Here is a 576,716-nt window from a genome sequence, read left to right as displayed (position 1 = left end):
AATCACTTTATTACTATAAACATAGGAACCAGACCAACTTCTCTTAAACTATGGAGACATGGATGAATGACCATCACACACTCCTTCAACTCCTCATACTTGCCTTAGGCCTGCTTCACAAGGCTTCCTTGTTCTATTAAAAAATTGTTTTAACTCATCATGTGCTGATTACTCATGATGTACATGGGTTTTAAACCCACATTCTCACACAAGACTCCTTCACTATGGTCAAAGCAGCAAAAATTTATTTCAGGACACTGATGGTGTGATCTATAATGTGTCCACATTCTCCACTCTGGTCTTAGATTCTTGACTAACAAGTGAGTTAAAAGTTATCGGGGGTAGGTGGAATGTGGCGTTGAGGCCACAGTCAGATCAGCCATGATATTATGGAATGGTGGAGCAAGCTCAATGGGCTGAATTACCTACTCCTGCTCCTAATTCATATGTTCGTATGTTCCTTGTGGCAGCTTGACTCTCGCTGTAGGCTGCCATGCACATGTGCATTGTTTCCAACTGAATTCATGAGCCATGTCATGAGTGGATAGCTCTTGTAGCCAGTAGCCAGTCTTTTACTTGGTCAAGTACAGGTGGCACAGGGGAATGCTGCAGAATGAAGGTACTGTGACTTTTGCCAGGATAATGGGCATTTACCTCTGTGTTCAGACACAAGATGCATGTTGAGGGAGTGGAATCCATTTAGGTCCAAGAAAATGGTTAAGTTCACATGAGGCTCATAGAAGGCACACACAAATACAAGAATATGAGAGATAGGAGCAGGAGTAGACCATATGGCTCATCAAACCAGCTCCACCATTCAATAAGATCATGAATAATCTGCTGCTTCAAATCTATTTTCCCACCCGTTCCCCATATCCCTTTGTTTCCTGAGAGGCCAAAGATCTGTCTATCCCAGCTTTCAACATAGTCAACGATGGAGTATCCACAACCTTCTGTGGAGAGAATTCCAAAGATTCAGAACCCTTTGAGTTAAGAAATTTTTCCTCATGTCGGCCCTAAATGATTGACCTCTTATCTTGAGGCTGTGCCCCCGTGATCTAGATTCCCCAGCCAGTGGAAACCATCTCTCAGTGTCTACCCTGTCAAACCCCTTCAAAATCTTGTATGTTTCAATACGATCACCTTTTATTCTTCTAAACCGCAGAGACTATAGGCCCAATTTACTTAGCCTCTCATCATAGGACAACTCTCTCTTCCCAGGGATCAACCTAGTGAACCATTGCTGTACGGTCTCTAATGCAAGTATATCCTTCCTTAAGTATGGAGACCAAAACTGCAGACAGTACTCCAGGTGTGGTCTCACCAAAGCCCTATACAAATGTAGCAAGACTTATTTATTCTTGTACTCCAATCCCCTTGCAATAAAGGCCAACATGCCACCTGCTTTCCTAATTGCTTGCTGTACCTGCATACTAACTTTCTGAGTTCCTTGTACGAGCACGCCCAAGTCTCTCTGAACATCAACATTTACAAGTTACATGCCTTTTAAAAAATATTCTGCTTTTCTATTCTTACGACATAAGTGAATAACCTCATGTTTCCCCACATTATTCTCCTGCCATCTTGTTACCCACTCACTTGACCACTCTATTTCTCTTTGCAGCCTCTCTGTATTCGTCACAACTTAACTTTCCGCTCAGCTTTGTATTGTTGGCAGAATTAGATACATTACCCTCTGTGTCTTTGTCTAAGTCATTAATACAGATTGTAAATAGCTGAGGCCCCAGCACTGATACTTGCGGCACACAACTAGTCACGGGCTGCCAACTTGGAAATGCCTCATTTGCTCTTTACTCCCTGCTCACTAATCAATCCCGTATGCATGCTAATATATTACTGCCAACTCGTTATTTTGCATATTAACCTTTTGTGTGGCACCTTATCGAAAGCCATTTGGAAATCCTAGTATACTACAGCTATCGGTTCCCCTTTATCCACCCTACCAGTTACACCCTCAAAAAACTCTAATAAATTTGTCAAACATGATTTCTCGTAAAACCATGTTGACTTTCTGATCACACAATGCTTTTTAAGTGCATTGTTAAGACTTCCTTAATAATAGATTCCTGCACTTTCCTGATGACTGATGTCAGGTGAACTGACCTGTTTTCTCTCTCCCTCCTTTCTTCAATAGCTATGGTCCAGTTGCTAACTTCCAATCTACTAGGACTGTTCTAGAATTTGGGGCAGGATTTTCCATTCATCGGGCAGGCTTGGTGGGTGGGCCCCGATTAATGGCCAACCAGTGTGAAAGGCACGCTGAAATGCTCAGTGCTGCCAGTTTGGGGGCGGGAGGAGGGCGAGCGCAGAAGTCTGCGCATGCACGGGGGAGCATGCGCTGAAACCTCCCTGAGGGCACAAGCTGCCTCAGGGAGCTGAAGAATTTGAGAAATGAAAATTAAGATTTTAAAGATGATATAAACATGTCCCCACATGTGACTCAGTCACATGAAGAGGGACATGTTTAAAATGATAGTGAAAAATGTTTAGTGGATTTTTATTTACCATTGGAAATCTCATCCCGCCCATGGTTGAGGTTTTGTTAAAAATGCAAAGGCCGCCTGGCCTATTTGCCTGCCCGCCAACCGTAAGGTTGGATGGGCATCAAAAAATACAAATTAATTAATTGCTTAGGGGCCTTAATAGGTTTCTTAATTGTTGGCGGGTGCCTGCCGACTGAAAGATCGCGAATGTGCACAATGACATCGGGACGCTCGCCAAATCAGGTTGGGCACGCGCCCGCCTGACAAACGTAAAATCCTGCCCTAGCGAATTTTGGAAAATCATAGCCAGCTCATCAGCTAACTCTGCAGCTATCTCGTTTAGAACTGTATGGTTTGTAAGCCATCAAGTCCTGGCCCAGGAGGAAAAAACAGTTTGGACCAGCATTCTTATTTCCCAGTTTTTATTGTTTTTTCATTCTGGAGAGGGGGATTTGTTGGATTTCAGGCCCTTAAGTTTCTCTAGTGCTTTTTCTCTGCTAATATTAATTACCTTAATTTCCTCACCTTTTGTGGCCTTAGGTTACCCTGTATTAATGGTTTGTAACTTGAGTCTTCTACTGTGAACTGACACAAAATATTTGTTCAATGTCTCTGTCTTATTTCCCAAGATAATTTCTCCTGTCTCTGATTCTAAGGGATCAACATTTACTTTAGTTACTCTCTTTTTTATATACTTGGAAAAGTTCTGACAACCTGTTTTTATATTCGTGGCTAGTTTATTCTCACATTCCACTTTTTTCCTTTTTATCATTTTTTTTGGCCCTTTGCTGGTTTCTAAAACACCCCCAAACCTCAAACTTACTACAATTCTTTGCAATGTTATAAACCTCTTTTGCCTCTGTTGATATGGCTGGTCCAGAACAGCTTCCAATCAATGGTATCCAGAAGATGTTGATAGTGGGGCATTCAGGTACTTTTTAAAAATCCGTTTATGGGATGCGGGCATCACTGGCTAGACCAGTATTTATTGTCTATCCCTAACTGCCCTTGAGAAGGTGGTGGTGAGCTGTCTTCTTAAACCGCTGCAGTCCATGTGTTGTAGGAACACTCAGTGCTGTTAGGAAGGGAATTCCAGGATTTTGACCCAGCGACAATGAAGGATTGGTGATATAGTTCAAGATGGTGTGTGATTTGGAGGGGAAATTGAAGGTGGTCATGTTCCCATGCATCTGCAGCCCTTGTCCTTCTCGGTAATAGTGGCTATGAGTTTGGAAGGTGCTGTCTAAGAAGCCTCGGTGAGTTGCTGCAGTGCATCTCGTAGTTGGCACACACTGCTGCCAAAGTGCACTGGTGATGGAGGGAGTGAATTTTGAAGGTGCTGACTGGGATGCCAATCAAGTGAGCTGCTTTGTCCTGGATAGTGTCGAGCTTCTTGAATGTTGTTGAAGTTGCACCCATCCAGGCAAGTGGAAAGTATTCCATCACACTCCTGAATTGTGCCTTGTACATGGTGGATAGGCTTTGGGGAGTCAGGAGGTGAGTTATTTGCCACTGACCAGCTTTTGTAGCCACAGTATATATATATATATGCCTAATCAAGTTCAGCTTCTGATCAATGGTAACCCCCAGGATGTTGATAGTGGGGGATTCAGCGATGGTAATGTCATTGAATGTCAAAGGCAATGGTTAGATTCTCTCTTTTTGGAAATGGTCATTGCCTGCCATTTATGTGACGTGAACATTACTTGTGATATATCAGCCCAAGCTTGAATGTTGTCCAGGTCTTGCTGCATATGGAGACAGACTGCTTCATTTTCTGAGGAGTCGCAAATGATGCTGAACATTATGCAATCATCAGTGAACATCCCCACTTCTCACCTTATGATGGCGGGAAACTCATTGATGAAGAAGCTGAAGATGGTTGGGCCTAGGACACTCCCCTGAGGAACTCCTGCAGTAATGTCCCAGGGCTGAGATGATTGACCTCCAACAACCACAATCATCTTCCTTTGTGCTGAGTATTACTGCAACCAGTGGAGAGTTTTTCCCCTGATTCCCATTGACTTCAGTTTTTCTGGGGCTCCTTGATGCCACACTCGGTCAAATGCGGCCTTGATGTCAAGGGCACTCACCCTGATCTCACCCCCTTGAGTTCAGCTCTTCTGTCTGTTTGGACCAAGGCTGTAATGAGTTCAGGAGCTGAGAGGCCTTGGCGGAACCCAAACTCAGTGTTAGTTACTGTTGAAGGTTAGTGGGAGATGGCTACGTTTCATTTTGTTCAAATGGTCAATATCTGTCACATATCCGGCCTGAATGTTACGTAAGATTACATTGAATTGACAGCACATGAATAGGCCATTCGGCCCAACTGGTTTAAGCTACTGTTTATCTTCCACATGAGCCTTCTCTCAGCCTGTCACCTTATCAACATATGTTTCCATTCCTTTCTCACTCAATCACTTACCTAAATTCATAAACCTTAAATTAATCTGTGCTATTTACCTTATCCACTCTACGTTATAATGAGTTCCATATTCTCACCAGTCTCTAAGTAAAGAAGTTTCTCTTGAATTTCCTGTTGGATTTAATAGAGACTAACGTATATTTATGGCTCCTCATTCTGCACTCCCCACAAGTGGAAACAGCTTCTCTATGTCTACCCTGTTGAAGTCCTGAATAATTTTAAACTCTATAAAGTCACCTCCCAATCTCCCCTTTTCTAGAAAAAGACCATCAGCCTGTTCAATCCTTCCTGATAGTTATAACCTCTCAGTTCTTGTATCATCGGTGTAAATCTTGTTTTACCCCTTCTGCAGTGCCTCAATATGCTTTATGTAATGTGGAAACCAAGAATGTACATAGTACTCCAAGTGTAATCCAACCAAGGTAATATATAGGTTTACCAAAACTTCTCTACTTTTCAGTTCTGTTCCTCTAGAAATGAGCTCAAAGGCTTCATTTGCATTTGTTTGGCCTTGTTAACAACCTGCATTGCTGCTTTTAGCAATTTGTGAAACTGTACTCTGAGAAACCTTTGCACTTCTACCTCCCTTAGACCCCAGGGCAGAATTTTCCCAGCCCCATGATGGACGGCTGGGAGGCAGGTGTGGCTGGGAAATTGTGTAGTCACCTGCCGCCAGGGGACTTCCCTGGAGGCACCCTGGTAGGCGGATCGGCTGCCTGCTACACACCACTAACCACCCTACTAAGGAAGACTGTGATAAAATTCAACAAAATATTAATGAACTTACAGAATGAGCAAATTACTTTCAATATAGATAAGTGTGAGGTGGTGCATTTTGATAGAAGGAATAAGGAGGCTACCTACACCTTGGAAAGAAAGAGCTGGATTTTTGCCGCAGGCTTCAGGACTCTGACGTCAGGACCAAGTGGAGGTCCCGTACTCGCACTTGCCTGCAGCGAGACTGGCGGAGCAATCTTTCTGGGGACAGTCTCTTAACTGGCCTCTTCCAAGGTTGCCATCCTATTAAGGATGGTGGGTGGGGTGCCAATGCTGCCGGCCCAATCAGAGGGCCACCAGCTCTAGCGTCTTGGCAGCCCCACTCGAAGAGGTAGGCGCTGCTGAGGCAGGTGGATGACCCTAAGGGCGTTTCAACAAGAAGGTGCTCTCAGTGGCCTGTGTATCAATCAACAAATAGCTGGCATCTTAACAGGTGAATCGTCTGGAGGCGGAACTCCTCCACTGGCTCAGTGTCTCAGCCCACTCCTTGGAGCATGGAGCCTCTGGCTCTGATGGCGGTCAGCCTGCACTAGGGAGACTGCCTGCATTGAGTTGATGGTCTCTGTATGTAGTGGGGTGATTGCACCGCCACTGGCAAAATACTGGCGAGACCACAAAATTACCCCTTATTGAGGCCTTAGTTATGTTAAGACCTGCTCTGCTGAATCTTAATAAGCAGGTTTGTGGCGATTAGGTGTTTCTGGTAAATGTTAGCATCCTATTTTGACAAAGGGAGCAGCTAACTCTGGTCCACAGGCCTTTAACACTATAACCATGAAGTTGTTAGGATCCAAAGCCTTTGCTGCATCCAGTGCACTCAGCTGTTTCCTAATGTCAGAATGAACCAAATTGGCTGGACAGTAACATTGATGAGGGTGGGGACCTTGGTAGGAGGCCCAGTAAGATTATCTATTTGTTATTTTTTCTTGAAGATGCTTGCAAAAGATCTCTTCCATTCATATGCTGGGCACCACTAAGATTTAACATGATGTTCATTAAGCCTCCTCTTGCTCCTCCTGTTAGGTGGTCCATTATCATTCTCACATGAATGTGGTAGGACAATAGATTGTTTAGCACAGCCTATACTCTGCTCCTTTAGATGTGTGGCATGCCATTATCTCTGTATTGTAGCTTCACTAGGTAGAGATCTCTTTCTGTTTCAGGAAGAATAGAAAAGTTGTATACTACTTAAATGGAGAGAGATCGCAAAACTCAATGGTACAGAGGGATCTGGGTGTCCTGGTACATGAACCTCAAAAGTTAGTATGCAGGTACAGCAGATGATTAGAAAGGCAAATGGAATGTTGGCGTTTATTGCAAGGGGAATCAAGTATAAAAGTAGGTAAATGTTGCTACAGCTGTACAGGGCCTTAATGAGACCACATCTGGAATACTGTGTACAGCTTTGGTCTCCTAATCAGAAAAAAGATATAATCATATTAGAATCAGTTTAGATAAGGTACACTTGACTCATTCCTGGGATGAGGGGCTTATCTTATGAAGAAAGATTGAACAGTTTGGGCCTATACACATTGGAGTTTGGATCTTATTGAAATATATAAGATCCTGAGGGGAATTGATACCAGAGTAGATACCAAGAGGATGTTTCCATTTGTGGGGGAGACTAGAACCAGGGGACACAGTTTAAGAATAAGAGGTCTCCTTTCTAATATTGAGATGAGGAGATTTTTTTTTCTCTCAGAGGGTCATTAGTATGTTGAATTCTCTTCCCCAGAAAGCAGTGGAGGCTGGGTCATTAAATTTATTCAACGCAGGGTTAGACAGATTTTTGATAGACAAGGGAGTCAGCAGTTATTGGGGGCAGACAGGAAAATGGAATTGAGATCACAACCAGATCAGCCATGATCTTATTGAATGGTGGAACAGGCTCGAAGGGCTGAATGACCTACTCACGCTCCTAAGTCCTATGTTCTTATGTAAATATATGTCTATCGCTGTCCCTGACATATCCTTCCATAACTGCCCCTTGAACCTGATAGTCTTCCCACTTTATGGTGTTTAAGTGGTGAGGGATTTGCCAAGTCATGAGATTAATGATGGTGCGATTACACAGTTCTCTTGTTGATTGCCCATAGGGCCTTTCGAATGCCCAGTTTGGGCTGTTACATCCATCTCCAGTCTATTCCACTTAGTGTGACAATAATGCCAACAATGTGAGATGTCTTCAATATTGAGATGAGACTTTGACTTCGCAAGGACTCTGTGATGGTCACTCCTACCATTGCTATCATGGACAGAAAGGTCAGAGAGGTAGGTGAGTCCAAGACCAAATAGTTTACTCCCTCATTTTAGATCCCAGATCATCTGATGCAACTCCAGTCTCGTAACTATGTCCTTCAGGACTTGACCAGTTCGATCAGTGTTGATACTGATAAGCCACTTATCATATTGATTTGTCAATTGAGGGAGCGTGGTAGACAGTGATCAGCAGAAGATTTCCTTGACAATATTTGACCTGAAGGCTTGTGAATGATCATGACATACATGACAAAGCTATCACATTCACGGGACAACAACTCACACTGGGAACATGGATGACAGATGTTCTAGAAAGGATTAATGAATAGAGAATTGCAACGATTGTGGGGCATGCAGAAAAAAGCCACTGGTAAGTTTAAATTCTGGTTGAATGTTCTGGTTGATGGCCAAGAAGTGAGGTTCATAGAATGGCAGAATGGAGTGAAAGTAAGAAAGCGCAGCATAAGGAGTGATAGCAAATCCGGAAGTGATGCTTGTGGCAGAAAATGATCACAAACTAGAGAAAGAGCGTCTGATTGTGGAAGAGGGAGCTGTCGTGTTAGTAATCCCGACAGATATAAAAGTATAAGTGGAGATGTGGCTTGAAGACCAGACAATGAAATAAAGGCCACAGGGCAGTTCGCAGAACTAGAAATAGAAGTCCTCATGATTGTGAAGTTTTGGTGGCTGCCAATAAACTTCAGGACAAACAGGTAAGAGGCAGAACAAAGGGAGTCAGATAGTGAGTGAGAATTAGGAGTTTATTTTGAGATACTTGATAAGGTTAAAACAACTTTGTTGCATAGTGGATTTGTGCTGAAAATGTCCTTACAGATGGGGCTTATAATGCTAAAGCAAGTTTAGTAGCTTGGGGCTTTGAAGAGCTACTTGGTGTTACAGATGTTAGAGTGAACTCCCCCACTGCAGGAAACATTTTTAGCTCTTTTGCCCACATATTCATGGAAGTGTAGATCAATTGACATAAAAACCACATTTCTGTAGGACAATACTTTTCAGAGAGAAGTGTTTGTCAAACTCCCTAAAGAGGCAGCAGATGGAGAAAGAAAATACAGTAACTAAACAAATACACCTATGAGCTGAATGACATTTCCAGGGTGTGGTATTTTTTGGGTAGGACTGTTTTGCTGAAGATAGGTCATGTTCAACTGAAAGCAGATTCCATAAAGTTTTAATGGTATCAAAAAGGAAAACCTTCATCATCTTTATGGTACATGTTGATGATTTCTCATGGGATAGTATAGCGGCATTTGAGAAAAGTGTTATTAATAAGATTAGAATAGAATTTGAAATTGGAAGTCAGGCTTGTGAGGCTTTTAAATATATTGGCTAATTATTAAACAAAATCTGTCTAGTATAACTTTCAACATCAATCCTACTTAGTGAGTGTTGCACCCATCCTGATTAATCGTACTAGGTCATCATAGAAATGTAATCTTATATCTAAAGAAGAGACTGAGCATTTGTGAAGTTTGATTGATCAATTGAACTGTTTGTGCACTTGGACTAGGCCAGATGCTAGTTTTGATGTGTTGGAATGAATACTTTGATGAAACACCCAAAAGCAGCGAATGTTTTAAGAACAATTAAAACATTACGTACGTGAAATCTGGATAAAAGCATAATTAAGTTCCCATTCCAAGATGACCCAAAGAACATGAAGCTAATTACCTATAGTGATGGCTTCACATGCTAATCTTTTTGATAGGTATTCTAGTGCAGCTGGTTTCATGGTAATTCTTTTGGGTGAGAATGGGGAATGCTTGTAAAGCCATCTAAAAGGGCTCTTAAAAGCACTTTGGCTTCTGAAACACTGGCTCTTTTGGAGGCATTGGATATGGGATTCCACTTGGCAAACATTTTAAGTGATATTCAGTACAATGGGGACACAAGGTAGTATACCCATTGAAAGTGGAATAATGAACACTCTACGAAAGTATGAGAGTGAAAGATTATGGATTGACATTGATAGAAATGCTGGAGATAAAGGAAATCTCTAAAATTAAATGGGCAGATTCAAAACATCAACTGTTGGGTTGTTTCACTAAATGAAGCACACGTACAAAGACATTTTTAGGGGGCCTGTAGGAGGGCCACCTCAAAGTGGATTGGTTTGTACAGAGTATGGAAGCTTTGAATTATTTTTTAAAATTTGGTTGTACATAAAAAGTCTAATTTTAAAAATGGTATTTAAGCTTTTAACTGTATATCACTTGGACGTAATTTATATTCAGGTGGTGGGCATTAATTGGGGACTTTGTATATCATAATAGGCTGAAAGAGAGATTTTGCTGGGGCATGCAATGTGTGTCTCTGCAAATAAAAGCTTGTAAGTGAATAAAGACTAGGCTCCAGTATTTTATCCTTCACCACATAGCTATGAGTTTTCACAAAATGGACAACTCCAACCCTTCTTTCTGATCACACATTTGCAATGTGTGAGATACCTATCCACAGATATGGACCTTTTCAGTCAAAGTATACAACATCTTGATCCTTTAGTAAACAATCAATTCAACGGGCTTCAACCATGAGCACCATTAGGGTATTTTGTGTGCTAGCATTAGAACAGGAAACACATTGGTACTTAGAATGCCAGCAATAACACGATGAATGTTTGCATTGTTGCTTTGCACAGAAGTCACTTATACAGCATGGTACTCTTGAAATTGTTGCCCTGTTACCCTCGATATATGGAACATTTGTAGTGCCTGGGGCCAGCATGTGTGCGGGAAGTGTCTCCAGCTGCAGCTCCTGGAATCCCGGGTTTCTGAGCAGGAGTGGTGGCTGGGGACACTGTGGAGCATCCGCAAGGCGGAGAGTATCGTGGATAGCACGTATAGAGAGGTGGTCACACCGCAGGCTAAGAGTCCACAGGCAGGAAGGGAATCGGTGACCACCAGGCAGAGCAAGAGGACTAGGCAGGCAGTGCAGGAATCTCCTATGGCTATTCCCCTGCATAACAGATATACCGCTTTGGATACTGTTGAGGGGAATGGCCTCTCAGGGGAAAGCAGCAACAGCCAAATTCTTTGCACGGTTGGCTCTGCTGCACAGGGGAGGAGTAAAAAGGTGTGGGAATGCAATAGTTATAGCAGATTCAATTGTAAGGGGAGTGGATAGGCGTTTCTGTGGCCGCAAACGAGACCCCAGGATGGTATGTTGCCTCCCTGGTGCTAGGGTCAATGATGTCTCAGAGCGGCTGCAGGACATTGTGAAGGAAGAGGGTGAACAGCCAGTGGTCATGGTACACATTGGTACAAACAACATAGGTTAAAAAAAAAGGGTTGAGGTCCTAAAAGCAGAATATAGGGAGTTAGGAAGTAAGTTGAAAAGTAGGACCTCAAAGGTACTGATCTCAGGATTACCACCAGTGCCACGTGCTAGTCAGAGGAGAAATAGGACATATCGGATGAATACATGGCTGAAGAGATGGTGTGATGGGGAAGGTTTCAGATTATTGGGACCGGTTCTGGGGGAGGTGGGACCAGTACAAGCTGGACGGGTTACACCTGGGGGAATGTCCTAGGGGGAATATTTGCCAGAGTGGTTGGGGAGGGTTTAAACTAAAGTGGCAGAGGGATGGGAACCTATGCAAGGAGTCAGAGGAAGGGGAATCAAGGACAAGAACAAAAGACAGAAAGGGCAATAAGAAAAGTGACAGGCAGAGAAATCAAGGACAAGAATCAAACAGGGCCTCAGTGAAAAATAGTGGGAAAGGGACAAGTAATGTTAAAAAGACAAGCCTTAAGACTTTGTGCCTTAACGTGAGGAACATTCGCAATAAAATGGATGAATTAACCACACAAACAGATGTAAACAGGTATGATATTGTGGGGATTACGGAGACATGGCTGCAGAGTGACCAGGGATGGTAACTGAACATCCAGGGGTATTCAGTATTTAGGAAGGACAGACAAAAAGGAAAAGGCAGTGAAGTTGCATTGCTGGTTAAAGAGGAAATTAACACAATAGTGAGGAAAGATATTAGCTCCAATGATGTGGAGTCTGTATGGGTAGAGCTGAGAAACACTAAGGGGCAAAAAACGTTAGTGGGGGTTGTATATAGACCCCCAAACTGTAGTGGTGATGTTGGCAATGGCATTAGAAAGGAAATTAGAGATGCAAGCAATAAAGGAACATCTGTAATTATGGGTGACTTTAATCTGCATATAGATTGGGCAAATCAAATTAGTAACAATACCAAAGAGGAGGAATTCCTGGAGTGTATACGGGATGGTTTTCTGGACCAATACGTTGAGGAACCAACTGGAGAACAGGCCATCCCGGGCTGGGTATTGTGTAATGAGAAAGGAATAATTGGCAATCTAGTTGTGCGAGGCCCCTTGGGGATGAGCGACCATAATATGATGGAATTCTTCATCAAGATGGAGAGTGACATTGTTGATTCTGAGACTAGGGTCCTGAATCTTAATAAAGGAAAATACAATGGTATGAGGTGCGAGTTGGCAATGATGGATTGGGAAACGTTACTTAAAGGGATGACGGTGGATAGGCAATGGCAAACATTCAAAGAGCGCATGGGTGAACTGCAACAATTGTTTATTCCTGTCTGGCGCAAAAGTAAAACAGGAAAGGTGGCCAAACCATGGCTTACAAGGGAAATTAGAGATAGTATTAGATCCAAGGAAGAGGTATAGAAATTGGCCAGAAAAAACAACAGACCTGAGGATTGGGAGCAGTTTAGAATTCAGCAAAGGAGGACCAAGGAAATGATTAAGCAGGGGAAAATAGAGTACGAGAGTAAGCTTGCGGGGAACATAAAAACTGACTGTAAAAGTTTCTATAGGTATGTGAAGAGAAAAAGATTGGTGAAGACAAATGTAGGTCCCTTACAGTCAGAAACAAGGGAATTTATAATGGGGAACAAAGAAATGGCTGACCAACTAAATACATACTTTGGTTCTGTCTTCACAAAGGAGGACACAAATAACATACCAGAAATGTTGGGGAACACAGGGTTTGGTGAGAGGAACTGAAAGAAATCAGTATTAGTAGGGAAATGGTGTTGGGGACATTGATGGGATTGAAGGCCGATAAATCCCCAGGGCCTGATAATCTACATCCCAGAGTACTTAAGGAAGCGGCCCTAGAAATAGTGGATGCATTGGTGGTCATCTTCCCGAGATTCTATAGACTCTGGAACAGTTCTTACAGATTGGAAGGTAGCTAAAAACCCCACTATTTAAAAAGGGAGGGAGAGAACACAGGGAATTATAGACTAGTCAGCCTGACGTCGGTAGTGGGGAAAATTCTAGAGTCCATCATAAAAGATTTAATAGCTGAGCAGTTAGAAAACAGTGGCAGAATCGGACAAAGTCAGCATGGATTTACAAAAGGGAAATCATGCTTGACAAATCTACTGGAATTTTTCGAGGATGTAACTAATAGAGTTGATGAGGGGGAGCCAGTGGATGTGGTTTATTTGGATTTTCAGAAGGCTTTTGACAAAGTTCCACATAAGAGATTAGTGTGTAAAATTAAAGCACATGGGTTTGGGGGTAGTGTATTGAGATGGATAGAAAACTGGTTGGCATACAGTAGGAATAAATGGGTCTTTTTCCGAATGGCAGGCAGTGACTAGTGGGGTACCGCAGGGATCGGTGCTGGGACCCCAGCTATTAACAATATATATTAATGATTTAAATGAGGGAACTAAATGTAATATCTCCAAATTTGCAGATGACACAAAGCTGGGTGGGAGGGTGAGCTGTGAGGAGGATGCAGAGATGCTTCAGTGTGATTTGGACAAGCTGAGTGAGTGGGCAAATGCAAGGCAGATGCAGTATAATGTGGATAAATGTGAGGTTATCCACTTTGGTAGCAAAAACAAGAGGCAGATTATTATCTGAATGGCTATAAATTGAGAGAGGGGAATGTGCAACGAGACCTGGGTGTCCTCGTACATCAGTCGCTGAAGGTAAGCATGCAAGTGCAGCAGGCGGTAAAGAAGGCAAATGGTATGTTGGCCTTCATAGCCAGAGGATTCGAATACAGGAGCAGGGATGTCTTGCTGCAATTATACAGGGCCTTGGTAAGACCACACCTAAAATATAATGTGCAGTTTTGGTCTCCTTATCTGAGGAAGGATGTTCTTGCTACAGAGGGAGTGCAGCGAAGATTTACCAGACTGATCCCTGGGATGGTGGGACTGACATATGAGGAGAGATTGAGTCGGTTAGGATTATATTCATTAGAGTTAAGAAGAATGAGGGGGGATCTCATAGAAACCTATAAAATTCTAACAGGACTAGACAGGGTAGATGCAGGAAGGATGTTCCCGAGGGTGGGGGAGTCCAGAACCAGGGGTCACAGTCTGAGGATACGGGGTAGACCATTTAGGACTGCAATGAGGAGAAATTTCTTCACCCAGAGAGTGGTGAGCCTGTGGAATTCACTACCACAGAAAGTAGTTGAAGCCAAAACATTGTATGTTTTCAAGAAGGAGTTAGATGTAGCTCTTGGGGGGGAAAGGGATCAAAAGGTATGGGGAGAAAGCGGGAGCAGGCTATTGAGCTGAGTGATCAGCTATGATCATAATGAATGGCGGAGCAGGCTCGAAGGGCCGAATGGCTTGCTCCTATTTTCTATGTATATTTCTATGTATGAATTCTCAAGAACCAGAGGAAATGTCACCATTATTTCCAAGGTTCTAGACTTGGGCCTAATAAAGTGGAAACCTCCACATTTAAAACAAAATCCAATTTTCTGCTTCCCTTTATTGAAGTGGGGTGGGGAGTAGAATTCCACTGCAACTTAAACAGCACTGTGCTCGAATGGATTAGGCTATTATGTCCTTAGCAAGCATTAGTCCATTGAGCCACTGATAGAGCCAGAAACCTTCTCTTCTTTGTGGTAGAAACCTTTCCCATGAAGGTTGTGTGGTTACTTTCACCAGTCCTGCAATCCTCTGAGAACTCTGTGTTCCTCCAATTCTGACCTTTTGTGCATCCCCAACTTCCTTTATCCTACCAGTGGCAGCCATGCTTTCAACCAACTAAGCCTGGAATTCCCTCCCTAAACCTTTACATCTGTCTGACTCTCTCTCCTCATTGATATTGCTCCTTAAAATTCTCCCTGTTTGACCATGCTTTTGGTCACCTGTCCTAAAATCTTTTTTGGCTCCATGTCAATTTAAGTCTTTTGACGCTCTTGTGAAGCGCCTTGGGAAGTTAAAGGAACTATATAAATGCAAGTTATTGCTGTTATTGGTTGTGGATAAGCCACTTACACAGGCTTTCCTGCGGTAATTTTTGTTTAATTATATCTGTCTCTTTCTCCTCTCTCTGTTCTCATGCTCCCAATCACGTAATGGAGAAGGTGGTCCACAACAGGTGGGAGAGGCAAGTGAAGGGCAATGACCACCAAGTATCCATCTGCTCAGCAGTCTTGAACAGATGATCATGGGTACCACTGCAAAGGAGCCAGTGGCACCCAGTGCTCCAAGGTCATCCTGAATGGTGATAAGTCATTGCCTTATGCACCTCCTTCACTAACTCATCAACTTCCTCATGAAAGATGGAAAATGCCCATGGAGTGAAAGCTTCTGCTTTCTTCCCCACTTGCCCTTCAACCATCCCTACCTTCCTAATACTTTTGCACTTTTTGATAGTCAAGAGATGCTGGCTGCTTAGGTCTGACAGCCTCACATGGAAGAGCTAAAGAGCTCTGAGAATGAAGCACCATCACTTTATCTAACACTCACTGCTACCAGCTTAGATACTGTCACTGAGCAAATATGAGAAGCTCTTTTAGAGTAGGATCGGTATGAGATGAGTCACCGGGCATGAGCAGGCTGCATCCAGGACAGCAGGATAGATCAGTTCATGTGCAAACTACCTAGAGGCAAGGTCGCACATCAGTTCTCCTGCAGGGGACTCAGATGAGACCTTCATTGGAGTTGACTGCAGGAAAACGCTGAGGAACATGCATATTGAGAAGTTTGGTGCCAGATAATCTCCATTCACTGACTAGGAACATGAAGGAAGCTGATTCCACCATGGCAAAGAGTGTCGTGCAGAACTTGGAGGCCATCCTTTACACAATGCAAGTAGTGGGCATATTTGTGGCAGCACAGCCAGACTGATGCATGCTGCAGTGTCTGCTTATCAGTGTTTCAACTTCCAATGCAGCATTGGTGGAGGCCTACTGATATCTCATTGTTGCAGTGGAAGCTCAGGTGGAGGTCATGAAATGCCTGGCAGCTGTCACCCAGTCTCAGGCTACTACCAATCAGACAGAGACTGCTGACATCAGAGGGCCTTCACTGTGAGCCCTGGAGCCACACGCAGCACTGTGGAACAAACCAAGAGGATCCTAAGGATCTCTCAGGGGTGGACCTCCACTCAAGAAGGTGTCCATGTTTCTGATGGTGGGTTGCATCCTCCATACCCTCACAATAATGAGAGCCCAACAAATATCTCCTGGGATCTGGAGCCTGAGGCATACAGACAGAAACTTAGGAATATAAGGAAACAGCCTGGTCATAAATATTGAGTTTGAGAGAGTAAAACAAAGTAATTTTGAGTGGTAGATAGGGGCATTAAAGGTAGAGACAACATATGCAGCTCTTAGAGAAGTGATTCTTTTGGAAGACTATAAAAATTCAATTCCTTCAGTAGTGAGAACTCATGTGGAGGAACTGAGGGTTAAAACGGTAAGACTAGCAGCAGAGATAGCTGATGATTATGAGTTAGTTCATAGATCTAAACCTTTTTCTTGCCATGCTTTTAAATCAGAGTAGGATCGAAAGTGGGAATGTGAAAGAAGGTAGGTAGTCATGGAAGAGAAGGAGTAGTTGGAAATTCCCAGGAAGTTTTTTCTTAGACGAAAAAGGAAGGTGCTGAGGGTAGAAGTGACACTTGAAAATTGAGGTGTTTCCATTGTAATAAGGTTGATCATGCAAATCAATGCGTTGGAAGTTACAGGAAAAATCTGTTGCAACAATTGGAATGCAGAAAAGTTCTGGAAGTAAAAGTACTGTGTGTTCTGAGGTCCAAGCACAGGAAAAACCAGTGGTTTGTGTACAGGTAAAGCAGGAAGAATCAGTGATAGGTAAAGAAGTAGGAATGTGTTCACAATTTACCCAAGGGAATTCTGAAGAGCAGGTTGCAGAAATGTTTAAAGATTTTGTATGTGGCGGGGAAGTCTTTCCATGTGTACAGGATAGAGCAGGTAAAGATATTAAAATATTAAGAGACACAGGGGCTAGTCAATCCTTAATGTTATGGGATAGTGATATTTGTGTAGAGGGAGCATTGCAGGAACAGGTCATAATAAGTGGAGATGCTAAACCTTTTCCATTGTGGAAGGTAAATTTAAAGTGGAAAACAGGTGAGGTGATTGTTGGCGCCATGGAAAAATTGCCCATTGTAGGGGTTAAATTTATTTTAGGTAATTATATAGCTGGGTCACAGATGTGGGTGATGACTATGGTAGTTGAGCAGCCTGTAGAGGTGCATTCAACAGAAGTGTTGCAGAAAGAGCATCTTGGATTGTTTCCAGATTGTGTAGTAACGAGATCACAAGCTGACAGATTGAAACAGGAAGAAGAGGAAGTTAAATGGCAGGGAAAAGGTGTTGAAGTTCAATTAGCTGATACTATCTTTGATAAGATTGATCAGGAAGGGAGAATGGAAGAGAATGAAGCTGAAGTGTTTAGCTCAAGGCAGTTGGTAGAGCTACGACAAAAGGATCCACAAACAAAGCAGTTATATCAGACAGCTTATTCAGAAACAGAAGCCGAATGTATTCCAGAATGTTATTACCTTAAGGATAATGTGCTAATGGGGAAGTGGTAACTGTATTAAGTTTCAGGGGATGAAAAATGGATCGAAGTGCATCAGATTGTTGTACCATCTGGATATAAAAATGAGATATTGAGAATAGCTCATGAAATTTCAATAGGGGGACATTTAGGAATTAGAAAGACATGGGCAAAATTACAAAAACGTTTTTATTGGCCTGGATTGCATAGCGATGTAGTTAAATTCTGCAGAACATGTCACACATGTCAGGTGATAGGGAAACCACAAGCAGTGATTAAGCTTTACTTTTAATTGCAATTCAAACATTTGAGGAACCTTTTACTAGGGTCATGATTGATTGTGTAGGACCCCTACCTAAAACTAAAAGTGGAAATCAGTACTTGCTGACAATAATGGATGTGTCTACAAGGTTTCTGGAAGTGTTACCTTTGTGAAATATTGCAGCAAAATGTATTGTGGAAGAGTTGACTAATTTTTTTACAAGATACAAGAAATGCAATCAGATCAGAGTTCAAATTTCATGTCACAGCTGTGTAAGGTGTAATGAACAGCTTGGGGATAAAAGAGTTTAAGTCAACAGCTTACCATCCTGAATCACAAGGGGTTTTGGAAAGATGGCATCAAACTTTAAAAACCATGATGAGGGCTTATAGTCAAGACTATCCACAGGATTGGGATAGGGGTATTCCATTCTTGCTATTTGCTATTAGGGATGCTCCTATTGCATTGACTGGATTTAGTCCTTCTGAATTAGTCTATGGTCATGAAGTAAGGGGACTACTTAAGTTAATTCATGAGAAATTGGTGGGTCAAAATTCGGAAACTACTCACCTGGATTATGTATCAAACTTCAGAGAAAGATTGAACAGAGCATATGAGTTAGCTAGGGAACATTTAAAGATATCACAGCAGGTGATGAAAGTGAAGGCAAATAGGAGAACCACAACTAGTAGTTTTATTGCTCGGGAAAAAGTGTTAGTTTTGTTACCAGTACTGGGTGAATCATTAAAGGCAAGGTTCAGTGGGCCTAACAGGATTGAAAAGAAACTAAATAAAGTGAATTATTTAATAAATGCTCCAGATAGAAGAAAGAAACAGAGGTTGTGTCATGTAAATATACTTAAAAATATCTTGACAGGGAAGAGGACCAAAAGAAGGTATTAGCGGTGGTAGATAAGGAAAAAGATGTAGAAATGAAGGATTATGAAATGGATTTTCCTCTAATCAAATTGGATAATGCGGGGGTACTTAAAAATTTAAATGTGATATTGAGTTATCTTCCAGACAAGTGTCAAAGTGATTTGGAGAAGCTAATGCAGTCACATAGCTATTTGTGGAAATAAGCTGGGGAGGGCAAATTTAACTACACATGATGTAAGTGCAGGGCATTCATTTTCAGTAAGGAAACATCCTTATAGATTAAGTCCAGCAAAATTATCACAAGTACAGAAAGATATTGAATTCATGCTTCAAAATGACATAATTGAGTCTAGTTGCAGAAACTGGAGTTCGCGTATTGTGATGGTACCAAAACCGGATGGAACACAAAGACTGTGTGTGGATTATCAAAAGGTGAATGCAGTGACAAAAGCAGATTCATATCATATACCACGGTTGGAAGATTGCATTGAGAAAGTGGGACAATCAAAGTTTATCACATAGATTGACTTGGTGAGAGGATATTGGCAAGTACCATTTGGTATGAAAAATGCACCAACAACATTTCAAACAAACAAAGTAATTGCAGGACTGAGCAATTGTGCTGTTTATATTGACGACTTGATGGTTTTCAGTCAAACATGGACGGAGCATTTACAACATCTAGAAGAATTATTTAATCTACTGCAAGAAACTAATTTGTTGATGAACTTGGCTAAAAGTGAATTTTCAAAAGCGCAAGTTACATATCTAAGCCATACCATTGGACATGGTAAAGTGACTCCAAGATGTGAAAGTCAAAGCCCGTTTTCCCCGTGCCTACTACAAAATGAAAAGTTTTGAGATTTCTGTGCATGAATGGGTTTTACTGGAAATTTGTACCAAATTTTAGCAGTGTGGTTGCTCCATTAACTGAACTATTAAAAAAGAACAATAAGTTTCCATGGACACAGGAGTGATAATTTAAAAACTATTGACTGCAACACCAGTTTTGGCAGTACCTAATTATGCCAAGCAATTTAAGTTGGCCATTGATGCAAGTGATGTAGGCATTGGAGCTGTAACTGTTGCAAGAAGATGAAACTGGAATTGAAAAACAGATAGGGTATTTTTCATGAAAGCTGAATGTACAACTGAGAAAATATTCAACAATCGAAAAGGAGACTTTGGGTCTGGTGTTAGCATTGCAGCATTTCAAGGTTTATGTTGCAAACAATTCATCAGAAACAATTGTTTGTACAGACCACAATCCTTTAAAATTTCTGGACAGATTTCGAGACCGAAGTGCAAGGCTGTTCAGATGGAGTTTATTACTACAACCATTTAATTTACAGATTATATATGTGGCTTGACAGGAAAATCTAATTGCAGATGCATTGTCGAGAGTTTGAAACTTAAAGGGGAAATTGGACATTTAGAACCTGGACACTGGACTGAAATGACATCTGTTGATGCAATGGATTTGTATATATATTATGTTAATACATGCATCTGATAATGAAATAGTTTGGATATATAGATTATTATAGTGGGTAGTGTAAAATGGGTTAAGAAAATCAAGCCACCTTTTAAAATTATGATGATTCATTTTCTCATAAGGATGGAGGTGTGATGAAAGTATAATAATTTTCATAATATTTTTCTAGTTTATTGTGAAGTAGATTTATGGGGGTAAGTATAGTTGGGTCTGTGTGTGATGCAATTACATTTGGAGTCAAGTGGACTGCAAGTTCAAAATCATCACAGGAAGCTAGGTGCTTTACATGCTAATGATGGATGCTGGCTTACCATGTAAGGTGGGAAGGGAATTTGCATTTTTAGATAAATGAAGAGATTTGGATTTCAAAGGGACCTTAGTCTGTTTACAACTATCCAGATAAGTAAGGCTAAGGAATGTTTATTTTCCCCAAAGGTTACTGACAATATATATCGGCAACATGAAAGTTTTTATATTATGTGGAAGATACAGTTTCAAAGACATATGGAACAATAGAGTTTACATATTGAAGGAGAGAAACATACAAAAAGGAGAACAAAAGGCTATATGGCAGAAGGCCATGTAAGATCTAACAGGAGTGTGCGAAATAGCCTTAATGAAGCCTCCAGCATTTGTGCATTAGTCTGCTATATAATGAAACTGAAGTTGAGGAAAAGCCATTTGGAATTCCACTGTCAAGTGGGTATTGTGTTAATTTGCTGGTTCTGTTTTAAACTTAAATCTATTTTGGAACGTTGCCTTAAAGGGGGTATACCCGGGAGTCAGGTTAATTAGGAATTTTAGGAGTTTTTATAGTAGTAAGTAATTGTAGTCTTATGTATGAGCTTGAAATCTTTTATATTTTGTTAATAAATATTTTAATTTATGTTTTTAAAATCTCTAAAGGTCTTGGTGGACTTATTATTTCTGAATTCAGTGCACAAGTCTCATAATAAATACAAATTGCAAAACCGTTGTGATAGCGTGACCAAGTTTCCCTGTGGATTTGGTTCGATTGGAATATCATCTGCCACATCATAACACTCTCCATGACAAAACCCCCTTGGCCCAGATTTGTCAATAAAGTACAACAGCAAAACGTTCACACTTTATTCAGCAATACATCAAAAATACAAAAAAACAATCACCCTTGCGCATCTCCTTAGAACCTGTATTGCAAGTGCCCTTGCCTGGTCTAATGTTCCTACACAGTGCTACCCTAGTAGCTGCAGCAGGGCTGGTGGAAGGCAGCTGACAGTCACTAGTGGATACTGCAGATGGTCTTTCTGGTGGCCTCAAACAGCTCTGGACCTTGAGGGCCTAGCTTCAGACTACCACTTTGGCATGAGCAACAACAATCTGGTTTCACTCACTGAGAGGCAACAGGAAGGGCACTGGCAGAGTGGCAATGGTGGGAAGATAAATGCTGTCATCCTGAGAGAGGGCAGCAGGTTTGTGCTCCACAGTCCCACTGCCACTCCCATTGAGTGGTGCTTCAGCAATCCTCGTAATCTGATGGAGATGAGTCATATGGACTGTCAGGAAGATATAATGTTATTGGAATTTATTGTGAAATAGTGGTATATGTGTTTCTACGTCCAGAATCTTCAGTTCGGCGTGCGAGGGCGGGCCCCGCACGCCGACACGTTAAATGATGTGCGGTGACATCAGGCATGTGTCCTGACATCATTGCACGTCGTTTAGATTGTCAGTTCGGCGGGCGTGCAGCGGACTCGGCTGCGCGCCCACCGAACTGTCAAAGGCCTATTAAGGTCATTAAGAAAGTAATTAAAGTTGTTGAGAATGCTGCCTGTCCAACCTTAAGGTTGGTGGGCAGGCGAAGACCCCAGGCGGCCTTCACACTTTTCATAAAACCTCATCCATGGGCAGGATGAGATTTCATGAAGGGTTAATTAATTAAATGAAAGTTATTGAAAAAATTAATGGACATGTGCCAGCTCATGTGACAGTTTCACATGCGGGGTGATGTCCTTAATTTTTTTTTTCCTTTATTAAATTTTTCTGAACTTAAACTAATCTCCCTGAGGCACTTCCGTGCCTTAGGGAGATTTTTGCGCTCTTTCTCATTTTTAATCAACTTTTCATTCTAGCTCCCCCATCCACCCCCCACCCAACACTGTCAACCTGTCAACACCCCAGTGCTGCTCATCACCTGGCATCCCTGGTCCTCTTTCCTGCATCCCTGATACCACTAAACCCCCTTCACCCTACACACCACTGGTGCTGTTCACCCCCACCTTGCATCCGACTTAATCCCCCACTCACACCCCCGGCTCACTCTCTCCTCCCTGACACCATGGCTCCTTAGTCGAAGTCGTGCCAGAGCTGGTGGTGCCGTTTGGGGTTGAACAATGACGGGGGATGGAGGGAGAGGGTGTGAGCATCAGCAGAGGTGCAAGGATTGGGGATCGTGAACGGCACCAGCGATACTGGTGAGGTTGGCGAGGGTGCAAGTATGATGAGCCAGGGCTATGATTGGAGGGATGAGTCAGGGGTGTGCTGAAGTGTCAAGATACTTATTCTAATTTAAAGGCTCTATGCCTGTTCAGAACAGTACTAAATATATCAGGGTAAGTCCCAGGCAACAGCCCAAGTTTACATGCTGACTGGTCCTCATTGGACCATCAGTGGTCTCCCATGGAACCATTCCTGGTGAACCAGAAGCTCCAAATCCCAGCGTAAGTCAGCTCCCCTGCTCCAATTCCATGGCAGCCCTCAGTGGCAGCGAATGTCTCAGCATTTGCTGCTGTTGGGACTGTAAGATCTGGGCAAATGTTATCCTAACAGCACCATCAACATACACAGTTCCATTAGAAAGCTGCATCTGCTCAGCATTTTAAATATATAACAGATGTAGATAGATATTTGTGATTATCTAGTGTGTGTAATCAAGGATTCTAGTACTAAGGGAATAGATTTTCCGTAATTGGGTAAAGAAAAAGTGATAGGAAGGAGCTGGATTACTTTTGGTCTGCAGTAAGTTGAAAGGAGATAGGAAAAGGATAAAAGGAGGCTAAAACCGAAGAACAGTAACAACTAGGGTGTGATTCCATGAGTTATTAAACAGTGGGGCAGCTTTGTTTAGACTAATAGGAAACCAATAAGAGAAAAATGCTAACCAGTGTTTTTGCACATTAATCTGCAATGAACTTGTGAAAGAAAATGAGTTTTTAAAGTAAACCAGCAGGCAAAGCAATACAATATCATAGAGGCACTAGGTCCACAGCACCAGAGCAGGCCTGACTCAAGTATTATTCACTAAATTGTATTGTTTACATTTCATATTATAAGTAAGCAAATATCAACCGTGAGGCTGTCCTGGTTTGACCAAGAATCAATTGGATGCAAAAACTCACGTTTGATCAATGTGATTGTGCTAAAGGAGGAATGTGCTGCTGAACTAAGTTATAAGTGGCCTGTGAGGCACTGACATCAAGCAAACAGTCAACAGTTCTGAGAAATCTGTATCAAGGATTAAAGAAAGCGAAGGTGATAGTGACAAGTCAAATTTAATTAACCAGCCAATTGATTCAACTTGCAGGTAGATTGCTTATGTAATATGTAACAAGTTAATTAGTTGTTGTTATGTGAGCAGATTTGGTACATGATTGAAAAGGTATGAGGAGAGCATTGAATTTTGATTGGGATATGAACTTTTGAAAAGATTAGAGAACATTCAAAAGCAGCAGAACCCAATTTGATGAATCCTGAACAAGTTAAAGAGTTAAGTGATGAAGGTTTACTCGGCAAGGTGATGTTTGTTGGGTGTTCAATTTATTACGGATGTGGGTTCCATAGGGGTCCAATACTGAGGATTAAGTCACTTCTGGCCAGATCAGCGAGTAATGTTTTACTTGGCTCTTGCCGGAGTACTGCAAACCACAACCAAGTAAACAGGTAACAAAGAATGTGTCAGCACAGAAAGAAATAAATAAGGAAAGAATCTACATTTATCTAGTCAAATAGTAAAACACTGCAGATCCTAGAAATCTGAAATAAAAAGAGAAAATGCTGGAAAAACTCAGCAGGTCTGGCAGCATCTGTGGAGAGAGAAACAGAGTTAACGTTTCAAGTCCTGTTATGGCACAGCCAATGGTAAATGCTGAGTTGCTCAAATCCCAGAGGGAAACTTGAGACAACTGCCACAACTATTTTTGCAATTTGTATGTTTTGAGATGCAGGCTTTGAATTCAGTAGTAATAAGACCACTGAGCCTTATAGGTTTTTATAAAACTAGATTAAACATTTAAGAACATAGAACATAAGAACTAGGAGCAGGAGTAGGAAATTCAGCCCCTCGAGCATGCCCCGCCATTCAATACAATCATGGCTGATTTCATTTCAGCCTCAACTCTAATTTCCCGCCCTCTCCCCATAACCTTTCAACCTGTTACTAATTAAAAATCTGTCTATCTCTTCCTTAACTTAATTCAGCGTCCCGGAATTCACTGCACTCTGAGGTAGTGAATTCCATAGATTCATGACCCCTTGAGAAAAGTAATTTATTAATAAGAGGAATGATCTTAAACACATATATATGCCTACAAATTGCTACTACAATAACTTCTAAATCCCCTAATTAATCTGACTCCCAGTTACACCTCCGTTAAGGCAATGGTAAGACACATAGACCAGAATATAACGCTCACTGGGCGGGCGCGTGCCTGACCCGACTGAGCGTAAAATAACGCACGATGACCTTGGGCAAGAGTCCTGACATTATTTAGGTTGGTGGGCGCGCACGGGAGTCAGCAGCATGCCCACCGACAATTAAGAGGCCATTTAAAAGGTAACTGAATGAAATTTTTCGCTGCCTGTCCAACCTTGTGGTTGGCGGGCAAGCTGAAAGGCCAAGTGGCCTTTGCACTTTTTAGGAAACATGTGGTCTCACCAAGGCCCTGTACAGCTGCTGTAAAACATCCTTGCTTCTGTACTCAAGTCCTCTCGCAATGAAAGCCTCTGAACTGCTTGCTGCACCTGCTTGCTTGCTTTTAGTGATTGGTGTACAAGGACACCCAGATCCCTTTGTACATCAACATTTCCTAATCTATCATCATTTAAATAATACTCTGTCATTCTGTTTTTCCTACCAAAGTAGATAACTTCACATTTATCCACGTTATAGTGCATCTGCCATGTATTTTCCCACTCACTCAACCTGTCTAAATCACCTTGAAGCCTGTTAACACCCTCCTCATTGCTCACATTCCCCCCCAAGTTTTGTGTCATCAGCAAACTTGGAAATATTACATTTGTTTCCCTCATCCAAATCATTGGTATATATTGTGAATAGCTGGGGCCAAAGCACTGATCCCTGTGGTACCCCACTAGTCACCACCTGCCACTCCAAAAAAGACCCATTTATTCCTACTCTCTGTTTCCTGTCTGCTAATCAATTCTCAATCCATGCCAATATATTACCCCCAGTCCCAAGTGCTTTAATTTTACACACTAACCTCTTATGTAGGACTTTATCAAAAGCTTTCTGAAAATCCAAATTCACCACATCCAATGGTTCTCCCTTATCCTGCTAGTTACATCCTCAAAGAACTCCAGTAGGTTTGTCAAACATAATTTCCCTTTCATAGATCCACGTTGACTTTGTCTAATCCCGTTGGTACTTTCTAAATGTCCTGTTATCACATCCTTTGTAATAGACTCTAGCATTTTTCCTACTACTGAGGTTAGCCTAACTGGTCTGTAATTCACTGTTTTCTCCCTCCCTACTTTCTTAAGTAGTGAAATTACATTTGCCACCCTCCAATCTACCAGGACTGTTCCAGAATCTACAGAATTTTGGAAAATGACACATCCATGACCACCTCCTTTAATACCTTGGAATGTGGATTATCAGGACCTGAGGATTTATTGGCTTTCAGTTCCATTAATTTCTCCAGCACTATTGTTTTAGTAATACTAACTTACTTCAATTCTTCCTTCTCACTAGACCCTTGGCTCCCTAATATTTCTGTGAAGTTATTTGTGTCTTCCTCCATGAAGACAGAACTAAAGTAGTTGTTTAATTGCTCTGCCATTTCCTTGTTTTCTATTATAAATTCTCCCATTTCAGACTGTAAGGGACTTACATTTGTCTTCATTAATCTTTTTCTTTTTATATACTTAAAGAGCTTTTACAGTCTGCTTTTATGTTCCTTGCAAGTTTACTCCCATACTCCATTTTCCTCCTCTTAATCAATCTCTTGGTCCTCCTTTGCTGAATTCTAAACTGCTCCCAAGCCTAAGGCTTGCTACTTTTCCTAGCAACTTTATATGACTCCTCTTTGGATCTAATACTATTCTTAATTTATTTTGTTAGCCATGGTTGGGCCACTTTTCCTGTTGTGTTTTTGTGCCAGAAAGGAATGTATAACTGTTGCAATGCATTCATTCATTTCTTAAATATTAGCCATTGCCTATCTGCCTTTTAATGAAGTTCCCCGATCTATCTTAGCCAACTCATGCCTCATACCTTCGTAGTTTCCTTTGTTAAGATTTAGGACCCTAGTTTCAGATTGGACTACTTCACTTTCCATCCTAATGAAGAATTCCATCATGTTATGGTCACTGGTCTCTAAAGGACTCCGCACAACAAGATTATTAATTAAGCCCTTTTCATTGCACAATACCAAATCCTGTTCCCTTGTTGGTTCCTTGACATGCTGGTCTAAAAAAAAACATCTTTTACACACTCCAGGAATTCACTTGCCACAATATTATTGCTAATTTGGTTTGCCCAGTCTATATGTAGATTAAAAGCCACGGCTTCACCACTGACAGGAAGACCCGGGTCATTATGTTACAATTACACTAAGCTAACTCCACTGTAGGTGTCCCTTCATCACGTGGACTACAGCAGTGTCATGAAGGTATAATAATTTTCATAATATTTTTCTGGTTTATTGTAAAGTAGATTTATGGGAGTAAGTATAGTTAGGTCTGTCTGTGTGTGATTTAATTATATTTGGAGTCAAGTAGACTACATGCTTTGACTCATCAAAAGAAGCTAAGTGCTTGATATACTAACTAGTAGACATGGATGTTAGCATAGCGTATAAGGTATGAAGGGAATTTGCATTTTTAGATAGATGAAGGGAGATTTAGATTTCAAAGGGTTCTCAGTCAGTTTACAAATAGCCAGATAACCAAGACTAAGGAATGTGTTTATTTTTCCCAGGTGTTACTGACAATACATAGTGACAACATGAAAGTTTTTATGTTATGAGGGAGATACAGTTTCAAAGACTTATGAAACAATAGAATTTACATATTAAGAGAGAAACATATATAAAGGGAATGAGGCTATATGTCAGGAGAAGGCATTGTGAGATCTAACAGAAGTGTTTCAAGTAGCCTTAATTAAGTCTTCAGTATTTGTGCATAAGTCTGCTGTCTACTGAAACTGAAGCTGGAGAAAGCCATTTAGAATTCCACTGTCCAGGGTATTGTTTGAATTTGCTGGATCTGTTTAAAATCTAAAATCTATTTGCGGACCATTGCCTTAAAGAGGGTGTAACTGGGAGTCAGGTTAATTAAGAATTTTGGGAGTTACCATAGTGGTAATTTGTAGTCCTATGTATGTGCTTGAAATCTTTTCTTTTGCTAATAAATATCTTTTTAGTTTTTTTTTAAATCTCTAAAACTCTTGGCGGACTTATTATTTCTGAATTCAGTGCACACATCTCAAAATAAATGTAAATTACAAAACCATTGTGATAGTGTGATGAAGCTTCCCTTGTGGATTTGGTCCAACAGGCACACATCATCTGCTGCATCATAACAAGCAGTATAAGAAGGTCCACCACTGTCTTCTCAAGGGCCACAAGGTGAAGGACAGTAAATCCTGGCTCTGCCAGCAATACCCACATTCCTAATGAAAAAAGTAATAAAAACATTGAAATGGCACAATAACATTGGCTGGGATTTTCCGTGCCCTCCGGTGTCGAGTGTGTTCGGTGGCATGAGGGGACAATATGGTGCGATTGGTTTCACGATGGCATGAAACCAGTTTGTGATCGTCCACTCAGCCTGGCAATAGTGAGCCACGTTCTCCACCATCGGACGTTAGGAACCTCATTGTAATACATCAGCATATTATTATTAGGCCTGCCCACAGAAATCATTTCCCCACCCCCCACCGCTGGCTCGACCACCCATATCGGCAGCGTGCCGACGTGTTTCACAACAGCACATAAGTGATGTGCAACTGGCAGGCTGTACTTTGCTCAGGACTTCAAGGTTTGTTTGCCTACCTTGCTTCTGTCAGCTCTCACAGTCATCACCGCCAGGCTTCACAGGCAGTACCACATCACTTTTAGGGAGACTCACACAGGTCTCTACCTACCAGACCAGCCATATGTGGATAGCTTTTCAATGGCTGCAGGGCTAGGGCTTGCTTGGCGAAGAGGGAGAAGTGGCCTCAGGCAAGGGAAGAGGCTGCAGGATGACAGCTGTACTGGGGAAGGAGGGTGACCCGAGGTGTGTGTGTGGGGGAGGGGGGGTGCCATGTTGATCTGTGCAAGTGGCCTCAAGATGGAGAGGGCTGTGGAGGCAGTCTCCAGAGGAGATGAGGCTAGATGGAATTGTGAGGGTATATGTGTGAGAATGGGTGGTGATGTCCCTTGAGCTGGCAGTGAGTGAGATGCCAGTGAATGTGTGATGGATTTGAGTGTGTGAGTTTAGAGTGATGAGATGGTTGCCATGCCCTGGCTGCACGGATGAGATAATTCATCCTCTATCTGCATTGGATGGCGAACCCCTTCTGTGCAGTATTGGCACTGATCATCACCGCTTCCCAAGCCCGGTTGGTCATGCCGCTGTCCATCCTGTGGCCAGGCCATGGTAGAGGACATTGTGGCAGGCCTCCACGGCATCCAAAAGGCGTTCCAGTGATGCGTCACTAAACCTGGGGGCTGTAGTCTTTTTGCCTTTCATGGACATCTTCCCTGCAGTAGTTACGGGCTGGAAGCACTGAGATGCGTGCGCGTGGCTAGACTTTAAATATGGCGCCTGGCTTGATGAAGCGGCAAGATGATGGTGTGGCAGGCGAATGAGAGCCCTCCCACCATGGAAATGGCATATTTCCCAGGAATGCATAAGTAATGCAATGGGTTTGAGATAATATGGCGTAAAAACCCGCCATCACGGCTGGTGGGTAAAACGTCATTTTACCCACCCGCTACCTCACTTAGTGCAAACCTGGGATAATTCTGCCCATTGTCTCTAGCATCAAGTAATGTTTCTTTCTCATCTGCTTCAACATCTCTGGAAAGCCTATGATATGACTTGATGTGTACTGGCTCTGACATGAGTAAGTTTGATGGATCAAATAGTCTTTTCTCATCCAAGTTTCCTTATGGATCTTTTTACCACTCTGAGATAACCATCCAGTAATTTTATTTTGTACCTCTGACATATTTATTTGAATTATTGAGTCATTATGAACACTCAGAAATGACTGACTCAGAACATTGATGCTTTTGTTTTCAAAATTTCTTCCACTACTGTGAATAACAAATAATAACAGTGAATAGCAGTGCCCCGGGACACTAGCCGATGATCCAATTCCCACCAAGGTGCTAGCATCTGCGCTGGTGCCTGCCTGGCAGAGATGATGTGGCGCTGGTGAGTCTAATTGTTCAGGGCCCTCAGGTGTCAGAGATGGCCCCTCTGCCTCCTCCTCCCGGCCCTGCTCCGGTGGTGCTGAAAGGAAGAACAAGGACATTTGATTAGTTAAAGTGGAGATAATGTCAATGTGCACGCCTGTCCCCCAAATCAGTATGTGCTCATCCTTCCATAATCATTGGTAAACCCATGTTGCAAGCTTCAGTCACTGAACATTCAGCAGTGCCATGACTGCTGGGACACACATGGTGACTTCAGTGCTCGGCAATCTTACCTCCCCATGACACCCCAGTCTCACCGCCACCGGTGGACCTGGGTGCATGGCGCCTCTCCAGAACCATCGCCTCCTGCTCGTATCTGGTGATGATGGCCAACTGGGCCTGGCCTCTGCCAGTCCGCATCCGCTCGGCAGCATTGTATGCAGTCTTCTCCTGAAAAGGAGAGAGGAGCATTGATTAGTCCACCCTGTACCTGGATTCCCATCGCATCCCTGCCACCCCAACCAGAGTGGGACATTGCAGGGCTCCAGTGATTCATCACCCCACAGTTGCCGCACATTCACACCAAGAAGCCCAGGCTGATCCCCACCTTGCCCACATGCTGCCTCCATCACATTTGGTACCACGCAGTCTAACCTTGCAAAGCAAGGAGGCACAAGCATGCGGAACGCCAAGGGCAGCAGATGTATTGGTGCCCCGCCACTTGGAAGCTCTCATCCCAGCATGTCAGCAGCCTGACTTTGACATGTTTCGCAGTTCCAGCACTGCGTCTAAGTGCAGATCCTTGAGGTTGCCCCCAAACAGTACTCTGGGTGTCAGTCTAACACATGCTGTTGGTGCAGAACCCATCTCAGCACTACCCTCTCAGGGTGAACAAGGCATGGGCAATATCTGCTGGCCCACCCAGCGAGGGAAACATGCCATGAAGGATTCAATGCTGTAACTGCACTCAGAGTGGGGGAAGGGGGGGTTGGTGGGGGGGCTGGGGGGGAAAACCTACTTGCTATATTAAGTGACCTCTGCCAACATGGTACTCACCCTTCATGAGCGCAAGAGGTCGTTGAATTGCTTGCGGCGGTGGACCCACATGCGTCGCACCATGTCATGGGAGCTGACTATGTCTGCCACTTCCTCTCAGGCACATTTGGTCAGGTGGGAGGGCCTCCTCCTCCTGTCCCTTGGAAAGAGGACCTCCCGCCGTGCTGTCACCTCCTCCAGGAGGGCAGCTAGGCACTCATCAGAAAACCGAGGGGCACACTGCCCCGCTGCCCTACCCTCCTGCCTGGCCTGCTCTCCAGCAGCGTTCTGGGGAGCCCTTCTGTTGGCCATGATGAACAGCCTTTGCAAGGCTACCAGCGGTCTACTTGAACAGGCCACTGGGTTGCCATTGAACCTGGCGGTCATTGCACTCCTGCCACCGCCCACCCACTCCCATTGTCCTCGGGAGCCGCTCTTCACGCTAGGTGGACCTTAATTGGCCCGCCCACATAAAATGGCAGTGCTAGGGAATTTTGGAAAACCACAACCAGCACATCCACTGTCTCTGTACTATCTCGTTTAGGACCCTGAGATGTGGGCCACCCGGCCCTGAGGATTTGTCAGATTTTAGTCCCTTAAGTTTCTCCAATACTTTTCTTTTAATATTAATTAACTTAAGCTGCTCACCCTTATTGCCCCCTTGGTTAGCCTCTATTTCCAGTATGAAATTTGTGCCTTCTACTGTGAAGACAGACATAAAATATTTGTTGAATATCTCAGCCATCTCCTCATTCTCAATGATAATTTCTCCTGTTTCTGCCTCTAAGGACCAAAGTTTAATTTGGCTACTCTCCTTTTTGTATACATGTGAAAGCTCTGGCAATGTGCTTATATTGTTATGGACAAGAGAGAGATAGGCAAACTGCACTGATTTCTTCTGACCACCTGTCCATACGCAGAAGGTGTTTTGAATTACTTTTAAAGTATGCGGTGGCATGGTTTCACAATCCTTCAGTTTGTGTGACCCAATTTACAAATAATCCACAGAAAACTTGTGTGCTTACAACTTGAAATTCTGTCTTTAATCTTATGAATTACTCATAAGGTTAGTTTATTTCGCATTCAGGCTAGGAGTGCTCGCAAATTCCCACTCCACTACTTAGATAGACACATACACGTGCACACACGAACCCCCCTCCCCCACAAAGAGACGGGATAGAAAATGGAGTTTTACAGTATAAGAACCACAGAAATTAATATTAGTCCATGAGATTTTCAGTGTCCAAAGTCAGAGTCCAAGCAGGAATTCTTTCACATAGGATTTTGAGGTTAGCTGGCTGAAGACAGGAGTTCACTTCACAGTTGGTGTGGATATTGCAAATGAAGAAGGTGCACAGAGACTGGGGGGGGTTCTGCAGGCGATGGTGGGAAATTGTTGGATCCAGTGCTAAAGAATCTGGATTGCATGCTTGTTTTGGGGTGACTGAGATGGTACCAAGACAGAGAAGATCAGTAGACCATTCTTAGAAGAAACACATTCTGTTTACTTACTAAAGGAATTTAGCAGCTACACTTGTGTGCTTACAACTCAAAACTCTGTCTTTACTCTTCAGACTCTAACTCAAGACTGACTACAGAGGTAGCCCGCGCTACTCTGCTATTGGGTACCAAGATCATGTGACATACATTACAACATTTCTCTTAAAGGTATATTACACATCAGATTACTACATCCCTCCCCCTTTACTCAGAAATTGATTCAGTCACAAATACTGGTGGAATCATTTATGGGTATTTTGTTTCTCCTCTTCTTATATGATCCACATCTCTCCGTCTGACTCGATCTTCCACTTTCACATGGTAGGAAAGAGGTCCTGTTACTGCACTTATTTCAGCAAACAACCATGTTGGTCCTTCTCTAAAATTCTTCACAAATACTTTCCTACGTTAAACGTCCTGTTATGACTGTTGATAGTCATGTCCAATTTTCTGACTTCCCTGACTCCTTTCCCCCTTCCCCCCATCCCAGATTTGGCATAATTAGGCTCAATCTCGATCTATATATGGAAAATAAAATGTGCTAATTTAGTTGCTATAGAATCTCCACACAATTTCTTCATACCAGATTTGAACATCTGAACTGCTCTCTCGGCCAGTCCATTTGAAGAAGGGTGGTATGGTGAAGTTTTCACATGAACAATACCATTGAGGCTGATAAATGGTTGAAATTCAGCACTCATAAATACTGTTCCATTGCCTGATATGACCACTTCAGGTAGTCCATTGATTGTGAAACTCTGCCATAGCTTCTCTATTGTAGCAGAAGATGTCAGCGACCTTACTTCATATGTGTCCATCCATTTTGAATATGCACCGACGATAAGTAGAAACACTTCCTACAATAGGTCCCACATAGTCGATGTGTACTTGCACCCATGGTCTTCCTGGCTACTCCCAGGGGTGTAACGGAGCCGTTGAAGGTAATTTCTGTACTTGCTGACACTGCATACAACTTCTCACTAAGTTTTCTATTTCTCCATCCATTCCAGGCCACCATAAGTAGCTGCGTGCTATTGCCTACATTCAGGAAATTCCGGGATGTGCACTGTGAAGTTCAAATAACAATGGCTTTCGTCCTTTTGGAGGAACAATCATTAATGCCCCCCACAATAAGATACCTTCCTGGCTGGTTATTTCGTATCTACTCTGGAAATATTGTTTCTTTTCATCAGATCCTTGTTCTTGTGACCAAACATGAGGAACTTGATCTCACACTTTGATAAGACTGGGTCTCGATTTGTCTGATCTGTAATCTGTCTAGCACATATCGATGACGAGTCCAGGAAGTTCAATAATAAAATTAATTCTTGAGGAATTGGAACATGCTCATCTTTTACTTGCATGGGCAAACAACTGAGTGCGACTGTATTTGCAATTTGACTTCCGAATCTATGAATGAAAGTATACTCATACGCTGCCAAGATCAAGGCCTAACTTTGCACTCTTGCTGAGGCTAGAGGGGATATAGCCTTGTCTTTGCTGAACAATCCCAATAATGGCTTGTGCTCCGATATGATAGTAAAATGACAACCGTGTTGGTGACATATTGGTGAAACTTCTTAACACCAAAAATGATTGGCAGGCCTTCTTTTTCTATTTGAGAGTACTCTTTTTCTGCTGTATTGAGTGTTCTCAATACATATCCTATTGGTTGTTCTGATCCATCATCCATTCAATGGGAAAGCACTGCTCTCACTCCATAGGGAGATGCGTCACACATTAATACCAACTCTTTTTGGTTCAAAATGTGCTAGAAGTGTAGATGATTGTAACAACTGTTTCACTTTTGTGAAAGCTTCTTCCTGTGGTGTTTGCCAAGACCATTGCTGGTTTTTCTTGAGCAAGTAATACAGTGGTGCCTGTTCTATTAACAAATTAGGTAAGAAGTGTCAATATTAATTGATCATCCCCAAGAATGATTTCAGTTCGGATGTATTCTTTGGTGCTGGCGCTTCTCTAATGGCTTTCACTTTTTCTTCAACTGGATGTACGCCTTGTGAATCTACCTCGTGACCTATGTAAGTTACCTCTTTTGCTTGTAATGTGCACTTTTTTTTTCAACCGCACTCCAACCTGCGAAAAACATTTCAAAACTTCTTCCAAGTTCATCAGAAGTTCCTTTTCAGTGAGTCCAGTCATGAAAACGTCATCCAAATAAACTACAATGTGGGGCAGTGCCTGTAGTAAACCTTCCATGGTTCTTTGGAATATGGCGCAAGCTGAAGATATGCCAAAAGGTAAATGGGTGTATTGGTCCAACCCTTTGTGTCTATTAATGGTGACAAACTTCCGGGAGGCCTCCTCTAATTCCAATTGTTGATAGGCCTGAATCGTATCAAGCTTCGTGTAGGCAGTTTCACCTGCCAGCTTGGCGTGCAAGTCTTCAATTTTTGGTATGGGTTGTCTGTTCAATTTAGCCACTTTGTTGACTGTTAATTTGTAGTCCCCACAAATTCGAATGCTTTGGTCTTCAGGTTTGAGAACAGGTACAATTGGTGCTGCCCACTCTGAAAACTGCATTGGTTGTATCACTCCCAGTTTTTCTAATCTGTCTAGTTCGGCATCTACCTTTTCTCGTATTGCATAAGGTACTGGTCTTGCTTTCATGAATCTTGGTGTTGCCTCTGGATCTACATGAATTTTTGCTAGTAGCCGTTCAATCTTTCCAAGTTCATCCTTGAAAACTGAGGCATATTTTTATAGTAGCTCTGATAGCCCATTAATTCTCAGTTGGAAGATTTCAGTCCATTCCACTTTAATCTCTTTCAGCCAGTTTTGTCCAAGGAGACTAGGTCCCTCACCTGCTACCACCATTAAGGGTAATTTCGCTGTTTGACCTCCATAGTGTACCGTGACTTTACATATGCCCTTGACTTATATGTCGTCTCCCAGGTAAATTTTCAATTTGACTTCAGTTTCTTCCAAATTTAATTTACGTTCCCCATGATTCAGGTAATTAAAAGTATGCTCACCTGTCACCATAGTGGCTGCTCCAGCATCCACCTCCATTCTAATGGGCCTCTCATTCACTTTTATGGTTACATAGATAGGTTCTGTTCTTCTTACCTTTAAATTATACTATGAATAAATATCTGAATCTATTACTTCAGGCTTTTCAACGCTGTTAATCTCATTGAGTTTTTGCTTTTGGCTGAAAGTTTGCCTGATTCTATCTTTACAATGTCTCATGAGGTGTCCATTTTGATGACAGAAAAAACATTTGATCTTTTTAAACTGTGATCAGGATTTTTCAGTCAGTGTGTGGGGAGGGCCCAACACACTGACACGTAAAATGACGTGCATCCCGACGTCATCGCGCAGTCCCGCGACATTTCGTTCAGCGGGCACCTGCCAGAGTCGGCTGCACGCCCGCCGAAATGTAAAAGGCCTATTAAGTCCATTAACAAAGTAATTGATGTAATTGTTAACACTCCCTGTCCAACCTTAAAGATGGCAGGCAGGTGAAAAGGCCAAGCGGCTTTCGCGTTTTTTAGGAAATCTCATCCACGTGCAGGATGAGGTTTCCTAAAGCTTTAATAAATAAATAAATAAAAATTCTTAAATATAAAAACATGTCCCATCTCATGTGACACCGTCACATGAGGGGACATGTTTAACGATATTTTTAATACTTTATTTTAATTATTTCAATGTCAATTCAATCTCCCTGAGGCAGCTTCGTGCCTCAGGGAGATTGAAGCGCTCTTTTGTGCGCGTGCGCAAAAGAGCGCTGGCCCTGACTCTCTCTCTTCCCACTGCTGCACAGCTATTGCTGAGCGCTACAGCTCGCGTATTATGCTGGGTGGACCTTAATTGGCCCACCCGTGTAAAATGGCGGTGCGGAGCCGGTGGTGATTGGCTCCGCTACCACCCCCACCCGTTCCTGCCGAGCCCATCTGCGGCCTGAAAAATTCTGGCCTGTGATTCATTACAAGGCAGTCTACTTCCACCTCTGTATGCCATGATTTGCTGCCAGGTTATCTCTTTTAATTTGTCTACTAGCAGTGGCTGCTTCCCACTTCTGAGTAAAGCTTTGCACTTTCGCACTCTTTTTGGCTGAGGCTCCCCACTGAATGTGGAGGATGGCGCCATTTTGTGCTCCCTGTAAGGCTTTCTAGTCTTGCACTGCACCTTCCAGTGCCAGAGTGATTTCCAATGTCTTCATAAAATCTAAATTTATTTCAGACAGTAATCTCTTCTGAATTGCATCTTCATTTATACCGCACACCAAACGATGTCTAAGCATATCATGGATTGATGTACCAAACTCACAACATTCAGTTAATTGTTTCAGACTTGCCACATAACAAGCAACTATCTCCCCTGCGGCTCTATTCCTTGAGTTAAATTTGAACCGTTGCATCATCACCGACGGCTTGGGCTGATAATGATTTTTTACGAGGTTCACTAAGTCATCAAAACTTTTCCAATCTGGGGCACTGGGTGCCAACAACTTTGAATTAATCCATATGTCTTACTCCCACATGTGGATAAGAGGATCGCGCACCTCTTCTCCTCCCCCACAATGTTGTTCGCCTGGAAGAAGAACGTGAGGCAGTCTTCCAAGGTTGGATCGAAAGGCTCATCTCTACCAAATTGAGACATGCTCTGAGGGGACTGCTTTGACATCAGGAAATTTTTCTTTACTTACAACTGCCGTGCAAGGTTCTTCTGATTTCCTTCATTCTTTCTTGCTTTTTACCTCATTCTTTCATGTCTTTTCTTGCTTTTTATTCTCATTGCCCGTTTATTGGATCCAGTAAGATAAAAGCAAAAAACTGCGGATGCTGGAAATCCAAAACAAAAACAAAAATACCTGGAAAAACTCAGCAGGTCTGACAGCATCTGTGTCATACAGACTCGAAACGTTAACTCTATTCCTCTCTGCAGATGCTGTCAGACCTGCTGAGTTTTTCCAGGTATCTTTGTTTTTGTATTGGATCCAGTGTCCTGGTTTGTTGGGGCTAACGGATCCGGGTTGCATGCTTGTTTTGGGGTGACCGAGTTGGTACCAAGACAGAGAAGATCAGTAGACCATTCTTAGAAGAAGCACATTCTGTTTATTTGCAAAAAGAACTTAGCAGCTACATTTGTGTGCTTACAACTCAAATCTCTTGTCTTTACTCTTCAGAGTCTAACTCAAGACGATTGACTTCAGAGGTAGCCTGTGCTATTCTGCTATTGGGTATCATGATCATGTGATCTTACATTACAACATTTGTCTTAAAGGTATATTACACATCAGATTACCACAGAAATCTTCCAGTAGACAGGCTTGGAGGAGCTGAGGGATGGTAACCGACTTCTTGCTCAGCTGGGCGGCTGGAGCCCTTTCCAGTTGACAGCAGGCTGAGGATTTCTCAGTTCTCAAAGGCAAAAAGAGATTTCAAAATGGTTACTCGAGTCATATTGCGTCTTTCTCCACAATTACTTCAAAGGGATGTTTATCCAGTGTCTGGAACTGGCTTTGATTTCAGGACTGTCATTAGCTGTTGCAAGAGTTACCCCCCATATTGAGGGTCTGGTGTCGCAAAACCATTGCCTAGGCAGATCCTCTGACTCTACTGGAAGGGTAAGCTTATCAGATGCAAATAACGGCCCTTGGTCCCCTTTTGAAATGGGTTTGGACAGCCCCAGGTATGATATGAGTCTGTTAGCAACTCTGCAAGCATAAGGAATTTCGATGTGTGAATCTCCTGGTTTCATGATTACAAGGGGTCTAAACAATGAGATGTGAGATTCCACCGAATGAGAAAAGAATTTTTTGTTTTTGTACGTCCTGGTGGTAGCTCACAGAACAAAGGGCCAACCCTGTGGTCATGTGACTTATAATAACCATGGGCAACATTTTCCCCCGTCAGGAGGGGAAGTGTGGGAGCGGGCGCGGGCACGGGCAGGCGGGCTTCTGATCGGTGCCCCCGGTTGGGGGTGCTGCCAATTTACATGGGCGGGCCAATTAAGACCCACCCAGCGTGATGTCCACCAGGAAAAGCTATGCACTCCCTGTGTGGATGGGGGGATTCCCTTAGCCGGGAGTGCGGTCTTTCATGCGAAAGAGCGCACACATCTCCCTGAGGCAAAGTGCTGCTTCAGGGAGATCGGCTCCAATTTAAAACTTTCAATAAAGGTGATTAAAAAATTTCCCTGCCATGTCCCCACATGTGACACTGTCACATGAATTGGGACATGTCCATAACTTTTATTTAAATATTTAATAAAAAATTTAAATACCCTCATGAAACCTCATTCTGCCCGTGGATGAGGTTTCATGTTTTTTCCGACGCCTGTCTAGGCTCCCGGCACGCCCGCCAACCTTAAGGTTGGACGGGCAGGTCCATCACTCATGTTAATTAGTTTTTTAATGGCCTTAATAGGCCATTGACAGTTCAGCAGGTGCACAGCCAATGCGGCTGCGTGCCCGCCGAACTGAAAATCTAAATGACGTGGGGTGACGTCGGGACGCATGCCCGACGTATCCCTGCGTCATTTTACACGCTGGCGAGCGGGCGCTGACCAGAAAAATCTGCCCCATCTTTTTTGGTTCAGCAGAAAGTCAATTTTTTTTAAATGGCAAAAGAATAAAGTTCTGGATTCCTTTTCATGTCCCAGGGATCCAATAATATATTCCTGACCCGTTTGATCTTATTTTTATATTTTTTCCCCTTTTTATCAGGTTTTTGGTTGCCCCTTGCTGATTTCTAAAACCCTCCCAACCACAGGATTACTGCTATTCTTTGCCACATTTTAAATCTCCTTTTTTAATCCAATATTGTCCTTAACTTCCTTAGTAAGCCAGGGATGGATCTTTCTTGCTGAGCGTCTTTTTGAATAGAATGTATTTTTGTTGTACATTTTAAATTGTCTCTTTAAATGTTTCCCACTCTTTATTTACCGCCATACTTTTTAGCCTATTTACCTGATAAACCTTAGCCAGTGCTCCTCTTGTACCGACATAATTGGCTTTGTTGAGTTTAAGATTCTTGTTTGGGTTTGGAGTATGTCACTTTCAAACTTAATATGGAATTCAATTGCATTATGATCACTTCTGTCCAGCATATGTTTTACTATGAGATTACTAATTAACCCTGCCTCATTGCACAATGCTAGATCAAAAGTAGCTTTATCCCTACCATATTACCTGTCAACTAAGCACGCTACAAACTTATCTTCCAGACCGCCTTTGTCAATTTGATTGGTCCAGTCTATATGAAGATTAAAGTCCACCAAGATTATTACATTGGTTTTATTATAAGCTCCAATTACTTCATGATTAATGCTCTGTTCAATGGTATAACCACTGTTAGAGGGCCTACTCTACTTCTACCAGCATTCTCTGACCCTCGTTATTCCTAATCTCCGCCCATAATAATTCTACTTGGTGATCTTCTGAACCAAGATCCTTTCTCAGTACTGCCTTTATGTCGTCCTTTTTTATCAGGCTACTTCTCTTCCTTTTCTATTCTGTCTGTCTTTTCAAAATTTTGTGTACCCCAGAATATTTATTTCCAACCTTCGTCACTTAGTGACCATGTCTCTGTAAAGGTGATTCGAAGTAAACCATTTATCGATATTTCTGCCACTTGTTCATCTGTCTTATTGCGAATGCTTTAAGCAGATAAAGAGCCTTTAGTTTTATTTTCTTACTACTATTATTTGCATGGGCTTTATTTGCTGATGCAATATTGCAAAGATGCTGTTCATTCAGAGATATATTGGCGTAAAAACAGGTTGGAGTCTAAATGGTGAGTGGATATGATCCTTAAAATGTTGAGGATAAATCTGGATAATGCAGATGGAAGCAGGTCATTTAACTCAGAGTATAAATAGACCCGCTCAATACAAAAAATTATAACATTCGAACTAGAATGGTAACTAGTAGAATTTTCTTCCCCACAGAGCAATGAGTATATGGAATGGACTTTATTTCAAAGCTATTGTTGCTATCACAATCAACTTTTTTCACAATTAAAAGTTGGATAAATATTCAATTTATACCATCATCATCACTTTCTCCTTAAAAAGCCTCCCTAACTCCATGTACCCTCCCAAATCCATCCCCATCGTTAAGTCTCTTTCTCTCCAAGATCCTTGAGCATGTTGTTGCCTGCTGACATGTCTCATCTCTCCCTGCAAAAGTTCCTCCAGTTTGCCCTGGAAGAACTGTCTTTATTCATTTAGAAAGCTTGAGGGTGAAATTTTCCTGTTGGCATCAGCACAAAATAATCAAAAACAAATCAGCAGCTGGTTTCATACCCTGCCCCATTTTCTTTCTCATTGGATTTAACTTGGTTTCAATTTCTACCTGCCTTATTTCCAAAAGTAAGGTGCTTAGTTTCTAACATAGGAAGCTCACAAAGGATTGCCCAAGGTTTATTACCCTTTTCATGCCTTTTCTCAATTGGATAATCTAGAATTTGCAATGGTCTTATTCTGACATAGGAACAACAGTAGGTCATTCAGCCTCTCGTGCCTGCTCTACCATTCAATTGGATCACGGCTGGTCTGCATCTTAACTCCTTCTATCTACCTTGATTCCATATTCCTCAGTATCCTTGCTTAATAAAAGTCTGCCAATCACAGTTTTGAAGTTTTCAACAGATAACCAACTCTTTGGGTGGCTGAGTTCCATATTTCCACAACCCTTTGTGTGAAGAAGAGTTTCCTGACATCATCCCTGAATGGCCTAGATTTAACTTTAAGGTAGTGCTCCTTGTTTTGGACAGGTGTGTGCATTTCAGCACCACTGGAGCAGCTGCCCTGCGATAGGATCCTCTCTGCAATTGTTTGTTACTAACATCTGATACTTCACTCCAGGCCCACAGACAGACAGTACTCCAAATGTACCAGGATGGCTTTTGTCCTTTCCCCTCTCAGTGGTGACAGTAATGAACTAGGCGTTCCTTTTGTTGTTTGGAGTCAACAGATGTCAAGCAGATAAAGCGCCTTTGAAGCTTAGCTCTGTGTTTTTACAAGCATTTTAATCTGTGACTATTTCACTGTGCATCAGGCTAGATGATCCTATATCTCAGGAATGAGTGATTGCGGTTTATGGGTTTGGGAGTTAATTGCTTCTTGAGAGAATGATGAACAATTTCTGGGGGTTTGGTAGAATTTGCCATTACAACATCTATTCCACCAGATCATCAAGCAATCTCTCGATCTTTTTCTGATCCTATTTAAAACTAACAGAGGATACCCAAACAACAATGGCATCAGCAAACCATGATGGTGATTGATTGCTGCCATCTTGACACCAACTGAACACTTTGCTGAAAATTTAATATTCGCTGAATTATGATGAGCTGGAAGAAAGCGCACCACAGATCATTGCAGCAGACCTTGTCAAAGCCTTTTCCATATCTAGGAACACTGCCAATGTTTAGAATTGTTTTAAGTGGCTGTCTTTGAAATTCTATTCTAATTGCTACATGTTGATTGGGATGTACCACACCTCTTTAAGCATGAATTATTGCTTTTTTATGAATGTAAAAGTTGAAACAATTAAATTCCGTAAATTTATGTGTGAGTGCACTGTCTTCAAAGTAAGCTGCCTAAGGTTTTGTTAACACAACATGTACTTGACACATTGATTTACCACATTTTTGCTTATGGACAAAATGGGTAGATTTCTAATCAAAGATCTTGTTGTAAGTTAATAAATTGAAACAAAAGCGTTACTACTTATGTTAGCTAGAGATAAGTATAATAAATAAGGTTAACAACGCCAATTTTTAAGTGTAATGGAAACTGTTACAAGAAAATAAGTGTGACACATGCTGGAAATATGTGCTATGGATGAGATTTTAATATGATGGATACACAAGTTAGGGATTTAGCGTAAATAGAGAAGGGCAATAAATTCTAGCAAGACTCACATCCCATGAGTCAATTAAAAAATAATGACAAATTTAATACAATTGCTCCTTGTCACACAGGCTTGGTTTGCATCTGTTTTATTTTGCCACCCTTGATAATGTTGTTTTCATTGATTATACATAAACTTACAACCCAGGAACAGGTTGTTTGGTCCACCATGCTCATGTCATTGTTTATGCTCTCACACAAGTAATAGTCTTTGATCCCTTCATCCCTCTCTCGTTCCATTACCCACCTAAGTTATTCTTGGATATTGATTTGAGCTCTGCTTCAATAACTAACACTAGCAATGCATTCTGCAGTATCACAAACCTTTTGTAATAAAACTATCTCTTGCCCTCTGTCCTAAGAATCTTATATTTAATTTTTCTTTTATGATGCTGGCTTCTAGAAAGTGAGTCTGACATCCAGATCATTGAGGTGCACATTGTGTGTGCAACAGGTTGTTGTGATGTGTTTAGCGTGTGGGTGAAGAGAGTTAGCATGTTTTCTGCTTTTGTATGCTAGTTTGCTTTTCTTTTTCAGTCTACACTGCTGGCTAGCAGCAATGTGAAAAAGAAAGCCAAATGTGTAACTCCCTTCTTGACAGTATACAGCCTCTCCATTAGCAAGTTCTCAGCTGTGCCTTCTCACAGCAACACATGGAAACTGGGTATCTTGCTAAAGCTTCAGAGGAACTTAGAGGAGGTTTGACCCTGAGACATGCAGTACACAAGCCCACCAGCATGTGGACAAGCCCTGGCACTTATAAATCAAACTCCCAGCTTTAGGTGAATAGCCCCACTGCCTTTGGATACCTTGGGAGGGTTGAAGACTAAAGGGGTAAAACTCTGACAAAAAATCTGAAATGGAGCCTAAAGGCGGACTGACGTGTAAATGTGTCATCTTCCTGGCAACTCCTGCAACCAATCAGGCACTGGATTTAGTGCCTTGCATTCTTTTCAACTCAACTGGGAAGGTCAAGAGGGGAACTTTGATGTTTGGGCAGCCAGGGTCTCCACAAATTTTGCCCAGACTTGTGTCTCTTTGTAGAGACATGACACAGGGGACTGCAGTTATGAGTGATAGGTCCAACTCGATTGGCGCAGTGAGTGGGTGCTACAGGCTGTCTCCGATGGTGGAAGGGACCATTAGGTTCTACTGGTCAGCCACTGACCACCTCAGGTTGGGCAGCTCCTGACTAGTAAGGTGCTAACCTACCATGAACCATCTGTTTCAATGGGTACTTGGAACTTAAGAGTCTCTACTCAACAAGTGAACCAAATCCATTGCACTAGGCAAACAAACAAAACAAATGAAAAGGATGTAGATGCAACTGTTCAACTGACAATCTGGAATATCAGAACCACTTGCACGGGATTGACAGACAACTTGCAGCTGGTCAGTAAGGCACATAATACAGCTGGGATCAACTTGGAACTTAATAAGCAGAACATTGACATAGCTTCCCTACAAGAGACCAGGCTTGCCGAGAGTGGATCACCAACAAATACACATTACATGTTTATCTGGCAGGGGAAGAGTTTGCAGGAAACACGTGAGCGGGTCTAGGTTTCGCTGTAAGGAACTTGCTACTCTTGATGTTAGAACCTGCCATACATGATTCAGAATGTGTTCTCTCCATCCGCCTCTCAACTCAAACAGGACCCGTTAACCTCATGAGTATCTAAGTTTCAATGCTGTACTCCACTTCAGAGGTGAAAGACCTGATTTATGAGGGGCTTGACGCTGCTATCAGCAGAATCCCTAAGTCAGAAAATATCTTTACCAACTAGGAGATTTCAATGCAAGAGTGGACGCGGACCATAGGCATGGCCCTACTGCCATAGACATCATAGCCTGCAAAAAATAAATGAGAAAGGACAAAAACTACTTGAACTTTGACCTTTGTGTAAATAACACCCTCTTTCAGAACATGCCATGTCACAAGGCGTCCTCCAGATATCCAAGATCAGGGCATTGGCATCAATTGGATTTGATCATTACTAGACGTGACTTTCTGAACAACGTTCTCATCAAGCAGCTACCACAGCGCAGACTGTGATACAGGTCATTCCCTGGTGTGCATCAGGGTTAGGATGCTACCACTGAAGCTTTTTCATTCAATGCGGAAATGCCATCCTCCTACCAATGTCAGCCACACTGCTTACCCAGGTAAAAAGCAACGGTTCCTCAACTTGATTAAATAGGCACTCTCTGGCATTCCCACACAGAGTGCAGAAGCAAAATGGAACAGATCTTGAGACACGATCTACAATATTGCAGTCTCAAGATATAGGAAGCAAGAGCAGAAAAATGCTGACCGGTTTGAGGCTAACACTGCTTGAATTCAATGAAAGGTTCCATCACAGCGATCTGCTCCAATTAGAAGCAAGAAGACTCTGATTGCACTAAGAGCTGCTTAAGTAAAGTCCAATAAACTGTGAGGTAATCTGCCAAAATATCCAGATGTTCTTCAACACAGGGAATGTGAGGGGCATGTATGAAGGGAAATGCAACAGGTCCATCAGCAAAGAGCAGCTCCATTGAAAACCAAAGCAGGGGAGGTCATCACTGACTGCAATAAACAGTTAGAGAGATGGGTGAACACTACTTTGAATTGTACTCTGGAGAGAACATTGTCACTGAGTAGCTTCATTTATATCATAAAAACTTTGCCTGCTATGGCAGAGCTGGATATCAAACCCACAGCAAAGCTAGTTACTCACTGATCATAAGCAAAGCTCCAGGTGCTGATGCTATACCACCTGAACTCATCCAGTACAGGAAACCGGCGCTCCTGCAGCATTTGCACAAACTTCTCTGTCTCTGCTAGAGGGAGGGGGCAGGGCCCCAGGATATTTATGATGCAAGGATTGTGACCCAGTACAAGAACAAGGGTGACTGCAATGATTGAAGAAACTATCGAATCATGTCCCTGCTGAGCATTGTGAAAAAAGTATTTGCCTATGTTGCCCTTGTCAGAATGCAGATCCTGGCTGAGTGCATCCACCCCAAATCCAAGTGTTGTCCCAGAACTGGAAGATCTACAATTGATATGATCTCAGTCCATCAGCTGTAAGGGAAATGTCATGAACAATGGAGGCCACTATATATGGCCTTCATCGATCCTACAAAGACATTCAACCATGGGAGCACAGGCTGTCCATTTAAGCTGCTAGAGAAAGTCTGCCGAAGCTGCTGAATGACAACACGATGGGTAAGGTCAGCCATGGGGGCAACATCAGAAACCTCAATTTGTGATCTGCAGTGGGGTCAAAACAGGGTTGTGTTCTCACACCATCACTTTTTGGTATATTCTTCTCTGTGCTGCTGTCATGTGTCTTCAGGTCATCAACAAAGGGTGTCTACTTACATATCAGGACTGATGGAAAGCTGTATAATCTTGCTCGCCTGAGATGCAAGATAAAGGTGTGCCAAGTCCTCATCAGAGAGTTGCTCTACACTGACGATGCCACACTAGCATTCCATACCGAGGAACACCTTCAGTGGCAAATGGGCAGACTCTCTTAAGCCTATGAAGAGTTTTGTTTGACCATCAACATTGGAAGACAAATGTCATGGTCCAGGATGTTGCCATACTGCCATCTATCAGAATTGACATTGTGACCCTGGATGTTGTTGAAGGCTTCACATATCTAGGCTCCATAATCACCAGCAATCTGTCACTTGAAGCTGAAATCAACACACACATCTCAAAAATTGCAACTGTTAGGTCCAAGCTGAGTAAGAGAGTATGGAATAACAGCAACCTGACTGAGAACACCAAAATGCGAGTCTACCAAACCTGCGTCCATGGCACACTCCTCTACAGTGGTGAGACCTAGGCAATATATGCTAAGCAGGAGAAAAGGCTGAACAGTTTCCACCTTCACTGTCTCAGATGTATCGGCATTTCTTGACAGGACAGGGTCACTAACTCAGAATTCCTGGAGCGTGCTATTATCATTAGCATACACTCATTGCTAAGCCAACAACATGTGTTGGCTCGGCCATGTTCATCAGATGGATTACGTATACTCAAAGGCCTTCTGTATCGTGAACTAGCCACTGGGTCACAAACCCTTGGGCATCTATTCCTCTGCTAAAAGAATACCTGCAAGTGAGATATGAAGATGGCGGACATTGACACTGACAACTGAGAGATAGTTGCTGACGGCTGTGACCCCTGGAGGCTGACTGTTTGTAAGGGAATTGGAAACAAAAAGCTCAGTTGCTGGAGAAGAGGGTCTAGAGAAAATAGAGGCCAGCAAATCGTGCACTTTCTCAGCCCACTGTCCTCCTCTGCAGCAAATGCGGCAGAGACTGCCATGCCAGAGTAGGGCTCCTGAGCCACACCAGGCAATGCTCAACACAGAGTTGAACACCATAGCGCAAACCATCACAGGATGGAAGCCTGCCATTGTTGACGTGCAAAGTGGTTGGTTTAGATCTTAATCTTCAGTGCAGTGTTTATTGAACAAAGAAGCTAAAATTCCTTTTTGTGACTGCAGTGTATGACCTTCTGGAGTTTGTACCATTATTTAGGAACAGCTTTTCGACTTTGAAGGTGCAAAATTCAGAATCTTAGCATCACTGGTGTGCGTGGCACTTCCAGCCACATCCAGTATAGCCTGAGTGCACCCAATGTTGAGAAGGTCACTCAGATAGGATGAGGGTGTGCTGAGTGTTGAGAATGGGCATAAGCCAGAAACATACCATCACCCTCAATGTTCTCAGTGATGCCTGATGCCATTAGCTCTGTCACAATCATTTTGAGGCTGTGGAGAGCCATTTCCACTGAAGAGTTCATATGCAACCATGTGGCGGGGATCGCTCTCAGCAGCCAGCCTCCTCATCAACTGCTGCAGGGTTGCAACAAAACATGGTGGTCATAAAAGAAAAATTAAGCAGTATTGAGGGCACAATGACGGCAAGGGTGCATTTGTATAAATATCACTATATATTTTGTTTACTAGACTATTGTGTGCATTATCTGCATTTGTTTGGATGTCCTCCTTCAGAGGGCATATTGTCCTGTCATGCTTCATGTTTGGCTGTCATTGTGGAATGAAGGGAACTGAAGGACATCTCACCTGTGTAGGCGACAATATGGCAGCGTATTAGAGGTCAGTCTTTATTGAATGGTAATGTGTGGTGTGATTTGTATTCTCAAGGCAATGTGACATGGCTGAACATGCAGCATCTGCTGGCCTCCCCATAAATGAAGTTCCAAGGAGATTGGCCGAAGTCACTGATGAGCACAAGATGTAATGTGCTGCTTGTGAAATCATGGCCTTGACAACATGGGCAAGGAGCAGAGAGATGGCTCGTGACAGCTTCATTGACCTGAGTGTCAGTGCAAAGCCTGTAGAGTATCCTCTGGGCGGTGGAGGTGGGGAGCCATCTGTTTGAGAATGGTTCGTTCCTTTGGTCTCTAAGAAGTAGAGGATGTGTGCGGTAAGACAACTCTGGATGGACGCTGACAGAGGTGGGCATACACTCAAAGCAGGCAAAGGTTTACAGGTGAGGAAATGATGGTGAGGTAGGTGCATCACTCATGGTCAAAACGATTGAAGAGGAGTTTGTCCCTGACAATCCTGGTATGTCTCTCCATAGCCTTGGCATCTGGGTGAACTGCCAGGAGATCTCTGCTCTCCTCCCCATATTCCTCCTCAACATCTTCACCTGAGAAGGTTAGCAGCTCCTCCATGTCCTAGATTGCTAATTCTTCACCTCTTTGCAATGCAACATTGTTTGCTATGCCTTGCACAATAACAATCCAGGACAAAAGCAAAATACTGCAAATGCTGGAAATCTGAAACAAAAACAAAAATTTCTGGAAAAACTCAGCAGGTCTGACAGCATCTGTAGAGAGAAAGATAGAGTTAACGTTTCGAGGCCTTATGACTCTTCTTCAGAACTTCAGAACAATCCAGGACAACCTCTGTGGTGCGTATTGTAAAGCTCTGGTGGACTGTTCAAGGCAAGGGAAGTGCATTTTGAGCAATCCTATGGTCTGTTCTATGGTTGCCCTTGTTGAGCAGCGTGACACTCTTCCTAGGGCTTTTAGGATGATGCACTGGTGTCATGAACCATGTTCTGAGGGGATAGCCCTTGTCACCCAGGATCCAACCCAAAAAGAGAACTGCCAGGACTGACAATATTACTAGAGAAGAACCCAACTGGATAAAAAATTGACCTAAAACAACTTGAACTGTTTTTTTTTTTGTTGATTGCCTAATCCCAGTGCAACTAAGATTTTTTAATCCTCAGCATAATCATTACATATAAATACATAATTCCCAGGCATATCGTCACCTCATCAGTAATTCAATTGATCGGAGATGCCAATATGCCTGCCAATTACATATTGGCAGGCCATCATTCGGCACCAGCTGAGGGGGAGGGAGGTCAAAAGGAACTCAACCAGGGCCACCATCATTGCAGGGTCCGCAAATACCTGTGGCAGTTGGGAGATTCTTAAGATATATGTATCATGAGAGCTCCCTGGCAAATGAGCACACACATTCTTTTCTGGAGGTCACAGACAACTTAAATGTTACAGAGGTGAAACCTCTGCCAATTTACAAACGTAGCTGGCTGTTTCCTGGTAGCCCAAATGGCCACGTATGTACAGTGGATTAGATCCTCTACCTGTGGGAGCCATGTGATGGCCCTGATGCCAACTGCTCTGGCTATCAGCATCTATTGAGAACCTGATGAATGCCCCCGGACAGGGCATTTGTCACCTGCTGCAAGTACCTATGTGTTGCAGCCTGGGAAATGCCACAAATGTCCTCTGTGGAGCCCTGAAATAAGATGCTGATGTAGAAATTTAGGGTCACAGTTACCTTGAGGGCAACTGGCATGGGGTTCCCTCCAAAGCCACAGAGCTGCAGGTCTTGTTGTAGGAGCGCGCACAAGTCAGTAATCGGCTCTTGCAAAAGCCTTACCCATCTCTGACATAGCTTCTCAGCACCTGGAGGTAGAGGGTGTGCGTTCTGAACACGCAATCACGTGCCAATGCTCTTTGGCAATGATGGTGGCCCTGGTTGAGTTCCTCTTGACCTCCCTCCCCCTCAGCTGGTGCTGGCTGATGGCCTGCCAATATGCAATTGGCAGGCAAATTGGAGTCTCTGATGAATTGAGTTACTGATGAAGATTGAGGTAATTGTATGCCTGGAAGTTATGCATTTATATGTAATGATTATGCTGAGGATTAAAAAATCCTAGTTGCACTGGGATTAGGCAACCAACAAAAAAAAAACGTTCAAATTGTTTAAGGTCAATTTTTATCCAGTTGGGTTCTTCTCTAATAATATTGCCAGTCCTGACAGTTCTCTTCTTTCTATTCCTTCATGGGATGTGGGTGTCACTGGCTAGGCCAGCATTTATTGCCCATTGCCAATTGCCCTTGAGGAGGTGGTGTTGTGCTGTTTCTTGAACTGCTACAGTCCATGTGTTGTAGGAACACAAACATTGCTGTTTAGGAAGGAAGTTCCAGGATTTTGACCCAGCGACAGTGAAGGAACGGTGATATACTTCCAAGTCCATACGATGTGTGACTTGGAGGGAACTTGCAGGTGTTAATGTTCTCATGCATCTGCTGCCTATGTCCTTCTAGGTGGTAGAGGTCATGGGTTTGGAAGGTGCTGTCCAAGGAGCCTTGGCGAGTTGCTGCAGTCCATCCTGTAGATGTGATACACTGCTGTCACCGTGCGTCGGTGGTGGAGGGAGTGAATGCTTAAGGTGGTGGATGGGTACAAATCAAGCAGGCTGCTTTTTCCTGGATGGTGTCAAGCTTCTTGAGTGTTGTTGAAGCCACACTCATCCAAGCAAGTGGACAGTTTTCCATTACATTCCTGACTTGAGCCTTGTAGATGGTGGACAGGCTTTGGGAAGTCAGGAGGTGAGTTATTCGCCAAGAATTTCCAGCCTCTGACCTGCTCTAGTAGCCACAGTATTTATATGGCTAGTCCCGCTCAGTTTCTGGTCAATTGTAATTCCCAGGATGTTGATAGTGGGGGATTCAGTAATGGTAATTTTTAAAAAATTCATTCATAGGAAATGGGCTTCGCTTGCTGGGTCAGCATTTATTGCCCATCCCCAATTGCCCTCAAGAAGATGGTGGTGAGCTACCTTCTAAAACCACTGCAGTCCATGTGTGTAGGTACACCCACAGTGCTGTTAGGAAGGGAGTTCCAGGATTTTGGCCCAGCGACAGTGAAGGTGAAGGGACAATGGTTGGATTCTCTTTTGTTGGAGATGGTCATTGCATGACACTTGTGCGGCGTGAATATTGCTTGCCACTTGTCAGCCCAAGTTTGGATATTGTCAAGGTCTTGCTGCATTTGGACATGGACTGCTTCAGTATCTGAGGAGTCACGAATGGTACTGAACATTGTGCAATCATCAGCGAACATCCCCAATTCTGACCTTACGCTGGAAGGAAGGTTATTGATGAAGCAGCTGAAGATGGTTGGGCCGAGGACACGACCCTGAGGAACTCCTGCGGTGATGTCCTGGAGCTGAGATGACTGACCTCCAACAACCACAACCATCTTCCTTTGTGCTAGATCTGACTCCAACCAGTGGAGAGTGTTCCCCCGATTCCCATAGGCTCCAATTTTGCTAGGGCTCCTTGATGCCACACCCTGTCAAATATGGCCTTGATGTCAAGGGCAGTCACTCTCACCTCACCTCGGGAGCTCAGCTCTTTTATCCATGTTTGAACCAAGGCTGTAATGAGGTCAGGAGCTGAGTGGCCCAGGCAGAAACCAAACTGGCCATCAGTGAGCAGGTTATTGCTAAGCAAGTGCCGCTTGATAGCACTATTGATGACCAATTCCATTACTTTACTGATGATGGAGAGTAGACAGATGGGGTGGTAATTGGCCGGGTTGGATTTGTCCTACTTTTTGTATACAGGACATACCTGGGCAATTTTCCACATAGCCGGGTAGATGTCGGTGTTGTAGCTGTACTGGAACAGTTTGGCTAGGGACACAGCAAGTTCTGGAGCACAAGTCTTCAGTACTATTGCCAGAATATTGTCAGGGCTCATAGCCTTTGGACTATCCAGTGCTTTCAGCCATTCCTTGATGTCTTGGGGAGTGAATCGAATTGGCTGAAGATTGACATCTGTGATGCTGGGGTCCTCTGGAGGAGACCAAGATGGATCATGCACTCGGCACTTCTGACTGAAGATTGTAGCAAATGCTTTAGCCTTATCTTTTGCACTGATGTGCTGGGCTCCTCCAACATTGAGGATGGAAATATTTGTGGAGCCTCCTGCTCCAGTGAGTTAATTGTCCACCACCATTCACGACTGGATGTGGCAGGACTGCAGAGCTTATATCTGATCTATTGGTTGCGGGATCACTTAGCCCTGTCTATCACTTGCTGCTTATGCTGTTTGGCACGCAAGTGGTCCTGTGTTATAGCTTCACCAGGTTGACACCTCATTTTTAGGTATGCCTGGTGCTGCTCCTGGCATGCCCTCCTGCACTCTTCATTGAACCGGGATTGATCCCCTGGCTTGATGGTAATGCTAGAGTGGGGGATATGCCGGGACATGAGGTTACAGATTGTGTTTGAGTATAATCCTGCTGCTACTGATGGCCCACATCATGGATACCATGTCTCGAGTTGCTAGATCTGTTCGAAATTTATCCCATTTAGCATGGTGGTAGTGCTACATAAAACGATGGAGGATATCCTCAATGTGAAGGTGGGACTTCATCTCCACAATGTGCAGTAGTCACTCCTGCCAATACTGTCATGGACAGATGCATCTGCAGCCTCAGGTTGGTGAGGATGAGGTATGTTTTTCCCTCTTGTTGGTTCCCTCACCACTACCGTAGACCCAGTCTAGCAGCTAGGTCATTTAGGACTCGACCAGTAGTGGTGCTACTGAGCCACTCTTGGTGATGGACATTGAAGTCTCCCACCCAGAGTACATTCCGAGCCCTTGCCATCCTCAGTGCTTCCTCCAAGTGGTGTTCAATATGGAGGAGCACCGATTCATCAGCTGAGGGAGGGGATCAGTAGGAGTTTTCCTTGCCCATGTTTGACCTGATGCCGTGAGACTTCATGTCCCGAAGTATACCACTGTGCCGCCACTTCTGCTGGGCATGTCCTGCCGATATAATTCTGTGAGGATGGCTATGTGAGACAGCCCCCAGATGTTAGTAAGAAGGACTTTGACGTAATTTCCGGTGCCTAGGTTGATGCCAGGTTGTCTGTCAGTTTCATTCCTCTTTTGTGACTTGTAGCAGTTTGTTACAACTGAGTGGCTTGCTAGACCATTTCAGAGGGCACTTAAGGGCAACTACATTGATTGTAGGCCAGACTAGGTTTCCTAAAGGACATTAGTGAACCAGATGGGTTTTTACAACAACCGACAATGGTTATCATCAGACTTTGAATTCCAGATTTTTATTGAATTCAAATTCCACCATCTGCCGTGGCGGGATTCAAACCTGGGTCTCTGGATTACCAGTCCAGCAACAATAACACTACACCATCACCTCCCCCATTGAATGTCATGGGGAAATAGTTAAATACTTGCTACTTATCAATCCAAGCCTCAATATTGTCCAGGTATTTCTGCATGTGGACACTGATTGTTTCAGTATCTGATGAGTCACAAATGGCGCTGAACATTATGCAACCATCAGCGAACATCCCCACTTCTGACCTTATGATGGAGGAAAGGTCATTGATGAAGCAGCTGAAGATTGTTGGGCCTTGGGCACTGAGGGACTGCAGCGATGAACAGGGACTGAGATGATAGACAGCCAACAACCACAACCATCTTCCTTTGTGCTAGGTACAACTTCAACCAAAGAGGAGCTTTCCCCCGATTCCCATTGACTTCAGTTTTGTTAGCGCGCCTTGATCCCACACTCAGTCAAATGTTGCCTTGATGTCAAGGGCAGTCACTCTCACCTCACCTCTGGATTTCAGCTCTTTTGTCCATGTTTGAACCAAGGCTGTAATGAGGCCAGGAGCTGAGTGGCCATGGCGGAACCCAAACTGAGCAACTGTGAGCAAGTTATTGCTGAGTAAGTGCCATTTGATAGCACTGTTGGCGACACTTTCCACCACTTTACCGATGATCGAGAGTAGACTGATGAGGCAGTAATTGGCTGGGTTGGATTTGTCCTGCTTTTTCTTAGTCAGTTCCTTTCGTCAAAAGAGTAAGTGAGTAGAATATTAAGTGGCCCACTCCCAGGCCTCCAACCAACACTGTTCTACAGCCCTCTAACCCTCCAAAAACTCTGCGTTCCTCTAAATCTGGCCTCTTTTGCATTCGTGTCCTCCTCCACACCCCTCCTTCCTTGATCTCACCGTGGGCAACTGTGATTCAGCCATTTAAGCCCTAAGCTCTATTCCCTCTACAAACCTCTTTGTCTCTCACCCTCTTTAAGGCACTGCTTAAAGCCAACCTCCTTAATCAAGTATTTGGTCACTTGTCCTAATGTCTCTGAGTCGACTTTTTTTCTGATTACACTCATGTGACGTTTCTTGGGTCATTTTAAATGTTAAAGACCATATAAAACTGCAAACTGTTCTTTTACACTAGGCAATTTGGAACATGACAACAGATTGTCAACAACAGCTCTTACCTTTCCTTGTGTCCTTAATTGAGTGCCTTTCCCCATGAAGCTTGGTTAAAATTAAAAAAAAAAGCAGAGGTGCATTTCTTCCGTTCATGCTTCTGATTCTGCAGTATGCTATATCCCTATGTTGGGCATTATAACTGGGCAAAATGACAAACAGCAAATTGGCACCAAAAATTATAGAGATGGCTGGTAAGGTGCAGCATGAAAATGACTCCTGTTAAATATCCTACAAATAAATAAAGGAAGTTAATAAATTCTTCATTAATGAAATGAATGAATGAATGAAAGTTGCCGTAATCCCAGGGGACCATAGGCTGCTCTCTCATTAGAGAAAGATGACTGGTAGTGAGTTTAACCTGAGGGTCACCACACCTCAGGTGGGGTGCAAGATTGAGAAGGCCTTATGGAAGGCCCCTCATGGAAAGGGCCTTATTAAAGGCCTAAAATGGCACCCTAATCCCCAAATAATCCCATGTTTATCGATCACTTGTATTTTATGCATTTCAATTATCGCTGATTGTTGTTAATAATAATCTATATTTTCTTTCACCAAAATGTATTAGATCTAAGAGATGATTTTTTGTATCTCCCAAGATGCACATTACACAATCATTTGAATTTCCAATTCTTCACTATGGAATTCTTTAAATTGAAGTTAATGTGACCTTCAATGAATGATTTTAGAGAATATTATTGAAAACATTTACATTAATTTAACTTATTATATGTAACTTCCACCAGCCCTACAACCTTCATGGAGCTCAGTTTTCCTCCAACTGTGACCTGTTGTGCACCCTCCACTCCCCTTGTTTCACCTTTCAGCCCTGTAGGTCCTAAACTTTGGTATCCTCTCTACAAATCTCTTCATTTCTTCATCTCTCTTTAATCCTTCATGATAGTCCTTAATACCTGCCACTTTGACTAAGCATTTATCAGCTATCCTAGTACATCCTCCTTTGGCCTGGTGTCAAATTTTGTCTGATAACACTGCTGTGAAACACCTTGGCATGTTTTACTATGTTAAGGGCACTATATAAATGCAAATTGTTACAAATTGATTTCATTCTCAAATACTGAACTTATATTTGCTTAAGAGTGGGAAATGTAAAGCATGAGTGAATCATATATTCTACTGAAGTTGTTTATAAATCCGACACGTTATTCATGCTAAGATTAGATGGCAATGTCAATATGAACCACTGTAAACATAAGCTTGACATTCTTAGCTGGACTCTTTAATTATAGTTTAAAATCTCTCCAGACCCCTCACTCTCTCTCGCTCACCGCATCCCTCTCCTGACCCACTGATTCTCTCCCATTCTCTCTCCGTTGTCCTCTCCTGAGCCCCTCACTCCCTCCCACTAGCTGCTTCTCTCTCCCGACCCCCCTTGCTCCCTCCCGCTCCTTGCTGCTTTTCTCTCTGTCTCGTTTGCTATTTCCTGACCCCCTTACTCTCTCCTACTGGCTGCCCTTTGCGCCATTTCTCTCTCCCAGTCTCCTCATTCCCTCCTGCTTGCCACATCCCTCTCCAGACGCCCTCACTCCCTTCCACTTGTTTCATCCCTCTCCCAAACCCTTAACTCCCTCCCTCTTGCCACTTCCCTCACCCAACACCCATGCTCCCTCCCAGTTGCCGGTCCTCTCCCAACCCCCACCAGTTCGATACTTCCCTCTCCCTCCTGCTCGCCCCTTTCTGACCCCCTCAGTCCCTCCTACTCGCTGCTTCCCACTTCTGCATCACTCACTGCTTCCCGCTTCCAACCCCTCTCCCATGGGCTCTGGAAAGGGGTGACAATAGTGAATGTGAGGGGGTGGGGAGAGGAGAGTGGGAGAGAAAGGAAAGCAGGAATTAGAGGGAAGTGGTGAGCCAAAAAGGGAAGTGACGAGTGGGAGGGAATGCATTGTTCAGGAGCGAGAAACAGTGAGCAGGAGGGAAGGAGGGCTTGGGAGAGGGAAGCAGTGAGCAGGAGAGAGGGAGGAGGTTGGGAGAGGGAAGCCATAGGTGGGAGAGAGTGAGAGGGTCATGAGAGGGAAGCAGTGAGTGGGAGACATTGAATGTGTCGGGAGAGGGAAGTGACAAGTGGGAGCGAGTGTGGTGGTTGGGAGAAGGGAGTGGTGAGAAGGAGAGAATCAGGGGGTCGGGAGAGGGAACTGTAAGTGGAAGAGTATGAAGAAGGCCAGGAGAGGAAAATGGCAAAGGGGGCAGTAAGCAGGTGTTAGGAAGTGGCAAGCAGGAAGTAAGTTATGTTAGTAAGAGTGGTAAGTTGAAAGAGGATTTTGGGCCAGTTAGGTTCAAGGCAGCCAAAGGGTTTTTAATGTAAAAATTACAAGTCAGGAACGTAACTCACCCCTATAACACGGTTTCTTAAGGGAGAGTGATTTTCGTTTAGCACATTTTCAATTAGCACAGTGCATTTTTAGAACACATTAGGAGTACTAAACAAGGGATAGCTGTACTTGTTTGGATGACAATTGAGTCAGAAATATCCTGTTTCACAACTGTATCTGAAGTCCTGATCACATCAAACAAAAACACAGTAAGGAATATAAAAATTATCACAGCCTGCTAATGTGTTTCTCATCCATTCTAATTTTGCTCTTCCTCTCCTAACTCGTGCTGTAGTACTGATTCATAAACTCTATATTCTCACTCAAGCTGTGTATACATCTGGGCAGCAGGCGATGGCAGGCCATTCAACTTTGGAATCCATCACGAGTGAGTTCAACCAGTTACCTACCTCACCTCCACACATACATTCTCAGTAGGGATTGTTGAACAGTAATCTCAGTCCTGGCCAATTTTTTTCTCCCTTCCTGACTGCCCCCCCTCAAACCTCCCCACCCACATACTCCCACTATTTATCCATCCTCAGGTGCACTGCTTTCCCATCCTAATCGGAAAGCGACCACCCTCTGTTACCAATTGTATGATTCTTGGCTGTTAGTGAAAAGATCTTTTGTCCTCAGCTCCAATATTTTTATAACTAATAGTGTTCAAAGAAGATGAAACAAAAAACGTTATTCTGTTAAATGCCCCAAGATTTTTCTCCTGTGTTGCTTGTAGAGAGTTGATAGGTTTTTGGATGCTAAGAGAATTAAGGGTTTTGAGAATAATGTGGGAAGGTGGAGTTGAGATAGAAGGTCAGCCATGATCTTACTGAAAGGCAGAACAAGTTCAAAGGGCCAAATGGTCTACTCCTGGTCCTATTTCTAATGTTCTCATGTTATGTTCACTCAACCATGAACATCAAGGCTGATTGTAGCGCCCCATTGTTCTGAGTAGATCTCAATTGCCATAACATACTAAGGATGGGACCTAGCATAATAAAAACTTGTGTGAATCAGTACCATGCTTGATTTAAAAAAAAATTCATTCATGGGATGCGCGCTTCGCTGGCTCGGCCAGGATTTTATTGCCCATCACTAATTGCCCTTGAGAAGGTGGTGGTGTGCTGCCTTTTTGAACCGCTGCAGTCCACATGGTGCAGGTACACCCACAGTGCTGTTAGGGACAGAGTTCCAGGATTTTGATCCAGCGACGGTGAAGGAACAGCGATATATTTCCAAGTCAGGATAGAACGTGGCTTGGAGAGGAACTCCCAGGTGGTGGTGTCCCCATGCATCTGCTGCCCTTGCCCTTCTAGAAGGCAGTGGTTGTGGGTTTGGAAGGTGCTATCTAAGGAGCTTTGATGAGTTCCTGTAGTGCCACTATGTGTTGGTGGTGGAGTGAATGAATGTTTGTGGATTGGTGCCAATCAAGCAGGCTGCTTTGTCCTGGATGGTGTCCAGCTTCTTGAGTGTTGTTGAAGTTGCACTTATCCAGACAAGTGGAGAGTGTTCCATCACACTCCTGACTTGTGACTTGTAGATGGTGGACAGGCTTTGGGGAGTCAGGAGGTGAGTGACTCGCCACAGGATTCCTAGACTCTGACCTGCTCTTGTAGCTACAGCATTTATAAGGCTAGTCCAGGTCAGTTTCTGGTCAATGGTAACCCTCAGGATGTTGATAGTGGGGGATTCAGTGATGGTAAAGCCATTGAATGTCAAGGGCAATGGTTAGATTCTCTCTTGTTGGAGGTAGTCATTGCCTGTCACTTGTGTGGTGCGAATGCTGCTTGCCACTTGGCAGCCCAAGCCTGGATACTGTCCAGGTCTTGTTGCATTTTGTAACAATTGCTGCAAATTCACAATGCAACCTGTCAGACTGTTACTCAGCATGCAAATCCTTCCATTTTTTCACACTAATCTCCATGGGATGAGCGTGAATGGCAACATGACAAATAAATGATTGAATCATAGAACGGTTAAGCACAGAAGGAGGCCATTTGGTCTGTCATGTCTGTGCTGGTTCTCTGCAAGAGCAATTCACCTAGTGCCATTCATCCGCCTTCTCAAGGGCAACTAGGAATGAAGAATAAATGTCAGCCATGCTAACAATGCCTACAAACTGAGAATGAACATTAAGAATAATTGCTTTGACTGCTCGTCATAGTGAGCATAATGACAAGGATCTACTTACTATATTGTGTTGGAAAAAAATCTAACAGATGAATAATTCTAATCTTTTAAATGATCACAAATTTGACTGCAAAGTGATCTGGGTTTTCTTCAGATCGTGAAAAGCACAGTCTAGTTCCAGGACTCGAGCACAAAAATCAAGCATGACACCCCAGTATAGTGCTGATGGAGTGCTGCACTGTCGGAGGTGCAGTATTTTGGAAGAGATGTTAAACAACTGCTTCCCAAACATTTTCCTGGAGTGGCCTCATTTTAATGCCTCAGACTTTGTGTGACCCCAGAGAGAAAATTTGGGGGTAGGAGAGCTGTTGAGTGGGGTGGGCATAGGGGAAGCTTCAGTTGCTTGTTGGAGTTATGGTGGAGAAGGGGGTACCTTCAGTTGGCGGGATCAGTAATAGGAGAATAACCCAGATGAATCTGTGGCTGGAGAGATGGTGTAGGAGGGAGGAATTTAGATTCCTGAGGCATTGGGACTAATCCTGGGGAAGATGGGACCTGTATAAGCTGGATGGGTTGCACCCCAGCAGGACCGGGACCAAAATTCTCGTAGGGGTATTCACTAATACTGTGGGGGAGGGTTTAAACTAGATTGGCAGGGAGAAGGGAACCTGACCAGGGAGACACAAGAGATGGAAACTAAGGTAGAAATGAAAGACAGAAAAATAGAAAGCAAAACTGGAAGGCAGAGGAAACAAGAGCTAGCGGCAAATAGGGCCATAGTACAATCAGCCATGATCATATTGAATGGAGGAGCAGGCTCGAAGGGCCAGATAATCTACTTGTGATGCTTGTGTTTAATGTTTATGCTTTTTTGTAAAAGGACATTTTAGTTAAAAATAAGCGTTATATAAAAAACCTGACAGTAGGGTATGCTAAGTCCTTGATGTATTGCCCTCTGGTATAGAATAAAGAATAAAGGAACCTTCTGTTTTTTACACAGGTAACTGGTTTTCAGAAGCAAATAGCTGTCTGTGTGCGTATTCTTAACTATTAAGAAGTGACAAAACACTTCAAATGGCGACGAGAGTGGGATCATCATTATTAGGGGCTTTACAGGCTTTTCATCCAACTACTATGGACAGTTTATGTCGAGCAAATGGAACAGTTTTTCATTGCAAATGAGATTGAAGAGGAAAAGCAGGCCTCAGTTTCTTATAATCAACGGAATGAAAAATTTCACTTTACTGAGAAATCTCATTGCTCCTGACAAGCCAGTAGATAAAAGCTTTAAAGAGCTTATGGACATTTGGAAAAAGCATTTCGGATCCCAGACCAGCAATTATTGCTGAGATTTTCAAGTTTCACCGAAGAGAACAGCATGAGAGTAAGTCAGTTTCCCAGTTCCTGGCTGAGTTGAGAAAATTAGCAGAACATTGTGACTTTAAAGGTTACCTGGAAGAAGCATTGCATGATCGCTTGGTTGATGGACTAAGAAATGAAAGAATCAGTGTAGATTGGTAGCAGAGCAAGAGTTGACACTGAAGAAAGCGTTCAAGATTACGCAAAGCAAAGAAATGGAAGAGAAACAGGCTGGAGATTTGAAAGCGCATTCCAACAATGCCAAAGTTAAAATAGTAAAGTCAGAGTATACTCACTTTCAAACGTGTTACCGTTGTAATGGATCGGGCATAATGCAGAAGCCTGCAAGTGGAAAACCGCTGATTGTTACTACAGTGGAAAAAAAGGACACATACAGCATGCATGTAGATCAACGGCTGATCACAGTAAAGCAGTACGCCAAGAAAAGGAATCATGAGGAGTACACAGACAAGTCGCGCTTGAAAATAAACAGGCAGTTTAAAAAGACGAAACAAAAACAGAATTACCTGGAAAAACTCAGCAAGTCTGGCAGCATCGGCGGAGAAGAAATCAGTCAACGTGAAGGCTCGAAACGTTGACTGATTTCTTCTCCGCCGATGCTGCCAGACTTGCTGAGTTTTTCCAGGTAATTCTGTTTTTGTTTTGTTTTGGATTTCCAGCATCCGCAGTAGCTTTTAGCTTTTTGTTTTTAAGTTTAAAAAGACGCATTACTTGGAAACAAAATACAAAAGCAAGGCGAGCCCAGTCGAGACAGAAAGTGAAACTAACAGCGACAATGCAGAAGAGCAATTGTATTGCTTTCAGTCTGATCTGAAACTAGATTAAGGACTAAAAGCTGACATTGCCTTAAAATGGTTGTTGACACTAGAGCATCTGTTTCTATTGCTTCAGAGAAGACATGGGGGAAAATTTGCAAGAAATGCCCATTAGAGAAAACCCTCCTCCAGCTTAACAACTACACTGGTGAGCCTGTGAATATACTTGGAAAAATGTTTGCTCAAGCTAAATATGGAGATCAAATAGCAAGGTTGCCACTTATCATTGTGAAAGGGGATCGTCCATCGCTTATGGGCAGAAACTGGCTAAAAGAAATTCGGCTGGACTGAAATAAAATAAATAGAGTGCACTGCAACCCTATGTTGCAGTCCTTGTTATACAAGCATACTGATGTCTTCAAAGAAGGTTGGAATCCATTATTTAGGAAGTAGTAATGGGGCATTTGGAAAGTCAAAATGCAATCCATCAGAGTCAGCATGGTTTTATGAAGAGTAAATCGTGTTTGACTAATTTGCTAGAGCTCTTTGAAGATGTGACAAGCAAAGTGGATAATGGGGATCCTGTAGATGTAGTGTATCTGGACTTCCAGAAGGCCTTTGATAAGGTGCTGCACAAAAGATTAATACACAAGATAAGATCACATGGAGTTAGGGGTAATATATTAGCTTGCATAGAGGATTGGCTAACCAACAGAAAGCAGAGAGTCGGGATAAATGGGTCTTTTTCTGGAATGCAAGCTGTAACTAGTGGGGTGCCACAGGGTTCGGTCCTTGGGCCCCAACTATTTACAATCTATATTAATGACTTGGATTCAGGGATAGAAGGTACAATAGCTAAATTTGCAGATGACACCAAAATAGGTAGGAAAGTAAGTTGCAAGGAAGAAATAAGAAATTTACAAATGGATATGGACAGGTTAGGTGAATGGGCCAAAAGTTGGCAGATGGAGTTTAACGTGGATAAGTGTGAAGTTATCCATTTTGGTCGGAAGAATAAAAAGGCGACTTATTATTTAATTGGAGAGAAACTTCAGAATGCTTCAATGCAGAGGGATCTGGGTGTCCTCGTGCATGAATTGCTGAAAGCTAGTATGCAGGTACAGCAAGTAATAAGGAAGGCAAATGGAATTTTGGCATTAATTGCTAAAGGAGTAGAGTATAAAAATAGGGAAGTGTTGTTGCAATTTACTATGTACAGTTTTGGTCCCCTTACGTGAGGAAGGATGTAGTTGCACTGGAGGCGGTTCAGAGGAGGTTCACTAGATTGATTCCAGAGATGCGGGGCTTGTCTTATGAGGAGAGATTGAGCAGTTTCGGCCTATACTCGCTAGGGTTTAAAAGGATGAGAGGAGATCTAATTGAGATATATAAGATGCTAAAGGGGATAGACAAAGTAGACGTGGAGTGGATGTTTCCCCTTGTGGGGCATTCTAGAACAAGAGGCCATAGTTTTAGGCTAAGGGGTGGTAGATTTAAACCAGAGATAAAGAGGAATGACTTTTCTCAAAGGGTCGTGAATCTGTGGAATTCACTACAGAGTGCAGTGGATGCCAGAATGCTGAATAAATTTAGGGAGGAGATAGACAGATTTTTAATTAGGAAATGGTTTGAAAGGTTATAGGGAGAGGGCGGGAAATTGGAGTTGAGGCCTAAATGAGATCAGCCATGATTGTAATGAATGGCAGGGCAGGCTCGAGCGGCTGAATTGCTTACTCCTAGTCGAAGCCAAACTTGCTGTGAAGGCTGAAGCTTCTCCAAGGTTCTTCAAACCATGTTCAGTTCCCTGCTCAATGCAACTGAAAATCAAGCAGGAACAAGAATGACTTGAAAACTTTCAGATAATTGAGAAAGTTAATTATGCAGAGTGGGCAGCTCCAATAGTCCCAGTAGTGAAGGATGACAGGTCTATCAGGATAATTAGTGCCTGTAAAATCATCATTAATCCTTTCCTGGATGTGTATCAGTACCTGCTACTGAAAATTGAGGACCTGTTCGTTAGTCTGAATGGAGGTGAATTATTCACAAAACTTGTCCTATCAAAGGCATTTTTGCAAATGCAGCTGAGTGAAGATTCCGGGAAGTATACAACCATTAGCACACAGAGGTCTATATCAATACAAATGACTAGCATTTGGAATTGCGTCATCACCAGCCTTATTCCAGCAGGCCATGGGCAAAATACTTTGTTGTTACCTGCTTCCAAGACGACATGCTCATCACCTGGAAAAACCTCCCAACTCACTTAGATAACCTATGCAGCGTCCTGCGTAGACTGGAAAAATATGGCATCCACTGTAAGAAATCCAAATGCTCGTTCCTGAAGCCCTCAGTGGAATACCTGGAACATGTGATCGATGAAACTGGCCTCTCAACCTCACCCAGAAAGGTGGAGGCAGTGGTGAATGCACTACAACCCAAAAATGTTAAGGAGCTTTGTTCATTTTTGGGGCTTATGAATTACTACGGCAAGTTCATTTCCAGTTTGGCTACCATGGCAGCACCACCGAATATTCTGCTGAAGAAGAATTCAAAATGGGATTGGTCACAAGCCTGTCAGGAAAGTTTCAATTAACTCAAGCAACAGCTCACTTCTGCTAAAGTCCTGGCACATTTCAATGAAAAGTTATCAACCTGGCTTGTGATGAATCTGGATATGGTGTTGGAGCTGTCATCTCCCACACATTTCCTGATGGCAGTGAAAGGCCTATTGCATACGCCTCATGCACATTGTCCAAGGCAGAACAAAATTAAGCCCAAATTGAGAAGGAAGCTCTTGGACTAATCTATGGAGTCAAGAAGTTCCACCAATATTTGTATGGGAGTAAATTCACGCTAATTACAGACCACAAGCCTTTGAACTGGTTGCTTAGCGCAAAGTCACAAGCCCCAACACTTACCGCTGCATGCCTACAAAGGTGGGCATTGATCTTATCTGCTTACCAGTATGAAATTACATTTCACTCAACTGAGAATCATGGAAGTGCGGACGCACTTTCCTGACTTCTGTTACACCACAGCTCCACAACCCAAAGTGATGTCACTGCTTTCAATGTGAACCAGATAGACATGTTACCTGTTAAAGCGGATCAAATTCGACTTGAAATACAGAGGGATGCTGTGCTCTCCAAAGTTTACCTGTACACACAGGATTGGTGTGTACCTCAAGAAGTAACTATTGACCTTAAACCTTACCACATGCGTAGATTTGAGCTGACTCTGCAAGACAGTTGTTTATTATGGAGAATCAGAATTGTTATTCCTTCAAAATTCCAAACGCAAATGTTAGAAGAACTTCACCTCAGTCACATGGGACTCGTCAAAATGAAAGCATTGTCTCGTCTACATGTATGGTGGCCACACCTGGATAAAGACATTGAAGGCATGGTCAGGTGATTGCCTTCCATGCCAAGAAATGAAATCTTCTCCTGCACCTGCCCCCACTACATCGGTGGGCTTGGCCTGACCACCATTGGCAGAGATGTCATGTGGACTTTGCCGGACCACTTCCCGGATACACGTTCCTGATTGAGGTGGATGCCCGCACAAAGTGGCCTCATGTTATTCCCATGAAGTCAACTACTTGAGCAAAGACCATTGATGCTCTCCGAAATTTGTTCACCACTTTTGGATTGCCAGAGTAGATTATGTCTGACACTGGCACACAGTTCACATCATGTGAATTTCAAACATTCCTGATAAACAATGGGATCAAGCAGATTCTCATTTAGCCTTAACACCCATTCTCAAATGGTGAAGTGAAGCGCTTTGTCCAGACATTCAAAATGGCAATATTGAAGGGGAGAACGCAAACAGATTGGAAGTTGAAGCTAAAGAACTTTTTGATGATGTACACTACACATTCAACAACAGGCATACGTCCTGCTGAGCTGATGTTTGGAAGACGACCACGTACCAGAATGGATTTGCTGTCCAGATCTGAAAGGAAAGATTGGTTCAAGGCAACTTGATCAGAAAAGGTCACATAACACAAGTAAAGCAGCTTGTAAGTTTAATCTGGATCAATCTGTTTGGGTCCAAAATTACTGTGGAACACCAAAGTGGCTCCTGGGAAGAATTATCAAGCATCAAGGACCACTGATCTATGCTGTTGAACCTTCCTGTGGAATCTGGAAGAGACACACTGACCAGATTAGAGATGCCAAATCCAAGAAACCAAATTTCCAGAGATCTCCAGTCACAGTGGAAGATTTCTGGGAAAAATCTGCTCCAGTTGGTGGAACCCAACTTGATTCAACTGACAAACCTGTAGCTCTAACCGTTGAACCTGAACAGAAATAAGTGGAACAGCAGAACCTTCCATTTCTAAGCAACAAACTGAGAAACCTAAGCCAACATTCCTCTTTAAATCAAAGGGAATCTGCAAACTACCTGACCGATCTGTTCCTGGCTAAAGGCGGAGGAGATGTGATGTTTGTGTTTAACATTTATACTTTTTTGTAAAAGGGCATTTTAGTTAAAAAGAATTGTCATATAAAAAATGTGACAGTAGGGTGTGCTAAGTCCCAGGTGTATTGCCCTCTGGTGTAGAATGAGGAATAAAGGAACCTCCTGTTTTTTCACACAGGAAGCTGGGGTTCAATAACAGATATAAAAACAAAAAACTACTGCGGATGCTGGAAATCCAAAACAAAAACAGAATTACCTGGAAAAACTCAGCAGGTCTGGCAGCATCGGCGGAGAAGAAAAGAGTTGACGTTTCGAGTCCTCATGATCCTTCAACAGAACTGAGTAATATTAGGAGAGGGGTGAAATATAAGCTGGTTTAAGGTGGTGGTGGGGGGGGGGGGGGGGTGTTGTAGGGACAAGCTACAAGCAAGCAGTGATAGGAGCAGATAATCAAAAGATGTCACAGACAAAGGAACAAAGAGGTGTTGAAGGTGGTGATATTATCTAAAGGAATGTGCTAATTAAGAAAGGATGGCAGGACACTCAAGGTACAGCTCTAGTGGGGGTGGGGTGGAAAGACTGACAGGGCATTAAAGGTATAGATTTAAAAATAATGGAAATAGGTGGGAAAAGAAAAATCTATATAAATTATTGGAAAAAACAAAAGGGAGGGGGATGAAACGGAAAGGGCGTGGGGATGGAGGAGGGAGTTCAAGATCTAAAGTTGTTGAATTCAATATTCAGTCCGGAAGGCTGTAAAGTGCCTAGTCGGAAGATGAGGTGCTGTTCCTCCAGTTTGCTGAGTCGGGGGCGGGGGGTGACACGGAAGCTTCAGTTGCTAATGGGGGGGAGGAGAAGTTTCAGTTGCCAAGGAGGGAGAAGCTTTAGTTGTTGGGTGGGGCGATGGGAGCTTCAGTCGCTGAGGGGGAAAGCTTCAGTTACTGAGATGGAGGGGAGAAGCTTCAGTTGCTGAGGGGGAGGGGGAGAAGCTTCAGCTGTTGTCGGGGGAACAGGAGAACCTTCACTCTTTCAGGGGAAGGGTGAGGATTCAGTTGCTGGGGGGTAAAAAGCTTCAGTTGCTGAGGGGAGGTGGGGCAGCTTCAGCTTTGTGGGGGGGGGAACTTCAGCTTCTGGGGGAGGTGGTGAGGGCAGCATTAATTGAGGTGAATGGGGGAACAGGGGGTTGAGCACTGGTGCAGCTGATGCAAAGGCAGACTTTCTCCAAAAAAAACCAAACACCCTTTTCACAGGCTTTTTTGTAGCAACAATTGGGTCTTAGATAGCAATCGATTAGGCTACACCCACTAATAAGGGTAAAAATAAACACAAAGGGCAGAATTGTCCCAGATTTGCACTAAGTGCAGCAATGGGCGTGAAAAATAAGTAATTTTACCCATTGGCCGAAATGGCGGGTTCTTGCACCGTATCGTCCCATTCCTGTCACGTCCCACCTCATTAATAGTGCATTCACAGGCAACATGCCGGATAGCTGGCAGGGCAGCCTCTTATTCACCTGCCCCGCTGTCACCTCAGGCCTTCAATAAGCCGGGCAATATATATAAAGGGCGCCCCTGCACGGAGCTAGAATTCTCTAAGGGATCGAAAGCTGCTGTAAAGTCATGGTTGCCAAAGGGAGGAAACATACTGCCCCCAAATTTAGCAACACCTCCCTCAGGCGCCTATGGGATGCAGTGGAGGCCTGCCATGCAGTCCTCTACCCTGGCTCTGGGCGAAGACCAGCAAGCAAGGTCACCAATCCAGCATGGGAGACAGTGGCAGCAGTGGTTACCACTAATGCTCTGCAAAAGAGGACAGCTATCTAGTGCTAAAAGAGGATAAATGATCTCCTCCGTTCCGCCAGGTTAAGTCACTCTTCTCATCACTCTCAACTCACTTACTCACAAGCCCATCACACATCCACAGGGATCTCACTCAATGCCAATTCAAGTAACATTACCATTCACACTCACACACATCTTCATCTGCCCTGTGAATGGTGTCCTCATCCCGTCGATGGCACCACTCACCACCCACACATGCCAGGCTGCCTTCTCATCTGGCTTGGCAAGCATCTTGTTTACACTCTCTACATCTGTATTCATGCAGGACAAGCTGGCACACAACAAAAAGGAGGTTGCACACTGGTGGAGGAAGCCTGACATCAAGGTCCTCACAGATTTTGAAATTAGAGTCATCCAGTTGGCCGGTGATGGTCTGGATTGTTCCTATGCTGATGGCGAGGTTGACAGTGCTCAACCAAGTGAGGATCCAGTAGCACAACATCCATCATGTGTGTCTCTGCATTCACCCACACCCTCCACGTGCACAGAGAGACACACCTCAGTGGGACCTAGTTCTGGAATAGTCTCGGGATCACAATCTGGTGAGCACTTCACACTGTCTGATCCACAGCATGGGGAGGGATGGACTTCCCAGGTTTCCAGCACTCAAAGGACTGCTGGAGATCAGAAGTCCACTGAGTCAGAGTCAAATGAAGAAGCTCTGGACTTGTTCATACCTCAGTTGCTGAAGCTGCAAAGGCAAGCTCGGGAACATCAGGAAGGGATGTCCGTTGCACTCCTCAGATCGCAAGGCACAATCGAGGAGTCCATCCGCCTTCAGTCTGAGATGATAGCGCCAGCATGCCAACACACCTCATATCCATTATCATTATATCATGCAACTAACAACATGTTAGAAGACCATGACTTTCCAGCTTTCAATCCCTTAGAGAATTCTAACTCCGTGCAGGGGCACCCTTTAAATATGGTGTTCGAGGCAGATAACAAACTACCCAAGGAATTCCTCCCTTTATGCCCTTAAAAGGCCTCAAACAAACTCATGCTAGCTCAGACATGTCATGAATCTCTTTTGAGTCATTCTGAAAGCCCCAAGCCTTCACTGCGAGGTATTATAGTCCTAGGACAAGGGATTGATTAGCTTTTCTATTGCTGAGTGGCTCCAGTAGAAAAATAATTGGCCCATATGGGCCTCAGGTGGTGTGAAAAAGCACTGTTCCATTTCAGAATAGCAGATTGGGTCATGGATGGACAGGCACCACTGATGCACCCTCGCAGGTGCTGTAAGCATGGCCCAGATATAGAAATATAGACTCAAGAGCCTGAATGGCTTACTCCTATGTTTCAAAATGTTCAAAAATGACATGACTTCTTCAGTTAGATCATGATTGATTTGCATCTTAACTCCATTTACTATTCAGCTATAATTCGATATTTTAAAAATAAATTGGTTGTGAGCCAATGCCAGTGAGTTAAAATAGTGAGGCCATTCACTTTGTGCCCAGTTTTCCTGTGCTTGTATTCAGCATACAAATGGGAGCAAGACAGGTAAGAATGGTACAAAAATAAAGTGCTGCAGAAGCTGGAAATCTGAAATAAAAGCAGAAAATGTCTGGCAGTACCTCCAGAGAGGGAAACGGAGTCAACGTTTTGTGATCTTTCATCAGCACTAGAACAAGTTTTGAGATGCAACAGGTTTTAAGCAAGTACAAAGGTTGGGTAAGTGGGGAGGAGGGAGGAACAAAAGGTAAGGTCCGTGATTGGGTTTATAGCAGGTGGGATTAAATGACAAAATGGATAATGGTGCAAGACAAAACAGGATATGATAATAGGACAAGTGAAGTAACAAAAGATGGGAAGTGGAGGTGCAAATGTAAAAAGCAGAAACATCACCAATAGCTGCCATCCAAAAACACAGAGAAAAAATAGGCACAGAGATTATGATCTGAAATGTTAAACTCAATGTTACTCTGGAACAATGTTCTCTCTAAGCTCCCCAAAGTCCCCATGCAGACTGTGCAGAAGTCAGCCCCTTAAGGTATCACAAGTACGTGGCTGCACAAAATAATTTAAAGAGGCCAGACACTTAACCAAATTTCCTGCCCACTCCAAAACAAAATAAAGGCTACATTGATCCAGAAGGCTGCAAAGTACCTAATTGAAAGGTGAGGTACTGTTCCTTGAGGTTACACTGAGCTTCATTGGAACAATGTAAGAGGTAAAGACAGAAAAGGTCAGTGTGGGAGTGGTGCATAGAATTAAAATGACAGGGTACTAGAAGCTTGGGGTCAGATTGGTAGACTGAACAGCAAAATGTTAACTCAATCTGCATTTGGTCTCCCCTATGTACAGGAGACTTCATTGTGTGCAGCAAGTACAGTGTACAAAATTGAAAGAAGTATATGTAAATCAGTCTATCACCTGGAAGAGGTTTGGTCTTGGATACTGAGAAAGGGAGGTAAAAAGGAAGTTACTGCATCTTCTGTATTTGTATTATAAGATACCATGGAAAGAGGGACAATGTTGGGATGATTGAGCATTGGATCAGGGTGTCATGCGGAAACAATCCCTTTGGAATGCTGAAAGGGAGAGGAGAGGAAGATGTGTTTGGCGGTGACGTCATGCTGGAAGTGCTGGAATTGGTGGAGGATAATCCATAGAAATGGGAGATTGGTTGGATGGAAAGTGAGGACAAGGGAAATTTTATTATGGTTCTGGGAGGGGTGGGGGAAGGGGTGAAAGCAGAAGTGTGGGATATGAAATAGATATGGTTCACTATCAACCATAGTGAAGAAGAAACCCTCAGTTCAGGAAAAGGGAAGGTGTAATATAAGGGTCTGGCACATATAGGGTTAACGTGGGTCTGAGTGCAGACCGACATAGTGATGTAACAGAACATAAACAAAAATACCTGGAAAAACTCAGCAGGTCTGACAGCATCTGCGGAGAGGAATACAGTTGACGTTTTGAGTCTGTATGACCCTTCATCAGATACTGTCAGACCTGCTGAGTTTTTCCAGGTATTTTTGTTTTTGTTCTAGATTTCCAGCATCCGCAGTATTTTGCTTTTACCCACAACTAGGGGTCAGTCTAGTGTTGCACAGAATCAGAGTGCAGAAGAGGCCCTTCGGCCCATCGAGTCTGCACCGACACGTGAGAAACACCTGACCTACCTACCTAATCCCATTTACCAGCACTTGGCCCATAGCCTTGAATGTTATGAGTGCCAAGTGCTCATCCAGGTACTTTTTAAAGGATGTGAGACAACTCGCCTCCACCACCCTCCCAGGCAGTGCATTCCAGACCGTCACCACCCTCTGGGTAAAAAAGTTTTTCCTCACATCCCCCCTAAACCTCCTGCCCCTTATCTTGAACTTATGCCCCCTTGTGACTGACCCTTCAACTAAGGAGAACAGCTGCTCCCTATCCACCCTGTCCATGCCCTTCATAATCTTGTACACCTTGATCAGGTCGCCCCTCAGTCTTGTCTGCTCCAACGAAAACAACCCAAGTCTATCCAACCTGTCTTCATAACTTAAATGTTTCATCCCAGGCAACATCCTGGTGAATCTCCTTTGCACCCCCTCCAGTGCAATCACATCCTTCCTATAATGTGGCGACCAGAACTGCGCACAGTACTCCAGCTGTAGCCTCACCAAGGTTCTATACAACTCCAACATGACCTCCCTACTTTTGTAATCTATGCCTCGATTGTTAAAGGCAAGTGTCCCATATGCCTTTTTCACCACCCCACTAACGTGCCCCTCCACCTTCAGAGATCTATGGACACACATGCCAAGGTCCATTTGTTCCTCAGAACTTCCTAGTGTCATGCCGTTTATTGAATACTTCCTTGTCAAATTACTCCTTCCAAAGTGTATTACCTCACACTTTTCAGGGTTAAATTCCATCTGCCACTTATCTGCCCATTTGACCATCCCGTCTATATCTTCCTGTAGCCCAAGACACTCAACCAGAGCCATGTGGACATGCAAGCATGGTGACAGCTCCTAGCTTGAACCTGTTATTGCATATATGTACATAGTTCTTGTAGTTAATAAATACATGCAGTTAAGTAGACTACGAGAACTTCATTAAGACCTACCGAACGGTATCCAACACCCTACAACATGGTGGCAGCGAATGGAACAACTCAAAACTTCACAGAGACTGCAGCAGAAAATTAAAATCCTGGAAAACTGAAGGAAAAATCAAAGAAGTATTCTGACCTGAAGTAAAGCTCAAGAAGCAAAGGCACAGAAGTAAATTGCCAGAGAAAAGATCCAAAGAAAGGCTTAGAACTGAAGGCAGAAATTAAATTCCTCACTGCAGCAGGAGACTCCATTGAATTCCGTGGAAGACCCAGAGTGTGCAGAGTCAGCAGACCTAGCAGGCGTGAGCTAAAACTTTTAAATTCCAGGATACAGGAAGTCCTGAGAAACTTTTAAATAGTTCAGCAGTCAGAAATTGCCATTTAAAAACTCAGTTGGAAAAACCGGATTCATGAATCAGTGCCTGAACTTGTGGTGTCTGAGCTTGTTCTGAAAAGGGAAGGAAAATTAATTCATTCATTTGGAAGAATTGCGGCTGAAGAATCAGTTTTAAAAACCAGCAAAGGTCAGGATTCAATGCTTTCACGACCCTAAAGCAATGCTGAGAAAGAGAAGTCTGCAGCTATTCGATCCAAGCAGCCATTGTTTAAAATTTTTCAAGGCTGAGTGATAGCACCATTGCAGGGGGAGCCTGCCAAAAGGAAACCCTTTGTCTTCAAATGAGTGGCAGTCTCATCTTGAATTTCAGCATTACATACAGTTAACTGACTTAAGACGACAGGGACTTTGTTAAGACCTATTGAATGGTATTCAACATCCTACGACAAAAGGCATTTTCGAAGTACTGTTATGGAAGGTGGCATCATCAGAGCAGATACGATGGGGGACAGAGAAACTTGTGGGAGAATGGAATAGATGCCTTACAGGAAGCCGGATGAAGGGTATGAGGAAGTGTAATTGAGGTAACCGTGGGAGTCATTGGGCTTATAGCGAATATTGATTGATAGCCTATCCCCTGAAATGGAGATAGAGAAGTCAAGGAAGGGAAGGGAAGGGAAGAGACAGAGATGGACCATGTGGAAACAAGGGAAGGGTGGAAATTTGAAGTAGTTGTTGACGTTTTCCAGTTCAGGACAAGAGCAGGAAACGGCACCATTACAGTCGTCAATGTTCTGGAAAAAGAGGTGAGGGAGAAGGCCCGAGCAGAACTGGAACAAAGATGTCCCATATATCTCATATCCCACAAAAAGGCAGGCACAGATAAGACCCATATATCTGATCCCATAGCAACATCTTTTATTTTGAGGAAGTGAGTGGAGTTGAAGGAGAAGTTGTTCAATGTAAGAACATGTTCAGCCAGGTGTAGAAGGGTGGGCTGGGCTTGGTTCAAGGAAGAAATAGAGAGACCTCAGATCTTCCTGGTGGAGTACGGTGAAGTAGAGAGATTGAATGTCCATGTGTAGACAGAAAAGATAGGGCCAGGAAACTGGAGATTATTAAAGTGGCAGAGAGTGTTGAAAAGGTAGATGGGAAGAGACTGGACAAAAATAGTTTAGATAAACAGAAATCAGTTAAGTGGGACAAGAACAGGCTGAAACAATGAGTCTACCATAGTAGACCTGTTTGTTTTTTTAATTCATTCATGGGATGTGGGCGTCACTAGCTAGGCTAACATTTATTGCCCATCCCTAATTGCCCATGAGAAGTTGGTGGTGAGCTGCCTTCTTGAACGCTGCAGTCCATGTGGTGTAGGTACACCCACAGTGTGTTAGGAAGGGAGTTCCAGGATTTTGACCCAGTGATAGTGACGGAAAGGTGATATATTTCCAAGCCAGGATGGTGTGTTACTTGAAGGGGAACTTCTAGGTGGTGGTGTACCCATATGTCTGCTGCCCCTGTCCTTCTAGGAGGTAGCAGTCATGAGTTTGGAAGGTGCTTTCTAAGGAGGCTTAGTGAGTCCTACAGTGCATCTTGTAGATGGTACACACTGCTGCCACCCTGCATCGGTGGTGGAGGGAGTGAATGTTTGTGGATGGGGTGCCAATCAAGTGGACTGCTTTGCCCTAGATGGTGTCAAGATTCTTGAGTGTTGTTGGCGCTGCACTCATCCAGGTAAGTGGAGAGTATTCCATTACATTCTTGGCTTGTGCCTTGTAGATGGTGGGCACACTTTGGGGAGTCAGTAGGTGAGTTACTCAGCACAGGATTCCTAGCCTCTGACCTGTTCTTGTAGCCACAGTATTTACGTGGCTAGTCCAGTTCAGTTTTTGGTCAATAGTAACCCCCACGATGTTGATAGTAGGGGATTCAGTGATGGTAATGCCATAGAATGTCAAGGGACAATGGTTAGATTCTCTCCTGTTGGAGATGGTCATTGCCAGGCACTTGTGTGGTGCAAATGTTACTTGCCATTTGTCAGCCCAAGCCTGGATTATTTGCGGATCTTGGGAAGGAGGTAGAAGTGCAGGCTTGAAGGACTGAGGTTGGAGATCAAGAAGAGAAGACCTCCAAAGAAGATGAGGTCAATGACAGTCTTGACGTTCGGTGGTGGAGTCATGATTCATGGGGATGTAGGAGGAGGTGTAATAGAATTGATTAGGTACAGGTCAATTTGCCTTCTATGGTGCTTCAGGTATTGTTAAGATTACAAATTTGATATCACTTGATTGAATGTAAAAATTTGACCCAATTTTATACCAGCATGTTTTGCAAGGCTAAGAGAGACTTTGCAAAAGAAAACAAAACCTACTAAAAGCTGCAGGCTGCTTCTCCACAGATAAACAAAAGCCACTGGTCTGTGAAGAAGCCATGGAATGTTTAGCCAGAAGCACAGGGATGTAAAATTAGGGCTAAATACCACCAGCAACCATGCATCAAAGCTTTGTTAACATAGCTCAAATGTTACGGTTCAATACATATGATAACAAAAAGCACAATTGGACTGGTTCACCATTATGACATAAATCAATGATAATTGATAAATTTGAACAAGGAAGCCTTGAATGCTGGTTTACAAATCAGAGACGGATCTCTCCAACCACCGGGAAAAGAACGTCAATTCAGCTAACTGAAGTGGAAATGCTCTGAACAAAGTCCTCATTTCAATGTCCCCTTTCTCCATCTCTCCTCTCATGGCCTATTCGCACTTCCCTACTAGCCACGAGCTGGAGAGAGAGCACTTGCTGCACTTCAGTGAGGTGCTGAACAGTCGAGGAAAGGTTCACCTCGCTCTTCAATAAAGGAGGTTTCTGAGAGCACAGCTAATTGGTCAGGGCCAGTATGCACTCAGTTTCCTGCTGTGTCTGATGCTCTATGCAGGTGTGAGACACTCATTCTAAGGACATAGTCCTCCAATTTCTCTCCAATAGAGCACAGTGTCTCCAGAACTGCTGACAGAACCTCATGCATTTTCTGCTGCTGCTCCAGAATAGTCCTCCTCATTGATGGCTCTAGTCTCAACATCTATGTCCAGCTGAGCAGAGCTTGGAGCTCTCCGACAGGGACTACCCACTGTTGTACCAATCTCCACCACCTGTTCCCGGTCACCTAAGGTGTGTGATTCATCCGGTGATAACCCAATTGCCTCTCTTGGCGACTGCACCAAGGTGTGTGTACCTGCACTGATGGAATGTGCATGAGTCGAATGAGACCTTCCCTCCACAGCCTCCAGTCTCACAGTCCTCCATTCCGCCTGTCCTGTTTCTACCTCCTTCCCAAGATCCACAAGAAGGACTGCCCTGGTAGACATTGCTCTTTCCCACAGAACTAATTTCTCCCTACCAAAGCTACTTTTTCTCCCTTTGCCAAGTTTCTTCCCACTCCCACTACTCCTCTTCCCACAACCTCTGTCATTTTAACAGTTCCTAGTTTACTGGCCTTAACTGTCTCCTTTCCACCATGGACATCCAACCTCTCTAAGCCTCCAAACCCAGCAGGGTGGTTTGAAGGCTTTAAGTTTCTTCTTTGAACAGAGGCCTATCCAGTCCCCATCCTCCAATACCCTCCTCTATCTGATAGAACTTATTCTCACATTGAACAACTTCTCCTTTAACTCCACTCACATCTTCCAAATTATACATAGTGCCAATGGGAACCTTCATGGGTCCTCGCTATCCCTACCTTTTCATGAGATATGTGGAACATTTATTGTTCCAGTCCTACTCTGGTCTCTTCTCTCAACTTTTTCCGGTAAATTGATGATTATATCATGCTATTTCCTTCTCTCGCCCTGAACTGGAAAACGTCATGAACTTTTCATTCAATTTCCACCCCTCCCTTGCTTTCATATGATCCATCTCCAACTCTTCCCTTCTTCAACTTCTCTGCCTCCATTTCTGGGCATAGGCTGTTGACCAATATCCACAATAAGTCCACGTTCTCTCACCCTACTTCTTGTACGGACCAATGTCCTCTGCATATATTTTTTGTTGTGTGCGGTCTATTTACTTAAGTATGTGGCACCTTTAAATAGATTTGCGTGGCTGTAATGCATAGTAACTTAAAGGGGCTGACTTGTGCTTGGCCTCTGCTGGAACTTCTGGATTGCTACACTGTTGCATGGCCAATTAGCTTAGAGGGAATGTTAGTAAGGACCCTATTCCATTCTTCCAGTTTTTCTGACTAAGTTGCATCTATTCTGACAATGCCACCTTCCAAACCAGTGCTTCCGATATGCATTCTTTTTTCTTCAACTGTAGACTCCAACCTCTGTGCCTGCCGCCCCCTCACGGCGGACTGTGGTTGACACGACTCTTGATCATGCTGGTCCCATTTCCCGTACTTCTGCTCCCACCCCTTGTGACACACTGGTCCACTCCATGGTCATTCCTAGTATCCCCTTTCCTTCCTATGCAAGCACAGGAGATGCAACACCTGCCCTTTTACTTCCCCACTTTTCACTACCCAAAGTCCCAAACAGTCCTTTCAGGTGAAAAAGCAATTTACTTGTGCTTCGTGCTGTTCATAACATGATCTACTCTACACAGAGGAGACTAAACTGGTGACTACTTTGTGGAACACCTCTGTTCAGTCCTCAAGCATGACCTCAAGCTTCCGGTCACCTGCCATTTTAATTCTCTACTCCAATCTGACCTCTCTGTCTATGACTCCTTGACTGTTCCAGTGAAGCACAACATAAGCTCAAGGAAAAGCATCACTTATGATTAGGAACTTTACAGCCTTCTGGACACAATATTGAATTCAACAATTTCAGATGTAAGCTCTGCTGCCTTTGTGATTTTGAAGGCAACTGTTGGTGATGTTTCCAATTACTACTCATCCGGACCCAAGTTTTGTTAATTTATTTGCCTCATTACATCTCTTTTTGCCTTTCTGTCATCAGCTCTTATGTCATATAGGCCGGGATTTTCTGCTCTCGCCTGCAACGGGCATCATGACGGGTGGGAGTGGGAAATATTGTGAAAATAAAAAAAAAATTGGTTTTAAATCGGTGGGAAACAGGTTGTGATTGTTTGCACCTGACTTCAATGGCGGCGTGCGTTTCCTGCCACGCCACGTTGGGAACCTAATACATTTGAATGTCATGTATACTCATTATAATGGCTGCTCACCAGAATCACCCCCCCACCAACACTGGATCTATAGGGCACAACGGCATCTAATTAGACCAACATGTTTCACAACCAGATATAAGCGACATGCACCTGGTGGCCAGCACTTCACTCGCGACTTCAGGGTTTAAGCGCTCGGGGCAACTCGGGCTCCACGCCACGCTTCGTGGGCAGCTTCCAGGGGCTTTCAAAGGCAAGGCCCTACCCATCAGGCCTGCAGTAAGGCAGGGTGTTGTGAAGGGGCCACAGAGAAAGACCTCTACTGGGGGAGGGGTGAAAGTGGCCAGAGGCAAGGGAAGGGGCTGCTGGGTAAGGCCTCCATGAGGGGAGTGGGGGGGTGGGGGCATGTGAAAGTGGCAAAGGATGCACTCTGACACATGACTAGTGGGTGCAGGTTGGGAGCATCCTCTGGGCCAGAATGGGGAAGAGTGTCTTACAGAGGGACATAAGAGAGTTGGAGCCAGAATGGGAAGATGTCAGATTGAAGAGGCATTTCAGTTTACATTCCTGACCTTGCAAAGACTGTCCTTGTCCCAGATTAGAGAGGGAAAGCGCATGTCAGTCAAGTGTCAGTTGTGCCCAGCATGTTTTGTGCAGGGCATGGTTGTTATAACAGGCGCCTCGGTCTGGGAGGGTTTATGGCTCAATACTGGGCCTAAGATGGCATACTCACAGTCAGGGTAGGCTGTAGATGGATAGAAGGTAGTGTAGGGCCATTTGAAGGGTTCATGCGGGGTTCGGGGGGGGCGGGGGGTTCGTGGTGGGCTCAATAGCTCACTTTGCAATAGGCCTCAAGAAGGGGAGGGCTAATCTGCAAATGGGGCATAGATACATCTGCCTCAGAACATTCAGGGGGTTACACAGGGATATCCTCCACAATCAAAATGGCATAAAGCTTTGGAGGGGAAGGCTTGAGAATTATTGGAGGGAAGGAAACCTGAACATTTTACTCCTCCAGGACGATGGCAGGGATTACCACAGTCACACAAGGGAGGGTCCAAGCTGGTCTGGTGGTGAACCCTTAGTACCACTATCTTGCAACCTGAAGCGATGGCACAACACAAAATTAAACTAAGCTAGTCACGGTTCAGATGGCCATTTGGAGCAGTGATGCACTGCACTGGGAGGGTTGATTAAAGGGCACCATACTGAACTGTGTGGTGCCAAATGAGGAGATATGCACACCTGAGACATGTTAGGAGTCTTTTAATGATAACGCCAGGAATCAGGGCAGTGAAGCAATGAAGCGCATTCATGCAAGATTAATGATGAGTCATGGCACTTATAGAACGACTTGCTTTATCCCCTTGCTCCAAGCATACCAATTGTCCACAGCAATAATGAAGTCTAGTGCATTTTGGCAACTGGACATGCTGCAGATACATCTTTAAAGCAGGAGTTCACAGTCTTGGCGCTGGCAGGCTCAGAAATGGGAAGTCTCAGACCTCCCCTCAAATAATCACAGTTCCTCAATAAACATTAGGCCTCATGAGTATCACAAAGTGTAGTATAACAGTGCAGTGTTTGAGGATCCCAGCACCTGGCCAAAGCAATCTCATCGCAATCGGTCATGTAAGGGCTGGTGGGGAGAGGTGGGAGGGGGGTGGGGTAGCACCTTGAAATGTTCCTTGCACTCGCCAGGATTTATGGTGAATAGGTGCCGTCGCTTGATCTAAGCCTTTGAACCCACAGTCACACATCAGTAATGTACAGAATTTGGAGCTTTGGAGGCTCATGCTGACTCATTTTGTTGAGAACTTTAGGAAGATGGTGGTTGGATTTCTTGCTGCCTGCATTATCGCATACAGGCAGGAGAGAAGGTGGAGAAGATTGTGGTTGCAGTGCCAAGCTCACCAAAGGGAAGAGCTAAGCCCTCAAGAGCAAGGGGCAGCAGGACTCCCTCCAGACACAGAGGATGAGGCTAACAGAAACATTGTGCATAGGCGGCTCTCAAGACCGAGGGTGTACAGAACACAAATGTCTTAACAGCAAATGAGTGAGAGACAGTTTTGCTGATACCTTTGCACATCCAGGGATCTGGTGACTCTCATTTTCCACATTCTCCAGAAATTGGCACTATAGGGACTAGGAGGGCATCCATTGCCAGTGGCTCTGAAAGTCACCGCTGCTCTGAACTTCTATGCAAGTGGCTCTTGCCAGGGCTCCACTGGGGACCTGTGCAGGATCTCTCAAGCTTCAACACACAAATGCATACATGAGGTCTCAGATGCCCATTTTGCCAAGGCCCACAATTACGTCAACTTCGTCAAGAGATCAAGAGAGCCAGGAGGCCAGAGTGCTGGGCTTTACCAAGATTTACAGATTCCCTCAGGTGCAGGTGCTATTAACTGCACTCATGTGGCTATCAAAGCTCCCTGGCAACAGGCACTCCAATACATAAACAGGAACGGCTTCGACTTGCTCAATGTTCAGTTGGTCTGTGACCGCAATAAATAAATCATGCAGGTTTGTGCAAGATATCCAGGAAGCTGCCACGACTCATATATCTTGAGTAGATCGCAGATCCCTGACATCTTCAAGGGACCACATAGAATCCAGGGTTGGCTCCTTCATGACAAAGGGTACCCCCAAAGGACCTAGCTGATGACACCTGTGCGGCGGCCACAAAATCCTACAGAGAGAAGCTATAACGATGCTCATATTGTTACCCGAACACTGGTAAAGCAGAGCACCGGCATATTGAAGATGTGATTGCGATACCTCGACAGAGCACTCCAGTGCACTTCCCAGATGGTCTCATAGACCTTCATGATCTGCTGTCCGCTGCACAACCTAGTGCTGCAAAAGGGGGGAGGAGTTGCCAGATGCTGACATGGAGGAGCTGCACGTCTTCTCCGATGAGGAGGATTGAAAGCGATGAGGGTGATGAGTTCATGGATGCCAAGGCTGCAGGGGAAAAGGCCAAAACACGGGGCAGATGAGGCAGGCATGCACATGAGGCCCTTATAGTCCGCATCTTCTTGGACAAGTGTCCTCTCTCATGGGCCCACATGAACACCAGCATTGCTATTCCTCTCCTTGCAACCATGCATTTCAATCTGAGAGTTAGTACTGACCCATTTTACAAACCGTTGTCCTGTTCCTTTGAAGAATGATGAAGTATCGGGAACATGTATCCTTGTTGAGATGAAGTCCAACCTCGGGGACGACGTTCTGGCATCACACATCAGAAGACCCTGCCTCTTCTAGTGTCTCTGCAGCATCCCAGTTGCCATGGCAACCTGGTAGAGGCAGCGGCTGCTCTACAATCCTCAATGCACTCATAGCTGTATGCCTTCAGTCTGACAAAGCTTCTTAAGGAGATCCATCTGCAAAAACAGGACAACGCATTCTGTGTCACCTTGAGGGTGAAACTGAAAGGTCACACTTGGGTCAAGGCAGCTGAGGACTTAATACAGGTGTACCTCCATTTTGACATCACCGAGTCCTCTGTGCTACCTTCTCCTCTGTGCTACCTTCTCCTCCATCACATCGACATCTTTCACTCTCAGTTAGGGATACGGGCGTGCATTCATCCTGACCATTCCATGGATTCAGACCACCTGAGGATCACAAAGTTCAAACAGTTAGTCTGCCCTCATGGCCAGCCCTGGCCCTTGCCAGCTGCAAAATGCAAAGACACCATGAAGCATTCAAAGTAACGCTTTGTTGATAAGAGAACTCAGATTCATTAAATCCTGGGTTGCATCCCATTGCTACTCTCCAAATTGTCAAAAGCTACCATATGCGCTTTCAGAGCATGCTGCAAAGCTCCATTGACCGCAACACATCACCATTTGTATTTATCATCAATGACCTCAGCGAGGGTATAGGTGAGGGGACACTACTCAGAAGATATGGCTCAGCTCTGCATCCCTACATTGTGACAAGAGATTTGCGGCCACAATGCAGACAACTACAAGGTGAGAAAGGCTAAAGGCTGTAGGGTTGAGCACCTGCAAAATGAAGTGTCTTATCAAGAGTCAGAGCTCTGGCACTTTAAAGGTGGGAAGGTGCTCCCACTTCTCTATGAGCTTAGCTGATTTGCACTTGGAGAGTCGGCAGCATACAAAGTGGACAGGATTGCACACAAGCTCCGAGTATGGGCTCATAAATTGGAAATCCTGCCAGATGACAGTGAGTAAATGGAGTGTCAGGATACATGGCCCTTCTCCATGCGTTTACACATCTCTCCATGGACATGAGACCTTCACCTTACAATAATGCAGGTGAAACAGGTGAACATCTCAGCCTCAATCTTAAGCAGCCAAGAATGAATGACATGAACCAGCACATCATGTGGACAAGGTTCCTTTAACAAACAGACTTAACATTAAGGATGAGGCATTAATGATGTTCAAAATGATACGAGAGTGCACAAACACTGTGGGGATATGGAAGCTGACAACGTCTACCAGAGATGCATGGTTTCAACATCTGCAATAAGTGGGGATAGGGATCATAGGGTCACACCTGATGCACAACAACACAGCTCATCAAGGGGAGGCATACACAAAAGAAGTGAAATGGATGGGGTTCTACTTATATTGGTGAAAAGTGTATAACACGCGGTTAACACCTGTGCTATCGTTGTTCTCCTAATATTTCTTAATATTCCTAACACTACCTTGGTCCCCAACACACACAGCAGAGGTTGAGAAAAGTTATTGCTCATGGAATAAAAGGGACAGTTGCAACATAAATACAAAATTGGCTGAAAAATAGGAAGCAGAGTGTAATGGTCAATGGATATTTTTCGGGCTGGAAGAAGGTTTGTAGTGGCATTCCCATGGGGTCGGTACTGGGACCCTTGCTTTCCCTGATATATATTAATGATCTAGATCTTGGTTTGCAGGGGACAATTTCAAAATTTGCGGATGATACAAAGCTTGGGAGTGTTGTAAACTGCGAGGAGGTCACTGTAGAAATTCAAAAGGACATAGACAAGTTGGTGGAGTGGGCAGATATGTGGCAGATGAAGTTCAATCCGGAGAGGTGTGAGGTGGTGCATTTGGTAGGAAGAACGTGGACAGGCAATATAAAATAAGGGATGAAATTTTGCAGGGGGTGCAGGAGCAGAAAGACCTGGGTGTATATGTGCATAGATCATTGAAGGTGGCAGGACAGGTGGAGAGAGCAGTTAATAAAGCATACAGTACCCTGGGCTTTATTGATAGGGGCATAGAGTACAAGAGCAAGGAGGTTATGCTGAATTTATATCAGACAATCATTAGATCTCAGCTGGAATATTGTGTAGAGTTCTGGGCACCACATTATAGGAAGGACAGGAACACATTGGCGAGAGTGCAGATGAGGTTTACAAGGATGGTTCCAGGGATGAGAAACTTCAGTTACGAAGACGGATTAGGGGTTGGAACTGTTCTCCTCTGAGAGAAGGCTGCTAAGAGGAGATTTGATAGAGGTGTTCAAAATCATTGAGGGGGCTGGAGAGAGTAGATAGGGAGAAGCAGTTCACGCTTGTAAAAGGATCAAGAACGAGAGGGCACGGAATTAAAGTGATTTGCAAAAGAAGCAAACGTAAGGTGAAAAAATACTTTTTCACACGTGTGGTTTGAGTCTGGAATGCACTGCCTGGAAGTGTGGTGGAAGCAGGTTCAATCGAGGCATTCAAGAGGGCATTAGATGATTATTTGAATAGAAACAATGTGCAGGGGTACGGGGAAAAGGCAGGACAATGGCACTAGGGCATAATGCTCATTTGGAGAGCTGGTGCAGACATGATGGGCTGAATGGCCTCCCTCTGTGCCGTTAAAATTCTGTGAATCTGTTAAATTATCTATCCAATGCTGCAATTTTTGATCCCATACATCTTCCTTGACCTCAAACCAAGGGTCGATCCTAGCTCCAAGATATTTTTCAAAATCCCCTGGTGTAATCAACTTTATGTCTTTACCGTTTAATTTCTAGGGTTTTTCATTATTATAGTAAAATGTTTTCGTTTTGGAAATCACATAAAAACTGTCGGTTTTCTTGATGTTAATTTCAACGCCAGTCTTCCTACAAAAGTTTTCCATGATCAACAGATTCTTTGCTGTACCCAAGTATGAATCGCTTATTAAAACGATATCAATTGCAAATGCAAGTGAGATTAACTGTAGAGGTCTCAAATTATTGTCAAGCCTCACACCCACCCTTCTTTCTTCCAGACTACTCAGAAAAGTATCCATAATGATGTTAGAAAGGGGAGACAATGGATCCCTCTGTTTAACTTTTTCTGAATCAAAACGGGGTTGGCTTTACCCTTATCAGCCTCAATCACGATGGAAGCATCAGTATACAAATTTTCAATTAAATTAATAAATTTATTGCATAAATCGAAATGTTGCAAGCTTTTAAGAATTAATTTGTGGCCTACCAAATCAAAAGCTTTTGCAAAATCGATAAAAACAACCGCCAAATTCTTCATATTTCTTTTGGCGCCAATTAAACAATTCTGTAATATTGTAATATCCTTGTTGCACCCTGGCGTTCCGGCGACAAAACCTTTTTGTCCAGGCTTAAGATAAATCGCATCCACTAATCTTCTTGCTATTACTTTCGTAAACAGCCGATATACTATTGAGCCGATTGTTATTGGCCTCCAATTATCAATGTTTTCAAGCACTTTTGGATCTTCTTATTTAGGAATTAGAACGGTTGTGCAATTTTTTATGGGGTCAGGTATCGTTCCAGCCCTCAACTATAACGTAAACATTTTAGATAATAAAAGCAGGATTCTTCATATTCAAATCTTTCAATTCCCTCAACGTCAATTTATCTGGACCTGGTGCTCTATCTTTTTTAAATTCATCATTAATACTCTTAATTTGATCTTCACCAATTGGTTTTAATAAACCAATATTCCGCCTTTTTTATACACTGAGTGAATTTACCTATATCTGATTTCTTATTTGCCATTGATAAATTCTGCACAGAATTGTCTTCCAGTTCATCAAATTTCAAAGGGCATTTAATTTCATCTGGACTGCCCATTATTCTTCTAACAACACGCCTTCTATTTGTTTTAAAAAGCCTCATTATATGACTGTTTCTTTCTAGCATACCTTCTTCTAGTCCCTGTATTCTTAAAAGAGGGTTTCCTATTAATATAGTCTTCTTTACCTAATTGTTTATTAGTTATTTTCACTTTTTGTAACCCAGAAGAAATCATTTTATCAAAAATTTGTTCTATCAATATTTTAATTTGTCTTTTACCCTCATCATTTTTAACTTGATCAATCAATTTATCATTAGAATTAATCAATGTAGCGATGTCCACTTTATCCTTATTTACAATCTCAATTTGTAACATTAGGTGTTATTAAGTTGCCTACATCATGATCAGGCTCTCCCTCCATTATTCCTACAGAGCGTTTTTCAATTTCATCCTCAGATGACGTTGAAATAACCTAATTTGATATTACATTAGATGAGGGAGTAATTTTTGTCCTAAGTTTCATCATTTCGGCAAATCTCCACTTGTCGGAGATCTGTTTATTAGTTTTTGATACTAATATTTTAGCAATAATAACACTAATATTCCTACACCCACTATATTGTTGCTCAGGTTGAAGACGTAACATTACTTCTTCTTTAGTCCATGTTGATTTTTTACTAGTGGTGTCCCCAGGGTTGACCTAGGGCAGCTATTCTTTTAGTATTTCTAATATCAGCGTGTCTATGTACTTCATGCTGACTAAGATCTCAACTCGATTTAAAACTTTTATTACAAATTGGACAAACAATATCCATATTGCCATAATCACCAGTAACACCATTCGCTTATAATGACAGGCAATAGAATGGTATTCACCATCCTTGTCACATTTACTATATTACATTAGGATTCTAGTAATTTTATGTATATTTTTAAGGTGTTTCCTAAAATTTGTGATTGAATTTAAAACTTCATTATAGACTAAGCAGATAACGAATCCTGATACCATCTTTAAAATTTGAATAGGTGCCAATTCAGGAGGAATCACAGTACCCTGATTATAACTTATCTTTGCGTTATCATTTAAGGAGACAGAGTTAGTCGGGTTAATTTTACTTATAGAATCGCTGGTTGAAATTATAAATTAGAAAAATTAACATTATTAACATCATTATTATGATGACTCGATTCCAAATAAAGAGTTCTATAACTCAAATTATAGAATGTCAAATTAAAATTATCCGAACATGGTCTTAATAAATTCCCGATTGATGGAGAATTCTTCCAAAATCTATCACTATCTTGAACGTTATTGTCACCTTCGCGAGATATCAATTGGATCTTGTCTTCATTTGAAGAAGCCCCATCAATAATCCTTGCGGAATAAGTAAGGGGTCTTTTAAAGTCATCCTCATTGGTCTGTGTATGTGGTGAGGTACAGAGAGACGTGGTAGCGTTGGCAGTTGCAACTTTTACTGCTTCCCGACATGAGCAATGAGAACACTTTCTGTTATTGGTTCCTGGAGAAATATTTACCAAAATGGGGATTTTTTATGACCAGTTTTCATCCCATCTGGAGAAGATCAGATCTACTGGACCATCCATTTTCAATCTATTTTATAATCAACCTAGAATCCTCCACCTGCAAGGAAAATGGTTTTTGCAAACCAGCCCAACTGACTGACTTTACTTGTACCAATCGTTTCACTGTCACGTTGGAATTCACCTTGGCCGAAGCAGAGTTGGAGAACCGAGGAAAACAATCCTCAATAAACCAAACCCCACAAGACCGCATTCAGAATCTGGCGTGACGTTCCTGGAGGCACAAACGAGGAGGTACGACCCATTAGAAATAAGAAATCATAACATTCATGACTTTTCCTGCCCACCAGGGATCTGTGGACATTCTTTTTTCATTCTTTCACGGGATGTGGGCATTGCTGGCTAGGCCAGCATTCATTGCCCCTTCCTAATTGCCCTTCCGGTGGTGGTGGTGTGCTGCCTTCTTGAACCACAGCAGTCCAGGTGGTGTAGGTACACCCACAGTGCTGTTAAGGAAAGAGTTTCAGGGTTTTGACCCAGTGACAGTGAAGGAACAGCGATATATTTCCAAGTCAGGATGGTGTGTGGAGGGGAACTTGCAGTTATTGGTGTTCCCATGCATCTGCTGCCCTTGTCCTTCTAGATCAGGGGCGGGGAACCCTTTTCTTATCATGGGCCATTCACACATAGACAAAATCAGTCACGGGCCACACACACAAGAATTAACTTAATTTAGTTTTTTTAAAGAGAATACTGAAATGTTCAACTTACCCGTTGTTTTAATGCAATGGCTGCAATTGAATATTATATTGTTAAATATTATTACAGTAATTTAGCTGACGCGTTTATCCAGGATTGGACATCCATGGTGAAGAGGGGGCGGTTGGGGCCAGGGAACTGGAAATTGTTGATATGATGTAGGGTGTTAGAGGAATCACGAATGTAGGTGGGAAGGGACTGGACAAGGGGAGAGAGAATGGAGTCAAGATAGCAAGAAATGAGTTCCGTGGGGCAGGAACAGGCTGACACGATTGGTCTGCCGGGACAGTCCTGTTTGTGGGTTTTGGGTAGGAGGTAGAAGCAGGCCACCCGAGGTGGGGAGACTATGAGGTTGGAAGCTGTGGAAGGAAGATCTCCAGAGGGGATGAGGTCAGTAACAGTCCTGGAAACAAAGGCTTGATGTTCAGTGGTGGGGTCATGGTGCAGGGGGAGGTAGGCGGAAGTGTTTGCTAGTTGACGCTCAGCCTCTGCGAGGTAGAGGTCAGTGCGTCAGACAACAACAGCACCACCCTTGTCGCAGGTTTGATGACAATGTCAGGGTTGGACCTGAGAGAACGGAGTGCAGCAAGTTCAGAGAGAGACAGGTTAGAGTGGGTGAGAGGAGCAGAGAAATTGAGACGACTAATGTCACACCGACAATTTTCAATGAAAAGATCAAGAGAAGGTAAGAATCTAGAGGGACGGGTCCAGGTGGAGGGAGAATATTCCCCATCCACCACTACTCTCCTCCGTCTGGCTGAACTTGTTCTCTCACAGAACAATTTCTCCTTAAACTCCTTTCACTAACAATTTCTCCTTAAACTCCTCTCACTTCCTCCAAATAAAAGGTGTGGCTATGGGTACCCGCATGGGCCCCAGTTATGCCTGTCTCTTTATGGGGTATGTGGAACATTCCTTGGTTCCAGTCCTATTCCGGCCCTCTCCCACAACTCTTTCTCCGGTACATCGATGATTGCTTCGGTGCTGCTTCATGCTTTCGTCTGGTTCTGGAAAAATTTATTAATTTTGCTTCCAATTTCCACCCCTCCATCATTTTTACATGGTCCATCTCTGACACTTCCCTTCCCTTCCTTGACCTCTCTGTCTCAATTTCTGGTGATGTCCACCAATATTCATTACAAGCCTACCGACTCCCACAGCTACCTCGACTACAGCTCCTCACACCCCACTTCCTGTAAGGACTCCATCCCATTCTCTCAGTTCCTTCACCTCCGTCGCATCTGTTCTGATGATGCCACTTTCAAAAACAGTTCCTCTGACATGTCTTCCTTCTTCCTTAACTGAGGTTTTCCACCCAGCTTGGTTGACAGGGCCCTCAACCGTGTCCGGCCCATCTCCCGTGCATCCGCCCTCACGCCTTCCTCTCCCTCCCAGAACCATGATAGGGTCCCCCTTGTCCTCACTTATCACCCCACCAGCCTCCGTGTTCAAAGGATCATCCTCCGCCATTTCCGCCAACACCAGCATGATGCCACCACCAAACACATCTTCCCTTCACTCCCCCGGCGGCATTCCGCAGGGATCGTTCCCTCCGGGACACCCTGGTCCACTCCTCCATCACCGTCTACACCTCAACCCCCTCCCACGGCACCTTCCCATGCAACCACAGAAGGTGCAACACCTGCCCCTTTACTTCCCCTCTCCTCACCGTCCAAGGGCCCAAACACTCCTTTCAAGTGAAGCAGCATTTCACTTGTACTTCCCTCAATTTAGTCTACTGCATTCGCTGCTCCCAATGCGGTTTCCTCTACATTGGAGAGACCAAACGCAGACTGGGTGACCGCTTTGCGGAACACCTTCGGTCTGTCCGCAAGCATGACCCAGACCTCCCTGTCGCTTGCCATTTTAACACTCCACCTGCTCTCATGCCCACATGTCCGTCCTTGGCCTGCTGCAATGTTCCAGTGAAGCTCAACGCAAACTGGAGGAACAGCACCTCATCTTCCGACTAGGCACTTTACAGCCTTCTGGACTGAATATTGAGTTCAACAATTTTAGATCATGAACTCTCTCCTCCATCCCCACCCCCTTTCCGATCCCCCTTTTTTCCAATAATTTATGTAGATTTTTCTTTTCCCACCTATTTACATTATTTTTAAATGTATTTCCATCCATTGTTTTATCTCTACCTTTTAGCCTATTTCAATCCCTTTCCCCCACCCCCACCCCCACTAGGGCTACCTATACCTTGCTCGTCCTGCTTTCTACCCTTAATGTCACCAATTAGCACATTCCTTAGATAATATCACCACCGTCAACACCTCTTTGTCCTTTTGTCTATGACATCTTTTGGCTATCTCCACCTATCACTGGCCCTCTATCCAGCTCTACTTGTCCCACCCCCCCTTAAACCAGCTTATATTTCACCTCTCTTCTATTTTTCCTTAGTTCTGTTGAAGAGTCATACGGACTCGAAACGTTAATTGTGTTCCTCCCCGCAGATGCTGTCAGACCTGCTGAGTTTTTCCAGGTATTTTTATTTTTGTTTTTATCTTAGTACATTTCATCCAGCTTCGGTGATTTATCTACTTTCAAGGATGAATACTTCCTCTCTCCTTATGTTTATCACATCCAACAATTCACAATCCTCCTTCTTAACTACAATATCTGCATTGTCCCCCTCTTTTGTGAAGACAGATGCAATGTCTTCATTACGAACCATACAACATCTTCTGCCTCTAAACATAGGTTATCTTTTCAGTCTTTTATGGACCTTACTCTTTTCTTAGTTATCTTCTTACTCAATGTATTGATTAAACATCTTTGGGTTCACCTTGATTTTGCTTGCCAATATCCTTTCATGCCCGCTCTTTGCTTTTATAATTTCCTTTTGGATTTTAGCCCCCCCCCACTTTAGATACTCCTCTTGGCTTTTTGTAGTATTGAGTTTACACTGTCGGACATAAGCTTTCCTCTTCTGCCTCATCTTTCCCTGTAAACTCCTTGACATCCAGGGGTTTTAGGTTTGCCAATTCAACCTTATTTCTTTGTGTGAGCGTCTTTACTCTGAACTCCTTGAATCTCCCTTTTGCATGCCTCCCACCACTCTAACACTGATTTACCTTCAAGTAGCTGTTTCCAGTCCACTCCTTAGCTTAGTAAGATTAGCCTTGCCCCAATTTAGAACTCAAACTCCTGTTCTATCTTTGTCCTTTTCCATAATTATATTAAAACTAACTGAATTATGATAACGAATGTGAAAATGCTATCTCACTACCAATCCTTCCACCGGTCCAGCTTCATTACCTAAAACTAAGTCCAAAACATCTTGATGGACTTACTACAAACTACATCCCTAAATGCACCTCAAGAATTCTGCTCCCTCCATTTCTTTCACACTAAAATCTGTCTCAGATAATACTGGGGTAGTTAAAATCCCCTAGCCTTACTGCCCTATTATTTTTGCACTTCTCAAAGATTTGCCTACATATTTACTGTTCTATTTCCCTCTGACTGTTTGGGGGTCTATAGTACACTCCCAGCAGTGTGACTGCCCCTTTTTTGTTCCTTAGCTCAATCCATATTTCCTCAATTGATGATCCTTCTAATAAATAAAGGGTGAACAGCCAGCAACCGTGGTCCACATCGGTACCAATGATACAGGTAGAAAGAGGGATGTGGTCCTGCAGTCAGAATTGAGAGAGCTAGGTAGAAAAATAGCAAGCAGGACATTTTATGATCCTTCTAGCTTATCATCCCTCCTCACAGCTGTAATTGTTTCTTCAAAACTGCCAGCCCTCCCTCCTTTTTGATCCCCCTATCTCGTCTGAAAACCCTGTAACTAGAGACGTTGAGCTGCCATTTCTGTCCCTCCTTAAGTCATGTTTCTGTAATAGCTATGATATCATACTGCCATGTTTCTATCTGTGCCCTCAGCTCATCTGCTTTATTTTCTATACTCCTTGCATTGACATAGATACCCTTGAGCATTGCCAAACTCTTTTTTTATTATTATTTAACCTTTGCTTCCTCTGCCTTCCAGACTCATCAACTCATTTTCTGCCTTCCATTTTCATTTCTGATTTTGTCTCAACTGAATCTACCCTCAGGTCTCCATTCCCCTGCCAGACTAATTTAAATCTCTCCTAACAGCATGAGCAAAATCTCCCACAAGGAACCCTGTCCTGGCTCCGAGAAGGTGCAACCCATCGGGTCTGTACAAGTTCCATTTCCCCCAGAGCCGGTCCCTATGTCTCAAGAATCTAAAACCCTCTAAGCACCAACTTTCCAGCCGCACGTTCATTTATCTTATCCTCCAATTCCTGTACTCATTTGCTCGTGGCATTGGAAGTAATCTGGAGATTACTACTTTTGAGATCCTCTTGCTAATTTTCTACCTCGCTTCCTAAATTCTGATTGCAGGATTACATCCCTCTTTCTACTTATGTCTTTGGTTCTGATGTGGACCATGACTTCTGACTGTTCACCCTTCATTAGATAACCTTGCTACTGCTAAAACACCTTACCAATGCTAATACACCTTCCCAACACCACTAAACCTCACTAGGACTAATAAATCCTAATACTTCACACACATTAGTAGATGCAATAAAACTTACTTTAAAATTAAAAGGATTGATAATATGCAACAGTTACTCATTTTTTCCTCATTATTACTTGATATTTTTATCATTTTTAATCTGCCAGTTGTTGAGACTCAGTCCCTAAATAGCAATACTCACCAACCAATCAACTTATGAGTTTCCTGTGATGTCACAGGAAGACCTTGTGATTTCAGTTTGAAGGAGAGAAGACAGGGTCCAAGACTACTATTTTAAACTTAAATAAGGGCAATTATGAGGACACGAAAGCACAGCTAACTAAAGTGAACTGGCAAATTAGGTTAAGGAATAAGTCAATAGAGATGCAGTGGCTGACATTTATAGGGATATTTCAGAATACACAGAATAAATACATTCCAACGAGAAAGAAAAATTCTAACGGGAGGACCCACCATTCGTGGTTAACTAAAAAAGTTAAAGATAGTATCAAACTTAAAGAAAAAGCATACAACTGTGCAAAGATTGGTGGCAGGTCAGAATCACAGAATCACACAGTGCAGAAGAGGCCCTTCGGCCCATTGAGTCTGCACCGATACGTGAGAAACACCTGACCTACCTACCTAATCCCATTTACCAGCACTTGGCCCATAGCCTTGAATGTTATGACGTGCCAAGTGCTCATCCAGGTACTTTTTAAAGGATGTGAGGCAATCCGCCTCCACCACTCTCCTAGGCAGTGCATTCCAGACTGTCACCACACTCTGGGTAAAAAAGTTTTTCCTCACATCCCCCCTAAACCTCCTGCCCCTCACCTTGAACTTATGCCCCCTTGTGACTGACCCTTCAACTATCCGCCCTGTCCATGCCCCTCATAATCTTGTACACCTCAATCAGATCACCCCTCAGTCTTCTCTGCTCCAACGAAAACAACCCAAGTCTATCCAACGTCTCTTCATAACTTAAATGTTTCATCCCAGGCAATATCCTGGTGAGTCTCCTCTGCACCCCCTCCCAGTGCAATCACATCCTTCCTATAATGTGGCAACCAGAACTGCACACAGTACTCCAGCTGTGGCCTCACCAAGGTTCTATACAAATCCAACATGATCTCCCTACTTTTGTAATCTATGCCTCGATTGTTAAAGGCAAGTGTCCCATATACCTTTTTCACCACTAACATGCCCCTCCGCCTTCAGAGATCCATGGACACACATGCCAAGGTCCCTTTGTTCCTCAGAACTTCCTAGTGTCATGCCGTTCATTGAATACTTCCTTGTCAAATTACTCCTTCCAAAGTGTATCACCTCACACTTTCCAGGGTTAAATTCCATCTGCCACTTATCTGCCCATTTGACCATCCCGTCTATATCTTCCTGTAGCCCAAGACACTCAACCTCACTGTTAACCACCTGGCCAATCTTCTCCAATAGTTTCCCTACCACTGACGTGAGACTCACTGGCTTGTAGTTCCCTGGCTTATCTCTACAATCCTTCTTAAATAACGGAACCACATTAGCTGTTCTCCAGTGCTCTGGCACCTCCCCCGTAGCCAGAGGGGAATTAAAAATTTGGGTCAGAGTCCCTGCGATCTCCTCCCTTGCCTCCCTCAGCAGTCTGGGACACAAATCATCCAGACCTGGAGATCTGTCCACTTTTAAGCCTGCCAACACCTCCAATACCTTGTCACTCCCTATATCGATTTGCTCAAGAACATTGCAGTCTCTCTCCCCGAGTTCGATACCTTCATCCTCATTCTCTTGGGTGAAGATGGATGTGAAGTATTCGTTCAACACTCTACCGATGTCCTCTGACTCCACCCATAGGTTGCCCCCTTGGTCCCTAATGGGCCCTACTCTTTCCCTGGTTCTCCTCTTCCCATTGATATACTTATAGAATATCTTGGGATTTTCCCTACTTTTACCAGCCAGAGCTTTCTCATATCCCCTCTTTGTTCTCCTAATTGCTTTCTTAAGCTCCACCCTGCACTTTCTGTACTCCACTAATGCCTCCGCTGATTTGCTTCCCTTGTACCTGCTAAAAGCCTCTCTTTTCCTTCTCATCGTTGAATATCTCACAAAAACATAAGAACTAGGAGCAGGAGTAGGCAATTCAGGCCCTCGAGCCTGCCCCGCCATTCATTACGATCATGGCTGATCTCATCTCGGCCTCAACTCCAATTTCCTGCCCTCTCCCTATAACCTTTCAACCCATTACTAATTAAAAATCTGTGTATCTCCTCCTTAAATTTATTCACCGTCTTGGCATCCACTGCACTCTGAGGTAGTGAATTCCACAGATTCACGACCCTTTGAGAAAAGTAATTCCTCCTCATCTCTGATTTAAATCTACCACACCTTAGCCTAAAACTATGGCCTCTCATTCCAGAATGCCCCACAAGGGAAAACATCCACTCCACGTCTACTTTGTCTATCCCCATTAGCATCTTATATACCTCAATTAGATCTCCTCTCATCCTTCTAAACTCTAGCGAGTATAGGCCTAAACTGCTCAATCTCTCCTCATAAGGCAAGCCCCACATCTCTGGAATCAATCTAGTGAACCTCCTCTGAACCGCCTCCAGTGCAACTACATCCTTCCTCAAGTGAGGGGACCAATACTGTGCACAGTACTCCAGGTGCAGTCTCACCAATGCCTTGTACAGTTGCAACAACACTTCCCTATTTTTATACTCTATCCCTTTAGCAATAAATGCCAAAATTCTATTTGCCTTCCTTATTACCTGCTGTACCTGCATACTAGCTTTCAGCGATTCATGCAGGACACCCAGATTCCTCTGCACTGAAGCATTCTGAAGTTTCTCTCCATTTAAATAATAAGTCGCCTTTTTATTCTTCCGACCAAAATGGATAACCTCACACTTATCCACATTAAACTCCATCTGCCACATTTTGGCCCATTCACCTAACCTGTCCATATCCATTTGTAAGTTTCTTATTGCTTCATTGCAACTTATTTTCCCACCTATTTTGGTGTCATCTGCAAATTTAGCTATAGTACCTTCTACCCCTGAATCCAAGTCATTAATATGCACGGTCATCCATGGTTCTCTGGGCTTGTTACTCCTTCCTATCACCCTAGAGGGAACATGTTGAGCCTGTACCCTCCCCATTTCCATTTTGAACGCCCCCCACTGCTCCTCTGTAGATTTCCCCAAAAGTAGCTGTTCCCAGTCTACCTTGGCCAGATCCTGCCTTATTTTACTAAAATCCGCTCGCCCCCCAATCCAAAACATTTTTTTGCAACTTGTCTATTTCTTTGTCCATAACAAGCTTAAATTGTACCACGTTGTGGTTGCTATCACTAAAATGCTCCCCCACCACCACCTCAGCCACCTGTCTGGCTTCATTCCCCAGAATTAGGTCCAGCACTGCGCCGTCCCTTGTTGGACCCTCTACGTATTGACCTATAAAGTTCTCCTGTACACATTTCAAGAAATCCCTCCATCCAAGCCCATAACACTATGTCTATCCCAATTAATGTTGGGAAAGTTGAAATCACCAAATATAATTACCCTATTGTTATTGTTTTTACACACCTCTGCAAATTGTGCACATATTTGCTCCTCAATTTCCCGCTGACTATCTGGGGGTCCATAATAAACACCTAACAATGTGGCTGCCCCTTTTTTATTCCTTAACTCTACCCACAAAGCTTCATTCAATGCCCCCTACAAGATATCATCACTCCTTACTGCAGTAACTGACTCCTTAACTAATAATGCAATGCTTCCTCCTCTTTTACCCCTCCCCTGTCTCGCCTGAAGATTCTATATCCCAGAATGTTGAGCTGCCAATCCTGCCCCTCCCTCAACCATGTCTCAGTGATGGCTACTGTATTACAATTCCACGTGTGAACCCTCACCCTTAACTCATCCGTTTTACCTGTAATACTCCTGGCATTAAAGTAGAGGCCATCCAGCCTTGCCTTACTCCCTTGAAACTTAATGCAGCTATACTCCCTCTGACTTGATTGTTTTACTGTATTATGAGGTGTCCCTATTCTGCTAACATTCTGTGTCCCCTCCCCCTGCCGAATTAGTTTAAACTCCTCCCAACCGCACTAGCAAACCCGCCCGCAAGGATGTTAGTCCCGCTCTGGTTCAGATGTAGACCGTCCCACTTGTACAGGTCCTATCTTCCCCAGAAACAGTCCCAGTGATCCAGGAACCTAAAACCCTCCCTCCTGCACCAACTCTTAAGCCACGTATTCATCTGTGCTATTCTCCTATTTCTGAGCTCGCTAGCATGTGGCACTGGGAGTAATCCAGAGATTACAACCCGAGAGGTATTGCTTTTTAGTCTACTGCCTAACTCCCTGAATTCTTGATGCAAGACCTCATCCCTCTTTCTACCTATGTCATTGGTACCAACATATACCATGACCTCTGGCTTATCACCCTCCCCCTTCAGGGTGCCCTGCATCCATTCAGTGACATCCTGGACCCTGGCACCAGGGAGGCAACACACCATCCTGGAGTCACATTGATGGCCACAGTAGCGCCTATCTGTTCCCCTGACTATAGAATCCCCTATTACTATTGTTCTTCCTCTCTTCCTCCCCTCCTGTACAGACAGGCTGCTTGTGGTGCCAGAAGCTTGGCTCTGTCTGCACTCCCTGGATGAACCAGCGCCTTCATCAGCCTCCAAAATGGAATACCGATTTGCGAGCGGGACCCCAGGGGAGTCCTGAACTACCTGCCTGTTTCTGTTGGACTGCCTGGTGGTCACCCATTCCCTTCCTTCCTCAAGTCCCTTCAGCTGTGGTGTGACCACCTCTCTAAACGTGCTATCCACGATGCTCTGAGGCTCACGGATGCTCCAGTGTCCCCAGCCGCCATTCCAGCTCTGAAACCTGAGCTTCCAGGAGCTGCAGCTGGACACACGTCCTGCACACATGCTGGTCCCGGGCACTGGAAATGTTCCCGGCTTCCCACATGGAGCACACCACGGCTTTGAGCTCTCCTGCCATGACTTATCCCTTTAAATTAAGCCTTTTAAATCAATTACTCTAGGGCCCTTCTTTCCTGATCCTCATTACTACAGGATATACAAACTATAAACCACAAAAAGATCTTAAACTATAAGCGATAAAAGTAGTAAATACTTACCCAACCTTACCCACTACTTGCCAGTCATTCCTTTCCCTGGTAGCCTCTACTGCTGCAGCAGGGCAAGACCACTCTTTGAAGATTTAAGAAGTCGGATAGCAAAGAAAAAATGCAAAGAGCACCTCTTCCCACTGTGCACCAAATTGCCAATACCCACACTCACTCCGGCTGTGTCTCACTCAGGATGAGGTCTCTCCCCTGTTCGTGTGCAAGCACACTGTAGTGGACAGAATATAAAAAATAGCAAAGAATGACTAAAAGATTGATAAGGAGGAAAAAATTAGAGTATGAGAGAAAGGTAGCTAGAAATATAAAGACAAATAGTAAGAGTTCCTATAAGTATTTAAAAAAGAAGTTAACAAAGTGAGCACTGGTCCTATAGAAAGTGAGTCTGGGCGATTATTTACGGAAAATAAGGAGATGGCAGATGAATTTTACAGGTATTTTGCATTGGTCTTAACTATAGAGCACTTAAGTAACATCCCAGAAATAGCTGTAAATCAGGAAATAGAAGGAAGGGATGAACTCAAGAAAATTACAACCACCAGGGAAGTGGTACTGAGCAAAATTGTTGGAGCTGTGGGCTGACAAGTCCCCAGGTCCTGATGAACTTCATACTTGAGCCTTAAAAGAAGTGGCTAGTGAGATAGTTGATGTGTTGGTTTTAATTTTCCAAAAGATTTGGGGAAGGTCCCACTCATTTGGAAAATAGTGAATGTAATTCCTTTATTCAAAAAGGAAAGGAGTAAGAAAGCAGAAAATTGCAGGCCAGTTAGCTTAACAGCTGTCATAGGCAAAATGTTAGAAGCTATTATTAAATGCATTATAGCAAGGCATTCAGATAAATTCAAGATAATCAGGCAGTCAATGTGGTTTTGTGAGTGCAAAATCATGTTTAACCAATTTATTGGAGTTCTCTGAAGAAGTAATGTGCAGTGGAAAAAGGGCAACCGGTGTATAAACTATAGATTTCCAGAAGGCATTTGATAAAGGTGGCACATGAAAGGTTATTGCAGAAAGTAAAAGCTCATGGTGTAGAGGGCAACATATTGGCATGGATAAAAGATTGGCTAGGTAACAGGAAACAGATAGCAGCCATAAATGCATCTTTTTCTGCTGGCAGGATGTGACAAGTGGTGTGCCACAGGGATCAGTGCTGCGGCCTCAACTTTTTCCAATTTATATAAATGACTTGATGAAGGGACCGAAAATATGGTTACTAATTTGCTGATGACACAAAGATAGGTAGGAAAGTAAGTTGTGAAGAAGCAATAAGGAGGCTACGAAGGGATTTAGATAGGTTAAGCGAATGAGCAAAAATCTGGCAAATGAAGCGTAATGTGGGCGAATGTGAAATTGCCTATTTTGGCAGGAAGAACAAAAAAGGAGCTTATTATCTAAATGGTGAGAGATTACAGGGCTCTGAGATGCAGACTGTTCTGGGTGTCCTAGTGCCTGCATCGTAAAAGGTTAGTAGGCAGGTATAGCTAGTAATTAGGAAAGCTAATAGAATGTTATTGTTTATTGTGAAGGGAATTAAGTATAAAAGTAAGGAGGTTATGCTTTAGTTACACGTGGCATTGTTGAACCCACATCTGAAGTACTGTGTACAGTTTGGTCTCCTTATTTAAGGAAGGATGTAAATGCGTTGGAAGCAGTTCAGAGAAGGTTTACTAGACTAATACCTGGAATGTGAGGGGTGTCTTAGGAGAAAAGATTGGACAAAGTAGGCTTGTATCCGCTAGATTTTAAAAGCGTAAGCGGTGACTTGTTTGAAACTTATGAGATTTGCAGGCCCCTCTGCTCCCAGGATCCACTCCGTAGGATCCTCTCCTCCCCCAACTCTCTCCGTTGGCCCCTCTGCTCCCCAAACTCTTGCTGCTTCTCTTGCGAGTTTTTAGCCCCTCTGTCCTTCTCGCCCTGTTGTTCTCCTTAGAGGAGAGAAGGTTGAGAGAAGATTGGATAAAGGTGTTTAAAATCATGAGTAGTCTAGACAGAGTGGAAGGGTCAAGAACCAAAGAGCATGGATTTAAAATGATTGGCAAAGAACCAATGTCAACATGAGGAAAACCTTTTGCGGAGTGAGTGATTAAGATCTGGAATGTACTATCCGAGAGCATGGTGGAAGGACAATCTGGGCTCTCAAAAGAAATTTCGATAGGCATCTGAAGAGAAAAAAATTGCAGGGCAATAGAAGGGGTGGGGGGAAGTCAAACCAGCTGATTTGCTCTTGCAGAGAGATGCTATGGACAATATAGGCCAAATGGCCTCATTCTGTGTCATGATCATTGTATGATTGTATAGTCATATATCACTTAACTCTCCTTGCAACAAGCCTAGTCTCCCTCATTTCCATCACCCTAAAAAAGATGTGCAATTTCTCCACTGTATAGCAAAATAGAAAGATCTATTTCACTCACATTTAACAAGGAAGCACTGCATGTGCCACAAAATCCCACTGCTTGTTCTCCTGCACATGCTGGTATCTGAATGACCTTACACGATGGCACCAAAATGGCAACTCTGCTGCCATAACTACAAGGATCTTCCACCCCGCCATACAAATCATATTACAAATTACAATCATTAATCTGGAATCTACATGACGTTAATTAGAGTGATTTATGACCCTGCAAATCTTCCCTGGAGGTCTGATTTTCTTGGTACAACTGTTGGAAAACTGGGTAGCTTGTTGTACAAGTCTTTCCTTTTTTAAATGTAGATGGAAAATTGTTTTTTTGGTTAGTACGTTTCTCTCCTCTCAAATAATCCCCCTGAATTAAAGTTATTGTGCAATAGGTCAATTATACAATTAAGAATGAACTAATACAAAATAAAAGTGTGCACACCTGAGCTTTCAATATGATGGTAGTGTTTTCAGACATGTTGCTGTCCTGCTGCCCTCTGCCGGCCGCGGTCTCCCTCTGGCCGCAGCGGGTTGCCGTAGTTACCACATACCGGTCGCAAGATGGCCGCCCCGGCAGCAGAGAGGCGCTCGAGCGCTGGCTGAGGGCTCCGTCTCTGCAGCTCGCAGGCACCGGGCGGACTCAAGTATTTATTTCTTTTTAAACCTCCAGCTCCTTCCTTTCGACGACAACCAGCTATGCGGTGCACTTTGCACCAGTAGAAACCCGACATGGAGCCGTCCGAGCTGCAGCCGCCTCAAATGCGAAGGTAAAAGTGGGCGACGAGGAGGGAGGAGGGGAATATATTATCATTAAGCGAGGGACTTGCACCGCAGAAGAGGTTTCGAGAGGAAAGGGGTGTGTGGAGGGCTGCAGATTGGGCCGCAGGCACCTTCTGCCAAATAGTGACCTCCCGCCGGCTAACATTGGGGTTGCAGCCGCCTCGCATGCGCACAGCGGCCCCCTCCGCTTCCTGCCACATAGTGCACAGAGGGAAGAAATGACTGCAGCTTTTAATTTGCCCCGTGAAAGAGAGAAGGGGAAAGAAAGCCGGTGCAACATATTTTAACTTTTGCATTGTGTAGAAAAGTAAACGAGGTCACATATGCATACACGTATTTCGGCGTAAGTTGCCGTTTACAGCAGGAAATCGCCGCGTTTGTTGCGAACGAGCAACTTTCATTTGCGAAAATACACTAACCAAGAAGGTCAGGTTCTGCAGCAAAAAAAAAATGCATAAAAGATACTCTGACCATGCTGCAGATGCAATAAATCCCTCTCCGGAGGTATTGAGCTGGGTGGTACTGGGGGTGCTACTTTGAGAACCTATCTCGACCCATTTGATACAAAGAAGTTTGGCGAAAGGTGCGTCAGGTCACGCACAATGTGCCCAAAACTGCACGAATGCAATTTCTTTTAAAACAGGAGAAGTGTTTGGGGCACATCAACATTCGAGTGTAAACGTTTGAAGAATTGCAATGAGCCCTGTTTGCAGAGTGAAGTTGAGATTGATTTTGCAGTTTTTTAACTCGCTCTTAACTGGAGACAGTCTAACAGCCTGCCCCTCTCCTCTCTCGGATCACCGTCCTTCCAAATGCGAAGCCATGCTAAATCCAAAGAGCTTTCTGAACCAGCACTCTCGTCCTTCCCTAATTCTGTCTGACTCACACAAGACCAGGTGCGTGTAAAACATTTCTATATTGTCACCTTGTGTTAAAAGCCTAAACACCAGTAACCTTGCAACATGCAACATTTTTCTTCCACCCAAAAGCTTATTGTGCAGCGTCCTCCAAATCCCGTCGGGCTCTTTTGTTTACCAGAATCGTTCTGTGCGGTGGACATCTAAATAATTTTCCCTGGGGAACGCCTTCCATGCGAGTGTCGCGCTTACAAATCCTTTCATGTTGGGTCTATTGCTTCTTTATCAAATAAAACTTCAGTGGCGAGCTGTACGAAAATGGCCAAGCCTCAGGGCATTTATTTACATCTACAGCCCGTCGTTTTGTACAGGGAACTGGAGTGGCTGTTTACTGGAGGCGATCGATTTGAAAATATGCGGGTCGGGTATCTTGCAGACGTAGTGTGGGGTTTGTCCATTTATCGAGAAATCAACTAGTTGCGAAGTAAGTTCTGGGAAGAAAGTTTTTAAGGTTAGTGTTTTGCGTGGGAGTTTACGACAATCTGGCATTGATGCAGACTGAACAGAACCTGGGAATTGTTTTAATGGAATATGTTAATGCTTTAAAAAAATAACTTCTCGCTGTATGATTAGCTCATGTTGCCTCACCCCTTGTTTATCTGCAAACCTGTACTACAGGCGTTTTGAGGAGAGAAGTTAGTTTGACCGGACGGTGGAGTTTTTTATTTCGAGCTGTGGTGTTTTAATGCATTTTCAAGGCGCCCGCAGCATTTTCCGGAATATTTTGTTTTTCCAGGGTGCGGCCGTGTCGTTTGCCTTTTAGTGCGTCTAAGTAATGTTGCTACATGTTTATTGAAGATGACAGAAAGAAGTTTGCGGTGTAGTGAGGCTTGCGATTAGTATGATGCTTTTAAAGATGTTGGCGCTAATGCTTTACGGTTATTCATTTGGCATTTCTAAAAGATCCGCTTTCAGATGTTGGCACGCAAATGCCAAATCTTTTCTAATCGATGAGTTCTCCTAACAAAGTGCGGTGACTTAGGGATAATAAATCTTCTGAGGAATTGTAATCGCCCCCCCCCCCCCCCCAGCAAACTAATTTCTGTTTTGGGAGAGTGAGATGGGTGTAGTTTGCTATATGTAGCATGGGTGCTATAATCCATCTTGAACGGTATTTTTTTTGGCAATCCAAAACTTGATGTGTCGGGGTTGAAATCAGATCGGCCGTGATCCTATTGAATGGTGGAGTAGGCTCGAAGGGCCGAGTGGCCTACTCCTAATTCGTATGTTTGCCCAAATCCAGGTCTGGTTGAGCAGAAATTTCTTCAAGTATTTGGAAGACAAAAGTGATCCTCTTCAGCCCCCCACCACAAACTTCGTTTCCTAGCTCCTGAGTCCATCCCTCTCCCTGGCATCTGTCAGACTGAAGCAGACCATTCGCAAACTTGGTGTCTCACCTCACCCTGAGATGAGCTCCTGAACCACACTCGTGCTCCCATCACCAAAGAACGTTTATGTCCATCTCCCTAACGTCGCCTGACTCTTTCCTGGCTCAACTGAAATCCTCATCCACACCTTTGTTACCATGAGACGTGGATATTAAAATGCTTTCCTTGGTGGCCTCCCATTTTCTATCCTCTTTAAACAAGATCACCCAAAACGCTACCTGCATCCTAACTCGCACCAAGCCTTTTTCACCCATCATCCTTATACTCACTGACCTAAATTGGCTTCCAGTCCAGCAAGGACTCAATCTAAAACTTTCTTCAGACCCCCACCATGGCTCAGGCCCTAAGCTCCTCCAACCCTACAACCTTTGTGATCTCTGTGTTCCTCCGATTTTTGGCTGCCTGCTCATCCCTGGTTTCAGTTGCTCCATCATTGGGTGTGCCTTCAGTTGCCTAGGCCCTAAGTTCTGGAATTCTTTCCCTGAACCTCTCCATGACTCTCCTTTAAGATGCCCACTAAAACCTACCACTTTGGCAAAGCTTTGTCTCATATTTGTCCTAATATCTGTCACATTTTGTTTGATAAGGCCCCCATGAAATGCCTTGGAACATTATCTTTGTGAACGTTGCTATATTAATACAAATAGTTCTGAGACTGGTACCAGGGAAATGTGATTTGAAGCAGGTGGACTTGCTGCAAGTCTGTCCAGGTTACAGTAAGGCCAGCCTCAAAGGATCACTGCTATGCTCCTTGAGCCACTTGTTTTTAATATTGGAAAGTAGATAAGGGTGTCTATTCTCTTGAAACATCATTAAAAAAAGTCCATATAGAATTTTAAAAGATTCCAGACTGATAGATGAATCACCTGGGCACTTTTTAAATGAAGTATTGCACTGACTTAGAATTATAATACAATTGTGAACTCTAAATATGGGGATATTGATTCATTTAGTGCTTATTAGTATGGTTGCCCATCTGGGCCACACCACCTGAAACCACTTTCTGTCATTGTGAAAGTAACAGAGCTTGTGTTTTACTCTTGTTTCTTTGCTTTGGGTTATTTAGCAGTTAGAAAATTTTCCTCCCCTCTAGACTCCTTTCTTCCAACAATACAGCAAAATAATTTACCATGATACAGTTGCCATGTGAATCCTTCACTCCACTATTCTGCTCCTAACAAGTAAATTATCAGGTAAGTAGGATGAAAAGATCACAAATTTGAAAGCAAGGGCATGCATTTCAAGGGTGCCCTTCAAAACCTCAAGATGCCCCAAAACTAATGAAGTACTTTTGAAGGTTAGTCGCCACAGGGAGTGTAATGGTAGAAACACAGCAGCTGATTTCGACACAGGAAGATCCCTCAAGAAGTGAGATAAGGGACCAGATAATCTGTGACATTAGGATAACTATTGGCCAGGACACTGGGAAGAACTCCCCTGCTCTTTGAAATAGCCCTATATGATATTTTACATCTCTTGTGATGGCAAATGGACCCTTGGTTTAATACCTCTGACACTTGGACAATATAGCACCCCCTCAGTACTGCACTGAAGTCTTGCCCTAGATTATATATTTGACTTTCTGAAAAGGACTGAGTCTGCCATCTCGGAGACCATCTACCTGTGAAACAAAATAACACTCCAATGCAGTTTGTGGCAGGAACTGAGGCAATTGCTTCAGCCTTCCTAATATTGGATGCAGTTTCTGTGTCAGACGAGCAATGTGACAAATCGGAGACCGTAGAGGGGTTGAGAGAGATGGTGGTGAGGTAGGGCTGGGTGCCTTCAGCCGATGTTGTCCAAGGGCAACATGGAAAAATAACAGTTGAGAAATGCAGAAACCAAAAGTAACAGGGACAAATAACAGTTTGGTGGAAATGTTAAGGTAATGTTGCTGGGCTAGTAATCCAGAGGCCTGGGGTAATGCTGCAGAGACATTAGTTCAAAACACAATATGGCAGCTAGTGAAGTGTAAGTTCAATTAAGTATATAACTCTAAAATTAAAAACCAGCCTCAATAATCATGACTGTGAAATTATTGCAATTAAAATTCATTTGGTTCACAAGTAACCTTTTGGGAAGGAAATCTGCTGTTCTTGCCCTGTCTGACCTACATGTGAGTCCAGAACCACAGCAATTTGATTGACCCTTAACAGCTCTCTGAAATGGTCTAGCAAGCCACTTAGTTGTATCAAAACCACTACACAAAAATCAAGTAAGAATTAACAGGATGGGCCAACCGACATCAACCTAGGATCGTATATGACAAAGGCATGCCCAGCCCAGTGGACCCTGCAAAGTCTTCACTAACATCTGGGGACTTATGCCAAAATTGAGTGAGCTATCCCTCACACAAGTCAAGCAGTAGCCTGACATCGTCATACTTACAGAATCATACTTTACCGTCAATGCCCCAAACTCCTCCATCACAGACCCTGAGCTCCCACCTATCCTTGATCTATTTTATTCCACCCCCTCTTGAACTGTATAAAATCCATCACATTTCTACCTCTCTTCAGCTCTGAAGAAGAGTCATACAGATTCAGAACCTTAACCCCTCTCTCTCTCTCGCGCTCTCTCTCGCGCTCTCTCTCGCTCTCTCTCTCTCTCTCGCTCTCGCTCTCGCTCTCGCTCTCGCTCTCGCTCTCGCTCTCGCTCTCGCTCTCGCTCTCGCTCTCGCTCTCGCTTTCGCTCTCTCTCTTCCCCCCCCCCACAGATGCCAGACCTGCTGAGTTTTTCCAGCATTTTCTGTTTTTATTTCAGGTCTCCAGCATCTGCAGTATGTTGCTTTTATTAGTACCTGAGCTTCAGCTAATTTGGTTCGCTCCATGTGATATGAAGAAACCGCTGAGAACACTGCATACAACAAAGGATTTTGGCCCTGACAACATCTGGCTGTAGTGTTAAATAAAGATTTGTGCTCTACAACTACCCATGCCCCTAGCCAAGCTGTTCCAGTACAGCTATGAAATTGGCATCTACCTGACCATGTAGTAAACTGCCCATATAAGTGCCTGTTCACAAAGAATGGAACAAATCCAATCCTACCAATTATCGCCCCATCAGTCTACACTTGATCATCAGCAAAGTGACGTCGTCCACATTGCTACCAAGCTGCACTTACTCAATGATAATCTGGTCACCCTGCTCACTTTGGGTTCTGCCAGGGCCACTACAACTCCTGACCTCATTACAGCCTTGGCCCAAACAAGGTCAAATGAGCAGAATTCAAAAGTTGAGGTGAGAGAGACTGTCTATGACATCAAGGCAGCATTTGACCAAGAGTGGCATCTGGTAAAATTGACTTCAGTTTTACTAAGGGGAAAAACTCTCAACTGGTTGGAGTCATACCTAGCATAAAGGAAAATGTTTGTGGTTTTTGGAGGCCAATCATCTCAGTCCCAGGGCATCACTCCAGGGGTTCCTCAGGGTAGTGTCCTAGGCCAACCATCTTCAGATGCTTCATCAAGGCCTTTCCACCATCATGAGGTCCGAAGTGGGGATGTTCACTGCACAGTATTCAGTACCGTTCATAGCTCCTCAGATAATGAAGCAGTCCATGCCCACATGCAGCAAGACCTGGACAAAATTCAAGCTTGGGCTGATAAATAGTGAGTAACATTGGTACCACACAAGTGCCAGGTAATGACCATTTCCAACAAGAGAGAATCAAACTACCTCCCTTTGACTTTTTTTTATTCATTCATGGGAAGCGGGCATTGCTGGCTAGGCCAGCATTCATTGCCCATCCCTAATTGCACTTGAGAAGGTGGTGGTGAGCTACCGCCTTGACGTGCTGCAGTCCATGTGATGTAGTTACACCCACAGTGCTGTTAGGGATGGCGTTCCAGTATTTTAACCTAGATAAAGGGAGCGTTGTTGGAGCTGCACTCATCCAGGCAAGTGGAGAGTATTCCATCACTCTTGACTTGTGCCTTGTAGATGGTGGACAGGCTTTGGGGAGTCAGGAGGTGAATTACTCGTCGCACAATTCCTAACTTCTGACCTGCTCTTGTAGCCACAGTATTTATATGGCTAGTCCAGTTCAGTTTCTGGTCATTGCTAAGCCTGAGGATGTTGATAGTGGGGGATTCAATGATGGTAATGCCATTGAACATCAAGGGGTGATCGTTAGATTCTCTCTTGTTGGAGCTGGTCATTGCCCGGCACATGTGTGCCACGAATGTCACTTGCCTGTTATCACCCCAAGCCTGGATGTTGTCCTTGTCTTGCTGCATTTGGACATGAACTGCTTTTGTATCTGAGGAGTCACGAATGGTGCTGAACATGGTGCAATCACCAGTGAACGTCCCCACTTCTGACTTTATAATGGAAGAAAAGTCATTGATGAAGCAGCTGAAGATGGTTGGGCCTAGGACACTACCCTGACGAAGTCTTACAGTGATGTCCTGAAAATGAGATGAGTGGCCCCCAATAGCCACATTCACCTTTCTTTGTGCTAGGCATTGGGCCAACCAGCGGAAAGTTTCCCCCGATTCCCGTTGGCTCCGGTTTTGCGAGGGCTCATTGATGCCACACTTGGTCAAATGCTGCCTTGATGTTAAGGGCAGTCACTCTCATCTCCCCTCTGGAGTTCAGCTCTTTTGTCCATGTTTGAACCAAGCCATCAGTGACATCACTAAAGCTGAGTCCTCCACCATCAACATAATGAGGGTTACTATTGCAAGAAACTGAACTCGGCCAGCCATATGAACACTCTGGCTTCAAGAATAGGTCAGAGGCAGGGAGTTCTGCAGTGAGCAACTCACCTAACACCATTGTGTGTCCACCATCTACAAGGCACAAGCCAGGAATATGAATGAATACTCTCCACTTGCCTGGATGAGTGCAACTCCCAACACTCAAGAAGTTCAAGACAAAGCAGTTACTTCAATTGACATCCAATGTACCACTTAAAACATTCATTCTCTACTTCACGGGTGTACCTTGGCAGCAGTGTGTACCATCTACAAGATGCACTTAAAGCAACTCAGCAAGACTCCTTTAACAGCACCTAACAAACTCTCAACCTCTGCCACATGAAAGAACAAAGTCAGTAGGCGCATGGGACAGCCACCTACTTGTAAATTTCCCTCCAATTCACACACCGTGCCGCTGTATCACCATTTCTTCGGTGTCACTCGGTCAAAATCCTGGAACTCTCTCCCTGACAGCGCTGTAGCTGTACCTACACCACAATGACTGCAGTAGTTTCAAGGAGACAGCTCACCACTGCCTTAAGGGCAATTAGGGATGGATAATAAATGCTGCCTTTGCCAGCTATGCCCACATCACATGAACGAATTAAAAATTAACAGGTAGTAGTGAGCCATGTTAGGATCCTTGTGCAACCATTCAGTATGAACTCTGCACATCCACATGTGGATGCCTACTAGCCATTTTCCAGTTGTCATCGTCCATGTAGATACCAATGACATAGGTAGAACTAGGAAAGAGGTTCTGCTTAGAGAGTATGAGGAGCTAAGTACGAAATAAGTTTCAGCAATGGTAAAGTCTCACCTCATTGTAATGCTCACTATTCAGAAATCATTGCACAAAAACATGTGGAACCAGTCCATCAGACAGTAGTCCCAAAGTCCACTTCCTGTGCCTCACTTCTGCCTTCGATATACACAAAAACTGTTGAAAGACAAGATCTTGATGATAAATGGACAGTGCAGCAGGAATATCTATGGAGCATCTTGCATCATACCCTGAGAAACCCATGGAAGATCTAGTGTATGAATAATGATTGTTATTTATTATAAATAAGTAAAAGCCTCAATTGCTTTTAGGAATGAATAGGCATATTATCTAGTTTGAGCCATAACATCTATCTGTGATACATTTGTGAATCTTTCCTAGTGTTGCTCATGGTGATTGGCCTAAGTACCATTACAGTCTGTTTCTATCGCTAGTTTAAAGAAGGTTTTCGTTTATTTTTAATGTTTTTCAAGAGACAAAAATTAGTTGGGGAAATGTTGGATCAATTTGGTGAAAATGTGTTTTTTAAACTTTTTTTAATTTGGAACATTCGTGAAATTCAAAACAACAAAGGGGCTCTTATATAAAAAAAAAATACATCCCTGCCAAATTACAGCCTGCAATTAATGATGCATTTCACAGATCCTGCTGGAAGGAGCTCACCATAAGACTCAGTGATCCCTTAAGGTAATGTTTAGGATGGGGCCAGTGGTCAGGGACAGGAGGGTGTGACTGCGAGTGAGGAAGTAAGGGGACCCAGAGGGCAGGAGTGTGAGCCTCTGCAATTGTCCAATAGGTTTGAAGTTCTCTCAGCTTGCTTGGATGAGAATGGGTCTGCAGGGTGGATGAGGAAACTGACCATGGCACCATGGTACAGGAAGCCATTCAAATAGGGGGAGCAAAAAGGAATGTAGTGGTAGTAGGGGACAGTATAGTGAGGGAGTTTGACACTAATCTCTCTAGCAAAGAGCAAGAGTCCAGACGACTTTGTTGCCTGCCCAGTATCAGGGTTCGGGATGTCTGCTCAGGGCTGGAGAGGAAGTTGCAGTGGGTGGGGGAGGATCCAGTTGTCATGGTCGATGTAGATACCAATGACATAGGTAGAACTAGGAAAGAGGCTCTGTGTCGAAAGTCTGGGGAGCTAGGTACTAAATTGAAAAGCAGAGGTTATAATCTCTATATTACCTGAATCGTGTGCAAATTGGCATAGGGCAATTAAGATTAGAGAGATGGATATGTGGCTCAAAGACTCGTGTGGGAGAAGTGGGTTCTGGTTTGCGGGTCACTGGCACCAGTACTGGGGAAAGTGGGGGATATACTGTTGGGATGGTCTACACCTGAATCAGGTTGGGGCCAGTGTTCTTGCCAACCACATAACTAGGGAAGTAGAGAGGGTTTTAAACTAAATAATGGGGGCAAGGGATTAAATGTGGAATGATGTGGTATATCAAAGAGTAGAGACAAGGTAAGACAGGAAAATAGCAATATGGGAAATGGTTGGAGAATGGCAGGAAGGGACAGAAATAAAACCTAGGAATGCACAAAGAATCAAGACTAGTTGTCACAAAGATAGCAAAAAGACAAAGCTAAAGGCTCTGTGTTTGAATGCATGTAGCATGTAACAAAGTAAACAAATTGATAGCACACATTGAAGTAAATGAATATGATCTGAGCCATTACAGAAACCTGGCTACAAGATGACAAGGATTGGGTCCTGAATATTGGAAGATAAATGACCTTCAAGAAGAATGCGAAGCTAGGTAAAGGTGGAGGGGCAGCGCTGTTAATTAAGGATGGCATTTGTGCAATAGTTAGAGATGTTCTTGGTTCAGGGGATCAGAATGTAGAATAGGTTTGGGTGGAGATGAATAGTAGGGGACGGAAGTCACTAGTAAGAATGGTCTACGGGTCCCCTAACTAACTACAATGTTAAGGCAAAGTATACAAGAAGAAATATTGGGTGCTTGTGATAAAGGGACAGCAATAATCATGGGTGATTTTATTTACATATAAAACTAGAAAAATCAGATTGGCAGTTGTAGTTTGTTCATAGAATGCTTTCAGAATAGTTTTAGAGCAGCACGCTCTGGAACCAATCAGTGAGCAGGTTATATTAGACTTGGTATTGTGTAATGTGACAGGATTAATTAATGACCTCGGAATAAAGACACTCCTAGGTAGCAGCGACTACAATATGATTGAAGTGTACATCCAGTTTAAAAGGCAGAAGAGTAGGTCTAAGACTAGCTTTTTAAACTTAAATAAGGGCAACTATGTGGGCATGAAAGCTCAGCCAGCTGAAGTGAACTGGGACACTTGCCTAGAGGATAGATCAATAGAGAAGCAATGGCAGACATTTAAGGAGACATTTCAGAATACTCAATAAGTATATTCCTACTATGAAGAAAAATTCCAAACGGAGGACCTGCCATCCATGGTTTTCTACAGGTATTTAAACAGGAAAAGATTAGGTAAAGTGAGTGTTGGTCCTCTAGAGAATGAGAATGGGAAGTTAATAGATAATAAGGAAATGGCAGATGAAATGAACAAATATTTTGCTTGTGTTCACTATAGAGGATACAAAAAACATTCCAGTAATAGCTGTAAATCGGGAGGTGGAGGAGAGAGAGGAACTTGCAGAAATTACAAGTGTTAGGGAAACAAACAGTACTGAGCAAACTGATGGAGCTGCGGTCTGACAAGTCTCTGGGTCCAGATGGACTTCATCCTAGGGTCTAAAGAAGTGGCTAATGAAGTAGTAGATGCGTTGGTTTAATTTTCTAAAATTCCTTAGATTCTGGAAAGGTTCCATCAGACTGAAAAGTAGCAAATATAACCCCTCTATTCAAGGAGGGGGGCAGAAAACAGGAAACTGTAGGCCAGTTAGCTTCACATCTGTCGTGGGGAAGATGTTAGAGTCGATCATTAAAGAGGTTATAGCTGGGCACTTGGAAAAGTTCACGGTAATCAGGAAGAGTCAGCATGGTTTTATGAAAGGGAAATCATGTTTAACCAATTTATTAGAGTTCTTTGAAGGAGTACCATGTGCGATGGATAGAGGAGAGCCTGTGCACGTACTGTACTTGGATTTCCAGAAAGCATTTGATAATGCGCCATGTGGCAGGTTATTGTGGAAAATAAAATCTCATGGTATGGTGGGTAATATATTAGCCTGGATAGAAGATTGTTTTCTGCCAGCTAGCCAGAGCACGTATAAATGGGTCTTCTTCTGATTGGCAGGATGTGGCCAGTGGCGTCCTGCAGGAGTCTGTGCTGGGGCCTCAACTCTTGACAATTTACATCAATGACTTGGTGAGGGGAGTGAAGGCATGGTAGCTAAATTTGCAGACAACACAAAGATAGGTAGGAAAACATGTTGTGAAGAGGACATAAGGGGGTTGATAGCAGATATAGGTAAGTTGATTGGGCAAAAATCTGGCAGATGGAGTATAATGTAGGAAAATGTGAAATCCACTTTGACAGGAAGTATAAAAAAGCAGAGTATTACTTAAATGGAAAACAACTGCAGAATTCTGAGGTGCAGAGGGATCTAGGTGTTCTGCATAAGTCACAAAATGTTAGTATGCAGGTACAACATGTAATCAAGAAGACTAATGGAATGCTATCTTTCATTAGAGAAATTGAACATAAAAGTAAGGAGGTTATGCTTCGGTTATACAGGGCATTGGTGAGACCGCATCTCGAATACTATGTGCAATTTTGGTCTCCTTATTTAAGGAAGGATGTAAATGCATTGGAGGCAGTTCAGAGGAGGTTTACTAGATTGATACCTGGAATGAGTGGCTTGCCTTATGAGGGTAGGTTGGACAGGCTGGACTTTTTTCTACTAGAGTTTAGAAGAGGTGAGGGGTGTCTTCATTGAAGTATATAAGATCCTGAATGGTCTTGACAAAGTGGGCGTGAAAAGGATGTTTCCTCTTGTGGATGAATTAGGGTTCACCCTTATAGGACAGAGATGAGAAATTTTGAAGGTTGTGCAACTTTGGAACCCCCTTCCTCAGAAGGCAGTGGAGGCGGGGGTAATTGAATATTTGTAAGGCAGAGGTAGGTAGATTCTTGTTAGGCAAGGGAATCAAAGGTTATTGGGGGTAGATGGGAATGTGGAACTCCAAACACAAACCGATCAGCCATGATCTTACGAATGGCGGAGAAGGCTCAAGGGGCCAAATGACCTCCTTCAGCTTCTATTTTGTATGTTAGTAAGAGTAATATTTGGAAATATTTTTGTGGCACCAGCCAATTTCTTGCCACTAATAAAGATTCGAGATCATGTGCATGGACACAGTTGTGGCCTAATTTTTAGCGAACGATTCTTTGATGTGTGTCTTGAGTCAACCTTTGATGACCTCAATCATCAAAGGGGCTATCAGTGTGTTAACATCCTCTGATGTCCTTGCTCCATACCTAACTGGCAAACAAAGTACAGATATTTGCTGCAGCATAAAGAATGTAGTCTTTAGAAATACCTGAAGAAAATCTAGATCGCTACGAGGAAATGAAAATTTCACAGCCTTTGTTTCCTTTCTGAAAATTAGATTCAGCGAAGCACACATTTTGACTCAGATCTTCCGGTCTTAATAGTGATGACCGCTGAGGCTGCAACAGAATCAGAGTCTCCAGGAGCCAACTTGTACTGGAAACCTGAACTTTGCCAGAAATATCTCCATAGGAATTCCTGCTGATGGGCCCACCAAGCCCTGTCAGCGTATAAGGTTGGGCTGCTTGCCCAGGTCTTGTCTAGTTTTTTTTAACCCCAGTTTATTAGAGCTGCTCCTAGCAAATGTAAATGTTGTTCATTTCCCCCCCCCCCGCCAAGCTCAAAACACACCTCGGCGCTAGGGCTCACATTTCTCCCTGACAATCGATCTACACTGCAGCCAACAAAAAAGGTGGTAATGCAATTGATAATGCAGTCAGCGGTGCCGCTGACTGGAAGATCCGGCCCATTGCACACGCTGTACAATTACAGGTGCATTGTGTGTGCATCTTGCAGCGATTGACCCTAGTTTACATTAATTCCTTATTTTTGACTAACATTCTCTTCATCTCCAAACCTTTTATCACCACAATAATAGATTTTTAAAATTGTACCTTGTAATACTCTTGTTAGATGTATCGAACAAAGACTTGCATTTGCATAGTGCCTTTAACATAGTAAAACATCCCAAGTGCTTTACAAGTACATAATGAGACAAAATTTGACGCACGTTTTGAAAAGAAAAGGATGTATTAGGACAGGTGACCAAAATAGGTTTTAAGGAGCTTCTTAATGTAGAATTGGGGAATTCTACAGCTGAAGGCTTAGCCACTATTAGAGGGGTAATGGAAATTGGGGATGCAGAAGAGGCCAGAATTGGAGGATGGCAGTGTCCTAAAAGGGATGTAAGGATGAAATAAGTTCTGGAAAATGGGAGGGGGCAAGCCCTCGGAGGGATTTGAGCACGAAGGTGAAAATGTTCGATAAGAGTCAATGCTGGATTGGGAATCAAGGGAGGTCAGCAAGTACAAAAGTGGTGGGTGAAGGGAACTTGGCCTGAGTCAAATTATCAGCAGCTTTGACTGAGCTGAAGTTAATGGAGCATGTGAGGTGGGAGACTGGCCAGGAGAGCATTGTAATAATATTTCATAACTTACCATTAGCAATGCCATGAATATAAATGTATGTATTCCACATCAGTTTAGTATATTAAAATTTTGATTATACTCATCAAATATAAAATTTTTATTTCACACTTTTTAAAATAATTTCCACTGTACAGAGAGAATTCACAAGCAACAGAAAAATAACTTCTGAATTGGCCTCCGAATTCAACATGATTAGTTTCTAATTACTTAGCTGTTTAGAACTTGTGGCTTTAAAGGGAGTGTCATATACAAAAAGACCCCCCCCCCCCCTCCGCCCCAACCCATGCACAATTCTGGTAATCAACACGTGCCCATAACATTACCTTTGTGTTGTGTGTGTGTTTTACATAGAACACCCACTCCCTGACTAACTGCAAAGTGGCAGGGTATAATTAGTGTGACTATAATATATTTGCACACGCGCACACATATATATTGATTGGCAATAACCATGTTTTATCTTAATGTGATGACAGTAAGCCCAAGGGCGTTGAACAAAAGATGTTCAAATAACGAGATTCAAATCGATGAAATAAAATTTGTTACAATACGAAGTACAGTGTCAAAAAATGAATGATCACAATAGAAAAACACATCAAAAGATATGCAAATGACATGCATTAAAATCAGTGACAGTATTGAAAGGTTACCAATCACTGTTACGGTGTAGATAACCAGGGAGTACTGAACTAACAAAACACAAGGAACCAGCAGATTAACAAATGCAGTAATGAAATATGGGCACTAGAAATGAATCAGCCAATGAAGCAGCAGACTTAGCAGTAAGAAATAAAAGAATAAGGAGCAGTGGGCAGCAGTGAAAATAATGAATTAACGAAGCTAAGGGTGGTGGTGCAAAACAAAGCATATGAAAGTCAAAGGAGCATAATTCAAAATGCTAAGGCACAACAGGAGAAAGCAAGTGCCGTCATGCCTTGGATTGGAGAGCTTGTAAAAAAAACTTTAAAAATATGTGGGGCTGGGAGAAAAATGCAAAATCTGGCACTTGTGAAAACCAAAGAGCATAATAAAACAGATGAACATTATTCAAAAACAAAAGTCACTCGAGGGGGAAGATGAGCAGGAAATTCATTGCAAGTGAAACACTGCAACAACAAAAAACAGGATCAGAAAGGGTAAAAGCAAACAAGGCAACAATTAAAGATGGCATTAGTAGCAAGTTAAAAAAGGAAAGTTTTAATAATTAGCAGGGCCAATGGTAGGAAGGACAACAGGTTGATACTTGAGCACATCAGGAATAATATAGGCATGTGGCTGGATTAACATAATGTGGTAGCAGGAAGCTGAATTGGGAGTAATTTGAAAAACTGAGGTGAAACATGGAGTAATACATTGGAATTTAGCGGGGTGGTTAGGAGTGTTAGGTGAACAGGCAAGCAGAAGAAAGCACAGCCAGTCCTTTAAGCAGCAATTTATTTTTTGTGTTTTTTTTCTGTATATAAAAAAAGGGCTAAGAAACACAGCTCATTAAATAGGTGATCAAGGTGGCAAACTCTCTGATTTGCTGGGACAGCAGGTGTGGAGAGGTTGCAGTTGAAGGCAAGGGTTTGGAGTGTGAGGTGGGGCTGATTGAATGCTTTATCAAGCTTGCTGCATCCATTTCCACCCCTTGCAGCCCAACCACCACCAGAGGCTGTGTAGTAACTACCTACGCCATATGGACTGCAGCAGTTCAAGAACACAGCTTATCACCTTCTCGAGGGCAATTCGAGATGGGCAATAAATACTGTCTTAGCCAGCAACGCCCACATCCTGTGAGTGAACAAAAAAGCCTTCGGAGACAGAGGATATGATCATGGGAGAGTGACAATCAGCTATTGGTTTGAGAAGTGGAGGCAAAGGATATAAGCAATTAAAGATGCTAACAAAACACTGGGACTTATTTATAGGGGGGTTGATTTCAAAAATAGAGGTTGCATAAAACTGGTGTAGGACCTAGTCACTCCACGCTTGGGAGTATGATGTACAGCTCTATTCTCTAATACTGTTTAAAAAAAAATAGAAACACTGAAGAAAGTGTAAAAAAAATTCAGAGATGGTATCAGAATGGAGAAATTACATCTATCCAGAAAGATTAAACGGGTTGAGGCTTTTTTCTTTAGAAAAGTGAAGACTTTGAGGACATCTGAAGAAAGTTGGGCTGGACAGGGTAGTTGTGGAGAGAAGGTTTCCATTTGTGTGAGAATTCCAAAACTAGGGGCCATCAAGGCAAGATAGTTACCAATAAATCCAATAGGAAATTAGGAGAAATTTATTTTCTCAGAGTGGTTAGAATTTGGAACCATAGTAAGTGGTTGAGGCAAATAGCTTAGATGCTTTCAAAAGTAAACTAGCTGAGTACATGAAAGAAAAGGGAATAGAAATGTGTGCTGAAAGGTTGAGATAAGGTAGGTGGGATGCACGGGCTAATTTGGCTAAAAGACCTATTTCTTTGTAACATGGGAGAATGACAGCAAAGGATATGAATGTGAGAGAGTGACATGGTGATTTTGAAGATTGGAAGTAAAGGATGTGAATATGACAGTGACAGTGATTAATTTGGCTTTGCTCTGCCAAAACTGGATTTAAGCAAAAGCATTTAATGCTAACATCTGAAATTCTCCTCAATTCAAGTTTTTCTTTTTTTGTTACTTTTGTAAGTATAAATGGAAGAATATGGCATGGATGAAGTACAATTCCTGAAGGTACGGAATATGATCAAGTGAAAACACAAAATTAGCCAACACCAGTTCTTTGGTGTGATTATTTTGTATGTTACCTTCACACAGGTTTCTGCAGGAATGCAACAAGTTGGATTGCAACTCTGTTCTTGTATATTCATCATTTCAAATGATACCACTATAAAGCATGCAGACTAACTTGTCAGTGCTGGATAAGTGTGAGCTCTATTGCCAGTTCACTTTGGAAATTTGGCTTATTTAACACAATTGATCCCATAATGTGCTTTGAGAAATGGAGAGAGCTCCATGCTTTTAAGAGACTTTTGTTTATATCAAAGTTAGTATATTTGACTGTTGCGTTTCAGTTGGAACAACAAAAATTGTTTCCTCTTTCTGAGGGCAAGTTGGTAGCAATCACTTCAGTATTTCCAAGGCTGGAAACAGTTGAAGTCTGCATAAGAAACTCCTCGTATGTGTGGGCAGAATAACATAATCTCATCAGCCCAGGTTCTGTGGTGAATGGTTTGTGGCTGTTTGCCATGTTGAACTAGATGCATTGGAAATATGACTGGATTTGAATATGAAATGTAAATTGTTGACCACCTTGTGTGCTAGATACAAATACTAATAGGGTGTTGTGATTTTTTTTTCTCTAAATGGTATAATTTTCATAAAGCTTTTGCGTATTGGGCAAAGACAGTTGGAGCTCTATAATGGCTGCACAGAAGAATGTTCTTGACAACTCTATATGCATTTATATATGTCTATTATATTACAATTTCTATTTGTTATGCCACACTGGTGTCAGATTTCAGCAGAGTTTTCATTCTGTTCACACTACTCATGTCACTCTTTTTGACTTGCACACTTGGGTGCTAAGTTTTGATTTGCTCAAATTTCATATTCAAACAATAGCTAAGAAATTCCACCTAAACATACAGTATATGACAGCAGAATATGATCATCTTAAGTGGCTCTGTTTGCCAAAAGGACTGAAAAATATTTAATCAGAACTCACGAACTGCTTGTTTCAGTAAAATTACCAAATTGCAAAATTATGGCTTACAATTTTTAGTTTCATAAATAAGACAGACTGGGGAAAGGAGAAGAAACTGGGGTCGTGGAAGAGAGAAAAGATTTGCCAAGAGCTTATGGTATTAGTTAGGAGAGATGTTACCTATTGCTTTACATAGGGCAGCAGTTTGGATCGGCCGGGGTGGGGAGGGGGAATGCAATCTCACAGAAAACTGATCTGTTCCCAGTAATTGTCCAAGCTAGTGCAGAGGGTGTTTGGAAATTATGGAACTAATTCACTGTTTCATTCACTGATGGCGTAGTTTGGGTTGCATGAGACAATTCAGCTCCAGACCTCATTATAACCTTAGCTCTTTTGCCCATGTTTAGACTGAATTCCAGAGGTGAGGTAAGAGTTACTGTTCTTTAAATCAAGGCAGCTTTTGACTGGGTGTAGCATTAAGGAGCCCTAGGAAAATTGAAGCCAATGGAAATGGGGAGAAAATTCTCTGCTGTTTGGAGTCATATGTAGCACAAAAATATTTGATTGTTGGAGGTCAGTCATCTCGGCACCAGCAAATCACTGCATCAGTTACTCAGGAGTAATGACCTGTGCCTAACCATACCCAGCTGCTTCATCAGTGACCTCCCTTCCATCATAAGGTCAGTAGTGGAGATATTTGCTGATTGCACAGTGTCCAGTTCCATTTGTACTTTTTCAGATACTGTATGCAAGTAGGATGCTTCATTAAGATCTGGACAATGTTCAGACTTGGTTGATAAGTGGCAAGTAACATTTGTGCCACAAATACCAGACAATGGTGATCTCCAACAAGAGTGTGTGCACCTACCTCCCTTGACATTCAGTGGCAATATCATCGAATTCCCTCATGGTGGGGGGTTGCCACCATTGACTGGAAACTTAACTGAACCAGCCACACACACTGTGGTTACAAGAGCAGGTCAGAAGCTGAATCACCTCCTTACTCCCCAAACCCTTTGAACTATCTAAAAGGCACAAGTTAAGAGTGTGATGGAATACTCCCCACTTCCCTGGATGCATGCAGCTCAACAATACTGAAGAAGCTCTGTGGCACCTTGGGCAAAGCATCCTGCTTGACTGGCACCCCATTCACCACCTTAAATTATCACTCCAACACTGATGCACTGTTGCTGCAGTGTGTGCCATCTGAAAATTGCACTGTATCAACTTGCCAAGACCTCTTTGATAGCACCTTCCAAAAGTACAGCTTCTACTACCTAGAAGGGCAAGACCAGCAGTAACATAAGATTTACACCGTCTGCATGCTCTTCTCATGCCACCCTGTATCACTCCATCGTCATATCACTGTTTCCCCCATTGTTGCTGAGTCAATTCTAGAACTCCATACATAACAGCACCTTCTTGAGGGCAATAAATGTTGGCCTTGCCAATGACACCTACATCGTTTTTTTAAAAAAAAAACTACAGTAGAAGTAAGCTAACAAAGAAAGCTAGCTCAGTTTACTGAAACCTTTCTGGGATTAGTAAACAGAAGCGACATTTCAGTCCTTTAGGAATTGCATGTCTATCTGCTTTTTACGAATTCAATACAGATGCCCAGTTTGAAATTTTTATTTGTCTTGATTTTTTTTTCACTCAGGTGGGTTGTTGCCAGAGTCAGTAAATGTAAATTAATCTGTTGTAGAGTAACACCCTGTGTTTGTTCTTGGGTTAAAATGGAGCCAGTGCAAAAAATGCTGCTTGTCAGTGCATTTAGTAGTATTATAAAACTCTAAAATTTAATTGTTATGCTATATATTAATGAATGTTGAATCCTGCCACTGTGACAGAATACTATAATGTGGCTGCAGCAAAGCTGACTGTTAATGTAATTTCAAAACTCTAGCATTGGTGGGTACTAAACATTTGCGTTTTATAAAGTAAATTTTCAGCATTGTTTTATCAAAGTTTCAGACAGACTCTACACCAAAACCAAGTCAAGAGGGATGCTTTTTCAGAGAGGCTAAGGTGATGAAAGTGGTGTGGTAAGGAGCTAATAATAGGGCAGACAGGGAAACAAAGAAAGGTAGGTAACCCATTTAGAAGCTTTTCAATTGAGAGCAAGTGCCATTTTGGGAGTTTAAAGCCTCAACTTTCGAACCGCCAATGTAGTGTCACATTCTTTGCTTTGCATTGGGCTGTAACTGACAAATAGAACCATCAAACTAGATGAACCAAATATTTTAGCAATAGCTCACTAACCTATAGTAATCTTAAGTGGTTTGAGAGGTGAATAGGGTGCAGGGAAGTCTTCAAAAGTATGGGGTATAAAAATAATGTATTCATCATGAATCCAATAAGCAATTTGGGATAGACTTCTTTGCAAGACAGTTGTTGGTTGAATGTGGACTTGTTTCACCCACTCCATGTCGTAGCAAATGGCATAGTTACATTTTAGGGGAAACTACATAAATCCATGAAGAAGAAAGGAATGGAAGGATACACTGTTGGCCATAAATGAAGTAGGATATGAGGAAGTTTGTGTGGAGCATAAACATTGGCATAGACTAGTTAGGCCTAATAACCTGTTTCTGTACTGTAAATTCTATATTTTAAAAAAGTATTCATTCTTTCAAAATTGCAGACTAATCCAATGGGAGCTGGTTTTTCTTAGTTTCTGCTTTGTGGCTTGTTGAGTGTACAATGGTAGAAATATAGAAAATCTACTTGGTTTGCAGTCCTCCCCTGAACAGTTTGTGCCCAATTAAGACAGCAGGGAGTGACTATCACCTTCCTGTAGTATTTCCCCATGACTGTACTTCAGCACAAACATTCACTCTCTTCACCACCGACGCACAGTAGCAGCAGTGTATACCATCTATAAGACGCACTGCAGGGATTCACCAAAGCTTCCGAGACAGCACCTTCCAAACCCATGACCACTCCATCCAGAATGACGAGGGCAGCAGATAGATGGAAACACCACCACCTGGAAGTTCCCCTCCAAGTAACTCACCATCCTGACTTGAAAATATATTGCCGTTTCTTCACTGTTGCTGGGTTAAAAATCCTTGAATTCCCTTCCTAACAGCACTGTGGATGTACCTACACCTCATGGACTGCAGCGATTCAAGAAGGCAGCTCACCACCACCTTCTCAAAGGCAACTAGGGATGGGCAATAAAATGCTGGCCCAGCCAGTGAAGCCCACATCCCATGAATGAATAAAAAAAAAAGGATTTTATTAAAGAAAGGTAAAATACATTGCAAAAGGGGATAACCACTGCAACCTAAAACACAAACCCGCATGCTGGGCTCGAAACTTCAACTCTGTTTCTCTCTGCAGATGCTGCCAGACCTACTGATTATTTCCTCTCTGTTTTTATTTCAGATCCTTGGCATCTGCAGTATTTTGCTTTTTATTACAATGTGTGCGGACTTGCACAAAAAAGTCAGTTTAAATTAATAGGTTTTGCTTACTAGTAGACAAGGAGTTTTATAGTATTGTGCTTGCAGCAAACCTAGTAAACAAATTTAATTTGTACAGGTCTGCATAGCTGGAATTTGAGGGGCCTAAGCGTTAATTACTCTCGTCTTCTAGACGCCTTCAGAGAGCTATGTTGTATTTAGCTTCCATTTAAGTTCAACTTGAGGTTTGGGGTCATATTTACGCCTGGCTGACATTTTTAATGATATATTAGTCAGAGATTGTTTAAAACTCTCAGCTAATCTGGCGTGGGCGTGAAGTTTGTTTCATTTGACTTTTATAAATGTTGAATTGCGCTTTCTAGTGATCTGTAAACATTCTATTTTAGATGGACAAAGAATAACTAACTTATTTAGTGACTGCTTTCTGAAGGTTATAGTAAAATGCCATACACTTAAATGATTAGCCAAGATTGTGCTGGCTTTGGCGCAGTGATACCGTTTTTGCCCAAGTCCAAAGGTCTAGGGCTTGAGCACGTAATCCAGGTGGATACTTCAGTACGGTCATGAAGAAATACTACATTATTAGAGGTGTCCAATCTTGGAAAAGATTTTAAAACAAGGCCACATCTGCCCTTTCTGGTGGATATAAAAGATGTCATGGCACTATTCAAAGAATAGGAAGAAATTGTGGATGCTGTTTATCCCTCAAGTAACACCGTCTCTGCGAAACACTTCTGGACATTCAGAATTTCTTAGTTGTTATAAATCAGTGGCCCTCATGTTATGCTCTGTGGTACTAATGCTTATACATATCCAGTGCCAGAGGAGGATGACCAGTGATGGGTAGAGAACTGATATCTCTATTTGCTTGCTTTCTACAATATAATGCTTCCTGTTGCACTTCTGTCAGCTATTTTCATTAAAATGACAATGGCTGCATTTTAAATGGAACTTTGTTTTTTTTCTCCACAAATTGCTCAAAATGCACTTTTGTTTAGCCATTTTATTTCAGTAACTACATCTCAATGTCCAAAATAAAGGTTTTAATCTCAAAAAAATACAAATTACATGATAATGATTATAAATACCTCAATTAAATGGCCTTTTGTCTTTTATTGCATTCTTCAAGTTTTTGCTTTGCAGATTCAGCCTTTCCAAAAAGCCTTGAGCTTAGTCTTGATATTTTTGCCCAAAGATGTGACACTACTAGCTGAAGAGAAGTCCCAAATTTTAACCTTGTGCTTTGTGTGGAATTTCCCAGCATGCATCAGCGGCATTAAGCTAGTCAAATTAAGAAAAGCTTCCATTGTCATCTCTAACAATATCTATTTGATTTTTGAAATCTATTTGAAGAAGCACTGGGAAATAAATATGGAAAGCTTTATTTGAATAAAACTTATATTTTACAACCAATTGTGTTTGTGTGTGTGTGTGCTTGAGAGAGAAATGATTGCATTGACTGCCTACTTGTTATAGTTTGTGTTCTGAGACCATCTTTCCTAATTCAAATTTCACTTCAAAATTCAACTTTGGCTTTGAAGCATAAAGCAAATAGGAAACTTCTAATTATTTCACCTGCCTTTTGCTGGCAAAGAATATAAGCATTCCACTTGACACATGAAAGGAGGGCAGAGAGAACTGTTGATTCCAATTTGATATTTAGAGAAAAAATGTATTTGCATTTTGAAAGTAAACAAACCTTTGAGGGAAATGGGTAAGGAGGGAGAATAAGAGGGAAGAATGAGAACTGTTTGAGGGTGAGAGGTTCTTTGCCTCTTTCAGGGTCTTTTGGAGGAGGGTGGGTAGGAATGAGGTTGTGAACGATGAGTTATGATTGTGGTGAGTATTTTGATGCAGTGGGGCAAAAGTGGCATAGATGAGTTCATAGAATGTTTTTCAGGGTTTTAGAACAGCATGTTCTGGAGCCGATCAGAGAGCAGGCTATTCTAGACCTGGTATTGCACAGCGAAATGGGGTTAATTGATAACCTCATAGTGAAGGCACCCCTAGGTAGCAGCGATCATAATATGATTGAATTTTATATTAATTTTGAAGGAGAGATGTGTGTGTCCAAGACTAGTATTTTAAACTTAAAGGCAATTATGAGGGCATGAAAGTGGAGCTAGCTAAAGTAAACTATCAAATGAGGTTAAGGGATAGGTCAACAGAGGTTCAGTGGCAGACATTTAAAGGGATATTTCAGAATACCAATGAGAGAAAAATTCCAAGGGGAGGGCCCACCATCCTTTGTTAACTAAAAAGTATTTTTTAGTATTAAACTTAAAGAAAAAGCATATAATTGCGCAAAGATAAGTGGCAGGTCAGCATTACAGAATTTTAACAGCACAGAAGGAGCGAATTTGGCTCACCACTTCTGTACCAGCTCTCCAAATGAGCATTATGACCTAATGTCATTGCCCTGCCTTTTCGCCATACCCCTGTACATTGTTTCTATTCAAATAATTGTCTAATGCCCTCTTGAATGCCTCGATTGGACCTGCCTCCACCACACTTCCAGGCAGTGTTTTCCAGACCCAAACTACTCGTGTGAAAAAGTTTCTCCCGTCACATTTGCTTCTTTAGCAAATTTAAATCTGTGCCCTCTCGTTCTTGATCCTATCGCAAGTGGGAATAGTTCCCTATCTTCTCTGTCCAGCCGTCTCATGACTTTGAACATCTCGATCAAATCTCCTAGGTGCCTTCTCTCCAAGTCCCAACCTCTCCAATCTATCCTCATAGCTGAAGTTTCTCATCCCTGGAACCATCCTTGTAAACCTCTTCTGCGCACTCTCCAATATTTCACATCCTTCCTATAATGTGGCACCCAGAACTGTACACAATATTCCAGCAGAGGTCTAACAAGTGTCTCATATGAATTCAGCATGACCTTGCTTTTGTACTCTATGCCCCTATTAATAAAACCCAGGATCCTATATGCTTTATTAACTGCTCTCTCCACCTGTCCTGCCACCTTCAATAATCTATGCACATATACATCCAGGTCTTTCTGCTCCTGCACTCCTTTCAGAATTTCACCCCTTATTTTATATTGACTGTTCATGTTCTTCCTACCAAAATGCATCACCTCACACTTTTCCGCATTGAACTTAATGCCACCTATCTGCCCACTCCTCCAACTTGTCTATGCCCTTTTGAAGTTCTACTGCCCTCGCAGATTACAACACTCCCGAGCTTCGTATCATCCGCAAACTTTGAAATTGTCCCCATGCACACAAAGATCTAGATCATTAATATATATCAGGAAAAGCAAGTAAACAATACTGACCCAGGGGAACTCCACTACAAACCTTCCTCCAGCCTGAAAAATATCCATTGACCATTACTCTCTGCTTCCTATTTTTCAGCCAATTTTGTATCCACATTCTGCTGTCCCTTATATTCTATGAGCAATAACTTTTCTCAAGTCTGTTGTGTGGCACTGTATCAAATGCCTTTTGAAAGTCCATATACACCACATCACATCAACAGCATTACCCTCATCGACCTTTTCTGTTACCTCTTCAAAAAAAGCTCCAAGTTAGTTAAACACTATTTTCCCTTTCCCAGAAGATTGGAAAGAATATAAAGAACAGCAAAGAATGACAAAAAGACTAATAAGGAGGGAAAAATTAGAGCCCGAGAGAAAGCTAGCTATTAATATAAAGACAGATAGTAAGAGTTTACATGGATATTTAAATAATAAAAGAGTTAACAAAATGAGCAATGGTCTTATAGAAAGCGCATTTGGGGAATTAATAATGGAAAGTAGGGAGATGGCAGATGAATTAAATGGGTATTTTGCATTGGTCTTCACTATAGAGGATGTATGTAACATCCCAGAAATAGCTGTAAATCAGGAAATGGAAAGGAGGGAGGAACTTGGGAAAATTATAACCACCAGGGGAGTGGTATTGAACAAACTGTTGGGGATGTGGACTGACCAACCCCTGGGTCTGGATGGACTTCACCCTAAGGTCTTGAAAGAAATGTCTAGTGAGATAGTTGATGCATTGGTTTAAATTTTCCAAAATTTCCTAGATTCGGGAAACATTCCATTAAATTGGAAAATAGCAAATGTAACTCCTTTCTTCAGAAAGGGAGGAAGACAGAAAGCAGGAAACTACAGGCCAGTTAGCTTAACATCTGTCATAATGAAAATGTTAGAAACTATTATTAAAGATGTCATAGGGCACTTAGAATAGTGCAGGGCAATCGGGCAGAGTCAACATGGTTTTATGAAGGGGAAATCATGTTTAATTATTGGAGTTTTTTGAAGGAGCCACATATGCTGTGGATAACGGGGAACCAGTGGATGTACTGTACTTAGATTTCCAGACAGCATTAGATAAGGTGCCACATCAAAGTTATTGCGAAAAATAAAAGCTCATGCTATAGGGGGTAACATATTGGCATAGGTAGAAGATTGACTAGCTAACAGGAAGCAGAGAGTTGGCATAAATGGGCGTTTTTCTGGTTGGCAGGATGTGACAAGTGGTGTGCCACAGAGTTCAGTGCTGGGGCCTCAACTTTTTACAGTCTTTTTAAATGACTTGAATGAAGGGACTGAAGGTATGGTTGCTAAAATTGCTGACGGCACAAAGCTAGGTAGGAAGGTAAGTTGTGAGGAGGACATAAGGAAGCTACAAAAGGACATAGGTTAAGTGGGTGGGCAAAGGCCTGACAAATGGAGTATAATGTGGGCAAACGTGAAATTGTTCATTTTATCAGGAAGAATAAAAAGCTTGTTATCTAAATGATGAGAGATTGCAAAACTCAGATTCAGAGGGACCTGGGTGTCCTAGTGCATGAATTGCAAAATGCTAGTATACAGGTACAGTGAGTAATTAGGTAAGCTAATAGAATGTTATTGTAAGGGGAATTGTACAAAAGTAGGGAAGTTTATATTTCAATTGTATATGGCACTGGTGAGACCACATCTTGAGCATTGTGTACAGTACTGGTCTCCATATTTAAGGAAAGATGTAAATGTGTTAGAAGCAGTTCAGAGAAGGCTTACTAGAACAATACCAGGAATGGGTGGGTTGTCTTATGAGCAAAGGTTGGACAGATTAGGCTTGTATCTACAGGAATTTAGAAGAATAAGAGGCAACTTGATCAAAACCTTTAAGACCCGGGGGCGGGGGGGGCTTGAAAAGATGGATATGGAGAGGATGTTTCCTCTTGTGGGAGAATCTAGAACTAGGAGTCACTGTTTAAAAATTAGGATTTGCTCATTTAAGACAGAGATGCAAATTTTTTTCTGAGCGGTCGTGAGCCTTTGGAACTCTATTCCTCAAAAGGCGGTGGAAACAGAGTCTTTGAATATTTCTAAGGTAGAACTGGTAGATTCTTGTTTAACGAAGGGGTGAAAGGGTATTTGGGCAGGAATGTGGAGTTTGTATGTGATATTGAAGCACTGAGAGATCGCAGATCTTCAATGTTGAAGTGAGGAGAAGGGTGTATCACTGGGGCAGGGGTTTAATTCCAGAGGTAATAGGGGTGAAAGAGAAGTTTTGCTCAAATGATTAGATAAGTTATAGTGGAACCAAGCCAGGGCAATGTTGTTGAGTTGGGCAATGGAGGAATTGGAGGAGAATGGTATGGACAACTGTCAAAAGCTGTAGAGAGGTTGAGAAGAATAAAGAGGGGAAATAGAGCAGTAACAGGATGTAATTTGTAATTTCGCAGACCGTTCCAGTGCTGTGGATATCTGATTGGAGTTATTGAAAGTGGGTGTGGATTTGGGAGGCAGCACCATGTTCAGTGGCTTTGGACAGGAAAAGGAGATTGGAGGTGGACCATTAATTTGAAAGGATAGAAAGGTTATGTATAAACTTTTTGAAGAGCGGTTCTTGATGGTGGTTTTGAAGGACAGGGGAGTAATATCTAAAGGAAGTAAACCAAATGCAATTTCAGCTAACCTGCAGGCTGGGAATGGACTTTGGGATTCGACAGTCTATTGGGAGCAGGAGGTGAATCTCATTGATAAGATCGGCTCCAAGTGAGCAAGAGGGAACTTGGAGAAATAATGAAAGACATAGATTCAGAGATTGGTGCAGGGGTGACCTTGAAGGAGATTTGGCATGATGGATAAGAGGAAGGGGGGAATGCACTGGCACTAAACTTATGAAGTATGATTGTAGCTTTGTGCAATGTTTTTCATGTGTGTTCGCTTATCAAGGCATTTCGCCTATCTACCTCAACTTTGGTCCTGACTGGATTTTCTATTCTCTTTGGAAGTAAAACTGGGCTGCTGCAATCTGCTCCTTTGCAAACATTTATTACAAATCCTTGTCAGACATTATTGCCATTCATTTTTTAGTATTCATTTATGGGATGTGGCCGTCGCTGGCTAGGCCAGCACTTATTGCGCATCCCTAATTGCCTTTGAGGTGATGGTGAGCTGCCTCTATAGACTCTAGAAGTGTGTCTCTCTGAACATAAGAGATAGGAGCAGGAGTAGACTACGTGGTCCATCGAGCCTGCTCCATCATTCAGCAGGCTTGAAGCTTATCTTAGACTTCAACTTCATTTCCCTGTCTGCTTCCCATATCCCTTAATTCCCAGAGGCACCAAAAATCATGTCTATCCCAGCCTTAAATGTATTCAACGATGGAGAATCTACAACCCTCTGTGGTACAGAATTCTGATGAATTCTGTACCAGTTCTGTTGAAGGGTCATTCGGACTCGAAACATTAACTGTGCTCCTCTCCGCAGATGCTGCCAGACCTGCTGAGTTTTTCCAGGTATTTTTGTTTTTGTTTTGCTATCTGTGTATACTGGCTCTTTATCTTTTATATAATGCAAAGCTTTAATTTTACTATGACTACAATATGTCCATGGGGAAACAAGCATGTATTTTGGGAATCTGATCAGTGGTGTACAATTTGGAATCTAAATCTTTCCAGTGTTGAATATCTGGAAGCTGCTACTTTAATTTTATTATAATCATGTTCCCAGTTAAGGCCCTGCATCACCCATTAACTATTGATAGGAAAGTGCTTAGTAACAGTGTTGGCGATTGCTCTTACTACATTATGGTAGAACTTGTATTTTTCCAGTAGCTTAAATTGAAATGAAGATGATCACATTAAGTACATTGGGAAACAAGTTTCCAAATTTGAATGCTATCTTATCCCCAGTAAGTATGATAAAATCATAGTTTTGATATGTAAACAAAAGGACCGCTAATTGTTCCATGTTTGTTGTTTTGTGATCAATTTCCTCAGCCCCTCTGTAGGTTACATTGAAATGTTTGATTTATTAGTCTGGTATTGTTGTCCTCCCTTTCGTACCCAGAATAAACAGCAACCAACAAAGTAATGGCAGTTTCACAAAGCAATTATTCAACTTGGACTGTTTTGCATGGAACTATTTATTTAAGTCTGCTTTTTAGGCTTAAACCACATTCTTGTAAGTTTTTGTGCTATGGGCATGTATATAATTGGTATTTTGAATCCTATGTAAGGGAGGCACTGACCTATTCACATTGCCACCTCATTTCCAAACAAATCCTGAAAATCTCTTTAGCCCTCAATTAAAGGTGAAAGAGATGTAGCACTAAGTGGTGTTCGGATAGATTTTTCCTAAAATTTGGAGTCAGGTGGACAATTTTATAGCATCATTTGCCTCAGCAGAAGCCCCTGGTTGGCTGATTATGTAAATTCACTGCCTGATTTATGCCTTCACTTTCTAGACCAGGAAATTTCTGGATTGCCCTTGGAGATGTAAGCCACAGATGTAGGACAGCTTCCATGTGTATTGCTGATAATACCTAGCTTTATCTCAATCCCTCTGGGCTGTCAGACATCCAATCTTGGATGAGCCACCATTTCCTTCAGTTCATCATTGGGAAAGCAGAATCCCTTGTCTTTTATCCTTATCACAAACTCTGTACCGTTGCTGTAGGTTCCATTTTTCCCTGGTCACTGTCTCGGCTTGAACCAGTGCTTTAGTTACCTTGATGTCCCACTCAAACCCAAGCTTGGCTTCTGGACTTTTATTGTCTTCATTAGAGAGACCACCTACTTACCTCCATAACATTGCCTGCTTCTGTTCTTGCGTCATTTGACTTGCTGAAGAATCTCTCTTTTTCCTTTGTCACTTCCAGACTCAACTGTTTCAATAAGATAATAAAATACTGTGGATGCTGGAAATCTGAAACAAAAACAAAAATTGCTGGAAAAACTCAGCAAGTCTGACAGCATTTGTGGAGAGGAAGACAGAGTTAACGTTTAATAAAAGGTGTGGCCATGGGTACCCGCATGGGCCCCAGTTAAGCCTGTCTCTTTATGGGGTATGTGGAACATTCCTTGTTCCAGTCCTACTCAGGCCCCCTCCCACAACTCTTTCTCTGGTACACCGATGACTGCTTCGGTGCCGCTTCATGCTCTCATCTGGACCTGGAAAATTTTTTATTAATTTTGCTTCCAATTTCCACCCCTCCATCACTTTCACGTGGTCTATCACTGACACTTCTCTTCCCTTCCTTGACCTCCCTGTCTCTATTTCTGGTGATAGACGATCCACCAATATTTATTACAAGCCCGCCGACTCCCGCATCTACCTTGACTACAGCTCCTCACACCCTGCTTTCTGTAAGGACTCCATCCCATTCTCTCAGTTCCTTGGCCTCCATCGCATCTGTTCTGATGATGCCACTTTCCAAAACAGTTCTTCTGACATGTCTCCCTTCTTCCTTAACCGAGGTTTTCCACCCACGGTTGTCGACAGGGCCCTCAACTGTGTCCGGCCCATCTTCCACACACCCGCCCTTACACCTTCCTCCCCTCCCAGAACCATGATAGGATCCCCCTTGTCCTCACTTATCACCCCACTGGCCTCCGCATTCAAAGGATCATCCTCAGCCATTTCTACTAACTCCAACCTGATGCCACCACCAAACACATCTTCCCTTCACACACACACACCTCCCCCCCCCCCCCCAAGTTGGCATTCCGTAGGGACCGTACCCTCCGGGACACCCTGGTCCATTCCTCCATTGCCCCCTACACCTCAACCCCCCCCATGGCACCTTCCCATGCAACTGCAGAAGGTGCAACACCTGCCCCTTTACTTCCCCTCTCCTCACCGCCCAAGGGCCCAAACACTCCTTTCAAGTGCGGCAGCATTTCACTTGCACTTCCCTCAATTTAGTCTACTGCATTCACTGATCCCAATGCGGCCTCCTCTACATTGGAGAGACCAAACGCAGACTGGGTGACCGCTTTGCAGAACACCTTCGGCCTGTCCACAAGCATGACCCAGACCTCCCTGTCGCTTGCCATTTCAACACTCCACCCTGCTCTCATGCCCACATGTCCATCCTTGGCCTGCTGCAATGTTCCCGTGAAGCTCAACGCAAACTGGAGGAACAGCACCTCATCTTCCGACTAGGCACTTTACAGCCTTCCGGACTTAATATTGAGTTCAGCAACTTCAGATAATGAACTCTCTCCTCCATCCTCACCCCCTTTTTGATCCCCGTTTTTCTAATAATTATTATATATTTTTTCATATATGTGTTCTTTTCCCACCTATTTCTATTATTATTTTAAAATTTTATTTCCATTCATTGTTTTATCTCCACCTTTTAGCCTACTTCGATCCCTTCCCCCCCACCCCACCTCCACTAAGGCCACCTGTCACTTGCTCACCCTGCTTTCTACCCATAATGTCACCATTAGCCCATCCTTTAGCTAATATCACTACCGTCAACACCCCTTTGACCTTATGTTTATGACATCTTTGGCAATCTCTCCTTTGCCTCCACCTATCCCTGGCCCTCTATCCAGCTCCACCTGTCCCATCCCCCTTAAACAAATTATATTTCACCACATTTCTATTTCCCTTTGGTTCTGATGAAGAGTTATACGGACTTGAAACGTTAACTCTGTCTTCCTCTCCACAGATGCTGTCAGACCTGCTGAGTTTTTCCAGCAATTTTTGTTTTTGTTTCAGCTGTTTCAATGTTCATTTGACTTGTATCCCACCCAGCACCAAGTCATGCTCACCAATCACTTCTGCCCCTGCTTACCTAGATTGGCTTCTAATCACCCAATGCCTCAAATTTAAAATTCTCAGCCTTATGCTTCCATCTCTCAATGGCCTTTCCCCACCTTGTACATCCATAGAATTGCATAGAATATACAGCACAGAAACAGGCCACTCAGCCTAACCAGTTCATCTCTGCGATTTATGAACCTCTGGAGCCTCCTCTTGTTCTGTCTCATCTAAATTGTTATCGGCATAATCTTTTATTCTCATGCATTTAAGGGGAATCTAGATGTTATTTATACTTGTAAAAAATCAAATTTTTTAGACCAAAATTCATGGGGTCGACTTTTACATGGGTAATGTTCTTGAGGGGTTGGCATGCGTGCTTGATTTGGGGCTAAGTGAAATCCAAAAAGAGCTGTAGCGATGGAATAAAGTAAAAACCAACAACACTAACAAACTCTTATTAACATTTATTTCATAATATTATAAATTATATACACTTCATCCAATGCAATATAAGTATATAATGAATTAGCTGCAATACTTCAAGTTGAAATCCTTTGAAATCACTGAATGCCATCTGAATCACCACAAATTCATCCCGATTGTCTGATAGTACAACATCATCTTAAGGATCTTCCTCATCATATTCATCATTATCAGTAGTAACTTGAGCATCATCGCTCCACAAGTAATCGTCCTTGTTACCGTCAAGCATATCGATATTCCACATTTTAGAAATAATTTTTTGACAATGGGATCAAGTTTATTTCATGTGTCTCCAATCTATTGACACACTGTTTCTAGCGAGGGTGCTTGTATATTTATGCCTTTAGTGAATGTTTTTTTTTCTCCTTCCAGCATCCAAATTGTTCCAAATTTTTTGGATACAGTCTTTGAAAGGTTTATTTAGACACAGCCAAGAACTGAACAACACTCGTAAGTTCTGCTGAGAATAACTGCAACGCTGGTGTTAGTTGATTTCTAATCACCAGTTGAGCTGCATTGTCAACAAGGTGGGATTTGAGCATGTCCCGGATAAGAGAACTTTTCTGTCATAGTTCTTCTAGTCTCAAGTTTCACACTTATTTGAGCCATTCCTTGCAACCACCTTCATCCATCTAGACTTTCTCATGAGCATGGATGACAACACCTTTGTGAAATTTCTCTTAAGAGCGAGTTTTTCGCTTGAAAAATCACTTGTCGGCTATAATTTTATGCCATACGCTGATCTGTCTTCTCATGGTTAGTGATCTTTCAAGAACTTTTTTTTCAGCAATCGTGGTAATGCTCTTGTTTGCTGGCATGTGGAAGTTCAATTCATATTTCAATTGCAGGCCAATGGGTAAGCATTCTTCTCTCAACGTCAAATGATAAACTGGAATTTTATCATTGACTTCAGGTGGCAGATGCTGTGAATTTTTTTTTCTGATGGAGTACTAAATTGTACCTTTTCGTGAATCTTGTACACTGCCCAGTACTGGCCTTGAATTCTGAAATACCATATTTCTTCTTTGCGCTGAGGGTGTAGAGTCAAAAGGCTCTGCAGATGTTAATATGACTTTGTTGATTCTCGTTAACCCATTCAGCCACTTTTTTTGTTCCAGTTTAAATTGAGCTGTGTACTTGTTCTTTCTTGGAGGTATCATGATAGATCATGTTATACATATTTGTTTTGTCGAACGGTTGGGAGATTGCTGCCAGAGGGAAAAGGTTCCCGTGCATGCCTTTAAATGAATGAACCATGGTCATTGCCAATCTCTGGAAAAACTAGGGTCGCCTTTTACATGAGAGATATAGAAAATTGTGTTTCGTTTAGGCCAAAAGCTAAGGGGTTGGCTTTTATACATCAACTTTATGCAAGCATGCACAATAAGCACCAATACTATTCACCTCAACTCCTTGTGGTGGTGAGCTCCACGTACTCGTCACTCTGTAAAGAGGTTTCATCTGAATTCCCTATTTGATTTTCTTGGTGACTATCTTTTATATTGATGCACTCTAGCTTTGCTGTTCCCCACAAATGGAAACACTGAAATGATGAATGGTTTTGATGCAATGACCCCTATTAGGGTCACCCCTTAGCCTTCTCTCTTCAAAAGAAAAGAGACCCACTCTGTTCACCCTTCCCTGATAGGCAGGACCTTGCAGCCTTGTCATCATCCATGTAAATCTTTTTTGCATTCTCTGCAGTGCATCTATCTGTTTCATAATATGGCATCCAACCCTGCAGGGCGCCAGAACTCTTCATTCCCCTCTGCTCGGTTGTGCAGTTCTCTCCCGTTGACCCCATGCACTGACCTGCCCATGCCTTCGGCTGCCTAATTCCCACGCTCTGCAATTGCCTGAGCCCATCTGCATTTGCACCTCCTCCTCCTCTCTCCTCCTCTCTCTCTCTCTCTTCTCTCCCCCCCCCCCCCCCCCCCCTCAGATCCTTCCTTAAAACCCATCTTTTTAGACTAGGTTTTTGCTCACTTCTTTGCCCCTTTGGCTGGTGTCCATTTTTGTCTGATTAGATGTCTGTGAAGCCTCAATGTTTTTCTATGTTAAAAACATTGTATAAATGCAAGCCATTTTTCTCTCTGAAAATAGCTTGATTGGCTGCTCAGTGCATTGGGCCCATTTGTGTTATATCTACAATGAATTGATTGCCACTTCTTTGAACAACCTTCAGGGGAACTAATGAGACAGATGTACATGGTATCTGTCTGGTGCCCATATGTGCCCCAGTCCTAATGTCAGTTTGAGTTCCCCTAAGATTAAATGTTTTATGCTCATTATATTTAGTTTTTGTATAAATTTGTCTAGCATTTGTCAAGCCACTGCCTTCCCAGCAGCATTATACTGATCTTGTAGGGTGGCCTGAATTATATTGTAGGCTAGGAATGTATGATGGTCAACTCTGTATAGTCCATTAGTAAAATTGTAATTTGTTAGTCTGGAAGTGCACTACATACCATTCACTATACATAAGTTTTATTTTGGTTTCATAGTCTGGGAAGTCGGAGTATGCCTATGGAAATGTGCCTTTTGTAACAAACATAAATAAAGCATTGAGAGAACCTGAATCATGACCACTTCATTCTTTTTCTTTTGAACATTTATTTAGCTCACTTTTTCTGATAGTGTTTGATATATTCAATTTTTTTATCTGAAAAGAGATTATCTGGCACTGTTTCACTATTCTTTTAAAGTGTAGTTTTTTACTTTGGTGATTTTCCTAGTGAATTTAAACATCCAGTGGTCACTTTGCCAGCACGAGTAGCTTTATTATAGGACTTGATCAGTATATTTGCAAATTTATCCTCCAGTGAAGGTCCATAACACACTGATTCATAAAGCAATCCTGCACCATGTTCATTTGTGACTCCCCATCATACACTGGTGATTTCACTTCCACAAAAGAGAGTGATATGGTATGATCTGTAGTAATTTTAGCAATAACTTAGTTTGTGCCTCACTGCACAGTGTTCGCTACCAGCAGGGGAGTTGATTGGGTCCTACGAGCTAAATTGTCAAAGTACTCAAAGACATGCAAATGATACCTGGGAGAGCATGAATGTCATCTCCTTTCTACTGCTCTTATTTGTTCCTGCAGAACACACATTTACTTAATATCTGTAAGCGTTCCAATGCAAACTTATCTGGGCATTTTTAACAAGCTGGTGCACAAAAGGGTTTTTGCAACGGGGGGGGCCTCCGATAGCTTGTGCTCACTCTGTGTGACAAGTAACCACTATAACTGCTTAGATACATTTTGTGTGTGTGTATTGAAAGAATTTTGCCCTGTGGCTTTTTGAAAGTGATTTTTCAATCCCTAAGCAGATTCTTTATCCTATCTCTGCTTAATTTGAGCTCAGTGCCTTTTGCCCTGTTTCAGCAAGACAAATTTATGGCACACCTTTTTAAAGGTCATCAAATCCAGGGGTCAGGTTTGGGTTTCCAGTGTGGTGTATCTCAATTACCAGATGGGGATGTTTGCTTTGTATAACTCTTAGAGATTGTTGCTTGATGTTGCAATAAATTTAATGCACCTGACTTAGCTAAGTTACCATGTGCATGAATATCCTTGTTTGCATGTCCCCTTTGATATGTGGGAGAGTTGTGTTTTTTGTTGAATTTGAAAATTTTGTATTTTATTTGATCATTGTATTACTATATTATTGCGGTATATTTTTCCTTTCTACTAAGTAAATATGCATTAGTCCAATTTAGAAGAACAACATTTAATATCTATAATCATACTCCTGATTGTCGCAATTAAAATTTTACAATTCTGTTTATTGCAATCCCAAGACGAGAAAATGTTTACAATCGAGGCATTATACTAAAATCCTTATGATATCATAGCCTAATCTAACACACACTTTTTCAGAGTAACTAAACTTTTGTGTTCATAAAATACTAAAGACTAACATTAACCGGTTTTACCATTCAGTCATGGGGACAGATTAAACGGTTCTGCTTTTATGGAGATGTAAGGCTGGATTATGAATGTGAGCAGACCTTTATATTAGGCTACAGGTATAGGTTTACTAATTGTTTTTAACATTATCAATGTTTCAGTGTAGACTTTCATGAGATCGGAACGCTTTGTTTAATTATTTTCAATGATAGGTAACTGGAAATGAAAACTGGTTAGTATTTCCTATGTTCAATGTGCTCTGGGAAGTTGCAATGATCTCTGCTTCTAATTTGGTGTCTCAGATTTCAAGATCCTGGTATGAACGAACTCTCTTCCTTATCCATGTGTAATATTTCACTTCATAGAATCATGGAATGTTACAGCATATAAAAAAGCCATTCGGCTCATCATACCTGTGCTGGCTCTTTGAAAGAGCTTTCCAATTACCCCTATGCCTCAACTTTTTTCCTCATAGCCTAGTAAATTTTTATTTTATCCAATTTCCTTTTGAAAGTTTTTATTGATCCTGCTTCCACTACCATTTCAGGCTGTGTATTCCAGACCATAATTGTGCTTTTTTAAAAAAAAATTCAAATCACTTTTGATTTATTTGCCAATTAACTTAAAACAACAACTGCTTGTATTTACATAGCATGTTTAACATATAAACCATCACAAGGTGCTTTGTAGCAGCATTATCAAACAAAATAGACACAGACAAAAGGAGATATTGACATAAAGCTTTGGGCTTTAAGGTACATGCTGAAGGAGGAAAGAGATGTAGAGAGATTGAGGGACAGAACTCCAGTTCTTAGGGTCTTAGCAGCTGAAGGCAATGGTGGAGTGCTTAAGAGGTCAACATTGCAAGAGTGTAAATATCTCATGAGGGTAGTGGCGTTGGAGATTATAGAGATTGGAAGATGTAACACGTGGAGGGATTTGAAAACAAAGGTGAGAATCTATGCCCTTTGTTTTACAATCCTTCTGCTACTGGAATGGGTTTCTCCTTATTTATTATCAAAATCCTTCATGATTTTGAACATCTCTATCAGATATCCCTTGACCTCCTCTGCCCCTGAAGGTAACAGCCCTGGTTTCCCTACTCTAGTGATGTAACTGAAGTCTTTTATCCCTGGTGCCATTCTAGTAAATAATCTCTGCACCCTTTCTGAGGCCTTAACATCCTTCTAAGTGTGGTGCCCATAATTACCCCGCAACTCCAGCTGCAGGCTAACCAGTGTTTAGCATAACTTGCTTGCTTTTGTACTCCATGCCTCTATTTATAAAACCTATTTGACTTTTTAACAGCCATCTCATCTGTCCTGCCGCCAAGACTTGTCACACCCATGTCTCTTTTCCAGCATCACTTTAAAATGATACCATTTTGTTCATATTGTCTGTCTTCCTACTAAAATTAATCACTTCACCCTTGTCTACATTAAGTTTTCATTTGCCATCAACGTACCCTTTGCTTTTATTTTTGCTTTTACCCTTTAATTTTGTTTTGTAGTCTGTGGTTGATGGCGTTTAAATGCGTGGGCCTTTTAAATACTTTTGTGTGACTGCACATGTGGTAACTTGGAGAGGGGGCCAACTTTTGTATGGCCTGCTCATTAATTGTGTAGCTTAGCGGGAACATTATCTGCCCATTTTATCAGCCTGTGCCCTGATATCTGCTGTTATCCCTTGCGCTGTTTGCTACTATTTTGAATTTTGTTCTATCTGCAAACTTTTGCCCTGTATACCCAAGTCCAGGTCACTAATATATATCAAAAAGAGCAGTGGCTCTGACATGGCACGACTGTATGCTCCCCAGTTTGGAAAAGCAATCATGTACCTCTACTCACTGCTTTTATTCTCAGCTAATTTCATAACCACGCAGCCACTGACCCTTTGATCTCATGGACTTCAACTTTGCGAACAAGTAATTTATAAAATGTATTTTTGAAAGTCCACGTAATCAACATCAACAGCTCTACGCTTATTCAGCCTCTTTGTAACTTCATCAAAAAACTTTATTAAAGAACAAAGAATTTATTTTAAAATTAGATCCCAGTTCACAACTATGGAATGTTTTTACATTTCTCTTTCCCTTCACCCCTCCTTAAGGACTTAATTATGGTTCATCTTTGGCGAGCCGAAGGGCTCACTCTTCACTTGTAAAGTCTGGACCTTGATTTTTAGCAGGCTATATAGTCATTTAGGGCATCACAGTTAAGTCCAGTTTAGGAATTCCCCTAGTGTTTACGTTTGCATGCTGTTGAGCCATCACTGGATGGTAATGTGAAATGGAATTTTAACTGCAGTTCCCCCCCACCGCAGTTAGACAGAGGCCAGCAGGGGTGCTAGAAAGATAATGCCCTTTAAATATGGCGATGTTTTCAAAATAGCCTTTAGTAGGAATGCAAAGATCTGTGAGCTATCTTTTGCTCAAAATAATGGAGGGTTGACTTTTTTATTCCTTCATGGAATGTGGGCATCGCTGGCTAAGCCAGTATTTATTGCCCATCCCCTAATTGCCCTTGAGAAGATGGTGGTGAGCTGCTTTCTTGAACCGCTGCAGTCCATGTGATGTAGGTACACCCACAGTGCTGTTAGGGAGGGAGCTCCAGGATTTTGACGCAGTGACAGTGAAGGAATGATGATATATTTCGAAGTCAAGATGGTGAGTGGCTTGGAGGGGAACTTCCAGGTGATGGTGTTCCCATGTGTTTGCTGCCCATGCCCTGCTAGATGGTAGCGGTCATGAGTTTGGAAGATGCTGTCTAAGGATCCTTGATGAGTTCCTGCAGCACATCTTGTAGCTGGTACACACTGCTGTCATTGTGTGGTCCGTAGACAATGAATGTTTGTGGATGGGTGCCAATCAAGTGGGCTGCTTTGCCCTGGAAGGTGTCGAGCTTCTTGTGTTGTTGGAGCTGCACTTATTCAGGCTAGTGGAGAGCATTCCATCACACTCCTGACTTGTGCTTTGTAGGTGGTGGACAGACTTTGGGGAGTCAGGAGGTCAGTTACTCACTGCAGGGCTTCTCGCCCCTGACCTCTTGTAGCCACAGCATTTATATGGCTAGTCCAGTTCAGTTTCTGGTCAATGGTAACCCTCAGGATGTTGATAGTGGGGGAATTCAGTGATGGTAATGCCATTGAATGTCAAGGGGCGATGGTTAGATTCTCTCTTGTTGGAGATGGCCATTGCCTGGCACTTGTGTGGTGTGAATGTTACTTGCCACTTCTCAGCCCAAGCCTGGATATTGTCCTTGTCTTGCTGCATTTGGAATGGACTGCTTCAGTAACTGAGTGGTGGTAAACGGTGCTGAACATTCTGCAATCATCAGTGAGCACCCCCACTTCTGATCTTATAATGGAAGGAAGGTCATTGATGAAGCAGCTGAAGATGGTTGGGCCTAGGACACTACCCTGAGGAACTCCTGCAGTGATGTCCTGGAACCGATATGACTGACCTCCAAACAACCATCTTCCTTTGTGATACATGTGACTCCAACCAGTGGACAGTTTTCCCCTGATTCCCATTGGCCCCAGTTATGCCTGGTATGGAATAAGTTGGGCTCAGGTATGTAAAATCATGTCACATGTTAGTGCTATAAAAATTATTTCCAAATGATTTAAAAAAATTATACTTTTTAAGAGTTAAAAATATTCAGGAAAGCTATTTGCAAAACATAATTATTAAATGTAATGCACATTTCTGAAGAGACTGGTATCTGTGTCATGAAGAAATCCATTGAGAATAACTATCTGGGTCCAGAACCCAGTTTAAAGTTTCCCATGCCCCGTTGGCTTTGACCCTTTGAATAAACAATATCCAAGAGACATACAAGTAAGATTGTATTTCCAGTAATTAGGCTTACTGGTATTTGAGAAGTTTATTTAGTACCATTAGTGTAGCTTCTGGAATAATAATTTTCACTACAATTTCAAATAAATATTCCAATGAACCAGGTTTGCATTTTTTTGGCTGACATATTTAATGTACTGTGTGTTTAGTCTGATCATATGTTTTAACTTTGATTTACTATTTTTGATAGTTTCCTGATTTTTTTTAAAAGAAAGTTATGTTGGGAGCTTAGAGCTATCAACTAAATTACTGTAAAGTTTCTGGCTGTGGAGCTTGTGTAAATTGGGTCAGCATTAAGAAATGGTTATTCTGGGGTATGCCTCCCATACATTCTTACAAGAAAATAAAAGGAATCATAACGTATCCATTACTGTTGTTTTTTAAAAATGCCAGCTAACATTGAATCATAATTATTGTTTCGTGATTTAATTTATGTTGTACAGATTAGATAAACGTAGATTTGCAAATGTGTACTTATAAATATGTAAAATTAGATAATTATACCAAATTATGTCTGCTTGCTCTTTTGTGTATGCTCTCTCTCACATAAGCACATCAGACAGATTTGATTATTTAGAGCTGCTTTTATTGAGCAGTAGAGATGGCTTCATTGAGGTCAGCCATGATAATCAAATCCAAAAAAATGCAAAGTCTGCATTTTTCTTCTCCATACTACACAAGTTGAAGTACTGAGCAGAGTTTTGGCCTTTTGCAAAGGATGATACCTGAACTGAGAACTTATAACCACTGAACTACGGAATGACTGAACAGGCTGAAACACTCTTATTTGGAAAAGAGAAGACCAAATGGTGATTCTCTGGGAACTAGGTACTGTAGAGTAATGGTTATGTTATTGGACTAGTAACAGAGACCTGGCCTAATGATCTGGAGTCTTGAGTTCAAACCCTATCACAGCAGCTAAGTAATTTTAATTAAAATAAACCTGGGATTGAAACTGATATCCATAAGGGTGACCTTGAAAATTGCCAGATTTTTGTAAAAACCCATCTGGTTCACTAGTGTCCTTCTGGGAAGGAAAGCTGGCCTCTCTGTGACTCCTGACCCACAGCAATATGACGGGCATTTAACTGCCCACAGAAATGGTTCTGCAAGCCACTCAGTTATATCAATCTGTTACATATAAGTATCATTAGAATAAAACTGGACAGACCACCTGACATCGACCTAGGCAATGGGTGCCATGAAGGGACACTCAGCTCAGTTGACTCTGCAAAGTCCTCCTCACTAAAGTCTGGGGCCTTGTGCCATAATTGGGATATGGTCCAAAGCTGAGTATTGTACTGAATGAATGCAGCTCTAACAACATACAAGAAGCTCAGTGCCATTCACAAAAAAGCAGTCCACCTGTTTGGTATCTAATCCACCGCCTTAAAAACGCTTCTTCCACCACTGATGCACTATGGCTGCAGAATGTATCATTTGCAAGATGCGCTATGGCAATTCGCCAAGGCTTCTTTGACAACACCTTTCAAACCTGTGACCTCTACTGCCTAGAAGCACAAGGGCACTAGGTGAATGGTAAAGATTCCCCTTCACATCATACACTGTCCTGACTTGGAAATGCATTGTCATTCCTTAATTGTTGCTGAGTCAAAACTCCTGGAACTCTCTACCCATCAGTACTGTGAGCACACCTACATCAGATAGACTGCAGCAGTTCCAGAAGGTGGCTCGCTACCTGCTTGTTGAGTGGAAATTAGGAGTGGGAAATAAATGCTGGCCTTGCCAATGATGTTCACGTTGCAGAAACGAAAAAAAAATTTCCAAGAGGCTTTTAAAATTGTGTAGGTGTTTGTTAGGGTAAACGAAGATAAGATATTTCCAGTTGTTGGGGAGTCCAAAACAACGACATAAATGGAAGAATCACTAATATTCGGGAAAAATGTCTATACTCAGAGTGCTTAGAATGTGGAACTTACTACCATGTAGAATGGTCGAGGTGAGTAGTATAGAGTTGCATTTAAGGGAAAGTTAGGTTAGTACATGAAGAAGAATAGAAGGATATAGTATCAAGGTTAGCTGTAGTAGGGATGTGAGGAAACCTGTGTCGAGCATAAATACCACCACAGACCACTTTTGGCAATAGCTTGTTTCTGTGCTATAAATTGTGTAGCTGTTCACAAGCTGATAAAATTAATTTCCTTTGGTTAATATGGGGTTACCTTTTTAAAATTAAACAACTTTTTAATTTGCTTTTTAAAAAAAGTTGGCATTCTTGTATTGCAAGCTGAATCTATATTTTTTTAAAAAAATGTTTTTTTGGCGATTTGATAGGTGACCATTTTAACAAAGTGCATATTTTGATGGTCACCATGTGAGAGTTTTACAATGGGTGCAGCAACTTTTTGAAGCTTGAAAAATTGGCACAAAAAATGTGATTTTATTTTGCTTTTGCTCCTCCTACATTACGATGGGAGAAACATCAAGCGAGATTACATTGTTAATGGTTCTTGCCCCCCTCCGCGCCCCCCCCGACCCCATCCACTCCTGGGAAATGTATGCTGCTGAATGTGTGAGGGACAGGGCTGGGTACTGCATGACACACTCCATGGTTAAGTAATCTGCTAACGTTCATTCTTTCAGCTTACATATGAAGTCTGGTGAATAAGGAAGATCTACCGAAGACTGCCAGCACCTCGTTAGAAGTCAGTATAGAATGAGCGGAATGAACAGGGCAATCAGCAACTTCAAATGCAGTTTTTACCTGCACAGTGCATGAGTAAAATTTTTCAATGGCATAATATGGAAAAATATAGTATTCAAATTCAAAAGAAACTTTATATATAGAGTATTTTAATCTGGTACGATTGGGTTTTTTGTTGCATGGTGTGCAAGTAGCACACTAGTCTTTCATTTGAAGTGAAGTGTGTGTCTGCTGGTTATTGTATTTACTGGAAAGATATGATTGCCCTTCTTTGCTGTGTTGTGGGTTGTTTGAGCGTTTTTAAATAGCCACTAATTCAATGCTTGGAGTAGTCATTGAGGGAGTTGTCACAAAATCACCAGATAATTTAGATCGTTTGTCACATCTTGGCGCGTGTGTGTAGGATAATAAATTGAGAGAGATCAATCCTAATGTCCCTATTGCATCCAGTTCTTTTCTAAATGACTTTTAAATAAAAGGTTTTTAGCCTCGAGGTTTTTAGTCTATCTGGAAGTCTGTTCCACATGTTCATCTCAATGTGTGAAGAAGAATTTTCTGATATCAGTCCCAAATGGTAATTTGACCCTGGAAACCCTAGTTTTGCTCCCAAAGTTAAATTAGAAATGTTCTGGTTTTTCTCTAAATCCTTAATTTGTATATATCTAAAACCTTCATTTGAACGCCTTCTTTCTAGGTTGAAAAACCCAAGATACTCAAGATTATTATTGAGACTTCTTAGTTGGATAGAGCATAGTGCAAGAAATAATTGGAGCTTGTAACAAAGGCAATGTGATAATCACGGCGCCTTTAATCTTTTATGACTGGACAAATCAAATTGGCAAAAGTAGTCTGGCAGATGAGTTTGTTAAATAGCTTTGTGGCAGCAATTTTGCAGCAGCTTTCTGAATAATATGTTGTGGAATCAATTGGGGAGAAACCAATTTTATATCTAGTATTGTGTAATGAGGCAAGGTTAATTAGTAATATCATAGTAAATATACTCTTGGAAAGAGAGATCATAATACAATTGAATTCCATATTAAGTTTTAGAGAGACTTATTTGAGTCCAAAACAAGAATCTTAAACTTAAACAAAGCCAATTACATAAGCTTGAGGGGACAGTTAACGAAATTTGACTGGGCAAATAGAAGGAAAGATATGGCAGTAAACGGTAGGAAATATTTAAAGAAATGATACAGATTTTTAAACAAAAATATTTTAAAACAGAAACTCAACGAGAAAGATCCATCTGTAGCTTACTAGGCCTATAAGAGGCTTATAATATTGCGAAGAATAGTAGTAAGCCTGAGGATTGGGAGAGTTTTAAAAACTAGTGAAGGGTGACAAAAAGTAGAATGAGAGTAAACTAGCCAGAAGTATAAGGAAAGGTTGTAAGAACTTCTACAGGTACATTAACGTTGCTCCCTTAGTGCCAGAGACGGGAGAAATTATTATGGGAATGAGGAAATGACAGAAACTTTGAACACACATTTCGTGCCCATCTTCACAGGAGACACAAATTACATACCAGAAATAGTGGGTAACCAAGGGGCTAATAAGAGTGAGGAACTTAAGGTAATTAATATTAGTAGAGAAAAAGTATTGGAGAAACTCAAGGGACTAGAAACCAACAAATCCCCAGGACCTTATGGCCTACATCCAAGGGTTCTAAAAGAGATAATGGTATGATTTTCCAAAATTTCCTGGATTCTATAAGGTCCCAGTAAATTGGAAGTTTGCAAATATAACACATTTATTCAAAAAATTAAGGGAGAGGGAAAACAGGGAGTGACAGACTAGTTGGCCTGACATCAGTCTTTAGGAAAATGCTGGAATCTATTGTTATTTTTTAGAGTATCTTCAAGGGTGAGGCAGATTTTTGACCTTGCAGAGAAATAAGTGACATGGGAAGCAGGTGGGAGAGTGGAGAAAAAGATCAACCATGGTTGTATTGAATGGTGAAGAAGTCCCAAGACTCTATGGTCTACCTCCATTTCTTGTGTTCTTACACTATATGGAGCAGCCTCATGGTTGCCCTCTACGTTTCTTCAGGACCTGAATATGTTTCATTCTTGATCAGTGCTGATCATATTCATTTGTGTGCTCTGCCTGAAGGCAGGTCCTCTGCTCATTGTTTGCTGACGCTTCATCTTGAACTGCATTCTTGGTAGTTTTTGTCAGTGATGGTTTGCCATTGTCTTTCACCCTCGGGGGCAGGACAAGGAGGCAGGTCCCAAATGTACCTCAGTAGGACTGGGAAACAAACCCATGCTGTTGGCATTATCCTGAACCACGCGCTAGTCATCTAGCCAACTGAGCTAACCGGCATCCTTTGATCATATCTTCCAAGGTGTAACCTAATGAGCACTACATTTGATCACTATACTTCTGACTTACATAGGTAAAATTGTTGAATATATGCCAATACCCAAGGGATTTACTTGTTGCTCTGTGTTGCCTGGGCGTGTTTAGTAGTGTCAAGTCTAGTAAGACTCCTGGATTTCTTAACATGACTTTGTTATTGCAACACCTTTCAGAAAGGCCACATGTTGTCTTCAATGTGTGTCAATTTACCCTTGTCTGCATTAAATTTCACCTGTCATTTTGTCCATTTAAATGACAGGGAGAGGTGATAGCGTGGAGGCAATATCACTGGGCGAACAATCCAGAGGCTCTAGGGCACGAGTTCAAATTCAGTTATTAAATTTGGAATTTAAAAAAAAAAGCTAGCCTCTGTCATGACAAAACCATTGAAACCTATCTGCTGTCCTTACTTGATCTGGCCTACATGTGACTCCAGACTCTCCATTTGCCTGGATGAGTGCAAGTCTAACAAGGCTCAAGAAACTCAGTACCATCTGGGACAAAACAGCCTGCTTGATTGGCAACCCATCCACTGCCTTCAACATTCACTCCCCCCCCCACCCTGACGCACGGTGGCAGCAATGTGTACCATCTACAAGATGAACTGCAGCAACTCACCGAGGCTTCTTCAATAGCACCTTCCAAATTTGCGACCTCTACCACCTAGAAGGGCAAGGGCAGAAGTTCTCCTCCAAGCCTCACGACGTCCTGACTTGGAATTATATTGTCATTCCTTCACAGTCGCTGAGTCAAAATCCTGGAACTCCCTCCGTAACAGCACTCTGGGTTGCAGTGGTTCAAAAAGGCTGTTCGCCACCACCTTTTTGAGCGCAGTTGTGATATGCGATAAATGCTGGCCTCATCAGCGATGCCCATATCCTGCAAAAGAATTTTTAAAAGTTTTGTCTAACTCATTCTGTAATCTCAAAGCTGTTTATTTTGATTACACTGCTCATCGTTGAATGGTATGGTTTGCAAAATTGACTATTTTGCCTTGCATTTCTGAGCCCACATAAATTTTGTAGCTAAGGAAAACCGCAGTAGCCCCAGCACTGAGCCATGAGTTATGTCACTAAGTACATCCTTCTCCCTACCCACTCAACTACTTTAATGATTACTTCTTGTTCCTGCCCTCCAGCCAGTTTCTTAACTATTCCCGGTGTTAAATCTTCCCCAGGGCTTCGAAATTCGCAGTCATTATTGTGAAATTTTGTAAAATGTTTTCTGGCTGCCGATGTGCATCACATCATAAATTTTTCTGCAGGCCACTTAGATTGTAACTTCTGAAGGGGTTGAACAGGTTGGTCAAGCAGGGTGTTCTACTTCTGAATCTATTCTGACTACTAACTGAGTTATTGCGTAGATTTTTTTTGAAAAATATACTTTATTCATAAAATATCTGAAAGAACATTACAAAACATTTCTAAATCGCCATCACAAAAAGTGCAATCAGATTCAACTTTTACACATAGATCACAAGGTGTTTCAGTACAATCAATGAATATTACAATCATTTCAATACGGTCATTACAGACAGCCGGACAGTGCAATGGTATTGGAGTTATCAACATACATCATGTTGCACTCTTGAGATGCTTCAGTACAATTATAATACAATTAGTATTCAATGCATACATTTATTGTGAGCCGTACAGCCTCAGAGATCAATACCTTTCCCAGCCCCTCGGTGCACTATGGCAGAAAGGCCTTAGACAGCGACCTTTCCCCATTGGGCCTTTGCAGTGGCTGCCCCAAGCTTTAGTGCGTCCCTCAGCACGTAGCCCCTGGACCTTGGAATGTGCCAATCTGCAACACTTGTTCGGGGACAACTCTTTGCACTGGAAAACCAACAAGTTTCGGGCAGACCAAAGAGTCTCTTTCACCGAGTTGATGATCCTCCAGCTACAGTTGATGTTTGTCTCGGTGTGCGTCCCTGGGAACAGCTCATAGAGCACAGAGTCCTGTGTCACAGATCTGCTCGGGATGAACTTCGACAAAAACCACTGCATCTATCTCCAGACCTTCTTTGCAAAGACACATTCCACAAGGTGGTGAACAACAGTCTCTTCCCCACCACAACCACCTTGAGGGCAACGTGCAGAGTGGGTGAGACTCCTGGTGGTGTTGGAAGGATCTGACGGGGAGGGCCTTTCTCACCACCAGCCAAGCTACATCTCGGTGCTTGTTGGAAAGTTCTGGGGATGAGGCATTCTGTCAAATGACTTTGACAGTCTGCTCGGGGAACCATCCGACAGGATCCACCCTCCCCTTTACTCGCAGGGCCTCTAAGACGTTACGTGCCGTCCACTGCCTGATGGACTTGTGGTCAAAGGTGTTTCTCTGCATAAATTTTTCCACAAGGGACAGGTGGTACGGCACGGTCCAAATACTTGGAGCGTTCCACGACAGCGTGGCCAGACCCATCCTTCGCAACACCGGGGACAGGTAGAACCTCAGCACGTAGTGACACTTGGTGTTTGTGTACCGATGGTTTACGCACAGCTTGATGCAGCTGCACACAAAGGTGGCCATCAGGTTGAGGGTGATGTTGGGTATGTTTTTCCCCCCCTTATCTAGAGGCTTGTACATTGCGACCCTGCGGACACGATCCATTTTCGACCTCCAGATAAAGCGAAAGATGGTTCGGGTGACCGCAGGAGTGAGGAATGGGCCAGACCTGTGCCACGTACAGCAACATCGAGAGTGCCTCACACCTGATTACCAGGTTCTTACCCACGATGGAGAGGGAGCGTTGTTCCCACATGCCCAGTTTTCTTTTCACCATAGCCACTCGCTCCTTCCTGTTTCTAACGCGTGCCCTGATCCCTCCGAACCATATCCCCAACACCTTCAGGCTGCCTGACCAGCCCAGTTCCCAAAGAACATGGCCTTGCTCTTGCCACAATTTACCTTGGCTCCTGAGGCCAGTTCGAACTGGTCGCAGATGTTGATCAGCTTGCACACTGACAGCAGATCTGAGCAGAAGACGGAGACATCGTCCATGTACAGGGAGGCTTTGACCTGAGTGCCTCCACTGCCTGGGATCGTCACTCCTCTTCCTGGTATGCCCTCCCCAGAACTAGTCCAAGTAAAATCAATGACTTTGTTGCAGGATGCAAATTCCAGACAGGTTAAGTGAGCTGAGAGCAAGTAAATCCTTGGATTCTTCCTGATGGACCCAGCAAAGGGTTCAATGCAACACACAAAACGGCACAGAGGAGAGAGGGCAGCCCTGCCTGACTCCAGATTTAATTGGAAAGCTTTCTGATTCTCACCCATTGACTGAGACTGTGCTACTGATGTTAGTGTAGAGCAGTTGGATCCAGTTGCGGATTCCCTCCCCAAACCCCATTTTGGAGAGCACATCCACTATGTAGGTGTGCGATATTCTGTCAAAGGCCTTCTCCTGATCCAGGCTGATGAGGCAGGTGTCCACACCCCTGTCCTACACATAGGCAATCGTATCCCTAAGTAGCGCAAGGCTGTCAGAGATCTTCCTGCCCGACACAGTGCAAGTCTGGTCGGGGTGGATCACCGACTCCAGAGCAGACTTGACCCGATTGGCGATGACTTTGGATAGAATCTTATAGTCCATATTTAACAGTGAAATGGGTTGCCAATTTCTAATTTCCTCCCTTTCCCCCTTGTGCTTGTAGATGAGGGTGATAATGCCTTTCCTCGTGGATTCTGACATGCTGCTGGCCAGGAGCATACTCTTGTACACTTCTAGCAGGCTTGGGCCGATCCTCAAATTGCCTAATCAATTACATTATCTTGTGTGGAATGACAGTAAAATTACTCGGGATTTGTATTTGCTTGTCACTGTCTTTGAATATGGGCAGCTCATTAAGCCATTTTGAAATAATGGTGTTTCATCAGTGCCTACTGACTTAGCCATTTCTTTTCGGGGTAGTCTTCTCCCTGGCCTTGTCATTTTGGGAGAAATACCATCTACACCCGGGGACTTACTTGCTCTCAGCTCACTTAATCTGTTTGGAATTTGCATCCTGCAACAAAGTCATTGATATTACTTGGACTAGTTCTTGGGAGGGCATATTTCAGATTCTATGGAATGATACAGCACAGGAGGTGGCCCATCAGCCCAGTATGCCTATGTCAACTCTTTCAATAAGAGCTATCCAAATGGTCCCACTTGCATGTTCATTCTCAATAACCCTGTAAATTTTTACCCTTCAAGTATTTATCCAATTACCCTTTGAATGTTACTGTTGAATCTGCTTCCATCATACTTGTAGGCAGTACATTCCGAATCATAGCACCTTGCTGTGAAAATTTTTTTTATTGACCAGACCGGCTTTTGCCAATTGCCTTAAACCTGTGTCCTCTGGTTACTGACCCATCTGTCACTAGAAAGAGTTTCTTCTTTACTCTAAAATTCTTTTCAATTTTGCGCACCTATCAGATCTCCCTGTAACCTGCTCTGCTTTTAAGGCCTCCCTAGTCTCGCCACAAAACCGAAGTCCTGCATCCCCAATGTACCATTCTAATAAATCTTCTCTTTACTTTCTGCAAGGCCTTGACATCCTTCCTGAAGTGTGATTCCCAGAATTGGCTACACCATTTCAGCTGGAGCCTAACCAATGCTGTAGGTTTAGCGTAACAAAGATGCAGTATCCATTTTTAACAGCCATTTCAGACGCCTTCTGCAAGGGTTCACCTCCAGGGTTTCGAACTCTCCTTCCGATGTTCCCCTCCCCGGGTCACCACATGCATTCAAGCTTTCTTCCATGCGCACTCTCTCACTGACTTAGCTGTCAACAAAATACCACTGCTTCACATGCCCATACCAAAGAGTTACAGGCCGTCAGCTGTCTCTTTGGACCTTCTTGCCTCTCACTTTAATTCTGCTTCCTTTTAAGCTTGAAGCTAGGAGTTTTCCTTTTTGCTCCTTACTTTCACTTCCACCTAACAGGACCTTTTCCTGGTTCCTGTCCTTTCTTTGACCAGAAGGCCTGCTTGGGACTTTTTCCTGTTCCACGTCCCTAGATTCTGGGACTTTTCCTTTTGCTTGGGACTTGCTATCTGTCCCCTTGTAGCCTGCTTCTGCCTGGCAGCTGTCTTCAAAGCAAACTGAACTCAAACAGCTTCCAAATCAAACTGCTGTTTCTAATTTCTTGTGTCTGTGAGAGGGACCTGCCTCTCTGGACCCCTGTTGCTAGGCAACAGCCCAGTTCTGTCTACATTTGTTTGTTTAACTTAGCTCCAACAGTTGTAAAACTCTTATTAGAAACGCAAGCACCTTTTAAAGTGAAACTAAAACTCAGTTTGACCTTTTGTTAACACACAGGCACACAAATACAAATCAAACTTAAACATTAAAGCTAAAACTCATTTATAATGCCCACAAATACAAATATAACTTAAAACTATTTCCTAACATCACACTTGATCCATGTCTTTTTTCCATAACTATTCTAAAGCTAACATTGTGATTCCTGTTACCCAAATGCTCCCCCACTGAAATATGCTCCACTTTCCCACTTCATTCCCCAGAACTAGATCCAGCAATATTTCCTCCTTTGTTGACTTGGAAACACATTGATCAACAAAGGACATATTTCAGGAATTCCTCCTCGTGCCTTGTTATCACTATGATTAGTTTCTTGAATCTTTCTGCAAGTTGCCTGCAAATTTAATCTGCCTATGTACTTTCCACTATTTGGTAGCCTAAAGTGTACATGCAGCAGAGTAATAACTCCTCTAATGTTGCTTAATTCTAATCAAATAGGTTGTCTTGAAACCCTTAAGTATATCACCCTTTTCCAGTGCTGTAACTGCATCATTGATCAATATTACCACCCTCCTTTCTTTCTCTATATTTCCTGAATAACTCTATAGCCAGGAACATTAAGTTCCCAGTCCTCTCCTTTGAGGCAGGTCTCTGTTATTACCACAGTATCATCCTATGTGACATGCTGTACCTGCAACTTACCAACCTTCTATACCGCACTCATGCACATGCGTTCCAAATCCATTCAAGTCTACCTCTCATTTTGACCCGTGCCTGATCCCTCTTATTTTTGAATTGCACATGCTTTATTCTAGCGCCGTTTGTCTCTCTTTCCCCTGGGTACCTTGTTTCTCCTTTCTGATGCGTCGTATTGATGCCCCTCCCCTCAGCTTCAACTAGCTTAAACTTTAACCCTCCACCACATCATTAGTTAATGTCTCTATTCGGACATTGCTCCCAGCCCTGTTGATGTACAACCAGCCCCTTAAGAGCAATGCATGCTACACTTCACTGTGCCCCTGTGCAGTAATTTATCCCATGGTGTCATGGATGTGCATCAGACTGCACTCCCCCCGAAGTGATGTCGTCCTCATTCAGCACTAAAAACTGCTTTGAAAGTACTACATTTTTGGAGGAATCCTGCACTGCTTGCCTCTCCTTGCCATGCCAGATTGCTACCCACTGACATTGATTTACCAGTGAGAAGAGTGAATAGGGATTTTTAGACTGCTTATGGCTTGCTGCAGGTTTTTTGAAAACATGTTTTTGTTGAATATACTATATCACTTATAGTGGACATGAAATGTTTTATTTAGCTTAATGCAATATTTCAAGTACCAAATGAGATTTCTCATCACTTGGAGACTTTTTTCTTTTCTCCCACACCCCTCCCCCCAATGTTTTCTTGTCATTTATAAAACACATAATCTGTAATTCTGCATGCAGATTCATACTTCACTTGAGCCTGAGGAAATGTTGATATAGTGAAATCAATTTTTAAAGGTATCCTCCATCCAAGCACGTATTGTGGTTGCCTTATATTTTTTATATATTGTTTGTAGAACAACTGGGGTAATTTATTTTTCCTTTCTCAGGGAAGACAAAAGATCAGGGGATGTAGCTTCTGAAGATATTGAATCAGATGACTATTCTGATGAATCTAGCATTGAAAGTTTTTATGGAACTTCACCACCTAATACCCAGCGGCAGATGAAACGCATGTCAACTAAACACAGGAATAACGTTGGGAAAGCAGTCAGTCGCCCTGGTAATAAAGGTTAGTATGACGCAGAAGTTTGCTTTGCTTTCCATTATGGAAGAATGTGCTACAGTTGAATAATCTCAGTTTCAAAGTTACTGACAGTATGGTATTTTATAGCAGTGGATGCTGTCTGGGATGAGCTGGGCACAATGTGCTTGGTATCTAGGATGTTCCAATTTGCTTTTCAAGCTAGTATCGGACAAGTTGAACTATTTTCCATTTTACACCAACTTTATATAGCACACTTAACAATACTCAGTGCCTCGGGGTGTTTTATGAAACAAACTATGCAATGGAGCCCTATAAACGACCAATAGCTTAGTCAGAGAGGTAGGTTTTAAGGATTGCCTTCCAGAAGGAAAGAGATAGAGCGGCCGAGAGTTGTAAGGAGGGTATTCCAGAATTTGGAGCCTAGGCAACTGAAGCCTTGGCCACCAGTGGTGGAGTGATTAAAATTGGGATGCACAAGAGGCTGGAGTTAAGGGAGTGCAGATGTCGGGTTGGAGGAGATTGGAGATAGGGGGAGGCAAAGCCACGGAGAGATTTGAAAACAAGGATGAGAATTTTAAAGTCAAGACTTAGCTTGACCGGGAGTCAATGTAGGTCAGCAAGCACGGGAGTGTTAAGGGAATGAGATGTGCTGTGAATTAAGACTTGGGAAGCAGAATTTTGGATAACATCGAGTTTAGGAGTGTAGGATGTCGAGAACAACCAGGAGTTTATTGGAATAGTCAAACCCACATATAACGAAGGCATGGTTGAGGGCTTCAGCAGCAGATAAGCTGAGATGAATGAAGTTGGATGATGCAACAGAGGTGGAAATGGACGATCTTAGTGAAGGCATGCATATGAGGTCGGAAGCTCGTTTCAGGTTGCAATGTGACGCTAAGGTTGTGAACAGACTAGCCTAATCTGAGTTAGAGCTGGATCGCGTCAGTGTACGTATGAAAACTAATGCTGTGCTTTGGTTGGTGTCACCAGGGAGCACAAATAGATGAGAAGTAGGAAGGGGCCAAGGATAGATTCTTGGGGGAGAAATCCGAGGTAATGATGTGGGAGTGGGAAGTGAAACCATTGGAAGTGGCTTTCTGTAACAATTAGGTAAGAATGGATCGAGGTGAGAACTGTTGTACCCAGCTGGATGACCGTGGGGCAACATGGAGGAAGTTGGTGTGGTGAACTATTTCAAAGACTGCAGACAGATCAAAAAAGAAAAGGAGGGAAAGTTTACCTTTGTCACAATCACGTAAGATGTCATTTGTGACTTTAAGAACTGCTTTGGTCCTGCAACGGGTGGAAAACTTATTGGAGAGTTCCAGGAAAGATGGGAACCATTTTGGAGGGGTCAACAACACATTTGAGGACTTGCAAGAGGAAAGGGAGTTTGGAAATGGGAGTTTTCAAGCACAGTGGGGTCAGGATTTTTTTGAGGGCAGGGTTGATGATAGCAGATTTCAAGGAAAAAGGAACAACACTTGAAGCGAGAGAATCAATGTCAACCAACATTGTTGATCAGGAAGAGAAGTTGGACGATCGGTTTAGTGGGAATAGGGTCAAGGGAATATGAGGTGAGACGAACATGGACAGGATGGCATGACTCAGGCCATGGGAGGAGAATAGGAAGCTAGAGAAAGATATGAGTTCGGGACTACGGCAGCAGGGCAGCATTATAGGAAGCTTGGTTAGGTGGGTTTGTGGAAGGGAGGCACACATCAGAGGCAGCTGATCACATGGTCTCGATGACAAAGAAGTCCCTGGGCTCCTCACACTTATTGTTGGAGGTGAGGTTGTTGGGGTCAGGGGAGAGTGTTTTACGAAGATGATATGCAGGAGAGTAAGAAATGAGGAGTTATCTTTGCATACCAGAATGATCCTAGAATAGTGAGCAGTTTTAGCAAGTGAGAACAGGACCTGATAGTGTTTTAATTGGTCTAGCCAGATCTAGTGTTGGATGGTTAAACCATTTGTCTTGTCTTTCAAGCCTGTATCCATTGGAGCTAAGGGAGTGGAGATGGGAGCCATATCAGGGGAAAGGCCAGGGTGAGGATTGTATTGGGGACTAGGGTATTAAATGTAGAGATGAGGATGTGGTTGACCAAGTCAGTATCTGCAGAAAGGTGATGAATAGAGAGTCAAAGGCTAGATAGTTGGGATTTTGAAGAGTTGCTCAATGCAGAGGCTGAAGAAGGAAAGCAGAAAAGATATCTTCGTGATCGTTTTTTTTAATTGTACTTAGAACAATGATTTTGAAAGAGAGGTGAGTGATGGAACAAGGTGAGATGTTCAAAGGAGGACAAAGTGTCAGAGGAGTAGGGGATCAGGCCAAGGTGATCTGGTGATGAGCAAAGCAACGCACCGTGATGGTGGAGGAACAAATGGTGGAAGATGTAGCCAAGAGGGAAGGCTTCGTTAAGAGGAAAGTTGCCATCACCCCCTCAGCCAGGTTTCCATTAAGACCATGATGTTGATGCAATAATCTGCAATATAATTTAACCTGTGGTATCTCTAGTAACATAGCAATGATTTGGAGAAGAGAAGTTTGATCCAACCTGCCAATTTGAACTATTCATTAGATTTCTTATTGTGATTTTAGAACTAATAGTTGTGTAATTAATGCAGTTCTGTCACCCTGTAATTAAACAAAAACTGAAGTCAATTATTTTCCGTTGACACCCTTAAAAGCTAGCTTAAAAGACTTTTCCCAGCCTTTCTAGCCCCCCAGTGTCAACTTCAGAAGTATTTCATTACCTGTAAAGTGTTTTGGGACATCCTGATGTTGTGAAAGGCAATATATAAATCAAAAACAGAAAATGCTGAAAAAACTCAGCAGGTCTGACAGCATCAGTGGAGAGAAAAAAACAAAGTTAACGTTTCGAGTCCATATGACCCTTTAGATCTCTGAAGAAGGGTCATACGGACTCGAAACGTTAACTTTTGTTTTTCTCTCTCCACTGATGCTGTCAGACCTGCTGAGTTTTTCCATCATTTCCTGTTTTTGTTTCAGATTTCCAGCATCCACAGTATTTTGCTTTTATCTTAATATCCAAATCAAGTCACCTTTCTGCTCTTCACCTGCATGTTGTCTTTGTTCACTTCCTCCTCCCCCTCCTGCCTGCCCTTTCCTTCCCCATCCTGGCTAACATTTTCTCAGTTGTTACTTTTGGAAGGAAAAATTAAAGTTAATTTGTTTTGGTGGAGCATCTCATAGTTGCCCTGTTGGTTAGAATCCATGTTCCAGTCAGCTCAAAAACATTTTGCCCACAAGCTGCTGGAAGTGTGAGCTGATGGTGCAATGAGGACAATCAGGACTTTGGTGAGCAATGGGAAAAGTATACCTCTTTAACAAATGTCATTTAAAGATTGAGAAATAAAAAGAAGGAAGATTGAGGAGGAGGGTGAGTTCAATGTCGAATCAGGTACCAAAAGTAAAATAAAGGGAAGGGAAGAAATATTGAATTGCAAGAGAGAAAAAAAAAGGCAAAGGAAAGTAAGAACTTTTTTAAAAACAATTCGCTAAATGTAGGCATCCACACTTTTGACTGTTCACTTTCTGGGCCACAGGTTTAATTAACAGTCACCAAATCATTGCTGGACTTAACTTACTGAACTATATTTAATAGGCAATTAATGAACAAAAGCAGAAACTTAATGAAAATCACAGATGTACTCTCCTTGAAGCTAACAGTAGAGCTGTGCAAATTGGCCAGCAACTCCATGGTTATTTGCAATTAACGGGTGTCTCATCCTCCTGAGTTGCTGGTTAATTTTCAAGATGGCGTGCGTCAGCTTTATTAATTCACCTTTACATCTCTAGCTATTGACATGCCAGATAACACACTGTCTACCAGCTTTACTCTTGTCCCCAGTAGAACTATTACTCTTTCCTAACCAAGTCATTCCCCTCTTTTACATTCTGTCTGTCAGCAACATCATCCAAAACCATGCCATCAGAATCTATGTGCACACCAACGATAATTAGTTTTACCGTAACTCCATCTCTCTTGAACCTTCCTCTGTCTCTAACTTGGCTGATTGTTTTCTGACATCCATTTTGGATGTATTGGATGAGCAGTAACTTCCTACAGTTAAGTATTTGGAAGATAAAAACTATTGTCTTTGGTAACTACCTCAACTCTTTTTTTTCCCTTGCCACTGACTGCATCTTTTTTCTGGCAACTGTTTCATTGCTGAACCAGACTGCTTGCAACCTTGGTGTTATTTTGGCTCCAAGATGAGCTCCCTACCACACATCACCTCAGACTGCCTCATCCGCCGATGTAATGTGACTCTATCCTTGCCTCAGTTTATCTGCTACTGAAATTTTCATTCATGCCTTAACGTGAGACTTTATTATTCCCAAGCACTGTTGATCAGCCTCCCATGTTCTACCTCTGCAAACTTGAAGTCATTCAAAACGTTGCTCTCCCTGTCCTAATTCGCACCAAATCCTGCTCACGTGTCTACCCTGTGTCCTTTGATCTGCATTGGCTTCTGGTCAAATAGCACCTTCACTATGTCTTGCTAGTATTTCTATAATTCCTTTCAGCCCTAATATTCCCCATAGATCTCTGTGCTCTGCCAATTCTGGCCTCTTGAGCATTGTAATTTTATTCGGCCCATCATTGGCAGCTGTATCTTTTACTGTTTAGGCCTTAAGCCCTTGAATTCCATACCTCTACATCTCTGAGTCTCTCCCTCTCTTTCCTCCTTTTAAGATGCTCCTTAAAACCTACCTCTTTGACCAAGCTTTTGTTTATTTGATTCAGTGTCAGATTTTGGTCCATAATGTTCCAGTGAAGGGCCTGGAATATTTTATTACATTAAAGGCTGTATATAAATGCAGGCTTTTAAGCTAATTTGTGGCCAATACACTTCCTAGTCACACCAGGCACCACTATATCCAGTTCTATTTTTCTTGCATAATAGCTGTTCCATTGTAACAATTAAATTGATCTCCCATTAAGTCAATTCAGACAAGGGTAATGGAAATGTATATATTTTAATGATGTGAGGTCTTGCCGTGTGTGATGAGTCATTGTCACTTATTCTGTCGTCTTCGTCTTGTCTTGCAGTATACTGATATTTAACTTTGAAGGTTTATCATCCTGCAGGCAAGATCAACAAAAAATTGATTTTGAAAGCAAAGAATTTTTGTAACAAGATACTACACTGTATGTCCAGCTTCTTTAAGAAGGTGCCTAAGTCTATGTGCATATGCAAGACAGTATTGGTACTGAAATACAATCACAAAGCACTGCTTGAACATTTTACAAATGATGATAATGCCACACCCAGTCAAAGGCATGTCACATTCATAACTTTAAACTGGATTCTGCTCATATGGAAGCTTTAGGACCTGCCTTTATTTATTTTAAAATGGGGATGAACTGTTAAGGTAGCTGCCAAGGAAACTGAAACCCTCTAACAGAAATTGGGTGCTGCATCCAGGATTTGAACTAATTGGATTCAAACTAGGACAAGTCTAACATTAAGAGAATAAATTGGAAGCCAAAAGAGAAAGGATCAATAGCCGAAATTGTTTCTTTAGAACAAACTACAGCAGGAGGTTTCATGTATTAACACTAGAAAGTAGCATGGCTAGTTTTGATGCAAAAATATTCGTAGAACAGGAGGACTTAACATAGAACGGCTAAAGGCCACAGCTAAGCAGGTAGAACTTGATTTTTTTTATTCATTCACAGGATGTGGGCTTCGCTGGCTGGGCCAGCATTTATTGTCCACCCCTGGTTGCCCTTGAGAAGGTGGTGGTGAGTTGCCTTCTTGAACCGCTGCAGTTCATGTGGTATTGGTACACCCACAGTGCTGTTAAGAAGGGAGTTCTAGGATTTTGACCCGGCGACAGTGAAGGAAAGGCGAAACATTTCCAAGTCAGGATGATGAGTGCCTTGGAGGGGATCTTCCAGGTGACGGTGTTCCCATGTACCTGCTGCCCTTCTCCCTCTAGATGGTAGTGGTTGTGGGTTTGGAAGGCGCTGTCTAAGGAGCCTTGGTGAATTCCTGCAGTGCATCTTGTAGATGGTATACACTGCTGCCATAGTGCGTCGGTGGTGGAGGGAGTGAATGTTTGTTAATCAAGCGGGCTGCTTTGCCCTGGATGGTGTCAAGCTTCTCGAGTGGTGTGGGAGCTGCACTCATCCAGGCAAGTGGGGAGTATTCCATCATACTCCTGACTTGTGCCTTGTAGATGGTGGGTAGGTGAGTTACTTGTTGCAGGATTCTTCGCCTTTGACCTGCTCTTGTAGCCACAGTATTTGTATGGCTAGTCCAGTTCAGTTTCTGGTCAGTGGTAACCCCCAGGATGGTGATGGAGGATTCAGTGATGGTAATGCCATTGAACGTCAAGGGCGATGGTTAGATTCTCTTGTTGGAGATGGTCATTGCCTGGCACTGGGACCCAAAGCATTAAAGATGGTGGCCAAACAGGTAGAAGGAACTGAAACAAACTTGGTTACCCTAGCCAAAATTTGCCTGGACAAGTGGAAGCTAGAGCTAGAGTTTCAAGAAAAAGAGAAAGAAAGGGGGGAGAGAGAGAGAATGTGCTATCCGGCTCAAAAGCTTGACAGAGTTGTAGGCACAGAAAGATGGAGAATTGAGACAGATTGCAGCAGCAAGGGCAAATATAACTCTACCTAGTGGCAATTTAAATACCTTTAGCCCAGAGACATCTTTGGATTTCCTGAAGTATTCCAGCTTTGTCCCAAGTTTGAAGAGGTGGCTGTGGAAACTCCCTTTACAGCCTTCGAAACACTGGCAGCTCAATTACAGTGGCCACCAGCGTTTTGGACCCTCACGATACAAGATCAGCTGGTCAGAAAAGCTTGTGAAATTTATTCCATGCTGCCTGCTGATGGTCAGTTATGATCAGGCAAAAGCTGCTATTCTCAGTGCCTATGAACTTGTGCCAGAGGCAGACAACCAGCAATTCTGGAATTCCCGTTTTAAAAAAAATAAACCCACACATACCTTCCTAGAGTTCGAGAGCATTCAACAGCTAGCTTTTGATTGATGGATCTGAGCCTAAAATAGACTGAACCTACGACGGATTAAGGGAAGTAATTTGGTCAGAAGAGTTTCAAGTAACTGCCTCCCACTGAGCCTCAAAGGTCATGTGAAGGAACAGAGGGTTTTAACAGCCTGGAATGCTGCCACCTTGCTGACTATGACCTCACCCACAGACCTGGGAACTCAGGCAGACCCTTCCCAAATCACCCCAGAAATTTGGGAAAAAGAAGGAAGAGTACAATATAAGATGGGGTTGCTACGAAAAGGAAAGTTAAAATGAGGGTGCATGAAGTCCTCCCCAAGTCCGAAAGGAAGGCACAGGAGCCAAAATGACACACCGAGGCCCATGTGTTCCAATTGCAATAAAATAGGACACTCCAAACCTGAATGCTGGAAGCACAAGGGGAAGCCTATGGTTCTTACAGGATTCCACAAGGTTAGTCCCAGTGAGGATGTGGCGCTGCAGAACTTAGTACTAATTAGAGGGACTATGTGTGGTAGAACTTGACACAATTCCCAAGAGCTACAGGAGTTTTGCCCTTCAAAACATAGTATCCCCATATGCCTCCCAGGAAACGAGCAAATCCATTGTACTGCCCAGGATTACAGGGGCCACTCGATCCCTGATGCTCTGGAAAGAACTGACCTTTCCCCCAGAATCCTCCATGAAAGCCCAGAGAGCATGTTTGTTCCTTTCCATCGGGTCACCTAGAGAATGACCTCGCCTCGGGTCCAGCCACTGTAGGAATTGGCCCTGAGCTGCCAGTGGCAGGGATAGATTTCCAACTTGGGAATGATTTGGCTGGCAGTAAGGTGGTAGTGCCCCTATGGTCCTAGACCAGCCAAGCATGAAAAGAGAAACAGAGCAGCTACAGGAGTAAATTCCAGGATTTTCCCTAATGACTTGTGACTGGATCACCATGTAAGATAGATAAGTTTAACGAGAAAGAGCTAGCATCCCAGCTGGATGAACCAGAGGCCTGACCAGCTGAGACCTTCTTTAAAAGCTTGTCTGAAGGGAAGGAGGCTCTCAGCTGAGCCTCCTTAATTAAAGCACCGCAGCAGATCCTGAATTAAAGTGCCAAACACAGACAGCCTGCTCTGAATTGGAAGCTGCTCAGGTCCCTGAGTGCTAATATCTACGAGTTGGGGCCATAATGCGGAAGTGGAGACCCCCTGGAGGCCTGCATATGAGGAGTGGAAGGAAATCTTATGAATTATCCATGCTTTCTGGTGGCAGGACATGTGGATACCCACAAAACATCAGCCTGTATAAGCAAGCACTTTACTGGCCTCGCCTCTGGTCTGATGTAGCCACATACTGCAAAACCTGCCATTTGTTAGCTTGCAGGAAAACCCCAAGCCACAAGTAAACTGTCCCTCTCAAACCCATACCGGCATTTGGTGAACTGTTTGACCGAATCTTGATGGATTGTGTAGGGCCGCTACCCAAAACCAAGACAGACTAATCAGTATCTCTTTACCATAATGGGCCTGGCCACCGATTTCCCTGAGACCATTTCCGTCCCCTCAAAGATCACAGCCAAAGCCGTGATCAAGGGACTAGCCCAGTACTTTACCCAGTACGGCCTCCAGAAGAGTTCCAGTCAGATTAGGGGCCCAACTTCATGTCCCTTGTGTTTCAGTAGGTTTTCCACAGTCTGGGAATAATCCAGCTAAAGTCCTCGGGCCTACCACCCTCAAACCAAAGATGCATTAGAATGGTATCACCAGACCCTAAAAACTGATTCTGACCTATTGCTGTTCGCCACCAGAAACTACCCTAACGAGTCCATAGGCTTCAGCCTGTTTGAGTCAATTTACAGATATGAGGTGCAAGGCCCCCTGAAGCTATTAAAAGTTTCTGGAGCTCAATGAGGACGCTTTGATGCCGGAGTACATCTCCACATTTGAGAGGAATGACTCTTTAATGTCTGTGAAGTGGCCAAGGAACATTTAAAAGCCTCCCAGCAAATCATGAAAAAGCAGACAGACACACTAAGACTGAACTCTCCAACTAGGATTCCAGGTCCTAGTGCAGCTGCCACTGCCAAATGATCTTTCCAGGGCCAAATTCAGTGGCTCATATCGGGTGGCCATAAGCGTCAGTGAGGTAAACCATTTGACCCATATCCTTGACAGGAGAAAGAAGCACTGTTTATGCAACTTTAACATGCAACTTCCAAAATATTACAGCTGAGAGCCTCGTCAGCCAGTAAGTGTCTGTCAGAGGATGGAAATAACTGAGGGTGGCTGGGGGAGTCAGACAAGGAGGAGGGAACTGGAGGATTCCCAGGTCGAACCTTTGACTGTTGGGCTGGCAAACACAGACATTCTGGTAAATTTAAATACTCTATTGACTCATCTGACAGAAGAGCAGTGGGAGGATGTAGCCACCCTGCTCAGGGAATTTAAAGAAATCTGTAGGGACCGGCTGGGGCGTATCTCATTAACGGACTATGAGTTGGACAAAGGGGATACCCCACCGATTAAATCAAAATCGATACCAGCTGAGCCCCGACAAGCTCAGGTCAGACAATAAATCAATACATGTTAGACAATGATAAATTTGAGTCCAGCCAAAACACCTGGAACTCTTCCATTGTACTAGTCCTGAAACTGGATGGATCAAAAAGGCTCTGCATTGACTATTGGAAAATAAATGCAGTGACCAGGATCAAGTCCTATCCAATCCCTCACATTGAGGATTGTATAGATAAGGTGGGTGACTGCCTACCTCAGTAAAATCAACTTTTTAAAAGGGTACTGGTTTTTGTCACCCCAGATGGCCTATCCCAGTGTAAAGTAACCCTTTGGCCTTAAAAATGCCCTAGCAATCTTTCAGAGGTTGACAAACCAGGTGGTGGCTGGATTAAGCAACTGTGAAGTATACCTGGATGACCTGTTAATTTACAGTGAGACATGGAAGGACCACATAGACCATCTGGAGGCAGTGTTCTAGATTCTATGGAGGGCTAACCTTGTGGTGAACTTGGCTAAAAGTGAGTTCAATAAGGCAAAGGTGACTTACCTGGACATGTGGCGGGACATGGTCGAGTGCTGCCCGGGAAGTGAATATACGCACCTAATCGATTTTCCTATACACAAAACAAAGAGGAATCCTGCATTTTCTAGGAATGTGCGGTTTTTACTGCAAGTTTGTCCCAAACCTTAGCACCCTAGCTGCCCCACTAACAGATTTACGAAAGAAAACTGCCATGGTAGTGTGGACAGAGGCATGCCAAAAGGCATTTGGGAAATTAAAAGCCATCCTGACCCACAAACCTGTACTAGTTGCCCTAAGCTTGAGTAAATTTTTTTTTATAGTAGCTATCAATGAGTTTGAGGTAGGAGCTGTTCTACTCTCTGAAGATGATTCAGGAATTGAACACCTAATTGGCTATTTTTTCAAAAAGCTGAACATCAGCAAAGATACTCCACAGTTAAGAAGGAAACCTTGGGTCTCTTGCAAGCTTTTCAGCATTCTCCAGCAATGAACACCGATAGACCCTAATATGCACGGACCCTTTAAAGTTTCTGGAAAGTTTCAGAGACCAATGCCAGATTGTTGTGTTGGAGCTTGCTCCTACAGAATTTTAATCTAAAGATTACCCACATTGTGGGAAAGAATAATGTAATCACTGATGAGCAACCGGAGTTCAAGCCCACAAGGGGAATGCACCTCAACAATACTGAATTAACATACGTGTGTGTGTAATTTTTTTTGCAGGAAAAACCATGTAAAATAAAAAAAGTCATAGAATTCCTTGTTTTGCTTCATTGGGAAGGAAGTGTGCCATGCTCAGTAAAAGGCAAAAGCAAAATACTGCAGATGCTGGAAATCTGAAACAAAAATAGAAAATGCTGGAAAAGCTCAACAGGTCTAGCAGCATCTGTGGAGAGAAAAACAGTTGATGTTTCAAGTTCTCAGAGCTCTGTTTCAGTAAAAAGCATGTTTCAGTAAAAGGCATGTCACATTCATAACCTTAAACATGGACTGTGCTCGTATGGAAGCTTCTGGAACTGCCTTTTTGTTTAAAAATGGTCGCTGATGAACTGTTAAAATGGCTGCCCAGGGTGTCAGATGAAACTTCAACCCAAACTATCAAACTTTTGAAAAGCTCCGAATTGAATCATACTGTGTGGGGGTTCCCCACCCTTGAAAGGACACGCCTAGACAGCACTCATTTGTGGAATTCACACCTGCCATTGTTCGATGCTTACTTCAAAACAGAGTCAGTGGTTTCTTAGACTCTTATGTCTCCAGGTTTGCAATGCAACAAAGGAAAGCTGAGACCAATTATCTACAAGTTAAATGTGAAAGACCACCATCTACCTTCTATTATGTCAATGGGCATTGACCATGTGACTGAAATTAGTTCCCTCAGATTGAAATCATTTTATCCCAAAACTCAGAAGAGAGCTGGGGGCAGTCTGCAGAATAACACTGACAAGAGAACAGCTGCAGAGAAAGAACAAAAACAAAAATACCTGGAAAAACTCAGCAGGTCTGATAACATCTGCGGAGAGGGATACAGTTGACGTTTTGAGTCCGTATGACCATCAGAACCAAGACATATAGAAATGTGATGAAATATAAGCTGGTAGAAGGGGGTGGGACAGGAGAGCTTGATAGGGGGCCAATGATAGGTGGAGGCCAAGAAGAACAGGGCAAAAGAGATAGGTGGAAATCCTGTTGGAGAGAAGAGCGATACTTCTTCAAGGTAGACATTCCTTGAAGAGAGGTGGCAGTCAAATTAAACGCTAAGATAAAAGTAAAATACTGTCTACCTTGAAGTATTGCTCTTCCCTCCGACAGGATTTCCACCTATCTCTTTTGTCCTGTTCTTCTTGGCCTCCACCTATCACTGGCCCCCTATCGAGCTCTCCTGTCCCACCCCCTTCTACCAGCTTATATTTCATCTCATTTCTATATGTCTTAGTTCTGAAGAAGGATCATATGGACTCGAAACGTCAACTGTATCCCTCTCCACAGATGCTGTCAAACCTGCTGAGTTTTTCAAGGTATTTTTGTTTTTGTTCTGGATTTCCAGCATCTGCAGTATTTTGCTTTTATTTTAGCTGCAGAGAAAGGCTGTGTCCTTTTTTGCCTTTTAAGAACCAAGATGCTTAAAAGTCTTTTCAAAAAAAGCCTCTCAGCCTGATTCCGAAGCTCGAAGTTCACCTGTAAGGAAATTGGACCTTTTGACACAGCCACAAGTGCCTGACTTCATGACCTGTTGAACATTCTTTTTAAAATATTCGTGATATCCAACCCTCACCTCCAGCCATCTGAATTTACCTGAACTACAATTCAAGAGTAGGAAAACCTTCCTTCATTGGGCTAGCAAAGACAAATGAACTGTGAACTATTCTCTTAGCATCCTTCTACAAGTATTAAACCATAATCTTAATCTTCCTGGACTGTGTGGTGTGTGAGTGACAAAGTGTTGCGATCTTTTAAACCCATGAAAGTCTGCTGCTGGCACTTTAAATTGACCACACTCTAAGGGGAGTTGAGCAACACACATCTACCTTTTCAAAACTAAACCACGCCGATTACAGATAGAAGGTAAGGGAATTGGGGGTTTCAGTTTCTCTTCTCTGTCCATAACAATAAAAATTGTTATATTAGCAACATTTCATTCAAAATTATGAAGGATTTTGATAGAGTAAATGGGGGAAAACTTCCCATTGGTAGGAGGAATGGTAACAAAAGAATACTGATTTAAGTAACAAAAGAAGCATGGGATGGGGTTATAGGGGGGGTGGAGGTGAGAATTTTTCTAGGCAGCAAGGTATGATCTGGAATGCACTACTTAGAGGTGATAGAAGCAGATTCAGTAGTACATTTCAAAAGGATATTTGCTTTAAGTACTTCAAGGTGGAAATTGCAGGGCAGTTGTGAAAAGGCAGTGGAGTGGGATAGCTCTTTCAAAGAGAAGGTATAATTGGGCAAAGTATCACTTTTATATTTTGACTTATTACACATATCCAGCGAAACTAAATCGTTGCCAGAATGCTAAATGTGCATCGGCTTATTCTGTAAGAGAAAAACAAAAGATAATTAATTTTTATTGTCAGAAGCTCTATGACACATGGCTGTTTTGCAATGCATGAGCATTAGAAGAGTGTTCAGACAAGTTGCAGCAGTAAAGCAATGAGGTGTACACTGTGGTCAGTCCTGTACTCTTGTCATCAGACTGTCAATGACACTGTGTAAAGAAGCCTATGATTGGTGGACCGCCAAACATTTGAGTAGAATGGTCCTGTGGTCTCTGAGATGGTCCCATTGACGCATGCAATCTTTAGAAGGTTTGATTGACAGGATTGATGCTGAGTGGCTGTTTCCCCTGCACGGGTAGAACATGCTCGTTGGCCTTTAGGCCTACTCCAGTTCCTGTTTCTTTTTTATGTAAAGTAAACAGTGCGTGGCTTGTGTTTCAAAAGAAAATGAAAAAATAGAAGGAATAGTTCTGATCAGTCAGGCCTATGCCCCTCCAGAGAGATGAGCCTTATAATTTGCAAACCCCTAAGATGGATAAATTTAAGGATTTTGGTCACCTAAATATCTTTTTAAAACTAGTGAGTTTTAATAACCTCATTGGAGCATTTGGAGGAGTTGCTGAATACAAAGGAATGGAAAGTTGGTATGTGAGTATATATGAAGGTGTCTATTAACCTGAGTAGCTTTTACTGATAGGATTTAAACTATTTTACAATCCTGTCATGATGTTAGGCTTAGTTAATCCAAGTTGCTTCACTTTGGCCTTACTTTTTAAATGTGCAAAAAGATGTTAAATCATTTAATATTTAAAACTTATATTTCAAATAGTAATGTTCTTATTTTAAGTCCCTGTACTGCAATTTTAAGGAATTCAAAGATTTTGTGGTGAGGGTGTTGGAACATGTGGCTGTTGCAGTGTGATCCGTGAATTGGTAGGCACTGATTATTGTTCAACACAATGAGCAGCGAATCCGGATGTCTTCCAGTGAAGCCCAACGCAAACTGGAGGAACAGCACCTCATCTTCCGACTAGGCACTTTACAGCCTTCCGGGCTGAATATTGAATTCAACAACTTTTAGATCTTAAACTCCCCCTCCCCCCATCCCCACCCCATTTCTCCCCCCCTTTTTTTTTCAATAATTTATATAGATTCTTCTTTCCCCACCTATTTCCATTATTTTTAAATCTAAAACTAAAACCTTGTTAGTCTTTCCACCCCACCCCCACTAGAGCTGTACTTTGAGTGTCCTGTCTTCCATTCTTAATTAGCACTTTTCTTAGACAAATATCACCACCTTCAACACCTCTTTGATCCTTTTGTCTGTGACATCTTTTGATTATCTGCTCCTATCACTGCTTGCTTATCTCCACAATCACCACACCCTCAACTTCTCTCTTCCCCCCCCCCGCCCCCCCCCCACCTTAAACCAGCTTATATTTCACCCCTCTCCTAATTATGCTTCAGTTCTGCCGAAGGGCCGTGAAGGCTTGAAACGTTGACTGATTTCTTCTCCACCGATGCTGCCAGACCTGCTGAGTTTTTCCAGGTAATTCTGTTTTTGTTTTGTCTTGTGTTACTGTTTTACAGAAGCGTTAACAGGGCATAGATATCGAGGTATGACCCAAGAGATTTTGAATTGTAAAGCAAAGGATCACTGCAGGGGCCTGGGAGATTAATTTTGTATTGACTGAAGTGAGTTGTTTCTTTTGTTCATGCAGTACAGGACGCATGCGAAAGATCAAAAGCCATTTTCAATTGAATAGTTACCTACAAAAATCTTTAAATTGCCCTTTCTTCCCCCGCATCCCCAAACCAAAGAAAAGGCACATGCTTTTTCTCCAACTTCTAACCATTGAAATTGATCACTATTAAACAAAATAGCATTTAGTTGTGATTTTTAAAAAATTATTCTGTCACGGGATGTGAGCATGTAGGGCATCACTGGCTAGGCCAATGTTTATTGCCATTTCTAATGGCCCTTGAGGTATTGGTGAATTGCCTTCTTGAACTGCTGCAGTCCATCTGGTGTACGTATACCCACGGTGCTGTTAGGGAGTTCCAGGATTTTAACCCAGCAATACTGAAGGAACGGTGATGTAGTCAGGATGATGTGTGGTTTGGAGGGGAACTTACAGGTGGTGGTGTTCCTGTGCATCTGCTGCTCTCGTCCTTCGAGGCAGTAGAGCTCACAGCTTTGCAAGGTGCTGTTGAAGGAGCCTTGGTGAGTTGCTACAGTGCACCTTGTAGATGGTGTACACTGCTGCCACTGTGTGTCAGTGGTAGAGGGAGTGAATGATGAAGGTGGTGGATGGGGTGCCAGTCGAGCTTTGTCCTGGGTGGTGTCAAGCTTGTAGACTGTTGTTGGAGCTGCATTCATCCAGGCAAGTGGAGAGTATTCCACTACACTCCTGACATGCCTTGTAGATGGTGGGGACAGGCCTTGGCAGAAACAGGAGATGAGCTAATCGCTGCAGAATTCCCAGCCTGTGACCTGTTCTGGTAACCACATGATTTATACGGCTGATCCAGTTCATTTTCTGGTCAATGGTAACCCCCAGGATGTTGATAGTGAGGGATTCAGCAATGGTGATGCCATTGAATGTCAAGGGGAGATGGCTAGATTCTCTCTTGTTGGAGAAGTGCTTGTGGTGTGAATGCTACTTGCCACTTAACAGTCCAAGCCTGAGTGTTGTTGCATTTGGACATGGACTGCTTCAGTAACTGAGGAGTCGAGAATAGTGCTGAACCTTGTGCCATCATCTGTAAACATCACCACTTCTGACCTTCATGATGGAAGGAAGGTCATTGAAGCAACTGATGATGGTAGACACTACCCTGAGTAACTCCTGTAGTGGTGTCCTGGAACTGAGATGACTGACCTCCAGCAAACGTAACCATCTTGCTTTGTGCTAGGTATGATTCAACCAGCAGAGAATTCCCCCCCCCCCCCTGATTCCCATTGACTCCAGTTTTGCTAGGGCTCCTTGATGCCACTTTCGGTCAAATGCTGCCTTGATGTTAAGGGCAGTCGCTCTCAACTCACCTCTGGAGCTCAGCTCTTTTGTCCATTTTTGGACTAAGGCTGTACTGAGTTCAGGAGCCAACTGGCCCTGGGGAACCCAAACAGAACTTCAGTGAGCAGGTTATTGTCGAATTAGTGCCACTTGAATGCACTGTCGATCCGTTCCATCACTTTGCTGATGATCAAGAGTAGACTGATGGGGTGGGGTAATTGGCCAGGTTGGATTTGACCTGTTTTTTGTGGCAGGACATACCTGGGCAATTTTCCACATAGCTGGGTAGATGCCAGTGTTGTAACTGTACTGGAACAGCTTGACAAGGGGCACGGCTTGTTCTGGAGCACAGGTTTTCAGTACTATTGCTGGAATGTTGTCAGGGCCCGCAGCCTTTGCAGTATCCAGTGCCTTCAGCCATTTCTTGATATCACGTGATGGTGAAACAGTTTGGCTGGTATCTATGATGCTGGGGAGCTCAGGAGGAGGCAAGGATCGATCATCCACTCGGCACTTCTGGCAAGATGTTGCAAATGCTTCAGACTTGTCTTTTGCACTGAAGTGCTGGGCCCCCGCATCATTAAGGATGGGGGTATCTATGGAGCCGCCGCCGCCTCCTGTTATGACTGAATATGACAGGATTGCACATCTGATCTGTTGCTTGTGGAACCGTTTAGCTCTGTCTGTCATGTTTGTATGAACAAATTGTTGATGATTTCAATGTAAATCTTATGATCTTGAGCTTTGTTTCCTGTCAGAAGTATAAGATTAAACTTTCACCAAGTATCATATTTCAAACTTGGTCTCTTTGATACTATTTATAATTCGAGATATAATGCTGCTTCTCAGTGAGGGTGAAAGCTCACAATTATGATCTACCTCAATGTTGCAGGTTTAATTGGATCATCAGCAAGAAGCTGTTGAAGGTAGGCAAAGCATTTCCCCATAGGAGAATGAAATCTGGTTGCTGTTGTCCATCTCTTAGTACAGAATTACTAAACTCTTAATTGGGTTGTTGCAGTAGGTAGGCTGGGATGTTAGAGGTAAATGATGGTGAGAATATGGGGTCAGAGCCAAGTTTGTGGTTGAATAGGGAATTGAGATAATGAATAGCCTGGTTCAGTTTGAGACGGTGGCTCATGAAGGATGGAATCAGTGGCAAGAGGTACAAAGTGTGGCAGGGACTAAGACGATAGGTTTTGGTCTTCCAGTATTTAACTGAATAAAAGCTGTCTCTTGTAAGTGGATATCTGGTAAGCAGCCTGAAAATACACTGACAGTGGAGGGATTGAGAGGGGTGGTGGGGAGATGTAAATCTGAATGTTGCCTGTGTACATGTGGAATCTGACCCATATCTACTTGTGATGTGGCGCCATTCACTGAGCCATAGAACCTTGGAGCCTTGTGAGGTAATGTTATAGAGCTGGGAAGGTGAGCCATTGCTGTGGATAATCTGCATATGATATAATGGGCAATGGTGGAGCCAACCACACTTCATATGGCGAGGTACCTTTGTGTCCTACTGTCTTGTGTCTCTGTATACTGAATTAAGAGTTGCTGCTTCTGTTCTACCAATGGTATATACACTATCAGTCGTCTACAGGAATTGTCTATTCCACTGTCAAAAACCTCTTCAAACCCTTCCTTTTTGAGCTTGCCTTCAATTTTCCCAATCCAGGCTCTCCATTACTCTCCCTTTTCCCCATGCTTGGTTTTCCTATTGCTCCCGTGCATTGCAAAGTACTTTGAGATGTCTTCCACATTTTAGCTGAGATATTTAAATACAAGTTGAACTGCAACAACTATGGCAAAAATTGTCTTGATGAAGCCACTGACCATTTTAACCTGTGGTTGACTGGTATTTCTATTAATCCTATGCTGCAGAGAAGCTCCATTAACTCAATCTCACTCTCTTCTATTATGTACCTGGTAAACCCCACAACTGTACAAGTTGTGAACCTGATGCGGCAGTGAAAGCCTCTGTACATCCAGACTTGTTGTGTAACCGATGCAGTGGTGGGTTGCTGGACCTGTGCTTGAGATCTATAATGAGAAACCACAAGATGCTCCAACACATTGCAATTCTGTAAAATTTAATAAGTGCATTGTGTGCTATAGGTCAATATTTTCTCATTATAACCTACAAAGCCCAGCAATTTTTTATTACACAAAATGTGTTTGTGGCTCTTTTTGCAGTTTTCAAAGATCAGTGTAAATGATAATGGGGGAATATTTTGCATCAAATGGGTCTTGCCATGGTCTAAAAATCTAATACAAGACATTGAGTTGTTTTAGATTGTAATTTCACATTAAGAGGAGTTACAAGTATATAATTAGGACAAAAAGGATGTGGTTAAACCCTGTGGCTTTTTGCATAGTGCTGTGAACGACTTCAAACATTAATATTATGAAAGCTTCATTTTCTCTTTGCATTCTGAATAAATTAGTTATTAAAATTTTTGCTCTGTTTGTCCACTAAGATAACCTCAGATAATGTGTGAATAATCCAAGCTGCAGCTGCCATCACACTGGGTAGGCTCACACGTGGACTTTAATGACATTGAAGCTCATGTGGGAGGCTGTCCTCCTTTGGGGAAGGGTCTTAAGTTCATTTCCTAATCAGGGAGAAACTAAGGTATATTTAGATGATATTTACGTTGCTTAATGACACGAAGTTCATTGCAAGTATCAGTCTAATGAAAATGGTGGCTGCTGATTTACAGAATCTTTGAATCATTGAGCATATACCTGTGTACCTGTGAAATAAACAGAAAAAACTTAACTCTTAGGATTGATAGGTACTCAGTTAAGGCTACTCCAGCATGATCTACCAGAATCCACTCTCGGTTACATCTAAGAGTCAACTTTTCCCTATGGTTTTACATGTAGCTTGTATCTCTAGATACTAGAAATTGATCTGATTTGTCAATTTTTTTTCATTCATATGTCTGGGGATGCAGTTATAGTTTGACGTTGAGGATAACAATCCATTCACGCCTTAGCTGATGTGGTGTGAATGGTTGTGGTGCCACCAGGAATGGAGATCTCGGGGCAGGGGTGCAACGTGTGGGCGATGGTTTGACTTAGATGGCCATAGTCATAATTTGAGCTGTTCCTCATGTTCCATTTGTGGAGCAAGTGGCCACATCTTCCCTGGCCTAACCTCAAGCAGTTGAGGGTTGTCCAGATTTTCTGTAGAAGGTTGAAGCCTGGGTCTTCACAACTCTGGTCACTTACCAGGTTGCGGTTGATGATGTTTGTGGTCAGCCTGGAGGTGTGCCATTGAGAGTTGGGGCTCTAGTCAGTTTCTAGCGTGTGGAATGTGTTCCAGTAGGGACTGTGCCATTTCAATGAGTGCGGTTTTTTTTTTAGGTCCTGTGGGAGTGTTTCATTAGCTTTCGGCCGGTGGTGTTCTTTGAGGAGAGTGTTTTCCCTGTAGATATCAGGAGGTTCAATATGTGCTAGCATAGGAAGTCACTTGAGTTTTGTTATTCATCATGGTCTTGAGTTGGCTGTTGGCTGGAATCCTCAGTAGCACCACTTAAAAACAATTTTGTCATTAGCGTATAGAAGAGCTTTGCTGAATGCTGTTTGTTGTACACCAAACAGAGTAAACTATTGTTAATTAACAAAATCGCATTATTGCATTCAGCCGTGGACTTTTGCCCATGAATTTGCCATTATGACAGAGTCCAGGTCATTATAATGTAAATTCTGCAAGTGTCATTGCGGAAATCATTGGACCCATTTCATGTGATGTTATGGAAAAACCAACTGACGTTTTTTCTTCCGTTTTCCCCCCCCAACCCACCTCGCCTCAGCTCCCTCTTTTGTAATAAAGAGAATCAAACTTAAGACCACAAAAATCAATTTCTCGAAGGATAACATTTGATGAGTTTCTGCAGACCAGTGTCCTTTGAAAAGTGTAATTTCAATGCTCGCCAGACTATTTTCACTGGTTAGGACGTGATCAAGCTGGATTTAGTAAACAGCATTCACTTTCTGTAAAGTCGGTTAAAGCATTAAAGCTGTACAAATTCCATAAAGAAAATTGGTACTAATATAATTTAATGGAAAAAAGTCTGCATCTTCCTTTTGAGGAAGTGAATGGTGCTTTTTATTTTAAAAAGATGTGGTGTTGGGAGGATGGGGACATTAAGGATAATGTGAATGACACCAAAACCAAAGGGAGGGGAGGGTGAAGGGATTGAAGGTAGTGATAAGAGTGAAGGTTCTGTAGACAGAGGAATTGTCAGTGAGAAGGTAAAGGGATAAGGGACATGGTGCAAGGGGTAGGCAAAAAAAATGAATAGCTTAAGGCAGGCTTGTCCAACTGGCAGCCCACAGGCCAATTGTTGCCCCCCTGCAAGACATTCTATGTTGGCCCCAGCCAGTTTTCAAAATGCCAGTCAGACAGGTAAGTAGTGGAAGATTCTGCGAGGAACTGCTCCTCCAATCACAGGCCTCTCCCGCATAAGCCTATCAGCAGCAAATGTGGGAGAGAAACAGTCTGATTGGAGGAACAGTGAACACGAGTGGTAGTGAATTTGCTGGGGAGAAAGAGGTTTTCTTTTGGGAGGTGGGCGCGAGTGTCATGTTGGGGCGGGTGGGGTGGGGAAACTAGAGTGCTGGGGCCAGTAGGAGGGGAGCCAGAGTGCCGGGGCCCTGGGGAGGAGAGACTGAGATGTTGACTATGAGCTCTGGGAGTGTAATGCTGCGGAGCCTGGGGTCAGAGGTGGGGGAGAGGCTGGCTGGCATGTGAGAGAAATTGAGGGTGTATGTGTCCCTTACTCCCAGTCTCAGGTTTCTCATCCACTCACTTTCACCACCACGCACCAACACATACAGACTCCCACTCAGTGGGTGAAGGTGAGTGAGTGAGCACTCTGAGCCTGGCACACACAACCTGACCCTCGCTCTGGTCATTTTTATTAATTACTCATTTCCTAACAATTTATTGCTATCACACTATTTTTGCTCAGCAATTGTTTCTTTCCTTAATATCTCAACTTATTTTTTGCAATGCTATTTGATATTGTGCCAAACCTCATCTTTCTGAAATTTGCTCATCGAATGAGGGGAAAAATAGAAATGTGCCCCACCCAACCCACTCCCGGCAAACAGGTTGGACAAACCTGGCTTAAGGAAAGGGATGGAAAAGCACCTGCGCCCCACCCTATGTGGAGCTTGCAGCTTTTATTGGCTTCTGTCGCACTATTCCATACTTTCAACTATCTCACAACTAAAACTAAAGAAGAAAAGTACAGGCAGCGCAGCCAAATGATTAGCTAAGGGGAAAGAAGGGCGAGAGAAGGGGGCTGGAGAAAGAGAAATGAAGGAAAACAGAACTGACTGCAGAGACAGGTTAGAGACTATATTCTTAAACTTTCCACGTGGAATACCTTGGAAGACCGACTTGTTAAATCTTCAAATCTTGTATCTCTATTCTTTTTCCTTTATAATTTCCTTTAATCTCCCTGATAATGGAAACTTTCTATGGAGTATAGGAACTGGAGTAGGCCATTCAGCCCCTTCAAGCCTGTTCTGCCATGGTTGATCTGTACCTCAGCTCTCTTTAACTTTCACTTTATATCCTTTTATACCCATACCTTACAAAAGTCTATCAATCAGTCCTAAAGATAATTTGCAAGTTCTGTTGACTCAGCATCCATAGTCTTTTGGGGGAATTGCAGATTTGAGCTGCTATTTAGGGATAGCTGGTGCAATTAACCCCCTCCTGCTAATCCCACTTCATGGAAGACAGCACCATCTTGACATTTGTGAAATGCCATGGGAGCTCAACTAGTATTTTTATTGTTGACTGTACTATTGAGGTAATTATGTTCTTATTGTACTACAGATTGATTATCCTTTATCTGAAACCTTTGGGGCCAATTGTGCTTCGGTATTCAGATATTTTCAGTTTTCGGGCGTGATATAGCCACTGTATATATGGTAGGCCTACTTATATTACAATAGCCTAAGCTTAGGCTAGCTATAGTCTACAAATACCAGGTTGTTTCTCCATTTGCCAACACACTCACACCCTAGTTCTTGCATGTTAACACCAATAACACCTGTAATATAATGCATTGCTTTATCAACATGCAATGTTAAAGTTTTCGATTTTTGGATGTGTTCAGTTTTCAGATGTATGGATGAAGGATATTTGACTGTATTATATTCCATTGCTCCTGAATTTTGGGAGTACTGACCAAAGGACACAATTAAAAAGATTTTCTTCAGAAGAAAGAGAAAGCTTCAGACTCTATTGCTTGAAGTTTTTAGATCCAGCATCAGATATAAAATTGTCATGACAGACTCAGATAAATTAATACAGATCTCACACTGAGCAGAGCTGCAGCGTTGTATCCTACATCAAGCTTCTATTTCATCGGACACCAAGAAACAAGGCAATTTTGATAGATCTGTTAGGAACTTGAGATAGTTTAAGTAAGTTATATTTGTATTTGTGGGTGTTAGGAGTGAGTTTGGCTTCAAATTTAAGTTTATATATTTGTATTTCTTGTGTGTTAAGGTGGGGGGGGGAAGCTTGAGTTTTAGTTTCACTTTAAAAGATGGCTGCATTTTAGTAAGGTTTTACGACTCTTGAAGGGAAGTTAAAATACACAAGGTAGAAAAACTGGGCTGTTGCCTAACAGCAGGAGGCCCATTCAGAGAGTCGGTGAGAAACAGAACAGTTTTTTTTAGTTCAGTGGAAGCCAGAACCGGAGGAGCTGAACACAGGAGAGGGGACTGCAGAAAGAGATTTCCCATAAGAGCAGGAGAAGGTCCTAGAAACCAGGGAGTGGGAAAATAAAAGAAAGTTCCAAGAAGACCTTCTAGTCAGAGAAAGAACAGGAGTCTGGAAAAAGCCCTGTTTAGTGAAAGTAAGGAGCTGAGAGGAAGGCTGTAAGCTTAAAGGAATAAAGCTGCTGGAAGCAGACTTAAAGCAAAATAGGCTTGTGAGAAGCCAGAAGATCCAAGGAGTCAATTGAAGGCCTGTAACTCTTTTCTGTGGGCATGTGAAGCGGTGGTGCCCTGTTGGCACAGCTGAGTATCTGAGAGAGAGTGCATGGAAGGCAATGTGGTGATCCAGGGGAGAGGAACATTGGGAGGAGAAATCAAAACGCTGGAGGTGGACCTTTGTGGAAGGCATACGAGAGAAGCATTGGTTGGGAGAAGATTCCAAAGCGGTTTCTTCAGCAATGGAGATTGGAAACCCTCACGTGAATGACTGAGTTCAGTGAGACCAGTTGACTCATGGTGTGACAAGCGTCTGGGGGGAATTGATGAGGGATCCATGGCATCTGTTTGGGGTGGCATCTGTCACTTGGTTTCAGAGGGTGGTGTGCCTGACCACAGGTCCCCTATTGATTTTCATGGACTGTACTTACTGTAAACAAGAAAATAAGATAGCATTTGTTACTTGTGTTACCCTTACAAATATGTACATATCTTTAAAAGTATAGTTGTGGGCGAAGGAGTATTGTAATATTGTTCATCTTATTTAATAAATGTTTTATGCTTTTGTTAAAAGTTCATCAGATGACCCCTGTAACCCTGTTCAGTAGTCACTCTCCATATTTCTAAAGAAAAAATAAAAATGAGTGTCTATCAAGCTCTGGGACCTGACTTGTCCAGTAGTAATATCAGCTGGGATCATTACAGATCGTAATGGCAGAAAAACAAGTGGAGAAACAAAACTGGCCTAAATAAGGGGAGAGAAATCGGACAGAAAAGTGGAATAGTAGAGCAGGGTATAGGCTGCAAAACAGAATGGTAGTTTAGTGCTTTTTATGATGTGCTTGTTGGGTGTGTATGCTTATAGGTAGTAGGAGGGTCATACTTGAATTTAGAATTTAAAATTTGAGAAGGAAAAAAGTAGCAAGATGACTTGCAAATTTGTTCTGTTGCATTTTATTCAAGACGGTGCTTTCCAGTGGGTTATCATGCTGCCAGTTCATTTCTGGCACCTTTTAAATCTTAACACAAGACTGGTGGTAAAGATTACCTGTCCTCCTTCCAACTAGAAGGAACTGCATGACATTTTGTCCAGCTATCTCTGAGGTAGAAATCAGGGACTCGTTTAAAGAACAAAGCTTGTGTGCCACCATGCATGTAGATGTGCCAGCATGCTCTGCTTCTAAGATTTTTACTTTAATTGTAAGTGATGCAGTTTTCAATAATTGATTCTGTCTCTAACTATCTGTCCAATTTCGTGCAGTAATTGTTTCCGTCATGGAAATGTTTCTGTTTGCTTCCTTTGGTATATTTGTGAAGATCTTTTGATTACTAATTTTTTTCCAAATGTACCAGATTTCTGTTTTGTCGTACAGCTATGATAATCTTCAGGATATAAAATTCATGCTTCTCAGCTTTATCACAGCTTTGCTGCGGTCACCTGAAGGTGGTGACTTGGCTCCTGACAGAAAATGAGAGTTGAACAGCCTTCAGGTGTAATTATGTCATCCTCCAGATTAGCTGCAATAGCAATGAGATGGTAATCCATCATGTCACACGTTGTTATGCTTGACATTTTTCCAACATAGTTCTTTCTTTGTACAAGACACAAATGAAGTCTGGAATTGAATGAAACCTTGGGACTTTTGCTCTCTGTGGTTCACAGTTAAGAGTTGGGCAGTGTAACATTTAACTCTTGACCATGGTAAAGTGCTTAGCAGAGAACAACAATGATGCTCACTTTTTCTCCTGTCATCCAGGAAGGTGAGAAATATTTGCAATTACTTCATACAGGCTAGGATCCTGACCAGATGGTCTGAATGGTTCTCACAAGATGTAACAGAGGCAAATTGGAAAATTTTCAATATGCAACTGAGATACCTTTGTTTTTCACAATCTATTGTCTTCCCCAAAATAAAAAATGTCAGCAGCAGGAGTGGAGTGAGAAGATCGGCTGACATTTTCAGCAGCACCCACCAGAACTCGCGAAGAGACTCTCTGCCCAGTGCCATGATCTCTCTCCTCTCCACACTTGCTGGCTGACCTATATATTTTGAGTATCTGTGACCTTTACCACCTAGAAGGATAAGGGCAGTATATGCGTAGGAACACCTTAACTTGCTAGATTCTTTCCAAGGCGCACACCACATTGACTTGGAACTATAGGTACTGTGAGTCAAAACTGGCAAACTCAGGACCAAGTCAATGCCAGATTTCTGACCTTGTCGGTTTTCGGTTCGGGCTGGATTAGGTTGGGTCGGGCATGTAAAGTGTTGAGGGTATGTCTTTCAAGTAAGGATTGCAAAGGGCAGTTTTGAAAGAAATTGAGACGATGCTGCAAGATGAGCCAAGAAATTCTTTGGAGCTGCTTCAGGTCTGTCAGTGTTGCGTTGTCGGAACTGTGGCAGAAGCTCTGGTAATGCATGTAAATGTGGTCCTCACTGCACTGAGGAATTTTGCAGCCATACTGTTATACGAAAGATGTCAGAGAGGAGGGTATGTCAGGTGATGTCAGCTTAAAAAAAAAGTTCAGTTTTCGGACATTGCCGGTTTTCGGATAGCTGAATTTGAATTTTTGGTGGGTGGGAGGAAAGAAGAAAATATAATGACCAGCTGGGCCTGAACGCAGCACTTTTTTCTTTGCCCTTTAACTTCAACCATGAAAATGTCAGTTCTTGCTTATACTACCTGTATATCACTGTCACTGGGCCAAAATCCTGGAACTCCCTCCTTAATAGCACTGAGTGTACCCATGCCACATGGACTGCAGCTCACTACCACCTTCTCAAGGGCAGTAAACGCTGGCCTTGCCAGTGACATTCGCATCCCATGGGCAAATTTTGAAAAAAAATCTTGTAATTTTTTTCAGGCTTTTGACATTTAGTTTTTTGCTTTTTATTTGCTAGAACCAGAGGAGATTTGAGGGATGATGCTTTTTAATGCAGTGTTGCTGTGTTCAGGAATGCATTGCCTGAAAGGGTGGTGCAAATTCAGTGGTAACTTTTAAAAGGGATTATATACATATTTATATACATATATTATATACACTTAAAATTTTAAAAAGAGAGGGCTATGGGAAAGGAGCATGGATAACATTTTCAAAGAGCCAGCAAAGGTGCCCTCCTGTGCAGCATGATTCTGTGATGCCCTTTACAACTTCATCTGGCAAACTCTTGAATGCGCAGCCTTTGGTGGCAATAAGTAAATGATATGTATGGCTCCACCTTGTTAAGATAAACAGAACAAACATAACAAGCAGGCCCGACATTTTTACATTGTATTCCTTTGTCTTGATCCTCTTTGGGCAACAATTTCATTTGAAACTACAAAAAAGTGTTAGCCAGGTACTTGGTTAACGTTTTTTTCTAAGAAATTCAAATAGGCTTGTTTTTGGGCAACTAATGCCAAAGGATGCACCAGTTTGTCTGGAATTAATGGTTACTGAATTTGTATTTTAAGTACCCTGCCCCCTCCATTGAAGATAACCTTTAACTTAACTAATTCATAAACAAATTAATCATACCTATCCCTGTAGCTTGGTTAGGCGTTTTTAACTTCTGTAGGAACATTCTCTGTTTTTAGCTTGGGTTTCATGTTATTTAAAACTATATGCAAGCAAAGGCCAAATAACAAAACAGTCCAATCTTTGTCACCATAATTTGTTGTCTGGGAAACTTGTGCTGGCTTTAGATGGATGAAAACTCAGCTGCAAATTTCTTGGCCCTTTCTACATTTAAAATATACTGTGATGAATAGCAGGAATTGTACTCCACTTGTCCAAAAGGCTCTTTGTAACAGTTTCAGTTGACTTGTTGGTTACAGCATTAAAGTAACTCTGCTCTCACCAGTGCAATTAAGACACGGCATTTATTCAAGTTCATACCACAGGCCAGTCAGCAAGTATTTTCCACTGCTGGTTTTAGAATGAAGTAGCATGCCATAGAAGCATTTATATTAACATCTCTGAGGTGCAACTTTATACAAGGTGGGCTGAGTGCAAATTTCTGTTTTGTCGCACTAATCCGCTATGCGTTCCATAGACACTCGATCTCTTGCTCTGGTAGCTTAAAAAAATATATTTATTAAAGAGCTTTATTAATAAAGAAATACATTTTATTCCTTACTTGATTACTGTTCATTTTATTGCTTAGTGTATCATAGCATGGCTATTTATGGATCAAGCATTAAACAAATTGTAAAAGTTGAACATTTTAAACTGATATCTACTGGTGTTATTACTACCAATGTAGAATGCGTCATGCTACATATTTGACTGTTACCAATTTTGGGCCTGATTAGGTATTTCTCTACTTCAGTATTTTGAGATTGTGGCTATAAATGGACCCCCATCTCTCTTTTCCCCGCCCCCCCCCACTTTCCTTTTCACAATTTGGAGTTTTCTTTTCACTATCCAACATCTCGCCATTCAATATTGTGTTCATGAGGGTGGTGAGGTTGTAATGATGAAACATCTTGTTACATGAATTGGATGTTATAAACACCACACATTTACTTCTCCAGTCTCCTGAAAGGCAGTATGATGAGCACATTGGTGGGGAAGGCTAATTATAAATCAAACAGGCTGATCTACTTTGCAGCCAACAAGAAAGCAAGCTGAGTAGCACTTGTAAGTCCACCCATTATTTTAACTTATTTTTTGGTTACGATGAGGCTTATGGAAATAAGTAGGCCACGATCTCTTCTAACAAGACTGTCCAAAACTGGTTTGGCCTCAGAACGCAACTTCATTCTGTAGCTCCAGCTTCCCCACCAGCTCAAAATTAAGATTATTCACTCCTATATTACGCTGCTATATTTTTATATGGACAGAAAGCCAAGAGTCTCAACCTCTGAAGCTCTCCCGGCTCTGTCAAGGGATTGTCCACCAGTCAAACCAGATACAACCTTCTAGCTAAGCTAGACAGCTATGTTCTCTTAGCCTCAACTGAATACAAGCACAATAGGAATGAACAATTACTGGAATGTTCTTAACAATACTCCATTATCTTGAGCAGTTTGGGTAAATGAAATATCTCAATTTTGATCTGCATTCCAAGTACAGAGCTACTTTGTGAACCGAATTTAACGTCATATTGCTTTAATATAAATCGCACCAAAACCACCTGTGATAAATTAGCAGAAGTTTCAAAATATGGCTAGCACTAATGTAATAATGCCTATAACAAGAATTTGAGTCTGATTCTTTCATGGAGCGATTCTGTTATAAAGAAGGCCATCTTTGTCATTCAGATCTCTGTATGTAAATGGGAGCATTTCAGATCAAAATGTACTTTGGAAGTTAATGGATCGCATTTCGGAGAAGATTACGGCGTTTGATTTCTTAGAAAATGTAGAAGCTTTAAAATGCTTGAAATCAAATGAGGTCATAAATTCCTTTTAGGTGAACCAGGATGTAGGGAAAGAATCGTATGTATAGGAACAGGAGTAAGCCATTTAACTTCTTGAGCATGTTTTGCCATACAGTGAGATCATGCGACCTAACTCCATATACTTTTCCCCTGTATCCCTTGGTACCCTTGGCTAACAAAAATCTATCAATCTTAGACTTAAAATTAATGACTCATCTCTCATTAATTGCCATTTGCAGAAGAATTTAAAAATTCTGCCATGCTTGTGTGTACAGGTGTTTCTTGATTTTCACTCCTGGAAGGTTTGGCTCTAGTTTTTAGATCACGCCTCCAATCCTAGACTTCTGTATTAACAGATATAGTTTCTGTCAACAACAACTTGTTTATATAGTGTCTTTAACGTAATAAATAACAGGAGCATTATAAAATAAATTGACACCGAGCCACAAAAGAAGAGATTAGATTGAACAACTAAAAGCTTGGTCACAGAGGTAGGTTTTAAGTGTATCTCAAAGGAACGAAGAAAGGTGGCAAGGTAGAGAATTGTAGGGAGAGAATTCCACAGCTTAGGATCTAGGCAACTGAAAGCACAACCACCAATGGTGGAGCGATCTCGGGTAACTCCCAGGAAGTGGGAAGGCAAAGTGACCGGGAACAAACCTGGTTTGGCCCACAGTAGTTTTGTAGAGCCAGGAGAAACACTTTTAAAATGTTTTCTTGAGCACCCTCCAGCGATCCCTTTAAGAACTGCTGGTTTATTTGCTCAAGGTCTGGTACAGCTGAGTGGAGCTTACACAACGCAGGCTGCACTCATTCATACCCAGATTTTGTATGTGAGTACTAAAGCCAGTGGAAGGACACTGATTTTGTTTGAATGCAAACCATTTTAGGCGGCCATCCTGTACACCTCATAGGCATCCGCTTCCAACGTGGTTTCTTGCACAGCAGATCAGTCGCTGGTAGATCGTTCTATTGCCCGTCCCCTTATTGTCCGTGTTACACCCAAATAATGGCAGAATCAGATATTTTCACTTGTAGGGGAGACCAAAAGTAAGGGCCATTATTATAAATGCCCCTCTAATAATTGGAGAATTCAGGAGAAATTCTTTATCCAGAATCTAGAAAATTTGGACAGGTGCATTTAAGGGGTATTAGATAGCGAATGAGGGATAAAGAAGTGGTAGATTATGCTGATAAGATTGGTTAAGGAAGGTTGTGTGAAGCAAAAAAAAACATTGACCGGTAAGGCTGAATGCCCTGTTTCTGTGTTGTACGTTTTGTGTAATTCTATATAAATGGCTCATCAGAGTTGTATTTTAGTAAGCTGAAATTGAAGACAGGTTAAACTGATGTAAGCTTGTTCAAGTATCCTTGGCATCTCCCGAAACTAAGCTTTGAGACAAAATAATATTCTGTCTCTCAACTGACTGAAACTGTCCAGTCTGTGAATCTTTGCTAAAACTCTTGCCAGCTAAGTATATCATGACTTTTCAAATTTAGATTTTTTTTTAAATGGTGTCCTTCAGGACCAATTCATTTCAAAGTAGACATGTTGGTTGGGAATGTTGCCGAATAGAAAGGTTCACCATGCCGCTAAGTGACTTCGCTTTCTGTTTTGCACAAAACGTTTAACTGACCAGACCAGTATTTGTAACTGAAGTAAATATGAATCTCTCCCTACAAAAAACACTTCCAAGTTATCTTTATACAAAATGCAGCATTCGCAAGCATATTTTTAGTATCATAGCTTCTAGCTTAACTATGTGATACTTCTGTAATATTCTGAACAAATATAATAGAAGCACCATAAGCCTACTAAATTCAGAAATATCTAGTTAGCCACACTGAACCCATAGCAATACCAATCAATGCCAAGGAAACACCAGTGGTGCTGAAGTCTCTACTTCAGCTGACACAAAAGAATTCTAGCATATCCCTCAAACATAGAGTTGAATGATACCAAGATTTGTTGGAACCAACTGAAGCTGAATTTTGTGCAAATCAAAAACGTGTCAAACCTGATTCCTTAGGCACTAACTATGCGCTTTGTAACTTGGGACTCCTATCACCTGACAAGTCCCTACAAAATCCAGAATACTACATCTGAAGTAAACCCAGTACCAGTCTGAAATGGGTACCTTTTGAACTCTGAAGAAGAACCACACGGATTTGAAACGTTAACTCTATTTCTATCTCCATAGATGCTGCCAGGCCTACTGAGTTTTTCCAGTACTTGTTTTTATTGTGTTCAACATCAGTTTTATCTGGCTCATGTTGCACCTGTTTCAGTTCTTTTGCTCTAGGCCAGTTGCTAATTAAAATTGAGACTCCTTAGTAATGATTATTTTTCATTCTGGGAGGACTGCACTTAAAACTGACAGAGAGATTTTAAACCTAAGGTTGTTTCCCCACTTTACTTGAACTGGGAAATTGTGCCATTTTAATTTCCTGCTGCTCAAATCAGAATTGGAATATAATCTGCACTGTAGAAATGGGATGCAGAGCCCTGAGCAATTTAGGGAGTCCTGACAGTTATTGATTTGCAATCTTTATAAAACTACCCCTAACAGTTGATAGCGAAATGAATTGAAAAAAATCCAGGAATAAGGTTATGTGTCATTGCATCTCTTGTATTTCTCAATCGGGTTCCAATTTATGGTGAATGCAAGACTGTTAAATGGAGCAATTTTCACACTTTCTAAACACTATTGTCTAGATTTAACTCCACATATCATTATTTTGGACAATGAATGTTGATGTTATACTCGTACAGAGGCCAGCCCACTTTGTGATTCCTATTAGTTTGTTCTATTCCTATATGTGGAGGATATCGAATGAAGAAAACTAGGTTGAACGGTGTACATCCTCCACACACCATAATCCCACCCAACCATATCCTAAAGGTAAAACAAAAACAAAAATACCTGTTTTGTTTTTGTTTTTGATTTCCAGCATCTGCAGTTTTTTGCTTTTAGCTTCATATCCTAAAGGTTATGGTTTTGGGAAATTTGTGTTTCAACCTCAAGCCAAAGCTATATGTGACAGTGGTGAAGGTTCTGGGCGTCATACAAGTAGGAATAGGAGATCATGTGAAGGACCACTGATCTACAATGCATTGACAACATTCTGTGTGCTTAGCTACATGGTTTTCTTAGAACCATTCAAAATAAACTGTACCTCTAATAGTATTTGAAGAATAATATAAATTTAACAATGGTGGTAGGTAATCCATCTTCTCAGAAGTTTATAGTGTTTGAAGTATAGTTTCCACTGAGAACTAATTGCTTTTTGGATTCTGTTTTGAGAAAATGACTTTGCCCTTTGCAATGTATGGACCTTTTTATTGGACTGTTATAGATGAGCAGTTTTAAAAAAAAACTACATTTATTTTAACATGTCAGTGGGGCTACTGCATGAAGGTTCTGATGACTGAAAAAGAAAATAAGAATGGGATCAAAAAATGTCTTTTGAAAGAATGAAATAGAAAATTTTGGATGCAAAGTGCCATCAGTAATCAGGAATGTTAAAGATTACAAAAGCTATGGTTATCAGACAATGATGGCATGTAATCAAGGACACAAGTAGAAGAGCGATGAGCTACAGCATTCAAGAGAAAGCATCAGAAGGGAGGGAAAGGCATTCCTATAATATTTTGGAGTTAAAGTTAGGCAAAATGGAGGAGAGGACGTTTTCCATTTTAGAATCTTCCACAGAGGATAGAAGTTCTGCATTCTGGTCAATGATGGCCCTTCGTCAGACTGTTCATTCTATTTCTTTCCACAGATGCTGTCTCCCAGCGTTTTCTGTTTTTATTTCAGATTTTCAGCATGTGTAATATTTTGCTTTTGTAGAAGTTCTCTCAGTTCATCTGTTCTATGCTTGGATTTAACAAACCAAGTGCTGCAAGGTCTCTGGACACAGAACATCACAAAAGATGCTTAACTGGTGCAACGTCAGATTCTTGCATCAGAGTGCACAAGTAGGTTGATGAAACTAACTCTAGTAGGTTGGCTCTAACCTTAAATATCCAGGTCAAGGATATTGGAATCGTGGCTAGCTTGATCAGGAAATTCATGTGGTACTGTAACTGATGGGCCATTTAGTTGAAGGTTGATCTGGGAAGTGAACTGGAATCAAAAATGTGCATCGTTAAATATAAATTAACTATGTAAAATGTGGCAAACTTCTTTAATTTAAATACATTTAATAAAGAATATTGGCTTTTTAAAGTCCATTTTTGTTGTGTGAAGGCATTGATGCTGGGATATAGTTTTCCATACAGCCATTGATTTTTTTTGTGCCTCAGGTTTGTTAGGCAACATAGTTACATGAGTATAACAAACCAGTCCAAATCTGTCCTTGGCTGATGTCCAGAGTTCCAACAGGAAACCTAGATGATCTTAATCTTCTCTAATCAGGGTTGCTGAAATTAATTGTAATTCCCCTACTGCATCCACTTGAGTTTGCCAGACTGTAATGTAGCTTTATTTACAGAAATGTCAGATTTCTAGAATATTCTTAAAGGAATTGCTTAATATCAAAAAGGAAAGAATTGCATTTATTTAAAAGCTCTTCATAGCCACCTGATGTCTCAAAGTGCTTTACAGCCAATTAATTTTTTTTGGTGTAATCAGCTGTTGTAATGTAGGACATATGGAAGCCAGTATGCTGCTTTTATTCTTTCTTGGCATGTGAGCATCACAGGAAAGGTCAGCATTTATTACTCAATGATAATTGCCCTTGCGACGGTGGTGGTGAGCTGCTGAAGTCCATCTGGTGTAGATACCCCTACAGTGCTGTTAGGAGGGGAGTTACAGGATTGTGACCCAGTGACAGTGAAGGAAAAGCAATATAGTTCCATGTCAGGATGGTGTGTGGTTTGGAGGCGAACTTGCAGTTGGTGGTGTTTCCATGCATCTGCTGCCGTTGTCCTTCTGGTTGGAAAAGGTCACAAGTTTGTAAGGTGCTGTCGAAGTTGTCATGATGAGTTGCTGCAGTGCGTCTTGTATATGTACACGTTGCTTCCAGTGGTGGAGGGAATGAATGTTTAACGTGGTGGATGGGGTGCTGCCGATCAAGTGGGCTGATTTGAGCTGGATGGTGTTGAGCTTCTCGAGTGTTGTTGGAGCTGCACTCATCCAGGAAAGTGGACAGTATTCCATTACACTCCTGGCTTTCGCCTTGTAGATGGGGAGTCTGGAGGTCAGTGACTCGCCGCAGAATTCCCAGCATCTGAGCAGCTATAGTCGCTGCAGCATTTTCTGGCTAGCCCAGTTACCATTCTGGTAAATGGTACACCCCCCGCCCCCCGCCCAACCCCCCCAAGCCAAAGGATGGTGATGTTGGAGATTCATTGATGGTGATGCTGTTGAATGTCGAGGGGAAATGGTTAGATTCTCTCTTGTTGGAGATGATCATTGGCTGGCGCTTGTGTGGCCAAATGTTATTTGCCACTTATCAGCCCATGCACACATCAAACTTCCACAAACAGCAATGTGATAATGACTGGATAACCTGTTTTTGTGATGTTGATTGAGGGATTGTTATGACGTGGCAGACGTTATGTGCCAGGCGGACAAAATCCATAAGGGAAATTTGGGTGTGCTATCACAGCGTTTTGCAATTTGTATTTATTACAAGAAGATGTGTGCACTGAATTCAGAAGTATTGAGTCCACCAAGACCTATAGAGATTTAAAAAATTATAATAAAATACTTATTAACAAAATAAAAGATTTCAAGCACATACCCAAGACTACAATTACTACTATAATAACCCCTAAAATTCCTAATTAAATTGACCCCCAGCTACCCCCCCTTTAAGGCAACAGTCCAAAATAGATTTTAGACTCAAAACAGAACCAGCAAGTTAACACAATACCCACTTGACAGTGGAATTCCAAGTGGCTTTTCCCCAACTTCATGTTCGTCATATAGCAGACTTATGCACAAATGGCTGGAGGCTTCATTAAGGCCATTTCATACACTCCTATTTGATCTTACATGGCTTTCTTCCACATAGCCTTTCATTCTTCTTTATATATGTTTCTCTCTCAATATGTAAATTCTATTGTTCCATATGTCTTTGAAACTGTGCCTTCCTCATAATATAAAAACTGTCATGTTGCTAATATTGTCAGTAACCTTTGGGAAAAATAAACACACTCTTTAGCCTTGTTTATCTGGCTAGTTGTAAACAGACTAAGATCCCTTTGCAATCTAAATCCTTCAATTTATTTAAAATGCAAATCCCCTTCACACCTTGCGTACTAAACCAGCATCCATGTTTACTCATTAGCATGTCAAGCACATAGCTTCCTTTGATTTTAACCTTGCGGCCTACTTGACTCCAAATGTAATTAAATCTCTCAGACTCAACTATACTTATCCCCATAAACCTACTTCACAATAAACCAGAAAAATATCATCATTATTATACTTTCATCACATGGATAAGTATTGGCTTGGACGCTGTAGATAATTTCCCTACTCTTCTTCAAAATAGTGCGAGATCGTTTACATCCAGCCAAGCTTGCTTTCATGTCTCATCGAAAGACAGCACTCCCTCAGTACTCCACTGGATTTTGTGCTCAAGCCCTTGAGTGTGACTTGAACCCAGAACCTTGTGACTTCGAGTTAACAACTGAGTTACAGCTGACACAATTGACTTGCTTTAAACTAAGTTATTTTGTGTTTTTGGAAAAATACTGTGCATAATTTTTACTTGTCATTTTCCCACCTCTGCTTTTGTAACAAGTATTTAAAATAATGTAATGTTTAAACCAGCTAAAAAAAAATACCTTTATTACAGCATAGTTTTAGACTCTCATCAAACTTATATATCCATAAACAGAAGCATATAAAATTTAAAGTAAAAAAAGCATTAGTTTAATGGAGCAAGTGATGCTCAATATGACAAACATGTTGATTGCTTCTTGAAATGCTTGTAATAGCTTGCTGGCATATTACAACTAGATCCAATTCCAAATAATTGACCTAAATAATTTTGTAGCTGAATCAATAATTTGTGGAAATTAGTAGGCATTTACCCAACAGTGTGGGAAGTTAATCTGTTATCCACAAGAAGCATGACAAATCAAGTTCAAACAATTATCAGCATCATCCCGATCATTGGTGAAGTAATGGAGGAATCATCAAAAGTGCCTTCAAATCCCATGTACTTTTAAATAACCTCCTCAGTGATGCTTGATTTGAGTTTCACCAGAACCTCCAGACCTTGTCCCAGACTTGGTTCAGGTCTGGACTAGAGAACGGAAAGCTACAATAAGAAATAAGGGTTGCTGCCCTTGACATCAAGACAGCATTCAGCTAAGTGTGGTATCAAGAAGCCCAGCAGAATTGAGGTCAACGAGGATTAGAGGGAAAACCCTCCTGTGCTTAGAATTATACTTGACACAGGGAAAGATGACTATGGTGTAATCTTTCAACAATGTAACTGACCAGTGTCAATAAAACTGATGTACTATGCAGAAGCACCAAGTCTTGTGTGGGATCACTGTTGAAGAAAATAATTCTATCCACAGAAAATCCACAACTGAAATGCATATCTCCATAATACCAGAATTTGTATGTTTCAACATGCTATTCATATGCAGTGTACTGTACTAATTGATTTGCCAAGGACAGTGCCATAATTTTAGGACGTGAAAATAAACTCTTATTCAACAAGGCAACAAACCTTGGATAATAATTCAAGAATAAGTGTTGCGTCACAAAGGACCTCACTGAAATGCAAGGAAGCTACAATCCCAAGGGAGAAACAGAAAATAAAATAAGCCTTTATGCGTTTAAACAAAAATAATTCTTGCTGAGATTTTCTGTGCCCCAATTTTAAAGAAAATACTGGCACATCTTGCGTAAAGTAAGTAGTACAGTGGTTAATGATTCTTGACTGACAACTAGCAGTTGAGAACTCAGATTTCACCATGGCAAATTTGGTAGAAGCTTAGTAACTTGTGGGATAGCACTAAACAAAACAAAATTGTTTTAAAAAGCATTTAACTACTTTGACTCCTAATGCACTCCCCTTTGGCCAAGCTGATCTCAGTTGTACAAACAATTGCTTTTCTGGGCAATATGTGCATTCCTGCCAGTAACGCCCATACCCTGAGAACAGATAAGAAAATGAGCATATAAAATACTGTATATTTTGCGAGCATGGGTCATATGATGAGCTCCCACTGCTGCAGACATGTCAGTGAAGTATTGAAGTTAGCTGCAACTTTATATTTAGGCATGAGTGACCTCGATCTCCACAGATCAGAATTGTGAGGTATAATACTGGATATATGTAATTTGTAAACGGTGCACATGTACAGTATAGATATGTCCCAGGAAATTATGAAATATTAACTTTCAATACTTAAACCCATGCCATAATTTCCTGGAATTTTTGACCTTCAACTATGATTTTTGATAAAATATATGGATGAAACATAAATGTCCAGAGCTGACTTCCAAAACAACAGCAAGATTAATGCACATGTTAGTTGCCCAGCAACTTGCGACAGAGCTATCCAATGAGCTCCCTCTCTGGTGGGCTCAGTATACTTAATATAATCACAGGCAAAGAAAAAGTTACGACCTCTTTAGTTTTGAAATAGAGTATTGATGTGAATAAACCTATATTTGAACTAACTGGGTTAAATAATGAACCAATAATTGTGATACGTTGGATTGTAGTTTATTGCCCAGAATGGCAAGCCTGACAGAAAAATATGGCCCAGTGCTGTTGCTGTTTGCAGTATGTGATGGCTCATGCCTAAAGCAGCTTATTTGGGATTTCTACTTTTATCATCAATCACAGGCAGGGTTATCACTGCCTTTAGATTTGATGGGATTTAGAGAAGTCCAGTAAAAATGCCCAGTGCCTTCTCTTTAAATTTATAGCCATTTCATTAGGTTGCATTTTACTTACATCACTTGCTCTCAATTGTATACGTAACATCAGCCATGACAATGAATTCCACTTTTAAAATCTGTCCACGGCATTAAGGAAGTGGCTTATTGGGTGAATCTGATTTAACCCAACAGCCAAGAACATGGAGTCAGTTTGTCATTGTGCAACTACAGCTCAGCTCTGTTCAGTTTCTCTGCTAATGAATACATTACATGGCCCAGATCAATTTTAAGCCAATGCAGCACTGTAATGGACAAAATATTTAATTGAGGCTCCCATTGGAACATTGCCAGAGACCCAGATTTTAATTGGCCAATTTGGTCATTCATGTGCAGGCAGATGCATCCATTCTCCAAGGGAAGCTTGCTGTTATTATCAAGTTATTTACTTTGTACTTTCTTACCTTTTTTCTTGACTTAATTGCATTGATTTGCTTTGCTACATTTCACTTGTTTGCAGAGAAACAACAGAGACCTGTGCTTACTGAGAAACATTCTAAACAATACAAGATTAATTTGCAGTGATCTCCAGTCTGTTCAATTGAGATGGTAAATTTAGAATATAGTTAATAAAATGTTAGTGTTTCCTTTTACCTCTGTACTTTTTGAGATGAACTGTTTCAGAAAAGAATATTTGATACTCTTCCTGTTGCTGCAGAGATGTCCATTGGCTGCATTGCTGCTGAGTCACTATTGTGCTAGGTTTCTTGTGACATCCTCTAATAAGCCCTATGATTTTTTTTTTGCAAATTAATCACCAAAGCATCATAGAGAGCTCAGTGGTCTAACTTGTGGTGATTGTTGCCAATAGTGTTGTTGTAGGAAATGTCAGTAGTGGCAACTTCTACCAGACAAGGATGGTCATTTAAGTAGTACCTGTATCTGTAATGCTTGAATAGCTGAAGAAAGGCTTTTCTTTGTTCTGGTTGCATATTATAAAAAGGATATAGAGTCACTGGAGAGGGTGCAGAGAAGATTTACAAGGATGATGCTAGAAATGAATGGCTATATATATCTGGAAAGGCTGAGCCTCTTTTCAGAGGTCTTAAAAATTATGAACGGTTTTGATAAAGTGAACAAAGAGAATGTTTCCACTTGTGGGAAGAGCACAGCTAAACCCATCAATGTAAGGTAGTCAGCAAGAAATCTAATAAAGAATTCAGATTAAACTTCTTTACCCAAAGTGTGGTCAGAATGTCGCACTGGCTACCACCGGAAGTTGAAGCGAATAGTATGGATGCATTTAAAAGAAAGCTTGATGAGGGAGAAGGGAATAGAGGGTTACAATAGTAGATTTAGATGAAAAATGGGAGAAGACTTGAGTGGAGCAATAATGAAGCATGGACTAGTTGGACCAAATGGCCCATTTCTTTGGCGTATATCTTATGTAATATAACAACTTCCATAACTTCAGAGAACCCCAAAACACTTCAGTCAGTGAAGTACTTTTCAAGTGCAGTCACCGTTGTAATGTTTATAAATGTGGCAGCCAGTTTTCACACAGCAAAGTCCCACAACCAGCATTGTTAAAGTGACCAGGTAATTTGTTAACCACATTGCAAGCAGAGTACTCTTAAGGGAAAAAGAAGTACATTGAATTATGCATGAATTTAACAAACTTGTGTTTGTGAATAAGCTTCTTTGTTTTATGTTCTTTGTTTCTGAGGATTATTGTGAAAACTACTTTTCTTTGTCTAATCTTGGCCTCCTGCACCCTCTGCCATTGATTTTGTTTTCGTTGCAGCAGCAAATGGTGCTGGACACTGAGGCTCAATGAAGAAGTATCTGGTTTGCATCCCCCAGCTTTGGAAAATGAAGTGTCTGATATAAGTGCAAACTCTTTACATCGAATTTACAGCATAGAAACAGGCCATTTTGCCCAATAGGTCTCTGCCAGTGTTTATACTCTACAAGCACCACCTCCACCAGAACTTCATCTAACTCTATTGACATAGCCTTCTATTTGTTTCTCCTTCGTGTACTTATCCAGCTCCGCCTTAAGTGAGCAAGTATTTTGAATTTGTCTTCACAGTAAAAGATTAAAAAAAAATTCCCAGAATAATGGAAAAGTAGGGGGCGAAAGAGAGAGAGGAACTTAAAATAACCATGATCACTAGAGAGCAAGTACTAGGAAGGGGGTGGAAATTTATAGGGGTTTGGTGGGAATGTGGAGCTGCGGTTACAATCAGATCAGCCATGATCTTATTAAATGGCAGAGCAGACTCAAGGGACCGAGTGGCCTACTTCAGCTCCTAATCCATATGTTATCATGTGACTTTCACTAAAGGCTAACAAGTCCCCTAGACCTGGTCTGCATCCTAGAGTCTTAAAAAAAGTGGCTGCAGAGATAGTGGACACATTAGTTGTAATCTTCCAATATTCCCTAGATTCGGGAAAGATCCCAGTGGATTGGAAAGCTGCAAATATAACCATTATTCAAGAAAGGAGAAAGTCAGAAAGCAGGAAACTATTAAACCAATAGTCTGTCATTGGGAAAATGCTAGAATCCATTATTAAGAAGGTAGTGGCAGGACATTTAGACTCTACCCGATTGTACCATTATTTTCTGTGTAGTTTTCTGAAAGGGAAATAGTGTTTGACAAATTAGAGTTTTTTGAGGATGTAACAAGCGGAGTGAATAAAGGGGAACCAGTGAATTTAGTGTATCTGAACTTCAAAAGACATTTGATAAGATGTTACATAAAATGTTACTGCAGAAGATAGGAGCTTGGTGTTAGCCGTTATATAATAGTATAAATAGGGCTTGGCTAACTAACAAGAAACAGTTGGGATAAATTTTCATGTTGGCAAACTGTTACTAATAGACTGCCAAAGGGATCAGTGCTGGGAGCTCAAACTATTTACAATCTCTATTAATGACTTGGATGAAGGAACTGACTATATTGTAACCAGGTTTACTGATCATATAAAGATAGGTAAGAAAGCAAGTTGTGAGGAGGATACAGAGTCTGCAAAAGGATATAGATGGGTTAAGCAAGTGAGCAAAAATTTGACATGAAATATAGTGTCAGAAAATGTGAGGTTGTCCACTTTGGCAGGAAGACCAGAAAAACAGAATATTGTTTACATGGAGAGAGACTGCAGAGTGCTTCAGTACAGAGGGATCTTGGTATCCTTAGACATGAATCTCAAAAGTTAGCATTCAGGTACAGCAAGTAATTAGGAAGGCAAATGGATTGTTGGCCTTTATTACAAGGGGGACGGTGTATAAAAGTTGGAAAGTCTTGTTAGAGCTGTAGGGGGCATTTGGTGTGACCACATCTAGAACACTGTATACAGTTTTGGATTCCTTATTTAAAGGAGGATATATATGCATTGGAAGGATTTCAGAAAAGATTTGCTAGGCTGATCCTGGGATGAAGGGCTTATCTTATGAGGCTTATGAGGAAAGGTTGAGCAGGTTGGGCTTATATTCATTGAAGTTTAGAAAAATGAGAAGTGATCTTATTGAAAACATACATAATTCTGAGGGGGCTGACAACATAGATGCTGAGAGGATGTTGACTCTCCTGGGGGGAAATCTAGGATTGGGGGTCACAGCTTTAAAAATAACGGATTTTCCATCTAAGACAGAGGTGAGGAGAAATTTATTTTGAGTCTTTAGAATTCTCTTCCACGGAGCACTGGAGGCTGGGTCTTTATATATTCAAGGCTGAGTTGGACAGATTTTTGATTGACAGGGGTTATTGGGGGGGGGGCGGCAAGCATGAAAGTGGAGTTAAGGCCACAATCAGATCAGCCATAATCTTATTGAAAGGCAGAGCAACCTCGATGGGCATTTATGATCCCTAGTTTCCTCCATAAGTGGCAACATCTAAGTTAGTTTGAGGAGTTTTTATTCTGTATGCATTTTTTTAAAAAAAAAATCCCTATTTTATCTTAGAACATGGTGAAAAAGGAGGAAATTCAGACACTAGCAGGGTTTTAAAATTGATAAGGAGGTGGTATTGGATAGGCTGTCTGTACTTAAAGTTGACAAGTCACCAGGATCGGGTAAGATGCATCCAAGGATACTGAGGGAAGTGACAGTGGAAATTGCAGAGGCACTGGCCACAATTTTTCAGTCGTCTTAGACTCTGGGTGATGCCAGAGGACTGGAGAATTGCAAACATTACACTCTTGTTCAAAAAGGCCCAGCAACTACAGGCCAGTCAATTTAACCTTAATGGTGGGGAAACTTCTAGAAACAATAATTTGGGGCAAAATTAGTGATCATGTGGACAAATGCAGGTTAATAAAGGAAAGCCAGCATGGATTTCTTAAGGGAAAATCGTGTTTCACTAACTTGCAGGAGTTTTTTTGAAGAGGCAACCAAGAGGATTGATGAGGGTGATGCTGTTGATGTGGTGTACATGGACTTCCAAAAGGCATTTGATATAGTGCCATACAACAGACTTGTGAACAGTTTTGGAGCTCAGTGTTTTTCAGGTTGCAAGAAGGTTTGGAGTAGAGTTCCCCAGGGGTTACTGGGGACCTTTACTTTTTCTGATGTATATTAATTAGCTAGATGATCTCGACCTTTTGTGTACAGGGCACAGTTTCAAAATTTGTGCATGATATGAAACTTGGAAGCATTGTAACCTGTGAGAAGGAGAGTGTAGACCTTCAAAATGACTTGGACAAGTTGGTGGAATGGGTGGATATGTGGCAGATGAAGTTCAATGCAGAGAAATGTGAAGTGATTCATTTTGGTAGGAAGAACATGGAGAGACAATATAAAATAAAGGGTACCACTCTAAGGGGTGCAGGCGGACATAGGTGTATACGTGCATAAGTCATTGAAGGTGGCAGGATAGGTTGAGAGAACACAGTTAATAAAGCATGCAGTATCCTAGATTGTATTAGTAGGGGTATAGTGTACAAGAGCTAGAGGTCATGTTAAACTTGTATAAGTTGCTGGTTCAGCCTCAGCTGGGGTATTGCGTCCAGTTCCTGGCGTCACACTTTGTGACGGCATTGCAGAAAATGCAGAAGAGATTTATAAGAATGGTTCCAAGGATGAGGAACTTCAGTTATGAAGATAGATTGGAGAAACTGGGACAAAAACAGAAAATGTTGGAAAAACTCAGCAGGTTTGACAGCATCTGTGGAGAGAGAAAATCAAAGTTAACGTTTCGAGTCCGTATGACCCTTCTTCAGAGCTCTGAAGAAGGGTCATTCGGACTCGAAACATTAACTTTTTTTTTTCTCACTCCACAAATGCTGTCAGACCTGCTGAGTTTTTCCAGCATTTTCTGTTTTTGCTTCAGATTTCCAGCATCCGCAGTATTTTTCTTTTATCTTGGAGAAGTTGGGACTGCTTTCCTTGGCGAAGAGGAGAAGGATGAGAGGAGATCTGATAGAAATATTCAAAATCATGAGAGGTTTGGACAGAGTAAATAGGGAGAAACTGTTCCCACTCATGGAAAGATTGAGAACCAGAGGGCACAGATTTAAAATAAGTGGCAAAAGAAGCAAAAGCGACATGGAAAACCTTTTCACACAGTAAGTAGTTGTGGTCTGGAATGCAGTGCCTGAGAGCGTGGTGGAGGCTGGTTCAATCGAGGCATTGAAAAAGAATAGGACGGTTATTTTAAAAGGAACATTGTGCAGGGTTACGGCAAGAAGGCAGGAGAATGGCACTAAGTGAAATGCTCATTCGGAGACCCGGTGCAGACATGATGGGCTGAATGGCCTCCTCCTGCATTTTAACAATTGTATGATTATATTTGTGTCTCAAGATGACTGCATTCAAGGCATTTCACATTCAATCTGAGTTGCAGGGAATCAACAAACCAGTGCTGGTAGCTGATCTTGGCTGGGAAATGCAGGCACTCCATTTAGTCTGTATCTCAGATTTAGGTAAAAGAAAGAAACAGCTTGGACATATACAGCGTTCTTCACAACTCCAGGGTGTACCAATCTGCTCCACAGCCAACAAAGGACTTCTGATCACTGCTGCAATGCAAGAGACATTGGTAACCAACCTGCACACAGCAAGATCCCAGAAACAGCAACGCAACAATAAATAGACGACCTGTTTCATGTTGCTGGTCAATGAATTTATAGTGTGATAATCCCCTGCCAATGAATTCTGCTTTCAGCTCCTGCCATGAAATATTGGAACAAGTCTGCTGCCTAAAGAGCATCCAAGGAATCATGCAAGGCAATCATTCTTAATGCCAAATATTCCTTGTGTTGCTTCAAAACCTAAATCACACCATCTGTTTGATCGCTGGTAGCAGGAAAAAATAATAGCTGTGTTGCATTTACACACAATTTTTCATGAGCCTTACAATCCAAGTGTCTTTTCCAAGTAATGGAGCAACTCCTGAAAAGCAACCCCACTAACCCAATGCTTGTCATTCCTGTTTGGTGCAAGTAATGGCCCATGGAAATATCATCCAGGAGGTGATTTGAAGTTCCAATCACCTGTTGTTCTTTTTCATTACTCCAGTGCTGTACTGAAGGGTGTTGCATTGTTAGAGGTGTCATCCATTGGATGAGATGTCAGACAGAGGCTCCTCTTGCCTTCCTTTCCAGACACAAAAGACCTGATGGCTTTATCCCACATAGAGCAGGGAAGCCTTCCTCGTGCCCTGGCCAAAATCCATCCCTCAGCCAACTCTTAAGAGTTTGACTACTTAATCTCCACAGCCTTTTTTACGTTTGCAACATTTCCTTTAATATTTTTTGTAGTTTACACTTAGTTTTTGACTTTTGCATAATCTCTTGTGGCTTTCAGTATAGGCCTTATTGTTTTCATGTTTCTCAGTTGATGCCTGTTTGAACTGATATTATTGTCCCAAAGTAAAATCATCCCTGGCTGTTGTTTCTGTCTCACTTATTGCCAAGACACTAGCAAAGCTTCAATGGAATCCTGGGTTTCCCCCTGCTGAATGCATTGTTAAATGCCCATGCTCAGACCTGGGAGGAGGGTCCTAGAGAAAATGTTAGCATATTCAATTGCACATTTCTATGCTATAGTAGAAATGCCTCTTCTGATATCAGCATAATTCCCAGTGGGACACTGCACCTGAAATTAATGCATTTAAAGCCAATTCACAAAATATCCTTCAATAATTGTCTGTGCCCTCGAGGACAAACGGGCAATCTGAGCAGGTCACTACCCAAAATCTTGCTGCCTTTCTGTTGTGACCCTATAGTTTTCCAAAAATATGCCTAACACCTTCAATGAAGAACTATAAGGAGTCATTCCTCACTCCCACTTTAGGAATGCTGTTCCAAAGGTTGATCATCCTTGAAGAACATATCCAACCTAATTTTTTGCCTTCCCAATTGAAATGATTATACACTAGTTCTAGTCAACCAGAGCACCTCAAACAATCTTATCTACATGTATGCTATTGATACCTTTTAATAATTTCATTGACCTGAATCAGATCTCGTATGCCTATGTATGTCTCTCCAACTAATCCAACCCTAAATGAACAAAAACGCCCTAGTGCATTTAGGCCCTGGATTATTCTCCATTCTTTTCTGTGTCTTCTCTTGAGCCAATAGATTTTGAGATAAATGGTTCTCCAGATGGCATCTTACCAAAACTTTTCATAAACCTATGCTTATGGACATACTTTTATACTAAGCAGTCCATGCAATGGAGCTCAGGGCCTTGTTTGTCTTGGCCACAGCACCTAAACCTTTAAGGAGCAATCAGTGACCATTTCTGAGCACTTCCTTTCCTGTCACTTTTAATCTACACCCACACATGTCACAGACATGTTGATCTGCACATCAGTTTAGCTTGAAGAACATGTGCCTGTTTTACATCCATTTCTTTCTGCCTTCTAAGATCCTGACTTTTTGCACATTTTTTTTGCTCCGTGTGAATTTAATAGTCGTACTCTGTTCCTTATTCTAGTTCATTAATAGTAGGGCCCAACACCGACCCTGGATACTCCACTAGTGAGTTACATTTTCAGAATAGGCACTGTGTTCCTGCCAAGAAACGTCTTTTGAGGTAGATTAATTTTTTGGAAGAGAAACTTCCACTGCTTTGTCTCCTGATTGATTGGAAGGCTTTGACTTCTATTGGCCAATAATGGTGTTTAATTTCTAAGTCCTAAAGGAAAAGTTATAGGTGATGATGCTAGTGCCTCTAATTCAGTCAGTATGTTTTAAAAATTGGCTCATAACTGTGGTCTTCAAGGACCTGTACTTTCACAGTAAGATAAAATAACCCATTGGAAGTAATGTAGATTGAATAAATTAGCAGTAGAAGTTCTGTTACTAAGCCTGACAATAGGACCTAGAGTTCTTGGAGTGCTTGTTGGTCATAAAATTTCTTCACTGTGTACATAAATGTATTTATAACACAAAGACAGCAGCCCAGCTTGCCTGCAACCATGTGTCTGTTGTCACTTACTACTTTTTTGATTACTACTTTCTTCTCTGCTGCTCTTTCAACTTTGGTGGAGTTTTCACAAAAAGTCCTCAGTTTTTGAACTGGGTTTTTCAAAGGAGAGAAAAGAAAAGCAAAAGCCTTAAATAGTGAGAAGTATTTTTTGGATTGGTGTGGTTTGTTTTTCTGTGCTGATGGTAGATCAATTTAATTGCACGTCTGCAGGGTGAGTATAGTAGCTCAAAATATATTCCAATATCAGGAAGGATTTGAGATGATGGCTGTGGCAGCAATTACCAAGAACACCTTCAGTGTCAGAGAGGAGCATTTAAATAGGTTAAAAATGTTATGGCCACGATAGATTCAAGTTTGGTTTCTTTTTTTTAGCTTTTTTGCTTACAGTACATTTGTGTTAATCATGCTACTCTGTACTACTGCTTGAATTAAGCCTGTCTGGGGAATTGAACTATACAGGATATATTTTCATTACACACTTCCAATTTTCTAGTGGAAATTGAATTGGAGCAGCTATCTTGCTCAGTTTTTTTAAAAAAAAAGGAATTTTTACTTTTTATGTTGGAATATATTTCTGCCTTTCATATATGATGCACTGTCTTCTCAGTAACCTTTCTTTGTTTACATTTCAGAAAAGGTCACCGTGCCAAAGCAGCTCACACCTAAAGATAAGACCATTGAAAATGTGACTGTATTCAGTGATAAGCAAGGAAAGAAGCTACGCTCCAATATGCGAACAACAGAAAGAGATCGTAAGAAAACAGTGCAATGTGCATTTATGTTGGACCCTATCACTGGGTCTTCTGCAAAGAATTCAATTCCTAACAAGCCTTACCTCTGCCTTAGCTGTAGTAACCCTAGCCCTCCAGTCTCAGTGCCAGTGAGCAGACCCACACGGCAGACTTCCAGAACAGATTGTCCAGCTGACCGCTTGAAATTCTTTGAAACTTTGCGATTGCTTCTCAAGCTTACCTCAGTTTCTAAACGAAAGGAGAAGGAACAGAGAGGACAGGAAAATACCTCGTATGAATTGAATAGATCAAATGAACTTATCTGGCTAGAGCTGCAGGCCTGGCATGCAAGTCGTAGCATAAGTGACCAAGATGTTTACCTATATACTGCGCGCCAAGCTGTCCCTGATATTATTAATGATATTTTGAACTTCAAGGTAAATTATGGAAATCTTTGTGCTTGCAAAGGAGATGGCCATGTTGATGCTGCTGGAGAGGATGAGATTTTTGAACAGAAGACCGAATGTGTTAGGACTTCAGAAACGCATGTCTTTGGTCATAACGATTATCAGGAACACCTCCATTGTCAGAGAGTAGCATTTGAACAGGTTAAAAGTATTATGGAGCTGCTAGAGTCTGTGGAAGCACTTTACCCATCATTGCAGGCCCTCCAGAAGGACTATGAGAGGTATGCTGCAAAGGACTTTCAAAGCAGGGTGCAGGCACTCTGCTTATGGCTAAATATAACTAAAGACCTGAACCAGAAATTGAATTTGATGAGAACGGTCTTGGGTATCGAGAAATTGCCAAACATTGGCTGGCCGGTGTTTGAAATCCCATCTCCTCGTCCTTCTGGAGCGAGTGAGCCAAATGAGGAAGAGGACAATAGTGAGAACTACTCACAGACTTGCCCGTTGGAAAATGAAGAGGAGCAGTGTCATGAAGATGAAGTCACTGGGTTAGAAAACAACAGAGAACACAGTGCATGTAGGCGCAAAGAAGAAGTACATGTTCACTTTCAGCCTTTGGATGTTTTCCCAAAGAAGTTTGAAAGATCTGTATCTGAAGATGAGGCATCCTTTATGGGAAATCAGTCTGCTGATTGCCTACCTGACACTAGTTTCAACAGAAATTGTCAAACATCTATTTATAGGCCTTTTGTTGATAAAGCTCTGAAACAAATGGGACTACGGAAACTCATAATGAGACTTCACAAGTTAATGGATGGGTCCCTACAAAGGACACGTATAGCACTGGAGAAAGATGTTAGTACACTGGAGGTAAGAGCTCTTGATCTACTGTGGTAACAGTGCTGCAACTCTAAAGGTTTTCAAAACTTTGTTTCAAGACATTGGTCGTTTCTTTTATTTGTTTTTGCCTTTCGTGTTAACCTGTCCATAAAGTACCTTTTAACTGATATTGAATGTAATAAGGTTACAACCTATCTGTGGATGCAGGACATTTAGATGATAGCTGGTATTAAAGTAAAAACAGAAAATGTTGAAAATATTAGCACATCAGGCAGCATCTGCAGAGAGCGAAGAGAGTTAACATTTTAGGTTCGTGACATTTCAACAGAACTGGAAGAAGTTAGAGATTTAACAGGCTTTGAGCAAGTGCAGAGCCAGGGAGAGTAGTGGGAAGGGTGAGGAAAGGAGAAAGGGAAGGTCTGTGATAGGGTAGGAATGATTAAATGAGCATCTTTAATGTAGCAAAACATCCTAAGGCATTTCGCAGGAGTGTTACCAAACAGAATTTGATGCTGAGCCACATGAGTTTACCAGGACAGATGCAGAGTTAGATTTTAAGGAGTCTGTTAGAGGAGAAGAGCAAGGTGAAGAGCTTTGGTGTCAGAATTCCAGGCAGCTGAAGGAATGGCTGCCAATGATGGAGCAGTGAAAATTAGGGATGTACAAGAAGCCAGAATTGGAAGAGCATAGAGATCTTGGAGGAATTTAGGGCTAGAGGAGGTTAGAGATGGGAAAGAGCGAAGCTTTGGAGGAATTTGATCATGAGGATAATTTCAAAATTGAAGCTTTGGACCGGGAGCCACTGTAGGTCAGCGAACAAGGGTAATTACTGGGACTTAACTGTGAGTTAGGATATGGGCAGCAGAGATTTGGGTGAGCTCGGTTTAAGAAGGGTGTGAAGTGGGATGCCAGCTAGACGGAAGAAAATAATATGGTGAAATAGTAATGGTAGAAGGGTCAAGCAGAAATCCTGACAGAGAGAGGAGCAGAAATTGTTAAAGGTGGGAGAATTGCTAGGGAATTATATGCCAAAACAAAAGCAAAGTATTGTGGATGCTGGAAAGCTGGTGTTGTATTAAATTAAATATATTAATAATTGTTCTTGGAGCAGACAGGGTTTTGATAGAGCAGATAATGTGAAACTCTCTTGTTAAGGGGGTTGATAACCAGAACACACACGTTTGAAATAATTGGCAGAAGAATTGGATGGGAATTGGGGTGGGTCGGGGAGGGGGGGGGTGCGGTGCAATAAGAATGAATTTTATGCAGTGTTTTGAGATCTTGAATACACTATCTAAAACATAAGAACATAAATGGCAGTAGGAGTAGGCTAAACAGCTCCTTGGGCCTGCTCTGCCATTCTGTAAGATCATGGCTGGTCTTCAACCTCAACTCCATTTTCCTGCAGGATCCCTTGGTTCCCCAAGTTCAAAAATCTGTCTCAAACTTGAATGCACTCAATGGCTGAGCATCTACAATCCTCTGGGTAGAGAATTCCAAAGGTTCACATCTATCTGACTGAAGAAATTTCTCCTTGCCTAAGTCTAAAGCCTTATGTTGAGACTATGCAGCCTAGTTCTAGCTAGTTCTCTAGTTTCCCCTAATTCTCTAGCTAAGCAGAGCAACCTCTCAGCAAAAACTCCATCAGGCTCTCTTGGAATTTTATATTTCAGTGAAATCACTTCTCATTTTTCTGAACTACAGAAGAGTATAGGCCTATTCTACTTGATCTCTCCTCATCGCATAACTCATCCCAGGAACCAACCCAGTGAGCCTTCGTTACGCTCCAGCAAAGGCAAGTATATCCCTCCTTGGGTGCGAAGACCAAAACTGTATGCGGTACTCCAAGGTGAACTTAAAAGCCCTATACAATTGCAACAAGACTTCCTTACCCTAGTACTTCAATTCCCTTATGATAAAGGCCAACACACCATTTTCCTTATTGCTTGCTGTACCTGTATGCTAACTTCCTCTGTTTCATGTGTAAGGTCATCCAAATCCCCCTGAACACCTACATTCAATATTTTCTTGCCATTTAAAAAAAAATGTTCAAATTTTCCTATTCTTCCAAAGTGTTTAATCTTACCTTTCTCCATATTGCACTCCATCTGTCACTTTCTTGCCCGTTTGCTCAGCCTGTCTCTATCCATGTGCAGACTCTTTGGGTTGAGTTTTAGTCTCAAAAAAAAAAAGGACGTGTTGGGGGTGAATGTCTCAAATCTCTTTCTCAATCCAAACCCGCCTCCGGCCCATCTATTTGTGGCATAACTGAGACAGGAAGTTAGGTGTGCGACTAACCCGATCCAAGGAGGTGGGTTGCAATTTTAAGCATGACAAGGCTCCAAGCTTCATTGTCATGTAAGCTTTAACTTTAACTGTTGTCAGCCAGGTTTCCTGAGTGTCAAGAAAACCAGCAGCTTCATCAAGGCAAGAACTTGTGAATTCAGGACATGTGTGCCTTCTCACCTGCCTGCTGGATCCAGGTGCTTGCCTGAAAAGCATCCATGACTGGACAATCTCCCCACCCCCAACAAAGAACAACGAAAAGTACAGCACAGGAACAGGCCCTTCAGCCCTCCAAGCCTGCGCCAATCATATTGCCTGTCATACTAAAACATTTTGCACTTCCGGGGTCCGTATCCCTCTATTCCCATCCTATTCATGCATTTGTCAAGCTGCCTCTTTAACACCACTATCGTACCTGCTTCCACCACCTCCTCTGGCAGCAAATTCCAGACACTCACTACCCTCTGCGTAAAAAACTTGCCCCGCACATTTCCTCTAAAGTTTTCTCCTCTCACCTTAAATCTGTGTCCCCTAGTAATTGACTCTGCCACCCTGGGAAAAAGCTTCTGACTGTCTACTTTGTCCATGCCACTCATAATTTTGTAAACTTCTATCAAGTCGCCCCTCAATCTCCGTTGCTCTAATGAGAATAATCTGAGTTTCTCCAACCTCTCCTCATAGCTAATAACCTCCAGACCAGGCAGCATCCTGGTAAACCTCCTCTGCACCCTCTCCAACGCCTCCATATCCTTCTGATAATGTGGCGACCAGAATTGCACGCAATATTCCAAGTGTGGCCTAACCAAGGTTCTATACAGCTGTAGCATGACTTCCCAGCTTTTATACTCGATACCCCTGCTGATGAAGGCAAGCATGCCATATGCCTTCCTGACTACCTTATCCACCTGCGTTGCCACTTTCAGTGATCTGTGGACCTGTACACCCAGATCCCTCTGCCCGTCGATGCACTTAAGGGTTCTGCCATTTACTGTATAATTCCTACCTGTATTTGACCTTCCAAAATGCATTACCTCGCATTTGTTCGGATTAAACTCCATCTGCCATTTCTCCGCCCAAGTCTCCAACTGATCTATATCCCGTTGTATCCTTTGACAATCCTCTTCACTATCTGTAACCACTTGGGTCCTAAGTCCAGATCGGTTAACCACCACCCCCCACTTTCTCCTACGCTTCCCTTCCCTGGGCTTGAGTACAGACTTGCATGATGCTGCAGTCGTCACAGGCTGGCTCTCCACCCAACTGGAGGCCCAGCAAGGAAACTGATCGGTGATATTCCGTGAAGTTGAAGTTCCACAGCTCCCTTTGGGTCAGATCAGCAAAAAAATTGCCCTTGTGTTCTCACAGCTTACTTTCCCACCCAATTTTGTATCATAAGCAAATTTGAGATGCACTTGGTCTCTTCATCTAAGTCGCTAATATAGTTTGTAAACAGCTGAGGCCCCGGCACTGATTCTTGTGGCACCCCATTAGTAGCAGCCAACCAGCCTGAAAATTGCTTCCTTACCCCCCACTCTACTTGTTAGAAGTAGATTTGGTAGTAACTTTCAAAGAAAATCAGATCTCTACTTGAAAAGGAAAACTTTTCATTGGCATGGATAAAGGATTGTTAGCTAACAGGAAGCAGAGAGCAGGGATAAATGGGTCTTTTTTGGTTGGTAGGCTGCGACAAATGGAGTGTTACAGGGATCAGTGCTGGGGCTTCAACTATTTACAACCTGCATCAATGATTTGGATGAAGGGGTCGAATGTATGGTAGCTAAATTTTGCCAATGACACCAAAGATAGGTCGGAAAGTAAGTTGTCAGGCGAGGTAGAGAGTCTGCAAAGGGATATAAATGGATTAAGTGAATGGGCAAAAATCTGGCAGATGGAGTATAATGTGGGAAAATGTAAATTTGTCCACTTTGGCAGGAAGTATAGGCAGTATACTATTTAAATGAAGAAAGATTGCAGAACTGTGAGGTGCAGTGGGATCTGGGTATCCTGGCACATGAATCTCAAAAAGTTAGTATGCAGATACAGCAAGTGATTAAGAAGGCAAATGGAATGTTGGTGTTTATTGCAAGGGGAATAGAAAATAAAAGTAGGAAGGTTTTACTGCAGCTATACAGAGCCTTGGTAAGATCCCATCTGGAATACCATGTACAATTTTGTTCTCTTTATTTGAAAAAAGATATAATTGTGTTAGAAGCACTACTGAGAAGGTTCACTTGACTCATTCCTGAGATGAGGGGCATATCTTATGAAGAAAGGTTAGGCCTATGCCCACTGGAGTTTGGAAGAATGAGAGGTGATTGTATTGAAACAACTGAGCCGGTTAGCTCAGTTGGTTGGATGGCCAATGTGGATCAGATGGTGCCAACAGCACGGAGTTTGATCCCCTGTTTCGGTTGGGTTGGATTTGGGGCCTGCTTCCTTGCCCCACCCTTGGTGGAGGTCATGGCGCTGTGATCAGCCTTTGGGTAGAGAACTCAAGAAGCTGAAAGTTTTGTTTGGGTATAGATTTGTGTATTTCCAGTAGCTATTTATCAGCAAATTCTCTACAAAATTAAATGATAGTGTGTTGGAGAGGAACAAGTATATTTCTATTCTGGAGGGTGGGCTCTTGATAATTCAGGTCATTCCTGGCCACTTGTGATCTGTAATAGGATATGCTTGATTGACTATCTGCTGTCTCACTAAAATGATGCAAGAAAATCTCAATGCAAGTTGGTGTTTTTACAATAATATGTTTTGTTGGGTTTCAACTTGCGAATCAAGAAAATCCTAAGGAAAAACGATTTCAATGAAATCTAATATAAGTTATAATAAATACATTAATAAGACAAAATTGAAATCTATTTAATGTCTATTTAATCTGCAAATGGTTCAATAATGTGGTTCACGATAGAGTAGTACAAATTGGAATAAACTCTAAACTAGATTTCTAAGAGGAACATTTTACTATCTCGTCATTGAGGACAACAGTAGCTGCAAATGAAACGTTGCAATAACATTGACATATCTATATAATGCCTTTAATATAATCAAATGTTTGAAGGCACTTCACAGGAGCATTATAAAGTGAAGTACAACAGCAAGCTACGTAAGGAGATATTAGACCATATGACCAAAAGCTTGGTCAAAGAGGTAGCTGTAAGAAGTATCTTGAAGGAGGAAAGCAAGGTATAGGAGGGGAGATGAAGGGAGTGTATTCTAGAGCTTGGGGCTTGGGCAACTGAAAGCATGCCCAGCAGTGGTAGTATAATTAACATTGGGGATGCACAAGAGGCCAGAATTAGTGGAACGCAGATATCTCTTGAGGGTTGTGGGCTAGAGGAGATGGGGAAAGCTGAGGACATGGAACAATTTGAAAACAAGGATGAAAATTTTAAAGTCAAGATGTTGCTTGACTGGGAACCAGTGTAGGTCAGCTCAGCACAGGGAAGATGGAGGAAATGGATTTGCTGTGAATTTATACACAGGCAGCAGAGTTTTGGATGACCTGAAGTTTATGGAGGATAGAATGTGGGAAACTAGCCAGGAGCGTATTGGAAGAGTCGAGTCTAAAAGTAACAAATGGATAAATAAGGGTTTCAGCAGCAGTGATTCTACGAGTAGTCTTAGTGATGGCACGAATATGAGGTTGGCTAAGGAGATTGGGTACTTTCATTAAAAGGCATGACAGTGGATAGGTAATGGCTAATATTTAAGGAATGAATGTATGCATTGCAACAGTTATCCATTCCTTTCTGGCACTAAAACACAACAGGAAAAGCGACCCAAGCATGGCTAGTGAAAGAAATTAAGGCTAGTATTAGATCCAAAGAGGAGTCATATAAAGTTGCTAGAAAAGGTAGCAAACCTGAGGATTGGGAGCAGTTTAGAATCCAGCAAAGGAAGACCAAGAGATTAATTAAGAGGGGAAAAATAGAGTAAAAGAGTAAACATGGAAGGAACATAAAAGCAGACTGTAAAAGCTTCTATAAGTATGTAAAAAAAAAAGATTAGTGAAGACAAATATAAGTTCCTTACAGTCCGAAACGGTTGAATTTATAATAGAGAACAAGGAAATGGCAGAGCAACTAAACAACTACTTTAGGCCTGCCTTCACTGAGGAAGACACAGATAACTTCCCAGAAAGGCTAGGGAATCAAGGGTCTAGAGAGAGGGAGGAATTGAAGGAAATTAGTATTACTAAAAACAATAGTGCTGGAGAAATTAATGGGACTGAAAGCTGATAAATCCTCAAGGCCTGATGATCTACATTGCAGGGTGCTAAAGGTGGCAGCCATGGAAATAGTGGATGCGTTGGTCATGGGGTATGTGGAGAGAGAAGGAGTATGGCATTGAAATAGAGGATCAGCCCCGAATGACCCACTCCTCCTATTTTCTGTTTCTGTTTAATAAAAAGTGCTTCATATAATTGGTCAATTTTCACTGCCCCAACAGACATCTGACAATACTTCCAAGTAGACTATTAAACATAAGCTTATGGGTAACTCTCAGCCACTCCTGTCTCGTCCCAATTTTTGATTTTTATTCTTTCCTGTAGGTTGCTAATTGTAATTTAATATCTGGTCAACTTTGAGCAACACTGTTTTTCAGAATTATTCCTGCTGGATGCCTACAACCTATATAGTGAATAAAGTTTGAACAAGTTTGATTTTTACAAAGGATAAAAAAAAATCCCATTTCTTGCACTGATTTAATCGAGGAGGTTGTTCAGAATTTTGCATACAAATATCAATGCATGCTTAACATCTACGCCTCTGATTTCATGCTTTAGGAATTTAATCCTTAAGTTTGTCCATTGAACTATCATGAGTTAATTTAATTTTGGTTTAGTCATACTGACAGCAAACATTCTTTGTTGCCCAACTAATTAGAGCAATTCTATGGAATTATGAGTGATGTTAGCATATATGTGCACTGGAACTATAAAAGCAATCAATATTAGCTAATTAGAAGGTGCTAATTCTCAACAGTCTTTTATTGAAAGTACAGTAGCATTGAGCAAATTCTTTGTCTGATTCAAACCTGTATACTTGGGAGTGTGAATCGAATTGCCTTCTTTATCTTCTAAATACATTGGGTCTTTTTTGACACTAGGGAGCTACAGACTGACAGCAGCAAACAGTTATTGCCTTGTGCTTCGGCCCACACCCTTGTCCCCTTATTCTAGCATCAGGCTTGTTGCCTTGTGGTGTTGCAGCCATCATGCATTGTGATTTGAAGGAATATTCCAGCAATGCAGTTTGGAATATAAGCATCAAACACAATAGTGAGAAGCTTGTTGCATGATAAATTTTAATGGCTGTAATATTTTAAAAACAGAATTTATTTGGGAACTTGCCATATCTGGATAATTCATCTGTTTTGGGGAGCACATTTTAGACTGACACTTTTGATCACCTGCCACAACTCTCCTTTTCCCACACACTCAGCTTTCTGTATATCACCGTAGCTTAGACTGTACAAATGTGGATTTTAATAGACTCCCAAACAAACTTTAAAAGGTGGCTTCATACAATGTATTTGTTTTATTGAGTTGGTGGGTATGTTTGACCTCTTCACGATGACTTGAAGACATCCCTAAAGCTGCCCTCCTGGGCATCTCCTGCCACGACCAAGTTCCAAGTAGAGAAGTTGCTTTGGGAGTCTGGCGTCAGGCATACAAACTACATGTCCCACCCAACAGAGCTTGTTTTGAATGATTAGCACCTTGATGCTGGGCAAGTTGGCTTGGGAGAGGACGCTGCTGTTGGGACCGCCTTTGGAAGGATCTTGCAAAGGCACTGCTGGTGGTAATTCTCCAGTAACTTGAGGTGCTTCTGTAGGTCGTCCAAGCCTCCGAAGCAGGATATAGGAGTTTGGACGCCTACCCAGTGACTCGTGGGAGATCCTGGCTTGTGAATGATCAAAATGGAGAATGCTTATTCGGGAAGACACCGAATACACCAAGAGACTTTGGGAACATGCAGAAATGAAGTTGAGGCATCTGAAGGAGTGGATGAACCTCCAAACAACCCATCTACCCAACCCCTCAAGCACCACCTGCCCTGCATGTGGCAAAGTCTGCAGATCGTGCATTAGACTTGCCAGCTATTTTAGAATCCTTTGAATCGGAGCGGAAGCAAGTCATCCTCGATCCTGAGGGACTGCCTAAGATTTAGGTTTTTTTTAAATTCAGCGATTGCCCTAAATTACCAATGTACATTGTTGCAAAAGGTTTAAATAGCTAACCTTAAAGGTGATATAGAAAAGCAAAGTTTTTTTTTGATAAGTATTGTTGACATTAAGAAAAATTTGCTATTTGTATACCGGAACAATATCTTGGATTGTGTATTTTAAACATTGAAATATAATCATGGTCCATTTTGAAACTCTTCCTGTGTTGGACTTGGATATTATAATAGTGATGACTACCTCATTTAATAGTCAGCCTTACCATTTTACTAATTTTACAAATATGGCATGCAATTTGATTATTCCAATATATCTGCAAGGGTTTCTTGGTGTAAAATTCATATAGTGCTTTGTTTAATCTTGCAGGAAGAAAATGTGCATAGACCAAAAATACAATCATAAATATTAATTTGCTGTGTGAAAGTATATAAGCATTGGTTAGTTCTATTCCCTCAAAAGTGTTTAAACATTGTTTTCTGTTGTCAATAAGTACCCCCACACACAATTTAATGGCACTTCTAGTTTTAAAATGATAGATTTAGGAATTGCAGAGCACATCAGTAATTTGAATTCTAATTTAAAATATCGATCACTGTTTTATTTGGTTTTAAAAGTTCTAATTTATTTTATGCTCTTTGCTTGAGAAATAAGGAGCATATTCTTATGATAAGTGTGATTATGAATATGAAGATAACTATAAATGCTCTTGAAATATTAAAGAGGAGCAGGTAGAATCTAGATATATTACTGCTCTATAGCCACAAAGAATACAGTAGCATTCCTTGGCCTGTTTGCCTTGCATTCCGGGTTGTATTGTATGCTTAGATAAAACCTTGGGATTTCAAAATAAGATAGCTCAAAATGACTACAGTAACACTTTTTTAAAGCCAGGAATGTTTGGCATGTTTATTGGGGTATATCATGCTATAATATATTTACATAATTACAAAGGCCATTTGGCTTAAAAAGGCCATTTGGTTCTACAGGTCCATGTTCGTGTTTATGCTACATGCAAGCCTCTTCATCTAACCCGTCAACATACCCATCTATTCTTTCCTCCCTTTTGTTTTTATCAACCTTTGAATGCATCTTATGCTATTTGCCTCAACAACAACTTGTGGTAGTGAGTTCCACATTCTAATCACTCTCTGGGTAAAAGAAATTACTGCTGAATTCCCTATTAGATTTATTAGTACCAAGCTTATGTTAATAGCACCTAGCCCTGACGCCCCCAACAATTGTAAACATCATCTCTGTCTGTGCTCTTGAAACATTTCGTAATCTTGAAGATCTCGACTAAGCCACCCCTCTGCTCTTTTTTCTAAAGGATAGAGTCCCAATTTATTCAATTTTTCCTGATGGGTATAACATCTCAGTTTTGATATCATTCTAGTAAATCTTTTTGCACCTGCCCTAGTGCCTTTTATGATATGGAGAGCAGAACTATTCATAATCATCCTAGTGTGGTCTAACCAATGTTCTTCATAAGTTTAATATAACCTCTCTGCTTGTCAATTCTATCTCTTTAGAACTGGACTCCAGTGCATTGTTTGTTTTTTTAATAGCCTTATCAACCAGCATTGCTACTTTTATTGATCAATGTATCTGTCTCCCCAGATCCCTCTACCCCATTTAGACAATTATTTTCCAATAAATATGTGCCTGACTTATTTGTTCTGCCAGTGTGTTACCTCACTCCTATATATTGATGTCTGGAGTAGAGTCCCGTTCGAAGGTTGGTGTTTTCCTCAAGTTTTAGCACCTACCGGGAACTCCTGCAACTGACCAGGTGCCAGATGTATTTCCTGTCACCTTTCCTTTCGATACCAGTCTGAGGTCGAGAGGCGGGTACAAATGCTAAGCAAGTCTGCACCTCCTAAAACAACACCTAGGCTAGATAGCAAACAAAAATAGTACCCTTTCAGCTTGGAAGCTAGAATGTGAGGACTATGTACCTTGTGCATATCAAGGTACAATGACCCACATTCTACAGCAAGTGCACGCAAGATGGACCTGATTGACGATGAGCTACAAAAAGTTTGGCGTTGACATTGCAGCTCTAGACGAAGCCAGATTAGCCAAAACAGGCTCTGCTGATGAGGCTTGGAAAGGGCGCTGAAGACCACTGTGAACACGGTATAAGGTTTTCACTGAGTAACCGGCTGACAGTCAATTGTAACAACCAATAACGACCTCCTGAACACCACTTCTCCCTGTATCTGTCATCTGATGGCGCAGTCAACATCATATGTACCTTAGTACCAAATCTTGTATGCCAGCATCTCTGACAAAGAGCATCTCTATGATTCCCGAGGCGAGGTTTTGAGGTACATTCCAAACTTCAAGAGATATTCATCCTGGGTGATTTCAATCTGTGTGTTGGGGCAGACAGTGATCCATGGCCAACGTGCCTCGGTTGTCATAGGCTGGGCAAAATCAACAATGACAAACAACGCCTTCTTGAGCTTTGTGCCCTGAATGTGTCACAAATACCTTTCAGAGCAGATGTCGCCACAAGCTGTCATGGTGTTCCCCAATGTCTGGGCATTGGCACCAACTAGGTCATCACAAGAAGGTGTGATCTGCCCAGTGTTCTCCACACCCACACCTACCACACTGCAGATTGCAACAGCAACCATCTCTTGTCATATGCAGAGTGAAAGTGCACTCACAAAAGTTACACAGTTCCAAATAAGCTGGTGTGCCATGCATCAACATCCCTTGCATAAGTAATAATGCCAAATACCAGTACTTTACACTGCTGTAAGAACGATTGCTACCCACCAAAAGTTTATCAGGAAGTGCCGGATGCAGGTATTGATGAAGCTTGGAAGTAACTGAGCTCAATCATCAGCAGCAGAAGCATCATTTGGTAAATGCGGAACCCTCAACAAGGACTGGTTTGAGATCTACCCTGCTGAGATGACATCTGTCATTGATGCAAAAAACAAAGCTTACGTAATGCACATCATAAACCCAACACCTAAAACACTGCACAACCTGAAAGTAGCCAAATCAGCTGTCCAAAAGATAGGGAGATGCTGCACAAATAAACACTGGATCAAAGAACTATGTATGAAAGGGTCAAAAGGGTGCTTGGTCCTACCATCTCTAAGGTTGCCCTGCTGGAGTCAGCAGATGGTGAAGTACTCACTGACAAAAATAAACAGATTCCCCGCTGGGCTGAACACTACTGTAAGCTGTACTCCTGTGAGGCAGACATCTCCCAGTCCGCGCTTGACCCTCCTGCAGCTTCCCGTCATGGATGAATTCGATGAAGAACCCGCATCACTTCTCATCACTTTACCTCAAAGGCCATACACTGCTTAGCAAACAAAGACATCCAGCAAGGATGGAATCCCAGCGAAAGTGCTCAAGCACAGAAAGTTCCATCTATTGCAACACCTTTATGACCAGCTTCCCTGCTGGATGGTAGGCTCCGTTCACAGGATATGCGTGATGCAAAAACAAAGGCATCAACTACAGGGGAATCTCACTTCTTAACGACCTTAGCGTAACGGGGAAGGGCTTTACTAGGGTCATATTTTAAAAAAGGAACTCCCATCTATTTGCAGACTGAGTGCACCTGGAAGTACAGTGCTATTTACGTGCTGGTAGGCTGTGGACATGATCTTCTTCATACTCCAGCTACAAGAGAAGTGTCATACATACATACGAATGTATGAATTAGGAGCAGAAGTAGGCCAGTTGGTCCCTACTCCACCATCCAATAAGATGATGGCTGATCTGATTGTAACCTCAGCCCCTCATTCCTGCCACCCCCGATAACCTTTCAACCCCTTGTTAATCAAGAATCTATTTAGCTCTGCCTTAAAAATATTCAGACTCTGCTTCCACTGTCTTTTGAGGAAGAGAGTTCCAAAGGCTCCCGACCCTCAGAAAAAAATTCTCCTCATTTCTGTTTTAACTGAGTGACCCCTTATTTTTAAACAGTGCACCCTAGTTCTAGATTCTCCCACAAGAGGAAACATTCACCCCACATCCACTCTGTCAAGACTCCTCAGGATCTTAAAGGTTTCAATCAACTCACCCCTTACTCTTCTAAACTCCAGTGGATACAAGCCTAACCTGTCCAACCTTTCCTCATAAGACAACCCACCCATTCCTGGTATTAGTCTAGTTAATCTTCTCTGCACTGCTAATGCAGTTACATCTTTCCTTAAATAAGACGACCAGTACTGTACACAGTACTCCGGATGTGGCCTCACCAGTGCCCTGTACAGCTGAAGCATAACCTCCCTACTTTTTAATCAATTTCCCTTGCAATAAACAATAACATCCTATTAGCTTTGCTAATTGCTTCCTGTACCTGTATACTTGCCTTTTGTGATTCATGCACTAGGACACCCAGATCCCTCTGAATCTCAGATCTGCAATCTCTCACCATGTAGATAATCTTTTTTATTCTTCCTGCCAAAATGAATGATTTCACATTTGCCCACATTATACTCCTTTTGCCAGATCTTTGCCCACTCACTTAACCTATCTATGTCCCTTTGTAGCCTCCTTATGCCCTCTTCCCATTTTGCTTTCCTACTTATCTTTGCCTTGTCAGTAAATTTAGCAACCGTTCCTTCTGTCCCTTCATCCAAGTCGTTTATATAAATTGTAAAAATTTGGGGCTCCAGCTCTGATTCATGTGGCACACCACTCGTCACATCCTGCCAACCAGAAAAAGACCCATTTATACCAACTCTCTGCTTCCTGTTAGCTAACCAATCTTCTATCCATGCCAATGTGTTAGCCCCTACACCATGAGCCTTAGTTCTGCAATAACCTTTGGATGTGGCACCTTAACAATTGCCTTCTGAAAATCTAAATACAGTACATGCACAGTTCCCCTTTATCCACAGCACATGTGACTCCTTAAAGAGCTCCAATAAATTGGTTAAACATGATTTACCTTTCACAAATCCATGTTAACTCTGTCTGATGGCCTTGAATTTTTCTAAGTGCCCTGCTATAATATCCTTAATAAGAGCTTTTAACAATTTCTCTATGACAGCTGTTAAGCTAACTGGCCTCTAGTTTCTTGCTTTCTGTCTCCCTTCCTTTTTGAATAAGGGAGTTACATTTGCTATTTTCCAATCTAGTGGAACCTTCCCTAAATCTAGGGAATTTCAGAAAATTAAAACCAATGAATCAACTATCCCACTAGCCACTTCTTTCAAGACCTTAGGGCGAAGTCTATCAGGACCCAGGGATTTGTCAGCCTGCAACCCCAACAATTTACTCAATACCACTTCCCTGGTGATTGTAATTGCCCCAAGCTCTTCCCTCGCTTCCATTTCTTGATTTACAGTTATTTCCGGGATGTTACTTGTGTCCTCCATAGTGAAGACTGATGCAAAATACCTGTTTAATTCTTCCGCCATCTCCCTATTTTCCATTATCAGTTCCTCAGGCGCACACTCTATAGGGCCAACGCTCACTTCTTTAACTCTTATTTAAAGATCTATAGAAACTCTTACTTTCTCTCTTTCAATTACTAGCTAGCTTTCTCTCGTACTCTAATTTTTCTCTCATTAATCTTCTTGTCATCCTTTGCTGTCCTTTATATTCTTTCCAATCTTCTGACCTGCCACCTGGCCTTGCGTATTTATATGCTTTTTCTTTAAGCCTGATACTGTCTTTAACTTTTTTAGTTAACCACAGATAGTGGACCCTCCCTTTGGAATTTTTCTTTCTCATTGGAATGTATCTATTCTGTGTATTCTGAAATATCGCTTTAAATGTCTTCCACTGAACCTTGGACGCACTCACCTCTCCCTCAAAATGAATGTAAAATTCAATCATATAATGATCACTGCTACCTAGAGGTGCCTTCACTAGGAGGTTATTAATTAATCCTATTTGTTTGCACAATACCAGGTCTAGTATAGCCTGCTCTCTGGTTGGCTCCAGAATGTGCTGTTCTGAGCAACTATCCTGAAAATGTTTTATGAGTTCCTCATCTATGCTACCTTTGCCCATCTAATTTTTCCACTTTATATGTAGATTAAAATCCCCCATGATTATCTCCAAACCTTTCTGACAAGCTCCCATTGACTCCTCTTTCTTCTCTGTCCTACTGTGTCATTACAATTAGGGGGCCTGAACACCCATAAGTCACTTTTTGCCTTTATCATTTCTCATCTCAACCCAAACTGCATCTACATTCTGGTTTCTTGAACTTAGGTCATCCCTCTCTAATGAGCTAATACAATCTTTAATTAACAGAACCAACCCTCCACCTTTTCTAACTTTCTGTCCTTTTTAAATGTCACGTACCCTTCAATATTCAGATCCCAATCTGTCATCTTGCAGCCACGCCGCCGCAATGGCTATCAGATCATATTTATTTATTTCTATTTGTGCTATCAGTTCATCTGTTTTGTATCAAATGCTACTTGCATTTAGATACCGAGTCTTTAACTTTGTCCTTTTACTATTTTTGTAGCGTCTAGCCTTATCTGCTCATTTACTCTTTACTCTCTATCCTTTCCTCTCAGTCTGTTTATCATTTCCCATATTAATACCATTCTCTCTTGCCTTGTCTCTACTCTTTAGTTTACCACATCTTCCAAAATTTGATCCCATACCCCCACTATTCAGTTTAAAACCGACTCTACTTCCCTAGTTATGTGGCTCGAGAGGACACCAGATCCAGCACGGTTCAGGTGTAGACTGTCCCAACGGTACAGACCCTACTTTCCCCAGTACTGATGCCAGTGCCTCATGAACCGGAACCCACTTCTCCCACACCAGTCTTTGGCCCATGCATTTATTTTTCTAATCTTATTTGTCGTATGCCAATTTGCACATGGCTCAGGTAATAATCCAGAAATTATTACCTTTGAGCTTCTGCTTCTTAATTTGGTGCTGAGCTCCTTATACTGACTATGCAGAACTTCCCTTCCTTGTCCTGTCTGTGTCACTAGTACCTACATGGACCATGACCACGGGATCCTCCCCCACCCACTAAGTTCCTCCCCAGCCCTGAGCAAATGTCGCAAATCCTGGCACCGGCCAGGCAACATAGCAGTCTGGATTCTCGGTCCTCTCTACAGAGAACAGTGTCAATCCCCCTTACTATACTGTCCTCCACTACAACGACAATCGTTTGTGCTCCCCCCACTTGAATGGCTTCCTGTACCACAGTGCTATGGTCAGTCAGGTCATCTGCCCTGCAGCCCCACCCTCATCCAAACAAGCTGAAAGAACCCCAAACCCGTTGGGCAGTTGCAGAGGCTGACACTCCTGCATTCTTGCCCTCTGGGTCCCCTTACCTGCCTCAGCTGCAGTCACATCCCCCTGTCCCTGACTACCTTCCAAATCAGAAGATCCTGTCCTAAGTCGTGTGACCACCTGGTAGAAAGTACCCAGGTAATGCTCTACCTCCCTGATGTGTCGCAGCTCAGCCACCAGCCCAATGACTTTGAGCCAAAGCTCCTCAAGCTGCAGACGTGCTTGCCCTGGATAACACTGGCGTCCAGGAGGCCCACATGCTGCAGCCATGACACACAATCTGTCCTGCCATTCTTATGAGCTTTAATTAATTGCCTAATTACTTTATTCAATTGTTTATCGTTATATAGTTATTAATCTTATCACAAATTCCTGTACTATTTTAAACCTTAGGAATAGAATAGAATAGACCTTGACCGCTTACCAGATACTCACCAAACAGTTAGCTTCTTCCCCTGTGGTAGAGCAAGGATGAAAAAGTTAGAAAAAGCAAAGGAGTACCTCCTTCCCCTCGTGACTGAACTCCCTCAGCTTACCAAACTCACTCTCTTTTGAGGTCGCAAGCTTAGTGTTTGTCGCACTGAGTGTCCCTGAATTTATATGTGCTAAACAAAGGGTCTAGCTGAGCCCAGGTACAAGATCAGTTCAAGCTAGTTGCCTTAATTAACTATTTCAGCTGTTTCCAGTGGATAGCTTCTATCTCCCTGCTTAGGCCCCTGGATGAGACTTAGAATTTAAACAGCACTTGCAGTTAAATGTTAAATACAAACAATATTAGATCTTTCAAAAGATATTTAAATCTCCCTCAGCTCACTAAACCCTCTCACTCTTGAGGTGGCACTCTAGTCTGTCGGAAACAGGGTATACCTCTTCTTGACCTTACTTCATAACACTAAGGCATTCAACATCGTCAGCAGTGCAGGACTCTGCAAGATTTTAGGAAAAAGTGGCTGTCCACCAAAGCTCCTTGGCCTCATCCATTCCTCCCATGGCATCACGTACTGCACTGTATAGTTTGATGGCTCCACTTCCAGCATTTCAGATTGAAGAATGGAGTGAAACAGGGCTGTGCCCTAGACCCTACCCTGTTTGGCATCACCTCCATGCTCCTGACTTTGCCTTTCCAGCAGATATGGAAGGAGCCTACTTCCGTACTAGATCAGACAGCAAGCTCTACAATCTTAGCAAGACTGAAAGCAAAGACAAAACACATTGTGCCCTGATCAGAGAACATCTCTACACTGATGAAGCTGTGCTAGTGCAAGATGGAGTCTCTTGTTGGATACGTTCATTGCCTGGTACTTGTATGGCACGAATGTTACTTGCCACTTATCAGCCCACGCCTGAATATTGTCCAGGTCTTGCTGTGTTTCAGTATCTGAGGAGTCGTGAATGGTTCTGAGCATTGCGCAATTATCGGTGAGCATTCCCAATTCTGACCTTATCAGTCATTGATGAAGCAGCTGATGAAAGTTGGGTCTAGGATACTACCCTGAGGAACTCCTGCAGTGATGTCCTGTAACTGAGATGAATGACCTCCAACAATGACCATCATCTCCCTTTGCCCTAGGTATGATTTCCACCAGTGGAGAGTTTTTAGCTTTGCTAGGGCTCCTTGATGCCACACTTGGTCAAATGCTGCCTTGATGCTGAGCGCAGTCATTCTCACCTCTGGAGTTCAGCTCTTTTATCCATGTTTGGGCCAAGGCAGTAATAAGGTCAGGAGCTGAGTGACCCTGGGGGAACCTAAACTGAGCATCAGTGAGGAGATTGTTGCTATGTAAGTGCCGCCTGATAGCACTGTTGACGACACCTCCCATCACTTTACTGATGATTCAGATTAGACTGATGGGGTGGTAATTGACTAGATTGGGTTTGTCCTTTTTTGTGGACAGTGATTACCTGGGCAATTTTCCACATTGCCAGGTAGATGCCAGTGTTGGAACAGCTTGGTTAGGGGCACGAGTAGTTCTGGAGCACAAGTTTTCAGTACTAATGCTGGAAAGTTGCCAGGGCCCATAGCCTCTGCAGTACCCAGTGCTTTCAGCCATTTCTTGATATCACGTGGAGTGAATCAAATCGGCTGAAGACTGGTGTCTTTGATGCTGTGGATCTCAGAAGGTGGCAGAGATGGATCACCACTTTGTACTTCTGGCTGAAGATGCTTGCAAATGTTTTGGCTACATCTTTAGCACTGATGTGTTGGACTCCCCCGTCATTGAAGATGGGGACATTAGCAGAGCCTCTCCTCCAGTTGATAGTTTAGTTGTCCACCATCATTCACGACTGGACGTGGCAGGACTGCAGAGTTTAGATTTGATCCATTGGTTGTGGTATCGCTTAGCTGTACGTGTCAGGTGCTACTTCTGCTTTTTGACATGCCTGTAGTCAATTGAGGCATTCAAGAGGGAATTGTATTATTATCTGAAAAGGAAGAATGTGCAGTACATCCGGGAGAAAGCAAGAGAGTAGCACTAGGTGAATTGCTCCTTCAGAGAGGCAGCACAAACACAAAGGGCCGAACGGCCGCCTCCTGTCTGTGATTCCCTTGAAGTGCATGTTAAATAAGCCGAGGAATGATAGCCCAATTAGCTTGTCAGTAGTGGGAAGCATAATAGAATCCTTTCTCAAGGATGTGATAGAAAAACATCCAGAAACTGGGTTGGCACCTCATTTTTGGTATCTTGTTGCTGCCCCAGCATGCTCTCCTGCACTCTTCATTGAATCAGGGTTGTTACCCCAGCTTGATGGCATTGGTAGAGTGGTACAGCTGGGCCATGAGATTACAGACTGTGGTTGAATGCAATACCACTGCTGCTGATGGCCCACAGCATCTTCTGGATACAGCCTTGAGTTGCTAGATCTGTTCGAAATCTATCCATTTAGCATGGTGGTAGTGCCACACAACACAATGGAGGATATCCTTAATGTGAAGACAGGGCTTCACCTCTACAAGAACTGTGGGACAGGACATACCCAGGAATGGTGATGGTGTTCGGGATATTGTACGGTATGATTCAGTGTGTGTGACTGTCAAACCATTGTTCGACTAGTCTATGGGACAGCTCTCCCAGTTTGGCACAAGCCCTTGGATGTTAGTAAGGAGGTCTTTGCAAGATTAACAGGGCTGGGTGTGCCATTGTCGTTTCCGGTGCCTAGGTTGTACCAGTTTCATTCCTTTTAGAGTTTGTAGTGGTTTGATACAACTGAGTGGCTTGCTGCTATTTCAGAGAGCATTTAAGAGTCAGCCACATAACTAAGAGTCTGGAGTTACATGTAGGCCAGACCAGATAAGGATGGCAAACTTCCTTCCCTAAAGGACATTAGTGAACCAGATGGGTTTCTACAAAAATCGACAATAGTTTCATGGTCACCATTACTCAGACTAGTTTTTAATTCCAGATTTATTCACTGAATTTAAATTCCACTAGCTGTTGTGGTGGGATTTGAACCCATGTCCCCAGAGCATTAGCCTGGACCTCTAGATTACGAGTGCAGTAATTAGTATTAGTCTAGAACTTGGCACCTTATTAAAGGGAAAATCCAGGTATATTTTGTAAAAACAGAAAATACTGGAAAAACTCAGCAGGTCTGACAGCATCTGTGGAGATAGAAACAGAGTTTTTACGTTTTGAGTCCGAATGACTCTTCAGAGCTTCAGATCAGCTTCTGCTCTGAAGAAGAGTAATACAGACTCAAAATGTTAACTCTGTTTCTCTCTCCACAGATGCTGTCAGAGTTTTTCTAGCATTTTCTGGTTTTATTTTGTATTTCCAGCATCCGCAGTATTTTGCTTTTATCGAGGTATATTATGTCTACTTCATTACTCTTATTTATCCTTTCTGTAACATCAAAGAATTCAATAAGGTTGGACCAACATGACCTTCTGTTTTGGAATCTATGCTGACTTCTCTTTGATATTATTTCAGTTTCTGGATGTTTTTCTATCACATCCTTGAGAAAGGATTCTATTATGCTTCCCACTACTGACAAGCGAATTGGGCTATCATTCCTTGGCTTATTTAACATGCACTTCAAGGGAATCTCAGACAGGAGGAGGCCGTTCGGCCCTTTGTGTTTGTGCTGCCTCTCTGAAGGAGCAATTCATCTAGTGCTACTCTCTTGCCTTCTCCCGGATGCACTGCACATTCTTCCTTTTCAGATAATAATACAATTCCCTCTTGAATGCCTCAATTGAACTTGGCTCCACTAAACTCTCAGGCAGTGCATTCCAGATCCTAACCACTTGCTGTTTGATAATGTGTTTCCTCCTGTTGCCATTGCTACTTTTGCCAATTACATTTAAATCTATGCTCTCTGGGCCTCGATTCTTCCACAATGGGAACAGTTTCTCCCTATCTACTCTGTCCAGCCCCTCATGATTTTTAATACCTGTATCAAATCTCCTCTCAACCTTCCCTTCTCAAAGGAAAACAATCCAATTTCTCCAATCTATCTATCTACTGAAGTTCCTCATCCTTGGAACCATTCTAGTGAATCTTCTGCACTCTTTTTAATGCCTTCACATCCTTCCTAAAGTGTGGCACCCAGATGTGGATGCAGTAATCCAGTTGAGGTTGAACCAGTGCACAAGTTCAACATTGCAACAAGTGCCCAAGCCTGGATATTGTCCAGGTCTTGCTGCATTTGGACGTGGACTGCTTCAGTATCTGAGGAGTAGCAAGTGGTGCTGAACATTATGCAGTCATTGGCGAACATGTTCAATTCTGACATTATGATGGAAGGAAGGTCATTGATGAAGCAGCTGAAGATGGTTGGGCCTTGGTCGCTACCCTGAGGAACTCCTGCAGTGATGTCCTGGAACTGAGATGATTGACCTCCAACAACCACAACCACCTACCTTTTGTGCTTGGCATGACTCCAATCAGTGGAGAGTTTTCCCCCTGATACCCATTGACTCCAGTTTTGCTAGGGTTCTTTGATGCCACATTTGGTCAAATGCTGCCTTGATATCAAAATGATTCAGTTCACGTTATTCTGCATTAAATTTCATCTGCCATTTGCCTGCGCATGCCACCTACCTATGTCCTTTTTGAAGTTCTATACTACTATCCTCGCAGTTCAAGATACTTTCAAGTTTTGTATCATCAGCAAATTTTGAAATTGTGCCCTGTACACCAAGTTCTAGGTCTTTAATATATATCAGGAAGTGCAGGGGTCCTAACACCAACTCCTAGGGAACCCCACTCCAAACCTTCCTGCAGCCCAAAAAAACAACCATTCACCTCTGCTCTCTGTTTCCTATCATTCAACCAATTTCGTATTGGTGAGACCACACCTGGAATACAGTGTACAGTATTGGCCTCCTTATTTAAGGCACGATGTAATTGCGTTGGAAGCAGTTCAGGGAAGGTTTACTAAACTAATACCTGGATTGGGCGAGTTGCCTTATGATGAAAGGCTGGACAGGCTAGACTTGTATCTGTTAGAGTTTGGAAGAGTAAGAGGTGACTTGATCAAAACACAAAATCCTGAGTGGTCTTGAGAGGTTCGATGTGGAGAGGATGTTTCCTCTTGTGGGGGAATCTACTACTAACTAGGGGTCACTGTTTAAAAATAGGGGTCACCCATTTAGGACAGGGATGAGGAGAAATTTTTTCTACCAGCGGGTTGAATGTCTTTAGAACTCGTCCTCAAAAGGCGGTGGAAGCAATGTCTTTGAATATTTTTAAGGCAGAGCGCAATTCTGGATAAGCAAGGAGATGAAAGGTTATCCGGGAGTAGACGGGAATGTGGATTTGAGGTTACAATCAGATCAGCCATGATCTAATGGAATGGTGAGCAGGCTTGAAGGGTCAAGTGGCCTACTCCTACTCCTGCCAATTCTATGTTCGTATGTTGCTGCTGTGCCTTTTATTCCATGAGCTTTAACTTTGCTCACAAGTTTGGAAGTCCATGCATACCACATCAAGAGCATTACCCCCATCAAGCATCTCTTCTCATCAAAAAACGCCAAGTTAGTTAAACATGATTTGCCCTTAACAAATCCTTAATTAACCTGCATTTGCCCAAGTGACTATTAATTTTGTCTTGAATTATCGTTTCTAGAAACTTCCTCACCACCGAGGTTAAACTGATTGGCCTGTAGTTTCTGGGCTTATCTTTACACCCTTCTTTTGAATGAGTACGCAACATTTGCAATCTCCCATCCTCTAGCACATCTTAGGCAATCTGGAAAATTCCCACTCTCACTTCCCTCAGTCTCCTTGGATCTCTTGCTTCTGAAATAAAATTGCGTGGTTGCAAGCAACCTCAGTAATAATGTGGCTATAAATGTTGCCACAGTACTGTTTTCTATCAAAATATAAACAGAAACCTCACAACAACTGTCCTTCTGCACACCATGATGTTACCCAACTGAAACACTTGCTACTCAGGCCTACTGTTGTTGGCTCTCTGTATTAGAATAGAACGTTTAGCCAGTGACTGTAAGACTTGAACAGTTCACACACCTACATATTCAACACACCTGGATATTAAAGCAAAAGAAGTCAGTTTGAAATTTGTGTTTTTACTCTGATTTAATCAGCTTTATTTCTTGGTATTTACAAGACAGCTTAATACATTTCCAGAAAGGTAGTCATTGTTGGCCATGTTCTTTACTAATTGGTGTTCCAAAGAAACCTGTTGTGCCCTTCCTCTTTTCTTGGTCCTTCCACTTTAGATTCCTGCAACTGTCAATTCCTCCCACATGGTGCCATATGTAATGAAGGGATGTTGAAGTTAATGTCTTTGTATTGTTATCAGTGTTGCTGCAAAATATGCCACATGAGGATTAATTAAGCAGAGACTGATTTTCCACTTCTTTGCAATCAGATGAAGTGCACCATCTGCTGGCTGGGCATTTGCCACTGTTACTTCAGTTGAATAATTTGTAACTGAATTTTAGACACTCTTCTGCTGACCACCTACTTAGATTTTTTTCATTTTGAGAATAATGCAAAAACCAGCATTGTTTCTCTTGATCCCAAAATAGCCTAAAATGAAAACTGATGCAAATTTAAAGATTGGTACAACTGCACCTTGCAATTATATACTGCCTTCTACGTAGTAAAATGTCCCAAGGCTCTTCACAGGAGTGTTATCAAGCAGAATTTGAGAATGTGCCAAGTGGGACAGATGACCAAAAGAGAGACATTTTCAGGAGTATCTTAACAGAGGAGGGATTGTTTAGGGAGGAAATTAGAGTTTAGAACAGCTGAAGGCAAGAACATTATCCGCGGTGCACTGAAAATCAGGGATGCACAAGAGGCTAGAATCTGAGGAGTACAGAGCTCTCGCTGGGGTGTAGGGCTGAAGGAAGTTACTGAGATAGGGAAGGAATTTGAAAAGAAAGATGAGAGTTTTAAAATTGAGGCTTTTTCTGTTCCAGAACCAGTGTAAGTCAGTAAGCTCAGTAGTGATGGGCAAACTGGGCTTGGTGTGAGGTAGAATACAGATGGCAGAGTTTTGGATGAGCTTAAGTTTATGTTGGATAGAAGATAGGCCAGGCAGGAGAACATTGGAAAGTCTAGTCTAAAGATAACAAGGGCATGAAGGTTTTAGCAGCAAATAAGATGAGGCAGGGCCATCAGTAGCAGATTTATGTACCACCACAATCTTTAATCTAATGGCCTGGCATATCCCTCACTTTAGCATTACTATCAAGCCAGGGACCCACCCTGGTTCAATGAGGAGTGTAGACAAGCATGCCAAGGGTGGCCCAAAACAAAAACAGAATTACCTGGAAAAACTCAGCAGGTCTGGCAGCATCGGCGGAGAAGAAAAGAGTTGACGTTTTGAGTCCTCATGACCCTTCAGCAGAACTGAGTGTGGCACCTGGCATACTTAAAAACAAGGTGCCAGCCTGGTGAACCCACAACACAGAACTTCTATGCATGCTAAACTTCGGAAACAGCTATAGACTAAGCTAAGCAGTCCCACAGCCAATGGATGCAATTAAAGCTCTGTAGTCCTGTTGACAACAATCAGCTTTGTCCCAGTCAATCAGCTTTGCCCCAGTCATGTACCATATGTTCACTAATGCCAACTGACATTGGGCTAATATTGGTGTCTGCTTCATTATTTGCAGCATTTGGTAATGCCTTTTTGTTCCATTGTATTGTTTGGCTCCAGAACTGATGAAAGATCATCAATTGAAATGTTAACTCTGTCTTTCTCTCAGCAGATGCTGGCTGACTTGATGAGTATTTCCAGCATTTTCTATCCTCACTTGGGAAACCACTTAACTAGTTATCTTGTCCTCACTTGAGTCCACTAGCTTCTGGTTTGATATTAGGATGTTAGTGGAGATTCCTTAATCACTTTTTTTGGAAGATCATACATAAGTAGGGAGGTTATGCTTCAGTTATTCAAGGCATTGGTGAGACCACATCTGTAGTACTGCGTACAGTTTTGGTCTCCTTATTTAAGGAAGGATGTAAATGTATTGGAAGCAGTTCAAATAAGGTTTGCTAGACTAATACCTGGAACAGGTGAGTTGTCTTATGAGGATATGTTGGCAAGCTAGGCTTGTATCTGCTGGGGTTTAGAAGAGTAAGGGGCGACTTGATTGAAACATATAAGAATCTGAGGGATCTTGAGAGGGCGGATGTGGAGAGGATGTTTCCTCTTGTGGGTGAACCTAGAACTAGGAGTCACTGTTTAAAAATAAAGGGTCACCCATTTAAGACAGAGATGAGGAGAAATTTTTTCTGAGGGTTTAGAGCCTCGTCTTGAAAAGGTGGCGGAAGCAGAGTCTTTGAATATTTTTTAGGCAGAGCTAGATTCTTGATGAGCAAAGGGGGTGAAAGGTTATTGGGGGTAGGTGAGAATGTCATGTTGAGGTTACAGTTGGATCAGCCATGATCTTATTGAATGGTGGAGCAGACTCGAGGGGCCATGTGGCCTAATCCTCCTAGTTCATTTGTATCATCTCTGAATTCTATTTTATTTTGTGCTTGAGGAGGCAAAACTGAACCAAACAAGTAGTTTTGTGCCCTCCATGCCATCCAGTTTAACTGCAGTGTCACTCACCAAAAATGCATGATACGTTGCTGCTCTCTGCAGCAGAGATGTAGCCATGAACAGTTTTTTTTAAAAGATCGCCGAATGCATTTGATAATTTGGACCAACTTAACTTCAAAAGGCTAATTTGCAGGACACCTATAAAGTGCCATTTGGATCGACTATTGAACTTTTTATGGCGATAATGATTTTTTAAAAATAGTTTTGCTTTGGCCAGGAGTCTTATGTGTCATAGGGAAAATATGCTGTCAGTAAATCCTTATTGTTTTGTGAATTGCCAGAACTTGAGTCTTTAATTAGCTAGAACATTTTGTAACTGAATGAATTAGGCGGTTTTACAAAAATAGCTATAATGTTAACTGCAAGTGGTTATAAACGGCCCATAAAAGTCAGCTTCTTGAAGGCAGAGGATCTGGTCTATTAGCAGCAGCAACCCAGCAAGAATGAGTCTGAGAAAAGGAAGACAGTGATGCATGGGAGAGGGAAAGGGAGAAATGAGTGACCATGAAGTTGAGCAGGGAGGGGGCAGAATATAGGAGTGTGGCTTTGTAGGGGGGAGGAGCAACGAGAGAAGCTGAAGTGGGCATGGAAGGAGTGTTCTAGCATGAGGTGGGTTAGATGCAGAGGCGAATGTTTAGCTAAATGGGAGTAGCAGGAGTGGTAGAAAAGTATGAAGTGGAGGGTTGGAAGAAGATTGGGTTTTTAATGGAAACGATGTAATGTGAACTGATTCCAGAGTAGTGTACCTCCTGGGTTGGGATGGAGAATGAGGTGGGAGAGTGATGGCCTGGTTTGTCTACTCTAGATTTTTTGATCTAAAAATATATCAATTATGAAGTGAAAGATAACGTAAAATTCAGTATATAATTTTCAGTGTGAAGATTCTAATTTTGTTGAGGGAACACGCACCCAGACTCTTCAAGTACACCATCAATTTTAGCCCTTGAGTGTTTTACTATATTTGTCTCTCCAATACAAGTGAGGCATTTGGGTAATTCCTACAGCTGAAGTTACAATATCCATATAATGACTTTATTAGCCTTTCACATAAAAATTAATCAGGGCTGTTCTTGACTTGGCAACTGTGCTCGTTTTTATTTGAAGCAGTTGGTCAACTTATTGCTAATCTTTTGTTAGCATAAATCTACTCACTGCTTCTTCATAGAGAAGGAAGTGACATTACATCTGGAATAGTAGTTAAATATATACTTTGGTATACCGTGATAAAAGCCATTTTGTAACTAGTCAAATACTGTCCACTGGTTTGCCGTGTTTGATTTGGGTTAATGTACGCTGAAGGTTTGATCAGCTACATTCTATAACTAGCATGCAATTATGAATTTACAGTCTCTTTTGTCTGTATTCCAGTTCTCTGCTGTTCCGGAACCTTTGAGCTGCCATGACTACCTGCCTGAATTGTCTCACATGTCTTCCTGCACAGAGCAGAAAGGCAGCACTGTGTCTTGGGAACAGCTGGAGGCCATGGAACTCCCATCTTTCCAGCCTGCCTACTTGGTCTTATGCCGAGTTCTCCTCAACGTTATTCATGAGTGCTTGAAACTAAGGTTGGAGCAGAGACCTGCAGGAGAGCCATCATTGCTCAGCATTAAACAGGTAACCTGCCAAAATTATCGCATTCATAGGGCAGAAGTTAAAATTTGAGCCTGCTTTCATCTTTCTCTTGGAGCAGTGATGTTGGTGTAATTTCACATGCATTTTCTTTATGTAGTATTGATGTGTAGAAAGCTCGCTCTCTCTGATAGAGTACTTTGTAACTGTATCAGCAAATTTATCTGCTGGCATGGATTATCCCTTTTAAATTGAACAATTTCCGATTTTTTTATACCTGTTTGTGCTTCTCAAGTTTTCATTAAAAAAACTTTTATTGTTTTGAATGTCAATGGTTAAGACTTTTTGTGCCATAACAGTACATTTAAGAGATTAGTTCAAATTAATTACAAAAAAATGAACTATTATACTTAAGCTACATTGCAAATGTTCTGGATTAATGGTCTATTTTTTAATACTAGTTTTGTCATAAAATGTGCACTTTTTAAAGTTTATTGCAGTACCTGAGTTTTCAGATGACCAATAAAACAAATATGCTGGGCCAAATCTTGCTGGAGTGGGGCATCTCATGGTTTACTTGATTAGACTTCTACACCCTTCAGTTTGAATTTATTTTTTCACTGTGAAATACTGGAAGTACAAGCTTATAATGGTGCAGAGAGGGGAACAGGGCGTTAGGGACCTTGATGAATGATGGGACTAATAATATAACTTATTAGTGAAGTTTAAAGATTGTGAAAGAAATGGGGATGGTGGATATTAGAGTAAGTGAATTAAGAATCAAATCAGCAAAAAGAGAAATGGAGAGAAGGGAAGGAAGATCAAATTAAGAGTAGAGAGAAATGGGAAAGGAAAATTAAGAAAAAAAGTTAATTTATGTTTTTTAAATCTTTTAAGAACAGTTTAAATTGTTTCCTTTCTTGACCAGAGAGATTGATTGGTATTGTAGTGATTATGTCATTAAAAGGATACTTAAGTTGTTGAGTTCCAGCCCTAAATTTCTGCAGTGAGCTTGATGGGCAATTAATAGCCAGTTCTTAAGATTAACAGGGAGGCTTAAAGGCACAATGCTGTTTGCTTTGCACAGTGTAGTGAAAATCTCCACAATTTACAACTTTTGGCATATCTCTTCTTCTCAAGAACTTTTTGGCCGATTTGCGCATTAATAACTTTGTGTCATTAAAGCATCAGTTTTCCAGCAAGATTTGGCTCATGTTTTTTCCAAATACTGTTTTGTTTTGAAAACAATTCAGTTATAGTTGAGAAATTAGATACTTTAAACAACAAGCACTCTGAGGTTACATCAGAACCCAGTAGTTTTGGAAATGAAGTCTGTTTTGTCAGGCAAGAATATATTTTTTCGAACTTGTGGTCATTTCTCAGATGGCAATCACAGGCTTCCTATGCACAATGAACAATCTAGAATACAATGTAGTTTTAATATTGACTTCCCAAAACCCACATTATTGGCCCTTGTAGTGCACACCAATTTTATTTTTTCCTATCCTCTTCCCCTCTTGTAGGTGCAGACTTTTTGTTAGCCATGGATGCCATTTGCCCTGTGGTTCCTTAAATGTTCGTACCCTGCGTGTAAATGTCATCAAGATATTCAGTCATGGGGGAGATTTAATGCCAAGCCTGACCCTGACGCCACTTGACATTCACACAGCTAACAGAAATCTCTTTTTAGTGATCCGGAATAGATACGCTGATTAGTATTTCACCTTGCTTATGCATAGGAATTGAAACCAATTCTGGTGCCCTACCATCAACCTGCCTGAAATCAGTTAATTCAGAGCTACAGAGTTTAAATCATTTTTATGTAATGTCAAAAGTTCATTGGTATATTTACACTAATTTTATTGCCACAGCTGGAAATTGTAAACCAATAATTACCTATCTCATACCAATCTTGCCAAAAAAGTCTTCAATATTTGGCATCATTTATAAATGTTTCCAAATACTGCATATAACGGTTATTTGTATTACAGTTGGTTCGAGAGTGCAAGGAAGTGCTGAAGGGTGGCCTACTTATGAAGCAGTATTATCAATTCATGCTGCATGGGATCGTGGATGAATTCCAGAGACGGCAAAAGGTTAACAATAATATTGATGAATTTGAGGAAGATCTACATAAAATGTTAATTGTGAGTATATTAATGAGTGGCGCTTTCTATAAATCACATGAGTTGAAGCCTGGGTTATCATGATTTTTCTTTTGCATTTGCAATTGACATGTTTTACCATATTGGACAAAAACATTCAGAACTGCATTGCATTACTGTTCTGTCTAAAAATGAATTATTTCGCAGCAGCACGGAAACCAGCTGATTCAATTTAACTTAACTCTTATGCATTTTGTGCTGGTAGTGCTGGAAATACATGTTCTGTAAATTGTAATCTTATTTATAAAATGAGTACGACTGTCAAACTGCTGCTTCCCATCAAGTTTTTTTTTTAAATCGGAGTCACGTCTTTCTAAATATTTTTTAATTTTATAGTTCATTTTAAGATATGCACTTGCAAAGTTAATGTAGTTAGCTGTCTAACTTATGACCAAATAGAATGAATCTTGCACTGGTGATTTATGTAAACTCTGTTGCACAGTTTTTTGTCATATGCATTTTAAATCCTAAGTTGTTAAAAAAGGCATAATTCTTGTGCCTTATCATTGTGACCTTTGTGTGCTTGTAGAATACGTGTTCTGTGGCATAAAATCTAAAACAGTGAAATACCATTGCTTGAATGTGATATATTAGCTGCATAGAATGGAGCACAACCACATTTAAAAGGAAGGGCATTTGCAATTTATCTGTGAGCAACATTGTTTGCCAAATGTCCTGAACTATCAGGTCTTATGTTGAGAACTCCAGTCTATAACATTGTAGTTGGAGAACACCATTGTTTTCCCTTTTTTGAAATGTATTCTGAATAATTCATTTCTGTTGTGATGTCCATTTGGTACCTAATCTGTAATCTTATTAAATGCTTCGCATAAAATTTGATTCTGTGAAGTCTGCATGGGAATTATTTCCCCCAACCCCACACACACACACACACCCCCCGCCCTCCACCAATTTTCTCCTATTCATTCAGTCTCCTGTGGCGAAGGCAGTGGCTGGAGTTAGGCGACTGTCCCCTGAAATGGCCGCCTTTGTGTGTGAATCCAGTGAGAGTGAAACTGTGTGCAGTTTTGTTTAAACTGATATCTACATGCAGGCTTTTCAGCAAGGGTCATTAGCGATGAGCAGATTCTATTCATCGCACCAGTCCCCCCTTCCTTCGGTTTTGAAATCAAGGGCTCAAAACAGTGGAAACCCTAGAGTATGGAATGTGTAGAGGGGAACTTAAAAAGGAAATTAGGAAAGCAAAAAGGGAGCATGAAAAAACGCTTAGAGGTAAAATAAAGGAAAATGCGAAGTTATTTTACAAGTATATGAAGAGTCAGAGGATATCTAGGGAAAGAGTAGGGCCCATTAAGGACCATAGTGGTAATTTGTGTATGGAGCCGGAAAACATAGGTAGGGTTCTAAATGAATACTTTGTATCGGTGTTCACAAGTGAGAGAGATGACGTGGGTATGGAAATCAGGCAGAAGGACTGTGATATAATTAAAGAAATTAGCATAGAAAGGGAAGAGGTTCTAAGTGGTCCGGCAGTCTTAAAAGTAGATAAATCTCCAGGCCTGGTTGAAATGTATTCCAGGGTGTTGAGTGAAGCAAGGGAGGAGATAGCAGGGGCGCTGGCAATAATTTTCAATACCTCTCTGGCCACAGGAGAGGTGCCAGAGGTCTGGAGGACAGCCAATGTGGTACAGTTATTCAAGAAGGGAGGAAGGGATAAACCAGGGAACTATGGGCCAGTCAGTCTAACCTCAGTGGTGGGGAAACTATTGGAAGCAATTCTGAGGGACAGAATTAATCTACACTTGGGGAGGCAGGGATTAATCAAGGACAGTCAGCATGGTTTTGTTAAGGGGTCATGTCTGACCAATTTGATTGAATTTTTCGAAGAGGTGACCAGGTGTGTAGATGAGGGCAATGCATTTGACATAGTCTACTTGGACTTCAGCAAGGGTTTTGATAAGGTCCCACATGGGAGACTGATAACGAAGGTAAGAGCCCATGGGATCCAAGGCAATTTGGCAAATTGGATCCAGAATTGGCTGAGTGGCAGGAAGCAGAGGGTGATGGTCGAGGGGTGTCTTTGTGACTGGATGCCTGTGTCCTGTGGGGTTCCACAGGGATCGGTCTTGGGTCCCTTGCTGTTTGTGGTATATATAAACGATTTAGACTTGAATATAGGAGGGTTGATCAGTAAGTTCGTGGATGACACGAAAATTGGTGGGGTAAATAGTGAGGAGGATAGCCTTAGATTACAGGAGGATATAGAAAGGGTGGTCAGATGGGCTGATCAATGGTAAATGGAATTTAATCCGGATAAGTGTGAGGTGATGCACTGGGGCAGGACAAACAAGGCACGGGAATACGCGATGAATGGTAAGACCCTGGGAAGTACCGAGAATCAGAGGGACCTTGGTGTGCATGTCCACCGGTCCCTTAAGGTAGCGGGACAGGTAGATAAGGTGGTTAAGAAGGCATATGGGATGCTTGCCTTTATTAGCCAAGGCATAGAATATAAGAGCAGGGAGGTTATGCTGGAACTGTATAAAACGCTGGTTAGGCCACAGCTAGAGTATTGTGTACAGTTCTTGAATCCGCATTATAGGAAGGATGTGATTGCACTAGAGAGAGTGCAGAGGAGATTTACTAGGATATTGCCTGGGCTGGAGAGTTTTAGTTAGGAGGAGAGATTGGATAGACTAGGGTTATTTTCCCTGGAGCAGAGGAGATTGAGTGGGGGGACATGATTGAGATGTATAAAATTCTGAGGGGCATAGATAGGGTAGACAGGAAGGAGCATTTCCCCTTGGTGGAGGGATCAATAACCAGGGGCATAGATTTAAGGTAAGGGGCAAGAAGTTTACAGGGGATGCGAGGAGAATTTTTTCACCCAGAGGCTGGCGGGAATCTGGAACTCACTGCCTGAAAGGATGGCAGAGGCAGATACCCTCATAACATTTAAGAAGCATTTGGATATGCACTTGTGATGCCATGGCACACAGGGCTATGGGCCTAGTGCTGGAAAATGGGATTAGAATAGTTAGGTACTTGTTTGACCGGTGCAGACTCAATGGGCCGAAGGGCCTTTTTCTGTTCTGTAGATCTCTATGACACATTCCTGTGAATGATTAGATAGTTTATTGCACCTCCATACCTATCCTGTCTGAGATCAAGAAATGGAGCATAGGTCACAAATTCATGGTCTCTATAAATTGAGGATGACATTATGCTCCCTGGAGCCACCTGGGAGCTCTCCTGGGTTTTAAAAACAGTTGTTTTTTTTTTTGACCTCATGGACCATAACATGTCAGAGCTGTTCTGTTCCATTAGTGTAAACTTGGCGTACTTCTTGACCTAAGTTAAGCTCAGACCCCAACTGCGTTCTATTACCTACTGCCACTAATTTAGTATTGACCATCTGTTGCCAAAACCCTCATCCATGCTTTTATTACCTCTAAGCTTGATTATTAAAATTCTTTCATGGCCAGCTTCCCATCTTCCACCCTACATTGACTTCTCTAATTGCAGCAGGTGCTTTTAACCCATCACTATTCAATGACCTACATATTCTCCTTGTCTGGCAATAGCTCTTTTTTTGTTTCAAATCCCTCCATTACCTCCTCCCTCTTTGTAATATCCTATAGCCTTCCGAGACCTCTGTGCACTCCTCTGGCCTCTTGCACTTTAATCACTCCACAATTGGCAACCACACCTGCAGCTGTTTGGACCCTGGAAAGCACTAGTCTTCCCCCTCTCTATCTCTCTCCTTTATACCTCCCACTTTATTCAAGTTTACAAATGGTCGCTTGGTAGCACAGAACTTGAGCATTGCTGAGAAAAGACATTTTGTCGAAGCTTTTTGCCTTGCCCTCATCAGGACAATCACAAGAATACCAATGTCAGGGGAAGCAACAACTTTATACTGTAAGAGAAAAGAGTGCTGATTGGTGGCAAGGGGACCCTGATTGGTAGAAGCGTTGTCATGGAGAATGCACTGGTTAATAGTAACTAACAGTTAACTGCTGAGCATTGTTTGAAATTTAAACCAGGCAGCTTGACTCTGGTCAAGGCACTGCCCTGAGGATTGATCCAGCAAAAGGCTATCACTTATTTTGTTTAGCTGAAACAGGTGCAATGTGTGTACATGTTCAGTCTGTCTGCAAAGATCAGGGCCCAGTGTACTAATATACATAACTTCCAGTACATGCAAATGTGCCACACTGTGAGCCTGACTGACCATCTTAAATTGGTTGTCAGTGCAATGCTATAAATTAGCAGGGCAATGCCTCGACCAATCAGAGCCAAGCTGCCTGGTTTAACTGTCAGTTACTATTAACTGGTGCATTCTCCATGGTAACACCTCTACTAATCAGAGTCCACTTACCAACCAATCAGCACTGTCTTCTCATACAGTATAAAGTTGCTGCTTCCCCTGATATTGATATCATTGCAATTGTCCTGATAAGGGCAAGATGAAAAGCTTCGACAAAATGTCTTTTCTCAGCAATTATTCAAGTTTTTGGTTGCATGCCCTAACATCTCTTTGTGGCTGTGTTGTTAAAGGTTATTAAAAGGTTCTTGTATGCGATGACATGACTCACCTTTAACCACCACTCCCACACCCCCATTCTCGATAACATGGATTATTGTGGGAATTGTGTGTTTGAACAAAAGCTCCATGGCACACCAATCTGCCTCCAAGATTTGTGTGGGGTGGTGTTCATTTTTGGCTTCTATCTTCTTTGATTTTGGTATTTTTGCAATTATCACATGGGCCCTTTAGCTGTTTTATTCCTGGTGTTGTCTCCATTGGCTTTGTATACATAAAATGGCATGGAGCTAGTAGCTATTTTGCTGCATAATTTTATTGCAGCAAAGATATTACCACATGCAGTACTGGGAAAAGCAGGCTGGAAGATGAGTGCCACTGGTATAAAGTGTTAAAATACGCATTGGAAAGTTTGCACAATACAGCTTTTTTTCAGAATCTTTTGTGTTGTGTACATGTTTCCTTTGGCATTATAGGTTTATTTTGATTACATGCGGAGCTGGATTCAGATGCTACAGCATTTACCTCAAGCCTCCCACAGTCTGAAGAACCTTCTAGAAGTAGAATGGAATTTTACCAAAGAAATAACCCCTTGCATACGAGGAGGAGAGGCCCAAGCAGGAAAGCTCTTCTGGTAGGATCTGTGTTGTTATGATCCCTGTGGAGACTGATAACTTTAAAACAAAAGAAATTCGAACTTCCAGTTGACAGCTGAAAGGATGACACAAGATTTCAAATTTTAAAATTTTGATGTTAACAAACCAATTAAAAGCACTATTGACTAAACACTAGTGGATAGCTTACATGTTGAACTACAGAACAGAACTTTCCCCTTTTACTTTTAACACAACTGAGAAACCTGCATCACAGGTATACTGTACGCCATCCTTTAAGTAGTCATTTGATTTTTCCTGGACTCAGTCCAAAATGATTCTTAGCTCCTGAGGGTTTACTTCCGTTCTTTTCCTTTCCCAGCCTGGTAACTTTTAACCCCAGAACTGTCTTTCACATGAGGGTTTTTACTGAAAATTTTCCCCTGAACACAAGCTAGGCAAATCTTCCAGCCTCGTTTCAAATCCTCTCAAATTTGCACCTTTCAACCCAAGCTCCCACCTACATTCCTGTGTGGTAAACCATAGAGATTTCCAGCCTTCAGTTGCTCCCGAAACCTGACAGATTGAGTCTGAATTTCTTAGAAATATCTTGAGGATATCTTAGAAACCCTTCCCCTCTCGAAGCCCATCTCAATGGGCTTTGTATTCAGGTAGAAATGCTGATTAGCTATACTTGAGATCCCAACTCTCTTATTTTGAATGTAAATGGACAGTTTAAAATGTAACTGTTTACAAGCTGACATTTTCAACATATTCCTGGGAGAATATTCCTTTTGGAGAAGAGCAGTCTAATCACTATAAATACAGATGCTGCAGCCATCGCCTTCAAGTGTGAAGATCTTGCACCTTCTTTCAGCAAAACAGCCCGGGCGCCCCTTTAATATTTAACAGCCAAGTCACCCAGACCTGATGTTAGGTTGACTTCACATGACCCTCTTCATTTTACCCTAAACTGAAGACACAGTCACAAAACATAACAATCTTATAAACCTCATAATTATACCAATGGCCAGAATTTTCGGCTCGGCAAGCGGGGCAGGGCTCGTTCGCCGAGGCGTAAAATGATGCGGGGTGACGTCGGGCGTGCATCCAGACGTCGCTGCACGTCATTTAGTTTTTCAGTTTGGCGGGCACACAGTCGACTCGGCTGCGCGCCCGTCAAACTGTCAAAGGCCTATTAAGGCCATTTAAAAAGTAATTAAACTAATGAACTGAGCTGCCTAAGGTTGGCGGGCAGGCGAAGAGCCCAGGTGGCCTTCGCATTTTCATGGAACTTCATCCACGGGTGGGATGAGGTTTCATGATGTGCTTATAAATTGAATAAAAATTTTTATAAAACTACATTGACATGTCCCAGCTTATGTGACACTGTCACATGAGGGGCCATGTCTTAAAATTTTTTCTTTATTTAAATTTTTAAAGCTTAAACTAATCTCCCTGAGGCACAGAAGTGCCTCAGGGAGATTTCTGCGCTCTTTCGTGCACATGCGTGAAAGAGCGCAGGCCCCAACTCGGGGAACCTCCCCCCTGCCCTCACAGGGAGCGTTCAGCGCTTCTGGGCGCACGTCACGCTGGGTGGGCCTTAATTGGCCCACCAACGTAAAATGGTGGCGCCGATCGGTCCACGCCTGCCCTTGCACAACTCCCTTGAAGGGGGGAAAAATCTCTCTAATTCATACATAAATGATTGAAGTTAACCATAGAATGTAATTTTCTAATTTAGGTGATCAAATCCTATATCAGTAATCTTGCTGATCATTTGCCAAGCTCCATAGACAAAGTTTTATTCATTTTGTGCAATTTTTTTTTATCAGACTGAGCAATCTTATTAGTTCCTATTTTCTGAGTACGTGCAGAATTCATGAAACTTAGTTATACAGGGCCAGATTTTTTGTGGAGGAGGCAGGAAGTTGAGTCGGGAAACTTCCCAACCCATCACACTCGACTCCTTTAAAAGAGCCCCAGCCTGCTATATTTTCATCCCAGGGAGGTGGGGCAAAATGGAGTCGAGCCCAGGGAGACCTGAGGTGTCAGTGGAGGTAGGCAGATGGGACATTACAGCTGCAATGATGAATGTCAGGCCCTAAAATCCTTACCCGCCACCCCACATGCCCCCTCATATCTTCCATGCTCACTCATACCTCCTCATATCCCCAAGCCCCCTCCATAGCTACTCACCCAATATCCGCTGTGGGTAGAGCTCACAATGCCTTTAAAATGGACATTAAAAAATGAACTTCTAAAAACTTAATCTCATTCAAACACGATATGAAAAAAAAAACTCTTCCAAAAAAAAAAGCCGTTCCAAAAAAATTAAATCCCTCGAATCTGTTGTAAAAACAAACATCTATTTTCACTAGCCACATCAAAGACAGCTAATCCTTTAAGAACCCCTTAAAACTATCAATCAAAATGCCTGTGTCCCTTGCTGAGATAAGTAGTTCTGACTTAAACTCATCCACAATAAGCTGAACTGCCATGAGAAACCATCCCAGCTCTCAGACAATAGAGCCTATTGAAATTGCAAAAATAGATGGCTAAGTTTAGAAAACTAAGCTACGCCAGATGGCCTGTCAATCAATGCTCTCCAACAACAGAGGTCTTTTTTTTCCCTCTAACTGACAGCCAATGAGTTTTTTTTTCCTAATTTTAAATGGCTCTGGGCCTTTAAATCACTTCAAATCATTATACTAGAATTCACAAGCAATGTTTTCTTCAGTTTTGAATGCATAAGAACTCTAATGCATCTCAACAGTTACACGTTGCTGATCAATGTAACGGTCAACTTATCTTTGCAGGACAAAGCCCTATAATCAACCATGCAGTGAAAATTATGTACCTTACAGTACAGCATCTAACAATTGAAACTTGAGAGAACATTTTTATTGTACTTCAAAACCTGTGAATGAAGGAATCTAGGAGCAGGTGACTTTAATTTTGTTTGCCACTTGGGACTGGGGCTCCCCATAGTTCATGCCTCTGAGAGGCCTTTAAACCAAGTATATTTACCGAAGGGATGCGGCTCCAAAAAAAAATGGTGCAGATGTTGGACAAGCCCACCCCCACAATGGAGCAAGCAAGGGTGGGAGTACTGTGTGCAGGTTCGCTATCCACATCCTTATCCCTCACTGACAAAAATTGCTGGAAACTAGAATGGAGTTGGGAATCCCGGAATCGGGTCCCGTCTACCTTTTTTTAAAAGGCTTCCGAATCAGCCTGACTCAGCGAAAATCCAGGCTTTGGTCTCTACACAATGGCGTTGCCTTCACGTTGTATGTAAATCTCAAGAAAACAAGCAAGCTGCTGTGAGATGAAGCATTTTGACTCTCCTTTACCCTCCCTTTACCCCTATGCTTTCAACCCAAGGGCATTGACCCCAAATATGCCACTACCAGAGCCTAAAAGAGCAGAAATAAATCCACACCGCTCTGATCAAGTATCTTTCTCATCTCTGCAGTTCAGTAGTACTACATTCTTTGACGGTAAAATTGGGATTCATTGCAATATTGAAGATGGTACAAGTATCTCAGTGGTGAAGTGCCTTTATTAGTGTGTCACAGTATACAAACAAGCCATTTCATCTGTCAGTTTTCTCCACGTGGGACACTCCCTTGATCACTTCCAGTGTGTAGTTTATTCCTTATCCTTGAGCAGCTATGTAATTCATTTTATAAGAATTCATGGGCTTTTTGTCAGTAACAGTTTATCGAAAATGCCATATTCTAAACACTGTACCTAGAGCAGTGCTTTCCAAAGTATTTTTCAATGTGACCCCATTTTAACACTTGAAAATAAATGTGACCCCAGACCCCCAACAGAAACAAAACAGCAAATAAAGCAGCATTTTAACATTCTTATTAAAATTTGTTATAGATCAACATATAATACATCATATAAATATGGAAACCTGTGAATTTAAAGCACTTTGGAAAAATATATAATTTATTGTGCGGGGAATTTAATACAGAAGTAGGGAGGTTATGCTTCAGTTATACAGGGCACTAGTGAGACCACATCTGGAGTACTGTGTATAGTACTGGTCACCTTATTTAAGGAAGGATGTAAATCCATTGGAAGCAGTTCAGAGAAGGTTTACCAGACGAATACCTGGAATGGATGGGTTGTCGTATGAGGAAAGGTTGGACAGACTAGGAGTTCAGAAGAGTAAGAGGCGACTTGATTGAAACATAAGATCCTGAGGGGTCTTGACAGGGTGGATGTGGAGACGATGTTTTCTCTTGTGGGAGAATCTATAACTAGGGGTCACTGTTTAAAAATAAGGGATCGCTCATTTAAAACAGAGATGAGATGAAATTTTTTCACTGAGGGTCATGAGTCTTTGGAACTCTCTTCCTGAAAAGGCGATGGAAGTAGAGTCCTTGAATATTTTGAAGGCAGAGGTGGATAGATTCTTGGTAAGCAAGGGGGTGATAGGTTATTGATATAGGTGGGATGCAGATTTCAAGTCACTATCAGGTCAGCCATGATCTTATTAAAGGGTGGAGCAGGCTCGAGGGGCTGAATGGCCTACTCCTGCTCCTTGTTCGTATGTATCTTCGCATGTTCACCAGTCCATTACTTTATCTGAGCTGCTCCAGCTCATGGATCTTGGCCTGGACTCAGCAAATACAATTGATGTTCATGTTTGCAGTATTACTCAGCCATAACAACATCAACCGAGGTTTCCTAAAGGCGATCTTGACATCATTGAGTTTAATGTGAGACGGGATCAAATAAACTTTTAATTTTCTACTAAGGATTTCAGTCCCTCTCCATTGCCCCGCACATAATGTAATCATTCCCCTTCCCCCACACAGTCTGTAATCAGCCCCTCTTCTTTCTGTCCTCATCCCCTCCGCACACACATACATACTGTTGTTATCCCGTCTTTCAAAGAGAGAAACCAACAGATGAGCAGGGCAAGGGCAGAGTTGGACGCCAGCTGGGCGTCACAGTGGTGCGGGATGCAGCCTTGGAGTGGCGGGGAGCTTGAGGCTCCATTTGTTATTTTTGTGACCCCAATTCGGTCGCCATCTACAGTGTGGGAACCACTGACCCAGAATGTAACTGCATGACATTAATATTTTCCTTACTGTCCTATCCTTGCTTTTTGAGCAATATGAAGAGTGGAATTGCTCTTACTGCAGTTGTGTGTGTCTCTCCCACCTGTTGGCTGATGCCTTTGTTACATTACAGTACACTTCTACTTGAATAATTTCTTCAATGTGTTAAGGGTACCGCTATTCTTATAATTTGTACTGTTTATTATTGGGGGAAGTCGAGGCTTCACAGCAGTGGTAGCGGTACTTAATTTTAAATCCGCAGTACAACAGCAATTTGCATTTTTACATCCCAAAGGCTCTTTAGAAGCATAGTTAGACAAAATCTGACTACAGGTGACGTAAGATATTAGGAAAAGTGACCATAAGCATGGTTGCATAGGTCACTTTTAAGGAGCATCTTAAAGGAGGAGAAGACTGCAGAGAGTTTTAGGGAGAGTAGTTCAAAGCTTAGGTCTTGACTGGTCAGCAGCAATGGTGGGGCGATAGAAATCAGGGATGCACAAGAGCCCAGATTTGGAGGAACTGAGGGTTGTTGGGCTGGAAGAGATTGTAGAGGTAGGGAGGTGCAAGGCCGTGGAGGGATTTGAACTGTGATTTTTGACTTTAATTTGGAAACATTGTTTAACCTGCACACGTTTTTAACTATGCAGAAGTTTTTTTGCTAGCCTGCATGAGTGACTGCAATTTGGTATTGATGTGAAGGGTAAAATATAATTTCGATGGTAAACTGCTTGTAATGGTACAAGCACTACTGCATTTATGTTGTGCTGCTGCCATAGTTCTGGCTACCTTTGGCAGTATTGCTGCAACATAAGTATAATGTAACAAAAGATTATTTGTTTCTGGCAGGTGACACACAGCATGGGGGAAACCTGCAAGGGAGTGTATATCCTCTTTGGAAAGCAACATAACATTTTTTTAAAAATAAAGTAACTGGGAGGGAGAAGAGAAATTTTCCCCTGGTTAACCTGGCCAGTGCCTCACCTCTGGTGGGAGGTGGGTGAAGTGGCCCAGCATGAGGCTGTCTCCAATATCTTCAGAACTATTTCTCTGTCTACTGTCATAAGGCATGTGATCAACCTTCACTGCCCACCTCACCCATTCACCAGTCCAAAATAGCCTTGCTTATCGGGAAGCTTCCAATTCAGGCGGATTACAAATCTTGTCATGGGATGAGGTGTTCTAGAATTGTATTTCCCATGTTGCTGTTATAAGTATGGTTGCAGATGTACTTTACATGCATCGTTTTAACTGTTGATCCATTTTTCTCGAGCTAATTAATCGTTTTTGAAAATGTTACATTCTGCAATATCGGTCCAGATTTATGTTCAGTGTTTAAAAAATTAAACTGTTTTTGATTTTTGCCCATCTGATAAATCTCTAGGTCTCTTACTTTATGGCTGTAAAGAAGCCTTGTATGTCTTTCATTAAGTAATTGTTTCCCTTCATCAAAGTATATTTTACAAATGATTATTTAATATTTTATGTATACTTCAGATGCTAGCTGTGGAATAGGTGCAATCGACTCTGTTCAGGAATGATCTTGTGCATTATGTTCTAATTAGCAGTTTAGATGTGTTATATAGTTTAGACTTGTAATTTTGCATTGTCCCAATTAGTGATATAGCTGGAATGCTGCTAAAGTCCACTGGAGAGTTCTTAGATTCTGGACTTCAGGAAAGTTGTGACGAATTCTGGGCAAGCGCTGATGATAGTACTGCATCAGATGAAATCAGGTACTGTAAACATGGTTGTAATCCTTTAACAATTGGTACACAAATGTGTTCAGTGTTCTGTTTTTTAAAATCAAAGTATTCGAGGATAAAGCAAAATACTGCAGATCCTGGAATTCTGGAATAAAACAAAAAATGCTGCAAAAACTCAGGTCTGGCAGCATCTGTGGAGAGAAAAACAGAGAGTTAATGTTTCGAGTCGGCATGATTCTTCTTCAGCTCTGAAGAAGAGTCATACGGACTCGAAACATTAACTCTGATTCTCTCTCCGCAGATGCTGCCAGACCTGCTGAGTTTCCCCAGCACTTTTTGTTTTCTTTAAGTATTTGAGAGGAGTTAAATTGAATTAGAACATGGCTTGCTGCACTGTAATGATATTGCAAGTGACTGGAATTTACTTCGTGTTTGTTCCTATGGCCATTTTCAACTGAAGATAGATGAGGCACCAATGATAGATTATTCTGTTTAAAGTAAATTGACCCCAAGTTACAGTGGAGAAGAGAGGGTAGAGAGAAACAGAAAAGGGTTGTTTTAACTGGAGGTACTGTGTCTAACTTGAGTCTAAGCAGTTCATTTTGGCTGGTTTCTCTGTTTCATTTAGGATGCTGGTGAACTATTGCACTGTGTTAGTGACGGTATGTAGATTCACTACACGGTTTTACAGATCCAGAGCTTCCATTTCATGCTGGGATTTCTGCAGGGCCAGAAAATGATCCCTTTATGCTTGGAACACTTATTCCCAAAACAGTGGTTTTTCTGTTTTCTTCTTCTTTCAAGGCTACCATTATAAACGAGAAAATAGTTTAATAATCCTGCATGATTACACCAGGTAAAGAAATGTCTTAAAATAATTGCATTTGATTTGGGGTGGGGGGAAGTTGGATTGAGCCCTGTCAGAATCATTTGGACGGATTCATTGACTCTCCTAGTTGCTAAGGTGTCGGCTGAGACTCACTTGCACTACTCTCACCTCTCATTCAGAAACTTGACGTTGTCTTTGGATGAAACAATAAACACAAGAAATAAATACCAGTTGTTGAGATACTAAAATCGAGGCCCCAGCTACCACCTCAGGTGGACACAAAAGATCCCATGGCACTCTCCGAGAAAAGGCGTGGGAGTTTTCCCCCACTGTCCTGGCTAATATGAAAACCTCAGTTAGAATTAATGAAACAGATCATTACCAGTTGTTGTTTGTGGGAGCTTGCAGAGTACAGTTTTCTTAGATTGCAACAACAATACACTTCCAAAGTACTTCATTGGCCGTAAAATGCTTTGGAACATTTTGAGGTCATTAAAGGCAGTAAATGCACATGTTTCTTGAAAATGTTCATCTTTGCTAAAGAGAGCTAATGGCAGATTGCTCTGCATTAGTATCATCATTTATTGATGCAAGAGTAAAATGGGTAAAATATATTTCATTGGTAACTGATGATTTAAATTAAAATCTTGTAGTAAATTAAGAAATGGTCTTTTCTTCCTAAGCAAGACTCATTTGGTTGTTAGAGTTACTGAGAACTCCAAAAAAATAAAAGATGAGGAAAAAACTGCCAGCCATAATTTTATATACACTAAGGTCTAAAAAACAGATTATAAAAAGATTAGGCTTCTTTGTGCTGTCATTAGACCTCACTAATCACAGTGCTATATTGTTGTTTTATTTATTTTGTTTTGTGTGTCTCCTTTGTGTTTGGAATTTTCCATGTGAAGTTTTTATTTCTTTGAATAGCCTAATCTGATAGATTTTCATGGCATCTATAATGCAATAATCTTGGGGATGTGAATTTCTTGATCATTGTTTGGCAAATGTGCCCATTGTTTGCATAGAATAAAGCTGTGCATTCCCATTTCAGAGTTTGTCAGTCCATACTAGATGACTCTGAAAAGATTCTCATCTCATCTGTCTAATGGCAACAGCTAGAGAGAACTCCTTCTTGCTAGGATTGGGGTCAGGAAGTGCTGGGGGTAGGGGGAGGTAAAGTACATCACATTTTGTAAAGTGAATTATTAAATTAGTCTGTATAAATGGTTTTTGTGCATAAAAAATACATTTTGGAGAATGTAAAGCAGTTATTCTACAGTGACTGCACTTCAAAAATATATGTAAAGTGCTTTGGGACATTCTGATGTCACAATATAATTTTTTTCATTTAAGCAGTGAAACTTAAGGGAATGAGAGTGGAGATTGATATTATTTTCCCCTCCCTTTCCTTACTAACTTTGTGTGTGTGTCTGTTTCCAAAAAGGTGAATTTGTAATGTAACATTGTCTTTACAGGAGGTCCATTATAGAGACCAGTCGCGCATTAAAAGAGCTCTTTCATGAAGCTCGGGAGAGAGCATCCAAGGCTCTGGGGTTTGCTAAAATGCTAAGAAAGGTAATATATATATACACGCCACTTGTGTAAATATAGTGTGGTGCAATGTTACATTACTTTCTCAACAAAAAAGAATTAGAGTTTATGCCAAAAATAAAACTCTTTCTTCTGATTTAGGACCTAGAAATAGCAGCTGAATTTACTTTGTCAGCTCCTGTTCCAGATGTTTTGGAAGCTCTTAAAACAAAAAAACATGTCAAGGTAATGTTTTTGTTTTGAATGTTGTCAATCAGTTTCCATATTGAAACCATGACATGCATTTATAGTCCTGGAGTGTTCAATAAAGCTTATATTTTTGTGATAAAACTAGACAGGGTTTTCAAGTTCCCTGCATTTAGCTGAGGTACTAATACTTCAATCCAGTTGTCAATCCAATGATATAGTTGATTATCTAGCATTTGTTTACATTAAGTTGTCGACGAAGCCCAGGCTGTTTTGTTATAATTTCAAGATACTACATTCACATACGTTTGATTATCTAATTCTTTAATGCAATTTCCAGTTATTTATTGAACACTCTCTTAATAATTTCAACACTTGGATGCTGCAATTTAATCTTCACATTGGTGATATGAAATATTTTGCATTAATAACTCTAAACTTAACAACTTTGAGTGTGTGATGGTTTACTTTGACTACTATCTGTATAATCTTTGTAGTTAAAGCATGTTATCTGTAGCATCTATCTGATTATAAGTCATCTTGAACATGTACATCACACTCTCTTACAATCATGTGTGCGAAACATTTTTCTTTTAGCCCGAGTATTACTGTCTATATAGTTGTATTTTTATATACATATACGTTTATGTATTGTTATTGTATAGTTGATCACAATGATGTGTTCCAGTATCCAGTTGCAGCTCGGCAGAATCAATCAAATTGTTAAATAAAACTTTGCAGCTACTTTTTGTAGCCATGCACCTCTGTCCCACTCATTCTATATAAAGCTGAAAATATTTTAGAACAGAGGAGATAAGAATGCCATCAAAAAGATGAAAGGTATATATTTACAGAATGAAATGCAAATCTGTGATGGTTTTCTTCCTTTGGGCCTACCTTCTGTCAGGGACCTGAGTGCAATGTCCAGGTCCTGGAGTTGGTTGCTTTAACTGGTCAATCAAGTCCAAATACTTTTTTGGAACTCTGCACACGTGTGGCTTCTCCCAGCCAATCTGCACCTGCAACTTGGAGTGACCAACTCTCAGTGCCAACTTTCTACTTGCTTTCCTTTTTGGAGTGTCAGTACAACATCCATTGTTCAATTTGCACAACTTCATTCTTGCCACAGTCCTGGGACCATCTGTGCTGGTAGTGACTAATAGAATATTGACAGACCACCATCTCATCCAACCCTGTGCCATACTGCCCTAGAACCAATCTCCAAACTCCAGTGGGTGCTCCCATGTCCACTGCCTCCCATGTGCCAGTCCCAAGTTTTCTCACCTTCCTGTTTCCTCTGCAATTTTCCCTGCCTCAGTTCTCTTCCCTTGTGAGTTGGCTGAGCCTATTTTATATCGTTCATTTGTGTTCCAACATCACCTGCACAACCTGACCTAGTACCCAACTCTAACTCATTACATGCTACCTACCTTACCTAAGGAAGGACATACTTGCCCTAGAGGGAGAACGATGAAAATTTATTAGACTGGTCCATGGAATGAGATTAGAAGAATGAGAGGTGATCTAATTGAAACAAATGATTCTTAAGGGCTAGACATTTGGGATCTTTTTTTCCCCCTGGCTGGGGAATTTAGAACACAACCTCAGAGCAAAGGTTGGCCATTTAGGACTGAATTGAGAAATTAATCTCATTCAGAGCTTTGGAATTCTCCAGCTCGGAGAGCTGCGAATGCTCAGTCATTGAGCATATTCAAGTTAGAGACCAATAGATTTTTGGTACTAAAAGAATTAAGGGCTATGGGGATAGTGCAGGAAGATGGAGTTGTGGTAGAAGATCTACCATGACCTTGTTGAATGACAGAGGGGGCTAAATGACCTACTCCTCATTTCTTATGCTCTTATGAACTATCTTGCTGCAAACAGATAGTTTAAAAAAACAACAAATGAGATTAAATTTATGTACTGTGATACAAGAAATTATATATCAGCCAGAGAGAGAGAGAGTTTGTATTTATATGGGGTGATGCAGAAGAGTGGGTGTGTGAAGTGTGTCAGATAGATTCCCTTCTGCAGGAGTCAGTTGCATCCTACTTCATAGCTGAATGGATAACTGCACCAGGTCCTCAGCACACACCCAGCTCTCACCTGTGGCTCTTTGTAGCTGCTTGTGCACAGCAGCAGCCACACACTGGCAGCTGTGTTGGTTTTCAGGCCAAACTGGGTGAGGTTAGCAGGTGTCCATAGAGAGAATGCCTACCTCCAATCAGCCTTCCTCAAGTGCACAAAAAAAGCTACCTTGACGGGTGTAGTCGAGCCCATGGTATTCCCTTATTGGCACTGAAAGCATCGCAGCACAACTGTAAAATTCATTTGCGTGGGCAGAGGTACTGCAGAACATCCGTTGCAGATGACCACATCTCCATTTGTTATGACTTGTCAAGCCATTAGGAACAGATGTGCAAGATTGAGAAAATGATGCTGGCCGAGCACAATCCTATCTCTCACTCAGGTGTTACTTATGTACACAGCACGCAAGAAATGGCCACCTTCAATAACGAAGCGAAATCAACAATGACAGAGGGGACAAGACATAGTGAAAGCTAGAGACAGCGAATGATGAGAGAAAATGAGGAAAAAATAATCAGAAATAAGCACCAAAATTAAATAAGAGCCTGACAGCAAAACAGAGAGAAATTATGTGCAGTAAACCACAGAAAATAACACCCACAGAAAATAACACCGAGTTAGAAAAGAACAAGAGTTGTAAATGCAAGTTTTTTTAATAAGCTATATAGTATCTAAATATTCTGTTGCATTAAAAGACGCTTAATTTGCTTATATAATTAATGTGACTGGAGGTAACCTTTTGGGAATTATGCAAACTCATGCTTTACGGAGGGAAAGTCTTGTAATTCCAGTCTGAAATCTCTTTCCAATGGGTTAGACAGTTCACTCGTGGTGTATGCCTTGGGTAAAAGAATGGTAATTACCATACATAAAGGTCTTTTGATTAACAAATTATGGTTAAGTGACCCAGTGGTGATAATTTTACTTCGTATGTGAAATATTTAATGCTGGGCCCTGGAAAAAATGCAAGTGTTGTATAGAAAATATTTTTGAACCATATATTTTTATTTTAATAAATAGGTGCTGAAAAGAGTATAACTGCATTGCCATACCTTCCCTTTTCAGGTTCAAATCCCTGGACTGGAGGACCTGCATATTTTTGTTGCATTTGACCTTGCAAAGCGAAAATCTCAGATACTCCAGCTGCTTAGTGCAACAGCTGGAAAGGACTGCTCAAAGGAATCTGATGAATCAGTTGATGAAGCTTACTTACTTCTCATCAAAGACGACCCTAAGGATAAAGATCAGGAAGATAACTGGAAATTATGGGGAGGCCAGTCTATCAAAGTACTGCCCCAGGTAGAAACTATGGATACACTGAGAAGCATGCAGGTATGTGACTTAATGATTAAACATGCATCATTAGTTTGGAAGCTCTTTAAAATGAATTACAGACCATCACATGTACAATGTGCAACACTATTTATTCCATAACTAGAATATATGAAATGGATCTAAGTAACAGCCTACAATTAGTTAAAACAGTATCAACTTGTATTGTGCCTTTAACGTAATATAGAGTTCAAAGATGCTTTATAGGAGCATTAACCAGCCAGAAAAAGAATAAGGAAGACAAGGTAGAGAATGGTGAGAGCAGAATTCAAGTTTCTGAAATTTACTTAGAATTTATTTAGTTTATAATGCAGTGATGGTGATTATCCTCTAACCTGGATTGCATTTTTAAATCTTATGCTCTTCATAGGCCAATATAGTTAAATGTAGCGACTTAGAAATTGCTGAAGCAGATTAGAGAACATTGGACTGTGGAAGCAGTAAGGGTGGGGGATGTATGGGCTTAGTTATGGAAGTATGAAGGTGGCTGTACTGTAGTGAACTATACTATGAAGAGTACTGTGGGAGGAAGCAGGGAGTTCTGAGGCAAATTTAGAGATTGGAAGGACTGATGAGGGTTTAGGTACCATAAGGGGGGAAGCTAGGTTTTGGCTCGCTGGAAGGCGGAGAGAGGAAGATGGAGGAAATTATTGCATAGTTAGAAAGAGTTAGATGTGAAACTGTCATGTCCCTCCTAATGCTTCCTGCCAATAACTACTTGGCCTTGTGGCTGAAGTTGCAGTAGAGTGGCGGTGGTGGGGATGAGGATGAAATGACATTGTGTTTAATTGCTGTTCAGGATTAAAAGAAAGACTTGCATTCATATAACACCTTTGCACAACCACCAGACATCTCAAAGTGCTTTGCAGCCAATTAAGCTTTTTTTGAAGTGTAGTAACTATTGCAATATAGGTAGCATGGCAGCCAACTTGTACACAGCAAGCTCCCACAAACAGCATTGTTGTAGTAAGCAGATGATTTTTTTTTGTGATGTTCATTGAGGGGCCAGGATACTGGGGATAACTCCACTGCTTTTCATTAAAATAATGTCAATGGGATCTTTTTACATCCATCCCCACCCTCACTCCATTTAATATCTCATCCGAAAGGCATCAGTGGAGTTGTTAGCCTTGATTCTTGTGCTCAATTCCTGGAGTGGGGCTTGATCCCACAACCTCCTGACTTAGTTCTACCAACTGAACCATGGTCGACACCTGTTTAGTAAGATTGGAGGGGGACAAAACATGCCAGACACCTATATTCAGGTCTATACCTCTTGAGTAAAAATCAGGCCTGACTAGTATTGCTTAAGAGTGTGTAAAGGGGTGTTAGAAGGCCCTCTGTGCTAAATTGTTTAAACTACTCCTCATTCTTCATAAGTTACCTGGACAATAAAAAAAAATCATAATTCTGCTTTGTTTACAAAAAAAATGTGACTTCACAAGCTTCTAGACTTTTGTGTCAACAGATGGGACTTACAAAGAACAAGTCCTGATCTACTGTATGAATGGCTAGTCTTGCTGGAAGACATAAGAAACCCCCTGGTATGTGGAATCTCTGATTTGTGGTTGGAGAACTGGCATGGTGTTGGTGGGTGCAGTAATATTAGGGAATGGAGCTTAATTGGGTTGTGTTTGTAGGGTGCAGTAATAGGGATCAGGGCTTTGGAAGATGGCATTGATTCGGTGCAGTAATGTTGGGGACTAGAACTTAGAGGGATGTTTTTGGTAGGGTGCAGTAATATTAGGGAATGGGGATTTGAGGGATGGTTTTGGTAGAACGCACTGATATTGGGGAGTGAGGGATGAGAGTGGTATTACTGGCTGAGCAGTACCACAGGAGATCAACTTCCCATTACAATAGCTGGAAAAGCTAGTCTTTTAAATATTGGTACTGTTTTACAATTTGAGCATGAGGGGCCAAGGTTTTAAAATCCTGCTAAACTATATTAAATCCCAAGAAGATATCATATCATATAATCTAGTTTAACCTTTACAATATAAGGAATAAGGGAATATTATAGTAATTGTTAAAAAAATTCAATAAATAACATTCCAACATTCACTTTAACAAGTTAATGTTTTTTAAAATAAAACCAATAAATGGTCCCAATAATTTGATTATATTGTTTAATCATGCTGGAATAATTTTATCAGATATATTAAATTACATATTACATTTGTATCCTGAACTTGAGTGAATTGGCACTGCTTAATCTACAAATTTAATTTTTTTATATTACTTCACTTCCCTCAGATTACTAATTTATTGTTGGTCGTCATGCAGTCTTCCCATCTTGTGAGTCAACGTAAAACATTTCAACAATCCATAGAAAGTCTAATCTCTCTGCACCGGGAGCAGACATCCAGCCAGCCCGTTATAGCCAAAGCTTTGGAGCAGCTGAAGGTATTTTCTGTCTTGTTCACATTTATTTATATTTATAATTTGTAATTAAGAATAGAAAACCCCATGTTACAAATTCAATACTGTAGACAATTCAAAGCTGCTCAGTGGAACATGGCTTTTAATGCTATTCTTAAAAGCCTTTATTGTCAACTGTATTGAAAGGAAGAAGTGTTTGTGGCTATCATCTGACTGTTACTTATTTAAGCTTATTATCTGTATATCATATCCCCATCATTTTGTATTTTATCCTCAATCTTTGTTCAATTGTATTAGGTCAGAACAGAGAATTTCTACACTTAGGCATACTGTTTTGTTACCTTTGGAACTAAGATTATAAGAAATCTGTTTTGGGGCTTTGAATGCAAAAGGAGGCAGCAACAGTGAGAAGAATATTGAGCATGGTCAAGACCAAGGAAACCTGAATTAGGGCCAGAAGTAAGACATTGAATCACTTAAGCAAAGCCTAGTTGTAACCCATTCTTTATGGCCCTGCAACTTAAACATTCAGAACATTCAAGCACTCACATGATCAAAATGTTATGATTATCCTTAAGAATATTGTGACAAAGTTATAGTTCGATATTTTGAAAGTAATTTAATGTTTGATGAAGCTCCACCTGTTTAAAGCAATAATTCATAGGCCCTCTCTGTAGGTAATTGACACTTTTGGATAGCCAGCTGGTCTGGTGATAGAATACCTGTGTCGCACATTGGTAGGCTGCAGTTGGAAGACAATGTGAATCTGACAAACCAATATGGTTGCAATGTAATTCTTTTATTGTCCATATCTAGACGCATGTAATGCCATTAAGCAGTAGAGATGCAGAGAAACAAACGCAATTGTTCTGTTTTTCTCTGGGCAGAAACATAGCATAAATGATCATTTTGACCCTGACACACTATAAATTATTAAGGAAAGCACAAGATTTCAATCGGTTCCTTTTCACCCAGAGTGTCCTTGCTGATTAATTACGGTATGACACTTCTTATTATGAATAAGTCCCTCAGAAATTGAGAGTAGTGATAAAATACCAGATGCCGACTTGTTTACCATTCTGCCCTGTTATCCCACTTCCTATCTCGAGACTGCTTTGGCTATCTTCTTTCATAGCAGGGCTATAAGAGTAAAAAGTCGGCACAAATCTCACATCCTGTAACCCACATCCTGCACCTCCGCAGAAGCAAAACTGTACAGTCAACTAAATTGTACCATGCAACATTAAATCCTGAAGCATTATGGGAATGGACGACACAACAATTTCATTATTTCAAACTATAGTACAAATCCGCAAGCCATTTATAAATAAAAAGAAAGCAAAATCTTTTGTTTTTCAATCGTAAGCCTATGTATATATGTATACTCGACTAGAGTACCTTACATGGGGCAGAATTTTCCCCCCATCAGGGGGAAATTCAGGAGCGGGCGCATGGAGGCGTGCCTCCTATCGGCACCCCTGATCGGCGGCGCACTGCTATTTTACGTGGGTGGGCCAATTAAGGCCCGCCCAGTGTGACGTCCGCCAGGAAGCATAATGTGCTCCCTGTGCGGGGGAGGCGGTGGAGGGAATTCCCTGAGTGGAGAGTGCATTCTTTCGCGCATGCGCGCATAAGAGTGCACTCATCTCCCTGAGGCTAAGCACTGCCTCAGGGAGACTGGCACCACATTAAAAAAATGTTAAAAATAGAAAAAGAAATTCCCTGACGTCCCCTCATGTGACATGTCCATCACTTTTAGTTACACTTTTATTAAATTTTTAAAAACCTACATGAAACCTCATCCCGCTTGTGGATGAGGTTTCATGCTTTCTCTGAAGCCCGCCAGGGCTCCCAGCCTGCCCGCCAACCTTAAGGTTGGATGGGCAGGTCCATTAATTAGGCTAAGTACTTTGTCAATGGCCTCAATAGGCCATTGACAGGTTGGCGGGCGCACAGCTGATCGGCTGAGCCCCTGCCGACCTGAAAATTGAAATGAGGCAGGGTGACATCAGGAGTTCCGCCCTGTCATCCCGTGTCATTTTACACGTCGGCAAGTGGGCCCTGCCCCCCGTTCGCTGACTGGGAAATCCTGGCCATGGTTTATTTCCTCCCCCGAAGGTGATGATCAATCTTGAGTGACCTGAATGAGCAAATATGGAGTGTTCTACATTCATGAATATACACTGCCTTGCAGTAACCGTAGTGAGCAAGAATTGGAGGGTGTCTGTGCACCGATATATTGGGTGAAACTTTAAACTTCAGTGGGACCACAAAATGGGCTCAATTAGGCGCCATATCTAATTTTTATTTAGTGGAAAATTGAGTGGGATGTATAAACAAACAAGCGATCAGCTGCTGCCTGTTTTAAACCTAGCTGATGTTGAAAGTTTTGCCCACTTTGTCTTGCAGTCGTATTTGAAGAGTTGCTCTTCTGTCCACAAAGTGGATTTCTCAACTTTGAGTGGTCGTAGCGAGAAAGTAGCAGAGAACAAGTCACTTAAGACATGCAGATTGCTACATGGTGGTATTCAGGCATGTCAGCTCTTCACCAACTTGGCTAAAAAATAGTGCTGAGTACAAAATAAAATACTGTGAATGCTAGAAATCTGAAATAAGAACAAAAGATGCTGGAAATACTCAGCAGGCCTGGCAGCATCTATGGAGAGAGAAACAGAGTTGATGTTTCAGATCATCAACTTGCTGAATAATTCCAGAATTTTCTGTTTTTATATATTAGATAATATTGGTGGTGTTTTTAGGAATGTGCGAAGGATTAGAAATGCGATAACTGGGGGAAAAAAGTCATGAGAAAAGGATAGCAAACAGAATAAAGATTGGGAAAGTAGCCTTAGGGCTGGTAACTTGGGCACCAAAGCATGACGGTTTTCACAGCTAAGAGGTTGCTGGAATGATGGCAGTTTCTACCGCTGTGCTTAAAAATAACTACATTTGTTTCTTTGAGCTTGTCATAATTTTGACTTTCACTTCTAATGTTTTGCTGTTGTTCAAATGGCTTTGTATTGTGAGCCTTGAAGATACAGTGGAAAATACTTCCAAGCATTCAAGAATAACTGTCTTCCTGTAAATCAATTATTTAAAGGCAGTTTTTCCTGATTTTAAGTAAGTGTATCCAATGCATAATTTTGAACATGTCTATAAATGGATCAGGTGCTTCAATTTTGTTACGTGTCCGTTCATTGGAAGTTGTTCTTAAACACTCATTGCAAGAAAATACTGTTAAAAGTTTTTGCAATACTGGCACCAATGCTCCATTTTAATTTATTCTTTCATGAGATGTGAACATCCCATTTGTTGCCCATCCCTAAATGCCCTTGAACTGACTGGCTTGCGAGACCATTTCAGGGGGCAGTTAAGAGTCAACCACTTTGCTGCCTGTTTGGAGTCACATGTAGGCAGAATTTCTTCCATCAAGGACATTAGTGAACCAGATGGATTTTTATCATAATTGATAGTTTAATGGAATCATTACTGATACTAGCTTTCAATTCCAGATTTATTGATTGAATTCAAATTCCACCAGCTACTGTGGTTGGATTTGAACAGAGGCCCTCAAATCATTAGCCTGGACCTCAGGATTACTGCTCTGAAGAAGAGTCATACAGACTTGAAACATTAAGTGGGATTTTCCGGCCCCGCCTGCCACCGGAATTGTCCAGTCCCACCGAAAGTTGATGGACATTTGGCTGGGCTGCCGAATCTCCCGCGGCAGGTCCTGCCACAATGGGGCTGGAAAATCCTGGCATTTAACTCTGTTCCTCCTCTTACAGATGCTGCCAGACGTGCTGAGCTTTTCCTACATTTTCTATTTTTATTTACTCTGGATTACTAGTTCAGTGACATTATCACTACACCACTGTCTCCCCCCTCCCCCAATTTTGATGAAATTATATTTGTTAGTTTTATAAAGAGCGCAACTCTAAAACCTGGCTCTTTGTTTTGGGGATCTTGGACAAATTGAGGGTGAAGAAAAATTTAGATCTGGGAAAAATTAAATTTCAACTGCTGTTGGTTTGAAAAAGTTCATAGATTATTGGTCTCGAACAATTCAAGAGTATTCATTTCTATGTATTTGCCAGCTCAACTTGTAGAGAGAAGTAATAAACATTAGTAATCCAATACATATGTTACATAATCCATTACTCTCTAGCACACAGCAGCATCAATAGATTAGAACTGCAGGGTATTTGCTATGACTGTTGTAATGCGAGACTGTTCCTTCTTTCAAGTTAACACTTCTGTCCAAACCTCAAGGATATTCAAACAAAATACAGAAGTCTTAAACCTAATGCATGATAATTGGGTTGTTTCCCTAATGATTTCCAATTTAAATTTCAGCAAGAAGCATTATTGCTGTGCAATAAGATTAGTAATGCGATTGATAGGATTGACAAGATGTTTAATTCGGAGTTCGAAGCTGAAATGGATGAATCTGAATGTGCAACTTTGCAGCAGTACTACAGGGAAACCATGATTCAAAGCTATAACTTTGGTTTTGAGGTAATGCTCCTGATGCACTTCATTTTGTTTTTAATTTAAAAAAAAGTCAAGCCTATTCTATCAAGGTCCCTTTAAAATTAACTAATTGGGTTTTAAGCTAATATTTAAAATCACTTGCAGCTATTCTGTAGAATGATCGGTAATTTTATATATGAAATCTGACCTAAACTGATGGTTTTTAGAAATGTTTTTGTCATTAATTTTTTAAAATATGCAACTTATTGATTTTTACAATTTAATCAACACTGCCTCCGCTGGGATTGCAGTACCCACTCCCCGTGCCCCCAACTATTGCCATCAATATTACTTTATGATTACTCGTTGTGGCTTAATTTAGTCAAGAAGTGATAATTGATATTATTTTGGAATACAGCATCTTTGTTTGAAGTTTCACATAGCAACTTCATTGAGTTAGGCAGATTTGAGTTGCAGGCAACTTTGGACTTGAACCTGCAAGCTGCTCACCACAAAGTAAGTGGTATGTAGCATGGACTCTTGAGGTTGTTTTCAAAACTATTTTTTTTTGTAAGTTGCTGTTCACGTTACTGAAAATGCCCTGTTATTTTTGGTGCTGCTTTTCTTGTCATTATTAAAGGTTCAATTTAAAACAAGAGTGAGATTAGTGAGCATGTAATGCATATAATTTTTTTTGGCTGTCTATTCTGCAGACTGGAACAATTTTTTTTCAATTTAAGCACTCCCTGTAAAGGTAGAGCACAGGCACCATCTCTCGTGTATCCCCTACCACACCACAATATGAGAATTTACTATCAGTTTTTGCCTGAGTTGTGCCACATAAATAACCACTAAAACCTCAGACTCATTTCATGGGGAATCATTGTGACCATCAAAGACAAGTGGCCTATAGGAATGGGCGCAGGTTTATTCAACTACTTGAGTCTGTTCTGTCATTCAGTTAAGAACCGTACCTCATTATTGATTGGTACCTTTAACAAAAATCTATCAATCTCAGCCTTAAAAATTGCAATTAATCACATTTGTAGCTTTTTGGGGAGCAAGTTTCAGAATTCCATTACCCTTTGTATGAAAAAGTGCTTCCTGATTTCACTTCAGAATAGCCTAGTTGTAATTTTAAGATAATGCCCTCTTGTTCTGATTCCCTCTAGTTTCATTGCATCTATCCTGTTAAATTCCTTTATAATTTTAACTTACCATGATTGGATTGCCCATCAATCTCCTAAACTCTTGAGAATATAAGCCATGCTTATGCAACCTGTCCGTTAAAACATAGTATCTTTTGGAGTGAATATGCTGCACGTCTCTCCCAAAGCCAGTATATGCTTCCTGAGATGTGGTGCCCGATACTAAACGTAGCAGCCAAGGTGAGGTCTGACCAAGGCTCTGTAGAACTGAAGCCTCACTCCCCTTTGTAAACCAGCCCCCTTGAAATAAAGGCCAACATTGCATTGGCCTTTTTGAATAACTTTTGTACCTGTGTAGTAGCTTTTAGTAGTATAAGAACAGACAAATCTCTTTGCTCCTTCCACAGCTCCTAGTCTCACCATTAAGAAAGTATTCCAATTCGTTTCCTTAGATCATAAGAAATAGGAGCAAGAGTAGGCCATTCAACCCCTTGAGCCTGCTCCGCCATTTAATTATATCGTGACTGATCTAATTGCAGCCCCAACTCAATTTCCTGCTGCCACATCCCCCTGCACCCCAAAGCCTGTGACTCCCTTGTAGATGAAAAATCTGTCAAACTCAGGCTTGAATGTGTTCAATGACCCAGTTTCCACTTACCTCTGTGGGGAAGAAAATTCTAAAGATTAACAACCCTCAGAGAAGAAATTCTCCTTGTCACCATTTTAAATGGGAAACCCCCTTATTTTGAAACTGTCCTTTAGTTCCCCACAAGGGGAAACATCCTCCCAGCATCTACCCTGTCAAGCCCCCTCAGAATCATGTAGGTTTCAATAATGTCACCTCTCATTCTTCTAAACGCTGATAAGTATAGGCCCAACCTGCTCAGCCTTTCCTCATAAGGCAACCCCTTCATCCCAGGAATCAGTCTAGTGAACCTTCTCTGAAATGCTTCCAATGTAAGTAGATCCCTCAAGTAAGGAGACCAAAACTGTACACACTACTCTAGATGTGATCTCACCAATGATCTGTACAGTTGTAGCAAGACTTCCCTACTTTTATACTCCATCCCTCCTGCAATGAAGGCCAGCATCCCATTTGCCTTTCAGTTATTTGACGTACCTGCTTGCTAACTTCTTGAGTCATGTACAAGGACACTCAGATCCTTCTGTACCACGACATTCTGTAGTCTCTGTCCATTTAAATAATATTCTACTTTTCTATTCTTTGTGCCAAAATGGACAACTTCACATTTTCCTAATTAATACCTGCATCTGCCAAATTTTTGCCCAATCACTTGAAGTCTGTAAAAGTATACAGATAGGTTATGTCAACCTCACAACTTGTTTTCTTACCTATCTTTGTATCATCAGCAAAGTTGGTTATATTACACTTTGGTACCTTCATCTAAATCGCTAATATAGATAGTAAATAGCCAAGGCCCCAGCATAGATCCCTGTGGCACTCCACAAGTTACAGTTTGCCAACCTGAAAATGAGCCATTTATCCCGATTCTGTTTCCTGTTAGTTAGCCAATACTCTGTCCATGCTGTTCCCCAACGCTATGAGCTCTTGTGCAGTAACCTTTTATGTGGCACCTTATTGAATGCCCTTTGGAAATCTAAATATACAACACCTACTGACTCCCCTTTATCCACCTTGTTGCATCCTCAAAGTACTCAAATTTGTCAAACACAATTTCCCTTTCATAAAACCATGTTGACATTGCTTGATTGGATTATGATTTCCTAAATGTCCAGCTACTACTTTCTTAACAATGGATTCTATCATTTTCCCCGTGACAGATGTTAAACTAACTGGCTTATAATTTCCTACTTTGTCTCCCTCTTCTTGAATAGAGGTGTTACATTTGTGGTTTTCCAAACCACTAGGATCTTTCCAGAATCTGGGGAATTTTGGAAGATTACAATCCGTGCATATACTATCTCTGCAGCCACTTCTTTTAAGACCCTAGATGCAGGTCATCGGGTCTAGGGGATTTGTCAGCCTTCAATCCCATTTGGTTTCCCCTGTACTTTTTCTCTAGTGATACATTGTTTTAAGTTCCTCTCTCCCTTTTGCCTCTTGATTATCTAATATTCTTGGTTTGTTTTTTCTATCTTCACAGTAGAAGACAGTTATAAAATACTTGTTCAAAGCCTCTGCTATTTCCTTGTTTCCCATTTATTAACTCTCCAGTATCATCCTCTAAGGGACCAATGCTTACTTTATTTACTCTTTTCCTTTTTATGTACTTGTAGAAGCTTACTGCCTGTTTTTATATTTCTTGCTAGCTTACCCTTGTACTCTAATTTCTCCATGTCATCCTTTGCCGGTTTCTAAAACTTTCCTTAATCTTCTGGCCTACCACTAATCTTCACAGCATTATAGTCCTTTTCTTTCAATTTGACACCACCCTTAACTTCCTTAGTTAATCGCAGATGGTTCAATCTTCTTGTAGAGTCTTTCTTTCTCAATGGAATATAGCTTTGTTGAGAGTTATGAAATATGTCCCTAAATGTCTGCCACTCCTCTACCATGTTACCTCTTAACCTGTTTTCGCAGTCTGCTTTAGCCAATTCTGTCTTCATACCCTTGTAATTGCCTTTATTTACATTTAAGACATAGTTTGCCTTGTCCTTTTTCTTTAACTTTCCAAAATCTCGCTTCATGTGAATCCTATTGCACCCCCCCCCCCCCCCCCCCACATTATTTAAGTTAAAGCCGTCTCTACAACCCTAGTTGTATGATTCACCAGGACATTGGTCCCACTGCGGTTCAGGTGAAGGCCATCCCAATAGTACTGCTCCCTCTTTCCCCAGTGTACTGGTGCTAGTGTCCCATAAATCGAAACCCATTTCTCCCACCTGTTTTTGTCACTCCCTACTTGAACTTCATCTTCCTTAGTTTTGCCCTTTCCCATCAACTGAGTTTGAATCCTAGCCCTAGAAAGGGCAGCCAGTTTCCATAAAAATCCCTTTGTCACTGTAACTCTTAGATCTGCCTTTATTTATTGAAAAGCTGTGTTTTTTGATTGTTTTATACTTCAGCTTCCATTGTTGCTAAACAAATATGATTTTGTTAGAAGCTGGAGTAAAAAAACTCAACCACCTTGTGACACAGCAAGTGGTATTTGCCAGGCTGACCAAATCCACAAGGGAAACTTGGCCATGCTGTCACAATGGTTTTGGATTATGTATTTATTACGAGAATGTTTGTACACTGAATTCAGAAATAATGAATAAACTAACACCTATAGAGATTTTACAAGTTAAATTAAAACATTTATTAACAAAAGAAAAGAAGAAAACACATACGCAGTATTACAATTACATGGTTACTTAATATTATAACAATTCCCAAAATTCCTAATTAACCAGATTGCCATCTGCAGACCCCCTTTAAGGCAACAGTCCCAAAATAGATGTTAAATTTATAGAGATAATCCAACAAGGTTACCACAAGCACCCACTCGACAGTGGAATTCCAAAGGCTTTTAACACAGCTTTGGTTACTGGAACAGTAGCCTTCTACAAAGTGGCTAGAGGCTTTTCCCCAAGTCTGTTTCACACGGTGTACCTTTCAGATCTCACACAGCCATACCCTACACAGCCTTCCATCCTTCTTTAAATATATTTCCCCTCCTTTGATTTGTAAATCCCATTGTTCCCCTATGTCTTTGGAATTTACTTTTCCCATATAAAAATCTTTTATGTTATGATTATGGTCAATGCTTTTGGGGAAAAATCAACATAATAACCTGTCTTATTTATCTTGTTAGTTGTAAACATCCTACCATCCCTTTGAAAACCAAGCACCTCCACCTATCTTAAAATGCAAATTTCATTCGCACCCTATCTGCTGACTTTAACCTCTCACTCATTAGCAGTTTAAATGCATTTTTACACCTAACACTTTTGAATTTCAAGCTTGCGTCTACCCGTCTCTAATTTAATTAAATCAGCTGCACACAGAACCCCATAAACACAAGCCTACTTTACAATATCCCACAATAATATTATGAAAAATATGGTAACTTTGTGACACCTCCACCCTTAAGGAAAAATCAACCGTCATAATTTTAAAATATGGTGTCACGACACACTGGGAATAGTGTGCTGTAATATCAAGCCCCACTGTTCTCCAAGCCATGACAAATGTGAAAAGTTTGATCAAACCACCAGATTGCCCCAATTCTACCTAACTGTTTAATTTAGGTTAACAGAATACGAGCACCAGGTTTGTAAACTTAATAATTAAATAACTGTTTATTGAGCAAATTGCCTTTAACTAGTGGCAAAAGAAAGAAATATGAACTTTTAACTCTACAACAAACCCTACCCCTTCTTAAACCCCTATACGCACACAAACAAGACACACTAAACATGGATTTTAAGGGTGAGATAAAACAGTTCAATAGCACCAATTCCAGAGTACAGGATTCGATGGGTTGATTTTGATCAATGTCTTCCAAATTCCTTTCAGTTCTTGTTGACGACATGAGGTGGTCTTCCAACACTTTCGGTATTTAGTTCACTGGTTGAGCACTTGCCTTTCAATGTCTCCAACAGTGATTTTCCCCTTAACCCCTGTCAAAAGGTATTCAGAGAGAGCAAGTTATAGAGATATGAGAAGAAAAGCCAGCTAGCTATTATTGTGAATTACTGGAATCTTCCACACACAGGAGAAAGAGGCTTTGGGTCTTGTTCCTTTCAGGCTAGGAGCTATTCAGCTGCATTGCTCGTCACACAAACCCTGGTCACCTGGTCTAGAGCCAATTAAAATTCTGTTGTCAGGCAGCTCCCTTGGTCCAGGACTCCTTTCCGACATCATCCTGTCTTTCGTGACACACTCTGTTCCAGGACTGCAACATTGTGTATATCTCTCATTCTGTCCCAGTCGACATGTCTTGAAACCTGCAGCCATTGTAATTCTAATCCACAGTCCAACAGAAAATAAAAAGATATGTTCCTTACAACAGTTCCTTACTGTTCCTTACAACGGCTTCATTTTGTCAACCCACCTTGCATTACTTACTATACTTAACTATAAACACAAAATTATTACACTACTAGGTACATGCATTAACATGACTATATATATATATATATATATATATATATATATATATATATATATACACAAATCCTTTGTATCAACAGAGGTCATTTCAGTCCAGTGTCCACATTTTAAATGTCCAATTTCCTTTGAACTTTTAAACTCTTGACAACGCATCTGCAATTAGATTTTCTTGTCCAGCCATAATCTGTAAATTAAACGGTTGCAGTAATAAACTATTACCTGAGCAACCTTGCACTTGGGTCTCAATTTGTCCAGAAATTTTAAAGGATTGTGGCCTGTATAAACAATTATTTCTGATGAATTGCTTGCAACATAAGCCACCAGTCCCAGAGCCTCTTTTACGATGGTTGAGTATTTTCCCTGATATACATTCAGCTTCTGTGAAAAATATCCTACCGGCTTCTCAATGCCAGTTTCTTCATCTTACAACACAGCACCAATACCCAAACCACTTGCATCCACCACCAGCTTAAACTGCTTGGCATAATTAGATGCTGCCAAAACTGGTGTATTAGTCAATACAGTTTTTAAACTGTCAGATGCATTCTGACACTCCCATGTCCATTGAGACTACTTGAACTTTTTTCAGTAGTTCAGTGGAACATAAATGGAGCAACCACACTGCTAAAGTTTGGTACAAACTTCCAGTAAAATCCACTCATGCCCAGAAATTTCAAAACTTCCCGTTCTGTTGTAGGTACTGGGAAATTCACGATGGCTTTTACTTCCACATCTCTTGGAGTCATTTGCAAATTTGCAAATTCACTCACCACCAAATTAGCTTCTTGTAGTCGATCAGACAGTTCTTTCAGATGTTGTAAATGCTCCTCCTACGTTTGACTGAAACCTGCCAAGTCGTCACTATAAACAGCACAATTGCTCAGTCCTGCAATTACTTTGTTTGTCTATCTTTGAAATGTTACTGGAACAGCAGCCTCGTGCAAAGTGGCTAGAGGCTTTTCCCCAAGCCTGCTTCACACTGTGTATCTTTCAGATCTCTCACAGCCATACCCACAGAGTCTACCACCCTTCATTAAGTATATTTCTCCTCCTTTGATTTGTAAATCCCATTGTTGCCCCATGACTTTTGAATTTAAGCTTCCCATAATATAAAAACCCTTAATGTTATCATTATGGTCAGCACTTTTGGGGAAAAATCAACGTAATAACCTGCCTCATTTATCTTGTTAGTTGTAAACATCCTTCCAGTCCTTTGAAAACCAAACACTTCTTCACCAATCTCAAAATGCAAATTTCATTCACACCTTATTGACTGACTTTACCCTAGCTCACTTATTAGCAGTCCAAATGCCTTTTTACATCTAACTCATTTGATAATTTCTACCTTGCAGTCTACCTGTCTCTAATTTAATCAGCCATGCACACAACCCCACACGCTCACACAGAAGCCTACTTTACAATATCCCACAATAATATTACGAACAATGTGATAGTTTTGTGACAACCTGCATCTATAAAGGTTTTTAAATTACTTTTGTCTTTTCAGTATCACAAGGAAGTTGTGCGTCTGATGTCTGGAGAATTCAGGCAGAAGATGGGGGACAAATTTATAAGCTTTGCTAGAAAATGGATGACCTACGTGCTTACAAAATGTGAAAGCGGCAGGGGAACAAGACCCAGGTTAAATATATTCTAATAAAAATAAATGTTTTTCAATTGTCTTCCTCCAGATCAGTAATATCCTTCTAATGTTATGGTCTATTTACAGGTGGGCAACCCAAGGCTTTGATTTTCTTCAGGCAATCGAACCGGGATTTATTTCAGCTCTTCCTGAAGATGACTTTGTGGTAAATTGCCTTTACTTTTTAAAAATAATACGAACAAGGAGCAGGAGTAGGCCATTCGACCCCTTGAGCCTGCTCCACAATTTAATAAGATCATGGCTGATCTGATAGTAACCTCAAATCTGCATCCCACCTACCCAAATAACCCTTGCTTTCAAAGAATCAATGCATCTCTGCCTTAAAAATATTCAAAGACTCTGCTTCCACCACCTTTTCAGGAAGAGTGTTCCAAAGACTCATCTCCACTTTAAATGGACGACCCCTTATTTTTAAACGGTGACCCCTAGTTCTAGATTCTCCCAGAAGAGGAAACATCTTCTCTACTACCACCCTGTTAAGACCCCTCAGGCTCTTATATGTTTCAATCAAGTCACCTCTTACTCTTCTAAACTCCAGCAGATACAAGCCTAGCCTGCCCAAACTTTCCTCATAAGACAACCTACCCGTTCCAGGTACTAGTCTGGCAAACCTTCTCTGAACTGCTTCCAAAGCATTTACATCCTACCTTAAATAAGGTAACCAGCACTGTACACAGTTCTTCAGATGCGGCCTCCATAAGACATAGGAGCAGAAATTAGGCCATTCGGCCCATCGAGTCTGCTCCGCCATTCAATCATGGCTGATAAGTTTCTCAACCCCATTCTCCCGCCTTCTCCCCGTAACCTTTGATCCCCATACCAATCAAGAACCTATCTATCTCGGTCTTAAATACACTCAATGACCTGGCCTCCACAGCCTTCTGTGGCAATGAATTCCACAGATTCACCACTCTCTGGCTAAAGAAGTTTCTCTTCATCTCTGTTCTAAAAGGTCTTCCCTTTACTCTGAGGCTGTGCCCTCGGGTCCTAGTCTCTCCTACTAATGGAAACACCTTCCCCACGTCCACTCTATCCAGGCCTTTCAGTATTCTGTAAGTTTCAATCAGATCCCCCCTCATCCTTCTAAACTCCATCGAGTGTAGACCCAGAGTCCTCAAGCGTTCCTCATATGTTAAGCCTTTCATTCCTGGGATCATTCTCGTGAACCTCCTCTGGACCCTGTCCAGGACTAGCACATCCTTCCTGAGATACGGGGCCCAAAATTGCTCACAATATTCTAAATGTGGTCTGGCCAGAGTCTTATAAAGTCTCAGCAGCACGTCCCTGCTTTTATATTCTAGTCCTCTCGAAATAAATGCCAACATTGCATTTGCCTTCCTAACTACCGACTCAACCTGCAAGTTAACCTTAAGAGAATCCTGGACTAGGACTCCCAAGTCCCTTTGCATTCCAAATTTCTGAATTCTCTCCCCATTTAGAAAATAGTCTATACCTCTATTCTTTCTACCAAAGTGCATGACCTCACACTTCCCCACGTTGTATTCCATCTGCCACTTCTTTGCCCATTCTCCTAACCTGTCCAAATCCTTCTGCAGCCTCCCCGCCTCCTCAATACTACCTGTCCCTCCACCTATCTTTGTATCATCTGCAAACTTAGCCAGAATGCCTTCAGTTCCTTCATCTAGATCATTAATGTATAAAGTGAAAAGTTGTGGTCCCAACACTGACCCTTGCGGAACTCCACTAGTCACCGGCCGCCATCCTGAGAAGGACCCCCTTATCCTACTCTCTGCCTCCTGCCAGACGGCCAACCTTCTATCCATGCTAGTACCTTGCCTCTAACACCATGGGCTCTTATCTTACTGAGCAGCCTCCAGTGTGGCACCTTGTCAAAGGCCTCACTAGTGTTCTGTATAATTGAAGCATAACATTCTATTAGCTTTCCTAATTACTTGTTGTTCCTGACTAGCCATTTGCGATTCATGCACTAAATGCCCAGATTCTTCTGCATCTCGGAGCTCTGCAATCTCGCACCATTTAGATAATGTGCCTCTCTTTTATTCTTCCTGCCAAAAGGGACCATTTCACATTTCTCCATATCATACCCCATTTGCCAGATCTTTGCTCACTCACTTAACCTATCTATATCCTTTTGTAGCCTCCTTATGTCCTCTCCACAAATTACTTTCCTACCTATCTTTGTGTAGTCAGCAGATTTGGCAACCATCTCATCAAGTCTTTTATATAAATTGTAAACAGGTCTCAGCATGATCGCTGTGATACATCATTCATTACCTCTTTCCAACCTGCAGAAGACCCATTTTTGCCTACTCTCTGCTTTCTGTTAGCCAGCCAATCTTCTATCCAAGCCAACATGTTACCCTCTATATTATGAGCTTTTATTTTCCACAACAACCTTTGGTGTGGCACTTTATCAAATGCCTTCTGGAAATCTAAGTACAGTACATCCACCGGTTCCCCTTGATCCACAGCATATGTTACTTCCTCAAAGAACTCCAACAAGTTGGTTTAGCATGATTTCCCTTTCACAAAACCATGTTGACCCTGCCTGATTACCTTGAACTTATCCAGGTGCCCTGCTATAGCTTCTTTAATAAAAGCTTCTAACATTTACCTTATGATAGATGTTAAGCTAACTGGCCTGTAGTTTCCTGCTTTCCTTGTCCCTCCCTTTTTGAATAATGGAGTTACATTTGCTACCTTCCAGTCTAATGGGACCTTCCCTGAATCTAGGGAATTTTGGAAAACTAAAACCAATGCATCAACTATCTCACAAGCCACTTCTTTTAAGACCCTAGGATAAAGTCTATCAGGACCCGTGCACTTGTTAGCCTGCAGCTCCAACAATTTACTCAGTGCCACTTCTCTTCTAGCCACATCCACCTTTTGTGGCCTATACTGTGTGTCACCTGGTGATCATGTTTGGATGTCTTGTCAGTAAATCAGGTCGGAATGCTTCAGCAAATTGCTACAGAGTTTGTAATTGAGCCATGCTGTAGTCTCTGCTGGCTTCTAAGCTGAACGTTAACTAGATTTTTTGTTCACGTGCTGTTGTCTTAACTATGCAGATCATTTTAGACCACCACTGTCTTTGACCATGATGCAGATACTGTGAGAAAGAGACACATATGCTGTTGTCCCAGCTAATGATTCTTCTCTGCTTTTAATCTCATACAAGCCGTCAAAGAAGTGTCTGCTATTCGTGCTAAAGTCGTATGGTGCTGCATTCCAAATGTTTCAAAATGCTTTATACCCTGTGAATTACATTTGAAGTCTGATTACTGTTGTGATGTAGGAAACATGACAGTCAGTTGATGCAGAGCAAGGTCCCACAAACAGCAATAAGTTAAATAACCAGAATTTTTTTTCCGGTGATGTTGATTATATATTGGCTTGGGCACTGTGGATAACTCCTTAGCCGTTCTTAAAATAGTGCTATGGTATCTTTTATGATGCCTGAAGGGGCTGAGAGGGTCTCATCTGAAAGATGGATGATGTACTGCTTCTCTTGAATTAAAATATAAACCATACAACTATGTTTCACATTTATCTTTTATTTTCAAATTGTGAAAGTAGAGAAAATATTTCTGATATCCTTTCCTTCAATATGTATTGCTTTAAACAATTTAATAGATTGAACTGAACTTTATTAGCTTGGACAGTTCACATGCACCAGTAAAATCTCTGTCTGGTGTGATTTCTGTGGTGTACAGTCTGATTTTTACAGAATGTTCATTGGGTTGTAATAGTACTTTTCTATTAATTAGGTGAGTGAGCAGACAGAATTCTCAACTATTGTTCAAACTCTAGTGTTGAAGTGTACCCTTTATTATGTTTTGCAGAGTTTGCAGTCTCTAATAAATGAGTGCATCAGTCATGTGATAGGAAAGCCTCATAGCCCTGTGACAGGTTTGTGTTCAGAGTATTGTATAATTAAAACAGCTGATAACAATTATGTTCTGTGTGCTTTCAGACTGGCATTTTTAGTTCAAAGCAAAATACTGTGGATGCTAGAAATCTGGAATATAAACTGTAAATGCTGAAAATACTCAGCAGATCATGCAGCATCTGTGGAGAGAGAAACAAAGTTTCAGATCGATGGCTTGTCATCAAAACATCTGTTAACTTTATTTTTCTCTCCACAGATGCTACCTTGACTGCTGAGTATTTCCAACATTTTCTAATTTTATTAGCATTTTTCGTAAATATTATTGAATATTGTCATCCTATGCCAACAATGCCCATTTCCAACTCTCCACTCCAAGTCTTCCTTTAAACAATTGTTGATATGTTGGCAAACTGTCTGGCACATTTGTAGTTTGGGTTAGAATATATTGCAAACCCAGAACCGTCCTGCCAGAGGTCTCATGACATTGCTCCTGATCCCACCCCCTCCTTAGCTGGGTAACTGCACAAACTCAACTGAACTGTATGCAAGCCCAATGTATTGCTTGTTGTTGTGTTGCAATAATGGGTGTTGGCAGTAAGATGGTGCTGATAATATAACTTGCCATTTTTCCTCCTCCTTGTGTGTCAGTAAAGTTACTTTTTGTTTAAATATACCACTACTGTTTGGAATTGGCAGTTCCGGTAGTCTATCTGAAAAGATGCCAAGCCATTCAGAGCCTTTTTTTAAAAAAAAATTATCCCAAAGAATTTCTGTATCTGTGATATTGGTTAATTATTTTTATTAATTGTGCTGGAAAACTTTACCATGCTTATTTATATTAAAAATTATAAAATAACATTTGAAAAGTAATATTGAAACAATCCAGTTGATGGTTTTAAACACCATGTGTTTGTTTTTTTTGTGATAATCATTAAATAAGCTAGTACAAAACAGTTTGAAGTGGGACATATGTTGTAACTAGGTTAAATTTAGAAAAAATTGTAAAGATTATAGAATCATGTAATCGTGCAAGTATTCGTCAAATTCCATTTTGAAAGTTACTAATGAATTTGTTTTTGCCACCCTTTTAGGCAGTGCACTCCAGAACATTGCTTGCTGCTTAATTTATAGGCTATTAATTTACATTCGTTTTGTATTTTTGTACTGTCTATAGTATGCAACATTTGAAAGAACTCACTCCATTTGTTGCCATGGTGCTTGGTACTCAAGCTTGTCGCATTAATGCTTTTAGAATAAATACTGTTGTGAATTTGTTTTGAAGCTTTTTCATGTTTCCTGAACATTGTCATTAATGATATCACAAATGTAACTCCAATAAACATGTGACCTTGCATTAATTTCAATATGTACCTTCCAGGAGTTAATCGAAATAGCCCTCGCCCTATCAAAGTACCTCGATGCCATAGTGACCCACCAAATCCACATCTCATCATTCCTACATCTGAGGGATTCAGGTATAGTACTCCGTTTGGTTCTCTCCACTTTGGCACAACTTGAAAACAGGGCTGGAAATTTTATTGAGTTAATGTTTCTTATTTACTGTTAAGCCATTCTTTGAATACAATGGCAGAACAAAAAAAATGTATTTCTTCTTACGAAAATCTATTTGCCAGTTCAAGTTAATAAAGTTTCGAAGAGTTCTTAAGTAAATTCTGATTCCAGTGTTCTTGGTTGTATTGGCCTATGGGGAGTGGACTCCTACCGGAGATTCTGAAAATGCCTGTAGACTGTATTTGGATATTGTCTAAACTCAAAATAAACCAAATAAAATTATCATAGCAGTTTCCTCTACTCTGTGACCAATCTTCATCCCCTTGCAGTCTCCCTAATAAGTCGCCACCTTCCTGCAGTCTACTTGACCAATAGTCATCGTCCTGCAGTGCCTCTGACCAGTAACTACTATCTTGAAGATTCTCTGACCAAAAACCATTCTTCTGCAGTCTTTCTGACCAATCATTACTTGCTTGCATGCTCTGTGATGAATAGACATCCTGTTGCTTTCTCTCTGACCAATAGTTATTTTCTGTGACTCCAGTAGTCATACTCTTACAATCTCTGTGACCAGTAGTTATGCTGTTTAGTAAGCAGTAATTTAATTTATTTCATGAAGCTTTTGATTTTTTCCATTAACGGGAAGTGGGCTTCGCTAGCAAGGCCAGCATATGTAGCCCATTCCTAATTGCCCTTGAGAAGGTGATGGTGAGTCACCTTGATCTACTGCAGTCCATGCAGTAAAGTTACCCCCATGGTGCCTTTAGATATTGTTCCAGGATATTGACCCAGCAGTGATGAAGGAACAGCGATCTATTTCCAAATCAGTATGTTATGTGACTTGGAGGGGAAATTGGAGGTGCTCCTGCTACCCTTGTCCTCTTGTTCTTCTAGGTGGTAGAAGTCATGGTTTTAGACAGTCTTGTCAAAGAAGCTTTGGCAAATTTCTACAGTGCATTTTGTAGATGATACCCACTTGCATACATGCTGCGCTGGTGGTGGAAGGAGTGAACGTTTGAGGTGGTAATTTGGGTGCCAATTAAATAGTTGCTTTGTCTTAGATGTTGTTGCAGTTCCTAAATGTTATTGGAGCTGTACTTGTCCAGGCAAATGGGGAGCATTCCATCACATTCCTGACTTGTGCTATCTAACTGCTGACCTCTTGTAGTCACCATGTTGATGTGGCTGGTCCAATTAAGTTTCTGGTCAATAATGACTCCAGGATATTTATGGTGGGGTTTTGACGATGGTGATGCCAATTAATGTCAAGAGGGTGGTGTTTTCTCTTGTTGGTGATGGTCATTATCTGGCACTGATTATCAGCCCAAGCCTGAATGCTGTCCAGGTCTTGCTGCCTGTGCTGAATATTTCATTACCTGAGAAGTTACGAACGGAGGTGAACACTGCAATCATCAGTGAGCAGTTCTCACTTCTGACCTTGTGGAGGAAAGGTCAATGATGAAGGGACTGAAGATGGTTGGACCTAGGACACAGCCCTGAGAAACCCCTGCATGAATGTCCTGGGCCTGGGATGATTGGTCTCCAACAAGCACAATCACCATTTGTAGTTCTCGGCATAACCCTGGCCAGTGGAGAATTTTCCCTAATGTCCATTGGCTTCGGTTTTACTGGGACTCCTTGATGCAGCACTTGATCAAATGCTGACTTGATGTCAAGGGTGGCCACTCTAACCTCAGCTTTGGAATTCGACTCTTTTGTCCATGTTTGAATTAAGGCTATAATGAGATCTGGGGTCAAGTGATCTTGGAGGAATCCAAATTAAGCATCAATGAGCAGATAATTGGTTTATAAGTACTAATCAGTAGCACTGTCAGCAACCCTCTTGGCTGATTGAGAATAAACTGATGGGGTGGTAATTGACCAGAACAGATTGGATTTGTGGTTTTTGTGGGCAGGACTTAAATGGGCAATTTCCAACTTTGTCAGGTACATGCCAGTGTTGTAGCTGTACTGGAATAGCTTGACGGGAAGCATGGCTCGTTCTGGACACGTCTTCAGAACCACATCCAGGATGTTGTCTGTATTCAATGTACTCTGCTCTTTCTTGATATCAAGTAAAGTAAATTGAATTGACTGAAGACTAGCTTCTGTGATGCTGGGGATCTCAGGAGGATGCCAAGATGGATCATCCACTCAACACTCCTGGCTGAAGATGGTTGCAAACGTTTCAGCTTTAACTTTTGCGCTCATGTGCTCAGCTTCAACATGATAAAGGATGGGGATTTTCTTGGAGCTGCCACCTCCTGTTAGTTGGCGCACTGATCTCTACCTTGCGGAGGCTGAGCGTCAACTCGCAGACACTTCCTCCTACCTCTCCCTGGACCATGACCCCACCACTGAACATCAAGCCATTGTTTCCAGGACTGTCACTGACCTCATCTCCTCTGGAGATCTTCCTCCCACAGCTTCCAACCTGATAGTCACCCAACCTCGGACAGCCCGCTTCTACCTCCTACCCAAAATCCACAAACAGAACTGTCCCGGCAGACCGATCGTGTCAGCCTGTTCCTGCCCCACGGAACTCATTTCTCGTTATCTTGACTCCCTTCTCTCTCCCCTTGTCCAGTCCCTTCCCACCTACATCCGTGATTCCTCTGACACCTTACATCAACAATTTCTAGTTCCCTGGCCCCAATCGCTTCCTCTTCACCATGGACGTCCAATCCCTCTACACCTCCATCCCCCACCAGGATGGTCTGAGGGCTCTTTGCTTCTTCCTTGAACAGAGGCCCGAACAATCCCCATCCACCACTACTCTCCTCCGTCTGGCTGAACTTGTTCTCACACTGAACAATTTCTCCTTTAACTCCTCTCGCTTCCTCCAAATAAAAAGTGTGGCTATGGGCACCTGCATGGGCCCCAGCTACGCCTGTCTCTTTATGGGGTATGTGGAACATTCCTTGTTCCAGTCCTACCCCGGCCCCCTCCCACAACTCTTTCTCCGGTACATCAATGATTACTTCAGTGCGGCTTCATGCTCTCCTTGGGACCTGGAAAAATTTATTAATTTTGCTTCCAATCTCCACCCCTCCATCATTTTCACATGGTCCACCTCTGACACTTCCCTTCCCTTCCTTGACCTCTCTGTCTCAATTTCTGATGATAGACTGTCCACCAATATCCATTACAAGCCTACCGACTCCCACAGCTACCTCGACTACAGCTCCTCACACCCCGCTTCCTGTAAGGACTCCATCCCATTCTCTCAGTTCCTTCGCCTCTGTCGCATCTGTTCTGATGATTCTACCTTCAAAAACAGTTCTTCTGACATGTCCTCCTCCTTCCTTAACCGAGGTTTTCCACCCAGCTTGGTTGACAGGGCCCTCAACCGTGTCCGGCCCATCTCCCGCGCATCCGCCCTCACGCCTTCTCCTCCCTCCCAGAAACATGACAGGGTCCCCCTTGTCCTCACTTATCACCCCACCAGCCTCCGCATTCAAAGGATCATCCTCCGCCATTTCCGCCAACTCCAGCATGATGCCACCACCAAACACATCTTCTCTTCACCCCCCCCTTGGCGGCATTCCGTAGGGATTGTTCCCTCCGGGACACCCTGGTCCACTCCTCCATCACCCCCTACTCCTCAACCCCCACCTATGGCACCTCTCCATGCCCACGCAAAAGATGCAACACCTGCCCCTTTACTTCCTCTCTCCTCACCGTCCAAGGGCCCAAACACTCCTTTCAAGTGAAGCAGCATTTCACTTGCATTTCCCCTAACTTAGTCTACTGCATTCGTTGCTCCCAATGCAGTCTCCTCTACATTGAAGAGACCAAACGTAAACTGTGCGACCGCTTTGCAGAATACCTGCGGTCTGTCCGCAAGAAAGACCCAAACCTCCCTGTCGCTTGCCATTTTAACACTCCACCCTGCTCTCTTGCCCACATGTCTGTCCTTGGCTTGCTGCATTGTTCCAGTGAAGCCCAGCGCAAACTGGAGGAACAGCACCTCATCTTCCGATTAGGCACTTTACAGCCTTCCGGACTGAATATTGAATTCAACAACTTTAGACCTTGAACTCCCTCCTCCATCCCCACCCCCCTTTCCGTTTCTTCCCCTTCCCTTTTGTTTTTTCCAATAATTTATATATATTTTTCTTTTCCCACCTATTTCCATTATTTTTAAATCTATACCTTTAATGCCCTGTTAGTCTTTCCACCCCACCCCCACTAGAGCTGTACCTTGAATGTCCTGCCATCCATTCTTAATTAGTACATTCGTTTAGATAATATCACCACCTTCAACACCTCTTTGTTCCTTTGTCTGTGACATCTTTTGACTATCTGCTCCTATCACCGCTTGCTTGTCCCTACAACCACTGCCCCCCCAACTTCTCTCTCCCCCCACCCCCCCCCACCTTAAACCAGCTTATATTTCACCCCTCTCCCAATATTACTCAGTCCTGTTGAAGGGCCATGAGGACTCGAAACGTCAACTCTTTTCTTCTCCGCCGATGCTGCCAGACCTGCTGAGTTTTTCCAGGTAATTCTGTTTTTGTTTTGGATTTCCAGCATCTGCAGTTTTTTGTTTTTACCTCCTGTTAGTTGTTTAATTGTCCACCACCATTCATGACTGGATGTGGCAGGACTGCGGAGCTTTGATCTGATTCATTGGTTGGGTATTGCTTAACTCTATCTCTAGCATGTTGTTTCCATTGTTTAGCATGCATGTAATACTGACTTGTCACCTCATCAGGTTGGCTCGTCATTTGGGCAAATTTGCTGATTTCAATGATTCAAAATTTTCAACAAAGATACATTCCTTTAAAAAAACAAAAACTCAGCAAGAAAGATCCATCCCTAGCTTAAAAAGGAAGTTATGGATAATAAATTAAAAGAAGATTATTTCGTGACAAAGAATAGTAGCAAGCCTGAAGATTGGGAGTGTTTTAGAAACCAGCAAAGTGGATAAAAGAGAAAAAATAGAATACGAGAGTAAATTAGCCAGGAATATAAAAACAAATCGTAAGAGCTTTTACAAGTATATAAAAAAAAGAGGCAAGTAGCTACAGGAAACATTGGTTCCTCAGAAGGAATTACAATGGGGGATGAAGAAATGGCAGATGCTGAACAAATATTTGATGTCTGTTTTCACAGTAGAAGACACAAATTCATACCAGATATAACGGGTAACCAAGGGGCTAGTAACAGTGAGGAACCCAAGTTAACTAATATCAGCAGAGAAATAGTATTAGAGAAAAGCAGACAAATGCCCAGGACCTGAGGCCTACATCCTAGGGTTCTGAACCAGGTAGCTGCGAAGATAGTGGATGCGCTATCTATGATTTTCCAAAATTCCCTAGATTCTAGAACCATCCAGCAGATTGGAAGTTAGCAAATATAACACAGCTAATTATGAAAGTAGAGAGAGAGATAAAGGGAACTACAGGTCAGTTAGCCTGACATCAGTCATAGGGAAAATGCTGGAACCTATTTATTAAGGATGTCTTAACAATGCACTTAGAAAATCATAATGTGCTCAGACAGAGTCAACATGGTTTTAGGAAAGGAAAATCATATTTAACTAATGTATTAGAGTTTTTGAGGATGTAACTAGTCTGGTAGATGAAGGGGAACCAGTAGATGTAGTATACTTGGATTTCCGAAAGGCATTCACAAAGATAACACACAAAAGGTTAATACGCAAGATAATAGCTCATGGAGTTGAGCACAGTATGTTAGCTTTGATAGAGGACTGGGTAACAGACAGGAAGCAGAAAGTAAGAATAAACAGGGCATTTCAAGTTGGCGATCTGTAACTAGTGGAGTGTCACAATGACCAGCGCTGAGACCAAGAGTAATGTATGCAAGTTTGCTAATGATACAAAGCTAGGTGAGAATGTAACCTATGGCACCCTTTCATCTCATAAGACAATGGTTTGTGCTGTGATGGTCAGCTCTGTGTTAAACATCGCCTAGTGTGGCACTGGAACCCCCACCTGGCATGGCAGTGTCTGCTACATTTTCCTGCAGCGGAAGACTGAGAAGGTGCAATGTTTGCTGGCCTCTGTCTTCTCTGGGCCCTCTCTACCAGCTGAGCATTTTGTTACTACTTGACAATTCCAATATCCTTCCAAGCAATCAGCCTCCAAAGGTCATGGCCATCAGTGACTGTCTCCCAGTTGTCAGTATCGGTATCCACCATCATCATATCTCATTTGCCGGTGTCCTTGTAGCAGAATTATGGGCACCCAGGAGATCGTGACCCAGAGAAGGTGAAAACTGTTCGGTCTTTACCCCTGCTGAGCGTGTGTTGTCTAGGTATCACTACAGTAGAGGAGTGCACTGAGAACGCAGACTTGATAGCCTTGCAGTTTGGTGTTCTCAGTCAGGCTGCTGTTGTTCCACACACTCTTGCTCAGTTTGGACATAACAGCTGCAGCTTTTCTGATGCGTGTGTTGATTTCAGCATCCAAGTGTCAAATTGCTGATGATTGTTGAGCCTAGAGATGCGAAGCAATCAGCAACCTCCAGCATCACATGTCAATGCTGATAGATGGCAATGAGGCAACATCCTGGGCCATGACATTGTCTTCCTGATGTTAATGGTCAAACCAAACTCTTCATAGGCATAAGAGAATCTGTCCATAGCTGCTGAAACTGTTCCTTGGTATGGAATGCTAGTGTGACATCGGCAATGTGTAGCAACTCTCTAAGGCGCAACTTAGTTTTGGATCTCAGGCAAACAAGACAGAAGAGCTTTCTGTCAGTTCTGGTATGTAGGTAGACAACCTCTGTAGATGATCTGAAGACATAAGACAACAATAAAGAGAAGAATATGCCAAAGGTTGTCAATGCTAGAACACAATCCTGTTTGACTCCACTGTGGATCGCAAAGGGTTCCAATGTTGCCCTGTCATAGCTGACCTTACCCATCATGATGTCATGCAAAGAGGAGATCACATTGAGCAACTTCAGTGGCAGCCAATTTTCTCCAGTTTAAATAGACCGCCTCTGCTCACGTGGTCAGACGCCTTAGTGAGATCGATGAAAGCGGTATATAGTGATCTCTTCAGCTCCTGGATTGAGAAGATCATGTCAATTGTAGATCTTCCAGTTCTGAAACCACCTTGGGATTTAGGGTGGATGTGTTCAGCCAGGATCTGCAGTCTGGCAAGGGCAACCCGGGCAAATATGTTACCCACAATGCGCAGCAGGGACGTGCCGTGATGGTTGTTGCAATCACTGTGGTCTCCCTTGTTTTTGTACAAGGCCACAGTCTTTGCATCATGCATATCCTGGGACGCTGCCCCCTTCCTCCAGCAGAGACAGAGAGTGTGCAGAGCTACAGGAGTGTCAGCTTCCGGTCCTTGATGAATTCAGGCAGTATAGCATCAGCAACTAGAGTATTGCTCATGGCAAGCGAGTCAAAAGCTTTGCTAAGCTCTTCTACTGTGGGTTTGATATCCAGCTCTGCCATGACAAGCTGGCTGACTATGGTGTCTAGAGTTTCCTTGGTGACAGTGCTCTCCCTAGGGTATAACTCAAGGTAGTGTCCCATCCATCTCTCTAACTGTTTATTGCAGTCACTGACCTCCCCTGCTTTGCTTTCAGTGAGCCGCTTTCTTTGCTTGTTGCCTTTGTGATCGCATCATACATGCCCCTGGCATTCCCTGTGTCGAAGGATATCTGGGTACTCTGACAAAGTTGTAACCATTAATCATTGGTGCACCACCTAGCAATCCATTGGACTTCGAGTACCTCTCAGGGCATTTAGCGCCTTCTCGCTCAGATCTGCCTTGTAATTAATGATAGTGGATTGCTTAAGTTCAAAGACTGGTTGCATTACCGTGATGTTGTCCTCAGACCAGTCAGCATTTTTCCCCTCTCATTTCCCATAAGTTGAGGCTGCCGTATGATAGATGGTGTCTCGAAGTATGTTTTGTTTCACCTCTGCACCCTGTTGGAATGCTGGAGGGCGCCTGCTGGAGAGTGCCTGTTCAGTTGAATCAAGGAACTGGTAGTTTTTATCTGGGTAGGCACTATGCCTGACATTGATGTAAGGGCAACATTTCTGCTTTGAATGAAAAAACTTCAAGGATTGCATCCTAACCCTGGTGCACATCAAGAAGTGACCTATATCACAGTCAGAACTATGGTAGCTGCATGTGTTGAGAGTACTGTTCAGAGAGGCATGTCTGGTGATGATCTAATCCAGCTGGTGCCAATGCCCTGATCTTAGATGTCATCAGGACACCTTGTGGCATAGTTTGTTCTATGTTAGTTACACAAAGCTCATGGTCGCACTAAAGTTCAAATAGTCTCTGTCTGTTCTCATTTGCCATATTCCGAGACAGCAGGGTCATGGTCCTTCCTATTTATCTCAACTAGGGAATTTCAATGGGTATAAGTAGAGCATTTATTGAAATAATAAGAACATTAACACAAGGAGGACTAGAGATCTTAATTAAAATTTAATCAGTAAAATAATTAAACACTATGAAGTTGGCAGGGCAGGTGATGTCTGTCTGCAGAATGTGGAGGTTTGTGGATGCCTGTATGATCCAATGCAGTAACGTTTGCTGCAAGTCTCTGCAGTTGCAGGAACTTTGACTCAGAGTCATTGAGCTGGAGGCTGAGCTGCAGACACTGCAACACATCAGGGAGGGAGAAAGTTACCTGCACACTTTGTTCCAGGAGGCGGTCACACTTCTTAGGGTAGGGTCATCTGATTTGGTCCATGGTCAGGAACAGGAAAGTGTGATAGTGAGTGAGGCAGGTAACGGGATTGAGATGGTAGAAGTTGAGAAGCCCCAGGTTTTGCAATTGTCCAACAGGTCTGAGGTTCTTGCAGCTTGTATGGATGAAAGTGGGGGCTACAGGGTGGATGAGCAAACTGACCATGGCACTGTGGTGCAGGAAGCTATTCAAGCAGGGGCAGTCAACAGGAATGCAGTGGTAGTAGGGGGACAATATATTGGGGGGGGATGCACACAGTTCTCTGCAGCCGAGAAGGAGAGTCCAGAACGCTGTGTTGCCTGCCCGTTGCCAAGGTTTGGGGCATCTGCTCTGGGATGGAGAGGAACTTGCAGTGGGAGAGTGAGGATCCAGTTGTCGTGGTCCACAAGTTACCAACGACATAGGTAAGACTAGGAAGGAGGTTCTGCTGAGGGAGTATGAGCAGCTAGGGGCTAAATTAAAAAGCAGAACCTTAAATGTAATAATCCCTGGATTATTACCTGAGCCATGAGAAGACTGGAGTAAAGTGACTTAAATACATGGCTCACAGATTGGTGTGGGAGAAATGGCTTTTGATTCATGGAGTACTAGCACCAATACTAGGGGAAGTGGGAGCTGTACCTTTGGGATGGTCTTTGCCTGAACCATGCTGGGGCCAGTGTTCTGGCAAGTCATATAACTAGGGCGGTAGAGAGGGCTTTAAACTAAATAATGGGGGGAGGGGGTGGGGGGGGTGAGGGATCAGGCGAGAGAAGATGTGATAAATTATAGAGAGGACAAAAGGCAAGAGAGCAAGGTAGCAATAAGGGAATTGATAATCTGAGTGTGGCAGGAAGGGACAGAACATACAAACTTGAGTGCACCAGCAGATGAGACTTGAGGTTGCAAAAATGATTTTAAGAAACAGAACTAAAGGTACTCTATCTGAATGCACACAGCATTCGCAACAAAATAGATGAATCAATAGCACAAATGGAAGCAAATGGGTATGATCTAATTGCCATTACGTAGATATGGCTGCAGGGTGACCAAGGCTAGGAACTGAATGTTTAAGGGTATTCGATATTTAGGAAGGATAGGCAGAAAGGAAAAGGAGGTGGGGTAGCACTATTAATAAAGGATGAGACCAGTACATTAGTGAGAGAGGATCTTTGATCAGAGGATCAAAATGTCAAATCAGTTTATGTGAAGCTAAGAAACAGCAAGGTGGCAGCGAACATTGGTAGGAGTTACTTATAGGCTAACAGCAGTGGTGGTAATGTACGGCACGGTATAAATCAGGAAATTAGAGGTGCATGTAACAAGGGTGATACAGTAATCATGGGGCACCTCATTCTACTTATAGACTGGGTAAACCTAACTAACACTAATGCTGTGGAGACAAATTCCTGGAAAGTATACGAGATGGTTTTTGAGAACAATGAGTTGAGGAACCAATTAGAGAACAGGCTACTTAATATCTAGTACTTTGCAATGAGAAAGGTATAATTCGTAATCTTGTTGTAAAGGAACCTCCAGGAAAGAGTGACCATAATTTACTTTCAAACTTAATATAAAGTGCTATTAATGCGTTGCAATCTGAAACCAGGATCTGAAATCTAAACAGAGGAAACTATGAGGGGCAAATTGGCTGTGGTACATTGGGAAACTACATTAAAAGGTATGATGGTAAACAGGTAATGGCTGACATTTAAAGAATTAATACGTGATTTACAACAAATAAACATCCCTTTGAGACACAAAAACCCAGTAGGAAAGGTGATCCAACCATGGCTAACAGGGAAGTTGAAGATTGTATTAGATCAAAGGAAGGGGCTTATAAAGTTGCCAAAAAAAATAGTAAGCCTTAGGATTGGGAGCATTTCAGAATTCAGCAAAGGAGCACCAAGAAGCTGATAAAGAGAAAATAGAATACCGTAAACTAGCAAGAAAAATAATAACGGACTGTAAAAGCTTCAATAAGTATGTAAAAAGGAAAAGATAATGTAGCTAGTGAGAATGAGGAACTGAAAGAAATTAGTGTTAGTAAAAAAAAAAGTTCTGGAGGAATTAATCCCTACTGAAAGTTGGTCAATCCCCTGAGCCTGATGATTCTCTTCCCAGAGTGTTGAAAGAGGTGGCTGCAGAGATAATGGATGTGTTGGTGGGCATCTTCCAAAACTCGATAGATTCTGGAACGGTTCCTGCAGATTAGAAGGTATCAAATGTAACACCACTATTGAAGAAAGGAGGGAGCGAGAAAACAGGGAGCTACAGATCTGTTAGCCTGACATCAGTAGTGGAGAAGATGCTAGAATCTATTATAAAGGATGTGATAACTAGGCAGATTCAACATGGATTATGAAAGGGAACTCAAGTTTGACAAACCTGTTAGGGTTTTTTGAGGATGTAACTAGCAGAATAGATAAAGGGGAACCAACGGATGTAGTGTATTTCAGATGGCTTTAAATAAGGCCTCACACAGGAAGTTTGTAAGCAAAATTAGAGCACATAGGATTGAGGATTAGTTAATGGACAGAAAACAGAGTAGGAGTAAATGGGTCATTCTCAGGTTGGCAGGCTGTAACCAGTGAGGCACTGCATGGATCACTGCTTGAATTCACAATTTACATCATTGATTTGGATGTGGGGACCAAATGTAATACTTTCAAGTTTGCTGATGGTACAAAACTACATGGGAATGAGAGTTATGAGGAGGTTGCAAAGAGGCTTCAAGGGGATTTAGACAGGCCAGGTGAGTGGGGAACATAGCAAGTGGAATATAATGTGGAAAAATGTGAAATTATCCACTGTGGTAGGAAAAACAGAAATGCAAAGTATTTCTTAAATGGTGAAAGATTGGGAAGTGTTGGTGTTCAAAGGGATCTTGGTGTTCTTGTTCATCAGTCACTGAAAGTTAACATGCAGGTGCAGCAAGCAATTAGGAAGGCAAATTGTATATTGGCCTTTATTGCAGGTGGATTTGAGTACAGGAGTAAGGAAATCTTGCTGCAATTGTATAGAGCTTTGGTGAGACTGCACCTGGAGTATTGTGTACAGTTTGGTCTGCTTTACTGAGGCAGGATATGCTTGACGTAGAGGGAGTGCAACAAAGGTTCACCAGACTTATCCCTGGGATGGCAGGATTGTCCTATAAGGAGAGATAACAAAATATAAACTCAGTCTCTTCAGAGTTTAGAAGAATGAGAGGTGATCTTATTGAAGCATACAAAATTCTTACAGGGCTCAACAGGATAGATACAGGAAGGATGTTTCCCCTGGCTGGGGGGGTGTCTCGAACCAGGGGACACAGCCTTGGAATAAGTGACAACCTGTAGCACATGTTCTCTATGCCAGTCAAGTCAGGCTTATCACTTGTAACTGCTATCTCCCATGTTGGGTTAATGCTCTGCAGCGAAAGTATAGCCTCGTCTACAGGGCACAACCCTGGGCAAAATTTATGGAAACCCTGAGCTGCCCAAACACCAGGGTCTTCTCTCAACCTCCCAGTCGAGTCCAAGAGAATGCAAAGCACTAGCTTTGGTTGGTTGGCACTAGCCTGGTTACAGGGGTTGCCTGAAAGATGACATATTTTGGTATCAGCCCGCCTTTGGGCTCCACTGTAGATTTTTTTGCTCCCTTAGCCTTCAACACTCCCGAGGTATCCACCAGGCAGTGGAGTTGTTCACTCGTAGCTGGGAGTTTGGTTCGAGTGCCAGGGCATGCATGCCCACATGCCAGTTGGCCTGCACACTGCAAGTCTGGGGACCAAACCTTCTCCGACTTCCTCTGAAGCTTTAGCCTGGGGTCGTGAGAAACCCAGTTGCCTTGAGGTGGCATAGCTGAGGACCTGCCAATGAAGAGGCTGTATACTGACAGGAAGAAACTTACACATTTGGCTCTCTTCACATTGCTGCCAACCAGTGGTGTAGGCTGAAAATGAGAAGCATTTTAGTACACAAAAGTGGAAAGCATGCTAACTCACTTTACCCACACACTAGCCACATCACATCAACATTTGAAGAGGACACAGAGAAGGTACGAAGAGATATAGGCAGGTTAAAGTGATTTGGGCAACAAGGTGGCAGATAAGTTATAATGTGAGTATGAGGCTATTCGCTTTGGTAGTAGAAGTAGAAAAGCAGGATGTTTTTTAAAACATGAAACTTTTAAATGTTGCTCAGAGATGGGATTATTCACAAAGAAACCCAAAGTTAGCATGCAGATACAGCAAGCCATTAGGAAGGCAAATACCATGTCGGCCTTTCATGTAAGAGGATTGGCATACAAGGATAAGGAAGTCTTCCTACAATTGTATAGGGCTTTGGTGCATAGTTTTAGTCTCCATATCTAAGGAAGGTTATATTCGCCTTGGAAGCGGTACAGAAAAGATTGATTGGATTGGTTCGTAGTATGAGAGGGTTGACCAGTGATGAGAGGCTGAGTAAATTGGGCCTATACACTCTGGAGTTTGGAAGAATGAAAACTGATTTCATTGAAACATATAAAATTCTGAAGGGGCTCCACAGAATAGACATTGAGAGGTTGTTTCAGAAAGCGATTAAGGCGGCAAATGATGTGTTGGCCTATATTACAAGAGGATTTGAGTATAGGAATAAAGATGTCTTAGTGCAATTGTATAGAGCTTTGGTGAGACTGCACCTGGAGTGTTGTGTGCAGTTTTGATGATCTTACCAAAGGAAAGATATACTTGCCATAGAGGGAGTGCAACAAAGGTTCACCAAACTAATTCCTGGGATGGAGGAATTGTCCTATGAGGAACGATTAAATAGACTGGTCTTTGTTCTCTGGAGTTTAGAAGAATGAGAAGTGATCTCATTCAAACATACAAAATTCTTACACGGCTCGACAGGGTAGATGCAGGAAGGATGTATCCACTGGATGCAATATCTAGAACCAGGGGACACAGTCTCAGAATAAGGGGCAGGCCATTTAGAACTGAGATGAGGAGGAATTTCTTCACTTAGAGCATGCTCTGCCATAAAGGACTGTAGAGGCTCAGACAAGACAGCATGGTCAAGACAGAGGTCAGTAGATTTCTACATCTTAAAAACATCAAGGGATACGGGGACCTTGCAGCAAAATGGTGTTGAAGTAGAAGATCAGCCATGAACTCATTGAATGGCAGAGTGGCAGAGCAGCCTTGAAGGGCTAAACGACCTACTCCTGTTCCTATTTCTTATGTTCTTATGGCTTCCTTGGCTCGGGAATCTAGAACATGAGGACAGTCTCAGAATAAGGGCTTGATCGTTTAGGACTAGTATGAATAGAAAATTTCTTCACTTAGAGGATTGTGAACCTTTGGAGTTATCTATCCCAGTAGCTTGTGAATGCTACATCATTGAATATATTCAAGGCTGAGATCAATAGGTTTTTGGACTCTCAGGGAATCAAGGGACCTGGCACGCGGCATGGAAATAGAGTTGAGCCAGAAGATTGGCCATGTTCATATTAAATGGTAGAGCAGGCCTAATGGGCCATGTGGTCTACACCTCCTACTTATGTTTTTAGATTTTTATGAACGAGGGCTGGTTGCCTGGCTTGGTAGTAATGGTAGAGTGAGGAATACATTAGGCCATGAGATTACAGATTGAAATAGAATAGAATCCTGCTGCTGTTGACCCATAGTGGCCACTTCCTTCCCACTGTATACCATTGTGCTGCCATCTCGAACAGGTCTGCCCTGCTAGTGGAACAGAACATACCCAGGCCTGGTGATGGTGTAGTCTGTGATGTTGGCTGAAAGGTGCGATTTTTTGAGTATGACTATCAGACTGTTGCTTGACTAGTTTATGGGATAACCCTCCCAATTTTGGCACAAGTCCTCAGATGTTGATGAGAAGGATTTTGCAGCGCTGGTTTCATTCTTAGTACTGTTTTTTAAAGCAGATTTGATAAACTTAGTAGCTTGGTATGCTATTTCAGGCAGCAGTCAAAAGTCAATCACGCTGCATTGGGTCTAGAGTCATATGCCAACCAAGACAAGTAAGGAGGACCAATTTCCTTCCGTAAAGCAATTAATGAACCAAATGGGTTTTTATGACAATTGGGTAGTCATTACCGATACTAGCTTTTTAAGTTGCAGCTTTATTTAATTAATTAATTGAATTAAAATTCCCCAGCTGCCGTGGTGGGATTTGAACTCATGTCTCCGGATTTTAGTCCAGACCCCTGGATTACTAGTCCAGTAACATAACCACTATGCTACCGTACCCTTTTTGTCTGTGATTCTTTGGCTTTGCTATCTGCTCTCAGCACTTATAATGGTAAGTGTCACTTGTACTGCATGTTGTTAGTATGTGCATGAGATCATTGTTACATGACTCTGTAGAATAGAAACCAAATTCTAAACTTTATTCTAAATCACGAACTAACCAGTTCATTTTGCTGCATTTGATAACCAACTGGTAGATGTTTGTTGCCAATAGTATATTAACTTCTGGTTTCTAATGGTGGTCTGTAATGATGGTCAGAATGTTACCGTAAAAGTTCCACCTTACCCAAGTTAAGGATATTTCCGCTTTGTTCACCAGTTAATATTTCTGTGTAACTTAGTTACTTTTCAGTTCCTGACGAAACCAGTTGATAACTTGGGGAAAAAGAAACACTTAATCCTTAGCCCCCTCTGTAGGATTATAGCATTCTTCAACTACACTTTATTAGAATCTTTTCCTGTTTGCTCTGCAAAAACCTAGCAACCTGTAGCAGAACTGAGAAATAAAAACATACTTTACACTAGCTAAAAGCATTATTTGACATTAGCAATAGTGGTGAAACTCTATTTGTAATGTTGCAGAACAACTTTAAGGCAATTATAGTTATTTTTATGATTGTGGTATGTTCAGTGCACAAATTAGAACACATGGTCAGTTTGCCAATCTTTGTTCAATTAATTCTGAGCTTTCTTTTAGCATCAAACCACAAATGTGAACTCTGTAGAAATAAAACTACATGCAATCAGCTTTTATTTTTCTTTGTATGAATTGTCAGCTATATTTGTATGTTCTTGAATTGTTTTCTACTCTGTTTATCACAGCCCAAGGAGTCTTGGCTCTGAAGTACGGAATCAATGCGTCGCTGCTATTCGCTCAGCCCCTATAGTTGGTGGTGACCTCAATCACACCAAGCCTGCAGGCACTGCTAATGAACTAAGGTAGTTTCATTGACAGCATGAATAGATGCCGTTTGTGGTACTATATATCCTCCTTTTTCATATATCAGTTGAAAGAAATGTTTAATCCTAATGTTCCTGCGATTAAAGGGGCATTTGGAGTAAAATATAGTTGAATCAATTAAGTTGCTTAATTCAAATTTTCTGATACCTCAATTTCCTATTAGCACTAGAATCCCATGTTGCAGATAAAGCAGCCTCATGCTAATTGTTAATTACATTGCTTAACTCAAATTATTAAATAGTTCCATTTTCTTTCAGCCGAGTGATTGGATTTTGAGTAAGCATGAGTAAGCATAACATAAGAATTACTATTTCTTAATATTAGAAGTAGGCTATTCGGTCCTTTAAACCTCATAACTGATTTTCTATCTCAAATCCGCCTTCTTACACTATCCTCATAATCCTTGGTTACCTCAATGTCACAATATATCACTCTCTGTCTTGAGTAGGCGATGCCCTTTTATATCACCTTGTGTCAGATGCTTGAAAGCATAGGATTAAGGAGGAAATATACTGGGAGAACCTATTATTTTAAACAGGAAGAAACTAATAGTGTTTGTTTTTTTTTATTCTTTAATGGGATGTGAGCATTGCTAGCAAGGTCAGCGTTTGTTGTCCCTAATTGCCCTTGAGAATGTGGTGGTGAGCTGCCTTCATGAACAGCTACAGTCCAGTGCTGTTAGGAAGGGAGTTCCAGGATGCTGACCCAGCAGCAGTGAAGGAATGGCAATATAGTTCCAAGTCAGGATAGTGAGTGTCTACTCACTAGGAAGGGAACTTTCAGGTGGTGGTGTTACTGTCTGCTGCCATTGTCCTTCCATGTGGTAGAGGTTACGGGTTTGGAAGGTGCTGTCGAAGGTGCCTTGATGAGTTGCTGCATTGCATTTTGTATATAGTACACACTGCTGCCACTGTGTACCAGCACTGCAGTAGGCACAGAGTGTTTTTGCATTTAAACAGCAGTGAATTTCCCAATACACATGGAGGAAATGCATAATAGATAGTAAATGGAAACACAACTAAACACGGTTTCCCATATTGAAATTTTTTATGTTGGTCTTTGTTTTAATTGTGTTGTTAAGAGTACAGATCACTGGGTGACCCTTCATAAAAATGGAAAGTTGTTACACTCAATGTAACTGTATTGAAACAAGAATACTGCATTGATGAGCCAGATTTTCACCAGAAGCTGTATTGGTCAGTTATTCAGAATAATTTGTGTCGCAAACTGAGTCCTTGTAAGCCCCTTTCAGTCACTTATCAATAACACCTGAAAGTGTGGCTGTCTTTGGGTTGTTTGCTATCAATGGTTGAGCAACTGGAAGTTCACTTCATGGGCCTGCTATCTTGGATTAGCATGCCTGCAGAGGCTGATAATGTACCCCATCTTGCTGTAACATTGCAGCAGGCAGCAGAGACCCCTTTACCTGCCATTTGGTGTCCCATTTGATTAAAGGAGTAGAATTACTATGGTTAGTGACAAGAAATCTGAAATGATTCTCTCCTGCTGTGCTCCTTGAAGTGCACAGGAAAGTGGTTTGTTTATATTTTAAAGGTATTCATATTATTCAGTGCCAAGTGCATTACCAGTAAATGTTTGAACTGTGTTGAAGTGCAGAAACTACTGTAATCTTGTTTCTTTCGAAATAGGGGTTCGAGCGTCCCTGAAAATGACCGCTTAGCATCCATAGCAGCTGAGCTACAGTTCAAGTCACTGAGCCGACACTCTAGTCCCACTGAAGATCGCGAGGGTAAGGAAGTGACTATTGAATATAGTGCAGTTAAGGTGTGGTGTTTTATAACACAGCCATTCTGAACCCTGCCCTAGCCCTGATCCATGAGATCCACCACCTCCTCTTGCCAACCTATTCACACCAAACTGCTGACCACCCAACTTCCATTCCTGGCCCCCATGAGAGCAGATATTGTTGACAGTTTCCTCTCCAAACATATTATCCCTCTCTCCTTCAAATCTGATGCCATCAGCTCCTCTAATAAACAAGCCTGGACCCTGTCCACCTCCCTGCAACTCCCCCCCCCCCCCCCCCCCCCCACAAAACCTCCCGCCCCCACCTCCCGCCTTGCAAATTACCACCTCCATTTCCAGTCTCCCATTCATTTCCTTGAAATGTACTGTCACCTCCCAAATCACATTCATCTTTTCCTGCAGCCTCCATGTTTGAACCCCTCCAGCCAAGTCTCTGCCCCACTACACACTACAGCACTGCAACAGATCTTAAAATGACATCCTACGTGACTGTGCCCGAAATCACAGCATCAGATTCCACATGTCGCCAGACGACAGCCATTTCTCCCTCCCCACTAACTCTCTCAATCCCTTTATTGTCTCTGAATTACAATGTTAACAGTGCTGTAAAATGTAAGTTATTAATATTCCTCTCCATTTCTTGGTGCCACATGTTAGTAATGTAATGTTAGAAGCTGAACCATCTAACTGTCCTATAACTGAACAGATTTTAGAAGTTTGGCTGAAACCACTACGATCTGTGCTATTTTTGTGCTTTGTCTTCACAGTAAAATAAACAAATTCATACCAGAAGTAGCAGATAAACAAGAGGCTAATAAGAATGAGGAACTTAATTAACATCAGCAGAAGAAAACATATTGGAGAAATTTAGGGAACAAAAAGCCAACAAGTCTCCAGCACCTGATGACCTAGACCCACGGTTCTAAAAGCAATTCAGAGATAGTGGGTGTAATGGTTATGATTTTCCAAAATTCCCCAGATTCTAGAATGATCCCAATGGATTGGTTAGCAAATGTAACACTGCTATTCAAGAAAGGAGGGAGAGAGAAAACCGGGAACTGCCCTGACATCAGTCACTGGGAAAAGGCTGAAATCTGTTATTAAGGAAGTCTTAGATAGCATAGCACGATCAGACAAAATCAACATGGTTTTAAAAAAGGAAGACTGTATTTGACAAATTAAGAAGACGTAACTAGTGGGCAGGTAATGGGGAGCCAGTACATGTAGTTTTCTTGGCTTTCCAAAAGGCATTTGATAAGGTGCCATGCAAAAGGTTAATATGCAAGATAAGGGCTCATGGGTTTGGTAGTAATATATGCGATTGGATAGAAGATTGGTTTAAGGACAAGAAGCAGAAAGTAGAGATACACAGGGCATTTTCAAGTTTGCAGGCTGTAACTAGTGGAATGCCGCAAGGTTCAATATTGGGGCATGAGCTATTTGCAAACTATATTAATAATTTAGACAAAGAAACTGAGAGCATTATTTCTAAATTTGCTGACAATACAAAGTTATGTGACAATATAAGCTGTGAGGAGGACCCAAAAAGACTGCAAAGAGGTAAGGACAGATTAAGTGAGCAGGCGGCAAGGTGGCAGATGGAGTACAATGTGGAGAAGTGTGTAGTTAATTCACTTTGATAGTACAGATATAAAAACAGAATATTTTTTAAAAGGTGTGAAACTTTTAAATGTTGAAGCTCTGAGAGACTTGGGTGCACACATACAAGGAGCACAAGGTTAGCATTCAGATACAAGCCATTAGGAAGGCAAAGACATGTTGGCCTTCATTGCAAGGGGATTGAAGTATAATAATAGGAAAGCCTTACTACAGTTATATAGGTCTGTGGTGAGACTGCACCTGGAGGAATGTGCACTGTTTTGGCCTTCATATTTGAAGAATAATAAACTTGCATTGGAGGCAGTACAGTGAAGGTTCACTCAATTGTTCCCTGGGATAGAGGAATATCCTATGATGAGAAGCCGAGTAAATTGAACCTATACTCTCCAGAAAAATGAGGTGAGCTCATTGAAACGTACAAGATTCTGAAGGAGCTTAACAGGGTAGACACTGAAAGGTTGTTTCCCCTGGCTGGAAAATCTAGAACACTGGAGCACAGTCTCAGGACAAGGGTTTGATCATTTAGGACTGAGATGAGAAGTTTCTTCATTCAGAGGATTGCTAATTTTGGAATTGTCTAACCCAGGGGATTATGGATGCTCCATTGTTGGGTATATTCAAGACTGAAATCAATAGATTTTTGATTGTTTCAGGAAATCAGTAGACATGGACAGGAAAGTGGAGTCGAGATAGAAGATCAGCCATGATTGTATTGAATGGCGGACCAGGCTCAAGGGGCAGTATGGTCTACTCCTGCTCCTATTTGTTATGTTCTTATGCTTGGTATATTCCCAACATTAATCACTTTGTAATTGTAGAATTCAATGACTGTTTTAATTCCTTCTCTTCCCCAGAACCTATATATCCTAAGGGAGATCCAAGTCTTAGTGCAAGAAGAAGCTGGGAGCTGCGATCTCTGTTGAGTCAGTCAAAAGGTAACAGCATCATTCTAAGAATATGCACTTGATGACATTTGATGGCTGTTCTGTAAAATAAGAGAGTTTTGACATTCTAATCTCTTGTAGTTTTACTTGCTGCCTTGGTTTCATTAAAAGAGCATGCCTTGAGTTTTTTAAGAGTGAAATACATGGTTATATCACATCTACTCATTTTCCTAAGATAACTAATTTGAAGTAACTTGTTAAAAAACATTATACAGAGCTCTGCTCATTCATATTTAATAATTTATATTTTGATGATCCAGGCATCCATAGAATACATAAAATTAATTCTGTGAAGCGTTATAATGGGAGAGGTGGTATGAGATGTTTTGATGCACAACTTTTTTCTGGCAGTCTTATTAATTTCAATCAGGTCTTTGAAGTTAATTTTGATAGGGGAGCAATGGTTTGTATATTGTGCATCTGTGGTGAGAGATTGGGAGTATTAATCACTCAGATCAAAGTACAGGTTAGATCTGTGCTACACTCCTTTACCCTGCACCAAAAAGTACTGTGAACACCTAATGATGAAATTGAACGATCACTGGTCTACTACCTTGTTTACTGAAATGTAGTTGCGGCTTCCATGACCCAGCCTGCAGTTCCAAGTTCCACATGCTTTATTCAGTATCTGTAGCCTTGGATTATTTACTGGTTTAAAGAGGTGTACGCATTCATGTCCTTAAGCAAGAGATATGAACCTCTGCTTGTAAGTGTGTCCTCAGGAGCCAACAGTCTACATTTAACACTGTCTGCATTAAATCATTTCTGTATTCCAGCTTTAAAATCTTCATGGAGCCTTGGCCTAACTGATTAACATGCACAAATCTCCAAGGCAAAATGGCCTTGCACATCAGCACAAAATTGTAGACCTACTGGTGTGAGAAATGAGGGGTGTGGGAGTAAAGCTCACACTGATGAGATGAGGGCAGGGTGTTTACTTAAAGTTGACCATAAGACACGTTTATTAGGATCGGGCAGAGGGAGCTTTAATTAACACCTGGCTCGCACCCTTCCTGACCTGAGACTGCTTTAATTCTCTATGTTCTTTACTCCGATATCTCACCTTGAATGTAAAATAATTACAAGAACTTGGGAACAGGAAAAAAGATGAAGGAAAGGAGAGAATGTACTATTGGCCCTGCTGTAGCTGGGCTATTCTGCATATCAGTAATAATGTTGTACTAGCCAAATATTTGAGATATGTAATGTAGTTTATATTTTTTTAAAATCTGTTCCCAGTTTTAGAAAAATATCCACCCGACTTTAAGGCCATTATTTCATGTAATTTTTTTCCATTTATGAATGAAGGAATCAGAAGTGCCTTCTCCAAATTTGCAGGTTAACTACTAGTAACACAATGCTTGATGTAGGCTCGAAGCAATGTACAAGAGATTACACTTAAGCTTTTTGAAGGAACAGTTACCACATGTAGAATGAGTTTGCATTTGCTACAGATTTGTTGTAATAGTAAATGTACTGTTCTTAATGTTATGAAGCTTTTTTGGCCATTTGTTCCCCACCCCTTGCCAAGCAGTCAACTGGGTGACCCTGCAACCCCGAGTGAAGTAGGCTCTCAACTGTAGAGAACATTGTAGCCAAGCCCTATCCTGCTGTAACCCAATGTTTGTGCTTTCCAGGAATCAGTCTGTAATAACGAGTGGAACATTCCAAGCTTTTCCTTCTCTCTTCTCTTTCCAAGACCCTAACTTCCTCAGGAGTGCTGAGACCAATTGTATCTGGCTTGTTGCAGTGACTGAAATCAGCTGATTTGGTGTAGACTCTGTCCTCGGAACTGCAAGAAAAGTCTTGCATCATTAGTTCATTTATTGACTGACTATAAAAAAAAACCTGCATCAGTAAATAGGAACTGTTGATTACTCTAATATTAATTGCATTTAGTATTCTATGGCATAGATAGGTTAATGCGTAACAAGTGTGTAAAGAATTTAAACTGAAGTTAACTTATTTCTTTAAATGTTGCATTATGATACTAACCATGATAAATAGTAATTTTTTTTGTTCAGAGATAAAACGCAATAACATAAGTCTCCTGATGCATTGCTATAGAAGCTCCACACACAGTATCAACTCGTCATTTTCTTAGTAAAAATATTGTCTTGTGAAGCAAAAGTTTCGAGGATTTTTTATATATGAAGCTTTCACTCGCCTGGAGTTTAGGTTTTTATTTTTCCCAGTGACTGTTTCTTGTAACCCAACTGATCTCACATGCCATTGTCTTGATGTTAAGTAAGCACTGGTGCTTAATGATACACAATTGCACTACAGCTTGATTCTGCACTTTGTACAAGATGATGCCACTTTCAAAAACAGTTTCTCTGACATGTCTTCCTCTTCCTTAACCGAGGGTTTCCACCCACGGTGGTTGACAGGGCCCTCAACCGTGTCCGGCACATCTCCCACACATCCGCCCTCACACCTTCCTCTCCCTCCCAGAACCATGATAGGGTCCCCCTTGTCCTCACTTATCACCCCACCAGCCTCCGCATTCAAAGGATCATCCTCCGCCAACTCCAGCATGATGCCACCACCAAACACATCTTCCCTTCACCCACCCCGGTGGCATTCCGCAGGGATCGTTCCCTCCGGGACACCCTGGTCCACTCCTCCATCACCCCTACACCTCAACCCCCTCCCACGGCACCTTCCCATGAACCACAGAAGGTGTAACACCTGCCCCTTTACTTCCCCCCTCCTCACAGTCCAAGGGCCTAAACACTCCTTTCAAGTGAAGAAGCATTTCACTTGCACTTCCCTCAATTTAGCCTACTGCATTCGCTGCTCCCAATGCGGTTTCCTCTATATTGGAGAGACCAAACGCAGACTGGGTGACCGCTTTGCGGAACACCTTCAGTCTGTCCGCATGCAAGACCCAGACTTCTCTGTCACTTGCCATTTCAACACATTACCCTGCTCTCATGCCCACATGTCCGTCCTTGGCCTGCTGCAATGTTCCAGTGAAGCTCAACGCAAACTGGAGGAACAGCACCTCATCTTCCGACTAGGCACTTTACTGCCTTCCGGACTGAACATTGAGTTCAACAACTTTAGATCATGAACTCTCTCCCCCATCCCTACCCCCTTTCCAATCCCCCTTTTTCCAATAATTTATATATATTTTTCTTTTCCCACCTATTTCCATTATTTTTAAATGTATTTCCATCCATTGTTTTATCTCAACATTTTAGCCTATTTCGATCCCTTCCACCCACCCCACCTCCACTAGGGCTATCTGTACCTTGCTCGTCCTGCTTTCTACCCTTAATGTCACCATTAGCACATATCTTAGCTAATATCACCACTGTCAACACCTCTTTGTCCTTTTGTCTATGACATCTTTTGGCAATCTCCACCTACCCTGGCCCTCTATCCAGCTCTACCTGTCCCACCCCCCCTCAAGCCAGCTTATATTTCACCTCTTTTCTATTTTTCCTTAGTTTTGATGAAGAGTCATTCGGACTCGAAACGTTAACTGTATTCCTCTCCGCAGATGCTGTCAGACCTGCTGAGTTTTTCCAGGTATTTTTGGTTTTGTTTTGGATTTCCAGCATCCGCAGTTCTTTGCTTTTATTATAGCGGTAATTTGCTTGTCTTTTTCTCTTCGTTAAACTAGGACTGTAAGCTAGTTGTACTTCTCTAGCTGAGTTCAACTAGGCATTGAATGTAGGAATGTTTTGATCCACTAGATATTGAACGTAGGAATGTTTTTATCCTTAGTGAGTCAGGTATATACTGGATAAATTTGCTGTACCATCTGGGAAGGCTAATTTTTACCTTTGTATTGAAACTTATAGCGAGCTCAGATATGTTCTTGAGTTTTTCCTGACAAGTGCACTTATACTTGGGTTAGTAGTACAAAATTTATCACGTTCCTAGCAGATTTTATTTCTATTTCTTAATTTTCTCCTCTGCTCCCTTCCTCTCATCTGGATGGTGACTAGTCAAGCAGAAGTCCGCAAGGTTTAGGGCCCTCTATTAGGTTGCCTAAGGGCTTGATCTATTGCAGATTGTTTGACTACGTGGTCACCTGTATTTGATACCAGCACAAGTTGCTGATTAGGGATCAGGAGTAGCATCTTTGACCGGTTTCCCTTCTGAAGCCAATGCAGAAAGGTCATTGGTCCCTAGCTGAGATTGATTTAACTTGGCACACACTGAAGATTAAAACAAGAACATTCCTGTTCTGGCCGGCTCATTACCAAATTATGTAGTGAATTTCTCCACTCAGCTTTTGGGAACCCCTTTGTCCAATTTCCATTCTTCAGTGATGGAGTATTCTCTTTCAGCCTTGATACCTCTATCTCCGATTTGCGTCCATCTCTGTTTTATCTTTGCTCCTTCCTTTCATAAAGCAGATAATGACAATTAGTCTGAATGAACAGCTGACGTACATCAGAGAAAGCACAATTTCTATAAAATAAATTTGAACCTGTGAAACACAGCAGCAAATTGCAAAATAATTGAATCATTCTATTTATAGAATGTCATCTAATCCACAGATACCTAATGCAGGCACTTTGTGCTGTGGGGGAAGGAGAACCAGGAAATCTCTCTAATTACTGTAGGTCGTCATTTGTTTGATATATGTTACAAATTGAACATGTGTGTTTAATTTCCTAGATATAGCTGCCAAGCAGAGTCGAATTGATGCTGTCCGAAAGTCAATTAAATCCTTTGAGGAGCAACAGAATCGGCAGATGAAGCAAAAGAATATCATTGGCCAAGTCTGTGATATTCCTAAATCTTATGATAATGTCATGCAAGTTGGATTAAGAAAAGTGACATTTAAATGGCAGAGGGGAAATAAAATAGGTAATTTCTGAATTTTGGATGTAAAAATGAGCATTCAGTTTACGCAGCTGTCGTGCAGAAGTTTGAAAATGTTCATTTAAAAATGAATCGGTATGCTCCTCATTTCTGCTAGGACCCAGACTCGCAGCAGGATAGTTCTCCGTGGAGGCTATTGCAGCTGAGCCTGATAAAGAAAGACTTGTATTAATATAGTGTTTTTCACAACCACCAGCTGTCCCAAAGCACTTTACAGTCAACAAAGCACTTTGAGTGTGCTCTCTGTTGTAATGTAGGAAATGCGGCAATCAATTTGCACACAGCAAGCTCCCACAAAAAGCAATGTTCTAATGGCCAGATAACCTGTTTCAGTGACGTTGCTTAATGGATAAATATTGGCCAGAACACGAGGGATAATAACTCTGCTCTTTTTCCAAATAGTGGCATTGCATCTTTAACATCCAGCTGAAAGGACAGATTAGACCTTGGTTTAACTCTTCATCCGATAGACAGCACTTCCAACAGTGCAAAACTCCCTCAGCACTGCTCTGGAGTATCAGCCTTGTATTTTTTTTGTGCTCAAGTCCTAGAGTGGGGAATTGAACCCACAACCTTCTGACCCTGAGGGGAGGGTGATGCCAATTAAGCCTGACACATGACACAAGATTCTTGGCCTGGCCTCATCATGAGGTCCACACATGCACTCCCATTTTAAGCAAGGGGCATGGGGTGTTGAACAGTGATCAGCAGTGCAAACCCAGCCCACCAATTGCTACAATCTTACAGTTGTCTCAGCTTTGATCAGCTAACTTCACACATGTTTCATGGCTCAATCAAAGAGCGTTCTGGGTCAGCATAACCGCAACAATTTAAAAAGTGCTTTATTTTTTGTAACCAATCACTTGGTGCATGACAAAAGATTTCCACTCAAAAGCTGCTGGGGTGCATTTTAGGAAAGTGAATGAACTTAATATCTTGACTTTGTATAGAAGAATAGGGATCAATAGTGGAGAAAGACAAACTGTAGAATTAATGAAAATCTGTGAATGGCAGAAATCTGAAGTGGCGATAGAAATGCTCAAAGTGCCAAGTTTGCTGATCAGCATCTGAAAGAGAAATGTTTTGGCTGGGATCCTCCATCACAATTTGCCAGATTGTTGACTAGTATTTACTCTTTTCACACACTGTGCACTTCCACCCTACTCTGTTTCTATTTACGAAAGATAACTGGTTGGTTCTCGTTTTTGCCTACTAAATTACTCACGGTAAAATGGCCCCTTCACCAGTAAGTTCAAGCACTCAAAGCAAAAGTTTAAATTCAACCTGTTGTATAACCATCTAATCTGTGGTTGTCCATTATTCAGTTTTGTGCCAGCATTTTAATAAAGGTAGTCAAAATTACCAGTTGATGCCTGATGTATCATGAACTTGGACAAAAAATAACACTGTCCATTGTTTACCTAAAGTGGTCAACGTGCAAGTACTGGTGCGATAGTGATTTACAAAATGTAAAACGAATGCCCACTAAACCTGTTACACTTGATGTGCATCAAACTGCTAGATTTTAAAAGTGCTGTTACTTTTCAAGAAATACACAAGCCCCATTTGTACTTGGCAATAGAATCTGAACTAAAAATGCAACTTGCAACTTGTTGGCTTGACTGTCATTATAACCCCAGTATATCTATCTTAAATACTGAATAAAGAGAGCAACTTTTTACTTGTGGCTTGAAAGGACAAAGCATTTGATGAGCAAAGAATTAGACTAGCATAAATTTCATAACTTAGATTAGGTGTTCTTTGTAAGTATTTTCTGATAGTGCATTGCTTCAGCCAGTAGTTGGTCACATCTATTTAAATAAGCTTTTCACTTTAGCATATTGTACTGAGTTGGCACAAAATTCTTTTGTGTAATGTAGATGATTAGAATAAGCATGATGATCTTGTAAATCAGATGTTGCATTATTTGATTTTATAGATTTTGATTCGTGTAAAATGGCGATTTAATTTAAGACAATTTGAGATAAATGGTTTAAGCATGATATTCCGCTGCTCTGGTGGAGTCTGCATCTGTTTTATATAATAAACCAAGCTATTTGTAACAAAGTTGGGCCATCTCTCTCACTTAGTGCTACATAAAACTGCTGGAATTGATATAACAACAATATTCCTTGTCTCTCCAGGTGAAGGACAGTATGGAAAAGTGTACACATGTATAAATGTTGACACTGGAGAGCTAATGGCAATGAAGGAAGTAAGTATTTTTTGTTTTTAGGAAAGTTGTTTTCTATGTGCTAACAGTTTTCTGTAGCACTGTATGCTGAATTTGGTGATTTTCTGTCTAATAACACCTGGAACTGGATGCCATCATTGGGTACTGGAAGGGGGAGGGAATACCTTTAACAGGCACTGGGATATATTTTGCAGAAAACTGTTTAGAAATCAAAGTAACTAAACTCAAAAATCATAATATCTCTGGCATTTATTCACTTTCAGCCTTAATAGAAACAGAACTTTTATTTGTTCCTTCTCTGTAAACTTTGCTCTAACTGCATTAAAATGAGTCCTTTCCAAAATTAACGATTTTTTTGCTTTAAAAAATTCAGAAGCATTATAGGAAAATCCATTTCTGGCTGGAAAATAAAAGTGACTTTTCTGTGACTTCACCTGTATTTTTTCGAATTCCTGCAGCAAGTCTTTGTCTTTTTGTTCCATCCTTTGTTCTGTCATATTACCCAGTCCTTACCCAATATTGAAGAGCAGAGGTGTTCTACCCAGTGCCCTGACCAATATTTATCTACAACCAACACCTTAAAAAGCACACTTGATCTGATTGCTGTTTGGTAAATCTTACACACATTGGCTGCTGGGTTTCCATGACAGCAGTGACTGTGCTTCAAAAACAAAGTCTGTAAAGGACTTGGGGCATCCTGAGGTTTAAATGCTATATAAATGCAACTCTCTCTTTAATAACTTCACATTTTGTCCTCCTTGATATCTATAGATCAGATTCCAGCCAAATGATCATAAAACAATCAAGGAGACAGCAGATGAATTGAAAATTTTTGAAGGTATCAAACACCCAAACCTGGTTAGGTATTTTGGTGTAGAATTGCACAGGGTAAGTAATTTGAATACTCTCCAATCACAATGATTCAAATCACCTTTTCACTATCTATTGCAGTGAAAAGCTAATTGCTTTGACTTCTATATTTCCAAGTACCAAGGCAGCGTTTTAAGATATGAAAAGCACAGGGGCAGAGAGCTTCTATAATTCAGGAGAAGGGAATCTGAGAGGAGGAATAAAAGTTCTGATTGAATACTATACTTTCAGACTCAGTTGAGAACATCCTGATCTTGCTATGATGAGTTCTAAGATGACCGATAAGTCCAGTGCTTGATTTTCAGACTCTGTCGCATGTGGGACCGGTGGTGCTTGAAGGATTGGCTGGATGGGGTTGTTTAGGGAATTGTGCGCTCCCTTAGATATCTCGACTTAGATTCTGCAAATTCCCGACCAAGTCTATGTTCAGGACCTTCCCAAATGAGCCTTCTCCATTTTGGTCAGTTACAAGCCAGGGTCTCCCATGAGTTGGAGGGTGTGTTTGACCTCTTCAGGGATGCTTGCCGGACAACCCCAAAGCTTTTCCACTGTTCCTGGGAGCGTCCTGCCACGACTGAGTTCCGAGTAGAGCAGTTGCTTCAGGAGTCTGGTGTCAGGCATACGAACAATATGTCCCACCCAGCAGAGCTGGTTTGGAGTGACTAGCACCTTGATACTGGACAAGTTGGCTTGGGAGAGGACCCTGCTGTTGGACCACCTTTCTTGCCACAGGATTGGGTGGATCTTGCAAAGGCACTGCTGGTGGTACTTCTCCAGTGATTTGAGGTACCTGCTGTAGGTTGTCCAAGTTTCCAAAGCATAAAGGAGCTTGCGGATCACTACTACTCAGTAAACCATGACCTTAGTTTTGGGTTTGCGTTCCTGGTTCTCAAATACTCTTTTCCTCAATTCACCGAAGGCTGAGCTGGCACATTGAAGGCAATGATAAATTTTATCATCTGTATGCCTTTGTCGAGAGGAGGCTCCCAAGATATGGCAAAGGGTCCACATTTTCCAAGATCTCACCATTGATCTTAATGCATGAGGGTTGTGAGGGAGGTGTTTTGCTGTGAGCACTAGTTGGAAGATGACCTTAGTTTTCCGAATGTTTAGGGAAAGGCCCATTTTCCCATATGCTTTGACAAAGGAGTCGACAGTGATCTAGAGCTCTAGTTTCTGAGTCAGCGCATACACAAGCGTCATCTGCATACTGTAGCTGTATTACTGAGGTTGGAGTGGTTTTGATTTTGGATTGAAGGCCCCATAGGTTGAACAGTTTCCTGTCTGTTTTGTAGATTATCTCCACACCTGTGGCTAATTTGCTGGAGGTGAGGTGCTGTTTTACAGCGAGGAAAATAGAGAAGAGAGTTCTTCTTTCACCCTGCGTTTCACTGAGTTGGGATCTGTGGTGGTTCCGTTGGTGAGGATCACCCCTTGCATGTCATTGTGGAGTAGGTGGAGAATGGTGACAAATTTGAGGGCAGCCAAATTTGAGGAGGATACTCCATGAGCCTTTGCAGTTGACAGAGTCAAAATCTTTCATGAGGTCAAAAAAGGCCATGTGCAGCGTTTGGTCCTGTTCTTGTACTTGAATTAGCCATGCAGTGATGCCTCTCAATGGGTGAAAATCGCACTGTGACTCTGGAAGGAGCTCCTTGGCCATTGAGAGGAGACAGTTGAGGAGGATCCTTGCAATGATCTTCCCCGCGGCAGACAGCACAGAGACTCCTGTGTAGTTACCACAATCAAACCTGTCTCCCTTCTTGAATTTAGTCACAATTACAGCATCCCTGAGATCCCGCAGCATGTGCTTTTCTTCCCAGGTGAGGGATATAAGGATGTGCAGCCATACCAGGAGTGTATCTCTGCTGTGTTTCAGAATTTAGCAGGGATTCCATCTGCTCCAGGAAATTTGTTGTTTTTCAGCTGTCAAAAGACATTTTCAACTTTACCTCAGACCTGAGGTAGCACCAAGACCAGCTGGATGGGGTATTGAGGATGGAGTTGGGGAAGTTTGAGTCGAAGACAGGGTATCAGTTAAGGAGTGCTTCAAAATGTGTTCTCCAGCGAGTACTGATTGCCTCCTGTCCCTGATGAGCTCTCCATGCTTGGCTCTCAGCAGGGGTGGGTCTTTGAGTGCTTGGGCTGTGAATTGTCTTGATAGCGCTGAAGAAACTGCTCATGTCATTGGTGTCTGCGAGTTGTCGGATCTCTGTGTTCTTTCTGCCCACCATTTGTTTTTGATGTCATATGTTTTATGCTGTACTACTGCTTCCAGCCATTAAAGCTTTGTTCGTATAACTTGATTAGGTCCTGTATCTCTTGTCATTTTTGTCAAACCAGTCACGATGTTTCCTGATAGAGAGACCAAGGACCTCTTTGCAGGTGCTTGTTATGCTGACTTCAGGGTTAACCAGGCACTATGGGCACACTGTGGCTCCTGGTAGCTGGAGATTGAGGATAGCAGTGAGGTACTGACTGAGAAGGGCCACTTTGGTGTGATCTTCGAGGCCTTGGATGTTAACTTTCTTGCAGCATTGTTTCTATTGCCTCTGGTTGAGGATCCTCATGACATGACCAACCAATGTCCCCGCTAGAGTTTTGACTAAGGGGTGATCTTTGAAAATGCCAAAAAAAGAAAGCTCAATGAAGACAGAGAATGAACAGTAATTAGCTGCTGAATTTTCATTTAAGACAGTTCTTATATTTTCACAGTTATAAATCTGTCATTCTTAGGCAACAACCAGTCAAAGGCTGAAGGTCTTTCTACTGTGACTGTTGACTACCAGCAGTGCTTCATGTACTGTTTTCTATAAACTATCTTGAAACAACTCCTTAATTCTGGTGAAAGATTATCAGCCTGAAACGTTAACCCTATGACCTTTTTATGGATATTTCCTGACCTAAGTGTTTCCAGCATTTTCTGCTTATTATGGTTGGTCAGTGCTAGACAAGATAATTCCAGTTTAAAGGAACACTGCTTTCATAAGTTACGTAGTGTTTAGCAAAGTACAATTGCAGTCAACTTGTGTATAATGACAGCTTCTTTGTATGTATGTTTCTTGGCTTGCTGCTTGTGCAAAGATTGAGAACTAAGTCAAATTATGCAAATGTTACGTACTTTCCTTTCATTCCTGGCTCATTGATTTGGAACAAAATGCTCTGAGATGAAATTAATGCTTGCTTCTCTATTCTATAATTTAATAACTATTAACAAATTAAGCGTGCATCCATTCCTCTCCTGGATTGCAAATTACACTTTAGCACAACTGCGAAAGTTCAGTAGAGGCAAAAACTAGTCCTGAGTCAGGTCCCTTGCTATTTGCACTGTCAGTGGCTGGAATTTCCCTTTCATAGACAGAAAAGGACCAATCTTGCACTGCCAGACTGGAGTTGTGTTCGCATGAAACCTGTGGGTCTCTTCCTATTAAAAATAATGGGTGAAAATTATACCTTTGAGCCTGTGATAACTTTCCTGTGAGTGTTACTCCCAGCTGTGTTGCAAAATCACCATCAGAAATATCTGTTCGTTCACTTGACTTTCTGAATCTGTACTTTAGATTAAAAAGAAGTTCCTCACCCAAAACATAGTTGCCTTTTAAGTTTGTATGCATGTGTTTCTTGGATTAAATATAATGCTTACCATGTGTCTCAATATTTGGACACCATGCAGCCACCATACATGTTAACTGTAGTGTTTATCTTTTGGATCAGGAAGAAATGTACATCTTTATGGAGTATTGTGATGAAGGCACACTGGAAGAGGTGGCTAGACTGGGTCTCCAGGAACACGTAATACGATTGTATACAAAGCAGATCACCACAGCTATCAATGTGTTACATGAGCATGGAATTGTACACCGAGATATCAAGGGTAATGCATTTACACACAAGCACATATAATTGAAATTGTAGAGCAAGCTAATTTGAGTAATTGTATGTTATACTTAATTATATTCTAAACACGCTTCCATAGATTGTGACATTGTATGTATAAAACAGAGGACAGTTATTTATAATTAATGTAAGTACCGATCATTATCTCCCACAACAATGTGCAATTGTTTGATAATGTGGAAAAATTTGTATTTGTTTTCCCACAAATTACAAAGGACACTTGTTTAGATTTACAATAAATTAATGACTACATAAGCCAGTTTCTGCTGGAGATGATTAAAGACCAATGCGTCGTCATGTAAAGTATGGATTTGGATTAGTCTCAAATTATGGCCTGAATCTTCCAAGCAGCAGCAATGTTTCACATGTTGATTCTCCCAGCTGGATGGTGCTGCGCATTTCTCCCAGGATCTCCTGATTCCGGCTGTCACAGAAATGTGCAGGACGGCAGCCCTCGGGTAACTCCATTGAATCGAGCAGAGTGGAGTCAGGGCAAGACAGGACATGCTCGCTTTTTACGCCACTAGCTGCTGTTTTCTAGTATTTAAAGTTCTAGGTTTAATCAGTGTTGGCGCATGGGGTGGGGTGGTGTGGTGGTCAAGTTGAGGAAGGGGGAGCGTGGTCAGATCTGATAGGTGGTCGGTGGGGATGGTTGGGGGAAGTCGTGTGGTTGGTTGATGGTTGGTGGGGTGGGTGGTGCAATGTGCAGAAGGTCAAGTGCTTGGCTGATGGTGGGGGAAGATCGGGGGTGAGGGGAGGCTGTGTGGTCAGCCAGTGGTTGGGGGAAAGTTCTGTGGTTGGTAGGGTGATTGGGTGTCAGTAGTGGAGTTACCCGGGTCTTCAACCAGGTTTTAATCGTAGAGTCATAGAGGTCAACAGCACAGATAAAGGCCCTTCGAGTCTGTGCCGGTCAACAAGTACCTAACTATTTTAATCCCATTTTCCAGCACTAGGCCCATAGCATTGTATGCTATGGCATCGCAAGTGCACATCCAAATACTTCTTAAATGTTATGAGGGTTTCTGCCTCTACCGTCCTTTCAGGCAGTGACTTCCAGATTCCCACCGCCCTTGGTGAAAAAATTCTTCCTCACATCCCCTCTAAACCTCCTGCCCCTTACCTTAAATCTATGCCCCCTGGTTATTGATCCCTCCACCAAGGGGAAAAGTTTCTTCCTGTCTACCCTATCTATGCCCTTCATAATTTTATACACCTCAATCATGTCCCCCCCTCAATCTCCTCTGCTCCTGGGAAAATAACCCCAGTCTATCCAATCTCTCCTCATAACTAAAACTCTCCAGCCCTGGCAAATCTCCTCTGCACTCTCTCTAGTACAATCACATCCTTCCTATAATGCAGATTCCAGAACTGCACGCAATACTCTAGCTGTGGCTTAACCAGCGTTTTATACAGTTCCAGCATAACCTCCCTGCTCTTTTTTTCTAGGCCTCGGCTAATGAAGGCAAGTATCCCATATGCCTTCTTAACCACCTTATCTACCTGTCCCGCTACCTTAAGGGACCGGTGGACATGCACACCAAGGTCCCTCTGATCCTCGGTACTTCCCAGGATCCTACCATTCATTGTGTTTTCCCGTGCTTTGTTTGTCCTGCCCAAGTGCATCACCTCACACTTATCCGGATTAAATTCCATTTGCCACTGATCAGCCCATCTGACCAGCCTGCCTATATCCTCCTGTAATCTAAGGCTATCCTCCTCACTATTTACCATCCCACCAATTTTCGTGTCATCTGCGAACTTACTGATCAGCCCTCCTACATTCAAGTCTAAATCATTTATACCACAAACAGCAAGGGACCCAAGACCGATCCCTGTGGAACCCCACTGGACACAGGCATCCAGTCACAAAAACACCCCTCGACCATCACCCTCTGCTTCCTGCCAATTCTGGATCCAATTTGCCAAATTGCCTTGGATCCCATGGGTTCTTACCTTCGTTATCAGCCTCCCATGCGGAACCTTATCAAAACCCTTGCTGAAGTCCAAGCAGACTACGTCAAATGCATTGCCCTCATCTACACACCTGGTCACCTCTTCGAAAAATTCAATCAAATTGGTCAGACATGGCCTCCCCTTAACAAAACCATGCTGACTGTCCTTGATTAATCCCTGCCTCCCCAAGTGTAGATTAATTCTGTCCCTCAGAATTGCTTCCAATAGTTTCCCCACCACTGAGGTTAGACTGACTGGCCTGTAGTTCCCTGGTTTATCCCTTCCTGCATTCTTGAATAACGGTACCACATTGGCTGTCTTCTGGCACCTCTCCTGTGGCCAGAGAGGTATTGAAAATTATTGCCAGCGGCCCTGCTATCTCCTCCCTTGCCTCACTCAACAGCCTCGGATACATTTCATCCAGGCCTGGAGTTTTATCTACTTTTAAGACTGCCAGACCACTTAGAACCCCCTCCTTTTCTATGCTAATTCCTTTAATTATATCACAGTCCTTCTGTCTGAATATCATACCCACATCGTCCCTCTCACTTGTGAACACCGATGCAAAGTATTCATTTAGAACCCTACCTACGTCTTCTGGTTCCATACTCAAATTACCACTATGGTCCTTAATGGGCCCTACTCTTTCCCTAGTTATCCTCTTGCTCTTAATGTACTTGTAAAATAACTTTGGATTTTCCTTTATTTTACCTGCCAATGTATTTTCATGCTCCTTTTTTGCTCTCCTAATTTCCTTTTTAAGTTTCCCCCCTCCACATTCTATACTCCTCCAGGGCTTCCGCTGTTTTGAGCCCTTGGTATCGGCTATAAGCCCCCTCCATTTTTCTCTTTATCCAATCCTCTATATCCCTTGACATCCACGGTTCCCTGGATTTGTTGGTCCCACCCTTTGTCTTTACTGATAACGAATAACTTATTCGTAAGTTATATGATGGCCCTGTACTCTCCTTATTTCCTTCTTGAATGAGTCCTACTGCTCTGATGCAGATTTACCTAAAAGTAGTTACTCCCAGTCCACTCTGGCCAAGTCATATCTGACCTTATTAAAATCAGCCTTCCCTCAATTTAGAACTCTGATTTCTGGCCCATCCTTGTCCTTTTCCATAACAACCTTGAATCTAACGGAATAAAAACAGAATTACCTGGAAAAACTCAGCAAGTCTGGCAGCATCGGCGGAGAAGAAATCAGTCAACGTTTCGAGCCCTCATGGCCCTTCGGCAGAACTGCAGCCATGAGGGCTCGAAACGTTGACTGATTTCTTCTCCGCCGATGCTGCCAGACTTGCTGAGTTTTTCCAGGTAATTCTGTTTTTATTTTGTTTTGGATTTCCAGCATCCGCAGTAGCTTTTAGCTTTTTGTTTTTATCTTTGAATCTAACGGAGTTATGATCACTATCTGCAAAATGCTCCCCCACTGATACCTCTACCACTTGTCTGGCTTCATTCCCTAAAATTAAGTCCAGCACCGCCCCCTCTCTTGTGGCACCTTCTACATACTGGCTTAAAAAGCTCTCCTGGATGCATTTTAAGAATTCTGCTCCCTCTAAACCTATCACACTATGACTAACCCAGTTAATGTTGGAGAAGTTGAAATCCCCCACTATTACTACCATATTGTTTTTACACTTCCCTGAAATTTGCCTACATATCTGCTCTTCTATTTCTCTCTGACTGTTTGTTTGGGGGCCTATAGTACACTCCCAGTAATGTGATTGTTCCTTTTTTGTTTTTCAGTTCTACCCATATGGCTTCATTTGAGGAGCCTTCTAAGATGTCATCCTTCCTTACTGCTGTAATTAATTCCTTGATCAATATTGAGATAGCCCCTCCTCTTTTACCTCCCTCCCTGTCTCGCCTGAAGACCCTATATCCTAAAATATTGAGCTGCCAATCCTGCCCTTCTCTCTGTGACAGCAATGACATCATACTTCCATGTGTTAATTTGTGCCCTCAAATCATCTGCCTTATTCGTCAGACTCCTTGCATTAAAATAAATACCATCCAACCTTGCCAAACTCCCTTGTACCTTAACTGGCCTATAATTTCTATGCCTTCCAGACTCACTTGCTCTCTCTTCTAATTTTGGCTGTGCATCTCCCCCTGCTGAACCTCCTCACGGGATCCCATCCCCCTGTCAAGTTAGTTTAAACCCTCCCCAACAGCACTAGCAAGCCTCCCTGCAAGGATGTTGGCCCCGTTGCGGTTCAGGTGCAACCAGTCCGCCTTGTACAGGTCCCACCGCTCTTCCCAGGTTGCTTCACTGGGATGCTGACTGCAGGACACTTCCCAGATGGCTTCACTGCGATGCTGACTGCAGGACGCTCTTCCCAGACCGCTTCACTGCGGTGCTGACTGCAGGACGCTCTTCCCAGACTCTGTATAACATTGTCTAACTCTGTCTAACCTTAATCTGTCTAACATTTGCTGCGTAGCTATCCAGGTAGATCTGCGGATTTCTCCCAAGGCTCAGACTTTAGATCAGAGACATTCACAGAGAGTCTGGGGCAGCAAGGAATTGCCCATCGGAAACCCAAACTTCCCGGACAATTTCTACATAGGTCTGCAGGTCAGGACTTGCCGCAAGGTCCTGACGAGCATCTTCAATCAAATGTCCAGTCTCCAGCAATCCAGAGACTGGAGGATTTTGTCCATTGTTGTAAACTTCAAATGTGTGTTTCAATAAGGGGTTTGGATACTGGATTTTTTTTAAATTAAAGAATAAATCACTACTAATCCATCCACAGATCAATTATAACTGCTTTATGCCTTTTTAAACTAACTAGGAGTTGGGTTTAAAAAACGCTAACACTTTTTCGAGCTAATATTGTGAGCTAAAAATCCCTAAGTAGCCAAAGCAGACTAACTAATTCTGACGAGATCACTCCACTTGTCTGTAGGAAAGTGGATACAGTGGATGTCTAAACTATGGAGGGTGCCCTTTAGTATCGAGGGTGAAGCTTATTTAAACATTTAAAGAAGCAGTAGCCACTTGCTTTAATAGATGCTCAAAGGTACTTCGTGTAAAAAAAGACTAAATGTGTTTAGGTGCTGTTATAGCTTAATGCGTTTGCACAAAGGAAACTGGAATTGTACTTCAAATATTCTATTTAATGGGATACTTAATGTGTGTTTCATTGTGTGTGGCATTATTACAAACATCTTGTGAGAATGAATGGCAGTTACGTTCTTCACATACTATACATTTCCCCCCCTGTGGTGGAGATAATAGTTATTTATGTATTTATTTAGCATGTGCACAGTCACAGAGCCAAGCAATAGCCTGTTCAGTGGCTAGATGGAGTACTTTAAGCCCGCCTTCAAGTTTAGCCAGTGGACACTCCTCAACAATGTGAGTCATTGTTTGGACTGCACTATAGCTACAGCCTGGATGGTCTTGGTGATCCCACTGATGTTGGGTGGCAGCAAAGAGACCTTGGCCAGTCCCAAAATGGTTTAAAAGGGCTCACTGTCACTGTGGAAGATCAAAGCTGGGTGGACGAGCAGTGGGTCTACGAAGAAAGTATGGTTTCTGGTGGATGTTTTCTCTTGCCTTAATCATATGGGGTGGCTTGAGAGAAAATGTGCTGCTGGTGGGTTGAGGAAGTCCTTGAATAAGGGCAGACTTGGCTTGAAGTAAATCTTCTCCAGTTCCTTGCTTGTTGCAGTTACCCTCCTGATGTTGGGGGCAGCTGAAGGGGGTGCAATATTGCGAAGGTCTGGGAGCCAGGGGAGGTGAGTTGGTTGAAGAGTACTTGTGATGATGCGCATTATTGAGTTGAGTTGCACATTGATATGGGTATAAGCAGATTGGTGCCACACTGGTGTGCAGTATTCTGCAGTTGAATATATGATGGCAAGAGCAGAGGTCCTTAGTGTTTCGTCCTGTGATCCCTGTGAAATACCAGCCAGTTTACTGAGGAAGTTGTTGCGGGTTCAGTTTTCCCTACAGTTGTGAAGAGGTGCCGTATGTATGTGAGGATTCTGTCAAGGGTGACACCGAGATAAACAGGATGGGAATCGTGCCTCAGCCTCTGGCCATCCAGGATAATGTTCAGTTCGCTCTTGGCACTGGCATTGTGAAGGTGGAATAAAACTTCTGGGACCAGGTTGGGAGTAGATTGTTGGTAGGGGTTGGGCCTAAGACAGACCGTTGGGGTATCCCATTCATCTGCTTCCTCCAGGTGCTAGTCTCGTCACCCTTATGCACCCTGAACTGTCTGTCCTGGAGTAGCAGTTCAATGGTATCAGTAACCCAGGGAGGGAGAATTCTTGATATTTTGACAAATAGGCCAATGTGCCACACTGTATCATATGCTGCAGTGAGGTCAAAGAAAATTGCCCCTGGTTTAAGATTCATCGTTCTCATCGTGCCACCCATCAGTACCCAGCCTACACTGGGGAAGCTAATGGTCCTCTTAGGAAACCAAATTCAACAAGCCTGCACTTAAAGAATCCCAGCATCACTAAATTAAAAACCCCCCAGCAATATGACAATACAGTGCCCCATATTCATGAAATGGGAATCAGCTACATAAGTTCATGACACCATTTTGGCAGCAACATTAGCTGCTGTCTAGGGAGGTTGAGAACATTTACCATCAACCCTTTAAAACCAGCTAAATCACCCTCTGGAGCCTCATTGTTATGCAGTGGGAATCTGTTTGCCTCGGGAGAAGGAGCAATTTAAAGACTGGTGATGGGGCTACATTTATTCATTTAGTGTAATTATAAACTTGAGAATTCAGTCAGCAAAGATTACAGAGGCACTAGGGGATAGGATTAATTTCTTGCTCTATTTTGCCAAAACTAATTCAGCAAATAAAATATTCAGTGCAGCTATGTTGTAACAGACTGTATTGCAATAAGTGTGGAGACTGATTTATTAACATAATTTAATACAATCTTAAGTGACTGCTGCCCTGAATCTTTTGTGATGCGACACTGTTGACCAAGTAATTCTAACTAATGCAATTAGAGTACAAGCCTTGAATCTCTTCAGGGAATGTTGTTCTTAAATACTTTGATAACAGGGCTTGAACATTTTTGGCATAAGTTCATTATTTTCCTCACTGACCGACCTGATTTATTTTTTGCCTTTCTTTCATCCATAATACCTCCCAAAGTATCGTTTTTCACAGCCCTGCACCCTCACCACCACCCCCACTCACCCCTCCAAAAACATTCTCAGATATAAGCTCCTAATAGTAACTTGCAGCTTATAATGCTGGGCGAACCTGTGGTCTGCCATTCTTTCACTACATCATGCTCTCTCTACCCAATACTGTGGCACTGCTAGATTGTATGCAGTGGGATGGTTTCATCTGAAGGTGACCATTTCTTAAAGACTGCTGCAATTTGTTATGTTGATGCCAGTTTACGACAACCATTCCAATACCACCCAGAAAGACCTGTTAGTTCCTGTGCGACTTTGTCCATCAATTTATGCCTCCCCCCAACCCCGTGACTATTTGCTATGGGGGCATTGTGTGGGAACCCTGGGTGATTATTATTTTTCTCTTTTTCTCCCCTAACCCTAGCTAAGGCCAACGATAATCCACCCTTCCACTGAGTTAGGTTAACTCAGCAAAGACCAGGCATCAAAATCACAGATGAACATGATTCTACCCTCAATTGACATTCATGTTCCTAACCTTCACATACCATCACTAGCCCACAGGCACTGAGGCCAGTTGTAGCACCTGTACCACCCTGGATGAGATATCTGCCTTAGCAGAACCCTACTGTCAAAGCTAGGACTTGTGATCCAGCAAAATTCACTGTGATTGAGCTGGCATTTGAACACTGAGGGTACACTGTTATCAGATACAGTATATATCTAGCAAAGTACACACAAATTCTGCAAGAGTTTAAAACAAGAGGGTTACGGTGAAGAAAAATGTATTTGCTGCCTTTAAGCATTGTTTATGTTTTGGGGCCATTTGCTGCATATCCTTCTGTAAGATGAGCTGATTTCCTTGTTTTCAAGTTTCCAATTTTCTACTGCAGGGCAAATTCTCTGTTGCAATGCATAATAGATCAAAAACTTTCCCATTCTGGCAATGAACCTGTCCCAATGTCAGTGAAAGTGCACATTGGCTATGATGTTGAAAGGACACTATGGCCTGTACAGCAAGCTGAAGATTTTAGTGCCTCTGGTGGCACTGCTGCCATGTGATACTAAAAATTTCTGTAAGGTCTTTAGAGATTACCAGATGAGGTGGGGTGTTTCTTTCCACTATTTCAACTGCAATCTTGCACTGATTTTGCTTTATGCCACTGGCTGCTACAACTCTGAATCAATAGAATGTCTTCCAGGGAGTTATGAAATTATATTTATTTGGCAGTAATGTCCTTTCTACTTTATGAAATGCTAAAATTGAAGCTTTCTTCATATTTTAGGTGCCAATATCTTCCTCACCTCATCAGGTCTAATTAAATTGGGGGACTTCGGTTGTTCAGTAAAACTGAAGAATATTGCACAGACCATGCCTGGTGAAGTGAACAGTACCCTTGGAACAGCTGGTAAGAGATTTCTTTGGGGAGTTTGCTTTTCACCTATAGTCATCCAGTTAAACCAGTGTATATATTATTAATTTGATGCAAATGGTTTCAACTTCACTTGATTCAGACAGTAAAATGTAATTGAGGTCAGAGGTTGCTTTTCAAACTTCATTTTATGTTTTCGGTATCATTACCCTAAGGTCTGGTTGGTTCTCTACTAACATTAAGTTTTGACCAACATTGGGATGGTAGGAGAGTAGAGTTCTCTTTCTATATATAGGCATTCATGTAGATAGATAAACTCATTAACAATATGCTCCACAAAGGACAAGGACACCCTAAGAATGGGGTGCAGAGTGGGATCTGGGTTAGACTGTAAGTCTCCATGCTCAGCTGTATAACTGGTTTGGTGGTTTTGACCTTACACAGCAACTGACGACATTTACTCTGACCTCATCATTCTCATCCTACCTTGGTGAAACTATGTCATGGCTCCTATCTTTGAACTATTGACATTTCATTGCACAATATGGATGAGAATCTAGTCAATGCTTGAAGTGTAGACGACAGAGCATATTTTGTATACAAAATAAAGCTTACTACACCAGGGATAGGGCACTCAGTATAATAATCCTTATTGCATAGTTTGAAAAGCCTTGTTTGAATTTTTCAGAGATGTAGATAGTTGATTTACTGTTCCCTATGCTCAGCTCCAGAATGATTCAATACTGAGTGTTGCAGTGTCGAGCCTCTCAGGTGTGAAGTGTTGTTGGGACCTTTCCTGGAGAGCCTGCTGTGGGGCTGACATTTTCCTGTTGCCTTGATTTCACGATTTATATTTGTTTTAATTGATCGTAATCAGTGTCAATTTAGAATAATTTAAACTTCTAAAATTTCAGCCTACTCAAGTTTAATTAAGAACATGAAACATGGAAATTGTAATCGTGCAAAATATCCTTAAATTCCTATTTTAATGCCAGCATAAACCTATTTATTTTCAGTGGGTTAAAGCAAGACAGATGCATGGCATATGTATGTTAATCAGCTGGTAACGTAGCCAATGGTAATTTCTAGGTGCCTTTGGATTTAATGCGATGAATAAATCAACATCCTAATGCTCGTTCGTAAATAAACAGCTCCTTATTTTCCATTTAATGTTAGTTTTACACATCAATTTCAAACTGAACTACAGTGGAAGAACTTTTGGGGAGACTGGATTGGAGATTGGCCTTTGGGATGTTTGCTGTGTGTATAGAATGTGCAAACTTGCTGGCTTAATTTTTTTCTAAAGGATTCTTCCCAATCTTTCCCTTCTAGAGGGCACTGATTCATGGTAGGGTAGGGGTTTTTTGTGCTTTTGGCTCTGTGTAGTCTAACCCACGGGGGGCCAGCTCTTGTATGAAGTTAAATACTAAGCATCAATGGACTGCATAAATGTTTGAAGGCAACTCATCTGCAATCCCTCTCTCTCTCAATTTCTAACAGGAGTCAGTATCTAGTGATTTGGAACAGGACCCCTGACTGGTTTCCCCCTCTCTAGTCCAGGTGCATTAGAGGCAATTGTAGCAACTCCAACATTGCTCCATGTGAGGTCAGCTAAAAGCGGGCGTCAAGCCAGTGACTTCCTAGCCTGTTTGACTCTTCCACGTAGGCATTACACTTAGCCACTGAGCTGTCATAGGAGCTGGTACCTTTTTTCATTGTTTAATTGGCAAAAGTGAAAAGGAGTCTTGAATGAGTATTTGATTGGTCAATCAATATATGGTAGGTTTTTATTCTTTCATTGGATGTGAGCATTGTTGGCTAGGCCAGCATTTGTTATCCATCCCTATTTTCCCTTGAGAAATGGTGGTGAGCCACCTTATTGAATCGCTGCTGCAATCCACGTGGTGTAGGTACATCCACAGTGCTGTTAGGAAGGAAGTTCCAGAATTTTGACCCAGCGACGAGGAGTGGCAATATAGTTCCAAGTGAGGATGATATGTGGCTTAGAGGGGAACTTGCAGTAACAATCTTTCCATGTGTCTGCTGCCATTGTCCTTCTAGGTGGTAGAGGTCGCAAGTTTCCAAGGTGCTGTTGGAGGATGCTTGATGAGTTGTATGTGGTGTGTCTTGTAAATGTACACACTGCTGCCAGTGTTCTTCAGCAGCAGAGGGGAGTATATGTTTAAGATGTTGGATGAGGTCCCATTCAAGCAGGCTGCTTCGTCCTGGATGGTGTCACTGAGTGTTGTTGGAGCAGCACACATCCAGGCAAATGCAGAGTAGTACATCACACTCCTGACTTGTGCCTTGTAGATGGTGGACAGGCTTTGGGGAGTCAATAGGTGAATTACTCTCCACAGAATTCCCAGCCTCTGACCTCTTGTAGCCACAGTATTTAGATGCTGGCCCAATTCAGTTTCTAGTAAATGGTAATCCCCGTATGTTGATAGTGGGGGATTCAGTGATGGTAATGCCAATGAATGTCATGGGGAGATGGTTAGATTCTCTCTTCTTGGAGATGATAATTGCCCAGCACTTGTGTGGCATAAATGTTACTTGCCACTTATCAGCCCAAGCCTGAATGTTGTTCAGATCTTGCTGTATGCAGAGTCGTGAATGGTACTGAACACTGCAATCGCCAGCAAACATCCCCACTTCTGACCTTATGATGGAGGGAAGGTCATTGATGAAGCAGCTGAAGATGACTCTGATGAATTCCTGCAGCAACTGGCCTCCAACAACCAGAACCATCTTCCTTTTGTGCTAGGTATGACTCTTAACCAATGGAGAGTTTCCCCTAGATTCCCATTAACTTCAAATTAGCTAGAGCTCCTTGATGTCACACTCTGCCTTAATGTCAAGGGCAGTCTCTTACACCTCATCTCTGGAGTTCAGCTCTTTTGTCTGTTTAGACCAGACTGTAATGCGGTTCAGAAGCAAAGTGGCACTGATGAAACACAAACTGAGCATCTGTCAAATACCCCTTCCATTACTTTGATGATTGAGAATATACTGATGGGGTGTCACTTGGCCACATTGGATCTGTCCTGATTTTTATGGACAGGGTACACCTGGACAATATTCCACATTATTGGGTAGATGCCAGTGTTGTAGCTGTACTGGAACAGTTTGGCTAGGGGCGTGGCTAGTTTTGGAACACAGGTCTTTAGTACTATTGCCAGGATGTTGTGAGGACCCCTAAACTTTGCTGTGTCCAGTGTCTTCAGCCATTTCTTGATATCACATGGAGTGGATCAAATTGGTTGAAGACTGACATCTGAGGAGGCCGAGATCGATCGTCTGCTCAGCACTTGGTTGCAGATGCTTCAGCTTTTTCTTTTGCGCTGACCTCCTGGGCTCCCTCATCATTGAGAAGGGGAATAATTGTAGAGCATCCTCTTCCAGTTAGTTTAATTGTCCACCATCATTCCCAATTGGATGTGGCAGAGCTGCATAATTTTGATCTGATCTGTTGGTTGTGCGATCATTTAGCTCTGTCTGCCAAATGCTGTTTCCACTGTTTGGCGTGCATGTAGTCCTGTGTTGTAGCATCACCAGATTGGCACCTGATTTTTAGGTATGCTTGGTGCTGCCCCTGGCATGCCTTCATGCACTCTTCATTCAAGCAGGGTTGTTCACTGGCTTGATGGGAATGGTAGATTGGGGGATATGCTGGACCATGAGTTTACAGATTATAGTTTTATACAAATTTGCTGATGGCCCACATCATCTCATGGATGCCCACTTCTGAGCTACTACATCTGTTCTGAATCTATCCCACTTAGTACAGTGGTAGTGCCACACAATACAATGGATGTTATCCTCAGTGTGAAGGTGGGGCTTTGTCTCCACAGGGTGGTCGCTGCTACCAATGCTGTCATGGACAGATGCATCTGCAACAGGTACATTGGTGAGAGAGGTCAACTAGATTTTTCCCTATTTTTTTTTCTTCACCGCCACCTCCCACAGGCCCAGTCTGGCAGATATGTCCTTCAGGACTTGGCCACCTCAGTCAGTAGTGGTGCTACGAGCCACTCTTGGTGATGGACATTGAAGTCCTTACCTAGAATACATCCTGTGCTCCTACTTTCTTCAGTGCATCTTCCAAGTGGTATTCAACATGGAGGAGTACTGATTCTTCAGCTGAGGGAGGGTGGCATGTGGTAATCCACGGCAGGTTTCCTTGTCCATATTTCATCTAATGACATGAGAGCATGGGGTCCGGAGTCTATGTTGAGGACTCCCAGGGCAACTCCCTCCTGAGTGAATGCCACTGTGCTGCTACCTCACGGATGGTGATGGAGCTGTCTAGGGCATTGGATCTAAGGTGAGCATTACTATGTTAGGCTGTTGCTTGACTAGTCTGTGGGACAACTATCCAAATGCACAAGTCCCAGATGTTAGCAAGAGGACTTTGCAGGGTCGACTGGGCTGGGTTTGCCATTGTCGTTGCCAGTGTCTAGGCCTATGTCGGATGGTCTCTCCTGTCTTATTCCTTTTGACTTTTCTGTAACAATTTGGTACAACTGAGTGGCTTGCTAGGACATTTTTTAAAGGCATTTAAGGATCAACCACAATTTTGTGGGTCTGATGTCTCATATAGGCCAGGCCAGGTAAGGATGGCAGATTTCCTTCCCTAAAGCACCTTAGTAAACCAGTTGGGTTTTTTATGACAATCCGATAATTTCATCATTATCATTAATGAGACTAGTTTTTAATTCTAGATTCATTAATTGAACTTAAATTCCACCAGCTACCCCAATGGGATTTGAGCCTGTATCCATGCATTTGCCTGGACCTCTGAATTACTGGTCCAGTAGCTTAACTGCAACGCAACTGTTGCCCCCAAATCCAAATAAACGGGCACTGTTTTTCTTTAAAGAAATGGTGGTTCCAAGAGTGCAAAACTTCCATAAAGTACATACCAGGGCAAGGAAAAACTTGCCTTTATATTGCATCTTATAAGCATCTTAATATGCTTCATGTTGAATGAGTTATTTTGAAGTGCAGCAATTACTTCTTTTCTCAGACAAAACACCTCTTTGACCCTTTTGTCTGTGACATCTTTTGATTATCTGCTCATCTCCACAATCACCACACCCTCAATGTGTCTCTCTCCCCCCGTCAACCCCCCCCCCACCAACCTTAAACCAATTTATATTTCTCCCTTCTTCTAACTATGCTTCAGTTCTGCCGAAGGACCATGAAGGCTCGAAACGTTAACAGACCCAAACCTCCCTGTCGCTTGCCATTTTAACACTCCACCCTGTTCTCTTGCCCACATGTCTGTCCTTGGCTTGCTGCATTGTTCCAGTGAAGCCCAACGCAAACTGGAGGAACAGCACCTCATCTTCCGACTAGGCACTTTACAGCCTTCCGGGCTGAATATTGAATTCAACAACTTTAGATCTTAAACTCCCCCTCCCCCCATCCCCACCCCCTTTCTTCCCCCCCCCACCCCCCGCTTTATTTTTTTTTTTCAATAATTTATATAGATTCTTCTTTACCACCTATTTCCATTATTTTTAAATCTAAAACTAAAACCTTGTTAGCCTTTCCACCCCACCCCTACTAGAGCTGTACTTTGAATATCCTGTCCTCCATTCTTAATTAGCACTTTTCTCAGACAAAACACCTCTTTGACCCTTTTGTCTGTGACATCTTTTGATTATCTGCTCATCTCCACAATCACCACACCCTCAATGTGTCTCTCTCCCCCCACCAACCACCCCCCCCAACCTTAAACCAATTTATATTTCTCCCTTCTCCTAACTATGCTTCAGTTCTGCTGAAGGGCCATGAAGACTCGAAACGTTAACTGATTTCTTCTCCGCCGATGCTGCCAGACCTGCTGAGTTTTTCCAGGTAATTCTGTTTTTGTGCAGCAATTACTGTTGTGTTAGCCACACAGCAGCCATTTGTAAACAGCAAGATCCCCAGAAGATTAATGAGGGGAGTGTAAAGTGAAGGATTTTTAATTAACTTGATTTGTCTCACTTTTGTTTTTTTAAAGCTTATATGGCTCCTGAAGTTATCACTAGAGCAAAAGGTGAAGGACATGGACGTGCTGCAGATGTTTGGAGCTTGGGGTGTGTCCTTGTGGAAATGGTCACAGGCAAGGTGAGATAAGTTAAATGTTAGAAGGTATGTAGCTCAATATTGAGAATATATTTTAGTGTATGCAGCACTATATCATAGCTATGGCAGGACACGTATGCTGTGTGCAAAACTGCACTGGATACATGAGTATGTATCAGACCTATGCATTTGTTTATAGATCTAGCAGCCCCCAATCCCCAAACACGATTAATGAAATGAGGTTGAGCAGTTCCTGCTTAATACTTAGTGGACATTCATTCAGTCCCTGACTGCCTCAGTTGATGACCTGTTTGCTTGGTGCAATAGACCCTGAAGTGGTGATTGTGCATGTGACAGGAAACACCACCCCCCCCCCACATTGTGCCTGACTGGGAGTTCTTGAAGCCTTTGCTGGATTTGAAGTAGATGTCATCTTCAGTTCCATTATCCCTCAATTTTTCAAGACACAAATAAACAAGTTTAAAATTGTGTAGTATATGCTGTGTAGAATTCAAACTCTTGTTATGCATTTCAAGCTGTTTTGTTTCTGGGTGTAAACTTCAATGACTCATTTAAGTACCCAGAGCTTTACTCAAATGCCTTAGAATATGAATCATTAAAGGTTGTGGTCTCTGAAATGTAACAATGTTTTGAGTGGCTCCTTCAGCCTGCACATTCAGAAAGAAAATGTTTGCTCCAGAGTTGAATCAGACCACACCCTATCGAGTGCAAGAGATGAATCAGCCTGTTGAAACTCATCACTTACTGTTGTCTTAATTTTAATGAACAGTTGACGGTGGTTCACAGTCTTGAGAAAGTTCTTTGACTGTAGGACAAAAGAAATAGATGTGTACAGGGAACTCACCTCCTGATTCCATAATGTAGTACCTATCTGTGTATTTTAAGACAATGATATGAGATGAGTATAAACCAGCTGTTGCTTTCTTTGATTGAATTGAAAATTATAAATGTGCCCCTCAAGGTGCATTGAAGTAACGCTTCATATTCACTATATGTTTTACAATGACTTTACCTTTCTGATGGCTAGCTAGGTGTAGTTAGGAATAAGTAGATGCTGCATTTAGGCGATTGCATTAAAGTCTAGCCTCTCAGAGGACTGTACATGGTTGTGGTCACTTGAATATTGCAATACCACTTTCTCCACAGAATTACTTTTGATGTGAATTAAGCTACTTAAGCATATCTTTAAAATAAAGAAAAACAAAATACTACAGATGCTGGAAATCTGAAATAAAAGCAAAAATTGCTGGAGAAACTCAGCCAGTCTGGCAGAATCTATGGAGAGAGAAACAGAGTGTAAATATTTTGAGTCCAAAATTACTCCTCTTCAAAACTCGCTGATGCTACCAGACCTGCTGAGTTTTTCCAGCACTTTTTGTTTTTATTTAAACTAAAGAACTTACATTTCTGGAACCTCAGGACATCCCAAAAGTCTTTTCAGCCAGCAGGGTAATTTTGAAATGTTTTATATTGTATTACACACTCGTGCTGTGGAGACCAAAGTGACATTTCATGAAAGGAAATAAATCCTGTTAAAGAAAGAAATATGAAAGACTTGCATTTATATAGTGCCTTTCATGACCACCAGATGTCTAAAAGCCAATGAAGTACTATTTGAGTGTAGTCAGTATCGTATGGTAGGAAACATAGCAGCCAGTTTGCACATAGCAAGCTCCCACAAACAATATGATAATGACCAGATATTTTCTTCTTTGTAATGCTGAGGGATAAATGTTAACCAGGACACTGCGGAGAACTCTCCTCTTCTTCTTTGAAGTAGTGCCACGGGATCTTTTACATCCATCCAGCAGATGGGGCCTTGGTTTAACATCTCACTCAAAGGACACTCAGTACTGCACTGAAGTGTCAGCATAGATTTTTTTGTTCTCAAGCCCTGGAGTGTGACTTGAACTTGGAACCTTGTAACTCAGGCGATGGTTTGAACCACTGAGCCAAGGTTAACACTTTAAAGGTAGTTTTACTATACAGGGTATTGAAGAGTGTTGATAAGTCCTTTTGGAGAAGCAGTTCTGAATGCTCAAAGGCTTGTGTGGTCAGACATATGCTGTCTGTTTCTGTGAGAGCTACAGGATTGTATTCTTTCTTTGCAGAGCCATCTTTGTTTCTGTTTATCTATTTAGAAGTTATTTTAGAAAGATATTCATCAGCCATGAAGGAGCTTCTGCAAGGTTGCTGTTGCAAGATGACTTGTACCTGGCAATGAGGGGCTAAGAACATTGCCCTGTGTAGCCAGGAGATTGCTGGCTGGTGAGGTGGCAATGCTGCCCTATAGACTAATCCAGGAGATTATTGCTGAGCAGATTAGAGCACTGCCCTGTGCACAGATCCACTAGATTGCTGTGGGAGTTGAGAACCAGCACGTATACAAAATTGGAGGTAAATGGCTGAATGATTTGACAGCAAGAGAATCTTTGCTCTCGAAACAAATGCATTACATCACACTTCTCTGACTGAACTCCATTTGCCACTGTTCCACCCACCTGCCTAGTCTATTGATATCTTCCTGTGGTCTACAATTTTCTTCTTCATTATCAACCACATGGCCATTATTTGCAAACTCCTCAATCACACCCCCTACATCCAAGACCAATCATTGATATATACCACAAAAGCAAGGGAACTAGTACTGAGTCCTACTGAACCTCACTGAGAATAGTCTTCAAACATTCGTCGATTATTACCCTTTGCATTCTGTCTCTGAGCCAATTTTGAATCTAACTTGTCACTTTGCCTCTGATTCCATGGACTTTTACTTTTGGTGTTTGAGAGGGATGGAGACGGAGGGGAAGAAGGGAGAGAAAAACTGATAAAGGAAAGGGGGAAATGGGGGATAGAGACGGGTTGTCAGGGCACAAGAGACAGAGGGTGAACTGAATACTGGGGGATCCTATTCTCTCTGCCCGCACATTTTTAAATGTGGGACAACTCTTCTGTAATGTACAATCCATGAAGCGCTCAGCCTCGCAGATACCCCATAGTGACTCCAGCCACTGCTATTGCTGGCGACAATTCTTGTATATGAGGTTGTCTAGGCTTTCCCATGTGGCATAGGATGTACATTGTCTTTTGAAGGAGCTATTAAGTTACCTTGTACAGTTTGTCAAGATTTCATGACATTATTCTCGGCAGAGCAGGGGGACTTCAGTGGTGTCCTTGCCAGCATTCTTCCTTGAACTAATGCCGTCAAAAAAAACTTTCTGGTCATTCACTTCATTGCTGTTTGTGGGAGTGTGTGTGTATTTGGCTGCCTTTGCCTACGTAACAGTGACTGCAATTCTAATGTTATTTTTGGCTATTCTGAGAATAAATGCAAGTTCATCCTTTCCAAAGGGAACTACTTAAAGAATGCCTAATCCACATTTCATGAGTTCTGTAAACATCTGCATACTAGGATCCAGTAGAATGTGGCATTGTGGTATCTCTCTGTGACTGTACGTCAATACCTACAAACCTTTGCATAATTTTTCAATAAATCAGTTGTTTTGTTCAGCTTAGCCATTCTATTAAGTACTTGTGGCTGTCATCATGACATCTCTTTTGATCTTTTGGCGCATTAATTTGAATATCTTTTTGGTACACTTTTCACTTTTACTTGTGAAATACCAGACGAGGTTAGAATTTGCAATTGCTTCTCTGGCAACCTCTTCAATTACTTGAATGTTTGAAATATCACTTAAACATCTGCTTGCCACCTTGTTGACGCTGGATTCCTCTTTATAATGGGTGGAATTTTATGGCCCCTCCCACCAGCTGGATTTTCCAGTCCCGCCAAAGTCTTTGGACTTTTGAACGACTCGATGCATATTCTGGTCCCGCCCTTGCCACGACAGGGCCATAAAATTGCACCCAATTTCTTCATGTTCCATTGACGCATCTTGGGAATTACATAAGTATAAAACTAACTGACTGACAGGAAAAGGCCATCTAGTCCATCAAGGCTGTCCCAGACCGTAAAGCAACATGAGCATCCACCCCCCCACCGACCAAATACATCCCACCCACTCAAAGTCATGTATTCTCCTGGGAGAGATAAAAGAAACATTTTTTAAAAGAAGATTTTGGCCAATTCAAAGTGGGGGGAAATAAAATCTTCAAAATTTCTCTCTGCCCTGAAAGAGATCAAAACAAGCTCTAGGGACAACCACCGTCCCCCCTGGCGAAACACTGAACTGGCACTTAACCTCCTTAACTGTAACCTAATTTTGTACATAAGTAACTTATTCGCACATGCCTTGATTCTTCTTGACCTGTCTAATTCAAATAATTACCCATAGAGACAGTCTGGTCTAGTCCCTTCATTGTTTTAAATACCTCAATCAAATTCCCTCAAAGCCTGTTTTCCAAAGTAAATAGATCCAGCTATCTAAACTTATTGTGGTAGTAGCTGAGGGCATTTAAATTACAATCAGCCTATTGACACTTCTCTCTCAATTTTCTGGGACATTTATATAGCCATTATATCTAGGGACAAAAACTGGCATGGTACTCTAGATGAGGCCTAACTAAGGTCTTGTAAGCGGACATTGTAATGCTTTTCCTTTTATATTGGATTATCCTAACAATACATCTCTGTACTCGTTAGCCTTTACTGTAATCCTATAGCGCTGATTGTGAGTACAATACACTGGTTCATCAAATTTTTTTAAAACATTTTATCGAAAGAAAAGACTTTTACCAGAAGGAAAATGCATTATCCTACAAGAAGACTATGACTTCAAGACACAATTGATCCGTTCATATATTGGCATGCACTCTGCAAAGTGCACATCAAAACTGGAGATTTCAGATTAACACAATGTTGTGTGATTTCAGTCTTGATCTTAGTTTATTTTAAAGAGTGAAACAGTGCAAATCATATTAATAAAGCTTTGTTTTTCCAATTTTAGAGGCCCTGGCATGAGTATGAGCATAACTTCCAAATAATGTACAAGGTAGGAATGGGTCACAAACCTCCCATCCCAGAGAGATTAAGCCCAGAAGGCAAAGATTTCCTCTCTCATTGCCTGGAAAGTGATCCGAAATGCCGCTGGACATCTAGTCAACTCCTAGATCATCCGTTTGTTAAGGTGACTTATTCGAATATAACACATAGCAAAAGCTTATTTTTCCAAACTTGGGACTTTTCAGTCAAGTTGGAAATTTAGTGGACTCTAAACATAAATGCAAGTTATTGTATCATCTGTTTGGTAGCATGGTCTACTGAGCAATGTGCATACAGTCCTCCTCTTTAGAGTTCACTGAACATCTCAGGCTGTGTTTGGCAAATTTTTGGAATATGCTGGTGCCACTTTTTAATACTCAGAACCTGTTGGTTGGACTTTGACTGCCTTATTATAAATGATGGCTATTCTCATTGGACTAAGTCTAAAGGTGATGTGACCAAGACCTTGTTTAGAGTAACAAGTGGATGCCAGACCCATCTTGAAAACTGGCACATTTTACCAGTACAGATATCTTGGGATTGACCTCCAGGTCACATCTGTGTGTTACAACAAACACCCAATCCTTGATTATGTGCTACTTTTTTGGACTAAGTTGCTATCACTCGAACTCTAGCCTGAAATGCATGTGTTTTTTCCAGGTTTGCTGTGACGAAGAATGAAGCTGCCTGAGCGAGGGATCTAGTGATCTCACAGACACATGAGAAGCAATCACTACTGCAAGTGCCAAGAACACTGTACAACTGAGAACCGCACTGACAGCTGACAGGGGTCACTGTACCACTGCTTCTGTGAAGCTGATAGGCTGAGACTGCACATGTTGGACAAATTGGTTGTCTAGCAATTTAAAATAAGCTGCATGCTCAATTGGAAGTGCCATTACTACTGTACAGACTGGTGTGGTTTCTGTCCCTATTGCTGCCTGCCCCCCCCCCCCCCCCCCCCCCACACACACACACCACCCCACCCCCCCCGGTCACATCTGGGACCTGTACTACCGATCCATAGTATCTCAGTTTTCTATAGGTTCCTTACCGTTTTGTGTTGTCAAATATTCTGATTTGTAAAATGTTTTTATCTCTTGTTGTGCTACACACCCCTATTATACTGTGGAATAAGAATGCACTGACTCACGTGAACGTTAAGCATATTCAAGTTTGTTCTGGAAGGACTGTAGACTGATTCATGAAATACAATTGTTTTCCAATAAATTCTTTATTTTAGGAAAGCTGTGTTGTTGATGTGAGAATGGTCTACTGTGGAGTCTCCTAAAACTGAAGGATACTGATTAAAAAGCATGAGCGCAGCCCTTAATGGTGACATTTTGTTGGTTCATCTTGTGTGGTAGGAAGATCCCACTTTTACAGTGAATTGTGTACTTTGAAGGTATACAAACTGAGGCATACGGATTTAAAGTTGAACAAATTGCATATGTAAACTGGCACCAGCTCGCAGTATTTATTTACATTCATTTAGCATGGATGGTGCATCTTATTGAAAAAATGCCAGTAAACCCTTGCAAAAACATCCCATTTTAATTTAGGCTATTTGAACACTTGAGCTAATGTAACTGGAAGATCTTCCCTGAGCAGATGCAAAAAGATTACAGTAAATTAATATGAAGCTGTAATTAAAGTATGTACAGTACAACACAGCACACTGCTGCTTGTTTCCCTTTTTCTGTTTTTATTGGTTTGTTTTGTGATAAAATGTAAGTTTCAACTACACAAGTACCAGAATACTTTTTAAAGCAGGTTTTGTCACCAAATGAATATTCTGCAGTCCTGCAGAGTTATTGAGACTTATTTCAGCGCACTAGGGAAGGGGAAAACTTGCATTGTTATTTTAAGGAATTTTGGAATTCTATTACAGTATATTCAAACCCCAAGTCATTATGAGAAGTAACTTCAGGTGTTTGGCAAGATGGAGGTGAGAGATAAAAGCAATGCAGCAACATTCCTTCCTTTTTTTAATTTGTTCATGGGATGTGGGTGTTGCTGGCTAGGCCAGCATTTATTGCCCATTCCTAATTGCACTTGAGAAGATGGTGGTGTGCTGCTGCCTTGAACTGCTGTAGTCCATGTGTTTTAGGAACACCCACTCTGCTGTTAGGGAGATCTGGGATTTTGACCCAGTGACAGAGTGGTGATAATGTGTGACTTGGATCTGCTGCCCTCGTCCTCCTTGGTGTTAGGAGGTAATGGGTTTGGAAGGTGCTGTTGAAGGAGCCTTGGCAAGTGGGGGGAGGCAGTGGTGTAGTGGTAATGTCACTAGACTGTCCTCTCTATCACTACTCCAATTAATGATCTGGGGACACAGTTTCAAATCCCACCACAGCAGTTAAATTCAATTAATAAATCTGGAATTAAAAGCTAGTCTAATGATTGCCACAAAACCATTGTCGTTAAAAACCCTTCTGGTTCACTAATGTCCTGTAGGGAAGGAAATCTGCCCTCCTTGCCCGCTCTGGCCTACATGTTGACTCCAGGCCCACAGCAATATGGTTGACTCTTAACTGTCCTCTGAAATGCAAGCCACTCAGTTATATCAAACTGCTACTTATTGAGAGTACTGATCCTTTCATGCATGGTGCAGTTGGGTTGTTAGCTTGCTTGATGTAATCCTCAAAGTTTATTAATTTAAAAACATGGAGGCTGCCAGGAGCATACTAAACAGGGAGGGTGGTGGGAAAAGCAGCCATGGACTGGAATGGATAAACCAGCTCTTCAAATTATTAGAGCTATCTCTGAAGCACTTTGGGACATGCTGCCATCCTGAAAGGCATTATTCAAGAAGGGATATGGGATAGCAAATATGTGCTGGGATGGACCATAATTAAAACAACCTACTCTTTAAGTTACCAATTGTAATTCTGTATTCCTTGAGATTGAAGCAACACACAGCTGAGAATACCAAATACTTAGCTGCTGCCAGCTCCTCAAGCTCATTCTGCTGTTCAAGTCAGATCATGACTGATCTACACTTAACTGCATTTATTTTGCTCCATAGCCCTTGCAAGTATATCCACTATTGAAGGGTAGAAAATAGTTGTTAGTGGAAGCAGGTTGTACAATTTTTTGATTGTTTACTTTTAAAACATTAGCCTCACTCATGGTTAAGACAGCCGATACAAGTGTTTAACAAAAAAGTTCATAAGAACACAATGTACATTACTTTGAAAAGAGGTATTTAGGTTAGTGCATTGGGCATATAACTGGCGTATGCAGAATCTTTAAAAATGATCAATTACAGTGCAACTGATTTAATTACTTTAGCCTCTTGCTGCATGATATAATAGATTTAAATGATTTAAGTTAATTGTTACACTGCATTGTGAGACCCTGCATTGGAAAATTTACAAGTCTTTCTGTGCAAAGGAAAGTGGGTAGTTGAAAACTCAATAAATTGCATTCCATAAATCATGTAGGACAGAACCTCCAAACTACAGTTCTTTATTTCAATACATCACCTTTAAAATTCATGTGCAAAACCAGAGCTGAAGAACCAGATACTATTTCTTCACCTTTTGGTTGTAGAATGTGCCAGTTAATTGAAAAAGCCAGAACAAAAAATCTGTTAAGTAGACTAATTGTTGCCAAAAATGTAGTTTGAGGCCTGAGGCTTCAAGTTTTAAAATTTCAATCTATTGTATTTGAATAGGCCTCCTCCAACTATTTTTGCCAACTCCTGGAGCAGGACTGAACTGAATAATTCTTAGGGGTGAGGGGGACAGTTGATTTGGGGTGGGGAGGTGGTACAAGAATTGGATGACGAAGAGTGGAGGTTAGTAGCTAGGACATGCAGCTTTCCAAGAATGGATAGATCGAATTGAAATAAGGTTAACCAAGCTGCAAATGTCCATACTCCACCCCATCACAGAAATGAACCTGAGGGGGAGTATGTATGAATTTATAGCATGTTTGTCACAAGGGTCTCGTGTGCAAGAGGGAGTTAAATGACTCAACATCCCTGGAACAAAACACCCAGTTGCAAACCCTTATACCAGGTAATTCCTCAGGACTTCTGCTCCACCACTGTTTAAAACGTCATTTGGTCCATTTAACTTTGTCTGAATTCAGGGTGGCAGAACAGGAAATGACCTGAGAAACACCAAATACTACAACACCCCATTGAAGCCAAATTCTGTTTTGTAGAAATGTTACGATCTAAACTTCAGCTGGTTACTTAAAGCCAGTTTTCTCCCCTCACCCCAGCGTTGACAGTTGCTGGAGTGTGATTCCATGAAATCCAACAGTCTCATACTTCACCAGTTAACCATTGTATAGATCAGTAAGGGTCAACAACTGTGGAAAATATCAAAAACAATCTCCAGTGTTGCAATCACTAGACAGTGATTAGCAGTCCTGATTTTTCTTAAGTAAATAATATTGAAGTTGCTGAGAATCAAAATGTTGGAAATACTCAACAGGTTAGATCAGATTTATTGGGAAACAAGTTAACATTTCATCATTTATCATTACTGGAAAGATTTAGAAGTGTTTAGACAAGTACAGAGGCAAGGAAAGGGAGGAGAGGGTAAAATGATAAAAGTCTATGATACTATGAAAGGCAGGGGAAACTAAATGACAAAAGGGATAATGGTAATTGGACATGTAAAGAAACCAAAGATGGGTCTAGAGGAGATGTACATGGTTATAGCAGTCAACAGTTGCCATTTAAGAAAAAAATGGGGGCACGTTAGTATCAGGGTCTGGCACATAAGGGTTAACATGAGACTGAGTACAGTACCACACACTGATGTAAGAGAACACGTAAGATGGGCATGGTAGTTTATGGCTTTGAAAAGAATAACATGCCTGGAAAAACTGCTTAAAAGTTGGTTTTGGTTGGGCTTGGAGAAGAGAAAGGACCAACTGCTTGTGAAAGGAAGACAACAGCCTTTTTTACAGTCCAGAGCCTAGGGGTTCAGTTTGATGTTTGCCACAGCCGTGTGCACAAACAAGCATAGAGTCAGCTGCAAGCTTGAACACTTTACTGCAACTAGGTACATAGTTCTTGTAGTTAATACACACAAGCTAAACTACTTAAGACTACAAAGTCTTCATTTAGACCTATCGAACAGTATCCAACACCCTACAACATGGTGGCAGTGAATGGAAAAAACAAAACCTCAAAAAAAAATGCAGAAAAAAACTAAAACCTTGCTAGACTAAAGAGAAATTCAAAAAAACATTCTGACCTGAAGAAAAGCTCAAGCTGATATGCAGAGAAAAATCACCAGGAAAAAGCTCCAAAGAAAGATTTGGAAGCGGAAGGCAGAAATTTAAAATTCCTTACTGCAGCAGTGGGCTCCATAGGATCTCTTGGTTCAATTCTGTCATGAACGCTGTAATCACAGAAAATGGCTCATGTTCAAGGGCTAAGAACATTCTGGAAGAGTGTGTTTTTTAAAAGACGCTGTCCCTTAAAGAGTTAATGCCAGGCTCTCATTGTTATTTCTGTAAAAACATCCTTTTACAAGAAAAAATAATTAAGCAGCTTTAAAGAAGCTGGAAACCTCCTGACTCTGGTCAGCATGGTAGTTTATGGTTCTGAAAAGAACATGCCTGGAAAAACTGCTTAAAAGTTGGTTTTGGTTGGGCTTGGAGAAGAGAAAGGACCAACTGCTTGTGAAATGAAGACAGTAGCCTTTTTTTGCAGTCCAGAGCCAGTCCACAGGTGGCAGTGAATATAAGCTGCTCCTAAGTTGCTACACGCTGGAAGAGTACCTGCAAGTCTTCTTGGAGTCTGCCTGAAAAGCAGTGCAAGAGTCATCAGTTTCGCATATCAGCACAAAGACCAACTATATAACCCGGACGCCATTTCAAGGACTCAACCATCTTTCCTTTTCCCTTGAACCATTGACTTATAACCTTTGGCAGAGTTCCTCTATTTTTATTTTATGATATTTTTTGGTGTGTGTGTGTAAGACTTAGAGTATCTCAAAAGAATAATTAGTATACTTTCACATTCCATACAGAATGTTGTAAAGGAAATATAATTTTAAAATATTTTGTATGTGAAAGGAAAGTATTTCCATGTGTACAGGGTGGAGCGGGCAAAGATGCTAAAGTTTTAAGGGACACAGGGGCTAGTTATGGGATAGTGCTATTTATTGTGCAGAGAGGTATTGCAGGAAAGAGTGGTAATAAGTGGAATTCATGGAGATGCTAAACCTTTTCAATTTTGGAAGGTAAATTTAAAAAGTTGAAGACAGGAGAGGTGATTGTTGGGGTACTGGAAAAGTTGCCCATTGCAGGAGTTCAACTTATCCTAGGTAATTTTATAGCTGGGTCACAGATGGTGGTGATGCCTACTGTAGTCAAGCAGCCTGTGGCAATGCATTCAACAGAGATGTTGCAGAAAGAGCATCTTGGATTGTTTCCAGATTATGTGGTGATCACAAACTCGGGTTGAAAGAGGAAGAGGAGGAATCTAAAAGACAGGGGAAGGATGCTGACATCCAATTAGCTGGATCTGTCTTTGAAAAGATTGTTCAGGAAGAGAAGGTTGAAGAGAGTGAAGCTGAAATGTTTAGCTCAGTGAAATTGGTAGAGTTACAGCAGAAAGATCCACGAATAAAGCAGTTATATCAGACAGCTTATTTGGAAACAGAATGTATTCCAGACTGTTATTATCTTAAAAGATAATGTGTTAATGAGGAAATGGAGACCTGTCTCAAATTCCAGCAGATGAGAAACAGGTGGTAGTGCATCAAATAATAGTACCGCCTGGATAAAGAAATGAAATATTGGTAGTGGCTCATGAAATTCCAATAGCTGGACATTCAGGAATTAGGAAAACTCAGGTGAAAATACATAAACATTTTTATTGGCCTGGACTGCATAAAGATGTAGTCAAATTCTGTAGAACATGTCATTCAGGTGACCAGAAAACCTCAAGCAGTGATTAAACCTGCACCTTTAATTCCAATGAGCATTTAAAGAACCTTTTACTAGGTTGATTGTGTACATCCTCTCCCCAAGACCAAAAATGGAAATCAGTACTTGCTGACGGGACTGGGATCGAGGGATTCCATTCCTGTTATTTGCAATTAGGGATGCCCTGACGAATCAACCGGGCTTAGTCCTTTTGAATTAGTCTATGGTCATGAAGTAAGGGGACCACTTAATTTGATTCAGGAGAAACTAGCGGGTCAAAGTTCAGAAACTACTCTCAGATTATGTGACAAAATTCAGAGAAAGATTGAACAGAGCATGTGAACATTTGAAAATATCACAGCAGGTGATAAAGACATTTGCAGATATGAGGACAAAAACTCAGTTTTGTTGCTGGAGAGAAGGTGTTAGTATTGTTGCCAGTGTCAGGCAAACCATCAAAGGCAAGGTTTAGTGGGCCTTCCAGGATTGAAAAGAGACTGAGTGAAGTAAATTATTTAATAAATACTCCAGATAGAAGAAAGAAGCAGAGGGTGTGTCATGTAAATATGCTTAAACAGTACTTTGACAGGGAAAATAACCAGAAGGAGGTATTAATGGTGGTAGATTCGGAAAAGGAGGTAGATATGAAGGATTCTGAAATTGACTTTCCTCTAATTAAATTGGTCAAAGAGGGGGTACTTAAAAATTTAAATGTAATACTGAGTTACCTTCCAGACAAGTGCCAAAGTGATTTGGAAAGGCTGTTGCAGTCACACAAAGCTACTTGTGGGAATAAACTGGGGAAAACAAATTTAGCTATGCATTATGTAGATGTGGGAGATTTAGTTTCAATAAGGTAATATCCTTATAGATTAAATCCATTAAAATTAGCTCAAATGCAAAAAGAAATTCAATTCAAGCTTCAGAATGACATCATTGAGTCTAGTTGCAGTTATGGGTTCAATTATTGTGATGGTGCCAAATCCAGATGGAACACAAAGACTGTGTGGATTAGTGAAAAGTAAACACAGTGACAAAAACAGATTCACATATTCCAAGGTTGGAAGGTTGTATTGAGAAAGTGGGACAATCAGAATTTATCACAAAGATTGACTTGCTGCAAGGATATTGGCAATTACCGTTATCAGAAACAGCAAAAGAGATATCAGCTTTTGTAACGCCAGATGGACTATATCAGTTTAAAGTTATACCATTTGGTATGAAGAATGCACCAGCAACATTTCAAAGACTGACAAAGTAATTGCAGGACTGAACAATTGTGCTGTTTCTATTGACAACTTGGCACTTTTCAGTTAAACGTGGAAGGACCATTTACAACATCTGAAAGGGCTGTTTGAGCGACTGCAAGAAGCTAATTTGGTAATGAATTTGGCTAAGAGTGAATTTGCAAAAGCGCAAATTACATATCTAGGCCATACCATTGGACATGGTCAGGTGGTCCCACGAGATGTGAAAATAAAAGCAATCACAAATTTCCCAATGCCTACAACAAAACAGGAAGTTTTGAGATTTCTGGGAATGAGTGGATTTTATCGGAAGTTTGTACCAAATTTTAGTAGTGTGTTTGCTCCATTGACTGAGCTACTAAAAAAAACATGAAATTTCAATGGACATTGAGTGCTACCTAAATCCATGCTCGGCTTTCACTATTCATTCACTGCTGGAGATCAACCATGTTTGAAGTGTACTTTTGAGATACACAAGGAGACTTTCAAGATCACTTTAATAAAAGCAAAATACTGCAGATGATGGAGGTCTGAAATAAAAACAAAGTGCTGGAAAAAGTCAGCAGGTCTAGCAGCATCTGTGGAAAGAGGAATGGGGTTAACACATTAAGTCCAATATGGCTTCTTCAAAACAGTTCTGAACCCCCTTATTGAAGATCTTGTAGGAGTGACGAGTGCATCTTGCTAAGGTTTTCAATTGGTCTGGAGGAGGACAAGGCCAGGTCGAGAGAGGAATAGAATAGTAAGGTGGACGCCTTCCTCCCTTGTGGGTACAGTATATCCCTCCTTCTATGGACCTCCTCTAATACCATGTCCTAGATGCTCTCCCTTGGTCCTTGAGCCATCCTGAACTGTTCCATTGTAGGCCAGTCAATGCACTCCACACTGTCAGCAGGAGGTGAGTGAGTGGAGGTGTACTCAGCCACAAAAACTGCATCTGAACAAATGTCTGTTTTCACGTCTCGTCATGTTTAAATCATGGAATTCATCAATTAGCCAAATCTGCATGCTAAAACTAGACTTTCAAACAAGTATCTTAGCACAGCACTCGGTGTCTTTTTTTTCCCACATTTCACCAAAACAACCCCATTTTTCACGAGAAACTATTTTGAGATGATTAAACAAATTCAAATTGGAGAATATTCACATTCTCATCCTTCCTGAGGCCTAATTCACAATTATTAAACTAACTGAACTGAACTTCACATCTAACTTCCCCATTCAAAATTGAAACACACAGCATGATTAACCAAATACAAGCAGTTTTCACCTTAGGAGGAAAGTTTGCCACAAATTTTTTGTTGCCATATTTTGATACCACTAGATGGCACCATTGCACCTTGCACATTAATTTCTGATGGCAGAACCTATAGTAAACCTTGTAACTTAATGCAATGGCAAAAGAACAAACTACTTAATGCTCACATTTGTTTGAAATTTGGGGCACAACTTGTTTGTGACTGGGTTTCCTTTTGTAGGTTCATTTGGCCAAGTACAGTGTACACAGCATAAAAAATCAGCACTAGCTTTTCCACGGTCCTCCTGGGAGTCTCCTGCACAACAGTTCCAAGAACAATTGCTTCAGGAGTCTGGTGTCAACGTTCCACCCGGTGGAGCTGGTTTTGAGCAATTAGCGCCTTGATGCCAGACATGTTGGCTTAGGAGAGCACACTACTGTTGAACCACCTTTCTTGCCATCAGATTTGGACAATCTTGCGAAGTCACTGCTGGTGGTTTTTGTGCAGTGCTTTGAGGTATCTGCTGCAGCTTATTCCAAGTCTCCAAAGCACATAAGAACGCGGGAATCACTGCTGCCAGTAAACTATGACCTTAGTTGTGGGTTTGAGAAAAAAAGTGTCCTCAAATACTCTTTTCCTCAATCGGCCAAAGGCTGAGCTGGCACATTAGAGGCGATGATGAACTGTCGTCATGAGGAGACTCCCCAGATATGGAAAGTGGTCCACATTTTCCAGGATCTCACTGTTGATCTTAATCAACCAGGGCAGGTGTGCTGTAGGAACTGGTTGGAAGGGGACCTTAGCTTTGCAGGTGTTTAACTGAAAGCCCCATTTTCTCATATGTTTCAGAGGAGTTGACAATGACCTGGAGCTCCGTTTCTGAGTAAGCACCATCTGCATACTGAAGCTCAACGAATGAAGTTGGGGTGATTTTGTTTTTGGATTGAAGGTTGCACAGGTTGAACGGTTTTCGCATCCATTCCGTAAATTATCTCCACACCTGTGGACATGCTGGAGGTGAAGTGCTGTATTGCAGCAAGCAAAATGGAGGGTTGGTGCAATTACACAACCTCGTTTGACCCAGTTTTTATTGTGGCAGTTCTGTTGGTGAAGATCACAGCATGAATGTAATTGTGGAGTAGGTGGAGGATGATGTCTGATTGCAGCCAAATTTGAGGAGGTTACTCCATAAGCCTTCACGATTAACAGAGTCAAAAAAGGGTGTGTACAGTGATTGGTGCAGTTTGTTACATTTCTCTTGAATTTGCCGAGCAGTGAAGATCATGTCTGTGGTGCCTCTCAAACAGACAAAAACCACGCTGCGACTCTGGAAGGAGCTCTTCAGCCACTGGGAGGCAGCAATTGAGGAGAATCCTCGCAATGATCTTCCATGTGGAAGACAGCAGGGCAGAAATATGCAAACACCCTCACTAGCAACAGGAAATTACTGATATTCTCTGCAATTAGCAAGGTTGCAAACTAATGCTATTAAATGACATTTGGCACAAATTACATGCTCTTTTTAAAGCAAAACACTTAGAGAAATCTTCTAATGGCTTTTCATGGTTATAGTTCTCAGGTTATTTATGATGACAGGTTTTCAAAGGCCAAGTGTGCACTTGTCACAACTAGAGTCATTTTAAAATTCAGGCTCAGTCGTAATTCCAAATGCCACCTTATTCGCTCACATTTTACGTGGTTTAATTTCAAAAACTACAATTGTAAAGAAAAGTAAACCCCTGATGAATGTTAACTAATGCCATCCAAGCTGCACACTAGCCCCTCATTATGGAATGTCTTTTGCAGCTATCAGAATATTTCCAAAGTGATATGAAAATGTCTGATGACCTGAAGATGTACACAAAATTAGAATATTCAAACTGCACTTCTCTAACTTTGTTCTGAAGGGTACAAAATATTACAGAAATGCTGTGAGAAGGATAATGTTTACAAAATATTTGTCAGATAAAACTAATTTTACACATTGATTAATGTGACTACTTACAAGATTATATCACAGTTTGGGCAACATAATACTCACTTTCCTGAGTTATTGGCTCATTTGGTCAAAGGCTAACCTGTCCTTTCCAGTGAAGAAAAAGGTACACTTATACTACAGTGCTTTGAGAAGCTAATGGGTGACAAATTTACAATATACCAAACATACACATGTAGAAGTCAATCTTGGCCATAACTTTTGGCTTAAACGTTTGCAATTTTTAAAAATATACGCCTCATGTAAAAGTTGACCCTAATTCCTCAGAGATGATAGCCTGAAAATTTCAGAACCAGAACATAACCAGGGGATCTTTAGGAGGCTAAAAACATTCATTAATGGGCAAAATATGAGAGCATCCTCATTAGCAACATTGTATCAATGAGTCATAGGCTTGTGGAATGAACTTGGTCCCAATATTGTCAAAAACTCATTTCTAAACTGTGGAATATCGAATGTGCTCATCAGAACCAAGGATGATTACTTGTGGGCTGATGCCGAAGTTACTACTGATGATGATATCGCTTGTTAATTTTATGATTTTTACATGCTTTCTTCATTTCTACTAGAATTTGTTGAATCGTACTTTATTCCATTGATTATTTAAAAGATGAAAGCTGATAGTAGAATTTCTTATCATACAACAAGGAAAATAATAACTGCCAACATATGAAAGTAAGCCTATGACTTCGCATTTTTTAGTTGAGTGATGGTCTTTTTTGGATTTCACTCCAGATTTTGTTTGTCTTTGTTTCATGTCACGTAGGGTCAAATCTAACACGCCTGTTAAGCCCTCAAAAATATTATCAGTGTTAAAGTTGACTCTTAAATTTTTGCCTAAAAATTTGGTCTCAAAATTTAACTTTTACATGGGTACAATGCCATATTTAATATTAAACTTGCCCGCTGGTTCTGGTGCAATACACTCTACACTGCCTGGTTTAATGAGACACAAAGGCTTTGTAAGAGAAGCTGGTAGCGCTTGCTTCCTGTCAATACAGTTTAAAATTGTTCAGCATTGGGACAACTTTGTGCGCATGCAAATTACAGTGCCTCAAATTACTACCGTGAAATGTTATACTGTCACCACTACAAACTGATTATCTGATCAGTGATTCAAAAGTTACCCACTGGTTGCAAGATGTTTTGGGATCTGATAAGGTACAACTCTTTTTCCTTTACTCCTGCAAGTAGTATGTGACTTGCTCAGTATATGATATTCACAATAAATTCACCAGCAGTGTAACCATTTAATGACAATTTTCATTGAAGGGTTTGAAGCACCCAATTACAGTGGGACTCTGGAGACTCTACCAGTTTCACTGCTGCAGTGAACAACATCCAATTGTGACACTCATTGTTTTAACAGACTAATGTCTACACAGCAGTTCCTTTCAATCTGTTTCCCAGCAGGCAAAAAGTATTGTGTGTAATAATATACACACTGGATAAAGACAGAAAATAAAGGCAAAAATCATGCTAGCAAGGGGACAATTTAGCATCTTATATTGTACATGTTGCATTATATTATTGCAATCATCAAATCTTAAAAGTTGTGCTTACATCAGCAGAGGTTTATTCTCATCAGTTTGACTGACACAGTAGATGCATCCATTGAAAAAAGAACAGAAAGATACCCCACAAGGAAGTCTAACAGACCTATCTATAGCTGTCTAGGAGGGAGACAGAATAAGAAGTGGATTTCAAATCCACAGAGGATTATTTTTACACACACAGTTTAGCTAACGGCAGTATTTCTGGACTGGAGTTGGAATGCTCGATTCTCAGTTCATCTCCAGTTTCATACACCCACATGACAGGGATAAATGAATCACTGGTATAAGGGATGCATTCCCATTCACAGTTGGTGACAGTTCCACCCTGATCTGCTGCCAGCCAATCTCTGAAAATCTCAAAAGTTAGTGGAAACATCTGAAGCTATAATATTTCCAAGGCAATGGAAGCACAGGCGGCCAACTAGGCCACAAGAGGTGCAGGTCTAGAGAAAAATAAGGAAATTAAGTTTCTTTTTCACCAAAGGAATAGCAAAGAATTAGCTAATGCCGTCAATATTGTTCAATTGATGTGGATATTGTTCTGTTCAACACCTCAGAAATGAGGTCTCATAGAACTCACCAAAGATTATATTATTTTGCAATAACATTTCCAAGGAATCGCAGTAATTTCATTCAGTTTTTCCAATCCATTCTATGTTACTTTTCAGTACATTCTCAGTATGGTATTCCAGAGCCTAGCAATCTGTTAGGCACTATGACAATATCTCTGTTAAGTTGACAGAAGTCCTGTGAGATGAGTTATTGTACTGGTCACGTGAACCTTTTTAAACTGTTTAAATGATAGGGAATCACTAGAACAGATTAGTGGAATCTTTAGGAGCTATCCACAGATTCTTTCACAGAAATTTACTTTGCACCATGTAAGGAGACCAAAAGCACTGAGAAATGAAAATGTCACTTTCTTCCCTTCCAATACTTAATTCATTATGCTCTTTTTTTCTCCCCAAATTCATATATTAAACAATTAATCTACGAAAAATTATCTGCAAGTTGCATACTCTGGGTAAATAAGGTCCTTTAGAATGGATTAATAACTTAGTTTACAGTTCTTCATGTCCATATGTAATTTCTCTTTCCTCGAGTCACACCATTCTCTTGCTAAGATGGCCGGCAAGTAACCCACTCCCTTTCCAATGGCACCAAAAACTACACAACTGGGAGATGCAGCAGAGCAGCTCGAGGTGGAAAGCCCATGGAGAAGTGCCTCACCTCCATTCATTTCTCAGGGCAGATTACATTACAACCCCTGACAGACTTGGAGAACTCGGATATGAATCTGTTAACTTTGACCCTGTGATACAGCATCAATCTGCAGCACCAGGTCTACCTACTTTGCAGATCAGTCAAAGCATCGCCCTCTATCGGGGATGGGGCCACATGCCAAATGCTGTAGCACTTAAGTGATGAAAGACACAATCTTGATTCATGTAACTCTTAAGAATGACTCAGATTCAGTAAAATACAAATGCATTTGAATAAGTTAGAAGCACAATTTAATGTTATTAGAAAAAGAAGGCTGAATTCTTCAGTTACACCAGGTTTTCTTTTAAAAAAGTAATTTCCATTTAGATTGAAATGTCATATAATATTGAAAGCCTCAATATGTCAGATCTGTAAGTGACACTATTGGTGTGGCATTCTCTGACAATATCCAATTTCACCATTTCTTATTACTGTGTGAATAGCTTCACACACCACATATATCACAAAAGGATACCAATTCATTTTATCCTTTTGTGCAGATTAAGATGCCACTCTACACAGTGATCTGTACACTAAAGAAACAGCAATTTAGATTCTTCTTCCCCTTGACCCCAGAATCTGCCACAACTCCTCTTCAAGAACACATAGTTGCTCCTTTTAAGGTATTAGCAGTCTCCATGGAAATTAATTTTTTCGGTTCATGCCATTGTTGCCATAACTGGAGCCTTTTTCTATTTCTGTCATTCCGATCATCCATCGCATACCAACGGAGGCTGGAAAACAAACAGAAGATTTTCAATACATTATAGATACATCAATTCAGTGTACTAACTGTAAGAATACAGATTAATTACACTTTTTTGCTTGCAAATTTACAAGTCCTTTAAAGGCAACCTGTCTAGGTTAGAGTTTAAATTAGATTTGGTATGTCTTTGGTCAACAGTTCACAGAATTGTTACAGTGCAGGAGGCCATTCTGCCCACCATGCCTGCACTGGCTCTCTGCATGAGCAATTCATAGGGCCTGAATTTTTCAGGCAGTGGGCAGGCTCAGCAGGAACAGGTGGAGGCAGTCGCGGAGCCGATTGCCACCCGTGATCGGCTCCGTGCTGCCATTTTATGCGGGCGGCCAATTAAGGCCTGCCTAGCTTAAGACGCGAGCGGTAGTGCTCAGCGCTACCTGTGCAGGCGGAGAGAGGAGGGAGAGGAGGGGCCATGCGCGTGAAAGAGCGCTTCAATCTCCCTGAGGCATGAAGCTGCCTCAGGGAGATTGAAGGGCTTTTGAAATTATTAAAGGTTTAAAAATTTATTTAAACATGTCCCCTCTTCACATGAGATGGGACATGTTTTTATATTTATGAAATTTAAAAAATTTATTTATTAAAAACTTTAGGAAACCTCATCCCGCTTGTGGATGAAATTTCCTAAAAAATGTGAAGGCCGCTTGGCTTTATTGCCTCCCGCCAACCTTAAGGTTGGACGGGCAGCGTTTATAATGACCTTAATTAGTTCCTTAATGGCCTTAATAGGCCATTTACATATCAGCAGGTGCTCAGCCGAATCCAGTGCACGCCCGCCGAATGAAAAATCGCAACTCAGCCCAATGACATCGGGATGCACGCCTGACGTCATCGCGTGTCGGCGTGTTGGGCCCGCCCTCGCACGCCAACTGAAAAATCCTGCCCCTAGCGCCATTCCCCCACCTTCTCCCCCAAGCCCTACACATTCTTCTTTTTCAGGTAGCAATCCAATGTTGAATGCTCAATTGAACCTACTTCAACTACACTCTTGGACATTGTATTCCAGAGCTTAGCCACTCGCTGCATGCAAAATCTTTTCTTTACATCACCTCTGCTTCTTTTGTCAATTACTTTAAATCTGTGCCTCTTGTTCTTGATCCTTTCACAAGTGGGAACAGTTTCTCCCTATCTACTCTGTCCAGGCCCCTCATGGTTTTCACATTAAATATCAAATGGCAGTGAGTGCACAAAGAGGCAAGGGAAAAGAAGCAGAATGGATAGCCAGATGGCTGCAAGACAGAAAGCAGGGAGTAGGGATAAACAGCAACTATTCAAAGTGGAAAGCACAAGGTTCAGTGCTGGGACCACAGTAGTTCACAATTTATATTAACAATTAAAATTTGGAATCAAAAATACAATTTCTAAATTTACAGATGACACCAAATTGGGAGGAGGGGGATAGTCAATATGGAGGACCACAACAAACTTCAGGATGACAGTCATAACCTTTGATTGGCATATAATGGGCAAAATGAATTCCAACATTAAGTGTGAGCTATTAAAATTTGGTTAAGAAAAATAAGGAGGTTGCATATTGCTTGGAAAATAAGAATCTAGATTGGGTAGAGGAGCAAAGGAAACTGGGAGTACAAATACACAAATCACTGAAGTAGCAATGCAGCTTACTAAAGCAAACCAAAGCACTAGGGTTTATTTCTAAAGGGATATAATTGAGAGAGGTTATGTTTAACCTGTATCAAACCTTGGTTAGTACTTGGATACTGTGCACAGTTCTATGATTCTTGACCAGACCCCCAAGTTTTGGGTACGATCCTGTTTGGGACCAATAATGTTTTGTTTAAAGTAGACAAAGCTTGAGATCCAAGACACTTGTTAAGAGAATAAAGCCACAAGATTCCATGGGTTTTGAACAAACAAAAGTAAACTTTACTACACAAGGTTAGAATGTTAAGACAATTTACAATATCTACCTTATACTCTAACATTCAGGGTTAATATGAGGTACATGTGAATTAACAGGCAAACTGTGGTTGAACACAGCACAATAAAAGATAGACGCGACTAAGACAGATTCCACAGATTTCTCCAACAACCCACCCAAATGTCAGAAAACCAATTTTGTTGAAACACTCTTTTACAAGGGTTTCCCGCCTTCACTTTCTAAGATCTCGCCTCGGAATTCTCTCCAAAAGTTGCTCCAACTTGGACAGCGTCAATGACAGTCCATCTTGCAGGGTTTCAATCTAGTCTCCTGAGACTCCATTCCCCTGCATGTACTCAGGCACCAACTCTCAAGCACAATTTCAGTTCTTCGGCCATGCCAAGCAGAACACGACAGCTCTAAAGGTTTACTTTCACCCCAAAGGCCTGCAGCACAGTCACCAAAATTCTGCTGCCTTCTTCAATCACCACGGCTTCTCCTGAGCACTCTTCACTTAAGGTCTGCCTACCGCACCCCGCTTTCTTCTTGGAGCCGCTTCCTCTGCTCTTCTATCTTCTTAGCTTAACTGGGGCTTCTCCCTGTTCCCAGCCCAGGACTTTTGTCCAACATGGTGCACCACTTCTAGGTCACACGACCCAGTTTTCTCACATTGTTTTCTTTTTGCACAGGCCTGTCCTCAGCCCGAAGAACTTAAAAGTGCTGAATTGCACTTGCGCAGCCTGTTCTCGGACAATGCATGTGTGTAAACTCCCAAGGACTGGTTGGAACTTGGAACCCCCGGACCCCTGCTCTCCAATGAGGTAAGTTTGGGTTTCATAACGCCTCATGCCTTGGAAGAAAGCAAGCTTCACCAAAGTGAAGGTTTGTTTACAATGGCTTTACAATTTATTTTATAAGAAGTACTTAACATCATAAACTTCTAACAAATAGATTACATACTGTACAGTCTTGACCAGCTTGTATTGCTATTTTGTATCATGGGTTTTCAACTTTTGTGATGCAACTGCAAACCAATATTCTGGAGGTCTTTCCCTCTTCACATATGATGTATATTAGTCAAGCTATGTATACAAGTAATTGTCACATAGGTTTCTCAACTTTAATACAGATCAGCATGGGGTTTTTCTTACTCTTCTCCTCCTTTAATGGAAACATACCTTCAATGAGTTCTTTAAGTTTGCTACTGAAACAAGTGCATGTTTGATTGACAACCAGCTTCAAAAATGATCTTTTCCACTCACTTCCCTCAGAGCATATTTTGTCGTTTCATTGTTTTGATCATGACCAGATGAATAAACCTGCACTGAGGGAGCTTTTCTCTCTTTACTCTCGTCATTTTCTAGCTTATCCAAGAGATGTGTCACAGCATTCTGCACACGTTCATATTCTTCTCATTGACGTTTCAAAAAAAAAGGAACCTTCATTTTCACTTCTTACAATTTCACCCAAATATTTGTTTACTCTTATTTTCCAATTCTTTTCCAAGCTTATTAATCTTCTCATTCATTTCAGCAACTCTGGCAAGTTCAGTTGTCTTTGGTATCAGAGTCATCTGCAGAACTCTTATACAAGCTTAACAACTTCATATGGGCATTCAGTTCATTCCGGAATCTTTCTTCTGTGGTTACTGACTGCTCCCTGAACTTTTTCAATTCGCTCATTAGGTCCTCAATCTGTGTTTCTTAATTTTTTCCTTATCTGCTTTTAAAGTCTGGATCTGGTCTTCCATACCACACATCTCATCCTTCTTGTTCTCCAGATTGCATCTGAATTCAAGAATTTCATTGCTCTTTTCATGACAAAATTCCAATAGTTCATACTTGGTTCTTAATTCTGTATTCAACACCCTGTACTGATTCTTCAACAATCCCTTTCCCCATTCAAGGCATTTTTCATGATAGTTAGAGACTTCTGCTCCTTGAAGTTTCATCAAGTTTTAATTGAAGATCTTTGTTGAATTTGCTCCTACAAGTTTATCATTTAGACTTTTCAAGTCTTCATTCAAGTGTTAGTCACAGGAAATAGAACACAAGTGTTCTCACCAGTTCTCCTTTTTTCATTAATAACTCATCTTTTGTGTGAAAGTTGGTTCTCTACACTGGTCCACCTTTCCTTCAATTGCTCGTTATCAGCACAGCAATTTTGAGGAGTTTGCCAAAATCTTCCTTCATCAAAACATCTGGAACACAAATTGCATCATCAGTCACTATCAATGACTGATCTGCCCCAGTATCTTTCTACAATTTATATAAATGGCTTGGATGACGGGACATGAGGAATGGTGGCTAAATTTGCTGATGACACAAAGACAAGTAGGAAAGTCAATTATGAAGAGGACGTAAGGAGGATACAAAGTGACATAGATAGGTTAAATGAGTGGGTAAAGATCTGGCAAATGGAGTATAATGTGGGCAAATGTGAAATCGTTCATTATAGCAGGAAGAATAAGAAAGAAATCTGTTATCTAAATGGTGAGAGATTGGAGGAGCTCAGATTTAGAGGGCTCTGGATGTCCTAGTACATGTTAGTATGCAGGTACAGCAGGTAATTAGGAAAGCTAACAGAATGTTATCATTTATTGTGAGGGGAATTGATTAAAAAAAAGTAGGGAGGTTATGCTTCAGTTGTACGGGGCATTGGTGAGACCACATCTGGAGTATTGTGTACAATACTGGTCTCCTTATTTAAGGAAAGATGTAAAAACGTTGGAAACAGTTCAGAGAAGGTTTACTAGACTAATACCAGGAAGCAGGTTGTCTTATGAGGAAAGGCCAGACAGGTTAGGCTTGTAGCCACTGGAATTTAGAAGAGTAAGAGGCAACTTAATTGAAACCTTTAAAAGTCCTGAGGGGTCTTGACAGGGTGGATGTGGAGAGGATGTTTCTCCTTGTGGGAGAATCTATAACTAGGAGTTACTGTTTAAAAATAAGGGGTTGCTCATTTAAGACAGATGAGAATTTTTTTTCTCTTAGAAGGTTGAGTGTCTTTGGAATTCTTCCTCAAAGGTGATGGAAGCAGAGTCTTTGAATATTTTTAAGGCAGAGCAAGATAGATTCTTGATTAACAAGGGGGTGAAAGGTTATCAGGAGTAGGCAGGAATGTGGGGTTGAAGTTACATTCAGATCAGCCTTGATCTTATTGAATGGCAGAGCAGGCTTGAGGGGCCGAGTGGCCTACTCCTGCTCCTAATTCGTACGTTCGTATGCTCTCAAAATATTAATATGTTTACTGTTTTGATGGAAGAGTAAGGGAACACTTTTCTGTCAAACAAAACCTCTAAAACCTCCACTAACCTGACTCATTTTATCAATGTTCAAGGAAGAACCCCTCGGCTATTTAGAGCCACATTCTCCATTCTAGTAGGCTCTGAGGTCACATGTTTCAGTTGTACCATTGCTGCCACTGTTAAACACCCATTTACTTTACTGGTACAGCCTTCTCTGAAGGCTCCTTAAGTGTTCCTATTACTCCTACCAGTTTACTGTTCAACTTCCAACAACTGGCTTTGAGATGCCCTGTCTAATGGCAATAAAAGCATACTGGTTTCTTATCAATTTTATCCCCTACACTGCTATTTCTGTTGGCTGGAACAGCTTCTGCCTTCAACCTAAAGCTAGACTCCTTTCTATTCCTCCAACTTCCCTGTGGGTTTACAAATGAAGATCTACTGCTCCTAGTTTATGTTATATTTCACACCGATCTGCTAAAACCGATGCGTGCCATACTTCAGAAACCCTACGATTATTCAAGTGTAACCTAATCGCTATTGAGATGTTATTTTAAAATTCTTCCAGTATCATTAGTTCCCTCACATTAACATCCTCAAAATTTTGTTCTAACTTCAGTGATCGAAACCACTGGTCCCACAACATTTTTCTTCCTAGCAAACTCTACAAAGGTTTCATTCTCTTTAAAGTCCAAAATTTTAACTGATATGCTTCAGGGAAAAGCTCCTAAGCATTAAGCACCAGTTTTAACTACCTCATAATCTGAGGATTGTCCTTCCGAAAGGCCAGAATACACATCCAAAGCCTTCACGATCAAAACACTTTGCAAAATGAGAGTCCATTTGTCCTTTGGTGACTTTAGCTTTGTAAGCATCTTTTCAAATGAGATAAAATATCTCTCAGCTCCATCGTCAGTGAATTTAGGCACTATGCTTAGACTCTTAGTTAAATCAAACTTCCGAATGGGTCTTCCCTCCTCATCCGAACTACTAGACGCTTTCACCCCATAAACCTAAGAATTTCTTTCACCAGTTCACACATTGCGTTATTTCCCTCTTTGAAACTCTTTCCCTTTCTTCATTTCTATCCTCCCTTGCTAACCTCTTTCTGGAGTTCAAGTTCAAACATTTGCATTTCTCTTTATTTTTCCTCTTTTTCTCTTTCTATCTCAAGCTGCTTCATCTTCAACTGAATTCTAGCTAATTCAACTGAATTACCATCTGGATTAACTTTTCCTTCTTCCAATTCCAAATGCTGTGCTATTACCTAATTATGTCAGCTTTCTCAGCCCCTACATTTAATTCTAATCTTAAATCTTCTGCTAGTGCAATTAGCCAAGCCTTGGTTAATTTTTGCAAATCACTCAGGCATAAATCTTCCCTCTGCAGAAAAGTCATATCAATTCACAAAGCCGTTCTAGCTTTTCAATCAGTATAGTAAAATTCACCGTGGAAATCTTATCAACATTAACCTCAGCAATTACCAGCACTTGTATCTATCTGTGGATTTGAAATCCTGCAAGAACCCCTAATTTATGTTATGATCCTTGACCAGGTCCCAAGTTTTTGGTATTATCCGGCTAGGCGGATAATACAAAATAACGTTTTGTTTAAAGTAGACAGTTTGAGATCCAAGTCACTTGCTAAGAGAATAAAGTCACAATATTCCATGGGTTTTGAACAAATAAAATGATAAAATAATTTACAATATCTTTCTTATGCTCTAACATTCAGGGTTAATATGAGGTCCATGTGAATTAACAGGCAAACTGTGGTCGAACACACCACACTGCACAATAAATGACAGATGTGACCAAAACAAATTTAATGGATTTCTCAACAACCCACCCAGATGTCAGTAACACCGAGTCAACTAATCTCACTGAAATTCTGTCTCTCTCACAAGGGATTTCAGTCTCCACCTTCGAAAATCTTACCTTGGAATTCTCTCAAAAAGTCATTCCAACTCGACGGCGTCAATGATGGCCCACCTCAATGGGCTTCAATCTCATTTCCTGAGACTCCATTCCCGAGTATGCACTTAAGCACCAACTTTAGCTCTTCAGCCACGCCGAGCAGAACACTACTGCTCCAAAAGGTTACCTTCACCCCAACAGCATACAGCACAGAACACCAATCTTCTTCTGCCTTCTTGGATCTTCAGGGCTTCTCCCATGCCCTCTGCTCCAAGGTTTCTCCTGAGCCCTCTCCACTCAAGGCCTGCCAACCGCAGCCTTTTTTCTGCTAGGAGCCTCTTTCCCTGCTCCATTTTTTTCTCTACTTAACTGGGACCTCTCCCTGTACCCTGCCTGGGACTCTTCCCCAATATGGTGCCCAGCTTCTGGGTCACATGACCCAGTTTTCTCAGTGTTTTCTTTTTGCAAAGGCTCGTTGGGCCCATCCTCGGCCCAAAGAACTTAAAATACTGAATTGCGCATGCGCAGACTGCTCCCGATTCACACATGCATGGAAACTCCTAGGGACCGTCAGGACTTGGATTTCCTGGTTCCCTGCTCTCCAATGAGGTAAGTCTGACTTTCATAACGGTCGCCATATTATGAAGGATATAGAGGCACTGAATCGGGTGAAAAAAGATTTACAACGATGATGGAAAGACCTTACAGAACTCAGTGGTACAGAGGGATCTGGATGTCCTGGTACATGAATCAAAGTTAACATGCAGGTACAGAAATTGATTAGGAAGGTAAATGGAATGTTGGCATTTATTGCAAGGGGAGTGGAATAGAAAAGTACAGAAGTTTTACTGCAGCTGTACAGGGCCTTGGTGAGACCACATCTGAAATACTGTGTACAGTTTTTGTCTCCTTACTTAAAAAAAAAAGATATAATTGCGTTAGCAGCAGCTTAGAAAAGGTTCACTCAACTCATTCTTGGGATGAGGAGCTAATCTTATGAAGAAAGGTTGGACAGGTTGGGCCTATGCCCACTGGAGTTTGGAAGATACTGAGGAGATTTGATAGGGTAGATACTGGAAGGATGTCTCCACTTGTGGGAGTGACTAGAATCAGGCAGAGATTAAGAGTGAGGTCTACCAGTTAAGACAGAGATGACAAGAAATTTTTCTCTCAAATGGTCATTGGTATGTGGAATTCTCTTCCCCTGAAAGCAGTGGAGGTTGGGTCATTGAATTTATTCAAGGCTGAGTTAGACAGATTTTTGATAGATAAAGGTCTTGAGGGTTATGGGGTTCAACGGCAAAGTGGAGTTAAGACACAACTGAATCAGCCATGATCTTATTGAATGGCAGAGCAGGCTCAAAGGGCTGAATGCACCACTCCTGCTTTGAAGTCCTACATTCCTATAATATACCAACAAGCAAGATTATAGCTATCAGAAAAGGACTTAAAGACTGGGTTTTTCTTCTCTTGAACAGAGAAGACTGAATCTAATTGAGATCTTAGATACAGAAGAGTGTTTCTATTTGTTGGGAACATCAAAACTAGAGGACATCAACACAAGATAGTCACTAAGAAATCAGTTAGGGAATTCACAGGAAAACCCTTTAACCCAGAATGTGATGAATTACCAAAGGGAGGAGTTAAGGAGAGTTGTATAGACATATTTAAAGGAGGCTAGATAAGTATGAGGGAGAAAGGAAGAGAGGGTTACGCAGTTAGAAAGGGAAGGATTGAGAAGAGAATAAATATCAGCATGGACTAGTTGCGCCCTATGACCTGCTTCTGTAGATGACCTGTGCTTTACATCTTATGCAAATCTAAATATGCCAAAACGTCGCCTAAAAAATCCGAGCACTAATCTAAACCTATTTTAATATAACTTCTATATCATAATTGTCAAGTTTCTCAATCTTCCTGATTGGGGAAATGTCTGATTATTTTCCACTAATGACATGCACCAAATTACAAAAACATTTCTTCTTAACCACATTCTACCCAACATGTATAGGGGAAATAATGTCACCGCACATCCCAATCAATCTCAGAGAAGCAAAAATCTTTTCATAAATAATTGTAGCCTAGTATCAAGTAAAGGTGAGATTAATGGAATTTACATACACTTCTAGAGTGATTACCTAAACAAATTTAGCTCCACATTTAGAGCACACAGATGTCGAGATGGTACCCACAAGCCTCAAGAAGGTCACAACCTGCTTCTTGGCTGTGCTTCATGTCTAGTCTTGCTTACGCTCTGTTCCAAAACTTAAGCCCAAGAACTGGTCCCAGCAGGCATGTAGTCAAACTCCTTTTTAAGCCATGGGCTATAGCATCAGAAATCCTTCATTTTGAAATATTTCTTTTTGCTTTTTCTCTTCTATTACCTCTACCAAAAAGAGTTCCTTGTCATAACATAGCCTTCAGATTGTAGATGATACCAGAAAATTGCTGCAAATGGTGGTTGCTGCGCTCTCAGCAAAAAACAATATACTAACAGTAGGGTGAGGTAACTCTCTCTTATTTACCTCCTCCTGTAATCCAGAGATCAACTGGAGAGTCCTGCCTACTGACAGAACTGGCAATTGCATCAAAGCCATTGCTTGGTGGCTCAAATCATAAACATTTTAGGGATTAGGGAGAGCTAACAACAGCTGTAATGGCCTAAATTGCCACTATACATTTATTCAAGGCTGGGTTTGTACAAGCAAAAAAATTCAAATGATCCAAGTTCCTTCAAAATATGAATGTACAAAAACATTAGGGAAACCGCAGGTCCATGTTTGAAAAGCAAACATTGCAGTGAATATGTCATTGGTATAGGCAACGTGAATGCAGAATGAATAATCAAGTATTTACTCAAGCTCAATAATTTATTTCCATCCAATTTAGAACTGAATAATAAAACTTACCCTAAGGAATTAATGAAAGCATATCTAAAATATATATTTGATGCAATGCTTTAACTCTTGTGCAAAATGAGTTAGATGCAAATTTGATAAGACCTGGAAATGAGTGCAGGGTTGTTCTAGAAGTGCATAGCATATAAAACAAAATCTGAACAGTTCCTCCTGGTCACACTATCAACTTATATTTACACTGCACCATCTTTCAATCACAATTTGTCAGCAGATCACCTCTGTCCTTGCAAACTGCCACTCCCACTCCAACCTCCCTTTCCAAAGTCTTTGAACATGCTGCTGCCTTCCAAATCCATACATATCTTTCCTGCAACTCCATCCCTCCAATCAGGTTTCCACCACTGCCACCATATTGAAATGGGTCTTATCAAGCTCACAAACAACATCTGATGCATCTGTGACAAAGGTAAACCATCCCTCTTCATCCTTCTCAAGCTGCCTGTAGCTTTTGACAGGATTGACCACAACATGCTCTTCCACGCCTCTCCTCAATCGTCAGCTGTGTGGGATTGTATCTCTCCAGTAGTAATCAGAGAATCACCTGCAATGACTTCTCTTCCCACTTTTACACAGTTACCTCTAGTGTCCCCTAAAGGATCTCACCTTGGTCCCCTCTTATTCTCATCTACATGCTGCCTGCCCCCCCAGGGACATCATTCAAAAACACATCAGGTTCCACACGTGCACTGACAACATGCAGCTCTATCTCATCACCATCTCTCTCTGAATTGTCAGACTGCTTGCCCGATTGTTCAGTACCGGATGAGCAAAAATTTCCTCCAACTTAATATTTGGAAGACCAAAGCCACTGACTTCAGCCCCATCAAACTCTGTTCTCTTGCCACTCACTCTATCCCTCTTCCTGACAATGGTCTGAGGTCGAACCAGACTCTTTGCAACCTTGGTTTTAGTATCTGACCACAAATCCACACCATCAACCAGACCGCCTATTTCCACCTCCATAAAATTGCCAGACGACCCTACTTCTGCTTTTCTGCTGCCAAAACCCTCATCCATGTCTTTTTTACCTCTAAGTTGACGAACCAAAACTCTGCTGCCTGTATTGCACCAAGTTTTGTTTACCTATTATTCCTGTGCTCGCTAACTCTCAGTTAAGCAAGGTCTCGATTTTAAAATTCTGATCTGTGTTTTCAAATCCTTCCATGAGCTCCCCCTCTCCTAAGTATAACCTCCTCCAGCCCTACAACACTCATATCTGCACTCCTCCAATTCTGGCCTCTTGATCACCCAGATTTTAATTGCTCTACCACTGGTAGCCGTGCCTTCAGCTGCCAAAGCCCCAAGCTCTGGAATTCCCTCCCTAAATAGCCCCACCTTTTCTTCCTCTGTTAAGAATCTCTTTAAAACTTAACTCTTTGACCAAACTTTTGTTCAGCTGCCCTAACACACTCTTATGTGACTCAGTGTCAAATTTTGCCTGGTAATGCTCCTGTGAAACATGTTACCATGTTTAAAGTGCCATATAAACGGAAGTTGCTGTTGGGCAGCCCTCCTGAGCCCACCTAGAAAGAGGAAGACAGTAGACGCACGGAAACACCACCACCTTCAAGTCACACATCATACGGACTTGGAAATATAATCTCTGCATCATCATCATCCTTGGGCCAAAATCCTGGAACTCCCTACCCAACAGCACTGTGGAAGTACCTAAACCACACTGACTGCAGTGATTCAAGGCAGCGGCTCACCACTAGCTTCTCAAGGGCAATTAGGGATAGACAATAAGTGCTGGCCTTTCAAGTGGCACCCACATCCATTGAATGGATTTTTAAAAAGGCATGAGCAAAATAGAGGCCTTGAAAAAAAAAACAATCTTGAAGATATAATAGGTGGAAGGAGAGCAGAAAAAGAATAAATTCTGGAGGTGATCACAAAATATTTACAGAGCAAGTCCTTTTGGGGTAGATTTCAGCCTGCCATCTGGGCATAAAAATAATTGACTATCTACCCTTTTTGTCTGTCCCTTTATATCCAGTCACAAAACACAATGGGCAGAATTTTGCCTTTGGTTGGCGGGCGGGCCCCACCGGCGGGCAGGCAGCTGAACTCCGCCGCCGAAACGAGGCCCGCCGCCATTTTGAGTGGGTGGGCCAATTAAGGCCCGCCCAGCGGCCTGCCTGACAGGAAGCGCTATGCGCTTCCTGTGCAGGGGGTGGAGGGATTCCCCATCTGTCAAAGTGCGCTCTTTCGTGCATGTGCACGAAAGAGCGCACTGCTCCCTGAGACTAAGTGCTGTCTCAGGAAGATTAGTGGCGACTTAAAAATCATGAAAAATAGAAAAATAAAAAAATTAACATGTCCCCCTCATGTGACAATGTCACACGAGATGGGACATGCTAATAAATCTCACATAAACTTTATTAAAGTTTTTAAAAACGAACATGAAACCTCATCCCGCCAGTGGATTAGGTTTCATGTATTATCAGGAGCATGCTGGGGCTCCTGGCCTGCCCGCCAGCCTTAAGGTTGGACAGGCAGGGTCTTTAGTTATCTTAATGACTCTGTCAAAGGCCTCAATTGGCCATTGACAGGTCGGCGGGCAGACAGCTGATTTCGCTGTCCGCCCGCCTTCCTAAAAATTTAAAAAGGGACCGGGATGACGTCGAGGGTTCCTCCTGACATCATCCCGTGTCATTTTCCCGTCGGCAAGCGGGCCCCGCCCCCAAATCACCGATGGCAAAAGTCTGGCCAATGAGTTTAATACTTAACTACCACCAAGTTTAACTCTATACAAATGCTGGCCGTCTAAAAACTTGAGGGAAATACTGACTTCGATTTATCCAGTTACATGCATCACAGCTAGTTGTTGTTGAATCTGCTTAATATTTATATAAAATCCAGCAAGCCCCAAAGACTCCTTTCACGAATATTCAATGAACTGCAGCTCAAATAGACAGTGGAAACGTGGGATAACGTAGGCATGGCAGAGATAACAAGATTGGCTGTAATACAGAGGACCTTCCCACTCATTCCAGGTGTTTTGTATCAGATAATCCTTCCATCATAAGGTCAGAAGTGGGCTGTTCACTGATGATTGCACAATGTTCAGCACCATTCACGACTCCTCAGATACTGAAGCAGTTCATGTCCAAATGCAGCAAGACCTGGACAATATCCAGGCTTGGGCTGATAAGTGGCAAGTAACATTCGTGCCATACAAGTGTCAGGCAATGACCATCTCCAACAAGAGATAATCCAACCATTGCCCTTTGATGTTCTATGGCATTACCATCACTGAACACCCCACTATCAACACCCTGGGGGTTACCATTGACCAGAAAATGAACTGGACTAGCCACATAAATACTGTGGCTACAAGAGCAGGTCAGAAGTTAGGAATTGCACGATGAGTAACTCACCTCCTGACTCCCCAAAGCCTGTCCACCATCTACAAGGCACAAGCCAGGAGTGTGTCCACTTGCCTGGGTGAGTGCAGCTCCCACAACACTGAAGAAGCTGGACACCAGGACAAAGCAGTCCACTTGATTGGCACCACATCCACAAACATTCACTCCCTCCACCACCAACACACAATAGCAGCAGTGTGTACCATCTACAAGATGCACTGCAGGAATTCACCAAGGCTTCATAGACAGCACCTTCTAAACCCACGACCACTACCACCTAGAAGGACAAGGGCAGCAGACGGATGGGAACACCGCCACCTGGAGGTTCCCCTCCAAGTCACTGACTTGGAAATATATCGCCGTTCCTTCACTGTCGCTGGGTCAAAATCCTGGAACTTCCTTCCTAAAAGCACAGTGGGTGTACCTACACCACATGGACTGCAGTGGTTCAAGGCTGCAGCTTACCACCACCTTCTCAAGGGCAACTAGGGATGGGCAATAAATGGTGGCCCAGCCAGCGAAGCCCACATCCCATGAATGAATAATAAAAATAATCAAAAAGTGTTACACTTGGTACATCAGTGTTTCAGTAATTAATATCAGTCTGTGCATACGATATTTTACTGGACCAATATCCTTAACCAATGTGAAACACTCCACAAACCAAAGCTCTCAAACTCAATAGAAGTTGTCCTTATTTTAAGGTGAGTCGCCCTTTGTAGGTTCATTGGACAAGGACACCTAAACACCAGCTGAGGTGCCAATTTGTAATGTCACACAAACACGAGGACAACTTTCACGCATAATGTCACCAAAGGGCGACATGTAGATGAGAAATAAGAGAGGATCAAGGACGGAACTCTGCAGCTGATTGCAGAGGACCATGCAGTCTTAAAGGAGAGATAACATACTGGTACCAGGAGAGAAAAATGGATCGTGGGAGAATTGAATAGTTAACAGTGCCAAAGATGGTGCAGAGGTTAAGGAGGAACAAAGGTTATATTATATTGTAACTTGCACAAACGAAGTAAATACCACCCGAATGAACAACTCAATCTGCAGCCAGGCAAATGGCATGTAGGGTCATCAATAAATCTAAGGGTGTCCGTGCTCCAGGGTTATAACTGGGCACTAGTGAAGAGCCAAGTCACTGGTTTGATTCTTCTTTAAATCATTTTTATTTTTAAAAGGCAACTATTGGCAAATAATGTGAAAGACTGCAGTAGAAGCTTTAAATCAATAAGAGAAATTCATTTTGGTTTAAGTATGTGACCCACTTTGAGGAATGCATCACTCTGAATAAAGAACCCATCTTACTTTGAGGTCATAAACCTTGCTTTTAGCATTTACCAGATGACCACCATTAAAAGAGAAGATTTTACAGTACAAGAGACAGTCAATTAGTTGAGGAGCACTTTGGCCTTCCTGTAGCATGGTGCCCTTATAATGAAATATACTCTTAAATGCTGCTGCGTTTCCAGGGTTAGAACAACATACATCCAGTAGAGTGAGAAAAATGACAAATATGGAAATAGATGTTCCATCACATTCAGCTCATTTAAAAGAGAAATTAGAAAGAGAAATCAAGCATCAATTTTCCTTTTCTTATATACAGGATATCATTAAAACAGAATCATAGCGAGCAAAAAACATCCTGAAACATTCATTGAGTGTATCTAAATTGAATTCTTACAATCTCAAGATTATATAAAACTGTAACAGCACAGGCTTAACAATGTAGTTTAACAATAGTAAGAAAAATTACTGGTCAAACAGGAAATTGGAAACCATCACTACTTTGGAAAGACACTAGACCACAGCAATAGCTTGTGTGTTATCAAAAGGGAACTAGTAAAGCACATGAGTGAAAAGGGAATAGAAGGATATGCTTAAAGGCTGAGAGATAGTTGGAATTATAAACAGCACAGACTAGTTGGGCAGAATGTCTGTTTTTGTACAATATTGTAATACATTATATTTAAAACACACAAACAGTGCATTTGACCTTATAGGTCTATGTCGGTGTATCTGCTCCACACAAGGCTTCTGCTAACCTACTTCAGTTAATCTCATCAACAGATCCTCTGTTCCTTTCTCTCTCTTGTTTATCCAGCTTCCCCTGAAACACATTTGGGTTTGTTGCCTCAACTACTCCTTGTGGTAACACAATCCATATTGCAGTCACTTGCTGGAATTCCCCGAGTTCCTTACTGGATTTATTAGCAACTATTTTATATTTATGACACCTCAACTCTGGTCTCTCCTGCTAGCAGAATCATCTCTACATTTATCCTATCAAACCCTTTCGTAATCTTAAAGGCCTCTATCTGGTGACTGTTCTATATTCTTTTCCCCAGAGTATGAGCGTCAGCCTGTTCAATCTTCCCTGATAGGTAATAAATAACCTCTCAGTTTTGATATCATTCTAAAATCCTTTTCCATCTTCTCCAGTGCCTCTATATACTTGTTATAATATGGTTATGGTTCACAGTACTACAAATGAAGTCTAACTAAGGTTCCATACAAGTTGAATATAACTTCTCTACTTTTCAGTTCTATTTCTCTCGGAATGAACCTGTATTTTGTTTGATATTTTTATGGCCTTGCTACCAGCATTGCTACTTTTAGGTGACATTTGAATCTTGCCCCCAGATCCCTTTGTTCCTGTATCCCATTCCAAACACTTACTTTCCAAGCCTCCTCATTCTTCCTGCCAATGTGTATTGCTTTACTCTTATCTATACTGAAGTTCATTTGTCAATTAAACACCCATTCTGAAAGTTTGAGCAATTACTTTTAGCCCCAACTCTGATTCCTGTTTTGTAGCCAGCTTGCTATCTATTCGACTACTTGTCCCCAACTCCACATTTTCCAACTTAAGTCATGAGTCTACTTGCGTACCTTATTCAAAATGTTTTTTGGAAACCCAAAGATATTACGTCTACTGCATTTTCTTTTACTACACATTTTGTTACTTCAAAGAATTGAGCAAGATTCATCAAGCATGATCTTCTGGTTTGAAACATGCATCAGTTGCTCTTCATTATATTTTAAGTTTCTAAGTGTTTTTCTGTCACATTTTTGAATGAGGATTTCATTAACTTTCCTACCGCTGACATTAAGCTAATTCGTCTATAGTTTCCCAGATGTGTTCTATTTCCCGTTTTAAATTCAGGAATCACGTTAGTTTTTGTACGTATTATATGCCATTCTTTTGTTCATCAAATTATGATGTGATGCCCACAATAGAAAAAGGTACAATACTAACTTACTAACAGCAACCATATTATTACATGCATGCTTAAATTTAATCACACGTTACATTTTGATCAGATTCACCCAATCTCCATTCCGTTCAACATCCAAAAGATTCAACATGAATAATACTTTCAACATAAACACTTCTTGCATCAATTACAGCAGCTTTTTTTTATTTTAGAAAGGCTAATATCAAGAGGTTGCCAGTCAGGTGCATTTCGAGGTGGCTGGCGGAACGAAAAGTAAAAGGAATACTGTCTTGATATTTCCTTCCCATTTTCACACTCACCTTCTCCTTGGCAGGTCTCTAAATTTCATATTTGTTTCTATTAACAGACATACAATGTTAGCAAACATATAAGAACTTATCAATTCGGATTTATTGTGGCAGAATGGCCAGCCTTCAAAGCTAACATTTAGTAGGCCCATCTACATTTGTGAACAATAAAAGTTGCAGTCTGGAATTCAGTTGTTTACAACATGCTTAGAGGGTAACAAAGCAACTGCTTTTAACTAGGCAGAATATGAATGGGCTGTGACTTCCAGAATATTATAAAAGCTTGATCCCAAATAATAGTCACTAGGTTGGTGCAACTATTTTTCAGAGCATATATTAATCCATGTTTAAAAGTAGATAGGAGGATCTGATCAACTCTGCAATGGAAATCTGTACTCCCATCCGAAGCAGAATGCATTTAGGCAGGCTTACTCTGCATTACTTTCTTTGTAAAGGGGAGATGAAGGATTAGTGGTAATGTCAATGGGTGAGCAATCCAGGGGCCCAGACTAATGTTTTGGGGGCATGGGTTCAAATCCCACTGTGCTGGTGGAATTTGAATTCAGTTAATAAATCTGTAATATAAAGCTAGTCTCACTAATGGTTACCACAGCTTTTTTTTTATTCGTTCATGGGATGTGGGTATCGCTGACTAGGCCAGCATTTATTGCTCATTCCTAACAAGGGCAATTAAGAGTCAACAACATTGCTGTGGTTCTGGAGTCACTTGTGGGCCAGACCTAAGGACAGTAGATTTCCTTCCCTAAAGGACATTAGTGAACTGGATGGATTTTCTTTTTTTTTTACGACAATCGAGGTGACTCCAGACCCACAGCAATGTGGTTGGTTTTAACTGTCCTCTCCAATGACCCAGCAAGTTACTCAGTTCAAAGGCAATTAGGGATGGGCAACAAATGCTGGCCTTGCCAGTCACGCCCACATCCCATGAAAGAATAAAGAAAAAGGTCAGCACAAAAAAAAACCACTAACCAAATGATGTCTGCATTACTTAAAATGATTTGATGCGTATCACAAGCGATTTTAAGTAGGCAAAGTAGGCGATTTTAAGTAGGCAAAGTAGGCTATTCAAAGTCTTCAGCAAGTGTCGAATTCTCATGGCCTCTTGAGCATCATGAGATAACAACATGGAATAGTGAGGCAGAATCCCCACATAGCCAATATCCTGAATACAAACAACATTGTACAAAATATGGGGAAGCATTTATCTGACAGTAGGCGCCTCCAGGAAAGGAGGTTGGAAGGGAGGGAGGTTTGAGAGAAAAAAAAAACAACTTTCATCTCAGTATTCTTCCACATATACATATTACACCCCATCTTGGTTTGAGTGGCATGGGCAGAGGTCTATCAGCAATTTGTACCCTCACCAATAAGTAATCATAGTCATTTTAGTTAGTTTTCTAGGGTGGATAGCAAGATTAAATTAAGCTTTTGACATGGTGGTCACACAAGACAGACAACACAGGAATTTAATCTTTATATTGTATATATAGAATTTGCATTGTGTTATTTCACATCTGTTACAGATGGTCTCAACTTTCGTATCAAAATTGATTCCACCAATTCATATATACAAATATACATACAGCAGGTGCTGCAACTCTGCTGCAGAATTTTATGTGTAAGCCTTTCTAGATGCTCAGACTACCAGAAAGATCCACTATAAGCCTCCTTTAAATTCCAAACTTGAGAGAAAATATAGCTCAATATTGCATGTAGTACATTCCCCAAATGTAGGCTTAATCTTCCTTTTCCCAACCCTGGTGCATATTTCTGCATGCATACAGACTTATCTCGGCCATTCACTGAAATTAAATTTTGAGGTTGAGGTAAAGTAATGAAGTGTGGATGGGGTGTTTGGGGATTTGCACATGAGTAATAATAGAGCAAAATGGCACCAACAAGATATATTAGCATTCCTGTATGCTGTGCTGCAGCTATTATGTTGAGGACTGGGGCTAGTGCTCAGATTTATAAAAAGACACAAAAGTAGAATACTATAGTGTGCCCAATGGCATGTTCATACAGTATAACTGCATTGTGAACTTTACCTTTCAAATAAATAGATGAAGACCCAAACCAAAATCAGTATTTGAAGAGGTTAGAGCCATAAAAGCAAATATCTTATGCTCACAAATGTAAAGGGGTCTTAGAGCTCATTACCTTCATAAACCAGAGGTTTCATCACTTTGGTGACTTCACAAGTTCAGACAAGGTAAGCTTTACCAAACTAGAACAGATGAAGAAAACGATATTGACTGAAAAACTAGCAATATTCTGCACCTCTTTCACTGCATCATAGTGAGCTCACAAGCCAATCACACATTTTCCCAGATCAATTGGTGAAATTGCCCTTTGGGCAAAGCAAAACTTCTTAACAGCAGCAACACATGCAGCACACACATGCTTATCAAAGAGATAGAAACATGATATTGTCTCACCAACCTTAAAGGAGTAGACCTGCATATAGGGAGACATAAAAGTCTTGAGGAAAAACAGCAAATCTGAACAAATGCCTACCCATGTTATACAATAGCTAAAAGCAACCTATTTTTTCTATTAATCACATGCTCATCTGATTTTAAATTATTCCTTGCTCAGGAAATTCTGTTACGAAGTGAAAAAGATTGAGCTCTTAACAATACACGTCCACTATTAACAAAACCAAGCCTATTTTGTCCATGAAAGTGTGAGCATAGTTGCGGCCACAGTCATTAAACTGTGTTTGGAAATAGGTCCAGGCTATCCTGATGGTTCAAACTTTATACAAAGATTGGCTAGGCCAGGCTTCCAGGTTTAATCTCTACTGTTAGCTGATCCCAGCTGGGACAGAGGTAGGAACATGGAAATTAGCTTTAAATAAGGAGAGGAAGAAACGTTTCTGGGATTCTCATCCATGATCACAGAGTAATCCCTACTTGAAGTATGCTTAAGTGAACACTGAATGAAATTGAGGTCAAGCTCAGGTTTATCAGTCTCCTGTCAAATAGCTTACCAACACTCACTGTGAAGGCTCACATGAGTAATGGCCACTTGGGTAAGGTACTGGGAGTCAGCATTGGCCCTGGTCTATCACTTAGCAAAGAGTCAACACCTTGAAATGGCAGGAGATTGGGTGAAAAACTAAAAAGAGAAATAGCTCCACGTAAAGTCACTGCAGAAAGATTTTTATTTGAAACAAGCCAAAATCAGGATCCACTGTAACAGTAAAAGACCACTTAATTCTGTTATTTAACACTTGCATTGCATCCAATGAACAAATGTCTACTTTAGATGTGCAATTTTGATTCCTTCAAAAGACCCAAACAGAGCCACAATCTCCTCAAAAAAGGTTATGTGTAACAGTAGACCTACCACACACAGACTCAGCAGAATTTCAGGGGCAGCTGAGAAACACCCCCCAGAAATGCCCTCAAAGTCTTTGGAACGAAAAGAACTTAAGTGGACCTTCTATGCATACAAGTTGCTGTGCTAATTACATGAGGCACAAACCCAGTAGACCCAGATGCTACTTCAAATGACACCCTGCAACTGGGATTTCATCATTTTTCCACCATACCTGACCTCTTGAGCCTTGCACATGAATATTAAGTCCCTAAGGGGGCGGCACTGAAAAAGGCTTTTGTTGGTAACTAATTGTCCGCTATCAAAAACTGCCGGAAGGCATGACTTTCATTTTGTAAGACAAAAGCCGCATGCTTTTGTAATATTAACAATGCACAATTTTGATTGATGGCTAGAGAAAAACAAGCATTCTCCCATTATTTCTTAAGTTTTTACAAGTACAGAACATGAAGGCAAAATTCATTCAAACTTTGCCACTATTTCTTCCTCCCCTTCCTACACTCAATTTGCTCAGTGAACTTCTTGAACACATTGCATTAAGGTTAGGAGACTGAAGAAGCTAAATTTGACAAAACTGAAACCATAACACTTTCCAGAAGAGGGAGACAGTTAGTTTATGAAAAGAAAACTACTGTTTAATTCTAAATCTGTCATAAACGAATATACTATTACATACTAAAGCTTTCAGGCTGCCTTAGTTATCCATCTACATCAAATTAAGCATAAAGAGTAATAATACTTACCAGTCATCTTCTTTAAATATTTGACCCTTTATTTTTCTATTTACACTCCCCCTTAAATTTGTCTCTTTATCACTCAAACATGAAATGATTCTTCTCGATCTTCCCATCCTAGACCCCTTTCTCTTGCCATTATGCCTCCGTTCCTTTCTCTCTCCTCTCTTGTGCTTTCCCAAATCCCTCCCAACACTTCAGTACTTCTCAAGCTTCCTACTCTCTTGCAGACACACCAGGTTTGAATCCTTCTTAGATAAACCTACAGCTTCCCTCTGTGCCTCTCTTGACACTCTCCAAATGGTCCATCAAGACACTCATTGCTGCCTCATGAGTTTCAACCCAACTGCTCCATCCTACTCTCTCATCAACATTCTCACCCAGCAGGCTTGGTGGGGGCTGACCATGCCAATCTACTTCCTGTCCAACTCACCTTTCCCAGTGCTGTGCCAGTGGTCCAGCTCTCATCGTCGCTTTCCACATCTCCCTCCTAAATGTCCATTCACTCACAAAGTCCTTGCAACCTATGAGCTCACTTTGGATGATTGCTTCAAAATCATGGCCATGATAGAAATCTGGCTGAGGATGATGCCACCTTCCCTATAACTGAAGTCTCTTTGCCTGTCGCTACCTTTCACCACTTGCCTCATCCAGACTGATATGGTGGTGGGGTGGCTCTTATACCCAAATCTCACCTTGGTCTATTCCCTTATTCCTCTGGTGCTTTCTCCTCTTTTGATCATCTCACCCTATTCCATTCTCTTACCACTCATTTAAATTCCTGGTTCTCTAAGGCCCACCCAAGTCCATGCCACTTATCTCAATGGGCTATTTTTACAGCCTCCGCATCGAGTGGTTTCTCATCCTAGTTGATTTTAACCCCATCTCAATTTATCATGTTCTCTTTCCTCAAGAGATCACTGGCCTGCTAACCCCCCTTCAATCTCATCCTCCATGTTTACTCCCCAACCATATTCATAGCTACAAGTTTGACATTGTTATCTCACAAACGTTTGCTGTTTTTGCATGCTAACATTGTGTTCCTTGTACAAGTATACACAAGCCTCTCTGAACATCAACATTTACGAGTTTCACATTTTCAAAAAAATACATTCTGCTTTTCTATTGTTACTACTGTGAATAACCTCACACTTCCCACATTATATTCCATTTGCCACCTTGTTGCTCATTCATTTAACCTGTTTAAATTTCTTTGCAGCCTGCACGTCATCCTCCAATTTATATTCCCACCTAGTTTTGTACTGCCAGTAAACTTAGAATCAATACCCTGTTTCTTTATCTAAGTCGTGAATATAAATTGTAAATAGCGGAGGCTTTAGCACTGATCCTCGTGGTGTTCCACTAGTCACAGCCTGGCAACTTGAAAATGCCCTGATTATCCCAACTCTGATTCTCGTCCACCAACAATCTTCCATCCTTGCTAACATATCGCCCCCAACTCCATGAGCCCTTGAATTTTGTATTAATATTAATGTGTGGCACCTTTTGGAAATTCAAGTATACTACATCTACTGGTTTCCCTTTATCTACCCTACGAATTACATCCTCAAAAGCTAATAAATTTGTCAAAAATGATTTGCCTTCCATAAAACCATGTTGACTTTGTCTGATTATACCATGCTTCAAGTGCATTGGGACTTCTTTAATAATAAATTCCAGCATTTCCTGATGATTGATATCTGGCTAACTGGCCTGTAGTTCACTGCTTTCTCTCCTTTCTTGAATAGCAGAGTTAGATTTGTTAACTTTCAATCCACTGGGACTATTCCAAATCTATGGAACTTTGGAAAATCATAACCAGCGCATCCACTAACTCTGCAATTACCTCTTTTAGAACCCTAGGATGCAAATCATCAGGTCCTGGGGTTTTAGTCCTCCAAGATTCTCCAGCACTTTTTCTCTGCTGACATTAATTAACTCGAGCTCCTCACTCTTTTTAACCCCTTGGTTACCTTCTATTTCTGGTAACTAATTTGTGTCTTCAGACACAAAATTTTTGTTCAATATTTCTGCCATTTCCTCATTTCCCATTATGGTTTCCCCTCTCTCTACCAACGTTTACTTTAGCTACCCAGTTTTATATACTTGTAAAGGCTCTGCAATCTGTTTTTAAAACTCCTGACTAGTTTGCTCGTGTTCTAACTTTCCATTTTTAGCAACTTTTTGGTGACTCTTTGCTGGTTTTAAAAAAAACACTCTCGATCCTCAGGATTACTACTATTCTTTGCCAAATTATTAGCCTCTTCTTTTCATGTAATATTATTGTTAACTTCCTTAAGCAAGTCATGGAAGGATCTTTTGTGTTGAATTTTTGTCGTGCAACAGAATGTATTTTTGTTGAACATTTTGAACTGAACTGTTTCTTTAAATATTTCCCACTGTTTGTCACCATACTTTATAGTCTATTTACCCAATCAACATGAGTCAGCTCTTCCCTCATACCCATATAATTGACTATGTTTACGATTCTTGTCTGGGACTGTTTATATCACTTTCAAACCTAATATGGAATTCAATTATATGAATAATCACTTTATCCCAGTGGATTTACTATGAGATTACCAATGAACCCTGCTTCATTGCTTATCTTTGGACCGGAGAATACCATCTGATGCCAAACGGGCAATTTAACATGCAACTTAATGAACAGTAAGATCATCACAAGGAGATCTGCTCCATGGACATATAGTACCCTACTCTTTTCAGGTATGGCTCCATTGCTTCAGAAGACAATGCTTTTCCTGGTGCGTTGTTTTGCTAAAGGTTAGTTTTGTTCTGTGGTTTAGGTGTTTAATATTTTTTAGCGGTTGGTGGATGGATGGTTTATTGTTTTGTTTAAATTGGATTTCATATTCAATTTACTTTAAGTCATTTTTTTCCTGGGTAAAGGAATGCAGAGCTCATGTTGCTAGTCTTTGCTCCTGGCCCAGAGAACTGCTCTTCAGAAGCATGGTGAGGGGGGCAAATCAAAAAAATTTAAAAAATATAAAATATTTTTATAGCTAGTAAGGTAAAGCGCTTTCACCTCCAATCCCACACCCTGAGCCCATCGCATCCAACACACCCAATTTGGTGAACATATGAATTAGGAGAAATAGGCCATTTGGCCCCTCGAACCTGTTCCGCCATTAAATAGGATGATGGCTGATCCAATTGTAACCTCAACTCCACATTCCTGCCTACCCCCTTTTGCTCCCTTGTTAATCAAGAATCTATCTAGCTCTGCCTTAAAAACATTCAAAGGCTCTGCTTCCCATGCATTTTGAGGAAGAGTATTCCAAAGACTCACTACCCTCAGAGAAAAAAATTCTCCTCATCGGTCTTAAATGAGCAACCCCTTATTTTTAAACCGTGACCCCTAGTTCTAGATTCTCCCACAAAAAAAGGAAAAACCCTCTCCACATCCATCCTGTCAAGACCTCTCAGGATCTTATATGTTTCAATCAAGCCGCCTCTTACTCTTCTAAATTCCAGTGGCTACAAGCCTAATCTGTCCAATTTATCCTCATAAGACAACCTGCCCATTCCTGGTATTAGTCTAGTAAACATTCTCTGAACTGTTTCCAACGTATTTACATCTTTCCTTAAATAAGGAGACCAGTACTGTACACAGTACTCCAGATGTGGTCTCACCAGTGCCACGTGCAGCTGAAGCATAACCTCCCTACTTTTGTAATCAATGCCCCTCACAATAAACGATAACATTCTATTATAAATTGTTGTAGCTGCATATTAGCCTTTTGTGATTCGTGCACTAGGGCACTCGGAACCTTCCAAATCTCAGTTCTGCAATCTCTCACCATTTAGATAATGGGCTTTTTTATTCTTCCTGCCAAAATGGACAATTTCACATTTGCTCCTATTATACTCCTTTTGCCAGATCTTTGCCCACTCACTTAACTTATGTCCCTTTGTAGCCTCCTTATGTCCTCTTCACAATTTACTTTCCTACCTATCTTTGTGTCATCAGCAAATTTAGCAACCATTCCTTTGGTCCCTTCACCCAAGTCATTTATATAAATTGTAAGAAGTTGAGGTCCCAGCACTGATCCCTGTGGCACACCACTTGTCACATCTTGCCAACCAGGAAAAAAGACCCATTTATGCCAACTCTCTGCTTCCTGTTAGCCAGCCAATCTTCTATCCATGCCAATATGTTAACCCCTAGATCATGAGCTTTTATTTTCTGCAATAACCTTTGATGTGGCACTTTATCAAATGCCTTCTGGAAATCTAAGTTCAGTACATCCACCAGTTCCACTTTATCCACAGCCAATGTGACTCGTTCAAAGAACTCCAATAAATTGGTTAAACATCCCTTTCACAAAACATGTTGACTCTGCCTGATTGCCTTGAATTTTTCTAAGTGCCCTGCTATAACATATTTAATAATAGCTTCTAACAATTTCCCTATGGCAGATGTTAGGCTAACCGGCCTGTAGTTTCCTGCTTTCCATCTCCTTCCATTTTGATTAAAGAGTTACATTTGCTATTTTCCAATCTAATGGAACGCTCCCTGAATCTAGAGAATTTTGGAAAATTAAAACCAATGCATCAACTATGTCACTAGTCACTTTTTTCAAACCCGGAGGGTGAAGTCCATCCGGGCCTGGGGATTTGTCAGCCTGCAGCCCCAACAATTTGCTCAATACCACTTCCCTGGTGATAGTAATTTTCCCCAAGTTCCTCTCTCCCTTCCATTTCCTGATTTACAGCGATTTCCAGGATGTTACTTGTGTCCTCTATGGTGAAAACCGAAGCAAAACACCTGTTTAATTCATCTGCCGTCTCCCCAATTTCCATCATCAATTGCCCAGACACACTTTCCATAGGACCAATGCTCATTTTAACTCTTTTCTTACTTAAATATCCATAGAAACTCTTACTATCCATCTTTATATTACTAGCTAGCTTTCTCTCATACTCTTAATTTCTCCTTCATTATTAATCTTGTCATTCTTTGCTGTTCTTTATATTCTTTCCAATCTTCTGACCTGCTTCCCGTCTTTATGCAATTATATGCTTTTTCTTTAAGTCTGATACTGTCTTTAACTTTTTTAGTTAACCACGGATGGTGGGCCCTCCCCTTGGAATTTTTCTTTCTCATTGGAATGTACCTATTCTGAAATATCCCTTTAAATGTCTGTCACTGGACCTCTATTGACCTATCCCTTAACCTCATTTGCTAGTTCACTTTAGCTAGCTCCGCATCCATGCCTTCATAATTGCCCTTATTTAAGTGTAAAATACTAGTCTTGGATGCACTCGTTTTTCCCTCAAAATGAATGCAAAATTTAATCATATTATGATCGCTGCTACCTAGGGGTTCCTTCACTAGGAGGTCATCAATTAATCCTATCTCGTTGCTCAATACTGGGTCTAATATAGCCTGCTCTTTGGTTGGCTCCAGAAGCTGCAAGAAACTAGCCCAAAAACATTCTATGAACTCCTCATCTATGCTACCTTTGCCCATCTGATTTTTCCCAGTCTATATGTAGATTAAAATCCCCCATGATTATTGCTGTACCTTTCCAACAAGCGCCAATTATCTCTTCTTTTATACTCTGTCCTACTGTGTAGTCACAATTAGGGGGCCTGTTACACCACTCCCACAAGCGACTTCTCGCCTTTATCATTTCTCATCTCAACCCAAACCGCTTCTACTACCTCCTGGCTTCCTGAACTTAGGTCATCCCTCTCTAATGTTTTAATACCATCATTCATAACAGACCCACTCCTCCACCTTTTCCTAACTTCCTGTCCTTCCTAAATGTCTTGTACCCTTCAATCTACGTCATCCTGTAGTCATGTCTCTGTAATGGCTCTAAGATCGTACGTACTTGTTTCTATTTGCGCTATCAGTTCATTGGTTTTGATTCGCATGCAACGTGCATTTAGATAGAGCCTTTAGTTTTGTCCTTTTATTATTTTTGTAGCGTCTAGCCTTATCTGCTGACTTACTCTTAGATTTGTACTCTCTGTCCCTTCCTGTCATGGTCTGTTTAACATTTCTCATATTAATGTCTTCCTCTCTTGCCTTGTCTCTATTCTTTCGTTTACCACATCTTCCCAAATTTGATTCCTTGCCCCCACTACTCCTGTAGAGAGGTTCAGGCTGTTGTGTATCAAGTTTTCTTTTTAAAATAATGCTTTAACCATATTTGCTCTAAAATTTACTGATTCATTGCTACTTAACAGTGCATTTATACTATAGGTAGTGCATTGGTACAAAACAATTTCTGTTCCGTACAGATACTAAACCAGAAGCATAAATAAGAGTCAGGGCTTGACCTGACCTGACCAGAGAGTGAAGTGGAGCAAGATCCCCTGGAAGAAGCAGACTCATACCCCACGCCACTGACAAAGCAGTCATGTAAATAACCAACTACCTTATGCACATCTGCTGTTTAGTCACCAGCAACACAGGTTCTTCTGTTCATCATCAAGCAAGTTAAAAGGTGACTTGCCACCCAGGAACCAAGAATGGCAATACAAAGTAGTGCCAACTAGTAAAATTCATGTCAATTTCCTAAATTTCACATAACATTTTCTAATGTGCATATCCTTGCGCAACTACAAAACTTTACTCTTCCTTTTCCTACTGCTCCTAAGTGGTGCAACCCCTGTGGCTTCAGCAGAGTTAGAGGCAGGTTGCTCAGATCCCTTCTCTATCATCCAAAAGCATTTCAGTTGTCAATCTCCAGGTTTCAAAGCCCACAAGTGCCCCACCAAAGGCTTCTGCACCTGCACCTGTGCAACAGCAAAGAACCATCGGGACACAAGGTAGCATGTCAGGTACTCATTGAAGCGGGGTTGGGTGAGAAGTGTAGTTGTCACGCTTCACTGTTACTACCTCAGCTGGAGAGAAGTTTGGTGCAGATGAGTGAAGCCCTGTAAGGCTAAGGTACCTGCCATCACATTTAAAACGGTAGACATGAGTGTGAGTGTGCACAGCTATGGGTCAAGATGTCCATTGAACATTTGTTGCCACATTTGATGTGCCACGGAGTTGACCATTCTGTGGAGAGAAACTTCAGAATGCTTCAGTGCAGAGGGGTCTGGGTCTCATTGTGCATGAATCGCTGCAAGCTCGTATGCAGGTACAACAGGTAATAAGGAAGGCAAATGGAATTTTGGCATTTATTGCTAAAGGAATAGAGTATAAAAATAGAGAAGTGTTGTTGCAACTGTACAAGGCATTGGTGAGACCGCACCTGGAGTACTGTGCACAGTTTTGGTCCCCTTACTTTGTGGAAGGATGTAGTTTTCATTGGAGGCAGTTCAGAGGAGGTTCACTAGATTGATTCCAGAGATGCGGGGCTTGTCTTATGAGGAGAGATTGAGCAGTTTAGGCCTATACTCACTAGAGTTTAGAAGGATGAGAGGAGATCTAATTGAGGTATATAAGATGCTAAAGGGGATAGACAAAGTAGACGTGGAGTGGATGTTTCCCCTTCTGGGGCATTCTAGAACGAGAGGCCATAGTTTTAGGCTAAGGGGTGGTAGATTTAAATCAGAGATGAGGAGGAATTACTTTTCTCAAAGGGTCGTGAATCTGTGGAATTCACTACCTCAGACTGCAGTGGATGCCGGGATGCTGAATTAATTTAAGGAGGAGATAGACAGATTTTTAACTAGTAATAGGTTGAAAGGTTATGGGGAGAGGGCGGGGAATTGGAGTTGAGGCCAAAATTAGATCAGCCATGATCGCGTTGAATGGTGGGGCAGGCTCGAGGGGCTGAATTGCCTACTCCTGCTCCTAGTTCTTATGTTCTTATGTCCTGCAAGACAACACTACCGCAATGCCGTGCAACAGGATCCCACTCATGCTTAAGGCAGACTTTTCAATCCCTCTACAAACGCAGTGCAATTGGAAGGCCAATCGGTATATTGCTATTCAAAAACAAAAATACCTGGAAAAACTCAGCAGGTCTGACAGCATCTGCGGAGAGGAACACAGTTAACGTTTCGAGTCCGTATGACTCTTCAATAGAACTAAGGAAAAATAGAAAAGAGGTGAAATATAAGCTGGTTTAAAGGAGGGGGGGTGGGGACACAAGTAGAGCTGGATAGAGGGCCAGTGATAGGTGGAGATAACCAAAAGATGTCATAGACAAAAGGACAAAGAGGTGTTGAAGCTGGTGATATTATCTAAGGAATGTGATAATAAAGGTACAGATAGCCCTAGTGGGGGTGGGGTGGGGGGGAAGGGATCGAAATAGGCTAAAAGGCAAAGATAAAACAATGGATGGAAATACATTTAAAAATAATGGAAATAGGTGGGAAAAGAAAAAGATATATAAATTATTGGAAAAAAGGGGGATCGGAAAGGGGGTGGGGATGGATGAGAGAGTTCATGATCTAAAATTGTTGAACTCAATATTCAGTCTGGAAGGCTGTAAAGTACCTAGTCGGAAGATGAGGTGCTGTTCCTCCAGTTTGCGTTGAGCTTCACTGGAACAATGCAGCAGGCCAAGGACGGACATGTGGGCATGAGAGCAGGGTGGAGTGTTGAAATGGCAAGCGACAGGGAGGTCTGGGTCATGCTTGCGGACAGACCAAAGGTGTTCCACAAAGCGGTCATCCAGTCTGCGTTTGGTCTCTCCAATGTAGAGGAAACCGCATTGGGAGCAGCGAATGCAGTAGACTAAATTGAGGGAAGTGCAAGTGAAATGCTGCTTCACTTGAAAGGAGTGTTTGGGCCCTTGGACGGTGAGGAGAGGGGAAGTAAAGGGGCAGGTGTTGCACCTTCTGCGGTTGCATGGGAAGGTGCCGTGGGAGGGAGTTGAGGTGTAGGGGGTGATGGAGGAGTGGACCAGGGTGTCCCAGAGGGAACGATCCCTGCGGAATGCCGCCAGGGGGGGTGAAGGGAAGATGTGTTTGGTGGTGGCATCATTCTGGAGTTGGCGGAAATGGCGGAGGAAATACTGCTATTCCCTGCTGCTCCTCAAATGAATATCCTTTACATCAATGGTTTCCAAGGAACTGCATCTGTGTTCAGCTGAATAGAGCTTGGAAAGAACTGCACCTCTGACATGTACTATCCACAGCTGTCCCTGCCACCACTGACTGTTCCTGCTCACTTGTAAGCCATCAGTTGAAAGCCTATCGGCCTTACTGACCAAAATGAGTATATCTGAGCTGGTGCATGGTAAGCACAAGTCATGCGACAGTGCTCCTTCAGAATGAATCATCATCTTTCTGTGAGGTCCACAGACTCATGCTCCTGTTGCTCTGGTGGAGAGAAAAGATATATATTAGTAGTGGCAAGCTAAAAATGCTGCAATTTATCATTATAATGATGATACATTTCACTCACTGCTTCAATCAAGTTAACATGACATTGTTATATGGCATATGCTATATTTAACTCAGTCACCAGTTAGCTGTGGGATCTCCACCTCCAATGGTCAGGGATGCCAAGATGTCACTGATCTCCAATGCTTTCTCCACTGCAATCGTCTACTTGATGATCTGTGGAGGCTTATCTCTAGTTCGCTCCCTCTCCCTTGTGTTCTGTGCCCTTTTACCTGCAAAAGGGGAAAGAGCAGACATGCAAGTGAAAGTAATAGTGTGCCTTTGTCAAATGGGTGCAGTGCATTTAAAGTGAAGGTGATTATTAGGAATAGACTGCAAGTTGTCCAAAGATGAGGGTAGGTTGCAGTGGTGGATGGATCGTTGGAGATGTGAGGACCTATATAGAAAGAAAACGTTGAGCACACTTGCAAGGTAGGTGAATGTGAAGAGTAATGTCACGGAGTAGGCTTGACAAGGCAGAAGGGATGGAGTGGAGTGATGTGCACAGTAGGATGTAGGCGAATGTGTCATTAAAGTGCTTCCTGTGCCAAATCAAGGAGCATGGCACAATGCTCTGGCTGCTGATCTCCTCAACCACCTCATGTGACACTTTTTTGTGGAAGCAGCAAGTTTCTTCCTCCTATTGCTAGGGAAGAGAATCTCTCTCTGCCTCTTTACTCTTCCCAGCAGCAGATCAAAGAGGGTGTCATTGAAGCAGCGCAGAGCCTTTGACCTTATTGAATCTATTCTCAGTTCGTCTTCTCTTGCTTCTAATTCCCAAGTCCTCCAAACTTTACCTTTGGAGTGGCCCTTTAAATAGTCCAATTAAGGCGATTTCTTCATGCAATTCCGAACCAAGCCATCGGCAGTAAACCTACGAGTAAAACTGAATGAGGTGGCTGTGTTAAAACACCAATAATCAAAACACTGAACTTATTTTTGAGTTTCCCATGTAATATTAGGACCACCAACTTGCAACGTGCCTCCAAGTTATTAATGGGACCAATGCCTCCAGACATAGAATTTTGAGGCAGATGTGTACTATGTGATCCTAATGGTACCAGAAAAATCTTTTCTAAAGAAAGAAATTGTGAACTTTTCTAGTTCATTAACTAAACCATTATTGAAATGATGCAGCCCTTTTTATATTTATTTTCAGTGCTTCTGGGCCCACATTACAATAGTGACTACACTAAGTAAAAAGTAGCTTTTCTAATTACAGTGCAAATGTAAATACAAACATTAAATAAATAAATATCAATAGTTTGTGTGCTATCTCAGCCACATTGTTTACCTATAACTGATTATTCATCAGTAATTCAAACATCTCAATCTTGTAGAATATTAACATTACATCAATGGCTTTAATTTTAAAAAGTGGCTAAGCGTTAAATCATTTTCAGAATCAATCAACTCAGGCCATCTAAATTTGAATCAAAATTAGAATCATTCAGAAACAAATGGGTACAAGTATTTCTTTATGAAGGAAAAATGCACCACTTCTTTTTATTCTTTGATGGGATCTGAGTGAGCTAGCAAGGCCAGTATTTGTTGCCCATCCCTAACTGCCCACGAAGGTGGTTTGAGCCACCTTCTTGAACCGTTGCAGTCCATCTGGTACTGGTACACCCACAGTGCTGTTGGGAAGGGAAGAAAGTCAACCATTTTAATATTTTTTCTATTCTTTGAAGCTCAGTTTAACTTCATTCACACATAATGGGTTGGATTGGATAATATTGGATTAATTCCTGAGCCACGTGCAAATTGGCATAGGGCAAGTAAGATTAGAGATGAATGCGTGGCTCAAAGACTGGTGTGGGAGAAGTGGGTTCTGGTTTGTGGAGCACTGGCATCAGTACTGGGGAAAGTGGGGGCTGTACCATTGGGACAGTTTACACCTGAACCGCACTGGAACAAGTGTCCTCGCAAATCACATTATTAAGTAAGTAGAGAGGGCTTTAAACTAAACAACAGAGGTGAGGGATCAAGCTTGGGCAGAGGCAGTAATTCAAGGTGTATAGTCAAGACAAGAGAGCAAAGTAGTAATATGAGAAATGAGGGTTAGAGAATGGCAGGAAGGGACAGAGAAAAAAAACCTAAGAATACATCAACAGTCAAGGCTAGGTGTTACAAAGGTAGTAAAAAGACAAAACTGAAGGCTCTCTATATGAATGCACGTAGCACTCATAACAAAGTAAATGAATTGATGGCCCACATCATGGTAAATAAATGTGATCTGATAGCAATTATGGAGACGTGGTTGCAGGGTGACAAAGATTGGGTCCTTAATATTGAAGGGTACATGACATTCAAGAAAAATAGGAAGCTAGGTAAAGGTGGAGGGGTAGCACTGTTACTCAGAGAGGGCATTGGTACAATAGATAGAGATGACCTTGGTTCAGGAGATCAGGATTTAGAATCTGTTTGGGTGGCATTGAGGAATAGTAGGGGAAAAAAGTAATTAGCAGGAGTGGTCTACAGGCCCCCTAACAGTAGCCAGAGTGTAGGACAAAGTACTCAAGAGAAAATATTGTGTGCTTGTGATAAAGGGACCACAATGATCATGGGTGATTTTAATCTACACAAACTGGAAAAATCAGATTGGCAGTAGTAGACTGGATAATGAGTTTTTAAGAATGCTTTTGAGATAGTTTCTTAGAACAGCATGTTCTGGAACCAGCCAGAGAGCAGGTTATATTAGACTTGGTATTGTGTAAAAAGACAGGATTCATTAATGACCAAGGTAATCAGAGGTAGCAGCAACCACAATATCATTGAATTTCACATCCAGTTTGAATGGGAGAATAGTGGCTCTAAGACTAGTATCTTAAACTTAAATAAGGGCAGCTATGTGGGGATGAAAGCTGAGCTAGCTGAAGTGAACTGGGAAACAAAGCTAGAGGATAGATCAATAGAGAAGCAGTGGCAAACATTCAAGGGGACATTTCAGAGTATTCAGAATAAGTACCTTCCTACTTTAAAGAAAAATTCTAAGGGGAGGACCCACCATCCGTGGTTAACTAAAGTAGTTAAGGAAAGCATCAAACTCCAAAAGCATACAACTCTACAAAGATGAGTGGCAGGACAGATGATTGGACAGAATATGAAGAACAGCAGTGAATAACTAAAACGTTAATCAGGAGAAAGAAATTAGAATATGAGAGGAAGCTAGCTAGAAATGTAAAAACAGATAGCAAGAGTTTCTACAGGTACTTAAAAAGGAAAAGAGTAACTAAAGTGAGTGTTGGTCCTCTAGAGAGTGACAACGGGGAGTTAACAGTAGATAATAAGGAAATGGCAGAAGAAATGAACAAATATTTTGCTTCTGTGTTCTTCACTATAGAGGATACAAAAAACATTCCAGTAATAGCCACAAATCAGGTGGTAAACGGGAGAAAGGGACTTGGTGAAATGGAAATCACTAGGGAAACGGTACTGAGCAAATTGATGGAGTTGGAGGTTGGCAAGTCTCTGGGTCCCGATGGACTACATCCTAGGGTCTTAAAAGAGGTGGCTAATGTTAATTTTCCAAAATTTGCTAGATTCTGGAAAGGTTCCATCAGACTGTAAAGTAGCAAATATAACCCCTCCATTCAAGAAGGGAGGGAGGCAGAAAACAGGAAACCATAGGCCAGTTTTCTTGACGTCTGTCATGGGGAATTTCTTAGGACTTGAGGTTATAGCTGGGCACTTAGAAAAGCTCAAGGCATTCGGGAAAAGAGAAAAGAAAAATGGCTATGTGAAAGGAAAATCACGTTTAACCAATTTATTAGAGTTTTTTGAAGGAGTAACATGTGCAGTGGATAATGGAGAGCCTGTAGACGTACTGTACTTGGATTTCCAGGAGGCATTTGATAAGGTGCCACAGCAAAGGTTTTTATGGAAAATAAAAGCACACGTGTAAGAGGTAACATATTAGCATGGATAGAAGATTGGCTGGCTGGCAGAAAGCAGAGGGTATGCATAAATGGGTCCTTTTTGGGTTGGCAGGGTATGATGAGTCGAGTTCCACAGTGCTCTGTGCTGGGGCCTCAGCTTTTTATGATTTACATCAGTGAGTTAGATTAGGGGAGTGAACTCATGGTAGCTAAATTTGCAGGTGACACAAAGATAGGTAGGGAAGTATGTTGTGAAGAGGACATGAGGAGGTTGCAGATGGATGTAGATAGGTTGAGTGAGTCAGCAAAGATCTGGCAAATAGTGGTTAATGTGGGAAAATGTGAAATTGTTCACTTTGGCAGGAACAACAAAAAAAGCAGAACATTACTTAAATGGAGAATGGCTGCATAATTCTGAGGTGCACAGGGATCTAGGTGTTTAGTACATGAGTCACAAAAAGTTAGTATGCAGGTACAGCAAGTAATTAAGAAGGCCAATGGAATGCTATCCTTTATTACAACAGGGATTGAACATAAAGTAAGGATGTTATGCTTCAGTTATACAGGGCATTGGGGTGAAACCACATCTCAAATACTGTGTGCAGTTTTGGTCTCCTTATTGAAGGATGTAAATGCATTGGAGGCGGTTCAAAGGAGGTTTACTAGGTTGAAACCTGGAATGAGTGGGTTGTCTTTATGAGGAAAGGTTGGACAGGCTGGGCTTGTTTCCACTGGAGTTTAGAAGAGTGAGGGGTGATTCGATTAAAGTATATAAGTATATATGGCCTTGACAAGGTGGACATCGAAAGAATATTTCCTCTTGTAGGTGAGTCCAGAACTAGGGGGTATGGGTTTAAAATTAGGGGCTGCCCTTTTAAGGGAGAGATTAGGAGAAATTTTTTGAGGGTTGTGCGACTTTGGAACCCTCCACCTCAGAAGGTGTTGGAACCGGGGTCATTGAATATTTTTAATGTAGATAGATTCCCTTGCCAAACAAGAATCTAAGGTTATCGGGATTAGATGGCAATGTGGAAATTGAAACACAAGATGATCAGCCATAGTCTTATTGAATGGCGTAGCAGACTCGAGGGGCCGAATGGTCTACTCTTGTTCCTATTTCTTATGTTCTTTTGATTTTCTTAGAGATGTGGAGCTGGACTCAGAGGCAGATGTGCCAGCAATTAGGTGCTATTAGCGGGCATATTCTCACCACTGGCATATTTTGAAGGAGGCTGCTTCGGTGGGTGGGGGAAGTGACGGGGGTGCGGGGTCGTGACAGCAACCCACCAGCAAGTAACAGGTAACAAATTAGGCCAATTGTACATGGCTTATTAAGGCTAGTTTCCGGACACTACCTGGAATTTTCCAAGTGGCAGGCAGTTCCACCACTGAGGCCAAATCCCATTTCCCCTCCGGAATGACAGCCTGGCAACTGTGGCCACTTTTCAGTTTAAAATATTGGAAAGTCTTGATGTTCTCCGATCTACATTGGCAGTGTCCACCTCTGCTGGCCACCTATTGGCCCTCCAGATTGGGGAGATCACCCACCATCGTTAATTGGATGGGGCACCCAGAGACAGCCACCTGATTGGCCATCTCCTCCAAAATCTCCCTCTGGGTCCCGTTGTCAGCATTGGTCTGCATTTCATCCCAAAGGCAGGATTGAGACCAGAGAATGAAAATCCTGCCCCAAGGTGTGTTGTGATTAAACTGGACCCTCACAAATTCCCCTGATTTACAAGTGAAAAAAATTGGAAATTTCACCAAGATCCATTGATCTAACATATTTCAAACACCTCCTTCAACTCTCTTCTTTTCTATTGTCCTTTCCTCTGATGCAGAAGGAGTTAATAGATTTCTGTGTCTCCAAAATTGAAGTTTACTGCTCGGCTCCTTTCTGCTCCACTGCATCCTCAACTCTTTCCAAGTCCAAACCCACAATAGTTTCTGTTCCATCTCCAACCCAACCCAACCTGACCAAAACATTGTACTCATCAATACTCCTTCCAAACCAGCTTTCAAGCAAACAACTATCTCTCCTGAGCTCAGTGTTCAAATTACTTCCTTTCTTTAGGCATGCTTCCCCTTCTTAGTTTTCAAAACTGTCAACCATTACCTTCAATAGCCTACCTTCTCTGGAACTCGCCAACTATCAACTCATCTTCAATTTTCCTTTCTCTTTATGAAGCTTGAAATGTGACAAACCAAAATCAATTCTACTGGTTCCTGCACATTTGCACATTACTTCATTCTATTCCCCTTCCCTGGCTACTGAAGTGAACTTCTGTGCCCTTTGAATTTGAGCTGAACGTCAAACCCAACAAAGTCCATGACCATTTATTTCAATCTCCAAATAACTTAGTATATCCATTTCTCACCCACCTCCAAATAACAGAAACCTCCTCCACAACTTTGTCATCTACGAGATTGCCTTCAACACCTTCCTCACAAGAGTCAAGAGCTCCACCCTGCGCAAACTCCAACTCACCTAGAATACATCATCCACATTCTATCCTGTATTGAGGCCCACTCTCAAATTACCTCTGCTAACTTCTGGCTTCCCATTTCTCAGGACATTGGAGTTTCAAAATGTTTTATTTACAAATCCTTCCATAGTTTTGCTCAATGCAAACCATCCCATTATCTCCCCATGCTTTGACCTCTGCTCTAACATGCATTCCCATCTTTGCTCCACCTACTCTTTTGCTCAACCATTGGTGGTAGCTTTCTTCCATCTCATTGCTCTATTGTGGAATTCTCTTACTAAGTCCATTTGCCTCACTGCACTCCTTCAACCCTTCCCCTAATCTTTCCACTTATTCTAGCTTGGATCCAATGCCACACTGAGTTTTGGTGCATTAAAATCACATAAAAATGCATGTGCTTTGTCATTCAGAAAGGTACACTATCATGTAAATTTCAGTGGTAAATTCAAATCAATGTAATGGTTTTTAAAAGCAAAACTTGTGAAATATTTTATCTTAAAAAGAATTCCAGTATGCAGATGCCCTTGCTTCACCTTTTTCGTTACTGTCTCTTCACCCTTCCTGAAGGTGTTGACTGCTTGCTAGTGTACAACTTCACAGACAGCTCCTCACCCAGACAGCCATCACTCATGATTGAGCCATGACAATGGTTGGTTACAGGTCATTCAATCAAGGGGGTCTTTGAAAGTTATGCCCAAATCCAATCCTACCTTCATTAGCTGCATACAGCTATAGACGGCCTTTAAATATGGAAAACGTGCTTACTTAATGGATGTCAAGCAAAGGAGGGGGAAATCAGTGAAAGTTGTGCTTGAAGAAATGGTTTTAAAATGGATTTTAAGGAGAATTTTTTAAACGATGTGGTGATATTAAGGCAGAATGGTTTCTTGGGAGAGAATTCTAGAGCTTTGAGCAAGGACAGCCGAAAGCCCTACCAAGAGGCTGTCGTCGTTGGCTGTTCCTTGATTTGAGGATGAAGTCTACTCAGGGTCATGAGTTTCTGCCATGGGTCATCATGTGAGTGAATAGGCCAATTCTCAACCCACAGATCTTTGGGCACATGGGGCAAGATGTCCCATGAGGTAGTGGGATCCAAAGTGCAGGATTTCCTTCCTTTTCTTTTCTGCTGCCACTTTGCCTCATCATTAAGGCATTGGGACTCAAAAGAGAGAGATGGACAAGCTGTCACCATTTCGAATGATTGGAAGCAAGCTCCTCCCAGTCATTAATGTCAATGCAGTTGTTCTTCAAGGAGAATTTCAGAGTGTCTTTGAAGCATTTTCTTTGCCCTCCACTGGAACGTCAGCCATTTGAGAGTTGAGAAAACGAGATCTGGCGGGGGAAACACTTCCTGGCCATCCAGTGTCCAGTCTATCGAAGTTGATTTTGCAGGAATTTTGCCTGAATGCTTGTGGAGCTAACTTCAAGAAGGCAGTAATTTTTGTTCGACAGTCATTGAATCGGGAGGATGCAGCAGAGGCACTGCTGATGGAATTTCGCTAGCACTCTTATGTGTCACTGCCAGGTCTCACTGGGTACAGGGGTGTGTTGGCGACAACTGCTCTATACACGTAGCCTTCTTTTGATTAATGAGGTGTTTGTTGTCAAACACTCACTGCCGTAGTTTGTAGAAGGCTGAGCTGGCGCAGCTGATCCAATATTGGATCTCTTCAACAATGGTGTCCTTTTGAGAGAAGTGGCTGCCAAGGTATGGGAAGTTCTCAAAAGGAGCAATGAGGGAAGGGATATAAAGGAAGCAGAAGAGTGGAGGATGTATGCTGACATGTAGGGATGGAGGAGCAATGTGAAGCAAAAATGTGTAGATCAGGATCGAGTTCAATGTTTTTGGGAAGGAGAGAAAATCATAATCAGCAGTGGCAGGTATAATAGAGGAATGGGGCTCAATGCAAGAGAAATGGGTGTACAGCAACAAGAAATGGAAAGTTGGCTGATTATCCCTTGTCTAACCCAGGAATACTGAGGGTTCCTGCAGAGCCTTGGCAACCAACAAGCAGAGATCAGCTAACTCAAGAATAGACAAGCTTCTATAAATTGATAATCATCTCCTTGAATTTATATATTGCCTAACAGTAATTATGACAGTTGCTGATCCAGTCTTTCACTACAGATATCATTCAACCACAGGTAGCAGAGTTATAAACGAAGGATAAGGGAAATACACAAAGAATATGATTAAATAGGATTGAGGAACATCACATCCTTCAACCACGATGCCTATCTTCTGCCCAAGATAGCATGCACATGCATTACCATCAAATCTCTACATGCAATCATGTCATAAGTGACGTCCAAGAATAAATCTTTTATGACAGAATCAGAACACAGATTCTGAAACATAATTGTTACCTGTAGAAATAAGTGTAGCAGCTGTATATTTGAACAGATCGGAGGTAAAAATTCATACATTTTGAAAATCAGCAACAGAGCCGTCAATAAAAAAAATGGGAATTTTTGCATTGTTCTATCAAACCTTCCCAGAATCCTCAAGGTGTTTAAATCATTTTATTAGGAACGGCCTGTTCATTTTTGACAACTCAAACCTCATGCTGAGCACATGCTACACATTCTAGATAGGAACACAAATCCACATGGCTTACCTGCAACGATGATAAGTGAAAAAGTGATTAGGGTCAAGGAAGATCGATTGCAGATCATGTTAGCAACTAGCTTAAATAAAGGAAACAGCAACAATGCAGCCCAGAACAGCCAGTTTACAAGGACCCATGGTCGTTTTGGTGGTACAATTGGAGTGCCAGGGTAAAAGCCTCTTTTGAAGTATTCCTCCTGCAGCTTATCCTAGAATTAGAAACAGGATAGTATATTTTAGTGAAAAAAGTGTGCTTCTGAACAAAGGTTCATCTATTATATTGTTTGTACATCGTGTCTTAGATAGTTCTGGCCAACAGATGCAGCGTTAATGGACCAAATCATCCAGTCTCCAAAAAGGAGACCGGACGTATGACGAGATGTGTGCCGGGACTCTGTGGAAGTCCCGACATGCTGACTTACATTGGAATTGCCTGGGAAGTTTCAACTTCTAACGGACAATTCCCATGCTCCACAACTGTCTCTAGCAGGTTTAAGAGTCTGAAACTTGGGACAGTTCTGATGTACTTACCTGAATAGTTACCCAGGAAATGTTAGATTAAAACCTAGGGCTGAACTTTGCCCACATTGGGAGGTGCATTGGGCGGGCCCGGGAGCAGCCGTGAAACCAACTGCAATTTCACGCTGGCAGGCCAATTAAGGCTAGCCCAGCATGAAAAGCAGCTCCTCGCAGGTCAGGAAGAACCGAGCTGCGATGGGGGCTTGTCAGCTGTGGGGTCCAATGGCGACCCAACAGCCTGTTTAAAAATGGCCCAGGCAGCCCCTGGAAGGCTGCCACATAAGGACGTCTGTTCTGCGGTTTCAATATTGAAGTTATGGAGTCGAGTGTGGTTGGACACGGCAAGTGGGAGGGCACTCGGCCTTCCGCTTTTCTAGTGAATGCCTCGGCATCCCTGCTGGAGGAGGTGGTTGCCAAGAGGAACATCCTTGTCCCCAGAGATGGGAGGAGGTGGCCACCGACCAAGAGGGCATAGGAGGAGATGGCAGCCTGGGTGAACAGCCATGACGTGGTGCAGTGCACATGGGTGCAGTGCCGGAAGCGCTTCAATGATCTGCTACGCTCAGGAAGGGAGAGTACTGTGTTGGCATGGGTCAGTATGCCGAAGTGTTATGGTGTGGCTGCACCCCCACTCCCCACCGTGGACCTCAGCAGTGCTACAGTCTGAGTGCCAACTGTCAATCACACCAGAGCTGGCCAAGGGGTGAGCCCTGGCTGCTTGGACTGAGTGCCTTGCGGCTCGAGGGCCACGACTCAGATGTGCCCTGGGAGGTGTTCCTCAGCTGGGGTTGGCCAGGTTGCAATGGCGCTGCAGGTAGAGAGTGGACTAATCAATGCCCTTCTGTCCTTTCAGGAGAAGACGAGCCATAACCAAGCAGAAAGGTCACGTATAGGTGGAGGCCCACCCAACCTGCTGCCACTCTCCCGGTTCGAGCAGGATGCCCTCGAGCTGGAGCTACGGCACGATCCCCATGCAACCGGGCGTGGAGAGGCGGGGGTGCGAAGCAAAAGTAAGAGTGCAATGTACAGAGGTGAGACTCTCAGGTTGTGCAACCATTCTAGTGCAGTCTGCTCACTTATGAGAGCCTTGAACCTGGCGTCTGATGTTCACCAGGGTGGCTGGCATGCACAGCGACAGCATGATGACTTTAACTAGTGACATGTCCTTATCATCTCATTTGGGTTCGCCAGTAGGTGTCCCATCCGCAGACCCTGAAGGGACACCCCTGATGCCAGAGGACCACTGGGTGTCACTGTCACCTGCGTCACACCCACTCTCTGAAGCAGGCACCAGCACAGATACCAGCACCTTAGTGGGCATTAGTTCAGCGGCTAGTATCTCAGTGCACATTGGTGAGGGCACTTCACACTCGCTTGAGGTGCAGGCGCAATCAGAGTGTGTCCAGGGCGCCGGCAGTCGGAGGAGTGCTGGGGACCAGGTTGATGCTCAGTTGAAGGCTGATGATGAGCCTCTGGAGTCATCCATGAGGCGGCAGTTGCTGGACGTCCAACAGGAGATCCATGAGGGTATGCATGCCATTGTCTCCATGATGGAGGAGTCCATGCGGAGCGTGAGCACTGCATTGACCGTCATGGCTGGGCGCTCTGCCTCTGCCATTGACGGAGTGGTGACTCTCATGGAGAGGCAGCTCCAGGGACATAATGAGGGGCCCCTGGGGTTGCGCTCGGACCTGCAAACCCTCACACAGGCACTGGCCTCAGGAGGTCAGTGTCCATGTGGGAGATGGATGAGGTACCCAGTATCTCAGCTAGGTGTCCGTCCATCAATGGTAAGCAGGGAGGTCCATAGTGACCTCACATTGGTGCACGAACTGCCTGTCGTCTCTGCGGGCTCCTCTCAAGGCGCTCCAGGTGATGGCAGCAGCTCCTCCATCAGTGACCATGGCATCTGATGAGGCTGCGGCGACTGTGGAGATGCCAGCTCTACTGGCCAGAGGACGACTCCAAGGTCATCAAGGCCATCAAGACAGCAGGCTGTCTCCAATGCCAGTGCAAGCAAGAGGGGAGCAACTAGACGTAGGACTCGCAAGCGTAAGTTAAATGCACCATGAGCACAAGAAGCACAGGTCACGGGTGATTTTATGTTCATTTATGTTTAGTTAATGTATACTGGCCTGGGACTTAAGACCAGAGGTTGATGTAAATAGTCTGCACTTATCAAAATGATGTAAATCTGGTTTTATCATCATGGTCGGAGTATGCTTCACCTTTTTATTTTATTGGCGCAGAGTACGCCTGTATGTATTGTTGGATATACGTGGCTCTGAAATTTATTGCAAAAGGTACTGAGTGTTCTTTGTGTTCAAATGAAAGGGCTCCTTCAAACATCCGGGATGGAGGAGGCAGCCCTGGCATGCGTTTGAAGCTGATCTTTGGTAGCCTAGCTGAAGGGGCACTGGATCAAGGCATCCCTCATGTCCCTGCCTCCTGGAGGTTACCAAGGTCTGCCTCCATGCCCTCAGTATTCTCCTCAATGTGCTCATCTTACGACTCACCACTGGATTCATCATCTGTGGCCTGTGCAGCTGCGCCCCCTTCCTCCAGTGGGTCCCCCCTCTTGCCAGTGCCAGATTGTGGAGAGCGCAGCATGCAACCACTATCAGTGATACCCACTCTGAGGGGCATTGTAGTCCACCCCCTGAACAGTCCAGGCATCGGAAGCGCATCTTAAGACCTATGGTCCCCTCTACCACCACCCTTGTGGAGGCATGACTTGTATTGTAACGCTTCTCGGCCTTTGTTCTTGAGTGGCAGAGAGGCGTCATGAGTCACCTCTTCAACAGATAACCCTGGTCATCCAGCCAACCATCCATCCAGAAGGGCTGGAGCACTGAAGAGCCTTGGCACCTGGGAGTGTCTCAGGGTGTACGTGTCATAGGAGCTGCCAGGGTACCTTGCACACAGTTGCAGAAACTGCATCCTGTGATCACACACTATCTGAAGTAGAATCCCTTCCTGTTGATGAAGACACCCGGCTGACCGTCTGGTGCCTTGATGGTCATTTGTGCAGTCGATGACACCCTGGGCGCAGGAGAACCCAGCAATTGCTGAAAAGCCTCTGGCTCACTCAGCCTGGCTGGCATCGTCTGTATGGTAAAGAATAAAAGGTCAGTACCCATCTGAACAGAGCTTCTGTCACCAGCTTGATGCAACTGTGGACAGCTAATTGGGAGACTCCACATATATCCCCACTGAGCCCTGGAAAGAGCCAGATGCATAGAAGTTGAGGGCCACTGTGACCTTCAGGGCCACTGGCATGGGATGTCCACCCACACAGTCGGAGCTGATCTCAGGCCCGAACATCTGGCAAATGGAGGTGACGGCCTCTCGAGAGGCGGAGCCTCCTTCAGCATTGCACCTTGGGCATAGAGGTAGCTGCATCACCGCCTGTAAACCCTGGCAGCGGGATAATGGCATCTTCTGCAGCCCCTTCTGCCTAGGACTACCTGCTGGCCCTGCACCCCTTGTGCCTGCGCCTCTCCTCCCACAGGTCCTTCCTCTGGAAGCTGTATGGGGACATGTGACCTCCTCTCCCTCTCCTCAGAAGAGGTGCCCTCAGCTAAGACCACAATCCCCATTACCAGGGTAAAGGAAGGCTGTCTGATATCTTGAAGGGTCCACATGGTCTCAATCCTCCAGGGGCCAGGCAGACAGCAGTGAATCCTGAACTGAGGCCTCGATATGCTAAGAATGAAGCTCCGAACAGAGATGAAGCTACCAAATGCCAACAAGCAACCAGCTGCAAACTTACTCTCACTGGCAATGCTGCTGACTGTTTTTATCTCGCCCTTGGATGAGGTTTGAGGAAAGGTCAGCTGGCCACCTGTCCATTTTGCCCAAGCGACGAGCAGAAAATCGCACGGGCAATGAAAAATCTCAGACAACTGCATTGTTAAGGGCTTTAAGTGGCCTGTTAATTAAATGGCGCCACTCAGGCACCCACACGTGCCCACCAAGCAAAAGATCACGGGGGTACACAATAGAACCATAGAACACTACAGCACAGAAAACAGGCCATTCAGCCCTTCTAGTCTGTGCCGAAATATTATTCCGCTAGTCCCATTGACCTGCACCTAGTCCATAACCCTCCAGACCTCTCCCATCCATGTATCTATCTAATTTATTCTGAAAACTTAAGAGTGAGCCCGCATTTACCACGTCAGATGGTAGCTCGTTCCACACTCTCACCACTCTCTGAGTGAAGAGGTTCCCCCTAATGTTCCCCCTAAACCTTTCCCCTTTCACCCTAAAGCCATGTCCTCTCGTGTTTATTTCTCCTAATCTAAGTGGAAAGAGCCTACTCGCATCTACTCTGTCTATACCCCTCACAATTTTGCAAACAAATGATGTCAGGACTCCCACCCGACATCATTGCGCACTATTCTACTCTCGTTTGGGTCAGGCGCACGCCCGCCCGATGAGAGAAAAATTCTGCCCCTAGCCTAACTCCTGTGTAACTCCAGAGCTGAGCTTCCCCCGACCCTACTATGATCTGATGGAGTTCTCCAAGGGATGCTGTGTTCCATATTTCTGGGACAGCAGGGCTTGGTAGACCCCGGTAGAAAAAGCGAGTAGTAGCGGAATGGGAAAATTTCTGGACGCAGCAGCAACCTGATGATGAATGTCACTGCTCAGAAGATCCGGGCCAATATTTCAGTGTGTTATAACTTGTGCACAAAGTGGGACCACCACCTCTAAGACAGTCTTGTGCAATATCAATTAGCAAAGCTTTCTTCAGGCTCAAGATATACAATATACAGGTCATGGTACCATTTTGTTGTTGAAATGGATTTTATATATTTAACGGACAAAATAAAGGAACCATGGGGAAAGTCAGACTGAACAACACAAGTTTCCTTTATGTAAAACCATTTTCATTAGGGGACCGATGGGGTGTGGAGAAAAAAGTTGTCGGGGGTTGTGGGGGGGGGGGGTGGGTAGAGTCATCATGTTGGGATGCTCAGCCATGATCTCATTAAATGGCAGAGCAGGCTCGAAGGGCTGAATGGGTACTCCAGCCTCTTTCTATGTTCTTATTTTTTTATGTATAAGGATACCCAAATCCCTGCATTTACCGGTCTCTCACCTTTTTAAAAAATATTCTGCTTTTTCATTCTTCCCACCAGTGGATAATTTTACACTTTTCTCCACATTATACTCCATCTGCCATCTTGTTGCCTTGTCACATAACTGGCCTATAGCCTTCTGCAGCCTCTTGGCAATGTTCTCATGGCTTACTTTTCCACCTATCTTTGTATTGTCAGGAAACTTGGACATATTATTACACTTGGTCCCTTCATCTAAATCATTAATATAGATTAGAAATAGCTGAGACCCAAGCACCGATCCTTGCCACTAATTATATCCTGCTTTCCTCAAAATTACGTGTTTATTCCTAATCTCTGTATTCTGTTCTAGCCAATATTATATTACCTGTATATTACCTGTAGTAATATATTACCTGCAACCCCATTAGCCCTAATCTTGTGTAAAATCATAGGAATACATGGTTTTGAAACACTGCAATTTCTTAAACTGTGATTTAGCTGACAGCTCATTAATCATGGAGCAATCACACAATTGCTTTTCACTGAATTGTAGTTTACATCTCAAACGTTTCATTAAGAGAGTAAAGCACCACCACTCTGTGGCAGATCTGATAGATCATGTTGCTTTACATCATATTTACTCGATTCCCACTATTATTTGCATGATGTAATTTAACAGTTTTTTGAACCAATAATTTACCAACACAAAATTGGAGCAAGGAAAATAGCTTAGATTCAGCTAATTTTCAACACATCTCACCACAAAACAAACAACTGAGAAATGGCATAGCATTCCAACCTTGAACTGTATGTGAAATAATATTAATTAAACTTTAACAGAATTGGCATGTGGCAATTTAAACCGGATGCACTGCAAATAGTGATTTCACTAACTAGTTTAAGTACTAAGCAAACAAATATTTAACAGGTAATAAAACACTAACAGAAGGTAGATACATGGACCCAAAACTTAAATTTTGCACAATATCACAATGGTGAAATTCAGGATTATGAAATAAAATTCAAGAAGCATTGTTAGCAAACCGTAAAAATTAAAGTTCAAGTGGCTCGAAATTATAACTGTTGGGTCCCTGGGTCACGAAATAAATCCAGAGCTTTATTCCGATCGCTATTTGAAAAAAAAGGATTTCCTAGTGAACCAAAAAGGTGGCTGCTAAAAGTCACATGACCACAAGGTGGTCTGGGTGGTAGCCCAAGGAGTTACAAGAATAAAATGATTCTTTTATTTTCACGGAGTCCAGTGCTACAGAGTGGAATTGCTGAGAGTTTGTGGAGAAGAGTGTTTGGGGAGGAGGGGAAGGAGGTGCTCTTTTCTTTCTCATTATCTTTCTCAGACTGCAGGAGACCAGCAGTTGAAAAGCTGCACGAGAGGACCAAGTTTTGAAAACATCCAAGAGCGACATCACAGGGGGAACACAAGTTCATCAGTTGGTGAGAAACTGCTGTTGAGGGTCTTCAAGTAGCTGAAAATTAGAAAACGTATTCTTCTGAAAAAAAGGAGCTACTTAGATTTCAGCAAGAAACACAAGCAATGGGGAAGTAAAGTTAAGTCAAGGCCAGGTAAAATAAAGTAGTGCAAGTAAACCAAAGTAAAATAAAGTTAACATAAGGGAAGTAAATTGAAGCAATGGCAGGACAGCTTGCATGGAAAGCAAATGATCTTGGGCCCTATTTATGAGGTTAACAAAAAGGCCAATTTTATAGTGCGTGAAACTGCAAGAATCTCAACGCGTGTGTTGACCAGTGAAGGTAGGCTTGCGGTAGACTGTGGTAGAGAAGCCCCTGGCAGATGTCTCAACTAGTACAGCAAGGAAAGGGAATTCATTTGACTGCTCCATTTCAAAGGTGAATTTGAGTGCAAGATGGAGTCCATTAAGACTTGCAAGGGAATTATTACATGCCGCTATGGATTTAAATACAGCAAACGTATCATCCACATATCGGAAATATGCAAGTGGTAGAAGGTTAGGTGTCATTCCTTCGAAGGCATGTTTCTCATGGAACCCAACAAAGATGTTTGTGATAGCTGGGCCTGGAGGGCATCCCAAGGCAAAACTATTTATTTGGGCATGCATGGTGTTGTTAAAGTTGAACTTAACTACTCAAGTTGCCGAGTTCATAAGCTCAGTGAATACTGATTCATGCAATGGTAGCGAGTCTAGATCACCATGATATAGTGCTACAGTGCAAATATCTATGGCCTCCTTAAGTGGAACATTGGTGAATAGGCTAGCAATGTCAAATGAGCACATGGACACAACATTGCTATCGATGTGCAAATCCTGCATGTTCTTTGCAAACGTGAAGGAATCCTTCATCTTTTATCTGGAAAACTTGTTAAAAACTGGTTGTAACAATTCACCCAACCATTTGGCCAATTCATGCTGTGCAGAGCCAGTCACAGATAAGATAGGGTATAAAGGGACATCACTTTTGTGCATCTTGGGCAGCCCATACATACATGGAAGCAGCTAGCCGTGAGTACAAACCCTGTCATATATCTCACACAGCAGCTCATCGCTCAAGTCCAGCGAGCACTTTTTTGGCTTACTTTCGAGCAAGGCTGTCCGGTCCAGTGGACACGAATTTGGACACATCATTAAGAATGTCGTGCATTTTGTTGATATAGTCACGCTTGTTAAGAATGACTATTCCCAGCCCCTTGTCAGGTTTACTGATGTGTATGTCCAGGTTGGTCTCAAGGCCTCGCAACACTAAGACATTCGCATTGCATGTAAAAATCAGATTGGTCGTTCAGAATCCCACAACATGCATGTGCTAGATCAGCTAGGCGCACTTTCAAGGATTCAGCATCTTCAGTGGGTACTCGTTTGTGGCGGGATGGTTGGGAGCAGAGGAGTTCAAACTCCGTACACCCACCAAAATTGAAACCATTCGCAAGAACAAGCTCCTCACTTCAAGAGTACATGGTCAGAGCGATTTGTTACATGTTCAATGGCTTTGTTAACTGCTTCGCCAAACCACATCCGCTTAAATGAGTTTATGGCGCGGACGTGTTTCAAGCTGTTTATGTTTCGGTCATTTATTGAAGCAATGCAACGGCATAAACAGATCAAATCAAAAAATGAGAGAAATTTGCACACCTCAGACCAAGTGCAATGTAGGGCACAGCATAACTTAGTAACCTTATTATCAATCTCATCTCGCACAAATGCTCGTTCAATCATGGGAGTAGTGATAGGGATTCATTAGTTAGGGGAACACACAGGCGTTTCTGTGGCCATAGACATGACTCCAGGATGGTACGTGGCCTCCCTGGTGCCAGGGTCAAGGATGTCACGGAGCGGTTGCAGGACATTCTTCTGGGGGAGGGTGATCAGCCAGAGGTCGTGGTCCACATTAGTACCAATGACTTAGGCAGGAAAGGGGATGAAGTCCTAAAAGCAGATTTCAGGGAGCTAGGAGGTAGATTGAAAAGCAGGGCAGCTAAAGCAGTATTTTTAGAATTACTCCCAGTTCCAAGTGAGTAAAGAAATAAGAGAATAGAGCGATAGAGTGATTGAACATGTGGCTGGAAAGCTGGTGTAGGAGGGAGAGCATCAGATTTCTGAGGCATTGGAACTGGCTCTGGGGAAGGTGGGTGGGGCCTGTACAAGAGTCGACACCTGAACAGGACTGGGACGAATATCCTTGCAAAGGGATTTGCTAGTACTGTTAGTGGGGATGGGGGGTTTAGACTGGCATTAGATTGGCAGGCAGCTGGGAACGTGAGGCAAATTCGGAGCAGGGAGTGGGAGATGGAGAGTTAGTGAGTGACTCAAAGACAGAAGCAGCACAGGTCAAAAAGTGTAGAGCACAGGAATTTGGCAGTATTAAAAAGGTATATATGTAAATGCAAGGAGTATAGCAACTAAAACTGAGCTGAGGGCACAGAGAGATACATGGCAGCATGATATCATCACTATAGTAGAAACTTGGCTTAAAGAGGAGCAAAAATGGCAGCTTGACATCCCTGGATATAGAGTTTTCAGGTGGGATAGAGAGGGGGATAAAAAAGGTGGGGGTGTAGCATTATTGGTTAAAGGAACAATTACAGCTGTGAGAAGGGATGATATTATAAATGAAGCACCAAATGAGGCCATATGGGTTGAGCTCAGATATGAAAAAAAGGAGCAGCTAGACTGCTAGGAGTGTTCTCTAGATTCCCAAATAGTACAAGGGAGTTAGAAGAGCAAATATGTAGGCAAATTTCTGAGTGCAAAAACAATAGGGCAGTAATTGTTGCAGACTTCAACTACCCTAATATCAATTGGGATACGAACAGTGTGAAGAGCACAGAGGGCACAAAATTCAAGAGAACTTTTTCAGCCAGCACGTAACAAACCCAACAGGGTGGGGGGGCGGGGGCACAATTCTAGATTAATTCTTAGGAAATGAAGCTGGGCAAGTAGATCAGGTAGCAGTGGGGGACCATGTTGGTGATAGTGACCATAATACAATTAGATTCAGCATCATTATGAAAAGGCCAAAGGTAGAACAGGAGTAAAAGTTCTAAGTTGAGGGAAAACATTTCCCAAAGCTGAGAGGTGAAGTGGCGAAAGTGAACTGGATACAGCTACTAGAAAGGGAAAAGTGTCAAATCAGTGGGAGGTATTCAAAAGCGAGGTTCTACAGGCACAATGTAGACATGTCCTCCAAAGAAAAAGGGTGGTACTGCCACACCTAATGCCTCCTGGTTATCCAGAAGCATACAGGACAAGATAAAGCAGAAAAAGAGAGCTTATGACAGTCACAAAAAGATTAATACTGTTGAAAGCTTAGAGTGTTTAGAAAGTACAGGGGTAAAGTAAAAAAGGAAATTAGGAAAGCAAAGAGGGTACAAAAAATATTGGCAGATAAAATCAAAGAAAGCCCAAAGATGTTTTACCAGTACATTAACAGCAAGAGGATAACTAAGGAAAGGGTGGAGCCCATCAGAGATGCACATGGTAACTTATGTGTTGATGCTGCAGGGTTCTCAATGAGTACCTTGTCTCTGTCTTCGCTAAGCAGAGACATGATGCAGACATTCTGGTTAAAGAGGAAGAGTGCAACATATTAGATACAATAAGCATAATGAGCAAGGAAGTACTGGAGGGGTGGCATCCTTGAAGGTGGATAAATCACCAGGGCTGGATGGATTGTATCCCAGGTTGTCAAAGGAAGCCAGGGAGGAAGTAGTGGGTGCTCGGAGGATCATTTTCCAAGCCTTACTAGATACAAGCAAGGTACCAGAGGATTGGAGGTCAGTGAACACTGTACCAATATTTTAAAAAGATGCAAGGGATAGGCCAGAAAGTTATAGGCCAATCAATCTGACTTTGTTGGTGGACAGATTATTGGAATAATTCTGAGAAACAGGATAATTTGTCACTTAGAAAGGCATCGATTGATCAGGGATAGTCAGCATGGTTTTGCTAGGGGAAGGTTGTGTTTTACTAACTTAATAGAAATTTTTGAGGAAGTAACAAGGGATTTTGATGAGGGTAGTGCAGCGGATGTTGTCTACATGTATTTTAGTAAGCATCTGACAATGTCCCACATGGCAAGTGAGATCCTATGGGAAAAAGGGGAAGCTGGCGAGTTGGATCCAAAATTGGCTCATTGACAGGAAACAAAGGATAATGGTCCATGGATACTTATGCCAGTGGAAAGCAGTTTCCAGTAGCGGTCCACAGGGCTGAGTGTTGGGGCCCTTCCTGTTTGTCGCATATATTAATGATTTGGACTTAAGTGTGTGAGGCATGATTGAGAAGTTTGCAGATGACACAAAAATTGGCCACGCAGTTAACAGTGAAGAGGATAGCTGTTGCTTCCAGAATTATATCAATGATTTGGTTGAGTGAGCAGAGAAGTGGCAAATGGAATTCAATCCGGCACAGTGTGAAGTAATGCATCTGGGGACAGCAAACAAAGCAATGGGATACTCAATAAATGGGAGGATATTGAGAGGGGTTGAGGAAGTGAGACGCCTTGGAGTGCATATTAACTGGTCCCTGAAGGACAGGTGGGTAATGTGGTAAAGAAAGCATATGGAATGTTTTCCTTTATTGGACAAGGTATTGAATACAAAAGTAGGGATGTAATGCTGGAACTGTATAAAATGCTGGTTAGGCCACAGCTGGAATTGTGTACACAGCTCTGATCGCCACATTACAAGGAGGACATAATTGCTCTGGAGAGGGTGCAGAGGAGATTTACATGGATATTGCCAGGGCTTGAAAATTGCAGCTCTGAAGAAAGACTGGATAGGCTAGGGTTGTTTTCCTTAGAACAGAGGAAGCTGAGGTGTGACCTAATTGAGGTGTACAAAATGATGAGGGATCTAGATAGGGTAGACAGGAAAGATCAGTTTCCCCTAGCTGAGGGGTCAATTACCAAGGGTCATAGGTTTAAGGTGATTGGTAGAAGGTTTAGAGGGGACATGAGGAAAAACTTTTCACTGAGGGCGGTGGGTGTCTGGAATTTACTGCCTGAATTGGTGGTTGAGGCTGAAATGCTCAACTCATTCAAAAGATACCTGGATATGCACCTGAAGTGCTGTAACCTGCAAGGCTACGGACCAGGTGCTAGAAATTGGGATTAAAAATGAGCGGCTAGTTTCTTTTTCCTCCTTTCATGGCCGGCGCAGGCACGATGGGCAGAATGGCCTCTTTCTGCACTGTAACGTTTCTATGGTTCTAAGTTTCTCAGCCAGTGGTATCTCATACCTCATTGTACAGACCCCTTGTAATCACGAAAACCAAGAGAGTCTCACATCGAAACTCGTTGTGCTTGCATAGCTGCTAATAGACACATCACACTTGGGCCAAAACCAGGAAATGCTGGCAAAACTCAGCAGGTCTAATAACATCTGTTGAGAGAAAGACAGAGTTAACGCTTTGAGTCCGTATGACTCTTCTTCAGAGCTCTGAAGAGTCATACGGACTCGAAATGTTAACTCTGTCTCTCCCTCCACAGATGCTGTTAGACCAGCTGAGTTTTTCCAGTATTTTCTGTTTTAGTTTCAGATTTGCAGCATCTGCAGTATTTTACTCTTACATCACACTTGGGACTGTCCAGGCCCATTTCAAAAGGGAACTAAAGGGACGTCATTTGCATCTGATAAGTTCACCTTGCTAGCGGAGTCAGTGGGTCTGCCTAAATGGCTTCCTGACACTAGACCCTCAACATGGATGGTAACTCATTCAAAAACTAACGACTGGGACATCATCAATCCTGAAATCAAAGCCAGTTCCAGACACTGGATAGACGTCCCCTTTGGAAGTCATTGGAGAAAGCAGATCACCTGATTCGAGTGACCATTTTGAAATCTCTATATGCCTTTGAGAACTGAGAAATCCTTAGTCTGTCGTTTTATAATCAACTGGAAAGGACTCCAGCTGCCCAGCTGAGTAAGCAGTCAGTTACCATCTCTCAGCTCCTCCAAGCTTGTCTCTGCTGGAAGATTTCCTACTATTGCCTGCAGAACCAAACCAGCCTCTGTGTACCTATTTCATCTGCATTATCCACACCGACTGCAAACTGCACCCTACAACTCCTATCTTCAGCTAGCTGAACTTGAACTCCTACGTGAAAGAATTCCTCATTAGACTGACACTGGAAATCACATGAACCAATGTTTATTTCTATGGTCCTTGTACTGTTAATATCTAAAGTTGTAAAACCCCCCACCCCTCCCCCTTCACCATTTATACTGTGCATGTGCGTGCAGTGGAGTGGGAAGTTGTGAACACTCCTCCCCTGGGTTTTGAATGTGAAATAAACTAACTTTCTAAGTTAATCATAACACATATTTGCTGCGGGTTATTAGTAAATTGGATCACACAAACCAAGGGTTTTGGAAAACACGCTATCGCATACTTTAAAAATAATTTAAAACACCTTTTGCTTATGGACAGATGGTGAGAGGAAATCAGTGCAGTTTGCCTCTCTCTCTCCTGTCTGTAACATAACAAATTTAGCCTGATAAATCATTACTTCAGTCTAAACTTAGACTTTTGAGGTTTTCCTCCTGTTAGACAGGTGGCGTGAAACAGCAGAGGGGTTGAGGTAGAATAACAGACCTGCAATAACCAGGCTTGGGCTAACAAGTGGTAAGAAATATTCACGCCACAGAAGTGGTGGGCAATAACTGTCTCCAACAAGGGAGAATCTAACCATCGCCCCTTGACATTCAATGGCATTACCATCGCTGAAACCCACCTCTAATAACATCCTGGGGGTTACCACTGACCAGAAACTGAACTGGACTAGCCATATAAATACTGTGGTTACAACAGCAGGTCAGAGGCTAGGAATCCTGTGGCAAGTAGCTCACCTCCTGCTTCCCCAAAACCTGTCCACCATCTACAAGGCACCAGTCAGGAGTGTGATGGACTATTCTCCACTTGCCTGGATGAGTGCTGCTCCAACAACACAAGAAGCTTGACACCATCCAGGGCAAAACAGTCCGCTTGATTGGCACCCCACCCATAAACATTCACTCCCTCCACCACCAATGCAGAGTGGCAGCAGTGCGCACCATCTGCAAGACGCACGGCAGGAATTCACCAAGCCTCCCTGGACAGCAGCCTCCAAACCCACGGCCATTACCATCTAGAAGGGCAAGGGCAGCAGACACATGGGAACACCACCACCTGGAAGTTCCCCTCCAAGCCACGCACCATCCTGACTTGGAAGTATACCGCAGTTCCTTTACTGTTGCTGGGTCAAAATCCTGGAACTCCCTCCCTAACAGCACTATGGGTGTACCTATACCACATGGACTGCAGCGGTTCAAGAAGGCAGCTCACCACCACCTTCTCAAGGGCATTTAGGGGTGGGCAATAGGTGCTGGCCTAGCCAGTGATGCCCACATCCTGTTAATAAAAAAAATATACTTCTGTTTGCAGCACGGGCCTAACATGTGCAATATCACAATGCATGACCTACATAACAAGGTTGTATGACAGAAAACGGAGACCTTCTTGTCACATTTATAAATTCCAGTGAATTCTGGCTCTGGTGGAGGTGGGGGCATAGCATAGTCTGTGGCTGAGCAATGACTGACAGACCACGACTTCAGGATTTCCACATTAATCTGCCCATGCGCTAAATCCTGAAGTTGCGGTCAGTTTAAGAGGGGAAACGGGAGCAAGCACCAACAGTTCACTGTCAAATCCCCCTGCAAAAGTCAGGGCCAATATATTTTTAGATATTCCTGACAAATTATTTTTAACCTTTTACACCAATGTGCTTTTCTCTTTCCAGGTGTTGATCGGTCAGCTACTTGTTTCCATTTTAAAATTTTATACTATTCCAAATACAACAGCATTTGTTTTTGTTTCAAACATTTTATTTTTGCTATTTTAAAATTTGTAGGGTTCAGTTTCAGTCAATAATATATAATAGATAATTTCTCACATTGTCAAGCATACACTAATGTGGCATGCGCTGCAGCCCCTTAACTACAGATGTCAAAAGATCAACCTCCACAGAAAGAAGAAATTACATAGGATTAATGGCTCAGAAACAGGCCATTCGGCCCAACCAGTCTATGCTGATGTGTATGCTCCATTCCATCCTCCATCCATCTTTCCCCATTTAAATCTACCCACGCAACCATCTATTCCTGCCTCCCTCATATACCCCTCTGGTTTACCCTTAAATGCATGTATACTATTGACTTCAACTATTGGTAGTGAGTTCCGCATTCTAGCCACTCTTTGGGTAAAGCAGTTTCTTCTGAATTCTCTATCAGATTCCTTGGTGACTATCTTATATCAATGGCCTCTAGTTATGTTCTTCCCCATAAGAGGGAGCATTCTCTCTGTATCCTCTGTCAAAGCCTTTCAAAATTTACCATGATTCACTGACTTCTACCCTTAAATCAATTTTCCATCCAAGCTGACATTGATGCACCTATTCCACAAGCCTCAATTTCATTAACTAGCCTCTCATGTGGTACTTTGTCACTTTCTTAAAATTCATACAGACAACATCCACTGCATCCCCTTCATCAACCTCCTGTTACTTCAAAAAAATTCGATTAGATTAGTTAAGCACAATCAACTTTTAACAAATCCACACTGACTCTCCTTAATTAACTCAAACTTTTCCAAATGCCTGTTGATTTTTTTTTCCTGAATATTGTTTCTAAAATATTACCCACCATTGATGTTAAAATGATCAAAAAAGTGCTCGAGGGCCTCATTAAACAGGCTCTAACCCTGATCAAGGAAATGTGTTTGCGCTACAATATCCTGCACAGAGATATTAGGGAGTATTTAGGCTTTCAGCCTCAAACGCCTGAAAATAGTCATAAAATCAAAGACTTATTTTTTTCAAGTTAAGATCAATATGTTTAAAGCTCTCCGACTAGATATATCACACCCACCCAACAGCAACTACTAAGAAAACATGCAAATTTTTTTCCCTTCTCTCTCTCTCTCTCTTACATGCAACCCGAGATCATATTCACTACTCAAGGCCCATAATTTTATTTTTTTCATTCGTTCATGGGACGTGGGTGTCGCTGGCTAGGCCTGTATATATTGCCGATCCCTAATTGCCCTTGTGAAGGTGATGGTGAGCTGCATTCTTGAATCGCTACAGCATTCCCAAGGATCTGGACATAAATATAATCAAAGCAAAATACAATAGATGCTGGAAATCTGATATAAAACCAGAAAATGTTGGAACTACGCAGCAGGACTGACAGTCTTTGTGGAGAGAGAAAAAAACAGAATTAATGCTTCAGGTTGATGATCTTCCATCAGATCTGGAATAAAATTGGATAGGCTGGGGTTATTTTCCTTGGAGCAGTGAAGGTTGAGAGGGGACCTGATAGAGGTGTATAAGATTATGAGGGGCATAGATAGGGTGGATAGGATGGCACTTTTTCCATTAGTAGAGGGGTCAACAACCAAAGGGCATAGATTTAAGGTAAGAGGTCAAAGGCTAAGAGGGGAGTAGAGGAGAAATTTTTTCACCCAGAGGGTGATGGGAGTCTGGAACTCATTGCCTGAAAGGGTGGTTGAGTCAGAAACTCTTAACATTTAAGAAGTATTTAGATTTTCACTTGCATTACCATAGCCTCCAGGGCTATGCGCCAAGTGCTGGAAAACGAGATTAGCATTGTCAGATCTTTGTTGACCGGCACAAACACAATGGGCCAAATAGCTCCTTCTGTGCTGTAAATGGCCATGAGTCTAAAATAGCTACAACTGATTTTAAGCAAGTACAGAGATAGAAAAAGAGGGGAGGGAAAGAAAGTACAAAAGGTAAGGCTGTGATATGAAATTACTGAACCCAGTGTTGAGACTGGAAGGTTATAAAGGACTTAACTCAGAGGAAGTTCTGAAACAGATATATGTTGAGCTTGGATGATCGCTTTGAGAAACAACTCCACTCAGTACACAAGCATGACCCAGAGCTGCCGGTTGCCTGCAGTTTTAACTTTTCCCCTACACTATTCTAATGAAGCACTTTACAGCCTTGCAACTTAATATTAGGTTCAACAATTTCAGATCACAACCTCTGCCTCCATTTATTTATCAAACGGCAGCTGCTGTAATGATTCTGCTATTCCCATTTGCACCACCTCGGTACAAATCTTCTGTTTCTTTATTTTTCCTATTACCATTCTTTTGCCTTGTGTCATCAAACCTCTCGTCACTTTGGGCAGGATTTTCCCTTCGTCGGGCGGGCACGCCAGAGAATGGCCGCGAAACGGACCATCGGGCTCCAACTGCGATTTCACGCTGGCCGGCCAATTAATGGCTAGCCAGCATGAAACGCGTGCTGAGAGCCTCAGCGCTGCTGGGGTGGGGGCGGGAGGTGCGCAAGCGCTGAAGTCTGGGCATGCACAGGGGAGCACACACTGAAAGCTCCCTGAAGGCACAGAGCTGCCTCAGGGAGCTGAAGGATTTTAAAATGAAAAATAAAGATTTTAAAAATAAGGGAAACGTCCCCACATGTGACTGTCACATGAACAGGGGCATATTAAAATTACGTTTCAAAATTTAAAAAAAAATTACTGTAGGAACCTCATCCTGCCTGTGGATAAGGTTTCCTCAAAAATGCAAAAGTCACCTGGCCTATTCACCCGCCCACCAACCATAAGGTTGGACAGGCAGCGAAAAATTCAAATTAATAGCTAGTTTAATGGCCTTAATAGGCCTCTTTAATTGTCGGTAGGCTTGCTGCCAACTCTCACGTGCGCCCGCCGACCAAAATATCGCGCACTATTTTACTCCTGATCGGGTCGGGCACATGCCAGCTCGCGGGACATAAAATTCTGCCCTTTATCTTTCCGGCCCTCCAACCACCACACACCTTTTCTTTTGTTCTTTCCTTCCCTTACTCCTTTACCCTTAAATCTGAAACTCTAACTTTTTCTAGTTCTGATGAAAGGTCAAACTGAAATATTAATTTTGTTTGCTATTGACGTTGCTGAACTTGAAAATGCCCAGCATTTTCTATGATACATGCATAATGCTATAATATCAGCAAGCAGAAACAAGTCAATTTCTGTCCTCTTTGGTTTGCTATCCATTTGTGATTCAGAAATTCTTAAGGTTTTTAGGTCTTAAATCACTGCAGTACCAAGTACAAATTGGGTTGCTGTTGCCTTACAGAAAAGAGGGTACATCTCTGATGAGGGATCACATGATCACTCATGATCATAAATAATCTGTCACCAATTAATATTTCTTTGCCATTGCACTGATAAATTCACCTTTTCTTGATATAGTTTATGAAGCCAGGCAGCACATTCCCCTTCATCTTCAGGGATCTCTTCCAATGGGATTCGTCTGCAGATCAAAAAGTAGTGTTAAAACATTTTAAACACGCTAAAAATATTCATACTACATAAATCTGAAACAAATACCATTAGATAAGTCTCCTTCCATTTGTAGCATATAAACAAACTTTCTAGTGGAGATTTTCAATGCAGTTGAAAAGAAAAAGATATGCATTTTTTTTATTCCTTCTTGAAATGTGGATGTCGTTGGCAAAAAAAGCATTTATTGCTCATTTGTGGGTCACCTTCTTGAACTGCTGCAGTCCATGTGGTGAAGATGGTCAAAGTTCCATAATTTTGACCCACTTCAAAAGTAATTCAGTGGCTGTAAAGTGTTTTGGAATGTCTTGTGATCATGAATGACGATATTCAAATCTAAAGGTTTCATTTTTTTTTAGGGAAGATTCAAACTGACAAAGACTCCTGGAATGCAGTTTTGCTGATATACGAAGAGATTTTTTTTGGAAGCTCAGATAATGCACTTTCAGACTCTCTAAAAACCTATACGATTTGTCAATCATGAGATTTAGCGCCCTACTTTTACTGAACCGCCCATAAAAACTTGGGCAACAAATAGACAAAAATTTTGGGGAAAAGTTGCTAAACTTAACCAAGAAGCCACTGCCATCAGTGAATCACTGAGTCATTGTCAGATTATAGGTAATATTAACCTGAACAACCATCTGATGACATCTGGGCTCTGACGGAATTTACTTCACATGGACGTGCATTTTTGACAGGAGGCCTTCATAAGTATACACTCCATTCAAACAAGGTTCTGGAGCTAAGATGGTATTATTTCAACCTAGTCTAAATCAATCCCCTTCTTACAAAATACTTTAGCAGATTCAAGTTTAACAAATCTGTGAAAATAGCTCGAGGTCAAAAGGAGAAGATTGTAGTATTATGCATTCCTTTTTTTCTTAAAAATGCAAATTAAAAATGTTTACAAAATAGCATAAAAATACCAGTGCAAAATGAGAGCTCCTGTGTACAACAAACTGCCAGATGCTGACAGTAAGAGTTGAAGAACAAAGCTCATGAAGGAATATATTGTCTACTGTGCTTTGCCCAATTTCACCCTTCTCTATCATCTCTGTTAGAAATAATCTGAGACAATAAAGCATAAATGTTAGTGGCAGGCATACTTTTAGGGACAATAATCTGAGACTAAATTAATTGGCATTTGGAAAGTATAGTCTAAGAAATTAAAGTTAGCACAGATTTATTAGAGGTAAGTTGTGTTTAACTAATTTGTTAGAGTTCTTTGATAAAGTTATGGAAAGGGTTGATAAGGGTAATATGGTTGATGTTGGGTATATGGACTTTCAAAAAAATATGTTTGATAAAGTGCCACCCAACTGGATCAGCAAAATAAAGCCCAAAGATCAAAAGGGACAGAGGCGATGTGGACATAAGATTTGTTAAGGGACAGAAAGCAGAGAGCAGTGGTCAACAGTTGTTTTCCAGACTGGACAGAAGTATACAGTGGTGTTTCCCAGAGATTGGCATTAGGTTCACTGCTCTTTTTAATATATATTAATGATCTTGGAAATGTAACAAACAACGAGAAGGGTTGTAACAGACTTCAGGAGGTCATGAAGAGACTGGTAAAATGGGAAGACATGAAGTGGATGAAATTTAGCATAGAGAAATGCAAATGATACATTTTGGTAGGAAGAATGGGGAGGTGCAAATGAAATGAAGGAAACAATTTTAAATTTTAAGACAATTGGTGAGTTACAGATTCTGATTGCCAACAGAAACCTGGTTCAAAGGTGGGCAGGACTGGATATTAAATAATCCTGGGTACAAGGTGTTCAGGAAAATAGGAAAGGGAAAAAAGGGCAAGGGCAGTATTGATTAAGGAGAACATTGCAGTGATTCAGAGAGAGGACATCTCAGAGGGGTCAAGGACAGAATCTATTTTGCTAGAGCTAAGAAACAAAAAAGGTGCAATTACATTGTTCAGTGTAATCTATAGACCGCCAACTAGTGGGAAAAATGCAGAGGAACAAATTTTCAAGGAAATTACAGAGAGGTGCAAGAATTATAGAGCCGGGGACTATAATGGGGGACTTTAATTATCCAAATATAGACTGGGATAGTAACAGTGTGAAGGGCAGCGAAGGGGAAGAGTTCCGAGAGTATGTTCAGGAAAATTTTCTACAGCAGTATGTTTCCAGTCCACCAAGAAATGAGGCACGGCTAAACCTGGTTCTTGGGAACAAGTTGGGCCAAATGGATCAAGTGTCTGTAGAGAACATTTAGGTGATATTGATCATTGTAACGTAAGATTTAGTTTGGCTATAGAAAAAGACAAGGGGAAAACCAGAGTAAGAACAGTTAACTAGGGAAAAGCGAAAGTCAATAGGCGAAGAATAGATCTCGGACGATTAAATTGGAATCAAAGGCTGGCAGACAAAATGGTAACTGAACAATGGGCTGCCTTTAAAGAGGAGAGAGTCAGGCACAGTCAAGTTATATTCACACAAAGGCGAAAGGTAATGCAGCAAATCCAGAGTTTCCTAGATGATGAAAGAGATAGGGATTAAGATGATGAAGAAAAAGTATGTGTATGACAGATATCAGGTGCATAATACAAACAAGAATCAAGCTAACTATAGAAGGTTCAAAGGGGAAGTGAAAAAACAAAGAGAAGCAAAAAGAGAGTATGAAAAAAACTGGCAGCTAACATAATAGGGAATTCTAAAGTCTTCTATAAGTATATAAATAATAAAAAAGAGTGGTAAAAGAGTTGGACTGATGAGCGACCAAAAAGGTGATTTATGCTTGGAGCATAGCTGAGGTATTAATTGAATATATTGCATTTGTCTTTAAAGGAAGATGCTGTGCAGGTCATGGTGTAAGGGGAGGTAATACAGACACTAAAAAGGTTCAAAATAGATAAGGATGTGGTATTGGATAGGCTGTTTGCTCTTTTGATAAGGCACCAGGACAAGAAGAGAAGCATCTACGGGTATCGAGGTAAGTTGGAGTGAAAATTGCTGAGAAATCGTCCATAGTTTTCCAGTCTTCCTTAGACTTGGTGGGGTGGTGGTGGTGGTGGCATGTGGTGGAGGTGGTCCACAGGACTGGAGAATTGCAAATAATTACACCCCTTTTTTTGAAAAAGGGTGTAAGATAAGCCCAGCAATAGCATTTTAACTTCGGTGGTAGTGGCGGTGAAGCTTTTAGAAACAAATCACTCACTCAATCATTCGGGACAAAAATTAGTAGTCACTTGGTATGGATTTGTAAGGAAAAATCAAGTTTAACTAAATTCCCGCAAATTTCTGATGAAGTAACAGAGAGGGGGGTTGATGAGGTCAGTGCTGTTGATTTGGTGTACATGGATTTCCAAAAGACATTTGATAAAGTGCCGCACAGCAGACTTGTGAGCAAAGTTATAGCTCATGGAATAAACGGGACAATAGAAACATGGATATGAAATTGGCCGAGTGACAGGAAACAGTAGTGATTAATGGATCTCTTTCGGACTGGAGGGAACTTTGAGGTGCAGTTTCCCAGGGGTCAGTCTTATACTCTTGCTCTTTCTGAAGTATAGTAATGATTTTAGACCTTGGTGTACAGGGTACAATTTCAAAATTTGCAGACAATACAAAACTTGGAAGTATTGTGAACTGTGAGGAGGGTAGCACAGAACTTGAAAAAGCCATAGGCAGGTTGGTGGATTGGGTGGACAAGTGGCAGTTGAAATTCAATGCAGTGAAGCGATTCATTTTAGTAGGAAGAATGCAGAGTGACAATGTAAAATAAAGGGTACAATTCTAAAGGGGTGCAGGGGCAGAGGGCCCTGAGTGTATATGGGCATAAGTCATTGAAGGTGTCAGGACAGGTGGAGAGCACTGTTAATAAAAGCATACAGTATCTTAGGCATAGGGTGAAAAAGCAAGGAGGTTATGTTAGACTTGTATAAAACACTAGATGGGCCTCAACTGGAGTATTGCACCCAGTTCTGGCGCCACACTTTAGGAAAGGAATTAGAGAAAGTGCAGAAAAGGTTCATTAGAATGGCTCCAGGCGTAAGGAACTTCAATAATGTAGATAAATTAAAGAAGCTGAGAGGAGATTTGATAGAGGTATTCAAAATCATGAGGGGTCTGGGCTTAGTGTAGATAGGGACAAAACTGTTTGCATTGATGGAAGGATCAAGAACAAGAATGCACAGATTTAAGGTAATTGGCAAAAGAAACAATGGAGAGGTGAGGAGAAATTTTTCATGCAGAGGGTGGTTAAATGACCTTTTCAATTTGTCCTGCCACCTTCAAAGATTTGTGCACTTGCACCCCCCAGATAAGCAATTCATCTAGTGGTTAAGACCAGAATGCACTGCCTGAGAGTATAGTGGAGGCATGTTCAATTGAAGCATTCAAGAGGGAATTGGGTTATCTGAAAAGGAAATACAGGGTTACGGGGAGAAGGCAGGGGAGTGGCACTAGATGAATTGCTCATTTGGAGAGGTGGTGCAGACATAACAGGCTGAATGGCCTCCTTCTGTGCAGTAACAATTCTGATACTGAAGATGCAGGAACAGAGACATCTGGGGGGGGTGCAAGTGCACAAATCTTTGAAGGTGGCAGGGCAAGTTGAGAAGGTCATTTAAAAAAAAAGCAGACAGTATCTCTAGCTTGATTAATAAATGCATAGAGCATGAAAGCAAGGTGGTTATGGTAAACCTTTAGAAATCACTGGTTAGGCCCAGCTGAAATACTGCGGCCAATTTTGAGCACTACATTTTAAGAATTCAAGACCTTAAGAGAGGATGCAGAAGAGATTCACTAGAATGGTACCAAAGATGAGGGATTGCAGTTATGTGGAGAGCTAGGGCTGTTGTCCTTACAGCAGAGGAGCCAAAGAGGAGGGTTGATAGAAATGTTCAAAATCATTGAGGGTTTTGATAGTGAATAAGGACTGTTTCCAGTGGCAGAAGGGCCTGTAACCAGAGGACATAGATTTATGGTGATTGGCAAAAGAGTCAACTTTTTTTCTTTCCTCATAGTGAGTTGTGGTGATTTGAAATGTCCTGCCTTCATCATAATATTTTAATGAGGCTGCCTGCCAATGATTTTCTCTCTCCTCTTGCTTTAACGCTGACTGTCAGGGGTTCCCAGGCCTTAGAAAAACTGGTAGCTGAAGGGAAACAAGGAATGTTGGATGAGACAGGCAAGTGTCTTTTCAGCACTGCTTGTGGGTCAGGAGGAACGGTAGTGCTTCCCCCCAGTCCACCATCCTATCTTGTTAACCTCCCCAGAAATTGGCCACCACCCTAACTATACCATCAACACCCTGTTCCCCCACCAGCAACCCAATGTCCTCCACAAACACCTTCCCGGTCTATGATCTCCTCCCCTCCACCAAATCCTTCCTGGCCTGCGATCTTCTCAACAAACATGTTGCAACATCTGATATTCCCCCAACTCCAACAGCTCCTCCATGCCCTCCCCCCACATAAATATTGGAGCCAAAAATTCTACAACAAAATACAAGAGAAAATGGCTGTGCAAATCACATGCACTCCAGCATCTTACCGAACATATATATCTGCATGGTACTTCTTTCCATGTAATGTTTCTAGCAATGTCGGGTTTTCACCATTTCTGAAATTGAGTGTAGCATCATACACAGCTGGAACTAAAAGAAATAATTTCAGATGAAAACAATATAATAAAAGCCAAATATAATCTACAATTATAAAATGCACTGTAATTAAGTAAAACCGTTAACATCACAGGCCAATAAGTAACAAAGGGCAAAACGTATTTAGTCAAAATTGCATGTCTGATGTATATCACTGCAGGTTCATCATCTTGTTGAAGCAAAAGGCCAGATTTTCATCTTGGGGACAGGAATTGGGAGATGGGGAAATTTCCCAGCATTGTGATTCTGCTTCCTGACCACAATGCCCCACAACCCTCTCTCCACTACTTTTGTGGTACAGGTAGGCTAAAGTTAGAGCTACTGCCTCTTGCAGCAAGCCAGAGGCAAATACAGAGATGTATAGATGCCAAGGTGGCCAGGCCAAAAGGTTCGCCTCCATCATAACACTTAACTGCTCACAAATCTTTCAATACAACCAAGCTCATAGTCCCCTTGACCCCTGCTGAGCTGAATCCATTCGTGGGTTTGGAACTCAACCAAGTATTCGTAACGAGATTCTATTGAATAACTGTCAACAAAACCTCCAGAGCACAATATATTAAAGCTTTTGAAGTCAACCAGAAATTCGGCCATTTGTCAAAGCTTTGAAACAGCTAAACAGAAAGCTGAGCTGAAATTCAAGGAAAACAAATGCAAAGGGAGCAATTGACAGTCAAATCTGAATTTCAATATTTTACAATGCAGAATAGCACAGTGCCCAGTGAACAATGTACTCTAACATACCTGAAGACATTTCTACTTTCACGATAGTATTCAATTTAATGGTCACTTACCTTTTCAAAACAAAGCCCTTTCATTAATCAAAAACCTATCATATGGCATTTCCTTATGACATGTGAAGTTGGAAACACCTTTTGAACTTGCCTCTTACACGGTTCCGACTCTAAACCAGGGTTCCACCATGGCTCATGACACCTCTGAGCTAGTGAGAACTACATCGCCTTCAAAAGCCAGCCCGACTGCATGAAAATTGCAACAGGGAGGGGTCAGAAATGCCCACTTTGCAATTGACCCAGCAACATGGGAATAGCTGGAAGTGGGCTCACAACCCACCCTGATAAAACTTGACAACAATGGAAATGGGGGCAGGAATCCTGAATAGAGTTCTGCCCTCCATTTATAAAGCCTGCCCAATGTAGATTGGCCCTGTGTCAGGACAGGAAAATAAGGCCCCAAGTCTGAAGATAATAAAGGGTTATGCACATAAAAGTTATAACGAGGATTTTTTAGTTTTGAGGCCATGATGTTTGCTTTATGTACCAAAGTGATGTCTTATCAATGTTTTCATAATTGTATATTTTTCAAAAAATTCAGTTGCAGTAAAAAAAAGGAAACCCTGAACCAATTTGTCAGCCACACAGTCATCAGTATGGGGCAACAAGGATTAAAACAAGGATGAATTTGAAATAGAAACAGGGGCAGGAGCTTGAATTAACTTCTACATGGATCGCTTCACATTCCTACTTCTAAACTGGCAAGATTGATCTTCTTGCAAACCATGCAGACCGGGTTAGAAAATACCTTATAGACAGATATTTTTATGCATCTCAAGAACAATTTTATTACAATTAGGGATGGGCTATAAATGCTGGCCTAGCCAGCGATGCCCACATCCAATGAACGAATAAAAAAATATAATCACTTGCACCCTTACCTGCATTCCTTAGACATTGCACGGTGAGTGCAAAGCCTTTTGTTCGAGGGAGTAGATGGTACTTTAGCTTGGGCAAGCCTTTTGCTTCAGCCACCTGCATGCTGATCTGGTGTTTTTTCTCTGTAAATCGTGTTCCTTCACAGTGAATCAGAAACTGAAAGTCAGAGAATAATCAAAGCCAGTGAGTGGTTGAACTACATTCTTGTAGATGCTACTGTAGAAAACTATGCCGCCAATCATCTTATTGCCACTAAAACTGAATGCAGATCCAGATACTGCATTTTTGTTTTGTTGGAAACAAATCAAACCTGTGTTTCAGTTGCAATGCTGGAACCTTTCAAGCAGTTTCATATGAAAGATTAAAAATTTTCTCTCAACAGTTAGGCCATAAGGCATATCATTAAGGTACCAATTTAAATAATGAAGTGAAGGATCAACTTTTCTGAATGGAGAGCTGTGACTAGTGGAGTTCCGCAGGGATCGGTGCTGGGACCTTTGCTGTTTGTAGTATACATAAATGATTTGGAGGAAAATGTAACTGGGCTAATTAGTAAGTTTGCAGATGACACTAAGGTTGGAGGAGTTGCAGATAGTGAAGAGGATTGTCAAAGGATACAACGGGATATAAATCGGTTGGAGACTTGGGCGGAGAAATGGCAGATGGAGTTTAATCCGGACAAATGCGAGGTAATGCATTTTGGAAGGCCTAATATAGGCAGGAATTATACAGTAAATGGCAGAACCCTTAAGTGCATGGACGGGCAGAGGGATCTGGGTGTACAGGTCCACAGGTCACTGAAAGTGGCAACGCAGGTGGATAAGGTAGTCAGGAAGGCATATGGCATGCTTGCCTTCATCGGCAGGGGTATTGAGTATAAAAGCTGGGAAGTCATGCTGCAGCTGTATAGAACCTTGGTTAGGCCACACTTGGAATATTGCGTGCAATTCTGGTCGCCACATTACCAGAAGGAAATGGAGGCGTTGGAGAGGGTGCAAAGGAGGTTTACCAGGATGCTGCCTGGTCTGGAGGTTATTAGCTGTGAGGAGAGGTTGGAGAAACTCGGATTGTTCTCACTAGAGCGACAGAGATTGAGGGGCGACTTGATAGAAGTTTACAAGATTATGAGTGGCATGGACAGAGTAGACAGTCAGAAGCATTTTCCCAGGGTGGAAGAGTCAATTACTAGGGGACATAGATTTAAGGTGAGAGGAGAAAACTATAGAGGAGATGTGTGGGGCAAGTTTTTTACGCAGAGGGTAGTAAGTGTCTGGAATTCGCTGCCAGAGAAGGTGGTGGAAGTAGGTACAATAGTAGTGTTTAAGAGGCAGCTTGGCAAATACATGAATAGGATGGGAATAGAGGGATACGGACCTCGGAAGTGCAAAATGTTTTAGTTGATGGGCAATATGATCAGAACTGGACGTAAAACTCCAGCTTGAGGCATAATACAAAATAGGAAGTCCAATTCTCAGTGTGCAGTAAAGGTCAAGCAGCGGAAAAGAAATGAGCTTAAGTTGCAAATTTCCAGGGAGTTCAAAAGAGACATGCATGAACAACATAGAATAAATCACCCAAGTCACATGAACAGGCATTATTACCAAACATTATACATTATTACCAAGATAAAGAAAAGTAATACATGTGATCAAAATGAGGAGAGTATTTTAGAAATGCATCCAGGACTGCTTCCAATATCAGTTTAACAAGCATTTCTTGTACTAGTTCTGGGAAGTGAAGTGGAGCAAATAGCTATTCAGAGTGGGAGAACAACTGATCTGGCTGCTATTTTCCAATTAGGTTTAATTCAAGAATGGAACAGTCAAGGAAATAATTAAAGATAAAAGATGTTGGCTAGGATGAAGAGAGTTTAAAAAAGACTTTGCTCAAATTGACTGGCTAAAAGGGTGAGAAAAGAAATAGGATGGCTGAGCAGTGGACAAATCTTCAAATAAGAGACGCAATAAAGTACAAAACATATTCCTATAAGAGGTGAAAAGGAAATATGAAGAGATCCATTGATCAAAAATTTAGAACTAAAGTTAAAATGTAAGAGGGAGGCATAATACAAAATGTTGGCTACCAATATGAAAGAAATTTGAGGAATATGGAAAGCAGAGAAGGGAAGTGTAAAGGTGGATGAGAAGAGCTAAAAAATATGCAAAAAAAGCCTAGCAGAAAATATACAAAGGAAATAGTAATAGCTTTTATAAGCCTACAAAAAGTGAAAGAAAAAGTTAAAGGTTAGGGCTGGCCAAAAATGAAGAAACAACTTGCATTTATAAAGGGCCTGTAACATAAAGAGTGGACATAGATACCACGAGCTGAATTTAATGCTTTGAGTACAAACACACAGTTTCACAAAGGGAAATAAACTTTTTCTAATTAGTTAGTATATATAAACAAGATCCAACAGAATATCAAAGATCAGCTTCAAAATAAACGCAGTCAGTCAGTCAAACACACACACGCGCGCACATACGAGTCCAGAGCTCCCTAGATGACAAAGAAATAGAAATTAAGCTAAAGAAGAAAATGTGTTGTTACGGTAGATGTCAAGTAGAAAATACAATTGAGAAGCAGACTGAATATGCAAGATTCAGGGGGCAGATGAAAAAGCAAATAAGAGAAGCAGAGAGGAAGAGTATGAAAAGAGACTGGCAACATAAAAGTGAACTCCAAAGCCTTAATATACTTTCTATAGGCAAATAAATAGTAAGAGGAGGAGTGGAGGCAGATTAGGGACCAAAAAGGGGATTTAAGCATGGAAGCAAAGGGCACATCTGAGGTACTAAATGGAATACTTTGCATCTGTTTTTACCAAGGAAGAAGATGCTACTCAGGCTATGGTGAAAGAGGAAGTAATTCAGACACCAGAAGGGTTTAACATTGATCAGGAGTTGGTATTGGATAGGCTGTCTGTACTTAAAGTTGAGAAGGCACCATGACCGGATGAGGTCATCCAAAGATACTGTGGGAAGTAAGTGTGGAAACTGTGTAGGCACTGGTCGTAATTTTTCAGTCTTTCTTAGACAAAAGGGTGGTGCTAGAGGACTGGGGAATTACAAACATTACACCCTTGTTCAAAAAAGGGTCCAAAGGTGAGACCAGCAACTACAGGCCATTCAGTTTAAACTTCAGCTGGGGGGAAACTTCTAGACACAATTCAGGACAAAATGAATTGTCATATGGACAAATGTGGGTTAATTTAGAAAAGCCAACACTGATTTCTTAAGGGAAAAATTGTGTTTAACGAACTTGGAGTTTTTTGAAGATGTAAAAGAGGGTTGATGAGTGTAATGCTATTGATGTGGTGTGCATGGACTTCCAAAAGGCATTTGATACAGGGCTGCATAAACATGTGAGCAAAGTTATAGCTTAAGGGATAAAAGGGACAATAGAGTAGTGGTTAATGAATGTTTTGAGGGTAGAGGAATGTTTATAGTGGAGTTCTCCAGGGGTCAGTGTTGATACCCTTGCCTTTTCTGAAATATATTAATCACCTAGGCCTGTGTGTACAGGGCACAATTTCAAAAGTTGCAGATGACACAAAGTTTGGAAGCACTGTGAACTGTGAGGAGGATAGTGTAGAACTTCAAAGGGGCATAGACAAGTTGGTGGAATGGGTGGATAGGTGGGGCAGATGAAGTTCACTGCACAGAAATGTGAGGCAATACATTTTGGTAGGAAGAACATGGAGATGCAACATAAAATAAATGGTGCATCAAGGGGATGCAGGAGCACAATATAAAATAAAGGGTGTAACTCAAGGAGGTGCAGGAACATAGGGACCTGGGTGTATATGTGCATTAGTCATTGAAGGTGGCAGGACAGGTTGACAGCATGGTTAATAAAGCATACAGTATCCTAGGCTTCATTAAGAAGGACACAGAGTACAAGAGTAAGCAGGTTATGTTGAACTTGGATAAGACACTAATTCAGCTTCAAGCTGGAGTTTTGGGTCCAGTTCTGGGTATCACACTTTAGGAAGGATGTGAAAACATTGGAGAGAGTGCAGAAAAGGTTCACCAAGATGGTTCCAGGGATGAGAAACTTCAGTTATGAGGACAGCTTGAAGAAGTTAGGACTGTTTCCCTTGGAGAAAAGGCAGCTGGGAGGAGATTCGATAGGAAGCACTGGAAATCATGAGGGGTTTGGACAGAGTAGATAGGGGGAAAAGTGTTCCCATTTGTGAAAGGATCGAGAGCGAGAGGGCACAGATTTAAAGTAATTGGCAAAAGAAGCAAAAGCAATATTTGAAAAAAAAAACTTATTTATGCAGCAAGTGATTTCGGTCTAGAATGCACTGCCTGATAGCATGGTGGAGAAAGGTTCAATCCAGACATTCATAACGGAATTAGACTGTTATCTGGAAAGGAAGAATTCGCAGGGCTACAGGGAGAAGGTAGGAGAATGGCATTAAGCTCATTTGGAGAGCTGGAGCAGATGCAGTGGGCCAAATGGCCTCTTTCTGCACTCTAACAATTGTGATTGTGATTTTATTTAAAATTACTCCTCAATGGAACTGGAGTGTTCTCTATTGAAGGCGCAGGTCTGCTCAGTACTACGACAAGTGACAAATGAGTCATTGGAGAGGAATGCCTATCGCTCTAATTAGAGGCCTGTTTTTGAAATCAGGTAATTGTTTATGACAAAATATTATTCAGATGTGTGGCATATCCAGCAGCTGGAGTCATATGTGGGCAATTTGATTGATAAGCTGTGCAGTATCAGCTAATCTTCCCAGCAGCAGCAGCAGTCATCAAAGGGAGTACCACTAAAAAGGAAAGACACAAGGCAGGTGGAGAATAGCAGAGCCAACAGCAGCATACAGTAAATTGGGGCTCAACTGTGTCTATTGTTAATAAACCCCATTAGGCCCACCTGATTATGCTGGGTGAGAAAGATTCAAGTGAAACATAACTTCCTATTATTTGAACTCCAATTTTCAGTCTCTTTTTCCCTCCTGAAGGTGGTAACATCTTACTGGAATGTAATTATACAAGTCTTGGTCATCTTTCAGTATTTTACTTAAGTTACCATGCTCCATGGATGCTCCAAGGTGTTAGCTGACTATCTGACTACAAGGGCATCACATTCAAGCTTGATTTTGTCCTCACCAAACAAGAACCAAACTAAGGCCCAGAAACGTTCAATCCTCATCTAGTGAACCATCAGCAGAGCTGAGCATACTTACATCATTCTCCTTTTCAATGGTTTGAATGTGACAAGTTTCAAGATCAAATATTTTAAATAATCCCATTTTGCACATATCACAGCCCAATTACACAATGTATGACATGTTTTAATACTACTGTAATTACGTTAAACATAGCAGTTATGAAGAAGTGAAAATATCTGCACGACACGGTCACAGTTTCAACATCTTAGTAGGCACCAGTTTTTACTTTAGGCAGGGTATTTCAGAATAGGGGACAGTCCAACTGTGCAGGACAATTGAAGAAAAGTTAGGATCAAGAATTCTAATACAACTTCAAGTGACTAGGTGATTTACTGTCATTATTACAGAAAACTCTTGTGAATTTTCTGCTAACAACATACCTACCCAAAAGATTTCAGGGTAATCCCGTAGATTAAGCAAACTCTGGACTACGTTTTTGCGATCTTCAGTCCACTGTCGCTTGCAAAATACTATCTCCAGAAAATACCACATCCAACCAATGAGAGGAACATAAGACAGCTCCTTTTTTGCTAGGACTTTTGAACTCTACACAATAAAACAAATTTTTAAAACGTTAGATTAACACCAGTGCTATTCCAAACTTTACAATCTTTAAAAATGTTGAAATATAGGAAAGTAGTCAAAGCATGCATGTGCCCTCAAGGCAAATGGTACAGAAGAGATCTGGGTAATAGGCTATCTTAAATGGGACCAGTTGGCATTGCAAAAAGGGAGTAGTTTTAAAATTCACTGTCTGGGAAGTAGCCTGGTAAAATGGATCATCTGCCTGTTAGAGACCTTCCCGATATTTAGCCTCTCCCTCCCCAAGCAGGGCTGCCTATATCGCCCTGGATCTCCTCCAGACAGCGAAGATTGTCAAGACGACCGCTGTTTTTAGCCAGCCAGGCCAGCACGATCCTGAGTACTTAAACACTAAAGAGTATTCAGACTCGGATTTCACCTTTGATCTCTCTCCTCTTCTTGTGGAGCAGGTTTGTCCATTATCATTCCAGGTCCCGGAAAGTCCCCAATGGTCAAACCAACCTACTGTCCATTAGATTACCATGATGCCTCTAGTGGAAGCTGTACCAGAGAATGATCAGCAGTATAAGAAACCTCTAAACCAACTACAATGATGGCACAAAACAATAACAGAATTGCCTGGAAAAACTCAGCAGGTCTGGCAGCATCGGCGGAGAAGAAAAAAGTTGACGTTTCGAGTCCTCATGACCCTTCAACAGAACTGAGTAATATTAGGAGAGGGGTGAAATATAAGCTGGTTTATGGTGGGGGGGGGGGGAGAGAAGTTGGGGGGTTGGGTGTGTTGTTGTAGGGACAAGCAAGCAGTGATAGGAGCAGATAATCAAAAGATGTCACAGACGAAAGAACAAAGAAGTGTTGAAGGTGGTGATATTATCTAAACGAATGTGCTAATTAAGAATGGATGGCAGGACACACAAGGTACAGCTCTAGTGGGGGTGGGATGGAAAGACTAACAGGGCATAAAAGGTATAGATTTAAAAATAATGGAAATAGGTGGGAAAAGAAAAATCTATATAAATTATTAGAAAAAACAAAAGGAAGGGGGAAGAAACGGAAAGGGGGTGGGGATGGAGGAGGGAGTTCAAGATCTAAAGTTGTTGAATTCAGTATTCAGTCCGGAAGGCTGTAAAGTGCCTAGTCGGAAGATGAGGTGCTGTTCCTCCAGTTTGCGTTGGGCCCCACCACTGAACATCAAGCCATTGTTTCCAGGACTGTTACTGACCTCATCTCCTCTAGAGATCTTCCTCCCACAGCTTCCAATCTGATAGTCACCCAACCTCGGACGGCCCGCTTCTACCTCCAACCCAAAATCCACAAACAGGACTGTCCCAGCAGACCGATCGTGTCAGCCTGTTCCTGCCCCAAGGAATTCATTTCTCGTTATCTTGACTCCCTTCTCTCTCCCCTTGTCCAGTCCCTTCCCACCTACATCCGTGATTCCTCTGACACCTTACGTCACATCAACAATTTCCAGTTCCCTGGCCCCAACCACCACCTCTTCACCATGGACGTCCAATCCCTCTACACCTCCATCCCCCACCAGGATGGTCTGAGGGTCCTTAGCTTCTTCCTTGAACAGAGACCTGAACAATCCCCATCCACCACTACTCTCCTCCGTCTGGCTGAACTTGTTCTCACACTGAACAATTTCTCCTTTAACTCCTCTCACTTCCTCCAAATAAAAGGTGTGGCTATGGGTACCCGCATGGGTCCCAGTTATGCCTGTCTCTTTATGGGGTATGTGGAACATTCCTTGTTCCAGTCCTACTCCGGCCCCCTCCCACAACTCTTTTTCCGGTACATCGATGATTACTTCGGTGCTGCTTCATGCTCTCGTCGGGACCTGGAAAAATTTATTAATTTTGCTTCCAATCTCCACCCCTCCATCATTTTCACATGGTCCATCTCTGACACTTCCCTTCCCTTCCTTAACCTCTCTGTCTCAATTTCTGGTGACAGACTGTCCACCAATATCCTTTACAAGCCTACAGACTCCCACAGCTACCTCAACTACAGCTCCTCACACCCCACTTCCTGTAAGGACTCCATCCCATTCTCTCAGTTCCTTCGCCTCCGTCGCATCTGTTCTGATGATGCTACCTTCAAAAACAGTTCCTCTGACATGTCCTCCTTCTTCCCTGACCGAGGTTTTCCACCCACGGTCGTTGACAGGGCCCTCAACCGTGTCCGGCCCATCTCCCGCGCATCCGCCCTCACGCCTTCTCCTCCCTTCCAGAAACATGATAGGGTCCCCCTTGTCCTCACTTATCACCCCACCAGCCCCCGCATTCAAAAGATCATCCTCCGCCATTTCCGCCAACTCCAGCATGACGTCACCACCAAACACATCTTCCCTTCACCCCCCCCAGGGCGGCATTCCGTAGGGATCGTTCCCTCCGGGACACCCTGGTCCACTCCTCCATCACCCCCTACTCCTCAACCCCCACCTACGGCACCTCCCCATGCAAACGCACTTCCTCTCTCCTCACCGTCCAAGGGCCCAAACACTCCTTTCAAGTGAAGCAGCATTTCACTTGCATTTCCCCCAACTTAGTCTACTGCATTCGTTGCTCCCAATGCGGTCTCCTCTACATTGGAGAGACCAAACGTAAACTGGGCGACCGCTTTGCAGAACGCCTGCGGTCTTTCCGCAAGAAAGACCCAAACCTCCCTGTCGCTTGCCATTTTAACACTCCACCCTGCTCTCTTGCCCACATGTCTGTCCTTGGCTTGCTGCATTGTTCCAGTGAAGCCCAACGCAAACTGGAGGAACAGCACCTCATCTTCCGACTAGGCACTTTACAGCCTTCCGGACTGAATATTGAATTCAACAACTTTAGATCTTGAACTCCCTCCTCCATCCCCACCCCCTTTCCGTTTCTTCCCCCTTCCTTTTGTTTTTTTCCAATAATTTATATAGATTTTTCTTTTCCCACCTATTTCCATTATTTTTAAATCTATACCTTTTATGCCCGGTTAGTCTTTCCACCCCACCCCCACTAGAGCTGTACCTTGTGTGTCCTGCCATCCATTCTTAATTAGCACATTCATTTAGATAATATCACCACCTTCAACACCTCTTTGTTCTTTCGTCTGTGACATCTTTTGATTATCTGCTCCTATCACTGCTTGCTTGTCCCTACAACCACACCCCCCACCCCACCCCCACTTCTCTCCCCCCACCCCACCCCCCCACCTTAAACCAGCTTATATTTCACCCCTCTCCTAATACTACTCAATTCTGTTGAAGGGTCATGAGGACTCGAAACGTCAACTTTTTTCTTCTCCGCCGATGCTGCCAGACCGGCTGAGTTTTTCCAGGTAATTCTGTTTTTGTTTTGGATTTCCAGCATCCGCATTTTTTTGTTTTTATACAATGATGGCACATCTGGCCGACACAGCAACCACTGCAACTTCCAGCCAGTGTGCCACAGCCAAAAGGGATGCTGGAACCTGGTACCAGTTTCTCACCATAGGCAACAAAACACAGATGAGAATACCACTAAACCCTCTTCTCACCAAAGGAACGCTTTGCTGCAGCCTCAGAGGGTTTTGAGATAGCCAACATGAAGAAAAAGCAGCGCCAAGGAGAAACAATCTAGAGTAGCAGCAGCCATGGATCAATGCAACAACCAAGCTAACCAGGTGCAGGTCAACATAAAACAATAGAAGAAAAGAATGAAAACATGTCCAAATGCCAGTTCAATTGCCTAGCCAACAACAAGAACCAGAAAGAACAGAGCCTGTCACTCTTCTGACAGGATGGCGAACGAGATGTGGAAGGGTTGTAAAGCCTCCAGACTGCCTGAACCTCCAACTTTAAGGACTTGAAGGGGCAAGATGGGGTAGTGAGAATGTTGTTGATGCCAATGCTGTAATAGCAATAATGTTGGAATAGCATTAAGGTTGTAACAATAAACATAAATGCATAAGACTTATAATAACGTAAGGCTTGAAGTAAACTAATGTAACTCTATATCCATGGGGTAAAGACTTTGGGGGAGTGTAGTATTAGAATCTGGCATATACAGAGTTAATGTGGGACTGAGTACAGTACCACCCACACAGCGATGTAAGGTACATGACCCAGAGCTAGGGTCAGTGTGCTGTTTGAGCAGAGATGAGTTAAGATCTAGACATGGAGATAGCTCCTTGCCTGTACTCTTTACTGTATGTATGTATATAGTTACAAGTGGTTAATAAAGACTTGCTGTTAACATACAGAAAACTTCTTTAACAGACACATTCTGTAACCAATACCATTACAACAAGGTCCACAGAAGGATGGACTCCAAAGCTGTGTGTGAAGTCCTGTGTCAAGTTGATGCCAGATTCTTCCATGCTTTACAGTGGGCTGGAAAGCTTGCGTTCAACAAACAGTCGGTTATGTACACTCATCAGCCTTTTGCTGTAGCTTGGTCCAAGGTCCAAAGTCCTCATCTAACTCCTCTGCAGCAAAACTAATATACTACCTCACTTTCTGGTGAGCTAGCACCTGTTTTATCCTTTTCCCTCTGCAAGCCCCCACCAGTCCCGGCTCCTGTATGCACAATCTCAGCACAGGAAAATCTCCTCTACCCTCATCTCTAAAATACATGCAGTGTCAGCATCTAATCTGGTGGCTGCGAGTTTTCTTCCTCTTCCAGCATTGATTAGGAAGGTTTGCGTTCTTGGCTATCTGAAGTGTTTTGGTGAATAGAGAGGTGAAAGTAAGAAGTTTGTGATTACATCATCTGCAGCCTGTAAATCATGAGAGATTGTGTGCTAAAGAAGAGGAGGCAGTGGTGTAGTGGCATTGTCACTGGACAAGTAATCCGGAGACCCAGGGTAATGCTCTGGTAACCCAGGTTCAAATCCCACCATGGCAGATAACGAAATTGGAATTCAATAAAGATTTGGAATTAAAAGTCTAATGATGACCGCAAAAACACATCTGGCCTTTAGGGAAGGAAATCTGCCAGTCTTCTGAAATGGCCTAGCAAGCAATGAAACCATTCTGCATCAACCTATGTACCAGAAATGATAACAGCAAACTCAGCCCTCAGGACAGACCCAGAGAGGTGGCGGAACAGTGGTTATACAGTCAGGTGGGAGTTGCCCTGGGAGTCCTCAACATCATAGCTAATGAATCAGTACTCCTCCATGTTGAACACCACTTGGAAAAAGCACTGAGGGTGTCAAGGGCACAGAATGTACTCTGGGTGGAGAACTTCGGTGTCCATCACCAAGAGTGGTTCGGGAGCACCACTACTGACCGAGCTGGCTGAATCCTGAAAGATATAGCTGCTAGACTGGGTCTGCAGCAGGTGGTAAGGGAACCAAAAAGAGGGAAAAACCACGCTTGATCTCATCCTCACCAAACTGCAGATGCACCTTGTCCATGACAGTATCAGTAGGAGTGACCACCGCACAGTCCTTGTGGAGACAAATCCCATCTTCACATTGAGGACACCTTCCATTGTGTTGTCTGGCACTACCATTGTGCTAAGTGGGATAGATTTCAAACAGGTCTAGCAACTCAAGACTGGGTATCCATGAGGCTCTGTGGGCCATCAGCAGAATCTGTAACCTCATGGCTCAGCATGTCCCCCACTCTACCGTTACCACCAAGCCAGGGGATCAACCCTGGTTCAAAGAAAAGTGCAGGAGAGCATGCCAGAGGCAGCACCAGGCATACCTAAAAATGAGGTGTCAGCCGAGTGAAGCTACAACACAGGACTACTTGAGTGCCAAACACCATAAGCAGCAAACAATAGACAGAGCAAATCAATTTCACAACCAACGGATCAGATCTGAGCTCTGCAGTCCTGATACATCCAGTTGTGAATGGTGGTGGACAATTAAACAACTCACTGGAGGAGGAGACTCCACAAATATCCCCATCCTCAATGATGAGAAGCCCAGCACATCAGTGCAGGAGATAAGGATCATCCAGTTCGACCTCCTCCTCAGGTCCCAGCATCAGAGATGCCAGTCTTCAGCCAATTTGACCCACTCCACATGATATCAAGAAATGGCTGAAGTCACGAGGCACTGCAAAGGCTATAGGGCCTGACAATATTCCGGCAATAGTACTGAGGACTTGTGCTCCAGGATTTGCTGTAGCATTTGACAAAGTGTGGCATCAAGAAGCCCTAGCAAAATGGGAATCGGGGAAAAACTCTCCACTGGTTGGAGTCATACCTAGAACAAAAGGAAGATGGTTGTGGTTGTTGGAGGTCAATCATTTCAGTTCCAGGACATCACTGCAGGAGTTCCTCAGCGTAGTGTCCTAGGCCCAACCAACTTCAGCTGCTTCATTAATGACCTTCCTTCCATCATTAGGTCAGAAGTGGGGATGTTCGCTAATGATTGCACAATGTTCAGCACCATTCATGACTCCTCAGATACTGACACAGTCCAAATGCAACAAGTCCTGGACAGTCTTCAGGCTTGGGCTGACAAGTGGCAAGTAACATTTGCGCCACACAAGTGCCAAGCAATGACTATCTCCGGCAAGAGAACAGGTAACCATTGCCCCTTGACATTCAATGGCATTACCATCACTGAATCCCCCACTAACAACATCCTGGGGAGGGTTGCCACTGGCCGGAAACTGAACTGAACTAGCCAAAAAATACTGTGGTCACTAGAGCAGGTTGTTAGCAGAGACTAGGGATCCTACAGTGAGTACCTCATCTCTCCAAAGCCTGTCCACCATCTACAGGGCACAAGTCAGGAGTGTGATGGAATTCTCTCCATGTGCCTGGATGAGTGCAGCTCCAACAAAACTCAAGAAGCCTATAAGACCAAAAAGACGTAGGAGCAGAAGTAGGCCATTCGGCCTGTCGAGTCTGCTCCACTATTCAATGAGATCATAGTTGATCTGATAATCCTCAGCTCCACTTTCCTGCCTTTTCCCCATAACCCTTGATTCCCTTACTGGTTAACAATCTGTCTACCTCAGCCTTGAATATACTTAACGAACTAGCCTCTACTGCCCTTTGTGGTAAAGAATTCCACAGATTCACTACCCTCGGAGAGAAGAAATTCCTCCGCATCTCTGTCTTAAATGGGTGACCCTTTACTCTGAGATTATATCCTCTGGTCCTAAGCTCTCCCACAAGGGGAAACAACGGGCAGAATTTTGCTGTCAGCGAGCAGGGGGCAGGGCCTGCTCGCCGATGCGTAAAATGACACGGGATGACATCGGGCAGAACGCCTGACGTCATCCCGCCCCATTTAAATTTTCAGGAAGGCGGGCCCGCAGCAAAATCAGCTTGGGCTCGCCAACCTGTCAATAGCCAATTGAGGCCATTGACAGGATCATTTAAACAATTAATGGACCTGCCCATCCAACCTTAAGGTTGGCGGGCAGGCCAGGAGCCCCGGCGGCAAATAGATAAAACATGAAACCTAATCCAGCGGCGGGATGAGGTTTCATGCAGGGTTTCAAAAATTTTATTAAAACTATTATGTAAATTATGAACATCTCCCATGTCATGTGACATTGTCACATGAGGGGGACATGTTAGGGAATTTTTTTTCCTATTTTTAATATTTTTCAACGCGGAAGCAATCTCCCTGAGGCAGCACTTCGCCTCAGGGAGACGTGCGCATGCGCAAAAGAGCGCACTCTCACTTTTGGGGAATCCCCCCCGCCTGTACAGGAAGCGCATAGCACTTCCCACCAGACGTCACGCCGGGCGGGCCTTAATTGGCCCGCCCATGTAAAATGGCAGCGGGGCCCGCTTCTGCGGCGGGGATCAGCTCCCCACCCGCCAGAGATTGGGTAGGGCCTGCCTGCCCGACAGGCAGAAAATTCTGCCCCACCTCTCAGCATCTACCTTATCAAGCCCCCTAAGAATCTTATGCGTTTCAATAAGGTCACCTTTCATTCTTCTAAACTCCAATGGGTACAGGCCCAACCTACTCAACCTCTCCTCATAAGAAAATCCCTCCATACCCGGGATCCACCTAGTAAACCTTCTCTGGGCTGCCTCCAATGCCAGTATATCTTTCCTTAGATAAGGGGACCAAAATTGTTCACAGTATTCGAGGAGTGGTCTAACTGGTGCCTTGTATAGTTTTAGCAAGACTTCCCTATTTTTATTCCATTCCCTTTGAAATAGAGGGGAAAATTCCATTTGCCTTCCCCATTACCTGAACTTGTATGCTAGCTTTTGAGATTCATGCATGAGGACCCTCCAAATCCCTCTGTGCTGCAGCTTTCGCCATGTAAATAATATTCAGCTCTTCTATTCTTCCTGCCAAAGTGCATAACCTCATATTTTCCCACATTATATTCCATCTGCCAAGTTTTTGCCCACTCAGTTAACCTGTCTATATCCCTCTGTAGACTCTGTCAGCCTCATCACTTGCCTTCCCACCTATTTTTGTGCCATCTGCAAACTTGGTGATAGTACATTCACTTCCCTCGTTCAATTCATTAATATATATTGTAAATAATTGTGGCCCCAGCACTGATCCCTGTGGCACTCCACTAGTTACAGGCTGCCACCCTGAAAATGTCCCCCTTATCTCAACTCTGTCTTCTATTAGTTAGCCAATCCTCTACCCATGTTTATATATCACCCCCAACACCATGGGTTCTTATCTTATTAAGTAGCCATATGTGCGGTACCTTATCGAACACCTTTTGGAAATCCAAATATATTAAATCTACTGGTTCCCCTTTATCTTTCCTTCTCTTTACCTTCTCAAAGAATTCCAATAAATTTGTCAGGCATGATTTCCCCTTCATGAAGCCATGCCGACTCTGCTCAATAACATTATGCATTTCTAATTGCTCTGCTATTACATCCTTTATAATACACTCTAACATTTTTCCAATGACAGATGTTAAGCTAACTGGCCTATAGTTATTCTTTGCCTCCCTCCCTTTTTGAATAACGGCATTACATTGGCAGTTTTCCAATCCTCTGGATCCAAGGGTTCTTGGAAGATTACTACCAGTGCATCCACTATCTCTGTAGCTACTTCCTTTAATATCCTAGGACGCAACCCATCAGGTCCAGGGGCTTATCGGCCTTTAGCCCCATTAGTTTCCCTAGTACTTTTTCTCTAGTGATAGTTATTGTATTTATTTCCTCCACCCACTTTTGGCCCGTGATTACTTAGTATTTTTGGAATGCTATTAGTGTCTTCTAGCGTGAAGGCTGATGCAAAGTATTTGTTCAACTCCTCTGCCATTTCCTGGTTCCCCATACTTATTTCCCTGGCCTCATTTGCTAAGGGGCCTATGTCCACTTTGGCCTCCATCTTCCTTTTTATATATTTAAAGAAGCTCTTACTGTCCGTTTTTATATTACCTGCTAGTTTACCCTCAAAGTTTATTTTCTCCCTCTTTTGTTGGTTTTTAAAATTTTCCCAATCCTCTGGCTCAATAATCCAGGCCACATTCTATGTTTTTTCTTTCAATTTGATACTATCCTTAACTTCTTGATTAACCATGGTTGGTTTATCCCCTTTCTACAATCCTTCTTTTTCACTGGTATATATCTTTGTTGAGTCATGAACTATTTTTTTTAAACGTCTGCCATTGTTCATCAACGGACTTTTCTGCTAAGCTTCTTTCCCAGTCCACTCCAGCCAACTCTGCCCTCATTCATTTGTAATTACCTTTACTTAAGCTTAGTACAATTGTTTCCGACCCAAGTTTCTCACTCTCAAACTGAACGCTAAATTCTACTGTTTCCTGAGGGATCTTTTACTTTGAGATAATTTATTAAACCTGCCTCATTACACATTACCAAATCCAGAACAGCCTGGTCCCTGGTTGGACCCACAACATATTATTCTAGGAAACTGTCCCGAATACACTATGAATTCTTGCTCATGGCTACCTCTGCCAATATGATTTTCCCAGTCTACATAAAGATTAAAAAGTCACCTATGATTAACGGACTGCCTTTTTTACATGCCCTGATTATCTCCTGTCCTACAGTACAGCTACTGTTAGGGGGCCTATAAACTAATCCTACCAGTGTCTTCTTCCCCTTGTTATTTCTTACCTCCACCCATATTGGTTCTACAACTTCTGATTCAAGATCATTTCTTGTTATCATACTTATTCCATCTCGTACTAAAAATGCTACCCCACCACCCTTTCCCTCCTGCCTGTCCTTTCGAAATGTCACATACTCCTGAATATTTAGTTCCCAGCTTTGATCTCCTTGTAACCATGTCTCCGTAATGGCTATGAGATCATACCTATTAACTGTTAATTCATTTATTTTGTTCTCAATACTACCTGCATTTGAGTAAAGAGCCATTAATTTTGCCTTTTTACCATTTTTTCCCCCTTTGACCCCATTTGCTGTTTTTTTTTAATGTTTGTACACTCTGTCCTTTCCTGTCACACCCTGGGTATAATTACCTAAGTAGCTGCCCTGCAATGCTGCCATATCCTTTTGCTTTGTAAGCCTACGTATCCCCTCTCCAGAACCCTCCCCCTCTCTATTTAGTTTAAAGCCCTCTCTACAGCCCAAGTTATTCAATTCACCAGGACTCTGGTCCCAGCACAGTTCAAGTGAAGCCTGTCCCATCAGAACAGCTCCCTTCTACCCCAGTACTGATGCCAGTACTCCATGAATAGAAACCCATTCCTCCCACACCAATCTTTGAGCCACGCATTTAACTTCTTGCCTTTATTTACCCTACTCCAGTTTGCCCTTGGCTCAGCTAGTAATCTCAAGATTATTACTTTGGAGGGTCTGCTTTTTAATTTAGCTCCTCACTGTTCAAATTCTTTCAGCAGAACATCCTTTCTAGTCCTATCAATGTCATTGGTACCAACGTGGATGATGACAACTGGATCATTCCCCTCCAAGTTCCTCTCCAGCTCTGAGGATATATCCTTAAAACTGGCACCGGGCAGGCAACACAGCCTTTGGGACTCATGCTCACAGCTGCAGAGAACTGTATCTATCCCCCTAATTATACTGTCCTCTACCCCTAATACATTCCTATTTCTTCCCCCAACTTGAATGGCTCCCTGTACCACAGCATCGTGACCAGTTCGCTCATCCTCCCTGCAGTACCTGCTCTCGTCAACACAGCTTGCAAGAACCTCATAACTGTTGGGCAACTGCAGGAGCCAAGGCTCCTCAAGCACTACCCCCTGTGTCTCCATACCTGCCTTACCTGCAGTCACACCCTCCTGTCCCTGATCACAGACCAAATTTGAATTACCTAATCTGAGGGTTGTGACCCCTCTCTTGGAGCAAAGTGTCTAGGTAACTTTCCCCCTCCCTTTCCCCCAACTTTTTGGCCATTGTATTATTCTTTAGTACCAAGATGTTCATTCTACTCTGGAATTGTGTACTGGGGTTGGACATATCAAAATCTCCCCACTAGGACAATGAATCCTTAGAACCACAAGGCCTTCATGTTTAAAAATGTATTAAGTTATAGATAACAGCACTTGAGTTGATTACACACAAGTCCTCCCTAATCTGCTTAAATTAACAGCTTAAAATGCTAAGATAAAAGCAAGATACTGCGGATGCTGGAAATTTGAAACAAAACAGAAAATGCTGGAAAAACTCAGCAGGTCTGACAGCATCTGTGGAGAGAGAAACAGAGTTGACATTTCAAGTTCATATGATTCTTCTTCTTGAAGAAGAGTCATACGGACTCGAAGCGTCAACTTGGTTTCTCTCTCCAAAGATGCTGTCAGGCCTGCTGAGTTTTTCCAGCATTTTCTGTTTTTGTTTCAGCTTAAAATGCTATGCTGGTAATTTTTGGTTATGAACAAATCCAGCATCCCTTTGCCATCCAAACTGCCTACTTTTGCAAACCATGCTGAATACAGGTAGTGAGTTGTTTTGTAATGGGACCTTAAAACTGGCTGAAACCCTGAAGGCTGAATGAGTTAACATAGTTGTTCCCAAACGGAGGGCCGTGACCCTAATTGGAGTCACAGAAACAGCAATGAGGTCACGAGATTTCCCTCTCATCTTAGACTTCGTCAGCCACCCCTCAGCACCAAGGCCCAGGCAGTATCCAACCCTACCCTTGCCCTGCACGTGTCTCAGTCTCTCTCTTTCTGGGCCATAGGCTCCTGCTACGGCCACTTCACTAAGTCTTCTGTCATCAGGGAATATGGAGAACTTGGCAGAAACCTCAGTAGCCAGTAACTGTCTCATATTATGTTCTATGCCTATTCAGAAGCACTCCACTTTCCTCAAAGTCCAGCCCCAACCATGAGCCAAGCAACAATTCCTCTGCTGCTGACCTGCAGCCTGTCCGAGTCCAACCCTGTCACCATAGCCCGATGAAATGACCTCCAACATCAGCCACGTCAGTACCCTTAACCTGCATTTTAACTTGGCCAAGGTGCAGGAACTGGAACAGCTCAGATGAACAAATGCACTGGTGAGTACATAAAATAACATCTTTACAAAGTACTTTAAAAACAGAGATTTTCTTACAATGTATTATATGTTGCTCCATAATACATGAATTTTACTAATTATATATTGAATACACTGCTTCAGAGCTATTTTCTTTTTGTTGGCATCTGGGATTGCATTAATTTAAGTGTAAAAATGGGGTCATATTGATAAATAGTTTGAAATACTGGATACACACAAGCACATCTGCAGCCAAATTATGATTTTCATTTTAACAGTATTTCTTTAAATACAGGATTTCTAGCTATTCTTTCACCAAAAATTTTAACAGAATCAAAACGTATCGTTTTTCCACTATGCTACATAAAGCTGCCAATGTGTAAAAACAGGCATGGAATATAAATGCAAATTTTGTTACGAGTCTAACCTTGTCACTTGTTTATAATCATAGAATATGAAAGTCTAATTGGGAACTGTTTTCTGCAGAGTTGAAAAGGCAGGTTTTTATCTGGTGGGCTCAATATATTTGAGGAATAAACACTATTTCCTTGAAATCTGTTTATTATAATTTTGGTATCTATCATCAAAGAAAACACTTTCCTAACATCAATCTTGGTGCATGACAAAGTTCTTGTTTAGAATTCAAGTTTCATAGCAACATATAAATTCTCCTGCCTAGAGTCTAAGTGGCCCATTGGAGTTAGACTGTGTAAAACTCTGGAGGATATAGACTTTTATCATCATCTTCAATTATAGAATCAATGCTGATGTATTATTTTAATTCATCTAAGAACTTTTCTAAAACTTTTTCATTCAAATCTATTGAATCTTTATTTTTAGCACAAGGAACACAAAGCACATGCATGTGTGCACAGTAAATGGTTGCCAGAAGTATTCAGTGAACTAAAACCATAAAGTACTATGTAATTCGATCATGGAAATCCACCATTTTCCATGGTATTATCTGTGTCAAAATGGTTTAAAACCATCTCCACAAATGAAACCGTGTACTACTTAACCCATCAGCTTGAGTATTTCTGGAGCATGACAAACCAGGATTTAGATCAAATAATAAATTGTTCAGATTCACTTTCACAGTTTACATTAACTTAACCCCTTGATATATTACTGCCTACAAATTGTTCATTACCATGTGTATAAGATCGTTGGTTTATGGCTTATGATGGTGCCCAAATGCAGATCTTTCCAGTTCAAGTGCAAGGATACTCTTTCGTGCCAGCCAAAAATGATAATTACACTGGAAAACACTCATATCCCAATGCAGTACAACATCTGTTTCCAAACCAACCCAAGTTTAAACCGTTTGGATGGAATATGAAAAGAATTTAATTCCTGACAATACAAGCATAGGAATGGGAAATAAATGCTGGCCTAGCCAGCGACACCCACATCCTGTAAATGAATAAAAAAGCTGCATGGAGCACATATGCTACTTCAAAAAAATTTGCTCCTAAAATTGAGTGCGAAACCTGCAGGTATCTGTTTCAGCACCTTCAAGCAAGTTCAAATTGAGGAAATCAAAAATTAGGATAAAAATTGTGCGCTACAACTAGATTTGAACTAAGTGTGTCCTTCTAGCACAGCATTCACTTACAGCCCTTTTCACCCTTTCTCCAAAATAACCTCTCATGCAGGCTTATCCAACTTGTTGCCTCTGGGGCCATAATTTGTATTTTTTCCCCTGATGTACTGGGTTCCTCCATCATTGTGGATGGGGATATTTGTGGAGCTTCCTCCCTGCCGTGAGTAGTGTCCTAGGCCCAACCATTTTCAGCTGCTTCATCAATGACCTTCCTTCCATCATAAGGTCAGAACTGGGGATGTTCGCTGATGATTGCACAATGTTCAGCACCATTCGCAACTCCTCAGATACTGACGCATGTCCAAATGCAACAAGACCTGGACAATATCCAGGCTCGTGCCGACAAGTGGCAAGTAACATTTGCGCCACACAAGTGCCGAGCCATGACCATCTCCGACAAGATGCAACCCAAGCATCGCCCCTTGACACTCAATGGCATTACCATCGCTGAATCCCCCACTAACAACATCCTGGGGGTTGCCATTGACCAGAAACTGAACTGGACTAGCCATATAAATACTGGGGCTACAAGAGGGTCAGAGGCTAGAAATCCTGCAGCAAGTAACTCATCTCCCAACTCCCCAAAGCCTGTCCACCATCTACAAAGCACAAGTCAGGAGTCTGATGGAATACTCTCCATTTGCCTGGATGAGTGCAGCTCCAAAAACACAAGAAGCCTGACACCGGCCAGGACAAAACAGCCCATTTGATTGGCACCCCATCCACAAACGTTCACTCCCTCCACCACCAACAAGCAGCGGCAGCAGCGTTTAGCATTTATAACATGCACTGCAGAAACCCACCAAGGCTTCTTAGGCAGCACCTTCCAAACCCACGACCAATATATCGCCATTCCTTCGCTGTCGCTGGATCAAAATTCTGGAACTCCCTCCCTACCAGCACTGTTGGTATACCTACACCACATGGACTGTAGCGGTTCAAGGCAGCAGCTCACCACCACCTTCTCAAAGATAATTAGGGATGGACAATAAATGCTGGCCTAGCCAGCAACGCCCACATCCCATAAATAAAAAAGAAATTCACAAGGTTTAGAACATAAAAGGGGGGAAACTGCATCAGTACATTAAAGCCAGCCTTAAAGTTATGTACAAATTTAGAATGATTTTAAAAAAAAGGTAGCAAATGCTAGTCTCATTTGCTTTCCTTCATTATTTACTAAATGATATTTGTTTTGTCCATCATCCAGCAAACCTTAAACCACTAAGCTTGTGATTCTTTCCCATCTCATAACCAGCTATACTCAGGGTACTCGCAATCTCTTGATATCAGAAGGGAAAAAAAAGCTAAACACTAGCAACGTCTTCGTCCGTGAAATGTACAGCTATTTTCTAAAGTAAAACAGACAACAAAATTACAATCTCTAAAATAAGCCTATACTTTTTAAGTGTGTTAAATGCTCATTAATTTTTACTGAGCTAGAAGGCTTTCAGAAAGCTGAAACATTCCATTGTGGCTTCAGAGATAGCGGATGCATTGGTTGTAACGTTCTGGAAAGGTCCCCAATGGATTGGAAAACCGCAAACATAACACCTCTGTTCAAAAAAGGAGGGAGACAGCAAGCAGAAAACTATAGGCCAGTTAGCCTAATATCGATCATTGGGAAAATACTAGAGTTCATTATTAAAGAGGTAGCAGCAGGACATTTCAGGCAGAGTCAACATGGTTTTGTGAATGGAAATTGTGTTTAACAACTTCATTAGAGTTCTTTGAGGATATAACAAGCAGGACGGATAAAGGGGAACCAGTATATGTCGTGTATTTGGATTTCCAAAAGATATTCAATTTGGTGCCACGTAAAAAGGTTACTGTACAAGACAGGAGCTTATGGTGTGGGGGGCATGGATAGATGTCTGACTAATCAACAGGAAATAGAGTTGGGGTAAATAGGTCATTTTCAAGATGGCAAACTATAATAAGGAGTGCCACACGAATTGCTACTGGGGCCTCAACTACTTACAATCTATATTAATGACTTGGATGAAGGAACTGACTGTATTGTGGCCAAATTTGCTGACAATATGAAGATAGGTAGGAAAGTAAGTAGTGAGAAGGATAAAAAGAGTCTGAAGAAAGATATAGATAGGTTAAATAAGTGGGCAAAAATTTGGCATATGGAGTATATTTTGGGGAAATGCGTGAGGTTGTCCACTTTGGCAGGGAGAATAGAAAAGCACAATATTATTTAAAAGGAGCGAGGCTATAGAATGCCGCAGTACAAAGAGATCTGGGTGTCCTTGAACAGGAATCATGACAATATAGCATGTAGGTACAGCAAGTAATTAAGAAGGAAATGGAATGTTGGACTATGTTGCAAGGTGGGGTGGAGTATAAAAGTAGGGAAGTATTGCTACAACTGTACATGCCATTGGTGAAACGAGTAGACAGTTTTGGTCACCTTATTTGAGAAGGGACATACTTGCATTGGAAGGTGGTTCAGAGAAGATTCAGTAGGCTGATTCCTGGGATGAGGGGTTTGCCTTATGAGGAAAGGTGGAGCAGGTTGGGTCTATACTCATTGGACTTCAGAAGGAGGAGGGGAGATCTTACGGAAACATAAGATTCTGAGGGGGGCTTGACAGAGTAGATGTAAGAGAGTGTTTCCCTTGTAAGGGAATCTAGAATAAGCGGGCTGAGTTAAAAATAAGGGGTCTCCCATTTAAGACGAAGAGGAAGAGGAATTTCTTCTCTCAGAAGGTTGTTAGCGTTTGGAATTCTCTTCCCCAGCAAGCAGTGGAGGCTGGGTCATTGAATATATTCAAGGCTGAGTTAGACAGACTTTTGGTTGACAAGGGAGTCAAGGGTTATGGGGGGGCAGGCAGGAAAGTGGAGTTAAGACCACAATCAGATCTCATTGAATAGCAGAGCAGGCTTGGGGGGCTGAATGGCCTACTCCTGTTCCTACTTCTCATGTGCTTATGTTCTTATGGTTCATTATTAATGGTTTGAATCAGCTAGAAAGAAAATGTCAATTCGGAGTGAAATCAACTTGTCTCATAGATTTTAAATCCAGGAGTACACAACCCCTAGGCGTTCGACAGACTCCGAACTCCTACTGGAACACCCCAGAACTGATTTCTCAATTTCACAAGTCAGCAATCACTGAGACAAGGTGACTGGTGCAATGCAGTCAGCAGCCTTGATGCATCTAATTATAACAGGTCCTGCTCGATACATTTTGGCAGCTGCCATCTAACTTCCCTATGGCCAAATGGGGGAGTTCTGGTATCGCTGGTTGCCCTTTCACCCTGGCTAGTCTAAAAGATGCACCCATAATGGTTGGTCACAAATTGTCAAAGTATTCTTCTGGTTTCTTGCTGTCATTCCAACTGGCAAAGGCTTGATGCTGCTCTCTCCGGTCACAGTTCAGCTCAGCGAACCCCTTCATCTGCCATTGGAACATTGACCCACAGAAGATTCAATCGCTATTAATGGAACACTGGGTCAACACATCTAATGCAACAATGGAGTCGCCGTTCACCCTTTATCCTTGCTTGCTCAGAGCTAATTCAGCCAAATAGCATGGGGAAGTGCCAGTGCTTTGCAACAAATTACTCGCTGTGGAAATCAGATTCCTAACTCCAGAGCAAAATAGTCAGACCATGGTCGCACAAATCAAAGGAAATACACAGTACAAAGCTCTCAATTAAGGTAATTTCAGGTCCCCCCCAACCCCACAGAGGGCAGTACTCTTTTTTAGGAAGACATTTGGGCCAGAATTTTTCGCTCGTCGGGCAGGCGCGCGCCAGACCCGAACGAGCATTAAAATGATGGGCAATATTTCGGTTGGCGGGTGCATGCAGGAGTCAGCAGCATGCTTGCTGACAATTAACAGGCCTATTAAGGCCATTAAAGTTATAATTGAATTAAACTTTCCGCTGGCCATCCAACCTTACAGTTGGTGGGCAGGCGAAAAGGCCAAGCAGTTTTGGATTTTTTAGGAAACCTTATCCATGGGCGGTGGTTTCCAACAGTTATTAAAAATTAAATAAAAATTTTAACATTTCATTAATAACATGTTCCTGCTCATGTGACAGTCACATGAAGGGACATGTTTAACAACATTTTAAAAGTCTATTTTTAATTTTTAAAATCTTCCTCCACTCATGCGCAAAGTTCCCTGCTCACCCTCCTCCAATCCCAACACACAGGCAGCGCTGAGTGCCACAGCATGCGTTTCACTCTGGGCGGGTCTTAATTGACCCGCCAGCATGAAATCGCAGTCATGGCCCATTCGCGGGCGGCGGTTGGTTTTCCGACCGCTCCCGCTCACCCCGCCAATCCCGCACGGCGAGGGCCTCGGTTTACCATTTCCCACTTTGACTTAGTCGCTGAAAATTTTCCGTTTTCAGTTAATCATCATGGGTACGGTCACATAATGGTAATACAAAAGGCTGCACTAATGACCCAAATACAGGAGTTAAAATCCCATCATGCAGCTGGAGAATTTAAATTCAGTTAATTAATTAAATGTGAATTAAAAAGCTAGATTCAATAATGGCGACTAAAAAACCACCTTTGGAGCGGCGGGGACTTCAGTTTGAAAAGGGCAGGGAGAGCGGCAGGTACTTCAGTTTGGGTAACTTGCTGGGAGTCAGAACAGAGTGGGGCGGACCTGCGGGAGACAATCGGGAGCTGAGCAGCGCGCTCTTTCACTGTTTAAGCTACTGGGAAGCTGCAGTCCAGGGAAAAGAAAAAAAAGCAACTGTGATGTCACAGGAAGCTAGTAAGCTGATTGGCCAGTAGGTGCTCAGTCTAAGGAACAGTGTGTGAGAAACCAGCTTAGGACAGGCAAGTTAAGGTAGATCTATAAATAAAAACTAATAAACTTTAAAATAATAAACCAAAATTTGAAAACTTTAAAATTAAAATCACACAATAAAGATAAAAGCAATAAAAATAAAATAATTTAAACAAACATCTAAAACACATACCTTGTAATTAAGAAGCATATAACCTTTAGTTGTCAGATGCACTTGCATTCAATAAACAAAGTAAATTGTAGCATACATAAGAAAAGTAATTGAAGTAAATTAACTAAATAACATAAGTTAAAATGGCGGAACAGGTGCTATGTTGCAGCTGTGAGATGTGGGTGCTTTTGGATGCCAAGGCGATCCATGACAACATCATCTGCAGGAAGTGTAAGCAACTTGATGAATTCCAGATCAGGATTATTGACCTGGAAGCTGAAATACAGACACTGCTCAACATATGGGAGAGGGGGAAATACCTGGATGCTTTGTTCCAGAAGATAGTCACACCTTTTAGAAGAGGATCATCTGTTTTAGTCAGCAGTGAGGGACAGGAGGATGTGACTGCCAGTGAGGCAAGTAATGGGGCTAGGCAGACAGTGGGGGAGGAGCATCAGGCTTTGCAATTGTCAAACAGGTTTGAGGTGCTCACAACCTGTGTCAATGAAAGCGAAGTCTGCAAGGTGGATGAGCTGGCTGGCCACAGCACTGTGGTACAGGAATCTGTTCAAGTGGAGGGAGCAAAAAGGAATGTAGCAGTAGTAGGGGATAATATAGTGAGGAGGATTGACACTGTTCTCTGAAGCAAAGAGTGAGAGTCCAGACAGATACATTGCATGCCGGTGCCAGGGTTCAGGACATCTGCTCAAGGCTGGAGAGGAACTTGCAATGCGGGGGGTTGGGGGGGGAGATCCAGTTGTCATGGTCCATATAGTACCCATTGACATTGGTAGTACTAGGAAAGAGGTTCTGCAAAGTCAGTATGAGGAGCTAGGTACCAAATTGAAAAGCAGACCCTCAAAAGGTAATAACGTGCAAATTGGCATAGGGCAAATAAGATTAGAGACACAAATGCATGGCTCAAAGGCTGGTGTGGGAGAAGTGGGTTCCGTTTGGCGGAGCACTGGAATTAGTACTGGGGAAAGTGGGGGCTCTTAGGACCATTGGGACGGTTTACACCTGAACCATTCTGGGACAAGTGTCCTCGCAAATTGCATAACTAGGGAAGTAGAGAGGACTTTAAACTAAACAACAGGGGTGAGGGGGTCAAGCTTGGATAGAAATTCAAGGTGTAGAGTCAAGATAGGAGAGCAAAATAGTAATATGAGAAATGAGGGTCAGAGAATGGCAGGAAGGGACAGAGAGACAAAACCTAAAAATACACCAACAGTCAAGATGAGATGTTACAAAGGTAACTAAAAGACAAAACTGAAGGCTCTCTATCTGAATGCACGTAGCATTCATAACAAAGTAAATGAATTGATGGCCACATTGAAGTAAATAAATATGGTCTGATAGCAATTATGGAGACATGACTGCAGGACGACAAAGATTGGGTCCTTAAGATTGAAGGGTACATGACATTCAAGAAGAATAGAAAGCTAGGTAAAGGTGATGGGGTAGCACTGTTAATCAATGAGGACATTGGTGCAATATTTAGGGATGACCTTAGTTAAGGAGATCAGGATGTAGAACCGGTTTGGGTGGAAATGAGGAATAGTAGGGGAAAAAAGTCATTAGTGGGAATGGTCTACAGGCCCCTTATCAGTAGCCACAGTGTAGGACAAAGTATTCAAGAGAAAATATTGTGTGCTTGTGATAAAGGGGCAGCAATAATCATGGGTGATTTTAATCTACACAAACTGGAAAAATCAGGCTGGCAGTAGTAGCCTGGATGAGGAGTTCTTAGAATGCTTTTGAGATAGTTTTATGAGCAGCATGTTCTGGAGAGCAGGTTATATTAGATTTGGTATTGTGTAATGTGACAGGATTAATCACTGACCCCAGAGTAAAGGCACCCCTAGGTAGCAGCGACCACAATATGATTGAATTTTACATCCAGCTTGAAAGAGAGAAGAGTGGGTCTAAGACCAGTATCTTAAATTTAAATAAGGGCAGCTATGTGAGGATGAAAGTTGAGCTAGCTGAAGTGAACTGGGAAACAAAGCTAGAGGATAGATCAATAGAGAAGCAGTGGCAGACATTTAAGGGGATATTTCAGAGTATCCAGAATAAGTACCTTCCTGCTATAAAGAAAAATTCTAAGGGGAGGACCCACCATCCGTGGTTAACTAGAGGGGTTAAGGAAAGCATCAAAATTACGTAAAAAGCATACAACTCTGCAAAGATGAGTGGCAGGACAGATGATTGGACAGAGAATGACTAAAAGTTTAATCAGGGGAAAGAACTTAGAATATGAGAGGAAGCTAGCTAGAAATGTAAAAACAGATAGCAAAAGTTTCTACAGGTGCTTAAAAAGGATATGAGTGAGTAAAGTGAGTGTTGGTCCTCGAGTGACAGTGGGGAGTTAATAGTAGATAATATGGAAATAGCAGAAGAAATGAATAAATATTTTGCTTCTTTGTTCACTATAGAAGATACAAAAAAACATTCCAGTAATAGCTGCAAATCAGATGGTAAAGGGGAGAAAGGAATTTGGTGAAATTGAAATCACTAAGGAAACGGTGCTGAGCAAATTGATGGAGCTACAGGAGAGGTGCCAGAGGACTGGAGGACAGCCAATGTGGTACCATTATTCAAGAAGGGAGGAAGGGATAAACCAGGGAACTACAAGCCAGACAGTCTAACCTCAGCGGTGGGGAAACGATTGGAAGCAATTCTGAGGGACAGAATTAATCTACACTTGGGGAGGCAGGGATTAATCAAGGACAGTCAGCATGGTTTTGTCAAGGGGAGGCCATGTCTGACCAATTTGATTGAATTTTTCGAAGAGGTGACCAGGTGTGTAGATGAAGGCAATGCATTTGACGTAGTCTACTTGGACTTCAGCAAGGCTTTTGATAAGGTCCCACATGGGAGACTGATAACGAAGGAAAGACCCCATGGGATCCAAGGCAATTTGGCAAATTGGATCCAGAATTGGCCGAGTGGCAGAAAGCAGAGGGTGATGGTCGAGGGCTGTTTTTGTGACTGGATGCCTGTGTCCAGTGGGGTTCCACAGGGATCGGCGTTGGGTCCCTTGTTGTTTGTGGTACATATAAACGATTTAGACTTGAATGTAAGAGGGTTGATCAGTAAGTTCGCGGATGACACGAAAATTGGTGGGGTGGTAAATAGAGAGGAGAATAGCCTTAGGTTACAGGAGGATATAGACAGGCTGGTCAGATGGGCTGATCAGTGGCAAATGGAATTTAATCTGGATAAGTGTGAGGTGATGCACTAGGGCAGGACAAACAAGGCACGGGAAAACACGATGAATGGTAGGATCCTGGGAAGTACCGAGGATCAGAGGGACCTTGATGTGCATGTCCACCGGTCCCTTAAGGTAGTGGGACAGGTAGATAAGGTGGTTAAGAAGGCATATAGGATCCTTGCCTGTATTAGCTGAGGCAGAGAACATAAGAGAAGGGAGGTTATGCTGGAACTGTATAAAACGCTGGTTAGGCCACAGCTAGAGTATTGCATGCAGTTCTGGAGTCCACATTATAGGAAAAATGTGATTGCACTAGAGAGTGCAGAGGAGATTTACCAGGATGTTGCCAGGGCTGGAGAGTTTGAGTTATGAGGAGAGATTGGATAGACTGGGGTTCTTTTCCCTGGAGCAGAGGAGATTGAGGGGGGACATGATTGAGGTGTATAAAATTATGAGGGGCATAGGGTAGACAGGAAGGAAATTTTCTCCTTGGTGGAGGGATCAATAACCAGGGGACATAGATTTAAGGTAAGGGGCAGGAGGTTTAGAGGGGATGTGTGGAAGAATTTTTTCACCCAGAGGGTGGTGGGAATTTGGAACTCACTGCCTGAACTCACAACATTTAAGAAGTATTTGGATGTGCACTTGTGATGCCACAGCATACAAGGCAATGGGCCTAGTGCTGGAAAATGGGATTAGAATAATTAGGTACTTGTTTGACCGGTCAGACTCAATGGGCCGAAGGGCTTTTTTCTGTGCTGTAGACCTCTATGACTCTAGCTGCAGGCTGGCAAGTCTCCGGATCCCAATGGACTATATCCTAGGGTCTTAAAAGGGGTGGCAAATGAGGTAGTCGATGTGCTAGTGTTAGTTTTCTAATATCTGCTAGATTCTGGAAAGGTTCCATCAGATTGGAAAGTAGCAAATATAACCCCTCTATTCAAGAAGGGAGGGAGGCAGAAAACAGGAAACTATAGGCCAGCTAGCTTGACATCTGTTGCAGAGAGGTTGTTAGAATTTAAGGAGGTTATAGCTGGGCGCTTAGGAAAGCTCAAGGCATTCGGAAAGAGTCAGCATGGTTTTGTGAAAGGAAAATCATGTTTAACCAATTTATTGGGAGATTTTTGAATGAGTAACATGCGCAGTGGATAAAGGGGAGCCTGTAGATGTACTGTATTTGGATTTCCAGAAGGCATTTGGTAAGGTGCCATATCAAAAATTATTACGGGAAATAAAAGCGCATGGTGTATTGGGTAATATATTAGCATGGATAGAAGATTGGCTGGCAGAGAGCAGAGAGCATGCATAAATGGGTCTTTTTCTGATTGGCAGGATGTGACAAGTTGCATCCCATAGGGGCCTGTACTAGGGCCTCAACTTTTTACGATTTATATCAATGACTTAGATTAGGGGAATGAAGGCATGGTAGCTAAATTTGCAGATGACACAAAGATAGGTAGGAAAGTATGTGGTGAAGAGGACATGAGGAGGTTGCTGATGGATGTAGATAGATTGAATGAGTGGGCAAAGGTCTGGCAAATGGAGTTTAATGTGGGAAAATGTGAAGTTGTTCACTTTGGCAGGAAGAACAAAAAAGCAGAGCATTACTTAAATGGAGAATGGCTGCATAATTCTGAGGTGCACAGGGATCTAGGTGTTCTAGTACATGAATCACAAAAAGTTAGTATGCAGGTACAGCAAATAATTAAGAAGGCTAATGGAATGCTATCCTTCATTACAAGAGGGATTGAACATAAAAGGAGGGATGTTATGCTTCAGTTGTACAGGGCATTGGTGAGACCACATCTCAAATACTGTGTGCAGTTTTGGTCTCCTTATTTAAGGAAGGATACAAATGCATTGGAGGCGGTTCAAAGGAGGTTTACTAGATTGATACCTGGAATGAGCGGGTTGTCTTATGAGAAAAGGTTAGACAGACTGGGCTTGTTTCCACTGGGGTTTAGAAGAGTGAGGGGTGATTTGATTCAAGTATACAAGATCCTGAACAGCCTTGACAAGGACATCGAAAGGATATTTCCTCTTGTGGGAGAGTCTAGAACTAGGGGGCACTGTTTTTAAATTAGGGTCACCCTTTTAGGACAGAGATGAGGAGAAATTTTTTCTCTCAAAGGGTTGTGCGAATTTGGAATTCTCTGCCTCAAAGTGGTGGAGGTGGGGTCATTGAATATTTTTAAAGGCAGAGATTGATTCCCTTGCCTAACAAGAATCTAAGGTTATCAGGGTTAGATGGGAATGTGGAAATCGAAACACAAGGTCAGCCATGATCTTATTGAATGGCGGAGCAAGCTCAAAGGGCCGAATGATCTACTCCTGTTCCTATTTCTTGTGTCATGTCCTTGTCCTTTAGGGAAAAAGCCTGCTGTCCTTACTCTTGCAAGCGACCAAGCAAGCCACTATTGAATCAAACTGCAATAAAGAAAGTTAAGAATAAAACCAGATGGATCCAAACTTGGATCCTCCAAGACACTTGATATAACCCAGCCGAACTGACCCTGCATGGATTTCCTCAACAACATCTGGGGGTGTTATATAAAAATTGGGACAACTGTGCCACAAACTGCACAAGCATCAGCTGACAGTCATAATCATAGAATCATACCTTTCAGCCAACATCCGAGACTCCTCCATCACTATTCCTTGGAGTGTCTTATCGGACCGGCAAGACAAACCAATTTAAGGCGGCAGCTCAGTGATAAATTGGAAGAGAGTGACTCTGGGAATTCTTAACAGACTCCACAGCCCATGAAGTCTCAAGACATCAGGTCAAACTTTGGTTCAATCACAAAACATGACCACAACCTTCATGGACAAGGAAACCTCCTGCTGGTCTTCAGTTAATGAATCAGCACCATCATGTTGAGCACCACCAGAAGCACTGAAGACAGCAAGTGCACAGAATGTACTCCGAATGTCCATCACCAAGAGTGGCTCAGTAGCACCACTGTTGACTGAGCTGGCCGAGTTCTCAATGACATATCTGCCAGACTAGGCCTATAGCAGACAGGTGAGAACACCACCACAAGGGAAAAGCTTAACTAACCTTGTCCTCACCAATGTACCTGTCACAGATGCATCTATTCATAACAGTATTGGTAAGAGTGACCTCTGCAATGCTTTTGGAGGAAAAGTCCCATCTTCACACCGAGAATACTTGATATCATGTTTTGTCACTGCCACATTTTCAAACGATAGATTCAGAACAAATCTGGCAGCTCAAAACTGGGCATCCATAAGGAAGTGGAAGGGAATTAGAGGAGCAAATATGTAGACAGATTTCGGAGTGCAAAAACAATAATCATTGGGGGCTTCAACTACCCTAATATCAATTGGGATATGAACAGTGTGAAGTACACAGAGGGCACAAAATTCTTGAACTGCATTCAAGAGAACTTTTTAGCCAGCACGTAACAAACCCAATGAGAAGGAGCACAATTCTAGATTTAGTCTTAGGAAATGAATCTGGGCAAGTAGATGAAGTAGCAGTAGGGGATCATTTTGGAGTTAGCGACCATAACATAGTTAGATTTAGCATCATTATGGAAAAGGACAAAGGTAAAACAGGAGTAAAAGTTCTAAAATTGGGGGAAGACAAATCTTACAAAGCTGAGAGGTGAGCTGGCGAGAGTGAACTGGATACATCTATTAGAAGGAAAAACTGTGTCAAATCAGTGGGAAGTATTCAAAGGCGAGATTCAACAGGCACAGTGTAGACATGTTCCCACAAAGAAAAAGGGTGGTACTGCCAATTCTAGAGCCCCCTGGTTATCCAGAAGCATACAGGCAAAAAAAGCAGAAAAAGAAAGCTTATGACAGTCACAAAAGACTTATTACTGTAGAGAGCTTAGAGGAGTAAAGAAAGTACAGGGGTGAAGTAAAAATGGAAATTAGGAAAGCAAAGAGTACAAAAAAGTATTGGTAGGTAAAATAAAAGAAAAGCCTAAAATGTTTTACCAGTACGTTAACAGCAAGAGAATAACTAAGGGAAAGGTAGGCCTATCAGAGATGTACATGGTAACTTGTGGGTATATGCAGAAGATGTGGGCAGGGTTCTCAATGAGTATTTTGTCTCTGTCTTCACTAAGGAGAGAGACGATGCAGACATTCTAATTAAAGAGGAGTGGTGTGAAATATTTGATACAATAAGCATACTGAGAGAAGATGTACTGGAGGGACTGATATCCTTGAAGGTGACCAGGGCTAGATGGATTGTATCCCAGGCTGTTGAAAGAAACCAGGGAGGAAATAGCAGCCGCGCTGAGATAATTTTCCAATCCTCACTGAAAACAGGCAAGGTCCCACAGGATTGGAGGTCTGAGAATGTTGTACCATTATTTATAAAGGGTGCGAGGAACAGGCTAGAAAATTGTAGGCTGTTCAGTCTGACTTCAGTGGTGGGCAAATTATTAAAAACAATTCTGAAAAACAGGATAATTACTTAGAACTTAGAAAGGCACAATTCGATCAGGGATAGTCAGCATGGTTTTGTTAGGGGAAGATCGTATCTTACTAACTCAATACAATTTTCTGAGGAAGTAACAAGGAGGATTGATGAGGATCGTGCAGTGGATGCTGTCTACATGGATTTCAAGGCATTTGACAAGGTCCCACATGGCAGACTGTTCAGAAAAGTGAGAGACCAAGGGATCAGGGGAAGGCAGCAGGTTGGATCCAAAATTGGCTCAGTGACAGGAAACAAAAGGATAATGGTCAATGGATGTTTTTTGCGAATGGAAAACGGTTTCCAGTGGCGTTCCACAGGGCTCAGTGTTGGGGCCCTTGCTGTTTGTTATATATATTAATGATTTACACTTAAATATGGGAGGCATGATTGGGAACTTTGCTTGTGACAAAAATTGGCCTTGTAGTTGAGTGACGAGGATAGCGGTCGACTCCAAAATGATATTAATGATTTGGTTGAGTGGGCGGAGAAGTAGCAAATGGAATTCAATCCGCAAAAGTCTGACGTAATACATTTAGGAAAGGCAAACAAAGCAAGGGAGTACTCAATAAGCGGGAAGTTATTGAGAGGGGTTGAGGAAGTGAGAAGCCTTGGAGTGCATGTCCACAGGTCCTTAAAAGGTGGCAGGGCAGGTGGACAAGGTAGTCAAGAAAGCATAGAATGCTTTCCTTTGTTGGACGAGGTGCTGAATACAAAAGCAGTGGTGTAACGGTGGAACTGTATAAAACGCTGGCTAGGCCACAGCTGGAATTGTGTACACAGCTCTGGTCACCACATTACAGGAAGGACATAATTGCTCTGGAGAGAGCGCAGAGGAGATTTACAAGAATGTTGCCAGGGCTTGAAAAGGAGAGATTGGATAGGCTAGGGTTGTTTTCCTTAAAACAGAGGCGGCTAAGGGGTGACCTAATTGAGATGTACAAAATTATGAGGGGCCTAGGTGGGGTAGACAGGAAAGACTTGTTTCCCCTAGCTGAGGGGTCAATTACCAGAGGATATAGATTTAAGGTGATTGGTAAAAGGATTAGAGGGAACATGAGGGAAACCTTTTTCACCCAGAAGGTGGTGGGCATCTGGAATTTACTGCCTAAATTGGTGATTGAGGCTGAAATGCTCAACTCATTTAAAAAGGTTTATTGGGTCTGCATCTGAAGTGCTGTAACCTTCAAGGCTATGGACCAGGTGCTGGAAAATGGGGTTAAAATGAGTGGCTAGTTTCTTTTTTCTCTTTTTGGCTGGCACAGACATAATGGGCTGAGTGGCCTTTTTCTGCACCGTAACTTCTCTATGGTTCTATGGCACCAAGAGCCATCAGCAGCAGAATTGTTTTTCACCACAATCTGTAACTCACAGCCCAGCATTTCCCTCACTCTACCATTACCATCAGGCCAGGGAATCAACCCTGCTTCACTGCACATATATGAGTGTACCAGGGGAAGCATTAAGCATACCTAAAAGTGAGGTGCCAGTCTGTGAAGCTACAACACAGGACTACATACATGCTAAACAGCAGAAAACACATGTGATAGACAGAGCTAAGCAATTCCACAACCAACAGATCGGATCAAATTTCTACAGTCCTGCCACATCCAGTTATGAACATTGGTGGGCAGTTAAACTATTGATGGAAGAAGGCTGCTCCATGAAGATCCCTAACTGCAATGATGGTGGAGCCGAGCACAAGTGCAGAAGACAAGGCTGATGCATTTGCAACTATCTTCAGCCAGAAATTGAGTGGATGATCCTTTGCTGCCTCCTCCTGAGATCTCCACTAACATAGCTACCAGTCTTCAGCTAATTCAATTCACATCACATATCATCTAGAAACAGCTGATCATACCAGATTTTGCAACGGTTATGGGCCCAACAATATCTCAGCTCAAAATGCTGAACATTTGAGCTCCAGAACTAGCCACACCTCTCTCTCTCACCAAGCTGTTGCACAGCTTAAACACTGGCATCATTAGGAATAGGCAATAAATGCTGGCCTTGGCCAGCAACAATCACATTCCATGAGTGAGTAAAAAAGTCTACCCAACAAAGTGGAAAATTGCCCTGCCCAGAAAAAGCAGGAAAAATCCAATCCAGCCAATTAAGCCTGACTATAATCACTAACAGTGAAGGAAGATATGGTCAACAGTGCTATCAAGTGACAATTACTCACCAATATCCTGCTCAACGATGCTTAGTTCGGTTTTTGACAAGGTCACTTGGGCTCCAAACCTCATTGTGGTTCAAACATGGACAAGAGAGCTGAATTCCAGAGGCATGGTGACAGTGATTGCCCTTGATATCAAGGCAACATTTGGTAAGTGAGGCATCAAGGAGCCCTAGTAAAATTGAAGTCAATTGGAATCCACCGAGTAAAGCCTAACACAAAAGGAAGACAACTGTGGTTGCGAAGGCTGATCATCTCAGAACTTGGACATTGCTAGAGGAGTTCCTCAGGGTAGTGTTCTAGGTCCAACCAAATTCAGGTGTTTCACCAATAACCTTCCTTTAATCATAAGATCAGATGTGGGGATGTTCACTGATAATTGCATAGTGTTCAAATCTATTCATAACCTTTCAGCTAACGATGCAGTCTGTGCCCACATGCAGTAAGACCTGGACAACATTCAGGCTTGGGCTGCTAAGTGATAAGTAAAATTTGCATCACACAACTTCCAAACAATGATCTCCATTAAGGAAGTCTAGCTCCCTCCCATTGACATTCAATTGAATGGCCATCAACCGAATCCCCATCAACATACTGGGGCTTACCATTGACCAGAAACTTAATTGGACCAACCATGTAAATATTGTGGCTACCCCAGCAGGTCAGAGGCTAGGTATTCTGCTTTGAACAATTCATCACATAACTTCCCAAAGCCTTTTCAACACCAGTAAGTCACAAGTCAGGAGTATGATGGAATACTCAAATTGCCTGGATAAGTGCAGCTTCAGAAACACTCAAGAAGCTTGACACCATCCCAAAAAAAAGCATTCTGCTTCATTGGCACCCATCCACAATCTTAACCATTTCTCCCTTCAACACTGGTGCCTCATGGCTGCAATGTGTGCCATCTACAAGATGCACTTCAGCAACTTTTTTGACTGCATCTTCCAAATCTGTGACCTCTACTACCACCTAGAAGAACAAGGGCAGTCGGTACATGGGAACACCACCACCTCCAAGTTACATACCATCATGACTTAGAAATATATCAGGTCCAAATTCTGAAACTCCCTACCTAACAGCACTGTGGGTGTACATACACCACTGTGAATGTTCAAAAAGACAGCTCATCACCACTTGCTCAAGAGCAACTAGGGTTGAGTAATAAAAGGCTAGCCTTGCCAGACACACCCACATCCCATGAATGAATAAAAAATTCTCCCATTTTACTAATTTCTGCATCTCTTGCTTTAACACTTCCCTGTTTTGAGTAATTATTTGCCTTTTTGGCTATTTTTTCCACTTTCAGTTGATGGATTTCCATCATTTACAAATTTTTGCAGCTATCAATTCACTGTTTCCCTGCTTTTCAGTTAATCATTTTCACTTTCAGGCTTAGTCTCTGAATATTATTTACAACTTTTTGGTTGATCACTTCCCACTTTTTATTCATTTTCGTCAAAAAACCTCCACGTCTTGACAGAATTGTTACTCAGCATCGCCAAGTAAATAAAACAGTGCTCAAATGTATAAATAATTTTTATACAGAAAAAATATGTTGCATTATGGGGGTGGAGTCTGGTGATCCGTGGAGTTTTTCTAACATGGTAGGGGGCCTCAAAAGTAAAAATATTGTGAGCTCCTGGCATATGGGCCAGGAATTAGCATCAGTATGAGTTTTTTTTAAAAAGTGAACATGTCCCCATCTCAAGAATGACAAAGACTTGCAGCAGGCATTTTCTGCACTGGATCCTAGGTAAAGACTCGGTTGGTCTGAATAAGTTTCTTTAAAAACATGCACACAACTCTGGAAGAGAATAATCATTTGGAAGGATTGGTCTTTTGACTGTATCCTGTGCTTTACTTCACTAAATGATAAAAACACACTTACCCCCAAAACACCAAATCTTTCACAGAAGTCCCATCCACAAAGGAAATCAATCTCATAGTTATGATTGAGAATAACTATGGCATTCTCTGTACCGTATTTAATGTAATCCTTTCGGTCAGTATAAAGGGTACATTCTGTGCATGACCACCATTCCAACAAGCACACCAACTCTGTAATTAAAAGAAAACACAAAAGTTACACCATTAAGTTCTTGCCCATCACTAAGTATAACAAGAGAACTGTCCATGTGTATTTGGCTCTTATTGAATGATGGAAGTTGGTGTGGCCAAAGATTTTACTGGCCTAATTTCCATTCTAAAAGACCAACAGGGATACTGCATGGGCAGTGGGTTTGGTACTAGACATTTAAGTCTGGAGCTGGGGCTGAAAAGCGTGAACAGATGGAGCTGAAAATTTCTTTGATGGCTGTAAATGACTGACGGGCTGGAAGTCACAATCCAATTCCTAACAGCCATGAGTCCAATGCACAAAACTGACTGACTTGGTACTGATTAGAAATCTCACTTACAGAGGCAACAAGATGATTGATGTAAAAAATGGCATAGTGTCACACTGATCCAGCAGGATGGTGTGCTGGGTTTTCGCCAAGGAAAGAACTGGAGTTAGCATTGGCACTAAGTATTCAGAATGGAAAAAAATTCTTTCCCCAGCGCCAACATTCACCCTTTGCCTTCAGTACAAAGTTCACGAAAATAAAAAGACAAATGTAACCATTAAGAACTGCGATTGCTCTACTCCATGTTTCTATCATTTTCACCGTGAATTTATAAATTTCACTTGGGTCAAGCAAGGATATTAAAATAAGAAAAACCATAGGGTCAACAAGCCAGTGTTTCACATCCAATCTGTTGTATCACAGACTAAATAATCCATTCTCAAGGCACAAACTAAGTTGGCAAAGTTTCTGTCTGGCTGAAGTTTAAAAAAAAATAGAAACACCAGGACACTTTAATTCAGAGCACATGCATCTTATGTGATTCATCCTTAGCATAACATTTCCAGCAACTCAGTTGCTATCAGGTTCTCATTCTAATAACCTCCATCCAGATCTTTCTTGAAAAGGATTAATTAACTTTCAACTTGTTGACTATTCCAAATACCTATTGTTGCTTTTCTGAGGCAAGTGACTAGAGGAGCTGCAATGAGGAAGTAATTCCTTCATGAATACGCTGGCAAATACTAGTATTGCTTAAAACTTTAATCTAATTGGATGATCATCAAGTACCCATGTACAGAGGAAGAAACAATAACCTTTAAAATCGGAAAACATGCCAAGAGGCTTAATCAGACAAAAGTTTGACACCGAGCCAAGAGTGATTTTGGATAGTTGAGTAAAGGTTGCATAGATTTTAGAGGAGAGTTTTAAAAAGGAAGAAAGGCAGTCTTCCCCTCTTAAAGGGAAGCTACACTGAAAGAAGAAGGAGCTGTTGCTGCAATTAGAGAGAAGGGAAGCGAGGCACCATGGCAGGCAGGGTTCTCTGTGTTTCACAGATGTAGCTGCCTTAATCGTTGGGGGGGCGGGAGGGGGGAGAGAAACAGGAGGAGAGACACCATGTTTCTGTAGGTGGGAGTGGTGTGGTGGTACAAGAACCTTAAGGAACACTCTTTAAAAGGCAATGGGATTGGGCGGCCACAGAGGTGAACTCCGAGTTTGGCCCCAGGACTTGGCAGCAGTGTCAGATGATGTTGAATAATGTCATGCAGATGGTCAAGGTCAGTTAACGCATCTTTAGAAGGACATCTCGTATCCACCACACTGCCAAACTTTCATACTGCTCAATGCACCAAAACCCTATCACTCACACATGAGCAGTTCAAAGCAATCGAGCCTCACATTTAACATTCAGATATTTCATCTCATCCTCACACCTTCCAATGGTGCCAGTCTCACAACTCTTGCTACCTCAATATTTAACAGCTATTCATCTATGGTAGGCAATTGAATAGCAGTCATATATTGCAGCTATATATGACAGCAATTCAACTAAACAGTGCAACACAATCACTGACATTCTGCCCTTTATCTTGCAGGGCAAGGTTGCCCATGATAGAAGGGAGCAAAGTCAAACTGGCAGGTGACAGGCATGACTTTATCCCAAGCCTGATCGAGGAGATGGTGCCACGCATCATGAGGCTGGCTGCAACAAAGCTCATGCCATCTGGTATCAGAGAGAGCATCCAGGATGACTGTACATTACTAATGCCTCGAGGCCCATCTCAACTCCCACTTCATATTGCGAACTGACATGGTGGGCAAGTTAGAGATGATATGTGCATACACCTTTTGCTTTACAGACCACCTGGCCCTGCCTTTTTGATTTTCTCCTTTCATATACCCAAGAATTTCTGCCAGCCCAGCCATGGCAGCCTCAGGATGAAGAAAGAGAGCAACACCACACCAGTAATGAAGAAATACTAACTTAATCTGACACTTGCAGCCACCAACTCAGATGCTGTCACTGCACAAACATAACAGGCATAGTGTAGAGTACATGTTCTAGATTCTCCAGACAAGGGAAACTACCCCTCGGAGTCTACCCCATTAAGCTCCTTCAGAACCCTGGATATTTCAATATCATCTCTCATCCTTCTAACCTCCAGAGTATAGTTTCAATTTACTCAGCCCATCATAGGACAATCCTCTCAATCCAGGAACCAATGTAGTGAACCTTTACTGTAACATCTCCAAGGTAACCAAATTCCTCATTTAATATAGAGACCAAAACCGCACGCACTACTCCAGGTATGGTCTCACCAAAGTCCTATACAACTGTAGCAAGACCTCCTTATTCTTGTACTCCAACCCCCTTACAATAAAGGCCAGCATACCATTTGCCTCCCAATCGCTTGCTGTACCTGCATGCTAACTTTGAGTTCCTTGTACAAGTATACTCAAGTCTCTCTGTACAACATTTACAAGTTTCACACCTTTTAAAAAATCTATTTTTCCATTCTTACTACCAAAGTGAATAACTTCACACTCCCCCACATTATACTCCATCTGTCACCTTGTTGCCCACTCATTTAATCTGTCTATATCTCTTTGCATCCTCTGTGTCCTCACAGCTTACGTTCCCACTACCTTATGTCATCAACAATCTTGGAACATCACTCTTGGTCTCTTCATCTAGTCGCAAACATAAATCGTAAATAGCACATCCTTGCAGCACTCTACTAGTTACAACCTGTCACCTTGAAAATCCAGTTCTGTTGAAGGGTCGTGAGGACTCGAAACATCGACTCTTTTCTTCTCCACCGATGTTGCCAGACCTGCTGAGTTTTTCCAGGTAATTCTGTTTTTGTTTTGGATTTCCAGCATCTGCAATAGTTTTTTGTTTTTACCTTGAAAATACCCCATTTATCCCCATTCTTTACTTCCTCCATCCTTGCTACTATATTATCCCCAACTCCATGAGCCCTTATCTTGTGTATCAACCTTCCATGTGGTACCTTATGAAATGCCTTGTAGATATCCCAATAAGTCTACTGGGCTCCCCTTTTATCTATCCTACTAGGTACACCCTCAAAAAAATCATATTAAGATCAGAGTGCTTTGTTAACCTTCCTTTGATTCCAGCATCTTCCTGATGACGGAAGTCAGGCTAATTGGCTTATGATTTCCAGTTTTAAATCTCCCTCCTTTTTTTGAATAGGAGTATTACATTTGATTACTTCTAATATGCTTGGACTGTTCTGAATTTTGAAAAATCATAACTAATGCATTCACTATCTCTGCAGCTACCTTTTTTAGAACCCCTAGTATATAGGCCATCAGGTTCTGGTGGTGTTCGCTTTTTGTCGTATCTCCAATATTCATTCCTCTGCTGATATTAATTATCTTAAGCTCTTTAATCTTATTAGTCCCTTTGTTACAAATTACATTCCAGAAATAGAGGGTATCTTCTACTGTGAAGACAAAAAAATATTTGTTCAACATCTCTGCCATTTCCTCATTCCCCATGATAATTTCTCGTCTCTGCCTCTACAGGACCAGTGCTTCCTTTTCATATACTTATTGAAGCTCTTACAATCTGTTTTTATATTCCTAGCTAGTTTATTCTCAAATCTATTTTTTTTTTAGTTTTATCAACTGTTTGATCGCCCTTTGCCAGTTTCAAACATTCCCCATTCTCAATCTCACAACCATTCCTTGCTGAGTTGTTTTTACTGGAATGTATTTTTGTTGATCATTTGTATTCATAGAATCAGAATGGTTACAACACAGGAGGCCATTCTGCCAGGTCATGTCTCTTCTGGCTCTCTGCAAGAGTAACTCACCAAGTCGCACTCCCCTGCCTTTTCTCCGTCACCCTGCAAATTTTCTCTTCAGATAATTGTCTAGTTATATTTTGAAAGCCACAATTGAATCTGCCTCCACCACAGCCTCAGGCAGTGCATTCCAGATCCCAATAACTTGCTCCATTGAATGATTTTCCTCATTTTGCAATTGCTTCTTTTGCCAATCACCTTAAAATCTGTGTCCTCTGGTTCTCAACCCTTTCACATCAGGAATAGTTTCTCCCTATCTACTCTGTCTGGAGCCCTGACGATTTTGAGCACCTTTATCAAATCTCCTCTTAATCTTCTCATCTCTGAGGAGGGCAGGCCCAGTTCCTCCTATCAATTTATGTTACTGAAGTCATCATCCCTTGAACCATTCTTGTAAATGGCTGACTGACCTCACAATCTGATGTCGCTGGGTGCACAGCATGCCCATGCAAGCACCTTTCCCATGGGGAACCATGGCGGGGTGGAGAAGAAAGCGTGTCTAGAAACATGGTGACACAATTTTATGGCTTCGGGGTTTCTGTAGTGTTGGTACCAGCAGTGCTACCGAGTCCAATTTCATGGCTACTGACTAAAAACCACACTATTGTGAAAAGCCAGAAGATGATGCTATTCCAAGGATAATCTTAGATTTCAATAATATTTTAGAAACAGTAGGCAAGTAGCAGATTGAGAGGTTTTTGTTTTTACCCCTCATGTTTGGTGTATTAATCATCAGTGTGGTAATAGCCCCTTCCTCAAGGGAAGAGCAACACTCTTACCCATATAGAGAGTTTGTAAATTGGGGACAATGGCCAGCCCAGACCAGAGTATTACTTCTACTTTTTCCAGAAAATTAAAACGAGAGCTCATTGTTCCGTTACTCAGATTTGTCCATGGCACAGCAGGACAGTGATCAGAGATCCCTCGTCCCACTTGTGATGTCTAATACTACCAACACTAAAAACTTTTAATGTGGGCCCAAGCCCATCAACTATTTCCATTTTTGGTCTTTTTAGGCTTCTTTTCTCTTTATCCCTCCAAGACCCCTCTCTTCTATCTTTCACTTCACCATTCTCCAGTTACCTTGCCCTCCCAATTTCCTCACCCAACCCTTCAGTACTCGATATTCCTGCTCTCTTACCAGGCTCGACTCCTTTTAGGTAAGCATACAGCTTTTCCTTCTGTACCTCATTTGGTATCCTCGGAAGATCGCATCATGGCACTTGGTGCTGACGCATAAAGAGCAGCAACCGCAACTGCCCCATCCCACTCTCTCATCAACCCTCTAGCCCAGTGCACCCATTGGGGCTAATCTTGCCAATCTCCTTCCTGTCCAAATCACCCCTCCCACTGCTGACCCTGTGGACTCTGCCAGTGGATCAGCTCTGATCAGCCCTCTATGCATCTCCCTCCAGAATGTCCATGAACCTGTGAACAGGGCCCTTGCCATCCAAAAATTTTTGCAGATGATTACATTGACTTTGTGGCCTTGGCATCTGGTTGAGGGTGGATGGCACCTTTCCTCTTAAATGAAGCCTCCCTTCCTAGTTATATCTTCTACCACTTGCCCCACCAAGCAGTGGCAATGTGGCACTTAGCACCAGACCACATCTTGGATGACCCCCTACTCTTTTGGCACATCCTCCACCTTTGAGCTTTGTTCCACCCCTCTCACCTTTCACTCAATATCATCGTTCTCCACTGCCCTCCCCAAGTACAAGAAAAATCTTCTCGGCGATTTTCCTCTCAGCCTCTGCAACAAATAACTTCTTCCCTGCAGCGATTTCAACCTCTCTCCACTTACCATGCCCCCTTTCTGCTCAAAAATCCAACCCTTAACCCCACTGTCCTTGCAAACTTACCATACCATCAACCACCTCCCTTCCCTCTCCAAAGGGATTGAATGTGTTGACACCTCCCAAATCTGTGCAACAATATTTCCCAGAACTCCACATCTGAATTCTTCCAATCAGATTTCCCAGCTGTCATTGTACCAAAACACCCCTCAAAATCACAAACAATTTAACAGTGACAAGAGTAAACATTCCCTCCTTGTCCGCAGCCTTTGACACAGTAAATCATATCATTTCTCCTCTGATGCCACTCCACTGCCGTTAACCAAGTGGGACGGCTCTCAACTAGTTCAATACTTACTTCTCTAATCGTATGCAGACTAATCACTTGCACTAACTTCCCTTCATGCTGCCCCTTGGCAACATCAACAGAAAGCACAGCATTAGTTTTCACATCTAAGCTGACTATACCCTCTCTCAACTCATCCACTGTTACTAAATTATCAAATTACTTATCCAATATTTAGTATTGGATAAGCAGAAATTTCATCCAATGAAATATTGGGAAGGCTGAAGCCATCGTTATGCTCCCGTTCCAACCCTCTGCTCTCTCGCTACCAACTCCTTTTTCCTCCCAGGCAACAGTCTGAGATTAAGCCAGTCTGTTTGCAATCTTGGGCCTAACTTTTTGCTCCCTGGTCTAGACCGCAGAGTCAGGATGTTTCCTGGCTCTGCAAACCCAAACAGGGAGAAAGTGCCCTAGAGGTTGCGATTTTCATTCCAGGATGGCTGGGTTCCCTGGAGTCGGGCCAGGAGACCCCGGAACAAGTGCAGAGGCTGGCATATGCGGAAGCGGGCTGGACAGATGGGCTGCTTTGTCAAAGATTTAAAAAGAAACATTAAAACAAAAAAAAAAGTCCTCTAGTCCTCACCCACATACCCAATCCATGCCAATACATGCTAACTTAATGCCCTTTACCCACCCATTACCTCTCATACCCTGCATGCCAACCTATGTCCCTCCACCCACACCACCATAACCCCTCATGCCCTTCATACTAACCTTTCCCCTCACTCCACCCACGGTGGCTCTTATTAGCCCCTATGCTAACTTAGGGCCTCTCATGCCAAACCATGCCCCCAATCACCACCTTTGCCCTTACACCTACCATGTCAACTCACCCAGTAGCCATCTTGGACATGGCCCCAGGAGCCATGCTGAGATTAAATAATGTTCTAAGTGTCTATTGCGGACTTTGTTTTTTTCCCCTAAAAATAACCTTGTTCATTAAAACCCATACACATCATTTACATTCCTTCAACTACATTATCTCTTATAAGAACAAGCATTTCATTCAAGTGCTTCATCCCTTATAACAACAAGCACCTGCCTCCTGACCCCAAAGGGGACCTAACCTCACCCCATCCCACCGAAGGCGTCCCAGGACCAGATCCAAAGAGGTAGTCCATGGGCAGAATTTAACGCTTGGTGTACGGGCACGTGTCCGACACGCCCGAGCATAAAATGACGCACGATGATGTTGGGTGTGCATCCCGGTGTCCACACGCACTCGCGCATTATTTCGTTTGGCAGGCATGCGCTGGAGTCGGCTGCACGCCTGCGGATAATTGAAAGGCCTATTAAGGCACTTAACAAGCTAATTAAAATCAAATTTACATTGCCCATCCAACCTCACGGTTGGCGGCAGGCGAAAAGGCCAAGCTGCCTTTATATTTTTTAAGAAACCTCATCCACGAGCAGGATGAGGTTTCCTAAAGCAAGTAAACATTAAATAAAACCTTTATTTTGGAATTAAAAACATTCCCATCTCATGTGACAGAGTGAAATTGTGGTGCGGAGCCAATCATAGGCGGCGGTCAGCTTCCTGACGCTCCCGCCCGGTGAGGGAAAACTTCTGGCCCATCTCTCCAAAGGGCTTTGCAGGTCTATTGTACGCGTCATGTTCCACACACCTAGGTCACCAAATTCAGACATGAGCGGAGATAGCTGCTGACTTAAATGGGCAGTGGCCTCTGTGAAACATGCATGAGCAAAACGCATTCCGCCCCCATGAAAGTAGCAGGTGCCATGTTCGGGGTGGGTTGGGGGTCACAGATTTCAGCCTCTTCTGCCATTTTTAGAAACATAGGAAATTGGAGGAGTAGGTCATTCAGCCCTTCGAGCCTGCTTCGCCATTCAATATGATCATGGTTGATCCTTTATCTCAGCACCATACTCCTGCTCTCTCCACATGTCCTTTGATGCCTTTAGAGTCCAGAAATCTATCTATTTCCTTCTTAAATATATTCAGTGACTTGACCTCCACAGCCTTCTGTGGTAGAGAATTCCACAGGTTCACCACCCTCTGAATGAAGAAGTTTCTCATCTCAGTCCTAAATGGTCTACCCCGTATCCTGAGACTGTGACCTCTTGTTCTAAACCCCACAACCAAAGGAAATATCGTCCCTGCATCCAGTCTGTCCAGCTCTGTCAGAATTTTACACATTTCAGTGAGATCCCCTCTCATTCTTCTAAACTCCAGTGAAAACAGGCCTAGTCGACCCAATCTCTCCTCATATGACAATCCGGCCATCCCAGGAATCAGTCTGGTGAACCTTTGCTGCACTCCTTCTATGGCAAGTGTACCCTTTCTTAGGTAAGGAGACCAAAACTGCACACAATACTCGAGGTATGGTCTCACCAAGGCCCTGTACAGCTGCAGTAGGGCATCTTTGCTCCCGAACTCAAGTCCCCTTGCCATGAAGGCCAACATACCACTTGCCTTTCCAACTGTTTGCTACACCTGCATGCTTGCTTTCAATGACTGGTGTGCAAGGACACCCAGGTTCCTTTGTACATCAACATTGCCCAATACGTCACCATTTAAATAATACTCTGCCATTCTGTTTTTCCTACCGAAGTGGATGACTTCACATTTATCAACGTTATATTGCATCTGCCATGTATTTGCTCACTCACTCAAACTTGTCTAAATCACCTTGAAGCCCCTTAACATCCTCCTCATCACTCACATTCCCACCAAGTTTTATATGATCAGCAAACATGAAAATATTACATTTGGCTCCCTCATCCAAATCATTGATATATATGGTGTGCAGCTGGGGCCCAAGCACTGATCCCTGCGGTACCCCACTAGTCATCACCTGCCACTCCAAAAAAGACCCATTTATTCCTATTCTGTTTCCTGTCTGCTAGCCAATTCTCAATCCATGCCAATATTTTACCCCCAATCCCATGTGCTTTAATTTTGCACACTAACCTCTTATGTGGAACTTCATCAAAAGCTTTCTGAAAATCCAAATACACCACATCCACTAGTTCTCCCTTTACCTTAGTTATTGTCCTCAAAAGCTCCAGTAGGTTTGTCAAACACGATTTCCCTTTCATAAATCCATATTGACTTTGTCTAATCCCGTTGATATTTTCTAAGTACCCTGTTATCACATCCTTTATAAATAGACTCTAGCATTTTCCCTACTATTGATGTTAGGGTAATCAGTCTGTAATTCCCTATATTCTCTCTCCCTCTTTTTTTTTAAATAAAAAATAGTGGGGGTTACAATTTCCACCCTCCAATCTGCCGGGACTGTTCCAGAATCCTCAGAATTTTGGAAGTTGACAACCAACACATCCACTATCTCCATGGACACCCCCTTTAGTACCCTGGGATGTAGATTATCAGGCCCTGGGGATTTATTGGCTTTCAGTCCCATTAATTTCTCTTGTACTTTTTTTTAAGTAATACTAATTTCTTTCAATTCCTCCTTCTCACTATACCTTTCGTTCACTAGTATTTCTGGGAAGTTCTATGTCTTTCTCCATGAAAACAGAACTAAAGTAGTTGTTTAATGGCTCTGCCATTTCCTGTTCTCTATTATAAATTCTTCCGTTTCAGACCATAAGGGACCTACATCTGTCTTCACTTTTTTTTAAAAAAACATCCTTATAAAAGCAGACTCTAAAAGCTTCTATGTTCCTTGCAAGTTTACTCATACTCTATTTTTCCCCTCTTACTCAATCTCTTGGCCCTCCCTTTGCTCAATATTAAACTGCTCTCATCCTCAAGCTTCCTACCTTTTCTAGCAACTTTATATGACTATGGATCTAATACTATCCTTAAATTTTTTTTGTTAGCCATGGTTGGGCTGTTTTTCCTGTTGTGTTTTTGTGCCAGAAAGGAATGTATAACTGTTGCAATGCATACATTCGTTCCTTAAATATTAGCCATGGCGATCCACCTTTTAATGAAGTTCCCCAATCTATCTTAGCCAACTCATGCCTCATACCTTCGTAGTTTCCTTTGTTTAGATTTAGGACCCTAGTTTCGGATTGGACTACTTCACTTTCCATTCTAATGAAGAATTCTGTCATGTTTTGATCATTGTTCCCTAAAGGACCCCGCACAACAAGAATATTAATTAATCCCTTCTCATCACTCAATACCAAATCTAGGATAGCCTGTTTCCTAGTTGGTTCCTCTACATACTGGTCTAAAAACTCATCTCATACACATTCCAGAAATTCATCCACCACAGTATTATTGTTAATTTGGTTTGCCCAGGCTATATGTAGATTAAAGTCACCCATGATTATTGTAGCACCTTTGTTACATGCATCTCTAATTGCCTGCTTAATGCCTTCCCCTACCTTACCATGACTATTTGGAGGCCTATAGACAACTTCAACTAATGCTTTCCACCCCTTATTGCTTCTTAACTCCACCCAGACTGATTCTACATCTAGATTTTGAGCCAATATCCTCTCACGATTGCAGTGATTTCATCCTGAGCTAACACCATGTCACTTCCTTTTCACCTTTTTTTATTCATTCACAGGATGTGGGCTTCGCTAGCTGGGCCAGCATTCTTAGTGTCCATCCCTAGTGCCCTTGAGAAGGTGGTGGTGAGCTGCCTTCTTGAACCGCTGCAGTCCATATGGTGTAGGTATACCCACAGTGCTCTTAGGAAGAGAGCTCCAGGATTTTGGAACAGCAATATACTTCCAAGTCAGGATGGTGAGTTATTTGCAGGGGAACCTCCAGGTGGTGGTGTTCCCATCTATCTGCTGCCCTTGTCCTTCGAGGTGGTAGTGGTTGTGGGTTTGGAAGGTGCTATCCTTCGAGTACCTTTGGATATTCAGTTCCCAGCCTTGGTCACCCTGCAGCCATGTCTCCGTAATCACAATCATATTGTACCCATTTACATCTATTTGCGCTTTTAATTCATTTTTCTTATTGTGAATGATCCATGCATTCAGATACACAGTGTCTTTAGACATGTTTACACAGTTTTTTTCTGCTATGGCCCTATTTGCTGTTAGCCCTCATTTCCTCTGCCTTCCAGTTTTGCTTTCTATTTATCTGTCTTTCATTCCGATCTTAGTTTCCCTCTCTTGTGTCTTCCCACTCAGGCTCCTATCCCCCTGCCTCTCTAATTCAAACCGGCCCCCACAGTACTAGCGAATACCCGTCCAGCTTGTACAGGTGCCATCTTCCCCAGAATCGGTTCCAATGCCTCAGGAATCTAAATCCCTTCCTCCTACACCATCTCTCCAGCCACGCATTCATTTGGTCTATTCTATTCCTGATCCCGCTAGCACGTGGCAATGAGAGTAATCCTGAGATTACTACCTTTGTTGTTCTGCATTTTAATTTATTTACTAGCTCCCTATAATCGGCTTTCAGGACCTCATCCCTCTTTTTACCTATATCATTGGTACCAACATGGACCACAACCTCTGGCTGTTCACAGCCACTTGGTGACATAGAACCACAGAAAAGTTACAGCACAGAAGGAGGCCATTCGGCCCATCTTGTCCATGCCAGCCTGAGGACACCCAGGTGCCCTTTCTAATCCCACCTTCTTGCACCCGGCCCATAGCCCTGCAGCTTACAGCACTTAAGGTGCAGATCCAGGTACTTTTAAAAAGAGTTTAGAGTTTCTGCCTCTACCACCAACTTGGGCAGCGAATTCCAGACACCCACTAACTACCCTCTGCGTAAACAAGTTCTTCCTCATGTCCCCCCTACACCTTCTGCCACTTATCTTGAACCTATAAACCCTGGTTCTAGAATTCTCCACCAAGGGAAACAATTTTATCCTGTCCACACTACCTATTCCCCTCATAATTTTGTACACCTCAATCAAGTCACCTCTCAGCCTTCTTTGTTCTAAGGAAAATAACCCCAACCTATCCAATCTCTCCTCGTAGCTACACTTTTCTAACCCTGGCAACATTCTTGTAAACCACTTCTGCGCACTCTCCAGAGCTATTACGTCCTTCCTGTAATGTGGTGACCAGAACTGCACACAATACTCCAGTTGTGGCCTCACCAGTGTTTTATACAATTCCAACATTATATCCTTACTTTTATATTATCTACCTCTGCCAATGAAGGGGAGCATTCTATATGCCTTCTTTACAACATTGTCTACTTGAACTGCTGCCTTCAGAGACCTGTGCACTTGTACGCCAAGATCTCTCACTTCATCTACCCCTCTCAGTACATTACCATTTATTTTGTAATCCCTGTAACTGTTTGACCTCCCTAAATGTATGACCTCACACTTCTCTATTTTAAAATCCATCTGCCACTTTACCGCCCACTCCACCAACCCATCTATATCGTTTGAGATTATGGCTATCCTCTACACTATCCACTACTCGGCCAATCTTTGTGTCATCTGCAAATTTCCCAATCGTGCCTCCCACGTTCACATCCAAATCGTTAACATATAACACAAACAGCAAGGGTCCCAACACCAAGCCCTGTGGAACACCACTTGAGACAACTTTCCATTCGCAAAGGGCATCCATTGACCATCCTTAACTCTGGCACCAGGGAGGCAACACACCATCCTGGTGTCACGTCTGCAGCCACAGAAACATCTATCTGTTCCCCTTACGATAGAATACCCCATCACTGCAATGGACAGAGGTGCAAAAATCCAGGCCTAGGTGTTATATTTGACCCAGAGATTAGCTACCAACCACATTTTCATACCATCACTAAGACCTCTTATTTTCACCTCCATATCATCCGACTTTGCCCCCATCTCAGCGCAGCTGTTGTTGAAACCCTCATGCCTTTGTTACCTCTGTACTTGACTGTTCCAATGTACCCCTGGTGGTTCTTCCACATTCTACCCTCCATAAACTTGAGGTCAGCTAAAACTCTGCTGCCAGTGTCCTTACTTGTGCCAAATCTCTTCACAGGTCACACCTGCGCTCGCGGATCTATATTGGCTCCAGGTCAAATAACATCTTGAATTTAAAATTCTCATTCTGGTTTTCAAATCCCTCCTTTGCTATGCCCCTCCTTATCTCTAATCTCCTTCAGCCCCACAATCCGGAGAGATACTTGCACTCCTCTAATTCTATCCTCTTCAGTATCCCCAATTTTATTTGTTATCATTGGTAGCTACAACTTCAGTTGCCTAGGCTCGAAGCTCTGTAATTCCCTCCCTATACCCCATGCTTCTCTACTCGCTCTCCTCTAAGACACTCCTTAAAGTCTATGTCTTTAACCAAACTTTTGGCCATTTGACCTAATATCTCCTTATGTTGCTTGGTGTCACATTTGCTTTATAATTCTCCTGTGAAGCATCTTGGGGCATTTTATTAAGACTATTTATTAATCTATAAATATACAGATTGTTTTAAGACTCTTCAACAAACAACAACCACCATCACCTGAACAAAAACAGAATTACCTGGAAAAACTCAGCAGGTCTGGCAGCATCGGTGGAGAAGAAATCAGTTAACGTTTCGAGTCTTCATGACCCTTCGGCAGAACTTCAGTTCTGCCGAAGGGTCATGAAGACTCGAAACGTTAACTGATTTCTTCTCCACCGATGCTGCCAGACCTGCTGAGTTTTTCCAGGTAATTCTGTTTTTGTTTTGGATTTCCAGCATCCGCAGTAGCTTTTAGCTTTTTGTTTTTACCATCACCTGAAGGCAACTAAAAACGAGATGGATCTAAAATGTCCATCCCCAGAATCAGATAAATGTCCATTGGCTTTGGGTCTGTCCAAAGCCAAGTCCCAGTGCAATCATAACAGCCACTTCAAGATAAATTAAGCTTCCATACATTTATACATCCCAGAAGCAACATACTTTCAGAAGCTCACACACACACCCCTTTTTTCTATTATGCAGTGAAATGTACTTTGACCAAAAAATAAAATAATTTCCTCTTAAAAAGTTACATTCCCTCTTTCAGTTGCATTAATTTTCAATGTACTCTGATACCAAAATTAGTTCTCCAGCACTTAAGTAATAAACTGCCCTTTGATGCCATTAAATCTGCTCACTTTATGGCAGCTTTATCAGTTTTGGCTGCAGTGTTTCTCCAAAAGCACCAGTTTCATTCACAACACCTGATATTTTTCTCTAGCACTGCCTGGGTTAGATGGTGGCAATTTTTATGACTGGATTTCATTTGGCTCACCAATCTGCTTTCAGGAAAGAGGGGTGGGGGGTGGGGGGGAAAGAAATCCAGCAGTAACCTTGCTGGAACATACTTTAACAAATGGCATTACTTCACATTATTCATGCGTGAGTCTCAAAAGTTGAACATTAGCAAACTGGTCATCATAACTGAAACCCAATCCTGTCTTCACACATGCAGTTTATTGTGAATTGTTGAATGGTGATGAGGAGTGGGAACCCCAGATGATTTTCTTTTCCCTAATGCAGTGTTTACATCAGCTACAACACTTTTACTAATGGCCACTCAGACCTCAACATAGCACAGGATGAGGACCGAATCTGGAGCCATCTGAATATGTATGGCTTAGTTATTTACATTTAATAATTTTATTAAACCATCACAGGAGCCTTCTATCATGGAATTTCTCAGCACAAGCATAAGTGTACGACAAGAAGCCTGATAAACCAAGAATAGCATTTCTTGACAAAACTTACATCCTCGTGAAAAGTCCATTGTAGATTAGAAAGCATGTTATCACTGAAAGCAGATAAGTGCACTGTGGTAGTCATTATTGTGGCCTTTCTTCAATGAGTTACAGTTGAAGAGATATGAAGTAATGCATGGAGGCATTGAATGAAAAGAGCAATTCACATCTCACTAAATATAACCTCGTAAATACTTCTGATATCAGGACTGGTAGCTTTCATTTCCTTTGTCACAGTAGTTCCCACCAACTAACAACAATCCTCAAGGCTGCTTTGAATCACTACAAATCAAGTGATGAACAAATATGGAAACTCCAAACATCATTTAGATATAAAAAGCACAAATAGCTGGGTTCACAGAGCTTTTTCCTTTTAGAAGAGGATACTCCTCCATCAGGAACATATTAGTCTTTTCCAAAGAATAATTTTCTTTAATTCATTGCTTTGTGGTTAGCCAATTTCTAATACTTAACAACAATCTGAAGTTCAATTTTTGGATGGGAATTTAATGAGGTTTCAGATGTGACTGTAAAACACTTGAAATTAGCTCTCAGTGTCCTTTTGTTACCTTCCAATTCCAAACTCCACCTACCCAGCCATATTGACCATTACTGACAGGAACTTTGTTTTCAATCCAAGAGGTCCAGCAATAACCAGCGAGTTCAGAGCCCAGAAATAGGTTTAAGCCCATGCATTAACAGAGTATATATTGAATAGAATTGCAAAACCTTGAGCTATTAAACAGCAAATGACTGACAGCCAGTCAGCTATTTTCAAAACAAGATTTACTTTTTAAGGATGAGCCATACATACTGTCATGCTCACGGATCATAGCCCCAAATTACTCCTTACAGGCATATTGAACTTTTAAGACATTTTTTTTTTAAAGAAAAAGGGCATACTAACAAAAGCTGGCTGAGACCGTAAAGTAACCACTTGCTGGTAAATTCCTACGTAGATTACACTTGACCAACTAGTCCAGAGAACGGAATGTCGCACCTAAAAGGTGTCAAGGCCTCCTTCAGACAGGGACTCTTCAAAGGAAGAGATGCAATGCCAAAAAAACTGATTACCATCTCAGTAGAAACCATCTCCTGTTAAGTTGTGTCTCAAACTGTGGACATGATCAGAGTTGAAAGAAAGCAGTTTCTGGGAAGACGACATTTTTTTTCCCCCTTCCAGGAATATACAAGAAAAGAGGTTAAAAAGTCAAATGCAACCCTGGTCTCTGTGTGCTAGTTTTAGTGTCCTGTTCTGGCACTAGTGGGTGCAATGAAGGTCACAGCTGAAGAACATCGTTAGTTCTTTATTAGCGCTTGCAAGTAAAGTCTCTCTCCGATTGCTGGAAGCAAGGCACATGTCAGCAAAGCCACAGTCGAGAAGGAAACAGGACAGCACCTTTCACCTAATCTGCAGAACCAAAACTCCCCAAACCAACTGCTCAACTGCCAAAGTCAGCTCTACCGGAATCGTCTAACTTAACAGCCGCAACATTTCACCATCTACGCCTCACTAAGCCAAAGACTGATTCGTATGTCTTGTTAACTTTTATTTTTGGACTCGCTTCTCATTTCTAATCTGTGTATGTGTGCTGCATTTTTTATTATTTTTTTCCCCCCTCACATTTTAGTAACTAATAAACTCACCCACTCTTTGACTCAAGATAGCCTGGTTAAATTGGCTCCTTTTAAAACAAATATATTTGGACTGGGAACAAGGGAAGGGATCCTTTTTAAATTCACCTTGTTGCAACCAACCAAGGTGGTTGAATAAAGAAGGGGAGCCAGTTCATCCCTCCTCACCCAGAGCATAACAATTTGGGATACCTCATCCGGGATCATAAATTGGGGGACCTCACCTGGGAACCAGTTGTAACAATGCACACACAGGTATATAGTGCCTTTCACGACTTCAGGACTCCCAAAAATTGCTTCCTTCTTAAGTTCTCTGCCCGAAGGCAGTCCAGCCAAGACCTCCACCACGGATAAGGTGAGCCAGGTCCTGAATCTACCTCAGCCTGAAGGGGATCAAATCCCGTGCTGTTGGCACAAATATGAACCACGCCCACCATCCAACCAATTGAGCCAAATGGCCCTCCCAAGGAGTCTGATTTGCTGCGGCAACATACACTTTTACATGCATGTTGTAGTCCTGGAGTTGTGGATAGTGATAGTAGAGGCTCCAATTTCTTTCCATCTCTTTCACTCGTACTGCTTACCACTGGTGTATGTTGGAAGGGTTTACAAGTTGATACTAAATCTGTTTGGCCATGTCCTTGGCCATCAAGTCCTGAGTAGAACTTGAACCCAGAGCTTCTGGCTTAGAGGCAGGGACACTACCACTGCGCCACAAGACCTCCCTCCAAAGTGCTTTATAGCCATTGAAGTACCCTGGAAGTGTAGTCACAGTTGTAATATAATATACGTGACAGTCGATTTGCACACAGCAAGGTACAAAATAGCACATGAATTCTTTTACGCCAACCCAAGAGAACAGATAGGACCTATAAACTGAGGTAAAACCACAATGTTGTACAGTATACACAGCATCAAGGTGCCGTTGAGTTACATTGCCAAATTAATCCCATTTCAGAACATCTTTGACACCATTGAAATCTGGGGTCAGTTCACAGAATCACAGGTATGTTACAGCACAGAAGGCAGCCATTTGGCCCAGTGTCCTCATCAGCTCTCTGAATAAGCAAGTCATTTCCTCTCTTCTCCATGTAACCTTGCACAATTCTTCCTTTTTGGATAATAGCCTAATTTACTTTTGAATGCCTCAAATGAACCTGCCTCCACCAGATTCCAAGGCGTGCATTCCAGACCTTAAACACTCACTGCATGAAAAAGTTTTTCCTCATGTTACCTTGGCATCTTTAGCCAATTACTTTAAATCTATGACCTCTCATTCTCTATCTTTCCACGAGTGCACAACAGTTTCTCCCTATCTGTCCACATCCCTCATGATTTTGAATATCTCTATCAAATCTCCTCTCAGCCTTCTCTTCTCCAAGGAAAACAGTCCCAACTTCTCCAATCTGTCTTCATAACCAAAGCTCCTCATCCCTGGGTCCAATCTCGTGAATCTTTTCTACATTCTCTCCAATGCCTTCACATCTTTCCTAAAGTGGAGTGCCCAGAACTAGACACAGTACTCCAGCTGAGGCTAAACCAGTATCTTATACAAGTTCAACATAACCTCCTTGCTCTATACCTCTATTAATAAAGTTTAGGATAATGTATGCTTCATTAACCACCCTCTCAACCTGTCCTGCCACCTCAAATGACTAATGCACATGCGCATGTACATCCAGGTCCCTCTGCTCCTGCGCCCCCTTTAGAGTTTTACCCTTTACTTTACATTGTCTCTCCATGTTCTTCCTATCAAAATGAATCACTTCGCACTTCTCCATACTGAACTTCATCTGCCACTTGTCTGCCCATTCCACCAGCTTGTCTACACCCTTTTGAACTCCTCATAGGTCACAATGCTTCCAGGTTTCGTACCATCCGCATATATTGAAGTTGTGTCCTGTATACCAAGGTCTAGGTCATTAAAATATATATCAGGAAGAGCCCTGGGAAATTCCATTACTAACATTTCTTCAGTTTGAAAAACATCCATTAACCACTTCTCTGTTTCCTGTCACGTAGCCAATTTGGTATCCATGTTACTCCTGTTCCTTTTATTCCATGAGCTATAGATTTGCTCAAATCTGTATTAAATGCCATTTGGAAGTCCATGTGCACCAAATCAACAGAATGACCCTCAACAACCCCCTCCATTACCTCTTCAAAAAACTCCAAGTTAGTAAAACATGATTTTTCCTTAACAAACCCATGCTGGCTTTCCTTAATTAACTCACATTTGTACATGTAACAATTAATTTTGTCCCAGATTTGTTTCTAGAAGATTTCCCACCACTAAAGTTAAACTGACTGGCCTGTGGTTTCTGGGCTCACGTTTACATCCATTTATGAACAAGGGCGTGACATCTGCAATTTTCCAGTCCTCTAGCACCACCCCAGAAGTCTAAGGAAGACTGGAAAATTATGGAAAATAATTTCCACCCCTTCCTTCAGTATGCTTCGGTGCATCTCATCCAGTCCTAGTGCCTTATCAACCAGCCCAGAACATTTAACTACTTCTTGCACCATATCCACTATACACCTGGTATTGACCTCCATTTCCTCCTGGACATGTCTCAGTGGCCTCCTGCTCCCCCCTCCCCAATAGATTAAGGACCCCGCTCCTTTTCGCTATGTCTTGTACCAAGGCCTCCATTGTATTTTCAGAAAACCTTGTTGCACACTGTCATATGTATAGCCCTTCTTCAATCTTTTACAGCACAGGTTTAGTTCACAAAGGACTCTTGCCACCTCTTTCCCACACCTCCCCACTCAATATCCTTTGTTTATAAATTTTATACATTAAATAAACTTTAACCTGTTCTATAAAATGCAAACCAGATCAGCTTCTTTCAATAGAGTGGCTGGCAGCTCTTTATGCTGCAAGATCATCAAGCTTCAGCAAGACCAAAGAGCTTCTTTCACAGGGTTGATGGTCCTCCAGTTGCAGTTGATATTTGCCTCAGTGTGCATCCACAGAGCACAGATTCTTGCAGTATAGAACTGCGCAAGATGAACCTCAACAAAAATCACTGCATTTTCTTTCCAGACCTACTTTGCAAAGACACATTCCAGAAGGAAGTAGACCATGGTCTCTCTTCCCCACCGCAGCTGCCCTCAAGGGCAACATGCTGAGGGGGCGGACTCCCATCACCTCTTCCAGTCACAATGCACCGCCCTTTTAAGATGTGCTGTCTGGCTGCACTAGCCTCCCATGTTAATCGGGCCCCAAGTTCATGTTTGCATAACTAATGTAGCTGGCTACATGCAGTAATCATGTAAAACAGTAGATTAATGTGTCACCTGCAATGCATTGAATGGGCTCGAGCAAATTCCCATGCCTATTTTTGAGGTTATCCCAACTTAACCCCCAGACATTCACTTGCAAGGCAATGATACCGGGCTCTCTTTCCTGACCAATTTCCCAAGAACACAAATTAAAAATAGAAATTATTTGGCAGGGCATGAAGCCCTGAAGAATAAAACTGCTTCAAGGTGATCTGTGAGGCACAATGTTCAGTATAAGGAAAAATACAATTTGTGACTGAATGGTTCAATGGGAAAATACAAAAACAAGTTTTGAAGTCCAAATCAAACTCTATTTGGGTGAAATGTTTGCCAAAAATAAATGGTTCCAATTCAAATTGACAAAAGCATTCCACCACTTTTTTTAAAAAAAAACTTTTCTAGTTGTACATGCAGGTTATCACAGGTATACCAATGAGCAATAAACTAGCTTTGTTACAGGCTTCACATATTGACAAGTCAGACATAAACTAACAGTTTTACCAAAAAAAAAGTATTTTATATTTAAGTTTTTAGTTTGAAAGATAATCAAGCAGTATAAACCTGAATCATTTGATATACATGGTGCCCCATGATTATTCATTTGATCACTGAGCAACATTGATAAACCACCATGGTGATGGTACAATTGAATTGCCAATTCCCATTAGAAAAGAACCGAGCATTACAGTACTACATTTCTTTGCCAAAAAAAATTGGATTTATTAAAATAAACTGTGTAATCAATATTTTTGGAAGCAGTATTAGGAACCTCTCATAACAGGCATAATGTACAAGAAACCCACCCAGATGACCATTCTAAAGTCATATCAGCAATGGCTAACCTGCATAGAGTCAGGTGATTTGCATATCCAGTAATCTATCGTAGGAATAGGAGTAGGATATTCAGCCTCTCAAGCCTGTTCTGCCATTTGGTTAGATTTGATCTGCTTCAACTCCATTTTCCCACTTTCATTCCATATTCCTGGATACCTGTAACTAACACAAATCTATCGATTTCAATCTTGAAAATTTTGAATGAGCAGCATCTACAGGCTTTTAGGGGGTGTTCCATATTCCCACTACCTTTTGCAAAAAAGTTACCTCCAACTCCCTGAACTTTCATTTTTGCTAAAATTATTGTGTGTGGAGCCATATGAAACACCTTCTAGAAGACCAGTAGAAATATCCATCAATGCTCCCCTGTCCATCATACTAGTGATCTCAAAAAGATTCAGTTAGTCAAACATAACCTTTGATCAGCTCCTACTTGTCCAAGTGCTCAGTCAACTTTACTTAACTCTGTTTTAGTTTGAACCACCTTTTCAATGCTATTTATCTCATATCACTATTCAAATTTTCATTTCAAAATATTCAATTTTTAATGTAAAAAAAAAAGTCAAGATCTAATTTGACTTTTTCTTGTAAAAATGACTATTATTGCCTACACATGAAGTTTCAAGTTGGCCTTCTGCCCTGATGACATCTATAGGGCACATCCCAGTGTGCCCCCTAGTGCAGAGGTTCCCAACCTGGGAGTCCAAGAAACTTTCAACGGTCTGCAGAAATTAACCACCAGGAAGAAAAAAAAAAAATCAAAAAAAAAAATTGTTTAAAAAAAAAACTATACCATCATACAAAGGTGGGATCGAGCTAAACAAACTGACAGGGTTCCAGCCTTCACGTGGGCCTCTGATTGTCCCCTCCCAATGGTTTGTGCAATGACGGCAGCAACTGCCACGGAGCCTAGGCCCCCAATCGTTAAAAAAGCACTGCGGTCACTGAACACAGATTCCGTGGCCCAAGCTCTCCATCTTCCTCTCCCTCTTGCGGCTTTGTACTGCCACCATGATCTGTGAATTCTTGGCATGGTTCTTGGTTACGGGTATGCATGACCTATCTTTCCCTAGACAGACTGTAGTCTTACTCTGGTACTTGCTTTAAACTGGCTTATTAATACTGCATATAAACAGGTAGGTATGTCTTTCCTGAGTACAGGGCTGTCCATCCTCTCAAGAGTCTAGCACATGATTACCTGATGTCACCGAACAATCTACATCACTCATTAGCATATCTATTCTAGTAACCCACACCCCCACCACCCCTCTCCCCCGCCCCCACAACCAAGTGTTCTAACAACAATATGAAACTACGTAAATAGTTAAACACATCACATTTCTTTAACTTCTTTTTATTACTACAAGTTCAGCCCATCTCCTACTCTTCCCCCTCCCCAAGTCACTTAGCGGGATTCTTTTTTGTTCATTCGTGGGATGTGGGCATCACTGGTTAGGCCAGCATTTATTTGCCCATCTGCAATTGCCCTCGAGTGTTACTGAACCTGTACTCATCCAAGCAAGTGTACAGTACTCCATCACATACCTGAATTGTGACTTGTAGATGGCAGACAGGCTCTGGGGAGTCAGGAGGTGAGTTACTCTCTGCAGAATTCCAACCCTCTGACTGCTTTTGTAGCCACAGTATTTATATGGCTGGTCCAGTTCCATTTCTGGTCAATAGTAACCCCCAGGATGTTGATAGTGGGGGATTCAGGTGATGGTAATGCCACTGCATGTCAAGGGGGCGATGGTTAGATTCTCTCTTGTTGGACTTGGTCATTGTCTTGCACTTGTGTGGCACAAATGTTACTTGCCAATGCCCAAGCCTGAATATAGTACAGGTCTTGCTGCATATGGACACAGACTGTTTCAGTATCTGAAGAGTCACGAATAGTGAACATTGTGCAATCATTAGCGAACATCCCCACTTCTGACCTTACGATGGAGGGAAGATCATTGATGAAGATGGTTGGACCTAGGGCACTACCCTGAGGAACTTCTGCAGCAATGCCCTGAGACTGAGCTGATTGAACTCCAACAACCACAACCATCTCCCATTATGCTAGGTATGATCACTTCAACCAATATAGAGTTTCCCCCCCACTGATTCCCATTGACTAATTTTTGCTAGAGCTTCTTGGTGCCACACTGTCAAATGTTCCCTTGATGTCAAGAGCAGTCACTTTCACCTCACTTCTTTAGCCCATGTTTGGACCAAGACCAAGGGTGTAATGAGGTCAGGAGCCCAGTCTCCCACGTTGTTCTCGGCCCTTTGGGAAGATGTCTTGGAGACACGAGGGCTTTCTTCTTTCACTTGGAGGACAACAGCAAAATGAGAAGCAACTTTAAGTAACAGCTGTCCTGCAAAGCATAGACTTCAGGGCTGCTGAACTGTAAGGACAATGGATCCATTGCAATGAAAGGCTGATCCAAGAGAGAAGGCTGAGGGACATCAACCCTTGGGCTCTCCTGAACTAAAGTAGAAATTAGGACTCCTCGAGGAATGTGATACTCCCCCAAAGCATACCAGGAAAATACCCGTGAAAGCAAATGATCTTCAACCCAAATGAAGATTCTCACAGCCGTATCATTCACTGCTGCATCAAAGATCTGAGATTCTAAGCAATCTGGACAACGAGAAGAAAAATGACAAAGCTCCTGTAGACATTTCAGGAAAAGAAGAGATGATTTTCCCAATGGCGTTTCAGAAAGAATGTTCCCTTTCTGTAAGCAGTGGTAACATTGCTCACAGTGGAGCAGCCTCATACAGAGAAAAAACTATGGCAATGGGAAGATAGTTTGAGGATGTGAAGACAAGACAACATTTTCTATAATGGGATGAATCTTTATGATAAGACAACAAATTTCCTGTAGACAAGTTTCTTGTGGACAAGTTTGTTGTACAGGGCTCTGCAGCTTTTAAAAGCTCTGAAGATTCTGCCTCAGCTTCTGTGCTGAAGTACAGATCTAGTGGGTTGATGGTTTTCAGCTGGGACTGGAATTATGGGCATCAACTGACTTTCACCCCTGGAAATAGGTGCCATCAACTCTTTGGCAGTATGATACTCTATGGACTCTGGCATGAAATAAAGCAAGTTGTTCTCCCAGGAAGATTTCTTCATGGTCAACCATCAATAGACTAGGTTTTGCATTGGTAGGTTCAGTGGAATAAAAAAGGTGTGAATGCTGCTCAGCAGCAAGGAACATCGCTGACTCCACACAAAAAGACTTAATCTGGCTCAGAGGTAAAGGCCCTGGAATAAGGGATCAATCGCTAGGACCTCATCCTCAATGCTGCAACAGCCACTTCCTCATTATTTTCTTCAGGAAAGAACTAACTCAAGTCCAACAGGTCTTCATGCGGATGGCCACTGTCTACCGCGATGACTCCTGTATCTGCCACCTGTAGCCTAGTTTCAAAGAACTCCATTTCAATGAAATCCATAACCTTAATATCCGCCTGGGGTCTAGTGGATGGTGCCTCTGATGGAAAGGAACTCTCTGCTGATTGACTAAACCTTAAGTTGCTGTAGGCTGAAATTCCACTGGTTCTACATAAAACTTTGAAGATTGTTCCATGAAAATCAGAGTTGTTCAAGTACTGGTGATCTGGTTTTTCCAGCATTCCCAGCAGTATGCCAACATCTCCACTCAACAAGGATTGTGTCGATTGCAAACATAAGAAAGAATCTCACAATCTGTCGCCCCTTGTAACAAAGAGGAACCATTATCCTGTTTTTTATTGGAAGGTTTGTGCCACATGAACCTTGTAATTCGATATCTGATGGATGAAGGGGTATTGGCTGAAGCCAGTCTAGATCGTCTGCTGGTATGTCAACACTAGTTCCAGTATCAAATTTTAAGGTTAGTTTCAAAGCCTTTAATTTGCAATGTAGCTGACAAATAGTCTTGATTAAGACAATTTACTTCCCCTAGAAGCTATAATTTTTATCTTGATCGGTCTTGATCTCATCTTTATCTTGATTTCCAATTTCTAGAAAGGACTGTGTTTGATAAATATTCTCATCTTCTTCCTTGTTTAAAGTTGTTGGATTTGCAGAAATGCTTGAAATGTCCAGTCTTCCCACACAGGAAGCGTTCCGCACCCCCTGTAGGGCAGTCTTGGCATCTGTGTTGCTTCATTGCACCACAATGTAGGCATCTCAAAATGGCTGCTGCTGTGGAGTTTCATGCCCTTTCTCACATTTTGGTGGGATGTGTGGGTAGGGCCACTGCCCATGGGCCTACCCACTTAATATAGTCATGTGGAGCCTTGGAGTCACATCAGATTATAGCCGGTTTTGGCGCTTGGAGTTCGGTTTGAATCACGTACTACGCCACTTGCTCAATAACAGGGTTCCACAGCAGGTTAAATATGTGTCGAAGGCTTTGGGAATAGTGTCAAACGTTGCAGTGGATTCCTCCACCCCCTGCCTCAGGAGAATGTTGTCTGCTACTGGACCCATGCATAAAGAAATAAACTGACCTGGAGCTGCTGCTCTTTAGCATGCAATTCCGATGCAGTAGGATACCGAAGAAAGTTTATCTTCTCTGCAGACCCTCAAATTTTTCAAGCAGCTTTGGAAAAGGCAGGAATTGATGAAGTGGTGTTGGCTTCATTACCACCTTCCAGTTTGCCTCCTCCTTTGGTAAGGTTGTAAGTACAAGCTGCTACCAAGTTTTTCTTCACTCTCTTGCTGTGCTTCCGACAATAGCACCAATCTCTGGCTAGATTGCGTGACCCATCTTCCCTAGACAGACTTTAGTCTTACTTTGGTACTTAAAACTGGTTTATTACACTATATATAAACAGGTTACAGGAGTAGGTATGTTGCACCTGAGTACAGTGTGTTCCTCTCTCTCGCTCTCAAGAGAGTCTAGCATGTGCTACACTTATGCCCCCCTATCACTGATACATCATTACCTACATCACTCTTAGCATATACATTCTATTAATCCATTACGCTACACTTACCACGTCCCTGTGTAAAGTTCGCCCCCAACCCCACATTTGTCCAACTGCCACTTTGCATGGGTTGTTATTTCCCCCCACCCCCTAGCAAATTGGGGAAGTTGCTGTACTACTTTCTTCCCTTGCTCCCCGAATGCTCTCACTGCCCTACATCACTAGTGGCAACTATAACTCATTCAGTTCAATTATTCTGAGTAATTCACCTCCTGACTCCCCAAAGCCTGTTCACCATCTAAAAGGACTGTGATGGAATACTCTCCAATTGCCTGGATGAGTGCAGCTCAAACAACACTCAAGAAGCTTGACACCGTCCAGAATAAAGCAGCCCACTTGATTGGCACCCCATCCACAAACATTCACTCCCTCCACCACCAACACACAGTGGCAGCAGTGCGCACCATCTGCAAGATGCACTGCAGGAACTCATCAAGCTTCCTTAGGCAGCACCCTCCCAACCCACAACCACTACCATCTAAAAGGACAGCAGACACATAATAACACCATCAACTGGAAGTTCCCCTCCAAGCCACTCACCACCCTGACTTGGAACTATATCGCCGTTCCTTCACTGTTGCTGGGTCAAAATCCTGGAACTCCCTCCCTAACAGTACTATGAGTGTGAGTGTATCTACACCACAGATTGCAGCAGTTCAAGAAGGCAGCTCACCACCACCTTCTCAAGGGCAATTAGGGATGGGCAATAATTGCTGGCCAAGCCAGCGATGCCACATCCCTTGAATGAATTTTTTTAAATTAATGCAATTAGTCAAAGGTGGCTCCACACGCACGTCACTACTGATTCAGCTTTTTTTGGCCTTTTTTGTTATTTGCACAGTCCCGAAGGGTAAGGAAATAGGCAGTAGCTCCAAGGAAAAAGCAGTTGATGGATGCAAACAGTGAGTTTCCACCTTTTCCGATATTCTGAGTGTAAAATGCTTATGTTCTGTTGCACTTCTCTTTAATGCCATGGCGAGGGTTTAAATAAAAACTAACAATACAGCAGGAATGCAGGGGATGCTCAAAAACACTGCAGCAAAAGGCGAGGGAAAGCACATGAGACCGAGTAGAGGGGACACACCCCCCCACCCCCACCCCCACCCCCAGTGGCTTTTTATTCTCGCGCTTCATTTTCTTGTTCTAGACAGTCACTGCATCAATTGTGCTGATGACTGTTCGGGTGCTGCAACAAATATCGAGAAAGTGAGTGATGAATCAATTGGTACATGCAAAAAAATTTCAAGGCAGCTGGTGCTTCCAGGCTGGAGAGGTTATAGTGTATAGAAAAAATACTTGTGTTGTGTCACAGGGACTCCATGAAATTTTGATGCCATGAAAGGAAAGGCCTCAGAAGAACTTGTCATAGAGTGCCTGCACACAAGACTGGGGCCACAATTTAAAACCAGGCTTAAGGAGATACATAATACTACAATATACACATCCCTGGATCTTAAAAGTAGTTTCTCAGCTTCCTGCAGCTCTCAGTCCAGTTCTGATCATGCTTACTATGTATGTTTCCTATAGCATTTCTCAGCAGTAATACCATGAGATCATCCAGGCAACGATGCCTAGCCAACTGAATAATATCAAAGTATGCAAGAAAACCGACATGATTACGAAGTCTCAGATTAGATGTGCTTTTCTCCCCACTATGAAAAAAAAGCCATTGCCTTCAATCCCTCCATAAATTCTGATCCCAAGCCACCAACTCCATCCCACTCCCTAGACACTATGAGGCTGAATCAGACTGTTCACAGCCCGAGGGGTCTTATTTCATTCTGAGCTGAACTTCCAAGCCCATATCCTCTCTATCATCAAGATCGCATACTTCATAACATCACCCATCTCCACCCCAGCTCAGTCTGTTTGCTGCTGAAGCCCTTGAGCATACCTTTGTTATCTTTAAACTCTACTATTCCAATGTTCTCCTGGCCAGCCTCCTGCACTCTATAAACCCGAGCACATCCAAATCTCCGTTGCCTGCATCCCAACTCAATGCCATTACACTCTCCCATCATCCCTGCGCTCACTGGTTTTATTAGTTCCTGGTCCAGCAATGCCTCAACTTTAGAATTCTCATTCTAGTCCTCAAATCCCTCCACGGTCTTGCCATTCCCATTTCTGTAACCTCATCCAACCCTACGATCCTCAGTTCACTGTGCTCCTCTAATTCTGGCCTCTTGCCCATCCCTAATCTCCTTCATGCCACAACACGTGGCTGTGCCTTCAGATGCACAAGCCCTAAAGCTACGGAATTCTCCCCTTTTAAATCACTCCTTAAAACCTACCTCTTTGACCAAGCTTTTGGTCACATGACCTAATACCATGTGGCACAGTGTCAAATTTTGTCTGATAAATGTTCCTAAAGGGCATTATATAAATGAAAGTGTTGTAGCGTGAAGTACATTGAGGAAGACTACTCCCCCTAGATTTCCAGAGATCCCCAAACACACATACTCAAAAAAATGCACTACTCACTTGCTTCACAAATCAATGTTTTTGCTCCTTTGGTTACGAAAAGAGATGATCACTAACAAAAACTGAAAAAAGAGGTCAGTAATTCAGACTAGTAGGTAACAAATGACATTTAAATCACAAATTATTTTAGGAGGCAACAGCAAATTATGTAACTGACTCAAGAATGAAAACTTCACACCTTTGTCTAAATCTCAACAAACCTGTTCCAGGGGGCAGGCAGATGGCCTCTGAACACAAATATTAAATGTTAATTTACTTCCAGAATTATACTTTAGTTGTCAGATGACAACCCATAAAATTGCATCCAAAGGCGATTACTAAGGTAAATCAGAGAGTGGTGTCATATTGGTACTGAGACACATATTTATGACCTATTCGGCCGTAAGGATATGCAGCTGTCATGTTCTGCTTGTTATGAAGTGCACAATGCTACACTTATTTATATGCTTTTTAAAGTCTGAATGTTTCTTTACCCGCATGTATGGGATAAATACACCCAGGGCAACACTCAGGACATCAAAATCATATGGTAGCTTTAATGGCTTCACTAATTCACACCTCAGCAATTCCAGAGAGCTCAGACTGCGCTACAGGAATTCTGTGCAATTGGTACAATGGCACATTGGAGTGACCTACAAAATACACCTTAGCACTTTTGGAAACCAATAATGCAGCTGCCAGTTTAACCTTGAAGGAATATAAAATACATCTTTCAAAATTCATAAACACCAAAAGGTTATACAACTGAAAAAGCTAAAGCGGCAAGCTTAGCATATCTATTGTATCATTACTTAACACACATGCTAGCAGCCAACTTCAAGCATGACCCATCTTCTCTTGCAGGTCAAACAATTACAAGCTTCTTTCAACACTAGATTTTACTACAAAATCTGCTGTACCCTGAAAAAATCTACACATTCATTTTTACTGAAAAAAAGCTCAATTACACTTCATAAATTGTAGCAAGGAGAAACCATTTTCATAATGTCAAGCTAACAAATTATTAAAAAATCCAATTAGTTAAAAGATCTAATGTGACTATTTGGTCTGATAATTCTTACAGGAATCAAAGACATAAAATCGTTCCCATCAACCACCTCACCCCCAGCATGCACAATTTGTATTATTGCAGTATGACCATAGACTGAGAAAATACAACCTTCATGGAGTACACATCAAGAATATTCACACGGAGGCAAGGTACAAAGGAGAAACATGGAGAAGGGAGAGTGGGGTGACCCGAGTTCATTATTATGATTGCCAAAGCTATTTCTGAACAGCTCACTAGCACAGCCTTTGACAAATTTGTGTCACCACTCGGGTTTTCTCCATTTTCACGAATTTAACTAGAACATTGCCCACCACTCACTGGGGGGGCGAGACACCATATTGGTCATTAAGGGGAGTGTTTTGCTGAGGCATTGGCCACCTGTTAGGCTGACATTAAAGAAGAGGGTATTTGTACACCTAATTCTCCTCTTCTCGTCCCACTTCTCCCTCATCTTGCAGTCTCTTCTGAGTGAATGGCTGCAGATGGTGCAAGTATGCACTTTACTTTCTCCTCTTACTTCACCCCAACATTACTCTTGACCTTTTGCCTTTTAGATATTAGAGAACTGTAACCTGTCCAGGTTGTGAAGGAAGAACAAGGAGGCAGTGAAGATGAAGACACACCATCACTTAATTTCAGTCATGGCCATCAGCTCAGATATTATGCTTTTCTATTCTTCCTACAACATTAGATGATTTCACATAACCTCTCCACATTTTACTCTCCTTTTGCCACCTTCTTGGCACAATCACTTAATTGGTCAATATTTCTTTGTAGCCTGTTTGCACCCTCGTTCTAGGGGATTCCGGAGGACCAAAACTAGTGTACAGTAGTAGTTATTGTTTATGGAGGGGGATCAGAATTAGGGGCCATTAATATAAGATAGTCACTAATAAATCAAACCAGAAATTCAGGAGAAACCCCCTTTACCCAAGAAGTGGTTAGGATGTGGAATTCACTACCACAAGAAGGTATTTAGCATTTAAGGAGGAGAAGCTAGACAAACACATGGTGGAGAAAGGAACAGAAAAAGGTAATTTGATGGAGTTAGGGAGAAGAATGATGGGAAGAAGCTTATTTGGAGCACAAAAACAGCATGGGCCTGAAGGACCGAATCAATGGCCCATTTCTGTCCCTTCAATGCTAAGCAACAAAGTGCAACAATTCAAACTACTCAAGTGTTCCTCACATAACTGCCGGGACTTGCTGGCAAACATCACTGTCAACTCAAAGCCTGTTAGCCACACACAAACTGAATCTGATTTGTAAAAGCGTGCTTGTTTCTTCCTTCAAGCAAACTGACCTGCAGATAAAATCACACACATTGTAAAATTGCTTGTAATTAGGCTGAGCGCATTATTGCAACTAATTTTAAAATTTTGTGGGGAGAACTTAGTGTGACCTGAAAACTGGCACAGCGATCGCAGTGAGCGATTAAGGATATGCCCTTTTTAAAAATTCATTCGTAGGATACAAGCACCACTGGCAATGCCAGTAGTTACTGCCCATCCCCAACTGTCTGATGTGGTGGTGGTAAACCACTTGAATCAATGCATTCAGTGTGGTAAAGACCAATGACAGTGAAGGAATAGCAATATATTTCCAAGTGTGCGACATGGAGGAGAATTTGCATTTGGTGATGTTCCTACGCACCTACTGCCCTTGTTATTCTAGGTGATCAAGGGTTTGGAAGATGCTGTTGAAGATGCCTCGGCAAGTTGCTGCAGTGCATCTTGTAGATGGTACACACTCAAGCCACGGTGCATCAGCGGTGGAGGGAGTGGATGTTTAAGGTGGTGGACAGGGCGCCAATCAAGCAGGCTTCCTCGTTCTGGATGGTGTCAAGCTTCGAGTGTTGCTAAAGTTGCACACACCCAGATACGTGAGGAATATTTCATCACACTCTTGATTTGTGCTTTGTAGATGGTGGACCAGCTAGGGAGTTGAGGCAAGTCACTCACCACAGAATTCCCCATTGATCTGCTTGTAGCCACAGTATTAGTGGCTGATAAGTGGCAACGAGCCAGCCAATGACCATTTTTCGATAAGAAAGAATCAAACCATCTCCCCTTGAGCCAAGTGGTCCTGGTAGAAACCAAACTGAGTATCAATGAACAGGTTATTGGTGAGTAAGTGCCCCTTGATAGCACTGTCAACAACACCTGCTGATAATTTGAGAGTAGGTGATGAGGCAGTAATTGGCCAGATTGGATTTGTTCTGCTTTTTGCAAACAGAAGATACGCAAGCAACTTTTCAATTTGTTGGGGAAATACCAAGTCTTGCAGCTGTTCTGGAATAGCTTGGCTAGAGGCACAGCTAATTTTGAAGCACAAATCTTCAGCACTGCAGCCAGTACGTTGTCAAAACCAATAATCTTTGCTGCACACCCTGTGCACTCAACCTTTTCTTGATGTCACCTGCAGTAATTGGAGAATTGGGTGAAGACCAACTTGTGATGGTGGGGACCTCAGGAGAAGGTGGAGATGAAGCATCCATTCATTATTTCTAGCCAAAAATGGTTGCAAATACATCAACCTCATCTTTTACACTCACATGCTGGGTTCTGCCAGCATTCAGGATGGAGATGTTCTTGGAGCCTCCTCCTCCCATTAGTTGTTGAATTCACTACTGGATGTGGCAGTGCTTTGATATAATCCACTAATTCTGAGATTGTTTAGCGCTGTCGATAGCATGCTGTTTCTGCTGTCCCGTTTGCAGCTTCACTAGGTTGGCACCACACTTTTAGGCATGCCTGGTGCTATTCTTGGCATGCCCTTCCACACCCCTCATTGAACTAGGATGGTCCTCCGATTTAATGGTAATGGCAGTGTGAAGGATATGCCAGGCCACGAGTTTATAGATTGTCCACCAAAATAAAATACTGCAGATGCCGGAAATCAAAATAATAATGCCGGAATTACTAAGCAGGTCTGGCAGCGTTGGTGGAGAGCGAAACAGTTAACCTTTCAAATCTGTAATCAAATGCAATTCTGAAGTTAGAAATAAATAAGCATAATCTGATAGCCATTACAAAGACATGGTTACAAGGTGGTCAAGGCTGAGATCTGAATAGTCAAGGGTATTTGACATTTCAGAAGGACAGAAGGAAAAGAAAAAAGGTGGTGAGTAGTTCTGTTACTAAAGAATGAGTTTAATACAGTAGTGAGAGATGACCTTGGTTCAGAAGAGCAAAATGTAGAATCGGTTTGGTTGGAAAACAAATAGCAAAGGAAAGTCACTTTGTGGAAGTAGTTTATAGGCCCCCTCATAGTAGCTACACTGTAGGACAGAGTATACATGAAGAAATAATGGAAACTTAAGAAAAGTACTATAATTAATGGGTGATAAACTTCATATGAATTGGACAAATCAAATTGGCAAAGATAGCCTGGAAGAGGAGTTCATAGGGTGTATTCAAAACAAATTTCTTAGAGCAATATGTTCTAGAGGCAACCGGGAAGCACACTATTTTAGACCTGGTAATATGTAATGAGACAGGATTAATTAATTAAAAGGAGCCTCTAGGCAATGATAATCACATCATGATAAATTACATACAAGTTTGAAGGTGAAAAACGTGGGTCTAAGACTAGTGTCTTCAGCATTAATAAAGGCATTTACAAGGGTATGATGACAGAGTTGGCTGAAGTGGGCTGGGAAAATAGATTAAAAAGGTTGGGCGGTAGAGAAATAGTGGCAGACATTTAAGGAAATATTTCATAGCTCCCAATAAATATATATTCCATTGAGGAAGAAAGATTCTACCAGAGGATGCACTATCCATCGTCAAACTGGGAAAAAGATGCATACAATACTGCAAAGATTAGGTGATAGATCAGAAGGGTGGACAGAATATAAAAGAAAACAAAGAATGAATGGCTAAAAAAAGAGAGAAATTAAGAGTACGAGATAAAACTAGCCATAAGTATAAAAATAGGCAGTAAGAGTTACTACAAGTATATATAATAAAAAAGGGGAAAAAAAAAAGAGTAGCTAAGTGAGCATTGGTCCCTTAGAGGGCGATACTGGGGATAGGATTATGGGAAACAAGGAAATGGCAGAGCCTCTGAACAAGTATTTTGTATCTGTCTTCACAGTAGAAGACAGGAAATGAATCCCAAGAATAGTTGAAAATCAAGAGGGAAAAGGGAGGGGGGAAACTTAAAACAATGATCACTAGGGTACAGATACTGGGAAAACTATTGTGTCTAAAGGCTGACAAGTCCCCTGGATCTGATGGCCTGCATCCTACGGTCTCAAAAGAAGTAGCTGGAGAAATAGTGCATCCATTGGTTATAAATCTTCCAAAATTTGCTGAATTCTGGAAAGGTCCCAGTGGATTGGAAAAACACAAATGTAACACCTCTATTCAAGAAAAGAGGGAGACAAAAAACAAGAAACTACAAGCCAGTTAGCCTAACATCTGTCATACAGAAAATGCTTGAATCTATTATTAATGGGGTAATAGCAGAATACTTAGAAAATCATAATGTGATCAGGCAGAGTTCAACATGGTTTTCTGAAAGAGAAATTGTATTTTAACTAATTTATTAGAGTTCTCTGAGGAAGTAACAAGCATGGTGGATAATGGGGAACCAGCAATTGTGGCATATTTAGATTTCCAAAAGGCATTCAAAAAAGGTGCCACATAAAAAAACTCCATAAAATAAGAGCTTGTAGTATTGGGGGTAACATATTAACGTGGATAAAGGATTGGCAAGAAGAATAGACGAACAAAATATTATTTAAATGGAGAGAGATTGAGGAATCTATGGTACAGAGGGATTTGGATATCCTGGTGCATGAATCATAAAAAGCTAGCATGTAGGTACAGCAAGTGATTGGAACACAAATGGAACATTGGCCTTTATTGCAAGGGGAATGACATATAAAAGTAGGGAAGTGTGCTATAGCTGTACAGGATATTGATCAGACTACCCCTGGAGCACTGTGTACAGTTTTGGTCCCCTTAGTTAAAGGGGGATATAATTACATTGGAAGCAGTTCAGAGAAGGTTCACTTGACTGATTCCTGGGATGAAGAGGTTATCTTATGAGGAAAGGTTGAGCAGGTTGGGCCTATACCCCTTTGCAGTTTCAAAAAAATGAGTAGTGATCTTATTGAAAACATAAAATATTGAGGGGACTTGACAAGATGGATGCTGGGAAGTTGTTTCCCCCTTGTGGGAGAGCTTAGAACTAGGGGATACAGTTTAAAAATAAGGGGTGTTCCATTTAAGACAGAGATGAGGAAGTTTATCTTCCCCCTCTCTCAGGAGGGTTGTTAAACTTTGGAAGTCTATTTCCCCAGATAGCAGTAGAGGTTGGTTCATTGAATCTATTCAAGGCAGAGTTTGACAGATTTTTGATCAACAAGGGAGTCAAGGGTTATGCAAGGCAGGCAGGAAAGTGGAGGTAAGGCCACAATCAGATCAGCCGTGATCTTATTGAATGGCATAGCAGGCCTGAGGGGCCGAATGACTTACTTCGGCGCCTGTTTTTTTATATTATGCAGTTGCAGATAGCCCACAGCAACTCACGGGTTGATAGAATCCTCAGAATTACCCCACTTGGAATGGTGTTAGTGCCCCACAGCACGATGGAGGGCATCCTCAGTGGTGAAGATGGAACTTCATCTCCGCAAGAATGTCATTCCCATGAATACTGTCATGGGCATATGCATCTGTAGCACGTAGATTGGTGAAAAGGTCACTTAAGTAGGCTTTTCTCCCTTGTGTCCAGGTGGTGAGAGAAAACACAAGTGCACAGCAGTCAGGGATGGGGGAAGATGGTAAGATAGCACAGGTGCCAACTCACAATTACACACTATTTCTGATGCAGAGGACTATGATGGGCCAGGTTACAAAAAAAGAGTCGTTATCTGTATAAACCCAAATTCTTGGTGCACTGGAAAGCCCGGAGATCAATGTAAATGCGCATGGAGGAGTCCAGCACCAACTTGACAATGGCTTTGTGCAGTTTAGAGTCCATTCTTGCCACATGGAATGGGTGATCACCTCCATCAGCACACCTGTGGAATTCACCATGATGCAGTGTCTGATGGCCAATATCACAGCTTGCATTGCCGTACAAGCAACTTCCAAAGGTCTGAATGCTGCAACGGAAGCTCAGACTGCTGTCATCAGGGCTTCAAATACCAGTGTTCAAAAGGCAGTGTTCAACAGTAATCTGTTGTCCAAAAGATTACAAGGATTGCTGAGGTGCCTTCCAGTGAGGGTGGCAGAAGCTCCATGGATACAAAGCTTTTGTCCCCTTAGGGTGAAAGCATTCACTTGCTATTACCATATAGCCAGCCAGCCCAGACTGTGACAGTCTACCTCCAAGGTGGGCACTCTAGGTCCAGAACTACTCAAGGGCACCCACCAGGACAATCTGCAGTCTCCTGAATTGAATGCTGCATCGACTGGGGAATAAACACCTTGTACTAAAGTTGAAGAGTCAAAAACACGTGGAAGAGGTATTAAAAGAACATGCAAAAGGGTGATTTGTTTTTTTAAATGCATCATGTTTATAAATTTGGATTAGAATGCAAATTTTCTTGTGGCTATTACTTTACTGTTGTCAGAAAGTGAACAACGTGATGGTCAATGCTCGAGCAAAGTTAAAGAGTGGGTTACCGTTGACGAATGGAAAGTTGTGGTCAAAGCTACTCAGATCGCTCATGAATTTACTTGATCATGTAGAGCCAATTATCCATCCTCCATTACCTTTGAAACTTGTGCAAGCACATGGTGCCAAGGGCTGTTCCCTCAATGGTTAGGTTACGTAGCATGCAACATACTACCATAAATATACAAATCCACACAGCTGAGTACTGTAGGGCTCCTCTAGATTGGTTCAGGCAGGGGAAGCATGGTTTGAGGATGTCGATGGTGTGCTCTATAATGCTGTTTCTGGCAGCATAGCTCTTATTGTATGTCTGCTGCACATTTGGGCGTTCCAGTTGAGACTCATGAACCATACTGAAAGTGGATAACCCTGGTTACCCAGCCACCAGCCTCAATTTGCCAGTGGATCAAATATAACTGGCACAGAGGACTACCACAGAATGAAGGAATCATGCATACCACCAGCTTAACAGGCATTCACCTACATGAACCATGTCGCTTGTTGAAGCAGAATTCCTTTCATTTTAAGAAAACGGCAGAGTTCAAAAAGCACGTACTAAGGCAATGTGCATGCAGTTAATCCACGATGGGAGAGCCTGCAGTCTGGGCTTGCTCCAACTGCCTGTTTTTGTTCAGAGGGAATGAAGTGAAACTGTCTCTCTTTGTATAGAGAGCCTCAATTACATCCCTGGTGCAGTAGTTTACTGCAAACTAAGAGATGCTGTTATGCCCAGCAGCAGCCTGAAAAGAGCCAGACAAGAGCCACAGTAACCTTGACAGGCACAGGCAATGCCGTTCCTGCCCTGTTTTGAGGTTCTAGTTGCAGCTACAGCAGTTAGCAGATCACTGTTAGAATGTCTTTAGTGAAGACGAGTAAAGAAATCTCAAGTATCATTTTTACTGAAGTTTAGATAAGAAAATTGTTCTCTGGGAATACATCTCCTGCTGAGAGCCCTTCTAGCAGCTCCTCCTGCTCTGCATGGTCTCTTTTCTTTCTCTATTTCAAGATGATGACCTACCAGGCCACCCATCTCTGGAAGTGACTTGTTTCAGCACAAGCCTTTAAACCACCTATGAAGTTCTTCAGCACCAGCTAGATCACTCCCTATAGACTATTAAAACTTTACACAAGTATAGGAAAGCTCCATAAAAACAGAATTGCACCAGCAGCCAGAAGGAATGATCTAACAGCCAACCTGCAAGTAGCTCATGATTCCTTTAAATAGCCCTGGTGGGAGGGTCCTTGGTGCCATCAAGCACATGTTCAATTTGTAGGAGTTTATGAAAAGATTGGCTGGAGTGTGGTCTTTGACAGCACATCACACCGGCTGATTGCCATGATCTTCCTGCTCTGCCTGCTGCTGTTGGTCATCCAGTGCACGCGCACTAACTTCTGTACCAAGGGGGCATCCAGCAAGTACGTTCACATCTAGGACCCAACATTCAACCTTCAGTAGGCTGATTAGCACCCAATAAAAAAAACACAAGTACTATGGAGTCAATTTCTCCCCACTTATGTATTGACTGTATTAAAGGAATCGCCACAAAACAAGACAAAAATACTTTTTTATCACCGCCATCAATCAAATAGCAAAGTACTGCTCTATGGTTACATAAGATGCAAATTCACTATTGCTCCCACTACCATTTTTGGCTTTGGATTGCACAATGGGGCAATGCACAGACACACCATTTCCAGTCACATATAGCACTAACTGGGGGTAAAATGCAATTCTAACCTAGATTTCTCAAGACAATCCTGAATTTTGGCAACACGAATCAATACACAAAAAATTAAAGATATTAAAAACACTCAAGAGATCAATGTAAGACACTATGTGAACTAGAACTCACAACAACATTTAATCTCAATCTCAGTCCTGCTGGGAAAAGTAAATTAATTACACACCTTTATAAAACACTAATTAGGCCTCAGCTGGAGTGTTGTGGCCATTTCTGGGGTACTTTAGGAAGAACTTCAAGGCCTTAGAGAGGATGCAAAAGAGATTACTAGATAGAGGTCTTCAGTTATGTGAACTTTCCTTGCCAATATAACAAAGATCAGGAATGCATTTTTTTTCAAAAAAAAAAAATTGGTTTGTGGTCAATTACTTGCTTCCTTCCAGACACAAAACAGAGCATCAGAGTGATGTCTTTTGTTCTGGGCAAGCTCTCAGCCCACCTAATAGATCAGTAATTCTGTTTTCCCATCACCAGTTTATTCAATAGTTCCGACATTGGGAAAGGTTTGCTGCCAGAAACAAAACAGGCACAAATCTGTCTAAGTGTCTGCACAAATCTTGTCCCAGTGGCAGAAAAATCTGTATATTACGTCTGGGATGATTATAAATTTGAACTGTTTTCAATGAGCTTCAATATTGCAATATATAATTAATGAAAGATTTGCCCAAAATACACCAACTATAAACTAATCTCTGTGGTGAACCATTGTTTCCCTTTTTTTGTTTATTTGTTCATGGGATATGGGCATCACTGGCTAGGCCTGCATTTGTTGCCCATCCCTAATTGCCCTGTTCAGAGGGCATTTAAAAGAGTAAACCCACATTGCTATGGGTCTGGAGTAACAGGTAAACCAGACCAAGTAATGGCAGCAGATCTCCTTCCCTATAGGACATTAGTGAAGCAGATGGGTTTTTAACAACAATCGGCAATGGTTTCGTGGTCATCATCAGGCTTTTAATTCCAGATTTTTATTGAATTCAAATTTCACCATCTGCCATGGTGGGATTTGAACCCGGGTCCCCAGAGAATTACCCTGGATCTTCTGGAATACTAGTCCAGTGACAATACCACTGTGCCATCACCTCCAAGAGATCCAAGAAGTTTCATCTTGTAAGTGATTTTATCCAGGTACTTTTAGGCACTAAAGAGCCTCCATGGTGGACAAGATGGGATCTAAAGCTAAAACGCTGATTTAGCTCAAGTTTAGCACATAACAGCACTTTGGTAAAGGAATTGAAGTTTGCGCTAGTTATGGTCTGAAGGACCGTTCAGAGCTGATTGCCACTTAAGTTGCCTGCTAACGCTTAGTAAAAGGAGGCTAGCGCTTGATTTAATGCCCTCGCCTAATGGCAACCAGCTGATTGAGAGAGGATTGAGCTCTACTTAAAACGTTACAGCACCTTTTACATTCACTTACTACTGGAGGTTTGAAAGTGATTTTTGAAACACATTGGAAGACTTCCTGGGATATTTTAATCAATATTTCACTAACATTTAACATTTATCCCAGAAATTCTCTCAGCATTACACCTAAAAATAAAAGCAATCAAATGTTGCGCTTCTCTATCTTAATGGGGGTCAGAAGAAAGGAAGTACTTGGTCACCACATCTTTCTAGGGGCCTCCTTTGGTCTGTAGCTGGAATGGAAGGATAGCATGTGGCCAGGCAGAGCAACATCAACTGATGCAGGAGGGAGGGACATAAGGACAAGAAGGACCCCATCCCCTGCAGATAGAGGACATCCCTCTAGTGCTGCATCTAAGAACTTGTGCACTCTCTCACTTGGTTCAAACTATCCTAAGATGTGGCAACCAACACACTCCAGATCTTCACTGGGTATAGATGCAGGGAGTCCACATAAACTGCTTCATGAAAATTATGTCCATCGGTCCTGAGTGCTAAACCTGCAGGTATCCACTTTAACGCCCCCCCAAGCAAGTTCAAATTATGGTAATCAGCAACTAGAATCAAAATTGTACACTAAAACCAGACTTTCAAAACAGGCACATCTTCAACAACTTTAGATCTTAAACTCCCCCCCACCCCACCCCCCCACCTTCCCCCCATCCCCATCCCGTTTCTCCCCCCTCCCTTTTTTTTTAATAATTTATATAGATTCTTCTTTTCCCACCTATTTCCATTATTTTTAAATCTAAAACTAAAACTTTGTTAGTCTTTCCACCCCAGCCCCACTAGAGCTGTACCTTGAGTGTCCTGTCTTCCATTCTTAATTAGCACCTTTCTTAGAAAATATCACCACCTTCAACACCTCTTTGATCCTTTTGTCTGTAACATCTTTTGATTATCTGCTCCTATCACTGCTTGCTTATCTCCACAATCACCACACCCTCAACTTCTCTCTCCCCCCGCCCCCCCCCCACCTTAAACCAGCTTATATTTCATCTTTATCCTAACTATGCTTCAGTTCTGCCGAAGGGTCATGAAGACTCAAAACGTTGACTGATTTCTTCTCCACCGATGCTGCCAGACCTGCTGAGTTTTTCCAGGTAATTCTGTTTTTGTTTTGGATTTCCAGCATCCGCAGTAGCTTTTAGCTTTTTGTTTTTATCTGTGTTTAATTGACTGCCACCTCTCTTCAAGAAATGCCCTCTCTGAAGAAGTATGGTTCTGTTCTCCGACAGGATTTCCGCCTGTCTCTTCTGCCCTGCTCACCTTCATTGCTTTCCACTTCTCTCCTGGTGTTTGACAAGGTGTTTACTAAAACCCGCTTTCACAGCCATATCTCCTTTCTCAGTGACTGTCTCCGTCTCCAACTCACCCCACGTGGATTTCAACTGAAATTCCATCCCTCTTGCTTCGAACCCACCCAGGATTACAGGTATCTCCGGGACATAAAACGTTTCTCGGACTGCTGTTCCCGTCGCATTCTGAGATCCACACTCAATGCCATGTGCCGCCATATGAACACACTCGATCTCTCCCTCCAGCAGCACCGCTGCACCCTTTTTCAAAGCTGCGCGTGCCCCCAGTTTCATTTTATTCTTCGCCTCATCCGTCGCCTAAACAAGAAACTTTTTCTCTTTCTCTCAAGTGCTAAGGAACACAAGCTCCAACAACTCATCGACACCAACACCCATCTGGGACCCTCCACCCCTGCTTGTCCCTCCGTCCCCACCCCATCTTCCAATCCCAGCCCCAGCCGCGTATTCACTATACCCCCTGACCTTCCCCTCTCCGATGCTGAACGTTCAGTGCTCAGCAAAGGACTTAGTTTCATACCCTTACGCCCTCATCTCAATGAATTTCGGGCTCGGCATGATGCTGAACTCTTCTTCCGCCGTCTTCGTCTCCGTGCTCACTTCTTTGGGCAGGAGTCCTCTCCCCATTCAACGGATCCTTTTACCCACCTCCAATATTCTCCCTCCACCTGGACCCCTCCCTCTGGATTCTTACCTTCTCTTGATCTTTTCATTGAGAACTGTCGGCGTGACATTAGCCGTCTCAATTTCTCTGCTCCTCTCACCCATTCCAATCTGTCTCTCTCTGAACTCACTGCACTCCGTTCTCTCAGGTCCAACCCCAACATTGTCATCAAACCCGCTGACAAGGGTGGTACTGTTGTTGTCTGGCGCATTGACCTCTACCTCGCGGAGGCTGAGCGTCAACTCGCAGACACTTCCTCCTACCTCTCCCTGGACCATGACCCCACCACAGAACATCAAGCCATTGTTTCCAGGACTGTCACTGACCTCATCTCCACTGGAGATCTTCCTCCCACAGCTTCCAACTTGATAGTCGCCCAACCTCGGACGGCCCGCTTCTACCTCCTACCCAAAATCCACAAACAGAACTGTCCTGGCAGACCGATCGTGTCAGCCTGTTCCTGCCCCACGGAACTCATTTCTCGTTATCTTGACTCCCTTCTCTCTCCCCTTGTCCAGTCCCTTCCCACCTACATCCGTGATTCCTCTGACACCTTACGTCACATCAACAATTTCCAGTTCCCTGGCCCCAACCGCTTCCTCTTCACCATGGATGTCCAATCCCTCTACACCTCCATCCCCCACCAGGATGGTCTGAGGGCCCTTAGCTTCTTCCTTGAACAGAGGCCCCAACAATCCCCATCCACCACTACTCTCCTCCGTCTGGCTGAACTTGTTCTCACACTGAACAATTTCTCCTTTAACTCCTCTCACTTCCTCCAAATAAAAGGTGTGGCTATGGGTACCCGCATGGGCCCCAGCTATGCCTGTCTCTTTATGGGGTATGTGGAACATTCCTTGTTCCAGTCCTACTCCGGCCCCCTCCCACAACTCTTTCTCCGGTACATCGATGATTACTTCGGTGCTGCTTCATGCTCTCGTCGGGACCTGGAAAAATTTATTAATTTTGCTTCCAATCTCCACCCCTCCATCATTTTCACATGGTCCATCTCTGACACTTCTCTTCCCTTCCTTGACCTCTCTGTCTCAATTTCTGATGATAGACTGTCCACCAATATCCATTACAAGCCTACCGACTCCCACAGCTACCTCGACTACAGCTCCTCACACCCCGCTTCCTGCCAGGACTCCATCCCATTCTCTCAGTTCCTTGGCCTCCGTCGCATCTGTTCTGATGACGCTACCTTCAAAAACAGCTCCTCTGACATGTCCTCCTTCTTCCTTAACCGAGGTTTTCCACCCACAGTCGTTGACAGGGCCCTCAACCGTGTCCGGCCCATCTCCCGCGCATCCTCCCTTACGCCTTCTCCTCCTTCCCAGAAACATGATAGGGTCCCCCTTGTCCTCACTTATCACCCCACCAGCCTCCGCATTCAAAGGATCATCCTCCGCCATTTCCGCCAACTCCAGCATGATGCCACCACCAAACACATCTTCCCTTCTCCCCCCCTGACGGCATTCCGTAGGGATCGTTCCCTCCGGGACACCCTGGTCCATTCCTCCATCACCCCCTACTCCTCAACCCCCACCTATGGCACCTCCCCATGCCCACGCAGAAGATGCAACACCTGCCCCTTCACTTACTCTCTCCTCACCGTCCAAGGGCCCAAACACTCCTTTCAAGTGAAGCAGCATTTCACTTGCATTTCCCCTAACTTAGTCTACTGCATTCGTTGCTCCCAATGCGGTCTCCTCTACATTGGAGAGACCAAACGCAAACTGGGCGACCGCTTTGCAGAACACCTGCGGTCTGTCCGCAAGAATGACCCAAACCTCCCTGTCGCTTGCCATTTTAACACTCCACCCTGTTCTCTTGCCCACATGTCTGTCCTTGGCTTGCTGCATTGTTCCAGTGAAGCCCAACGCAAACTGGAGGAACAGCACCTCATCTTCCGACTAGGCACTTTACAGCCTTCTGGGCTGAATATTGAATTCAACAACTTTAGATCTTAAACTCCGCACCCCCCCCGCCCCCCACCACCCCTTCCCCGCATCCCCATCCCGTTTCTTCCCCCTCCCTTTTTTTTTTCAATAATTTATATAGATTCTTCTTTTCCCACCTATTTCCATTATTTTTAAATCTAAAACTAAAACTTTGTTAGTCTTTCCACCCCACCCTCACTAGAGCTGTACCTTGAGTGTCCTGTCTTCCATTCTTAATTAGCACCTTTCTTAGACAATATCACCACCTTCAACACCTCTTTGATCCTTTTGTCTGTAACATCTTTTGATTATCTGCTCCTATCACTGCTTGCTTATCTCCACAATCACCACACCCTCAACTTCTCTCTCCCCCCGCCCCCCCACCTTAAACCAGCTTATATTTCACCTTTCTCCTAACTATGCTTCAGTTCTGCCGAAGGGTCATGAAGACTCGAAACGTTGACTGATTTCTTCTCCACCGATGCTGCCAGACCTGCTGAGTTTTTCCAGGTAATTCTGTTTTTGTTTTGGATTTCCAGCATCCGCAGTAGCTTTTAGCTTTTTGTTTTTACATCTTGTTAGCACCCATTTACACACTTTCACCAAAATATCCCACTCCTCCACCACTATAAAGTGGTTATACATGTGGGTCTTTTAAATGCAGAGCAATTCATTCATTCATTACAGGATAGAATTCGGAGCACTGGCATCTGTAAAATAATACACATATCATTGCTTAAGTCACATCTGCACATTTAAAGCAAATTGGACTTTTGAAATTAAGCTCTAATTACAAATTTAGATTTCATTGGCAGAAATATCCAAAGTATAGCTAGACAACATAAAACTCTGCCATGAGAGGGCCTAAACACTCAGCCAACACAAAATTGTAGCATGTACAGAGTATTCACTGTTTCACCTCAGGACTTTGTGAATTCCATAGTTACATTGCTCAATTGTAGATGCCCAAATAAGATAAGAATACAAGAAATAGGAATAGACCATTTGGCCCTGTGAGCCTGTGATACCATCCTGACTGATCTTCTGTTTTAACTCCACTTTTCCGTCTTATCATGTCCCTTAATTCGTTTAGTACCCAAAAACCTATCAACCTCTGTCTTAAACATGCTCAATGGTTGAGCACCCACAGCTCCCTGGGGTAAAGAATTCCAAAAATTCACAACCCTCTAAGAAATGTCTCCTCATCACAGTCTTAAACGGCCAGCCCCTTATTCTGAGACTGTGATCCTGTGTTCTTTGTTAGGTAGGATGGCTAAAACTGCACAGAGTACTCCAAGAGTGGACTTACCAATGCCCTGCATCATTGTAGCAAGATTTCTTTACTCTTCTACTTCAATTCCTTTGCAAAAGTTAACATTCAATTTGCCTTCGTAATTGCTTGCTGTACATGCATATTAACTTTATTATTCATGTACAAGGACACCCAGGTCCCTTTGAATACAAATATTTCCCAGTCTCTCACTATTAAATATTCTGCTTTATTATTTTCCCTACCAAAATGGATAACTTCACATATCTCCACATTCTTCGATGTTCTTGCCCACTCATGCAATCTGCCTATATTCTTCTGCAGCCTCTTTGCATCCTCATCACTTATTTTCCAATTTAACTTTGTATCGTCAGCAAGCTTGGATATGTTACATCAGTCCTCTCACCTAAATTAATATAGATTGCATAATAGCAGAGGGCCAAGTACCGATTCTCGCATCACCCTAAGTAGTCCCTTTTATTCCTACCTTCTGCTTTCAGTCCATTAACTAATCCTCAGTCCATGCTAATATATTACTCCCAATCCCACGAGTGCTAACGCACAGAAGAAGGGTCATATGGACTCGAAACGTTAACTCTGTCTCTCTCCCCACAGATGCTGCTAGGCCTGCTGAGTCTTTCCAGCATTTTCTGGCTTTGGCCCACGAGTGCTAATGTTGCGTAATAACTTCTTGTGTGGTGCTTATCAAATGCTTTTTACAAATCCAAGTACACTATATCCACTGGTCCCCCAATCCATAATACTAGCTCCATCCTCAAAAAACTCCAACAGATTTGTCAAACACAACACAGATTTATGGAAAGGCATTTAATTTCCTTGTTAACATGTCCCCAATAATAGATTCTAGCATTTTGTCCACTACTGATGTTAGGACCTAGTCCCAATTTTCTCTCCTCCTCCTTTCTAAAATAGTGGGGTTACTTTTGTTACCTTCAAAGCCTTGGGAACTATTCTAGAATCCAAGGAGTTCTGGAAGATCAAAACTAATGTATCCACTATCTCTGCAGTTGCCTCTTAACAGCCTAGGATACATATCATCAGGTCCAAGGAACTTAATCGCCACTTAGTGCTATTAATTTCTTCAGTACCATTTCTTTATGCCTGATTTTGTCAAGTTCTTCAGTCTTTCTAGACCCTTGGTTCCCTCATGTTTAAAGGGGGCTACGGGGGAGCAATTTCTAGTCATCTCACTGCTGATTCTAAGGCTGACTGCCGACATTTCCTAATTCAGGAACCTTCTACAATTCAAGTTTTAAAAGTTCTTCAGGAATTCAGAATATGTTTGCAAAATTCCATACGGCAGCATGTGATGTTCAGCAGACAACGTTATATTTCTGAATGCAAATGATAGTTAAAAAGAGGCTATCATATGTGTATGTCTTCACTTTTAAGGCATCCCAGACTACAACAATCTTGCCAATCTGCACGACTCCAGCCTGTAACAAAATGCCTTCTGTTACAAACATCATTAACAGTCAAAAATATGCCCTTTGAGTAAGGACAAGGTGCAGGATTCTTTCGTAATCTTTGAGCAATTTTAATTTCTTATTTTTATTACTCAGAAGCTTCTCCACTTCCTCATATCACCGTCCCTCCACCATATGGAAGTGCCCAAACACAGTTGAGCAATGTTACCCTCACTGAATTTCAAACAAAAAGTGCAAGATAGATATAAATTTAGCCCCAGTTTGTAACGGAATGGAAACAACTTCCATTTCTATCATTCAGTTGAAAACTTGTCATCAAGAACATAGAATGATGAATATTCTGGAGCCACAATTTGATCTGGTTAGTTATCCAAACAGTACCTTGAAAAATCATGACAAACTTTAAAATTTCATATTTGACAGTATATCAAAGGGAGCGAGTCAAATAAAATTCTCTGCCCCTTGCTATACAATTAGCAGAAGAATACCCCAAAACTCAATCTTTCCAAGAGAAAAGCTGTTGAGTTCTACAGCAGTAAGAGCCTATGATTAAAGCTATCCCAAAAACCAACTGATTGTGAATAATTTCAGTGCTCAGTGTTTATTCTTTATTTGTGAGCCAAGACCAGTGCCCTCAGGCCAGGTGAGGAAAAAAGTAGCTGGTGGGGACAGGGTGTAAGTGGGGAGGAAAATGCCTGTAGCATGATTATTTCAATTCGCTAGTCTGAGACAATTCTGTTTAACTTCTGAAACTTTAACTGTAGAACCTTTTTGAAGACTCCACAGGAAGCCATGCTGTGTAACTACATCACCTTTAGTAACCTTTCACTTAAAAATACTGATCAAGTCACAGAATTTCAAAAGCTTCTTAGTAGCCTGCAAATTATGTTTCCAAACACATAATAAGTTCCATTTCCATCATGACACACCTTCCATAGTAGGTCAATAAGTAAACCATCAGATTGACACAAACATTTTTTGCATTTCAAAAATAGAATTCACACAATCAGAACTGCATTGATATGATATCATGATGAAATGACTCATCTCCCCCAAGCTGGTCCTCTTCCCAAAAAGCCACGATGTCAACTGACTGCAATTATGGCAGTCCAATTCCACATAGAATAGACCTGAATAAATTTAAATAAAGGTTTCCTTACGGCTGGCAATGCAGTACGCCAATCTGCAATTGATTCGCCTGTAGAGTTGCTTGTTGATCGGCCATATTATCAGTGTGCACAGCTGAAGTAAGTTGATGATGAGTCCAGTCACTACAAAGATGTAGCATAGAAGAAGGTGGCAGATGAACTGAGATTTCAAGAAGGCTATGATACCCATTGCTTACAAGGCCTCCAATATATCCACCAAATGTCCAGAGTTCATAAAGAAAATCTGCAACACAGATAAGTCATTAGATATAGAAAACGATTAGAATTTACTTTAAAAAAAAACATTGACTAGGCTACAATTCAAATTTTGACTAACAAAATTCCCTCTTACAGCAACAAAAAAAATTTAATTTTCCTCAAATAGAAAAAAAAGTGACTTTACTAGAGACACAACAGAAGCAGCAGCCATGTAAAACACCTACAGAAATATAAACTGCTGGCATTTGGCTAACACCTCAAAATGGTCAATGCTACGAAGTTGGAACACTGCTAGGCAGCCTTGGTTCTTCAAATCATCTGCCCCTGTTGTCCGATTCAAGTGTCACTATGTGGCAATCTCAGTGAGGTGTCGAAACTATGTCTACTGCAGTACAAACAATTGAAATGTGGCTTTTTAACTGAACGCAACTATGATTGCATCATGATTCTCTCAAGTGATTTTGCAAACTAAAGAAATGCACAACCAACTTTCAGTGCAGGAAGTAGAAAGGGAAAGGATAATGGCACTTTGTTTATCATGGGGAGGCAGTAGCATAGGGGCACTGTGGGCCATCAGCAGCAGCAGAAATTGTAGCCAGGGGATCAACTCTGGCTCAATGAAGAGGGCATGCCAGGACCAGCACCAGGCATTCCTAAAAATGAGGCGCCAACTTGATGAAGCTACAACATAGGACTACTTGCATGCCAAACAGCAGAAGCAGCATGCCATAGACAGAGCTAAGCAATCCCACAACCAATGGGTCCAAGTTCTGCAGTCCTGCCAGATCCAGTTGCGAATGGTAGTGAACAATTAAACAACTAACCAGAGGACAAGGCTCCACAAATATCCCTATCCTCAATGATGGGGAACCTAACAATATGAAAGACAAAGTTGAAGCATTTGCAACCATCTTTAGCCAGAAGTTCCAATCCATCTTGGCCTCCTCCTGAGGTCACCTACATCGCATATGCCAGTCTTCAGCCAATTCGATTCACACGACGGGATATCAAGGAACAGCTGAAGGCACTGGAAACAATGGGCTCTGACAATGTATCACAGAAGGCTTGTGCTCCAAAACTTGCCACACCCCTAGCCAAGTTGGTCCAGTACAGCTGCAACACTGGCATCTACCCAGCAATATGGAAAATTGCCCAGAGTTGCCCTGCCCACAAAAAGCAGGAGAAATCCAATCTTGCCAACTGCCACTCCAGTAGTCCACTCGCAATCATCAGAAAAGTGATAGAAGGTGTCATCAATAGTGCTAATAGCACTTACTCAGCAATAATCTGCACATGAACACTCAGTTCGAGTTCCGCCAGGGCCATTCAGCTCCTGACCTCATTATAGCCTTGGTCGAAATATGGACAAAAGAGCTGAGCTCAAGAGGTGAAGTAAGACTTGCTGCTCAAGATCAAGGCAGCACTTGACCAAGTGTGGCATCAAGGAAAGGAACCTTAGCAAAATTGGAGTCAGTGGGAATCAGGGAGAAAACTCTCCACTGATTGGAGTCATACCTAGCAAAAAGGAAGATAGTTGTGGTTGTTAGAGGTCAATCAGCTCAGTTCCAGAACATCATTGCAGGAGTGCCTCAGTGTAGTGTTCTAGCACCAACCATCTTCAGCTGTTTCATCAATGACCTTCCCGCCATAAGGTAAGAAGTGGGGATATGCAATCATTAGCGAACAATGATCAGCACCATTCACGACTCCCCAGATACTGAAGCAGTTTGTGTCCATATGCAAAAAGGACAAGACAACATTCAGACTTGGGGTGATAAGTGGCAAGTAACATTCACGCCACACAAGTGCCTGGCAATGATCATCTCCAACAAGAGAGAACCTAACTTATCTCCCTTTGACATTCAATGGCATTACCACCACTGAATCCCTCATTATCATCATCCTGGGAGTTACCATTGACCAGAAACTGAACTGGACCAGCCAAATAAATACTGTGACTACAAGAGCAGGTCAGAGGCTGGGAATTCTGAGGCGAGTAATTCACCTCCTAACTCCCCAAAGCCTATCCACCATTTTCAAGGCACAAGTCAGGAGTGTGATGGAATGTTCTCCACTTGCCTGGATGAATGTAGCTCCAACACTCAAGAAGCTCAACACCATCCAAGACAAAGCAACCTCATTCCTCATTCAAAGGGCTGATGAGCAAATTTTTACCAAGCTAAGTTTTGGCACAATATTTAATGTGAAATTTAATAAAAACAATGGCAAAGCAATACATTGATCATTTTTTAAAAAGAAATAAAAATGACCATTAAAAAGCACCAAGTACTTTTTTGCCTTTCCACTTGAGAGACACAGAGACTGAAGTCCTGGTCACCAGGGAAGTGGTGGAAACTGGGACTGAGCTAAGGAATTGGGTTTAACAACACTGACCTTGCTTTCGCTTCTGGCAGCACACACACTGTTCTTGCCTCAGCACAATTCATACAAAAGCAGGGGTTGGAAGCTGGTTGCCTTTCAGGCTGGGTTTTCCTCCTCTCCTGGCCTGCTTTATAGATAGTTTTTGGGGGGAGGGGTCAGGGTGCATGTGTGTCTGGCTCACTCCCAATCTGAGCTCCAGCTCTCACCCACTCACTCACCAGGCCCTCCCAGACTCGCTCACCCCTCACACAGCCTCGTTTACACAAACTCACTGTCGCTGGGTCAAAATCCTAGCACTACCACCACCCCCCACCCCCCCACCCCCACACGGAACAGCATTGTGCATGTACCTACATCACATGGACTGGTTCAAGGCAGTGGCACCCACTACTTTCTCAAGGGCAATTAGGAATGGGTAATAAATGCTGGCCTGGTCAATGATACCCACATCCCGTGAAAGAATACAAAAAAAAAGATTTCTAGTTGGCAACTTAGGTCTTCCTTCGTTATGTACTTAGTGCCACTTGTACATTCACAATCTGTGTTGTGTGCATACACACTTTTCCTGGACTATAAAACACACCACTCAATAAACCAAGGAAAATAATCAGCAGTTCCGGTGGTGTACTTGAAGATTAAAGTTTGCAATTGTGTTTTTTTTAAAATTCATTCACAGGATGTGGGCTTCGCTGGCTGGATTAGCATTTATTGCCCATCCCGAGTAGCCCTCAAGGTGATGGTGAGCTGACTTCAACTGCTGAAATCCATGTGGTGTAGGTACACCCACAGTGCTGTTAGGAAGGGAGTTCCAGGGTTTTGACCCATCGACAGTGAAGGAACGGCAATACATTTGCCAGGCCATGAGGTTACAAATTGTGTTCAAGTACAATTCTGCTGCTACTGATGGCCCAGAGCGCCTCATGGATGCCCAGTCTGGAGTTGCTAGATCTGTTCGAAATCTATCCCATTTAGCACGAAAGTGCTACATAACACAATGGAGGGCAGGAGTGGAGGCAGGATTTCGTCTCCGCAACGACTGTGCGGTGGTCATTCCTACCAATACTGTCATGGACAGGTGTATCTGCAGCAGGCAGGTTGGTGAGGATGAGGTCAAGTATGTTTTCCTTCTCGTTGGTTCCCTCATCACCCACTGCACAACCAGTTTAGCAGCAATGTCCTTTAGGATTCAGCCAGCTCGGTCAGTCATGGGCTGCCAAGTCACTCGTGGTGATGGACATTGAAGTCCCTCACCCAAAGTACATTTTGTGCCCTTGCCACCTTCAGTGCTTCCTCTAAGAAATTTTCAACACAGAGGAGCATTGATTCATCAGCTGAGGGAGGGTGGTACATGGTAATCAGCAGGAGGTTTCCTTACCCATGTTTGACCTGTTGTCATGAGACTTCATGCGGTCCGGAGTCGATCTTGAGGGCTCCCAGGGCAACTCCCTCCTGACTGTACACCACTGTGCCCCCACCTCTGCTGGGTCTGTCCAGCCAGTGGGACAGGACATGTGGTGTCTGGGACATTATCTGTAAGGTATGTTCGTGAGGATGACTATGTTAGGCTGTTGCTTGACTAGTCTGAGAGACAGCTCTCCCAATTTTGGCACTAGCACCCAGGTGTTAGTAAGGAAGATTTTACAGGGTCGGCAGGGCTGAGTTTGCCATTGTCGTATCCGGTGCCTAGGTCGATGCTGGGTGGTCCATCTTTTTTCATCACATGAGCTTATCTCTATTAATTCTGCCCACACCAATGTTCACCCAACACACCCAGCCATGTAATGCACCATTTTCCCATACTAAGCATAGAGTGAACAGACTGTTAATTGACTGGATAATTCTTGACTGTCAAAACAGCCAAACTGCCCACATCCAATATTTTTTAAACTGATAAAAGAAAATGTAAAGGTGCAGTTTTTGTAAAAGCCTGTATGATTTTTCTCCCAGGTTGTTTGCAGCAGTGTCCTGAAGCTTTATCTTTAAATTCCTGGGAACACCAGGCCAATCCTGGAGGGTTGGCAACCATATTGAAAATGCAAATAAGAAAGGCAGGTCAGAAAAATTGTTACCAATTTGCATGCATCTTGTAGCTTGGCCTCCATTGTCACAAACTTATATAGTCATATGAAGTCATATTGCAGCAGCACATATGAAGAGTAGGTTCAAACTAAGAACCGAAAGAACTTGGAAAAAAAAATGTACTCAGATGGATGGAGGTCAGTTCTGGGAAAATAAGAATCTGAAAATAGTGTCCAGTGTAATATTTCATCCATCACAAGTACCTATTACCACGACTACATTTGCTGCCCCTCATTGTCCTCACACTTTCTACTTTTTTGACACTGGTTCTATCCACATTTTAACTCCTCTCTTCAGTGGTGAACCTTCATTACCCTGCTTTCTCCGGATTTGGATTGTACTTGTCACAACAAAGCCATTACATATAACCAAAATGCTTTCTCCTCCTGGTCTTGCAGTCAAAATTCCAGCCTTCTCCCTCCTCTTCACACTGCTTCCTCCTGGTAATCACCAGAACTACAGGGTCTGGTTTCATACAGAAATACTGAAAGCTCAAGGCTAGAAAAGGAATCTTGTCCAATTTCCTGATGTCCTAACAGTTGCAACTGATAATGCAGATACTTTCCCAATTTTGAACTGAAGATACTAACTTATCTGCATACAAGTCCTGTCCTTTCTATAACATTTTTCATCAAACTGTTTCATTAACCAACTACCCTCCCTGAACAGTAGCATTTCCTAACATCCATCGAAATCTACCTCTTCGCAGGAGAACAAGGGGACATTAGTTTAAGCCATCTCATATCAAATCAAATTCCTAATTTATCTCTGAACTGTATTATTTTGAATACCTCAATTGTTAGCCCTCAGTCTTTCCCCTAATTAGAAAAGTAATTAATCCTCGAGTCTTTTGCATGCATTGACTTCTTCTATTATCTTGACTATTTTGTATCTTGTCCAATTCAGCTACATTATACTAGGGGATCCAAAACTACACACATTCCAGGCAAGACCTGAGCAATGCTCAATATAATGGTGGGAATTCTTCTTTTAGTGCAACCCAACAAACCCACAACCTCTACCACCTAGGAGGAGGACAAGACAGCAGACGCATGGGAACACCACCACCCGCAAGTTCCCTACACCAATTGGACTGCAGCAGTTCAAGATGTCAGCTCATCACCACCTCCTCAAGGGCAGTTAGGAATGAGCAATAAAAATGCTGGCCTAGCCAGCAATGTCCAAATCCCATGAAAAGAATTTAAAAATCCTATTTACATTTTTGACAGCGGCCAAATATTGACTTGATGCAATGAAGGATCCATGTATTGTGCCCCAAAAATTCCTTTTCTGATCTATATTCACCAATAGTTTCCCATTCCTGTAATTTCTTTGCCTGTTCCTTATTCCCAAGTGCATTACTTTACTTTTGTAAAGTACAATTCAACTGCATGTATGTTCCCCCCGCTGACAAACAATTTAGGTTCTCCTGTAGATTCTATCCACTTTCCCCCTACCTATTCCTGCTACTTTAGTGTAATCTACAAATTTTCAGATGTAACTGCTGGTATGCTCGCCTTCATTATTTATAAACATTGAAGCATACTGATCCTGGGTACCGGGCCTTCAAGAGTCTATCACCACCCTTCTCCACACAGAACTGCTGTTTCCCATCTCGAAACTGACATTCATTCCATCTTACTACACTCTTACCAATACAATGTGTTTATTTTATGCACTGGTTTTCTGTGAGGTAGCATATCAAATTCCTTACTAAATTACATTACATTATGTTTTCACCTTTATCCACATCTTGGTTAATTCATCCAATTGCATTAAGTACTCTGTTGAATTATTGCTTTCCAAGTCTTCCACTGTCTTGACATTGACAATGATTCCAGAAATTTATTTGGTCCTGATGCCTGAATACAGTTAGTTACCTAGGTGTCCTGGTTCCTTATAAAATACGAGTTTTACATTTGCTATTCTCCAGTACTCCTCTGTTATGCTCTTTTCTAGCAAACCCCTAGCCATCTCTGTTCATCGTGTTGTTAGCTCTTCCTGGAATTCTTGGGTGTATCCTATTTGGCCGAGTGTTTAAATTACTTGAATCTTATTCATGTATCTAGCTGCCAAATCAATGGAAATGTTAGTTTTATTACACTCCTCCTTTTGACTCAGAACACCCATCTGTTGTGTTCCATACTGTTTTTCTTCCAACTCAAATAATGAACAGAAAAAAAAATTGTTCTAACGTTTTGGTTATGTTTACATCTTCACTAAACTGGACTATAATTTCTTATGATCTGGAACTCTGGTTTTTATTCCCTCTGTTGTGCATTTAAATATGGTTTGTCAGTCCTTTGTATTTTCTTTCCAATTTGAAGCTCAGTTGTTTGCTTTGTAACCCAAGCACATGCTAATTTTCCTACAAATCCCAGTTACACAATCAGCAATTGCCTGTTCAATTATCATAAAAATGTTCAGATGGCAGACTTTGGAAAACCAAAATAAAAATAGAAAATACTGGAAAAACACAAGTTGGCATTGGCTCTTCTTCACAGATAAAAATTGATCTGGGTTTTTCCAACATGTTCTACTTTTATTTAGATTTCTCAATTAACTTAAACCGGATCTATTAGCTATTATTCTTGTTTGTGTGTGCTTCCTGTTAAAACCTGGCTTCCCAGAATTTAATGGACTAATAATACTGCTTAATGGCTGCCTCCCCAACCCCCATCTTGAATCTTATAGACAGTATCCCCAAGGTGGTCCCAACCACAAATGCTATTATAATACCCCATTGCTATTCCAATACAACTTATCTTGTCCCCTCCCTGAGGCATGCAAATCTTTTTCCCTATCTAGAAATTTCCCTATCATTACCAACAGGATTAGCCAAACATTTCTTCTCTAATATATCCATTCAATGTCGGCTCTAAGAGTTAGCTGTCTGTGGCAAATTCCCACCAGTAGTTTCTCCTCGCTTTGGTTAATTTAACTATATACCAAATGAGTCCATCTTCTCCCCCATCCGTCCCTTTTGGTGTTCTGCCCTTCATACAACTTTGAGTTCCTTTCTATGTAATGCTGCTCCTCCCCTTTACTTCTGCCTTCTAAATAGTTTTGCCTTTCACGTACCATATCCCGTTTGTCTATCTATCCCTCACCAGTTTCCCATTATAGCAATGAAATCCACCTCGCTGGTTTGTACTAACCCTTCCAATAAGGTGTCAGCCATGGTTCAGTTGGTGGCATTCTTACCTCTGAGGCAGAACTTAAAAAGTTCCATTCTAGGGTTTGAGCACAAAGATCTAGGCTGACATCCCATTAACAGTATGGAGGGAGTGCTGCACTGTTGGAGGTGCTGCCTTTTAGCTGAGATGTTAAACTGAGACCCTGTCTGCACTCTCAGATGGACATAAACAGTCTGTGGCATTATTTTGAAGAGCAGGGGTATTATTCCCAATGTCTTAGCCATGGTCAAGAGTTATCCTTCAATCACCAATCACAAAGAAAAACAGATTATCTGATCATTATCAAATTGCTGTTTGTGCTGTGAGCAAATTGATTGCAGCACTTCATACATTACAACAGTGGCTACACTTCTAAAAGAACTTCACTGGCAGCAAGGTGTTTTAAGACATCCGGTGGTCATGAAAGGTGCTATATAAATACAAGTCTCTTATTTTTTTCTCTGTCATCTTCTCCTTTCTAACATTTGTGTACAAGACCTTTTTGCTTATTTTTCCCCTGTACTACATTTGAATTCTATCTTTGCTGTTTACTACTTATCCTGCTTATAATTCTTTCTGGATCTCATAGTACAGGAAGACAATGACACCGTTGTTTATTTAGTCTCTTATCCAAAGCCTCATGGTTATCTTGTGCCTCTTTAACATCCTTATTTCCCCATCTCCCTAGCTTAAAACCACACATTTACCTTCCCATCTCTTTTCATCCTAAATTATTTAACTTCTCAAGCAGTCTGTATAACATTAAGTCTGAGGAGTAAAATTTATTTCAGCATAATGCTGGCAAAACCAAATTATTCTTGTTCCCATAAACCTCTGCATACTACTTCTCCTAGCTCCAATCTTGCCACTGATACCAATTCTACTGGTGGAGAATTTTGATGTGCTGGTCAACTCCCATTTTAGTTTCTGCCACTCACCCATTTCACCAGCAGCTCTTTTCCCATCTTCATTCTATTTCCCAACTTTACGCTTGCCTCACCCCCTCCGTTATCAAGACTCAAAACCATGCCTTTACTATGTCACCTTTCCAAATGCTCTCCCAGCTAGCCTCCTGCCTTTTATGCTCTACAAACTGCACAGGAGGCAGTGAAGCAAAAAAAAAACAACTCACCATTATTAACATGAGATGGAGAGAGAGAGAAAAGTTGGGGGAGCAAGAGAGAATGAGGAGATGAGACAAAGAACAAAAAGAGAAAGAAACAAGGTGAGAGTTAGAGATGAAAGGTAAAATAGATAAAAATGAGAGAAAAGTTTCACATGCATGAGAAATAAGTACAGAATACAGGATGTTAAAGAAATAGGAAGAGGAAAAATGGGGGTGTTTGTCCTATTTTTGAACGACAGCTGTTGACAAGATATTTCTGCTTTTCCCACTTACATCTCCTTTTGACCCATTTTTTGTTTCTTTACTTGTTCTATTACCACATCATTTTGTCTTATCATTTGCCCTTTTGTTATTTAATCTCACCTAATGCAGGCCTTCCCTTTTGACTTTACTCCCTACCCCTAGACTTGTTTAAAACCTGTTCCATTTCATCAGAACTGGAAAAGGTCATAAGCCTGAAACATTAATTGTTTCTCTCTCTCTCTCCACAGGTGCTGCCAGACCTAAGTATTTCCACCATTTTTAGCACCTGCAGTACTTTGCTTTATTATAGTAAAATGTATTTGAATCCTCAAACTTAGAATCACAGGATTGTTACAGTGAAGGAGGCCCATCATGTCTGCACTGGTTCTCTGACACGAAGTTAAAATGCTCAACTTCCTGCCTTTTCCCTGTAACCCTGCACATTGTTTCTACTTAAATAACCAACCAATGCTCTCTTGAATGCCTCAATTGAACCAGCCTCCACCACACTTCCAGGCAGTGCATTCCAAACCCTAACTACTCGCTGTGTGAAAAAGTTTTTAAACTCACCTTGCAATTGCTTCTTTTGCGAAACACTAAAACTGTGCCCTCTGGTTCTCCATCCGTTTACGAGCAGGAACAGTTACTCCCTATCTGCTCTGTCCACACCCTCATGATTATGAAAACTTCTATCAAGTCTCCTATTAGCCTTCACCTCTCCAAGGAAAACCGTCTCAACTTCTCCAATCTTTCCTCATAGCTGAAATGTCTCATCCCTGGAACCATTCTCATAAACCTTTTCCGCAATCCCTCCAATGCGTTTACATCCTTCCTATAGTGTGGTGCCCAGAACTGTACAACATTCACTTGGAAGGGGAGAAAAACAAGTATTTAAAACTTTAAAAAGAAATTTAAATTATGGAAAACTTATGGTATCTGTATTTAATATGACAAGTTGGACATCTCTACTGTGTAATGCCAGAGCCACAGGTATTTGTTTAAATAGTGCACAGGAGTGTAATTTTAAACTCTTAAGGAATGCTGCACTGTCAGAAGTACCAACTTTTGGATGTGACGGTAAACGTTAAATGTTAAAGCTGCTCACTCAGGTTCAAGTAAAAGATTTATTTTGAAGAGCAGGAGGAGTTATCCTTAGTGTCTTTGCCATTATTTATCCCTCGACCAACTTCACAAAAAGATCAGGTCATTGTCACACTGCTGTTTGTGGGAGCTCGCTATATGCAAACTGTTAGGTTTCCTACATTATAAAAGCGAGTGCACTTCCGAAAGGGCTTTATAGCCAAGGAAGTACTTTTGTATGTCCTGAGAAGGCGCAATAAATTACACAGCCATTGATTGATTAACCCATAACGCTGCTGCCCAGGGCAAGAAAAGGTGTTCAATGCCAACCTAACTGGGTTCATTTTTCCACCGTGCTTACCAATACACCATCAGCAGGCAGGCAACCTTTTGGTTCTCTACTAAAGGGGCGAGTGAAAGCACTTTCCCCGCTCGCCACACCTTCTGTTCTGTCAACTTATTATCTTGCTTCTTTCCATTGTTGTCCGCACTCTCAGCGGTTTCTTTTAAAAACTTCAACAGCCTTCTCTCTCTGTCCACGGCCGCTCAGGCTGTCAATTTTGACTGAAATCTGACTTTGAGACAGTCACCTTTAAAAAACACGTCCATTTGGTGTGGGGCGGCTGGTGGCGTTGCTTGGCTCGGATGGAGAGGGGCCCCCGCGGCCCAGTCCCCCCACCCCCACCGAGTCCGCGCGCTACCCATCCGGCTCGAGAGCGCAGGCGGTTGGAACAAAAAGCTCGGTTTGAATTAACGGCGGCACGAGTCACCTCAGCGGGTTAAAGTTCACCAGGATTGTCTAGGTTCTGGCAGCAACTAGCCTGGTGTTTCACTATAAAACAGAAAAATGCTCAAACACCATTCATTCCAGATTTTACAGCACCTGCGGTATGGTTAAGGTCTAGAATGATAATGGAGGCAGGTTCAATTGAACAATGCTCTGGTTCTGCTTTTGCAGCTGTTTTGAATACTGCTTTTAATCTTCAGACAGTGGGCGTTGGACACTGGGGTGATCCTGAAGAGCTATCCCAATTGTGTCTTCGCTACTCCACATAGTCACTGGAAAATCAGGTGTATACAAAGCTTCAGTTGATTTTTCTCACTCTCTAAACCAGGGATGCTGAGGGTCGCTGTGGTGCACCGGTCAGCAAATTATAAAACCCTCCTGCCACATACCACCAACAACCCTATAGCTGGCACACAAGGATGGCTTTTAGCCATGGAACAAGAGTTCATGTCACAGCCTGCCAGACTGTTAATCAGGCTGCAAGTCTTTCAATTACTTCATAGTATTCTCCAAGGGAAGAGTTTGAAGGTACAAAAACGGACAACTGGGTGGTATCAGAAAAGACCATGCAACATTAGACAGGAAGATCCTTTTTGGCTAAAATGTAAGGATATGACTGAAATAACATTTCCAGGTGACACCAGAGGGTGCCAAGTGCACCCTCTTGTGTAAATATCATTTGTAGTAAGGCTTGAAAGTATTTAATATGGTATGGGGAGATAATTATCAGTACCAAAATATGCTTGGAACACTGCACTAATGTGGTGTTCTCATATCCTATCTGATCTGCTAAAGTTTTCAAAATATCTTTCTGTATTAAATCCAGGTAAATGGGAGTGATGCTTATGGCATTCAAACTGGTTGTGACCTCCTTCCATTCTCCCACGCTGTATTTTTTGTGCTGACTGGAAAGAAGGCCTTCACTGCTTCCCCTAGAGAGTACCCGTGGCCCCACTTTTTAAAAAAAATTCTTTCAGGAGATGTGAGCGTTGCTTTGTTACCCATCCTTAATTGCCCTGGAGAAGGTAAGCCATTTAAATGATAGGAGGGAAGATCATTGAAGAAGCAGCTAAAGATGGTTACACATCGGACACTACTGCAGGAGCTCCTGCAGTAATGTACTGGAACTGAGATAATTGGCCTCCAACAACCATCTTCTTTGTGCTTGGTATGACTCCAACCAGTGGAGAGTTTTCCCCAATTCCCATTGACTTCAAGGCAATATTTGACTGAGTGTGATATCAAGGAGCCTTGGCAAAATTGATGTCAAGGGCAGTCACTCTCACCTACCTTTAGAGTTCAGTTCTTTTGGCCACGTTTGGACCAAGGCCATAATGGAGATCAGGAGCCAAGTGGCTCTGGCAGAACCCATACTGAACATGTTCTTACCGTGCAAGTGCCACTTGATAGCGCTGACAACATCACCTTTCATCACTTTGCTGGTGATCGAGAGGAAGCTGATGGGGCAGTAACTGGCTGATTGGACTTGTCCTGCTTTTTGTGGACAGGACGCACTGGGTAGTTTTCCACATTGTCAAGTAGATGAGAGTGTGGTAGCAGTACTGGAACAGCTTGGCTAGGGATGCGACTAGTTTTGGAGCACAAAGTCTTCAGCACTATTGCCAGAATGTTGTCAAGGCCCAGAGCCTTTTCAATACCCAGTGTCTTCAGCCATTTCTTGATATGGGAACATAGGAAATAGTCACTTGGGCCCTCAAGCCTACTCAAACTAGATCATAGCTGATCTTCTATCTCAGTGCCATTTCCCCACACTATTGCCATATCCCTTGATGTCTTTAATATAGTGAAATCTATCAAATCAATCTTTGTCTTGAACATAACTCAGTCACAGCTCTCTGGGGTAGAGAATCACATGGAGTGAATCAAATCGGCTGAAGCCTGGCACCTGAGATGCTGGGGCCCTCAGGAGGAAGCAGAGATGGATTATCCGTTTGGCACTTCTGGCTAAAGATGGTTGCAAATGCTTCAGCTTTGCCTTTTGTACTGCTGTGCTGGGTTCCCCCAGTCATTGAGGATGGGGATATTTATCGAGCCTGCTCTTCCTGTTCGTTGTTTCATTGTCAACCACCATTCACAACTGGATGTGGCAGGACTGCAGAGCTTTGATCTGATCCATTGGTTGCAAGATCGCTTAGCTATCTATCGCATGCTGCTTCCACTGTTTGACATGGAAGTAGTCCTGTGTTGTAGCTTCATCAGGTTGACATCTGAGAAAAGGAGTATTTTCTGATCTCCAGCACTCCTTGCAGACATTGAATATTTTGTTAAACAAGTTTACACTCTGCTCCAATTTGACCAAATCATACTTTAAACCCTGCAGCCTGTTTTCAACAGCCTGCCCACAGAAAGGCAAGTTCTGAATCAGAGGGTAGTTCCTAACCTGATTAGTCAAGTGATATGCCCATTGGAAGAACAAGTCAAGTCAGTGCACTACTGGGTCAAGAGGGCGCTACTCTCTCAACTCCCCACTTCCAGTCAAGTTTATGCCCAATTGAAAAATTTAGATTTTTAATTGTATACCTGTGTATAGCAAGAAAGGCAATAAGCCTTCAGATGCAAATTCATTTTATTTACATATTTTAGTTCTAATTATCTGATATTACTTGATTGTTGACATAGAAAATTAATTTTCTATCTGCACATTTGCTTATCTTCTGTAGTTTGTAATGCAGTCAATATTGCAGCTTAATTACAAGGCTGGGCTTATTTTATGAGCATGTGTTGACATGTGGTTATAACCAGTCACCTTCCAGATACTTGTTCAGGTAAGAAAGTCATTTTTTCCAGAGTCTGAGTGAAGGGCAGCAGGAGGATAATTAGGTAAAATGAAAACAACCAACTGGCATGGACTCACTGTAATAAATTAGCAGGAAAAGATTCTTCTAAGTCATTGGTCCTATTCAGCTGGCAGTGACCATGAATGACTCTGAGCCACACCACAATAGCAGTGGAAAGGAGAAAAAGTAAAAATAAAAATAAACTGTCGTTCCATAAATCTCCACTAAATTCTTTCACATCATTGAGGAAATTGTAACCAATTTATCAATAAACGGTATCAGCTCTTTAGTTTTGTCTCGTTAGCTACATTGGAAGCGGAGCCTAGAGTCAAAATTTAAAGTGCACAGCTATGTTTAAAAATTCTTTGGGGAAAGGGGGGATTTTTATGGAACTCACAAGAGCAGAAAAGTGATGTGTGGGGTGAGTGAATTAGGCAGGATGTGAAATTTCAATTTTCTGACAGCGGGTTGAGATGCAGAGATTAAAGCAGCAGGGTGTCAGGTCTCACACCATCCTGTGGCAGGTTCGTACTTATAATACATTTGCATGCCACGATTACTCATTAGCATCAACTATATCCTAGCTTCATGATGGAGTCAGAGGCGCATAAGAATCTTGTGGCACCTGGTTCACATCTATTTCAAGGTGTTGTGCACCAGTTGGCTTTGTGCAGTTGTGTCTGAGGTCAGCAGTTTTCCTTAACATAAAAGCAAAATACTGCGGATGCTGGAAACCTGAAATAAAAACAGAAAATGCTGGAAAAACTCAGCAGATCTGGTTATTATAGCCATTTTCCTTGTTAAACTCTGTGGAGGGGAGCAGGAGAATGGCAGCTTGCATGGAGACTTGGGATTGGAAAGGCAGGTCAAGGGTAGGAGGGGGTGGTGGTGGAGGTTGGAAGGTTGGGGTTTGGGTGCATGGAGGAGTGGAAGAGGGATCCGATGACAGAGGATAGGATCAGCAACATGGGAGGACTGAAGTGGGAAGGGTCGGGCATGCTGGGGAACAGAGTCAGTCAAGGTAAGATGATAAGGGTGGTGTTAGTACTATCCAAATGTGGGTCTATCTCAGTGTGTTGGCTGGCAGAGTCCTTACAGGGCTTTGAAGTGATCTTGGACAATCTCCTTTACAGTGCATAGAAGGGAGGGCCAGCTGAGTCTGCAATAATCAGCCATGTCCAGACTGGCAAGTAAACAACACTGGGCACTGACCAAAACATTCAATAAAGAGTGAGCAAAAAAATAAAACATTTCTTGTGGAAGAAAGGAAAATGTCCCCAACTCCCCTGTAACCATCAATGTGTGCCAATGATGAGACATGCCAGTACATTTAGATCTCTAAGCTGGTCTCAACAAAATGATAATGCACACATGAATAAAGTGAAACCAATGTGAAATACTTGCAAGTGAAAGTTAAATTTGAAAAAAAAACCACATTGTGCCACCTTTGTACTCTCAATAAGTCTTACTTATTAATGGCAATGGAGTTGAGCAGGAAAGTTTTGGCTGTGATGCAGATTCTCCATTTGACCAGGAGGCTCCTTTATAGCCTGCCCCTACCTGTTGCATTATCAACTGACAACAGGTTTCACCACTGAAAAGCTTCCCCCACTGTGGAATTGCATGTGACTCCTGAGCACACCACCACACTTTGTATTTTAATTGGAATCATGTGGGAAACAGGAAAAAGCAAGAGTGACGCACACTTCCAGTTCCACCATCAGGAACAGTGAGCAGCCACTGATAAAATTCCACCCAATCTCTGAAGAGTCATATTGGACTCGAAACGTTAACTGTTTCTCTTTCCCCACAGATGCTGCCAGACCTGAGTTTCTGTTTTTATTTCAGATCTCCAACATCCACAGTATTATTATTTTTTTTAAGTACTCCTAGCTGCTTCATCCCTAACTTCATAATTGTAAATGCCTCAAAATTACCCCATAATCAGACGGCATCCTAATGAACCTGCACTGTACCCTTTCTATAACTTCAACATCCTTGAGACCACACTGTATACAGTATGCTTAACTATGTTCTTACTGAAGTTTAACAAATTCACTATTACATCTCAACTTTTATATTCTACACCTCTTGCCTTAAAACCCAATATTCCATTAGCTTTTTAATGACCAGAACCATTTGAGTCGCTACTTTTAATGGCTTGTGAAGAGGAACCTACAAATCCCACTGCTCTTTTATGTCTCCCAGCTTTTCCATACAAACCTCTCACTTCTCCATTTAAAACTTGAGTATACACTCGAGTGCAATACTGATATAGAGTGCAGCATTGTTGAAGGTATCTTTTCAGGTGAAACATTAAACGAGGCCCTGTCTGCCCTCATGTGAATGTAGAAGATCCAAAGGCACTATTTCAAAGAAGAGTAGGAGAGTTCTCAAGGTGTCCTAGCCAATATTTATACCTCAATCAGCATGACCAAAACCAGATTACCTCACTGCTGTTTGTGGGATTTTTCTTTGTTTAAATTGGTTGTAATGTAGGTACACTTCAAAAAAGTACCTCACGGGCTGTGAAGTGCTTTGAGACATCTGCTGGTCATGAAAGGTGCTAGACCAATGCAAGACTCGTAGTAACAGATGTATTTTTCTTACTAAAACATGACAGCAGTTTTACTGACAATGAATTGCATCTCCAATTTCACCACCTTATCAATATTTCTTTGCAGCTTTCTGAAATCCGCATTAGTTACTTCTAATTATTTTCTCTTTATCTAGATCTTTAGTAGCTTCATCTTGAAGGGACAGGAGGTTTAGAAGGGATTTGAGAAAAAAATATTTTCACCAAGGGGGTGACTCGAATCTGGAACACACTGCCTGAGGGGGCGGTAGAGGCAGGAACCGTCACAACATTAGTATTTAGATGAGCACTTGAAATGCCATAGCATACAGGGCTACCAGCCAACTGTTGGAAAATGGGGTTAGAATAGATAGGTGCTTGATGGCCAGCATGGACACGATGGACTGAAGGGACTGTTTCTGTGCTGTATAACTGACTCTATTTAAGTAGAAACCCCACATCACAGATTTTTAATTAACTAGCCCGTAAATTACCCAGATTAGCTCTGTCTCCCTTTAGTGCTGTGAAAGATTTATATTGCACAAATGCTATAACTACACCTTCACTTTTATATACCAATACAGATTGCTGTACCTATGCGATGCCAATATTGGTTGTTTGTCAGAAGACTTGGCAGGGGACAAGATTATTAAATAGCACAGTGTGCATGTGATGTGCATATAAAAATCATTGTTTTCCCTCCAACCCCCCAAAGCTTTTAAAACAACATATTTCCTTCAAATTTGACATATTTAATATGCACAATTTCAGTAAATACGATTAAACCTATACAGAGTATCGAGTGGGAGGATGGAGCAAGATGTCTGTTGTAGTGGACTGTGTACAGCCTAACAAAGTGCTGGGCTTCTGAAAAGGTGGATTGTACAGGACCTCATCATTTAAAATGTCAAACAAGAATTAAATATATTTATTCAGCTTCTATTTTCTTTCATAAATTGTATACAAAAGTCTTTAGAAGTTATAAAAACAAAAATAATATACTTTGTAAAAAAAAAGGCTTATATTTGTATATCACCTTTCACAACCTCAATGTCTCAAAGCACTTTTGCAGCCAACCTAATCTATTTCTGAAGTGTAGACACTGTTGTAATGTAGCACAAACAGCAAATATTGGCCAGAACCTGGACAAGTCCTCTTCTTCAAAGTCATGCTGTGAGATCCTTTTCCTCCACCTGAGAGGGCAAACATGGACTTGATGCCATCTTGTGTGAAGTGTTAAAACCTCCAAAGTGAAGCACTCCCTCGGTACTGAACTGGAGTGTCAGCCATGATCAGGGTTCAGCAACCTGTACCTTCCTGGGGTCTAATGCGCGGCTCCCAAATTAGGCTGGGCTCCCCATGTGTCTTATTTGCAAGGAGAAATTTGTCAACAAGTCAAATCTTGAGGGGCATTTCACTAAAAAGCACAGTGCCTTAACCAGAAGTTATCCAGCTAGAGAAGCCTGAAAGAAAGTAGAGGAACTGAAGAACAAGGCAGAAAAATCTAGGAACATGTTCATTATGTGGGTGAAATCAGGTAGTTCAACTTCGGTTGTTAGTTTTGTAGCAGCTCAAGACTGAAACGAGAAGAAACCCTTTATCACATTTTCAGCAGTTGTACAGTGATTTTAAAAACAAATGAAATTATTCAAAAAAAATTAAAGACATGCCTTAATCTGTGAAGACTATTGGGGGGACAGAACAATGAAAATGGCCACAAATATCACCAGTCCAACAGAGGGCGCTGGTGAGAAGTGACTGAAGCATTCTGGAAGAAGTCACCGCAGCCACCGTGACTCAGGAGGGAATCGAGGAGAAGGACTCTTGCACTCAACAGGAGGAAGAGCATCCAACAGAGGGCGCTGGTGAGAAGTGACTGAAGCATTCTGGAAGAAGTCACCGCAGCTACCGTGACTCAGGAGGGAATCGAGGAGAAGGACTCTTGCGCTCAACAGGAGGAAGAGCATCCAACAGAGGGCGCTGGTGAGAAGTGACTGAAGCATCCCGAGCTTCTCGGCCTTTTGGCTAAGATCAAGTGTTGCAGGGGCGACACCATGGTCCTGCCAAGGCAAGGTCGGGATGGAAGGGCGATAACCAATCGCAATCCAAATCCATACCGTGGATTACCTATCACCGTCCGAGTCACGGTGAACCACAGCGAAGGAGGATCACCTATGGATCGGGGCTTCTTCACCAGGAGGATCCTGTTGAAGGCGTGCGGCTTCCAAGCTACGGAGATCTTCACCCTGCATGACTCCCGCAAAGGCGGTTATTTTGACGTGACGTTCAAGCGGGTGGCAGACTGCGTCCGGCTCCTGAGGGTGTTCGAGGAGAAGAGAGACCTGCCGGAGATGAAGATCCTGACGGCGGAGCCGCACTTTTCTCTGCCGTTGCAACGGGAACGTGAGGTGATGGTGCATGTGTACAACCCCTTCGTCCCTGTCACCGACGTGGTCACCTTCCTCACCAGGTACTTCGATAAGGTGGGGAGCGGCACCGAGATTCGAGACGACTTGGGGATCTGGACAGGCAAACGCCTGTTTAAGGTCACGCTAAAGACCGATGGTAAGGGAGCCATTTTCCACCCTCCCTCCAGTTTCGCTATCGGGGGAAACCGGGGCTACCTGGTCTACGCTGGGCAACCCAAGCATTGTCGCTCATGCGGCAAGGCTGGTCATGTGGCGGCCAACTGCAGCGCCTCCCTCTGCAAGATCTGCAAACAGGAAGGGCACCAGACAAAAGACTGCAAACAGGCCAAGTGCTGCAACCTGTGTGGCGAGGCAAGTCACCTCTACAGGACCTGCCCCAAACGCTGCCGTACTTACGCACAGGCAGCCAAAGCCGACCAGGGGGAAGCAGAAGAAAGGTTCCGTGTCACTCCAACCACCAAGGCCCCCAGGGAGCTCAACGGGACAAAGGAGGACACAGAGAGAGACAAGGTGGAGAAAGAGATTGAGGCAACAGGGAGCCAATCAACAGCACTACCCCCTGAACCTCCCAGTCCTCAGGACAGCGAATCAATGGAGGAGGAGGCAGCAGTGGAAAAGCAGCAGGGGGAGTGGCGGACAGTGAAGAACAAGAAAAGTAAGAGGGAGCGAAGAAGAAGCAAAGGCGTTTCCCAGAGAAGCGGCAAGAGGCGTCTCCCATCCGACACGGATGACAAGGGCAGCAGCTCTTCGGATGATGAAGTGCCAGAGCGGCACCGACAGAAGAGGCGGCAAAGCTCCAGGGCGTTGGAGGACGAGACACCCGAGCTCCAGAAAATTGGAGACAACAAGGAGACCAGTGCACCCCAACTTTGCCTGCAACCTGAGGAGGCCAGTGCACCACAGCCCCTGGAATCTGGGAGCAGTGAGGCAATCATCGCACCCCAGCTCCAGGAAGCCGGGAACAGCAACACCCCAGAGGGGGTGAGTTTTGAAGAAGCTTCTCCAGCAAAGGTCATCTCAAAACCCGCTCTCTACGTGAACCTCCAGATGCCACCGGAGCAGAACACGGCCAAGGAGATCTACCTCAGCCCATCCAAAGTGAAGGAATTTGAGCTCACTACGGGTATGAAGGAGCAGACTAAAGGTCTGGGACTCTCAGAGACAGTGGGTTTGGTAGGAGAATAAATGCTTTAAAATGGGTTTAAAGATTGTATCCATAAATGTGCGTAGCATTAAATCTACTACGCGATGTGTTGCGACCTTGGACTACCTAGCCAAGGTCAAAGCTGACCTGTTGTTTCTGCAGGAGTGTGCGATACCGCACCTCAGCTCCTACAGGCAATGGTCACGATGGTGGTCCCACGGGCCATCGATCTGGTCGGGCGGAAACGACTCTCGTTCCTCCGGCCTGGGTATTCTGCTGCGGGGAGGCAACTTCACCGTCTCCGAGGTCAAGGAGGTGGTGGGCGGGCGACTCCTCGTAGCAGACGTAATGTACAAGAACGCCCCACTCCGGTTAATTAACGTGTATGGCCCGGCACAAGGGGCTGAGCGGCTGGAGGTTTTTCAGCAGCTCCCACTGCTGCTGGCGACCTCCAGGCCGGTCATTCTGGGCGGGGACTTCAACTGCATCATCGATGCGGCTGGACGATCCGGCAGGGCCGGAAGCAGATTGGACGCTACGTCCAGATCCCTGATGGAAACAGTTAAGGATGCCAAGCTGCACGACGTCTTCAGCAACCCTGCAGACGGAGCGCAGCGTAGATACACCTGGTCGCGGCCAGACGGGTCCATTCGTTCCAGGATAGACTTCCTGTTTGTGTCCCGTGCATTCACAGTCAGATCCACCGAGGTCAAGCCGGTGTTCTTCTCTGACCACTGCCTCCTACTGGCGGACTGCCACTTGGAGAAGGACCTGAGGGTGGGCAGGGGGTCATGGAAGCTAAATGTGCAACTGCTGACCCCAGAGAACATTGAGGAGCTCAAGAGGGATTACAAAGGTTGGAGAACCGTGAAACCCCTCTTTGAGTCCCTGACACACTGGTGGGAAGCGATCAAGGGAAGCATCAAGAGGTTTTTCATCCGCAAAGGCACCCAGAAAGCTAGAAAGGAACAGAGGGAAATGTCTCGACTCCAGAAAAAGATGCAGAATCTGCTCCGGCTGCAGTCGATGGGGGTCGATGTCAAGGAGGAGCTCCAAGAGGTGAAGGGCCAGCAAGCCTCGCACTTTGCCTCGGAGGCCTCCAAGATCATCTTCCGTTCCAGAGTCCGCTCCGTGGAGCAGGATGAGACGTGCTCACGTTTCTTCTTCCAAAAGGTACACAGAGAGCGCTCTGTGATCAGCAGCCTGAAGGAAGAAGACGGCTCAGTAAAGTCATCACGGTCCGACATTCTGAGGATCAGCAAATCCTTTTATGCCGGACTGTATGACGTGAAGCCCACGGACAGCACGGCCTCCCAGTCCTTCCTGTCCTCTATCACGGAGGTCTTAGACCACAGTACGCGGGAGAGCCTAGACAAACCGCTAACTCCTGATGAACTGACTAAGGCCCTCGAGTCCTTCGAGAAGAGTAAAACCCCCGGAAGCGACGGCTTGCCGGCGGAGTTGTATTCGGCTCTGTGGGACTTGATCGGCCCAGACCTGCTAGAAGTGTACGAGAGTATGCTCCTGGCCGGCAGCATGTCAGAATCCATGAGGAAAGGCATCATCACCCTCATCTACAAGCACAAGGGGGAAAGGGAGGAAATTAGAAATTGGCGACCCATTTCACTGTTGAATATGGACTATAAGATTCTGTCCAAGGTCATCGCCAACCGGGTCAAATCCGCTCTGGAATTGGTGATTCACCCTGACCAGACCTGCTCTGTGCCAGGCAGGAAGATCTCTGACAGCCTGGCGCTGCTCAGGGATACGATTGCCTATGTACAGGACAGGGGTGTGGATAGCTGCCTCATCAGCTTGGATCAGGAGAAGGCCTTTGACAGAATATCGCACACCTACATGGGGGATGTGCTCTCCAAAATGGGGTTTGGGGAGGGAATTCGAAATTGGATCCAACTGCTCTACACTAACATCAGTAGCGCAGTCTCAATCAATGGGTGGGAAACAGATAGCTTTCCGATTAAATCTGGAGTCAGGCAGGGCTGCCCTCTCTCGCCTGTCCTTTTCGTGTGTTGCATAGAACCCTTTGCCGAGTCCATCAGGAAGGATCCGGGCATAAGAGGAGTGACGATCCCAGGCAGTGGAGGCACTCAGGTAAAAGCCTCCCTGTACATGGACGACGTCGCCGTCTTCTGCTCGGATCCGCTGTCGGTGCGCAGACTGATGCACATCTGCGACCAGTTCGAACTGGCCTCGGGAGCCAAGGTAAATCGTGGGAAGAGCGAGGCCATGTTCTTTGGGAACTGGGCTGACCGATCCTTTGTCCCCTTCACTGTCAGGGCTGACGGCCTGAAGGTGCTGGGGATATGGTTCGGAGGGACCGGGGCATGCGTTAGAAACTGGAAGGAGCGAGTGGCTATGGTGAAAAGGAAACTGGGCATGTGGGAGCGACGCTCCCTCTCCATTGCGGGTAAGAACCTGGTCATCAGGTGTGAGGTACTCTCGCTGTTGCTGTACGTGGCGCAGGTCTGGCCCATTCCACACTCCTGCGCGATGGCGATCACTCGAGCCATCTTCCGCTTTATCTGGAGGTCGAAAATGGATCGTGTCCGCAGGGACGCGATGTACAAGCCTCTAGATAAAGGGGGAAAAAACGTGCCCAACATCGCCCTCATACTGATGGCCACCTTTGTGTGTGGCTGCATCAAGCGGTGCGTAGACCCTCAGTACGCAAACACCAAGTGTCACTACGTGCTGAGGTTCTACCTGTCCCCGGTGTTGCGAAGGATGGGTCTGGCCACGCTGCCGCGGAACGCTCCAAGTAGTTGGACCGTGCCGTACCACCTGTCCCTGGTGGAAAAATTTATGCAGAAAAACACCTTTGACCACAAGTCCATCAGGCAGTGGTCAGCACGTAACGTCCTAGAGGCCCTGAGGGATAAGGAGAGGGTGGACCCTGTGGGATGGTTCCCCGAGCAGACTGTCAAAGTCATTTGGCAGAATGCCTCATCGCCAGAACTTTCCAACAAGCACCAAGACGTAGCTTGGCTGGTGGTGAGAAAGGCCCTCCCCGTCAGATCCTTCCTACACGCCAGGAAGCTCACCCCCTCTGCACGTTGCCCTCGAGGTGGCTGCGGTGGGGAAGAGACCGTTGTCCACCTCCTTGTGGATTGTGCCTTTGCAAAGAAAGTCTGGAGAGAGATGCAGTGGTTGCTGTCGAGGTTCATCCCGAGCAGTTCTGTGACACAGGACTCTGTGCTCTACGGGCTGTTCCCAGGGACACACACCGAGACAAACATCAACTGCAGCTGGAGGATCATCAACTCGGTGAAAGAGGCGCTTTGGTCTGCCCGAAACTTGTTGGTCTTCCAGCACAAAGAGTTGTCCCCGACCGATTGTTGCGGACTGGCACAATCCAAAGTCCAGGACTACGTGCTGAGGGACGCACTAAAGCTTGGGGCAGCTGCCGCAAAGGCGCAATGGGGAAGGGTCGCTGTCTAAGACCTTTCTACCACAGCGCACCGAGAGACTGGGAACTGTTTAGAGCCCCTCGGGCTGTACAGATCAAAATGAAAGGCTGTAAATGATTGTAATATTGTTTGTACTGATGCACCTGGTGATACATTTTGTAAAAGTTTAACCTGGATTGTACCCTTGTAATGTTGTTTTTGAAATGGTTTGGAATGTGATTGAAGATATTTTATGAATAAAGTATATTTTTACAAAAAAAAAAAAAAAATCCCGAGCAGTTCTGTGACACAGGACTCTGTGCTCTACGGGCTGTTCCCAGGGACACACACCGAGACAAACATCAACTGCAGCTGGAGGATCATCAACTCGGTGAAAGAGGCGCTTTGGTCTGCCCGAAACTTGTTGGTCTTCCAGCACAAAGAGTTGTCCCCGACCGATTGTTGCGGACTGGCACAATCCAAAGTCCAGGACTACGTGCTGAGGGACGCACTAAAGCTTGGGGCAGCTGCCGCAAAGGCGCAATGGGGAAGGGTCGCTGTCTAAGACCTTTCTACCACAGCGCACCGAGAGACTGGGAACTGTTTAGAGCCCCTCGGGCTGTACAGATCAAAATGAAAGGCTGTAAATGATTGTAATATTGTTTGTACTGATGCACCTGGTGATACATTTTGTAAAAGTTTAACCTGGATTGTACCCTTGTAATGTTGTTCTTGAAATGGTTTGGAATGTGATTGAAGATATTTTATGAATAAAGTATATTCTGGGAGAAGTCACCGCGACTCAGGAGGGAATTGAGGAAGACCCACTGTCAAAGAACGGAATAGCCCTAAACATTACATTGCTGTAGTATTTCCATCCCGCCCTCCTCCTCAAACCTAAAAGAAAAACAGAGGAAGAGGCAGTGCCTTCAGGAGTGCACCAGACCTACGAGGGACACTCATCTGAAAGTGGATTTTAAAGAAAAAGCAGCTGATTGGTGAGTAAATCCTGGGAGCAGACTTGGAGGGAGGAGCACCGGAGCAGTGAGTATAAATCTAGCTTACCTCGGGGATTCGCTCCTTGTCTCCAGGGAGCAGACTCGGAGGGAGGAGCACCGGAGCGGTGACCTCAGGGCACAGAGTAACTTAAGCCAAAACTGAAAAAGTGACATCACAGGAAAGCTGTAACCTGATTGGTTGGTAGGAAATCTGCACCAAATTTGAAAAAAAAACACAATTATCTAAGTTGAGATGGCTGGGCAGGTGTTGTGCTGTAGCTGTACGACGTGGGTGCTGGCAGATCCCATTGCGAGCAGCAGTGACCACATCTGCAGCAAGTGTTGGTTGCTGGAGGAACTCCGGCTCAGAATTGATGAGCTGGAGTCCGAGCTCTGGACACTGTGGCACATCCGGGAGGGGGAGAGTCACCTGGACGCTTTGTTTCGGGAGGCGGCCACATCCGGTAGGTTAAGTACCTCAAGTTTGGTCAGTGGTCAGGGTCAGCAGGATGTGACTGCAAGTGAGGCAGGTAGAGGAATCCTGTGTTCAGGAACAGAGCAGCCTCAGCTCTTGAGCTTGTCCAACAGGTACGAGGTACTCGCTCCATGTGGATGAGGAACAGGGCTGTAGGGAGGATGAGCCAGCTGACCACAGCACCGTGGCACAGGAGGCCATTCAAGAGGGGGGAGCAAAAAGACAAGTGGTCGTTGTAGGGGATTCTATAATTAGGGGAATTGATTGCATCCTTTGTAAGCAGGATCGAGAGTCCCGCATGGTATGTTGCCTGCCCGGTGCCAGGGTGAGGGATACCTCTGACCGGCTTGAAAGGATATTGGAGAGGGAGGGGAAGGATCCAGTTGTTGTGGTCCACGTCGGGACAAATAACATAGGTAAGACTAGGAAAGAGGACCTGTTTGGGGATTATCAGGAACTAGGAACTAAATTAAAGAACAGGTTCTCAAGGGTTATAACCTCCGGATTATTACCCGAGCCACGTGCAAATTGGCATAGGGATGAGAGAATAAGGGAAGTAAACACGTGGCTAAAGGAGTGGTGCGGGAAAGAGGGGTTCCATTTCATGGGGCACTGGCATCAGTATTGGAACAGGAGGGATCTGTACCGTTGGGACGGTCTCCACCTGAACCGATCTGGGACCAATGTTCTAGCGAAAAGGGTAAATAGGGTGGTCAACAGGACTTTAAACTATAAAGTGGGGGTGGGGGGGGTGGAGAGAAGGGTAAAACTCCAAGAAGTATGACTAATGGGAAACAATGCAGCAGGTTAGCGTGTGGGGGGGGGTGTATTCAACTTCATGGAAAATTATGAAAAACCTGAAAAGAAAGGAGAGCCCAGGAGAGGCTATTGAAGTCTCCAGAACACAAAATAGGACAGGGTATTTGGAAAGGGCTAGGAATCTAACTTCAAGCACATCAGATAAAGGGACGACAATGAGAAAGGGGGCGGGAAATACAGGACTGAAGGTGTTGTATCTGAATGCACGCAGTATATGAAATAAGGTAAAATGAGCTTGTGGCGCAGTTTGAAATTGGCAGGTATGATGTGGTGGGCATCACAGAGACATGGCTGCAAGGGGATCAGGACTGGGAGCTAAATATCCAAGGATACACATCCTATCGAAAAGATAGGCAGGTTGGCAGAGGGGGTGAGGTTGCTTTGTTAGTAAGAAATGAATTTAAATCGATAGCAAGAAACGACGTAGGGTTAGAAGATGTAGAATCTGCGTGGGTAAAGTTGAGGAATCGCAAAGGTAAAAAAAACATAATGGGAGCTATGCACAGGCCTCCGAACAGTAGTCAGGATGTGGGGCACAAGATACACCAAGAGATAGAAAAGGCGTGTAAGAAAGGCAAGGTTACAGTGATCATGGGGGATTTCAATATGCAGGAAGACTGGGAAAATCAGATTGGTAGTGAATCCCAAGAAAAGGAATTTGTGGAATGTCTATGAGATAGCTTTTTGGAGCAGCTTGTGGTGGAGCCCACTAGGGATTGGCAATTCTAGATTTAGTGATGTGTAATGAGGCAGATTTGATAAGGGAGCTTAAGGTGAAGGAACCCTTAGGAGGAAGTGACCATAATATCATAGAATTCACCCTGCAATTTGAGAGGAAAAAGCTGGAATCAGATGTAACAGTATTACAGTTGAATAAAGGCAACTACAGAGGCATGAGGGAGGAGCTGGCCAGAATTGACTGGGAGATGAGCCTAGCAGGAAAGACAGTGGAACAGCAATGGCAGGAGTTTCTGGGAGCAATTTGGGAGACACAGCAAAAATTCATCCCTAGGAAGAAGAAGCATACTAAAGGGAGGACGAGGCAACCATGGCTGCCAAGGGAAGCCAGGGACAGCATAAAAGCTAAAGAGGAAGCATACAATGCGGCGAAGAACAGTGGGAAACCAGGGGATTGGGAAGCCTACAAAGACCAACAGAGGACAACTAAAAAAATAAGGAGGGAGAAGATTAAATATGAGGGTAAACTAGCCAGTAATATAAAAGATTGCAAGAGTTCAATAGATATATAAGGGTAATAGAGAGGGAAAAGTGGACATTGGGCCACTGGAAAATGACGCTGGAGAAGTAGTAGTGGGGAACAAAGAAATGGCAGAGGAACTGAATAGATACTTTGCGTCAGTCTTCACAGTGGAAGACACGAGTAACATCCCCAAAGTTCAAGAGAGTCGGGGGGGCAGAGGTGAGCATGGTGGCCGTTACCAAGGAGAAGGTGCTAGGAAAACTGAAAGGTCTGAAGGTGGATAAATCACCTGGACCAGATGGATTACACCCCAGTGTTTTGAAGGAGATAGCTGAAGAGATAGTGGCGGCGTTAGTGGTGATCTTTCAGGAATCACTGGAGTCAGGGAGGGTCCCAGAGGACTGGAAAATCGCTAATGTAACCCCCCTGCTTAAGAAGGGAGTGAGGCAAAAGATGGGAAATTACAGGCCGATTAGCCTGACCTCGGTCGTTGGTAAGATTTTAGAGTCCATTATTAAGGATGAGATTTCAGAATACTTGGAAGTGCATGGTAAAATAGGGCAAAGTCAGCATGGTTTCATCAAGGGGAGGTCATGCCTGACAAATCTGTTAGAATTCTTTGAGGAGGTAACGAGTAGGTTAGACAAAGGAGAGCCAATGGATGTTATCTACTTGGACTTCCAGAAGGCCTTTGACAAGGTGCCGCACAGGAGGCTGCTCAGTAAGATAAGAGCCCATGGTGTTAGAGGCAAGTTACTAGCATGAATAGAAGATTGGCTGTCTGGCAGGAGGCAGTGAGTGGGGATAAGGGGGTCCTTCTCAGGATGGCAGTCGGTGACTAGTAGAGTTTCGCACGGGTCAGTGTTGGGACCACAACTTTTCACTTTATACATTAATGATCTAGATGAAGGAACTGAGGGCATCCTGGCTAAGTTTGCAGATGATACAAAGATAGGTGGAGGGACGGGTAGTATTGAGGAGGGGGGGTAGGCTGCAGAAGGATTTGGACAGGTTAGGAGAATGGGCAAAGAAGTGGCAGATGGAATACAATGTGGGGAAGTGTGAGGTCATGCACTTTGGTAGGAAGAATAGAGGCATAGACTATTTTCTAAACGGGGAGAGAATTCAGAAATCTAGAGTGCAAAGGGACTTGGGAGTCCTAGTCCAGGATTCTCTTAAGGTTAATTTGCAGGTTGAGTTGGTAGTTAGGAAGGCAAATGCAATGTTAGCATTTATTTTGAGAGGACTAGAATATAAAAAGCAGGGATGTGCTGCTGAGGCTTTATAAGGCTTTGGTCAGACCACATTTAGAATATTGTGAGCAATTTTGGGCCCATTATCTCAGGAAGGATGTTCTGGCCCTGGAGAGGGTCCAGAGGAGGTTCACGAGAACGATCCCAGGAATGAAAGGCTTAACATATGAGGAATGTTTGAAGACTCTGGGTCTATACTCGATGGAGTTTAGAAGGATGAGGGGGGGATCTGATTGAAACTTACAGAATACTGAAAGGCCTGGATAGAGTGGACGTGGGGAAGATGTTTCCATTAGTAGGACAGACTTGGACCCGAGGGCACAGCCTCAGAGTAAAGGGAAGACCTTTTAGAACAGAGATGAGGAGAAACTTCTTTAGCCAGAGAGTGGTGAATCTATGGAATTCATTGCCACAGAAGGCTGTGGAGGCCAGGTCATTGAGTGTATTTAAGACCGAGGTAGATAGGTTCTTGATTGGTAAGGGGATCAAATGTTATGGGGAGAAGGCGGGAGAACGGGGTTGAGAAACTTATCAGCCATGATTGAATGGCGGAGCAGACTCGATGGGCCTAATTTCTGCTCCTATGTCTTATGGTCTTATGATCCTTAGATTGAGGATATAAATTCAACTCCAGTTTGAGCAAGTGTTTAAGAATTTCACAAAAAACAAATTGAAGGATGAAAGTTTACAATCCTGCTTGCAAATGAACGTGACAGCATAATGTCCAGATATCAAATGACTCTCCAAAGAAATCCAGCAGCAGAAAATCACACAGAGTATATTTCCTCCAATCCCCATGTAAAGGGGTTAACTAAGAACATAAGAACTAGGTGCAGGAGTAGGCCATTCAGCCCTTTGAATGGCAGTGCAGGCTCAATGAGATCATGGCTGATTTTCTACTTCAACACCATTTTCTTGTATTATACCCATATCTCTTGATCAGTTTTGAACATACTCAACAACTGAACCTCCACAGCCCTATGGGGTAGAGAATTCTAAAGAATCACCACCCTCTGAGTGAAGAAATTCCTCCCCATCTCAGTCCTAAATGACCTGCCACTTATTCTAAAACTGTCCCCTGGTTCTAGACACCCCAGCCAGGGGAAACATCCTGCACCTACCCCATCAGGCCCTGTAAAAATTTTGTATGTTTGAATGCTCATGTTTCTCAACTCCAGAGAATAAAGGCCCAGTCTATTTAATTGTTCCTCATTAGGACAATTAAATGTTGTTTTAAACTTTTATTAACATGGTGCTTGTGCGAAGGCATCATTCAATTAGTAATTTGTCAAAATCTTTAAACTGTTGACAACCAAATGTCCTCTTTCATTAAGATCAATACCTGTATGTTTATAAGTATCAGTAAAACAGTGTTGCATAGAAATCGATAACTGTGCCTCTGCTGCCTTTTTTTAAATTATGGACACTTGAGTAACAGCATTGGGGCTCTTAAAAATTTAGTCAACAGCTCCATCTTAAAAATGGCTCGTCATTAAGGCTGCAGACCCTAGCCCTAGTTTATGGGCTCAAGTTTCTTTAGCAGGAATTGGACCTGCAACTTTCTGATTTGGGGGAGAGTGCTACTAACTGAGCTATGGTTGACATTATACTAACAGTCAGATTTTACAGCAGAATTAAAAAAGTGTTGAAGCGACCATAATCTTCTATCAGCACATATTTGTTCACTGCTTGTTAAGTTGCAACATGGTAAGCTTTTCATATCACTTTAGACACAAATTTAGCAGTATACTATGACAAGCTCGTCTTTGAGATATAGACAAGAGATCATTTCTCCCACAAGCTTCTAGGGATAACTCAGCAATCTGCTTTCAAGACAGCATTAAATAGATTTGGATTTGACCCACAATCCTTTCCCATCCTGCCAGATCCACACAGCAGCCACGATTCAGAGCAAGATGCAGAGGAAAATAGCAGCACATTATACAAGGTATTTCTCTGTATGCCTAGTTCCCAATTTAAGATTTCATCTATTCATATCTGAAGGTTTGACCTGGGGATTCAACTTCAGGCCAGTTGGACCTTAGCTTCAAAATGTAGTTCAGTCTTGCCATTCACATCAAATATGCCTAGGCAAAAACCAGAAAATGTTATTTTCTATTAATTTTGAGTTAGAGTAAAACAAATATTTATTTGTTTTGGTCATATTTCTATTTGCGTACAATGGAAGCTACATATATTAATACACAGGGCCCTGTTCTTTGTGTGTGTGTGTTCTGTCTGCATTGTGCCTGTTTCAGCTATACAAAGTAAGTGACAGCCATTCGCTGACTCATTCCTCAGGAATCAGGGTCAAACTGCCTGATTTAAATTTCAAACAATGCTTGGCAGTTAACTGTCAGCCACCACCAGTGGTACATTCTCCATGGCAACGTCACTTGCCAACCAATCAGCACTCTCTTCGTATATAGTATAAATTGTTGTTTTTTTCCCCTCTTATCAGGACACTTGCAAGAATAGCAATATATGAGCGCAAGACAAAAAACTTAGACATGTCTCTTTTCAGCAATACTTTCTGTACTACAAAACAATTAATGCTGAGAAACTAAGGAAAAAAAAGGATACCTTTAATGGTTTCTACACTGAACCTAACTCTCAACTGAAGCTGCAGTTGCTGAGAAAATTCACCAGAAAGAAAAAGCTCCAGGGACTCAAGAACCTGGAAGCTGACAAAAAGGTAGAAGTTTTCCCTCGAGCAGAAGACTCCATTCCATCCCTCTTGGAAGTCCAGCTTCAGCAAGCAGCACTGGCAGCCTCCAAGGGCCAGTTAGCCCTGAAAAACCCCTTTTAAGTCAGTCATTCAGTCAGGAGCACCATTTGAAAGCAACTAAAAAAAAAACAAAATCACTAAACACAATTCCAGGCTCCAAGTTTCAGTTTGTGCCTCCTGAGTCCGGCAAGAAAATAAAACAAAAATCATTAATAATTTATTTCATCTGCTCCAGGCATTTTGTAATAATCCAGGTTTGGAAATGGTTATTTTCCAAGAGCCCCAACTCGAAATGTGATACTGATGAATTAATTAAATCAACAGCCAGCTGACCTCCACTGCCATTGTAGCCCCTTCTTCAGGTAGAAGCACACCATTTTGAAAGGCCCACCAAAAACCAGCAAGTGCGGGAAGATCCTTTGTTCAACAGTAACCGGAGGCGCCTGTAACCTCTTAAAGCTATACACAGACTTAAAATCTTCAAAAAAAAATAGATTGCAATTCCACACTTCTAGCTCCACAGAGATTCACCCATGGCCCAGACCAGAAACAGAATTGGAGTCTTTGGTGAAGATTTGTTAAGATACAGCATTGCTCCAGACTTCAGAAAAAATTCTGCAGATCTGCAATCTTACCCTAGACAAAGCAATCCAGCCACTTAGACTTTGAGCTACATGAGCAATAGCGAACCAACCTGAGGGGTGAGAGGGACAGAAACCAACCCTCAGTCCACTATAATCAGGTCATTAAAATGCAGGGGCCACCCAAGTCAGGGAAAGCAACTCCTGAACCACCCAGCAGAGCAACCTTGCCAGCGCTACAGTGCAAGCACCCTCACAGGAAAGATCAGTGTCCTCTGAGCACTGCCCAATGCTTCCATTACAACCAAGAGGGACACTTGATAAACTGTGCAAGTCAAAACGCCAGCACCACACAGGCATCCCAAAGGTCATCCACGAGGTCAAGACAGAAGACGCAGAAGATGCACAGCCGTTCTTCTCGGCATGACAGTCCTGTATATCCTGTAACCATGGCTCCAAGGTCATTGGATTCAAACGACAGACATCCCACTGTATGGAGCAGGGGAGTCCGATCCTTGAACCACTGAGGCATGGTGACAAACAAATCTTTGAGCTGATGAACATCATCCGCAATCAGCCTCTCTTCTGAGCAGTGATGCCTGCATAGCCCTCAATCTTACCCAGCCGGCGGAAAATGTCAAGACTACCTCAGTTGTTAGCTGGCCAGAACAGCACAGTCCTGAGTCCTCAAATACTAAAGAGTATTCAGACTTTGATTTCATTTGAACCTTTTCTGTTTTGCGGAGCAGGTTTGCCGATCATCTTTCCAGATCCTGGAGCGTCCCCAATGATCAAACCAATCTACCACATGAGATTACCATTGCACCTCTGGTAGCAGTGGTATCAGAGAAGCAGCAACAGTCTGAGGAGCCTCTATCTCCAACTACGGTGATGGTACAGTCAGTAGCCACACCATCCATAATGTGCACACACAGCAATTTCCAGCCAGTGTGCCAAAACCCCAAGGGAACTTGGTAGCAGTTGCACACCATCAACAAAAGGCAAAAGGTGAGCATGTTACCCCCTTTTCTTCTTGTCACAGAAACTGTCTTCCTCAGCAAGCTTCCAGACAGCCTAAACAAAGAAGAAACACCGCCAAGTAGACGAATACCATTTTTGTCCAGGCCACAAGAAATGGTCAAGAGTAACAGCTATACACTGCCAGACAGCCAGGTGTGGTTTAACCTCAAGCAATGGAAGAAACGGATGAAACCGTACCCAAACACCAATCCAACCACCAAGCCAACAAGAACAAGCAACACCGGAGCATACCACACTTCCTACAGAACAATGATTGAGATATGAGTGACAAAGGCTCCAAACCACCCGAACCTCTAACTTCAAGAACTTAGAAGGGCAGGGTGGGGGTATAGGTTAATGAAAATATAGCTAATGTTAATATTGTAATAGCATTAATGTTAGCATAGCATCAAGGTTGTAACAATAAGGTTAATGCACAAGACTTAAAGCAATGTAAGACTTGGAAGTAAGCTAAGGTAACTATATCCATGGGATAAAGACTTGGGCTGGGGTGGGTGTTGTCGGGTGAGGTGTAGAGGGTCTGGGACATAAATGGTTAATGTGGGACTGAGTGCAGTACCACCTACAGAGTGATAGAAGACACCTGACCCAGAATCAGGAGTCAGGCTGGAGATGGACAGATTTGGGTTAAGACCTAGAATGGGGTCAGCTCTAACTGTACATATTTACAGTAAAAGGTACAGGTATGAGTTGTTAATAAAGACTTGCTGTTCATACTCCAGACTGGATGCCTACTTCATGTTGTCCGAAGAAGGATTCTCCAAAACCTACTTCTTGGATCAAGTGTTTGGTCACCTGTCCTAACAGTCTACTTACATGCCTTGTGTTAAATTTTGTTTGATAATATTCCTATAAAGCTCCTTGAGATGTTTTACTTAAGATGCTAAATGCAAATTGTTGCTGAAAGATCTGCAGAACTGAAAGACAAACAATTATGATTTACCATCTAAATAAAAAGTAAAATTCTGTGATTAATATTGAAACTCCAATTTTCTCACCCATGTTCTCTTTAAGTGAGGCTTGCATTATCCATACCTCATCTGCTCAAGTCAGGCTCAGCAGCAAACAAGCTGATTATATGTTCAGTGGGACAGAGGGAACTTTTCCTGGTTTTGAAATTAAGATAGTTCTCCTCCCTTCTGAAGTTAGCCGAGAGGAAACTCTGGACTGTGGACTTCTTCATAGAATGCCAGTCAGCGACTCGCTGCATCTAAGATAGGTCAGTGGGTTGACATGACCAATGGCTTGGGTGGGCAACCTGTGCAATGAGCTACCCGTCAGTTGTGGTGATTTTTGGTGGTGTGGCACACTGTTCCAACAATGACCCAAAGATTTTTTATCTCAGGCAAGGATATTTAAAATGCCAAGTGTGCATTTAAAATTACAATCTCCCACTGATATTCGAGAGTGGAATTGTCCAAAACTATGCTACCTGAAAATATTGCACATTTCTAAGTTAATTTCCCATGTTGGTCATGAGAGACAGTCCCTTCAAGAAGTAAAAAATTTTTTAAAATGCACAATATTTCCAAGCTACTTCATTCAAATTCCTAGGCATGGGAAATTTGAATGTTAACACATGTCTTTGTAAAATGAACTAGGCACTGTCTACACAAAGGCATTTCAATAACACAGACAAGGGGAGAAAATTCTTGTAGCAAAAAAATGCCCCATTTTAAATTATGAATAAGCCTAAAGGAAGATTCTGTTAAACTGAGAAGCATTGTAAAAGCAATAATGAATGCCTTGTTTCACTCAGCCTGCTATGCACTGACTAGATGTAAAATCTAGAGAAGCATTAATAGCTATGCAGAGGAGATTAAAATAATATGGTTTTAATTGAACATATTTCACAGCAATGAGACATTCATACAAAGATGATTGTCTTACAACTTGGGTTGTGGGTGGAAGTTTTTCCAGAAATATACCTGTCGTCACTTCCTCTCTGGGAGACAAAGGCCGGGATTTTCCGGCCCCATTGTGGGCAGGGCCCGCTGCGGGCGAGGTGGTGCCCCAGCCAGAAGTCCATTGATTTGCGGCAGGATTGAAAGATCCCAGCTGCGGCAAATCCCGCCCAAAGTCACGTTGGCGGCAACTATATTATGAATTGCTGCCCTGATTGTGGCCTGCTTTAGTATCAAACCAAACAAGCAAGGAAAGTCTCCATTCTATGTTGTTAGCTGATCAGTTGGGGCACCATTAGGGGCATTAAAATGGTGCTCACCATCACTACAGTCAGGGAGGAGAAAAATATAATCAGGTTTGTGATGTCACTTTGGTCACCATCCAGACTCAAATATGAAGCATATGGGCAGTAAATGAATTGTGGATAACTACAAAATGCTCAGCTGGTTGTTTTCAAAGAAGTGACAAAAAAGGATCTTGGCTTCATTGGAATTTTTAGCATATTGGAATAAACTTAAAAATATTACTTCCAGCATGATCCTACATAATATTATATACACAAAAAAAAGGGAGTTGCACCAGTTGCATTGCTCTTTTTAAAAAATGCCATAGACATGATGGGCAGAATGACCTTCAGTAAAGCCAAAGCAGGAATATTTAAGAAACAACAAAAAAAATCAAGTTTTGCAAAACATTTAGACAGTCTGTGAATGATGCAGATTGGATATCTTCGCAAAGGTTACAGAGGCTATTCGACCCTTTGTCTATCCCGTTGCCTGAAGGAGCAATTCACCTAGTACCATTCCACCACCTTCTCCTCATAGCCCTCCACATTCTTCCTTTTCAGATAATAATCCAATTCCCTCTAGAATGCCTCAATTGGACCTACCTCCATTCCATTCAGGTAGTGCATTCCAAATCCTAACCACTCATTGCATGGACACATTTTCCACCCCTCATAACTCCATTGCTTCTTTTGTCAATCACCTTAATTCTGTGTCCTTTGGTTTTCGATCTTTTCACCAATGGGAATAGTTTCACCTACCTACTCTGTCAAAGCCCCTCATGATTTTGAATATCTCCACCAAATCTCTCAACCTTCACTTCTCCAAGGAAGACAGTCTCAACTTCTCCAATCTATCTATGTAACCGAAGTTACTCAACCCTAGAACCATTCTAGTGAATCTTTTCTGAACTCCAATGTCTTCACATCCTTCCTAAAGTGTAGCGTCCAGAACCGGATGCAATACCCCAGTTGAAGCCAAATCAGTGGCTTATGCAAGTTCAACATAACCTCCTTGCTCTTGTACTCCATGCCCATATTAATAAAGCCTAGGGTGCCCTCTGCTTTATTAACTGCTCTCAACCTGTCCTGCCACCTTTAATGATTTATGCACATATACACTCAGGTCCCACTGCTCCTGCACCCACTTTAGAATTGTACCCTTTATTTTATATTGTCTTTTTTTTTCCTATCAAAATGAATCACTTCACTGCATTTACATTTTATCTGCCATTTGTCCACTCTTTCCACCAAATTGTCTATGTCCTTTTGAAGTTCTGCACTTTCCTCCTCACAGTTCACAATACTTCCAAATTTTGACATTGTGCCCTGTACACCAAGGTCTACATCATTTAAGGTGCATCAGGGAGAGCAAGGGTCTCAACACAGACTATGGGTAAACCCCACTATATACCTTCCTCCAGTCTGAAAAACATCCATTAACCACTACTATTTCTTGTCATTCAGCCAATTTCATATCCATGTTGCTACTGTCCCTTTTATTCCATGAGCTCTAACTTTGCTCACAAGTGTTGTGTGGCACTTTGTCAAATGCCTTTCTGGATGTGGAATTCTCTAATGCTAATCCATTCCCTGCTATAAAGTTCAGTTTTCAATCTTTTTAGACAGTTACAGTCTTAATCTATTCCATTTTGAACAGGTAGAAGAAAAGTTAATCATATGGAGAAACAGTGAGAAAATAAATGTTTTGAAGATTGCAGTAATAGCTAACTTGTCATTTCTGGGAGTGGCATATACACAATTGCAAGTTACAAAATGTGAGTAAATTAAAATATGTTCACTGACATTTGCTTAGAATGGAGAAGGAATTTTGTCTTCTGATACTCACTCCACCAGTCTCTCCAAACCACGCTATTGTTACGGAGCCTGGAGTGGCACTCTAGCTCCTCTTTGTCAGCTATGGCTCAGATGGTAGTAATCTCATTTATGGATATGAGGTTGTGGGCTGAATTAATCACTCCCAAGGCAGGTAGCTCAAGTTGGGAAATTTCCTGGTTCGGCTCACCCAACTCAGGAAAAAGTGCCCCAAGTGGCACAATTTTTGCTCCGGTGGGGTGGTTGCAGGATGGAGTCAGAGCCCCCAGACACAGGTTGGAGACAGCCCTAGATGCTGCTGAGTGCCAAGGGTGGATGTTTAAAAGGCCCAACTTGGTTATCTTGGACTTTGTCCCTGTTTTTAAAAAATAAATACTAGGCCCTCTATCCCTCACCCCCAGTCCCCACCTATGCCAACTCATGCCCTGCCACCCACACCCTATGGCCCTCATAGCCCTTGTGCAAACTCATGCCCTACATCTTATGCCCTTATATCCTCCATGCCAACTCACCCAGTATCCACCATGGGCAGACCTCAGGAGCCATGTTGAGATGAATAATAAAGATCTAAAAATATCTATTGCAACTTTTACTATAATAAAAAACACTCCCATTCATGAAGCTCATTCACAACTTCCCTCAAGTACTTAATTCCTAATCAAAATAAATAACTTGTATTCATAATCCCTCAAAGGCAGCTAATCCTTTGTAACCTCTTGGAGCTGTCAATCAAACTGTGAACTTGCAATCGTACCTTGTGGAAAACAGCCAAGCATTAATAATGACATAATGATAGCCCCTTGGGGTAATGTCAACAAACAGCTATTGTAACTGCTAGAAGAATTTTTCAAAAAATTCAGACAGGCTTGCTTTTATTTTTAAAAAAAGAGTTGTATTTAAATAACTTGACAGTTTTACATACCTTATGTGCCCTTCACGAGCATTCGTATCTCTTTCATAAATTCGTGCTGCAGGATAAGGCCTTTGCTACAGCAAAAATGGGGTTTGTTCGAACTCAGCCCCAAATTTAAATGGCCCTGATGAGCTTAGGAGTCATGCCCCCTTCCCCCTACCGGTGAAAATAGGATCTGTTGGAAATGGGCAGGACACCCAAACCCTGTCCACTATTTTTAAAAGGTCAGCGGAGTCTCCATAACTCTGCAAAAATCCAAGCCTACAAGTTCAAATGCCACTCCGAACTCTTGAGCAAAACTTCAGGCTAACACTCCTAGTGCAGTGGTGAGAGAGTGCTGCACTTTGAGAGTGCTGTCTTTTGGTTCAGATGTTAATCTCAAGGTCCATCTGTCCTCTCAGGTGGATGTAAAAGACTCTAAGGCACTATTTTGAAGAACAGCAAGGAATTCTCCCCAATGTCCTGTTCAATATTTATCTTTCAACCAACATCACTAAAGCAGATTATCTGGTCATTATCATAATACTATGAGATTTTGTTTTATGCATATTGGCTGCCACGTTTCCCTACATTGTAAAATGCACTTCAAAATTACTTCTTTGGTTGAGAAGCACTTTGGGATGTCCTAAATATAAGTTTTCTTTCCTGACAGCACAATAATATACATTTTTACTACCTTATTGGGGTCTGTCCCTTTTCAATACACAGTTTAGAATGTGTATATTCAAACCCATTTTGAAACCCATTTCAAAAACCCGTTCGTTAGTTCCATTTTCAAAATTCAGGGCCGAGTCAATTTGTAGATTTAAAACAGCCTTGCACCTCATTCAGGCAAGCAGGCTGCTGGCCCATTTACAGGCTTGCCTAGTGCCATGGAACTGCCTGATGAAATGGAACACATGGAGATATTTTCCTGCACCCCAGCCCCCACCTTCAAACCACCATCCTCTCTGACTCTAATTTTCAAATGCCGTCTGCCAGCAATTATCAGGTGCAAACTGAATTACTGCAAGCTGAATTTTTCCCTCAATATTTCTAAAAGAGAAGCTACACCAGGAATTGTATGATATAAAATATCCAAACCTTATACTTAAAGATCAAAATTTGCACCCCCTCAACATTGTGGGTCATTGAGGAAAGTTGAACAAAAATCAGTCGATACTACCATGGCAATTGATGTCTTTCACATCAAGTTCTCTCTCACCCATCTGAAGACCCAGTGAAATGAATGCTTCAAACCAGTAGCCACTAGACTATCATGGAAATCTGATAGAATGAACCAGACACATGTCACAACACAAATATTTAAAGTGTCAGCAAATACCAGAATCCCACAGAAAAGCACAGAGACATTCCAATCCCTATTGATACATTATTCTTATTCTGGTGCTGTACACAGATACAGGAGATAAGAAAACAGCTAGTGATGAGATTCATTCACTATACCAATTTTTCTTAAAAGGACAGGCCATCTCAATGTTTGAGCAAGTTGGGTGCTTCTGGAGCCTATTTCCTCCCTCTTTTTTGGAAATATCCTCCGTTTATCTCTCCTCCAACTTTCACTCCTCCTTTCCCGAAATCAGGGACTCAGACTGGGGTATGGTATCACATGAATTGGTAAACCGCTGTGACTATTCTCTTTTGTACCTAAACAGATGTAACAGCAGTTTATACATCCAGGAAGGAGTCACAGGCGAGGCCAGATGATGTTTATCTGGGCATTTACACTTTCTAGCAAGAATTGATGGATAGTCCCACCTCAACAAAATGGCACAAGAACAATAGGAATATCAGTAGGTAATTCAGCCCTTGAGCCTACTCCACCATTCAATTAGATCTGTACCTCAATATTCCATCGATGATAGCTAAAGAGAAATGGTCACTGGAAACATTTTTAAAGTATTAACAGTTTGACTGCTTCAAGTCATCATGACATAGCCGTGATGATGGTTAGAGTATCAATTCACTAATAAATTACTTAGGATATTGAAATCTTAAGGAAAATAATTTAATGGGATATTTTTCCCAGAGAAATTTAATGGAAATATTTTGGTTCCAACAATATAGTCAATGAAGCAGATGCTCTACTTGCATTGTACAGAGAGAGCTGTTGCTAAAGTGATCAGGTTGAAAATACAACCTTCCTGAATACCCCTAGCTGATAGGCACAGTGGTGATGCAGGAAACCAGTGCAAGTTCATGATAGAACACAGAGGCATAATTTTTCCACCCCACGGTGACAACCTTGGCTCTATTTCAATTTTCCTGGTGCCCATACAAGCAACAATCTCTTCCTTTCCATATGTGTGGAATACAATAATTTGAGCAAGGTAATGAAATTGCCAACTCACTGTTTTTCAATCAGTGGTGATAACTGCCAAAAGGAGTCTTCCAAGTATCCTATCTCTGTAACCTTCTCCATCGACAGTGAGAATGCTGTATTCTTCAAACTCAGGCCTCATAATCCTCAGTTTTCTTTGACTCACCATTGGTGCCTGTGCCTTCAGCCATCTAGGCCATAAGCTCTGGAATTTCCCTCCCCCAACATCCCCCCACCCCAACCCAAAACCTCTCTGCATCTCTCCCTCCTTCAAGACACTACTTAAAAACTTACCTCTTTGACAAAATATTTGGTCACCTGTCCTAATGTCCCCTTCTTTGATTCAGTATCAGTTTTTTTCTGATTATGTTCCTATGAAGCACCTTGGATGCTTTACTACATTAAAAAGGTGATATAAACAATGTAGGTTGTCATCAGTTTTGTATTTCAAATCTAACCCTCCTCCTTTCTGACAAGGGTCCTTTATTTAGGACATTCAAGGCCTAGAATCCAGTAGACATTAGTCAAACAATAGTTCCAATAGGTGCCATAGCTATTTTCAGCTGATTAGGAAGCCACGCTGTTAGCAGGGCTATCAGAGGCTAAGTTCTTCCCAAGGGATGATGAATGTTGCACATCTACTGTTAGGAATTTACCTGCCCTCCCTGCACTGGGAATTGTTTTTGCTGTTGGGCGAGAAAAACAAGTACAAAATTGAAAAAAGGTACAAATCAGATACAGAATCGCACCTGGAGAAATCACTAGCAAAACTTGTGAAAAAACTTTTATGCTGTAGAATATGCTCAATTTGGTGAAGTTCAGACTTTTTTTTCCAAAAAAAAACCCCTTTTCCCCCCCCATCATATTTTATATAAGTTAAAAAGGAATTAGCCCTTTTAGAAAAGCCTTTTTACCTGAAACAGTTTTGCAGGAAGAGCAGCTTTAAAAAATGTCAGTGCACAACCAGGTGCTAATGGGAATGAAAAGTTGTAGTAAAGAAGTCTGTGGGCAAGGGGAGAGGGAAGGTGTGTTGAGTGGGAATGATTTTGGTCTATACCGCCATTGTATGGTGTTTGGTGAAATTGTGAATTGGGTCAAAATGCTTATGTAAATTTAAAGGGGTACTCCATCTATGCTCTATCTAGGGAGAAAGATGATTTGGACATTATTTTCATTGTTAATAATGTCACACACAATTTTGACTTTTTAAATGCACAACCCATATCCAAAGTTTTGGCAATAACAGGAGGACAATGCCTTTTATTTTTTAAAAAACTGTTGACGCAAAAGTTGATGGGTTTGCAGACTATACTCATCTGTGGGGAATTGGCTTTTGACCCCCTCAGCCCATTTAATTTTGGGTCGATAATGACATCAGAAAACAGGAACATTCGTTCTGTTGAGATTCAAACCCTGGATATAAAAGGAGCATTCAGCATTTTCCCCACTAATAGTAGCTAGACGCATGATATGTTCACCAGGAACTGGAGTTTGCCCAAGTAGTAAAAGGAGAAAGGTTATTTCATATGTTCATTCAGTTTATGCTGGCCTTGAACCTTTCTAATTGGGAATCATACAGAGATGGAGAAAGAATGGACTTTGGAAAAAGGAATAAAATAATGCTCATAAAACCCACAGTACATCATGCCATTCATTTATTCCTCTTCCACCCGCATAGACTTTGCTCAATGGCAGCATTCTTGCCACTAAGTCAGAAGGTTGTGAACTCAATCACATTCCAGAATCTTGAGCACAATCTTGGTTGACACTCAAGTGCAGTACTGGGGATACGCTGCACTGTTAACAAGAGTGAGTTATCTTTCAGATGGATGCTAAGCTGTCTGCCCTCTTAGGTGGGCATAACGATCCCAAGCACTGCAAAGGGCAGAGGAGTTCTCTTGCTATCCTGGCAAGTATTTATCCCTCAACAAACACCACTAAAAAAAAGAGATCAGCCCATTTATCTAATTGCCGTTTGTGAACTTGATGTGTGCAAAGTGCCTGCCCCATTTCCTACTTTAGGACAGTTTAAGAGCAGTTATTGGCTGTCAAGTGCTTTGGGGCATCCTGAGGTTGTGAAAAAGTATATAAATGCAGGTTCTTTCTATCCCACTGTTTAGCTCTTAACAAGCTTTTCTTTTAAAAGCAACCTACAATCTGGGCAGTATACAAGCTCAACCTCTGATGGCTCCACTTCCATTGGGGATTTGCTGCTCTTAAACCATGACAAGGAGGAATACAAGAATGGGCTCAGGATCTGCTGCCCACTAATTATTTTCCTCCTTCAGTACAGAGAAATGGTGGCCTGCAATTAAGCTGTCCTTTGGCAGACTGCTAAGTGTACAAGAGTGGACCCAGGGGGATCTGTCTTTTGCTTAGTTCAGTTGGTAGCACTTATCTCAAAGTCAGAACATTGTGGATTCATGCTGCATTTCAAGACTTGAGTTCATAATGTGCTGCATGGTTGGATGTGCTGTCCTTTGGATGAGATGCCAAACTAAAGCTTTGCCTATTCAGATGGGCATTAAAGAATGAGGAACGCCAACATTTCCCTCTCAATGAACACCACCAGAACAGATTAGCTGGTTGTTCACAGCTGTTTATGAACTTGCTGTGCATAAATTGGGTTGCTATATTTGCCTTTACAAAAGAAAACTATTTGTGTGAAGCACTTTGACATGCTTATTAGAGATGTTAAAAGGGGCTTTTCAAATTCAAGTTCTTTGCTTTATATTCCACACCTAAAATTACAATGAAATGTGGTTGAGATTAATATGCTAAACATCAATCTTCATCCAGTCTCTCCATGGTATTCTGGATCAAAATTTGCTGCAGTGGGGCATCACATAGCATTAGTTAACCTTTTTCCTGCACCCTTCAGCGCAATAACTTTTGTCCTGATACCTGCTGGAAGAATGAGTTAATGACAGCATGGCAAGGGCAACAGGGCATCTGGGACCTAGGCGAATACTAGGACAAATAAGTCTATCATCATAAGCAATAAAATTTAAGGATTGAGGGAAAGAAAAGGAACAAAGAGGCAGGATAAAATAGTCAAACCAGAAAGAGAAATAAAGGAGGGAAGCAAAGATTGGACTGAGAGTGAGAAAAGGAAGCGACAGAAAGGTAAAATAAGAAAAAAAAGTGAAATATTTAGAACCTTTAAAAGAATTTACTACATTCAGGAACAAAGTTGAACAGCTTAAACTATTCCCTTTCTGGGCCAGAGAAGTTAAGTGACATTACGTTAATTATCTCGTCGTTAAAAGGTTTGGATTTTTTTTAAAAAAAAGACATTATGGCATACTGCTTCTTAATTTGAACTTGTTAGTCAGTTTGTACATAATGACCTGCAACATGAACTCACTGTTATTTTGTCCAGCAAGTTTTGAGCTTGTGTGTAATCACAATACTTGACCTGAATATTAGGCAACAGTTTTCAAAATTCTTTCCTGCAGAGCCTTGACACTTTTACAGTATATCCCAGTCAATAACAATGATTGAATATTTTAAATGTGTCTTGGAGAGCCCCTATACTTGCAAAGCATTAAGAAAACCCAGCAGCTAAAGGCTGACCGTCTCTTGATTATTTTTGTTTCTTGGAACAAATTAAATTGTTTCACTTCCATTTCAGTAAATTATTTTGATTATTGGAACTACCATTACTTTCTGGAGATTTTAAAACGAGCAGAATATTTTTTAAAAAGACAATTACTTCGCTGTAGGCAAAGGCCTCTTGAAGTGGAAAAGCACGTTTGGGAAGCAGCTGTTGCCAGTTGCCGTGACAACGAGCACACCCCTTGGAAGAAAATGAAATTACAAATGTGATGGGGTTTTCCCCCATTTGAAACGCTATGCTTTTCAGGATTCAGATACTATTACTAGAATGGACCCATAGCAGCATTTCCGAAACATTTTGCCATAAATATAGCCATGGCAACAGAAAAGGGGAGTGTAAAGGATGACATAAAGCAGCCAGCAAAGCTGGATTGATTTATCAGACACGTTTTGCTGCTAACAGTAACCTTTTCGCAGGAATCAGTACAGATGCTTTGCTCACCATGTGCCTATATTCAATTTGTAATATATAACTGAATGTTGCTGCCCAACTACAAACGAGCCCAAGTATATAACCGAGCCATTGCTCGGTTATCTCTAAACCAACTAGACTAGCTGCCCGTTTTTGACATCCAACCAAGGTTTTCAAGCAATATTCAATCGTCAGAAGATCTGCTGTGTAAATAAACGAATCGTAACTGTTCCACATACCTTCAAACAAGTGGTCCTTGGCACGTGTATCCCAATACCGGAGAGAGAAAAAAAACTATCACATTTCAAAAAGCAGTAAAGTCATCTAGTGCTGATGGGAGATGGACTCCACCCAGGGGATGGGCTTGGAGGAGAAATGTGTTCTCAGCTGACGTCTCTCCCCACTCTATGTCACTTCCTTTTAAAGCTCTGCTTTAGCCTGGAGCTTATGAGGTGCTTGTGTTCTGTATGATTCATTCTTCCACACCCCACCCGCTTCTTGGAAGTTGGCCCATGTTTTTCTTTCACCATAGCCCCTTCAAACAGAAGGCAGCTCTGTGGATTCAACTTCACGTGTGTTTAAACTGCAGCCAGCCTGATTTCTTCATTCTCTTGCCCTTCCCTTTTCCACAGAGAAACAAGCTGTAAATTATGCAGCTCTGCCCCTATAACTTCTAGACGCCTTTCTTGAAGTCCAATTGTCTAAGCAGATTATATGCTTTGGGACAGAGCCCACTCTTACACTAATCAATCAAGCAAGTACCAGGCAGGCACACGATTGAGGTGGAAGGTGGCAGATATCAGCCACTCAATACTATCACAGAAGAATAATTTTAAAGACCCCTCCCTCTTATAGGATGTTAATTAGACTGAAGACTCAGGTGAGGTCCACTTTTGTTGGCTGGGGTAAGTGCTGTTCTGCCTCAATTTACCTAGTGAATCCCAATCCAGGGCTGAGAGGACGTCTGGCCTATGAGTCACCTCGCCAGTGGCCATGGCCATATTTGGGTTGTCTGCTCATGCTGTACTGCACAAATCCATTATTTCAGCAGATTTGTCTTTTCTGTCTATTTTTGCTTTGTGCACTTATGTATAGCATGTTAAACTACACAGCAGGCACTAAACTTGTACAAATATGTAATTCTGAAGGATTTATAACTTCTTTCAATTACAGGAATGTTAAAGAGATAACATCTCTCTATCCTCCCCATCAATAAAATCTTGAATTCCTTTCAGGGAGAATGAGAAGCATGTGAAAATGAGCATGTTGTGCTTTTCAAAAATATCTGGAAACATTAATTAAAGTAGTTTTGTTCTAGAGCATTTCCTTTTTTTTATACTTGTAAGAATTTCAAGTTGGAGATAAGGGTGGCGCAGTTCATTGAATGTTCAACACCAGCTTGATATATGGTACAGGAGGCCTCCAGGGAAAAGATAAACACTGTGCAAAATAAACTCATGAGTTTAACATGCTACACAATTGCACAAAGCAAAAGCAGACTGAAAAGAAAAATCTGCTAAAATGAACGTGCATTACAGCATGACCAGACAACCCACAGATGGTCAAGTGGGTACAGTGTTATTGCTAGCTGTGGCTTAACGGTTGCATTCTTGCCCCTCAATCGGAAGGTTATGGTTTCAAGCCCCACACAAAATCTGGGGTGACGCTCCAGTGCAGCACTGAGGATGTACTGTACTAGACTAGGTGTTATCTTCCAGGTGAGATGTTAAACTGAGGCTCCATTTTTCCTCCAGATGGCTGTAAAAGAGCAGGGGAGTTTCACTTGTGTGCTGACTAATATTTATCCCCCAACCAACATCACTAACCCAGATTATCTGGTCATTCTCACATTACTGTTTGTGGGTTCTTGGTGCATGTAATTTAGTTGCTGCGTTTCCTACAACAGTGACGACACTTCAAGGGCGGGATTTTCTGCGCCCACCTGCCACGGGCATCTTCCGGTCCCACTGCAAGTCAATGGACTTCTGGCTGGGGTGCTGCCTCGCCTGCAATGGGCCTGGAAAATCCCAGCCCAAAAGTACTTCATTGGCTGAAAAACGAGTTTCGACGTTCCAAGGTCACGAAAGGCAGCATATAACTGAAAATCTCTCTTTCCAGTTTGACAGTAAAGAAGTGCGCATAAACAAATCACAAGGCTCCAGGTTTGATGTTTCATTGTTTGCTGGGTTTTTTGATCTCAATAGCTGCCACCAAGGCATTAAACACCCTTGACCCCGCTGCGACGGGGCCGAAAATTCCAGCCATTGACTATTTTGCTTTCTTTGGCTTGGTATCCATTTTGCCTTACATCTCTATCAAGGGTGCTATATAAACTGTAGCTGCTGTATTCCACATATTGTTATAGAACTGCAAAAAATCAAATTGCAGCCCCCCCCCCCCCCCCACATTGAGCTTCATAGAACTAAAACAATATAAGGTTATAACATTCAACTCACTTTCAATAGCACAAATGGGAAGTTAAGTATGTACAAAAAACCTGAACATCAGAGAAAGATGAGGCTCAAACTTTCCATGTCCCCTTAGTTTCGTGCCTCGGTAGTCTATAAATGCAATCTGCAATATCAATTGATCTTTACCCATCCTTCTCAACAGTTTTTCCCAATCTGCAAGTCTCTGCCTGCCTGTCCTTAATCTGTTCATCTCCTTAGTGTATCCCCATCTCTTATTTATTTTAATTTCTTCGAACTTTTTTTCTACCCATTCCATTTGTATAGTGAATATTACATCTATAATATATTAAAAGTCTTACATACAGTGCACACTTCCTTTAAGCATCACACTTAAGTAAAATCATTGAACCTTACAGCATAGAAAGCCATCAAACCTGTGCTAGCTCTATAAAAAAGCAATCCAATTAGTCTCACTCCGCTCTTTCCTCATTGCCCTGAAAATTTCTCCTTTTCAAATATATATCCAATTCCCTTTTGAAAGTCACCACTGAATCTGCTTCAACCCCTCTTCATTATTGGATTTCAGATCAGAACAATTCAATATATAAAAACAATTCTCCTCATTCCCCCCTTTTGTTCTATTGTCAATTATCTTAAAGATTTCATTTTCCTGTCATAATTCAAAGACAGAACTTGAGTCCATAATCTAGGCTCACACTCCCGTGCAACATTGAGGAAGTACTACACTGTAAGAGGTACCATCCTTCAAATGTGATGCTTAACTGAGGCCCCATTAGCCCTATCAGGTGGATGTAAAAGATAGAATGAGACTATTTCAAAGAGCTCTCCTGGACAATATTTATTTCACAGCTAACAGTGAAATAGGTTGCCAATTTCTAATTTCCTCCCTTTCCCCCTTGTGCTTGTAGATGAGGGTGATGATGCCTTTCCTCATGGATTCTGACATGCTGCCGGCCAGAAGCATACTCTCGTACACTTCTAGCAGGTCTGGGCCAAACCAGCCCCACAGGGCCGAATATAACTCAGCCGGCAAGCCGTCACTTCTGGGAGTTTTACTCTTCTCAAAGGACTCAAGGGCCTTAGTCAGTTCATCAAGAGTTAGCGGTTTGTCCAGGCTCTCCCGTGTACTGTCGTCTAAGACCTCCGTGATAGAGGACAGGAAGGACTGGGAGGCCGTGCTGTCAATGGGTTTCACGTCATACAATCCGGCATAAAAGGATTTGCTGATCCTCAAAATGTCGGACTGCGATGACTTTACTGAGCCGTCTTCTTCCCTCAGGCTGCTGATCACAGAGCTCTCTCTGTGTACCTTTTGGAAGAAGAAACGTGAGCACGTCTCATCCTGCTCCACGGAGCGGACTCTGGAACGGAAGATGATCTTGGAGGCCTCCGAGGCAAAGAGCGAGGGTTGCTGGCTCTTCACCTCTTGGAATTCCTCCTTGACATCGACCCCCATCAACTGCAGCTGGAGCAGGTTCTGCATGTTTTTCTGGAGTCAAGACATTTTCCTATAAGATTCTGTCCAAAGTCATCACCAATCGGGTCAAGTCCGCTCTGGAATTGGTGATCCACCCTGACCAGACCTGCGCTGTGCCCGGCAGGAAGATCTCTGACAGCCTTGCGCTACTCAGAGATAAGATTGCCTATGTGCAGGACAGGGGTGTGGACACCTGCCTCATCAGCCTGGATCAGGAGAAGGCCTTTGACAGAATATCGCACACCTACATGGTGGATGTGCTCTCCAAAATGGGGTTTGGGGAGGGACTCCACAACTGGATCCAACTGCTCTACACTAACATCAGTAGCGCAGTCTCAATCAATGGGTGGGAATCAGATAGCTTTCCTATTAAATCTGGAATCAGGCAGGACTGCCCTCTCTCCCCTGTCCTGTTTGTGTGTTGCATAGAACACTTTGCTGAGTCCATCAGGAAGGATCCGGGCATAAGAGGAGTGATGATCCCAGACAGTGGAGGCACTCAGGTCAAAGCCTCCCTGTACATGAACGATGTCACCGTCGTCTGCTCAGATCCACTGTCGGTGCGCAGACTGATCCACATCTGTGACCAGTTTGAACTGGCCTCGGGAGCCAAGGTCAATCGTGGGAAGAGCAAAGCCATGTTCTTTGGGAACTGGGCTGACCGATCCTTTGTCCCCTTCACCGCCAGGGCTGACGGCCTGAAGGTGCTGGGGTATGGTTCGGAGGGACCAGGGCATGCGTTAGAAACTGGAAGGAGCAAGTGTCTATGGCGCAAAGAAAACTGGGCATGTGGGAGCGACACTCCCTCTCAAATGCGGGTGAGAACCTGGCCATCAGGTGTAAGGCACTCTCGCTGTTGCTGTACGTGGCGCAGGTCTGGCCCATTCACACTCTTGCCCGATGGTGATCACCCGAGCCATCTTTCGCTTTATCTGGAGGTCGAAAATGGATCTAGTCCACAGGGACGCGATGTACAAGCCTCTAGATAAGGGGGGGATAAACGTGCCAACATCGCCCTCATCCTGATGGCCACCTTTGTGTGCGGCTGCATCAAGCTGTGTGTAGACCCTCGGTACGCAAACACCAAGTGTCACTACGTGCTGAGGTTCTACCTGTCCCCAGTGTTGCGAAGGATGGGTCTGGCCACGCTGTCGTGGAACGCTCCGAGTAGTTGGACTGTGCCGTACCACCTGCCCCTCATGGAAAAATTTATGCAGAGAAACATCTTTGACCACAAGTCCATCAGGCAGTGGTCGACATGTAATGTCTTAGAGGCCCTGCGGGAAAAGGAGATGGTGGATCTTGTCGGATGGTTCCCTGAGCAGACTGTCAAAGTCATTTGGCAGAATGCCTCAACGCCAGAACTTTCCAACAAGCACCAAGATGTAGCTTGGCTGGTGATGAGAAAGGCCCTCCCCATCAGATCCTTCCAACACGCCAGGAGTCTCACCCCTCTGCTCGTTGCCCTCGAGGTAGCTTGTTCACCTCTTTGTGGATTGTGACTTTGCAAAGGTCTGGAGAGAGATGCAGTGGTTTCTGCCGAGGTTCATCCCGAGCAGATCTGTGACACAGTACTCTGTGCTCTACGAGCTGTTCCCAGGGAAGCACACCGAGACAAACATCAACAGCAGCTGGAAGATCATCAACTTGGTGAAAGACGCTCTTTGGTCCGAAACTTGTTAGTCTTCCAGTGCAAAGAGTTGTCCCCGACCGAGTGTTGCAGACTGGCACATTTCAAGGTCCAGGACTACGTGCCGAGGGACGCACTAAAGCTTGCGGCAAAGGCGCAATGGGGAAAGGTTGCTGTCTAAGACCTTTCAGCCATAGCACACCAAGGGGCTGCGAAAGGTATAGACCCCTCGGCTGTACGGCTCACAATAAATGTATGCATTGAATACTAATTGTATTATAATCGTATTGAAGCACCTCAGAGTGCAACATGATGTATGCTGATAACTCCAATACCATTGCACTGTCTGATTGTCTGTAATGACCATATTGAAATGATTGTAATATTCATTGATGGTATTGAACACCTCGTGATCCATGTGTAAAAGTTGAATCTGATTGCACTTTTTGTGATGGCGATTTAGAAATATTTTGTAATGTTTGTCCAGATATTTTATGAATGAAGTATATTTTTTCAAAAAAAAAATATTTATTCCACAGCTAGCATTACAAAGAATTTGACTATCTGGTCACATATCTCATTACGCAATCTAGTTACCACATTCGCCAATATTGCAACAGTGACCACATGTCAAAAGTAGTTATTTGGTTGTAAAGAACTTTGTGATGCCCTGAGGTGTGAAAGACACCATACAAATGCAAGTCGTTTCCTTACATGTTGCAGCACATTCTCTGACTCATTGTAAACAATACACACACGAGCCTTAAATGTCAGCAGCTACGTGGCTGTGGTACAATCAAAGGGAGGACCAATTGTTAATTTTCTCATCACTGGACCCTGGACCATGAGTCCAGTTGTACTGCTCCAATTGCTGACTCAAGTGAGCTGAACTAAACTTATTGTGGACTGGTTTTTAAACCTGGGGCCTTCTTCGTCTGTACAGCTTAACTCCTCCACTGAAACATCAGCAGAACCCAATCCGGCATTTTACGCCTCAGAGACAGAGGGCAATGGATCATGGGGTTGGGGGTGGAGGGGGGGGGGAGGTTGGGTGTTGGGGGGTGGGGGGGGGGAGGGGCATAAAATAGCATAGGCTGGCATCAGTTTGGGCCTGAATTTTACGTGCGGTGGACGGGAAACTGTGTGGAGGCGCCACTTGCGTTTTCTAAATGGGAATTGTCAGGCACTTAAGGTAGTTAACAAGGCAAGACATCACGATTTTACGGGCTGCTTTGGGTTTTATGGTAAGTGCACAGGGGACATGGGGTGTCTGAGTCTCGGCATCTTTGAAAGGAAGGCAAAGGGGCAGCAGCTGCTGTCATTGCTGCACTTGGCAGCCATGTAGTGAGGCTTTTTTCTTTTGTTGATTGAAAGGAATTGGGCCCATTGATGAGATTGGGATCATGGAGGGGAGTGGGCTGGGCAGCATTGTAGCAGCTACTGGCAGGGTGGTCCAGGCAGACCGGCAATGCTCTTGTGCAATGGTCATCATTCATTCCAGCAAGGAGGAGAACCTGAAAGTTGAGAAGGGGGGAAGGGCACATGAATCAAGACAGCAGCAATCTCCTGGCCACCTGCAGGGGCAGTCTTGTGATGGGGAAATGGCAGAAGGCCACAGAGGGCACTGTGAGCTGAGGCAAAAGTACCCTGTGGCTAGGCTATACAGACAAAAGATGAGCAGCTTGCAAATGTCGGAGAGGCAATGTTGCTGACATCTGCACCCCTCCCAAGAGGCCATGACCAATCTGTGTGCTGTGATGGTAGGGCAAGTGAGATCTGGATACATTGGTGATCATCCGGTGCCAGTAGCCATCAAGGTCATTGTGGGCCTGAACTTCTCTGTCTCAGGTTCATTCCATGGAGACAGGTTTGGTATCTCTCAATCAGCCACACATTATTGAATCAAGATAGTGACAGATGGAGGGCCAACTAGTACATACATTACTGAATTGATGCAGACAGTCAGACTGAGAGAACCAGAGGATTCGGTGCCATCGCTGGATTCCCTCCCGGTGCAAGATCACATAGACTGCATACATGTGGCCATCAAGGCTCCTACAGGCCGCCAGCAGCTTTGACTAGTCAGAAGTGATTTCATTCCCTCAAAGTACAGCTCATCAGTGACCACTGCCAGTGGATCCTGCAGGCGTGTGCTATTATCCTGGGAGCAGCCAGGATATTCTTCGGCAGTCCCAGGTGCCGCAGATTTTCACCTCCTGTCCACCTTAAAGAAAAGATTCTTGCCAGCAAGGGCTACCCACTAAAGAGATAAAAGCAAAATACCGTGGATATTGGAAATCTGAAATAAAACTTTATTTTACCCACTAAAGAGATGGCTACTGACCATAGTGGGGAACCCTCGGATGGAGGCAGAGGAGTAGAACAATACGAACGATGCTGCAACGAGAGCCACTATCGAGCAGACCATCGATCTCCTCAAGATGAGATTCAGTTGCATGAATCATTCTGGTGGAGCTATTCAACATGCCCAGTGAGGGTCTTCCAGATCATGGTGGTTTGATTTGCTTTACATAACTTAGCGCTGCAGAGGGGGGAGGTCCTGCATGCCGAGGACTGAGTGGAGCATGAGGCATCCTCAGGCCAGGATGTAGACAAGAAAGCTGATGACCAGCTGCAGCATCCTGAACCACATGAGGGGTCGCTTGGAGGTGACCGAGCTATAGGCGCAAGACAGACTCGGGAGGCACTTATGTAGACTAGGATGACCCTATACTAATGGCATTCATCTGTGCTTTAAACCCAGACCACATCACCCACCTGAACTGTGTGTTTATTGCAATATATAAAAAATGACCAGACATGCCATGGTCACCCCCAGGCAGCACTTATGTCGACCCATGTCACTCTTGCACTGCCAGAGGGCCACCAAGGATGGATGGGAACTTACAGAAACCAAATTAGACATTTATTACATAAACCATTACACAAAAGCAGAGAATCATTAACTGTCTAATTACCCGTGAGGACCAAGTGCATCAAATGTGTTTCCTCAATTCTTTTATGAGCACTTCTACGTGGTTCTCCCTCTTTGCTGCCAGCTATGGTGGAGGCAGCCTGCTGACCATGCTGTCCTGTGGCCTGGCATGACCTTGGCAGCCATCCTCTGGCTGCCTGAGTCCTGGTAGGACCCAGCAGGCTGATGGAGCTGGACCCTCCTATCTTGTCACGGAAACTTGAGGTGTTATTGCCAATGGCAGAGGAGCTGAGGAGTTGTAGTCCGCAGCAGATGTACCTGAGAGGAGCCCCCAGATGCGGAAGGCAGCTGCTCCTTCTCCCTTGTAAGGTGCACTTGTACATCTCTGCTGACATGAGAAGGATGAGGACCTGATGGAGACTCCAGGCACCTTGCTTTCCTCTTGACTTGCCACTGCTCTCTTGATCTCATGAACAAGATGATGGCATGCAGATCTGCGTGCATCTCTGCATCCACTGACTGACCTGCTGGATCTGGCTCTCCAAGAGAGTCACCAGTCTCTCAATAGGGGAAGCCACATGCACAGAGAGTGAAATGGTAGCATTCAGGGCCTGAATAGACTCCTCCACAGTCTGATACGGGATACCCTCAGTTTAATACATGCGGATACCCTCTGGAAGCTCTGTCAGATCTTCACGCACCTCACACTGGTTGCCGCACAGAGTACTCCAGAGGCAATTTATCAGCCTGGAGATCAGCATGGGCCTGGCTTCCCCCATTCCTCCAGGTGTCAGTGGCCTCTGCTGTCACTGCTTCCAACAGCTGGTCAGATATGTGTGGTGCTCACAGAAGGTTGTCACCCCTAATCTACTCGCAAGAACGTATCCACTGAGGTGAAATTATCTGTACTCTTGGAGTGTGTGGAAGAATGGTGTGATGCTGCACCCTCTGAGGACCATGTTCCTCCTCGTCCCAGTCAGCTAATCGGTCAACTGGCGTGAGATTGCTAAGGGAACGGGAGTCGGAACGGGAGTCGGAACCCATTCAGCCTCCCCTTTCCCACTGAGTCCCAATATTCTGCAGTTTCAATATTTGCCTCCAATTTCTTGCAGGGATGAGAAAGTTTAATACAACCGCATGAGCTGGAATTATGGAAAATATAGCTATTTGAACATTTTTGACTGATATGTCGTTTATCAGCCAGATAAGAACAAAAAGTTACTCCTCAACACTTGTGGAATCTCCTGACTCAGAGTTAAAGTGTATATTTCTCACAGACTATTCATTTAGATTCCAGTATCTCGTAGTCACTTTCTTTTGACGAAAGCAGAAGAATATTTTGTGAGATTCTGCAGATGCAATTTGGAGGAATTTTGAAATCAACCAATGCCAAGTTCTAAACAGAAACTATGCAGTTATCACGAAGAACAATGATAATGGACCAGATCTTCCAATGTTAACAGCTACGAATGTTAAGGCAAACACTTCTGTTGCACTTTAGGACCCCGCAGAAGTCCTGATGTGCTTGCAAGTGCTGTAATTGCCCTGGAAGTTTAGACTTCCAGTGGACACATTTGATCAGCTCTTGACCCTTTGTAAACATCTCTTACTCTGAACTCAGTGTTGGAAACTTGGTTTACATCGGAGCTACTTACCCAGAATCTTACCCTAGAATTGTTACACTGTTTAATCTCTGGTGTAACTCAGTGATTAATGGCATAATTCACCCACCACCCAAAAGACCCCCAACCACACCACCCAAACCGACCCCCAACCACACCCTGGTCTGACTACCCATTCCCCACCAAACCGATTGGCTCCACCCGACCCTCACAATCCCCTCAATCCAACTACCCATCCCCAGACCCCCCAATCTGACTGCCCACCCCCTGACTACCTCTCACCGACTCACTCACCCGCCACCCATTCACCCACCCACTCTCCCACACCCACTTACCCACTCACCCACTTTCTCACCCACTTACTCATCGAATCACTCACCACCCCGCTCACCCACACTCACACACAAACTCACCCACCCACCTCCTCAGCCACCTCCTCACTCACCCCCTCACCCACCACCTCACCCACCCACCCAATCACTCACCACCTCACTCACCTACTCACACACAGGGCAGAATTTTACGCTGATTGGGCAGGCACACGCCCAATCCGATCCAGTGTGAAATCATGTGAGACGATGTCAGGTGAGCATCCCAATGTCATCCTGTGCTCACGCAAAATTTCGGTCGGGGGGCACGCGCAAAAGTCGGAAGTGTGCCTGTGGATAAATAAGAGGCCAATTAAGGTAATTAACGGCGCAGTTGTCATTAATTTTACATTGCCCATCCAACCTTACGGTTGGCGGATGGGCAAATCGGCCAGGCAGCCTTTATGTTTTTCATGAAACCTCATCCAAGGTTGTGATGAGACTTCCTTGATGAAATAAAATAAAAATGAAAATAGGTGGACAGCAATTTTATCATGTATATTTTCAGGTGCCTAATTGGGATGCTTTTTCAGGCCCACAGCTCCCTGAGGCAGCTCTCTGCCTTCGGGGAGCTCTCTCTCAGTGCTGGCCCTTGCCCGTGTTGACGCTGTTAATTGGCCAGCCAGGGTGAAATCGCGGTTGGGGGCCGATCACGGTTGGAGGCCCATTCCCCGGCTGATCCCACCTGCCGAAATACATATTCTGCCCACAAACTCACTCACCCACTCACCTACTCAGTTGCTGGGTGACATTCCAGTGCAGTAATGAGGGAGAGTTACAATTTTGGAGGTGTCACCTTACAGATGAGATGCGAAGCCTGCCCTCTCAAGTGAATGTAAAAGTATACAAGGTACTATTCAAAGCAGAGCAAGTTCTCCTGAGTGCCCTAACCAATATTTATTCCTCAATCAATGTCACTAAAAGCAGATTATCTGGGCATCATCATATTGCAGTTTGTGGGGCCTTACTGTGTGTGAATTGGCTGCTGCATTTCCTACTTTTGAACACTATACTTTGAAAATAGCTCATTGGCTGTAAAGCACTTTGTGAAGAACCGAGGTCATGTCAGATGCTATAAAAATACAAGTTCTCTCCTTGCTCAAATTCTTCTTTCCCTGCTCGTTGAGCCTTTTGCTGCTCTATTTAGAAGGTGTAACCATAGCTTCATTGGTCTGTGAACCACTGAGTTTTTACTTACGAGCATACGAATTAGGAGCAGGAGTAGGCCACTCGGCCCCTCAAGCCTGCTCCACCATTTAATAAGTCATGGCTGATCTTATTGTAACCTCAACTCCACATTCCCACTTACCCCCTATAACATTTCACCCCCTTGCTTATCAAGAATCTATCAAGCTCTGCCTTAAAAATATTCAAAGACTCTGGCCAAAATTTTCCATTCCCGTTGGTGGCAAGCGTGTTTGGCAACGCGAGCAGACAATGTGACAAGAAGGCCAAAAAATCGGTTTGCGATCCTCCGCTCCGCCCATGAATGGCTGGCCGCGTTTCCTGCCGTCCAACATCGGGAAATTAATTTTAATGTATTTGCATCTCATCATTGTGTCACATGCTGGAATCATACCCCCATGTCAAATTTACCTTCCACGTCAGCGTGACTTTAGAACAGCGTGATTTACACCTGCTTTTGAAAGGTGTGCCCCTGGTGAGCTGAACTTCAAGGGGAACTCGGAGGTGAGTGCACACAACCTTGCACAGTGCTCGTGAGGATCGCCCGTAAGACATCAATAAGAGGCGCCACGCATTCGGGGGTGGGGGGATCACAGGCAAGTCACTTTTTCCCAGCTGGCTTTCAGTGCAGTGCCGGGGCAAGGGCTCCAGTGTGGGTGGGGCCGGTTGGGGGCCAAGGCAGCACAAACTGATGGAAGTACACAAGCACATGCTTGGGAGTTGGGTGGGGTGGCGGTGGAGGGGAGAGGGTGGGGAGGGTGAGGGAAGCGGCCACACATTTGGAAAAGCTTATCAAAAGTGAGCATTCTTCCAAAGCTGGGACTGTTCAGCAGCAGCTCCATTGACATGCTTGGAGTTGGGCCTTTAAAGCATTTCTGTCCACTCAAGCAATGCAAGAGCATGAATGTGCCACCAAATGTTCCAGAACTTTTCACCCCTCGGGCACAAACTGCAAATTAATGTGGTGGAGGAGCTCAGAGCCCGTTGCAATGTCTTTATTCAGGCTTGGACCAGTATCCCCTAGGGTTTGAGCTAACAGTGCAGCCTTGCAGTGTGGGTTAGGAGAATGCCTGCTCCTGAGCTGAGAGCACAACATGCAGTTGAATTGCCAAAGCTGGCGCCAATCGGACAGGTGGAGTGGGGCAGAGGTGGGTGGGGTTTCAGACAGCCATGAAGCACATTACACATTGGACATCTAAGTGCCAGCACTCGCCGGCATGCGTGATGGGGCCTTGAGATGCAGCCGGAGGCGGAGACTTAACTAAGAGAGGTTCTTAGGACACATATGCTAACCCACGTGTCTCTCTCTTTGATCCTGCAGGAGAAGAACATGAGGAACATGGAGCCTGTTGTTCTAGCTCTATGCCTCATGGCTTCCAGGGAGCAGAGAAGAAAGAGAAGCGTGCGACGGAGGCGCCTGACTTGCAAGTGGAAGGAGTACCATTCTCAAGACGCTTGTGCAGTGGCCTTAGACTGCAACAGAGCAACGGTAGAATGAGTCTCGTGCTGCAACCCGGACTTTGGTGGTGCAAATGATTGGCATATTGAAAATGAGATTCTGGTGCCTCGACAAGTCCAGTGGAGCACTGCAGAACGGTCCCTAGAGGGTGTCACACATCATCGTAACTTGCAGCGTGGTACACAACATGGCGCTGCAATGGGAGAAGGACCTGGCTGAGGACGGGGTGGAAGACTGCATATCTCCTCCGATGAGGAGGACATCGAAGGGGATTAGGGTGATGAGGTCTTCGAAGGCAAGGATGCCGGCGATGAGGCCATCGCACTGGCCAGACAAGGAAGGCGTGAACGTTAGGCCCTAATAGCCACAATATTCATGGAGGATGATGACGAGATGCAGCAAGGACAGTCCTGGCATCCTCATCTTGCATCTGTGAACGGTCGACTTCTGTGTGGCTGATGGCAACGCACATACCCTCAGTGCTCAGGCTCATGTCATGGAGGCACAGCAGAGGCCCTAATATTCGCAAGACATGCAGTGAGGGGGCACTCCACAGATCTTCACATTGCCTCTGTGAACGTCTGACTCGTGTGTGGCTGATGGCAGCTTGCTTACGCTCTGTGATCAGTGTCATATCATGGAGACTCAGCCGTGAAACTTTAAGTGCATCTAATCCTTTGGCAGCCTTCATCACCTGTCCCCTTCAGGATCACACCGTCGCTAGACACAGATGCTGAAGAGCTGGGGAGCCAGCCCCACCTCAAAGGCACTGAGAGCACACAGAGAGAGTGACGGAACTCTGTGACACCTGCCCACAACCTTCTGGCAGCAATGATAAGCCCCATCGAGGTGCAGGCATCACTAATGTGTCCAGTGAGTGTGAAGCCAGACCATCAATTTGCTCTGAATGTTACACACTGCACAGGGAAAAGGCCCTGGACTGAGACAAAGGTCTTTATCTTGTGCAGGAACCAAGGTTTCACATGTGAATTTCTTGAACACTGCAATAGATAAGGAGACATTTTTGGAAGTTTATTTACAATAATCAACATTATGTACAAGTGATTAATACTTGTACCCACTTGGTGCAACTACATTTTCTTAACCTCCCTAACCCTGCTGCTACATCTTGGTGCTCCCCCAACATCCACAGTGGAGGTGGAGGCCGTCTGCTGACTGTGACACCCTGTCTGTGACGACCTTGAGGGGGTGTCCTCTGCAGACTGAGACCTGGAGGGCCTTGGCCTGCATTGGCTATTGGGCTGTAGACCAGTTGCACCCTTCTTGGCCTGTGGAGCTGGATATGATGGTGGCACAGGAAGAGAGGATTTGGATCGGCCAGACATTCCTGGAGTCACCTGGGTGGATGGCCCCGGGATCGAGAAGCTTCCCTCTTCCCTATGGGTGCTCAAGGGCCTTTGGTTGACTCCTTGAGGAGAAAGGGAAGCTGGAGTGAGATCAAGCTGCTTTGCACACCTCTCGTGTTGACATTGTTGGAGGCCAACTATGGCGTCAGCGATTGAGTTCAGCCCGCGCAGCAGTGCAGGACTGATGTACTGGACCAAGGTCTCCATGGCGGCCGCCATCCTACCAGTTTTCACCTTGGTGCATCGGCATGACGGCACGAACACGGCAGACTTAAGGCAGATGGACTTCTCCATCGTCCCTTGCAATCTGAGGAGTGCAGTGGGCATCCCTTCCTGATGTCCCCGTTATTGTCTTTGCAGCTCCAACAACTGACTGAGCTTGAATCCAGAGGCTCAACATCTGACTCGGACTCAGCAGATTCCTTGCCTCCAGCAGTTTTCCGAGCGCCAGCGACCTTGGATGTCCCTACCTCCACCTGCTGTGGATCAGATTGTGTGCTGTACTCACCAGATTGTGATCCCAAGGCTGCTCTACATCTAGGTCCCGCCAAGGTGTGTGTCACTGCACTAGTGGAGGGTGTGGGTGAGTGCTGCGGTGGGTCTTAAGTGGTGCTGCCCTCAGTGTCCTCATCCAAGGTGTTCTTGGTGCTGGAGTCGGGGTCAAGGTTGCCTGAGGGCGACATGGCAGATGTGTCTAGGAAAGAAAGTGCTGGTTATTAGGGCTCGGCAGCCACGTTACACACAAAACAGTGGACTCAGAGTAGCAGAGGGATGATCTGGTTAGGATCCTCACGAGGATGCCTATTGGTAACCTTACCGTTACCGCTGGAACGATCCATGTCCTCTCCAGCCAGCTCCAATGTGCGACTCTTGAACAGAGTGAGGACCTTGATGTCCAACACTACACCCCCGGTCTGGGACCTCCCTCATTGATTGTGCATGATCTTGTCTTGCATAAAGACAAATGGTAAAAGCGTGAGAAAGGTGCATGCCAGGCCAGATGAGAAGGATGCCTGACATGCTTGTATGCTGAGTGGAGCCATAGACGGGATAAGGAGGTGATCTCCAGAACAGATGAAGCCAGATGGAAATATGAGGGTGTGTGTGAGAGAGTGAATGGTGATGTCCCTTGAGATGGCAGTGAGTGAGATGCTAGTAAATGGGTGATGGGCTTATGATTGGGTGAGTTGAGAGTGGCGAGATGGTTGACTTACCCTGGCAGCACGGATGAGATAATTCATCCTTTTTCTGTACTGGATGGCCGACCTCTTGTTTGCAGCACTGGCACTGATCATCTATGCCACTGCCTCCCAAGCCGAAGTGGTGAGACTGATGGGCCTCCTGAGGCCAGGGAGGGTGGTAGAGGACATCATGGTGGGCCTCCACGGCATCCAAAAGGCGTTCCAGGGACGCATCATTGAATCGGGGGGCTGCAGTCTTCTTGGCTTTTGGAACCATGTTTTCACTGAAGCAGTCCTGGGCTGCAAGCATTGAGAGCTGTGCAAGCGACTGCAGTTTAAATATGGTGCCCGGATTGAGGAAGCGGCGAGGTAATGGTGTGGTGGGCAAATTGGAGGCCGCCCACCAGCAAGACAGTGTGTTTCCAAAGACTGTAATATATGAGGCGGAGGGGGGATGATACAGCATTGCGGCCGGCTGGTAAAATGTCACTTTTCACGCCCACTACTGCACTTAGTGCAATTCTGGGACGATTCTGCCCTCTGTTTCCATCACCTTTTGAGGTAGAGAGTTCCAAAGATTCATGACCCTCTGAGAGAAAACACTTCTCCTCACCTGTCTTCCCTTATTTTTAAACTGTGATCTCTAATTCTCCCACAAGAGGAAACATCCTCTCCACATCCACCTTGTCAAGACTCCTCAGTGTCTTATATGTTTCAATTAAGTTTCCTCTTACTCCTCTAAACTCTTGAGGATAGAAGCCTATGCTCTCTAACCTTTCCTCATAAGGCAACCCGCCCATTCCAGACATTTACTTGGAGGCATTTTGCATATCATTCAGATTTCATATTTAAGAACAATGCAGGTTGATAATTTACTTGTATACGTGGAGCAGGTCTGAAGATGTATCCCCACCCCTAATAAGGCTACCGTTGCTGTGAGGGAGACAGCGATTAAAATGCAGTAGCTGATTATTATGGAACATATGATTTTTGAGAGCAGAAGCCACAGGCAAAAGAACACCTGAAGGACAAGTAGCCTCAGGGAGAGGCATACCTCATGAATTCCTCACCCAGGATGAGTGAGCCCTTTGATGAGCCCTTTTTGAAATGAGGGCAAAGATGGATTGTCTATTTTGAAATGATACAGCACAGAAGGAGGCCATTTGGTTCATCATGCCTGTGTCAGAACTTTGAAAGAGCTATCCAATTAGTCCATTCTACCACTCTTTCTCGATAACCACGCAAATCTTTTCTTTTCAAGTAAATCCAATTTCCAAGTTTATATTCCAATTGAATCTGCTTTCAACATTCTAAACCATAACAATTCACTGCATAAAAAAATGTCCTCAACTCTGCTTTGGTTCCTTTGCAGTTACTTTACTTTAAATAAATCACTTGTTAGATAAGTGAAAGTATGAATCCGCTTGCACATGTTTCGAATCCACCCAGGATTACAGGTATCTCCGGGACATACAACGCTCCTCGGACTGCTGTTCTCGCCACATCCTGAGATCCACACTCTGTGCCATGCGCTGCTATATGAACACACTCGACCTCCCCCTCCAGCAGCACCAATTCACCCTATCTCAAAGCTGCCCTTGCCCCCATTTTCATTTTATTCTTCGTCTCATGCGATGCCTTAACAAGAAACTTTGTCTCTTTCTTTAAGGTGCTAAGGAACATGAGCTCCAACAACTCATTAATACCAATGTCCATCCAGGACCCTCTACCCCTTCCGGTCCCTCTGACCCCATCCCGTCTTCTAATCCCAGCCCCGGCCATGTATTCACCTGACCTTCCCCCCTCTGATGCTGTTCAGTACTCAGCAAAGGACTCTTACGCCCTCACCTCAATGAATTCCGGGCTCGGAACGATGCTGAACTCTTCTTCTGCCGCCTGTGTCTCCGTGCTCACTTCTTTGGGCAGGAATCCTCCCCCCGTTCAACGGATCCTTTCACCCAACTCCAATATTCTCCCTTCAACTGGACCCCTCCCTCTGGCCTCTTACCTGCTCTTGATCTTTTCATTGCTAACTGTCAGCGTGACGTCGGCCATCTCAATTTCTCTGCTCCTCTCACCCATTCTAACCTGTCTCCTTCTGAACTTGCCGCACTCCATTCTCTCAGGTCCAACCCTGACTTTGTTATCAAAGCTGCCAACAAGGGTGGTGCTGTTATTGCCTGGCGTACTGACCTCTACCTCACAGAGGCTGAGCGCCAACTCTCAGTCACTTCCTCCTACCTCCCGCTGGACCATGACCCCACCACCGAACATCAAGCCATTGTTTCCAGGACTGACCTCATCTTCTCTGGAGATCTTCCCTCCACAGCTTCCAAACTCATAGTCTCGCAACCTCGGTCAGCCCGCTTCTACCTCCTTCCCAAAATCCACAAACAGGACTATCCCGGTAAACCAATCGTGTCAGCCTGTTCCTGCCCCACGGAACTAATTTCTTCCTATTTGACTCTGTTCTCTCTCCCCTTGTTCACTCTCTTCCCATCTATATCTGCGATTCCTCTGATGCCCTACATCATATCAACAATTTCCAGTTCCTTGGCCCCAACCGCCTCCTTTTCACCATGGACGTCCAATCCCTCCACACCTCCATCCCCCACCAGGATGGTCTGAGGGCTCTCCGCTCCTTCCTTGAACAGAGGCCCGAACAATCCTCATCCACCACCACTCTCTTCCGTCTGGCTGAACTTGTTCTGTCACTGAACAATTTCTCTTTAAACTCGTCTCACTTCATCCAAATAAAATGTGTGGCTATGGGTACCCGCATGGGCCTCAGTTATGCCGATCTCTTTATGGGGTATGTGGAAATTCCTTGTTCCAGTCCTATTCAGACCCCCTCCCACAACTCTTTCTCCTGTACACCGATGACAGTTTCGATGCCACTTCATGCTCTCATCTGGACCTGGAAAAATGTATTAATTTTGCTTCAAGTTTCCACCCCTCCATCACTTTCACAAAGTCCATCACTGACACTTCCCTTCCCTTCCTTGACCTCTCTGTCTCAATTTCTGGTGATAGACTGTCCACCAATATTCATTACAAGCCCGCCAACTCCCACAGCTACCTCGACTACAACTCCTCACACCCTGCTTCCTGTAAGGACTACATCCTATTCTCTCAGTTCCTTCGCCTCCGTCGCATTTGTTCCGATGATGCCACTTTCCAAAACAGTGCTTCTGACATAAAAACAAAAATACCTGGAAATACCCAGCAGGTCTGACAGCATCTGCGGAGAGGAATACAGTTGACGCTTCGAGTCCGTATGACTCTTCATCAGAACTAAGGAAATAGAGACCTGCTGAGTCTTTCCAGGTATTTTGGTTTTGGTTTCAGATTTCCAGCATCTGCAGAATTTTGCTTTTATCTTAGTGCTTCTGACATGTCTTCCTTCTTCCTTAACTGAGATTTCCCGTCCACGGTGGTTGACAGGGCCTCAACCATGTCCAACCCATCTCCCGTGCTTCTGCCCTCACACCTTCCTCTCCCTCCCAGAACCATGATAGGGTCCCCCTTGTCCTCACTTTTCACCCCACCAGCCTCCGCATTCAAAGGATCATCTTCTGCCATTTCCACCAACTCCAGCACGATGCCACCACCAAACACATCTTCCCTTCATCCCCCCTGTCGGCATTCTGTAGGGACCATTCCCTTTGGGACACCCTTCTCCACTCCTCCATCACCCCCAACACCTCAACCCCCTCCTATGGTACCCTCCCATGCAATCGCACAAGGTGCAACACCTGCCCCTTTACCTCCCCCCTCCTCACCAGCCAAGGGCCCAAACACTCCTTTCAACTGAAGTAGCGCTTCAGTTGCACTTCTCTCAATATGGTCTACTGTATTCGCTGCTCCCAATGCGGGCTCCTCTACAATGGAGAGACCAAACGCAGACTGGGTGACCGTTTTGCGGAACACCTTCGGTCTGTCTGCAAGCATGACCCAGACCTTCCTGTCGCTTGCCGTTTCAACACACCACCCTGCTCTCATGCTCACATGTCCATCCTTGGCCTGCTGCAATGTTCCAGTTAAGCTCAACGCAAACGGGAGGAACAGCACCTCATCTTCCTATTAGGCACTTTACAACCTTCCGGACTTAACATTGAGTTCAACACCTTCAGATCATGAACTCCCTCCTCCATCCTCAACCCTTTTTGATCCCCTTTTTTCAAATATTTATTTTTAAATTTTTATATATATTTTTTCCCCCACTTATTTTTATTATTAGTATTATTTTTAAAATTTATTTCCATTTTTATTCATTGTTTTATCCCCATCTTTTAGGCCATTTCGATCTTTTTTCCCACACCGTCCCCTCCCCCCACCCCATCCCCACTAGGGCCATCTGTCACTTGCTCATTCTGCTTTCTACTCTTAATGTCACCATTGGCACCTCCTTTAGCCAGTATCACCCCCAACAACACTCCTTTGACCTTTTGTTTATGATATCTTTTGCAATCCCTCCTTTGCCTCTACCTATCACTGGCCTTCTATCTAGCTTCACCTGTCCCACCCCCCCTTAAACAGTATATATTTCACCACATTTTTACTTCTCTTTAGTTCTGAAGAAGAGCCATATGGACTCGAAATGTTAACTCTGTCTTTCTCTCCACAGATGCTGTCAGACCTGCTGAGTTTTCCCAGCACTTTTTGTTTCTGTTGCACATTTTAAAAATCTGTTCAATGTTGGACTCACCTTCATACCCACCAGAGCCCCACTGTGTAAATTACTGGGTAGCTGGAAAACTGTAATATCCCGATGTAAGCTCTGAAACCTTTGGTTCATCTTTTAACCAATGTGCATACCCTTATTGCCTGGCGAACCTTCCCTATGGTTACTTTGTCAATAACCTTGAATCTTTGTCCTCTGGTTACAGATTCACCTGCCACTGGAAACAATTTCTCCATATTTACTCTATCAAACCCTGCATAATGTCTATGGAAAGTCCAAAGAAGCACCTTTAATAGGTAAATAAACAAAGTGGCATAAATAATCCATATGGTAACTATAGCTATGTTAAATTAATTCCAAATACTTCTTGTATATGCTTGCACCTCTCTGCAATGTTAAGTGTTGATATGAAGACACAATGCACAGCCCCCTCTTCCAATTCATTTTTGCCTAAGATATCAAAACAATGGAATTGTTTAATACCCTCAGTTTTCCCTTGCTCTTACAATCTGTAAGATCTTAAAACCTACACTTAATGCGACTAATCGTTATTTTTTATCATTTGCCTGATCTTATCTTCCATTCTTTTGAATCCTAGTGGCACGCTGTACTTACTTTTCTCAGAATATCTGTTTCATGGAACTCACATCTCAGCAATTTTGCATTGCTGAATTTCAGAAAACTGCCATGCAATATCATCGGACTTCGTTAAACTGAAACCCTTGTAGTTTTATAGCTATTGTGCAAAAATGTCTGGTAAGTTCTAGAAAACTGAATCTGTCACAGGCAGTTTGGTTAACAGTTCTATTGAGTTAATCTTTATACAGTGTCTAGCTGTACTTTTTATTTCCAGGTGAAGTGAAATGAATACTATCTCTGTAAACAGAGGGGTGTTTGGTTAAAGGCTGGTACGCACAACTCCATTTTTGGATGCAAAATTCAGTGGCAACATTATGGGCTGGCCAATAATGTCCATTCAACTTTATGGGCATGGTTGGAACAATGTAATTGAACAGGTTGTAAAAGACCTAGACCCTTCTATCCCTAAAGACTCTGGATGTTGGGTTGACTGAATCTTGCAAAACTGAGATTTTTGCTAGGTAAACATATCAAGGGACATAGAGTAAACAAAAACAAAAATTGCTGGAAAAACTCAGCAGGTCTGACAGCATCTGTAGAAAGAAAGACAGGGTTAATGTTTCGAGTCCGTATGGCTCTTCATCAGAACAGGCATAGAGTAAAGTTGGGTAAATAAGATTCAGATCATTCATGACCTGACTGAATGGTGAAATAGGCTCAGGGGGTTGAGTGGCCTACTCTTGCTCTTAAATAATGGCCAGCCAAAGGTTCGGGGTTTCTTACCCAACAAACAGCAAGAAATTTTAAGTGTGCCACTCAAAAACTTTAAGATTTTCAGGCAACACTAAGGATCATTCTAGAAAGAAGAGAGAAAAAGAAGGGGTTAAGGTGCCAATTGTATGTCTACACCTCAAGAGTTTTGTTTAATCATCAGAAAACATTTGTTGCTCACACTTTGCCTCTAGCTCCTGTGTTGGCTGGCTCCACGTTAAAACCGTAAACTCTAATATTAGCAACATATTAGCATTCAGGTTTGCTAAATAGGCCTTTGTGTGGCTTCAAGTAAGTCAGAAGCCCTACCAGAACAGTTCGTTTGGAAACCAGACCAGCTTTACTATTTTATGGTGAAATTTAGTTTCAAAGTCCTTGGAATTCCATAGGGGTCTACCAGTCTCTTCCCATAACTTCAGTGGGAGACTGGCAGAACCACCAAGGAAACAAATAGACCTGATTATGTTGAGTTTTGGCTGTTTCCTGGAGTTTGTCCTTAGAATCATAGAGCAGAGAAAGATGCCATTTGGCCCATCATGCCTGTGCCAGCATTGTGAAAGAGCTGACAAATCAGTCCCACTTCTTTGTTCTTTCCCCACAGCTCTGCAAATATTTCCTTTTTAAGTATATATCCAGCTGTTTTTTGAAAGCTACTACTGAATCTGCTTTCACCAACCTTTCAGGCAGTGCATTCCAGATCATAACAACATGCAGTATCAAAATAATTCTCCTCATTTCCTCTCCGATTATTTTGCCAATTACCTTAAATCTGTGTCCTTTGGTTACCAACCCACGTACCAGTGGAAAAAGTTTCTCCGGATCTAAATTCCTCATAGCTTTGAACAACTGTATTAAATCTCCCCTTAACATTTTAAACTTGTATTAAATATTAAGACATTAACAGTTATTCTGCACAAAGCTGATAAATCAAATTATTCAGAGGCAGCTCAGCCATCAAAGTTTCTTTTTAACCTATTCAAAATTCACTTTGCGTGTGACAGAATTACACAGGAATTACCCGCGGGCTTTATCACTGATCATTCTTATCTGAAAACTAATGGATACAGGCATGTATTCTCTGTAAGTTGATTGAGGAACTCAAAAGATTTCACCAGTCCAAACTCCAGACCTTATCTGACCTACCTCATTCCTCTTCATCGCTGTAGTCTTTCCCTCCCATTCAGTCACAGCCAGTGACATACTCCCTTGCAGTTGTAGGTTTACTTCAGCATCATAAAACATTACTTTGTTAATCTCATTATATTCAAGCTACTCCTGATTAAACTTATCAGAAATTGTAATGACTGCGGACTACCAGTTTTTTTATGCCAAATTAAACTGATAACGATAGGTTAACTTTTTGAAAGACTAATTTACAATTTTGATATGGATGTGATTCATATTCTCAACATAAAGTTACTGATTGTTGCTTTATCTAATTTTCAAGGTGTGGATTAGCTTCAAACCAAACTGAAATCAACTTGAAGGGATGGTTCTGTTTGACCCTGGTACCTGTTTCCCCGATGGTACTAGATAGTTTTTTTTGATGATCAGTGCCAAAACCAGAAACTTTGTTAACTGCTGAACTTGGCCATCAACCTAAGTCCGAATTTTATCTGTAGCGTTTGAACAAAGCTGGGAATCTGGGAAAGCTGGGAAAGGTAGGGGTGACTGACAGAATAGAAAGCCACAATGATTATAGTCACCATTGCTTATAGCAGGCGTGTTCATGTGAATGTGATCTGTTTGCTTTACACGATGATCCATTTCATGAGATGGCATTAGTAAGATTACCAAATAAGGTAGCAGCACCAGCAGAGATGACTAATGTTATATAACACAAAGCATTGTTCAGGCAGTTTAGTAGTAATGATCTAATCTGAAGGTTCAGGTACAGTACATATAGTAACAAACTACTGAAGTTCCACCACCACACCAATGACAACTTGCACTTACATTGTATCTTTAATGTAGTGAAGCATCTCAAGGTGCTTAACAGGTGAGTTATCAAAAAAAGTTGACACTAAACAATATAGGGAGACTATTAAGACTGGTGACCAAAGGGGTGGGTTTTGAAGGAGATTCTCAAAGGAGGACAAAGAGGTAGACAGACAGGAAGGTTTAGGTTGGGAATTCCAGAACTTAATGTCTTGACAGTTGAAGGCACAGCACCAATGGTAGAGTGATTAAAATCAGGAAAACACAAAAGGCCAGAGTTAGGTGAGTGCAGTGATCTTGAAGCATTGTAGGACTGGAGAAGGTTGCAGTGACAGAATTATAATACCACCGATCGATGGAGCTGCAGTCTTGTAATTCGCTTTCTCCAAACTAACATTTTTCTCTGACACTAAATCTTCATCTTAAACTGAAGAATAAATGAAAGCATAAAGAAAGTAAAGCTTGCAACCTAAAAATGGATAAGAATGATCATTTTTGGCCAATGCAAGCAACAGCGCATTTTAAACGAGGATATTTTGCTTGGTAGGGACTAACAGGCAGAGTGAATTAGAGATAAGCAACTCAGGAAACTGGTATGTGAGATAATAACCTGATAGAAATTTGTAAAAGCTGGTGATGACCGGCTGTTCAAGTTTGCAATCTTTTGGTGGTATGATTAAGATTTCCTCTATGAACACTTGCAGAAGGCACCATTTTGCAGCTGTGAAGATGGAACAAATTTTGAACATGCTTAATCGCCAAAAAGTTCACACCATTTCCACACTTCTGGAACAGTTTTAAGCCCCAGCCCAGCAATGCTTTGAAATAAAGAAAATATCCAGAAGGTAGAAGAAAGGAAAAGACTGAGCTTGCATTTACTTAGTGCCTCTCTCAACCTCAGGACACCCCTCAATGGTTTACAGCCAATGTAACACTTTTAAAATGTAGTTATTGTTGTGATGTAGGGAACTTGGCAACCAAACTGCACACAGCAAACACCCATAAAAAAGCAGTGAGATAATGACCAGATTGTCTGTTTTAGTGATGTCGGTTGAGGGATTAATGTTGGTCAAGACACCAAGGAGAACTCCTCTACTCTTTGAATAGTGTCATGGGACCTTTTGCACCCATTTATAAGTGCGGAAGGGGTTTTACCTTAACTTTGAATGACATATATTAAAACACAGTTTGAGACTGGTTGCTATCTGAGTTATTAATTGAGTTTGATTTTGTTGTGGACAATTAAGTGCACAGTCAGCCTTCTGCATTTCAAACCAAGTGAAACCGCTGACATTAGCCTGTGAAATCTTGGCCTTGTTTGTCAACGATGTGTTCCAAAAGAGAAACTTTGCTTCAGTTGGCAGCCAGTTCACAGTCTGCCTTACTGAATGCTTCTCACTCTGTGAGACACTTTGTTGGGCCTCCGGTAACATTTTTACAATACACTGACTCAAAAATTTATTTCACTAACCAGAATATAACTTAAACTTCTCTCACTCAACTCTACTTCTCTAACTTCTCACTGTGAAGCCTCAGCATTAGACAGCTAACACACCAAAAATGTTAGGAATCCAGTAAGGCAGCATGAACTGGCACAGTTGGTTATGTTTATAATTGAACATTTATGTGTCTGAACTATCAGATAAGTTGGCTAAATCAGATGTGGTACTGGCTAGTTAAGCAGGCACATGCAATGAATAATCACAATGGTAATAAACTAGTTATCATTCATAACTTTAACTAGCCAGACATGCTAATAACCCAGTATGGACCATCATGAGGAAGGCATGACCTTCCAGTAAAATAACCATCAGAAGGTCAACAATGAAATCCTAGTAGTAACAAAGCCAGTAGAAATTTTTTATTTAAATTTAGCACTAAGCAAATTCCATGAAACTAAGAACTAATAGAGCCATTGACTTGGTGAAGTTTGGATCAAGAATCAGCTGAATTGCCAGCAGCAAACTGTGCCTTGTTTATGTTAAAAAAAGATTCAGGTTAAGAAATTTCAACAACTTGTGTTATGTAGCATCTTTAACATAGTAACAAGTTACAAGTCATAGAAACTTCATCAAGTAAAAACAGACACTGAGTCAATGAAAGAGACCTTTGTACAGATGATCAAAAGCTTGGTCAAAACTGTAGGTTTCAAGAAGCTTCATAAAGGTGGAAGGTGAAGTGGGGAAGGGAATTCCAGAGCCTAGAGCTGAGGCAGTTGCAAATCAGAATCATTGAACTGGAATGTGAATTAGAGACGCTCTGACATATAAGGGAGGGGAAGGAAGGGGAAGATGGTTTTCTCCAGAGTACAGTCACAGCTCAGAGGAAAGCACGCATGTAGGAAGCAGTATGTGACTGTCAGTGATCAGTGTAGTGAGAAGCTGGGGATTGTAGAAAAGAGATCCTGCAGACACTGGTCCAATCTAACAGGTACGATGTATATGCCAATGTACATGCTACCTATTGGAATAAGTATGAAAGCTGCAGGAAGGGTACTAGAATGCTAATCATGGTACCGTGGAACAGGAGGCAATCCAAGGATGGAGGATTAGGATGGAAAGGTTGTAGTAATAGGGGATTTGTTAATTAGTGAGAAGGCTTTAATCCTTTGCAGTCCTGTAGAGTGGAATTTTCCATGCCTGCTGACATTGGGCGTGTTTGGCTGTGTGATTGGGATTATCCGTTTCACAATGGTTTGGCCATATTATTAGCGAGAAGGCCAAAAATCGTTTCATGCCATAGTGAAACCAGTTTGCAATCGTTCACCCTGCCATCAGTGGCGGGCCGCATTTCCTGCCATCGGACATTGGGAATCTCATTGTAACATATCTGCATATTATTATAAGGCCAGCTTGCTGGAATCATCTCCCCAAGCTACATCATCCGAGCACATCGCACCAACATGTTTCACAACTGTACATGAGCGACGTGCACCTGGAGAGCTGCAGGTGCTCGGGATTTTGAGGTTTGTTTGTCTACCTTGTTTCGGACAGCACTTGCAGTCATTAGTTCCAGGCTTCGCAGACAGCACCACATCACTTTTAGGGGGGCTCATGGGCAGGTCTCTAGCTACAGACCAGCCATAAGTCGGGGGTGGTTTTCGATGGCTCCAGGGTTAGGGCTTGCTAGGGGTAGGGGTAGAAATGGTCACAGAAGTGGCTGCAGGGCAAGGGCTGTACTGGGGAAGGGGGGTATCCCAGGGTGTCTGTGGGGACACAAGTTGACCTGTGCAAGTGGCCTCAAGGTGGTGAGTGCTGCAGAAAGAGTCTCCAGAGGAGATCAGGCCAAATGGAGATGTGAGGGTGTGTGTTAGAGTGAGTGGTGATGTCCTTTGAACTGGAAGTGAGTGAGATGCCAGTGAATTTGTGATGGGCTTGAGTGTGTGGGTTTAGAGTGATGAGATGGTTGCCTTACCCTGGCGGCACGGATAAGATCATTCATCCTCTGTCTGCATTGGATGGCCAACCTCTTCTGTACAGCCTTGGCACTGATCACCACTGCCATTGTGTACCAAACCAGAGTGGTAATGTTGCTGCCCCTCCTGCGGCCAAAGCTGGGGTAGAGGACATCATGGCGGGCCTCCATGGCATCCAAAAGGCACTCGAGGGATGCGTCACAAAACCTGGGGTCTGCAGTCTTCTTGCTTTTCAGGGCCATGCCCTCTTTGCATCAGTCCTGGGCTGGAAGCATTGAGACGTGTGCGTGTGGCTACACTTTAAACGTGGCGCCCAGCATGATGAAGCGGCGAGGTGGCAGCATGGCCGGCTAATCGGAGCCTGTCCACCATCGAACTGGTGTGTTTTCCAGGAATGCATGATTGACGACGTGGGATTGGAATGATGCAGTGTGAAAAGCCGCCATTGTGGTTGGCAGGTAAAACGTCTTTTTTCCCACCCGCTATCGCACTTAGTGCAAATCTGGGACAATTCCGCCCGTAGAGTCAAACAGAGTGAGTTGCCTATCTGGTGTAAAGGTAAAAAATATGTTGGGTCAGCTGAGGAGGACAGGTAGGGCAAGATCCAATTGCCATTGTCCATGTTGTTGTCCATGCTCCAGTGAAATGGGGAAAAAAGGGAGGAAATCCTGCTGAGGAAAAATAAAGGGCTAGGTATTAAATTGAAAACAGGACCTCTACGGTGGTTACTACTCAAGTCATCTGCTAACTGGTATAGGAATAGACAGATCAGAAAGGTAAATACATAGCTGAAAGAGTAGTATGAGAAAGTTGGGTTCCATTTCACGAGACATTGGCAACAATACTGAAATTGCATTGAGAAGGGCTACACTTGAAATGATACTAGAGTCTGAATGAAACAGATAACCAGGCTAGTGGATAAGATTTTAAACAAGTAGGCCAGAATATTACGCTCGTCAGGCGGGCGTGAGCCGATCACTGGTGGCGTGTGTCAATGTGGCAATCACCTAGTTAAAGTCAATTGCTAGTTAAACAGGTGATGGGCATTGATTATCCCATCTAAATAGAATAAAAAGATACAGCTGGAACACTTTGTGTGGAAGCTACTTGGAATTCAGTAGCACTGCGAAGTTGTCTTGAAAATAAATCAACTTGAACCAAAAGACCAGCCTGGATTAGTTATTCTACCACAGCACCTAATTGTGATTAAGATGGTAGCAGAGGGTGAATTTCAAGCTTTGCTGATTGTCCGCTGTATATGAAGATTTCTGTCTCAATCCTCTGAGGGAAAAGAAGTGTACTGTTGCTGACAATTTAAGTTACAGAATGGCGGAAGGACAGCACAAAATCGCAAGCTTTGACTATCCACCAATTTTTTTTTGACTCTGAACCTTATCAACAATGGAAGGCTAAAGTTGAAATGTGGGCCCAGGTTACTTCTATATCCCGGAAGAAGCAGGGTATGGCTTTGGCGTTATCATTACCAGCCAAAAGTAAGATAAGGAGTAAGGTATTTTCAGAGTGGAAAGTGGATGATTTGGATCATGAAGAGGGATTAAACCTTCTGTTACAATTTTTGGATAAATTTTACAAAAAGGATGAGTTATTGGAAGTGTATGAAGCTTGGATGATCTTTGATAGGTTTAGGAAATCAGATGATCAGTCCATGGAAGGATATATCATGGATTTTGATAAATGGTACAGGAGACGACAGAGATTTGAACTCTGTATTCCAGAATCGGTATTGGCATTTAAATTACTGGACCGTGCTCGCATTTCCCATGTTGATAGTCTTTTAGTACTAACAGGTGTTCAGTTCCAGGGGAGAGAATCTCTCTTATATCAAATGGCTGCTTCCCTAAAAAAAATTTCTCGGGAAACAGTCGTTCCCTACTACTTTTTTATCAAATGCGAACAACTATTCTGTAAAACAAAGGACAGAGATTCAATGGTGGCCAAATTTCGAGGTCGACCAAATATTAGGCAAAGGTTCCCACAAAAAGGTGGGATTCATGCCAAGAGGTCCGAAAGTGGTCGTAACCCTAGCCAATTTGAGAGTCGGGACAAAAGGTGTGTCTGGGACGGTGACCGTAGGCATTTAAACCCAAAAGATGCATGGGGAATGGCTAATCGGTGTTTTCGGTGTGATTCCCAGTATCATTACACGATGAACTGCCCACAGTGACGGAGTTGCATTTTGGAAGTGACCCACGAGATGGATTCATCTGAAACTGAAAATGATGATGGCGACTGCCGTGATGGAATTGTATTGATCACCTGAGAGTTTGAATCTGGTGATGAGTATCTTGATGGTAGATTCCTTCAACTGTGCAGTTCTGGACAGTGGTTGCACTTCTATGGTGTGCGGCATGGACTGGCTTGACTGCTATCTGGAGTCTCTCAATGAGGCAGACTGGCGGAAGGTCAAGGGGTATGAAAGCTTTACCTGCTCCAGGTTCGGAGATGACAATACATTAACATCCTCCAAACGGGTGGTCCTCTCTTGTAAGATAGCAAGGATCAATCTGTTTATCAGTACTGATGTGATTTCTAGCGAGATACCGCTATTGTTGAGTCGATCTGTGATGAAGGAGGCTCAGATGGATACGAGATATGAAGAATGACAGAGCAGTTGTGTTTGGAAAAAATGTGCATCTACATTTCACTCAGTCAGGCCATTACTGCTTGCCACTAAGGAAACCAGAGATTTCTCATCAAAGAGTTCCATGAAGTTTTGTTAACTTCTGAGAATAAGAATTTGGTGGACGAAAAGAAGATCATTTGGAAATTACATCGACAGTTTGCACATCCAGCACCACAGAAACTGAAGACTCTATTTTGAGATGTAAGAGTGGTCGATAAAGGATATGATGACCTTATTGAAATTTCACACCTCAATGTGAAATTTGCCTTAAATATCGCAAGACACCACCATGTCCTGTTGTGAGCTTGTCACTAGCCAGGGAGTTTAACGATGCCGTGGTGATGGACTTGAAAGTTTGGGACAAGGGTAGGGGTTTTTTTACTATACTTCATAGATATGGCAACCAGACTTAGCCTATCCACTGTGATTCTTAGTAAAGACAAAAGGACCATTGTCAATAAGGTCATGGAGAAATGGGTAGGAACAGGATTAGGAACACCAACAAAGTTCCTCACAGATAACTGTGGGGAATTCGCCAGTGAGGAATTTCGAGACGTGTGCGAAAATTTAAACATCATAGTTATGCACACTGCAGCTGAGAGCCTGTTTAGTAATGGTCTTTGCAAAAGAAACCATGTGGTAATAGATGATGTTACATAAAATATTGGCTGATCAACCAGATTGTAAATTGCAAACGGCGCTAGCATGGGCGGTGCACGCAAAGAACTCTCTGCAAATGGTTTGAGGGTACAGACCCTACCAGTTGGTGTATGGAAGAAATTCGAAGTTACCTTCGGTGTTGTCAGATGCTCCCCCTGCTCTAGAAGGAACTAGCATAAGCTCCACATTTTCTGCTCATCTGAACACTTTGCAGGCGGGCAGAAAAGCTTTCATTAAAGCTGAGGTTTCGGAGAAAATTCGGTGAGCCCTATGGCACCGCATAAGACCATCGGGAATACAGCTTAGACAAGGAGAAATAATATATTACAAAAGGGAAGGCCAGAAAGAGTGGAAAGGATCTGGCAAGGTAATAGGGAGTGATGGGAAAGTAGTAATTGTGCAACACAGCAATCAAACTGTTAGGGTACATTCTTTGCAGTTAATTGGAACTGACTATACCTTTACAGGTTCTGAACAGGACATAGAACACGAGGAGGCACCATGCACTTCACATACACACACACATACACACACACTGGGTAGTTATGAGGAGCAGATGACGGCAGATACAGGGTTGACTGACTATGAACAAAGTAACACTGAGGTACAGGATAACGCTATTCGTCCAAAAGGGCAACTACCTAAAGTAGGAACAAAGGAAACGTACATGCCAGAAGGGACCAGTGCGTGGAGGGATGCCACTATCATAGGGAGAGCAGGAAAGGCCACTGGTAAATACAAACATTGGCTAAATTTGCAGGATGAAGGACAGGAGACAAGAACCATCGATTGGCAAACCAAGGTAAAGATGTGGAAACCCAGAAAGCGCAGTATGAGTTCTGACAGTGGACCAGAAAGTGGTTGTGACCCCAGAAAAAAATCACGGACTTGCAAACGGGGTAATGCTCGCACAGGAGAAAGATCATATAGCAGTAGTCCAGAAAGAGAGAGGAATGTGAGTAGAGGCTGTAGCTTAACAAGAACAAGGACTGGAGAGCAAGCTATGAATCTCAATAGGAGTAGAAGTCCTTATGACCGAGAGATTCTAGTAACTGTTAATAAATTGGAAAATAAGCTGATAAAGGAAGCCAAATGGAAAAGAGTTAGAAAGTTGGAAGGAATTTGGGGTATATTCTTAAATACCTGACCGAGGACAGCCAGCTTTATCTCACAGGTGGATCTGTACAGAAAAGGTACTCCCAGATGGCACGTATAAGGCCAAAGCAATTTTAATAGCCTGAGGCTTTGAAGAGAGACTAGGAGATCAGGGGAAAGTGAGTTTGAAGATTTTTTTTTAGCTATTTTGGCACCCTATTCCTGGGAGTGCAAATCAATTGATATAAAGGCTGCGTTTTTACAGGGTGAGAAGTGTCAAACGGAAGTTTTTTTGAAACCGCCCAAAGAAGCCGGGGATGTAGAAGGAAATTTATGGAAATTGAATTAGTGTGTTTATGGGTTAAAAGATGCATCAAGAGTTTGGCATTTTTTCGTGAGGTCTGTCCTGTTGAAAACAGGTTGCATTCAGTTAAAGGCAGGCCCCGCGATGCTCCACTGGTACCATAAGGAGAAGCTAGCTGGAATCTTTATCATACATGTTGATGATTTCCTGTGGGGAGGCTGTATTGAATTTGAACAATGGGTAATCGAGAAGATAAAGGAGGAATTACAGGTCAGAAGTCAGGCTTCAGGGGCCTTTAAATACATAGGTTTAGACATTAAGTAGAGCAAGTTAGGAGTGGCATTGAATCAACAATCTTATCTAGAAAATGTTAATCATATCCCAATAACAAAAAGAGGATCCTGCTATCAAGGAAGAAACAGAACAGTTGAGAAGCTTGATTGGGCAGTTGAACCGATTGTACACTCAGACTAGGCCTGATGCTAGTTATGATGTGTTGGAGCTGAGTACCATGATGAAACATGCTACAGTTGAGCAAGCTCTGAGAGCAAATAAAACACTTAAAAAATGAAATTCTGAGAGGTGTGTGCTCAAGTTTCCAGCCTTGGGTGATCCAAAAAATATGAGGTTCGTCATTTTTAGCGATGCTTCACATGCCAATCTTCTAGATGGGCACTCTAGCACAGCAGGGTTTATCATATTCTTGGTGGGCAAGAATGATAAATGTTGCCTGCTGGCTTGGGAGGCCAAGAAAATAAAAAGGGTCGGGAAAAGCACCTTAGCTGCTGAAACGCCAGCCTTGGTAGAAGCGTTAGATATCGGGCTTCACTTATCCAATATACTGACAGAAATATTATATAAGGGGCATTGTGGGAAAGGTTTGCCCATAGAATGTTATGTTGATAACTGGTCTCTTTGGGACAACGTTCATTCCACGAAAAGTGTCACTGAAAATAGGCTAAGAATAGACCTAGCCAGCATAAAAGAAATGTTAGAGAGAAGGGAGATCTCTAAGATAAAATGGGTTGACACAAGTCACCAACTGTCAGACTGTTTTACGAAAAGATGTGCCTGCTGTAAGAAATTATTAAAGGTATTGGAAGAGGGATGTCTTATTTTATAATGATGCAATGAAAAAAACTTTTTTTTTGTTTTATAATTGTTTATATATGTATATTTGGTATAAGAAATACGGGAATTGTAGATGTGGAAATATGTGACATTATTTCCTTCTGTTTGTTTAAAAATGTTCTTTAAGCTTTTTTCAAACTTTTAATTTAAAAAGAAAAGAGGGGAATCTATCGATGTGACAATCACCTAGTTAAAGTCAATTGCTAGTTAAACAGGTGATGGGCATTGAATATCCCATCTAAATAGAATAAAAAGGTACAGCTGGAACACTTTGTGGGGAAGCTACTTGGAAGTCAGTAGCATTGAGGAATTGTATTGAAAATAAACCAGCTTGAACCAAAAGACCAGCCTGGATTAATTCTTCTACCACAACCTCTAATTGTGATTAACAGCGGTTGGCTTCCCAACCGCTCCCACTTGCCCCTGCTGAGCCCGCCCGATGAGGGCCGTAAGGTGGGGGGAGAGTGATGAGGAATCTGGTGAAAATAACATAAGCCAGGGATAAAAGAAATAGGAGATGAAAGTAGAGATCAGAACAAAGTAAGGAATAACAGTAACATAAACAGCTGGAGAACAGATACTATTAAAGAACATAGATACAAAATAATGGTTAAAAACGAAAGGCGTTGAACAATTAATATAGACAAACTGAAGTGCCAGACAGCAACTTGCACAGCTTCAGAAAAAGAATAAGAAAGTCAGATGCAGTAATTCATAGCAAGGAACAAGATGTAGCACTGATAACTGAATCAAAACAAAAAGGCGCCATGCAGATAGAATGCAATTGGCCAGACAGGGGGCAGCCCTGATGCTCCCCTCTCCCAAAGCAAAGGGGCTCCGTCAGGGGCTTGTTAATCTTAACGAGACACTCTGCAGCAGTGTACAGAAGTCAGATACAAGCGACGAAATGCATTCCGAACCCGAATACTCACAGAGTCCTGAATAAATAATCATGATCCACCCTGTCGAACGCCTTCTCCTGGTCAAAAGACAGGAACGCGCTCGACAGACCAGTCCTCTGCGAGAAGTGAATGATGTCTCGGACCAGATGGATATAATCAAAAATGGTGCAGCCCGGGACTGTGTAAGACTGGTCAGGGTGGATCATGTGGTCCAACACGGTACCAAGGTGAGAAGACAAGGCCCTGGCAAAAATCTTGTAATCCGTGCTGAGGAGGGAGACCAGGCGCCAGCTTTTAAGAAGGTGGAGATCCCCCTTCTTAGGCAGCAGGGCAATGATCGCCCTGCGCCATGAGAGGGGCTTCTCCCGGATAGCAATACTCTCTCCCAGGGCCCCCGTGTAGTCGCTCCCCAGGACGCCCCAGAATTCCCTGAAGAGCTCCACGGTCAGCCCGTCCAGCCCTGGGGATTATACCCCTTGAGAGGCTGTCGAGGGCGCGGGTCAGCTCCCCCAGACTTATAGGGGAGTCAAGCTTTCCGGCATCCTCTGGGCCAACCTGTGGCAGGTCCTCCCACAAAACACTGCGAGCATCCTGGCTGGAGGAATCTAGAGAGAACAGGGCAGTGTAATAGGTTTTAGCAATGGCCCTGATGCCCTCCAGATCCGAGAGAAGGGATCTGTCATCGGCCAGCAGCGTAAGGAGCTGCTGGCGGACCCCGTGCCTTTCTTCCAGCGAGTAGAAGGGGGAGCCCTGGTCCAGGTCCCGGAGTAACTGAGTCCCTGACCTCACGTACGTGCCGCGGGACCCTAGGAGTTGCAGGCTCCACATTGCGCCCTTCTTCTCTTCGTATGCCAGCTGCATGGCTGGGTCCGCTTCGAGCTGACGGAGACGTGCCTCCAGGTCGAGCACTTCCTTCTCCAATTCCTCGACCCTGGATTTCCACCTCTTTATCGACCCCCCTCGCGTACTCCTGACAGAAGATGTGGACGTGAGCCTTGCCCATGTCCCACCATAGCCTCGGGGAGGGGAAGCCTCCCCGCTTCATTCTCCAGCCGGCCCAGAAATGACGGAACAAGTTCAGGAAGCGCTCATCCTCCAGCAGCAGGTTGTTAAAGTGCCAGTAGGCAGACCCCATCCGAGTGCAGAACGGATCGAGCTCCACCCACACCAGGCGGTGGTCCATGCACAGCACGTGCTGTACAGAAGCCGACCGAACGCAGGACACTAACGCCTTGGAAATGTAAAGGCGGTCAAGCCTGGACGCTCTGTCTCCAGGTGACATGAAAATGAAAACGCTGGAGTCGGGATGGAGATGTTGCCAGGCGTCCACCGAGTTGAAGGACCCGACCTGGTCCCTCAACTTACTCACACCTAGCGTGCGGTGCTGGGTACCGTGACAGTCCCGAGCCTCGAGGGTGCAGTTGAATTCCCCCCTGAGGACGATGCACTTGCCCGCGTCGATGGAGCCAAGTTGAGTGGACACTTCCTCAAAGAAGCTCGCTTGCTGCTGCGCACCCAGGGAAGTGTACACATTCACAAAGTGAAGCGCCGCGCCCCCCCCAGGCGCGCAGTAACGTTCAGCAACTGGCCTGGCACCGGCTCCTTGACCCCCAAGATCTCCGGCTGAAAATATGGGGCCAACAAGACAGCCACCCCGCCAGAATTAGAGGCTAAGTGACTCACGTAGACCCCCCCTCGGCACTCCAGGAGCCACGTAGCTTTGTCTCCCGGAATGGTATGGGTTTCCTGTAGGAAGCACACAGCATACTTCCCGTCCCAGAGGGATGGAGAAGTTCTGGAACCTGCACTGTGCGTCCCTGCTGCTGTGGAGGCCCAGCCCTTGGGCTTTTAGGGCCTCGCGGGCAGACCAGGACACAAGAGGAAAATAATGCCACCGGTTCAGGGCCGACTGGACCCTGTCTCGGTGACCTCGATTACTCGCTAAAAAATCCTGGAGCTCCCGTAAAGGGATGAGGGGAGAATCGGTCGGGGGCACCAGGGAATCCATCACCTCACCCGACGACGACTCTAAGTCACCCCCGGTGCTTACCACCAAAACCCCATCCTCCTCCAGGTAGTTGCCTCCAGCTTCCAACCCCTCCCCCATATTGCGTACGGGGGCTGGTTTGGAGCTGCCAGTTGGCTCCATCTCCACCTCAATACCACCCCCAGGATCAAGGGCAGAGGGGTCCTCTCTGATCTCCTCTTGGGGATATGGGCCAAAAGGTGTTGGTGGCTCAGAGCCCTGCTCCCCCCCTCCAGGCACCGGATCGCTTGGTGAGTCCAGAAAAATCTCCTGACCTAGCACGGAGGCACCAGGCACTGAAGGTTGGGAAGGAGCTGGGATGCCTTCCTCGCTACTGCTGCCCGGTGACTCAGCAGTCAGGGCCATGAAGGGACTGATGCTGTCCCCTGGCAGGCCAGATGGCATCTCGGGGATATAAGGTGGGTCAGGGTGGGGCACCATCGCAAGGGTGATACCCTCACTGACCTCTGAGGGGCCCTGCTCAGGGGACTACACAAGGGTACGAGGGTTTGGGCTCCGCCCAGAGGGCAGAGTGAGGACTTACAGGGTGGAGACACCACTACCTTTTCATTGGGGGAGGGGACACATCCGACCTCACAAGTCGCGAGGTCCTCCCCCTTCAAGGGGTGGCGTCTCTTCCGGGGTAGGCTGGGAGTTGGGGAGACCTCCATTTGTAAGGCCCCTGCTGCCTCACCCAGCACCCCTGGACGCTCTGCCCTCTGGGGTTTTGGCTGGTATATCCTTTTCAGGACGACCACAGGCTTGGGGTCACATGCCCCACTGCAGCCGGACCCAGGAGCCTGCGCATGAAAGATGCCAGGCACAGCATATGGCACTGAGGCCCACATGGGCCTGGGAGCATGCGCAGACACGTCGCCAGGGCTGGATGATGATTTTTTTTCCCCGAGCCGGTGTCCCTGGGTATCTGGGGATCTGGGTTCGTTTGGGGAGTTCGGGGGGTGTGAGGGGCCGCCTCTGCATGGCAGGTCTTCTTCCAGCGTGGGGTCTCTCCCCCTGCCTTGCCGGCAACTGAGGTGGCGGTGGCTGCCGGTGGCACCTCACCTTGAGGGAGGAAGATGGAGTGGTGGCAGAGGGAGAAGCAGCAGTGCCAGCTGCGGCCGGCTGAGTGACATTGGCGGCCTTAGAGACGGGGCAGTTCTTTCAGATTGCCCCACGTCCTTGCAGGCATGGCACCGCATGCCGTCCACCAACCAGAAGACGCGGTAGGCAGCCCCCTCAAAGGTGACACCAAACCACCCCTCCATGTACTCTTCCCAGGCCAGGTGGACAAAGACCTGGCACCGGAAGGAGTGCACGTGGTGGAGACTGGGGTCCCTGAGGCCGAGCGGGATCGGCACTGCCCCGGAACTGACAGCCCCCAGTTGACGAAGGTGGGGAGAAGCAGCTCACCAGGAACAAAGGGCAGGACGTTGGATAAAATAAGCCTCTCCGCAGTGGACTCAAGAGGATCCACTGCCAGATTGGTCCCGCCTACAGTGAGCTCCTTGGCTAGGGCCATGTGCACCGCCTGCTCGGACCTCAGGAAGAACACTGCCTTCCCATACATGTGCGAGGCTGCAACAATGGCCGAGGGGGCCGACAACCCCGGCCAAAGTCTTCACGCATGTTTCTACAGTCATCTCGGGGTGTATGTAGCTCTTTAGCCCCATGGCCCTGGTCAGGAGGTGGAACACTGATGGGGCCTCGGGAGCAGCGGAGGCCATGGAAGTAGTCACTCCTGCATAGGTCTTCTTGGCGGGCCCCAGCACTGGTGATAGCACCACCTCCACAGCTGCCCCAGAAGGCCTGGCCACTGTTGACCCCATGGCAGCCATTGGGGGATGAGCCAGACCCACCCTGAGTCCTGTCAGTAGTAGCAACAGCGTTTAGAAAGGGGGATTACCCTCTCCCTACTGATGGTGTGTAAAGACAGAAGGGGAGGAGAGAGTGAGGGAAAAAGGACAGAGAGGCACAGAAGGGGAAAGGGTAATGGGTGCAGGGTGGGTGGGTGTCACTTGGTGGAGTGGAGCGGGGTGGTGGGGGGCTTAGCTTTTCTATTTGTAGTGGGAGGGCGATGTCTTCTCCAGGCAGCTGGTACTGCCTGGCACACAGAAATCATGTCCGTCCTGTTCACCAGGCAGCACCTGCTACCTGGACTTGGACACGAGCGGGATGAGGGGGAAGGGGCAAGATGTTAAATGGACACACGCATGCACCCCTTTTCCCCCGAGTCCTTTCGGCAATCTTCTTCCTCCCCTTACAAAGCAACACGGTCTTCACAGCCCCCACCAAACAAAAGTCCAGACATCCACTGCAGATGTGATGAAAAAAATGTCCTTCCCCTCTGGCCTCCCTGTCTTGCAGCACCTCCTCTCCCTCTCCTCCGATTCTTCAAACCTCAGGCCTTGCAGGCTCCAGGCCCCTGTAGCCCAGGCAACAATACCAGGAGGAGGCTTCTAATGTCCCTTGGGCAGCAGCAAAACGAGATCAGCTTGTAAAAGTCCAGATGAGTATGTTGGAAAAAGCAACAGTAGCAGCCGGGTATACCTCTCCCAGTAGCAGCAGCCACAGCCGGCAGCACACTGCACACAGCAACAACTCCCAGTCAGGCAGGGACAAGCTGCACCTGAGCCCAAGCAGGAAGCACAGCCTGGGCACAGGTGTTAATAACTTGTACACAATGTTCACTATAGTAAATAAACTCCCAAGAATGTCTCGGTGCCTGTGGCTCCTTGTTCCGATGAGCAGTGTTCATGTCACTCAGATGTGAAACCTTTCTGCATAAATAAAGGCAGGTGTCTCAGTCCAGGGCCTCTTCCCTGTGCTTTGTGAAGCCTTCAGACCAAAGTGATGGTCCAGCCTCACACTCCATGGACTTATTAGTGATGCCTGCACCTCGATGGTGCTTGTCATTGCTGCCAGAATGTCATGGGCAGGCATCACAGAGTTCCGTCATTCTCTGTGTGCTCTCAGCACCTTTAAGGTGGGGCTGGCCCCCATCTCTTCAGCATCTGTGACCAGTGACACTGTGCTCCTTAAGGGGTCAGACAAAGGATCAGGTACTTTTAAAGTTTCACAGCTGTGTTTCCATGATATAACCCTGATCACAGAGCGCAAGTGAGTGGCCCTCGGCCAGACAGGAGTCAAACATTCTCAGAGGCTGTGTGAGGATCTATGGCGTGTCCTCACTGCATGTCGTCATCAACTTCCTGCAACTGAGCAACTATTAGGGCCTTCACTGAGCCTCCATGACAGGAGCATTATCACAGTGGGTATGTGCTCTGCCATAAGCCACACTGGAGTCAAACGTTCATAGATGCGATGTGAGAATCTTATGGAGTCTCCTCACTGCATGTTGTCATCATCCTCCACAAATCTAGCAATTAAGAGGGCCCCCCAAGCACGCCTGCCTCTTCTGTCCAGTGCAAGGGCCTCATTGCCTTCATTGTTGCCTTCGAGGAACTCCTCACCCTCATCACTGTCGATGTTCTCCTCATCAGAGGAGACCTCCAGCTCCTGCATCTCCTCTTCAGCCAGCTCCTCTCCCTTTTGCAGCACCAGGTTGTAAAGGGAACAGCAGGTGACGACGATGTGTGACACCCTCTGTGGACTATATTGCAGGGCTCCACCAGACCGGTCCAGAACCTCATCCTCCACCAGGTGTGAGTTGCAGCATAAGCCTCATTCTACCTTTACTCTGCTGCAGTCTGAGGCTGCCGCACGAGTGTCATGAGCCAGGTCTTCTGCGGGTAGCTCTTGTCCCCGAGGAGCCAACCCCGCAGCCTCTGTGGATCCTGGAAGACATCAGGGATCTGTGACTAACTGAGAATATAGGTGTCATGGACACTCCCTGGAAACCGTGCGCAGACCTGCAAAATGCGTTTGTGGTGGTCACACACCAGCTGTACATTCAGCGAATGGAAAGCCTTGCAGTTGACATAGTTGACCCCTTGTTGAGATCTGAGTGCCACGCGAGTGCAGTTGATCGCATTCTGCACCTGTGGCAAACCCAAGATCTGGGCAAATCCAATTGCTCTTGTATCCTCGCTCTCTTGGTCCCGGGTGAAATGTACAAAGTTGTGTGCCCTCGCAAAGATGGCATCTGTGACCTCATGGATGCATTTGTGGGTAGAGGTTTGTGACAGAGATCGCCTGTGGAGCCCTGAAAGGAGCCACTGACATAAAAATTGAGCGCCACACGGTCACTTTCACAGCCACTGGTAGCGGATGGCCTCCATGTCCCCGCGGCGCCAAATCCTGCAGCAGGTGGCAGATGTGACCAACCAGTTCCCTAGACATGCACAGTCCTCAGCGACACTGGTGGTTGGTCATCTGCAGGAATGAAAGGTGGCGTCTACAAACTCTGGGTCTAGTTATGTGCCGACCAACGACGGCTCACTGTGGCTCTTCAGCAGTGTGTACGGGAGGCCCAGCCGCTCTTTCTTCCTGAAGCTGCTACTCCTCCCTCTGCACAGCCAGACGCCTCCATCGCTCTCTTCTCTGTCATCTCCGCTCTCAATATGCCATGAGGTATACAGCTAGGTTACCAGGCTTCATGCTCCTGATGAACTCGTCCTGCAGGATGAAAGAGAGAGAGAAACTAAGAACCTCTGTTGGTTAAGTCTGAAGGTCCCTTAACACTTCCTGGAGAGTGCTGGCCACCACTTGAATGGCCAGAGATTAGTGCGCTGCATAGCTGCCGAAAACCTCACCCACCTCCGCCCCACTCCACCTGACTGATTGACAGCAGCGTTGCCCATTGGACTGCATGCTGTGCTCTCCGCTCAGGTGCAGGCATTCTCCTAACACACGCTGCAAGGCTGCACTGTTAGCTTGAACCATGGGGGAGACTGGTCCAAACTGGGATGATGATATTGCAAGGTGCTGTGAGCACCTCCACTAGTGACTGCTCCATGGCCAACTTTAGCAAGGAGATTGTACAATGTGCCCAGTCATCCAACTGTTCTGCAGTCCACTGAAACGCTCATTAGTTTGCGTCTGTGCCCGAGGGGAGAAATACTCTGAAGCACTTTGTGGCACTTTCATGCCTCTGCGTTGCTTGTGTGGGCAGATCAGCTAGAGACCCGACTCAACGCATGTCAATGTGGCTGCGTTTGAACTGTCTCAGCTGCAGAGGAATGATCACTTTATACAAGGTTTCCCTAAATTAAGGCCATTCCCTCCCCCCGACCCCACATGTGCTTGCGTGCTACCTTCAGCCGCAGGGCAGCCCTTGCCTCCTGTGGTAAAGTGGAGTGCTCTGTATGTTTAAGAGAATGTCGTTAGTTGACCATGTGACTGTATTGACCAATTGCTACACAATGCAGGCTTCTTGGGTAACTTTAAGTCTAGAGCTGGAGGTGATTGAAGAAACACACATGGTGTTAGTGCTCTGTTGTTAGTTACAATAAACTACCAGTGTTTGTTCAGTTAATCGCCCTCTCTGCCTATATTGCTCCAAGCACCAACGAATGTGTTAATATCAAGGGCGCAGCCCGTGTTCACCGGACAAAGTGAACCTGAAAACCAAAAACATAAAATTGGTGACGAGGATAAACCGGATCAATTGACGGCAATCAAGAAAGCTGTGGTAAGCCAGCTGCATTACTTCGTCACTACCTTGAAAGCTGTTTGAAAGTGTAGCCTCCTTAGTCATTGAGTATGCCGCGGTTTGGGCATCTTGAACCATTCAATTCCGTTTCCGATGACTGGTCTCATCACATCGAATGCTTAGCATTCTAATTTACTGCTAACGACACACCGGGGAGGACAAGAAGAGGGCGATTCTTCTGTCCACATGTGGGAGCAAAACGTATGGGCTGATCCGCAGCCTCACGTACCTAACACCTTCCATACGAAGACTTTCGACGAGTTAGTAAATATTGTCAAAAACCACCTGAAGTCAAAGCCACTCAGTCACTATGCAGCATTTTAAATTAAATTTGAGGAATAGGCTTCCAGGAGAGACAATCACTGGCTATGTAGCTGCTTTAAAGGAATTCACGGAATATTGAAAGTTCAGAACTTCAATTAGTGACATGTTGAGAGACCGATTGATATGCGGAATTGGGGATGTTGCTATTCAAAAGTGATTGCTATCTGAAACTAATCTAGACTTCAGTAAGGCATTAGAATTGGCCACAGCCATGGAGAGTGCTGTTAGAGACTCGGAGGCAATAAAAGATATAAAAAATGGTGCCATCCATCTTGTAGGGTGGGAAGGACTGGTAACAAAAGGCATAAAAATGTCAGACTCCGCAGAAAGGCAGGAAACACCCACTATGTACAGACCAATGAAGAACAATAGTACTACAGTGAACACCCTTGACATTAATGAGAGAAATGCATCCAGGCAGCCTGCAGGCGATCAACAGTTCAGAAATATCGAATGCTTTTTCTGCCACCGCAATGGTCACATAAAGCGGTGCTGTAAAGATCGGCTGAGACAGCATTTTAAAAACAAAGGTAGAGATCGTGAAATCTGTCTCGTTGAAGAACCAGAGGAAGCAGAATCTGACATCTATTCATTATACAGCCTGAAAGTGGGAAAACCTGAGCCAATCCAGGTAGTCATTACAGTCAATGAACAACCCTTCATGATGGAGGCCAATACTGGGGCATCTATGCCTGTCATAGGAGAACATACATTCAGACACTCATATAAAGGAGTCCATCCTTAAGTTTGGAAGAATTGGACACTAAATTAAAAACATATACGGACGAAGAAATAAGAGTGAAAGGGATATGTCAAGTCCTGGTGCAGTATAGGGACCAGTCTGCAAATTTACCCCTTATAGTACTAACTGGGGTGGTCTCCAGTTTAATTGGCTCAAAAAGATTAAACTGCAATGGGATGAGATTTTTCAAATCAGGACGAGAAACTTACAGGAATTGTTACAAAAGTGCGCTTCCATTTTCAGTGATGAGCTAGGAAGGATTCGTGGTCTACAAGCCAAATCCATGTAGACCCTAACATAACCCCCAGATTTATCAGAGCCAGACCAGTCCCTTATGCTCTATGGGACAAAGTCGAGACCGCGATAAACAGGCTGGAAAAGTTGGGTATCTCACAACTGGTGCAATTTTCCAAGTGGGTGGCACCCATAATACCCGTACTGAAGCCAGACCAAAGTGTTCGCTTACGGTGACTATAAGTTAACTGTAAACAGTGGCTAAACTAGATAGACATCGGATACCGAAGATTGATGAATTATATTTGAAATTGGTGGAGGGCAGCACATGTTGAAAACTTGACATGAGCCACGCCTACCAGCAGGTAGAGTTGGAAGAAGCTCTAGGGAATTCGTGACCATCAATACACATCGAGGATTGTGTCAATATACTCGACTACCCTTTGGGGTCTCCTTGGCATGTGCTATTTTCCAGCGTACCATGGAAAATCTGCTTCAGGGACTGCCCCATGTCGTTGTTTATCTGGATGATGTCTTAGTCACTGGACAAACTAACGAAGAACACTTAGCTAATTTGGAGGAGGTACTGAAATGCTTCTCACAACTAGGGGTGCGCTTGAAGCAAGAAAAATATCTTTTCCAAGCCAAAGAGGTAGTTTACTTGGCCATAAGGTCAATGCGCAGGGCCTGCATCCCATGGAAGAAAAGGTTAAGGCTATTCACGAGTCACCTGCACCGAGAAACATGACAGAACTAAAGGCCTTCTTAGGCATGATAAACTGCTATGGGCGATTTGTCCCAAATCTATCAGCCCTACTGGCTCTGTTATACGCATTGTTTAAGAAAAACCATGAATGGATTTGGCAAGCTCCACACCAGGACGCATTTCTGAAGGTAAAGCAATTGTTAAGATTGTTGGCCCTACTGATACATTTTGACCCAAAGGAAGAATTGATTTTAACTTGCGACACATCCCCTTCTGGAGTAGGGGCTGTATTTTCACATCGGATGGCGGATGGCTCCGAATGACCCATTGGTTATACATCTCACACGCTCAGTGCTGCAGAGTGACAATATTCTCAAATTGAGAAGGAGGGCTTGTCTGTTGTGTCTGGTGTTCAGAAATTCCATCAATACCTTCACGGTCATTATTTTCACATTATATCTGACCACAAGTCTCTGCTGGGATAATTTGGAGAGGATAAGGCGATAACCCCCATCCCACCCGCTCTCATCCAGAGGTGGGCACTGATATTGGCTGCTTACGATACACTTTTATTCACTGATCGGGAGGCCAGATCGCACATGCTGATGCGCTGAGCCGCCTCTCCCTGCCAGATAACAACGTGAGGGTTCCAATTCCCCAGGAACTTGTCCTAGTGCTAATTTTTTTGAACTCCTCCCCTGTCCAGGCCAAACAAATCCGTGAGTGGACGGATCCACTTTTATCTCATGTCTGGGAGCAGGTCTTGAAAGGATGATCAGGTGAGCCGAAGCCTGATGACATGAAGCCGTATTTCAATCGCAGGGATGAGCTCACCTGCTAGGATAGCATATTGCTCTGGGGAACAAGGATTATCATGCCCCAAGAGGGTGAAGGCCATTACTGGCCAAATTACATAGCGCTCACCCTGGCATTAGTAGGATGAAGATGCTCACGCGCAGCTACTTGTGGTGGCCAGGGGTGGACGTGGATATCAAAACCCTAGTCAAAAGTTGTCTTCAATGCCAGCAGGTATAAAAGCTACTACCCTTAGCTTGATTGCACCCCTGGGAATGGCTGGGGTAGCCATGGGTGCGCCTCCATGTCGACTACATGGGGCCCTTCTTGGGCATGATGTTCCTTTTACTAATAGATGCCCACTCCATGTGGATGGATGTCTACGAGATCTGGTCACTCACATCTGCTGTCACCATAGACCATTTGCAACAGAGTTTTGTAGTCCATGGGTTACCAGAGATGCTCGTGTTGGACAACGGGACTGCACTGTGGGGAGTTCCACAGGTTTACAACCCTCAACGGAATAACGCATATCAAAACCTCGCCTTACCACCGTGCCTTGAATGGTTTGGCTGGGTGGGCAGTCCAAACTTTTAAGTTCGGGTTGAAAAAGCTGGACAGGGATTCCATCAGCACCAGATTGTCACGGTTCCTGTTCGCATACCGGACGACACCACACACAGCCACCGGTATTGCCCCAACTTAATCACTGACAAAGAGACGTCTCCGCACACGTCTAACTCTTATCAGGCCGAATTTAGTGGGGAGGGTGGAGAGAAGCCAAGAGGCCCAGAAGGCCAGACATGATGGCCATAATCATGAAGGAAATTTCATGGTGGGAGACACAGTTCTCGTGAAGAACTTTGGAGATGGGCCCAATTGGCTATTCGGCGAAGTGAGTGCTGTGACAAGGCTGCTCTCCTATAATTTGTCAGTAAATGGCTGAATAATTAGATGACACGTGGATCATCTCCAGAGAAGAGAGACGGTCCCACAAGAAGGAATGCCATCATTATTTGCGTTTGAGTCTGCACCGCACGTGTAAGAAATGTCACATGATTTGGAAGTACCGGTGGGCCTGCTGGACCAGAGAGGGTGGAAGACACAAACTTGCCCACTTCCACTGAAGAGCCTGGTGGACTGTTCACCCCTGAGAAAGAGGTCTCGGAAAAACCAGCCAAGGCTGTTGAGCTACGACGCTCGACATGTCTGAGGGAGCCTCCTGAGAGACTTGACTTGTAAATAGTTATTCATGTAAATAATTGAGATGTTGTGATGCTTGTCAATTGTACTATCAGTAAAGGGGGAGGGATGTGGTAAAGTGGAGTGCTATGTACTTTTAAGAGAATGTAATTAGTTGACCATGTGACAGTATTGACCAATCACTACACAGTGCGGGTTTCTTGGCTAACTACAAGTCTGGAGTTGGAGGTGATTGAAGAAGCACACGTGGTGTTTGTGTTCTGTTCTTAGTTCCAATAAATTACCAGTGTTTGTTCAGTTAATTAGTCTCTCTGCCCTTATTGTTTCAAGCACCAACGAATGTGTTAATATCAAGGGCGCAGCTCGCGTTCGCCAGAGAAAATATTCCTCCTGGCTGGGGAATCCAGAAGGTGGGGTCACAGTCTCAAAATAAGAGGCTGACCATTTAGGACTGAAATGAGGAGAATCTTTAAAATTCTCTACCCAAGACAGCAGTGGATGCATAATGCAAGAAGGTGGAGTTGAGGCAGATCAGCCGTGATCTTGTTGAATTGCAAAGCAAACTTGAAGGGCCAAATGGCCCACTCCAGTTCTTATTTATTATGTTCTTTTGCTCTTATGTTCTCTAATTTGGACCTCTGATGAGGAATAAGGAGCAGCATCAGCAACACCAGCAGCAGTTGCATTCAATTCAGTCACCTGTCTCTCGCATGACAAAGGGGGTGAACAGAGAGATCCAATTCAAAGAGGTGATACCCACAACACAAAGTATGCCGGCCAACATTTATTCCCCATCCCTAATTGTCCTTCATAAGGTTGTGGTGAACTACTTTCTTAAACTGATACAGTCTGTGTGGTGAAGGTATGCCACAGTGCTGTTAGGTAGGGTGTTCCTGGATTTTGATCCAGTTGTGATGAAGAACAGGTGACATATTTCCAAGTCAGAATGGTGTATGACTTGAAGAAGAACTTGAGGGTTGTGGTCTTCCCATGTGCCTACTGCCCTTGCCCTTCAAAGTGGTAGAGATCATGGGTTCCAGAGATGTTGTTAAAGAACCCTTGGCGATTTGCTTCAGTGCATCGTGTAGATGGGACACACTGTAGCCATGTTGTACCATTAGTGGAGGGAGTGAATGTTTAAGTTGGTAAATGGGATGCTAATCAAGCAGGTTGCTTTATCTTGAATAGTATTGATCTTCCTGAGTTTTGTGGGAATTGCACTCTCCAGACAAGTGGAAAGTATTCCCTTTGTGCCTTGTAGATGGTGGGAAAGCTTTGTGGAGTCAGGAGGCCAGTCACTCACTGCAGAATACACTAGTATTATATTATTATAGTATTATCATACATATTGTAGCCACATTTTTTATATATGGTTGATCTAGTTAAATTTCTGGTCAACAGTGACCCTGGGATAATACTCATGGAAAATTCAACAACAGTAATTGTAAGAATATTTAAGAAATGATTTTAATTGTCAAGTTTTCCCAGCATTCATTTCTGCTTACAGAATTACATTTATTAATTGCATATTTAAAAGTGAGCATTTTAGGTATTTTGCTAGTTGGCTGAAAATTTAGGATTAAAATGGATAGTCTTCCCATTTTTCTCGAGCAAAACAAAATATGCCCCACAGTGATTCAGTCATTAGCTTGGTTCCCTGCTTATTGACAAGGTATAATTAATCCCTCAGTACTAATCAACATAATGATTGTATTTATAATTCCTGAGGCTAATTTCTTTCCATTCATAGGGCATAATTATACACAAACTGTCAAATCCAATAATTATTTATAATATTTTATGATCACATTTATTTAAACTACCAATAAAGTAATGACATAATATAGGAATTATTTGAAATTAAACCAGTTTTTCCAATTTAAAAAATTATTAAAATACAATCTATACATGGCAAGTCAAACGATTAAAAAGAAAATCAATTTTGAATTAGCCACAAACGATGTTGGGTGTCTGAGTTCACCTGCGATAGCTTGGATGAATATGTTTCCTGAGCATGGAAAGCTTTCCAATCAGAAGAGATACAGGCATTGTCAGATGAAATGTCGAACCAAGGCCCAGCCTGTTCACTCAGGTGGACATAGAGGAATATTATGCCTCTATTTTGATGAAGAGCAGGTGAGTCCTCCCAGGTGTCCTGGCAATATTTGTTCCTCAACCAAAATCACTCAGAAACAGATTATCTGGTCATTATCTCATTGCTATTTGTAGGAGCTTGCTGTGCCAAACTGGCTGTCATGTTTCCTACGTTACAACAGTGACTACAATTCAAAAGTATTCCACTGATTCTAAAGCGCTTTGGGATACCGTGAAGCCATGAAGGGTGCTATATAAATGCAAGTCTCTCTTTTTTATAACTTCCAGGATGAGGGAACTGTGCAGATATATATCATCAAAAAGTCTGAGCTCAATCGCAAAGCTGTTCACATATATGTAGTTGGTAGTTTATTTAAAAGCGAGATAAATCAAAATTGATTACATTTTTAAAGTAACATAATTGTCTGACTTTGACCCAAAGTGACTTGAGACTTGGCAAATCTACATAAATGATACCACAAGAGCGCTGGTGTGATAATACATTGAAACCATGAGTGCCCTAGACTGCACAATTGATTTACGAAAAGGTCCCCCGCGTCTTACTTTATTTTGATGGGTTATCACGCCAGGACAACCTGTTAAACAATCACTTAAAATAAATTAACCAAAAAAAAGAAACTAGAAATGACTGCTGAAGCTCATAAACAGAGAGTTCAGTCAGTCTGATAAATCTATGAAGATGAAATTGGCCTTTACCAGTAGCGCAAAACAGGCTCATCGTGAATTGGCATCTATTCAAATTAGTGGTAAAGAAAATCGGATACGGTGTAAAACAGGCTATGGATCCAATTTGGCCCTACTGCTGTCGTCCATTTTTACCCATTCCATCTATTATTTTAATGGAAGTGTTTACCAAATTAAAATAAAAAGGTTAAGCCTTCATCCTCTAACACTGCTAATATGAAGTCACATTGTCCTGATGCCATGCCCTTTGTGTAAAAGCAGATGTACATTATAAACCCTGACTCAACTGACAGCAAAACAGAGGCTCCATCAGGCTGTTTGAAAAAAGCATATGGGATCCTCAGCCTTATTAATATAGCATAGAGTACAAAAGCAAGAACGTTATTCTAAACCTTTACACAAAACACTTGTTGAGCCCCAGGTGGAGAATTATGTCTAATTCTGGAGACCATGCTTTAGGAAGTATGGGAAATATTTTCCCCCCGTTGTGGGGGACTTGCAGGACAGGGCATGGGCAGGGGCACTTCCGATTGGTGCCCCCGATCGGGGGTGTGCCGCCATTTTACGTGGGCGGGCCAATTAAAAATGTTAATGACTTTTTCAATGGCCTCAATACAGCCACTGCCAACCTGAAAATGGAAATGATGCGGGGTGACGTTGGGAATTCCGCCTAACATCATCCCGTGTCATTTTATGCGTCGATGAGCGTCCCTGCTCACCGACCGGAAGATCCTGTCCGATGTAAGGGCCTTAGAGAGGGTACAGAAGAGATTTAGGCCTCGATTTTCAGGGAGCTGTAACAACTGCGGAGCCATTTTAAAAATGGCAGATGGTTCCCTATTCCGTGATTTTGGCCCCTATTCACGGCAGCCCCAATTTTTGCTGGTGTGGGATAAGGGTGCATGCCTACACCTACATTCCCCACCTAGCCGGCTCCATTGCAGGGATAGGAATCTCCTAGCTCCCCACAATTTTGGTGGAGTTGGGCCAGCTTCTCTATGATTCCTGGTTCATGTCTTTTAGATGAGTCGGCCATGGAGTGGTGGGGGGCATGAGTTGGCATTGAGTTGGCATGGGGGCATGGAGGTGGCATGGAGAATGGGTGGGGGGGTGATGGGATATGAAGGGTGAAGACTAGAGGGCCTAAAATGTAACCAAATAACTGAGACAAAGTCCCAGAGACTCGAGGGGGGCCTTTTAGCCAACCCACCTCAGCACTCAGCAGCCCCTGTGCCCACCTCTGATCTGCTTCCGGGATCAGTGGGTCCAACTCTATCCTGCAACACGCTCCCCAGAGCAAAAATCGTGCCATCCGTGGGCCTTTCAACAAAGTGGGTGAGGCGAGCTGTGCTTGCAAAACTCAGAACATAATGGGTGGAATTTTTCGTGCCCGCTGGTGGCGGGTGTGATAGGTGGCATGAGCGTATAATATGGCGCGATCGGTTTCATGACAGCGGAAGGCAGGTCACGATCGTCGGCTCAGCCCACCAATGGCGGGCCGTGTTTCCCATCATCAGCCGACAGGAACCTCATTGTAATACATCAGCATATCATTATCAGGCCATCCTGCCAGGCTCTTGCAGCCCCGCTGGGCCGTCCGTGCACATCAGCGGGAAAGCACGCCGACGTGTTTCACAACAGCACAGAGGTGACGTGCATTTTCACAGCCTGCACTTTGGGTGAACAGGAGGTGAGTGTACAGCAACATTCTGCAGAGCTCACCAGGGTTGCCTGTTGTTTTGCAGGCTTTATGGGCCCTGGGGGATCAGTGTTAAGTACCATAAGGGCCAGCACTCATTGGGAAGCGTTAAGGGGTCGTCACACTTAACCAGGACAGGTTCTTAGTACACCCATTCTAACCACATGTTTCTCTTTTTCATCCTGCAGGAGGAGTACATCAGGACCATGGAGCCTGGTGAACTAGCTGTCTGCCTGATGGCCTACAGAGCACGAAGACGACGGAGGAGAGAGTGATTGAGGCTCCTGGTTATGCAGAGGCAGAAGCAGCAACCTCAGGAAGAAGGGGCGGCTGGGGCTCCTGCACACACCGCCCAAGAACCACAGTGAGCCATCGCAGGCCAGTGCCTAGTGACACCCAGAGTCTATAGACTTAGCCTTTCATTCCTACAGATGACTGAGACCCAGTGTCGCCGAGGACTGCACATGTCTACGGAACTGGTCGGTCACATCTGCCAGTTGCTGCAGGATTTGGCGCCGTAGGGACATGGAGGGCATCCTCTGCCAGTGGCTGTGAAAGTGACTGCAGCGCCCAATTTCTATGCCCGTGGCTCCTTTCAGGGCTCCACAGGTGACCTCTGTGGGATCTCTCAAGCCTCCACCCACAAATGCATCCATGAGGTCACAGATGCCATCTTCTCCATGGCACACAACTTTGTGCATTTCGCCCGGGACCAAGAGAGCGAGGATACAAGAGTGATTGGATTTACCCAGATCTCAGGTTTCCCACAGGCGCAGAGTGCGATTGACTGCACTTATGTGGTGCTCAGGTCTCCATTGCAACACACGGTGGTCTACATCAACCGCAAGGGGTTCCATTCACTGAATGTGCAGCTAGTGTGCAACCACCACAAATGCATCCTGCAGGTCTGTGCATGGTTTCCAGGGAGTGTGCACAATGCCTACATCCTCAGTCGCTTACAGATCCCTGGAGTCCTCCAGGGTCCACAGAGGCTGCAGGGATGGCTCCTCTGGGACAAGGGCTACCCGCAGAGGCCGTGCCTGATGACACCAGTGCGCCGGCCTTAGGCTGCAGCAGAGCGACGGTATAATGAGGCTCATGCTGCAACCCGCAACTTGGTGGAGCAGACCATTGGGAAACTGAAGATGATGTTCCAGTGCCTGGACCGGTCTGGTGGAGCCCTGAAATATAGTCCACATAGGGTGTCATGCATCGTCGTCACCTGCTGCACCCTTTACAACCTGGCGCTGCAACGGCCTGTGGAGCTAGAGCTGCTGAGGTCACAGGAAGAGGGGAGTTGGATGGGCCTTACACTCTTGGAGCCACTTGGATGGATGGGCCCAGAGTGTTCACCTGCTGAATCTCCTCCCTATGGGGGCCCCAGGCTGTCTCCTTGAGGAAAAGGGGTAGCTGGAGTGAGATTGAGCTGCCTGGCACACCTCTCGCGTACACACTGTTGGAGGCCAATTATGGCATCAGCGATGGAGTTGAGCCCGTGCAGCAGTGCAGGAGCGAAGTCCTGGACCAAGGTCTCCATGGCGGCCACCATCCCACCAGTGTTGACCTCGGTGCGTTGGCATGCCGGCGCTATCACCCCAGACTGAAAGTGGACGGACTCCTCCATTGTGCCTTGCAATCTGAGGAGTGCAGCGGACATCCCTTCCTGTTATTCCGAGCTTGCCTTTGCAGCTCCAGGAACTGTGACATTACCAAGTCCAGAGGCTCATCATCTGACTCGGACTCAGCAAAGTTCTGGCCTCCAGCAGCCCTCCGAGTGTCCGAAACCTGGGAAGTCCCTGCCTCCACCTGTTGTGAATCAGTCAGTGCGATGTGCTCACCAGTTTGTGATCCTGAGGCTACTCTAAAGCTAGGTCCCACCGAGGTGTGTGTCTCTGCGTTGGTGGAGGGTGTGGGTGAGCTCTGTGACAGGACTTCAGGGAGGGTGCCTCCAGATTCCTCTTCAGAGGTTTCTTCGGGGCTTGATTGCAGGCCCTATGTTGTAGACTCTGTCGGCTGTTTGGAAGATGTGCCTGCGAAAGCAAGGGGAGATAATTAGTGCACGGCAGTGGCCTGTGAAACAGGACACATCAGTCACAGCATGGTTGTCTGATGGATGTTGCACTGCTGGATCTTCACTTGTTAGAGCACCACTGACTTCACCGTGAGCACAGGAATGGTCCTGGTCATCGCCGGCCAGCTGGATGGCTGTTTTCAAAGTCCATGACTTGACTTCGGGCATTCTACCGCCGGTCTGCAACCTCTCTCAGATTGGGTGACCGCTTTGCAGAACACCTGCCTGTCTGCAAGCATGACCCAGACCTCCCTGTCGCTTGCCATTTCAACACTCCACCCTGCTCTCATGCCCACATGTCCATCCTCAGCCTGCTGCAATGTTCCAGTGAAGCTCAACGCAAACTGGAGGAACAGCACCTCATCTTCCGACTATGCACTTAACAGTCTTCTGGACTGAATATTGAGTTCAACAATTTCAGATCATGAACTCTCTCCTCCATCCCCACCCACTTTCCGATCCCCCTTTTCCAATAATTTATAATTTTTTTTTACAAATATATTTTTCTTTTCCCTCCTATTTTTAAATTTATTTCGATCTATTGTTTCATCTCCACCTTTTAGCCCATTTCGATCCCTTCCCCCCACGCCACCCCCACTAGGGCTATCTGTCACTTGCTCATCCTGCTTTCTACCCTTAATGTCCCCATTAGCACATCCTTTGGATAACATCACCACCGTCAACACCCCTTTGTCCTTTTGTCTATGACATCTTTGGCAGTCTCTTTTTGGCCTCCACCTATCACTGGCCCCCTATCGAGCTCTACCTGTCCCACCCACCCCCCTCCACCTGCTTATATTTCAGCTCATTTCTATATGTCTTAGTTCTGATGAAGGGTCATACGGACTCAAAATGTCAACTGTATCCCTCTCTGTAGATGCTGTCAGACCTGCTGAGTTTTTCCAGGTATTTTTGTTTTTGTTCTAGATTTCCAGCATCCAAGGTATTTTGGTTTTAACCTCTCTCCCTTGTCGTGTGCCAGTTTATCCTGCATGAATAGAGATGGAGGAAGTGTAAGTAGGACGCCTGCCAGGCCAGATGACAAGTATGCCTGGCCTGTATAGGTGATGAGTGGTCCCACGGACGGGATGAGGACAATGAAAGTGTGTGTGAGAGAGTGAATGGTGATGTCCCTTGAACTGGCAGTGAGTGAGGGCCCTGCGGATGTGTGATGGCTTTGTGAGTGTGTGAGTTGAGAGTGATGGAAAGGATGTCTTACCTTGGCAGAATGGAGGAGATCATTCATCCTCTTGCGGCACTGGGTTGCTGTCCTCTTCTGAAGGGCGTTGATGCTGACCACCACTGCCACTGCCTCCCAAGCTGGATTGGTCATGTTGGCTGCCCATCCTGCGGTCAGAGCAGGGGGTACAGGACATCCCACCAGGCCTCCATGGCATCCAACAGTCGCTCAAGTGTCCAGTCATTAAACTGGGATGCTGCAGTCTTCTTCAGTTTCAGGGCCATGTCTTCCGTGCAGCAGTGGTGAGCTGGAAGCACTGAGATGTGTGCTTGCGGCTGGACTTTAAACATGGCGCCTGGCATGATGCAGCGGCAGGGTGATGGAGGGCGGGTGAATGAGATCCCGCCCGCCATGGAAATGGCATGTTTCCCAGGAGTGCATAAATAATGACACATGTTTGGGACAATACAGCATGAAAACCCGCCATTGCAGCCAACGGGTAAAATATTGTTTAACCCGCCTGCTACTGCATTTAGTGCGAATTTGGGAAAATTCCGCCCAATGTCTAATGTTAGATGTGATTCCACAATTTGACAGCCCTTGATGAACAACCCTGAGTGTACTAAGAATTACACTAACAACCAATTTAAGGTTATCAGTTGGGCTGCAATGCAGCTCACTTACACTTACTAGAAGCATTCGTACACAGCGATCTGTCCTCTGCAGGCAAAAGGAACATGTCCAGGCATTGCACCTTTTTGGAATTAAACAAATTATAAATTGTTGCTCGCATTCGAAATTTAGCATCCTTGCATTTGTCCTGATGAGTGCAAGACGCAAAGCTTTGACAGACTGTCTCAATTTTAAATCATCACCCATTGTCTTGAACCTTAAAATCTTGATAGGACAATAATTTCATAAAAATGTTTCCCTCTCTTTGCATGTTAAACCTGCATCCTCTTAAAGATCATCTCTGCCATGCATTATTACCATGCCATGTACAATAAAACAGGTAACCTACCTTCCAAGAATCAAGCAGCATTATTCTGTAACTAGCATCAGGGAACAGGGTTGTCTATCCTTCAGGATCATCTTGGAGCCTCCAAGAATTAATGATTAATCCCCTGGGCACTGCTGCAAGCAACTCATGAGAGAAATCATAAGAGGGACTAAAATAATTTTATTTTCTCTATTTTCTTTGAACACTTTGTTTCTTAGTTTTAAGAATATTGGAGATGGAAAGAAAAGGCTGCTTGAGTGAATGGTTGGAAGCAAGATGGAATGTGATGAAACCTACAGGAATCCAATTCAGCCAGATTTGGCAACCCTAATTGGGATGTATGGAAGGGAGACTGATAATGTCTTGTGGTTGAATATACAGATCTTCACTGAAGTCAGGAACCTGCCACAGGCGGGCAGGGAATTGGAGAATATGACTCTCTTTTTGAACTCTAGGTCAAATTTCTTGATCCATTGTGTACAGGCATGAGA

At 42.7% G+C, this 576,716-nt stretch overlaps 2 protein-coding genes across 8 annotated transcripts; one reads left to right on the top strand and one right to left on the bottom strand.

Moving 5' to 3' along the window:
• Positions 1 to 98,256: 98,256 nt before the first annotated feature.
• On the top strand, positions 98,257 to 316,427 carry map3k4 (mitogen-activated protein kinase kinase kinase 4). 4 transcript variants are annotated; one of them, XM_078556727.1, is made up of 28 exons: positions 98,257 to 98,575; positions 99,409 to 99,484; positions 149,266 to 149,447; positions 195,738 to 197,116; positions 223,205 to 223,450; positions 225,397 to 225,552; positions 230,554 to 230,711; positions 237,374 to 237,490; positions 239,765 to 239,864; positions 239,982 to 240,065; positions 243,180 to 243,446; positions 245,703 to 245,852; positions 250,185 to 250,346; positions 258,037 to 258,170; positions 258,259 to 258,337; positions 262,017 to 262,083; positions 263,442 to 263,538; positions 279,312 to 279,428; positions 281,100 to 281,200; positions 283,692 to 283,772; positions 288,420 to 288,611; positions 290,771 to 290,841; positions 291,592 to 291,708; positions 295,405 to 295,564; positions 303,961 to 304,083; positions 310,061 to 310,167; positions 315,054 to 315,233; positions 315,749 to 316,427. In XM_078556727.1, exons 2-28 carry the CDS (start codon positions 99,411 to 99,413, stop codon positions 315,767 to 315,769), a joined length of 4,722 nt encoding a protein of 1,573 aa, XP_078412853.1. In that variant the 5' UTR covers positions 98,257 to 98,575; positions 99,409 to 99,410; the 3' UTR covers positions 315,770 to 316,427. The 4 variants fall into 4 exon arrangements, with proteins under 4 accessions (XP_078412853.1, XP_078412855.1, XP_078412856.1 ...); XM_078556729.1 differs by lacking the exon at positions 279,312 to 279,428; XM_078556728.1 differs by lacking the exon at positions 99,409 to 99,484 and having other exon boundaries at positions 98,356 to 98,575.
• Positions 316,428 to 329,522: 13,095 nt separating this feature from the next.
• agpat4 (1-acylglycerol-3-phosphate O-acyltransferase 4 (lysophosphatidic acid acyltransferase, delta)) lies at positions 329,523 to 522,464 on the bottom strand. Of its 4 annotated transcripts, none has more exons than XR_013578660.1 (10): positions 522,296 to 522,464; positions 478,241 to 478,472; positions 431,390 to 431,559; positions 400,598 to 400,759; positions 395,034 to 395,187; positions 393,250 to 393,352; positions 387,632 to 387,707; positions 369,312 to 369,510; positions 333,994 to 334,130; positions 329,523 to 330,022 (listed from the first exon to the last, which is right to left on the bottom strand). XR_013578660.1 is itself a non-coding variant. In XM_078556739.1 (10 exons), exons 2-10 carry the CDS (start codon positions 478,416 to 478,418, stop codon positions 329,999 to 330,001), a joined length of 1,137 nt encoding a protein of 378 aa, XP_078412865.1. In that variant the 5' UTR covers positions 478,419 to 478,472; positions 522,296 to 522,464; the 3' UTR covers positions 329,523 to 329,998. The 4 variants fall into 4 exon arrangements, 3 of the variants coding, with proteins under 3 accessions (XP_078412865.1, XP_078412866.1, XP_078412867.1); XM_078556739.1 differs by lacking the exon at positions 333,994 to 334,130 and adding an exon at positions 331,751 to 331,821; XM_078556740.1 differs by lacking the exons at positions 333,994 to 334,130; positions 522,296 to 522,464 and adding exons at positions 331,751 to 331,821; positions 478,672 to 478,746.
• Positions 522,465 to 576,716: the final 54,252 nt, after the last annotated feature.

This window comes from Cetorhinus maximus, chromosome 14, assembly GCF_964194155.1.
Source record: "Cetorhinus maximus chromosome 14, sCetMax3.hap1.1, whole genome shotgun sequence".
In the NCBI taxonomy this organism is placed as follows: Eukaryota; Metazoa; Chordata; class Chondrichthyes; order Lamniformes; family Cetorhinidae; genus Cetorhinus; species Cetorhinus maximus.
Note: the sequence above shows the minus strand (reverse complement) of the source record. Positions and strands in the feature narration are given on the sequence as shown.

What these genes read in the sequence shown, in the direction of transcription:
- agpat4 (XM_078556739.1), bottom strand. Translation starts at nt 478,418, where the DNA reads ATGGGTATCATAGCCTTCTTGAAATCTCAGTTCATCTGCCACCTTCTT. An exon ending in GGCGTACTGCATTGCCAGCC is followed by an intron (nt 431,560 to 478,240) that starts GTAAGGAAACCT and finishes TTTTAATTACAG; the next exon opens with AGTTGGTGTGCTTGTTGGAA. An exon ending in CATGCAGATATATATGTTCG is followed by an intron (nt 387,708 to 393,249) that starts GTAAGATGCTGG and finishes TTTGATCTGCAG; the next exon opens with ACGAATCCCATTGGAAGAGA.
- map3k4 (XM_078556727.1), top strand. Translation starts at nt 99,411, where the DNA reads ATGCTAAATCCAAAGAGCTTTCTGAACCAGCACTCTCGTCCTTCCCTA. An exon ending in TCTGACTCACACAAGACCAG is followed by an intron (nt 99,485 to 149,265) that starts GTGCGTGTAAAA and finishes TTCCTTTCTCAG; the next exon opens with GGAAGACAAAAGATCAGGGG. An exon ending in CCTACATCTGAGGGATTCAG is followed by an intron (nt 263,539 to 279,311) that starts GTATAGTACTCC and finishes TGTTTATCACAG; the next exon opens with CCCAAGGAGTCTTGGCTCTG.